General features: G+C 42.6%; 1 protein-coding gene and 1 long non-coding RNA gene across 7 annotated transcripts; one reads left to right on the top strand and one right to left on the bottom strand.

The window, feature by feature from the left end:
* Nucleotides 1-76042: 76042 nt before the first annotated feature.
* Nucleotides 76043-440334, top strand: FOXN3 (forkhead box N3). Of its 6 annotated transcripts, XM_081049384.1 has the most exons (10): nucleotides 76080-76214; nucleotides 88167-88291; nucleotides 89423-89481; nucleotides 171456-171571; nucleotides 226053-226609; nucleotides 273201-273337; nucleotides 326460-326524; nucleotides 412334-412399; nucleotides 421244-421349; nucleotides 438109-440334. In XM_081049384.1, exons 5-10 carry the CDS (start codon nucleotides 226067-226069, stop codon nucleotides 438647-438649), a joined length of 1458 nt encoding a protein of 485 aa, XP_080905510.1. In that variant the 5' UTR covers nucleotides 76080-76214; nucleotides 88167-88291; nucleotides 89423-89481; nucleotides 171456-171571; nucleotides 226053-226066; the 3' UTR covers nucleotides 438650-440334. The 6 variants fall into 6 exon arrangements, with proteins under 6 accessions (XP_080905509.1, XP_080905512.1, XP_080905510.1 ...); XM_081049383.1 differs by lacking the exons at nucleotides 88167-88291; nucleotides 89423-89481 and having other exon boundaries at nucleotides 76043-76214; XM_081049386.1 differs by lacking the exons at nucleotides 88167-88291; nucleotides 89423-89481; nucleotides 412334-412399 and having other exon boundaries at nucleotides 76058-76214; nucleotides 438109-439900.
* On the bottom strand, nucleotides 253433-273742 carry LOC308498079. The gene is made up of 3 exons (XR_013993412.1): nucleotides 273511-273742; nucleotides 254759-255769; nucleotides 253433-254507 (listed from the first exon to the last, which is right to left on the bottom strand). It is a non-coding gene; the product is annotated as an uncharacterized lncRNA (long non-coding RNA).
* Nucleotides 440335-559006: the final 118672 nt, after the last annotated feature.

The following is a 559006-nucleotide window of genomic DNA, read 5'->3' as shown; positions in this document are numbered from 1 at the left end:
TTAGTTTGAAAACTTGGTTATAGTTGAACAAGTAATCATGTAATTTATAATATAATAAATTATAAATAAAATTATATATGTATTTCTATTACTCCTACTTCATTTCCCCCCAGTATCTGAACCTTTAGTTTTCACACTGGAGAATAGAGGATAAATTCTAAAAGTTAAATTTAAAAATCTGAAAGTAATAGTTTCAAGTTTAGCACCATTGAAGAAAAAAGAACCTGTAAACTTATGTGTACCTAATAACTTTTTTTGTGCATAGGGCAAATCACTAAAATAATCTGCTTCTGATTTGGTAGTTTAAATGTTGCAATAGCAGACGCAATAACAACGTATTTTGTAATAAAATATTGTCATTTGCACACATTAATTTTTATTTGGTAATTTTCATAGTGTCTGATTATTCATTCATTATCCAAAGTTTTATTCATAGAAGTTATTCATCAGTATGAGCCCAGACCAACCTGACTGCAAGATATTGGTAAGGGTCCTTGTATGCCTGGCATGGCAAATAGAACAGGCTAGGTCAGCTATTTAACTGGTTGATTGTTCTCTGTAGATAGAGGTTTAGTTACACACATAAGTTAGCCCAACCTTCACTCTTTAGACTTCATTGACCTTTAGACTTCATTCACTCTTTAGACTTCATTGATTAATCAACACCAGAGGTGCTCATAGAATTTATTGCAGGCCCTACCGTGTTTCCCTGTAAATAAGACCTAGCCCGACCATCAGCTCTAATGTGTCTTTTGGAGCAAAAATTAATACAAGACCCAGTATTGTATTATGTTATACCCAGTATTATATTATATTATACTCTGTCTTATGTATAATATTATATAAGACCAGGTCTTATATTAAAATAAGACCAGGTCGTAAATTAATTTTTGCTCCAAAAGACGCATTAGAGCTGATATTCCGGCTAGGTCTTATTTTCAGGGAAACACGGTAGTTTATTAATGATGTTTGAATGTTGAGAAACTCACTAGATTTTCCCTGTAGTTTGATAATATGAGACTAATCACACAGCTGGTCCAGTTAGTTTCCAGTTTTGCAAGCTTTCTACCTTATCATTTATGGTTATTGTTTTCTCAGGAACTAATATTTATCATTCCCCAGATCCATTTTGCACGCTCACCTTTTCCTCTCTTCCAAATAATCAGTGACCATAAGCTTTGAGCATCTTATCGTATTACCGAATACCAGCCTCTTATCTAAACCTGCATTAAACTCGATTTACTGCTTTATCTATACTGCTTTAATCTTTTAGAGGCTTATCATAATATGGACTCTTTAATGAAATATTTTATCATAAGAACAAGCTAAGCTTTCTCCGTTTTTCCAGATTCTTCTAGTTTTGCTCATTTACCTCTATACCTTTATCTTTTTTTAAATATTCATGTTTCCCAGTTTCATTTCTTATGTAATGAAACAAACCAAAATGCTTATCTTGTTACTACAGAAGTGATTGTGTTACCACAAAATGTGGACTGTGCTTATTCAACTCTTAATGACTTGTATTTAGTTCTCCTGATCTTGGTAAAATGTAAATGCTTCTGTTGCTGGAAGAGGCCCCCATCCTGAAATCTTAAAAATCTTCCCATCAAGCTGTAAGGCCACGTAATATTCTTCAAATCCATTCCTTTGGATTTGAAGAGGCAACATACATAGTGTACCGTGTTCCCCCGAAAATAAGACCTAGCCAGACAATCAGCTCTTATTTTACTGTAAGACCGGGTCTTATATAATATAACATAATATAAGACTGGGTTGGCAACGGTGGCCCATTACCCTCCTAACCCCGGGTCTTATGTTAATTTTTGCTTCAAAAGACGCATTAGAGCTGATAGTCGGGCTAGGTCTTATTTTTGGGAAAAAACGATAGTAATTAGGAGACAAGACTGAACTCAGACCAGGATTCAGGTCCTCATTCTAACTTACTAGCTGTGTGACTTTAATAAAGTTTTTTTAAAACTCTCTAGGCCTCAGGTTCCACATCTGTAAAATGGAGATAATAATAATACGTAGTTCATTAGGTTTGGGGATTTTTAAGGATTAAATGACATAATTCTTGTAAAATTCTTGGCATGCAGTCAACACTCAATAAATGTCAGCTGTGGCTATCATCATCATTATTATCAACATTAAAACATTGCTTTCACTGTCATCAATTAACTTACCTTGAATTGGTTTATTAGATGAGACTCTCCACAGATAGACAGGACATAAAACAGGCATTTTGATTCAGGAGGGTAGGGGGACCTGGAGAAGGGAAGAGCCTGGAGGGGAATCCACAGAGACATCCTGGAAAGCTGAAGCACAGCATGGGGACACCAGGCACCTACGATGAGAAAGGGGAGTAAAAAGCAGAGCCCACATTAGAATGATGTTCATAAAACTAGTCATGACATAGTCAGACAAAGCCATAACAGGTGTGATTTTTAAATATATGTAAGATTGTGAGACCTACCACATGGGAAAAATATGAAAAAATGAAGGATTCTGATACATGTTAAAGAAGGATTCTGATACATGTTAAAGACTTAAGACCTAGATGGGAAGAGTTTTGTTTGTTTGTTTTTTGTGTTTAAACCAGTCAGAGTTCCCTGGAAGAGATCAGAATCCACTTTAGGGAGTGTAAGCAGAAAGAAATTGATTACAGAGTGACAAACGACTGCCAGACTTGTATTTAGGATTGAGGGAACATTCCAGGTTGAGTTTTAGGACCAAATCTTCAAACTCCTACATAGAACCGGGCCATGGTAGGAACGGCTGCCTTTTGTGCAATAGGAAACTGCCTGCCAAGCTGTGAAACTGCCCCTCTAGCAGCTGCCTTGGCAACCTCTCTGCCACGGCCATGATCAGGAGTCTGCCACCATCAGGAAACCCCCACCATCAGGAAGTCTCCACTATTGCTGCCAGCTCCAGAGCCGTGGAATCTGCACCAGCAAAACAGATGCCCTCCTTTGACACGTACAGGCTAGAGTGACCACACGCTGGCCCCTGTGTGAACCCTGTCCAAGGAGCACTCAGTGGCTCCTTGACCATGCTCACCGGTAGAAGCAGCAGAAGCCCAGAAGTGCACCTGGAATCGTGCATGGTGAGAACATAAAGCACATCCAGAACTTGGCTACAAGGAAGTCTGAAACGTGACTTTGGGTGTTCCCACCTCTGCAGTAGAGGAAGGCACCTGGAAGGAGGCTGGAATGGCTATGAACACTAATCCTTGTCTACTGCCGGACAACCCTTTGGTGGTTAAATGTCCCTGTATTCCCTTCTTCCCAAATGGAAGCTTCTGAATGGTGGCAATAACAACAGGTCCTCCGTAACACACATACAAACTCACTTGCCCTCTCCCCAAAGGAAGGCCAACACTTCTCTGTATTGCTCTGTGTGTAATGTTCATTTTTCCCTTTAGCCAAGTCAAAACCCTCGTCTTGATGTCCCCCAACCTATGAACTGAATTGTAAAGTTTCTGCCCTAAAAAACCCTTTATAAAACATTAGGGCCAAAAAGGAGGGACTAGAAAGGGATGTGGTTAATATTTGAGGTGTGACAATTAAATTCGCAATTTCATCCTAAGAAAAGTGCTACATACCTCATTGCTGAATAGCAATCACTATGGTCACCTTTGAAGCACTCCCCTTGGGAAGCTATGCACCGAGGCCAGTGCCTAGTCCACCCTTCAAAGCAATTTTGGAACTCTTTTTCTGCAATGGCCATCAGAGCTGTCATCGTATTACCCTTGATGTCCTGAATGTCATCAAAATGTCTTCCTTTCAATATTTCCTTTATCTTCAGGTAAAGAAAGAAGTCATTGGGGCCAGATCAGGTGAGTCGGGAGGGTGTTCCAATATAGTTATTTGTTTACTGGCTCAAAATTCCCTCACAGACAGTGCCGTGTGAGCTGGTGCATTGTCGTGATGCAAGAGCCATGAATTGGTGAAAAGTTCAAGTTGTCTAATTTTTTCATGCAGCCTTTTCAGCACTTCCAAATAATAAAGTTATTTAACTGTTTGTCCAGTTGGTACAAATTCATAATGAATAATCCCTCTGACACCAAAAAAGTTTAGCAACATCGTTGCAACAAATTCAGGAACTTAATTGTCAGGCCTCATATGTAAGTGATACATAAAGAGAACAAGAAAAAAGCATGAGTAGTTACTACAATCCTTGTTTTTGCTATGGTCACAAGTCTATAGTTGGGATTTATAACTTCCTTCCTCTGCTACCCATTCCACATAGCCTTTGCTCCCCGTGGGCTGCTCAGTGGGCCAGACTTCTCTGCCTGGTGGCATGTCCTAAACTTTCTTTCCCAAGCAGTCTGAGTTTCACGGTTGTTGGAGTGTTCTCTAACTTTTGCCTGTGGATGTGGCCATACTAGGAAGTACTCCAGAGAAACCACTGCAAAATAGCCATCTTCATTTTCCCTGACAGCCCTGGACCCAGTGACCATGAGGAACCCAATGACCAGGTGGAAGTCTCACCTTCGAGTCCAGTGGAACCGTGTATTCCCTGATGGAAGATTTCATAAACCTCTAAATCAATAAAAACTCAAAGTCACAGAGACACAAATTAAAATTTTTTATGGTATCAGGCTTCATAATGAGAGGTGCCTTTCCCATGTCTACTCCTTGGTTTCCAAATCTGTGAGACCTGGACTCCCAGCCTCCAGAACTCTGAGACAATTAATCTTTGTTGTTTCAGTCACCAGTTTGTGGCACTTTGTTACAGCAGCACTAGCAAACTAATACAGACAACATGACCACCCCTACCTGTAATTTATGGTGTCTTTCTCCTGGCTTATAAATGGGGCTCATAGAGGGTGAGGGTGGGGGGTAAAAAAGACAAAACAACAATCAATAAATCAATAAATAAAAATAAATGGGGCTCAGTGTGTCCAATCAGAGTTTCCAAAATAAGTTAAGTAATTGTCTCCACTATTACTGATAATTGTGTAGTATCCACCACTGAGAAGTGAACTCCCAAAACTATTTAGGATGATATAATTGTTTCTTTAATGAAGTAGCAGTATTTTAACTCTGAGATGATTTAGAATTAAGCATAAAAACATTTAAGAGGATCCAATCTATAATATTTATGTTTTATGTCAAGAAGAATTTGTTCATATTTCTTAATATTTGTTTAAGAGAATTTAGCCTCTTTGTAAAACAGGTCAGTCTTATTATTCTAAATAAAAATTATAATTGATTTAGGCTTGTGATCTCTAAATTGAAATCTTTCCACATTTATGCAAAGTATTAGAACATTTAAGAGAATTTCAGACTCTTATTTTAGTTATAAGACTCCTATTAGTTGTAAGATTACAGTAATAATTATAAGATATAATTAACTTATAATCCACATAGAAATATATATGCATTATAATTATATAATATATCATATACCTATAAATGAATGTATAAATGAATGTTATTTATAAATATATACAAATTTATAAGATACAACATGGCTTATTAGATATATAAGAATAGTACAACTACTTGGGAATTTTTTTTGTTAGTTAAGATAGATACCTAAGTTACATTACAAGTAAATCTAATACATCAAGTATATATAAATGTAGTTAAAAATGTTTCAGGGAGTTTTAACTGAATTAAACAAAAGCCTCCTTAAAAATGGTTGTCAAGATTTGCCAACTTTATGTACAGAATAATAAGATCTGTATGTAAATCCAAGACAGGTTGGCAAACTTTTTCTCTAAAGGGCCAGATTGTAAGTATCTTTGGCGTTTGGGGCCCGATGGTCTCTGCTGCAGCTACTCAACTCTGCCACGGCAGCACATAGACAAACTCTTAATAAGTAGGTATGGCTGTGTTCCAATAAGACTTTATTTTCAAAGACAAGCACCGAGCTAGATTTGGCTCATAAGCTGTGGTTTGCCAACCTCTTATCTAAAAGATTTAGATTTTCAAATACAAGTTTTAAATTTATAAGTTCAAAAAGGCAAATGTTAAATGTAAAAATAAACATAACCACTGGATAACCTTTCCTGTGCACAAAAGCCACCTTGAAAGTCCTCTAAAAACTCAAATTGGAATGAGCTACAATGCATTGGGAAACAATGCGATGTAGTAGAAAGAGGATACATTTTGGAGTTTGAGATCTGGTTTCCAGTTGTAGCTCTGCTACTCAAGTAACTACGCTATTTGGAGAAAATCATTCAGCATCTGATCTTTGTAAAGAGAAGACTGTAAACTCCATTGAACCTACACTCACAGATTTGTTGTGGTATTCAAGTAAGACCTTACACTGAGATGAAAAAACATCTTTCAAAAATAGGGTATTATTATCGCAATCAAAATATAAATACATTTGCACAAAATTTTGGCCCACAAAATGTAACAGGAATTTTGAACAGTTTCTTATCATATTTATCACATGAAAATTTTTCATCCTAGTCATAATTAATCTATGGTGTTCTGCTAATCAGATTTTGAATTAATTTAATACTCAAGAATTTGTCTCTTTAACATCAAACATATTAAACATAGAAACTCTATAATTTCAACAGATTCAACATGGATTTTTTTCTAAGACCAGCTTCTTTTCCAGAAAAAGCCCAATTTTAGTTTAATTCCTGTTTGTGTTCCATAGTTTGCTATTTAATTTTACAGCTAGAAATAATCTTAGAAATCATTCCATTCGCTTCTACAGCTGTTTACAGATTAAGATACTCATGATTTGATGGGCTAAGTGACCTGCTCAAGAGCACATTGGTGGGAGCACATTTGTAACTCAACAATGATGTGAATTAAAGCACAAAACCGATAATGATGGACCTTTGTATTTGTATGACCTGCTTATTATGTATGACCTGAACCTTACACAAATAATGTGCGACTAGAAAGAGTAGATAATGATTTACGGCTAAGCATGCATACTACAGTCCTTGCAGTCTGTGAAAGTGAACTATTTGCCATCATATGTGTAGGAAAAAAGGATCACTCATTCTTTTGGGTTCTTTATTTTTCTCATTTATATTATAATTCCTCAGTAGGTTTCCTGGGACATATTGATAAAGGAAAATAGTACACAAATCAACTCCCACATTCTTTTTCAGTATTTGTCCACAGAAGGTTTGCCTATTTAGTTTACTACTTTATTTTATTTAGTCTAATCAGGTCCCTGAAAGAAATACCACTGAGGAAGATTTCTAAGGTATATGTTTTCATGCTGGCATTGAAAAGCATTAATAGAAGTTAAATGCGGAAATCCCAGCATGCTGAGATAACTTTACAACTGTAAAATATAATTTCCTTCCAAGTCTTTTCAAGTCTGGAACGTTGAGAATGGCTCGTTAAACTAAAATTTTTATGTACTTTTGGTAGTATCAGAGAAAATAACTTGTTTTCATTCTTTCTTTTATCTTAGTCTTGTTATAGAGTTTACAATGCAATCTACTCAACTGGGTTTTCCTCAGTTCAGGGGACAGAGGTCTCACACAGACACACACTTGTATGACTAGCATGGATTTAGGTTGAGAATACAGATATGTGTATGTGGTTTGGTATAACGTTGGCATTACACTTTTATATTGTTGAGTAACCTGCTTTTGTCACTTAAAATGGATGTTTTCTCTGATGATTAAGTGTTCTTTTGCATCATGGTATGTAACGGCCACGTGATACTCCATCAACCAGATGAACCGTCATTAATTTACCCACTCTATTGTTGGACATTTGTGTTTCCAATTTTTCAATATCGTAAACAATGTTGTGATGAATATCCATGTACATAAGTCTTTGTGCCCAGTGCTGATCATTTTTGTAAGATGAATTCCAAGACATAAAATTGCTGATCCAAGGAATACGAATATTTGTAAAACTCTCTATCTAATGATCACGATAATACCATTTTTTGGACTTTCTATATGCTAGGCACTATACTATAAGCATAATCTAATTTAATCCTCATGATAAATTTGTGATATAAGTACTATTAATATCCACACTTTTTTCAGAAGAAACTGAGCCTCGTGCGCAGAAAATGGTTAATACGTGACAGTGGTTGGCAGCCACAGCATTTGAGCACGAGACTGATACTCTTCATTGCTACAACACTGCCACTTCCATATTGATGAAATATCTTCCAAAAGATTTTTACAATTTTGATTTCTACCAGCAAAGCATGAGTGAGCCTGTTTCCCTGTCCTGTTGAGGATACTTTGATTGTGAGTGAAACTGAACAATTTTTTTCATATGTGTTGGCTGTTTTCTAATGTCATTCCTTTGCCTAGAGTACAGGTCTGAAATCTTTTCTTTTGAGATCGAGAGTCAGATGATCTGAATTCTAATCACAGCTCTATCCCTAATTAGCTAGCTATTCGATGTCAGGAAAAACACTGCAGAATTCTGAGTCTCCATTTCCTCTCGTGGAAAATTAAATGGTTAAATTAAATAATCTTGTTCATATCTAAAATTTTGTGATTCCATCCATCAGTCCACGCACCATTAGTCCTTGTGACTGGGTAATGTGAGAGGAAGTAGGAGGTCACGTGCATGGTATATTTTAATTTACATATTTAAGGAAGCGCCTCTCATCCAAAATATCTCTCCCAGCCCCTGGGATTCTCTGCCTGAATCCCACCCTTCACTCCCTGGGACTTTCGTTTATCATTCTGCTGAGTCTCTCCTTTCTGCTTGAAGGTTTCTTGTTCTTTGGTTTCCCTTTTTTATGGTTTGCTCCTGCTCAGATTCCTTCTCAGGTTTCTTCCCAGAATATTGGGATTTCTCAGGTTTGCCCTTGGCTCACTGCTCTTTTAATTAGATCACCCTCAGCCATATGCATCCAATGGGGTTCGTTGAACACGCGTGAGTCTCTTGCCTCTGAACCCTTGAACATGTTCCCTCTGTCTGTAGGCTCTTTCTCTCTTTCTTTACTAAACTTGAGTCTGACTGTGTCTTCTGGAAAGCACCTTGGCTGAAACTTGATACATGGGTTTGGAGTCAGTCAGGTCCAGTGTCATGCAGGGCGGCCTGCAGGGTCTCTGGTCCCGCTCCCCACATAAGAACGCAGGACACGGTGAGGCCAAAAAGGAACACCCACGGAGTTATAGATAGGGGAGTTATACCACTATATTATCCCTGGCAGCAGGATTGGAGACACAGGAAGCAGGAGCCACACAATCCGCAACCCGCCGTCCATTTGTCTCTGCCAACCAACCTCACTTGCTAGCTCCAATCCGCCATGCTAACCGCAGTCCGCACTTGCTAGCTCAGCCACCATCTTCTTGCTAGCCCCCATCTGCTGCTATTGTAGCCACAGCAGTTATATTAGTGGCCAATGGCTCACTGGTTACAGCTGACGGCCAACTAGCCACAGCAGATGGCCAGCCAATCACAGTTGATGGCCATTTACTACCTGAGGCAGCACCTTTTCACGTGAGGCCGAGAGCCTAGAAACTGCACTCCTGGCTCTGTCCCCACATCCAGGTTCTAAATCTACCATGTACTAACTGTGTGACCTTGGGTAAATTATGTATCCTTCCTAATCTCTATTTCTTCTTCTGTACAATGGAATAATGATAGCATCTACTTCTTAAGATTGTTGTGCGGACATGAGATAATGTATGCAAAGCGTGGCCCATGATGCGGGATATTTTTTAGCTTTCACAGCACCTCTGATGTCCATCTATCAAAGCATTTCATATACTGCATTCTAATAGTCATCGTTTCATCTCCATTCATTCATTAGCACTGTGTCTGGCACACCGTAGGTACTTGGCATCTGTTTGTTGAATCACACTGAAAATACCTTTCGGAGACTTTTGTGTGCTGGTTGTTTTGTTTCTTATTGTTACTCTGGTTTGTTTATTTGTCTGTCTTACTAACACCCTATCAGGAATTGCTTTCCAACCTGACATATAAGGAAACAGAATTAATTCCCTGTAATGGTTAGATGGTTGGGGACCAAGGATGCCCAACCTAGAGAGGCAGAATGGTAACCGGATAAAGAGGAGAGAGTGCATTGAAGACAAACTTTACCTCTCTGTGTTTTCACTATGAATACTCTTCAGATGCCCTCATTCCCCTGCTTTTCTCCCTAATTCTAGCAGAACCTTTGTCCATGTTAGCTCATCATCATGGTCTGGTTCAACTCTATCTGTACTCAGAGATACCTGACGTTACCTGTTTTATCCCTCAACGCAAGGTCATAGAGCAATGAGCGATAAAATATCTCAAACCAGATACCGTCACTAAAAAAAAAAGGCATACATATTTGGAAAATGCACTTCCTGGGAAGGTGGCCAGAGGTTAGAGATAGCAGAGAAAGCAAGGATAAGTGCATATGGGAAGAGGGAGGTCTAGAGGTTTATTGAAAACTGAGATGTCTTTGGGGGAAGTAAAATCAATATGCGCTATGAATTTTTTAGTATAGACTGATAGTGAAAAGCATCACAATCTTTTTTTTTAAAGAATTTAAAAATAATTATCCATGCATATTAACTGGTGTTTCTCTAACGACAAAAGACCCTCACAAGTATTGTATTTCAAAAAGATTTTAAAATAGCAAAATTACCTCCCAGGGGTAAATTGCTGTCTGGCCTGTCCCTCAGGTGCTCCACAGGTGTCTCATCAGCTCTGAGAGCCTCTGACATGGCGTTCTCATTAAGATGGCTTCTGGCACTCGCTAACAGTAAATCCCCAGTCAGTTTTACAGAAACATCATCTACCTTCCCTTTACCTCCCTCCCCATTTCCCCCAACCCAAGCTCTCTTCCTAATGCCTTTAGAGAATTGAATGTATTTTGTTGACTTTTACCCTAGAAACGTAATGCCCTTTACTTATCTCTTGCCTTCCCATCTCTTGTGGTTTTCATTAGGTCTTCACGGTCAACAACCCTTCAAGATTGTGAATCATCAATATCCTGAATGGTAATTCAAGGCGTTCACACGAGATGAAGAACAAAGAGAGTGCGGTGTACAGGTAGGTAATCCACTCAGCACAAATACTAACTTTCTGGCTTAAGAAATTCAAACTTATGGCAAGCCCAGGAATCACGCATGATATGGAAAGATACAGTCTAGCCTTCGACCTATTTGTGTTCTTCATGAAAGCACATAGTTACATATTCTTTTGACATGTGATAAAAAAGCATTTTCAAAACTTTTTCTACTAGGATTTCTACTTTTTTCTCCTCCATCTTTTCCCAATTTAGATGATTAATTTTAAAAAAATAAGGAGGCTTGGTGTGGGGTTAGGAGTTTGAAAGGGACAGGAGGAAATGAACCTCTTTGCCTCTGTCTAGAATTCCCTCTTCCTATTTATTTATTCATTTATTTTTATTAAAGTACTGTTGACATACAATATTATATTAGTTTCAGGTGTACAACATAGGGATTTGATATGTATATACCTTACGATGTGACCACCACGATAAGTCTAGTGACCATCTGTCACTGAACATACTTATTATCATATTATTAAATATATTCTCTATGCTGTAGATTACATTTCTGTGATTTATTTATTTTATAACTGGGAGTTTGTATCTCTTCACCTTTTTCACCCATCTGCCACGCCCTCTTCTGTGGCAACCATCACTTTGTTCTCTATGAGTCTGTTTTGTTTGTTCATTTGTTTTGTTTCATTTTAGGTTCCACATAAAAGTGAAATCATTTGTCTTACTCTGTCTGACTTCTTCCACTTAGCCTAATGCCCTCTAGGTCCATCCATGTTGTTGCAAATAACAAGATTTTTTTTTTTTTATGGTCAAGTCATATTCCATTGTATGTATGTAGCACCTCTTCTTGATGGACACCTAGGTTGCTTCCCATATCTTGGCTATTGTAAATAATGCTGCAATGACTACAGGGGTGCATATATCTTGTTTTCATTTTGTTTGGATAAATACCCAAAGTGGAATTGCTGGCTTGCATGGCAGTTTGATTTTTTGAGGAACCTCCATACTCTTCATGTTTCTAGCATCTACTCATCTTGAAGACCCAGATGAAGTGTCAGTTCCTCTTAGGATTGCTCCTCAACTCAGCAATCTCTGTTAGACACAGCTCCTCTGAGGTCCTGGAACTCCATCACATAGTCTCCCCCAGGAGACCATCCAGTTCTGAATGGCAAGTACTGGATTTTTCCTATCTCTATCATCAGTGCAGTACCTTTGACATACGAGCCCTCCACCAGTATTTGTTAGATGAACAATGGAATGAATGAATGAATGAATATTCAAAGGAGGAAAAGAGAAAAGGTGGCAGGTGGTAAGCAGTCTTCGGAAAGGAAGAAATAAGCCAACACTCATTCAGACAATTTAAACATGGAGAAGTCCTGGGGTGAAATCTGTTTTTCAGCCTCCATTGAGATCGGTTAGACACATTCTGCCCAAAGTATTTGTCAGTCCTGAGTAAAGCCCTGTCCCTGTCAGCGCTGTGAAATGAGGAAGAGCTGAGGCCCTCATTCACGCATGCAGTTACAGCAGCTTGATTTAATACAGTAAAAGCTGTGTTTTCCAGAAATGTAGCCCAGGAAACAAGTTCTAGGAGATACCTATTTCTGTTATTTTTAACCACAAATATTCAAATGGGTGCATTAACCCACACTGAAGCAGATCCATCTGAGGGATGTGTAGGGGTGGAAAAACTGAGATGGACAGAGCAAAGGCTGACTTGCTGAGTGGTAGTTTTAGCACCAAATGTTTTCTCTCCCAAAATGTTTCTTTTACTTTTTCAACCTCTCCTAGAACTTGAAATACACTTCATAAGAAAGCCAGGGTGTTTTTTTGTTTGTTTGTTTCTGTTTTTGTTTTTTGACGGTTGTCATTACATTTCTAGGGACGATTCAATTCAACTGAAGTTCAATTAAATTAACTTTTATTAGCTCCTAGGAATAAGGCACAAAGATACCCATTATAATACATATCACCCTCATACTGATTAAAGGGGAACAGATAAGTTTTGATAAAATAAGGTGCATGAGAGGCCCAATGTACCCTTTCACATTGCTATTGGAAATTTCCTCCTAGAATGGAGCTGATTATATCATACGCACCCCTGCCCCCTCCAACTGCAAGCTTTTGATGACTCTATCTCCAATAGAATAAATATCAGATTCCCTAATGAAAAGCCTGTTCATCTGGCATATCCAAACCAGAATGCCCCCCGGCCTACCACAACTCTCCCCAATCCCTCCACTTACGAAACAAATATTCTCAAAACATTTTTTCCAGGACAAAAGTGTAGAGACCATACTGGTTGATTAAATATCCCTTCTTTAAAAATCTGAAAGAGTTCATAAAATCACAGCAACAGACAAAAGGAACTATGGCAAAATTCCTAAAGAAAAACTATGGCTGATCTCACTGCATAATTACTGAACAGCATGTTAACACGCTTCCATTGAAACAAAGCCTGTTACTGACACGATCTGCTGTGTTCTAGAGTGCATTGTGGCGTCAATCACCCGCCTCTCTTCAGCCAGCGTCCTCTATTTACAAGGTCATTGTTCTTTGCTCTCATCATTGTCTGCAGTTCACTTCTGGAAACCTACGTGTGTCCACATGAGACTTGTCACCCCCTTTGGTATTGGAGCTGAAATGCACCAGTTCGTTGAGAGTGTTCAAACCATCTGGTCTGCACTTTCTCAGACCTCCATCTTTAAAATTCAGTCTTTGCCTCAAGTGCGGAGGGTTCATTAATATAGTTCTATAATCCACTCCTAGTTTTTATTGTTTTTGATTCTGGACAAATCCTATGAGGCACTGAAAGAGTGGGTTCTGCCTTACAGGGTCCTGGGACAACAGATTTGGTTCAGTCTGATGTTTAACTGTTTCACGCCCACTGCATGCGTGAGACATTAGTCAATACTGGACTCTTCCTGCTGTTCTATACATCTTCCATTACCTCCCTTTTCATCCAACTGCCCTTGGGTACATCAGTGTGATCATTTTTGTTGTTCCACAGTTATATCTAGAATGACAGCCACTTAGTGACAGCTTTTTATGTGCCATGTGCTTTCAGGAAGGCCACATGGGGTAGATTTAGACTGAAGTTTAAATTGGGGCTCTATTACCTAATATCATGGTGACCTTGGGCAAGTCTTTCAGAGCTTTCAGTTTTACTTTTCAGAGCTTCCGTTTTCTTATCTGAAAAATGGAAATAAAAACTACCTTATGGTTTTGGAATATATATGCATGTATGTGTATGTTATATATAAAATTGTTCATCTCATTCCTTTATATTTAGTGTCTTTGTTTTTATTGTTTCTTCCTCCGTCTGGAATGTTGTTTGTTTCTCTCCTCTACCTGTCATAACCCTACTCATATTTCAAAGCCCAGTGAAAATGCCACCTTTTCTAAGAAGCCTTCCCAGATCTTACAATTCGATCGCCCATGGTTCCCACAGCTCCCATATTAGATATTTTGTAACCTAGGTTTTCCAGGGCAGGTAAACTTGGTATAATAACAGAGCCACAAGAATCACAACCAGTTTTTCTCCAGTCCGGTCCTTACGTGCAATTGTAGGAACTTCTCCACCCAACTACCTTTGCCCATTGCTTCTTACCTCAGGGAAGCATTTTATAACCTATCAGATGACCTTGATCCTAACTTCTTTATACTTTGCCCGTTCTGTACTTTTCCTTCATAGAGCTTACTCAATGAAATGATAATTTATGCAAGAACGAGTTTATATGCCTGATCGTGTCAAGCAGACCATAAGCCATCTGGGGCCAGGGCCAGTGACTAACCGGTTGGTTGCTGTATCCCCAGGGTCTAGTCCAGTGCCCCGCACACAGGGATGCCCAGGAAACGGTTGGGTTGTAAACGAATGCAGGCTCCATGGGTGCCTCAGGCTGTTCCTCTGCAGTTAGCCCTGCCCTCCAGGGTCTCTCATTCCCCCACCCTCTCACCCTCGGTATGCTACCTGTGATGCTGCCTGCTGCCGGAGAAGCCTTTCCAAGGGACTTTTATCTTCTGAAACCATCAGGGTGCCGTTGCCAATCACAGTGGGAGATGCACATTGGCCTTCCGTACATCTTCTTTGGTCCAACTGTGGCTGGTCTGCCCAGCTGCTTAAAACGGTGGGTAGGTGCCCTGTCCATATGGGCTCCAACAATAACCCCAGTAGGAGAGGAAAGTATTCCCCACCAAGGAATCCGTGTGACCGTGGGCACTGGATGCTCCTCCGATATGCTATTGATGGAAAGATTTTGCCCACGCGGGGCCTCAGCCCTTAAGACTCAGGCAGATGGCTGAAGGCCATATTATACTCAACCTGGCACGTTATCCTGACATGGAAGTGTTGAACTTACAGCCATCTTATGCATCTGTGCTCTATCCCCTTGTGAGTACTTCTTCCCAAAAGGCCTCTTGATTCATTGGGCATACTGACTTCTACAGGTGTGCCCCATGGGACTTCCAGGCACTCTGAGAACAACCCTCACCTAGGGCGTTTTCTGGTTTCCTGCCACACAATCACAGTACTCGTTACTCTTGATATTTTATCATAACCTTCATATTTATATCCCCTAGATTTTAAATTCCTTTAAGAAAGTTATTGTATCGTATTTGTCTTTTCATATCTCTCTCTTTCACTCCCCACAGTCTCCTCCCCCCATACATAGTCCAGGCTTTGCTCATATTAGTTGCTTAATAAATATTTATTGCAAGGATCAGTGAATCAATGGATGAGTAGTTATCAAGGGGGAATGGGTTTCACGGAGATCCTTGGAGTCCACATGAAACCTTGGGGGTGGGGGACACACAGGAGAAAAGGGGGGCAGAGAGCAAAGGAGCAGCCAGAGCAGATGCCTCTTCTACCTGACAGTTGTGTCTGTGTCAGAGCGTTTTCCGTAATCCTCTTGTTCCCCACAATGAAAAGGAAGGAAGGAAGCTGTAGATCTCTGCCTCGCAGGGCTTCTGCAAAAATCAATACTTTCTGTTTACAAATTATTTTCTTTCCATTTATGTATAGATCTTGCAAAGAGAAAAGGAAGTAGAGACAAATAACCTGAGACTTATGGCTAGAGAGAGGTCAAAATGAATTAACCAGATTTGTTGGCCAGATTTTTGGACTAGCGAATGTCCCTCCATTTCCCCAGGATCAGGTAACATGGCTTTTGCTGTACTAAGGTACCCATACATTTTCTTTAGGTCAAATATTTTTTTAAAAAAGTACATTTGTCTAGAATGGTAGCTACTTTTTTGTTTGTTTTACATTTGCATGCACATTCATTCTGTTCTAGTAGGCACAGTTTACCTCCATTATGCAATAAGTCTTTCACTTCTTTAGAAACACACAGTCTATTTTTACAGTTCCCATTCTCTGTGGTGGATGTGAGTCTCCCACGGAGCATCCGGATTTATGTGCCAGCCACGCTCCTGCTCAGGGATTCATGGGGCACTGCTGTCTTCATGGTTTGGCAGGTCACGTGGATGTGGGGAACTTATTTAACTTTATACTTGATCTAAGTTTCCTAATTAGAACAGAATCTTTGTCTTATTAAAGTGGGCATTCTTTAGAGCTGAAGGCTTGGATTTCTACACAATAGAAAAAATAAATTTCTTCTCCCCACCATTCCTTTTCTTTTAAATGTTGAAATTAAACTCCCCTTTTCCACTGACTGCAGCATTTTCCCTTGGTGAAATGCTTGTGATAACAGATTCAGAAGCCAAGCCTACTTATGAAAAACATGGACGAAAAATATGTCTTTGACATCAAGTGTATTTGAATTACTGTGTTGTGTTTCTTAAACCTTCTTGAGAAATGGAAGACCTGAAATTAAAATAATGAAATCTGAGTCCTGTATCTTCTCAGCCATCCTTCTGATTTACTGTGCTTGCTTACACCTTAGTCTATGCCTTATGGTCCCTCATCTGAAAGAGAGGTGCTGGATTTCAAGGTAGGTAATGGCCTGACATAAATTCTCAAGAACAGTAATGTTCTTTCTCTTGGTGGGTTAGAAATAGGACATATATATTGGAAACAGGACTGAAATTTTGACCCTAATTTTTCACAGAATTCCGTAGTATCTTCTCAGTGTCACGAGCATATCCACCAAAGGAAGAAGGTTTGAGAAAAATACAGATTATCCTTGAGATTCAGATTTACTGCTCATTGTTTCAAATATTTTGGTGTGTCGCCCTCTCCACCTCTGCAACACTCTGGCAATTTGTTATGCATTTTCCTGACATTCTAACACTCAGTCTTCTGAGATATGCAGAATTGAGCTCCGTTTGTACTTGCCCCCCCCCTTTTGATTCTCTATCCTCTTCTACTTTCTCCAGCACCTGATTCAGAACTTCATGGTGTAGCTCTGTGATGTCCAAGAAAAATAAAGTGTATTAAACAAAAACCTTCAAGGTCAAAAGTTTTTCAGAAAGAAAGGGTTTATTGAGCCATATGCTAGCCACAAAAAAAGACCACGTCCTGCAGTCTTCTCCACGTCGGCAGCAGGCCGAGATGGAGAAGACAAACACGTCCGCTGTCCTGGGGCCCAGGGAGCTCTTTTATACAATGAGTTTGGAGAAGAAAGATGTAAGTTATGGAAGAATTTACATTGGCTATAGATAAAGCGGGTGGGAGAAGGGGAAGGGGGAAGAGCTCTGGGATAGGCGCATAGTCCATAAGGAAGAAGTGCTTACTGCTTTTGGATTGGTTGTGGACAACAATCTGGAAAGTTCGTGGGTAAGCAAGATGCGGTGGCTATCTTCTCTAGATAAGAGCTGAAATAGCCACTTGAATGTTGATTCAACATTTCAACAAACATTCAGGAATGTGAGCCGTCTTGTTGATTTTGGCCCTGGGCTCTGTCAACTGATTCCCTCTCTTATCTCTCTCCCTCATTCTCTGGCCCCCTGTAACTTATGATATCTCAAAATTTTTCTCTTGTCAATGTGTGCCACATATGTGATTTAAATTTTCTAGTGGCCGTGTTAAAAACCGTAAAAAGAAACAGGTGAAATTAATTGCAATCGTATATCCCAAAGATTATCATTTCAGTGTGTAATCAATATCAACACGTGAATGTATTTATATTCTTTTTTTTACACTAAGTCTTAGACGTCCACTGTGTACTTGGTTCTTGTACCACATCTCAGTTCAGCCGCATTTCAAGTGTGGAATAGCTGTACGTGGCTAGTGGTTACCTTAACTTTATTGGACCATATAGATACAGAGCGTTTCCATCACTGTGGAAAGTTCTGTTGGATAGGGCATGTCGAGCCCATACATGAGGATTTTTATCTAGAAATTTGTCTTTCTGAAGGAGGCATCACCTGTTATCTGCACTTCCTAAAGAGCTCAGGCAGTGTCTTACTAGTCAGTAGAATAACGAGAAAGCCCATTTCTGGCTATTTGGACGTGTTTTTCATCAGGGCTAAAAGTACTCTGGATAGTCCCCTGAAAGCAATGAAAACACAGCCAGATGCTTTCCACCTGCCTTGGCTTATCTGCTCCCAAGAGGCAGCACCAGCCTCTCTGTTGTTCCCTCATGAAAATTCTCACTGGTGTAAAAGTTAATTTACACATCATTCCTTCAAGTTCCCAGGACTCATTTTAAAAGGGCCTGTCTTCCACCCACCTTCAAAACTGCTCAAAGAAGCAGCGTGCTTGGAAATGCTTAACAATTGACCCTGTCTAGGAAGAAACCCTGATTTGCAGCCTTTGCCAACTTCTGTGGTATAAAGACTCCCACTGTGGTCAGTGATTTCAGGCTGCCATGTGACATCTCTGAACATGGAGATGGGCAGACATGCTCATAGTCTGGTAGGAGATGGTGCCAACACATCATGAGCATAGCAAAGAATAGGGGCCCCCCCACCCCCGTTTTCAGGAATCTATGGAATACGTATCATAGAATATCCTTTACCTACCAAGCAAAAATGTCCAAAGGCCTCAGCGTATTGGGTAAAAGTGAGATTTTAAGCATAGTTGAATTTAGTAAGATGGTTCACAAGTTAGCATAACCAAATATATAGGACATTATATATTTTTCATTCTTATTTCCCACATCCATACTCATAATTAACAATACAGATCAAATCAATATTACTCTGTTTAAATGTAGCTGTAAGGGATAAGCAAGATAAGTCAGACAAAGACAAGTACTGTATGATATCATTTACATGTGAAACCTGTAAAAAAACAGAATAAAATGATGGTTACTAGCAGATTGGGGGATGGGAGGGAAAAGGAAGGGAAAAGAGTGATAGTGTTTAAGGGTACAAACTTGTAACAAGTAGTAAATAAGCCATAGACGTCTAATGCACAGTATAATGAGTATAGACAATAATATTGTAGTATAATTATGTAATATGATAAATGTTGCAATGTTAGCAATCATATTACAATATATAAATGTATCAAAGTAACATACTGTATACCTTAAACTTACACAATGTTACATGTCAAATTTGTTCAACTGAAAAAAAAATGTAGCTGAAAGTGAGATCAGCTTTCATTAGCACCTTTTTATTCTTCTGGTCAGATGACAACCCACTGCCCATTGTTCCATAAAAGGAAACAACATCAAATACATAAATAGCTTGAAAATTAATTTGAATTTCTCACTGACCCATTCTTCCAGAAAAAAAAAAAATTGTGTGTGTTGTGAGGCTGAAATAAATGATGTAAAGACAAGATAGTCACTCTTTTTTTTAATAACAACAGCTGACATTTATTGAGCACTTCGTATCTAATAAGCATTTTTAAGTGTTTTCCCTGTTGTATATTACTCATCCTCACAATACCTCTCTAAAGTAGATAGTTTTATTATCCCATTTTTACAGATAAGAAAACTGAGGCCAAGAAGTCTATACCATAAGTCCATGGAATAGAAAAATCTCTACATAATGTGAAGTTCACAGGTAGATAGTCAAGAGTTGATTAATTTAGTAATTAAATGATTTCAAGGCTGTTAATCAGCTTCTCTGCAATTGTCTTTTATTTTACACCATAGTTATTCAACATTTATGTACCTAAAGACGTGATCACCATAATAAGTCCAGCAACCATCTGACACCATAACACGCTATCACAATATTATTGACTAGATTCCCTGTGCTGTACATTATATCACTATGACTTATTTTATACCTGGAAATTTGGACCTCTTATTCCTCTGTACTCCCCCACCTTTAAAATTTTTTAAGTGCAGTTGACATTCAATATTACTTTATATTAATTTCAGGTGTAGAGCATAGTGGTTAGACATTTATATAATTTAAGAAGTAATCCCCCTAATTAGTCTAGTACCCACCTGGCACAATACATAGTTATTACCATATTATTGACTAGATTCCCTATGCTTTAGTTTACATCCCCATGACTATTTTGTAACTACCAATGTGTACATCTTAATCCCTTCACCTTTTTCACCCTGCACCCAAACCCCCCCGCCCATCTATCACCCTGATAAGTCTAGTACCCCTCTGACACCATGCACAGTTATTACAATATTATTGACTATATTCCTTATGCTATACCCTACATCCCCATGACTACTTTGTAAAAACCAATTTGTACTTCTTAATCCCTTCCCCTTTTTTAACCTTAACCCTCAATGCCCCTCCCATCTAGCAACCATGAAAGTTCTCTGTATCTATGAGTTTGTTTCTGTTTTGTTTGTTTATTTTGTTCTTTAGATTCAACATATCAGAGAAATCACATTGCACCTGTCTTTGTCTGACATATTCCACTGAGGTCCATCCATGCCACCACAGATGGCAAGAACTTATTCCCTTTCCTGACTGAGCAATCTTCCATTGCATATATGTACCACCTCCTTTTCATCCATTCATCCATTGATGGACACCCAGGCTGCCTCCACAGCTTGGCCATTGTAAACAATGCTGCAGTAAACATGGATACACACATCCCTCGAAGTAGCATTTTGGGTTTCTTCAGATAAACAGTGTGAAGTAGGATTACTGGGCCCTTCTTTGTCTCTTGCTATAGCCTTTGTTTTAAAGTCTATTTTGTCTAGTATAAGTATTGCTACCCTAGCTTTGTTTGTTTCCATTTTCATGAAACATCTTTTTTCATCCCTCTACTTTCAGCCTTTGTGTGTCTTTCAATTTGAAGTGAATCTCTTGTATGCAGCATATGAAGGGTTTTATTTGTTTACCCATTCAGCCACACTATGTCTTTTGAATGCAGCATTTAATCTATTTACATTAAAAATAATTTTTGAGAGATATGTAGTTCTTGCCATTTTATTATTCATATTTTTGACACCCCCCACCCCTTTTTTTTGGTCTTAAAGGAGTCCCTCTAACATTCCTTGTAATACTGCTTTGGTGGTGATGAACTCCTTTAGCTTTTTCTTGTCTGGAAAGTTCTTTATCTGTCCTTCAATTCTAAATATTAGAATTGCTGGGTAGAACAATCTTGGTTGTAGGTCCTTACTTTTCATCACTTTGAATATTTATTTCCTGCCACTCCCTTCTTGCCTGCAAAGTTTCTGTTGAGAAATCAGCTGACAATCTTATAGGAGCTCCCTTGTAAATAATTAGTTGCCATTCTCTTGCTACTTTTAGGATTCCCTCCTTGCCTTTAACCTTTGCCATTCTAATTATAATGTGTCTTGGTGTGGGCCTGTTTGGGTTCATCTTGTTTGAGACTCTGCAGTTCCTGGACTTGTATGTCTGTCTATTTCCTACATCAGGTAAGGAAAGTTTTCAGTCATTATTTCTTCACATAGGTTTTCAATCCCCTGCTTTCCCTCTTCTCCTGCTGGCACTCCTGTGATGTGAATGTTGTTATGCTTGATGTTGTCCCAGAGGTCTCTTAAACAATCCTCATTTTTTAAATTCTTTTTTTCTTTTTGCTGTTCCAATTGGGTATTTCCTGCTACTTTGTCTTCCAAATTGCTGATTCAGTCCTCTGCTTCATCTGGTGATTCCCTCTAGTTCATGCTTTATTTCAGTTATTGTATTCTTCACTTCTGACTGGTTCTTTTTTATGGTTTCTATGTCCTTTTTTAATGCTTGCTCTTTCTTTTTTGACATTCTCAGTAAGTTTCTTGAGCATCCTTACAACCGTTGTTTTGAACTCTGTATCTGGTAGGTTGCTTGTCTCCATTTTGCTTAGTTCATTTTCTGGAGTTTTCTCCTGTTTTTTCATTTGGGATGTATTTTTTTATTTCCTCATTTTGGCTGCCTCTCTGTGTTTATTTCTATGTATTAGGTAGATCTGCTACATCTTCCAATCTTTGCCAGGTGGCTTTATGTAGTAGGGGTCCTGTGGGGCCCAGTGGCACAGTCTCCCTGGTCACGTGCTCCAGGTGCTCCACGAGTGTCCCATGTGGGTTGTGTGTGCCCTCCTATTGTAGTTGAGCCTTGATTGCTGTTGGCATGTCAGTGGGTGGGATTGAACCCTCATGCTGACTAGCTGTGGGGTTTAGCCAGATCCAGAGCTTATGGGCTGCTATGCGGGGAGCTTACACCACTGAAAGGGATTTTCCCCAGGGGGCTCTGGTGCCTGTTAAGACCACCCTTTGGGTGTGTCACTTGTGAATCTGTGGTGCTCTGCTATGGTCTGAAGCCAACCTTCAAGTATGTTGGTTCTGGGTCCTCTTGGGAGGGGCTCCAGTGTAGGCCCAAGTCATCCACTGCTTGTGACCAGCCAAGGACTACCTGGTAGTAGCTACAAAGTGTCCGTGGTCAGTCACTGCCTGTGCTTCAGTCATTGCCTGTACTAAACCAAGAGGCACATGAGAGAGGCCACACTGCAAACTGGGGCTGGCTGCCACCAGTACCAGGCCTGGGGTAGCTCTGAAAAAGCCACGACACCTGGAGGCCTTCTGCTACCTGCTGGCTCCCATAAAGTTTAGCTGCCAAGAGAGCATCGCGTGGTATGTGAGTTGGGTGAAGCACGATCTCAGGGAGTAAGCAGGGTGGGATGAGTTGTATTCACCAGGTTAATGTAGATTCTGGTTTGTTGCCAGGGCTGAGCCTGGCACTACTCAGCAGAAGCTTCAGAGTACATCGAGACCAGTTGCTGCCCAACTGGGATTTGTGGACCCCCCAGAGTTGTCAAAGAAAGTGTAATGTTGACGGGGGGCTGCTGCTTGCTGAGAAAGTGCCTCTGGCATTAGACAAGTTGGGAGGATGGGATTCCAGGGAGTCACCAGGATGGAGCAAGTGGAGCTCACCAGACAAATTCAGATTCAGATTTGGACAGGTGGGGGAGGGTTCAACACAGGAAAGATGGCGCCTGCCTGCTGGCTGCATTGAAGAAGGACCCCACACAGGAAAATGGCAACTGGCCCTCCAGTCCTCTCCCCAGAGCCACACAACTCAGTCTCTCCCATATGTCTTTGATGCCCCCCTACCAAGTCACTGTCCCTCCACCAGAGCCCAGGGTGAGCACCTGAGAGCAAGTGAATCTGTGTGCAGGCTCTTTCATAGGACGTCTGGGTTTCTCTCAGCCTTCTGTCCCACTGAGGTGGTCAGAATCCCCACTGTTTTTTACAGCCAGATGTTGTGAAGCTCCTCTTTGTGCTTTGGGCTAGGGAGCCCATTGTAGGGTTGGGGTCCTTGGCTCCTCTGGGGGAGAGGTGTGGAAATACCTCTATGGCCAAGATATCTCTTTCAATTCTCAACTGCCACACGCAGGTATGGGGCCAGCCTGTTTCTCATCTCTGCCTCTTCTACCAGTCTTGACGTAGGTTCTTCTTTATATCTTTAGTTACCAAACTTCTGTTCAGCTAGACTTTGGACGATTCTCCAGGTTGATTGTTCTGTAATTTAGTTGTAATTTTAATGTGTTCATGGGAGGGAGCAGGCACAGCATTTACCTACTTTGCCATCTTGGATCCTGGCTTGATTGCTCTCTGCCAAGATAATCAATCTTAAATATGGTTAAATGTGGGACTGAACTACAACTGAGAAGCCATAGGATCTTGGGTAAATATTTAAAACTACTCAGGGCCTCATTTTCCACAGCTGGGAAATTAAAGGTTGAGTAGGTCAGTGATTTCTAAATTTTAGTCATTCTTATGTATGACCATTACCATTTTTGTCATTTCCATATGGCTCCTGCACTATTCTTTTCTTAATATTTTTCTTTAATAAACTCATCTCTTTTTACTTAACTCCTGTGCCTCTTCTTAAGTAATAACTTCTATGAAATCATAGCTTCAATATGTTAGTTCTCTTTTTTCTAATACACATTGATATACAAACGTAACTGTAAATTTAACCAATATGTGTGTACTTCCATAAAATTACCTTGTATACCATACATGGCTATCATCCTATGAATGAGGTCACCTCTGTGGGCCCCAAAGCATTTTTAGTTTGAGAGCTGTCATAAGCTCAGCCACTTTAATGCTTACTGTGGAGATTTCAGGATTGATTCACATTGCAGTGACACTTGTCAGTCAAGAAGACGAGTGAAACTAATAGATCATCTAGCCATACTGTTGTCCAGGTCTCTCATTACAGATAAACATGGTTTGAGACTTCTATGCTGAAATGTATGTGCTCCTGTACCAATATAACTTTCTTGTTCCATCAAGCAGCAGAAAAATCTGATCAAAAATGTAAATGAACATATTTTGCATATAATATTTTGGCTCTTACTATTAAGTTCCTTAAATAGGTTGAAATCTGCATATAAATTATTTATATTTGCCTAGTTGTCTCTATGGGGGTTGCAGTGATAGTGCTTTAAATATCATGTGAAATTTTAAGTGATTGCTGGGTATGAGAGAGACTATGAAATTATTTTTATTTAAAAAATTAGGAATTAGAAAGCAGGACTTTCTTTAGAGTTGATGTGACTTAAATAATGTCAACAAAATGAACCATTGTCAATAATTTGCATTTAAAATATGATTAATTATGTTAGTCTGCCTGCTATTATACTAGGAAATTAAGACACCATACTTGTTTATAATAGGAAATTTCTCAATTGTCTTTTTAAATCCACTATGAAGCTGCACATTTATTTCCATAGAAGGAAAGAAAAATATATTATGCTGCTAAAGTAACACCAGTCTTTTCTAGGATTAAGAATCAGAGGATGGTTTGTGGGATTAGTGATTTCTATTCTCAAATGAATACCAGATGGGCCAAAATGACAACATAAAGAGTTAAGGGGAAAAAAAATTGGCAGGAAAAGTCACATTTGATAATTACATTTGTTTTTACACCTTCTCTTATTTAATGAGATGCTCAGAAAGTTGACTTATAAGAGAATATAACTCCTGAGTTCTGATTTAACCCAGTAAAAGTTCACACTCTATTTTGCTTGAGAATAATTAGGTAACAATATGATAATCAAGTAGTTCTTTTTATTAGAAATAGAAAATTTTGCCCACAAATTGTTACAGGAAATGTTCACCCTATTGTTCATTTAAACAGTTAATAATCAGTTTATGTATATGTTTATACTAAAAAATAAGGTAAACAAATTTAGTGTATGCCCTCTATTGTAAACATATTAGCAATACCTATGTAATTACTAACCATACATTTAAGTCATGTTCGATGTTTCAGCACAAATTCAAGGAACTAATTTACATATGCTTATGAACTAGAGAGTAGAAGCAGGTGTGTTAATCACTCTGTATTTCAGAGAACATGATACTGAAGAAATAACACATAGCTTGCTATTTAATCTGGGTAATTCATCTAGAGTCCCAGATTCACTGGCTCATACATTCATCTGCATTCCATGACACTTACCACGAGTTGGGTTCTATGCTCAGTTCCTTGCAAGCATTACCCCATTATTATCCCTATTTTTCAAAGGAGCCTGAGGCTGAGGGGCTAAAGTAACTTTGTAGGTTTGTCCAGCAGTCCCACGTGGCAGAGCTGGGTTTGAACCTAGACACCTCGCAGTGGGTGATGTTCTGAGTTCCTGCTGCATGCCAAACCCTGGGCTGAGTTCTGGGAGCAGTGAGGAGTAAGATGTGAATGAGGAGCTTAGGGAGATTATGCACCATTTCTCTTAGAACCTCAGAAATCTAGAGTTGGAAGATACCATGGAAATTGTCTGGCCAAACTCCGTTTTATCACAGATACGAAAACAGTGACCTGGAGAGAATAAGTGTCTTATTCTCAGTGTGTACTGCAGATAAGTGTACAGATAAAAATGTAAAGATAAAAATTATGAATTGATTATTTAAAATGCTGCTAATATCATTTACTAAATACTGTAGATCTTTGTGGCTTAAATATATGTAAAGTAGTACTTTAGCCGATTCTTTGCTCAGACATATGGCAAGAATATAGCTGTCAATGAGCATTGTAACTATAGCTAAAATAGAGATTCATAAAATGAAATAACATTCTGGTTTATTCAGATAAACAAATATAAATTGAGTGCTTATGTGCTGGGCTCAGTAGTACATACTGGTAAATAAAGATGAGCAAGATGTACAAGGCCCTTGCCCTTGTGGTTGTTACCATGCAGTAGGAGAGACAGATAATTAACATAAATACTGTTCAGTGCGATAAGGGGGGGGGGTCACAGTATTGTTGGCATAGCAGAGACACCTGGTCCAGTGCAGGGACATCACGGCCAGAGGGAGAGTTGAGGGAGAGGGCAGGTAAGAGAAAGGTGACCCAGATAGAAAAATGTTCATGTGTCAGGCCCCCTTGAGAGATAGCTAGACCTGTTAAAGGTACTTTTGCCAGATATCTTCCGTTTGCTCCTCAAGGTCTAATTTCCACCATTTGCCTCTGCTCCCTGATGGGAGATTGACTCGCAAGGGTTGCATTGGTGAGCACCAGTGTACCCTGTTGCTTCTAGTTGAGTTCAGCCATTGAGGAGCCCCAGGAGGAGATTTGGATGGAGAAAGGTGAGTCCAGGTCCTCATGGGATGGTTTCTGCTTGGCTAATGGTGTTTAGGATACCTCTCCACCCAACTCTTATCCAGAGTCCTGTAATTGCTTCTTCCTTCAGTTAATAACAGCCCTCAGTCACTAAAATATCCCTGTGGTTTTCCTACACACACACACACACACACACACACACACACACACACACACACACACACACACCCTTTCCGCTCCTTTTTACACTGTCCCATTAGCAAGCCTTCCTTGAATGATCCCAATTTCCTTTGCAGGGATTCCTGAAAGGGAAGATGCAGGAGAGGGGACGAGTGTCAAGGGGATTGGCAAGGTAGGCGGCGATAGATTCACCAGGAGCTTTATCATCTAGGTTAACAGAGTTTGGAATGTAGGCCAGGGCCAGGATCAAGGAGAACCTTGTAGGATCTTGGAGTTTGCTTTTGGTGGGCTGGAAGGGCTTTGAAGGATCTTCAGCAGGGGAGTCCCAACATCTGATTTATGTTTTCCAAAGATCTCTCTGGCTGCTGGCTGGAGAATAGATTCTCTGGGCTAAAGGTGGAGACCACCTGGGAGGTTTTGTCGTAGCCCCAATGAGAGACTGGGGGATAGCTGGCAAGGTCATCAGAGACAGTTAGATCATGGATCTGGTTTGAAGGTCTAGTTGACAGGGTATACTTTTAGATCAGATGTGGTAGTGGGTGCTGGGGATATGGAGAACTAAAATAGACATGATTGCTAGCCTTCTGGAGCTTTTATTGTAGCTTTTATTTAATCAAACAATCACTCACTTAAATGTAAAGTTCTAATTGGTTAAGTGCTCTGAAGAAAAACCCAGGACTGTTGTATAAGGAATCTGATGTAGCCAGGGGATGGGGTGTTATCAAGGAAAACATCTCCTTGGATCCAAAGGATTCATATACCCTGACAAGGTGGGTGTGGGTAGAGAGGAAACAGCATGTGCAAATGTCCTGGGTGTGGGGGAAAATGTTTTGGAGGATCCAATAGAAGGCCAGGGAAAGAAATTAGAGGAAACTTGAGGAATTGAACCTGTGAGAGAGCGGTTAAGCCTCTGAGTAATATGAATTGAGAAATGGAAGTCAAAATGGAGGTTGAGATGACATATCATGACTATTGAAATCATTTCATCATTAGCCTAACACAGGGATCAGAGTGGGAGATGGGGGCAGGGGAAGTGAGACCCCCGGTTTTTTACAATTGGTAAACCAGTGATACCATTGTTTCAACTCTGTATTGATGATGTTTCTTTCATTGTGCATACTTGTGTGAAAAAAAAACACTTAAAGAAAAAATGATATAAAATTGAAGACATTTAGAAAGGGTTTTTGGTTGCCTGTTACTTTTATAGTCATTCTAAGAAGATGCAGGCTGGAGCGTACATGGGATTAACTTAGAAACTCTTATTTCCTGACCTTGAGTTTGTGCTGTGGACTGACTTGACTTCTTGATCTGCTGCTGCCTCTGTCTTTGAGCTCTGTTTTCCTTTTTAAAAAATTGAGGTGAAATTCATATTACATAAAATTAACTAATGGTTTTTTAAAAAATTTTATTAAATGTATTGGGGGTGACATTAGATAGTAAAATTATATAGGCTTCAAGTGTACAATTCTATAATACACCATCTCTATATTGCATTGTGTGTTCACCACCCAAAGTCAATTCTGCTTCCATCACCATATATTTGATCCCCTTTACCCTTGTCTACAACCCCCACTCCCATCCCTCTTATCCTCTGGTAACCACTAAAGTGTTGTCAATGTCTATGAGTTTTTTGTTTGTTTGTCTTGTTCATTTGTTGCTTTCAATTTTATATCCACGTGAAATCATATGGTTCTCAACTCTTTCTGTCTTATTTTGCTAAGCATGATAATTTCAAGATCCATCTATGTTATCACAAAGAGCAGTATTTCATCTTTTCTTATGGCTGAGTAATATTCCATTATATATATGTACCACATCTTCTTTATCCAGTCTTCTATTGAAGGACACTTTGGTTGTTTCCATATCTTGGCCACTGTAAATAATGCTGCAATGAACATAGGGGTACATATATCTTTATGGATAAATGTTTTCAGATTTCTTGTGTAGATACCCAGAAGAGGGATTGCTGGGTCATATGGTAATTCTATTTTTAATTTTTTGAGAAACTCCATACTGTTTTCCATAGTGGCTGTAATAATTTACATTCCCACCAGCAGTGTGTGAGTGTTCCTGTTTTCTCCACAACCTCTCCAACACTTGTTACTACTTGTTTTGTTGATGATAGCCATTCTAACAGGTGTGAGGTGGTATATCATTGTGGTTTTGATTTGCATTTCCCTAATAAGTCAAGTTAAGCTTTTTTTTTTTCAGATGTCTGTTGGCCATTTTTATGTCTTCTTGGGAGAAGTGTCTATTCAGCTCCTCTGCCCATGTTTTAATTGGATTGTTTGAGTTCTGAGTTGTATGAGTTCTTTATATATTTTGGGTATTAGCTCCTTATCAGAGGTGTTGTTTGCAGATACCTTCTCCCATTTGAAAATTAACCATTTTAAACTGAACAATTTAGTGTCATTTAGTACATTCACCATGTTCTGCAACCATTCTATTTAGTTCCAAAACATTCCCATCACTCCAAAATAAAACCTCATACGCATTAAGCAATTACTTTCCATTTCCCCCTCCTCTCAGACCCTGGAAACCACTGATGTACTTTCTATTTCTATGGATTTACCTATTCTGGATCTTTCATGTAAATGGAATTTAGAATTTTGTGAAATGCTTTTGCCATATCAATTAAAACTATTCTGTGGCTTTAATCTTTTATTCTGTTAATATGGAAAATTACATTGACTTTCAAATGCTAAATTAATCTTGCATTTCTGAATAAACTCAACTTGCTTATTACATGTATCACGTTTTTATACATCACTGGAGTCAGTTTACTACTTTTTTGTTTAGTATTTTTGTATCCACACTTATGAGTAAGATTTTCGTCAAATTTTGTTTTCTTGTAATGTACTTTTCATGTTTTGGTATTAAGGTTATGTTGGATTTTTAAAGTATTGTTGGGAAAAATTTTTTTTTCTAGAAGCTATTGAGTAAGAATGGTGTTAGCACTTTCTGAAATATTTGGTAGACTTCCCCATGGAAACTACATCTGGAATTTTCTTTGCGGGAAATAAATTCAATTTCTATAACAAATATAGGACACTTCAGCTTTTCTATTTCTTCTTGTGTCAATTTTGGTAAATTTTGTTTTTTAACAAATTTATGTATTTTATTCAAAATGTTATAACCTATTGGCATAATATCCTCTTATTATCTTTTTATTGTTTATAAGGCCTGTAGAGATTTTACCTCTTCATAACTAATATTTGTCATATGTGCCTCTCTCTATTTTTTTCTTGTTCAGTATTGCCAGGAATTTATCTAAATTTTTGGACTTTTCAAAAACCAACTCTTGAAACTCTATTGATTCTATTATATGTTTATTTTCATCTTATTAATTTATGCTCTTATTTATGTTATTTACTTTCTCCTTGTTTTTTGGGGTTTATTGTGCTATTCTTCCCTTAACTCCTTGAGATGATTGCTTAGTGAGTTGATTTTTAGCCTTTTTATTTTTTCAAATCTGTGTATAAGGATACAATTTATATGCATATTCATATAGATAGATAGATAGATACATAGATATAGATAAAACTTCCTTCTAAACACTGCTTTAGCTGTATAGTACAAGTTTTGATATGTTGTGATTTTATTACTATTCACTTCAAGACATTTTCTTTTCTGCATTGTGCTTTCTTTTTAACCTGTGCTAAGTGGGAACTATGCTGTTTAATTTCCAAATATATTAGGGGGTTCTAATTACTATTATTGTTATTAACTTTGATTTAATTCAACAGCTATCTGAGAATGCTCTGTTTGATTTTAATTATTTTAAATTTGTGGCCTAACATCTGAACACTTTTGGAAAATTCTCCACATGTGTTTGATAAACATGTATATTCTACAGTTGTTGGGTAAAGTGTTCTACATATGTTCATTAAGTTTCTTAATTCATGCTCTTCAATTAATTTATAATCTTACTGAATTTTTGTCTGCTGCTCTATTAGTTACTGAGTAGAGAATTCAAAATTTTTCATTATGTTATGAATTTCACCTTTCAGTTATGTCAAATAGAGATATATAACTAAGTATCCTTCATTATCTCCAGTAATGCTTCTTGCTTTAAAATCTACTTTGATATTAGTATAGCTACATCACTTTTGTTTCATTGTGTTAGCCTGGTGTCTATTTTTCCATGTTTTTACTTTCAACTTTTCTGTGTCCTTATAGTTAAGATGTGACTAGTGTAAGCAGTGAGTTGTTGTTTTAATCTAGTCTGAAAATTTTTCTCTTAATTGGAAAATTTAGTCAATTTACATTTTATGTAATTACTGACCTTTGTTTTCTATTTATTCTACATGTTCTATGTTCCCTTTTCTCTTCTTGCTTGTCTTCTTTTTAATTAATTCCATGTTTATTACTACATTTTCCAGCTCTCTAAACTTATTATTTAACCATTTTAACTACTTTTAAGTAGGTGCCCAATAGATCACAACATGCATTTTTGACTTATTGAAAGAATGATATAAATTGTTACTTTTACTTCTTCTTTGATAGTTCTTGAAACTTAAAACACATTAACTCGATTTATCCTTCACATTTTGGGCTATTGTTCCCATGTATATTAAATATATATATTATATGCCAAGCCCCTCAAAACACCATTACTTATTTTATTCCTCAAAACACATACTTATTGTATTCCCTTCCTACAGTAAATATTCATTTAAATTTATGCATATATTTATCCTTTATTCTTTCTTGGAAATACCATCGAGGGTCATATTGCTTCTTCTTAAAAATCTTTCATATTTGTATTACAGCAAGTTTGGTGCTAAAAAAAATCTCAGTGTTTGTCTGAAATTTTTTCTATTTTGCTTTCATTTCTGAGGAATATTTTTGCTGGACATAGAATTTTAGGTTGGCAGCTATTTCCTTTCAGCACTTGGAAGATATAAGTCCACCATCTTAGGTATTATTCTTGTTGAGAAGTTAGATGTAAATCTTATAATATTATTTCTTTGAAGCTATTTTGCTTCTGGGTGCTTTAAACTTGCATTTTTGTCTCTAATTTTTAGCAGCTTTACTATTAAGCATATGTATACACACACACACGTACACACACACACACACACACAATGCTTGGTGTCCAAAGCACTTTTTAAATCTATGAGACCACTTACATCTCTGTTTGCTTGCCTCCCCATTCTCTCAGCCATATTCCACTTCAAATACCAAGCTTACCTCTCTTGGGTTTTCTTTAATTCATATCTTTTTTTTTCCCCATGTTCTTTTCTTTTCTTTTCTTTTCTTTTCTTTTCTTTTCTTTTCTTTTCTTTTCTTTTCTTTTCTTTTCTTTTCTTTTCTTTTCTTTTCTTTTCTTTTCTTTTCTTAAGATTTCATTGGGGAAGGGGAACAGGACTTTATTGGGGAACAGTGTGTACTTCCAGGACTTTTTTCCAAGTCAAGTTGTTGTCCTTTCAGTCTTAGTTGTGGAGGGCGCAGCTCAGCTCCAGGTCCAGGTCCGTTGCTAGTTGCAGGGGGCGCTGCCCACCATCCCTTGTGGGAGTCTAACTGGCAACCTTGTGGTTGAGAGGACGCGCTCCGACCAACTGAACCATCCAGGAGCCCAGCGGCAGTTCAGCTCAAGGTGCCCTGTTCAATTTTAGTTGCAGGGGGTGCTGCCCACCATCCCTTGCGGGACTCGAGGAATTGAACTGGCAACCTTGTGGTTGAGAGCCCACTGGCCCATGTGGGAATCGAACCGGCAGCCTTCAGAGTTAGGAGCATGGAGCCCTAACCGCCTGAGCCACCGGGCCAGCCCTCTTTAATTCATATCTTGATCATACAAATTATCTCTGCTTTTATATTTATATAGTATCTTTAGAGTTTTTGGCATGTGTGTTTTAATATTCACTCCAGTTTTTCTAATTTTTCTCAGAAGGAGAGGGAGACTGAGTTTTATTTGATAAATATAGAGATTGAAGAGGAATTATATTGATTATGTCATGAACTCCTTCTCTATTTATGAAGTGCCTCTACCATGCTCTCCTCTGTGCCAATAAATGACAGATGTGAGAAATGGTAAGACGCTATAATTGGATGGCATGAGGTTCACAGAGGAAGAGACGTTCACATGAAGGTAGAGAAGTGGTGACTTGACTGCCACAACGAGAAGCTTAGAGAATACAAAACCCTTCTTGCCCTCACCCAACCTCCCCTTCCCTGCCCTGTCACATGTCGATCTTGCGAAAACAAACAACTTCTACTTGAGAGTCTTTTAAAGAAGGTACATGTCCTCTAGAGAGAGCAGATTTCAGTTATAATTACGAAGCAGAGCGACTGTGGTGTGAAGTGATAGCCTATGTTAGGAAATGTGCTAAGCATTTAGCAGGGATTCCAGAGGATGAAATGGAGGGCTTGGGAGAGAGGCGAGTGTCCATAAAAACACACTCATGCCATTTGAAGGCTGTGATGATGAAGTTAGGGATGAGCTATTCTAGCAATCAATACTGAGGCCAGTGATGTTTCATGACAGTGGCAGAGTAAATTGAAAAATGGTTGCTGACAACACAGCATCCTTCAGATAACTTAGAGCCAAGGGTATCTACAGATGGCCCTAACCCAATTAGGAAATGAGTAACACAATAACACGCATAGATTTTGTAAATTATGTACATGGATAAGAATAACTTAGAATATAGTGATTTACTTATTTGACTTAAATTGCTCTAAGAATAACCCCTTAAAGAAAAAGATGTGCAATAGCATTTGGTGCACTACTCCCGTGTTATATGACATGAATATTGAAGGCAAGTAACGGACCAAGCTAAAACGAAGAGCAACAGTATTAAAATCATTCTGAATTCCATTGGACAAATAGAGGACATTTCCATCTCCAGAAAATAACAAGTAGGAAAAACAAGACATGAACAAGACAACAAAGAGACTATGATGACATCAAGAGAAGGAAAGTTTTCAAGAAACTATTGTTAAAAGCAAATATAACCTAGAGCAGGAAGCATGTTTGGAAAAAGTGATCACTCTTTAGGAAGTTGCTAGTGCCTGGGATCCGTATTCAAGTAGACATTCTCAGGCTTGAGAGCACCACTTTGTCTTTGAGATGCCAAGGGCTAACATCCCATTTCTAGAACAAATGTGGCTCATGAATGCAGAAAAATATAAAGTGCAAGTCATTGTTACATTCCACCCCCCCATCTTTGTATACCATCAAATCGGAAATTTTCACGGTAATCAGTTCATGGTGGAGAGTTGGAGAGTAGACACAAGCATGGCATATAAAGACTTTTGCAGTAACATTTTACAATCAACATAGTCTTTTATTTTTTCTTTTTCTTTTTTTTCTTTTTTAGACCAGGCTTTAACTTTTTTCCCTAGGAATTATTTTCCCTGTGTAAGTTATCTTTAAACAATAACATTCTTTTTTCTTACTAGTACACACTGCTTTGTAATGACTTCAATGAAACATTTAGGCCATTTGGAACACAGAACTGTTTTGTGATTCACATTATTACAAAATATGTCCCATTAAGATGATGCGTAAGCTGAACTGGAGTTAATGAACCTATATTCTTGCAGGATAATTCAAATTTTAAAGGTGATATCAACTTAAATAAAATAAGAAAGGGAAGGAAAATCAGGTTCATTGTACACCAGAGATCACGGTCTTTATCTTCTCGGTTCATAAAAGCATATCTATTGCTCAGTTACTCGCAGACCATTATTAGAGTGGTTGTGGGGCACATATATGTTTATAATTAAGGGCCCCTCTGTGGCCATAAAAGAACTGCATGTGTTTCCACAGGGAGTGCATGTGGAACTTGATTCATAAGCTTGTAAGAGAGAGTGGGTACCTTTAACCTTTATGAAATGCTGCATGGAAATGTGTGGTTTATCCCCGCTTACTATGCAAAGCAAAGGTAGGAACACTATAGCCCATGGCCAGATACAACCCACTGCTGGGTTTTGTAAATAAAGTTTTATTGGAACACAATCACACCTATTCATTTACATATTGTCCGTGGCTGCTTTCACCCTGTATTAGCAGAACTGAGTAGTTGCAGCAGATACCGTATGGCCCAGAAAACTTAAACTATTTACTATCTGGCTCTTTAAAGAAAAGGTTTCCTAACTCTCAACCTAAAGGAAAGCCTTCATTCTGTACCTGTGGACCATATACATAATTGCAAAATGAGTAAAACCTACATTAAATTAATCAACTATTATTTCAGAGCACATTATTTATATTTTATATAGTGCCAAGGTTCTAGGGTCCACTCGACCTCCTTAGGAATATGCCTTTTTAAAAAACCTGTAGTTGGTATTTTAAATTCTGCTGTTGTCAGAAAATGTAATTAATTAATTAATTAATTAAAACAATAACTTACTAGTAATTTTTTTAACCCTCCTGAAACACAGTGTCTCATGTTCTGCTCCTGGCTCTGTGCAGCTGTTAACTATCAAATACTATTTCTAGAACTATGCTGACATCAGTCGACGATCATACACAAAGCTGTTTGGCAGGACATACACTGTGCAAGTCGAGGCTGTTAAAATGAAACAGCTCTGTTAAAATTAACTCTCTTCACATCACAGGGAAAATATCTGTTTGCCAAATCAAATCCTTCCTCTCTCAGTGGGGAAGAACCATTTTCCAACCTCTAAAAAAGGTAATTCAGACTCAGGAGGGGGAAGAAAAAAAAACAACAACCCTCCAAAATTAAAATGATAAAACAAAAATTTGCTTGACAGCAAAAGTACTTCCAAATGTATGAAATTGAATCCAAAACTGAGCCTGCAACAAATTTAACTGACAAGAAAGTCTGCATAATGGACTTGGTTTTATTATTAATGCTAATATGGGTACATTTTTGTTCTATTGTGCTGATGGCAAGAAGATAAATGCCCACCGAAAGCACTGAAATATCTCCACTCCATTGAAACACTGATTGGAGTTAGAATGCAAACATTTATTCTTCACTTGTGAGAGAAGAAAGAAAAAAAGAAAAATTAAAGGAAGTGCTACTATTAGAGGCCATTTTAGAATCAGGTATAGTTTTGAAATACAATTTCTTAGAATAAGTAAATGCAATATTTAAAAAGCTGTGTCTTTGTGAAATTTTAAATTATGTAGATATAATTTTATCAAAATGATGGATCTATTCCTTACATGATTTTTAATTAGAATTTCTTTAAAATGAAGAATTAGCCTCACATAGTCCTTATAATCAGTGGTTGAAGTTTACATTCAGGGCAACGAACTCAAGTAGCATATGTGCTTTTCTCTGCCAGCTCATCTCTCCCTGAAAAAAATCAATGTTTAAAGTCCTCTCCTCTCCTGAACCCAAGTCACACTGGTGGCCGAGCAGCAGCCAGACAGGAATGGTGAGAGGTAGGGTCTGTGCCGGAGAATATCTGTCCGTTCTCAGGTTCGTGAGCCAAGGACTAAGGATCCACAGTTGTTTGCAGTTGGGTAAGCCATGGGTCTGGAAGCCAGGGAGTTCAAGCCAAAGCCAGAGTGTGTTGAGCCAGGAAATCAGTTAATCTGAGAAGGAACAATTGGGGTTTGGAGATCAGGATTAGCAGAAGGTCAGAAACTGTGGCAGGTTAGCAACAGCAAGGAAATAGAAAATAGGAATGTCGGCCCTTAAAGTAATGTCTATTTGTGTTTGCTTTCAGGGGCTTGTTTATACTCCTCCACTGTTGCATGCAGATAAGTGGGCACAGCTACTTGGAGAGTGAAACTATTGCAGATAAACCTTGATCCTGGCTGCAATCAGCCTTTAATTACAAGGAGGTTGTTATAGACCTCAGTGCTGTAGAGATTATTTAAATAGCAATGACACCTGTGCTCTAAGCCTGTGCTAATCATCCCAAATGCTCCCACCATTGGCCTTCTCTATTAATTTATTTAGCCCTTTTCTACTTCCTAGATCAGTCTCATCTGTGGTAGACAGAATTTTAAGATGGCCCCCCCAGATTCTAGCCCCCGGTGTACACGGCCTGTATAATCCCCTCCCTTTGAGTGTGGGTGGACCAGTGAGTATAATGCAATATTACTCCTTTGATTAGGTTACTCATCAGTTGACTGAGTTAGTCAAAAGGGAAATGATCCTGGGTGGGCCTGACCTAATCAGGCAATCCTTTAAAAGAATGTGAAGAACCAGAGAAGTAGTATCCTGCTGGCTCAGGGGAAAAAACTAATCAACTGCCATGTTGTGAAAGGAGGGGAACACATGGTAAGGATCTCAAGGTGACCTCTGGGAGCTACAAGCACTCCCTTGGCCGTACCAATGCAATGAAATGAATTCTGCCAACAACAAAGGAGCTTGAACAAAGCCACAAAGGAGACCCCAGCCCATACCTTGATAGCCCGGTGAGACCCTGAGCAGAGGACCCAGCTAAGTGTACATAGATTCCTGATCTATGGAAAATATGAAATAATATTTGTCTTGTTTTAAGCCATTAAGTTTGTGGTAATTTGTTATACTTGGACAGTAATAAGAAACTGAAACATTGTCCAATAGAACTTTCCATCACAGTAGAAATGTTGTATACCTGCGCTGCTAATCTGGTAGCCATGAGCCACATGGGGCTATTGAGTATTTGAAATGAGGTTAGTGCAACTGAGGAATGGAATTTTTTATTTTATTTAATGTTAATTAATTTAAACTTGAGTAGCCATAGGTAGCTAGTGGCTATCCCACTGGACAGCACATTCCTAGATTAATAGTAATGAAGACAACAATTCTTTGATTTTCGTGTTCTTGATTGCAAATAGCTATCCTCAGAGTTCATTTTTCATTTTTTTTTCCTCTGGGAAGACCATAAGAGAAGCCATGCATGATCTCATGCCTGCTCTCTGTCTTCAACTCGTTCCCTCCTCCAAATCACAAGGCTTCTTGTATCATCTGAAGTCTGCCTCTGAAGTCTGCCCTCCATCAGGACACTCTTCCCTTCATTCTTCATCTGTCTAATGCTGACTTATTATTTAGGCCTTGGTACAAATATTGCTTTCTTGGAGAAGAATTCCCTAAGGCCATGCATCAGTCAGCTATTGCTGTATAACAAACAATGCCAAAAATTCAGTGGCTCAAAAACTCATTTTTTTATTGTAGTTCATGCACTTGTGGGTCAGCTGAGTTGTCTGATATAAGCAGGGCTCACACATGTGCCTGTGGGATGCCTGGAGGCTTTGCTTTAAACTGGGTTTGACTGGAGCACATTTGTGAGATCAGGTCACTCTGGGTGTTTCTCTTCCTCCAGGGCCAGCAGGCTAGCCTGGGCACGTTCTTTCCATGGCAACGGCAGAAGTGCTGTAGACAAGCATAAAGACACAAGGACTCTTTTTTTTTTTTCAGTTTTTTCCCCCATTAGTTTCAGGTGTACAAGGCAACATAATAGTTAGACATTGAAACCCCTCATAAAGTGATAACTCACCCCCCAAGCTACTACCCCTCTGACAACTTATATAGATGTTACAATACCATCACTATCTTCCTTATGTTGTACTCCACATCCTGTGACTATATATACCTATATATTTAGTTATAGTTGACATTCAATATTATTCTACTACAGCTCTTCAGGAGTCCAGTGACCATCTGGCACCTTACATCATCTTTACAACATTGTGGATTACATTCCCCATACTGTATTAACTGTCAATTTGTATTTCTTAATGCCTTCACTTTTTTCACCCTGCCCTCAACCCCTTTCCCATCTATCACCCTGACAGATCTAGTACCTATCTGGCACCATACCTAGTTATTACAATATTATTGAGTATATTCCTTATGCTATATCCTACATCCCCATGACTACTGTATAACAATCAATTTGTCCTTCTTAATCCCTTCCCCATTCACCCATCCCTTCACCCACCTCCTCCCATCTTCGAGAAGTTCCACTAAGAGTCCTTGTAATACTGGTTTGGTGGTGATGAACTTCAGCTTTCTCTTGTCTGGGAGGCTCCTTATCTGGCCTTCAATGCTAAATGACAGTCTTGCTGGGTAGAGCAATCTTGGTTGTATGTCATTGCTTTTCATCACTTGGACTATATCTTGCCATTCCCTTCTTGCCTGCAAAGTTTCTGTTGAGAAATCAGCTGACTGTCTTATGGGGACACCCTTGTAGGTAACTAACTGCTTTTTCTCTTGCTGTGTTTAAGGTACTCTTTGTATTTAACCTTTGGCATTTTAATTATGATGTGTCTTGGTGTTGCCCTCTTTGGGTTTATCTTATTTGGGACTCTCTGTGCTTCCTGGGCTTGTATGTTCATTTCCTTCACCAGGTTAGGGAAGTTCTCTGTCATTATTTCTTCAAATAGGTTGTCAATTCCTTGCTCTCTCTCTTCTCCTTCTGGTACCCCTATAATGCGAAAGTTGGTATGATTGCTATTGTCTGGAGGCCCCTTAAACTTGCCTCAATTTTTTGGATTCTTTTTTCTTTTTGCTGTTCTAGTTGGGTGTTTTCTGCTACCTTATCTTCTACATCACTGATTGGATCCTCTGCTTTATCTAATCTACTGTTGTTTCCCTGTAATATATTCTTTGTTTCCATTATTGTATTCTTTATTTCTGACTGGTGTTTTTTTTATGGTTTTCATCTCCATTTTTGTGCTTCCTATCTCTTTGTTGAAGTTCTCCCTGAGATCATTGAGCACTCTTTTTTGTTTTTTAAAGATTTTATTGGGGAAGGGGAAAGGGAACAATGTGTATTTCCAAGACTTTATTGGGGAACAATGTGTTTTTCCCAGGACCCATCAGATCCAAGTCAAGTTGTTGTCCTTCAATCTTAGTTGTGGAGGGCGCAGCTCAGCTACAAGTCCAGTCTCCATTTTCAATGTAGTTGTGTGGGGGGGTGCAGCCCACCCTGCCATGTGGGAGTCAAACCAGCAACCTTGTTGTTAAGAGCATGCACTAATCAACTGAGGCCTCTGGCCACCCCTCAGCAGCTCAGCTCAAGTTGTTGTCTTCAATCTAGTTGCAGAGGGCACAACTCGCTGGCCCATGTGGGAATCAAATTGGCAGCCCTGTTGCTCAGAACTTGCGCTCTAACCAACTGAGTCATCCAGCCACCCCATTGAGCATTCTTATAACCAGTGTTTGGAACTCTGCATCTGATAGATTGCTTATCTCTGTTTCGCTTTGTTCTTTTTCTGGAGCTTTATTCTGTTCTTTTATTTGGGATATGTTTCTTTGTCTCCCCATTTTGGCTGCCTCCCTGTGTTTGTTTCTATGTATTAGGTAGAGCTGCTATGTCTTCCAGTCTTAGTAGAGTGGCCTTACGTGGTAGGTGTGCTGTGGGGCTCAGCGGTGCAGTCTTCCTTGTTACCTGAGCCATGCACTCCAGATGTGTCCCTTGTGTGGGTTGTGTGTGCCCTCCTCTTGTAGTTGAGCCCTGGTTGATAACTGCACATCAATGGGAGGGACTAACCCTTGGGCTCACTTTTTGTGAGGACTGGCCTTGACTACAGTGGAAGAATTGTTGTGCAGTGGATGACCTTATGGAGCAGGATCTACCTCAGCAGGGCTCTGGTGCCTGCCCAATCCACCCCTTGGGTGTGTCATACTTGGAGGTGGCTGGGTGATGCTCCAGCTCGTTTTGAAGCTGGCCACTGGGGGCACCAGCTCCAGGACCACCTTGGAGGGGATCTGCTGTAGGTCTATTTCAACCACAGCCTGTGCCCCACCTGGGGCCACACAGCGGAAGCCAGAAAGAAATCAGCAGATGTCTGCCGCCTATGCTGTGCTTGGAAGTGCCTTGAGAGTCCAAGCCACAAACCAAAGCCTGCTGCGGCTAGTGCTGCCTTAGAGCTGTTCAGGACAAGCTCAAGCCAGATGCTGCTTGTCTGGGTTCCACAAACCTCTGAGAGACCCTAGGAAGCTTGAGCCAAGGCAGGCGGTCTGCATGAAACAGCCACTGAAAGTGACCTGGATGTGCCCAAAAGTTGGGTGGGGTCTCAAATCACCAGGGTGGGATGAACGAACAGTGGAGACTCAGATATAGTGGCCACCTGTGTTCGCCGGGAAAGGGGAGGGCTTAACAAAGAAATAGTCACCTCTGCCAGTTCCCCTGTCCAGGAGAAAGCCAGGCAACTCAATTCCCCACCACTTGTCCCCACCTGCTGCCCCACTGCTGGAGCTCAGAGCAAGTGATTCTGTTGGTGAGTAAGTCCATGTGCAGACCCTTTAAGACAGGGGTGTCCAAACTTTTTTCAACGTTTTTCACCAAGGGCCATATGCAGTAAAATACACAAACAGCTGGGCCACTCAATCGAGGTGAAGTACGTATTGCCTCACCTGGTTTAAGTAAACTAAATATATTTTTGGAATTTGCTGCGGGCCAATAAAAAATGGATTGTGGGCCGCAGTTGGCCCGCGGGCCGCAGTTTGGACACCCCTGCTTTAAGAGGACTACACTCAGTCTCAGTCACAATCTCCGCTGGTTTTCACAGCTAGAAATTATGGGGACCTTCCTCCCCGGCACTGGAAACCTGTGGTGGGGCTGGGATCCCTTACTCCTTTAGGGGATTGGGGGCCCCCTGCAGCCGAAATAGCCCTTCCTATCTTTAATGGTCACACATAGGTGTGGGACCAATCTGGTCCGTGTCTCTGCCCTTCCTACCAGTCTGGAAGTGGCTTCTTCTGCAAGTCCTTAGCTGAAAGGCTTCAGTTCAGGTTATTTTTAGGCAATTCTCAATAATTGTTTTGTAGATTAGTTGTAATTTTGATGTGGTTGTGAGAGCAGGTAAGCCCAGCCTACTATGCAATCTTGGTTGTCCCACACTGGACTCTTGAGGCTTATGCTCAAGACTGGCACATCACTTTTCCCTCCTTCTGTTGGTCAAACCATCAAAAGGCCAAAGCCAGAGTTTTAAGGGTGGGAAGTGTACTCTGCCTGCTTTGTTGGAGGGCCTGCAACCTTCATGTGACAAAGGGCTCAGATATAGGGAACATGAAGAATTGGGGTCAGGACAGAATCTTTTGTATTTTCTTCATTTAAATTGGATCTCTCATCCTTAGTATCTCATAGGAAAGACTTTTCTTTTAAGGCACTTGTACTTGGTAATTGTGTATTTATTTATGAGGTTATTTGTTTACTGACAGTCTCCCCCACAATGCTGTGAGCTCAATGAGGTCAGAAATCACATTTATTTTATTCACTGCTGTGTCACCAGAACCTATGACACTCAATTATTTATTGAATAAATGAATAAACAAATGTCTGAAGAACATTTTAAAAGCTAAATATGTTCTGATAAGCAGGACTGAGGACAGATAGTTAAAGGTTGAGAAAAATTTGGTAGCTATTATCAGAGCACCAGGAGATATCATTTAACAAATTAATTTATGAAAGTCAAGAGAACTGAAAAATAGGAGAATGTGTCTGTATGTCTGTGTATATAAAATTTGTATGTGTATTTATGAATATATAAATGTAAGAGGGAAGGAAGGAAAATAGGAAGGAAGGAAAGAAAAGTGGGAGGTAGGGAAGAAGAAGGAATTTACAAGTTATAGAAATCATAGACCAGGTATATCTGTCCTGGGAGCTATAATGCAAAAATCCTTTAATAGTCAATGAGTAATCAACCAGAATATATGTCATGTAGGAGCCAATAATGAGAGACTCTGTGTATATCATATTGTTTACATTGGAAGATGCTGCTTTTCAGTTATGCAGGTGTCTCTCCAGAGGCAACTGTATGACAAATAGTCCTAAGACCCATAAAGTCCACTCTTTATTTGCAGCCATATCAGATGTTCTTATAGACTTTCTTTTTCTCTTCACCCCATGGGCTACGCAAAATCTCAAAAATGTTAAAAGTCCCTCCATTTCTTATTGACATATTCCAATTTATTTTGTTATTTGGGAATTCTCAGCAATGTTTCTTAGCAATGTTGAGAATTCTGTTTTGGCGGGGGGAATTCATAAAAGGCGCATGGAAAAGATCACTGAAACATAGTTGCCCTTGCTTAGATGCTGTGTACCTGGAATGAATATGGAACCATCTCCTATTTTCACAGCACCATACAGAATTTCCAGTACAACACAAGTTTTTAGTTTGATGTCAATGTACTTAGTCCTAGATTCCAGTAAATATTTCACGTTTCTCCATTTTACTTGCATGCACGATGTATATATGTATACATGTCCTTTTTCATCAGGATCACAAATAGTTGCAGGATGTTAATGACATATTACTTTCTTTGCTACAAGCAGCATTTTGAACTCTGAATCACTGCAAACAATCTAATCATAGTGTTGTGAGCCAGGAGGGTTTCTAATTGCCTTAATAAGAGTATCTTTTAAAAGTTGTGCATTTGCACATGGTGTAAGGAAGTGACCCAGTTTCATTCTTTTGCATGTATCTGTCCAGTTTTTCTAACACCATTTATTGAACAGACTGTCTTTACCCCATTGTATATTCTTGCCTCCTTCATCATAGATTAATTCACTATATAGGCATGGATTTATTTCTGGTCTCTATTTTGTTCCATTGATCTATGTGTCTGTTTTTATGCCAGTGCCATGCTTTTTTGATTATTATAGCCTTGTAGATAGTATCAGGTAGCGTGATACCTGCAGCTTTGTTCTTCTTTCTCAATATTGTTTTGGCTATTTGGGGTCATATGAACTTTAGGATTATTTGATCTAGTTCTATGGAAAATGCCATTGGTATTTTGACAGGGATTGCATTAAATCTGAAGATTGCTTTGGGTAGCGTGGACATTTTAACAATGTTAATTCTTCCTATCCATGAGCATGGTATATGCTTCCAGTTACTTGTATCTTCTTCAATTTCTTCAATGTCTCATAATTAACAGGTCTTTTAACTTCTTGGTTAAATTTATTCCTGGGTATTTTATTGTTTTTGATGCAATTGTAAATGAGACTGTTTTCTTAATTTCTTTTTGTGATAATTATTGGTGTATAAGATGCAACCAATTTCTGAATATTAATTTTGTATCCTGCTAGTTTGCTGAATTCATTTATTAGTTCTAATAGTTTTTTGGTGGAATCTTTAGGGTTCACTCTACATGTCATCTACAAATAATGAGTTTTACTTCTACAAATAATGAGTTTTACTTCTTCCTTTCTGATTTGGATTTGTTATTTACACTCATGTAAAAGCATGCAGAAATACTTATTGAGCACCTACTCTCTTCTGGTGCTGGAAACACTAAGATGGATGATCAGATATCCCATCTTCATGGGGCACATAATCTAGAGTGTAAGGCTCACATGTGTAAACAAGTGATTCCAAGGAAATGCGATGCATACTGTCAGAGAAAGATGTGTCCAAAGTCAGTGGACACTTGCAAGATGAATTGATTCATTTTGCCTGAAGGTCACTCTGAGAAGGTGGTGATGCATAAGCTTAGGATGAGTAGGAATTTAACAAGTGGGTGAAGGGCAAACCAGGCAGGAGAAGAAATTTGAGAGATGTCAGTGTCCAGACCATGAAGGACCTGCTTTGTTATACTAAGAAGTCTGAGTTTTACACACTAGGGCAGTGGTTCTCCAAGTGTGGTCCCTAAACCAGCACCATCACTCTCACCTGGAAACGTGTTAGAAATGCAAACCGTTCGTCTCCACCTCAGCCTTCCTGAGGCAGAAACTCTGGGAATGAATCCCCATAATCCATGTTTTAACAAGTCCTCCAAATGAGCCTGATGTGTGCTCAAGGGTGAGAACCACTGCTCTAGGTGGTGAGGAGCCATGAATATGTTTGAGGGGGAAGTAGCTGGATCAGATCTAGACTTTCGGGAGGTATCTGTGGCCATGATGTGGAGGGTAAATTAGAAATGGGAGAGGAAGTGCAGGTGAGTGGAGGCAGGGAGCCCAATTAGGAAGCTACTGAGAGCATCAGTGGGAGCTGTGATAAGTAACCACGGATCCAGAGAGACCATCTTGCATGTGCTCTGATTAAGATACAGAGGCCTTAAAGGCATATAGGCTTTCCAGAGACATCACACCCCATGAATGAAATCAGTGGTGGAAGAGCCCAGAGGCCATTGAAGACTTAGTACAAGGAGCTTATGAATCCATGTACACTCCTAGACTAAATCCATCATGAGCTCACACATATGTCTGCTGCTGTTCCCAGCACTACACAGATGTCTATGAGTAATAATATGCACATTCGTTTAAAATAATTTCCAAATTCTTAGTTTCAGTTTTTGTTCCTATCAGGTACTAAAATAAGACTACCATTTTATAGGGGGCATCAAGAATTTTGGAAATATCATAGGGAGTCCTCATACTTGTAAAATTTCCAACCCTGGATATACTGCCTTGAATGCCACTTTGTTATTATTAGGATGATGCAGGCCCAGTACAACATTTGAAATTCACACAGATATGGACATTGTAATGTTTTGGTTCTCCGATATTTCTTTGTCTTTGTGGGGTTGAGCTTGTAAGTTCGACACTCAAATAATTGTTTAGTTCCTCTTAGTACTTTGTATATGATTAGGGTACTGGCCGCCAAGTAAGTGACAATTCTCATGTTAGAGCTTTACCGTCTAAAACACCCAGATCTCCCAAAGGTATGGTTAGCTGAAAGTTTAATTTATTTTACAGTATAATTGTAATCTCTTTGTACAAAGAAGGGATCTCTTTATTAAAACAGATAACAAACATTAAAAAGCAAAGAAGATAGCCCCACAGAGCAAATTACTAAAATAAATATATACCAAAGTGCATTTTCTATATTTCTCACCCATCCTTGATTCTTATCAATCATTGTTAATCTTTGTTTTATTCTTAAAGCTTTTTAGTCATTGGAGTCTTTATACTTCCAATCAAAGCCTCTGGCTGCTCTGACTACACCATAGCTTTCCCCAAAGCTCCTGGCTCTCAGAGTCACCAGAATGGGATCTGCTTGTATGTCTGGAAGGCTTAATTTAAAAAGTGGATTTGCCAGTGCAGATCCAAAAATGGCTTCTCTGCTCTCACCTACTCATTGCAAGGTTGAGACCATCCGGTTCATCTCTCATTTTTTAAAAAATCTAAGACGCATCCTGAACTTCCTTCATTGGGGGCTGGGATGTCTCTTACTAGGAGAGCCTTACCTCTGACTGCTCACTGCTACATCCACTAAAGCTTTGCTTCTTCTCACGCTTTGAGTTGTACCATCTTTATCTCTGTGTCTCAACAACCTTTTTAAAAAAGCACTTATGGACATGTAGAATGTGTACATCAGCATAATATGATTTTATATGGTGTTTATATTAGTCAGGGTTCTCCAGAGAAGCAGAACCAATAGGATATAAATAAATATACGTGTATATGTATACATATATACACACATACACATACGTAATGCAGAAAGACTTAAAGAATTGACTCAGATTGTGGAGGCTGTGCAGGATAGGCCCACAGGCTAGAGACCTATGAAGAATTGATTTTGTAGCTTGAGTCCAAAAACGGTCTAGAGTCAGAATTCCCTCTTCCTTGGGGAACCTTACCATTTTTTGTAAATAAACTTTATTTTTAGAGCAGTTTAAAGTTTACAGCAAAATTGAGGGAAAGGTAGAGAAATTTCCCATATACCCCTGCCCTCACATAAGCTCAGCCTCCTCCATTGTCAACGTCTCACCAGAGTGGTGCATTTGTTACTATCGATAAACCTACCTTGATACATCAGTATCACCCAAAAGTCCATACTTGACATTAGGGTTTACTCTGGGTATCGGGCACTCTATAGGTTTGGACAAATGTATGATGACATGCGTCCATCATTAGGACATCATACAGAGTAGTCGCACTGCCCTAAACATCCTCTGTGCTCGACCTATTCATCCCTTCACTGACCCCCAACCTCTGGCAGCCACTGATCTTTTCACTGAGTTTTTCCTTTTCCACAATGCCATATAGTTGGAATCATACAGTATGTATGAGTTTCACACTGGCTTCTTTCGCTTAGTAATATGCACTGAACGTTCCTCCATGTCTTTTCATGGCTTGGCAGCGCATGGCTTAGTAGCACAGTTAGAGCTGAATAATATTCCATTGTCTGAATATACTAGGACCTCCGTCATTTTGAGGCATCCAACTAATTGAATGAGGCCCACTCACATCTGCTTTACTTAAAGTCTACTGATGTAAATATTAATCTCATCTAAAAAATATCTTCACAGCAGCATCTACACTGGTGTTTGATCAAATATCTGGGTACTGGGGCCTAGCCAAGTTGACATATAAAATTAGCCATCACAAGTCCACCCCCTGTCAATTTGGCACCCACACACATCTCCTAAACCATACTTAATTTCCAAGTAAATTTCCAAATAAAGACAATAACAAGGTCATATTTCCAGCTAATGTGATACAACTATCCTGCATACAACAAGAAATGTGCTAACCCTTCCCCACGAAGAGGATGCTAAGTCCTTGGGTGTTGTTTCCTCTTCTCCTTGATGGCCCATAACTTGAATACTATAATGTAAAGTTAACAACACTGAAAACTATGATATGAAGTCAATGCGTCTTATCCCCTACATGATAAGGGGATAAGAGAGGGAAGAAAATAAAGATATTTGATACCTATGCATATATATCTATATAACTGTTAATACATACACATACAAATATTCATAACAAAATAAGGAAGAATTACAACGTGATCACAAAATACGGTGAATATTTAAATAAAAAAATTTATTACAGTAAAAGATACATTGCCATTAATCCCCCTCAAAATACTCCCCCTCACTTCAAACACACTTATTCCATTGTTTTTGCCACTGTCTGAAGCAGTTCTGGAAGTCCTCTTTTGTGAGTGTCTGTAGTTGCCCTGTCATGGCTGCCTTGATGTCCTGAATCGATTCAAAACTTTTACCTTTTGTGGTCATTTTGACTTTGGGAAAGAGTCAGAAGTTGCATGGTGCCAGATCAGGTGAATAAGGTAGATGAGGACACACTATAATGTTTTTATTTGACAGAAATTGCCGTACCAGAAGTGATGTGTGACATGGAGCGTTTTCATGATGGAGGATGAAGTAAAGACACTCACGAAAGAGGACTTCCAGGACTGATTCAGAAAGGGGCAAGAACAATGGGGTAAGTGTGTTCAAAGTGAGGGGTAGTATTTTAAGGGGGATTAATGACAATGTGTCATTTACTGTAATAAATTTTTGTTTAAACATTCAACTTATTTTTCGATCACACCTTTGTATTTACTACAATTATAGCCCTTGTTTCTATAACTGGTCATGTAGTCATAGCTGGTATTTATAACTAGCCATTCCATATTCCCTTTGTCTTCAGCAAATACCTCAACCGGTTGTGGTTCTTTACCTGGTGGGGCGACCCAAACCTTCATTCCTGAAGGGTCTGGGCCATTAGTAGTCTTTGCCAGGGTTGGATTGTTACAGTTTCCCATTGATGTTAATCATACTGCATGGTGATACTAAGAGATGTTCTAAGTGATCTTTTGTATTTCCGACATACGCTTCCTAATATGCAATGTAGGGTAGCAGTCCAACGTCCCCATGGTAATCAGGATCAATCATTTCAATCAGCAGAGTTACACCCTTCTTTGCCCTTTGATTCAGAGGTATGAGGAGTCCAAATTGGCCAGCTGGTAGTCTTAACTTCCAGTTTAATGAAATTATTTTTGCATCTCTTGGTGGAAGCATTTCTCTCTTTGGAATTAAGACCTCTAGGCCAGCATAGGATCTTGGGTAAAGGAAACAAACACTTTGCTAATGGGTCACTAGGGGTAATAGTGAGTGGTGCCACTCCTGTTTCCACCCCCTTGTTTCCTGGAGCCACGAATCCAGGACATGGGAGAAATGGCACCATGTATTGGCCTCTGATTCAGAGCATATACAGCCTCCTGGAGAACCTTACCCAGCCCTCCAAGGTATTGCCATCTAATTGGTGCTGTAATCGAGTCTTCAAAAGGCTATCCCAGCCTCTACCAAGCCAGCTGGGTCAGGATGGTGGAGAATGTGATAAGACCAGTGAATTCCAGTGGGAATGAGATTGTTGGTGCACTTCATTTGCTGTGAAGGAAGTTCTGATCAGAAGCGATGCTGTGTGGAACACCGTGAAAGTAGAGGAGGCATTCTGTAAGTCTGCAGATTATAATTTTGGCAGAAGCAGTGCATATAGGAAAGGCAAATCTGTATCCGGAGTAAACGTCTATTCAAGTAGGAACAAAACATTGCCTCTTCCATGATGGAAGTGGACCAACGTAATCGATTGTAATCAACCTGTGACCAGGTAGCTGGCTGATCATCCCCTCTCAGGGACACAGTGTTGGTCTCTGCTGCTGGCAGATTGGACACTCCGCAGTGGTTGTTGCTGGGTTGACCTTGGTGAGTGGAAGTCCATGCTGCTGAACCCATGCATAACCGTCCTCCCAGTCACCATGACCACTTTGTTTATGAGTCCCCTGGGCAATGACAAGGCTGGTAGGGGAAAGAGGCTGACTGATAGCCACAGAGCAGGTCATTCTACCGATTTGGTTATTAAAATCTTCCTCTGCTGATGTCACCGTTTGGTGAGCATTCACATGGGACACAGATATCTTCATGATTTTGCCCATTCAGAGATGTCTGCCCACATACCTATTTACAGATTTCCTTGTCACCAATCACACACCTTCCAAGTCAAACCACAGACCCCACGTGGCCACAGCCCATGAACCAGTATATAATTGCACGTCTGGCCATTTCTTCTTCCAAGCAAAGAAACAATCAGGGCATTGCTCATAGTTCTTCCCTGGGAGGATTTCACTTCACCACTGTCCTTCAGGGATGGCCCAGAAGGGAGCTGATGTGCTGCAGCTGTCTCTTTTGAGTGGTGCCTACATGTCCTGCAGAACCATTGTAGACAAGGCCTAAGTTTTCTCTTCTTCCAAGTGATAATAGGGAACTCCCCAAGAGATCATGGTGCAGGCTGGGAAAGAGAAGGTAATATAATGGGAGTGAGAACCCAGGGAAGAGTTGATGCTGCAGTTTGACTCCAAAGGCAGTCTTCCGGCAGAATTCTCTTTTTCAATTAAGGCTTCACCTGGTTTGATGAGGCCCACCCACATTGTGGAGGGTAATCTGCTTTACTCAAAGTCTACTGATTTAAATGTTAACCTTGTCTAAAAAATATCTTCACAGAAATGTCTAGAATAATGTTTGACCAAATATCTGGGTACTGCAGCCTACCCAAGTTGATATTAACATAATATTAACCATCATGTTTTTTCCTAATAGGAAAAAAACCTCTCATCCCTTCCATACCCCTCCTCCTTCTTTCCTTCTTTTTTTATTTCTCTCCTTTTTCTTTCTACAAATATTTCCTGAGAGCCCACTAGATTCCGATCCTAGAAACCTACTGATGAAGTTGAACTGTCTCCTTGGTAACCATCTCTAACCCAGAATGGAATACAAAGTGCTCTCTGAAGCGGACTATCTTCTTTAAAGGGACCATATATCCCTTTCCAATTTTAAACCTAACTTACAAGAATACAATTTTACTATCTCTTTTGAACAAAAAAATAACAGTTTTACAAAGAGATTAATGACTGACACCACTGTTTATCTGATGGGTGCACTAATCGTAGATGCTTCTGATTTAAAATGTGTCATGATTTGATCAGAGATTGGCTCAGAGATTACTCTTGTATTATAGGGTTTGTCAAAGAAATGAATGGTTTAAAAATATTTCAGAGGAAAACATTAAACCCACTTTAGAAAATAAACTGTTTTCAAATCATTTTAGTGGTTGACTATATAATTAATGAAACATGTAAGTTACACTATACTTAAAAATAGATTTATTAAAGCTGATCCAAAGATGTCTTATTTGTCAAAACACACTGGAAAAAACTTTGTAAGTTTACTTTGAATTAGTATGTTTCTCATAAACTTCTTTATCACGGGGGTTGCTTTTCTAGAAATAGGACTGCTTCCCAAACCAGTCCTCATGGAGAATTCGGAAGCTCCGTCCCTATGGAATTGTGTGCCTAGCACTGCATGTTGACATGCGGCCAATTTCATGTCTGTTCTTTTCGGCTCCCCAGAAAAGGCACAAACCTCCCTCTATGGTTTCCTCACATTCCGAGATATAGTGATGTTCGTGGTTCCCTTCGCAGCATCAAAAGTTTCCCACCATTCAAATCACCTGCTGATCTTCACTTATTTCCTCAACTATTTTCACAAAGTTGCCTCAAGCTATTCTAAAACTGATGTTTAACCTCCCTCAAGATACTGTTCCCTTAAAGTCAAGTGCAGTCTTATCACACATACACTTTTGCCATTTATTAATGGGTCCAAACTATTAACCAAAACACAAAATAAGCGTGGGAAAGAGAGGCCATCACAAACTCATGCACACGTTACAACTCCCATTTAAGCAGAACAGCACACAGCCGATTGGTTGAGAGTACAGTGGACCCTTGAACAACATGGGGTTAGGGGCGCCAACTCCTAGGCCGTCAAAATCTGCACATAACTTTTGACTCCCCCTAAACTTAACTAATAGTCTACTGTTAACGGGAAGCCTTATCGATAACATAAACAGTTGATTAACACATATTTTGTATATGTATTATATACTGTATTCTTACAATGGAGTAAGCTAGAGAAAAGAAAATGTTATGTAGAAAATCGTAAGGAAGAGAAAATACATTTAAGTATTTATTGAAAAAATTGTCCTATAAGTGGACTGGCACACTTCAGATATGCTCTATATGAAGTATATACAGGGTCAAGTATATATGCTTTATAGTATAAGAATGCTTACTGCACACGAGCATACAGCACAGTCTGTAACGTCCTCTCTCATTGGCTGAGAGAGAGCACATGAGCTCCTCGGGGCATAAGAAAAACAGACATTGCAGTAGAATCTATTGGATTGTGTGTGAAGATACATATATTTTCTTTAAAATTATGAATATGAAATTATTTCAAGAAGCAGCTTTACAGCAAATTAATGCTGCATGGGGCAGTACTAAATGTATTGTGCCTGTACTTGAAAAATGTTTTATATTAAAATATACCATCTTTAATGCAGACTTTTCATAGTTTTAGACCTACTGTCTCCCATATGCCAAATTATTTTAAGAATTACAAAACAAGACAATGCCTATTTTTGAACTGGAACAAGTTGACCACTTGTGCCAAATTTTCTCATCTTATGGGGTGCTTTTGTCATGCCTGTTATTGTTTACTTAGAGATTCCTAGTGACCAAGGGCTAGCCACCTGCTTTTGTAAATAAAGTTTTATTGTAACACAGCACGTTCATTTTTTTAGGTCTTGGCTGTAGCTGCTTTTGCGGTATAAAAACAGAGTTGAACAGTTGTGACAGAGACTATTTAGCTCTCAAAACCTAAAATATATACTATCTGCACCTATAGAGAAAACGTTTGTGACCCCCTGCTGTAGATATTCATAACATTTTTGTCCCTTTAGACAGATAGAGGGGAGTTAGGGACTCAGAGGATGAATCAACACAGACTACTTACCTCAATTCTGTGAATCTTCAAAAATAAACTATACTACCATCCATCTTGACTATGTTAAGGAAAAAACTGCCGAAACAGTGCCAGCCTCGCCACTTAGGCAATTTTAAATTTTTTAGTAGCCACACTAAAAAGGTAAAAAGAAACAGGTGAAATTAATTTTAGCAATGACTTTTATTTAACCCATATATCCAAAAGACTGTCATTTTAACGTGTAATCACTAGACAACATTAGCAATGGCATATTTTACATTCTCTTTTTGTTCTAAGCCCTTATAATTCAGTGTATATTTTATACTCACAGCACACCTAGATCCAGGCTGGCCACATCACGAGTGCTCATGAGCCACACTGAGGTAGTGGCTACTCTACTGGATAGTGCAGGCCTGGTGTCAGGGGAAGCAGGTGGCCTTTACATTCTTCTCCTTTTCATTTGTTCATTCAACTTTCATTCAATTTTAGAAATTACTTAGGTCTTACAAAGGTAAAGACAGAGACCCTGTTCTGAAAGACTTTAATTCTTACTTGACTAAATTACTTATGTAGTCATTTTGCACTTTTCTGAGCATTGAAAGGTGCCATTGTAGTAGACATTAGGAAAAGCCTTCTAGGGCCGGCCCAGTGGCTCAGGCGTTTGAAGCTCTGCACTCCTAACTCCGAAGGCTGCCAGTTTGATTCCCACATGGGCCAGTGGGCTCTCAACCACAAGGTTGCTGGTTCAACTCCCACAAGGGATGGTGGGCAGCACCCCCTGCAACTAGCAATGGCAACGGGACCTGGAGCTGAGCTGCGCCCTCCACAACTAAGACTGAAAGGACAACAACTTGAAGCTGAATGGCACCCTCCACAACTAAGATTGAAAGGACAACAACTTGACTTGGAAAAAAGTCCTCACACTGTGCCAATAAATAAATAAAAATCCTGTTTTTTTAAAAAAAAAAAAAAAAAAAGCCTGCTAGATTTCTGGAGGGACTGTCATTACCAGAGAACAACATGATCTTGAACAGGACTACTAAAGAAGAGAAGAGGAGATTTCGATCTTAAAACACCTTGTAGATGCTTACTTTTTTCTTTTTAACCAGAAAAAGTCTGCAGCCACCAGCTGGTAGTTGGCCCAGGTATGCATATGCACTAATCTACACTAGTGTAAGCTCAGGAGCCCAGCATTCCTTGGCTGACTGAATATCTAAATATAGTCATGGGCTGCATAAGAACATTCCTGTCAAGGACAGGCTGTATATATGATGGTGGTATAGTCGTACCATAGAACCTAGGTGAGAAGTAGGCTATACCACCTTGGTTTGTGTAAGTGCACTCTAAGCTGTTCACACTCTAAGCTGTTCACACAACGACAACATCGCCTAATGATGCATTTCTCAGAACATAACCCTGTCGTTAATGACATAACATTTCTTCCTCCTTCTCTTTCTTTCCTCCTCTGATGTCTTCTAAAGAGCTGTTCCCCTTCCTGTTAGTTTCAGTCAAATGTACTTTCAAGTATATGGAATTGTATAGACAATTAGTTACTATGCCATGAATCATTATTTCCTGTTGATCAATTTTGTCAGCCTTTCACCTTTTTTTAATCTGGTTGAAAACTTGCTCTTTTTAGTTTAATTTTTTTTTTTAAGTATTCAGAAAAGAGAGATTCTGAATATATTGGGAACTAGGTTAAGAAACAGAGAAAGCTTTCACTGCAACATAGATTTTGGTGTGTGTGTATGTTATTAAAAGTATATTTGTGTTAAGTACTCTTAAGTCATCTTAAGTTATTTCCTTATTTTATATAAGGCAACCACTAAGTGGCCAAGAAACACTTCATCCTCTTCAAATACAGAAACAAAATATTTGCATATTCCACAGGCAGGTATTGGATAGAGGTGGCTGACCTTTCTGACAAACAGAAAGCCCAGTGCCCAAGAGAGAAGTTTAGCATGAACCAGGCCTCTCGTGGTTTACTGTAGGCAGCATGTAGGAGTGAGATGGTGATTTTTTGGCATGCGTATTTCCATCACCTCTGTTTTGCCCACGGCAGATATCATTAATCAACCAAAAACTAGGTAACCAGTTTTATTAGGATTGTGTCTAAAATGCGAAAAAAACAGTTGCTGAATGACAGAGTAAGATGGAAATAAAATGCATGAGCTTTTCCTCTGGAAATGGAATGACAGAGTAAGAAGATGGAAATAAAATGCATGCGCCAGTGGGCTTTCAACCACAAGGTTGCCGGTTCGATTCCTCGAGTCCCACAAGGAACGGTGGACAGCAAACAAATGTGACCTCTGAAATTTTGTAAGTTGCACTCTAGGAAGGCACCATTGAATGATAGGAGTTGGCATTCAAGATAAGACCCATTTGACATCTCTGGTATACAAAGTAGGTTTAGCATCCAAGACAGTGGTTAAAAGATAAGGAACTGCTTATATTCTACAATAAAAATATCTCTTATGGCCACCTGAAGATAGTCTTAAGAAGTTCTGAAGGGCCGGGGTAAAGGAGATGTATTTGTCATAAGGCAGTTGAAGAATGGGCAGCATTAAAACGAGATAAGGGCCATTAAATATTTTTTTAATATTCTATTCATTAAATATTTATTGAACAATTACCAAGAGTATAAACATGTGAGCTTTTAAGAGTTTTCTCTTTATTTTTATGTTCTAAATATTTTACCAGAAGTTTCCATTTTCCAATTCCTTACTATACTTTAGACCACAGAATTTTAAAACAATGGAACCTATTCTGAATAAAGTCACCTATTCCTCATCCTTTCCATCCAGGAGCTATTGATGTCTTATGAACCAGTTTCACAAATCTATTTATACACCAGTTTGTTCCCTACATATGTAACTCTTGTAGGCATTGTGCATGTTGCTATTGCTTTGTTTTGGTTGGGTCTTGTTTTTTAATTACAAAGGATATCTAAATAATATTAGCCCCGCTACTCTGTAGTTTATTTGCTGCTTATTGACTTTTCAATGTTATGAACAAAAACATTTATTTTCCTATCAACTTAGCTATTCATATAATGTGACTCACTTTAGGTCGTCTTTCCTAGAGTATATTGCTCTACCTTTTTTTTTATTATTGTTGGGTGTTTTGTTTACTTATTTTTAAACAAAGAACGATTCTACAAAGAAGACAGAATACAGTATTAACTGCCATTCTTATTTATTTTAAAGGAAACAGTGCCTTTATGCCACAATAACTCACCTTCCCAGAGGTCATTTTTCCAATAATGTCAGTCATAGAGAACACACCTCAAAGAAAAAGGCCTATGGGAAGTTAAAATAAATGCCATAGATCTCATTCACTAACCTCATGCATTTTATTTCCATCTTCTTACTCTGTCGTTCAGCAACTGTTTTTTCGCATTTTAGACACAATCCTAATAAAACTGGTTACCTAGTTTCTTAGCCCATAGAAGATTAGAAACAACTAATTCAAAGGAGATCAAGAGACACCTAGAAATCAACATGATGGCTGGTAACAAAGGAGAAGATAGAAAAAGAACCAGACTCAAGGACTCAAAAATTATAGCAATTATGTGCCGTTTTATGTTTCGTCAAATAGTCCTACATACTGTAGTAATCTCCATTACCCTGGAAATCATATTTCTAACTGTATGTCACTGAGTCATCAAGTTTATTTTATGATTAATACTTTCCATTTAAGAAGAGGCAGGTATATCATTTACTTTAGGCTTCTCCTGGATAATGAGGTAATGTGGTGAAAAGGGAAGAGGATAGGTTCGAGAGCACAACAGATATTTTGGCTTCCTATTCTCTTCTACTTCCTGTGGAACCCGACATGTCTTAGTCTCCTTTTTTTTTAATCTGTAAAATAGAGAAAATAATCAATGAGTTAATATTCATAAAGTACCTGCTCAAAAAAGGTGGGTGTTAGAATCTCCCAAACAGTCTCAAGTTTAAAGGTATTAATAGAGAGAAAACACAATCAAATGTGAAGAGTGTGACAGGGGAAAGGTAAGATCAAGTGGTAGGTTGGAGGCGGGCAACCTATGAGAGGATTTTTAAAGGCCACAGTACAAGGAGAAGGAAGAGGGACTCCCCAAATCTACCTATGGATGGGGAGGGAACTACTAAGCTACACTAGCCAATCTGTGAAACTGTTTTTTAACAATAGTTTAATTGAGGTCTATACTTGATGTGGGGAAACTGGGTTCCTGCATTGGGCTCCGTGTTTACATTGAGAAAAGGGAGCACAGGAAGTATTTAACCTCATTCCTCTTTTCTGAATATTATTATTAATATTATTATTTTATTTTTTTAATTTTCAAGTAGACTGTTTTGGAGACCAGTTTTAGGTTCACAGCAAAATTGAAAGGAAGGTACAGAGAATTCCCATATCCTCCTGCCCCCACACATGCACAGCTTCCCCCATTATCAACATACCCTCCCCCAGAGTGGCGCATTTATTGCAATCAATGAACCCACATTGACACGTCTTCATCCCCCAAAGTCCATACTTTACATTAGGGCTCACTTTGGTGTTGTACATTCTGTGGGTTTGGACAAATGTATCCATCATGTGTCCATCATTAGGACATCATACAGAGTAGTACCACTGCCCTAAACATCTTCTGTGCTCGACCCATTTATCCCTCTCTCCCCATCCTCTGGCAACCACTGATTTTTTACTGTCTCCGTAGTTTTTGGTTTTCCAGAATGATATAATTGGAATCCCGTAGTATGTCACCTTTTCAGATTGGCTTCTTCCACTTAGTAATATGCATTTAAAGTTCCTCCATGTCTTTTCATGGCTTAATAACTTATTTCCTTTTAGCACTGAATATGATCCTTTGTCTGAGTGTACCATAGTTTATTTCTCCATTTACCTACTGAAGGATATCTTAGTTACTTCCAATTTGGGGCAATTATGAGTAAAGCTGCTGTAAACATCCATGTACAGTTTTTTTGCGTAGACATAAGTTTTTAATTCCATTGGGTAAATACCAAGGAGCGCAATTGCTGGATCGAGTGGTAAGAGTGCATTTAGTTTTATAAAAAACCGCCACACAGTCTTCCAAAGTGGTTCTACCTGTACCATTTTGCATTCCCATCAACAGTGAATGAGAGTTCTTGTTGCTTGGCATCCTCACCAGCATATGGTGTTGTCAGTGTTCTAGATTTTGGCCATTCTAATAGGTGTGTATCTCATTGTTTTAATTTATTTGCATTTCCCTGAGCCAAATTTTTAAGTGAAATGCCGTCTTTCTTTCTACCCTCAAGTCACAAAAAGTTCTATAAGGATGTCTTTTCATTCATTCATTCACTCAGCTTTTAACAAATCTGATGTGTCTACCACATATCAGGTGCTGTGCTAGTTGTTTGGTGCACAATAGTAAAGTAACTGTGATTGTTAAGAAGGAGAAGAGGAAGGAGAAGAAGAAGAATGATGATGATAACAAGAATGATAATAATATCACGAGTGTTTCCTGTTCTACCACTACCAAAATCCTGAAAAATATGGAAGTTTTCCACTATAACACTTGTGTCAAATTTGAGTTGACATTAAAATTTGGGTCAACAATCAGTGGTGACAGAGAAAATCAGAGTTGATGTTGAGTTGAATGTTTTCCCAAATACAGTGGTACCTCTGTTTTCAAACATCTCCATTGACGAACATTTCTGTTCATGAATGCCGTAAACCCGGAAGTAAATGCTTTGTTTATCGTACACGACTCAGAAGTTGAACATGTCACACGGCTTCCGCTGAGTGCAAGATCCTGAGGCCTAGCTGTGGGCTGTTTTTGAATGTTTCAGAGCTCGTGGATTACGTTCGAAAACCGAGGTAGCTCTGTATAGAGAAGTAGATGAACTAAAGAAGACGTGGAAAGAGAGGAGTTGGTTTTGAATGGGCAATCAGCAAGCACTCATCTACTGTTGGCAACTGGTGCTGCATCAGCGCCTGCAAACACCGACAGGACAGAAAGTCGTCTTTGCTGAAAGGGTACAACCCCTGGTTTTGACAAGTGGTCTCTTGTCTACGCACCTAACATGACAGCAAGTCTTCACATTAAGGCGAGACTGCTACCATATCTTAATCTCAATAATGAAAAAAAATCCATCATTTATATTTGCATCAAAGTGTTCACAGGAGATCATGTTTGAAAGATGGACTTACATGTTGTAGTTACCAGACAAGATGACTTTATTTCCATATGGTGCTTACTACTTAAAAAACTCAATAAAATACCAAAGAAAAGGTACTTTAATTGGGGGCATAAAGAAAGGGAGGATCAAAAGTCGTATGGTTTTTCAAGTGGCCGGTCATAGCTCTATCCAAGCATAGAAAAAAAAAAAAAGTTAGTCTTACATTATCTTAGAATTTATTTTCTTCTTTTCATTGATTTTGCCTTGGCAATTCTTGGGATTGTGATTTCAAAGACCCTGGGGATTCTTAAGTGATCAAGAACTGAAGCTCAAAGAGGTGAAATGATGCTGACAGCTGTCTTCTGTACTGGGGGCAGAGAGTTTCCCGGACACAGGCTCAGGGGACAGGCACAGCTGTTGCTTTTTTCTCAGAAAAGACTCTCTGGCAGAACAACATCTGGAACACAATATTTGGGATATCTTATAGAGCTGTCGAGAGTTGCATAAACATGACAGAGGTACTTTCATAAAAGAAATTATCGATCAGTTGTTGCCACCTCGTTTTATCTGCAGTATCTAGATTAGCTCTTTTGCTGCTAAATTTGATAGCACTTTACATCAGTTTCAACCTTTGCCTCTCTCGCTGTAGTGAAGTGTGCCACCATGAAATGGACAGGTTGTTCCCCCGGTTCTCACAGCTCCCTTCTGTACCACTTTACTTTAGCAGCAGGACATGCAGTTGCTGTTTACCTAATAAAATTGCAAGCGTGCGTGTGCTTACGTGTGTGTGTGTGTGTGTGTGTGTGTGTGTGTGTGTGTGTGTGGTCTAAGGAATTTTATGGCCCAGTTTAACAACTCAGTAAATGGGATTTTACATTACTAGTTTTTTTTTTTCCTCTGTATGATGAAGAAACAATTGGTCTTTTAATTTACAGCCTTCTCTTAAAAAGAAGGTTGCATCAGCTACAATAAATTCTGGATAAAAATGTTTCTGCTAATTCATTTTTCACTGAGCCAACCGGTCTGCCAACAAGCTGCTTCTTTATTTGAATTCAAATTGACAGTGAAATATTTTAAAGCAATATATTTGTGGTTTCTTTTCTTTTTTTAACTTTTTTTGATCATTTAAAATCCAACAGTGCACAGAATGTAATTATCTCTTTCAATAAATATTTGCCCTGACTTTGGAGTTGTACTATTTTTGAAGCAGAAGGTAAACAAAAATGTCTGAACCAGGTAAGGAAATCCAAGATTTTGATGGGCTCTATGACTATAAAGAAAGCACCTCACCTCATCAGGCCTAATTTTCTCTGTTTATAGAACAATAAGATTGGACTACAGGATCTTCAATGTCTCTTCCAGTTCAAGATGTCATATTTGTACATACTTGGCCAAGAAATATAGGAATCTTATTTAGTCCCAAGGCTTCAAATGGCATATACATGTAAATGATTTTCAAATCATTATCTGTAGCCTCTGGAACACTAGATGCATGCACCAAAGTATTTATTTGCTATCTCCATTTAGATGGTGAATAAGCATCTCTAATTTAACATGGCCAAGTAGAATTCCCAATCCACCCCTCTGACGTCTAAAGTAGCTTTGCTTTAGTTTTCCCAAATCAATTGGATGGCTTTACTGTCCACCTAGTCTAAGCCAGAAATCTAGGAGTTATCCTCAATTTCTCGCTTTTCTTCCCCAGTGACATCCAGGTATTGGCAAGTCCTAATCATAATACTTCAAAAGGTATCCTGAGTCTTTCCACTTTCATTACCCTTCTCCAAGCCCTCACCATCCCTCTCCTGGATCACTACAATTACAGCCCAACTTGTTTCTTGGCTTCCAATCTTCCCTCTCTGCAAACTGCTTTCCACACAGAAACTCAAGTGAGCTTTTAAAAATATGAATCAGACCCTGTTTTTCTCCTGCTTAAAACTCTTCAGTGGTGTTTCATCACACTTAGGATAAATCTGAACTTCTCACTCTGATTTACAAAGCTCTAAATAATCTGGTTCCTGTCTGTCCGTTGCCTCATTTCTTTCACTTTCAACTTCCCTCATTCATTCCAGTAACTCTGACCTTCTTTTCTTTCCTTTCACACGCCTGTATTAGTATGGGGTCTCTAGAAAGAGAGCCAAGAGTATATTTACATTTATATACATAAAGAGATTTATTATAAGGAATTGGCTGATGTGAGTATGGGGACCGAAAAGTCCCACAATCTGCCATCTGTAAGTTGGAGACCCAGGAGAGTTGATGGTGGATTGTCGTCTGAATGTGAAGGCCTGAGGACCAGGAGGGCTGATGTGAGTTCTAGTCCAAGTCTGAAAGCCTAAGAACCAGGAATGCTGATGGTGTAAATCCCAGTTCCTGGGCAAGAGAAGAGCAATAGCCTAGTCTAAGTAGTCAAGGAGAGAGAGTGAATTCTCCCTTCCTCCACCTTTTTCTTTTCAGGCCCTCAATGAATTGGGTGATGCCCACCCACATTGGGGAGAGCGATCTTTTTAACTCCGTCTACTGATTCAAATGCTAACTGCATCTGGAAATGCCCTCATAGACACACCCAGAAATAATGTTTAGCCAAATATCTGGGCAACCAAATATACTATGACCCGGTCAAGTTGACACAGAAATTTAACCGTCACGCATGCCAACCTCGTTCCTCATTTAGGGTCCTTGTGCTAGTTCTCCTTTCTACTTCAAATGCTTTTCCCATCATTGCACAGCTGGGAGCTCCTTGTCACTCAATGATCTCCTTGAGGTCCACCTTCCCCAGAAGAATCCTTCCCTAACCATTCAATGTAAAGTAGTCCCCTAAATTTCATCCTTTTATTCTAACTTCTGGATTAAGATTGAAACAGAAGGAGGATCTTTTAACCTGAGGGCTATGGACTCCACAGTTCCTCTGAAAGAGTTGTTATATTTTATGTCTTTGTATGTGTATGTGGTTGCCTCAAATTCTCAAAGGAGTGTGAGATCCACAAACAGTTAAGAAACATTCGAAGCAGGTCTGGTGGCCACTCATTAATGCTCCATCTCTCTTGGCTTCCCATCTTCCTTTTTATCTAGAAAATTAGAATTTATGTTTTAGAAGGCATCATAGGTCATTTCCCTTTGGATACCCCTTCTTTCGTCCTGGCGGAGAAAAAGTGCCCATTTTCACTTTGGAACAACAACAAAGTTTAATCCTAATCATTGCAAGGCAATTATGAGAAGTAAGACATGCACCACTACATTTCTGACAGTCTTTTATACTCCAGTTTTATTACTCAGCTTTTACTAAAATGCTAATCCCCTGAAAGGGGGGAAAGAAGTCTCTGTATGAGTTTTTTAGCACAAACAAACATCTTCAAGGAAATGTGAATTAAAAACCACATTGACATAATTTCAAAGCTACAGTAGGAGAAGGAATGACCAGGAACCCCCCCACTGCCACTGAGAAGGGGAAGGGTTCAAGTAAGTAGCTTATATAAAGTAGGGTGAACTGAATTGGAAGTGGGAAGGTAGGGAGGCACAGCTTCCTAAATCCATGAGCTGTGTGACAATACAGTAAGCCACCAAGGAGAGTGGAGACTGGGATTTTCTGGCGGCATACATCCTAGTGTGATGGCCCGGCAATAACTTTTAGAGCAATGTTAGAGTATATCCACCCAAGTAAGTTAATGTTCTATCTCGACATTAACAAAAGCAAATCCCACCACATGATCTAGTCTATATGGTGTCCTGTCAATAAAAAATAAAAACATGTCATGGGGTGTCACACTCGTAACTACCGGAAGGAAGGGACTTTTCCTTTTTTAATTTTACTTGGCAACACCAGTAGACTTGCCTTTGGAATCCTGTCCTAGAAATTAAAATAATAGACCGTCCAGAGCCCTAACTTATATTAGTGGGATGGACTAAATTGGTGCTTCTAAAGGTTCTCACTTCTACCAAATTCCTACGAAAAGGAAACATTGCCCAAGAGAATGAATTTGGGGCTCTTATTGTATTACTAACTTTGTTTTTAATCTCTTTTCCCTATTTTTCTTAGCATATATTCTGAAGAGGTACCCATAGTGATCAATTCCAATTTTCAGATAGCTAGAACCAGAGCATGCAAGGATAAGGAAGGATGCCATTTTTATAGTAGAGAAATGTTACATGTTTAAGGCTGTGGTTGGACTTTGGATCCAAGAGAGCGTGGACTCCCAACATTCCACTTCAGCCCTGTGATGGGCACTGTTCACCCCTCTGAATCCTATAATGAGAATCATAGACAAGGCTGATTTATTTTCTCTCTCTCTCTCTGTCTCTTTCTCTGTCTCTCTGTCTCTCTGTCTCTCTCTCTCTGTCTCTCTGTCTCTCTCTGTCTCTCTCTCTCTGAATTATCCAGGGCACCAGAGCACTCAGCATGTTCCTCAGAGGAGACCAGAGAGAGTCCCCTCGTCCCCTCCCTCCATCCCCAGCTTCTTCAGGCCTTTTCTGTGGCTCACCCAAGCAATAGCAACCCAGCAACATGGTCAAACAGAATGAAGATACTGCATTGGTGGATAAAGGCTCCCTAGACTCTGGGCTAAGTTTGAGGACCTGTTCCCGAAAGGATGCTCCCAGGACATCATTTGGCAGCACCACTGCAGAATGGGTTACACTGTAATGTAACTTCCTTTTCCTTCTCCACCATCTTTCCCAGTGGATTAGGAGCTCCTCAAAGAGAGAGATTTGTCGTCTTCGCTGGAGTTGAGTTGGCCCATAGTTGGTTCTCAATGTTGCTTCAACAAATGAATAATCACGTGTGATCTAAACAAGCAGGTTTGAGGAATTATAGGACAGGGTTCTTGGAGGAGAAAAGGCATAGGCGAAATTTTAGCAATTGGAAAATCAAGGTCAATGGTTAAGTATGTCAGAGGAAAAAGATTAATTTAGGCGAGTGAGAGGAGATACACTGGAGAGCAGAGCCATGAGAGATTATGGGGCTCCTGGGGTGTAAATTGTATGCTATGTACTCTGTGGATGATTGGGAGTCACCAAAGACTGGGGGCCAGAAAGTGATGGAACCAAAGTCGTATTTTAGGACATCTAAGTATATGGCCACAGGCAGCTTCTCTGGGAGTGGGAAGCAAACCTAGCTAGGCCATTGTGTACAAACCCTGGGAGTAGCAGGGATCAGCTTGGTCACTAGAAGAGGAGGACTTGTTGAGATCGCATAACTGTGTCTTCCATTTAAACATCAGACTTGTCCAGGGTCCTGACCCCCTGATAAATCTTTGTTCTTTTTCTAGCTCCCATCTGCTTGGACAACCAGGTGTGGTGGGTTTTCTCCCTTGGCTACACAAGCAGCACAGTCATCTGGTGTGAGAATATCTGGGAAGCAGTATGGGATACATTGGGGCAGTAACAGTGGTCAAGAGATGAAGGGGGCTACGTGAGGCAGAGGCTAGGGGAAAGCAGAGGGGTCAGCTCTTAGAACAATTTCTGAGGCAGAATGGATAGAATTTGGTGAATGAATGTGGAGCATGTTAAGAATAATTTTGAGGGTTTTGGATGCTGAATATAGAAATAGAAAGAGGAAATTTAGACCAAGAGGATAAATGAATCCGTTTGGGACATATTACACATGAATTTGAGGTGACAGCAAAGTTTCCATGGAGGGGTCTGGGAGCTTATTGGAGACAGAGATCTGAAATCCAGGAGGGAGGTGGGTGCTGGTTATTGGTTATCGGCGATCATTCGAAGGCATGGAGATGGATGTGATCACCCAGAGAGAGAATGTGGAAAGAAAAAGAGAAAATGATAGAATGTCAGTGTTAGAAGGTGGGCAGAGGAGGAGTCAGAGGGAGCAACTGGTAAGGACTAGCCAGCAAGGTAGAAGAAAGCAGAGCTCAAGGAAGGGAAGAGTTTTCAGAAAATGAAAGTAGGCACCATTACACAACACAGAGAGGTAGAGTAAGCCGTAGGGGATTCATGAGAGCTTAAGTGAGAACGATTTCCTGGCAGCCATGTTGAGGACGGCGCGGGAGGAAAGGAGGTGGAAACGAAGGTCCTCACATTCCTCACTCAAGTGACAGTCTCTGGACAACTGAACGCAAAAGAATTCAACATGAAAGGCAGAGTTCGTTGAGACCCCCAACCCCATTCTCTTCCATCTACCCTGCTATCATATAAAACCCTCGAGCATTTATGTCTGGGCTCATTTGTGGCTGCTAACAATAGCATAAGTGAAAGGCATAATGATATCGTTGCCTTCTTGTTTTGTAAGAAGTTGTTCAACTTCCACTTTTAACATGCTGGGAGAATAATATGAAAAACTTGCCTTTCTAATTTTTATCAATGGAAGTTCACATTTTCTCAATCTTTTAAGAAATCAGTTCTTGGCTCTTTGAGCCAAAATGATCCATCTCACATTGAAAATTTCTTATTGTCAAGTTCAATCTCATTAAGAAGAGTCAATGGGTAAATTATAAGCATTCAACATAATCTGATTTCTGTAAGACAAAGAGAAGAGGCTGAATAAAGAAGAAGTGAATATTGAAACTGTTTTTTCTCTAGTTAAAAAAAACACAGCACAATTTATGTTTTCTCTGTCACTATGGAGGTTTGTTTTGTTTTACTTTCTGTTTTTGGTCAAAACTCTAGTGTATTACATTCTTTAGTGTCATAAAAAAGACTCTTCCCTGCCTGTGGTATCAGAAACATGTACAGTAGTCCCCCTTATCTGTGAGGGATACATTCCAAGACCCTCAGTTGATACCTGAAACGGCGATGCTACTGAAAACCCTATATATACTGACATACATACCTTTTCACTTAATGGAAGCACCACAGCTTCTCTTTGGCATATCCGAATTGCCAGCATCACTACTCTTGTACTTTGGGGTCATTATTAACTAACATAAGGGTTGCTTGAACACAAGCACTGTGATACCGTGACAGTCGGTCCGATAACTGCGATGGCTTCTAAATGACTAATGGGAGTCTACAGTCTGGAGACTCTGGACAAGGGGTGATTCATGTCCTGGGAGGGACAGAGGGAGCAGGACAGTGGGAGATTTCATCACGCTACTCGGAACGACAAACAATATAAAACTTATGAATTGTTCGTTTCTGGAATTCTTCATTTAATATTTTCAGACTGTTGTTGACAGCGGGTAACTAAAACCGTGGAAAGCAAAACCACAGATAAGAGGGGACTACTGTATACAACATGTTCCCCATTTTATCCATGCAGAAAGGTATCTGAGATGAAATTTGCTTACATTTCTGATTGATTCCCTTAGCACCAGCAGCCAAGGGTAACTAGTTAAATCCTCCATGAGAGCAACTAGCTTATTCTGTGACCGCAGAGAGACCATTGCTAAGTGTGTGTTGTGAATTTGGTGAGAGAATTGCGGGATCAGTGCAAACTCAATGCTACTGCTTATAAAACAGCGCTGGATAGTTCACCTGGTATCCAAGAGGGAGACTGTGGGATGAGGCCCTCATGTCAGTCAAGAGAAGCTGACTGTAGCTGATCTAAGTAGAAAGGGCATTTATGTACAACATGGTGGGTGGCCCACAATCTTCGTGGGGGCTGGAAGACCAGCAAGGAGGTGATGCCGCCTGGATGAAGGCCCAAAGCCATGCTGCGGACGGCTCTGGTGATGACCCTGCAGTGAACCCCAACAATGCTGCACATGGCCCTAGAAGCTGATGCCATCCCATGGCTGCTGAGTTTGGCACCGTCCCACTCCTTCCTATCACCAGCTACAGGGGAGCCTGCCTTATGCCCCTCCCCCCCAACTACAAGAAGGCTGGGAAGATGTTTTCTGGCACTTCCACTCTTTAATGGGGAAGTGGCATTGCCTCCTGAGGTTGGGGATTCCCCAGGCGCAGGAAGGAGGTCACATCCTGGACAACTTAAAGGAGTGACAAATATCACTCTTGCACTTGAGAACTGGGACTATAACTTTACCTTCTTTATAGGCCCAGACTCAGCACAATGCCCTGCACACAGTAGGTGCCAACAAGACTTGCCATTCTGAATGCTCTGCAACAGACATTCAGGGGTGAGTTACGCCGCACAGGTTACTCATTGCCCACACAGCTGAGCAGCTCGATGACACACACAGCCTTTGCTTTTTAAAACTGCGGCTCTTTTGCCGATCCGGTGGTAATGTGGCTATATTATATTCACCTTGGTTGGTGGAGCTATGTCCAAGCCATTCACAAAATTCAGCATTCACTCAGTGAGAATCGCCTTCTGACCCCTGTGTGAGTACACTGCAATTCGCATGACATAAGAAATAAGGAAATAAAAGTATTTAAATCCTCTGGACTCTATTACATTAGAGAGAGAAAAAGGCTATCCTCAGCATTATAAGATGAACTTCTCAGAAACGACTCAGGGCGGCAAGTGGTGTGATCTGAGGTGTCATTTGACCAGATGATTCTTCCTAGTCACTGTCCACCGAAAGGAAAAGTGTGGAGCTGACTGACTGGCAAGCCATCCATTTCCTGTGAAATAAGGGAAGCACTGGGGGCTTAAATGGCAACGTTATCAAACCTCTACATCCAAACAGCTACCTTAAAATGACTTTCACACAGGCAACGTTTTTCTCCTGACAGTAATGTTTGCTATTTTAACGTACAATATGGTGCCTCGCAGACACTGGAAACTCAGTGACTTTTTCTTGGTGGTGATAAGAGCTAAAGATAACATAAATTGCCTCTCATTTTGGTAACAAAAACCTTGGCACATTTTTGGACCCTGAGGTGGCATTTTAATATAGTATACTAAAAGTATAGGTGAAGTATTAGACCTACTGTGTAGGCATTACTGATTTTGGTGCATTTTAATAAAATTGTTGCTGCTGTGAGATAAGCATTTATTGTAAAGATAGAACAGAAGAATTCCTGCATACCAGCCACCCAACTTTCTACAGAAAGTTGTTAATATGATAAATAACCATGATACATTTATGAAAACTAAGAAATTGACATTGATACTAGCTGTTAACTAAACTACAGATATCATTTGGATTTCTCCCCCACTTCTTGTCAATTTTTTTCAGTACTAATTTCAGCTAGAGGATCTAGCATACTATACTACTGTGTTTCCCCGAAAGTAAGACCTAGCCGGTCCATCAGCTCTAATGCATCGTTTGGAGCAAAAATTAACATAAGACCTGATATTATATTATATTATATTACATTATATTATATTATATTATACTATACTATATTATTATTATCATTAATATTATATTATATTATACCTGGTCTTATATTATAGTAAAATAAGACCGGGTCTTATATTACTTTTTGCTCCAAAAGATGCATTAGAGCTGATGGTCCGACTAGGTCTTACTTTTGGGGAAACACAGTAGAACTACATTATTTCAGAAGAACTGGGAGTAGATATAAAGATGGCTCGGAAAGACTATAAAATCTACCATTTTATGTGCCAAACATAAATATATCTTAAATTTTGGCCCCAAATATTTTGCTTGCATGATCTGATTTCATCCTCTTCAGAAACCAAGGTGAGGCTGGGAATGGAAGGCGGTGTAAATACTGTTATATCCAACTTTACAGCTAAGACAGATGGACCTAAGGATTCCAAGCAATGTTTGCAAGACAGATCAGCCGGGAAGTGGCAGAGCCGGGATGTGGACTACAGCATCTCTGATTCCAAAGCCCATGAGCATGACCCTCAACCCTGCAGTACACACTGAAGGGCATTATGGCAGGTGTCATGAAGACACCGACTCTCAAGCAGCAGTCTTGCCCAGGACCCACCTTCCAAAGGTCGTCTGGATCAACTGTGGCAGGTGACCCCGGTGTGGAAGATAGTACTGTAATGATGACATATGACTCTAAGTGAAACGTGTGGTGTGTGGAATCATTTCCAACCCTCCATATCCCCCTTGTATGCACGAACAAGAAGTTCTCACTGGCTCTTTCCTGCGTGGGTGAGTGTGGGGCTGCCCACTGTCTCTCCTGCCAGAGCTGCTGAGAGGAACAGGGCGCGAACATCCCCACGTGCCTTTTGCTTTTCTTTCCTGAGTGTTTCAAGGCTTAATTAACGTGTGTAAAGTGATCTGAAATGCAGGGATAAAAAGAGCTGGGGAACTGCAGAGTGTCATGATTACCTAAGGCGACACAGCTGAAAAAAGGGGGCCCAGGGAGACAAAGCGGGTCTGGGAGACACAAGAGGCCTTCAGCTCAGCAGCCAGCTGGTTGGCCCAGAGCCAGGGGGGACTGTTTCTGGCAGCTTATGCCCTAAGCTTTCCTCTCAAGGCCTACATGGCAGCTCTGCTCAGGAGTCAGACCCCATGATAAATAATCCCTAAAGGGGTGAGCCAGAACTGAAGAAAATGGGTTTCAGGACACAAATCTCAGCCAACGCTGTAACTAGCCCTATAGAGAAGGGGACAAATGCCACCTGTCTTCCAGTATTGCCAACATAGGACCATCCCCAAATTACTGGATTTGGTCAATGAAGGAGCAAATATGATAAATATCAAAGATAGGAATGAAGCAAAGTGAGCTTTGTTCCATTCCTTTTGACAAGCACGGATTCATAGTGGTGATTTAGTACTGTCACCTGTGGGAGGCAATAAATCCCGTAGAAAGTGGTGGGTAAAAATAATGAAGTCTGAATCATGGGCTGTTTCACCATCTCCTGAGTGTGTGTTCCTAAAAGGGCAAGGCTATTGGTTTCATGGAGAATGTTAAAGCTTGTGAATTCATAGGGTGAAGGCGGGCGGCATTTTATTGCAATTTAAAGCATAAAAAGAAGCAAGTGGAAAAATCTTTCTTTCAGTGTAAGCCAATACCACCTGTATCTAGAAAGCTAACGTTACGGGGTTTTCTCCAATAGAGTGAGGATTTCTGTGTGTCTGTATATAAACGGTGGCTATATATACAGACTACTCTAAACTGTTTACAATGATGGAGGGGAAAAGGTTTATTTGGGTAATCCAGAGTTTACATTAGGCTTTCATCATGTTTTTATGTCCTACTTGGGCTAATAGTTGGGTTGGTACCCATCTCCTGAGCCCACAAACTGAAGATGTGGCTGCTGGCAGCACCCTACAGCTTGGCAACCAGAGGGGAAGGAGGCCCATTCCCCTTGGCTTTAGTTAGAGAATTCCAGAGGACCCAATCAGTGTGGCAAGCAGTCAAGGGCCCACTCTGGGGCCAATCCTATGCCCAGTGAGGGAGGGTCACACTATAAGAGGCCTGCTCCCATCAAGACCATGTGAAATGGAAATTCCCCAGGAGAGCCAGGTGACCTGGCTCTTATATCTACTCCAACTGAACAGTTAGAGAGGCTAGAAGACACTGTTGTCCCCTAGCCTCTCTAAGGGGGGGACATCTTGACTTCCAGGGCCCACCATAGTCATTCACTCTGACTAATCCCTCCTGGAGTTATGTCTGTAGGATACCTTTGGTGTATGTATGTGTAGAGTGCCCCTGGAAGCTGTTAGAATGAGTTTTGTGTGAGCAAGAGTGACTCCATATTGAATGAGCAAGAGTGACTCCATTTTGGACATCCGCAGAGAACTTGGCAGACAACACCCAGGGAGCTGCCTGGTTGTTCTGGTAATTGGGTATAACCAGCTACACTCCAAAGATCTGCTACTGAAGATATGAGGACAGTCAGGGTCACCGGCTGGCTGCCCCGATAAGGTGACGTCAGGAAGGCAATCAGAACTGCGTAAGAACTGAGGACTTTGGCAGCTCAGAGAGCCGGTCTCGACTGAGAGGTGACCACGCTGCCACTCTGCTCCGAGAACCCTCCACTCTGCTGTGTTCCACTCTTGGACAGAACCTCTGCCAGACCGACCTCCCAGGCCAGACACCCTTCCTCACTCCGCCAGGACTCTGATTGGCTTTGGGACTGGTTCCTTACTCTATTTTACCCAGTTATTGTATTACTCTGTGTGCTTCACTGGTGTGTTGATGGCTGATGTTTGAGTAAAAAGCAAATTGAAAGGCACTTAAGGTCTTGCGTGCTCTGTGCTTCACTCGTGCCATAGCTACCGCGGAGGCCTCAGTCAGTGCCAGGTAGATCCTGGGGGTCTGAGAGTCTCTCGGGGCTTAGTCCCCCTGACATGCAGGAAGACACTGCAGCATGGATTGTGAGCCTAGCAGTCGCTCGTGACAATGTAACATCACATGTTGTTCACAGGTCACTGAAGGGCCATCTGAAGCCACCAATCATGGCTTCCTACAGGTCTGCATTGATTGTTGCTGGAACTAGTATAACAATAACCTCCTGATAAGTGTCCCGTGTCTGTCTTTTTCCCTTCTAAATCGCCATCCATACAGGTCCTAGAAGGAACCTTGTAAAACATGGAGTCCCTTTCAGTACTGTGATGGTGAATTTTTTGTGTCAACTTGACTGGGCCAATGGGTGCCCAGGTATTCGGTCAAACGTTATTCTGTGTGTGTCTGATGAGATTAACACTTAAAGCAGAAGGCCTTCTCTCATTAGATGGGCATTATCCAATCAGTTGAAGGCCTGAATAGGACAAAAACGCCGAGAAACAGGGAACTCCTTTTGGGTTGTCTTGAGCTGGGACATTAGTGTTTTTCCTGCCTTTGGTCTCAGACTGAAACATCGGTTCTTCCTGGGTCGTGAGCCTGCCAGCATTTGGACTGAAATCACAGCATCAGCTCTCCTGGGTCTTCAGCTTGCCGACTGCAAATGTTGGAACTTGTCAGATTTCATCATTGTGTGAGCCAGTTCCTTATAATAAATCTCTTTCTATTTAGATTTAGACCCTATTGGTTCTGTTTCTCTGGAGAACCCTGATTGATACAAATACCTTTCCTATTGCTAACTTGATTGATTCATTCATTCATTAAAAAAATTTAGTGAGAATCTATTAGGGGCCAGAAACTCTTTTATGTTCTTGGAAATGATCACTGAACAAAAGAAAGATTCCTGGTCTTGTGGAACTATTATTTATGTGAGGGGTGGTGGTAAAGGGAGGAAGACAATGGATAATGAGTAAATTAGTGATGTGTCAGAAGGTGGTAAGTACAAGGAAAAAGGGAAATAGTAGAGCAGGATTGGGAGGAATAAGAGACATTGAGAAGAGAACATTTGAACAAGGCTTAAGGGAGATAAAGGGGTTTGCCATGTGGAAATCAAGGTAAAATTCAAATCTGACGAACATTGGCCCCTACCTACATCTCCAGTGAGATCTACAGGCCTTTCCTCATAACAGACTTGGTTTTGAGCCGTAATTCTGCCCTTAAATATCTATGCAACTTTGGGCAAGTTTGTTCATCTGTAAAATGGGCATAAAAATAGTACCCTGCTTATAAGGGACTAGAAATGAGAAACACAGGTAAAATGACTTAGTGACTCTTAGCTGCTATTATGATTGTTCTTATTCCTCCCCTCCTCCATGCCTCACCCCTCTTCCCCTCTTCCTCTTCTCTCTGTGCTCCCAGAGAGCCCAGGGCCTCTGGCCCCACCCCGGAGTCATTCTGACTCGAGGGTGAAAGCAAGCTCTAGTCTCTCTTCTCAGCCTTCACCCTGGACCCTGGCTTCACGTGGGCAGGGGGGGGTGGGGGTGGGGGTGGGGGGGTAGGGGGGGTCAGGCCGCTGTCTTGGTTTCCTCACTTGTAGCCCTTACCCTCTTTGTCTCATCCTCCTTCCCTCAGACCGCATTGTGGCTTCAGATTCAGGATTTTGCCTGGCTTCCCAAAGCCGCTGGTTCCCTCGCTGGGATGTTTCTTGATGTCCTGACTGTTAAACTCCCTGCTTAGCTCTCTGTAAGAAAGCCCCTGCTTTGGAAGGGAGACTACAGGAAACAAAACAACTTCAAATGTTTACCATCGAAAAAATTTGAAAAAATAGCCTTTTATATATATATATATATATATATATATATATATATATATATATATATATATATATATATATATATATATATATATAACAGTTTTAAATTTACCAAAAAAATAGAGAAGACAGTACGAGAGTTCCCACGTACCTCACACCCAGTTTGCCCGGTCACTAATATCTTACCTGTTAATGTGCGATATATTTGTTACAATCAGTAAACCATTATTGATACACTATTTATTACTAGCTGAAGTCCATACTTTATTCAGATTTCCTTAGCTTTTAACCTGATGTCTTTTTTCTGTCCCAGGATCCCATCCAGCTCCTGACAATATACGTATTCAATCGTCATGTCTCCTTAAAGCGCCTCGTGGCTGTGACAGTTTCTCAGACTTTCCTAGTTTTTGATGACCTTGACAGTTTTGAGGGGTCCTGCTTAGGTATATTCTAAGCTGATCCTCCACTGGCCTTGGCTGACGGGCACAGGAGGAATCTAACGCAGGGGATTGCTCAGACAGCAAAGTGATGGAGAATCTGAGATGCAAACAGAGGAAGGTGAAGTCACCCAAAGACTCATTTCAGCAGAAAATCTTTCACATCCCTAAGCCGGAGGGTTAACAGGAAATGGCAGCGTTATCTAAACCAGGGGCTGGGTCACCTGGGGTCACTTGGCAGAAACCTCAGCAAGATGCAACCACTGCTGCGGACACCCTCAGAGGCCAGAGGGGAAGAATCGGTCTGGCTTTTCCTCTCCTCCCAGCTCCAGTCCCTCCAGTGCCTCTCATTGACCATACCCATACCCATCAATTGACCATACCCAACTGATCCAGGAGCCTGTGAAACTCAGCTTGCAAGAGGCTGCTCCTAGCAATGCAGAGCATGAAAATGGCTCTAAAGACAAACTGGCCCAGGACTGGGTCAGCTGGCACGTGAACACACAACACCCTGGCAGACAGAAAACTTAAAACCCTAGGGCTGAGTGATGCTCCTGTCACCTATGCCCCTTTTTACTCCTTATCAGAGATTATGAATTGACTCCACCTTATACATGGTGAGTGAGATTTTCTCAAGTGGTTTTCTATGTGCCCTCCCAGCACTGAAAGTCCTCAAAACCCCTGGAACCTCTGTGACATGGTTTTACTGCAGCACTACGGTTGTTTGTCTGTCCTGGGCTCTGTATGATGACGAGTGCTTTGAAGGAAGTATTTATTTTTTATACCCAGAGCCCTAGAATAGTACTTTGCTTATACTAGGTTTCCAATGTTTGAAATATACACAATTGAATGAATGAATGAATGAATGAATGATGGTTTCTTTCGACCAGCACCTCTTCTGGTGTGCTCAAGCTTTGAGGAATTGCTCCCCACCCCCAGCATTTCTTTTCAGCCTCTCATCACCTCCTATTGGTGCTAAGATTACTTTGAGCCTAGCATTTGCAACATTGGAAGGCCACATGGATGGTGTGACTATAAAGCAATTAGACCAGTTTTCAACAAAGGAATCAAGTTGTGCGTTCATCCTTCTAAGCGGTTCCGAAGAAGGTCATCCAAGATGCTGCCATGCCTGGCTTCTTCCTTAGGAGCTGCACACAAAAAATGTTTAGCATTTTTAAGAATAAAATGTTTCTGTCTTTTCAGCTAAATGTCACCCAGCCGTCACCTGGCTGGTATTTAGGTGGTTTGGGACACAACATCAGATAAGTTACCTTTCCTTTAGGGTGGAGGGGAGGAGGAAGTGGATTGCCACAAACAGAACTGACTGGTGACTTTCTCATGGGTGCGCGAGGGCTGAGAAGTAATGCCTGGGTTGTCACCAGGTCTGAGCAGTGACATCCCCGTCTCACTTACAGGCCACCCCCTATCTGAAACACCTGAGGTTCCAGGGTTTTTGAGGACTTTCAGTACTGGGCGGGCACATAGAAAACCTCACTCCTCTGTAGTCAGGTGGAGTCAATTCTTAGTCTCTGATAAAGAACAAAACGGTGCGTGGGTGACAAGAGCATTGCTCAGCTCTAGAGTTTTAAGTTTTCTGTCTGCCGGGATGCCCTCAGGACAGAAATCTGACCAGTCTGGGTCTCACTAGCCACCTTATTTAGCCAGAGACTAAAATGTTTTCAAGTAGTCTCTTCTTTCCATTCTGGTAAATTGCTATTCTAATACAGGTGAAAACTGACGACTGCAGAAACCGCCCTTCATTTTTGTGCTGGATACCTCATTTTCCACAGTAGTTATAGGGAAATAGTTGGGAAGCCAGGTGGTGCACTTGCAAAAGCAGAGGTCTGTTGGAAATGTGATTTTGGACACATCACTTTACCCTGTGATACCTCCGCTTTCTCATTTGGAAGTTGGGAAGTATAATGTCTGCTTTATCACAGAGGTATGATAAAGATCACATGAGATGTGTGAGTACTTTGAAGATTGACAAGTGTAACATATTACAACTAGTTCTTCGCGTCGACATAAGGCAGCAGACAAGGTGCTTTTGATGTTTAATTAATACCAAAAAATCTTCCATTACATTGATTTAGCCATAATTGGGAAGGAGGAGGGCAAGAGTAATTTTCAAAGGGACTTGTTCTGCTCCAAAAATAGAACTCAGAAAACACATATTTGATTTTCCTTTTGGTGTCAAACCACACTGCCATTGTTATTAGCAGTTTTACAGAATTGTGACCTTCAAACTTGGTGATATCAACGACTGAAAGAAAGCTCCCAGGTTTGAAGACTTTCAAAGAGGCTTTTCAAACTAAAACACTTATTTTGAATTAAGGGCTAATAGAATTGTGCTCTTAAATAAGCACTTGCAAGTTTAACAGTTGCCTTCCAGGTGGCTGCAGTGAATCAGTGTGCTGAGAGGTCGCTGAAAGCCCTTAGGGGGACAATGAGGGCAATCTGTTAGAGGGGTCCGTGTAACACCCTTTCCAGAGTTAAAAGGGAAATTTAGAACTTACATTTTTCTGAATTGTACATAAGCTGATTTGTGTACACATCTAGGATCATAACTTACTTTCAGTTTACTGAATTTGTGAATTTTCACATTTGTTTTAAATTGTAATTAAGTTTTCTCTACGAGGCACACCATATGCCACCATTAATTCTTTCTCGTTGATTTCTTAGGAGATACATGAGTGCATATTTTGATGCAATTTTGAGGTCTTTTGAAAATCAAATGACTACATGTTTAGCCATATGGGCCTTTGTTATTTAAAATAGCATATGATAAATAAGAGAAAGCAAATGCAAAAGGACTTGTTAGGAAAAAAATAATTGGAAAAACTGTTTGAAACATTGTTTTAAACACAGAATTTCCAGCCCCCCCCCCCTTTTTTTCCCCTGCGTTATGTTTTTAAAACCTGTCTTTATTGATCCTGTGCTGTCTCTTACCTCCTGTGAATATGCGCTGTCACACGTGCACCGGGCAAACCTATTAAACCAGTTACTGCCCTATGCCGGGCACCGGGGCCGCAGACACCAACAGCCGCCTTCCACGAGTCCAGCTGTAGCCAACGTTTTCCTGTGAACATCGCACGCCAGGATTTGACAGTCAGCTCCCGTTCATCCGCACACACGGTGTCCGGTTTGGAAAGCGGCTGACGGGTGTTTGGGTTTTCGCGGGGACGCACGGGGCGCCCCAGCCGCCGGCCGTACGTGCGGGCGCAGACCCGGCCCCCGGCGGCGCGCGGCGCGCACTAGGACCCAGCGGGGCTCCGGGCCCGGGTGGGAGCCGCGCCGCCGACCCCGGGCGGGCGCCGGGGCTGGAGCCGGGGTTCCGGCCGCGATCCGCTGCGGCTCCGCGGGGACACGGCGCGACCCGGCGGCTGGGCCACCCGCGAGTCCGGTGCCGCCGCCGCCCCCCCATGCAGCCGCGGGAAGCAGCGCGGGGGGCAGGCGATCGAAGGTAACGAAAATGGGGTCCATTTCCTGCCTCCGAGCCTTCTGCTCCGGTTCGGCATTGTCACGAGGAGCCCGCACTGTTCGGGAGGCTGCATTGGGGGCACCCTCTGATTTTTTTTAAGGTGTCTGCCCGCATATTTCCACCTGGTTTGATTGATTTATAGCATGCAGCCCGTAGGGGAGAGATCCAGGGATGGCACGTTGCATATTTTCATTAGTTTTGTCTCAAAAGTAAGTTCATTTAAAAAAAAAAAAAAAGTTTCTCAGGAATCTGTGGCTAGTCGTTTAAAAAAAAAATTTTTTTTTTTTTAAATAGCAAACACATGGATCGTTTTTTAAATTATCCAATAATTGATGAAATTGTTAATTACTCCCCGGGGCTTTACTTTTGTGGGCTCCCCAGGCGTTCCTTTTATTTTCAAGGAACTAACGTGTTAAACGTGGAGTTTGGCTCAGGCAGAGTTTTCAGCACTGCTGTCGCAACTGCTTTGCTATCAATTATAAACAGTGTCAAATCTGTGGGCAGTTTGAACCTCTTTTCAAATACTGTAACTGGTTATCCTGATATGACATCTACAGATGAGACTCTCCTTAGAGGCAGTCAGAATATTTCTCATTTTGGAGAAACATTGTTTTGAGGAGAAAACCATGATTCCTGGCTGGGGAGGCTGAAGAGACTATTTTTCATGCTTTGTTTATACTCCGGGGATGACATATGGGGAAGGGAAACATATTCTCTCTCTACAGCTTTAATTGTGGGATTATTAATTTCTTTAATTTATTAGTTTCAATTGGTTGGGCTCAGGGAGCCCTCTGTCACAGGATGTGCTTAAGGTGACACATTTGCTAGCAGTTGGGACACATGATTGCAAATGTAAAATGTGCCTCGTCTGAAAGGACTGGTCTGCTGGGAGCTCCCCTGTGGAGCTGTCTTAGGCAGGGTGCGACTGGCTCATTGAGGAAAAAGGGAATCATTTTCCTTAGCTAAGGAAGACATCCTGTGATATTCCTTTTGTTCCCTGTTTTTCATTGATCGCCAGCTCTGCCTTAGAGAGGGGAGAGCAGCTCAGAGAGTGCAGAGCTCGGAAGACTGCACAAACGACTACAGCCCACTTTAACTCTCACGCTGATTGGTCAGTTAGACTGAGACTTATGAAAACAGTCACCCAAAACCTTCCTTTGCAATCGCGCCGTAATTTCAGATTAGCCTTCTCGTGCACAGACGTCTACAAGATTGCTTTTTAATTTGGGTGCAGTTTGCTTGAGGTACCTTTATGTTTAATTTTTTGTTGTTGTTTCTATCCAGATTAAAGTAGGCCATTTTGGGGACAAATTTCTTTGCAGATGTCAGCTACTAGCTTACATTCAGAGACGGATCACTTTACAATCCATTCTCGATTTCTCCTCAGGAGTTGTAGAATGCAAAGTTGTTCAACTTAGAATAATTTTTCCTGCCGTTTTTTGATCTGAATACTTAAGTAGCACCATCCGCAGATGGATGCTTCACTGTATCTTTACTTTGATAATGGAAGTGTCTTGTGCATCAGCATGTGTCGCGTGTGAGATTTAAGTCTGTGCAACAGTGAAAGAAAAAGGCAAGAGCAGTCAAAATTGGCTTGCGCACTGTTATAAGAAATTCTGGCATCTGGTTTGAGGAGAATGCATTTTACATCCAAGAAAAAGGGCATTCTTCACCTTATAAGAATATGAATTAGTAAATTATGTAAAAGGTTATAAAAAAATAAAAGCCTGGTGGATATCGCCATTTGAGCCTCAAAACACCTCGATTAAAGAAGCACTATCCCAGAAGTTGTTAAATGTATAAACACTTTCCCAATTGGCTTAAAAATTTAGACACAGGACATGGATGGAATCTAATAAACGGTGAGTGGAGACATGGTTGTCATGGAAACCAAGAAGAGTAACCCCCGCCACCCCCCCCCAACACTACCATAACCACCACCTAAAAAAAAAAAAAAAAAAACTGCATGTCATCACAGATGCCTGGAGAACATGCTGGCTTCTGTAAGCTTTCCCACAGCATCTGTTGAAACCTAAGATTGTGCCTGTCAAATCAAGGTCATTTTACAACAACAACCAAAAATGCAGTCTCCTAGGTTTCATAACTGTATTTTTATTGAAACTATGTGAGGAAAAAGCTTTAAAGGAAGGATGAGCACACATGCTTATTTGGCATTTTGCTGCCTCTGAGTTCTGCAAGGAAAGCCTAAGAAGAAGGTTTTGAGCCTCTTAAATTGTAATTGTGGTATTAAATTGATTTGTATGTCTACTGTTATAATGAAACTCTTTTTAGAGCTGTGAAGACTAGAACGTTATCTGTGGATGATGAAGAGTCATTTGGGGGAAGGTATAATGAAGACTTTCTCTTTGCAATAGGGTTCAAAGTTGAACTCTCACACCTGAATTCCAAGAACTGCGGCATTTTGGATCCCCGCTCTAAGACTATGTGTGGGATGATAAATGAAGACCCTGTCTGGTGTTTTGGGAAGTATAAGGGAGGGTGTTCTCAGTAGCTGAGCATGGAGGAGAGGAAAACTAAACTGAAAGAATGGTTTCAAAACAGCAACTATCATTATTTGGTTAACTTAGAAAAGTTTCCTCTTCTTTTGTGAATAGAGAAGAGTGCTTTAGTTTTTAGGATAATTGAGAGGTTCCCAAAATCAAGGTTGTGAATATTTTCAGTGTCTTAGTAGTGGTCTCAGTGAGGGGAGTAAAGAAAGGAGAAAAGTTTGGAGACAGCCCTCCCCCCATTCACTTTGTTAAGTGAAAAATAACCAAGGAGGCCCTCTCCTAAATTTTGACTTTAGGGATCAGCACTGAACCTTCCAAATATAAAAACAATGCATTTCTTATATTTCTCTATTTTGCCACTGATAGTCTTTACATTTTAAGTTCTTGATATTCATTTAGATATATCTTCCTACCAATCATGATGATTTAGAGTATTGTATTGCTATCTTAATTGAAAATAGCCAGTTTTAAATCTCATTGAATTAACACTTTGATCTTTTTACAAAGCAGCAAATTTCCCTTGTTTTCATCAACTAATTGCATGGGGGGGAGAGAGGAGGTGGAAAGAATCCTAACTGTATTTCAATGTTTACTTAATATCCTACGTCTATGTCATAGGAAATACTGTAGACTTTAGAAGTGACATAGCATCGTTGGGGTGATTTAGCATACATTTCATGATCCCATGTTGTCAGATATTTAATGGATTGGGATTTGGTGAAAAAGGTTAAGTTTAATGGCACAACTGTTCTCTTTTAGTAAAGGATTTCCTGCAGGGAGCTTTCTTATCTGGAGCTATGTTCATTGGCAGGAAACATGTCAGTTGCTTGTTTTTACAAACTGAAGGAAATGAATGGGATTTGTTGGTTTCTAGAATCTGCCTTCATTCTCCATTGTCTGTCAAATAGTTTGCTCAGAACACTTCATTTCTAAAGGGACTTTTGAGGAGCACAGTTAAGGTACCCCACAGCTTTGGCATTTCTGTTTATTTATTTTTTACTTTGGGATTAGAAAAATTGATCATTATATTACCACTAGGTACAATTTACCAATACAAATTAACAAGATATTCAATAAAGTTCCAATTCATTTTCAGTTGTCAGATACACACATACTCACTGTAACAGGCATTTTTTCGATAGATATGCCAAATTTCTAATAATTAGTCTAGAATACCAACTAACTGCCAATCTCAATTTTGGGTTAGCCTGGAGAGGTAAAGGCAGAGAGGCAGCTTCGTTCTTCTCTTTGCATATAAGGAAAAAAGTCGGTAATACTACATGTCAGGTATAAGCCTACTTTGCTGATGGCAAACATTTGATGTAGGGGGAGACTTGGAAATTGGGAGTGGGGGTTTGCTAAAAGCAGTTTAGAGTCTCTGTATGAGACAACAAATCTTAACCTTGAAAACAACTATTGTGCAAAACTCTGGATTATTTTTTGGATATTGTAAATAAATACAGTTGTTTCAATTCGTGCATGTTTCAAATTCTGGACGAGGAAACAAGGGCTAGGTTCTTTAAAGGAAAATGTGTACAAACTCCATTGGAAGGAACAGACTGGGGAGGGGATTAAGAGTGTCTGAGGGAGAAAGAACCATTTGTTGTGATGGTTTTCACACCTTTTTGAAGACATCATTTTTGTTTTATATTCAGCACCAAATGAAATCTTATGCAAGACCCTAATATATGAGTGGAATGAAAACAGAGCCGCTTTAGGGGAACGATGAGCCAGGAGCCCAGAGCCTGCTTTCTTCCCCTGGTCTGTGCCCGGGACACACCCTAGAACCCTAGCACTGCTCTGAACACAGTTTGAAAACCACAGCTTTTAAAGCGCCCAAAATATTCTCTAAAGATGGCCCAAGGGAATGACTTCCAGAGTCCTGGAATGGATTAGCTGAAGAGAGAACTTTTGTCTTGACAATTTAAAAGGGTGCTTGTGCTCAGAGCAAGTAGGAAAAAGATATGTAATACAATGTACGCTAATAAGCCAACATGTAGCTAGCCCAAGATGGAACCTGCCATAAGTATGAAAAAGCCCGGGTCCTGTCTATGAGGAGGGAAGGGGAAAGGATATTTCTAAGGGTCACTTACAAACAAATCAGGGCCCCCTTTCCTTATAAGGTACAGGAACATCGCATGGAGGTGTTTGAGATCAGTGGGCTATGACTGTACTCGAATGCGTGGATTTATTCTATTCCCACCTCAGGAGCTGTTATATCACTGTTATTCTATCCGTCAGTGAAAATTATTTCATATTAAGTGTCATTCATGAAATGAAAAGTTTGCCGAGCCCTATCTGCTTGGCAGACTCACTGGTGTTTTGAGTGTTGAGTAAAATGATAACATACAGATGATATTTGAATACATCATCATATATTCACATTATCTCTTCTGTTATGGGATTGACTGAAATGGCAGCATTGGGATTGGGCTCCGTTCTCCTCCTTTACATCACAAAAGCTACAGGGATTAAGATTTCTATGGGTGACAGACAGGAATCCCCTTCAGTTCCTTTCTTGATTTTCACAACCCCTTGCTTCACATAGCACAGCTCCGTAGGTGAGGAGAAATCTGCAGAGCTGGCAGGTGCACTATAGTAGCCTTGTACTTCTCATGGCCATGACCACTCTCCCACCTTGTTTCTTGGAGGTTGCACAGTTGGGGAGTTTGTAGGAGGAGAAAGGACAGACCCCTCTCTGCGTTCTCCCATTCCACCGTGCTTGACATGCTTCTGTTACCTGCATGGGGTTAGAGATGGCAGTTAAAATAATCAGTGTTCCAGGAAGCCACAGGTCTTCCAACAGTTTGTGCTGGAACTTTGTCACTTTTTGAGAAAATATTTCCTCTGCAAGCATGAAACTAGTAGAAACACAAAATAGCTGTCTGTGAGAGTGGGTGAAAATGATTGTGGTTAACTTTTAGCTGTTGAACTGTGCTGAATAAAGCTTTTCATGTTTAGGCTGGTAAATGCTATCTTACTCTTCCTACCGTGTTTCCCCGAAAATAAGACCTAGCTGGAAAATCAGTTCTAATCCATGTTTTGGAGCAAAAATTAATAGGAGACCCGGTATTATATTACATTATATTATATTTATTATATTAATAAAGACCTGGTCTTATAGTAAAATAAGACCAGGTCTTACATTAATTTTTGCTCGAAAAGATACATTAGAGCTGATTGACCGGCTAGGTTTTATTTTCAGGGAAACGGGGTCACAGCTGCATTTCAAAGAAGATTGAGTATGTACAGCCGTAGAAAACCAACGGGACTATCCCAAGCTGTATTCATGATAACAGATCAGTGGTTCCTCGTGAGTGAGCATTGAAACTCTGCCGTTCTTGGGGATTTTGTTTTGGAACTCAAGGGTATGTTCCAGTTACCTGGACGTTGCTGAAGCGGCTGATACAGGACTTCAAATGTTATATGGGATGTGTACCCGGTACTTTTGCAGATGTCACTTTCTTAAGATGCAGATAGTCAAAAGTCTTACTTGAAGAGGGGATTTTAGTGTATTATACAAGGTTAAATTTTAAATAACCTCAGATAGCTCTTCACATTCTGAAATTTTCTGATTTGGCAAACTTAACATTTTTGCAGCCTTTAAAATGAAAACAATTACCATTTAATGACTAGTTAATACATGTCTCTAAATTAAGAGAGTCATATTGTTTCATGGGACTAAATTTAGAATTTAGAGTGGTCTCGACAAAGAAATAAGTTGCTCTGAGTGAGTTTGGCAATATTAGGTAAACAGAAAAATTAGATCGTACTGGTAAGGGGCTTTCATATATCAGGTGCTGCCCCTACATTCTTTTAATTGGTTCTTATAACCTCGTATTAATACACGACTACTACTAATTATAATAGTATACATTAACATCCCATTTTACAGGTGAAAAAACTGAGGCAATATGTTCTCAGAGCCACACTCTTTTGTAGCCAAGTAATTCTCACCCTCAGGGCCCCCTGACTCCAAATTCTAAGCATTTTCTATCCCACTAGCTACCTCACGACTGTTCCTCTGTTTCTATTCCAGCATCAATAACTTCCCTCTCCATATTAAAAGTGGAGTCTCCTCCTGGGAAAAATTGCAGGAATGGGTAGGGAATATTTGTTGTTACTTTGGCAAGAAATAGCATTATGCTTCTCAGCATTCTGTGTTCCCTAGGTCTGACCATTAATGATGGGAGGGACTTTTTAGTTCTCTTGTTAGTGATTATCTTCTGTAAATCATCTTCATCTTTTGAATTATGCTTCACCTACCCCTGAGCACATTCACCAGTTTGGTAAATGAAAGACCCTTGCCACAGGGATGACTTTCCTGAATTACCCAAGTATTATGCTTAGTCCTTCTGTTGGTGGCAGCCACAGAAACAGACTTCCTAGACATCATTCACTTTCATAATTCGTATGAACTTCCCCCACAAACTCAGGGTTGCAAATACATGGACATCTCTTTTATTTCTTTCTGAATAAAGAAACAATGGGCTTAAGTTGTCAAATTGGCAGGATGTCCAGGGTCTCCTTCTTGGGGCTCTCCTACCCCTAAGTCATACAAACCCCATATGGAGAGACCAAGTGGAGAAGGGTCAGTTTGATTCCCACATGGAAGTAGGGAGCTCTGCCCTTGTACTAGTATAGGGGAAAATTGCAAGTTAAATCTCTAGCTGGGAACCCACTATGCCTAGTATACATGTGACCAGTTGGAACTAGCCATGGAACCAGTGTACTTGTAGCCATTTTCAGTGAAGTAGGTGTTGGCATTTTCTAATTCTCCTTAAGTCTTCAGGTGAATGATCAGAACTCGATGGGACAAATCCATATTTCACATGTACATATGCTTTCATAGATTTCACATGTATGAAATCATTTTAAAGGATTGATCTAGGGAAGTACTAAAGATAGATATGCACAAATGTGAGGACGCAAATCACCCATTCAATGAACAGTTATCGAGCACCTACGGCCTACCAGGTACTACTATGCGTTGTAGGAAGGTAAGGGTGAAAAATCATTCTGGGGCAGCAGCCTACCATCTGTTCTGTAACTCTGATTGGCTTCTTAAACTGTAAATATCCCCAAATGGAGCTCTTTTGAAGTTCATATTGCAAGCTGATACAGACGAACGGAAGTGATGCCCTCCCTGAGCTCCGTCCTTGAGGTAGGTATTATGCGTTTTGTTTTAGTTTGGAAGCTGACTTTGCAAGGAAGATTCCATGGTAGGTAGTTTACTTGGGAGACAATTCCAGGAAGACACCAGTAGGGGGCGCAAGTGGGAGACGGGGAAATGAGGGCAGCCAATGGCGTGACATGTCCCACCAATTACCGCTGTGCAGGGGAGCTCATAAAGAGCGTGTGTCCAACTTGCGACATGCCTCTTTCAGTCACTAGTTAGTGACTGCTCTTATGGGGCATTGAGTCCCAGCACTTGAGGGTGGCATGCGAGCTGGGAGAGCAGGCTTCGACCTGCGCAGATTCTTAGGGACTTGGTGAGGCTTTGGTAGCAGTTAAAGGTTGGGCTGGCGTGCACTAAGATAGAGGCCTGGAGGGACGTGGCCAGGGCTTCAGCCGCTTCTCGGACAGCTCTCTTCCAGTCTTGGAACTATAGACGCTTTAGAAGAAGAATCATTTTTAATGGTCCTCCGCACTTCAAAATGAATGAAGATCTCGGGAGAGTGGCTTTTCAGTCTGAAAAATGGAACAAGAGAAGTGGTCTAAGATCAGAGTTCAGTCATTCAGGCGGAAATTTTCAATAAGGGCATTCATTTTGTTCTGGTTTTTGTTGTTGTTCCAACCATTATCCTTGTTTCCCAGGTTGGAAAACTTGGACACCCACTTGTCTCACATTCCACGTTAACCTAAGACTCGGTAATGTGGAAATCCTGACGGGATTATTGTGAGGGCTAATCATAGAGTCCCTGAAAGGCCCTTGGCACAGAGCCTGGCACGTAGTTACAACTTAAATTATTGTAGCTATTTTTATGTTGTTATTTTTGTCCTTATGTCTCTCATCTGCTAGGAACATGTGGTGGCCCCCTGTGGCTCACCTTACCAAGGCTGTCCTCCTCTGCCTGGCTTTCAAGACCTCCTGTAATCTGGATCTACCCATTAGAGCTCAGGGAATGTGCTCAGGGTTTATTCATCCCAGAACTTGCCTTGTTCCTTCCAGCTCCACTGCCTTTGTTCATCTTGTCTCCTGACCACAATCTTCTTCTTCCTCCCTTCCCATATTGTAGAGTCACCAGTTTCACCCATTCTGCAACTCCAGTGTGTGGAGAAAATGCAGGTTGTTCATTTTGTCTACAGCACACCTTCCTCCCCAGCAAAATACCCATTGGTTATCAGGGGAAAAAATAATGTTTGATCCCATCCGTTTAAAAACTTAGTTTGATTTGATAGTCCAGATGGTCCCTTAAGATAATTCTCACTCTTCCTAGGCAAACAGTGCCCATTCCCTCATGTTGTCCCCTTCTTTGCCTGTGATAGTGTACGTGGGAAGGGGTGTCGAGTGCACTCCTCCCTTTTGTTGCTTGTGGAGGACAAGCAAACAGTCTCTTTAGTGGGGTGGCTGCTGCTGTCAGGGGCTAGGTCTCTTGCCCACTGGTGCTGCTCGTTCTGTGCAGCAGGTCCTCAAATAACGTCGTTTTGTTCAACATCGTTGCATTAGAACATTGGTGAGATGCCATAGGAACTTACTGTATTTTGTTGTGTATAATGTGCACCCATGTTTTTGGCCCAAACTTGCAGGGGGGGAAAATCTTTCGTTCTAATTTTTTAATTCAAATTTTTATTTGTGTACAGTTAGGTACGTGTTTTTTGTACTATAAAGGAATTTTAGCATTTATTTTTTAACGTATTATGACACAAGAAATTTTATGTAACAGATAATTACAAAACACAAGACCTGATACAAGGTACAAGAAAATTTATGTACTACTAACAAATTTACGATATCTACGCATCATAGGCCAAGAACTCTTCGTCATTGCAAGTTGGTTATAAGTTCAACAAAACCGATTATTGTATTGCAGGGTGTTATTTTGCATACAGATATTGTTATTGATTTCTAGAGTTACACTTTCAACTCATAAATTTAATTCATAAATAAAAGAATTAGGGGCTGGCCCGGTGGCTCAGGTGGCTAGAGCTCCATGCTCCTAACTCCGAAGGCTGTTGATTCGATTCCCACATGGGCCAGTGGGCTCTCAACCACAAGGTTGCTGGTTCAACTCCTCGAGTTTCACAAGGGATGGTGGGCAGCGCCCCTTGCAACTAAGATTGAACACGGCACCTTGAGCTGAGCTGCCTCCCGGATGGCTCAGTTGGTTGGAGTGCATCCTCTCAACCAGAAGGTTGCTGGTTCGACTCCCTTAAGGAATGGTGGGCTGCACCCCCTTCAACTAGAAATGGCAACTGGACATGGAGCTGAGCTGTGCCCTCCACAACTAAGATTGAAAGGACAACAACTTGACTTGGAAAAAAGGCCTGGAAGTACACACTGTTTCCCAATAAAGTCCTGTTCACCTTCCCCAATAAAATCTTAAAAAAAAAAAAAAGAATTAAAAACATTTATGTAGATACGGAAATAGTAGTACTACCCATGTATAATTCACATCCTTATTTTTCCCCTCACAAATCTGAGCAAAAACGTGCCCATTATACATGGCAAAATATGGTAACTCTTGTTTATATCAGTTAGCCTATGGTAAAATTGGTTTTGTTATGTGTTGTTTCGTTTAAAGTCACAGAACCTATTGATGACATTGAATATCTATCGTACGAGGTGTGATCAAACAATATGGTGAATGTTTAAATAAAAAAGAATTATAGTAAAAGACCTATTGCCATTAATCCTCCTCAAAATACTCCCCCCTTGCTTCAAACACACTTATCCCATTGTTCTTGCCACTTTCTGAAGCAGTTCTGAAAGTCCTCTTTTGTGTCTTTAGTTGCGCTGTTGTGGCTGCCTCGATGTCCTGAATGGATTCAAAATGATTACCTTTCATGGTCATTTTGACTTTGGGGAAGAGCCAGAGTTGCTTGGTGCCAGATCCAGTGAATAAGGTGAATGAAGACACACTGTAGTGTTTTTATTTGGCAGAAATTGCCATACCAGAAGAGATGTGTGACACAGGGCATTGTCATGATGGAGAATGATTTACAGCACACTTTAAAACACACCTTCTCTCAACCGTAGCTCACATCTTACTGTACTGAACAAATTGAAACTTGTCACACACCGTTACTAAGGTTTGACATGCCACTTCCCGTGTTGAAGATCCCTGGCTTTCTGTTGGATGGCACTCGGCAGCAGCCTTCACTGTATTTTGTGATCACAACAGAAAGGCTCTGTGTCACAGATAGCTTCTGGTGTGGCAATTTCTGTCAAATAAAAGCAGTATGGTGTGTCCCCATCCACCTTATTCACTAGATCTGGCACCGTGCAACTTCTGACTCTTCTCCAAAGTCAAGGTAAACATTTTGAATCGATTCAGGACATCAAGGCAGCCATGGCAGGGCAACTGAAGACACTCACAAAAGAGGACTTCCAGAACTGCTTCAGAAAGCGGCAAGAACAATGGGATAAGTGAGTCTGAAGCGAGGGGGAGTATTTGGAGGGGATTAATGGCAATATATCTTTTACTGTAATACATTTTTTAACTTAAACATTCACCGGATGTTTTTATCACACCCGTAGTAGCAGTTGAAGTCAGCTCCTATAACACAGTCTGGTCCAGTGATTTTCAAAGACCCACATTGCGCGATACTGATGCATCGTCATGAGATTCTAGAAGGCACGTAGGACAGATGTGTGCATGTACAGGTGATGCCTTTTCTACTAAATAACATGGATAGCTAAAACATAACTTTCACAAGATATTATTTTTGTTGCACTGGATGCATTCTGATCTCTTCCATTCTATTTTGTTTAATGAAAAAAAAAACCATGGGTTTGGACCCAGTAAGTGACCCCCATTTGCAAAAAATGTTGATCTTTTTAGCCTCTTGGCTTTATCACAGCCTTGTGTGGCACCCCCTCCTGGCTCCATTCCACTTTGGCTCTCACTGACAGCAAACTCTCAGGGTTAGCCATAACCTCCAGCAAGCCTCCTGGCCTGGTGGTCTTTGTAAGGGGTCCCCTCCTTTGCCACAGGTCACCTGAGGCACCCCACCTCACAGCTCCCTCTACTTGCTCACACTTCAGCACTAGACTGATGAAGCAGTGTCCCAGGCTGGTGCAGACTGTCTCCTCCCTGGGCTCCAAATGACGCATGGAGGTGGACACAAGAATATCCTCCCATACTTGGTGTTACCTTCTCCATTCAGAAGGCAGAATCACCCCCGGGTGAGTCAAGACAAGCAGCCAACCACTCCACTGTCTTCTTTTCTTACCTCCTTTTTTTTCTCCTTAATTAACTAGACTCCAAGAAGGACAGGCTCTTCTTTTCTTCCCTTCCACCATCTCATCCTTCTATCATCGAGACAGAAAGATCAGGGACTTCACTATCCTTAATGCGTGAAAGCAACATCTTCTACTGCCTTCAGGTGAATTCTTTGAGTTGAGTCCTCCCAACTCCTGGTCGAAAATCCTGTCCCAGGATACAACCTGACTTTCAAGGCTGTGGAATTTTCTGTCTGTGGCAGAGTCTTCTAGTTTTCCACCTATGTCCCTTCTCTGCACACTTTAGTTGGGATCAGCTAACAACTGCATTTCTAAGTTTCCCTTGCAGATAAGAATGGCAAAATTCTACCACTGGGATTTTAGTAGATGTGAAGTGTGTGGTTTCTGCTTTGTGTCCTTGTTTTTCTTTATAATTGTACCACATATGTGGTGTGTTTTTTTTAATCATGAAACTACATATAGTTTAGTTTTCTTTAGCTTTCCTATAAATGGAAACATTATATATATATTTCTGCAATTTCCTTTTTATGTTTTGGTTTTTGTACAACATTATGTTCCTGAGTGTAATGTAATTCATTTATTTCTTTATTGGTGTACACTATTTCATGGTGTGGATATACTAAATTTATTTATTCTATCATGCATGGATATTTATTTGGGTTGTGTTGTTACTACATTATTTCTATGAAAAGTCTTAGTAAAGTCTCCCAAACAATGCAAAGACCTTAACTCCAATCACACCACCCACCTTGCAACTTAGGTCCCACAGGTTAGACATTCTCATTTTAAAATAGAAATGTTTGTTCAGATTTATCCACTATTTTCTTTGTTTATAATTCCTTCACCCACCCTCACCTCCCAAGATCACTTCTCTTCTTAGATTTCAACTGTGAAGATCAATTGAGGGAAAACTATTTCAGTTATTGTTGGAAATTTTATTTTTCCTGTTTTCTTAAAATATAGTTTTGCTAGGTATAAAATACATTTTTGCTAGGTATAAAATTCTAGTTATTTTTCTCTCAACACATTAAGGATGTTCATTGTTTCCTGGCTTTTACTGCTGAGAAATCAATGCTAAATCTAACTGCCACTTGTCACTGGAGGTGTTCTTTTCTCGAGAGTACTCTGTAGCTGCTTTTAAGATATTCTTTTTGTTTTTGGCATTCTGCAGTTTTATTAAGTGTCTAGATATGAATTTCCTTTTTATGTAACTATTTTGCTTGGGATGTTTTTGTTGTTGTTCTGAGAATTTGTGGATTGATTTTTCTCATCAGTTCTAGAAGATTCTCAGAATATTGTCCCTGCTCTGTACTCTTCTACTTCTGGATTTCAGGTTAGGTATATGTTAGACTTTTGTTCTCTGTCTTCTCTATGTTGTAACCCTGTTCTCATATTTTCTGTCTCTTTATATAATATTTTTATGTGCTACAGTCTAGATAATTTTTTCCATCTTCAATTTCCTGGATCTAATCTGTTTAATTTTGTCACAGCTTTTATGCTTGTTGTCTTTTCTTATTTATTTCAACATTTGTTTATATTCTGTGTCTGATCATTTTAAATTTTGAAATCTTTGCAGGTTCAGTTCTATCTATTATTTCTGCTAGTTGTTCATGATGCTTTGTTTTTTTATGCATGTGTGTCTTTGTTTTGCTTTGTTTTATTTTACTGTGACCTTATTTTTATTTTATTTTATTTTATTTTATTTTTTTGAGACTTCATCAGTGGAAATTCTTTAGGGTTTGAATTCAAGGTGAGTGTCTCTAGATTTTGCATTTGTTTCTGCCTGAAATCACCAACCTGCAAAGCAAGAACTTAAAATTCTCAGCTTGAGATTTTGGGAACCAATTCTATAATCAATTCATATTCAAAATCCACGTAAGGGCTGTCTTGTAGTTACAAATTTTCAATAAAGATTTTCTTCCCTCTACTCAGCACTGACTTTTGAGACAGGCAATTCTTGAAACTGCCTTTTGGTAGATGTTTGGAGTCCTATCTTTAGCAGGGCACCTCTTATTATACTTTGTACTGTGATGGTTCCTGGCTTTGTCAGTGCCATCAAGTATGTCTGCTGTCCCCTGTTCCCTGCTAAGTTGTAATAAGAGAAGCTCAAGCACTCTCAGTTAGTTAAATGTCTGCAAGATGAAAGCTGATACATGTGTTACTCTCTGAGTGTTCCTCATTTTCTTGTGAGCTCATAAATACATTTCAGACTGTTGTAAGAAATATTTTCTCCAACATTTTAAATTGTTTTTAGAGGATTGGACAGCTATTTTTTTCAGTCATACTGCCCAAAATATGAACTTCCATCCTCTTTCTCTTTAAATTCCTTTTTCAGTAATCCTAATATTCCCTGAAACATGCCTCAGGGTAACTAGGGTGAAGATCATATGTGCAGAAATCAATAGAGAAAAAGCACAATCATTATTTTAAAAATATTATCTCCTTCCACACATGTTCAAGGGTATTTTAAGCCCTAACTTGTGTTATTTGAGGTAATACTAGCTGCCTCAATAAACCCAACATAGTGCAATGAATCAAGATAATGGAAGTTTATGCCTTACATATCCCAAATGGATGTCCTGATTAGGTGATGGCTTCCATTCAGATGGTAATTCAGGGAACCAGGCACTTTCAGTTCAATGGCTCTGCTATTCTCAACCTGTAGCTCCCAAGGTCATTGGGCTTATTTGGATCACACTGGCAAAAAATAAGGAAAGAACGTGGAGACTCTTAAGTGACAGGTTTTTACCAGCCAGTCCTAGATGTGGAACATTCTACTTCCTTTCCCATTCAGTTAGCTATAATAATACTTGGTAAGATTGCCACATCTGACTACAGGGAGGCATTGCTGGAAAGGTAGTCTGGATGTGAGCCTAGGACAAAGAAGAAACAGGTTTAATAAACAGCCAGTCTGTCTCTGCCACATACTTGCCCTCTAAAACCAGCTCATCCTGGTTTCTCAGTTCTCTGAGCTCCTATTTCACTTATAATCAGTGCCACCAAGTTTAGGATCTAATTATCCTGAATTACTTTATGTTTGTACAGTTTAAATCCCCAACTATATAATAACTACCTTGAAGGTGTGAATTTTTTGCCAAAATTTTGAAAATGATCCCTACCATTTAGTTTTGAACATATAATATGCTCTAAAAAAATTAAAACTCTGAACAAGAGGAGAATGTTCTTGTTCTAAGGGGATACCTGCTAAGGGGATGCATGTTGTGGTCTGCAATTTATTGATTATGTTATTCCTTCAGCATTTCTTCTTAGATTTGAAGTTTGTCAAAATAAAAATTTGGAGGGAAAAAACGAAACCCCTGAAGTTTGAAGTGGGCTTTACAAACAACAGTGGCCTTTTCATAGGGGATCGCCTTAGCCCTTTCAGCTCCCTCTGAGTTGTTGTGCAAATTTATTCAGTCATTCTGGAAATATTTGTTGATGTCTACAGAGTGCTAGATACTAGTGAGTGGCTCGGCGTAGGGAGATGATCAATACAAATAAGATCCTGCCATAGATGGGGTTAGATGAGTGGGTATAGACACACTGCTTTGAATGGAGAACGACCTTTACAGTTGAATTTGTCATTGATATAGTGGTAATGAGGTTTTAGGTTATTTGTATAATGTGAAAGAAAAAGGCTTGGTGCTATCTCAAGTCATTCAGTAGAGACCTTGCACTCCTTTTTCCTTTGGTTTTAGGCCTTGTTTAAAAGGCCAGCCTTTCTTCAGGCCAGTATTTAGCAAATGAACATGCAGAGATGCTTAGCTCATTCCCTAGGGCCACAGATACTCTTAGCTGAACTGGACTTTGGGTTATTGGCCTCCAAATTACCCTCTACTTGAGTTTAACTCATTACTTGTTGCTAGGCTCAGTGTTTTCAATGCTTCATTTTTATTTTTTTTGTTGCTATTGGTCTTAGTAAATGAGAATGACATGTGGACCTGAGTTAAATTGTTTGAATCATAATTTGTTTTCTTTGAATGTTTTTTTCCCCTCTACTGCACTGTATTGTGGATGGGAAAATGCACTAACTTCTTAGTAACTCTAATCTATTATCCAACTGCTCAGAGGCAAACACAATGCATGTGGCAAATTACTTTATATGCTGATAAAGCCTGTGTTTTGGAAAAATGTTGGGATGTGTATACACAAGACATTGTTTTGAATCAAGCCATCTAAAATATGCAAATGAAGAACAGGGAGTTGTATCCTGAAGAGGATCATCAAAATTCCAGGAAGGGTCCGGCTGCAAAGTATAAGGCATGGGGAGTCTAAATTAGGTATTGGCCATGTTTATTTGATTGTACTTAGCTCTGGCAGTGGTCAGAGAACAGCTCTCCAGTCCAGAGGCGTTCACTCTAGAAGATGACTCAGGTGGCAAATCTAACTCCCTCAAGAGCCAAGACAAGAATTTCTGACAGATGAGAGCAGAGTACTTATTTCTTTATTTTTCTATTTATTTATTTCTAATAAAATAGATGAAGTTAAGGAAGGGAGATACACAGTGCTCTTCTTGGAAATTATATTCACTTCTCTTTTTAGAAAAATTTCTCTCATTTGGAAGTTTCCAAAACTATACTTTTGGAGGTACCAAGTCTCAGCCAAGGACATTAATGAGATATGGAGCCCAGGAACTAGCAGGCTGGGTGGAATATTTAACTCATTCTGTTGATGCAATGAGCTACTGAGTGGTCTTTTCCTACAGTGAGCAAGGGCTTATTTCTATCCTTAATACCAAATATTCACTCCTTACAAAGGAAAGAGACAAGACTTCTATATTCTTGATGTGGCCAATGTGATTTTGAAATATATAAATTAATTTATATATAATTAATTTATATATATATAAATGTATGCACATTATAAGAAAGGAAAACTATTAAAATTGTAATACTCAATATATTCCAATAACAAAAGATGAATACAAGTCACGCTTGACTTCTGCAATTATGACTTCTGCTCAAAGTGGTTCCCATCAGCATCCAGACACTTCTGATTACAGCAAACTGCTGCTTGAGCAACGTTCACCAAAGTGTCCACTTGTATACATTTTTTGGCTCCCCCCAGTGTGTGTGTGTGTGTGTGTGTGTGTGTATACGTGTGTGTGTATAAAATATACTTTTATTTACTTTGTTCTGTCAGAGGGTTGTAAAAAAGTTATTGCTAAAGTAGGTATCAGGCAAACAGAAAGGTGCTTTGGAAATCCAGTTACCTTGGAGTTTATTTAAACTAAGAGAAAAGGGTCATAATGTTTTCAAGCAATACATACTTGGTTCTTTAAATTATTTTATATTTTTAAGCAAAGTACTTCATGCATTATTACTGAGAAGACCATATAACCTGATTCGTTTGTGGCGGTTTTGGTTTGCACCTGCTGCTCCAATGTAGTCGCTAATGGTGCCTCCTTTCATTTTCAAAAGTGTCCTGGTTTGTACGATAAATTATGATCACCTCACTTACAATGGTAGTCAATGTGTCTAGCAATAGTAGATCAGCTTTGTTCAGACCAACTGTTTTGCTGAGAAAAGCTGCTTAAAATTACAAAGGAAAAAAAAAGTCAGTTTCGAAGCTTTGGAGAGCCATCAAAGCAATGAGGAATTGCAAAGCCAAGATTTGGGAGGAACGGAGCCCTGAGAGGTGAGCATAGCTTTTGGATCTTCTTCCTGAGATAGTTGTCAATTCCAAAAGTAGTGGCTAAGAGGCTAAGAAATTTAGCAGAACTTTCAACAAACCCATGGGGTCAGAGGCATGCTAATTACATTCAGGTCCTGCCAAAAAGCAGAAGCCCTAGTAAATAATTGAGGCTTCTCCTTGGAACCCTAAGTCAAGATGAACCAGAAATAGAAAAACTCTCACAGAGACTGAAGCCAAAAATCAAATATTTTCAGATTAGTGTCCCCAGCTTAAGTGCCTGCCAGCGGCAAAAGTAAAAATCCTCTTGGGAGGAAGATACATATTTCAGAGCCTCATGTTATCACGAGAGTTTTTCATGTACTATATCTGTCACCCAATGAAAATAACTAGAAATATGAGAAAAAGAAACATATAATCAAAAACAAAGAAAAAAATGGACAAATAAGATATACCTATAAGGATCCAGATAGTGGATTAATCAGATCTGGTCTCTAAAGTAACCATGATAAGAAATCGACTAAGAATGAAAAGATAAGGTTTAAAAATTTGTCAGAGAACTGAAAATTATAAACAAGAAGCTAAATGTGAAAAATACAGTTACTGAAGTTTAAACCTAAATAGATGAAATTGTGAGGGTGATGGAAATCCTCTATGACTGGATTATAGTAATGGTGATGGTTGCACAACTGAATTAATATACTGAAACCATAGAATGTACATTTATAGTAAGTGAATTTTATGGTATGCGAGTTATACTTTAATAAAGCTATGGGTTCAATGGAATAGATGCAGTTGAAAGAGAGTTAATGGACTAGAACATAGGGCAGACACCCCAAATGCCCAAAATAAAGCATGGAATGGCCAAATGATGGAAAATAAATACAGGATTTTGAAAAACATGTAAAATATTGTAGAAAGCCCTCATATAAATGCAATTGGAGTTTGAGTAGGAGAAGAGAGAGAAAAATGGAACAGAAGAAAACATTGGGAAAAAATGGCAGAGAATTTTCCAAAACTAATAAATGACACAAGGTCACAGAATTAAGAAGCCTCAAGACACCAAGGGGAGTCACTACAAAGAAACTTTACCTCAGAACAACAATAAAATTTCTGAAAATAAAAATGGAGAAAAGCTGAAAAGCAGTCAAAGATGGAAGAGTGGGTACCTCTTGCCTTCAAAGGAGCATAATAAGGCTGAAAATGAATCTTCTACTCAAACAATAGATGTCAGAAAGAAATGGAATATCTTCAAATAGCTGAACGAAAACAAGTGTTAAGCATAAATTATATAACAAAGATTCCTCAAAACTGAAGGAAAACTAATTTTTTTAAAAATTGTCATGAGCAGCATCATTTGGACAGAAGGAATATTATTCCAGATCAAAGCTCAGAGGTTTAGAAAGGAATGAAGTTCAATAGAAATAATAGTTAGACAGTTAAATATAAATAAATATTGACTGTATAAAAATAATAATGTCCTGAGGAGTTTTAAATATATAAGGAATAAAATATATGATCAAAATGGAACTTAAGTCTGGAGAAATTAATGAAGTTAAATTGTTCTAAGGTCCTTATAATGTATAGGAAGTAATAAAAACTAATTTGTTTCAGCCATTAATAAGTTAAGGATGCATGTTTTAAACTCTGGATAATCTTTAAAAAGAATGATAAAGGGATATATAAATAATAAGCTAAGAGAAGGGAGGAATGGAATAATAAAAATGTACAGATAATTCAAAAGAAAGTGGAAAATGGGAGAAAAAGGATCCTAGTATAGGCAAGACAAATAAATAATAGTTTAAGCTGAACTACATTAGCAATTATACTTTTTAAAGTAGAGTAAGTACTCTAATTAAAAGTCAAAGATTATCAGATTTGATTTTTTTAAAAAACCTATATACTGCTTTAAAGAGACATACCTTACTTAAAAAGATACAGAAGGGCCAAACATAAAAAGATATATAAAGATATACACTGCAAACACTAACCAAAAGAAAGAATGTATAGCTATGTTAATATCAGATAAAGTAGACCATTTAACAGATAAGAAGTACTATTAGAGATGAAGAGAGATATTTCATAATAAAAAAGTTTCAATTCACCAGGAAAACAATAGTTTTAAATTTGTATGCAATTATTAAATACACAATTGTAAGACCTACAAGGAGAAATAGAGATATCAATATATTAGAAATTTTAATTTATCTCTCCTAGTAATTGATACAATCAGCAGACAATAAAAACCAATTAGGATATAGACAGTTTGAACAAAGTTAATTAACAAACCCCATCGAATTATGAAACAGTGCACTCAACAAATATAGAATACACATTTTTTTCAAGAGCACGTAGAATATTTGATATTGCCCATATTCTCTGTGTCATTAAGCAACTCAGCAAATTTCAAAGGATTGAAATCATACAGAGTATATTTTCATATCACAGTGACATTAAACTAGAATTCACTAACAAACAAGATAACTGAAAAATCCCCATATGTTTAGAAATTAGCAACCATGGGGCAAAGAAGAAGTGGCAATGAACATTAGATAATATTTAGAAATTAATGACAATAAAAATATGACATATCAAAAGTTGAATGCAGCCAAAGCCATACTTACAGGGACATATATAGCTTCAAATGTATACATTAGAAAAAAAGGAGAGGCCTAAAAATATATGACCTAAGCATTAATTTTAAGAAGTTAAAAAAGAACAATTAAATTTAAAAACAGGAGGAAGGAAATAATAAAAATAAGAGAAGAGGGGCAGGTCCGGTGGCTCAGGTGGTTAGAGCTCCGTGCTCCTAACTCCAAAGGCTGCCGGTTTGATTCCGACATGGGCCAGTGGGCTCTCAACCACAAGGTTGCCAGTTCAACTCCTCCAGTCCCGAGTCCCGCAAGAGATGGTGGGTTCCACCCCCTGCAACTAAGATTGAACATGGCACCTTGAGCTGAGCTGCCTCCCGGATGGCTCAGTTGGTTGGAGCACTGGTTCTCATCCACAAGGTTGCCAGTTCAATTCCTCAACTCCCACAAGGGATGGTGGGCAGCGCCCCCTGCAACTAAAATTGAACACGGCACCTTGAACTGAGCTGCTGCTGAGCTCCTGCATGGTTCAGTTGGTTGGAGTGCGTGCTCTCAACCACAAGGTTACCGGTTCGACTCCCGCAAGGGATGGTGGGCTGTGCCCCCTGCAACTAGCAACGGCAACTGGACCTGGAGCTGAGCTGCGCGCCCTCCACAACAAAGACTGAAAGGACAACTTGAATCTGAACGGCACCCTCCACAACTAAGATTGAAAGGACAACAACCTGACTTGGAAAAAGTCCTGGAAGTACACACTGTTACCCAATAAAAGTCCTTTTCCGCTTCCCCAATAAAATCTTAAAATAAAAATAAGAGAAGAAACTAATGAAATAGAAAGCACACATCTTATAGCAAGAGAATCCATCGAGGCAAAGGACTAATAAAATTGATAAATCCTTGTAAAACTAATAAAAAAATGCAAATAATGAACTAATGTCAGGAATGAAACAAGGGACATCACTATATTTAAAAGATAATAAAGGAAGGAATATGATGAATAACCCCGTGGCAATATTGTAACATGAAATTTTAGAAGAAATGGAACGATTTTCTAAAAATGCCACATAGCAAAACTCTCCCAAGAAAAATCACAGTCTGAGTAGCCCTATATCTATCTACTCATATGAATATGTAATTAAAAACCTTACCACAAGGGCAACTTCAGACCCAGATGGCTTTTCTATTGAATTCATTAAATATTTAAAGGAGAAATAATTTTCTACAAACTGTTTCAAATAATAGAAAAAGAAGAAACACTCCCAACTTGTTTTAAGAGGTCAACAGAATGTTAATACATGTATGTATTAAATATGTGTTAATACATGAATGTATGTGTTAATACATGAATATAATAAACCCTGATACTATAACAAAGGAAAATTAACACCAAATGCTATGGCCTTGGGAGCCACACCATGGACTCCTATGGCTCCAGTTGGTTTGGAGGGAAAAGAGCAGATGTTGGGGGAAAAGAGCAGATATGGGGAAAAGAAAAGGTAGCTCTGGGAACTGAAGACCACAGAGTTTTCTAGTATTCTCAGGACACATATAATGCACAAAGATGTTCCTCTAACCCTAGGAAAGGGGAAAAGCCCCTTAAAACACAATTGAAATTTAGTTTTCATCAAGTGAGGCCTTGAGATCCAGATTTAATTAGGAGAAATAAAGTAATGTCATGTCCCTTGCACTCAACTTGCACAAATTGTGGAGCAAGTAATACGCCCATTACAAATAAAAGCAGGTCAGGATCCTCAGGGAACACATATTTGGGCGAGAGCAGTCTCACCTCTGGAGGGTAGGTTTGACAATCAAGTGTTAGTACAAAGAATCATACAGATGGGGACAGGGAAGGGGTGAGGGACCCTCTAGAATTCACCTATTCCTTTCCATTGCCCCAAATCTTCCAGTAGGATGAGATTACATCCCTTTTAAAGAGTTTTGGGAAAGTGGAGTCTGCCTTTGGCAGTATTATGTGGTCCACAACTCTTGCCTGTTTTTGTATGATTATTCAGGTTGACTGTGAACCCCACGTAGTGGTATTTGTGCACAGAACAAATTTTAGTTAAAAATACTCTACAGGGTAGTCCTGAAAAACAATCGTCTGAGAGTTTATATATCAAACTCTTTATAATCTGGAAGGACATTACTTCTTCTAATACCTCCATGAGAAACTCATTGTGTTCACCCATTTTATAGATGATGAAGTTGTAATAGAGGAAGAAATTCTGAGCCTAAGGCAAGTTCCCAGGCAATTTGTTTCTAAAAATCTTAGGAGCAGAATTCCTATTTTTGATTGATTTTTCTAGACTCTGCTAGAAATACTGATCTTGTATCTGAAAAGGTGAGCATTTGAGTCAAAGAGATTCAGGTTCAAATTCTGGCTTTGCCTCCCGTTACCTGGATAACCTTGGACATACTGCTGGAAAACTCAATTTTCTCTTTAAAATAGGAATAATCTATCTCCTGAAGTTAGAAAAAAAATATAGGGAAATATATTTGTTCATTTATGTAGTTATTGAGAAATATTATTGGGTATCTACTCAATAATAAATGAGAAAATTGGTCAGTGTTCCTGCTACCATGGAGCCGACATTTGAAGGGACAGGGAAACAATAAGTAGCTAAACAAATATACATGATGCTATTGGGTAAATAACCATCAAGGGTAAAAGATGATAAAATAATAAAATGATTAATAAATAAAATAATCATATAAGGTAAAGAATGACAGTAAGACCGCTTTGATAAGGGTGACAGAGGAGAGTTCTCTAGTTATAAAGAGCAGCCAAAGAGCACAGTACATTCAAAGGCCCTGAGATAGGAACCAGCTTCCATGTTTGAGGAATGGGAAGAAGGACCATTGTGGCTGGAGGTTGGTGAGTTGTGGAGTGACTAGAAGATGAAATGGTAGGGCCCCATTACTTTGGGTCTTAAAGGCAAACGAAGTATGGATTTTATGGTAGGTGTACTAGGTATAATGGGCAACCACTGAAGAATTTTAAACAAAAGAGTCACTTAGTCTGGTTTATTGATTTACTTAATTTATTTAAAATTTATTTTTAATTATAGTTTATACACAATATTATATTAGTGTCGGGTGTACAACATAGTGACTCAACATTTACATACCTTATGAAGTGATTGCCACAATAAGTGTAGTAACCATCAGTCACCATACATAGTTATTATATTATTGACTACATTCCCTATGCTGTACATTACATCCCCATATTTATTTTAGAACTGGAAGTTTGTACTTCTTAATCCCCTTCCCCTTTTCTGCCTATTCCCCCTCCCGCTTCCACTCTGGCAACCATCAGTTTTTTCTCCATATGTATGAGCTTACTTCTGTTTTATTTTGTTTGTTCATGATTTATTTTTTAAAAAGCACCTTCTGGCTACTACTATGTGGAGGATGGAAGCAGAGAGACCATTGAAGAGGTGTGACAGTGTGTGGGAGAGAAAGGGCTTCCACTAGAGTGGTAAAGTGGAATGATGAGAATAGAAAGATTCAGGATATATTTTGGAAGTAGAGCTGATGGATTGGAAGTGGAGGGTGAGGGAAAACGGAGCAGCAGAGGATTATTTTAAGATTTCGGAAGGTAGTGTCATTTCTGAGAGTGGAAAGACTTCGGGTGGGGATGTGATGATCAGGAGTTCTGTTTTGGACAGCCACGGTTTGAGATGCCTTTTGGGGGTGTCAGTAAGGCAGCTGGGTTAGTTATATCTAGAGCTGGGGGTGGGGTTAGGGGAGAGTCACTGGCACAGCTGTAGGATTGGGTGCGATCACCCAGAGAGAGGGGGTAGAGAAAAGGGCCCAAGACAGAGCCCCGAGCACTAAAATGTAGAGATTGAACCAATTAAAGATGAGCTAGTGAAAAATCAATGAGAAGGATCTTTTATTGAGGTTAAAGGAGAATTGGGCGTATGGTGTCTCAGCAGCCAAAAGAAGAATCACAGGGGCCAACCAGTGCTGGACACACAATAGGCAGACACTCAAGGAGAGTTAGTTTCCCTTTAATGTAAATGGTACCATTCATTTATTTTAGGTCTTTCAGGGGATATAATATTACCTTTCATGCCAGCATAAATTCAATTTGCAATGGCATTTTTTACCTCTTTCATATGTCTTTCAAGGTTAAAATATAGAGCCCTGAAGAGTCGTGGGATGGTCACCTCTCTTGGAAAGCACACATTTACCAGCCTGCAAATCCCCCAAGTGGAGATTTCTCTTTTTCCTCCTTAAGTTCACACGATTTAATTTGCCTGAGTAACCTGCTGTCATAGGTTTTCTTAGAGCCCTGACATCTAACAGAGTAATTAATGCTTTAGGCTTTTAGGAACTGTTTCAGGTTTTTATTAATCACCGTTGTGATTGCACATATGAATTATGAAGGAGTTATTTTGGTAGTTGGATTTCCCCCTCAGAAAAATTTCCATATTTGTTCATTATGAACTGATAGCCTGGAGAAGAAGAATAAAAATGGAGAATGTTCCCTGGGTCCTATGCAGACATTTCAAAATATCCAGAGTGACGATTACTTCATAATAAACAGGAGGGTGAGTTGTTCGAAGTTGATAGTTAAATGTTTGCTCTTTCCCTCACTGTAAATTAACTAGAAATTCTCTGTGATTGCCCCGAACATGGGGATTCTGTGACCTGTTTAAAGATGCGTGAACATCGGAAGGAATTTGTGGGTTTGATTTGTCTGATTCCCATCATTGAAGGAATCACTCCTAGGACCTTCATGTGTGCTTTTCTTTTGGGGGGCTTTCCAGGACATGGAGGTAGCCAAGTAACTGGAAAGAAATAGAAACCCATCCTTCTAATTCTATTTAGGGAAAACATCATGAATTTTCAAAATTATGTGATTGTATTTGAGATCGGTGTATGAAGAAAGAATGTGATGGGGGGTGTCTAGCACTTAGGATTCAATCTGAAGTGTAACAACCAAAACACAGTAACTGTTTTCTTTGGAACTTCTGCCCCTAAGGCATCTGCTCACCCCAGACAGGTACAGGTTCTCGGCCTAAAGGCTAGTATGCCTGCAGGTGGGGCCTGCTTACCATTTGCCTCGGTGTGGAGGTAAATGTAGGCTTTCCCCTGTGTTTACTGGAGATTTTACTCCGTGCCTTTTACTTTGACAAGAGAAGATTTGCTGCTTTACTGGGAACAGGGATCTTTGCAATGATTAGAGTGATTTTCTGTGATTCTCCCATACTTGGGGAAGATTTTTGAGACTACAAATAAAAGACAAAGTGGTTATATCAGTGTACGAATGGAGGCAGCCACTCTGCTCGTATGCAATGCCTTGACTATTGAGTGAAAATACCTGTTATTGCTCTAACTGCCATTTTCACTCTCCCTAAGTGGCCAGTTAGGATGAGGGGTAGGGGAAAGAGCTGGATTGGGCAGGAGGAAGTCCATTTGCAAAGTCAATAGAGGAAGTGTTCAGGCTGAGCAGCAGACATCTGATCTGAATTCTATGTAGATAAGGGAAGGACTTGATACCCAGCAGATGGGCCACCCTGCTAATTCCACAGTAGCTTGCTGTGACAGACTATGCACTTCTAATCTGATGGTATTTTCATCTTAATTTACTTGCAACCTGCTTTTTTCTTTTCTTTTTTTCTTTTTTGTAGGTAACAGCATTTCTGACAAAGGTGATAAATTTGCTAAAGCTTAACATTCAAATTCTTTCCTCATATGAGTGTTACATAATTATATATACATTTGGGCTCAAAGGTCCCAGTCTAACAAATTCCCTTCACTGGAGTACCATTTGAGAGCCCATTCTCTCATTAATTTTATTTGACATTTATGTCAACATTACATTCCTAGCCTAAAAGGAGAAATCACATGCGTACGCAGGGGTGTATTTTAAAGTGGAATATTTAGTTTGGCAGTGAAGAGCAGCCAGCTAAGTCTGCTAAAGCAAAATTTTCTAAATTAGTTAATATGAAGTGGTCTAAATGCACGAAATTTAAATTGTTCTACAAAGTGCTAAATGCTGGCACACATGGCCATTTTGGTATTTGTTGCATTTTTCCTCCAGGGCTCCCAGAGTTGACTAAGATGGTGTCTGGAAGATTAACTTGGGGGGGTCATCAGAGGCGAAAGAAATGGACCGTAAATAAGTTACTTCGGTATCAGGAGTGGAAGTTGCTAACATGAGTCCTGGTGAAAAAAATCAGCCCCGATTCTTCTACTACTTACACGAACTTCAGAGTGAGGACTTTATCAGTTAAACACGCAGCATCCAGGCCCCAGCTCTGCTGAGTGAAGAGTTTCACAAACACGACGGTTGAGGTGGGAGGGCCGTTGGGAGCCCCATCAAGCATCATGAGCTCCATTATTTCTCTGACCAGTTGAACACATGGCACGGCATTGCTTAGTGCTTCCCAAAGTAGACCAACCGATGATCTAGGGTTATTAGCCCTAAGTAAGAACAACTGCTAGTAGGTACCGTTGAGATCCTCTGACTCAGGGGTCTAGGTTGAATTGCAAATCAGTGGATGACACCAGAGATGGAAGGAGCTATCCCTAAGCAGCATCCAAGAGCCCGAATGTGGCAGTTCCTTTGGTTCCAAAATGCTGACGTTCACATACTTTGTCATTGGTGTGTTCTCGAGCTATGCTTTGTGCTTGACTGTGACAATGAATTACAGGCTGGCCTTTTGTTTTGCAGAGAACTCACCCATAGTGGAGAGGTGGAGTAGACCGTCCTTGGCATAAGTTAGGGAGTGAGCTGTTTGTCAGGCTCCCCTCACTCTTCATTCCAGTGTTCTTCCCTACCCACCACAGCTTCCCAGCCCTGCAGGATTTACTGACCCAAAACAAACATTCTGGTCCCTTCCATGCTGTTGAAATCTAAATTGTTCTACAAAGTGGCTCACATGGCCGTTTTGATATTTGTAACATTTTGATGTATGTATTAATAACCTCATGACTCTGAACGGTCAGGTGAATGGTGACCAGCAGACCTGTGAGCCTGTCCAGATGGCAAGGTCCCTCAAGGTCATAACTAGAGTGATTTTAACCATGACTTTCTGGAGTCAATATCTCCTAGGAGTCCCTTGGTGGGCTGGCCACTTAGTAATGTCTCTGAAAGGTAGGAATTTTATCAGGGAAGGTGAGGAGGAGGAGAGCTACAGTTTATGAAGGAAAACTTGGAGTCCAGTTGGCCTCGTCATTGTCAGCTTAGTAGCTTTGTTCTCAGCACCTCACTTTGGCTTTGACGACTTTCTGATGTTCTTACCTAATCTCATCTGCCTAGGCTTCCAGCTGGCCTTGTTGGGTGTGTTTGTGTACAGGTGGGTGGGATGCTTTGTTTTAGAGTTCTGGTGTATCCTTCCAACCCCCTCAAAGGTACTACATGCAGAACTAAGAAATTCATAGTTTTCTGGCAGTCAAGGCAATTCTGCATTTCACAGGGAAGAGATTTTGAGAGCTGGAAGCGCCCCAGAGATCTGGGCCACTTTTGCAAAAATCGGCAAGCCCAGAGAGGTTAAGAGCCAGTCTTCTTTTCTCCTTATGGCTACCGCCTATGGAAAGATCAGAGCAGCTCCACATTGCAACGCTGGTGTAGTGGGAGGGAACGTGGTAAAGCTTCCTTTGCTAAGAGCTGATAACCGTTACGTTCCAGCACCCTAGAGTGGAAGGGCTTTTTGAGATGATGGAGTCAAACCCTGAGACCATAGGCTCAGGATGGTAGACCTGGGACTGGCAGCTAGCTCCCTCGACCCCTTAGTTTAGTTATCCCCTCAATGTTTTGGGTGGAAAATGATTAGAGGCACGCATTGGGTCTCTCTCTCTCTCTCTCTCTCTCTCTCTCTCTCTCTCTCTCTCTCTCTCTCTTTCTCTCTCTCTCCTCCCTGCCAGCCACCAAACATATCCATTCCAGGCCTTTATCAACCCTAAAGAACACCTAAAACCTTATTAGGGAAGTGTTTACTGTGAAACCGATCTGTCCTTGTTGAGACCAAGCCCCCATTTTTGACTCAGTTCAATAAGCTACCATTCCCGTAGACAGCATCCGTTTCTCTGGAACTCTTGCTGCTATTGCCACCTGCCCATGGGGGTCTTAGTCTGTTCAGGCTGCTATAACAAAACAGCTCAGACTGGGTGGCTTATAAACAAGACAGATTTACTTCTCATGGTCTGGGGGTGGAAGTCTGAGATCCAGGTGCCAGCATGGGTGGGTGAGGACCCTTTTCCAGGTCAGAAACTGCTCATTGAATCCTCACATGGTAGAAGGGGCGAGGCAGCTCTCTGGGGTCTCCTTTATAAGACACTAATCCCATGGATGAGGTTCTGCCCTCATATCCTAATCACCTCTCAAAGGTCCCGCCTCCGAACACCCTCAGATTGGGGATTAGGATTCCAACATGTGAATTTTTTTTTTTTTTTTTGGCAGGGGAGGTAATACAAGCATGCAAATTATGGCAAGAAATCACCCTTTTCACCAGGAAGTGATGAGGGTCTGCTCTGGGGGAGACTGAGTGATTGGGTGGGGGCTGCATGGAGAGTGGCTCAGAACAACAATAATTACAAGCAGTGACCATGGAGATAATTTTCTCGGCCTCTGATCACCTTAAAAGTGACTCTTCTTTGCTGCTAAAGACCTTGCTTTATATAGATGGCCCCTTCTCCTTTAGCCTTCAGGACGGACATGGAGAGCTGTGTCTAACAGGGCCCCTCATTCTTGTCCCCCAGCCCTTGTACACATAACATCCAGCTTGTTGCTTGGCTCAGGAATGGAAACGCAGGTCATGTCCGTCCTGTGTGAAGGGAAGCTCACATGCAAGCCTTCTCCTCCAGCGCAATTTAGAAATTGCCAGTAAGCTAGCTCTGTTGCCAGAGGGCCCAGTCCCTTCTTTAGTGAAATATTTGGAAAGCCACAAGTGTAGCTGGTTTTCCCTAAGTGCAGCTTTATTGGCATCTGACTTGTAGTATATTTTTTAATATACTATGTATGCTGTATCTGAGTAAATCAGGTATGTTTTGAAATTAAATATTTGCTAAGGGCTAGGTCCTTCTGGTGTTCAATTATTGATAACAAATTTCTCAGACACTGTATGAGACTTGATGATATAAGATTTTCAAGTGACCTGCCATTTATTAGACTTTATCTGCCCATGAAATCCATTTCCAATTCAGACCATATCTACTTCAGGGATTGCTTGCCAGAAATCTATTCCCAGGTTTCTCCTTATTTCACTGAAATATCTCTGTCTCAGCACTTTTCCCAAGGTGGCTGATCTAATCGGGGCCCAATCACTTATCACTTCTCATTTCCTTTGACAGGTCTGTCAAACTGGGAAGTGCACACTGAGAAGCAGTAGGGACCCACCACCCCCTTTGCCCTTCTCCTGTACAATGGGAGGTTGGAAGAGATGAACTCCACGAACCAGAGCCCTGCTCTAGGGTCTATACACACATACTGGACCACCTTTGTGGTCAGGAAAACAGAAGTGGTCTTCCTGCCTTGCCCTGTGTCAGCCACCTCTCCCAGATGAACAACTCAGAGACCCCGAGCAACTAGAACTCATTTGCATGGGACGGAAGGCCCCTAGGCCCTTCAGCCTTTGTCAGCTCCCCCTTCCTCTCTGACTTCTCCATAGACAGGTGCATATTTCTGGCTGCAGCAAGGCCCAGCTGGCAAGATGACTCTGACTTGTCGTCACAGAAATAAAATTTGTCACCTCTGTATTCTCAACCTCTGTTCTTTCATGTTTAACCAGTACTCTGAATCTTTATAAACATGTCAGGGTTTCTATTTTTATTTTCCAATTAATTCAGAAAAGGAGCAGACGACATTGCTAATGATAGAAAAGAGAAAGGGACAGGTAGGGCTGCAGGTGGCTTTTGTTTTTCACTTAGATAAGGTAATTGAATAAATATGGGTGCCCAGCAATTTGAGAAATTACTTGGGGCCTGCCAATACCTTGGTAATTCTTGGGCTGTTTTGGAACGGGTCAGAATTTATGATTTTGTCTAAACTGAGTAAATATGAAGGCAAGCTTTTCTTCTTACACTAATGGACAGGGATCCTCATTTTTCCACGCACAAGGGACAAGAATTTCCACATATATTAATTTTTTAATTACTCGAAATGTATTCCTTTTAGCACTACTTCTGAAATTATATTCTCTGAGTACATTAAACCTAATTTAACCTTTGTCTTGAGGATTCAAAATCATCTTTATAAATATCTGGAGCTGTGTACTTTAATGATTCCAGAATCTTAATAATCTCAAGGGTGTAGTGTTTTAATTAAATGAGCATTTCCTCCATCCCATTGTTACTGAAAAAGCTAAAATAATAGCCATGAAATAATGGAAAGAATTCTAAACTTAGAGTCAAAACTCTGGTTCTAATTTCAGTTTAATCATTAATTAGCTGTTTGACCTTTTACAAGTCTCTTAACCTCTCTGAGAATTTATTTCTTCATCTATAAAAATGGGGAATTGGACCATAATGTTCCCAAGGTTATTTAGATTGCTAAAATTTTATAATTTTACAGTGAAGAACCATGGTATTCTATAATGCCAGTTGTCCCGAGAGCTTTTGAGGTTAAGATTGTTTGTTTCTTTATGATATGGCCCCAGATTGCTAAGATTTTCTAGATAACTGTGTTGGCTTTGAAGCATTTCTGTATTCCATGGGTTGCAAACTATATAGCCTCTGGGCCAAATTCAACCTACCACCTGTTTTAGTAAGTAAAATCTTCTTGGAACAGAGCCAAATACATTCGTTTACATATTGCCTATGGCTTCTTTTGAGGGACAGTGGTAGAGTGGAATAGTCACATACGAGAAGGTATGATCGTCCATCCTTAAAATATTTACTGTCTGATCTTTATCTTTACAGGAAAAGTTTGCCAACTGCTGAGCTCTTTTTATTTATTTATTTTTAACTCTCAGTCTATCACTTTTCCAGGAATCCATTGTAATTCACCACACCTACCTGCCTAGAGGCTAAGAAACCAGACCACACAACTAATTAGAATGAAGTTCAAAAGGAGGGTCAGTAGGTTCTGAACAAAAGTTCAAGGGGACAGTCTTTGAGTACAATGCTGTAAGTGCATGGGCTCTTGACATAGTTCCAGGTCCTTCTTTCTCATTTAAATTTCTGGGTAATTTTTGGACTGTTATTCTATGTCGTTGAAGTCTTAGCACAATTTGAAATTTCTAGAAACGGTTGCTTTCATTTTGCTGGCAAAATAAAGTCTACTTCCTAAATATACACGCCACTTCATACATGTGCCATTACTATTATGGTTACACTCCATGTAAAAGTAGTGAACTGAATTTGGGATAAAAAAAACCCTAGGTTTAGTTTCTCCTCAAGCTGTTCCATGGCTATATGATCTTAGACAATCTCTTTACTTTTCCAAGCCTGTTTCTTCGTCTGTAAAATGGGAAAGATATTAAATTCATTGTAGGGTGTGCTGCCAGGGATAGCTCCACCCTTCAACTGCCCTTATCATCACTTGGGTGGAGGAGTTGTGAGACTGATATGCAAAATTATAGAAAATAAAATGGGCCGCAAACAATGGTGGGCAAGATCATGGTGCCTTGAAATTTACCAGGTGACTCCATGTGTTTTCTGTTCTCTGTTTGCCCAGGTGAATAAGCCTTCCGAGCTCATGATAAAGTCAATCTTGGGTTCTCATTAGGCCCTTGTTCCTGTGTATAGCTCGCTGGGTGAGTCATGGATCGCTAGCTGTAAGATTAGGTTGGTGCAAAAGTAATTGCAGTTTAAAAGGTTGAAAACAAATGTAAAAACCGCAATTACTTTTGCACCAACCTAATAGCATCGACCCCAGTTCCTATCAGATACTGATGGTCATGCCATTTCATGGGCATAGAGCTGAGACCAGGTGTGTATAGATGCTGCATAGGTGATTGGCTCCCTCTCTGGTCTGTAAGTGTCTTAAAGACAGGAACTAGTTTTCATTTTAGCTCCAATTCTCCATTGACTAGAACAATGCCTGGCTTCAACAAATAGATGTTGAATTGATTTGTCATGTCCAAGGTTTTTTGGTGGCATCAAGGTTTCTTGGAGATTTCTGTGTTAACTGTGTGTCTTGGTAGACCTCTGTAGTAACCATCTATTTTAAATTGGGTCATTGGGCAGTGCTCAGTGTACAAATACAGCCACCTCATGGAGGAAGTAGCCCTTCCTTTAGGGGATAGAAATAGAAAGCAGGCAACAGCTGCAGCTACAGCAGAGCTGGGCTGAAATCTTAGTGGGAAGTCTTGTCTTAGCCTGCTGCTCATCCAATAGTACCGTGGCTTTCCACCACCTCCATCTTTTCCGTGACTCTGAGGCTGGCACCCACTTCTCATCCATTCCTTTTGCCTCCCTGCTGTCAGTGGGTAATCCAGGTCAGATGGTGGGAACCGACATAAAGACTAATAAGCAACTCAACTGAAGGTTATCTAAGAAAGGGCCAACGGTACAGCATGGTGACTATAGTTAATAATAGTGAATTGCCTGTTTGAAAGTTGCTAAGAGATTAGATCTTAAAAGTGCTAATCACAAGAAAAAATATTTTTAACTATGTAGGTTGACATGTTAACTAAACTTATTGTGGTTATCATTTTGCTGTCTATACAAGTAGCAAATCATTATGTTGTAAACCTGAAACTAATATAATGTTATATGTCAATTGTACCTCAATTGAAAAAAAAAAAGGAAGGGCTAAATCACTCGTGATCCAAACCATGTATAAATACATATAGGAGCTTTCACCTACATGTATTACATATGCTTTCTTAGGAAATAAATAACAAGCTATTCATTCATTTAATAAAATACTGACTCTCTGACTTGTGTCAGGCATGTGTTAGTTGTTGGGGTTATAACAGTCAAAAGGACAGAGGAGGCCCTGGCCAGCAAGGAATTTCTATCTAATTAACAAGTAAACAAACAAGTGAAACAATTGTAAATTGTGATAAGAAACAAGGAAGGACACAAATGTCAGGGGCCAGCCCTGAGGAGGTGACGTATACAAAGAGTTTTAAAAATCCAGAGGAAGCACGTTGTGCAGATGGTGGAAAGAAGAGCTTCCAAGCTGTGCATAGCAGGTGCAAAGACCCTGAGACTGATGGAGGGAGCCTGGCTTGTTTGTGGGATTAGGACAGTGTGGGCTGAATGGAGGCCCAGGAGGTGGTAAGGGGCAGGCTGCTCTCGGAGGAGGCTGGGTTTATTCCAGTTGCCGTGGGAAGACATTGGCCTGTTTCAGCATGGGAACGGCATGGTTAGGTTTCTAGTTAGAGCACCACTCTGCTGTTGTGTGTAGCATTGTTCTGGGGTGAGCAGGGGCGTAATCAAGGAGACCAGGAGAACGATGTCTTGGACTTGACAGACTAAGGGGAAGTACTTAGATTGTGAAGATGAACAGAACTCTTTGGTTTATTGGAATGGAAACGAGGAGGTGCAGGGCGGTCTTGGGATGCTGACATCTAAGAGGTGGCATTTATTAAGATGGGAGAAATTTGGGGGGGTGCTGGTGGGAGGATAGAGTTTGGGGGGAAAGTTTGAAGTTCTGCTTTGACATAAAGTGTATTGGTGGCACAAGGCACCCTTTGGGGTTGGTAAGTGCGAATCAGTGTCACTGTTCTTATCCTTGTCACTCATGAGCCATACCACGCTGTGATAAACAGCAAGCTCTATTCCTGCCTGTCAATCTTCCCAAGGTACCACTTTGTTACCTAGGTTTATACATATGGCACTCATGGTAGTTAACATAATCGCGGACGTGCAGTAGGTGCTCAGTAAATAACTGTTGATATCTTGCTTGCACCAAGCATTGCGAGCTTCTTCAAAGAGCTCAACTGTAAAGCAGAGAAAGGAACTGTCATGGAAGGGAAAGAGGGGCAAATAAAGAGGGTTTATTTTGTGTGTGCGGTGTTGATGAAATGGCTTTTTCTGTTCGGTTGGTGCAAATTAATTGCGTTTTAAAAGGTAAAAATAATCGCAAAAACCGCAATTGCTTTTGCACCAACCTAATAAAAAAAGACTTTAGATGAATGATGAGGAAGAAATGAAAGAGAAACTAGTCTTAGGGAACACGCCTAGACGTCTGGCCCTTGGGACACCCTTCTTGACCTCTGTACCTGTGACCGCGGGTTGGCTGTTGGTTGGGGGTGGGGGGTCAGAGTCTCACCTACACGCCTGTCTTCTCTTTCCCTTTCCATTTATCCTCCTTTTCTCTTATTCCCACCTTAGAGGGGGTAAAAGGTGAGGCGATGGGCAGGAGGAGGAGGAGAAGGAGACCAAAGCCATGGGCTTCATTCAGGTGTCAGAAGGGCAGGGGACATTATTTGGAATATGTAGTTATCTGCTGTCACACAAACATGAATGAGTCATGAATAATTTCACCTAAAAACCAACACAATGAGCATAATTTTTACTTCGTGGTGTCAGTGTGCTGGAGGACTGAAGTAGTGCTCATGGTACCACTTATTAACTCAGAAGTGCATTTTGCTGATATGTCCCGTATCCTGAATGAGTAATTTTTGACAAAGCAAACTAATGAGGGCTGTGTCTTGCGATTTTAAAAGCTAAGCATTTGTTGCATTAAAAAAAAAATTTTTTTTAAAGTTATTTCTTCCCTGTAGGAAAGTAAAGAAATCCATGATAAAATAATAATTAAATGCTGACAGTGCTAAATTTCTACCCAGCATGAGCTGGCAGCAGTTTCATACCAAAACATTAGGTCATTTAAAGGAAAAAATCTGATTAAATACCTCTGTAGGCTTTTCTGATTAGCCGTTCTTAACAGAGTCGGTGACAGTAATGAAAGGGTGTAATTTGACAGCCACAATTTACTCTTGAATAAAAGGTAACATAGAATAATAGACTGTATGTGTGAGGTTTTTACAGGAATTTCTTGTTGGTCTTTACTAGTGGGGTTTGTTTTACTAATCATTAGTTTCTAGTCGTTCCGAAGAGCCCAACAGCCAGGAATTATGTGAGATGAAAAGTACGTGGCATTACTGGGGAGAGGATTTGGGGACAATTTCAATGTTAGCCTTTCTTTTCTTTTTTTCCGTTCTCCATGCAGTAGGTTTCGTGTTTCTGGGGTTAAATGACCTTGACATGAGCAGGTTTGGGAAATGAAGTGTAGGTTGCTGAGATCCTCCCTGTATCCTATGTATTAATTTTCTGTGTCTGGCAGCTCCTGGCGTCTCATTGTATTAACGCGCTATGGCAGGAGGGCTGCAGGCCAGATTTGACGTGAAGATGGAATGATTATGTGGCATATGGTAAATGCAACAACCACCACTATTTACTCTTTCTTTTCACTTTCTCCTTGACTTCTACTGGTGTTTGAAGGTTTCTTGAATTTGAAAGTGTTTTCCTATTTTCAGCCCCAGTATACGCTTACCTTCAGTAGATAGGAGAGCATATGACTTTCTTGGCTGTAATGTGACAGAATCATAGAGTTTCAAACTTAAGAGAGGACTTAGGGCTCAACCAACCCAAGACTTCATTTCAAAGACAAGATCACTGGGTCCAAAGTGGTTAACCTGGGAGGATTTGCAGGATAGAACCTAGATCTCTAGACATGCTTGTGGCTTTTCTTTTCTGTCCTACCTCCCCAAAGCTGAAATGAAGCTAGTGTATTTGTGTCCTAGGCCTGCTGTAAGAAAATACTACAAACTGGGTGGCTTTCAAGCAACAGAAATGTATTCTCTGATGTGTTCTGGAGATTAGAAATCCCAAATCCAGGTGTGGGCAGGGCCATGTAGACTGAAGTCCCCAGGGGAGAATCTGTTCTGTGCCTTTCTCCTAGCTTTCTGTGTTGCTGGCGATCCTGGGCTGTGGTAAGACAACCCCAGTCTCTGGCTCCCTCTCTACACTGTGTTCTTTCTGTCCGTTTCTACCGGTTTCTCTTCTTTTCTTAGGAGGACACCTGTCAGATTGGAGTGGGGGCCCACCTTACTCCAACATGACCTCATCTTAACTAATTACATCTCCAAGACTCCATTTCCAAAAAAGGTCACATTCTGGGGTTCCAGGAGTCAGGACTGCCACATATCTTTTGAGAGGACACAATTCAATGTGTAACAGGTAAGGCCAGCTAAGGTTTTTCCTGGAGGGTTTTGGAGACGTTTAACTGCAATGAATCATTGTCACCTTCAACTGTACTTTCAGAGCTTGTTCTGTCTCTGTGCTTTTCCTGTCAAGGGCAGGAACCTGAGTCCTTTCCATTTATTATTAACGATGATGATGTGTAGCTTTCACTCTTTAACAGGGATTGAGAGCATGTGAGGCAACCCGAGGATTAGCCATTCAAAAAAGGATAAAGTTAGAAAGAATTCAGAGACAATAGTTGAATCGTAGACATTTTTCGTAAAGATTCTCTGGGTTCTTCTTCAGTCTGCATTCATTCAAGCCCTTCACTTTGGAGAGTTGGTTCGACTTATTTTTATACTTGTGGTATATTTCTTTATAATTTAGAATATAAAATAATTTATTCCATAGTATTCATTCTATAATTTATTCAGCAATCACTATTGTCCTACTTTTCTCCTTAACTGTTATTGTTTCACCATCCCTCATTTTAAATTCACCTTCTGGAAATCTTGACCATTTTAATTTCTTTGATCAGGTCATGCTCTGCCCGTAATCCGTACTGGCTCCCCAGTTCCTGCCATAGTTAAATCCTTGCAGGGCATGATGGCACCTCCCTCAAAGCCAACTGATTTACTTCCTGATCTCCAAATGTACCTGGCACCTGTCCACCCCCATACTTTGTGCTGGCTCCTCTTGCCATCTGAAATGGTGTCCCCATTACCTTTCTGCCTCTCTGAATACAACCTACCCTCAAGGGCTTGTATCCATCACCCCTTTTTCATGGATGCTGCCCAAACAGGAAGTGATCCTCTCCTGAGTGAATTCCAGTAGAATTTCTTGCCGGTACCTCATTTGGATCTCACGGGACTACCTTTTAATGTTGTCTCTTTATAGAAGTAGTGGATTAGCACCCACAAGTCCTGTCTTGTACTTGCGCTCCTGCCATTACCACTGTGTGGCTGTGGACACTTCCGATACTGCCTCTCTCCTTTTTGTTCTACGAGAATCAAATGAGATAGAATCTTAAAATTATTTGAAATTCATCTATGATAAGTACTATTCAAATATTTCCAGCTTAATGGGTCTCAATTCACTCAGCTGTAAAATAGACCTGTTGATAATGTTACCCAGTGAGGATTAATTTAGTAAAACAGAGGACGGTACCTGGCTTACAGTCAGTCATTTCAAGAGTAGTTAGCTGTCATCATCATTATCATCATCCTCATCGTATTTATGCAGATAGGGTCGGATGCCCCTTTAGGACAGACATGTTCTGGGATCTCCTCCATGTGTAGGATGGAGTCTTCTACTGGATGCTTGGTAAACACTTGCCGGCTAAACTGAGAGTTCCATTCTTGTTGCTGTGTGCAGTAGTGACATTCTCTTCCCCCCCAACCACCTTCTTCCTAAGCCATTAAAATTCCCACTGATCACTCTTTAGCCTGGAAGTTTTTAAATGAATAAAAATCAACTCTCTGACAGCAGTATTGGTTCTGGTTCTAAACCTAAATTAGTTTGAAAGGCGAATTGCTGTGGTCGTGCAGATATCATCATTCAAAAGTGGTCCCAATTCATTTTCTTCTGATTCCTCCTCATCAGGATGTAACATGGGCATGTTTGGAAATAGAACATCCTCTATTAGTTTTATTGAGCATCGTTTTGACAGCATCAAGATTTGTGCAGTTGTCCTCATAGTAACCCTTTGGAGGTATGTGTGAGGGCAGAATTGTTCAACAACGTGGTGGGACAGAAAATTTCCGGTACCGCTTTCTGGTCCACATCTTATGAAGGGTAGCTGCTTAAGTGATAGTGGGTAAATGGGAAAACCTTGCAGATGACTACTTTGAAATAAAATGTTAATATGCTATCTGAAAATACACGGCACAATCTGCTCACACACATACAAAAATATGCAAATTATGTGTTTTTTGATATTGGTACAATTTTTAAATTTTTTGACATTCCCCCCCCCCCCCCCCCGGTTTGGGTGAATCTTATCGATACACTTTCTTCACCAAGTCCAAGTCCACCATCCCTGTATTTCACATGGTTATGAAGATAGAAATCCCTTAGGGAGCCAATGCAAGTGGATTCTTTCTTTCCATACACCACTATGATGCCCTGGGTGGCACTGATGCTCAAAATTTGTTGACAACTGACTTTCTAGGACATATGATTTGGGTAATTTTCCCAAGAATTGATGGCGTGGCAGCAAAATTAGTGATACTTATTTAGAGGTAGTTTTCCTACAAGGAAAACTTACAGAGGTTGAATGGGAAAATGGTTAATCTCACTTCATAGGTAACAGGTCAAGGATGGGATGTAGATGCTGCTACAGAGAGGGCCCCAGGAAGAGACAAAAGAGCGAAAGAGGGTCTTGTCATTTTGGTGTGCTGGTGAATGAATATGACAACCACACCAGACCCCCTTTCCCTACACACACGTTAATCCCTTCCAGGCCTTGTAATAATAGATCACAGCAACCCGACCAGAACAGTAGTAACAAGACAGCTGTTCTCACTAATGCCACTGTTCACAATTGCACAGATAACTCTGCTTTGGGTATTTTGGGGAGACCCCTCTCCACCCCCCGCCACCATGTTTCCCTGATGCCTATGAAAGTAGGCATTGCCTCTGAAGGTGCCTCAAAGTCATCAAAGTTACTCAACGGCGCTGTGAAATCTCACACCCTCTCTGTGGAAGCCACCTCTTGGTGATGCCCATCAACCGTGACATCTTCCCTCCCTTCCTCTCCAGAGCCTGCATGGACCCCACCTTCTCCTCAAGCCCAGGTGGCCATTCTGCATCCCTGCTCAGCTCACTTGAGCTGTACCTTCTGTACTCCTGAGGTTACATGCTGGGCTGATTTCAGCCGGCAGGCACCTGGAATCCCTTACCTGTCACTTACTGCCAGCATCCTTTCCAGTTGGTCTAGGCAGAGGCATGGCAGTTGTTACATCTTAAATAATCTAGAGCATCTTTGTTAGAAATTTCTGAACTGAGGCTATCTCGGGAGGCCACAGAGCAGAGTTAAGAGGGGGAGACCTGGATTCCAGTGTCAGCTTTTCTACTGATTGGCTGTGTGATCTTAAGAAAGTTGATTATGTCCTCGGAGAGCCAAATGGGTATCTGTCAAGCCCTTACCCCACTAACTGGCATGCAGCACACCTTCAATGAGTGGTACAGCTGGTTTTATTTTTCTTTTGAATATCCTCAGAGATAGCAAAAAGTAAACCCCTTGAAAGCAGGTAATACTTGCTGGGTAATGTAATTTTGGGTCCGTAACGATAGGTCATTATAAAGTAATGAGACTCAGACTTGTAAACTGGCTCTGGAGTCACTTCTAAAATCAGTGACAAGATATACTACTGCTCATCAAGCCAGTGTATTCCAGGGCCAGACTTCTGCCGGCCAAGCTTCTGTACCAGGAATGAGTTATACAGGTAACTTGGGGACAGGATATGGTTCCGTCTCCTTGCCGCCAATCAGAACATGCTGTGTGACGGGGTCATCCCCGTTTTCTCTTCCCATTCTGTCACCAGCGATCGAGGAGCTACACGGGGCCACAACCTGGCCAGCCTCTGGCCTATGCTCATTACAGTTTGTGCAGGAAAGACTAGCCTGGCAGATCCTCACTATGGTTGGAAGACTCCCCTTGTTGCCCAAAGTATGTATTTGAGCTGGCCCAGCTGCGTCCCTCACCTCAGCTGTTACTGCTGAGTCCCAGAGCTAACGAGAATAATTTTACCCTCCAGACACGCTCCCTTCACTGTTAACAGGAGCTTTCTTCCACATGCTATTTGTACACAGATGTTTTGATACATGGTGCTTTACAAAAAGGAAAAAATTAATCCTATGACTTTGTAATCCCACTTTCCTTATTACTTTCGGTAGCACTGTGACTTCCAGAGAAGGTGAGCAAGAATCTTCAGTGATAGGTAGGAAGAAGTTTCACGTTAAGAGAGGCCTAATCCTGCTCGAATATAAATAGGTTGCAGAATATCCATTGAGCATCTTAGCTAGGTAACAAAAATCAGGCTGCAACCCGCCTTTTCCAGTTACTGACCCTACTTTCCAGCTGGCTCTCCTGGGCCTGCTGTAGCCATGTGATGGTGCCATCTGCCTGCTTCCTCTCTCGCCCCTGCCTTGACTGGGCCTGCCAGACCCTGGGCTCCATACGTAGGCATCTCTCCACTGCACAGCTGAGGCTACTCAGCCTTTCTGAGGGCTGGGGCTTGACCAAGACCCAGGATGAAGCTTGACCTGAGGCAGTGTTTAGGGAACTTCATCCCAGAATCCCTGTTGCCTAGTCTAATCCCAACCTTAAATTTTAGTTCTTTTTATTGATTCCCCAAAGTGGTCCCCAGGTCCCTACCCAAACCTCCTGTCTTGTTTCCTGGCTGAGAACCCAGGAATGAGGGGCCTGTGCTCAGCCCTTCCCTGTCCACGTTCCCAATACCAGCCCAACAGATGCTTGCCCCAACAGACTCTCTCTCTGTCTGCTCTGAGTTTTACACTGCTGCTTTCCTGGTCCACTCTCATGTCAGGACATTCTGTTTTCTGACTTCATATAACCTTTTTCCTGCACTACCACTTGTTTATTTACTGCCCTGCCCTTTGTATTCAGTGGAGATACTTCGTGCAGGTTTTAACCATGTGCTCCAAGCAAAGACAGCTAGCTGGCTAACTAGCTAGCTAGCTAGATGATAGACAGATAGATAAATAGATGATCGATACATAGATAGATAGATGATAGATCGATCGATCGATAGATGATCGATACATAGATAGATGGACAGATATTGACAGATAGATATTGTTTGGAGAAGTAGAAGCAAGTATTCAGTATGCACAATACACAGTGTGGATTTTTACATCTATAAGGTTACTCCATTTTAAAGCAGTTTTTAGTTTTAAAGTAATTTTGTCCACACTTGTTGTTTGCCTTATGTTCTGGCTTTGGTTCCTAACTCCTCCACAGCATGTCACCACGTTCTGTGTGGTGTCAGAGACCTCCAGCGCTTGTGGTGCAAGCTTTGCCTTCAGCACCTGCCCCATGCCAGTGAGCAGATCTGCTGCTGAAGCCCTGCGAGGAGGCCCTGCCTCCTGCTCCCCAGGCAAAGTCAGGCTGCAGTGTGGGCTCTGGGCCAGCTCTCAGGGCTGGCTGAGTGAAGGCAGTAGTGGTGCCACTAAGAGCTGGTCAGATTCCCTTGGAATGGTCCACCTTTTGGGCGTTTTGCTGCCTTGCATGTCTCGCCCACCCTATGAATGGGACGGGAGCTCCATCCAACTCTAATGGAATTTCTAGACAATTCTAACATGCTCACTGTCCCAGGATTCTTCAACTCAGTGAATAGTAACCCTTCAGTAAGAGTGGGAAATGGGAGGAGAATTTTTTCTATATTTCTAAGGAAAGAATGACTCTTGAAGAAAATGAACAGATTGACGTAGTAAATTGAAGGATAAAATTGGTGCCTTTCATTAAAGGTGTAAGCTCAGATTTATGAAATATTGCTCATCGTATGATCTGGCCACAACTGGCCTTGAAGACAGTCAAGAGTTTGGGTGACCATCACAGGCTTTTGGATGTAAGTCACACCCAGTACAATTTAGTACCAGCGTGCTGAACCACAGCTTAGCTGACTCAACTACTGCTGTGCTCACCGAGCCCTTTCCTGACTGTAGGTTCTGGTGGCTGCATGCCAGGCCTCAGAAGCAGTTCTGATTGGGTTTGCCTCTTTCTGTTTTTGCTCCATGGCTCACAGCTCTGGCTGCCCTGCCCAATTGCCCTCCAGTGTGGGCAGCATATAATTCTGGCTTTTTAAGATCCTTCCTGTGCCTTTCTCCAAATCATTTGGAAGCTTTTGATACCCAACCCCTTTCTTATAAACTAGAGACCAGATCCCCAGGAACAGGCCAGGGAATAACTTGGGAATCAATATCCTAGTTGGAACCCAGAAGCATTCCTTGTCAATTGCCAAAAAATGACAGACCCTTATGGCTTGTGACAGCCTTTTCCTGTGCCTCTGTGGGGCTCCTCCTTCTGCCCCCTCATAAGAGTTCATACATTCATTCTCTCCCCAACATTATTCAATATGGGAAGGCCTGTCCAGGGATCTCAGACTTCCTGGGGAGGGGGCGTTGTGTTAGTCCTCCTCTAACTGCCCCCGGCCCAACACTCTGCCCACCCAGGTGGATAATAACAGGTTGATGTACTGATGATGTACATAGAGAGTCAATTCTTGTCTAGGCTTTGGCTGAACGACAGAACGAGAGCAAATAAAGTTTTAGTATTTCTTTTTTCCAATTGTTTTAATTGGAGAATATTGGGGAACAGTGTGTTTCTCTGGGGCCCATCAACTCCAAGTCGTTGTCCCTCAGTCTAGTTGTGGAGGGCGCAGCTCTGCTCCAAGTCCAGTGGCCGTTTTCAATCTTTAGTTTCAGGAGGTGCAGCCCACCATCCCATGTGGGAACGAATCGAACTGGCAACCTTGTTGTTCAGAGCTCGCGCTTTAATCAACTGAGTATCCGGCCATCCCAAGTTTTAGTATTTCTTATTTGCTGTTATACACTGAAAATTAGCCAGGTAAATAGAAAGTGCAAATTTATCTTCAGAGTAAAGGAGAAGATGTCTTTTCTATTCTTTTCTACAAACTAAGATACATTTTGATGTAATAAACACACACATACGCGCGCGCGCGCGCGCGCACACACACACACACACACACACACACACACACCCCGTTTGATCAGAAGGTAAACCATATGAATTCTAGCCCTGGATACAAACTTTCCGTGAGCTCTTTGGTCAAATCTGCTAACCATCTAAACCTTGGCTTCCTGGGCTATAAAATGGGAATAATATTTTTATGCCTCCTTACTCTCTTATTGCTATTATTAAATTAAATCATATATAAATGGGCTTAAAGAACTAGAAAGCACTGTACAAAAGACCACTTTGGATATTATTTGCTAGAAAGATTGCTTTTAATAAAGGAAAGGAATTGGGAGAAAGTTACCTAGGATATGAAGTTGCAGCTAACAGAAGGAGAAATATGTGGCTCAAGTTCAACATAGTTGATAATCCTCTGTGTTAGCCAAGGTGAGGACAGGCAGAGACTCACTACTGATGGGAATATGAATTAATACAGCCTCTAGGAAAAGCACATTGGTAATAGTAGTTGAAGTAGAAAATGCTAATATCTTTGGGCAAGCAATTCCACGTCTTAAAATTTATCCTACAGATGTGCTTGCACTTGTACAAAATAAGGCAGCTCTATCTGTACTGATATAGAATGATCTGAAAGATACGTTAAGTGAAAAATGAAAAGTATAGAACAATTTGTGAAAACCGTTGTTTTATTTTTTCCACAGAGGAAAAAAATGCTAGTATTTGCATAGATTGTATCTGAAAGGATACACCAGATTTAGATAATTGTTTTAGATGTTTTTCTTTCTTTTGTGTGTTTTGTGTTTTTTCCTTTTGGTAGTTGTATTTGCTGTTTTTTCTGTTTTGTTTTATTTTCCCCTGTTGAAGAGTGGAGTTGGGTGGCTGATGACGGGTGATAAGATTCCTTACTTTTCACTGCATATCCTTTTGAACCTTTTGTATTTTCTACCATGCAGATATTATCAATTTTAAAAATTGAAACAAAAGTAAACAAAAAATCAAAGTGAACAACAAAAAATTATGGACAAAGCCCCAAATCTCCTACTTTCCTCTTGCTAAAATAAAATGAAAGAAAGTCACTTAACAGAACGATTTTTTTTTCTTTCTTCCTTTTATCATGCTTGATTTCACGTGCCTTTTTCTTTGTTAAAGTTAGAGTATTTTCCTTTTACTATTTGGAATACTAACTTGAGTTGACTGCAAAAGATGATTTTATTTTCACCATTCTAATGAGCCAAACGGCATGTCTGTGCTTTTCCCTTGATCTGCCAATCTTTATTTCTGAGTAACATTTGGAAGGTTGTGAGCATCAAACCTAACCTAGCTGTTCATCTTCTCTGACTTCCCAACGAGCGATGGAGCTGGCTGGAGAGGATCCTTGGGGTTTGCCGCTCAGGGAATTAATCTCCGGAGTGATTAGATAGCTGTTCAGGGGCTGTGAGTCCCTAAATGGGTATTGAACATTTTGTTAAGTGACTCAAGTTCTGCCTTCCTGCTTTATTAGAAATTACAAGTTGTGAATTTGGCGATTGTACCTTCTGAGTACTACTTTCCTTAGTTTACTCTTTTTAAACATTCTTAGTGTTTAAGCAGGGGGCTCCTTTAATCTGGGTTGTCTTTTTAACTCGATTAACTCACAAGCATTACTTTATAGTTCTTCCTTACCCAGTCGTCCTCTTTGTGTCATTATGGGGGACTCTGTAGCCTCTTTGCTGTGAGCCTGCCCCCACCTCGCATCCCCAATCAAGCGGGGTCTCTTGAAGATTTTCAAATGAAAAGCCCCTCCGTGAACAAGTGCCACAAAGCCCCTTCATGTTGACTTACCATCACCTTCAATTAGGAGAATTCACAGCCCACGTGGAGACACCCTCCAGGCCCCACTAGAGGTTTTATTGTGTATACAGACAATTTGGAGTTAAAGGCTAACTTCATCTAAGGGTCATGTTTACTTTTCTATTGTAAACTGAAGTCACTTGTTTGTTTGAATGGGGTTCAGCTTGTTTATACATTATTCATATCTGTAAGTCAGAGATAATATGTGATTATGACACCTCTGTGAACTGCATGCTTATATTTGCTGGTAAGGACTTGAGTGTAGGTAATATTTTCAGAGAACTTTTCTAGCAGTCCTTACAGTGTCACTTAGGCAGACAAATTGTTATAGCCTTCACAAAACAACTGAGCACACAATTCTGAGTGATTTTTCAGATGCTCTTTACAATGATTGGCCCAAGGCCTATCCTAACATCGTGTACTATAGAAGCAGCTCTAAGTTCTTTGAAGAAGAAAGCTAAATCTGAAGGCAACAGATTTCCTTCTGTTTTCCTTCAAGTGGTTGGCTCCAATTCAGTAATTAGTTTTACGGAGATTATCAAATCATGAAAATGATGGTATATTATATTACCTTTACGGAGGCGACTTTTCCTCAGTTCCCAGAATCTCTGGGTTCCCAGCTTTTCCGGGTCTTACTTAAGAACTTTTGTCATGGTATGAGATGAAAACAAAAACAAACTAAACTGCTCTGGTAAGAGAGGGTTCTGATGTCCAAGACTGAATCATGGGTGAGGCCCTACCAATAGTGTACCCCAAGACAAGTAGATATCGGGCATAAGAGAAACCAGGCCCTTGTTACTCCATATTACTCAACACTGTACTGGCTGGGTACACGGGGAGGGGGGTGGGGGGAGAATGGAGTGGTTGACTAGCTAGACAGGACCCACCAGAAAGAATAAATACCCTAGAGAACTGTGCAGAGGCACTAATGGGGCACAATGCCCCCCTTCGACCCCCTGTGGAAGACGATATCAGCACCTTGGACTGCCACTTGAGAAGCAACACTGGAGGGAGCTGGGGATGCCCTTTTTTGAGGGGGGTGAGATGGGTTACAGAGATGTAATGGTGGTGGTGGGACCAGGGAAAGTGGAAGCATCAGAACCTACTTCTGCTTTATGACTTTGACAGGAGTCCTGCATAACCGATCTGTTTAGTGAAGAAGACTAAATAAAGGAGACAAGTCCCAGAAAGTTAAACTGGCAGCCCTTGATCCCCTTAGCGTGGTGGAGTGCCCACGTAATGGATGTTTTCCCCTATCTCACCCTCCTATCATTTGCTGTGTTTTTAAAAAAATGGGCTCTTTTGCCTTGTGCTGCAGTGAAAATATTTCCACAATTCTTGGTAAGTAAATGGAGTCTTAAAGCTTAAACCTCTGCCCCAGGCAAGGAACCAAAGGATGTCATTGTGCATAACTTCAAAGGCTGATAAGATGTTTAAGGTCGCTGCTCTCTGAAAGAGTTTCTTTCTTTTAAGGCCAGCCAGAAACATCCATGTGCATGCCTGTACCCCACAGAATATGTTCTCTCTCTGTCTGCCCTACAATGATTGCATTGTGCCTTGGATGATGGATGTCCCATAAGCATGGTATTCAAAGCAGTACCTTTGCCATCTGGAGGAGTCAGAGAAACAGCAGTCTTCATTGCACCATTTCCATGTTTGCGTGAAGCAGTCGTCCAAGGACTTGAGTGTTCTTGTTTTTGTTTTTGTTTTATTATGACTCGGGTGGTTTTATTATGACAAGCTGGTGAAAAATAAGCAAGCTGCTTTCTCACCATTTCTGATCATTCCCCATTTAAAGGCGCTCGGTGACAGGCCACACAGGTTTAGTTCAGAGTCTACTATTTGTCAAGGACACTTCTCTCACTCTCTCTTTTTTCAACTTTATCCCTGGGTAATGCAGAATATATCGGTTTCTCTGTCACCAGCAGACAGTTTGGTGCAGCAGATGCCCTCAGCCCCTACAAAAGAAGGGGTGGAAGATTTTCAGTAAATTGACCAGGAAATAGGGAAATACTGGTTGTGCTGCTGGTATTGTTTACTGTTGATAGCACACAGAATATCTTCTTTCACACAGAATATCTTCCAGCTATCACAAGGTTTTAATACAGTTTGATTTTGAAAATGAAGGTCTGCGCTGCTAAGTCTAGGAGGAGAAGGCCTCAGAATAGAAGGAATGGAGTCCTTGAAATGATTCATTACCCCAGAGGAGACCTGTGGAACATGGCTGCTTTGATGGCCAAAGATGGTAGAGCCTCCTTTGCGACTTTAGAGCATAGTGAGCACAGTGCTTAGAGCTCCTAGGTGCTGGGTGAATGCCTGTGGGCTGCTTAATGAAAGTATAACGTAGGGTTTTGGTGCAAGCTTGTAGTGCCCTTGTCCTTCACCTGAATTCCTGGCTCTGAGGGTAGACCCAAAACTCCCTAGTCCTGCCTTAGGACGCCATTGTGACTTCCTGCACTGCGCAAGCATTATATTGCCGCCTTAGCACGCCATTGTGACTTCCTGCACTGCGCAAGCATTATATTGCTGCCTTCCATAGAAGGAACCTTAGCCAGCCTGCTGGGGAAAAAAAAAAAAGTGACATAAATGAGGACTTGGGAACCTCGCAGGCTGAAGCTCCCATTTTTGCATTCCAGACTGATGCCCTCAGGCAGACTGGAGATAGCTTAATACAAGCCTATTTGTAACACTCCAGTGCCACCAGATCAAAGGGCAGAGAGCCTGTCTCGGTTGTAGCCTCCAAGATGAAAACTGGACCCTGGAAGTGAGTCTGTGTGACTTGACCATGCCTTGAATCCAAGAAATACCAATTCTGTTATGGATGTTTGAGTCATCAAAATGTAGACTTTGAAGTCTCTTTGCGTGTAATAAATTGGATTCAATACCTCCCTCACCGCCCACCCCCACCTTGGATTAGTTTAAGATTGGGGGTTTCTTCTAAAGTGGTGCTTCTTTTTGGGGCTGTTGGGAAAAATGGGGTGAACCCGTACATGTCTAATAGGTGCTGGAGTGCCGGGGGCCAGGGCGGGCTGGGCTCTGAGGCCAGTCTTTCAGATGTTCCAGAAGTTACTGTGATTGGGGTGACTAGAGGAACTAAAGTTAAAGGTAAAGGGGAACCTTACTTTCTTTTCTCAAAAAGACTATGAAAATGTTAGTGTTTTTGTTGTCTGGATCAGCTTTTTGTAGACTTTTAGATTCCATGGATTAGTAAAATTTCAAAAGAAAATTTTCTTTGTTTTTTTTGCAACTAAGGGCTTTAAAAATTACCATTTGTTCTCACGGTTATTTCATAGAATAACAGGCCTCAAACAAATCAAAAAAGTCAGTAAGTATTTAATTTTAGAACAAAATAGTCTTTTTAATATAATACATTTAGCATTATAAAATAATTAACAAATTATAATGATTTTTCTCATTTTGCCTCTAGCCATTGAAAGCATTGTCACTGACCATACTGGTCTGTGAACAGGTATTTATTTGAAAACTATTGTATTAGGCTATATACATTATGTGCTGTGTAGACATGCATACATACACATAAACTGAAAAGAAAAACCCTAATTATTATGGTAATAACTTACATTTACTTTAGGCTTTTAATTACAGAGTACTTTTATATATATTATCCCATATGAATAGTTACTGTATACCTTTGAAACAAAAATTAGTCTTAATAGCTTAAACTAAATAGAATTAAGAATAGAAGGGAAGTCTAGTGTTAAAACTGTTAGTGTCCTAGAGTCAAATATGAATAATTTTAAAAATTATCTACTGCTTTGATTTTTTTTTCCATGTCTGTTACCTGTTCCACTAGCAAGCGTGAGCAAATGTAATACTGTGGTGATGTGTACATGTCTTTATAACCATATGTTATAGCTTGCTCACTCACATGCATATTTTTATGATGTTCTTTTTCTAGATAAAAAAATGAAAACATATATTCTGACAAACATGAATATACATGTGGGGAATAATAAAATTATCTGAAAAGCAGTAGGAGGAAATCTGAGGAATATGTGGGGCAGGAAGTAAGGTAGAGAGAGTGAAAAAGGAGAGAAGAGGGGAGAGGTGGGGGGAGAGTGGAGAGGGAGAGAGGAAGAGAAAGGAGGAGGAAGACGGGGCTGGTTTAAGTGAAACAGCGAATTTTTACTCAAAGTGAATAGGGGTGTTTCTATCGTGTTTCCCCCGAAAATAAGACCTAGCTAGACCATCAGCTCTAATACGTCTTTTGGAGCAAAAAATTATGTATGACCGGTCTTATATAAGACCAGGTCTTATATTAAAATAAGACCCAGTATTTATTATATTATATTATATTATTATAGTATATTCCTGGTCTTATATTAATTTTTGCTCCAAAAGATGCAAAAGAACTGATGGTCCGGCCAGGTCTTATTTTCAGGGAAACACAGTAGTCCCAAACTTATATTTAAAAACAAATAAACAGAGGGTGCCAAAAAAAAGTACACACATTTTAAGAAAGGAAAAAACTATTAAAATTGTAATACTCTATATATACCAATAACAAAAGACGAATACAAGTCACGTTGACTTCTGCAATTACAAGAGGTGCTCAACATGGTTACCATCAGCGTCCAGACACCTCTGATTATGGCGAACTAGTGCTTAAGCAACGTTGACCAAAGTGTCCATTTGTGTACATTTTTTTGACACCACCAGTATATTTTGACTTCAACTCAAGTGTCTCTTGAGAACATCTGAATGTAAGGTCTGACAATTAAGTTCGGGAACTTTTTGTACCGCTGTTGCTAACCTTTTTTAACATCAGAGGGATTATTCATTATGAATTTGTACCAACTGGACAAACAGTTAACCAAGTTTACTATTTGGAAGTGCTGAAAAGGCTACATGAAAAAATTAGACAACATGAACTTTTCACCAACAATTCATGGCTCTTGCATCACGACAATGCACCAGCTCACATGGCACTGTCTGTGAGGGAGTTTTTAGCCAGTAAACAAATAACTGTATTGGAACACTCGCCCTACTCACCTGAGCTGGCCCCCAATGACTTCTTTTTTTACCTGAAGATAAAGGAAATATTGAAAGGAAGACATTTTGTTGACATTCAGGACATCAAGGGTTATATGATAACAGCTCTGATGGCCATTCCAGAAAGAGAATTCCAAAATTGCTTTGAAGGGTGGACTAGGCGCTGGTGTCAGTGCATAGCTTCCCAAGGGGAGTACTTCAAAGGTGACCATAGTGATATTCAGCATTGACATATGTAGCACTTTTTCTAGGATGAGTTCGCGAACTTAATTGTCTGACATCGTATAGGTTTGTCTGATTTGAATGTCCTCTTTGAACAAGATCATAAAGTATTTTCCTATTGCCAGCTTCTCCTTGTAGCTCCTGCTTGTTCTCCTTGGAGTCCAGGCTCCCTAAAGCTCCCTGAAGGAGGGTGTGAGTTCCAGTATTCTGGTTTGCAAGAGTTTCTTTGAAGCAAAATCTGTTGCAAGGCCAGCAGCCTACTTGCTAAATCAGCAGTCATATTTTGAAAACCCTCAACCAAGCTAGACCTTCAATTAGGCATTGGTTCATCAGTCGATTAATTAATTCAGGCTTTGATCATTCAACACATATTTACTTGGTGTCTCCTCTAGTCGGGTTTGGTGCTGGGCAGTGGGAGTACTACTCATAGAGATCAGGATAAAATAGTTTCTAACCTTGAAGAGCTCACAGTCCATTGTGGAGAGAGACAAACTAGGAAACAAAAGATAATTAATTACAAATAGTGATGAGTTCTGTGTAGGGAGCAAATGGGGTGCTATTATCAATAAACTTGAAAGAAAAAAATCTTGCAAACTCATCGGTAAAGAGAAAATTCATATATATATATATATATGAATTCATATATATATATATATATATATATATATATATATATATATAGAGAGAGAGAGAGAGAGAGAGAGAGAGAGAGAGAGAGTGCCAAAAAATGTATATACATTTTAAGAAAGGAAAAAAAATCTATATTAAAATTATGCTGATGGTAACCACTTTGAGCACCTCTTGTAATGGCAGAAGTGAAATGTGACTTATATTTATATTTTGTTATCAGTATGTACTGAGTATTACAATTTTAATACAGTTGTTTCCTTTCTTAAAATGTGTATACATTTTTTAAGACACCCTCTGTATATATGAAAAAACAAGGTTATATAATATGTTTGTATTGCTTTTATAACATCAACAATTCTTTTAAGAAAGAAAACTATTAGGAAAACAATCATTAACTCCTAGTTTTCCATGGCCTCTACTTACTAAATGATTGCTCTGCAAAGGTCACTTACAGGGAGGAGAGTGTACTCCAGTAGGAAAAGTAGAGCCAGTGGCTGACAAAAATCACACCGCTCACTTTCCTTTCCTTGACACAACACTGATGGTTTGACGAGACAGCCTACATAATCCATAAACTAGAAAATTACTAATTTTTAGAGGTTATATTTAAATGCCATTTTGTTCTCTTCCAATAAGAAACAAAATTATATGGGGCGACCCGATAGCTCAGTTGGTTAGAGTGCAGTGCTCTGAACAACAAGGTTGCCGGTTCTATCCCCACATGAGCCACTGTGAGCTGAACCCTCCACAACTAGATTGAAAAAATTACTTGACTTGGAGTTGATGGGTCCAGGAAAAACACACTTAAATAAATAAAAGTTAAAAAAAAAAAAGAAACAAAATTATCTCACATGAACTGAACATCTACTCTGAATAAGGCCCTGAGCTTGCAGTTGGGGGGAATATACAACCTGGTAGGAGAGAGGAGAGTTATATGCAAAGGATGAATGTAACGTAGAAGAGGTTCGGGGCAGGGGCAAAGCTACAGTAACAGAGAGAGAGGGGGGACTTAGCTGAGGATTTCTGGGGTGGCATTTGGACGAGACCTTAAAGGGTGGGCAAGCGAAAGACTTGTGGAGAGTGGCAATGCCATGCACCTGCTCAGCCACTTCTCCAAGCCCATGGGAATACCCATTAAACCTCTTTTTTCATATTAAAACTAACAACTCTTTGTTTCCTGAGGGCATATGTCTTGTTAGGGAGCAATAATAATATATCAATTTCCATCAAGTTGCATTTTATCATCATAATGGTTATAGAGGAGGCTGCTTTTAGCTCCTGCAGTGCATTTTAATGTGTTGCAAGAAACATGGAAACTGACTAAAGGCATAATGGATCCATAATGGACGAGGAGCTGACGAGGCCACAAATGGGACATGCCATGGCTGGAGCACGAAAGTGCTTTTGCTCGCAGTCATATGTGTTCTCCACATGAGAAGGAGCTGATGGGCACAATTTGATTCCCCCCGACACTCCTTGGAGATGTGTGGGCAAAACGGCTGGTCTGCTTGTCCTGGGAGCCCTCAGTGTCTCCTATGGCAGCCCTGTGCCCCCCAATGATCACAGGTTCAGGATTGCATGAGAAGACGGAGCACTCTGTCAATGAAAGTGTGTGCAGTTTTCTGAAGAGGCTATTACCTGAGGAGCTGCCGGCACATTAGGACTGCTGTGGAGGATGTTTTTCTAAAAGAAAGAAAAGTTCGAGATCAAGTGTGAGTGCATTTTATGGCGTCCAGAGCCCTGGTGGGTTGGCCTGCTCCACACCAGAACCCTGGGAACGGACAGAAATGGCCACTGAGCCATGAGCCCCGATGATTTGGGGAGTCTCGTCAGCTCGGTCAGTACATTTTGGAGGTGGTTTCATAAACGAACACAATAAGTGCCAAACTAACCTTTTGCTGAAGAATTTAGTTGGTGAGAAGAAACCTGGTTTTCTGAAGAGGCTTATGCCCCAATAGTAAACGTATTCTAAATAAAGCCTGGTCCTAAGGCTTTTTCTATCACTTCTACAGCCCAGGGATGGGACCTTGGAGCCCTTAGTGAGCCCTTGCTGATTACTGACTAAAGTGCCCTGATGTTTGCAAGAGAAGGTGCAAACATCTTCACCTAACACCAGACACAAACATGGTTTTGAATCCAGGACGCCTCATAAAAAATCAAGATCATCACTCATTAACTCCACCTTTAAAGTCTCCACCTTTGTAACACTAGCATTTTCCCCAAACATCCATGGATGCTATTTTTTCCCATTGCTGTTGGACATTCTTGTTAAAACACAATCACACGGATACTAGTAGGCGCAAGAGATTAATCACACAGTAGAATGAACTTAAGCAAATTCTGCTTTTCCTGAGAAGTTAGTCTTTAATTGGGTGTTGGGATATTTTCTGTCTCCCCCGATTCCTGAATTTGGAAGCGAGTGAGTTACAGTACGTTTTGATTCGGGTTTAATCCATCAAAATCAAGTTAGTTATAAGTGATGGAAGAGCTTACTTTGTGTAGTCCGGGCTGCCTGGAGACGTCAGCCACATGCCAAAAGCTTGCTTGTTGCCCGGCAACCTTGCTGGAGGAATAGATTTTCTGCCACCGGCTCCCTTTTTAGTCGAGGTGGAATCTATTACCACTACCATTCTAGCCCAGACAGCCGGAGCCGGAGTTTAGCTGAAAAGAATAGTCGGAGTTTTTTGTGTCGTTTTTGTTTTTAATAACCCAGGACCATGTTTCTGGCTTCTAAACGCTACTGCAAATGTCGTTGACTTCTAAGAAAAGACGTAGGGCTTATTAATGTTACTTAACATTGCTGAAGCTAGAGAGGTCAGTCTTTTGCCTACTTGGCTCCTAAGGAAGCTCATTGTTTTATTTCTGTAGAAACGACCATGCCGGGAGTAGGTGGGGACCCTAAGCATCCAGGTTGAACTGGAGCAGATAAGAATGACTTCATTTACCCTCAAACTTTTCTAAGTCCTCACAGGGTGTGCTTGTCGGCTCTGGTGTTTTCTGGAGGCAAATTTATCATGTGGCTGTCGAAGCTATTTCTTCAAGTATATGCGATCTTGCTCTGATTGAAAAATGCCTGTGTATTCCTTCCTCTTATCCTTCAATCAAAGAATGTCTTTTGTCTTTTTGTAGCTAAATACTTCACCAGCAGGATTGATGGTTTCCATCTACCAGGGGAGTTTGCTTTACTGTCAGCTTGATTGTTTTGCTTATGCTCTTAATGTAATAGCTTCGGGTTGTAGCAAGGGAAGATGATGGGTAAGCATAGGTCAGGTGGCTGGAGTTATTTGCCTTTGCTGAAATGCAATTTTAATAATGGACTGTATCAGCTCAATGTGTTTTTTTGCCCCTTTGTAAAACAAAGGAAAATCTCAATGCATTTAACCCATTGGTGGCAGGAAAAATCAAAATTGCCAACAACCACTTAATTAAATGACACTTGCATCTCATCTTATAATAGAAATCTTGCAAATAGGCTGCAGGAATTCTCTGGACAGGAGAAGAGGGGGAGGATGGCTCCTTTTTTCGTGAGTGGACATTAGCCACCTTATCAATCTCACTCTTTTTAAGGGCCAAATGCAGAAAAGTACAGTTTGTGATTTGGCAGAGGAATGAGCTAACTTGAAAAAACCATGACTAACTCGATAAAACAATCTCGGGATGCATTTATTTGTTCCGATCTTTCTAACCTTTATTAATTATGATAACTTGGGTATTTGGGTTTATATTTTCCTGAGTAATCTTAGAATATTACTGATGCAAGGGACCTTGGAGAGCATAGTTCAAGTGCCCAGTTTTACAAAGAAGGAAACCAGACAGGTGTAAAAGTTGGCTCAGGGATGTACAGCCAGGTTGAGAGTGGCAGAGCAGAGACCAAAATCCTGGCTAGTTGGCTCTTAATGACAGTGCCACCCAAATAATGTGTTTGAAATGAAATGAGGAAGGAAAAGCTCCTACTTTCACAGCTCTGATTCCAACTATATAACATTAAACAAGTGTTTCATTTCAAGGTGGGAGAACCCCACAGTCAAAAATGAAACATTATAAGCAGTTGTAAGAAAATTACAGGTGGTGATAAGTACTTAGCTAACATATAAGGCGAACATAAGAATGTTGGTGACAATTAGATAACAAAGTATCATCTGCTAAAGTACTTAACTCTTTGGGAACACCTGCATTCTTACCACTAACAGAAAATACACTGGATAAATTGAAAGCTCCGGAAGCGATTTGTTATCACACATTATGTTGTATCACAATGGAGACATCTGTCTGCTGAGGTAGTGAGCTTCCCATGACACGGTGTACAAACCACAATCCAAGTTGCTAAGTACCTTAGAATTCTTCCAGCTCATGGATACTGTGACTCAATAGACTTCCTTCATTCATTTGTTCACTAAGTCATTCAATTCCTTCACACTGTAAATATTTAGGAGACATTTCCTAATTACTTTTGAAAATCTCTGCACAACAAAAATATTTCCAGGACACAATTTGACACACTTCGATCGAGGAATAGTCTATGCAAACTTCTGTTAGTAGCAGTCTTTGGACATTTTATCAGAATGAAATTTGATTTTTGAAGTCACATACTTCCTTTCTTCCTAACTGCTTTAATGCCCTGGACCTTTTTACATGCAAGATGTTTTTTTTTTCTTTTAATGTGTACTAGTGTGAGGATTTTCTTTAGTTTTAGGTCTGTATAAAGCAGGTCTTTTAGAGGGCAGTGGTAACAACTAATTGACTTGGCCAAGTGAAGTCTCTGTTTTCAAAGCCTTGATCTTATCATGTACCGAATGATTGCTTGTTGCTGGTGTTGTCTCTATCTGTATATTTTTCCTCAGAAATATGCTGGATCCTGGAATCTGTACATGTTCCATGGGTGGGTATGGTATTTCCTTCCATCACCATGCTGCAAACGCCGAATTGAAGGAATGGAGTCAGGAAACAACTAAAAGTATTCTGTTTTTTGCATTTTCTTTGTTTCCCTGGATACGTTGTAATATCTGGACATCAGATTTCACAGAAAAATAGAAATAGCCGAGGATATTATTGTTTTTATAATTTCATATCAAACTCATTTCCATGAAAATGTGGCTTGAGAGGAGTTTTCTTCTGACTTTTCTTCCATTTTTGGCATGTTTCTTTTTCTTTTCCCCTGTGGCCTGTCAAGTCTTGTAATCACGTTGAATGGATTTTTGTTTTAGCATAAGAAGACACAGCCGTGGTGGACTAACTACCGTCCCCCTCTCTCTGGGGCCTCTCTCTGTCACCCCTTGAGTATCTCACGTGATGGTTTCTGACCACTGAAGGTTTGCTCTGTGCTAAGGCAAGCTGGATGATTTGGCTTAAGCATTCCCACTGACGTTTAGGGGCAGGTAATGTCATTATTCCCATTTGACTGATGTGGAAACTGCGGCTAAGAAAGCTTAGGCAATTTTTAAGCCAAAGTCACACAGTATAAGTGGTGAGCAGGACCCAAAGTTGTATTTATATATGTTTAAAGTTCCTCTACTGCTATGGCCAATAGCTATAACGCCCCTTTATTTCTCCATGATAGGTACCCTCTTTTTTCTTTTAAACTGTGATAATGCTCTTATAATAAGAAGGAGAGGTGATTTATATATCGTTTCCACCAGTATTTTCTATGTGTGTTTTCCACAATACTGGACAGCAAGTTGCTTCTAAAAGCCAAACAAAAAGGAGTCTTGAATTAATTTGGTCAAAACTGCATATTATATCCTCTTCTAGGAGATTCTGAGTTCACTTTTGCATATTAAAAGGTTTGAGGAGTCCTTCAGCAAAAATGTATTTTTTTTTTTTAAAGATTTTATTGGGGAAAGGGAACAGGACTTTATTGGGGAACAGTGTGTACTTCCAGGACTATTTTTATTTTTCAAAGTCAAGTTGTTGTCCTTTCAATCTTAGTTGTGGATGGTGCCATTCAGCTTCAAGTTGTTGTTCTCAGTCTTAGTTGTGGAGGGCGCAGCTCAGCTCCAGGTCCAGTTGCCATTGCTTGTTGCAGGGGGCACAGCCCACCATTGCGGGAATCGAACTGGCAACCTTGTGGTTGAGAGCCCACTGGCCCATGTGGGAATCGAACCGGCAACCTTCGGAGTTAGGAGCATGGAGCTCTAACCGCCTGAGCCACCAGGCCGGCCCCCCCAAAAATGTATTTTTATTTTAAAATGAAAAATATTTATTTTTATTGTATTAAATTTTCCCATCTTTCCATTTGACCTTAGAACGTCTCCCCACCTCCCAATACCTTTAAAAGTACAGTTTGGAAAAGTCTTCAATTTAAAGATAAGTGAAGAGCTTGGTGCATTCCACTATACACTTGAATTTAAGGAAAAATAAAATAAAATAGAGTGTTCTCAGGCCCCCTAAAGATTGCAGCCTCTGCTTCTCCCTTTTCCACTTTAAAATTCTGCTTTTACTTTTCCCCCAGATTCCTCCAAGACAAGAAATGTGAGTCCCCTGCTGTTTATCTCCTGCCTTCAGACTTTATTTTTTTTGCCTGAGTCATGACTAGGTTTCTCTGCATCTGTGCACTTCTTCCACCCACCAGTGTACATTAAGCTCCTTGAGGGGAGGAACTGGGCTGTGACATCTCTGTGGTCGTATAGTGGCTCAGTCACCACTTAGAAAATACACAGATGAACTGCATTTCACATAAAAGAACAAATGCAGATATGGATCTGTTTTCCTGAGTTGACTCTAGCCAAGTGAATGACCCTCTCTTTGGGTGACAGTGAGAAATTTGAGAAGCTACAGTAACTCATTTATATCACTAGGGTTCCATTTGGAAAATGATGCCTCCTGTTGTCTAATTTAATTAGTAATTGTGTTTTCAGTTCCAATTGAAAGCCTCCAAAGAAAGGTTTGCAATAAACTGTGGTATTTGGTATTATTATTGTTACCTAATTATATTTACTGTTGTGACAGTTTTACATTAAGGCACTTTTCAAGAAGGAACTTGTCAATGTTATCTAATTGGTTTTTCTCTGTTCCTCCCCACCTCCCATGTATTCGAAAGTCCAGTATTAAGTATGAGCCCTCTTTTACAGATATGTAAATTGATGCACACAGTTTTGTTGTGAGGGTCTTCTTTTTGTTGTTTACTTGTTTTAACATGTGGCCTAAAGTTATATGGCAAGTCCATTCTCGATACAGAGATTGAGCCACTAATCTTTTCTGAGATGTCACCCACACATTGGTAAAGGCAGTGTGGTCCCAGCGAAAGATGACCCAACCAGAAGTTAGAAGATGTGGGGTCTGCTTTGGCTCTGCCACTGACTTATTAGATGGCTTTGGGCAGTTCGTTCATTCATTCATTCATCAAGCATTTTCTGGAATTGCTACCAGGTGCCCGGTACTAGGCTAGATGCTAGGATTACAAAGATGCCTAGGACATTGTCCTTGTTCTTAAGGAACTTTCTGTTTAGAGTGTGGATTCAGACACATAAACCAGTGTGCTCAGAAAAATCCGTAGGTGCTTTGTTAGAAGTGTGTCCAGGTAGAGTGGGAGCCCAGAGGAGGGAGGGGCAACACTGGCGCTGCAGAAAGTCTTTGTGGCAGAAATGATTTGGGGTTGAGTTTTTTGGGGGTGCAGGGGAAGGAATATATATATAAAATCTCATTGAGGGACTATGCCATGATAAGGACTTTGGACTTTATGCCTGTTTGTAATTTCCTGATGATGGGACCCACTGAAGAGCTATAAACAGAGACTGGCACAGTTATTTTTGCGTTTTAGAAAGGTGGGTGTGGAAGATGAATTTACGTAATCTCTATGAGTCTTACTTTTCTCCAAGTTCTCTGTAAGATGGACACAAATAATACCTACTCCTTTTGCCTCATGGGTTTGTGTGGGTTGCATTTCTGTCTTTAAAATGCAGTAAGAATGGCTGACATGCACTCACCACTTTCTAAGCACTTTAATCCTCACAACAGCCCTATAAGGTCATCATCGCTATTACTTGCATTTTAGACATGGGGATGGTTACAGAGGCTGAACGTCTGACGCAGGGACACACTGCTAGCACTAGTGGTACAGCCAGGATTTGAACCCGGGCCTGCCAGAGTCTGGAGCCCCGTGCCCTTTGTCACCATGCAGTGCCGTTAAGGTGCTGGCAAGTTTTTCATCTGACTCTTATTTCCCACCTGAGACATGTTGGCTGGTGGCTGTATTTTGCCTCCAGTGACCTTAGCAAAGGGTATCGATGCATTGGAAAGACCCAAGATCAGCACCAAACTATTATTTGCAGCCCCTTAATCTCTGTCTTTAATAATGTGGTCTTTTATTATTAAATGGAACCAAATTTATGGAGTAGAATATGTGTCTTGTGTTCTTTTGTGCTAAGTGGGCATTACAACCAACGTATGCTTCTACGGGTATATACATAAATCTTCCTTCCAATGTTAACAGAAAATCCATCATGACTCTGATTCCATCCTTTTGGGGCGTTCCTTTGAATATCCATATTATGAACAGGTAAAAGCAACATTGAAGTGGATGTAATGAGATGGGTTAGAGCAAGGAAAAGGCCTTGAATAGCATAGGCCTTTCAAGAAGGGTTGCCAAAGAATAGAACAGACAAACGTAAGGAAATGGGTTTAGCAAACTCAGCAAGTTCTGCTTGTCGAAAAAGACGTTCTGGAGAATATTCTAGAAGTTCACACACAGGCAGTTGCAGTGCCAGGAGAAGTCCCAGCACATCTTTGGTTAAAAAGTTTATTCAGTATATTTTCTCGGTATTATGTCACTGCAGCGTGAAAAAAAGCTGCATTATCTGCTACCCACGAATGAGTGTCTTTAAGTATTGCTGCTTGAAGATTCAGGAGGTTCAAGAAGAAGAATTACAATAAAATGTTGTTCCATGTCTTGACCTGTGCTCAATACACCCAAAAATAGTCCTGAAAAATGCCAGCGTTATACATTTTGTGGCTTGGGAGGAACATTTTGATCAGCCTTCAGCTGCTCATAAAAAATAAATACTGCTGTGTTCTTATATGGACTGTTTCTTGAAGATCTTTTATAGAGTTCATTTCCAGCTGAAATTTCACCTCAACTGGAAAAAAAAGAAAAAAGCTGTGCCTTACTTTTTATATTAGGCATGTCATGCCAGAGTAAAATAATGGAATCATAAAGAGAAATGCTCTATTGAGGTAAAACAGCTGTCCTTCATACTCACTGATGAAGTATAGTTCATCTGCTGTGTGTAGGTTATGCTTTAATGGGAAAGAATATTAAGGGAATGAGAAAGAATTTCCTTTATTAAGTGGAAGAGCATTGCAAAAAATATATATAACCCTCCCCCCAATTGAAGCAGCTGTTTTAGCAGAGCAGGTTCGGGAATGTGGGTGAAAGTATATCCCCCAAGACGCCAAGACTCTGCTGCCTGGCTTGTAGGAAGAATGGAGTAAACATAGAATGCATGGCCATGGATAAAACTGACCTCATGGCCTCAGTGTGAGGTAGTGGGTGTCACTGCCTAGCTCATTGGTTCTCAGACTTGGATGTCTATTGGAATCACCTAGAGAGTTTGAAATGATATGATGCCTGGTTCCACGCCCAGAGGTTCTGACTTATTTGGTCTGGGGTATGGCATGGGCATGGGGCTTTTTAAAAGCTCCCAGAAAATTCTGATGCATACCAAACTTTGAGAACCACTGGTCTAGAAGATGACTCATTTCTTTCTCTTCCTGTGTTCCTCGCAACTAGAGCAGTTTGTTGTAGGGACTTAATTTGGAAGTCTCTGCCCTAATTCGGGAGCAGAAGTGTTCAAAGCCAGACTCAGAAAGCACTGGATTAAGTCTCCAGTTTGATAGGTTCCTCTCTTTAAGGGCTAAAAAGGTAAAATTCTAGCGTTCCTTTGAAAATGAGTCCTGAGGTTTTTTTTCCATCACAGAGGAAGCATAAGTGTATTCTCTGTGAATTTCATAATAGGAAAAAAGGAAAAAGAAAACATCCAGATGCAGGCAAAATTCCAAATAATAGAAAGTGAAGTAGGAGATACTGATCCAGATGTCTTGGAAAATTGAGACTTGACCCTAATTTGCTGCTGTTAAAAAGAAATAGAGCTACATTCTTGGTTATGGATCAGATGGTCAGAACCTCCTATCCCAACTTAAGTGGGAGCTTTTCTCTTTGCTTTTTGGGGATTTCCAGGGAATGCTGGACAGTATGATTGTCATGCAGGGTGGCAGGCGAGGTCTCAGCTCCCGCTCCCCACATAAGAACGCAGGATATGGCTAGACCAAAAAGGAACACCCACGGAGCCATAGGTAGGGGAGTCATACCACTATAGTCTCGCTGGCGGCTGGGTTGGAGACACAGGAAGCAGGAGCCACACGATCCGCAACCCGCTGTCCATTTGTCTCTGCCAACCCACCTCACTTGCTAGCTGCAATCCGCCGTGCTAACTGCAATCTGCCATTGCTAGCTCAGCCACCATCTTCTTGCTAGCCTCCACTTGCTGCTAGCGTAGCCACAGCAGTTATATTAGTGGCCAATGGCTCACTGGTTACAGCTGATGGCCAACTAGCCACAGCTGATGGCCATCCAGTCCACGTGAGGCCGAGAGCCTGGAAACTGCACTCCTGGCTCTGTCCCTACAATGATGTTCCATAAATACAAAGAAACATGGCTTTTCGTTAGTGCTTTCCTAATGATAAGATTTGACCTACAATAATTCACTTAACTTTGATAAGACTGCTTTTTCTCAGTCTGTAAAACAGGAGTAATATCATCCCTTTGATCTTCTATTCCAAAATTAGACCGTTTGATGAAGGACATTTAATTCCTGACAAGGAACACCCTCCCAAGCTAATAGGTTAGCTTGAGGGTGATAGCGAACGGGTGGGTTCACCTCAACACCAGCCAGAAATAGGAAGTCACAGGGGGTATCCAAGTGGATCCAAGAGCCTGAAAGAAGGCTCGAGCCGTGCCTCTGAAACAGAATGTACCCACAAATCTCCTAGAGATGTTAAAATCCAGATTCTGATTCCACTGGCCCAAGTAGGGCCCAAGAAAGTCTGCATCTCACACAAACAGTATTTCCAGGTGATGCTGATGACACTGATCTCTCAGTCACGTGTTGAGAGGTGTGGTACGGATGCTTTTCTTACAGCAGCTGGAAGAGAATAAGACAAGGACTATCGTGTGTATAGCTGCCCTCCACACATGAGATGAAGGAAGCACAAGCAGCATAATAATTTTTTTGGCTTTGAATTCTGTGGCCCCAAGCTACTTGGTGTGATCTTTGCCTATTTATGTTCTCCACTGCCCTTTTTATAGATACTAATTTTTATATACTTTCCATTCTCTACATGACCTTCAGGGGAGCCTGAGTATAAAAATTTTCCTCCATTAATATTTTTCCATTTTTATTGAATTCTGGAATGTCAGCCTCCTACCTTTCTCTGTTTGTGATTCAATCTAATATCTCTCTTGAGACTATGTTACTTACATGCATAGCTAGCTCTCTTTTGTCTGGTCCCTACAATAGTCATTTTTTAAAAAATCGCTAGGTAAGTGGCAAAATTATTCAAAATAATCATCTGGTTGACCTCATCCTCATTGGGTTATCAGTGGAACTACTAGGGTAAAATCAATCTGCCAACATCATCATAAATAAGATCTATTAATTGTATTATTTGCCCAACTGACAGATTTTTATTTTGCCAATATAAGTCAGTAGCTGTGTTGTGTTTTCCTGATCGTTTGTAGTGTTCTCACATATTATTTAAGGTTTGTAAAGTTTAAGAATAAATGTAGCTTTATGTGTTGTAATTTAAACAGAGTTTGGAAAGGGAAGAGGGTTTTAAAAAATATGGTTATGACATGTTTATTATAAACATGTGAAAATGGGTCCCATGATTATGCTGGTGGAATATATATTGTACCTTGTCAACAAGAAAGCTTTTATGTTTGTGTATTTAACATGGTATTTTCTTCTTTGGGGAAAAAAAAAAGAGAACTGATGATGTCTCTTGGAAGACTTAAACATATTCTGGTTTAAAATAGTCCTTTATAACTAGACTTCTTCTTGAAGTTTCCATGGCTTTCTCTTAGAACTGCAGACCTTTTGAAACTGAGCTGTTTTTCACTAGCTGCAGGCAGTTATTCCTCATTCTCTAAGCCAGTGGTTCTCAAATATCAGCATGCATCAGAATCATCTGGAAGACTTATTCATGCACAGACTTCTGGGCTCCACCCTCAGAGTTTCTGAGTTAGGCGGTCTGGGCGGGGCCTGAGGACTTGCATTTCCCCCATTTCCCAGGTGACGCTGCTGCTGCTGGTCCCTGTACCACATGTTCAGAACCAGGGCAGTGTAAGCCCTCGCTAAGTGTTGTTCAGAGCCAGCAGCATATACATATATTGTACCTTGCTGATGCACCTGACCTGGGAACTTGTCAGCAATGCGGAATCTTAGGCTCTACTCCAGACCTGTGGAATATGAGTCTGCGTTATCACAAGATCCCAGGTGATATGTGTGCACATTAAAGTTTGAGAAGCCCTGCTTTAAGCTATTTGCAACAGCATAAATGCTCTGATGATGGCACTGGGATTTCATAAGCACTGAGGCAAGGGGAAAGAGAAAGTCCTAAAGAAATTAGAACTGGTAGGTACTTACTTACTCTTTATGACATCATCATCATCTCTGGCAAGCTGAGGTCACCCCGGCCATAGTTGCTTAGAGTAGATGAGTTTAATTCCGTACCATACTAAAAAATAGTTTTAAATTATTTAGTTAATGCTAGAGAAAATGACATATGCATTTATTTAAAACTACTTACATAAAAAGCATCATAAATTTACAAGTTGTTTATCACTGCAAAGCAAGGTCAAATTGTCAAGATTCATTCACTGCATGTTCTGCCCACAGTTTGTAACTACTCAGGGGACAGTGGCAGGCAGATGGATCTGCAGACCTGGGAGGTTTGTTCAGAGGCCACGCCACTACAGATTCTTCTCCGCCTCTCTCGATAGCCACAGGATGACATAATGAAATCTGAAGTTCATCGTTATAATCCTGAGGCATTGTCTAATCCAGTGGAAAGTCAACAACAACAACAAAAGATTTTCTGGACTATCTAGAATATACACTTAATCAGAACTTCAAGTGCCCCCTGCCTGAATAAGTGAAGAGCCTAATGTAGTTTTTTTTCTTTCAAATAGATTCAATGACAAGCATTTGGAATGTATACGTGTTACTTCCTTAAAAGAGGATAGGAATGTCTAACATTGGCAAGTATATTTTCTGCCCCAGTTTCCCAAAAATTACAAGTACAAAAAAAGATGAATTGGGGGAGAAAGAAACACAACAGAAGGACAGTAAAAGCATCTAGACTCTGCAGTTGTGCTGCTAAAAGTTTTTTATATTCCTCTTAGTTGTGCCCGGGTTCGCAATGCCACAGAGAAAGCAGGGTCCCCTTCTTGTGGTATCTATTGAACCTGAAGATTTGTGGGGGAAATGTTATACAATCTAACTGGAAATGCATATTGCGTAAATTATGAACTGGTAAAACATACTGTGTATATTAAAACAAACACAGATTGTTTATGGACTAGCAAGTAACGTGTATGAAATTTTAAGATAAAGCATGAGCCTTAGATTTGGTTCTGGAGGCTGGCTCCAGATCCCTGGGTTTGATTGCTTTTATTCTATAGGGATGCATTGGTGGAAAACCTTAAGAAGCATGTATGAGATATCAGGTAATTAAAACATATACCTATATTGAGGTTAATTGATATATAATACACTGCACATTTTCTACGTGTGCAGTAGTCTTGACATATGTATACACCTGTAAATCCATCCTAACAATTCAGATAATGAAGAGATCCATCACCTACAAAAGCGTCTTCATTTTCCTTTGTAATCTGTGCTTTTATCCCTCCTCACCCCCACAAGCAACTGCGCATCTGCCTTTTGTCACGATAGATTACTTTGCATTATCCAGTGTTTTACATACATGTAATTATATAGTATGACTTTTAGAGGGGGTGTATCTAGCTTCTGACATTCAACATAATTATTTTAAGATTCATCCATGTGTAAGATTCATACATACATAGAGTATGCATTAACCCTTCAATCTTCTTTATTGCTGAGTGGTATTCCATTGTACGGATATACATCACGATTTGTTTTTGCGTCCACCTTTTGATGGACATTTGAGTTGTTTCTAGTGTGTGGCTATCAGAAATAGAGCTGCTGGGAACATTTGTGTACAAAGCAATGTATGATCATGTGCTTTCATTTCTCTTGGGTAAATGCCTGAGCTTGGAATGGCTGGATCACATGGTAGGTGTGTTCAATCTTAAAGAAACTGCCAAGATGTTTCCCACATTATTTGTACCATGTTACAGTACCACCATCAGTGTATGAGAGTTGCTGCACATCCTTGCCAAAAGTTGGTATGATCTCTTAAAAATTCTAGCCATAAAAAACCCACAATTTAGCCATGTTAATAGATATGTGGTTGTTGTATCTCATTATAGATTTAATTTGCATTTCCCTGCCTACTAATGATGTTGAGCATCTTTTCATGTTCTTATTTGCCATTAATGTATCTTCTTTCATGAAGTCTCGGTTACTGTCTTTTGCCCATTATGTTGTTGGTTTGGTTATTTACTCATTATTGAATTTTGAGAGTTTTTAAGATATATATTCTTGTTATAAGTTCGTTGTCAAATATGTGATATGCAAATATTTTATCACAGTCTGTGATCTGTATTTTTATTCTTAATTTTGTCTTTCAAAGAGCACACATTCTGAATTTCGAAATCCAATTTATCAAATTTTTCTTTTATGGATTGCACTTTGGGTCGTATCGAAGAGGTATTTGCCTAACATGAGGCCACAAAGATTTTCTCTCATTTTTTTCTCTGCAAGTTTTATAGCTTTACATTTAGATCTGTGGTCCATTTTGAATTAATTTGTGTATATGGTGTAAGGCATGTATTGAAGTTCATTTTTGAATTTATGGAGATCAAATTGTTCCAGAACCATTTGTTGAAAAAACTTCCTTTCTCACTGAATTACTTTTGTGCCTTTGTTTAAAATTAATTGACCAAATATGTCTGAGTCTATTTCTGGACTCTTTAGTTTGTTCCATTGATCTATTTTTTTGTCTCGATGCCAATACCACAGTTTCTTGATTATTGTAGCTTTATAATAAGTCTTAGGATCATGTAGAACAGTTCCGCCAAATATGTTCTTTTTTGAAAGTTGTTTGGCTATTTTGAGCCCTTTGTACTAATGTATAAATTATTACTCATCTTGGCAACTGCTACAAAAAAACCTGATAGGATTTTGATTGGGAATATATTGAATTTCAGATCTATTTGAAGAGCATTAACATCTTAATGGTGTTGAGCCTTTTAATCCATGAACATGGTATATGTGTCCATTTATTTAGTTCTTTAATTTCTCTCAGTAATGTTTTATAATTCTTAGCATATAGGTCTTGCTCATCTTTTGTCAGATTTATCCCTCAGTATTTCAATGTTTTCACGTTACTATTAAATGTATTTTTTTATTTCAATTTCTGTTTGTTTGCCAAAATACAGAAATACAACTGCTTTTTGTATATTGGTGTTGTATCCTGCAACATTGCTTAAGTCACTAATTCTAGTATATTTTTTGTAGATTTTCTTATTCTTGCATGATAGTTCTGGCTAGAACCTCCAATATAATGTTAAATAGAAGTGGTGAGAACGGAAAATCTTGCCTGGCTCCTGCTCTTAGGAGAAAATCATTCAGTCTTTCACTTTTAAGTATAATAGTGGCTATAGTTTGTTTTTTAAAAATAGATGTGCTTTATCAAGTTGAAATCGTTCCTTTTTATTCCTCGTTTGCTAATAGGTTGTACCCAGAATAAATGCTGGATTTTGTCAAATGCTTTTTCTGTCTTCTGAGACAATCACGTGACTTTTCTCTTTTAGTTGTTACTATGGGGAATTTTATTGATTGATTTTTCTAATGTCAACCCTGTATTCCTGGAAAAAACCCTACTTTGTCATGTGTTATTTTTTACATTTATTAGTGGATTTGATATGTTAAACTTTTCCAAAGAATTTTTGCATTTATGTTTCTGAAGGATATTGGTCTTTGTAGTTTTCCTTGTATAGTAAGTCCTCACTTGTTATCACTACATTCTTGGAAACTGCAACGTGAAGCGAAATAACGTGTAATGAATCCAATTTTATACCAGGCTAATTGATACAAACAAGAGTTAAGTTCCTATGGCATATTTCTGGTCACGCAAACATCACCAAACTTCTAAATAAAGACCCCAAATACTACTATTGAACATGGACATAAATGTGAGCTATACAGACGTTTTAGAACAATTAATAAAAGCAAGTGACATTATTATTTTCCAACTGGCTTATTCTAGTTCAGTGTCGTGGGTGGCTGGAGCCTATCCCAGCAGTACAGGGTGCAAGGCAGGACCTCACCCTGGATAGGATACCCTTCCATTGCAGGGCCACTCACACCCACACCCACACTCACTCAGACTGGAGCAATTCACCTCATGTGCACGTCTCTGGGATGCGGGAGGAAACCCGAGTACCTGGAGGACTCATGTAGTCATGGGGAGAAATGGCAAACTCCACACAGACCATGGCCCCAGCCTCAATTGATTTTTTTTTTCATCAATGTTATAACAAAATGACATTGAACTAAATGATATATTATTATTCGAGGATCTGCTGTACATCTTTGTCTGGTATTGGAGTGATCTTGGTTTCACAATACAAAGGGTAAAGCCTTCTCTCTTCAATTTCCCTGACATATTTGTGTAGAATTAGTAGTTTTTTTTCTTAGATGTTTGGTAGAATCCACCACAAAAACTTGGGGCTTCGAGTCTTCGTTGTGGGAAGATTTTTACCGACAAATTCAATTTCTCTAACAGATGTAGGCTAATTCAGATTATCGGTTTCTTTTTTATTGATCTTTGTTAATTTGTATTTTTCAGAGAATTTGTCAACTTAATTTAAATTACTGAATTTATTGGTATAAAGTTGTTTATAATGTCCACTTGTTATTCTTTTTAATATAGACTGTAGTGACATTCACCTTTCTCGTTCCTGATATTGGTAATTTATGGGTTTTTTCCCTCCTTTTTTCCTGATAATACTGATTAGAGATTTATCAGTCTTATTGACTGTTTTATTGACTGAAAAAGCCAGCTTTCGGTTTCATGATTTTTTTTCCTATTTTTTGTTTTCTAATTTAATTGATTTTAGAATTTATTTTTTTAATCTATTTCCTTTTTTCTGCTTGCTTTGGGTTTCATTTGCTTTTCTTTTTATACTTTTTTAAGGTGGAAGACACTGAAGTTATTGATTTGAGACCTTTCTTCTTTTTTTAATATGGGCATTTAGTGTTTTGAATTTTCCTCTAAATCTGCTTTAGCATTGCCCCCCCCCCCCAATTTTTAGTATGTTGTGTTTTCATTTTCATTTAGTTGAAAATACTTTCTAATTTTACTTTAGATTGTTTTCTGACTCTTGGATTATTTAGAGATGTGTTATTTTTCAATTATTTGGGAGTTTTCCAAATATCATTGTTATTGATTTCTAATTTAATTTTATTATGGTCAGGGAACATATTTGTATAACTTGAATCCTTTTACATGTATCAATATGTTTTATGGCTGAGAATGTGCTCTATCTTGGTAAACGTTCCATGTGCATTTGAATGTGAAATATTCTGTTGTTGCGTGCAGCATTTTTGATATTACACCAGTTTTATCGTAGTGTTGTCCAAGTCTCCTATCCTTACTGATTTTCTGTTTACTTGTTCTGTCAGTTATTGAGGGAAGGTACCTGAGATCTTAGGTGATATTTGTGGGTTTGCCTGTTTTTCCTTGCAGTTCTATCACTTTTCTTCATGTATTTAGAAATTCTGTTATTAGGTGTCTAAAAATTTAGGGTTGTTATGTTCTCTTGATTAATTGGCCCCTCCATCAGCATGAAATTACTCCCTTTACTGTGGTAATATTCTTTGATTTGAAATCAACTTTGTCTGATATTAATAGAGCCATTCCAGCTTTCTTAGATTAATGTTAGTGTGGTATATCTTCTTCCATCCTTTTACTTTGTAAGTTTATATTTAAAGTGGGTTTCTTGTAAGCAGCATGTGATTTGGTCTTGCTTTTTATCATCTGACAATCTCTATATTTAATTGGGATGTTTAGATTATTTACATATAACGTGATTATTGACTTGGTTGGGTTTAAACTAACCACTTTGTTATTTGTTGTTTTGTATGTCCAATCTATTCTTTAGTACCCTTTTCTTCTTTTCTGCATTCTTTTGGATTGGATTCTTTTTTGATTCTTTTTTATTTCCTTTGTTTACTTAATAAACTATACCTCTTTATTATTTTAGTCATTGCTTTAGCATTTGGTCTACCTTCAAGGTACATACTAATTAATATGTAATATAAGAATCTTAAGAGTATACACTGCTATTTCTTTCCTCCTGACCTCTATGCTATTGTTGTTAAATGTTTGACTTCTATGTTTGTTATAAACCCTCCCATTCATTAGGTTGATGGAAAAGTAATTGCAGTTTAAAAGTTAAAAAAAAAAAGTGCAAGAAACGCAATTACTTTTGCACCAACCTAATACTATTTTTGCTTTAAATAGTCAATTTTTAAAAAGAGATTTAAATAAGAAAAAATGTAGTTTATATTAATCTACATAGTTATTATTTATGGTGCTTTTCAGTCTTTTGTGTATATCAAGATTTCCATCACTTTCCCTCTACCTGCATAAATTCCTTTAACATTTCTTATAGTGCAGGTCTGCTTGTGATTCTTTTAGCTTTTGTATGTCTGAAAAAGTATTTAACTTTTTTCAAAAGTTATTTTCACAAGGTATAAAATTCTATTTTGACAGTATTTTTTCTTTCAGCATTTTAAAGATGAGGCTCCACTGGTCTTCTGACTTGCATTGTTTTTTATGACAAATCTGCTGCCATATTTATCTTTGGTTTTCTGTACCTAATGTGTTTCTCACCCTTTCTGGTGCATTCACCATGTTTTCTGATTTTTTTAAATCTTCTTTTTCCCCAAAAGGTTGACTATAATGTACTCAGACATGGTTTTCTTTATATATATCTTGCTTGGTGTTGACTGATCTTCTTGAATATGAAAAGTTATGTCTTAAACCAAATTTGGGAAATTTGGGGCATTATATCTTCAAATAATTTTTGTGCCTCATTCTTTCTCTCCTGTCCTCCTCTCCTCTCCTTCTCATACTTTAATTGATATAGATAGATAGATAGATAGATAGATAGATAGATAGATAGATAGATAAATAGATAGACAGATAGACAGACTCATAGGTACCAAGGTTCTAATTTTTTTCAGTCTTTATTTCTCTCTGTTGTATAGACTGTATGAGTGTAAGTCTGTTTTGTCTTCTAGTTCATAAACTCTCTTCTTTCCATTCGACCCTTAAGCCCATTCAGGAGATTTTTAAAGTTCAGATTTTAATTTTTCATTTGGATCCATTTGTTTCTTGTTCATTATGAGCATGTTTTATTTATGTCATGCATATTTTTTGTAGTAAAATATCATGTGCATAGTTGTTATGTGCTTTTAAAATTCTTGTCTGTTAATCCCAACATCTGGATCATCTTGGGTTCTGTCTGGCTTTTGACCTTTCTCTTGAAACAGGTTATATTTTTTTGTTTCTTGACACGTCTAGACATTTTGGATTGTAACCTAGATATTGTGAATGATGCATTGTAGAGGCTCTGGATTCTGTTATTCTTGAAAAATGTTGATTTGTTTTATTTTGTTTCATAGGGCAGTTATCTTGAGTTCTCTGTAATTTCAACCCCTACCTTTCTTGTGGTCGGCAGCAGCTAAATTTCTTTTCATTTCATTTAGCTGTAGCTTTTCTGCTTATAATTCTCCACACACATGGGTAACCACAGATTTGAGCAGAGTTGTTATGCAAAACTTATGTCTTCTCTCTCAGACTCTCTCCTTGTGGGGTTTTACTCCTCACTTTAGAGCTGCTATGGTTACCCTAGACTCTGTCTTCTGATTCTTCAGTTCAGTGACACCTTGGAACTTACCCAACTTACCCAAGTTGTAAGTGCCCCATATGACACTGACTGATAAAAAGTCCTAGAAAACTGAAAGTCCCCCCATTGCCTTTCCTTTCTTTCAAGTGTAGACTCCCCTATAGTTTTTGCTACTTTTGTGATCTTCCCTGCCTTTGGGTGGTATTTTTGTTGGTTTGTTTGCTCATTTGTTTGTTTTTTACATCTAAGTTTGGTAGTTGTTATCTGTGAGAGGATTGGTGTGTTAGAAACTACCCTGCTATTACCACAAGCAAAACCCCTTCTATTCCAAACTTTTAAAGTTTTATCCTGAGCTCTAGGTTCTCAAGTCTCCCTTGGCTTCACCCCAAAAGTGAAGACATTACTGCCCCCTTCCTACCTTAGCCCCAGTCTTGACTCCTGCTTTTCCTGGAGGGACTGTGTTTTCTAGTCTCTCCATTCCCATTGGTCTCGTCTTCTCAGTCCAGGCTTTGTCTCTTCACACTTGACCTTCTGGCTTAGAATTTCCTCCTCCAAACTGTTTTCAACCTCTTTGCCCAGAGCTTCCTAAAGTACCACAGTCATAGTTTCTGCCTTGCTCAGATTGCTTCAGCAGGTCTCCATCGCCTGTGATGGCAGGCTCCTCACTCATAGATGGTGATATATCAGTAGTTCTGTCCTTGCATTCCTTTTCACAACCCTTTTTCCATAGTTTTCTAGCTTCCCTGTAGGTAAGGGAGGCAGAATGAATGGAAGATTGTTACCTCAGCTCCGCTCTTACGATTTTACTCTCAGTATGTAGCAGAAACATCTCAGAACTTCAGGGAAATGAAAAAACATGGTTTTCTTTCAGATACATTGGCCTCCGCTGGCTTGCAGCCTGAGTATCCACAGGTAGCCACAGCTGAACAGTTGGGCTCAGTATACGTCTGATCTTAGTCACCACCCTCCCTTCCAGCTTCACCATGTCCTCTGTCTTGGCCCACCTTCCCTTTGAGCAGGCATACCACACTCATTCCACGTGTCTGGATGAGTGCTTGGGAAGAACTCATTCTTTAAGGCCTAATTCCAGTTCCTATGTCTTTTCTTACATGAAGTCCTTCCCGAGTGGCTGAAAGTCATCTCTGCCTTTCTATTTATGTTTTTGAATTATTTAACATGGCTTCATTACAAGTAACAGAGGCTCCTTCAGACAAGCTTAGTTTTTCTAGGAGTGGAGAAGAATATATTATAAGGATATTTGGGTATCTAATTTACTGTTTCCAATTCTCTAAATCCTGATCCTCTATTCCTAAGAAAGATAATCTGATTGGCCTGGTTGGGTCAGGTATGTACCCTTCAATCAGTCTAGACCAGGAGAGCAAGGTCACATGACTATAGGTCACATGATTATAAACATGGCAGCTTGATGTTGTGATTTTGAGTTGATCAAGGGAAAAATGTGACCACAAGGTGGCAGGAGCATACACAGGCTTTATTGGGCAATACTTCAGCAGGTTTTGGGAGAAGCCCCTCAGGGCAGGAGTCCGTCCAGAGACTACAGTGAAAGAGTTGAGAGTAGGTACTAAGGAAGGGAGGAGGCTAACTCCAAGGGAGAGGGATGGAGAGGGGCCTTATACATGTCTAGGTGATGCCATTCGGCAGCATGTCGGGGAGTCTCTAGATCAGCGAGCTCCTAGGGTGGCTGAGGGTCTTCTAACCACAAGGCTCTATCTTATCAATGGCTGGCAGATGCTGGGTGTAGTTTTGTGGGGTATGTAAAGCAGGCAAGCTCTAAATGGCCAAAAATCTGCTTGTTTGGGCTATTTTAAAAATAATTGGATGTGTAAAAATTTGAGTTTGGCACCAGCAGGCTTTTGTGCTAACAGTTCTCAGATTGCAGTGAAGAAATAAACAACCTAGGGGCCAGTATACATGGCCATTTTTGGCTAATTTATATAACACTCAGACTTATCTCTGTTGATTTTGGTAACAGGGAGGGTAGTTGAAAGGAGAAGGAGACGGTTTCTTAAGAAGGTACGGGCCTCTGCAATTGCTCTTCTGGCCCTCGTCACAATTGTCTAAGCATTATAGATGTTGGTGTGCATACCATCTCTTGTAAGCTCTGTATTAGCTAAAGTACCTTTACCTTATTATACAGGGTAAATGTGAAATCATGTTTGTTGAATGAATGAATGAATGAATCAATCAATCAATCAATGGATCAATAAATGAATGAATGCTTTTCTCCTCTCTGAAATGCCTGGCATCTGTCTAAAATCTACTCATGCAAAGTCATCTCCCTTCTGGTGCTTTTCTGGACTGATCTTTGTAAGTTTTCTCTTTTAGGGTCCTCTGTAACATTCCTTTCACACATGTCATCTTATGTGGTTATGTTTATATTCCTCCCGAGACTATAAATTTCTGGAAGGCTTGGGATACAGCATCTATTTCTTTAATCTTTCATGTTGTTAGAGTCATGCCCTGCCTAGGGAGTGGGAAACACTAACCCATTTGGTTGGGGTGCATGCCACATGGAGGACCTGGTCCTCAGGTGAGCAGGAAGAGCAGAGTCTGAAACTGCAGTCATGTTTCAGGAAAGCCTTGGTAATGGTGGCCAAGAAGGCGACCAAATGTGACCGATCCTAGAGAAGCGGCACAAACAGGAGGTCGAGGGATAAAGTCAGTGGCAAGGAGAGTGAGGAGGAGGGCAGGCAAAGCTCTGTGGACAGGTTAAGGGGAGCAGTTCAGAGCCTAGATGAAGACCGGCGGCGTCTTTTCTCAAGAGTGTCGGCTTTACAAAGCTGCCGGGAGCTGGATGCGTGGTGCCTAACACAGAGCTTCACATGCACTAGGAGCCCACTAAGTATCGTGACAGTATTTTCCTAAGTCCCAGAAGTCAGAACTTACGTCGCAGCAGAAGGACAAGGCATTGCGTGTAGAGTGCTAAGCGTGTGCTCGTCTTTGAAATTTCATTTGCTTACTTATTTCTACGCCGTAGAAGAACTTCCCTTTCCTGTGTAAGGACATAAAAGATGCGAGCACCAGAGAGTGCAGAGAGGTGAGAAACTTTAACCAGATCCCATTTGTCTGCATCCCCGAAGCCTCGTCTGTACAGAGCCATCTCTGTACGTAAAATAAAGCGTCTGCTGTGTGTAGGTGCTGTGTACCCTTGGTGCTGTGTACCATTGTTCTCCAAGGTGCACAGCTTCTGGATGAAATAAACTACTGTTCTGTAACAACTTGGATGCTTAATTTGGACAGCTTGGATGCTGGGGTTTTCGTTCACACCCAGTGGCATTTTGAAAACCCTGAAGCCATTGAAAGGGGTCAGGCTGTTGACTGAGGGTCCAGTAGAGATGAGGGGCTCACCTCCTCCAGGGTCCCAGAGACAGCCACACTGTCACAATCATGGCCGCTTCCCCGTCCCTTGGGTACCCAGGGCTGCAGGAATGGTGCCTGCTGCAGGTTGGGGCCCCGACCTTTGTGATTGAAAAGTCTGAATACCGAGCTTTTCATTTCATTACATGTGTCATTTTAACAGTTTTGCCCATCACTGCTCAGTTTCTTCCCAAATTGTCTTCCCTGTATTGGAAGCACTTCTGAAAAGTAAAACCTAATACCTTTCTAAATGACAGTGTGTGCCATAAGTTCATAGTGGCAGCCGTATTCTTAGTGGCTGTAAATCTCGGAAGAAATGTTTTTCTGCCCTTGCCCAAAGTGGCTCGTGGGTCTAGCACTGGCCCTTTGGAGGAACGTGGAATGCACTCAGCGTGGATGTTTTGCTGTTGAATGTCTCTGTGCTGTTGAAACGATGATCCGTTTAAGCTCTTGGACCGCTCTTCTTTTAAGGAGAGTGCCCCTGATAGATCCATGGGAAGTACTGAATAACGTGAAGCCAGTAGAATGGCAAAATGCACAGATGGAGTGGGGAGTATAAAATTCCTCGAAAGCGCAAGCTGAATGTGTGATGAACTAAAATTAAATGTAGTTGTGCTAAGCAGTGTGAGTGCTGGAAGGAGGGCTGTCCTGACAGTCAGTGTAAGCTCTGCTCCTTACTCACGTGACCTTGACCAACCTCGTTGGGCCTTAGTTTCTATGTGAATAAAGTCTGGTAACCGTAGATGATGTCCATTTCTAAGGTGTAAGACTCTGGCTCAAAGATTGTGTAATAAGGAACATTCATTGGCATTTTAATTGCACGTAATGGAGGCAGCATGGCTGTTGTCCTGGCACGTGATTTACACAGAGATTGGCCCCAGGGTCAGGAGGTGAGGACAGCCACGAGCTTATCATCGCAGACTCTAAGGCCACGAGTCTGATGGATGGTGAGACCAAGAGCAATTCCACTTACAATGACTGGCCCATTGAGACCTGCAACAGCAAAACTTGAGGTGGAGCAGAATGTTCTCCATTATTCTAGCCAGCTCTGGCCCTGGGTGATGGGACGGGAGTGTTTGGTTACCTGCTGGTTAGGACCACTCCCCATTCTCCACCCTCGTCTTCCCTCACTCATCACTTTCCTCTTTTTCTAATCTCCTCGGCTCTGGCTTGTCTCATTATTATCTTGTTTTCCGTTACCAGCATCATTCCCTGCTTCTCCAATGGCCCTTCCACCTCAGCTGCTCGCATCCCTGAAGAAACAAAGATAGAACAATGTCTCCTCTCTTCTAGTTCATCTGGAGATGCTACCAACTTTTCCCTAAGTGCAGAAGAGGGTGTGTTTTTTTTGTTTTTTTGTTTTTTTTGTGTGTGTGTGTGTGTGTGTGTGTGTAAGAGAAAGAGAAAGTTACATTTGGTGTAATGGTGGAGAGTGTATTGTCTTTTAAAAAAACAAAACAAACTGAAAAATAGTAGTACTGGAAACAGTATTGCACACCGTGGAAGCTATATTTGGGAAGTAGCTTTTGGGGATGTTGTGGGTGCCTAGTTTCATTCTTACGTGTCACTCTTGTCACTTCACGTGTGAAAGTCTGCCTCCATGCCTCCCATCAGCCCTTGCTTCAAATCCTAGAGGGGATCAGAACAAACCATCGCAATGTATGCTACCACTTTGGCACATTGATTATTTCAAGCTGAAAGCGCTTGAGAAGCAGCAGATTCAGGAAGGGCTCTCTGCCCTCTCCTCTCTACCTAAAAATGGGGCATAACTTGCTGTGAGATAGGTACTCTCCCTGTACAAGATGAGGACATTCTTATCACTGGAATGGGGAGTTGAAGCTGAGAAGAGTCTGTAAAAGGACATTTTATTAGAATAATCCTTATCTTCCATGAGTTTCCCCCATATATTTCTTAGTCACTTTGCCACAAACCCCCTTTTCTTTTGTCTTGTCACATCTCACAATTTATTACTCTTTGTAAAAATGGTCTAACCACTTCTTTCTCTGAAGCCCCCTGTGCCATATAAAAATATGAATATGTAATAAAATTTATATGTTTTTTTTCCTGTTAAACAGTCTTTTCTCAGTTTGATTCACAGGCCCCAGGTACAGAACCTAAGAGGGTGGAAGAAAAATCTTTCTTCCCCTAAAGTTCCCAAGCAGCTGGTCAGGCTGCCACCCCGACCCCCCACCTTACCCTACCCCTCCCAACTCCCCAACCCCATTATGGCTTCCTGCTCTGCTCTGGTAGATTGCAAATGTAATTGTTTGTTCTAAGTTGTAGGAGAATGGGTGTGCCATCCCAAGAAAGCAGCATACCGTCCTTTTTGCCTCTTGGGAGTCTTCACTGTTCATGTCAGAACTGCAAAACCTCATTTGAGTCTGGGTCAGTTTAGGTCCATTGCATTTCGGGGGTGACCTCTAAGCTCAGGGCAAACTAGATTCTGAGTGAATGTGAGTTATAATGTGAAATAGGTATAGACCAAGCAGGTCTTCTGAAAACCCTGCCCCTAGGATGATTTGAATGTGAGTTGAGGAACTCTCTGAACACTAATGATTGGAATGGAATGGGAGCAGAAGCAGCCTTTGGGAAAAGGCAGATGAGGAACTGGTCACACATTTCAATTTGTGACTTCAAAGTTGCAATCGCCAAACTCCCGTCATATCTTGTCATTCTGAAAGAGAGGATGACCATGGTCATGGATTTTCTGGGAATTGAGGTGAAGCTACCCACACCCCACTGGTCTCCTGCATGATTGGCCATGTGCATTGGTGAGATGCATGGAAAGGTCAGAGGGCAGTGTGGGTCCTAGATGTACACTGGACACATGGTGTCGTCTCTGCTTAGCTGTAGCTGTCTTCAGTGCATACGTGGGATGGACTCTCAGGAAGATTTGATTTTCTCTGGCTCCATGGATGTCATGAGACTTATTCGGGATCTCTGTCCTGGGTCTTGGAGCTGAAACCATTCTCAAACTACACCCCAGATTCTGTTTATAAAGAGAAGCAGAGGGGCAGCCGGTTAGTTGGTTAGAGCACAGTGCTCTTAACAACAAGGTTGCTGGTTTGATCCCCACATGGGCCGCTGTGAGCTGCGCCCTCCACAACTAGATTGAAACAACTACTTGACTTGGAGCTGATGGATCCTGGAAAAACACACTTAAATAAATAAAAGTTAGGGGGGGGGAAAGAGAGAGAGAGAAGCAGAGTACAAAGAGTTTTGGGAGTTAGGAGGCATGGGTTCAAGTCCCAGCTCTACCACCCACAGGGAGTGAGACCCTGCTCTAGTCATTTAACTTCTCTGAGCCTCAGGGTTTTCACGTGCAAAATGAGGACTTCTCCACCCTGTCACCCAGCTTTCCTCAAATCATCCCCATTGCGTGCAGGGGACGGTCTGCCTGCTAGTTTTGATTCGCTTCTTGTCTGTGTGAGTCCTGTGACGGGAGGAATCCAGGCTGAGTGATGAATGAGAGCTGGAAGGCATGGGGAAAGCCTTTCCCCATGAAGCCCATACTTGCAGGACAAGTTAAAAATAGCTCCTACAATCTATAGCAACCAGTCAACTTGAAATTTCGAAGTGGTTTTTTCAGATTGAAAAAACACCATTTGCATTAGATGTAAGCAAATGATCACTGAAGTCCTTGAGCATGATTGTTGGTACTTTAAAAATTTCATTAGAAATTAAATTCTTTCTTAATTCTGCAAATATTTAAGGGCCTATTATATGCCACACACTGGAATAGATACTGGCACTGAGCAAAACAGACGAAAACCTTGATCTCCTGGGACGGATATACCAGTGGGGAGATGAACAAAATAAATAATACGTACAATTTGCACATAACAATATATGCTGTGGGGAAAGATGAGGTAGGGAGGGCCTATCAGAGGTGCGGGGTGGGGGCTGTAACTACAAACCAGGTGGCCGGTAGCTTTTCCTCACTGAAGGATAATGGTAGGTGGGTACCTAGAGGAAGAATTCTGCAGGTAGAGGGCACAGCAAGTGTGGGGTCCGGAAGGGGGTCTGCTCTGTCCCAGGAATAGCAAGGACACCAGGGTGGGTGGAACAGAGTGGGGGGGGGAAGATGAGAAGGAGATGAGCTCAGAGTCGTACAGTGGGTGATGGTGGTGAAAGTGGTCGTCGGATGATGTGAAAGCTGGTGAGACGGTTTCGAGGGACCTGATATGACATCTACAGTTGACCCTTGAACAATGCGGTTGTTAGGGGCGCTAGCCCCCCTCACAGTCAAAAATCTAAATACAGCTTTTTGATTCCCCCCAAACTAGTAGCGGGCTGTTGACCAGCAGCCTTACTGATAACATAAACAGTCCAATAACACATACTTTTTATGCTATGTGTATTATTTACTCTGTTTTTACAGTAAAGTAAGCTAGAGAAAAGAAAATGCTATTATGAAAACCACAAGGAAGAGAAAGTACATTTACTGCATTTATTGAAAAACAAAATCCTCATGTAAGTGGACCCACGCAATTCAAACTCGTGTTGTTCAAGGGTCAACTGTACTTTAAAAGGACAGATTGATAGCGATTATTTTATTTTTTTCCATGTGTCTGCCCAACCTGGGAGTCTGCTCAAAGCATGCCCACTAGAATGTCTCTTCCATGTGCTCAGATAGGTTCTTTCCTCTTAGCAGAATGTTACAAAGGTACAAGGTCTATACTGTGATGGGAACAGCAGGGAGTATGCTTTGAGCAGAGCCGCAGGCGTGGTGCCTAATCTATAGACCGAGTTTCTATTGTCTTTTGCCAGGTCCCTTATGGGCCCAGTGGTTCCAGATGGAGGAAGGCTGGTTGCCTTTGAGGGTACGTGGGAATGTGGCTTTTCAGGATGAGTATCAGCATTGCATTGTACGGACTGGTCCATGCTAGCGTTGGGCGTCCTATAACGGTCCTACCCTCTGGAGACAAAGCACACAGCTTTGTGCTCTGGGATGGAGCCGGGAATCTTGGTGATCTAATTTTGGCTTGACTATTATTAACTTCTGAGGAACTTTGGACAAATCACTTCACATGCCTGGCTATCAGGCTGCTCACTGATAAAATGTGGTTATAATCATTTCCACTTCACAGGCAGGTTATTGATGCTTCATCATATAAATGCTTTTGAGGGCTGTTCTTAAATGTGTGATTTCCAGGCTTTAGTCATTACATACTAGCATACCTTTTTCTTTTCTTTTTTTTTTGAAATGCGTGTGAAATTCTCTCCCTACCTCTGTTCATTTTAATGACCGCAGAATTGACAGTAGATAGTGGCAAATGCCTATTAATGTTACTCACAGATTATTGTGGGTTAAGAAACAAACTAGGCACTGACCTTTCTTGGCTCTTTCTGAATTAGTCACACGTCCCATTATTTGTGTATGTCAGCAGAATGACCTAAATAAAGTTAGGGTTGATCTCTTTCAGAATACGTTTCGGATTTCTCCTTACAATAAAGTTAAGGCAAGCTGATGTATGGCTTGCAAGTAGAACGACCTTTTTAGCAAAGCATTTGCTCAACGAGGGAGTTTTTATTGAACGTTGATTTCTGGATGTGGTCAAACTCTCAAATTTCTCAAGTGTTTCCTGGCCTGCCCTGTAGTAGAAAGCAGTCTTCATTTGTCACTTTTTCCATTGGTGGGGCAACTCGATAGGGGTGAGTGCATCTTACCTGCATCTTACCTTACCACCTTGGAATCCCAGATCAGCCTCACACTAGCTGGGGTTGGGTATTTTCGATCTCTACCACCGTCCTGTTAGATGGCCTTCTGGGCTCACCTCACCAACTACTTAATCAGCTGCTGTTTTGCTGTGTAAGGCAGGTGGGTTCAGGGACAGTGTTTCACTAGCCCTGTAATTTTAGGCAACCTACTGATTAAGGCAAACCAGCAAACAAGACAACATTAGCAAGCACCACCACAATACCCATGATCACAGCTGTGTCTCCGATCAAGTTTAGGCTGCAGAGATAAGATTCGACCATTGCCACTTAGCTAGGCAGACACCACACAGGGGGCTAAGTCAGGGATCACACATCTTTTCCAGCCCTTTGCTGTTCCTTCTGATATTCTGTTTCCCTGCCAGGATGAAGGTCGTCCTAGACCTCCAGGATGCAGAAGGCCTGTCGAGGAAGAAAGTGCTTCATAACCAGTTCCTATCTGGTTCAGAAGCTCCTGGCATGCGTGGGGACTGGATCCAAGAGTGTTGGGTGCCAGGTCTCTAGAGGAGTTAACTGGGAGTGGTGAAGTTGTAACAACTCATCCTGTGGGCCATGGTTGCTGCTGGCGAGAATTTGGTCTAGTAACGTTGTAATGTATCATGTTACAGAAAGTCTATACCCAGGAGAGGTCTCTCCCAAGCAATGTAAAGCCACTCTTCAGAGATTTCCCCCAGACCTGGGGGAAATCAAGATCCCCCAGATCTTGATTAGGGTGAAGTTTTTGGGGTGGTAGGGGAGTGGGGTAGAGACATGGGCGGCGGGACCAGGTTATCGCAGACGCTCCGAAACTTGCATCACACAGAGCTGTGGCTCTGTACCCTGCTTTGGCTTTCTGGTGCTCCAGTCTTCAAAAACTGGGGCTGATTGAAGGATCAGTTCATTGTGAATTATCACCAGGACAGATCCAGAAGAAATGCTATCATTTTGTTCTCCCACAGTATTAATAAGTTGGTAAAAGATTGCTCACTTCTGTCACAGCCTTGCCAACCACTTCCCATTTCCAAATGCATAGGAATCAAAACGTTCATTGTTTGGGCCTCCTCATAGCCTTGTACCCATTCTGCAAACACACAGGCTGCATTCTTGAAAACGTGGTTTGGGAAGAGAGCGAGCATAATGCCGCAGATTTCAGTCTTGTGCGGGTTGATGTCCCCTGAGTGCACATGAGTGGATTAGCAATGCACATGACCGCTTGGCTTGTACATTTCCTGACTGAGTGACCCAGTTAGAGGCCTGGCCCAGGGACAGGATGAACAGTGCTAGCTGGGCACTGTCAGTGAACCCTCCCAGCTGGGGTAGGGGGGCTCCTGCCATCCTAGCCAGGGGAGCAGACAAGTGTGAGAGCCAAGGGGAGAGTCCCTGCTGTTGGTTTGGCCCTATCTCATTTCCTTTCTGGCTATGGAGATAAATAGAAGTAAGGAGAAAATCTGATGGGCTTGATATTAGAGCTTATTTCATGGTGTCGCATATGTCTTTTGCAAGCAGCCATTGTGAGTGGTCTTCTGGTTTTTCATCCCATTGTTAACCAAACTGGAAAAATTTAGAAACTCTTATGTGTCAATATGCCCGGTGAGACAAAAATCATTACTGCGCCCTCCTCAGTGACGAAGGAGAGCTTCAGAATGGTCGTGACCTAGTGAAAATCACATACTTGTAAGTAGTCAGGCTGTGACAGAACCTCAGCCCCTGACTCCGCCTGTCCCACTGTTGTCTCTTAGGTGGTGAAGTGGCTCCGTCTATAAAACGTGTGGTTGCTATGAATTATGTTGTTGGTAAGGAGAGTTGGAAACATTTTCATTTCTAGATTACCTTTCAAATATTCAAATTCATGCACCAGTAGCATATGGCTGGAACTTTTATTTTTTCACTCAGATGTCTTCCAATGTGCTTCATTGAATTCCAGATCCACATCAGGTTTGAATTTTGAAAATGCCAACTGTATACTAACTAAATGTGAGAAATGAAGAAAACTTTCATGAATTTTTTTTTTTTTTTAAATAATGGGTGATTTATTTTTCTGCATTTGTATAAACCAGGTGTATGGATTCCCCCCCCCCCCACTTTTTGGTTCATTTGCATCTTGATAATATTGAGGGGAAAAACAGTGTTGCCAGTATATTCTCGGTGAATTTTCTATAAGATAGTTCCACAATCACACATATCGGACATCAAAAGAAAATGGATGGTGGTGGTCTCATCTGTCACCTCTGCTAGCCAGGACCATGGCTCGACTTTGGGTGGATGGAGCAGCCTTTGTTGTCACCTGATGCCTGTGTCTGCTGTGTCCTCTCAGCCTGCCCAAAATTTGGTCTGCTCGTTATCTGACTATTTTCTTCCCATTTGGGTTGAGTTTAGTTTGTAAGTGCCATTTATGCTTTCGTCGCCTACTAGGTGAGAGTTTTTAAGGTCTTTAGAACTAAATAAAGGAAGGCTTTTATCTGCTAGATTTTCCTCAGTAGCGGAGAAAATTAGTCCCAATGTGTGTTTTTTGCATGACCTCAGTCAGAGGCTCTATCAGTGAAAATAACGTTGTTCTAGAAGTCAGAAGCCCCCCCCCCCCCAACAGGGGGAGCTCAGCTACGGGGCTCTAAGAGCTTCATAAGCTTTGTGGGGCCACTTGTGGAGACCTCTTCCCCCTACTCTCAAACGTACTAAAATGCACCACGGTCCATGTGAAATATAGTTTATACATTGCACATCTTCAAAGCTAATTGTAAAATATAGTATTATTTTATGTACCGCCAGGAAAAAAGGCTGCCTAGTATTCTAATTAGATCCACTCATTTCAGAGAGTTCAAATGAAGAAAAATGCACATTTTAGAATTCGTGAGATATAGTTTAATTATGAGGTGAGCTGCGTTTGAGTCAATGAGATAATGCTAAATTTTGTAGATTTTATAATGATTTATTTCTAAAATAAAAAATGCTAAAACACTCATGTACCCATTACCCAACTCTGGCAGATCTCAACATTTTGCCATATTTGCTCCAAATATTTTTTAAAAATAAATCATTGAAGACACAGTTGCTAGCCCCTGTGTATTCCTTCCCCAGACCCAAGACTCATCTCTCCCTGTGCCCCCATGTAGGCATCTTGAATTTGGTATTTATCATTCCTATGCATGTGTGTAAACTTCTAACATATATCTCACCCATAAATATATGTAGTGTTTTTAAAACACTGCTAGTTGTCCACCAGAATCTATTCCCTGCTTTTTTTCAATAGTAGGACCCTGCAGCTATAGCTGGATACCGTCTGTCCCATTTACTAAGTGACTAAATTCTGGCTGAAGGATGAATGTGGAAGGCATGGGAACAATGGGTGGATTTTACCTTCAAAATGAAGGAGCAAGCCTTCATGTTCTCTTTCCTCCTTAGTTCTGATTGGGACAGGGGCAGGTGGTAGAAAGGTACTGAAAACCATACAAATGTGGGGAACACACCAGGAGACAGCAACAGAACACAAGAGAAGAATCCTGGGTCCCTGTCTTTGGGGTACCAGCTGCCTAATCACATCCCACTCACTGCCCCACCAGACTGCCTACTATCGTGGGCTGTTTTGTGAGAAGTAAACAACCAACCATATTTTTATTTAAGTTAGTGTTATTTGATCTCTTTTAAAACAGACCCCAAAATGTTCCGATGGAAGTGGTTTATTCTGATTATGTACATTACTAGGGACTAACTGTATTAAAAACTTCCATTTTATTAAGCAGGGGGGATTAGGGTAAAACACATGAATGCAATTCACCATGTCTTCAGATTAAAAAGTAAAACAAAAATTTTTTTGCAGCTTCCCCGGTGGCAAGGTATGAGAGTCCAGTCCTGGAGTGGACATGTCCCCTTTGAGGGCACATGAATTGAGTCCATTGATTATCTTCCATATAGAGATAGAGGAAGTTCATACACACTGAGGACAGCCAGCTGCTCTGTCCCCAACTGGAGACATTTAAAGCAGTCCTCACAATATAATTTCAGAATGAAAAGCTTCTATTCCCAGGAGAACTTTTTCCCCAAACCCTGACTGAGCCTCCATATGTGTGTCCTAAGAGTGAGGCCTTCCTGGTTCATTTCTCTTCTCCAGCAGCTGGCTCCAAAATTCCCCACACCTGCATGACAAGCAGCAGAATGGCTGCTCCAGGAAAAAGATGACCCTCGCTAGCTGGCCAGCATCTTGCAGCTCCATGCCAGGCTAACATGCTGATTGGGCTGCTTGCTTTCTGCAAGTGGTTAAGTGGCTCAGGGGCTCTGCCCAGAGGGGCCATGCCTGTGTCAGAGCCTGAGGCCGATAATTGTGGAGGGAGGGGGTGTGCAGGGTCCATCTCCAATTCTGTCCTGTCCTACTTTGCAGCCCTGCTGCTGCCTGCTGCCGTGTTTCCCCGAAAATAAGAACTAGCCAGACAATCAGCTCTAATGTGTCTTTTGGAGCAAAAATTAACATAAGACCTGGTCTTATTTTACTATAATATAAGACTGGGTCTATAATATAATATAATATCACATCACAACACAACACAACACAACACAACACAACATGACATAATATCAGACTGGGTCTTATATTAATTTTTGCTCCAAAAGATGCATTAGAGCTGATTGTCTGGCTAGGTCTTATTTTTGGGGAAACAGGGTAGGAGCATACCCACTAGCTTGTCTCTAATCTCACAGGTCAATTTAGCTTCTGGCTTTAACTTCAGGTCTGGTCTTCGCTTTCCCTCTCAAAAGGCACTTGGAATAGTGCTGCAAGGCACCTGGCCTATCTTTTTGAATGAAGCTCGGTCAGTTCTAATCACGCTGGATATGCCTTAACCTTGGGCCTTTTCCGCCTTGCAGTAAGACTTGGCTTGTCAGGTGAGTAATTCTCGGACTTCTGCAGTCTATGCATTGCTTTGACACAAAAGATCATAGGTACCTCTTATGCCTTCTGTGCCAACATATAACATACAAGCATTCCAAACTTCCAACAGAGGCTCCTGGAATGAATGGGAAGGTGAGCACTGCTTTGAGTGAGACTCAGCAAGCTGAACTTTGATCAGTAGTGCCCGTAAATTAAATTTACGCTGGAGAAAACACAAAGCCAGGCCACACAAAATTCCTTCCCTTCAGTGGAGGCTGGAAACTCCCCTGCGTGAGTCCTGTGCAATAAGGAAAAGAGGTCTAGGTAGCGTACGAAAGTCAGTCTGTGCATCCTAGTCTGATTCATCTTCAGATTTCCTTGGACAGTTTTTGCATCCTCAAAGATTAAAATTAGAAGTAAACATTTCCTTAAAACCAGGGCTCATATTGACTTGCCTAATAACCAGTTCACCAGAAATTCAATTCCATTTTGAGTGTTTTTGCATTATAGCTTGTACCTCAAAAAATTAATTGAATTTGAAAATTAAAAAACATAAACTTAATTTAAAAACAAGCTGGGTGTGCCCTTGGAAGGCTTGATTTATAAAGTTCATAATGCCAAAGAGATGGCAAAGAAAAGCAAAGGACATTCCCATGTAAAAACAGTCAAAAAGGTTTTAAATTTACAGGCAAATTGCTCATTAGGTGACTGGCTTTAGGCTAATTGACCTAAGGTCAATAGCATCCAAAAGTTGACACTTTTGTGCTCAGGGACACTTTCTCAAGTCTGTATTCATCTTATTTCAGACAAAATTTTAATCAACTCTCTTATTTGGTTTCACAGCCCCTGGCATATTAGATGTGAATCAAAATAGTGAGGGAACATAGAGGGCCAGGCCACTTTAGTGGTGGGGAGGCCAGCTGATACCTGGACTGGCAGGGGCACTCAGAGGCTAGAGAAAATTAAAATGTAAATACAAAGCTTAGAAAAGCACCGTAATGTGGGGTCTGTCCCTGTGCCCATGCTTCTGTAGCTTCTGAGAGTACCTCGGTATCGTGTGCACAAATGTCCTCCAAGTCATGAAAAGTATAACAGGCTAAATCATGTAGTTTGTAGTTTGCCCAATTCGTGTTTTTGTTTTGTGTGTGTGTGTGTGTGTGTGTGTGTGTGTGTTTGTGTTTTAAATGCAGTCCATTTTAGAAAGTGTTTTCTCAAAAGGAACTAAATCATGGACTCCTGAGTTGGAGCATTTGTTTGAAGGCCCCCAGTTTCCCCCTGCCCCTATGGGAAGTCTCCCCAGGACATTGCCCCTTAGGCTTTCTGCTGCTTCTGGAATACCACCAGGCCAACCAGGAATAAATGCAGGAGTCTGGAAACATTTGCTGCTAGCAAGTCCTCTTTCACCAAAATGTAGCATGACCAAATCCAGTTAATTCTTGATATCGAGGGTACTGTGTGGAGAAAGTTGTGAATAACCCAAATCACGGTGAATTCCACTTTTGATCATCTACAAGTCCAGAATGGTTTAATTCCTTAGGGAAGTGTATTAATCAGCTTTTCAGAGAAACATTACCAATAGGATTCACATTCATACATATATACATACATACAAAACAGGATATACATACATGCGCACATATATACATGCATACCAATAGGATATACATACATACATACTACATAATACATACCAATAGGCTATACATACATACACACATACATACATACACATCACACACATGCACGCATACACACACACACACACACACACACACACACACCCATCACAGGAGCCTAACTACTTTATTGCTGTTCTTTGCTGCTCCCAATCCCCTTTACACCTCTGAAGCCCAAGGTGCTTCCCACCATCCTTCCCCTGCAAGGCCCTCTCTGAGCAGTAGCACCAGGATTTAGGGCTGGGGCACCTGGAAACGAAGGGCGCTCAGGGCTCTGTGAGCAGGCTGAGATGATCTGCTTTGCTGAACTCATCCTAAAGGCTGGGTCTTCTCCTCCCACCCTTAGGAGAAAGAAGAGGGTAGGTAGGTGAGGGCAGAGAGGAGCTTTAGCTTAACCACAGCCATAGTTAATATCCACAGCAGTTAATCTGATACTCTGTATCTGTCCTTTTATACATATTGTTACTACAAGTCCTTTTTAGTCCTTTACAACCAGCTGCATTTGTGAGCCACCCAGAGGCAAGCACCATGGTGCATGGAAAGAGCATTAGATCAGGTAGCAGAGATAGTGTTCTGCCACTTGCTGTGTGACCTTGGGCCAGTCACTGATTTTTGGAACCTCAGTGCTCTCTACTTCAAGATGACATTGTTGATACTTGCCAAACTAATTCATAGTACAATCTTGTGATAGTCAAATGGGACAAGCTGTGTGAAAATGCCTGGGAATATTTGACAAATGTAGATCTGGAAATGTAAGGACTGACTGACTCTTTTTATTGCTGTGGTTCTGCTCGTTACATTTGTAGGTACTGGTCACCGTTAAAAGGTCATCTCCACCTGCCCTCCTAATACTCGCAGACTAGGCTTTATACTAGACCCTAACATCATGAGATTGCTTTTAAAGCATGATTTATCTCTTTCACCAGTAAAGTTTGTATATCTCTGTCCTGTTATGCTTTCTCTTAGGGATGAGTTGATTATTATTATCTTAGGATATAGCCAAGAATGATTCAATTTAGAAAATAATAGGAAATTTTTGCTTGACTTGGGTAGGGTAATTTTGCCATAATTCCTGCAAATAAAGAAGCGGTTACTTTAAAACATTCCATTTCAGAGTCACAGATCGGCACTTTTAAAGACTACAATTGATTGTTTAGTGCGAAAATTTTATTCAAGTGAAGCACATCAGCATGCAAATCTAAAGTGTGGCTATTTTAATCTAGATTGAATATTATTAACTAGCCCAAGGGATAGGGTGTAATTAAGATTTGAACAGCTTACTTTTGTCTGCTGTGTTGAGTAACCCCATTATTTAAAGTAGTGTACCAATTTGAATAATAGGAATATGGCCGATGCATCAATATTTACACATTTTGGTTTTTTCAATGTATTGAAAGAATTTGACTTTTCTCCACCAGTTGGTCCAAACATTTGATAAGGACAGAGATTTAAACTTATAGCAAATCAGAGAATGTTCAGATTCCAGGAAAATCACATTTCTTTCTGAATGATTGCAGATTTCCATCTTGTTACTCATTCATTCTAATATCTTCTTCCATGGGTTTGGGACAGATGAAGCCCTTTTTGAAGGTTTATGCTTTTGTCTAATTAAAACTATTGGATTTACAGCTGGCTAATGCAGCTCTAGCTGGAAGGGAAAACAACTCTTAGCTTGGATCCACTTCAGAAAGTTTGCAAGACCTCCCTCTGCCTTTCATAGAACTGATAAGGCACAATGCTGATAGCATCTTTATTCTGGTGCAATTCCTCGATAGCTGTTCTTCTTCTGTGAGACAAGATGCTCACCTTTTTGTCCTACCCACACCGTTTTAAAAGAAAGAGCCAAAGTTCTCCATTTCTCCCAGGAGAAGTTAGTGAAAGGATCTATTGCATAGTTGCACCACCTTAAGCGGATACCCAGCAGGCTAGGTTGGCATACAGCTTATTTCGGCCATCCGTATTTCCAGGTGTAGCACATGTATTTAATACATCATTTGATAATGCTAAAAAAAATATTAAAGCAGTGTGAGACTAAAGGAGAAAGAAGATGAATGTTAGCATTCCCCTGGGGTTCATGGGTGAAGGAATTAACACAGCGTGGCACTCTACCCTAGCTGTGTTTGTTTCCATGGCAACAGCTACGTACATGTTTCAGACTATCTACAGTGACACAGTTGCAGAAATAGTAGCTTGCAGGTTTCTGATATCGCATCAGTGGACAGGCAGCACGCACTATATTAAGTAAGTGTAAAAGAATTTAAAATATAGCTCTGATTCAGCTGAGCGATGAATCGGGGGGTTTGGCATTCCCCTGCCTCACGACAGCAAAATCTGGGCAAAGTTGAAAGTTGCAAGATTCCAGTCAAACAATTGTCCTTGCTTGGGTAAGTATCATCAAATGAAACAAATGTGAGGGAGTTACGAAGGGAAGAAAATGGCCTTGGCAGATGACATATTTAAGAAAGATATTGTCAGTGAAGCTAATTTTTTTTTTTTTGGAGGGGGGCAGTGATGGGTAAGGAATGAAAGCTTTGGTTGAAAATAGCTGAGTCTTAAAGCAAATCTAATGTGCAACAGAATCTTTAACTGCGGCTGAGTTTATGGCAACTAAGGTGTTTGAATGTATCTTTGTGGAAATTGCTTTTATATAAAAATGATCAGGCAAGGAGCAGAGAGGTTGATTGTGCAGTTAAAAGGAAATTGGGGCTCCATTGTCTTTTCTGAATGCTTATGTAAATATCTCTCTCCCCGTGGTGACCCTGGTTTGTCTTTGACATTTGCTGCTACTTTTTGGTACCATTTGCTGGTCTCTGTGTTTATATTATGCTGCCACATTGTAGCCTGATCAGACTTGAATGTTGGTTAGAGAGCAACCAAATAAATATGATAGACTATGTCAGTGTGTGACTTTACAATCAAATTGTACAGTAATTTAAGAGGAGAAGTGCTCAAATTGGTATTTATTTACATGCTAGACCTCTGCTTTTGAATAGCAGCCTAGGTATTAGGTTAATGGATTTCAATGTGCACGTTACGATTGCGGGAGCTTTCAAGTATGTTGTAGTTCAATTTATACTGAGTTTTTTAATGTCAAAATATTTTTATGTATGCCCATTATTCAGTTTCAGCCTGCATTTACCTTGTAGTTTTATTATGCGTGTGTCAGTGAAGAGAATGTAAAATGGCATGGTAATTTAAGTCAATCTGTTCATTTGAGGAGGATTCATTTGCTGACCATAGGTGGACTTTTACAGAAAGTGACACATGAGACATGCAACTCTTTTGTAGTGTCTGAGACTATTTTTCATGTGTGCAGGGACTACCTTGCTCCTAGTGTATGTTGTTTTTCACAGCAGTTATTTGATTAGATGTTAAAAGAACACCTATGGGTGGGGGTGTGTCTGGAGCTTCCGGAACACCTGGGGAGATGGAGGGCTGGGACAGTTTTTGCATTATAAGTCAGGGACTTGAACCCTAGAATGGCCGACAGCCCATTGGGTAGACACAATTGGCGTTTCTAAATAAGGCAATCCAAAATGAAACTAATGTTGAAGCTTCCCATTTATGCCTATTTGCAGTCTGAACCACCCAGAGATGGGCAGTTAAGTGTGTGTCTTCAATTCAGAATTTCTTTTTATGGCGGGTCAGATCAAAGGGCTGCTCCTTTCTCAGAGGAGGCTCCCCACCTACACCCACGCGCATCCCTGTGGAGTTGGGAGATACAGCCCATCTTTGGGGCCCAGGAGAGGGCAGGCTTGCAGACCCCTCCCCCGTGCCCGGGCTTGTCTGGTGGGGCCTCTGTATCATGGTGGGCAGCTTCTCTCTGTGACAGCTGCAGGAAGCCACCTGTGCTTGGCCTCCCAAGGCAGAGGAACCAAATACCATTGGCATGAGGGTTTACATCACGTTCTGCTATTATTACATTTGGAGGGGCCCTGGAAACCTTGGGCTCATTAACCTTGGGCTCTGAAACCGGAAGTCAGAAAAGTTTCAATGAACTGCGTTGGATGAGTAGTTCACCATTTGTCTGTTTGGGAGTGGATAGAGCAGGCCCTTCCAACAGTTGGGACATTTGTATATTTTTTCCATCCCCTAGGAATATTTTCCAGTTTAAAAGAAAGAGAAGGAAAAGAAAACCACCAGTCTCTGCCATGTTATTTTAACTCTTTCATAAGAATAGAAAAACACATACACCTAAATACCAAGCCTTAGGCCAAACCAGTCGTTCGAATTTAAATCCTGGCAGTGCTGGTAGGAAATTCAATTGCTTCCATTTGAAGGGCCAGGAAATTGATTTGGAAAAGAAAAAATAAGTTTGAGGGATTCCCAAATAGCGGCAGTATGGAATGAGTAAGAGAAAAATGAAGGTACAGACTGATCTTATTACCAGTCTTAAATGGTAATAGAATTGCCAGAATCAACTTCCTGAGGCGGAGCTCATTTGGAGTCTCTGCCCAGTGACTGCGGAAGGTGCTCGGTGGTCACAGGGTGAAAGGCAGTCTGCAGGCCCGCGTCCAGGGCTTTCCACCGCTGGCCCCTTCCCAGCCTGCCCTCTCACGAGGTCCTCTTTGCCCTGTACGTCCTGTGCCTGCCCCAGGGCACAAAATCATGTGTCCTGGCCTCTGCTTTTGGTGCTGCCCTCTGCCCAGGTGCTTTTACTCTCATCTTCGATTTGTAAGGCCCAGCTTCAATTCTACTTTCTCCATAAAACCTCACAGATCTCCCCCCTCCCCTTTGGGAGGATTTCTCCATCTTCCATGTTCCCGTAACAGTTTCTTTGTCTTCAGTGAGAGCACTTGTTTTCACTATATTAAGATGAGTTGTGTCTCTTCTTCACTGAGATGTAAGCGTGTTAAAGACAAAGGACCATGACCTATGTAGCCTTATAGCTTTTGCCCCACCGAGGACAGTACTTCAAACTGTGGTATTTCATCGAATTCTTAAACCCTTGTGAAGATTCACATCATCGCACGATCTTCAAATGGACACATTCTCTGCTTAAAGAGTCTGTTGAATATGAAGATTCCAAAGATGCTGTCTATCATAGCACCAAAGCATCTGGACGAGTCCAGCCATTTTCAGAGACTCCAGACTTCGGGTTGTTTGGCAGCATCTAAACAGAGACCAAGGGAGTGGCTGATTTTTTTTTTTCGTATTCATAGTATAAAAGGAACCTTGTAGAACTAAACTCGTATTACAGAGGAGAGAACTGTGAACCTGAGTTAAGTGACTTCTCCAAAGCCATGTGATTGTTCAGTGGCCCAGGTGTGGGGATACAGACATTACTATCTGTACGTGGACCTCACTACTGAGCCTCCTGACCCAGGCCTTGGGTTTCATAGACGACATTACCAATCAGCTTGTGCTTTCTGCCCTGTGTTGGGATTGGCTGGGTGTCTCTATGTAAACACTGTCATCTGACAACAATCTTGTTGACACTCTTTGCTAAAAGCTGGTGTCATTGGGGTAGAATTAAAAACAAAAGTGGACTGAGAGTTGAACTCGGGGGAACCGGGAGCAATGCTAACAATTCATTAGCCATTGCCTCACTGAGGATATGGCAGCTGCTGAATTCAGTCAAGTTCAGACCCTTAAAAAGAGTGGAAAAAAGAAAGCACATACTTTCCAGGGCCTGGGCACTGCACAGCTGGGCCAGCTGGGTGCAGCACCATGGCAAAAAGATCTCTTCAGTTTCAGAAATATGAGACCCGAGCTTGCACACAAGGAGTTGAGAATGTGGCTGCAACTGGACCTGATTTGGCGTTCCGTTTCTGAGCTTACGTGTGCCTGCAGTTATATGAGACTCAACTCCTATGGGAAGGCCAAGGGTATCTAAAGAAAGAACCAGACCTCCACGTTGACAGAAACAAGCCCTGCATGGACGTGCATGCGTGTGTGCGTGTGTACGTGTACGTATGTGTTTAAAGGCCTGTGCCTGAGGTCAACAGGCTTTTTTAAGAGGAATTCTTGGTTTTCTCTATAAACGTTTACTTCCTCTTGTCCAGAGTTAGCCTGTTAAGGAAATAAAGCACAATTCAGGTTTCCAAGTTGGAAGCCTGATTAATCTCTCTGCCAGTTACATATGGAAATAAATTAGTAAATGGTCCATCTGGGACGAAACTGCTGCAGAGATGATCAATTATCGCCATCGTATATGTCTGTGTTGCTGAAGATTGAGTTGTGCTTGCCAGGCACTGCTGAAAGATAACTGGATGCTCTATCGTGGTCAGACGAATAAAATTTAAAAAAAGAAAATCACAAGTGAAAAATTTACCGTGAAATGTTTCATGGGAGAGTGGTTTGGTTGATGCCAAGATTGTTCCTTAGAACTGCTGTATCTGCAAATATTTAAAAGGAGCCTCAAGGGCATAAGAAACATTTTAATTTTATATTTTCAAAGGCCAGTACAGTAACAAGTATTAATTAGTACCCAAACGTCTGAATGATGTGGATACTTCTATACCTCTGTGCAGTGTTGCCCTTTATAATTTTCATAGCAACTTCACGTCTGTTTTCTTATTTACATTTCAAAGGAGGGGAAAGTCAGTGCCTCAGTTTCTTGACTGATAAAAACCTGAGGTTTAGGGTGTTGAGTGTCCTGCCCAAAATGACTCGGATGATTAAATGGCATGTCCGGGATGAGCGACCAGATATCACCAATACTGAATCCAGCTGTGTGTCCATCAGAGCCTGTGTGACATCAAAGATGTTTCCAGTATCCCATCATTCTATCATCTAGCATCAGGAAATGAAGTGTTCTACTTATGTCAGTTTTCTAGAAGCAAAAACCACCATACCTTCTTGATTATGAAAAGTATTTTTTCTCGACTTGGAGATGTTGAGTATCGGTTTAACTTTTTTTTTAATGTGTTTTAAGTTTTTCTACTTGAGGTATAATTGACACATAACATTAGTTTCGGGTGTGCAACATAATGATTTGATATTTGTGTATATTGTGATCACCACAATAAGTCTCGTTAACATTAGTCACAAAAAAATTTTGCTTTTCTTGTGATGAGAACGTTCGCGATCTCTCTGTGACTTTTAGATATGCAAATGCAGTATCGTTAACTAGAGTCACCAAGGTGTACATGACAACCCCGTGACTGACTTATTTTATAACTGGAACTCTGTACCTTCTGACTCCCTTCACCCATTCTCCCTCTCCCCCTTTCACTTTTTCCTGTGAGGAAGGTACACCACTCTCCACCTGAGTTATTTTATAAAGCTAAAACCATAGATGTCCTCAGGGGCTTTTTAGGTGTGGTAAGATTTTGCCCCTTTGCAGAATGGCCCGAGGCTACTGTGACATCCAGATTCATGCCTTTTTAAAAATGTTCTTTTGTGTCTTCCTCCTGGGCAAACCTTCAGCAGTTAATCCTTGAAGCTGCCTGAGGTGCTCCCCTCTAGAAAATGCAGCACGAAAAGTACAGAAAAACAAACTGGGTTTAGAAATCTTTAAGTCACCCTACTTTATCAGATGTCAATTTCTAACATAAGTAATAGATGCTGCCGGATGGTCTTCACACAAGAAAGAGAAGACACAGTCCCCTAAGAATTTACCTGTTTGTACTTGGAAGTGACCTTGTCTCACCCGGATCACCTTTAAGTTTCTCTGGCATCAGCCAGACCTGGCTACTCCATGGCCTTGAATAACCTTCGTGTTTTCTCACCGCTGGGCCTTTGCTTCAGCTGTTGCCTATTCCCACCAGTCAAAATCCTGTCCAGTTCTCAAGGCCCATTAGTATTGTTATTATCTTGAAGCTTTCCCTGTCCTGTCCTGCCCCCCACCCCCACCAGAAATAAACCTCTCCTCTGAAACCCTTTGTTGAAGGAAATGACACAGTCTGTCTGTATTTGAGTTGCCTATATACACGTCTTATTTCCCATAGTGAACAATCCATTTCTCACAGGTGGCAATGTCATCATCTTCTCTCTCTGACCCTTCCTTGTTCCCTCCAATCCCCAGCTCAATACTTTGCCCTTAATTGAAGTTTAATATGCAGTAGAGTAGGGTAATTTTGTTTTACAACAACAGATTAAGTGTCTTTGGATGGGTGGATAAAGATCTAAACAGTGTATCAGAACCATTTGAAAGGCTTGTTAAAACAGATTGCTGGACCCCACCTCTAAATATTTAGATTCTGTAGGTCTTGGGTGGGGGCCAAGGATTTGCATTTCCAACAAACTCTCAGGAATATTATTGCTTTTCCAGGGACCACTGTCTGAGAACCACTGATTTAATGAATTTTTTTCGCTAACATTCTAGCACTAAAGTTCATAGGATAATACAGTTCTTTTCATCAGAAAGTCTACTGATGTGTCTTCCTTGAGACGGAGGCCAAAAACGTATCTTCCATCAAATTATTATGCAATCTGTCTCATGTACCAACCTTCCTATTTTGCAAGATTGTTGGTTAATTGTGGCTGAAAAACGTGCAGCGCATTTAGTGAGATTCAGCTTGATGGCATCTTTTTTTCCCCAAGGAGTAGAGTCAGAGTAATTTTATTTTACCACAGAATAGGGAATCATTGACTTTGCAGTCTGTGTACCTGGTGTGTGAGGTGGGACACTGGCCTTGAATGCTTGTGGGTGCTCTGATGTTTTTCCTTTAGATAGACAAGTGTTTCAGTGGCAGCTATAGTAAAAGAAAATGAGCTCACCAATGTCTTAATAGCAGCTGTAGTAAAATGAGATAATCTCACAATGTTTATGGCGTGTGTTGTCAAATTTCTGGGTCCTTGTATGCCCCAGGAGGCAGTTTCAAGAACACTCCATTGTGAAAGACCCAGTGCTTCAGTAACTTTCCAAGAAATAAAGAGGTACTGTTGCAATTGACTTTCACTGAAGTGGATCATCTTTTAGAGTCAGGCCAGAGATGACATCCATTGGGGTTGAGAGGGTCCTCTCTTCTCCTCTGCTCTAATCCCGTCTTCCTTCTGCTCCTCTCCACCAGCCACTAGAAGCACCCTCTCCTCGAAGACCAGTGTTCTTGTGGTAATGGAGGCTTCTTTGTCATTTCCGTGACTGGAGCAATGCTGACCTTGGTTTCCTGGACCCATTCCGACTCAGGTAACCATGCTCTGCCTTCCCCAACTCACTTATACCTCACAGAGATTGCACTGAATAAATGAAATACCAAAGTTATGTTTAAATGCAAATGCCAAATTGATTGTTTCTCCATCAATTGGTATCCTCCTCCTCTCTCTTCAATCTTCTTAATGATCAATTTATGCAGCTGATCAGACTGACGATGGGGTCAATCCAATTTAGGCATTAAAATAATGAAAACATTAAATCACATCTTTATTTAAAGTTTTGGTGTGTGTCATCGACACAGAAATCAGCAGGAACATCGCTGGGAAATTTTTGCATAGAAGCCGGCTTCTACCATGTTTCCCCAAAAATAAGACCTAGCGAGAAAATCAGCTCTAATGCGTCTTTTGGAGTAAAAATTAATATAATAATGTAATATAACTATAATATAATTATAATATAATATAAGGTCTTATATTACTTTTTGCTCCAAAAGACGCATCAGAGCTGATTGTCCGGCGAGGTCTTATTTTTGGGGAAACACGGTACCGTCGTCCCTCTAAATCATTTTCTTTCTCGTAATACCACATTTTACTTGAATTATATTAATCTTTCTAATGTTGTGCCTTTTAATTGATGTCAGTGAGTATTACTGAGTAGGGGTTATTCGTTCTCAGGACATGAAGGCTAAGGTAATCTGAGACATGGAGCTCCTCTTGGAGCTCACAGCTCAGCAGAATATCCAGGACTCACTTGTGATAGAACGCCAGGCGGTGGTGCGGTGTGGGGCTGAGGCTGGCGCTAATGGTACTTCTCTGGTCCAGGGAATAGAAAGACTTCCAGGACTGAGGTTGAAATAATTAGGGAAGAATTTATGGAAGGGGGGGACCTCAGACAGGCTTTGTGGACCATTAGGCCAGGAGGAGGGAGCAAGAGCAGCATGGGGAGGTGGGAATAAGCCTGCTGTGAGCCTGGGCATGAGGGCCCTGGCTGCCTGGACCAGAAAGGGTGCAGGGGACCCTGACCCTCTGTCACCGCCAGAGCCAGATGCCCCCTCAGAGCCAGGGTCCCTTAAGGTTTTCCTGGGGAAACCGCAACTGCTTTGTTACAGAGGGGCCTTGGCTGACAGCTTCCTTCAGGGACAGTGGGCAACGTGGCCCTGACCCTGGCTGGGCTGCCACCTTGCTGGCCTCTTCTGCTTCTTTGGGCCTGTCCATGTCCATCCTCTGCCTGTCTACTCGAGTACTTACTCTTCTCTTACATACCTGCCCTTATCCCCACCAAACAGCCTGGCAGGAGTGGCTTGACAAGGCCCTGGGATGAACCAGGGACTGTGTCATGTCTGTACCTGGTGATTCACAAGGTGCTGTTCTGCGCTGAGAAGTAGAATTGATAGGTAAGAAGCATGAACACGAGTTTATAAGTTGATGCCGAGAGCATATCTAGAGAATTCTGAAAGGCGGAAGTCAGGGAGAGTCTGAAGGCTGAAGCTGGGGCCACACTCAGGGACGGGGAGCCAAATGCCCTTGCTAATTCTGAGATGAGTACATCCTGCCCACACTCAGCTCTTTTCCAGTGTGGCTTTTGGAGAAAGCAGTGGCGGCTTTCGCTGCCCTGGGTCTTGAAGGTGCTAGTGAGAGTTGCCTGCTGCGGCTCTCCCTCTCCCTGTGAGGCCTGCTCCACCTGCTTTAGGATGCTCCCTCGCTCCTGCACCTGAGGGGCCCGCTCACCCAGGAGCTCGGGCCTTCCTGGAATCAGAGACATGGATCACTAGCCACCTTGTCATTTCTCACTTACCCAAAGTTGGATGGCAGCAGTGTGGCTGTCCTCTATCCAGTGGTTTGAGCTTCCAACCCTCCTCCATCTTGTGACACCTACATTTCGAAATGTGGTTTCCTGGTTGCTGCAACATGTGGGGAAAAGAAAAAAGAGTTGAGAACGCACACTCATTCTTAAGTGTCTTAGATTAGAAAGGATTCAAAACAACTCCACATCCACAGTCCATTGGCCAGAATTAGTCACATGACCCTGTCTCCCTGCCAGGAGCCTGGGAAGTAGGGAGAAGCCCGGAATGCTTGAGATCCCCACTGCCCTGGCGATACTGTGTCACTGTGGGGACGCTCATCCTTTTTCTGTGCTTTTATTTTCTCATTATTAAAGGGTAATTAACCCAGCCCAACATTTTTCGTATAGTTTGTGAAAGGTGAAAATAAGATGTATGAAAGAGCTTTAAAAGTATAATGAGTTGTAAGATATGTAAGATATGTAAGATATACCGTGTTTCCCCGAAAATAAGACCTAACCGGAAAATAAACCCTGGCATGATTTTTCAGGATGACATCCCCTGAATATAAGCCCTAATGTGTCTTTTGGGGCAAAAACTAATGGAAGACCTAGTCTTATTTTCAGGGAAACACTTAGTAGTTGTGACTTAGTTTCTTTCTCAGATCTTGAATGGTGATGGGCTGGAGTCAGAGTAGTCACACACGCCCCAACGTTGCCTGGGACTGTCCTGGCAGCTGACCCAATGTAATTAAGTCTCCCCTTTCACACCCAAAGTATCCGGGTGTAGACCGTACATTATATGGTCACCCCAAGCTTGACCCCACTGGTCATCCTTTGAGATTATTGTTGCCTACTGTTTACGGAGCTTTTCTGAGTGTCCGACACGATTCTAAGCTTTTGCCTGCATTACTTCATTTAATCCCCAAAACAAACTTGTGAGGTAGGTACAAGGAACTCACTTACAGCTGAGGTAACAGATGAAGAGAGGGTTGAATCATTCATGATCACACAGCGATCAAGTCGCAGCACTTCGCTTTGAGCCTTGGTCTGTCTGACGCTGTGTAGTTAGGTGCCTTGCGGGGCTGCCTCGCTCATCTTTCATGAGGATTGAGCCCTTGACCACGTGGGGCACCCCCTTCCCTGACACTAGCTTGGGAATCTATCCCCAGACCCCAGGCTGGTAGAAAGTTACAGCCCTGAGCGGTGAGTCCCGCCTTTAGTGACCCCAGCCAGAAGCCAAGCCATGGGATTGCGGGGTGAATCTCAAGAAGCAGCACGTAGCAGGACCAGAGCTGACCAGCGTGTCTGCTGACTTCCCGTCAGTCCCCTTCCCGTCTCACTGCTCTGACATCAACATGTGCAACTCGTTTTAAAACAGGGCACTGCGTTGTCCATAAGGAGAAAATACTTTATTTTGAAATCTAGGGTGGAGTAGAACCAGCCCGTGAAGACTGGCCACGTGCTGTGCAGTCCATCCAAACAGGCGCCTTTCCCAACATAAACAGCTAGGAGAGATTGAGCTCTGTTTTCAGGAAGTTTATTTACAAGTTTGTTTACGTAGAAAAAAAATGAAATAAAAAAGCCGGACCACAACCAAAGACTAGCTTGCCTACAGTCATATCAAACAAAAATCCATCTAGCACAAGATGGTATTAATTTTCCTGGTTTCTGGCCTTCCTAATCAGTGTTCAAAACCAAACCCATGGAATCAAAGGGAACAGTCTCTGCAAAATGAACGAAATATAGCAGTCATCTATTGCATTGCTTGCTTCAAGAAACCCCCCAGAAAATTATATATGTGGTTTCTAAATGTACAAAGAAAACTGAAGGAATTCCATTATGAGAGAAAAATTAGCTGGAAATTTCTAATCCTGTCTCATAAACAATATAGGAATAACTTTAAAATATTCTGCTTTAAGCATGCATTTAATTTGTGCTCTGGGAACCAAATAATGTTGCTAAGATAAAACATTCTAATAATGATTTATGTAAATTTATTTGTACAAAGTAATGGTGTAGTTGCCTATAGCAAATTGCTTGGAATATGAAATGACATTTATGAGATCTTTTTTTTCCTCTGAATGAATACAATGGAGAAAATGAGTGACTCCAGAAAGAAAAGAAAAGAAAAAAAAAAAATCCACGTTCAGAGGTAGAGACAGCTGGACAGGTTAGAGGGTGTGTAAATAGTCAACACACTCAAGGCAATATGTTTTCCTGTGATATTCTCATTATTTAAGCCATTTAAAAAGCCACACAAAGTGTGTGTGTGCTAGATTCTTCAAAGCCTGGAACCCGTTATCTTCATTATCATCAACTGCTCAGATACCAAAGCTCTTTCAAAATAGCCAATGACAGATCACCTGTTCTCACAATGCCTTGATTGATGGGATACTTACAACATGGGGTACAAGGAAGCCAACTGTAATTAAAAATTGGGTAATTAATCTCAGTTCCCCGTTACTTTAATACCAAGGAACTTATGCTTGTGTCATCAGTGGGGCCCAAATGTTAATAAACAAAACAAAAACTCTCCCAAAGACTGATTCATAGACCTGCAGGAGTTTTCCTATTGGCTGCCCAGTTAGAACCTTTGATAATGGCACTAAGTGTTTCCGGGAAACTTTTTACTTAAATAGAAATCCCCATATATGTAACAAAGAGAGTTCCTGGATCTTTGCTTTGGCTTTGTAAATGCCCAGTATGTGTCATAACTTGTATTCGTTGGAAAGGTATGATATTAACACCTTAGTTTCAGAAGGCATTAATTTTTTTTTTTAAGTATTTTTATTGTCTCACGTGGTCATTGTAATCATTTTTGTGAGGTAGATTGAGAGTTTGTATTCTGTATATAGGGAAACTGAGAGCCACGGAAGTCACAAAGCAAGACATTGGCAGAGTAGGGGGACAGCTGCCATGCTAATGTTTATCGCATTGTCATTACAAACTAAAACGGCTGAAAGAAATTTGTGAATCCAGGAGAGCTTGTTTTACTTAAAACAAGTTTAGGGTTTTGATCCATCATAAGCCATTTTGGAATGGCATCAACAATCCTGAGAGAAATGGGTTTGTCTAATTGGATAGAGTGACTTTGCAATCTGGTTGTTAGCTGTAGTGGGGCCAAAGCCTGAGGGCTGCAGTTAGAGCTCCGGAGAGAGAGGGCATAAAGCCTGCACAGGACTGTAAAACAGAATGAAAAGAACACTGGCTTCGAGGAAAGAGGGGATGGCCTGGGTTTCCAGCAAAACCATTTAAAGTGCACTCATCACAGAAGCCTGTGGCAGGACTGGTTTTAGTGAAATGGCCCAAGATTCCCCAGGATGACGCAGTGGATGTTAGGATGAGAGTATCAGCCATACTTACAGATTCCAGTTCTTCTTCTTCCTAGATGAATGACTTTGGGTGTGATTTCTGAGCTGCGGATTCCTAGATAATAATGTAAGGCCCCATTTTAATAATGAGGCCTTAATAATGTAAGGCCTCATTTCCCCACCTGTAAAATGGGGATGATGATATTTAACTTATAGATATGGTGTGAAAATGAAATTAAGTAATTCTTATAAAATACTTGGCACAGTGCTTGGCAGATAGTAAACACTCATTTTATGATAGTTCTTAAAATGATTATCATTGTTATTACTTAAGAGTGTATGGTCCTGACTGATAATGGGAAGTGAAATTGAACCACATTTTTTATTTAATTGAGAATTAATCTAAAAGATTTCTAAATCAGTTGTTTCTCTGTACCGAAAAGATAACAAGGTAACTATGTGAATTCATGCATTTGTCCATTTAACAAACAGCTCTTGATGTCAAAGGCCCTTTGCAAGCTGTTTGCAAAGGATGGAGAGGCTGGGTCCTGCGTTCTGGTCTCAAAGGATAAGGGAGACTTTTACACATGGCACATAGGCACTGCATGGGCCACTTTAATATACATGGTCTTTGTCTTCCAGGAACTCAGAAATTAAGCTAGTCTAAATCCTTACTTGTCACTGAAAATTCTAGTTCTGGTCCAGATTCTGCAAATTGGTTTCCTTCAAAAGCAGTCATCTTGGCTGGCTATGGAGTAGGTTTATGGTCAGGATGAATGGATGGAAAAATCTTTGGTCCTTTGCTGCTTCTGCCTGCAAAATGTGTTCTTGCCCCTTGTAGCTCAGGCCCCTAGGCCAAAAGTGTGGATACACCCTTTTATTAGAATGCATTTCCGTGAGAAGCATATGTACTCCTTTCTTATCGAGGGATGAAATGAATCTGGTGTAAAAATGCATTGTTTTGTTTTTTGTTTTTTTGAGATGTCTGTGTAGTTATGTCACCTTAGAGAAGGTGTTTCACAAAAATTCTCTACGGGAAGATAAGGAAATGTGAAAAATTTTCAAGTGAAGTGAGAAAATAAATCGTAATTCTCAGATTCTGGATCCAGTCTGGTGTATTTCAAGGGGCCTCCTGTGTGAAAGGCAGAGGGAGTTCTGTGGTGCCCTGCTTGAGTTTACAATCTAATGCAGGTTGGGGGAGGGTGGGGATAGACAAACAGGCACAAATAAGTGTTCAAACATGACCTTTCCCCCAGTCCGAGGCAAAGAGAAAAATGAGCACAAGCTAGTGAGTTCAGTATACTTGGCAAAACAAAAAGTTGGCAACCTACGCTTGTCTTCGGAACTATTCTTGAAATTTTATTGCAGTGAGTGCAAAATCACGATCTGGGAACTTGGTTGAGAGGGTTCTCTTGCCCCTTCTTCTTGGTGTTGTCTCACCTCCCTCTCTGTCTTCCTCACTACCTGCTACTACTGTTTGCTGGAGTTCTGCAGCCTGTGGCTTACCCTCCTTATTAAAAAGGAGATTAGTAAGCGTTAGAGACTTACCAGCAATTAAGACTTTCTTCCTGATTTAAAGAGGAGGAAAAGCAGCATTTGGAAAGATGAGTAGGCATCTGTCCTTAGCACTCTGGGTTAAGAATACACAGTCACACATTTATCTCCCGGCAGAAATCTGGCAGACCCAACCCCTGCCAAGGCAGAAGGGGAGCTGTTACTCTTATTCCCCCACAGAAAATGCTGTAATGTGCCAACTGTTTCCCAATAGTGGATAGATTTATGTGTCCACATTTATTTCACTCTCACTCTGCTGTGTGCATATGAACTCTTAAATGGTTTTTTTGGCATTAACCAGAGATTGAGTGTTTTGGGCCCCAACTTACAACTGTGCTCAAAGCTCAGCTCTCCATCAGTGGTGGCAGCAACCTAGCCCAGGTGAGAGCTTTCTGGTTTAATAGGATAGAAGTAGACACAAAGGAAGATTTGGCACTCAGAGCAGGGGCTTCTCCCAGGGAGTCTGAAGAGGAAGAGCTGTTTTGAAATGGATACCTCTTGAAAGAGAATGGCATCCAGATTGGTTGCGTTAATATGACAACTTGTGATGAAGGCGGGGAAGACGCTTGTGTAAAGGGCGTAATATCACCCTAAGCCCAGTCAAATGGCCTCTGAACAGGTCGACTTTTAAGTGACACTGAGACCCTCATAGAAGTTGTGTTTGTTTGTGAGGAGAACACATCTGACAGCAAGTAGGTTAAGCCCCGGTCTTTGGTGTTACTTATTTTTCCTGGAAGTTGAAGAGACTGCACTGCCTTAGACTTTTTCTTCCTTGAATTCCAGACAATATCATTACCTCACACATGATACATATTTCTCCAGGTGAACAAAAAGAGGCAGGAAATTGGTAGTAGTAGCTATTGGAAAGTCCACATTACTCACCCAGTGGAGTGTCACAGACTTTCTCTGTGATTAATTTGATCTGGTGAAGGGACACCTTCTCTCCTGAATCAATCTTGGGTGAACTGGTAGAGAGTCGGGCAGTGCTAAGTTCTGCTTGAGGACTGTATGATTTCTAGAGTGTTCCATCAGGGTTCCTCCGAGGTAAACAAGGAAACGGTCTGCTCTTTTACAGAGTAGTGTGTGACAGGTAGTTAGGTGCTGGGTAACTGATTCTAAATAGTGACGGCCTATTATTATGGCATTTAACTTTATCCCTCACATGAATGTAAATGAAACATTGTACTTCGTTATAAGAATCTACTGTTTTTATATGTATATGTATATGTATACGTGTATATATGTATTCATATAATAAGTATATGTAAATATATGTGTCTATATGTATATGCATGTGTGTAGAGATAAGTAAATTATGTCATTGATTCTGGGACAGTTTGTAGGAGTCATTTTTTTCTTAAGATGTGGAAATATGAGAATGACCACCATTGTAACTAGTTCCACTTCTATGTCATTTAGCCTCCATTTCTTTATTTAGCTCTTCCACCCAGGACACTTCAGTAGCCTCTGCATGTATGTGTGCTTAACTGAACAAAAGTGTCAACAAGCTGATAATTTTATTAAACAGCTTAGACAGAGATGTTTGGTCTGATTGCTGGAAATTGTTAGCTTATCATTGAACTGTCCTGATCATTCTTATTTTTCAAGTTGCATTGCTTATGCTAATAATTATTACTATATGAAAGAGCATGCTGCTTCTTTATTTTATTTTATTGGGTAATATTGGGGGACAGTGTGTTTCTCTAGGGCCCATTAGCTCCAAGTTGTTGTCCTTCAATCTAGTTTTGGAGGGCGCAGCTCAGCAACAAGTCCAGTCACGGTTTTCAATCTTTAGTTGCAGGGGGCGCAGCCCACCATCCCATGCGGGAATTAAACCAGCAACCCTGTTGTTCAGAGCTCGTGCTCTAACCAACTGAGCCATCCAGCTGCCCCATGCTGCTTTTATTTTTATAGTTCTTTCATTAATAATTTGATTGACTATTATATCCATGTGGTTGTGTGACACACATCAGAGTAATGAGAATTGGCCCTGGGCACCTTGGGAAGCCAGAATTTAGGTATAAATTGTATGGCGTGGGGCGGGCGTATGGGTGGCAAGGCAGGCAGACCTTGACATCCAATTGGGTGGCTGTATATTTCCCCTCATATTTATTTCCAAGTATTTTATTGATTCACCAGTAGCGAGTCTGATCTGGTCATTTTAACAACCTAAGAAATTCGATCATGGTGTCGTTAATGTGGTCACTAAAATGACTAGATCGGTACTGATATGTAAGTTCAAAAAGTAATGATTGCCAAAACAATAAATCTGACCCAAAATAATTGCATCAGTGTCTTCATGTAAATGGAATCTGTATCTGTGGGGCCTGTTCTTTAGAAATAGGATGATTTTATCTCTGACATTCCTAGACGGCATTGCAACTGTGTAAGACATACATTTTGGTACCTCTTGCTACAGAAAAACTTAGTTTGTGAATTTTTATAGTGTAGGAGAATACTACAAATTTTGTCCTAATTCATGTTTTATATATTAATAAAATGATGAATTGAAATATGCCTCTAGAGGCATGAGAAATGGGGTTGAAACTGACTCTGGTGGGTGTCAACCCATAGTGATGTTCAAGGAACTGCATTTTAAAACTCTGGATTCAACAGGGAAAATAAAACCAACAAAGGAATTCCCATTTGGCAGGCCAGCCTGATATCTGGGAGGCTGAGCGTGTGTTAATGAGGAGTCTGTGCAGGAAATCCTCCACATCAGAAACTAGTTTATTAAAATGATGACCTTCTCCTCTACTGTTGGAAGATGCATTTTGAGTAGGTGTGAATGTTGGGCCCTTGCACCTGGGAGCCTGTTCACTGGGGCTCAGGAAAGGGATTGGGGGATATGGGGGTGCTTGAAAGCTTAGCTTTAAATTTTACCTTTTGGAAAGGAGTGTGGTTTCTCATAATTGAAAATTGTGTCTATATCTGTAATAAACAATGGAATTCCTAGGACTGCAAACTCCATGGGTGCACAATCTGTTTTAATACAAACACTTGACAATCAGTTACCAGTTTAGCAGAAGAAGGTCGCGTTCCGGTGGCTAAATGGTGTATATTGTCACTCAGGGTAGACTAGGTTAGGGGTAAGAGAACAGCCCCCAAAACTCAAGGGCATAAAACAATGAAGGTTTATTTCCTGCTCACTCTACCTCTCTACTGAGGCTGGCTGGGGACTGTGCTCCATGTCATTCTTGTTCTCGTTCCCAGACGGAGGCTCAGTCCCTGTCACCGTGGCTGAGGGAAAGGAGAAAATGGCGAATCATGTGCTTGCTCAGAAAGCTTTTCAGTCATGACACGTCACTTTCACTCACATTTTATTGGCCAAGGCTAGTCATATAGCCACACCTTTTCCAGGAGGTGGGAAAATGTAATACAACTGTGTACTTGAAGGAGAGAGCTGAATTATTTATAAATAGTTCCATATGTCCACAGTACACACCTTCGATATTAGAGCGAGAATTCTACAAACCTCGCTCAACTGAAGCAAGAAAGTTGAATTTATGAGAGAGTTCTTTATATCCTTCAGAAAAATGGACCAGTCACCTGAAGTGGGGTTGTCTTATCTCTTCAGTGCTGTCTCCTTTTGGGGGGGAGGGGCTTTACCCCATCTCCCTATACTCTCCATCTTACACATAATTATAGGCCACTCAGACAAATAGTCAGTGTGCTTCTTATGCAGGTGCAACGTCACGTGGGGTCTCCCTTCCTGGCCAACCCAGTGCCACCTCTAAGTTCCTCCTACACAGACGTTCTGAATGGCCACAGCTCCTTGGTTTCCCCTTCTTGGGTGTTCCGTGTGGACTGTTCCAGTGTTTGACGTCATCCTTTAGATTTCATTTTCTTAAGTGGGCATCTGAAGATCTCCTCCTACAAAGACAAAACCCAGTTGCTTGAGGCAGCGGTGTGTGTGTAACGCTGAGAAGGGAAGTTGTTCGTCACTCACCTGGCTCAGGGATGCTCTTGTTGTCCTCACCTCCATCCTCTCTGCATCTTCTGTTAGTCTCTACCAGGCTGCTCTGCGTGCCTGCTGAACAGAATCCTTGGGTCTGGGCTTGGGTTGTGGGGGTAACAAGTTCCACTAAGCCTTAATTATGTTCTTCGAGGCTCCCAGAGGAATTAACATGCACACAAGAGAGCCTCACTTAGTCTGCAAATTCAGCTATCTGGAATATAGCCAAGAGTTAGGAAGAAACAGAACTTATCTCAGAGGACAAAATAGCTTTCTCCAAATCCATGCACTAAACTTTAAGAAGATCCTTGTTGGGGTTGTGTTCTTCATGTAGTCATACTCCCGATCGACTTGGTTTTTTTCTTTTCTTTTCTTTTATAGATGAGAACATTGAGGCACAGAGGTTAAATGGTTTGCCTAAAGTCTCAAAGCTGTGGGTGATAGAACAGGTTCTTATGATTCCAGGCTTAGTCAGACAACAGTGTTTATCATGGTGGCAGTGCGATAAGGAGAAAGGTTGAACTGTAGTTAACTTTTTTTTTTTTAAGAAAGTAGTAGAAGAATATGTAATGACAGTAGGATGATTCGCTTCAAAATGACCACTTTATTTTTTTAATTCTAATGTATGATGAGTATCAGTTGACTGAGGAAATCTAGTAAAATGGAACTGTGCTCCCTGATTCTGCCAAACAAATGTGAACTTACTAGAGTTCTCTTTGCTGAACTTCTAGTTTAGCTGGTGTATAAATAGATGCTTATGAAATATTTTTTTTTGCACAATCAAGATGGAAGCGTGACACAGCCTATGTAATGACGATAAGCCTGGTTCTGGTGTGCTTGGGTGGGATGTAGATGGCTTCAAGAATACCTTGGCGCATGGGAAGTCCCCACCCGTGCTTCATAAAGGAATGTTCCCACACGGAAGCCAGTGGCAAATGGCTCATGGACATTCACCAAGGTCCTCGATTTGTGTGGAGCTTTGCAGTTTTTAAAGCACTGTCGTGCAAACAATCTACTCTGCTCACAACAATCCTGTGTATTAAGCAAAGCAGGCATCAGTGTCACTTTCATCATTCAAGTGAGGACAGCAAGGCTTAGAGGAAGGTACCCAAGGCCACAGCACCAGCGAGAAGCAGGATCAGGGCCCTCCCTAGGGCAGGTGCTCACAGCGCTACGTTGTTCCAGGGACACCTACTCTGTTCACGCCTGTGGGGGTACCCCCTGAGTGTAGTTGAAAGAGGTCCTTTCCCTACTCCAAGCAGCTTTCTTTCCTGGTTAAAAAAAGTCCTGTTCCACAGAGAAGGAGAAAGAGGAATGTGAAGGTCCAGTCCCAACATGAACTACTTTGCTCTCAGGCAGAAAAAACATTTGAGATGATGTGAACAGCAATAAGAAACACCTTGGAACCTCAGGCAGTTTGGAGGCCAAGGACGAGGCTGAGCCTTCCCAAGCCTGGCAGGGGAAACATAGGACTCACAATTGCTGGTTCTGAAGGGGGCACTCACCCCTACCCAGGCGGTGGAGAGCCCCAACTGCCTACCTGGCCCGGATGTGCCCTGAACAGAGAAGAGGAAGAAGACTGGCTGCTGGTTATCAGACTCCCCTCTTGGTGGTGGGGAGTGATGGCTCCCTCGCGGTGGTCTCAGACCCGAGATCTGGTCCTGGCGCCTCTCTATAACCAGGTCAGGGTTAGACTGTCAGCCAGTTAGGAGACCTCTGGGTCTCTATTTTTCTCATCTGTAAATTAAGTAGTTCTCAGCCTCACTCATCGTTTAAAGAGGCTCAAATCAAAACAAGAAGATACGACTTTCACTTGTCTGACTGGGAAATATTTTTAAAAATTTGAGGCTATCCCGTTCTGGAGAGGGGTTGGGAACTAAGACACCCTCTCTCAGTTTTCATGGCAGGGTAGATTGGCAGAAGGTCTTGGGAGGGCATTTGGCCATATCTATCAGAAGTTATATGCACTGACTCAGCAAGTTTACCCTTGGGAATATATCCTATGGACCTACTCATCAAAGTATCAGAAACTGGTGAATGAGGGTATCTTGATATTGTTTATAAATAGCAGTATCAAAAAACTGGATACAACCTCAATACCCATCACCAGCAGATTAGGTAAATGTGTACCCTTGGCATACAAGTGTATGTCCGTGGCACACTGGGCAATAGTTAAAGAGGATGACGTGGAAAGGGTACAAAAATATAATGGTAACAAGTAATCATAATATATATATATTTTTTGAGTACCATACACATTCTAAGAAGCTTACATGTATTAATTCACCTAGTCCCATTTTACAGATGTAAAAGCTAAGGCACAGTGAGATTAAGTAACCTGCTCAAGATCATAATATAATTAGAAAGTATCATGGCAGTGGGAGTACAAAGCAAGTGTTCTGTTTTCAGAATTTTGCTCATTGCCTTCTGACTTAGTCTGTCTGGGCAGGTATAGAAAAATACCATAGACTGGGTGGCTTATAAACAAAATGTATTGCTCACAGTTCTGGAGGCTGGAAGTTCAAGATCAAGGTTCCAGTGTGGTCCAGTGAGGACCCTCTTCTAGGTCACAGACTTCTTGTATCCTTGAGTGGTGGAAGGGGCTAGGGAGTTCTCTGGGGTCTCTTTCATAAGGGCACTAATCCCATTGATGAGGGCTCCACCCTCATGACCTAATCACCTCCCAAAGGCTCCTCCTCCTAACATCATGACATTGGGGGTTAGGATTTTCATATATGAATTTTGGGAAAACACAAACATGCAGACCATACACCAAAAAGCAAGTTGCAGGAAACAAAAAGCAAGTTGCGGGAAAGCGGCGTCCTATTTATGTAAAAAAAAAAAAAATTAAGTCATATATACATATATATGCATATGCATATATGTGCTCGTATTTTCATAATTATTTTTGGCAAGATACACAAGAAAAAAGTAGGGAGGGGCTGGCCCAGTGGCTCAGGCGGTGGGAGCTCCGTGCTCCTAACCCCAAAGGCTGCCAGTTCGATTCCCACATGGGACGGTGGGCTCTCAACCACAAGGTTGCCGGTTGGATTCCTTGACTTCCGCAAGGGATGGTAGGCAGCGCCCCCTGCAACTGAAAATTGAACACAACACCTTGAGCTGAGCTGCCGCTGATCTCCCAGATGGCTCTGTTGGTTGGAATGCGTCCTCTCAACCACAAGGTTGCCGGTTCGACTCCCACAAGGGATGGTGGGCTGCGCCCCCTGCAACTAACAATGGCAACCGGACCTGGAGCTGAGCTGCGCCCTCCACAACTAAGACTGAAAGGACAACAACTTAAAGCTGAACCCTCCACAGCTGGGATTGAAAGGACAACGACTTGACTTGGAAAGGGCCCCTGGAGGTGCACACTGTTCCCCAATAAAGTCCTGTTCCCCTTCCCCAATAAAATCTTTAAAAAAAAAGTAGGGAGGACTGAAGGTTCAAGGCAGGAGGAACTTTTTACACACATTCCTATGCTGTTTTGTCTTTTTACAAAATACAACGGGTTCATCTATTAGTTTTGTTTTATTTTTTAATGTTTATATGGGGCTACTTTGTTTAGGTGGTGGGACTAGGGGCGATTTACATTTTATAAAAATTTTTTCTGTATTTAAAAATTATTCAGTAAATAATTATAGTTTTAAATGAAAACGTTGGACATAACTCTCTTGGAGAGTCCCTTCCAGGTTAGAAATGTCCTGATTGTATTTGTTCAGCATGTGGCCAGCCCTGTTTCTTTTGAAACATGTAATGAAACCGTGGTCTCTGCCCACAAGGCACTCAGAGTTGGAGCAGGTGTTGGTGGATGGCGATAAACATACCTGGAACAGGTAAAGCTCCAGAGTGTGTCAGAGTCTGGGATGGTGAGAGCCATTGAGAGGAGAGGCCGTGTCACGTAGCTGTCAGGACCACGGAGCCCCGGGAGGCTCCAGCCTGCGCTGGGTCCTTCCGAGTTCCTGATTATTACCACCCAGCAGCGGTGTACCAACAAAATGCATTTTATGCCAAGTGCTGTGACAATCTACGTACAAGCATTGTAGTTACTCTTTTTCTCCCCACTCTGTTGATGACGATTCAGATGTGCCCCTTTCTGGCATACAGCATGGTGGGGGTGGGAGGACACTGAAAGACTTCTGCCTTAGTTTTTCAATGTCCTCCCACCCCCACCATGCGCTATGTCTCCGGGGATCAGTGTGGTCGCTCGAACAACAGTTGATCAGAGAAAACTCCCAAGAAAAAGGAAAAACTCAGAGGGGTCAAGTTTTTTGGTCAGCTGCCCCAACCCCCCTGGAATTTTCGAGCTTATGTTGAAGGGTTTGCTTTAATTCGGGAGGCCGTGCAGACCTTCACGATGGTCTGTTCATACCTGCATTGCAGCACTTACCACACTGTATCGTAACTGCTATTACAGGCTGTGTCCTTCACTAGGCTGTGGGGTCCCGGTGGGCAGGGTCTTGATTCGTCTTGCTGACCCACGTGCCTAGAACTGGCCCTTAAGTAGGACTCCAAGAATGTTTCCAACACGGGTAGGGATACTGCTTGTGGGCAAACCAGTTGTCTGAACAGTCACAGGCACTAGAAAGCAGGTGGCGCAAAAACAACCGTTCCCTTAAGCTTGCTGTCAATTGGAAGAGAGAGAAATATGAGGAGAAATAAGTGGAGGGTTTTTTTGTTTTGTTTTGTTTTTCAGTTTGGCAGAGTCGTATTTGGTAGCAAAATGGCTGCCCCAGGGGTGGGGGTACTGAACGTCTTGCTTACTCTCAGTTTGCTGTAAGCGGAGTAACCTGTATGCCTCAGTGAGCTGAGCTGTGATTTAGGAGGGTGCAGATATGGAAGGAAAAGACATGAAAAGGAGGAGAAATAGTGGAAGTGATGGGCCAGGACACCGGGAAGCCGCTGGAGGCTGGAGCACCCGGAGGCTCCTGGAGAGGCAGGCCCTGCGTTTGCTGGCTGACTGCTTCCTGCCCACTTGCTCAGTGGTGTTCACACTGTGACTCATTTGGGGGCAGCTGATAGAAACTCTTTTTGTGCATTGGTGTGTGCATTATTTGTAAAAATGAATAAAACCAATGAGAAGGGGACTACCCCAATATTCTACCTGAATAATCAACCTGTGAAAGAATACTGTTCATGAAAACCTACACATGGAATAAGCATTTCAAATTAATTTACGATATAATCCAGAACGAAGCCCTAAGCTTAACTGCATCCAGACAGCTCCAGGGTTGAGATTTAAATGGAAAATTGCAAAAGTGTATTTCACCTTAGTCAAGGGCACCAATCAGTCTTCATCTACTGGAAAGAATGGAAGTGACCTCTCAGTATCCAAAACGATAAACAGCTCCAGTTGGAAGTGTTAGATCGTGCTTCACAGTCTTTGCAACACTTAAATCTGTGAGTTCCAGGGAGCCCATTTTGCGTGTGGTCAGCGATGTAAAACACTTTGTGTGGGGCCATCTCGAAAACGTCCTGCCAGATATTCCTGAAGAATCAAGCAAGAGGGTAGAGCCCGCTTCATAAACTGTTCAGGAAGCTTTCTGAGCAAAGGTTTCTGGGAAGAGAGAATCACTTGTAAGTTTCCTAGGTGTTGCTGGAAAGGTAGCTGGACACTATAGTCGCGTGTATATGATACCAGGATTGCTTTTTAGTGAGCTGGGAGGATGTAACCTCTTGGCCGTGATTCTGAGGAAGGCTGTGTGCAAGAAGAATAGACACCCGAGCTGCCTCTAAACTCCAAATTAGCGTAGGGACCCCCAGGTCTGGCAAATGGGATAGGCTGGGAAACAGTAAGAAGAGAGAGGCGTCTCAGCCCCACGCGTACCTGGCACTTCTTTATTCTTTGGTGCCTTCATGTCCACTCCGCTGATAGAATCTGGAGAACCCTCGGGTTTCTTTCATCTGCACTACAGGACGGTGGGCTGGGAGCCTCCACCCCTGCATTGGTCCACAGCCACACCAGCAGGGAAGCCCCACTTCTTATGGCCCTGGAGCAGTGGTGCCTCGTGAGATAGCTTTTGATAGCAATTAGCCAGGTCCCTTAGCATCCCAGTCTAATGCACTTGACCTTGGAGGATTTTTCCAGTGTCAGGGATTCCTTTGAGGAAGAAGAGGAGGGACTTGACTTGTGTTTGCATGATTGGGAAAGCTCACCAAAGTGGCCCTCCCCACAGTGGAGGGCTTTGCCCCAGAGGGGCAAGGACTCCTGCTTCCCCCTTGATCAATTTTAAATAGTCTTCTGGCTTTCCTTCCAGCCAGCAAGATCTCAGAAGTATCAAGGCAAAGTCTCTAAACTCCCTGCTGTATAATCAGGAAATATTCATTAATGAAAAAGTCCATGCTTACAAATCTTGTTTTATTAGAAAGCTGTTTATCTAGAGCGGAAGCTCACGTGGGCAGGGCCTGTCACTCTCCTTCACTACAGTAACTCAGCACAGCTCATGACAGGTCACCGACTTCCTAAGGGGACAGATGTGGGCCTGGATGCCTTTCAGGTTTTCTTTCATGCTAGTTCCCAAGTTCTGAAACACCCTTTTCCCCTTTTCCCTACTTTGACCTCTCTTTACATCTGATCCATCTTTCCATGTCTGTCCAGACGCCGTTCCTGATTATACCAGCTTCAGTGACATCTGCTTCCTTCTGGCACCTACTTCAGACATCACGTTGATGTTTCAACTAATTTCCTATGAATCAGAGTTATATTTTATAAAGGACTTGGTTTTTCTTCTTATTATTTTAATTAGAAAAGCTTTAAGACTAAGAACATCTCTCTCAGCATGGGTTTCTGATACACTTTCTTCATTAATTCACTAACACATTCATTGTTCATTCAAAAAAGATTCCTTAAGTTTCATGGGCCAGAGTATTCCCTGATACTGGGGAAACAGTGGTACACTCAGCAGAGGTCCCTGTTCTTGTGACACCTGCGTCCTGGTGGGAGAAGGCAACAAATAGACAAGAGATTCCCGAGTAGGATCTGTGCACTGAGGGAAATAAATAAGCTGTGTGAGAAAATGCCTGTGGTTCTTTTGGTCTAGGAAGATGTCTCCGAGGGGAGGACGTTTCTGCTGACCCCTGCGGAAGAGAAGGGAGCACGAAGGGAAGGGTGGGCATCACCCGTTACCTGGGAGTGTGGCAGGTGTGTCAAATGGTGGGGTCCAGCAGTGATGAGGCTGATACCCCTCGCCTCAGCTGCTCATTTGGTCCCTGGAATATTTTCCCTTTATTGTTTGGTATATTGTTTGCAACTTTTTATTTTAAAATAATCATAGACTCAGAAGTTGCAAAAAATAAATAAAAAAGAATAGAGAGGACCCCATTCATCCTTCCACTAGCTTTCCCCATGAAAACATCTTATATAACTGTAGTGCCTGGTTAAAACCAGGAAATCGACATGGTACAATCGTGTTAACCAGATGACAGACCTCATTTAGAAGACTTCACCAGTTTTTATATGTAGTCATTGCATATAAGGACTTGCGTGTGTGTGTTTGTGTGTGTGTGTGTTTGTACACATTAAAAATGTACATATTCTTTAACATATTAGCTCGATGTTTCAGGAATGTTTTATTTATTCAACAAATGTGCATTGAGTGCCTACTACGCATCAGTTTGTGTTGGGCACTGGAGACACCAGGCTGAGGGTACTGAGGGGACTCAGTGATTGGTCAGGGAAAGCTGTCCAGACAAGCAGAGGGAGTCAGCTTGTTGAGAAGGTCTGAACGTGAGAAAGGCTGGCCCATCCTGGAAATGCCAGGGGAGAGAAGGGGATGAAGTCGGCCAGGGTAGGTTAGCAGGTTTATCATATGAGGGGCCTGGTGAGCCAGGCTCAGGGTTTGGGACTCGATGTCTCCTTGTGGGTTCCTTAATGCCTACCTGTGGGAGGAACTCAGAGAATGATTGTGATCGACTGGTAACTCTACTTTAATCTCTCTCTGATCCATCCTTTTGACCTATAAAGGCAATGTCTACTATGTGCAGATCTGACCTGGGAGAGAGTCCTGGGTGCAGCCTCACAAGACCCCTCCTCCCGGGCAGAGCTCAGAGCAACTAGGAGCCCATTCACCATCCACTCTGACAAACCCGTGTTTCCTGGCCAAGTGCCTGTGTTTGCATATCATTGACATTTGTTGTACACGAAGAAGCTCGGTGTTGGATGTTATTTAGATGTTTCCTTCAAGTTTTCCGAAGATGGAGAGAGATGCCCGTTGACTACTGGATCCACACAGATTAAAAAGCGCCCATCCACCAAAAAAGGAATGTTTGCATGAATCGAAGCACTTAGTATTTGTCTCTGACCTTTTGAGCGTGTCATTTAGGGCAGCAGCCGGTTAGACACAGCCTGCCGGGCTCTACTGGCACACTCAGGGAAAAGGTGTAACTAGGATGTCCCTTGTCGTTTAGAACAAAATGCAAGAAAAAGAAGCCTCCTTCCTTGCGCCATCACCCCATCACCCCATCGAGAATGGATTTGAGGGAAAGGAAAGAAGGAAAAGTGAATAGAGGATCCCAGCTAAGTGGGCTGCAGGCTTCCCAGGGAATGCCAGCAGGGATTGGGCTGCCCAGGGTCATCCCAGAGTTCTTTAGCAGCTGCCCGGCGGAGTTTACAGTGTCTTCTCCTGCTGCCGTCGGGCTGACGGTGCTGAACTGGACGTCATTGTGTGCAGGTGTGCACCTTACTCACTCATCACATAGTCTCTTTGGAGCTGTTTGTCTGGCTTTGGTCACAGGTTGTGGAACGCAGCCCCGAGTGGGAACTCTGACATTACAAGGCAATGACCTTCCTCGTAGAGCATTCTGGGTTTCATGATGTATGTGATGGGCCCACCTTCTAAATCCAGTTGGCACTCACACGGCCAGGACCGGCAGCGAAAGCTGTGGTGACGTGAGTGAGAAAGCGCGTGCTTCTGCAGCCCTCTTGTCCAGCGCCTTCTACTCTACCCTGCGGCGGTGCCTGGGCGAGAAGGGACTCCATTAGCAGAAGCACGCACTCTCCACGGCTGCCTGCGCAGGGCTGTGTGGCATGCAGAGTGGGTGTGGCAGGTGCCAGACGCGTCAGGACGAGCTGGACTGGGTGACTGCTGTTGGGCCTGCGTGTTCTAGGTCAAGCCATGCAACTCCACTGGACCTCATTTTCCCCATCGGTAAAGTAATGGTTATGGACCAGACAATCCTAAGGTTCCTCCAAAACAAATATGGAGTCATTGTCTGGGTGCAGGTTTGTCAAGGAATAGTGCAACCTTTTAGAAGTTCCTTTTCTAAGGTTTCCCAAGCCTTTACTCATCCAAAGTACAACAGTGTCTTTGTCACTTTAAGTCACCAGAAGGCCTTTTAAAATGTCCGAATTGCTTTTTAAGGGACACACCCTGCACAACTCTTTGCTGATCCCCCTATTCAGAGAGCCCACTGTAGTTTGTGATTCCGAGATTGAAATGTTCAGATTCTCTCCGAGTCAGGACATACTGGCTTAGCCTTCTTACTAGAGGACAGACGGGTGAGTGATAGAGAATTACTTTTTCTGGCCTGTTTCAAGAGCTTGCAAATGAAATTTGTTTCCTTTTGTCCTTTTCTACTCGGCAAATATCGACTTTGACTCTTGGCTCTGAGTGGACTGGAACAAGAGTGGCTAATCTCTATTTAAAGGCTTTATCTTCTCCAGGGTCAGATCAGCCAAAACTCTTTACTGTACTTGGTGACTGGGACCTAGAGGGGGGCTTGGTAGCTCTGTTCGCTGAGGCCCGCATGGAGCCAGCCGAGAGGGCTCCACACTCAAGACAAAGTAGCTGGCAGGGTGGGGGGAGGGGGTGGGCAGCTGGATAACTCTTTGGTAATTATTTGTTTTCAAGCGTGCCAAGACTGCTCTTGAAACTCACATTACGCACAAGCATAATAGCCAAGCTCTCAGTTCCGTCGTGTCTCCCTGCTGTGTACAGAAGGAATAGGGTAATTTTCTGAGCAGTGCATGGGAAAACACTTGGTAAAAGGGCATCAGGGAGGCAGTGGTGTGCCTGGTTGACCCACCCGCTGAGTTTTGGGGGAGAACAATGCACTCCTCCCAGGAGGAAAGGAAGTCCCTCAATAGAGAGCCCAAGTGGCTGTCTCCAAAAATGTACCTTGTGTGTTTCCAATATAGAGCCAGCCTAGGTCAAAGCAAAGGGAAGAGCTGCACATGGCAAGACACATAGAAAATGATGGCTATTGGCTATTTCTTAAAGGGGAAAAGCCTTGGAGAGTCTGGGTTTCCAGAAGCAGTAGGGCCATAGTCTGTTCTGATATTTCACCATGCCACCTGCCCTGCCTCCAAATCGCCTAGTTACTGTGACATCAGAGTGACGCTCATGCATACAAGACAGATGTCCCGATTGACCTTCAGATCCTCCCCCCATGAACTCACCAGCATCCACTTATTTCTCCCAAATCCTCCTTGCCCAGGGTTCTCTGTATTTGCTCTCTCCCACCTCTCCTAAAACCTGTTTGGAGAAGTAGTGAAGCCCACTGAATGGGGCTTCAGAGAATTTCAGTCCAGGTCTAGACTCTGCCACAACTGTGTTCTCCTTCTGATTATTCCCTTTTGTCTTCATTCGTTTGTTTATGCAATCTTTTATTCAACATACATTTATTGAGCACTTCCTATATGCTGGTCACTGTAGGTCCCTGAAGACCTGGCAGGGAACTTGACAAATGAGGGCTGGTCCTCTTAGAGCACAAGTGGACTTGTTCATTTTTATGGCACGTATTCTTATACCTAAGAGATATCACTATATGTTTGCTAACTGGATAAATGGTTCATACCTTCTCTGGTGTACTGATCCATAGTTAAATCCCCAGACTCTTCAGTTGTGAAGTATCCCAACTGAAAAAAAACCCACAAAAACAAAGTGGTAGCCAGAACAGAGATTTCTATTAATATAGATTCCAGGCCTCAATTTCAAAAATGTTCACATTTTCACTCACCTTAGTTTGTGCTTATATTTGGGGGTCACATGGGTGTGATGGACGGTCAGAGTCTTTCAACTGATGAATCACTCTGTCAGTTATTCAACAAATACTTATTGAAAACCTACTATGTGTCAAGCACCCTTATGTCCCGGTAGAAGCATCCATTGCATGACCAGCAAATTCTTTCCTCCACATCTCAGAGATGATTCAAGATGACTGTAGACTTAATAAAAATGGGAAAGGTGATCTCCATTGAAAGGATTTCTTCTGGGAGACTTTCTGCAAATGGGCTGATGGATTTCCACGATCTTCCACAAAGCCAAGAGAAATACAGTCTTCTGATTTCTTCCCTTGCTTTCCCCCTATTGTAAGTCCTATTGTTGTTCCCCATTTTCCAGATGAGAACACTGAGGTTTCAAGTGGTTAAGTAAATCGCCCAAGGTTATTGTTAAAACTGGTGGAGCCAGGATTTGAACCTAGGCATCTGGCGCCAGATTCCACAACTGCCGAGTTGGACTCAAGTATCCAGAGGCCAAATCAGAATCAAACCTCAACAGTTTGGGCCTGCACGGAACCAGAATTGCCCACAGACCTGCTGGTTCTTCTTGACTGGTCTGCGTATCCTTCTTTTGCACACACCTTTTTAGGAGCTCTGTAAAGCTCTCTGGAAACAATGGACCACCTGATAATGTTCTGAGCAAAGCTGCTTTGAAGGAGACAGGAGAAACATTGTGTTTAAAGAAGAGGCTATTGCCATGTTGGTTATTAACCAATAGCTCCCAAAGGGCAAGTGGAACAGAATTGTGTAACTTTTATTGCCATGCAGCTTCTCAGATTATGCCCTTTCTATTATGTCATTCATAAAAATACTGACACCTACTATGTGCCAGGCATTGTTCTCGGTGCTGAGGATACCGTCCATAGGGAATATAGTAGACAGGTCTCTGTTTTCTGGAGTTTACGTCAGACAATCGTGGCCTGCCAGGGCCTAGGACCCCCACTCAAACTAGGCAAGTAGGAGAACAGAGTCCTGGACGTAATAGGAAGGCCTTGAGTCTACAGGGTCCACAGCCTCTTTTGTGGTTAGGATTAAATCAGCCATGTACCTTAAGAGATGTGGGTCCTTTGAGAAGGTTTAATTATTTATCAGTGTTTGTTAAAGGGAAAGTATGATTATCGTGGAAGATTCAGAATGGGCATTCTGGGGGTTAGGCAGTTTTAAGACGGGCTGATTTGGGAGCAGGCTGCAGAGGGTGGGCTGTCAGGCTGACATCCCAGCGGTCTTGCCTCCTTGCTTTCCTTCAATCACCCACCCACCCAGCACCCAGCACCCAGCCCCGCCTGGTCTTTTGTCAGGTAAGGAAGTTGATGGCTGCTGGTCTCACCAGCACCACTTAGAGTTACTCCGTGGGCTGTGTGGATGGGACCCATTCCTTGGGAGAAGTTCAGCATCTCTGCCCCCACTCATCAAATGCTGGAAGCATCTGCCTTCTTTGTCCCTGTCATTGTGCCAATTTACACCATCTCTATATATTTCCAAACATTCAGTTTTCCCGTTGAGAACCTTAGAATTGTGTCTGTTTTTTCTCTGCATCAAAACCCTTTTGCTCTCTTTCCACTGCTGACTCTACACCAATTGCGGATGACGTAGTGAGACTTTTCTCAATTGTTCCTTGTCCCACCATTTGCTGATTTCATGCCCTGTCTCTGTCCTTCAGTATTTCAACAAATGCCAACCGAGTACCCCTTCCAGGGAGGGTCTGCTCAGGGAGGGGTCCAGGTCTTCAAATGAGGGAACATCAGAGATGATTCCTTACAGCCCTTCATCTTACTGTTGAGGAAACTGGACCACTGGAAGGAAACTTGTCCAAGCTGACACTCCCGGAGTCATAGCCCTGTGTTCTGTTCATCACATCCGCCACTTCTCAAATACAAAAGATCTTTCGTGTGAAGTTATTTGAAGAGCTGGACTATTGAGCCATTGATCAAATGAAGTTGCTGGGATTAAACACATAGCCCAGACACACTATTCTTTAGAACCAGCACAGTTCTCACTCCCCCTCCAGGATACGATAAGGGGCAAAAATGAGGTTGTAGATAATTAAACAATGTGAAACTGAAGGAATTCATTTCCACCCCCACTTCTGATTCCAAGTTTTTTAATGTTAAAACATAAAAATGTTTAAATCCTAACCAATGTAGAAGTGCTTCTCATGGGCTCTTTCAAGTCCCTAATGATCCACCCATCAAAGCTTTTCTGTACTTCTATTAACATATCTAATACTATTTTGCAAAAAAACCCACAGACCTGATATGTAGTTCTACAACATGCTTTTCTCTCTGAGAATCTTTTTCCTCCAGCACCTCAGTATACCTTTTTCTTTTAAAAGCTGCCAATTTCCATGATATGAACAAACCAGGATTTAGCTAGCTGATCCCTTTTTGATGGACATGACATTCTTTCCACTTTTCCACTATTATAAATGATGCTAAAATGATTCTTATGCATACATACGAGTATTTTGCACAACTGTGTATTTCTGGACGATGAATGCCTACAAGGAGAATTGCTAGGTCAAAGCCAATGTGTGTTTTAAATTTAATAGAAAATGCTAACTATCCATCTAAAATTAATAGGACTCATTAACAGTCTCATCAACTTGGAGAGTGCCTATTTCTTTATATCTTCACCCACATTGAGTTTTTACTGATCTTTTAAATCTTGGAGCTCAGTATTTTTAAAGAGACAATATAATCATTTGGTACAATTTAAGTTCATTTTTAAATGTTAATCTCTTCCATAAAGGTATAAGAAGTTGAAAGGTATGGTGGTTACATTTTAAGTAGGCATTTCTTAAAAGGTTTTTATTTCAGATTTTTGGAAACCTGAAACTAAAGTCTAGTCCCTTTTCAACATTTTTTCCAGTGTTGCCTGTTGGAGCTGACTTATTTACTGGACCCTGGCCCACAGGCTGTTGAATGTGGACACATCGGGCTTTTCAGTGCTCCATAAAGGGAAATAGCTAGTTTCCAAGCCCCCGCATTTTAATGAGGGCCAGGGCTGAGGAAACTTTTTGAAGCTGGCTGATTTTTAAGCTAAACTCCCCATCAAAACGGCTTTCCCCAGCAGGCTTTAGAGCACACATTTCCTAACCCAGATGGCCTTGCCAGCCTGGACACCTGGCTGGGACAATGAGCTGGCACCTCCTGTGTCCGCATTAATGCTGCTCCCGTGATGGTGCTGACGGCCTCAGCTGTGCTCCTTGCTGCCCTCCCCCAGGAACGCTGGGGGGATAGAGATGGGCTTGGCCGGGGAGCCTTCCCACAGCTCCGCTCAGGCACCAGTTAAGCCAAGCAAGGATGGATAAATGATCCTTCCTTGGAAGGTTATTATTATGGGATGCTCCTCTTTTAAAAACCAAACTAGCAAAAGGTAAAATCATCTCCTCGGGAAAATAGCGCAATACCCCCTTTGTCCTGGGTACCACCGCCTATTCTTTCTGCCTTTCTCCCTCCCTGCCTCTTAGGACACACCTTGACAACACACCTTTATACCTCTTAGGGGCACATGGCTCCCTGCTTTCTTTCCATCTTATTTTAGGGAGTGACCCTGGTGTCAGTCATTATACACTAGTATGATTGTGAGGTATGGACTTTAGACACTGGGCAATAGGGGGTGGGGAATGAGCTTCCTAGAGAGGCTTTGAATGCGTGGCTCTTACTTTCTGTAGTCACTCCAGTGAAACGATCCTCTGCTGAGTACGAAGTGGATTCAGCAAGCTGAGATGTTTAGACAAGGCGGGAGGCAGAGTAATAATGTCCTCCTCTGGAATCCTAATAATTCTGGAAACTCCACGGTCCCCAACCACCCATGCTTGAGTGATGACTTCCAAAAATAGACTTTGTGTCTTTTAAAAGCTCTTTTAATTTAAACTGTGTAATACACACACACAGAAGCCTTCAAAATTTTTGAAATGGCTAGTGAGTGAATATACTCAAAGATAAAAAATTGAATCTGAAGTGTGAAGACAGGCAGGCAGGGGTGACGAAGATTTAACTTGTGGGACTGTCACCCTCAAGCTACAGTCGTTCTCCAGAATGAACACAGAGATGTGGCAGCATCCCGTACGTCTTGGCCTGTTCTCAGGCTGACATCTGCATGGTGACACGTTACTGACAGGTAACACGAAGAACTGAAAACATGTCAATCCAAGGGCCAGTCAAGGAAAGCCTTGTTAAATTATAACATGGTCCGGAAGCTCTATTTCCAGATTGGTGGCCAAGGGGCACTAGTATGCGGGTGGCCAGCAGTCATTTTTAGAGCTCGGGCTCTGGTTTGAGGAATTAGATTTCCTGACAACCAAGCAGGATGTTCAGAGAATCATATTACCAGGTGATCTTCACTTGACCCGATCATAACCGATCGCCATCAATGCTCCCCAGGGCTGCGTTGAAGGTAGAGAGAGAGCTGGCTGACTCATCCTATATTCTAAGGACAACATCCTGGCATCAGCAGCAAAATGGGAGGCATCTAATATTTGTGTCTGATTTAGGGTCTTTAGTTAACACTGGCTTTGCTCTCTTCCTGTCCTTGAAGAATCCTGGGCTTTTCACTCTGAAAGAGACCTTAGGATTCATCTGGTCAGCCCCACCATCTGCAAATGGGAAAAGTGAAATATCACTGTTTAAACCAGTGGTGGGAGGATGTTGCCTCCAGGCCATGCAATGTCCCATAGATACCAGGGGAGGAACGGCTTGCCCTTGGGGGACTTTCCTGGCATGCTTCATGTTCCAGATTCATTTAACAGGCGGGCCTGGAAAGCTATTTCTGTCAAAGGCACAGGGAGCAAAGTTTTATGAAAACAAAATAGAGAAAATTCATTTTCTCAGGCGGAAGAAACTTTACAAAAGAGATGTTCCTGCCCCTCCTTATCAGAAGAAGACATTGATGTCCAGAGTGGTCCCAGGGCTCATCCAAGGGAATTGAGCTCTAAGGCCGACTTATGGGTCAGTCTCCAGGGAATTGCTGACGTTTCAGCAAAGCGTGCTAACTGAGACCTGGAAGAAAGAGGAGGAGAGAAGGGAATCCTTTTCAAAGGGGGCCGTGGGCTCTGAAGCATGTGGGAGAAAGTGTAAATGGCAGTGGTGGGCCATGGGAGACATTTGCAGATCTGCACCTCAGTGGGCAGGTACTGAAGGGATAATTACTTACAGTGCTCTCGGCCTTGCCTGCCCCTCCATGAAGCAGGGATATTAGGGGTTCAGTAAAGTAATGCATCCTTTAGAACATATTTCATTAAGTCCTGGTCTCGAAACATTTCTGTGGAGGTTGGGAGAATGAAGACACCATGAAATGGGCTGGAGCTGGGTCTGTCAGGGAGCTCCCATAGGTGGGAACGGTCGTAGGCAGCTCTTTTGTCACAGTGGGCCCTTTCCTGCCACCCGTTGGCTCAGTAATGCAAGAGTGGGGAGTGTCAAGAGTTGCTGAATATCTGGTTATCTCCTCTGCCCAGCCTGAGCCCAGAGCAGTGCCCCACCAGGGTAGAAAGTGGAGTGAACAGGGACCATTGGCTCTGTCCACGCATCAAGGTAGCATGTCAGCAGCTTAGAAACAAGGGGACCTGGTCAGCATGCCTCTAGTGACAGGAGTGCCCTCATGCTGGTCTTCGGCTGTGTCCTCTTGGTGGACCACCCACTTTCATGCCTGAAACCCATGGTCTGTTCCCCTTAACTCAAGAAATCTTACTTTTTGGCCGAGTGGGTTTTTTTAGAGGCCAGCTTTCTGGGTCTCCTCAGGAGCCCACCTCCCCCAAGAGGCTGCCTGATGGCAGATTCCCTTTTAGTTGCTGGAGGAGGCAGAAGTCCATGGGCAGGGCTGTCAGAACCCTATGGTGAGTTGGCTGAATTGTATGCCTGTGAGGTTGCAGGTCTGGCAACACCACTGCTCCAAAAGAGAATGCAGAAGGTCCTATACGTTGGCCTCCTGCCCCCACCAATGTGGTAATTCCAAATGTCACCTTGACATTTTCTTCTCAAATAAATTCGGTCTTGTTCATATCACAAGAAAACTGGAAACATGGACTTCAGGACTTGTGTTTATTTCTCAGTCCTCTGATTGACTTGCTGTGTGACATGTTGAACTATTAAATTTCTTTTGTGGATAAATGTGAACATGAGCAGTGAGATTTTTATCTCTGGAGTCTTGTGGTTTATTTTGAGTCAAAGAAAAAAATTTGGACTTCCATATTGTAGGGGTGTGTGTGTGTGTGTGTGTGTAGGAAAAGCATATATGTTGAAAAATTAATTATGAAAAGGCATATGGATTTTTTAAATCTCACAGATGCTTCTAAAAGTAAGGAGGTATACTGATAACACTGCCATCAGAAAGTGAGATATGGGGACGATTTAGGTAGGAGAACAGTATTTGATAAGTCCAGAAAGTAGAAGTTAGAACAAAGGAATACATTGAATTTAGAGAGATGCTTTGCCTATTAGAACACGTGAAAGATTTTTATGCTGTAGTTCTTTGTAAAGTTCTTGTAAAACATGCAAGAGAGATGCAGAAATCACCTAATTTTGAAGGTAGAGAAATGAAGACACAGAAGGGAATGTTGACATAATAATTCTGAGACAGAGCTAGATTTGAATCCAGGGTTTCTTATGTAGAAAATGTAAATAATTTTTCATCTTTTGCTCTCTCTCAAAAGGCTTTGGAGAGAGGCTAGTGATGTCCCTGAGCAGTTACCTCAGAACTATGGGAAGAGAGATGGGAGAAGGGCTGGGACGAGAGAGGGGTCCTGAGAACCACACTCATATCGTATCCTGTTTTTCTTGAGACACAGCATAGTGGGGTGCAAGAGAGAGAGCACAGGTAGATGTTGGAGCCTCTTCCTTGCTGAAATGCTTCTGCTTGCTTCCGAATGACCTCTGGCCATGGAGAGTGTGGCCTTGGGGCTTTCTGGATCAGGACCTACACAGCTCCATTTTTGTTTTTGTTTTTGTTTTTTTTAAAAACTGGGGAGTGAGATACTTTGGAAAATCAGGGATTTTATTTTATTTTTTAAAGATTTTTGTTTTTAATTGGGGAAGGGGAATAGGACTTTGGGGGAACAGTGTGTATTTCCAGGACCCATCCCTTACGGGAGTCAAACCAGCAACCTGTGGTTGAGAGCACGTGATCCAACCAACTGAGCCATCTGGTCACCCAGGAGCTCAGCGGCAGCTCATTGTCTTCATTCTAGTTGAGGAGGGCACAGCTCACTGGCCCATGTGGGAATCAAACCGGCAGCACTGTTGCCCAGAGCTCGCACTCTAACCAACTGAGTCCTCTGTCTGCTCCTACACAACTCCATTTTTGTTTTCACAGATGACCTCCTTGACCTACAAGGGGGAAATCAATTAAAACACTGATAGATACATTCATCTGGAATTTATTTTGTTGATTTTGTAGTAGGAAGAACAGTACTTTTTCTAAAAAACAAATATTAAAAGTGTGTTTTTGAGGTTCACAGTATGCAGAGTGTCTTGCACACATGCATGTATTCAAAAAGACATTTAGAAACCACTGTGGACATTTACTTTGAATTGCAGATATTTATAGACAAGTTTAGGCAAAACAGACTTGGTGCCAGAGATGCAGATTTGTTGTGGGTCACTGTTTATATGGAAAGATTGGCTTTTTTTTGCTGCGTCCTAGGAAACCTCCCAGGCTCCAGTGGGCGTGGGTATCTTTCCTCATATAGCACACATTTATTTGGATAGTAATAGTGATAATTCTCCTTGTAGCAATCTGAGGTACCACATGGTAATTTTCAATAGAGAGGATGTCGGATGGAGGCTGGTGAAAATTCAGAGAGCCACTCTGTGCTGTGTGGGGTTGCTAGGTACCAAATGCACTCCAAGGCCAACCCTCAGTTCCTCCTGACTCCCCCTACTGAGGGATTCAACAATTTTCCCTTAACTCACATACTCACTCTATGGGGAAAGCTCTGTGCTTTCACTCTCCTGTGTCACTGGTAGAGGATATAAATTAGGATTACCTTTCTGGAGAGCAGTTTGGCAGCAGGAATCCAAGGCCGTACAGTGTGAGTACTCTGACCTAGTGATTACGCTCTTAGGAAATCATTATAAGGACATGGAGCAGTGTTCAAGATGTATGAATAAGGCTTTCTCCGACAGTGTTCGTATTATCAGAACACTGAAAACAACCTAAATACCCACTAGAATGAGAGTGGCTAACTCACGGGTTATATCACATAATGCCATACAGGCATTCACTCACTGCACAACCACTTATTGAGTGCCCACTATGTGTGAGGCACACAGTAGGTGTGATATCAAGGCTAACATGGTCTCAGCCTGCCCCCTCCCGCCCCCACTCCTCCCCAAGCTCAAAATTTGTTGTGGAAACAGATTTCATACATTGCGAAGTAGGAAAAAGTGGGGTACAATGTGTATTTACAGTGTGATCTCATTTTCATTATAGGAGTAGAAAAACCCCGGAAGACAAGCTGAATTGTTAACAGAGGGGTAGCAGCTTTGGGCAATGGGGATATATACATACTTTTCCCCCATTTCGCTTTCCAGGTCTTCCTCAGTGACCACTATGATTTTTATTATTTTTTTTTAATGTGACGTTGTGAAAAAGAAGTGAACAGACTTGGATTCTAGACCCAACTCTTCCTTAAACTGGTGGTGAGCTCTTGAGTGAGTCACAGAACTATCCTGAATCTCTGTGGAACAGCAGGGGGGAGGCCTCTGAGGCCTCCAGCTGAGGGGGGTTGTGGGGGTGGTGTTGAGATCTCCAGCTCTTGTCTCCTCTGGGGACACTGAGGATTTTGCTGCAGGGCTGGCAGGCCCCAAGCTGCTTCCAGAGACAGGACAGCAGCGAGGCTGTTGAAGCCCCAGTTCCTGGGCACTTTTGATCTCCAGGGCTCTGTTCCTCTAGGAACCTATCTGGTGATGAATTCAAACGAGGAAAGGAATTTCTGTGTTAGGCATATGATAATTAATTTAAGGCAGTGCCTCTCACCTAGCCAAAAAAAAAAAAGGGGCTAACTCAGCATAATGTCACTGCACCCAAGAAAACAAATGACAGCTTCATCCATTAAGCCTTACCCAGGTGCCAGGCACAGTGTAACGTGCATTTTGTGGACATTTTCCTTGTTCAGGCTCATGACACCCCCTGTAGTAGTTCTGCTAATATGAACAATGTCAGGTAAATCATCAACCCAATTTTACAGGTGGGAACCTTGAGCTCAGAAGGCAGGTAACCTGAGCAGATCACCCTGGCAGAGGAGGCTGGGATTCAAACCCCCATCCATCTGCTTTGAAGCAACATTTTTAACCTCTGCTTTGTACTGCCTCCCACTCCAAGAGGCAAGCTCTAGTGTAACTGTAAAAACAGATGTCTAAAGCCAGGGGGACGTGTAAGGGGTGAGTAATCCATCAAGTGGTACATCATTGGGAACCTAAGGAATGCGAGGGCTTAGGATGGGCAGAAGCTTGTTTCTTATGAGACTAAAGCAGAGAAAGCTACTCTTAGCTATGTTTTCTGGAAGGTTATAAATGATGGAGTTAGGAGGTGGCGGGGAACACAACCACCCTCATGCTCCCTGGAATAACTTTTTGTCCTGTTGTGATTTCAAATCAAAGGCCACCATTGCCCTTCATGTACCTAAACTTCCCCAAAGAGCGGTAACTTACGCCAAGACTCGACCTTTTGTCTTGAAATATTTCCTTGCTTGTTTCCTTCCAGCTTTGCTTACTTAGAAAGTATTATAAAATTATGAGATCTATAGGAGATAACCAGGGACACACAGATAGGAAAATTGAAGTTAAAATTAAGATAGGAATTGTTTCTTTTACCTATCAAAAGACTGTTCCAATATGATAGATAGTGTTTCTTGTGTTTCAATTTCAGTTCCTCTATAGTTCAGTTTCTTCTGATTCATCTTCTGCACCACGACCAGGTTAACCTTTCTAAAACGCCACTTCCATGATGTCATGTCCTAAATTCCCTAGAACCTCCAGTGGCTCCCCATTGTCTAAGATAAAAATCTAAACTTATGGGTTTGGGATTCAGATCCCTTCTTAATCTGGCTCCAACTTGACCTTTCCAGCCATCATTTCTATTATTCCCCTGAGTGACCCTTTTATTCAGATGAGCCAGTCTATTCCAGGGTTCACTGAATATCTCCTTGATCTTTCTCCCTCTGGGCATTTGTTTTACTGCTCCCTGCAGTCAAGAACAAAGTGGAATGTTCTCCCTTCCCTTTACCTTTTTTCTGACATCCTCCCCATTCTTTCAGGCACTCTTCCGTAAATTTCCTTTAAAAAAACAACAACATTTTTTTGAATATCCTCGCCTGGGGTGACCTGAGTTTCTCTTATCTTCTATCTTCAGTTGGAGTCCCTTGTCTTGTGGGGCTGTGACTAGCTTAATGCATTGCATATCACAGGGGCTTGATGAAAACAATTTGTACTGTACAGCCAGCTGAAAAAGGAGTGCTTCCTGTCCCAGCCTTTCTATACCAAAGACGGGTCCTCTTACCCTTCAGAAAACAAATAGTCAATCCTTCCTGTCTTGTGTTCAAAATGCGTATGTTGGGGTAGTAGCTACTTATTTGTCATGCATTTGCCACTCATGACTAATCCTATTTTATGAATGGAATGGAAGCAGAGAGGTGAAAATGCTGGCATGACCTCACAGAGCTGAGCCATTGGTAGCAACAGCACTTGAACCCAAGTTTCCTTCTGCTGACTTATTAGGTGACTATTCTTTTAAATCCATGAGTCATAGGCCATCAGGAACTTCTGCAAATATTCCAGTGGCTTTTGTCATTCTGTCTCTTTACTCTGAAGGGTCAGATAATAAATATTTTAGGCTTTGCTGGCTATGATGGTCTCTTTGCCACTGCTCACTTCTTTCTCTATAGCCTATAGCCAGAAAGTAGTGATAGGCAGCCCATAAACTAATGGGTGTGGCCGTATAACAATAAAATTTTATTGACAAAAGCAGGCTGAGGGCTGGATTTGGCTTGCAGGCTGTAGTTTGCTGACCCCCTTCTATAGACAGTTTTCTTCTCTCTGTTTCTGATATTGAGTTGGAAAGTCAAGTTAGCCATAACAATTTTTCAGTTTGAATACTGAGCAGGCCCTGCAGTTGGGTATAGGCTAATGTGTAAATGATGTCCATGGCTGGGAAGACTGGCTGGTGGGATAACATTGGGAAGTTGTAGATGTTCGAGCAGCAGACAGTGTACCTAACCCGTAGTATTAGGTTGGTGCAAAGGTAATTGTGGTTTTGCAATTATTTTTAACCTTGTAAACCGCAATTACTTTTGCACCAACCTAATAGATAGCAGTCATCCATGAATGTGAGTGTTACTCTCAAGGGAGACCGTGGAGCTTTCAGGAACTAACCAGCCTGGGGTGTTCTCCACTGTCGAAGGGCAGAGTTGCACTGTCACCTCCCACCTCCACAACGTTCCATCATGGCCAAAGTCTACCGGCAACAATCCTCAGGCTGCTGTCCCATTTCTCACTTCTGAGCGTGGACCCCGAGAAAAGTCAGAGTTATGACAAATGTGTTAGCACGAGCTCCCTGGTCGTGTCCTCTTCCACAGCACTGAGCAGTTTCCCTTGGTGGCAGAGGGCTGGGAGTGTTGTGATGCCTCTGCGTAGATAGAGATTGCATCTGTGCATTGTAGGGAAAGGTTACAGGCGATGGCGACACCTGTCCCCTTGGAGGAACAGGTAGGTTTGAAAAGAAAACATCATAAAAACTGTTTATGAGCTGACCCCTTCCCACTCCCCCAGGAACTTGGACAGTTTTCAGTGGCAGTTTCCTACAAATCGGGCTGGAATTTGAAGGTCTTGTCATGAAGGTCAGGCAAGTTTATTCTAATAAACTGTCCTGAGAGCAAGTCCTGTTTGCTCTTTCAACAGAGATAGCAGGAGATCTGGGACCAAGAACAGAGACATTTTCCAGAGGCCTTCAAGGAGTTGTGGAAAATATCAGGAAATCCTCATTAATTCCAGGAAAGAATTTCAGTGGTTTCTTGATAGTTTAAACTACTGTGTAAAAAAAGAAAAGAAGGAAAGCTTTCATCGTTCTGCTTAGGAGAAAACAGACCGGTTTTAGGCATTACTGTGAATAATGAGTAAAGAGTTCTTTAAGTTGGCTCTTAACTCCTGTTCTATTGTAAATCCTTTATATTGTATTTAATAATAGTAAACACCTATATAGCATTTGTCCTGTGCCATGAATCCTTTTAAGTGCTTTACATATCTCAATGTGTTTATTTGTCCTAGGAGCCCTTGATTCGGGCTGCATTATATCCCCATTTTACAGACCCTCGCAGCTTGACCAGAATGGAACACAGGCTGTGGTGTTAATCGTTCTGCCCTCTAGCCTCTCATCCTTTAAATAGATGTCATGGCAGTGAAAAGGATGAGCGTATTCTTGCTCATGGATCCATTGCTTCCCAGAGCAGACCAATCAGTCCCTCAATCCATCCCTTACTCGGCAAAGACTTCCAACCCTCACCATCTGCTGGGCAGGACTCTGCTGTTTAGCTTGCTCAGAAGACAGGAGTGTCCCAGTGGGTCTTATGGCCAACAGCAGGATTAGGTGAGGTGAGGAACTCTGTGTGATGTCATATCCATGGACTGATTTCAACCCAGAAGAGCAGACCCATTTCTCAAGGGTGCACCTGTGAACTAATCTCATGGGACGGATGTAACAAATCAAAAAGGCTGTGTATTAATTTACAGCGAGAAACAGTACTGCCTGGAAGTGGTTTGGTAACATTGGGAATAAGGAAGGGAAGGTTGGACGATTTGAATGTTGACTGCCATTGGAAAAGCCAATTGGTCACAGCCCTCTGTGTAAGTATATATTAGGTGGGTGCAAAACGAATTGCAGTTTTGGCAATTATTTTTAACCTTTTAAACTGCAATTCCTTTTGCACCAACCTAATACTATTGTTGCTGAGACCTTCCCTCCTCCCCCCAACCTCAAGGCCAAGGTTAATGCTGCCAGTGCACTGGCTGGGCGGGCCTTGGAAGAGGTTTCATCTTTGTGGAATTTGTAGGAGCCTCCAGTTCTCTGAGCCCCCGCCCCCCCCACCCCGACACACACTTACAAACACACCCAACCCTCTTCCCCCAGCCCACTTCTGGAGGACGCTTTAGTCCTTTAGATATGTTAACACAATCCACCCTTTGGGTGGGAACTGGGTGTCTCTATAGAACTTTGCATATCTATACTCCAATCTTGCTATGGGGGAGGGGGGCCCTTTCTGTTCTAGTTGGTGGGATGTGTAGGGCAGAGCTGAGGGTGTGCTGGTGAGTCAGAGCAGTGATTTTTCCCAGTGACACTGTGTCCTGGTGAAGTCGAAGGCCTTGAGTTCCACTGGTTCCCTGAGTTCCTCTTGGCTCAGCTGCTCTCTGATTCAAGAAGGTAAGTCACATACCGCCTCGCAGTTTTATCATTTTTATAATCACATAAAACGAGTGGGACCAAAAAATAGCAGGTGCAATCCTGTGAGCAGGGAGGACAGTTCCCGGAAGGGTTCGGTAGTTGGGGAGGAGGGCATCAGATGAGGGACCCGGTTCATCAGACACAGAATTGAGCCAGCGAGGAGTTAATCAGACACAAGCATGATGCCATTGTTTGGACAACACAGTTGTTCTGAATTCAGAGGGGAGTCCTGGCCCTTGGCTGGGGTGAGACCCTGGGGAGGGACTCAGTTGGGGAGGAAGGGGAGCTGGCACTTTACCTGTACTCTCACCCTGGATCCAGGGCTTCCTTTGCTGAAGTCAGACCGGTGTCTGGTCCCCTGTGTGTTCCTCACTGAAGCCATCAGCACCCACTGAGGGTTGGACATGTGGACCCACTGTCACCATGATATCTGTCATGTGGCAGCCTAATCAAGGTCACCTGAACCACAAGTAACATCAAAGGAAACGGCTGGTCACTGACAGAAGTTGTGGCTGGAAAGGTGACCCACTGCAGAGTCTCACTGTTGTCCATTGACAAGGGTTGAACCCTCATCTCTGCATCAAATGAAATAAGTCTCTCTCTGCTCCCTGGGTCTGAGACGCCCCTTCTCCCCAAACTACCCGGAAGCTACTACAGCAGCTAGAGACCAGGAAGGCACATGTAGATCTGAGAAGAGGTGGGCCTTCCTTTTCTTGTCTTGTGGGATGGGTAGGCCAAGAAGCAGAACTGGTAAAGCAGGATGGTACCCTGGCTAGGAGCCCTTTGGATCAGTCTGCTGGGTTTAATTAGTTCTAGCTCTGGCCACTTCTTAGCTGGGTAACCTGTGGCAGGCTGTTTTAGTTAAGATTCCTCATCTGTATAATGGGGATGGGTGAACTGCCTCAAATTGCTGTCGGCAGACTGAGAGAAGATGGTCCATGAAAAGCTAGGCACACATGGGGTGGATGCAGGCTTCGTATGGCCTGAAGCCTGTTCAGTTTTTTGGGGGGAAGTCTTTAAGGAAAGGATGTGAAATTGTAAATAGAAAATCAGGTGTAAACGTAAGCATTTATTTCAAATGAAAGCAAACATAGAAAGTATATGATTAAAAAGCTGACATCCCGAACATTACAAAATCAAAAAAATAAAAATAAAAATAACCTAATATTGTTAATCAGATGTTCATGTGTATCTGTGTTACATTTTTCCCTACATGTTAGGGGCCGTGTACTCTGATCATTTTTTTCATGTGATAGTGATTTTGGAATGCCATTTTCTCTCGAGAGAATAGCAAGATAATCCACTCATTCTTCTAGCATGTTTGATTGAAATTTATTTTTTATTATTGATGGTTTAGAAAAAAAAGTTTTTTAGCTTCCCAACTGATTATTGATAATGTCATGTAAGTTTTTAGGATTATTGTCAAATTTGGGTAACTTCTCTCAAGTTTTTTTCATATATGAGCTCTAAAACATTTCAGGGCATTTTAAGGTTTTCTGTGCAGTGACTAATCTTAAAATACTAACGATGCTCATTCAATACATTTCTGGGGTCCTTCCCACGGCTGTGGAAGGGGCCTGTGTGAGTGAGGGGTGCTAAGGTTTAAACTTCAATATTTCATGGTAAATTCTCCCATGAGTAGTCAATAAATGTTAACTAGATCATATTTTATTATACTTATTGACACTTATCTTTTTAATTTTAGACTTTTAGAATTACTAAGGAATATATTCTCACCGACACTAAATACAATCTTAAATTAGTCAAATTTGTGCAACAGTCATTCATTCAGTAGCATTTGTTAACTCTATTTTGATCAGTCTACCTCACATTGATCATTGGGAGCATTTGGTGACAACAAACATAAAATACAGCTCAATTTCTTCATATAGTAACAGCTACTGTTAAAGAACAAAATTCCACTGAAAACATTTGAAAATCTAGTTGGCTTTATTAAACAATTCTTGAATCGGGCAGCACCCCATCTAGCGAATAGAAGGGAGCTTCCAGAAGTTGTACAAAATGAAAGGTTTTTATAGGCAGACACTGGGTGGGATAAGAAAAGTTACTCGCAAAGGAAAAGGTTGGTCAGGCACCCTTGGGAGAAGGCAGGGGTCTTACCAGGCAGATGACCTTGATGATCAAGAAAATCCAGATTGGTTTGTCACATTCCTGGGAGGGGCTGAAACTTCAAATAAGTCTTGGTTTACTGTCCTGGGGGCAAGTGACTCCACCTTGGGCCTGCGTCTTTCTTTATTTTTTTTTTTTATCACTACAGTGTACTCTGTAAATTTAGCCAGTATGACTGTCATCACCTATCCATCAGCACCCCATCTGGGGCTAGGCACTTGGGGATGTAAAACTGAGACATCGTCCCTCCAGGAAGTTGGAATGGGCCCAGCTGCTGTTCAAACTTGGAGACCTAAGTGGGAGTCATGATTTGTCTCAAGTGCGAAATAGACCTGTCCTCCCGCATTAGCCATGAGTTCTCTACAGTTAATCTCCATTCATGAATTCTCCATTCATCAATAATATTCTATTAATAGGGCCACAGTTACACATTAAGTCATACTTTTAAAGTGCTTAGTGATAATATTTAATTTCACATTTTTCTCCCAAATCTTTTTATGCTTAACAAGTCCAGCCACTAAATTTGTCAAAATACGGTTTTTCTCTTGTTTTGTAATGTTCGAGACTACTTTGGCAAAAATTTCTTTGGACAGGCAGTCATGAAGTTGGATCTGCCAGTAACTCTGCGGGGCTATCTGTTGGGATGCTTTGGGTTGCAAATGACAGAAAAGCCAGCTCAGTTTCTAAACAATAGAGGAAGTGTGTCGGCTGCTGCACTGAGTCCTGGCTGGACCTGCGTGTTCTTCAGCCAAGTGCTTCTGGAGCTGATGATGGGGTCGGTCCCACCCCAACCACAAGGCTGAGAAATCTGGGGCGCTGTTGGCAAGGGAGAGGAGAAGAGTGGACACTAGGGGGGAAACTACCAATGTGCAGTCTGACATATGGCCATGTCCTTTCACTTCTCTGGGCCTCAGTTGCCTCATTAAATTAGGGGCTTGTCCGACACCATTCGTGAGGGCCTTCCTAAGCGTAACCTCGAAGATTTTATTTTCTTTTCATGTCAGGTTTTTGTAATGAAGAAACAAACATTTATTGGCCAGGGCCGTCAAGCTAAGAATGTAGTTAGTAAACAGATAGCTCTGTTTAGATTGAATTATAAGTCAGGGCAGTCAGCCTCAGTACCTTTCTCCCTACCCATGAGTTACAGATTTTGATCTAGAAAAATGAGCAGTGGAGGCTGTGAGGGAGGAGCCATAGAAAAGACATGTAAAACCTGCTCTGACTTGGTAAGCGCGTTGTCTGCGCCGCCCATGTAACTTGGTTCATTCGCAGGAGACCCAGAAGGTCTGGGCAGGGTTTGTTTTTCTTACCATAACCCTCAGAGGCTCTGTTATGATGCTAGTGTCACAAAGAAGCCAAGAGGTTTGATTTGGTTTCAGAGGGAGCGGGTATTGGCAAAGGCCAGAGAGAGCCTCTAAACGGCGGTGGAATCAGATCCCTTTGGATAGCTGGGCGTTTCTGGAGAATGAAACCATAGACCTCAGACTTCTCCTTCCTCCACTTTTTACGGAGCCCTTGGCTAGTCTTGAGATGAATTTCCAGTAGTGGCACCAGGAAAGCTTTCAAGGAAGCACCTGGGGGTGGTTTGTGAGGAACAAACTCTTTGGCCTTAGTATCAAAATCTGTTGGGGAGTGCCATGGACGTGAGGGTGAGCTGGCGGCTAGAGATGGCGGTGAGCTATGGGAACATGTCATCTCTTCATGTCCAGTGTACAGGGCTGTGTGAAGGCTCCGGAGGGCCTGTGGGGCACGGGGCTGCCGTACTAGGGGCGTTTTACCCTCACATATGGGGGGGAAAGTTAATTGGATTAGTAGTACAGTCAGTATATTTTCATTGTGGCTGGCTAATTTTTGAACGTATTTATAGAGTTGGCCAAGGCTGATCTGTACCTTGAGCTAATTCTCTGTAGTAATAACACTTTTGGAAAATACAGTTCGAGTGTGGTGGTCAGTGGTATTTCTAGACTTGGGAGACAATAGCCACTTAACTTTGTAAAGTGCAAGAGAAACAGTTGGAAAGTGGTTGCTAGTCCAATAGTTGCGCTTTGGAATCATTAGCTTGAAGTAAAACTATCAGATCTTTGTCCCTGTGGCTGTAGGATATTGAAAAAGGGTTCATTTGTTGGATTGGGGGAGAGTGGGGGTAAGGATTGGAGAAAGCGTAGATTGTTCTGCGGGCCCTTTCATAGCTGCGTGTTCCTTCTGAGGGTCTATCCAGATGGGAGATAGGGACAGATTTGGAGTCTCAGGTCTGGCCCCTGGAGTTGTCCACTGTCGTGAGGTTCCCCCTGTCATCTTTACTATGTGTTTTATTATTCAGATAGGAGCAGAGTGCTGGTGGGTGACCATTGCCCTGGGTATTTTGGTATTTTGTAAATATGTCCATTCAGTGAATGGCATCCTTTTCTATGTAAGCATAGGGAGCTAAGCCTGTGAGAATAAAAATGGTCTATGGTTCGTGGCCCGTTTGAAAAGTGCTATGCAAAAACCAAATCAAACAGACCCCCAAAATTGTGACAGAGAAGCCCAAGAGGTAGATCACAAGTGGCAAGTTATGCTCTGTGATCTCGGAAATTATATCTTGGATAGTATAAATAGGAGAGTGTAGTGGGTGAGAGGGTGGGCTCTGCAGGCCACAGAGACATGGGGTCTTAACTTTCCATTTCACCTTTATGAGCCACCAGTTGTTGACTACTGGCAAATGACTCAATTTCTCCAAGCCTTAGTGTCCTCATCTGTAAAAGGATGGCAGCACCTGTGTCGTGGAAGGTGAAAATAAATAACAGGTAAAACTCTTGGCAAGTGCCCAGCATGTAAGAAGCATTGGAGGGCTTTTGTTGTAATGTATGTTTTGTAATTCTACGGAGTGAAGTAATTGGCTACTCGGTGTTCACTGTTTGGTCTGAAGCTCCTCAGACCAAATGGGCATTACCTTTCCTGCTCCTCAGGAAGACGAGAAGTAGGGTGGTGTTAGGACCCTTTCTGGACAAGCCAGGTTTCCCACCACCGAAAGGAGCGGCGAACTCTGCCAGACGTGTTACCAGGGAAGGACCCACGTGTCGTGTCGCTGAGTTTCAAAGCAGTATTGTATCCACACCCTTCCACAGACAGGTGACAGGAACCCTGCTAGGGGAGAGATGCAGAGCAGCTGATACTTCAACGGGGTGCTGACTTTTCCATGTCTTTGGCTAGAACTGGGTTTTTACATGTCATTTGGGATAAACCACAACACAACGGCAAGAACTCTTGCACCGAGGACTGAAAGAAAGAATGGCTTCTTACTAGATACAGGAGCATGGATACAAAAACATGCTAAGCAGGCGAAGCCCAGCCAGATTGCTGTCGGTAGGTGGCAAAGTACTTTGCTATAAATATTGCAGGACTCCTCTTTCTCGACTTACAAGAAAAATTGCTTTGCATTTCAGACAACAGCAGTGGCTGGACAAGCCTTTAGTTCATGGGCAAGAAACTGAAAACAACGTGGAAGATTTTCCTTAAATGGAGTCAGAGCTTGGCCCAGGCTTACTTTGAAGTTAAAGCCCTGGTCTAATTTGCCTTCCATGCATTATTTCTCATATATTATGCAAGATTTCTGGGCCCAAGACCATTCATTCCGCCCCCCACCCCCACCCCCCAATCTCGAGGTGTGTGCAGGGTACAACTTAGCTTCAGACCGTTCTGCTTTCACTTTTGGTTAGTCAGAACCTCCATCTGGCCGTATTTAAATATGAGTGTTTTCTGTGGCTTTTCTGTGGCTCCTTTTCAAAGTATTCATAGCAGTTTAAAAATACATAATGTTCAGCGATCTGACCAAGAACTAATGTAAGTACTTATTTGGAGACTATTTTTAAGGGGGGAAAAATTGATTAGATTTGAAATTCTTAACTCTTTCTATGTCTTGAAAATAGATTAAAAAAAAAATAAAGGTTTGAAAAACATGGGACTACTTCTCCAGTCACAATGCTTTTAACAGTGGTAGTACTAGCAGGCAGCACAGTTGATGAAAACAGAAGAGCTAAAATTCTTTATTTAATATTAAACAAGAAAGTGAAAGTTGTCTGCAGTAAATGTGGTGGGTTTTTCACAAACCTGCTGCTGGCTTTATCTGAAAAGCCTAAATGAGACATTCCTCCTTTTTTTTTTTTTCTGTTCGGATTGTGAGTTTTCATGAAAATCTTAACCAAAACATGACCATGGGAAGCAGGTTCCGTATTATAAGGTTTTGAAGCAACATGTTTCCACTAGAACCAAAGAAAATTTGGAAGCAAATTGAAAACCCCTCCAAGAGTGGAAAATGCTTTGCACTTTTGTTTCGCCATTGTGCAGGGCCGTCTGTCACTCATCCAACATGTGCATATGAATATTCTTTCTGAAGACCTGGGCTTCATTTTAAGGTCAGCCTTCAATTTCTAGAGAATATAATTTGCTGCTATTTTTAGGGCATCATGATTGCTCGTAATAACTAATGGAAAAAAAAAAACTCAAGAGAGAAATAAATGTGGAACAGCTGTGTCTGCTTAAATTTGATTAAAGGCAGTAAAAAGAAAGTAAACAGAAGAATGAATGTGACAATAGATGAGGGAGAGACAAGTATCCTCTTCATTGTGCAAAGTTTTACAGACATAACTTGTTCCACTTCGGAGGCTGGTGTTGTCTGTGTTTAAAGTTTACTTTACTGTTTGTCTTGAGTGGGATCAGTGTTGTAGTGAATAATTTATAGCCAGCATGAATGAGCTCATTAGTCACCTTTTCAGACTTTAAATGAGTTTTGTGGTTGTCATTACTCGAGCCTTCTGTTCAGCCGCCGACTAAAATGACAGTTTGGCAGTTTGCTGCCTTGTCGTGGGACAGACTGCTCCCCTTAGGTCTGCGCTGCTTTTGTATTTCATTGAAACCTTCCCTTTCGACCCCTGTCCTGGTCCTGGGACTCCCACATTGCAGATGCCTTTTGCACCCCAAGTTTAAGTGGGAAGTTTTGTGGGGATTTAAAAAAATATATGTCTTTTAGTTGCGTGTGCCAGAGAGAAAGAAGTAGATGGAGTGAGCTTTTTCCAGCAACTGCTGTGTATTATTCCCTTTGTGCTTGGTTTGATATTCAAGTTATTGAAAAGCAGCGAGCTGGGGACTCTGTGTTGAGTGGCTGAGCCAAACTCTCACAGGGGGGCACGCATTGCGAGCAAGGGGATGTCACTGCACTTTGGAGGGAGAAGGATGTTTCAGAGTGAGTTTGCCCTGTTATACTCCTGAATATCAATATGACGTGAGTGTGTGTGGATGAAGACACTTACTCTAGCAGTTCGACCCCATCAGATTTCCAGGCCCAAGAAAACCAAATTTGTCCTACCAAAGGTGTTGACAAAATGACCTTTCAGGATCCCAGCTGACTCGGGGGTCCAGGTCCTTGGGAGTGGCCATTACTTCTTCCCTATCTCCACGTCTTCCCATGAAGAGATAGCAAACTGTGGCAGCTGCCTGCTCACCATGCTCTTGGAGACTTAACTGGGAGGCTGGTAGGTGGGGAAGACGAGCCTGGACATGCCACTAGCAGGTGGGATTTCTTTGGAACGGATGTCCTGAGGTTCATCCCTCCCTTTGAACCTGGCCTGGGTAGCCTCCGGAAAGCTCTTAACATCCACTCTCTGGAACTAGACTCCATCTGGACGTCCAGGACACTGGTGTGCCTACCTTGGCCCTCGGGTAGCTTGTGCTGGCACTCCTGGTACATGGACGCTTGCCCGGGGTGTCTCAGCCAACTGCCTGGACCCGTCCTGAAGGCTCTTTGACGTTTGCTATGAGCAACAGGCACTAAAGGCTGCCGTCATCAACGTGGGCAGTACCTCCTTCCGGGATCCATATTGTTTGACAGCTGGCCGAGCACTGGGTGAGGCGTGTAGAAAAGATGCTCAGTATTCCTCTGTGGAAGAAATGCCAACTTAAAAAGGATGCCTGGTTGTTTGGGGGCCAAATCTTTGAAGCCAATCAGAGCACAGAGAATTGAGGTGCTGTTAATTTCACCCACAGCAATCCCTTTGGCTACTTCCTTTCCAGCCAAGCTTGAGGTCTCCCGTGCACTAATGCCTGCACCTGAATCACAACATTAAAGGCACAAGAGATGCTATTATATTTTTGGAAGGAGTGAGATTTCAAGACAGGACGTATTGGTGAAATTCACTATCCAAGAGAGGAGAAAAGACATCAGGTTTGGCTGTCATAAGAAGTTGAATAAGTTGCTAATCCCCCCAAAAGAACTTTGTACAGAAGGGAAATATGTTGGTAATATTTTAAACTCTCTACTGTTTCCCAGAGAGTTCATCAAATTTGGAATTTTTACTTTGTTTTAAAAAGACCATCTTTAAAGAGAAGAATTGTTTTCTTTCACATCCCTCTGAAAAAGAAAGATGAGAGAAGTTATTTCTTGGCATGGTTACAACTTTGGCAGACCTGGCCACTGAAACCCATGAGACTGTGGTACTTGGTGTACTCACTCGCTGAAGAGAAGAAAACAATAAGAGCTCTTAAAAGAGGTTGATTCTACTTTTCTTCGACTAATCTGTATAGTTATTAGATACCAGCTTGAGAGAAGGATAAAAAGGAGCATCCCCCCCCCCCAAATAATCCATAGTTTTGATTACCACTGTGCCACATGCTGTGAGCAGGAAAAAAAAAGCATCAGGTAGTGTCTTTCCCCTTCAAGGCACTTAGAATCTGTTTGACACTCAGTATCTACTTGATTTCTTTTTTATTAGAAAGTTACATTATACCACATTGATTATGACAGAGAAGCTGAACTTTGGTTTTTTTTGCAAGTAGTGCCTTTTCATTCAGTTTTAAAGTCCCCTTTTCCCTCCTCCTCCTTTAATTTCTGGTCACAGTTTTTCCTTCCTGGAACCCCAGTGATCCTGGCCTTCATGTCTTTGAGCCCCACGAGGTTCTAGAAGTCAAATGCTCCGGACTGGTCTGAAGCTTCCCTTGACTGCTACCTGGAACACAGCTCCAAACTCCAGAGCCACACTGAGTGGATTCAAATCCCAGCCTCATCACTTACCAGCTCTGTGACCTTGGGCAGGTGGCTACACCTCTCTGTGCCTTAGGTTCCTCATTTGTAAAATTGGTGTAATAATCATATCTGCCTCACATGGTTAACATGAGGCTGAAACAACGGAATATTTTCAGAGCTTTAGGACACGGTCTGGTACTGAATCAGTGCTGTTTAAGTGTTTGTTAAATACACTTGATCTTCGTTAGTCACAGATTCCATATTTGCAACTTTGTGTACTTGCTAATATTTATTTTAACCCCCAAATCAATGCTTGTGGGGCTGTCACGGTCATGTGGACATATGTAGAGTGACAAAAATTTGAGTTGCCTGATACACACGTTCCCAGCTGAGCTTGAGGAAAGCAATGATCTGCCCACTTGTTTCAGCTCTCATTCTCTCAGTGTCCTTTCCGTGGTCTACTTAGTGGCATGGTGTTCTGTGTTTTCTGTTAGTGATTTTGCTGTGTAAAATGGCACCTGATTTTAGTGCTCAAGTGGTGTTTAGTGTTCTAAGCTCACGAAGGCTGATTGCCTTGTGGAGAAAAATATATGTGTTAGATAAGCTTTGATCAGACATGAGTTATAGTACTTACTATTGGCCGTGACTTCAATGTTAGTAAATCAACACTAGATGTTAAATACGGTGTCTTTAAATGGAAACACAGAGAAAATCAGGTTATGTTTTGATCAGTTAATGAAAATGTTATGACCAGCAGCTCTAGGAACCTCATCGTATGTTTCCTCTAGGAGCAACGGTTCAGCATTTGCTCATTCATTGTTTATGGAGACTTGATAGAACACAGTTAGCTACCTTGAATAATGAGTCTTGACTGTAGATGAATGAAATCCAAGAGCTCAGAGTGGCAGCCTCTTCTATGGCAAGCTCCCGACTGCAGGGGCTATCTCTGGAAAGGCAGAAGCAGCAGAAATAGTTCGGGCCATGTGGAGTGCCTCAGCTGGGCATATTTTCTATCAGATTTGCAAAAAAGATAACATGTAACCACATTTGCTTCTCTTATAAGCATAAATTGTTATAGAAGAGCCATCTGGAAATAGAGGGTAAATGTTCCCCCTCCCCCACAAATTCCTAATTTAAGAGTATTTCCCTTCATCTTTGAACCTACATAAGGGTTTGTAGAGAAAGTTTGTACTCAAAACCTGTAAATTGAAAGCTTTCATACAACCAGACAATAGACCTCATAGTGTAGGGTGTAATGTTGGTTATACTTAGCAATTCTCCTGTTTGCTGGGAGCCCCTGTCTTTTCAGAAGGGGGATCATTTTGTCCCTTCTGATTGAAAAGATCACAAAATGCTTCAATTTGGTGAAAAGCTTTGACAACATATTTATTTTCCCCCAAACTCTTACTTTATGAAATGTTTGCAAATTGTTTCACACATACAGCATATGAGAATGTGAAAGTGATTCAGAAAAGGGAGCGCTTTACTTAAAAGGACTGGAAAACGTAAGTGGAAGGGAACAAAGGGAACCTGGGGCACTGTGCCCCACTTAACACAATAATATGCCTCTAGCCTCTGATTTCCACAATTTCCATGTTTTCACGATCTTAAACAATGTCTCAGCAAACACTCTCCTCTGTACATTGTTGCATATTTCAGCGCATCATGAGTGTCTTCTGTGTGTATCAGGCACTGGAGCAAGTCCTAGTGTACACTGCTGAATAAAACAGGCGTGAGTCCTGCTTTCGGGGAGCTTATTGCCTCACGGAGATAGGCGGTCTGCTGGAGAGTTAACTAGGATAAATTCCTAGAAGTTGGAAATTTAGGGTCAATGGCTATGCTCTTTTAAGTGTTAATTCCTTTTGTCAAACGACACTCTGGACTAGCTGTGCTGAGTCCCACTGGTCCCGACACCCATACCAACATCAGTATGGTTATTCTTTTTAAGTCTGTGCCAATCTGATAGACGAAATGAGATCTCACACTTGCAATCTGCATCACTTTGTTTTCACTGGGCATCTTTCCATGGGTATATTACCATTTTTGTCTCTCCTTTGTGAATTTGCCCTTTTATAATTAGGGTGATATACATGTTTTTTCTCATTGAGTTGGAAGTGTTCTAAATTTAAAACATTAATCCTTTTTCATATATATGGCAACTATTTCCTCATTTTTGGTTAACTTGATTTATGACCTCTGGTACTATACACAAATTTTATATTGTTATTGCAGTCAAATATGTCAATAATTTTCTCTTTGATTTATTTATTTAACAAAAACAGTGCTAAGTGCCAGGGCGGTATTATGTTTTTCACAAATATTATTTCATTTAATCTTCAGTACAACGCTATGAAGTACATATTGCTATTCTCCCTCCCCACCACCCTAAACACCTTTTTTTTTAAGATGAGGCAACTAGGTAGAGAGAAAGAAGTTAAGTATTTTGACTAAGGTTACCTAGCTAGTAAGTGGTGGACAATACGAGCCTAGTCGAAGAGTCTGCTGCTAACTGTTGTGCTATACCACCTCTGGCCATGGTATAGGCTGTGTGTGTTTATTTGTTGTTGCTTCATAAATGCTCACTGAGTCTCCCCAATCCTGGAGGGCAAGTGCCACGTCTTTTGTTTCTCCTGGTTCCTTCCCAGACCCCTCCGCACAATAACTGGGCATAGAGTGGCTAGATGCTTGTTGACTGAATGAATTGACTAAATCTGGATTCTGGATCATCAGCTCACACTTGTGTGTGTGCTCAAAGAGGAGTTGACAGGTTCTATATTTCCATTTTGCCTTCACCAGGCGAGTTGATAAGCTCAGGTTTGGTTGGCTAGGTCACCTGAGCTAATGTAATTACTTCACCCCACTGGTTCAGCTGTAATTTCCCTCCCCACACACTGTTCCTTCCCTCTTCAAGTAAACTTCCTGGCTGTATTCCCTGCTGCAGAAATTCTAATAAGCCTTTTCCCAGGCCACCCCTTCAGAACCTGTCATGTAAACACCAAGAATGCACCAGAGGAAAACCCCAAGAGAGGACGATGCTTGGCCAAGTCTTGAAACTCACCAAGAGGTGGAGGGTTTTCCAGCTGTGGTGCTGGGTCTCTCTTCCCTCTGCATCGAAGGGAAGGAAGTGAGGAGCTTTTTTAATCATTACAGAGAGCATTCTCATGTTATCTCAAAGAGACTCTTAGTCAACCCATGATTAAGGAGTTATCTTTGACCTAATCTCTCCCTTTCTTCTCATATTCAATCATTGGACAGATCCTCTTGGTTGTTCCTTTGAAGGCTCTTGTGCATTCAGTTTTTCCAGTCTCAGTCACTTTTCTGTAATTCAGTGGGTCTCAAAGTGTGGTCCCTGGGCCAACAGAGGCAGCCATCATCTGGGAGCTTCTTGTTAGAGATGTGAATTCTCAGGCCCCATCCCAGACCTACTGAATCAGAACCTCTGGGGTGGGGTCCAGCAAGCTGTGCTTTAATAAGCGCTCCAGGTAATTTTGATGCACACTCAAGTTTGAGAACCACTGCTCTAATGGAAACCGCTCCCCCCTTTATTATTAGAATATTATAAATGTAATAGATGCTCATTGTAGAAAATTTGGAAAAGATAGACAAGTATGAAAGAAGCAGGCAAAAAATTATCCCATGACTCTACCACTCAGAGGGAACTACCATTTTAATATTTTAGCATTTTTTTCTAACTTTAAAAAAGTTAGAAAAAAATCTTTGTTCCCCTTTGTATGGATTACTACTTCAATGCTTTGAGTGGTTCTGCCTGCTTTTGGTCTTCCATTTTCTCCTTTCCCCTCCCCAAATTCATCCTAGATTCATGTTCTCCTCCTCGCCTCCTCTGAGACATACTTAACATACAACACTGTATAAGTTTAAGGAGTACAGTGTATTGATTTGATACATTTATATTGCAATATGATTGCCATTGCAGCCTCAGCTAACACCTTCATCTCGTCACATAATGACCATTTTTCTATTTTGGGAAGAATTAAGATCTAGCCACTTAGCAAGTTTAATGTTTATAATACAGTTTTGGTGTATACAATAACTATACTCTGCCTTAGGTCTCCAGGACCCACACTGACTGGGGACTGACTGGGCTGGAAGCTGGGTTCCCCTGCTCCCATATACTTATGTGCACCCCGTCCCATGGCCAGACGAGGCTGCAGAATGGTCCGTCCATTCAAGTCCCCACTCAGGAAATAAGTGCTGCTCACAGTGAGTTCTAGGGAATACGTAAGATTCTGCTGTCAGATGTGTTTTTAAACACTTCCGCTTGTTTCTTTGAGACTTCTTAGGGTCTAAGGCACAAGGCTACTTTTTGAAAAGTTCGAGAGGGGAACTGAGAAAGAGGTTGTTCCTAAATGAATTTGGCCCCTGCACCTTTTTGTCAGGGAGCATGCCCCAGAGCTGGGGTTCTATAGAATTGTAAGGTGAAAAAGCCACACTAAGCCTTCCTTTGGCTTTTAGGAGAGGTCTGGATTCCCCATTTCAGACAGACAGACAGGCAGACATGTGTATTCTGCTCTCCACATCAGACAGGGCTGGTCCACCACTTCAGGCTGTACCTTTGTAATGGGAGAGAGAAATTAACAAGTATGCTTGAGAATGAAATAAATAAAAAAACACAGAGGAAAAAGAGGTGAGCTAATAAAAGCAGCTTACCTCACCATACTCCACCCTCTGCTTAGGGCTTCTCGTGGCCCAAGAGTTGCTTGCTCATCTTTAAGTTTTTGTTCACCTAAGATGGCTGGTTCAGTCACTGGAGGCTAACAGCCTGCCCGGAGAGTTTTAAGAATGACTTATTCCATGTCACATCCTCTCATCTTGCACTCTTGAGTAAGAAAGAAAGTGCTGGGGTAAAAATAACATGCCACCTCTACTTAATGTAAAGAGATTTCTAGCCTTGGTGTGAATGTGGTTGGGGAAGGGGAGGGCTGGTAACTGATGATGGAAGGGGACTATTCCTCACCCAGCCAGTAAGGTGCTAGGACAAAGGTCTCTCACCTTGGTTCCTTTGATGGGACATTGAGCACCCTCAACTGATATGCTGATGAGGGGTGTGGCCTGCACTAGACTGAGCTCCTGTCCTGGTTTTGTTACCAGTTCTGACTTCAGAGATGATCTAGTTTGTTGCTCTTACCTCACACTTTTTGCTTGGTGGCTTAGGGTAGGTCACATCAAGTGCTCAGTAATTAATGGGGTGGGACTGGATGACCTCAAGCTGCCCTTGGGCCTCCACTTCTGAGTCATCTTCTGGTTGGGATTTGCCATCATACTGGTAAGTAAAGATGCCTATGGTGAATATCCTTGCTGAAGATTTGTCACCCACCATCTTGAAGCTTTGTTAAGGAGAATGACTTTCAGATTGATTAGGGTTTCCTTATTTTTTGAAATTAAAAAATATTCAGACACCTGTGGGCCTTTTCTCCCCCTTTGGCTAGGTTATAGTGTACTGCAAGCTAGAGGGTTTCTGAGGGAGATCACTTCCCACCTTCTTATTGTTTTTTTCTGCAGTTTTCAGATAGCTCAAAAGGGCCTGTCCATTGGCTCAGATGAGTTCAGGTAGGGTGGCAGGAGTGACCTGGACTTCTCTTCTGTGGAGGAACCTACTGATTTGGCTACCTGGGAGTGTTGTGCAATCATATTTTTATTTATGTCACCACCAGGGTGTCCTGTTGGACTCTCCTTTCATCCTCTCTAAAGGCAGCTGCTTGGTGTGGCTTTAGCAGTGGGTGGCTGTTCTTTGGAGGAGCTTAATGACTTGGAGTGGTGGCTGCGCCGTTTGCTGGGTGGCCCTGCAAATTGTCGGGTTCTTGAGAGCTCAAAATGTGAAGGAGATGAAGCTTGTTTTCGCTAGAGGTTTTAGAAGTAGGTCGGGCCTTGAGCATAACAAGCTGGAGAGGCCCCACCGGCGTGGCCTTTAGGCCTCTGGCTCTGTAATCGGTAATGGCCACCCTCCCTCCCCGCCGGCAAACGACTGAAGGAGCGGCCACCTGGGTCGGAGGCTGCAGTGCCTTTGTGCCCCCCCCCCCCCCGCACGAGGGGCACGCGGTGGGCTCTGGAGGAGGGCCGGGGACAGCCCTGGGAGTCCCGCCAGGACGCCTTAGTTGGGGAGAAGTGGAATCTCTTCTCCCCCTCGCAAGCCTCGCCCGCATCGTAATTCTTTTTATTTTTACTTTCGAGCCATGTAAGGCATGCGGATGGGGTAGGAGCGTGCCGGCGACACGTTGCCAGCGGCCCAGCGCCGGCTCGCCCGCGTGGCCGGAGCCCGGGGAAGAGACAGGCCACGCGCCGCCAGCACCACCAGCCCCGCCGCCCACGCTCGCGGGCGCTCCCGGTCGCGGGGCCCGGAGCCAGCCACGCCGGCCCCGCGGGGCCGCAGGAGGCGAGTTCGCCCGGCCCGGCCCGGCCCGGCCCGGCTGCGCTTCGGCAGCTCCCGGGTGAGGGACCGACCGCGGCGCGAGGGCGCAGCAGGGGCCACCCCCGCGAGTCCGCGCCGCCGCCCCAGGCCGCGGGCGGCCCGGCCCACGTTTTCCCTCTCTCCGGCTCCCTCCGCCCCCTGCGCTCGGTCCCTCCCCGCCTCCCCCCGCCCCGCTCCCTCCCCGCGCTTCCCCTCCTCCTGCCTGGTCATGTGTCGCCTTTTTTTGTTTGCAGTGGAAACAATTTCTCGCCGCTCGGCGCGCCCCGGCCCGACGCGCCGCGGCGGAGGCGAGCGGGAGGCGGGACGGGGCGGGGAGAGCGGCGGGGCCGGCGGGAGGACGCGCCGCGCGCCGGGCCGACGCCGCAGGTCCCATGCCGCGCCGCGACCCCCGCGCCCCTGCCGCCCGCGCCTGCGGCCGCCCCCCGCCGCCCGCCGCCCCGGGCTCGCCGCCCCGCGCCCGCGCGTCCTTAGCCGGGCCACCAAGCGATGCCCGCTGGGCGCCCGCGAAAGTTTGTCGGCTCCCGCTGAAGGACAGCGGCGCCCCCGCATCCCGGCGCCCGGCTCCGGCCAGGTGAGTTTCCTCCGCGCTCCCGCCGGCGCCGGGGCGGGATTGGCAGACCGGGGCGGGGGCACTGGTCCGCGGCGGTCCTGGGGGCGCCCTCGCCGCTCTCGACGGTCGAGGGACTCCGCAGTTCCTGGAGGAGGGCGCGGGGCGGGGGCCTGGCCGGGCGGGGACACCGGAGCCCCCGAGCGGGGAAGTTGCCGGGTCCGAAGAGTTTCCTCCCCGACGTGCAGGCTCTTTCCCGGTGCCTTGATTTCCAAAAAGACGCCCGAAAGGAACAGTTGTATTATCCACGGAGGACGGGATCCCCGCCGTTCCAGCCCGGGGGAGGGGGTGCTGATCAAGGGGAGTCCCCAAGATGAGAAACAGGCGCCTAACAAAGATACCCTCCCCCCACAAACTGCAGGCTTGGCACCCGCAGTCAGCGTCTCCCAAGACCCCCGAGGCCCGACCCCTCTTCACCCCGGCCCTCTTTGAAACCCTCCTTGAGCCCTGGAGAAGTTGGGGGACGGCGGGCTTTTATTGATGTGTTTTTAAGGCTTGCCGCGGTGCGGCCAATAAAAGGTTTATGACATCTGACCGGCAGTGAAGGTATGCGAGCTCCCAATTACCCTGTATACGAAGAGAAGAGCAGTTTTCCCGTTGCCTGGCAACGCCGCTGATTGACGCTGGACGCAACCAATCGCCGCTGCCGCAGGTCCCCTTGAAATGTTTTTGACAAGTACTGTACCGGGGAGTGGAGCGCGTGCGTGCGCGCGCGCGCGTAGAAGGGGGGGCGGGTTACCCGGCCCCCCCAAACTTGCGGCTGCCCTGCTTCGCTTCGGGAGGATTTCTCAACTTTTTAAAGTTCACATCAAACATCTGTTCAGAGCTGGGCCAGTAATGTCTTTGTCAGTTATTTGGAGACATTCTGATAGCCGGCAAGAAACTAGCTTTATTGCTGCGTTTAGTCCGTTAAAAAGCAAAAAAGATAACAAAACACAGCAAGTCGTAAAAAAACAAAGAGGGTGTGTATGGGGGGCGGGGACATAACCAATAGCAAACCGAAAAGTTGTAAGGAGGTCACTAGTGAATAACTATTTACGTGTCTGGTGGAGCAACCTTTTTGGCAGCAGATTAAAAATGTTTGCTTAACTGCAGACTCACATGATCTGAATTCTTTTTTTTCCCCCTCTGAAATAGGAGGAAAAAAAAGATTTGACGAATTATGTAGTTTGAGTATAATAATGGAAAACTCCTCAGCTGTGGTTTCTGGGAACTGTTTTTTAAAATGGAACTGTGGTGATCAGCAGCTCTTGATACTGTTGCTATAAAATGTGGATTTATAGGGATGCAGTTAACAGTTGGAGGGCATGGGTGGGGGACAGAGACACAAAGCAGGCAAATGACCCAAAGGGACTGAACCCCGTAACCCTGTTCTCGACAGTGCCATTTTTCTAGTAAAACCATATTGCTGGCAATGTTTGTTTAAAACAAAAGAAAACATGGAGAATAGTGTGTTAGTTCCTTTGGGAAGCTGCTGACAAATAAGCAAATTAAAAAGAAAGAGAGCAGCATGTTGTCATAGCAACAGTGCAATTAAATTACTTTACTGTCAGCCATGATATAATTTTCCTGTTTGGAAGCTCAGGAGACATAAAACTTTCGTTTGGAGCTAAAGTTGACTTTAGTGCCTGGATGTTGTATTCTACTATGTGGATATTCCTGGTTATCGGTAAATTTGGTTTTTCATTGGGATCTGAGGAAACTTTGAAAGAGACAGACCTTGCTTTGATTTGTTCATAAAGAAGGCTGGTCTCTGTCAAAACCCAAGCCTAAAGATACTAGCTTATCCTGTAAAATATGTCATGCACTACCTAGGTTAGTACGTGACAGAAAGAAATATTCTCTGTGGATGAACTTAAGGTGTCCAAACTGCCCTGCTCGGGGACTTAGATGTCCATCGCAGTTTCTTTTCCTTGGGCATCACACAGCTGATCCAGAGAGCTGTCAGGCCTTCTGTTTGTCCATCTTTTAGAGGAGGGATAGTGCTACAGTTCTGGGGTGCCATTGGTTTGCTGTGTAGTGCCCCACATTATGCTTTCTAGAATTCCATTCTAGAGCTTCCCCAGCTGAAGTGGCAGTTATTTTAGGCATAAGTGGACATTTCAAGTCTTTGCTTTGGTGTGTTCATTCCTTTTCTAGATAGATTGCTTGATCTTCTTACTTGCAGGGGGAAAAATATGAAAGACACGCTTCTTAAACCATGTGCATTGTTTGAGTGCTACAAACGGAGAGTGGGAGACCTCTCTCATTATCTGCACTGTTCTTTCTGTCTTACATTGAATACCGGGAGTTGAACAGCTTTGTATCTGCCTGGGTCATTCTCGCCACATCCTCATTTTCTTTCCTTATCAGATGTTTTACTCCCTGTTATAAGTCATTGATGCAAATGGGGATGGAGGGGGAGCAGAAGAGAATTCTGTAGTAATTTTTGTGAATTTGCCTTCCTGTCTTGAAGCTGCCCCTTGCTCTCCTGATACTTTCAGCAATTCTAATTTCAACTAATGGCTTGTCTTTCATATTCCCATTTTTAATTGTGTCGTGCCTGAAGTTACTTTTCTTTTTCAGAGTGTAGTGTCCCAATCAAATTAAATGTATTTCTTCCTCCAATCCAAATTCAGAGAATTCAAATGTAGTTAAAGTTGCAGAGTTTTTGGTCATGACTTATTGAGGGAAAGAAAAATCAAAACACTACCAAATTTGTGCTCACTGTGGCCACAGTTTTTATTCTGAGGCAGTTGTGATGGTCTTTGTGTGGAAAGAGCTGAACTTAATTTGAAACAACTGGGCTTAAACTTAGAGGTGTTTTTTTTTTTTTTTTTTGAGAACGATAAACAATGAGACTTGTTACCCCAAGTGATAGGAGTTATGCATTGAGCTTATTATGTAGTGTTTATTACAAGGCTCGAAATATTTTCACCTTTGTACATTATCCATGTATTATAGATAAACTGAGGCAGCAAGAAATAACTGATTTTCCCAGGGTCACAGGGAGAGGAGAGTCTTCGTAGGTCCAGGAAGAAGGCATTGTGAAATTTCCCGTTCTTTTTATTTGCATTTGTGCATTAAAGGTGCTCTAAATATTTCCAGTCTTACTGTATTGAGGGGGGGGTGACAGGGCACTGTGCTGTATGCGTGGTGGACCGATTTTACTTACTATGCCTCTCTGTGGTGGGATTGTGGGTTTGTGTTACTCTGTGGAAGCCATGAGGTGGTGTTCTTATGTGGTAGGGGGTCTATCGGGGTGGGCAAAAGAATTAAGAGGGCACACAGCTGCCTTTCCAGTGTGGGTTTCACTAACTCATCTTTTCTCTATAATGTCTTTACCAGGAGCCTTCACGTAAATGGGTCCAGTCATGCCTCCCAGTAAGAAGCCAGAAAGCTCAGGAATTAGTGTCTCCAGTGGGCTGAGTCAGTGTTACCGGGGCAGTGGTTTCTCCAAGGCCCTTCAGGAAGACGATGACCTCGACTTTCCTCTGCCTGACATCAGATTAGAAGAGGGGGCCATGGAAGATGAAGAGCTGACCAACCTGAACTGGCTGCACGAGAGCAAGAACTTGCTGAAGAGCTTTGGGGAGTCGGTCCTCAGGAGCGTCAGCCCGGTCCAGGACCTGGACGATGACACGCCCCCATCCCCCGCCCACTCTGACATGCCCTACGATGCCAGGCAGAACCCTAACTGCAAACCCCCCTACTCGTTTAGCTGCCTCATATTTATGGCCATCGAGGACTCTCCAACCAAGCGCCTGCCAGTAAAGGATATCTACAACTGGATCTTGGAACATTTTCCGTATTTTGCAAATGCACCTACTGGGTGGAAAAACTCAGTGAGACATAATTTGTCATTGAATAAGTGTTTTAAGAAAGTGGACAAGGAGAGGAGTCAGGTAAGCCTCTGTGTCTGGAACTCCAGTTTTTCTTTTCTAAATGAAAAATAATTTCTCCATTCAAAAATTGTTAAGGAATGTAAACTCACCACATTGAAACAGCAGTGATAAATGGATAATTTGGTTCTATTTTATTTATTTAGATAGTTGTAAAGAACTTCCTGTTCCTTAAGCATATTAATTAATTAAATGTGCTTTTTGGTATTTGTGCTGGATTGAAGGTTTCCTACTGTGATATCTAAACATAATCACAAAACAGTTTTTGTACCCTTGGTTGGTTCTTCCCTCAGTGTGGTAGAGTCAGTTTGGGTTTAGAGTACAAGGGGCAGCCCTTCACCATGGGGTTGTGTGTGTGTGTGTGTGTGTGTGTGTGTGTGTGTGTGTTTGAGAAAACTTGCCACGAAGGACTAGAGGAAAATGGCATTTATTTTTGAAAGGTAACTTGGGGAAAGGCAACATCTCTGTGATTCTGGAATAAATGGACAGTAGTGGATATTGGAAGGCAACATGAGCATACTTATATACTCCAAGACTAAACAGAGACAGACATGAATTGCCCAGGTGACTCAGAATCAGGTGTCTACCTACGTGTTTGGCAACTTTGGAACTCCCTGACTTTGAAAAATTGGCTCGCCGTAAAGTTCTCACCAGAGACTGACATAAGAAACATTGAAGTTTGATTTTAAAGCCTTAGCTCAGACTTCATGGTCCACTAAAAGGAGATGGTTTTAATAACATGCCTTACCTTTCTTGTAAGGAATATAATAGGTACAATAGAAATCGGGTCGACCATTAGAGCTGGAAAACAAAATTCTGATCTGACTTGGAGTTCTGAAAGGTAATGTAGCCACAGTTAAAATAAATTGCCAGAAAACGTTTTCTCCACAAAGTTTTCGTGTGGCGGTTTTCCAGCTTGATTTTCCGCGGTAATCATGGTGCAGTGTGCAGCTGATGGTCTCCTTTCACCCTTTTTGAAGTTCAGATTTGGGCTCCGGATCACAGTTGTGTAGGGTCAGCAGCCATGCAGGGTTGGGGCCTTTAATTTCTTTCTCTCCAGAAACAGGTTTCTGTTCCCAGTAGAATCTTGAGCCTGAGAAAATTCTGCTTGTCTGGTATGGAAGAATATGAATAAGAAAGTGGCAAAGTCGTATTTCTCCTTCCTGCAACAGGGCATGCTTGTCTGCAAATACTGTTTACCCAGAGTTCGTGTTCAAGATAGGGAGTGGGCATCATGCAGGGTTTGAGGAGGGGCGTTGCCTGGGAGAGGACAGATGTGGACACTAAGGACCTTTGCCTTTGATCGCTGGTACAGGTGATGGCTGATCCAGTGTGCATGTGTGAATATTCCCGTGTCCTGGGCCCTCCTTCGCCAGATCCTATGTTTATATAACTGGAACAATTATAAGGCGCTGCTGCTGTCCCCGGGTATCCATTTCTCTTCCTCCTTCCCTCTACATCTCAGAATGGACAAATGGACTTGGCTCTGTTGAGTATTTTAAGATCATTCTTTGAAGTCAGAGAAAAATTGGCTTCTCTCCTGTAAAGAGCCAAGTCTGTGGTATTAAAAGCTCCTGTAGAGGTGGGCCCTTGTGGCAAGGAAGGGAAAGTCTTAGGGAGCAGTTCCAGGGTTAGAATGTGGAGAAGAAAGTGCTGTTCCGGTCCCCCGAAGCTGCAGGTCACTGATAAAAGCCAGGAGCAGAGGTCTCAGTTTGGTGAGAAACGACGGTGCAAGTCGCCGCCTGCCCGCATGCCCGTGTGCGCCGTCCTGCCAGTGCACACATCAAAGTCGTTGAGCAAACGCACGCTCTGAAAGGTCAGATGAGCAACTCCAGAACGTGCACAGCGACTGGGAGGGTTGCTCACCAGCCCTGGGAGTGGCAAGCGGGTGTGGGATGGTGTGTCAGGGGCAGCCATCTCTTTCCTGTGCACCCCCTGTTCCCCCAGTCATATTTTCCAGGGATGACAGTTGTCATTCTGAATAAACGCAGATATGCCAGTTGAAAGGGAATGGTTTGAAGGATTTAAGATTGTGACTCTCATGAAATGTTGAGTTCTGGCTTCTTAGCCATGCTTACCTGTGTTGACATGTTTCTGATGAAATACCAGTCAGTTTTGTGGTGGAGAGTTTGTTCCCAGGGTTTGTGATGCTGTGAGAACAAAACAAGGACTGTGAGTCCCCCCCCCCCCCTTCTCCTCTTCTCTTGGGCTGCCCAGGGGCCAGCAGGTGGCCATTCTGAGAGGCGTAGACTCCCAGGGACTCCCAGGGACTTCCAGGGACTTCCAGGGCACTGGCCCATTCACTTGGGGTTTTCTACAAGGGCTGAGTAAATGGGAAGGCATTCCCCCTGACACTTTGCCCAGTGAAACCTTCTTCGGCTCTACAGGTGACCTTGTTTTTCCCCAGGGGATTGTGCTTGGCGGTAGCTCCCACACTGGGGTTTTGCTGCAACACAGTGACTAAGTAAGTGCACCCGAATGTTGCTGAGAAATATGTTAATGAAGGGGAGAATGGAACCTTGCAAGTTGTATTCACAGATTTAGCCATTCCACGTTTTTTTTTTTTCTTTTAAAAGTGTAGAACACAGTTTTAAACTTGACATAACCGTGAGAACACAGAATTCCATGATTCTTGCCCCTGAGGGGTTGGGACACATCCCTGCTGGACAACTGTTTGGCTGGGATGTTGGCTCAGGAACCTACTAGATTGCATCAGAATCACCTGTGGCACTTAAAAACAATGACCGGTTCTGGGCCCCTCCCAGGAGATTCTGATTCAGTCAGTTTGAGGTGGGTTGGGGAAATTCGTTGTCCTGATAAGCTTCATAGGTCTGTCCTCCTCCCTGCAGCCAGATTTGAGAATCCCCGAACTTAGATGCTTTTGGGTTCTTTCCAGTGCTTAAGATTTCATCAAGTATATGTTCTTATGAATGAGTAAATTAGGAGACGATAGATAGTTTTGCTTCCATCCATTCTCTCTCTCTCTCATCTCTTAGAGGAATTTAAAAGATAGAGTTTTGTTTTTATTTTTTAATCGTGGAAAATTTCAAGCATACACACTAGAGAGAATAATATGATGAATCTACAGACCCATCCGCACCTCCATATTCTGCAGTGAACAAGGCTTCACTCCCTTACTTCATTCTTTTTTGTTTTACTGTTGCTTACGTATTTTGAAGCAAATCCTAGACCTCATGTCATTTTATCCCAACGTATTTTGGTGTGTGTTAGAATAATTGACATTTTCTTACCTAATCACAATACCAGTGTCACCCCCTAACAAAATTCCCAGTTCTTTGGTGTTACCTAATAAGAGGTCTATATTCAGATCTCCCCGACGGTTTACAAACTATTTGTTTGAATTAGGATCCGAACACTATTTACATGTTGCATTTGACTATTAATGTTTCTTTCGTCTGTTTTCATCCATAGCAATCCTACTCCTCCCCCTTTCTCATGCCCTTCCTTGTTAAGGAGACCCATCCTTTGGTCTATAGAATGCCCCACAGCCTGTCTGCATTATTGGGGTTTCATTTAGCTTGTTCCTCTGTCCCCTTTTATTTTCTGTGAAAGGCAAGTAAGTGCTACAGGCTAGATCACATTCTGTCTGTTTTATCCCCAGGAATATAGAGAAGTCTTGTGTGTTCTCACATCAGGAAACCTGGGTGACCCTCTCCTGGGGATTCTGAGCTTGAGCTGTGGGTTTACCTGGGGTCGGCTGCTCCGTCCTCGCAGAGTTCCCCATCAGCCTTTCATCTCATGGTTTCATCTAGTGAGGACCTTTGCCGCAATCAATCAAGATAGAGTTTCAAAGTCAGGGATTAAGTTTCATACCTCTTAAATACAGACCTTAGTTAGGACTGTAAAATTAGCAAGTACTAACCGCTCTGAGTACTTGCAAATGGGAAATAAAGTGCAGGTTTTTGTTTTAATTGACTGCATAATAATGGTTCAGATGTGTTTTTATTTCTGTGCTTTTTTTCAACCTCCCCTCTTGCCCCTTTAACAAAAAAAAAATTGTTGTCACAAGAGGGTGTATAAAGGAAACACTGTACAAAAGTGTTTTTATTATATCCAGAACTGAGTGCTTTAAATACTGTTTTAGATTACAAATATAGGCAACTTGTCTTGGTTGAAAGTGGACTGTGTTAGAAGCCAGGATACCTTGTTCTGGTTTTGATGCTGGTGGCAGGTGGCTGTCTTGGACTTCAGTTTTCTCATATATAGAAACAGGAGTTTGTAGTTGCTTGGGGCTTCTTAACTTGGGCTTTTGGGTGTCAGAGGCCCTGCAGACAGCCTGAAATTATTGACTACATGTCATGTGACTATGCATATTTCATTTTCCTAGAGGATTCCAGGATTTTGTTTGTTTAGTATTTAGGTTCTTCATGGAACCTCTGACCCCCTGAAAGGTGAGGAACCACCAGTATTTCATAATATCAATACTGGACTTAATATGGAACACCCTCTTCGTGCTTTCTGTATGCAGTATCCCACTTCTTCCTCGCTACCTTCCTCGTCCCATAAGGTAGCTACTGTTTTCCTTCTTAAAGTAGATGATGAGTTAAGCTCAGACTGGTTGTCACTTGCTGGAGGTCACACAGCTAATAAATAGCAGAACAGGAATTCACGCTAATTTCCCCCAATTCTGAAGGGCTTGTGCTTAAATTAACCTTGGTGCTTGATTACACTTTTTCAGTAGAGAGGCTTTTGTAGATGGTTTCTATGTGCTTCCTCAAAATATTCTATGAGTGTGAGTTATAGGAGACTAAAATATCTAAACCCAGAATTCACTCTGGGGGTGCAGGATAGAGAAAGGTAAATGCAGAGAATGTTTTTATGCTCTTGCGATCGGGCCAAATCCTGTCTTTGTCAGCAGATGGAAAGGTGTCATATTTGCACGAAGCATATCACTGCCCTCTTCTGCTTCCTGTTTCCAGGCTCCATCCCAAGCCCCCTGCCTTCCAGGCCCCCTCCACTGCGATCTGGCCCAAGTTCAGAGCCCGTTCTCCCTGCATAGACACTGTTTATACAAGTTCTCCCTCCAATTCTGAGCCCCGTTGGTGTTCACTTTTCTGTCCTGGTGGTTGAGATTCTTTTTCAAAGGCAGTTTGGAAAATGAGGTAACACCTCTTTAAATGGCAGAACCCCCATATGTATGGTTGCTCTGATTTCCTCCCGTTGGTGGTGTAATCGCAGATATCAAGAGCCTTTCCCTTTCCCCTGACGCTAGTCAACATATCCGTTTAATTGATAGTCATGTTCGTAAGAAAATAAGACTTATTTAGTTGTTTGGGTAAATAATGCTCTTTGGTCTGGTCCTGATGGATAAATTCCTAAAAATCAGGGTAATGTTGGGTGATGGGACATGCAAAAATGGGATGACGTGTATAAATCTTCTGTGGTCTCTGGGGCACGAGACGATTCTGTTCCTCCCTGAGCTGGGGCTGCTCCCCACCATAGTGGCAACATGACCTCTTCCTCACAGCGCCCACTGCCTAACTTTCTATTGTCTGTGCTATAGATTGGGTCACCTCAGAAGGTTGAGACTTTACCAGGGCCTCTGAGGGGCCAGAAATAAACAAACCCCATGTCACAGGCCCTAGAGTAGGAAGCACTTCATACTCTGTCATCCTAAGGGTCCTGTGAACCTCCATTGGCCATGCTCCCTTACTGATCCATTTGCCCCTTCCAGACATTACTCCTTCCTGATTCTTCCAGGCATTAGAAACCTTGGCTACAGGGACATTTTTGTTGTCTTGGTCTTGCCAACTGTTCATTGTTTGTCTGCTCAATCATTCAACAAGCTTTTTAAAGTACCTGCTATGGTCAGTACCTACAGTGTTTCCCTGAAAATAAGACCTAGCCGGACAGTCAGCTCTAATGCGTCTTTTGGAGCAAAAATTAATGTAAGATACAGTCTTGTTTTACTATAATATAAGACCAGGTCTTATATTAATTTTTGCTCCAAAAGGCGTATTAGAGCTGATTGTCCAGCTAGGTCTTATTTTCGGGGAAACATGTTACTCTAAACTTTATACCATGTGGAAAAGGATACAAAATTGAATCATTGACCACAGCCTAGAAAGTGTGTGAGGTCCAGTGAGTCCTACTCACAGTTTCTCTCTAGCTAGTGGAGCTTAACCAGCAGAAGCTCTTCTTTCAGCGCTCTCTCTCCACTTTCATTTATCTGTTTCCTGTTCTTCCCATCATTGCTTCTCTGGCCCTTCCATTTCAAGAACATGCTGCTTTCCAGTCCCCACAGTGACTCTCCTGCTATTGACCTTGATGAAAATCTATACAGGTCTTCTGGAAAGCTTGGTTCTTCTGGACCTGAGGGCTGGGCCCCATTGGTGAATCTATCCAGTATCTCTCCACATTAACTGTTACGAAAATGTTGCCTTCGCTTTGGTAGAGCTTTGTGGTACCTCAGTGGGTCTCTGAGCTCCTGCTTCATTGATGTACTGACGGGTTATCCAACCAGCAAGAAATTGTTCTCAGAACCTCTCTCCTGTTGAGCTGAAGAGGCTTTGGGATTTTTCTTTGAAATCACTTTAGCTGCAGGATAGTTCTCTGCAGTAAATATAGGAAGTTGGCACACTGACCTTCTATTTGAAAGTCATGGTTTTTGCTTCTTTTACAAATAGTGATGGGTTATTTGGATTATTACATACTCTCACGGAGTCCTTGGCCACAAGAAATGCTCTTAAGCTTTGGCAAGATGATGGCAGGTTTTAGATTTTGAATATTCCTTATGGGGGAGCACTTGAATAAATTGTTAGCAAAGCATTCTTCTGCTGTGGGAATGAGCTTGAGAACACCAAGAATGGACTAGTTAGGATGAGAATTGACTGTTTATTGTAGAAAATCCAAGTCACAGTGCATTAAACATAGAAGTGTGTTGCTCTGTCACATAATTTAAGTCTTGAGGAATGGATGGAGACCTACTACGTTTCATCTTGTCTTTCTGCTCAACTGTTCGTAGTACATTGCTGGTTTCTATTCTCAAAGTCTTCTCATGGTCCAAGATGGATGGCATCAGTTAACTTGTACTCATTTTAGGAAGCAGGAAGGGGTATGCAGTGAAAGACAAAAGGGGTTTCCATTGAGTTAGCAATTTTAAGGAGCTTTTCCAGAACCCCACACTCTGCTTTCATCTCATTGGTTAGAGCTTGCTCACATGATACCGCTTAGCTGCAAGGAAGTCTGGGAAATGTAGTCTTTTAACTGGTCCCCTTGCAATCCCACATAAAACCTTGGTTCTGTCACTAAGCAAGCATAGGATTTTCTGCCACAGAGGTCTAGATGCTTAGGTGATGAATGTTGCTGGACCCAAGGGATGTGTTGGAACGGTATCAGGAAAAGGAAGGAGAGAGATGGGTGGTGGGGGAAATTATGTAAATAAGCATGAGGAGTTGGTAGAGGAGTTAAGATGCTAAGGGGAAGACTTTAAATCGCCTTAGTAACTTAACTAAAGCAGAGATGCCGATCCAATTTTTTTTTAAGCATTCCAGTTAACCAAAGTTTTGCTTCAATATATTCTGATTACATTGCATTTAATATCTTCAAAATCAATCGCTTGATAGACGTGATGATGTAGTGTGCACCATGTATGATAAGAAAAAAAGCAAGGAAATACGTAGTTGAAGATCGTAGTGTAAAGCTGTTCTTTTAATAATAACTTGGTGGTGGATTGCTAGCTGAGGTTACGCAGTTCCAAGACCAGAATGAAGTCTTTGGCGGGGAGGGGTGTATGCATGTGTGCACGCATGCACATGCTTGTTTGAGTACCTTTGCTTGTGAACTCGGCAGGAGAGCAGTAAATTCAGGCAGTGACTGTGCTGCTTCTCACGGGGCGAGGCTCTCCAATTACCCTTCCATCTCTTCCTTTCTTCTCACAGTGTGTGGGGTTTCCCTCTGGGCCCGGTGGGTCACATTCAGTGTTGCCTTCCATTTATTGGAGCTCTGTGACTGTCCTCCTCTTGGGACAGGACCAATGAGGGATTTAATGTCATTAGACAGAAAGCACTCAGCTCGCAGAGCGTTTGTACATACTTTGTTTTTTAAAAGGATAGGCCAGGTCATGTGAGTGCTGACTTCAATCATGGCTCTAGTGGAGGGAAGAAAACTCCAGAGTCTCCTGGAATCAGAGTACAGGCAGTGTGGCACAGAGCCGGAGTGCAGTCACACTAAGTACTCCCAGAATACTTATGGAATGCCAAGTTCCTTCCAGCATCTTCCATAGAGGCAGTCATGTCAAGTGAGACTCTGCAGAAACCTCAGTTTGCAAAGTAAAAATCAGACACTGCGCTTAAACAAAAAGGAGTAGCTCAGTCATTTAGAAGAATTTTCAGCAGCGGTTCATTTGTGACACATGTATTTGTGGACTGCCAGGCACTGTTCTGGGTGCTGGGGATACATTGGTGACTTGTGACAGTTCCTTGGCTGTTCTCCTAAGCTATCCATGGAGCAGGGAGTAGGTGAGGGGAAGACACATGTAGAACAGCAAGTGCAAAAGACCTGAGGTGGCAAAAGCTTGAAATATCCAAGGACCAGAAAAGAGGCCTGGAGGAAGTAAGTGTATTAAAGAGAGGAGAATGAGACATTTAAAGGGACATCAGGGGGAAACATCTATTTGGGGCTTGTTCCAGTGGTGCCGGTTAGAGATAATGGAAATGACACTGGTTTAGACCAGGACTAGGGTTTACAAATGAAGGTGTGTGGGCAGATGTGGGTTGGGAAGTGGGATGGAGGTTAGAGCAAAACTTCTGTTGTGACCATGTTAAATTTGAGATAGCTTTTGAACATCTAACTGGAGCTGTGAAGTTCGAAGTTTGATATGTGAGTTTCAAGCCCAATAGAGAATCAGAGTAGAGGTATGAATCTGGGATGCATTAGTGTTTAGTTGGTGGACACTAAAGAGGATTTCTGCATTACGTCTCCATCAGAAAGGAGGTGAAATCAAACCTCTATTTCAGTTCTTATAGGAAATTATATTTCCATTAGTGTTTGACTAGAGAATTCATTTTGGGGTGTGTTCAGTGTGGCAAATAAACAACAAAAGAGGAAGAAATTCAGAATTATTTCAAAAATAACTTACCTGTTGTTATTGTAGTTACTGTCTGTAAGTTTGCAGGCAGAAGAGAACAAACCTTTGCTTTTTGTAATGAGGGTGTAACTTCTAAATGTGCTCAGGGCCAGCAGCGTCTCCGATATGATGAGAGAAATGCTCTCTAGTAAACATCTCATTTAGCAAAGCCTCCTAACCCATGACTTCTGCGAGTTCCTTGCCATCTGGTCCCTGGCTGGAGAGAGGAATTTTTCTTGTATATTCGTCTCCATAGCAACGAGTTTGCAGTTGATATGGAAAGTAAGCAGTTGCCCTAGCAACAGAGTTGCTGAGGTGGTGGCTCCCCTGCTTTCAGGGAAATGGATAAGCTGACCAAACTAGTTTAGATGCGTCCTGTAGGGCCCTGTAATATAGGGCTGCACACGCTGGCCCTGACAGTGTAAAATCAGTCCTGCTTTAGAAGAGATCGCAGCCCCTCCCTTTTCCAGAAGGAAGGGCTTGCAGAGATAATAAATCCCACAAAAGTAGCTGCTGTCAGTTGAAATAGATTAGAAGAGGGATCGCCTGGTGGAATTTATTTAGTTTTCGTTTAAAGGAGAGTGTCATAGTCAGGACATATTTGGTTGCAAGGAAAAGAAAGCCACCCAAGTGGCCTTAAGTAAAAGACGGCTTGTCCCAAGGACATAATAGCGAGCCCGACGGACCAGTGGCAAGGAGCAACGAAGCACATCTCAGGTCCACGGTGATTGGACGGACCAGTGGCAAGGAGCAACGAAGCACATCTCAGGTCCACGGTGATTGGAGCTGCCCCCTCTGTCTCTCTGCGGCCACATGGATGCTCATCCCAGACTTTTTCGGGGGGAATCTGTTCTAGCCTGCTTTTTGCAGCCTGGTTTCCTCTGTGTGGGTCTTGATTTCTGCTTCTTCACACCCTTGGCTTGCTGTGGTTGAATGTTGGTGCCAACCCTTGGCGATGTGAGGGCCCCAGTGCCAGTGAAATCGATCTCATCATTGGTCGCAGTTCCAGACACATGGACTTGTTCTTCCTGGGTTAGATGTCCATCACTGGTCAAAAGAGGGGACAGGGTCCCCGGGATCAAGATACCTGCTGGGACTGTCCCTTCATCTGGGATGGGCTTGGGCGTGGCTTTGAACAGTTTGAACACACCTACAACAGAATGTTTTCTGGAAAGCCTTTGGTCTTTGGAAAACCTTTTCACAATAGAAATAAAAATAATAAGAAGCTTTTGAGTATTTTGTACTTTCTGCTTTCCTTTGTGTTGCTTCAGGACACCTCTCAAGGTGACAGAGATGAGCGCAGCAGAGAACTCTGGGACTGCTCCGAGCCCCCTCCTGCTTATTTATCATTTCTGTGATGACTTCATCTTTCTTTCATTTAGTTTCCATAGATTTGGGGCCAGTGGCTCACAAACTAGCAAAGTTTTTCTTTAGTGGCTACTTCTTCCTGCCAGCTGCCCTCAAATTGCCTGTAATCACAGGGTTGAGTGATTACCCAAAATTGTGAACTCTAGCCCCCTGTTCTAGACAGGAATAAATGTCAGCTATCCAACAAAAACTGTCCTGGTTTTCAAGATCAAGAGATTGGGTAATGGTTCTTGTTAACTAACCACTGTGTACCAGCCCAAGTCATTGCATTGAGATTTTCAACATGAGGAAAACTGTAATTACTCTCTGCCGGGAACTGGAGATACAAAGAGATTATAAAACTCTGGTGGAATAGTTTGGGCAAAGATAAAAGAGACCAGGAAGGTTAAAAGTGGCATTTACCAATTGTCGAGGGATTGGCCCATGGCCAGAATTACATGGCTTGGGACTCCAAAGGAGAAAATGACCCCTGAAGGTTAGGAACCCTGGAGATGGGGGGGGGGGGGAGACAGAATTTCACTAGCTGGATCCTTCACGATGGGGGCTGGTGATAGTAGAGAAGAGGTCACCTGATTCATTAGGGTTAGCTTGGACATGGGGCGGGGATGTATATGGGGGAAGACTGAGTGTGAAAATGGGAACTGACAAATTCACACAGGGCTTATTGCGGGCTGTTTGGAGTTGTAGGAGGCATTTGTATCCCTGATCTTACAGCTTTCCAACAATTGTAAAGTAGATTTTATGTTCTTACAGGTGAGGAAACTGAGGCTCAGAAATTCAATGGCTTGCTAAGGTGACACAGCCAATGGCTTGCTAAGGTGACACAGCCAGATGTTGAATCAAGATCTGAGGCTTCTTTGTTTTTCCTTTAGCCCAGGTGGCTATGGCCAGAGGGTTCCTGTGGGCTAGAGAAGAAAATAGATTTAGGAAGGTAGTTATTTTTATTTGATGGATCCTGTTTTTATTGACCATTGCTTTTATTTGTTGGTATCACCCCTTAGTGCTGGTGTGGTGACCATTCTGGAATTCATAGGAAAGAAAGGAGTGACCCACCCCCTCAGCATTGTCCTTGGATTTTGGGCGTTGGGATGGATTTTTCACTCTTTTTTGTTTCAGGTGGTGACATCTTTTCCCCTGTGGCATTGAAAGTAAACACAGTGATATTAACCCTTTAGTTTTGTAGAAAACAGGGTCAAGTATGTGATTTCATTCATTCCTTGTTCATTCAACCACATTGAGTGCTTGGAATGTGGAGGTTGTTGGACTAGGTGCTGTGGGGGCACAAAGAAGTGTAGGACTGGGTCCCTGGGGGACACTGGGGGGTCATCCCTGATCCTTTTCTTCAACACTGTACCCGGTCAGTTGCAAAGGTCCCTTCATTCTGCCTCCTACATGTCTCGTCTGTCCCTTCCTCTCTAACCCCGCTGCTGCTGGTCTTAGTTCTTTGCTGGGTGGCACAGGAGCTTCCTAACCCCTTTCCTTCACCCTCTGCCCTCAAGTCCACCCAACACAGTGCTGGCTGAGGTCTCCGTTAACACACAGACCTGCTTTGTCACAGCCCGTCAGTGGTTCCTGTGACCTGGAGTGGTTTGTCTTCAAGTGTGGCGCTGACCACTAGCTTTAGAGTGAGCTAGTGTTTATTAGAAATGCAGATCAGGCCTCAGCGCAGAGGTACTGACTGGGAGCTTCTGGTGGTGCCGCCTGGGAATCTGCATTTAAGCGACTTCCCAAATGATGATTCTTTATACTAAAATTTGGGAAGCAAGGCTTAGAGGGATTAAGCGTGCAGCTGGGTTGCCATTCTGACACTTTTTATTGTGGAAGATTTCAAAACCGTGGCATAAGGGACTAGGATGTAGTGTAACCATCGTGGGTGTCCACACATCATGTGTCATCAGCATGTGGCCCATCTTGTCATCCGCTGCCCCTTCTCACCTCCCTTGCTGGGTTATTTTAAAGCAAATCCCAGGCAGTGTATCATTGTATCTACAAATATTTTTAGAATGTATCTCTAATAAAATAAGAACACACACAACCATAAAACCATTATGCCTAAAAACAAATTAACCATGATTTTTTAGTATCATCCCAAACCTAGTCTATTTTAGAATGTGTATGATTGCTAAAAAGACATCTAGCGGTGGTTTGTTCAAATTAGAAACCAAAGAAGGTCTGCGTACGACATTTGATTGATGTGTCTCTTAAATCTCCTTTTGATCTATGCTTCTTCCTGTCCCCTCCCACCATTTAAAAGAAGCTGTCTTCCCTTTTCATCGTCTCCTGTCGTTATTCTGGTGTTTGGTATGTTGGGACTCCCTGTTTCTGCAGAAGGCCATATGCTCTAAATGCTGGCTTTCACTTGTATATGCTGTTCCCTCTGTCGAGAATGCTTTTCCTCCTCTTTTTGCCTTGGGTTGCTGCCTTTTCAACATGGAAGACTCAGCTGACCTGCACCTCTGCAAAACCTTCCTGAAAACATCCTTTGCCATTTTAGTTTTTGTTCCCCAAACCCTTTGTTCTTTTATAACACTTATTTTGTCGCATAATTATCTCCTTAGTGCTTCTCCCTGCCATTGCCTTCCTTTTACTTCTCTTCCCCACCCTGAGATGGAGGGCAGGAAGCCCTTCTTTTCCATTTTTGCATCTAGCGTGTTACCCAGCATGCATTAGATACTCTCGAAATATCTTCTGAGACAGGGGACATACCGTAAGCCACTAATTCAAGTATTTTATAATAAACTCAGGGTCAGGTTTGGGGGAACACTTGAGTATTTGCTGTTAATAAGGTTTGTGTACCCTGGATGAGTAGCTTTCTCTAATTAGGATGAACACTGCTCCCTCATTTTTTTTTTTAGCCCATTGTAATGCTGTGGGTTTGTTCAGATACCTGCCTCTATCTACCTTCAGTGGCCAACAGCTGCCTATCTGCCTTCCTGTTGTTACCTTCACTGCACCCTCTTGTCAAGAATTAAAAGGAAGAGAGGAAACCCAAGTCTTAGTACTGAATGTGCTGACCAAAGAATGTTTACAGTTACTGGAGAAAGAGGGGCTTCAGGCAATCCCGGAGAGTTGGTCCCTGCCCCGGTCACTTTGCTAAAGTGAACTTGGACACAACAGATGTTTATTCTTTGCTGAGGGTGTTCCCTGTGGTTCTTTGATAGAGGTCTCTTTACTGGGATTCTAGAAGATGATGTGGGTTTATAGATGAAGAATCTGAGGTCCAAACAGTGCAAGCGACTTGCTGAAAACCCGTATATCTCGGCAAAGAGCCCCGCACTGCAGCCTCTTGGTCTGGAGCTCTTTTTCTCCTTGCTTCACTTACCCCCTCAGGACTCTGATTAACTGGACACAGAGGTGAACTTGTACCACTTACGTAGGGTTTATTTTCCTTCGTGTGTCTTATTTTGAGTCACTGAAGTACTAGATTCTTTATAAGCGAATTACCATTTCTAATTTTTGACCTTTGAAAAATATGCTCAAACCCATCAAATTTTCGTTTCCTTAATTACTCAGAATGTTCTTGGGTTTTAGTCTTTGAATGAGTCTGTGGACAGTATTTTGAGTTACCTGCTAATTAGTATTCTAACCATTGATGAAATCTACACAGCTCTTTCCTGGTGAGCAAAGGACCTGATTCTGTTTGTTGATACAGATATTATGTGTAGGGAATGCAGGTTGCTTGGAAGTGGTGACAAGTGTAATCGGAGGACCGTTGTAAGATGTTTTACTTAAGTATCTGTCTTTAAGTGTACATTCATTATCTCTGGTTCTTTGACATATTTTAAAGGTTTTTCTCCCCATCCTTAGAGATCAGTGTGTATTAAGGGGGGTTGTTCCTCTGAAATAATATTACTAAATAATGTAATGATACCTCCTCCTGTGTGGTGCCTGAAACATTCTCATAACTCATTCATTCATCCAGCGGATGTTGATTTCATGCCTATAAACAGGCTTTGTGCTGGGCATCAGCAAAACAAGGATGATTCCAGTCGAGTGGGAGAGAGATGCTTATAAAGAAACACATGCTCGTATACAGCATGGCATATGAGTCATATAAGGTGCTGGGGGAGGGGGAGGGGAGGTGGGGGAGGGGCGATTGCCTCTTGGTCTTTGTAGGAGTTGATGAACACGGTATCTGTTGCACAGAGAGAAAGCTTGGGTTGTGCACAGAGCACTGACGTTGCTACTATTTAGGGGATCTGGTTTTAGAGCTAACCAGCTCTGTGAGCCTGGGCAAGTCCCTGCATCATTCTCAACCTGAGATCTCATCATTCAATAAACCTTCTCTGGTGGGTCCACTGTGTTTATCCACAGTGTTCCTTCAGCAGTTGATCTGTAAGCTGAGGTAGCTTAGATCCACGGTCCCCAAACTCCTGGCCATGGAGGACTCATTACCTTACCCACTCCATGCTTTTGTCAGACACGTAGGTTCCGGTCTGCATCCAATAACCAGTGTCAACACAGTGTGCTGAGGACATTTCTGCCCCAAGCACGGGCGCTGGACGTGGCGGCTTACACAGCAATGTTGTGCATAAATGTGTGATTTCCGAAAGGCTTTGGGGAAGTGTGGGAATGGACTCCTACCCTCACGGTGCTAATGCTGCAGAAGGCCCTTTCCACTTGGGAACCACACAACGGCGCTGTGTGTGATCTGTAAGCCCTTTCCTGTGCCATGCTTAAAACTCGATGAAGTTGCATAGACAGGGCCTCACCAGCAGTGACTAAGTTGGATCTTGTGTCTCCCTGGGGCCCACTGGGTCTCTTGTTCTCGCCTGGGTCTTAAAGTCAGCAGTGGGGACCCAGCTCTTCTGAACACTCCCTCAGTGCTCACGGGACCCCAGGATTAGAGAACCACACCTCCGAGTATCCTGTTCCTGCGGAAATGGGATTCTAGGTTTATGCGTGGCCGTGCAGGCAACCTCGGTATACACCTGTACCTGACCATATCTCGTAGGCCAGGCATGTCCAATCTGGGCTGTGGGTTTCTCTCTCTCTCTGTCATTTCTCTCGATGATGTTGTCCCTTTATCAAAAAGCATTTAATAAATTCCCAACGAAGTCAGAGGCGGTGAAGGGCATTTGTGATCTTCCTCATCTGTCCTCCCCGAGTTCCTGCTCTAGACAAGTCACACCTCTGGGCTCTTTTCTTCACTTTTGTCCCTCTGTCACCGTCACTCCAGACAGGCCTGCCATCTGTGCAGGTGTGATTATTGCCAGATGGTTATTTTCTTAGCAGTGGTTGAATTTTATGAAATGTAATCCCAGTTGGTCTTTTTTTTTCCTGTGTAAAATATTTGGTTTACACACTTTGCACCATTTGTTTACCCTGGTGTGGGGGTATACAGGTTTGGTGGGGTGTTCGTGGCTGTCACCTGGCTGTGACGAGGGAGGTATCGCTTACTTGCAGCAATTCAGAGACAGCCATGAAGGTTTTCAGATAATCTATTCAGAAATGGCAATTTATTCACACAGTGTCATTGCTGGATTTCTCATGGTGCCCTGTGTTTGCCTGTCTAAGCAATCCTGTGGTTTGAATTGTGTCCCTCAAAAAGATATGTAGAGGTCCCAACTCGCAGTACGTGTGACTGTGACCTTATTTGGAAAGAGGGTCTTTGCAGATATAATCAGGTTAAGAGGAAGGTTTGTTGGATCCGGGTGAGCTTTAATCCAGTATAATTGGTGTCCTTACAAGAGGAGGAGAAGAGACACAAACACACATACACGTACAGGGAAGAGGCAGAGGTTGGAGAGATACGTCTGCAAATCAGGAAGCTCAACAATGGCTGGCAGCGACCAGAAGCTGCGAGAGGAATGGAACACATTCTCTTTGAGAACTTCCAGAACAAACCAACTCTGCTGACATCTGGATTTTGGACTTTCAGCCAGAACTGTGAGAGAATACATTTCTGTTGTTTTTAAGCCACCTAGTTTGTGGCACTTCTTTAAAGCAGCCCTGGGACACTAATGCAGCGACAAAATGAAGTAGCAATGACTTTTCTGCCTACACTAAAGACTTTAGAATAAAATGTAGCCAAAAGCACTTAGGAATTGTGCGGTGGGCCTGTGTCTTTTTCTACACAGGAGGGAACTGGGGCCTAGAAAAGTGCTGTGGCCGGGCAGTGGGGGCTGGTGATGGACTTGGGTCGAGAACCCACGTCTCCTGAGGTTAGAACTTCCCACTCCTAACTCTGCCTGTTCCAGTCCATTGGAAACCTGACCTTGTTCACATTAAAGAAAAGGAAGCCAAGTGAGGGAGCGAATGGCTTGTTTTCCTCTTCAGTTTTGATCGTGGATGAGACCATGGATCTTGACAATAAAGTGGAGAGAATTAGGGTTCTGGTACTTGCTCCTCAGACTGCAAGCAGAGAGTACAGGGGTGGTAGAAACCAACGGGGGCCATTATCTTGGACCGTAGCTAATTTGTCATGTACTTGAACTTTCTTTATCGGAAATGATGTGTAATAAGTCCCCCTGTGTCCTTTTTCTTTCTCGAACCTCCCTTCTTTTCTCTTTTTTTTTTTTTTTTGTTGAGAGCCCACTGGCCCATGTGGGAATCGAACCGGCAGCCTTCGGAGTTAGGAGTATGGAGTTCTAACCATCTGCGCCACCCGGCCGGCCCATAAAAAGCATTTAAAAAAAGGCTCTGGTTGTTTCTCTTAGGTGAAGGTGCTGTGGGTGATGGAGCAGGAGTAAGACTTAGTCTTTTAGATTTATTTCAAAATCCTAAAAGGTGTCATCCTATTTTAAACTCCTGACACTCATCTTACCTTCTCAAAACCGGACTTATTCTTCAGAAGACCCCCTTGCTTCTAGCATTGGCTTTCCTGGCTCACCCCTCCCTACTTAGAATTGAGGTGTTTACAGGGCTGGCTCAGTCTTCCATCAGCCGTCACTGAGCCCGCTGTCCTGGTCTGTGTCCTGCACTGGGGCACCTGGCTCAGGGGCCCACTCGCTTGCCATTCATGCCCATAGCAGGGTCTGGATGCATTGAACTTGTAGGAAGTTTGAATGGGTACAAAAAGGTGCCATACCTGCCCAACATTTCTTACCCAGAGCCTATCTAAACCTCGAACTCTTGTTTGGAGTAAACATGTTCTTAAGCAGAAAACCCTTTTGAAGGAACCATGACCTCAGGAGGCTCAGTTTGTACAACTGCAAATGCTCACGTCAGATGAGTTCTTGGGATAGAAGTGGAGGGGCTGACCGGGTCCCTTTAGAATTGTTACTGTATTGGCTCTTTTGTTCCCGATGACTCAGTGTTTGCAGGACCTCAGGTTTAGTAAGCATCTGAAGGCGCTTCTGTCGAGTGTCTTCAATTTGCCCAGTGTAACAGCGTTTTATTTCTGAGCAGCAGTTGTGCCCTTGCACCGGCTGCTTCTCGAGGAGGAGGACTTGCTGGCCGCCCTTGAAAGCGGAGGTTAGTCTGGGCTGGTGATGGGCGGTCAGGCTGCTCCCTGGGTTCAAGGTGATTCTCTCCCTCAAAGTTGTCACCCTCCTTAATTGGCCCCAGGAGACCAAATAGTTCTGTACACCAGTCCTCTTCCCCTCTGGATTGTGGTTGGCTGAATCCCCTGTTAAGCTTAGCAGCTGGAAAGAGAACATTCTGGAGAGACTGCCTACCGACTCTGTCTTCAGCTCATTCTGAAGCTTTGAGCTTCTGTTCTTTTGTCAGTGACCTTTCCTAAGTGATAAGGGCAGGGACTCTTAAGAAGACGTGGACTAAATGTAAGTCTGGACTCGCCTTCGAGAGGGTTTCCCCTCCCATCTGCGAGGACGTTGGTGATGGTGCCTCTCACAGAGTCGAGGGGGGTGGGGGCGAATGGCACGGAGTTCCGAACCGTTTCTGGAGATTTGGGTCATACGGGTAGATTCAATTACTTTGGAGCTTCCTGGCGCCATTTTCATTTTCTTTAATACCATGTATATTATTTTGCTAGGCTTTCCCCCTCTAAAATAAAGGCGCATTGAATAATAAGAATTCTTTAGTATCCAATACAAAATGATGCTGCTTGTCAGTTTGAAGAAAAAGCAAATTGTCTGCTCTGTGGATTGGGATTTCCTCTTTAAAAAAAAAAAAGCAGCTTAGAGAAAATCCCCGAACATAGTCTCCTGATTGAAAAATATATTAGTGGATTTCACGACTTTATCATTTTCTTAAAGTAACAGTTTTCTTATTTTTAAAACACATTTTATATGTATGCATTAAGATAAATATATGTCTATACATATATATGTCTATTGAAACATATGACTGAAAACATTCCTCGTGCAGACAGTCTATGGTTTACAAAACTGAAAAAAAGTCTTTATTTCATAAAAGTGTGTAGTTGGAAAGAACATTATTTCTTAAGTCCAACCCTCTGCCATAGGCCAAGGCCAGGAGGTCCCATGTGGCCGTGACCAGCCTGGGTCATTTCTGTGAGACCTCCATGGTGGCCTTGTTAGTATCACACGCCAACACCTGCACACCACCCTTTGAATGCTCATTTTGGTTTTGTACACACCATCAAGTGAACGCTTCTAGCCATCCTTCCTGGCTTGCCAGCCAACACATCAGTTTTAATAGCTTTTCATCTTTGTCCTTATAGCACATTTTTTTGTGTGTGTGTGTGGAATCATTTGGGTCGTTTGTATGCATTGCCCTTGTTTTGTAAAATTCTAAATTAAAAATTAAAAAGGTTAATAATAAGAATTATGAAGAGCATAATTCTCCTAAGCACATCCATTGAGAAAGAGATAGAAATAGATTGGCGTGACTCTTGGGTCTTGATTGGGTAACTGTGAGAGCCCTCGGTTGTGAAGGGAAAGAAGAAAATTAAAGGGCATATGTGAAATGCTGCGAAAGAATTATGGATGCTTGAATCTGAAAGGTTAGGTATAGCTAAGGATTTCATAATCCTTCTTGTTTTTTTTGTTTGTTTGTTTTAAGTACTCTGAGAAGGAACACTCCTTTATGCTCGGGAGGCGGACATTGTAACAGACACGTTTTTGACTTCTGTGCATTTTATTTGCAAACCTGTTTTCAGGAAGGCATCACAGATGAGAAAAAAGGATTGCTATAAGAGCTAAAACAGATTTGTAAGTACCCCATCGGGCTGCAGCTCTGTCCACTGGTGCTTTCCCGGATAAATACTTCCTTTTCATAAGATGTGTTTGAGTCAGTCCCGAGTCACCCTAATTCCTCTCCCCAGTGCCTCAGAGGTCCAGTTTCCCAGGATTTTCTCTTCCTGGATCACCTGACTTTGGACTCTCCCATTTTCCCTTTTTACTTTGTGGATGTCAGCTGGCATCACAGTGCTCTGCGGCCAGCATGCTGTCCACCCCGGTGAGCCGCCCTTAGAGCCCTGCTCACCGATGCCCGGAATCCATCCAGGCTCGTCACATCTTCCTCTGCAGAGGCTTTGTCATTGGTCTCTGAGGCATTTTGCTTTGGTTTTCCTGCTGCTCACCCAACCTGGCACCTTCTTGTGTATCAGCTTCCAGCTTTAATGACACTTTTTCTGAGAGGTCTTCCTTAAGCCCTCCTGTTGGGCTTCATCAGGACTCTTCCTCCACAGTCACTTAGCCCCAGGTGTATTTATACATTTTTTTGTTACTTGTGTACCATCTGTCTTCTGCAAATGGAGGACAGCGCTTTGTATGGGAAGCTCCCGAAGTTCTGCTGAATGAATCAGTGCCACCCCCATTCTCCTGGTCCCCTCGATGCTGAACCTTGATGGTGGTTGTCTGATTCCTCCTCTCCTTGGTCATCAGTCTACTGAGAACTCAGGAAGAGCAGAGCCCAGCACCTGGCCCTCTGGACCTCGCCCAGCAGGTCTCACAACCTTCCATCCCTGAATTCTAGGTGCAGCTTTTCCAGTCTCCAGGCTCTGTCCCCTGTAGCCCAGGTACTGTCACCACTGTGCTCAAGTGTCCTCCCTCGTTGGTTGCTGCCACCCACGGAAGTGAGTTCCCATCTCTTCCCTGACTGTCTTCACCCATTTAACTGTCTTTGTTTCATGTTGCTTCTCCACACATGCCCACTGCCTGCTCTGCAGAACCCTCCAGGCTTGATTGTCTGCTTGTGCTGTCGTCACCTGGACCCAGACTCCTGTTCCTTCTCCCTTCTGTCTACCCCAGCCCAGCTGTTTCCCAAGGGCTCAGTGTAAAGCCCATCTCCTTAATGGAATCTACTCCTGATCTTCTTACCCTCTCTCTGGCCCTCGACGTGTAGTCTGTCTGTGGAGTTTATAATGAACTTGATAACAAAGTCTGCCATCTCATGACATAAGGAGCAGAGCAGGCGATTTTTCTTTTTTAGGAGTGTGGAGGTGGAATCAGAGACCTAGGTATGAATCTTTGTTTCACCATTTGCTAGCTTGAGTCCTTCAGCAAATTAATTACTGAGTTTCGTGTCCTCATCTATAATGTGAGAATAATTATGCCTTTCTCACATGGTTGTTTAAAGACGAAATGATACTGATGGTACAACTTCTGGAATATAGTAGACACTCAGTGAATATTATGCTGATGGTCATTTTCCCTGTGTTGGTGCAGTGGTCTGATTGGTGCCCCCCTAAAATTTGTATGTTGAAATTCCAAGTACGTATTTGGAGATAGAGCTTTTAGCAGGTAATTATGGTTACATGCGGTCATAAGGGTATGGCTCTAATCCAGTAGGATTGGTGGCTCTGTAAGAAGAGGAAGAGAGAGATCTCGCATAGCAAGGAAAGGCCACATGAGGACACAGTGAGAAGGTGGTCATCTACAAGCCAGGAAGAGAGATCTTATAGGAACCAAATCAGGCAGCATTTTGATCTTGAACTTGTAGCCAGTATAACTGTGAGAAATACATTTCTGTTGTTCAAGCCACCTAGTCTGTGGTATTTTGTGATAGCACCCCGAGCTGACTCATACAGTTGGCTTTCACTCTAATGAGATAATGATTTGTTGAGCTGATGTTAATTGAGCACTTATTATGTCAGGCACTTTCTCGTTTAACCTTAACATTTCTGATCTCTCAATTCTGATAGCCGCCTTCGGTTAAATAGCTCCCTGAGGTTTTGGTAGCCCAGCAGTGCCAGGGTTAGAACTGCAACCGCACGTTGTCGCTTTTGTGAGATGGCGCCTCCTGGAGTTGTGCAGTGTGTGGCTCTGTGAGCCTTTGTGACGATTCCGGTGGGGGGCCATGTCTATGACTCTAGATGAGCTCCTTGGTGTCAGCGGAGTTGCCTTATATTTTTTCTCCAATGACACGTGCTCTGTGCACCGGAAGCAATTAAAAAACAGTTTTTGGTTCATCTTTCTCCAACAGTCAGATCTCCTTGCTTCTGGTCGAAGAGGGAAATTTTCGGCCCAGCCCAGTTCCCCAGTGTGTGTCCCCTGAGCAGTTTGCTGGCAGTGAGGGCATCTGAGTGCTGAGGTGGAGAGCCTACCCATGAACTTGGCGGAGCTGAGGAAAGGACGGAAGGATCAAGTCTTCAAAGTGGTTGAATATTGAACCTTTATAAGTCTGCACCTTTTTTCTCAGGGAGTAAAACTGAGTCTTTGTGAAAATGGCTCTTATGGATGCATCTTTATGTAGCGATTACCTAAGAAGTCCTTGTCTTGTTTTCTTTCTCCTTTGCTTGCTTCATCCTCTATTGTATAAGCTAAATTTAAGAGACCAGAGAGAACATTAACCATTAACTCTGTTTTTCCCCCCTCAGTCTTTGTTATTCAGAGAGAAATTTGCTTCACTCCTCAGGACACAGATGGCTTGACTAGTAATTATTTAACCCCTTTCCTTTCAGAAGCTGGTGGATTTGGGGTCCTGAAAAGAATTAGCCATGTGAAGTCTAACTTATGTTCAGGGTGTTGGGCTTATAGTTTTTAGACTTCCAGTACCGTATGCATAGCCATTGCATAGATCCCTTATCAGCATGTTTCCAATTTATATCCCACTTCCTTTTAATAAGGATTACCCTAAGACATATGACATGTTAAAGTAAAAATCAAAAGACAAACTCTGTAAAGAGAGGGGGGAAACCAAATATTCCAAATTCTTAAGCTGATATATTTGCTGTGATTAAGTGCCCTGACGGCCAAGGCAAAAGTGCAAAGCACAATTCTGCTTGTCTGGTAAAATGCCAATTCAGGAGAGAGTCATAATGCTCAGGTGCCAGATTCTAAACAGAAAACATTGTGGGACTCTTTGTCCAAGGGATAGAAAACCACATAGTTTATAACATGTACAGCAAGCAACCTTGTGATCAAGGCTTTTGCTCACGCTGTTAGTTATGGCCTTTTCTTTCTTTGCCCCTGGATAGCTCTTGTTTATCCTTTAGACTTTGGCAGGGGTCACCTCCTCCAAGAAGTCTTCCATGATGCCCTCTGTGCAGGCCAGGCTGAGCCCCTCTCCTCAGTGGAACCATAATCCTGTGGACATATCTTTTTCTCTCCGCCTCCATACTGCTTTATGTTGTCTCTTGCAACCTGATTACATGTTCCTAGGACTCGTTCCTGGTATTGTGGTAGATGTGTGGCTATTGTTTGTTGAAAGAAGGAAGTTTATCGATCTAGGTTAGAAAAAGCGTTTCCAAGGGGATGAAACCAATTTCTGCCAATGCAACTCATCAGCTGATTTTTAGTGTCGGCCCCTCGTGAGTAGCTTATCTGTGACACAGAAAGTTGTACACGTCAGTGTAGCTGTTGGGAGTGCGGTTGTCAGGTGTGGACTCAGGAGACCTGGAGTCTTGTCCTTACTCTTCCACCAAGAGGTGTGACTCGAACGTTTCATGGGCTGAGTTTCCACATCAGCAAAGTGAGCATGTTGAGTCAGGTTAGAGAGTGCAGAGATGTGGAAATCATCGCTAGTCCCACATTCCATGCCCAGGGTGGGCAGCCCTCCCCTGCAGCTCTTACCCGTGAGCAGGGTCAGGCTCCTTCTCTGAGTGTCGCTCTCAGAGCCACTGTAAAACCATTGGTGTTGGTATCAGAGAAGAAGCCTCTTTAACTTCTGTAGTTATCATTGAAGTTCTTTTTTAGCTCTCATGATTCTAGAAAATTCCCTGATTTTCCTGTGTCATCACTGTAAGGGGCTGGATGGAGAGTGTCCCCCCAAATTCATCTCCACCTGGAACCTCAGAATGTGACTTCATTTGGAAAAACGTTTCTTTGCAGATATAAGTAGTTAAGGTGAAGTCATATTGGGTTAGGGTGGGCCCCAACTCCAATGACTCGTGTCCCCCTAAGAAGAGAGGACATAGACACACTAGGCAGAGTGCTTCGTGACTGTGGAAGCAGAGATCGGAGTGGTGCAGCTATGAGCCAAGCAGCCACCAGACTAAGCCTTCAGAGAGTGTGGCCCTGTCAGCTCCTTGATTTCAGACTTCTGGCCTGTGAGAGAATCTTTTGTTTTAATCCACCAAGTTTGTGGTTGTTTGTTACAGCAGCTCTAAGAAACTAATACTCTCACCTTATTTTTATGTGAAAACCATCCATTCTGTTTACTGTTTGTAATGCTAGTGTGTCCCTCCTCACCTCTATCTAGAGAATGCTGATATGTTGGAAGATATCTTTTTGCCATGCTGTGTGTGGTGGAAAGAACCAGACATTTCTCTGACTGTTCATAAAAATTTAGACCTTGATTAAAAAGCCCCCCTTCCCAATTAATAGATGAAAGCATATGAATTACTTTATATTTTTGTGGGACATATGTTTAGTTCAGACTCCCTGAGGTCTTATTCAAATTACCGAAAACCTGGCCTCTGCAGTGTAATTCACAGATGGTACTGGCTCTAGCCAAAAAAGAAAAAGATGGGGTGGGAGGGATGGGGAGGGGGCCAAACCCTCATGTTCAAAACACAAAACTATTCGAGTGCGCTGAGTAATAGGGTATTCAGGGAATGGTGTAGGACTGGGGCTGCCCCCTACGTCTCCCATGCTGGACCCAGCAGAACACCCTCCCTCTAGGCCAGGGAGATTTTCCGTTGTCGTTCAATGTGATCTGTAAGCTTTTGTCTGTGTTTGCCTTGTCTAAGTTACTACCCTTTCTTTATCCAATGTTTCCCTCTTATTTAATGATCTCAGCACTCTACAAAGTGCATGATTACTGTCCCATTTTATAGACCAGGAAACTGAGTCTCCGAGAGACAATTAGGTGACCTTTCACAGGTCACACAGCTCGTCAGCAGCGGAGCAGAATCTGAACTGAGATCCATCCGACTCTGAAGTCCATGTCCTCCTACCCACTTCAGGGCATCTGTGGGAGGGGCAGGAACAGTGGCTTGAACAAACTGGGATGGACACTGACGAGTCTGGAGAGGAAGCTGGTGGAAGAGGAGAACGTGAGGGAACTGGGAAGGCAGGGATGATGGCACGGAGTGAGCTCAGAAAGCTAAGGAAGGTGCCATGCTGAGAAGGGCTTGACTCTCATGCCTGGAAGGTAGGATGTTTTCTCTCTACACTGGGGAGCTGTCGGAGGCTTGGAGCATGGAGAGGAGTGGAATGTGACAGGAGTGGCGCTTGGGGTAGTTACACCTGGCAGCAGGAAGCAGAGTGGTGGATTAGAGTCGAGAAGGGGGTGGGGGTTTGACAGGGCAGGGTAACGAGGGGCTGAGCTAGGCTGGAAGCTGTAGGAAAGGCCTTGGTGATACCAGACCTGCTCTCTGAGTTAGAATCCACAGGCTGTGATGACAACTGAGGGCCATGGGTAGGCAGACAAGGAAGGAGACTATGAGTGAAGGTTTAAAAGAATGGGGACATCATGCACCGTGTCAAGCAACAGGAGGAAAGGGTGGGCTTGGGGGTCGATGGGAGAAGATGCTGGATCTGGTCTGGCCTTGGTGGACTCCAGGCACTGAAAGGTCATCTAGAGATCACCAGTAGACAGCCCCAGACGTGAGGGCTGTGTATGGACCAGGTGAGGCTTTGGAGGTAGTTGAGAGGATCAAGCAAAGGGCCTGGGGCCCGCTTTACCTTTTTTTATGCAAACGTCGCACTGGGATGGCCAGACTTGGCAGCCCTCTCTGCAGGGCTGTATGTCGGGGGGTGCAGTTAGTTGGGGAGGGCTGTTATGATCATGCCACCAGATGTTGCGGGGAGACTTTTTAGAAAATTAAGAACGAACCTATAATCCGTGTGGTTTTGTAGGCGGAGGCCTTGGTCTGAGGCATAATCCTTCTGTGAGTTGCTTCAGGAATCCTGGGAGTCAGTGGTCTACAGGAGAGTTATCATTCCTGTTTATCACTAATATTTGCAGGTGACAGTTCTGTTACCTTGTGGTGTCTTTGTGATGATTCTCCCAGAAGGTAGCTTTTCTGCTGTGGTTGCTGAGCTTGATTTCAGAGTTACCTGCAGAGCCTTAGGCATCTCTGGGCTGGTGTTTTTTCATTCCACACGGTGACCATCTTCACAAGCAATTCTGAGGGTGATTCCCCGGCCTGCTTGTGGTGCACGGGGCCAGTGACACACCTCGTGTGTGGCCTCAGCGCTCAGCGAGAAGCAGGTGATCGCCCTGCTTGTGGGCAGGGCTTTTAAGGGATGTGGTTCAAGGGGTCACACCTGGAAGGACAGGTGCGTGGGGGGAGGGGGGGCGGCGCTGTAATGCTAAGCTCTTTCTGAGACCTCTTCTCAAGAAGACTGACTGCATTTTCACATTAACATAGGAGAGGAGGTGAGGCTTGACTGAAGTCCTTCAGTGTCCCTGGAAAATGGGACCTCACAGGATGCAGAAGAGATGGCCTCGGCTGTCTGTGGGGGGTCAAGTCAGTGATGGGGGATAAGGTGCTATTCTGCTTTCGAATTGAACTCGCGTTTGGGGGTTCCTCTTTCCTCTTTTTGGGGATTCATGATAAAGTTAGTAGTTTATTGTGCTTTGGAGTAGTGGTTCTTAGTTAGAGGAGATTGGTCCCCATAGGGGACACTTGGCCGTGTCTGGAGACTTGGTTTTCACAACTTGGGGGAAGGGTCCTGCTGGCATCTAGTGGGTAGAGACCAGGGACTCTGCTAAACTTCCTGTGACACACAGGACAGCCCCACAACAAATTACTCCACCCCAAATGCCAGTAGGGCAGATGTTGAGAATCTGTGGACTAGGGTTCCAGCAAAATCTTTGCATCCTTATCTGCTGGGGAGGCCTCCGGCTACGGCCGGGGCAGGTCCCTGGGTGAAGAGCAGGGCAGAGAGAGGCCTGTGTGGAGACCGGGGCGAGGCCACCAGCCCTGTGCTCTCGACAAGCTCTGCCCATCTGAGGTTAGGTCTCGTAAATGTCAAGTAAGGAGAGCTGCCCAGGAGATTTCCTAAGACCCTTTCCAGCTCTCACTTCCTGAGATTCTAGAGCTGACCCTCTGTCCACATAGCCTGGGCATGATTCACGCACTGTAGGAAAAGAGATGCGATGAGACATCATTTCCTCTGCTTATTAGTTTTTATTTGCATTTCTTGGTTTCCGAAAAGGTAGAAATTGAACACTATTAGTTTTAAAATGTCCCTGTATTTTAATAAGTAAGAACCACGACAAACATGAGGATATTCCTTTTATTTCAAGGAGAAATGGCTTTAATGTATTTGACACGTTTCTGCTCAGTGATGAAAATTCGATGTCTGATCACTTACCGCAGACAGCGTGTGCGTCTTAAGTGTCTCTCCCAGGATACACCCAAGCTGCAGGGATCTCCCCCTACATCTCTGGCTCTGAGAGAAGGCGTCTTGGGAGTGTGCAAGAACCTGTGATTCCAGGATGTCTGGGTATTCCCCAGCTGATGCAGCAGACGTGAAGTCATCCTGAATAGCTATCTCAGCTCCCATCACTCTCCCCACACACACACACGTACTCACACGCATGCACGCACACGCAGTATCCTGGGAGCACTTGATTTTCTATATCAGTGAATGGATAATGTGCACAAGGTAGCAAAAGCTGTTTCTCCATTTGGATTAGAGGTACAGTCTTCTCCTTCTCCTGGACATCTCCCCTGGTCTTTGCTTAGGGCTGCCATAATAAGTATCACAGACTGGGGGCCTTAAACAACAGAAATTCATTTCCTCACAGTCCTGGAGGCCGGAAGTCTGGGATCAAGGTGTTGGCACGTTGGTTTCTCTGCGGCCTCTCTCCTTGGCTTGTAGATAGTTGACTTCTCCCTGTATCTTCACATTATCTTCCCTCTGTGTGTCTGTGTCCAAATTTCCTCTTCTCACGACACCAGTCATGTATTGGATTAGGGCCCAGCCCAATGAGGACCTCATTTGAGGTTAATTACCTCTGTAAACACCCTATCTCCAAATACAGTCACATTCTGGGGTCCTGGGGGTTAGGACATCAGTAATGCGAATTTATGGGGATGGACACAGTTCAGCTCAGTGAGTACTTCTAAGGAGATATGTGGAGTGCTGGTTCTCTCTTGGATAGGACTTCACAGATTGGAATAATGTCACCTCTGCGTTCTTTCTCCCGCTTTTCATATTTCCATCATGAAGAAATTCAAACCTACAGAAAAGTTGCAAGAATAGTACAGTGATCGCCTTATATACCCTTCTACCTAGAATGAATAATTGTTAACATGTTATATTCCCTTCATCTTTATGTATAAATTATATGAACCAATTAAAAGAAAGTTGTAGGCATCATGATGCTTTACCCTTTAAAATGTCAGCATGAATCTCTTAGGAGTAAAGACTTTCTCCTGTATAAAACATAACACTATTATCTCACCAAGAAAATGTGAAATAATTCCTTACAGCATCAAATATGTAGTGTGTATTCAGATTTCTCCAGTTGCCTCCCAAGGTCTTTCACAACTTTTTTTTTTTTTAACCAGGAGCTAGTGAAGGTACAGGCATCGCAACTGGATTTTTATATCTCTTTACTCTCTTCAGTCTGGAATGAACCGACCATCCCACCACCTATTTTTTGAGAAGATCAAGGCCAGTTGTTTTAGGGAATGCGTCACATCCTGAATTTGACGTGTTTTTTCCTAGTGATGGTGTTCAACTTGTCTGTGTGTCTCCTGGAAGTCAGATCCAAATGCTTGATGAGAGTCAAGCTTGTTGAAACAGTTGCCAGGTAATGCTGGGTGCTTCCTAAACCATCAGATCCCACCAGGTTGTCCCACTGTCAGCGATGCTAAGTTTGAACGCTGGCCTGAGTGGGTGATGCCAGAGCACTCTGCTGGATGAGATGTTGCTGCCTTTGCAATTAGCCCATGATCTATGGAGAGACCATTTGGCACTGTGTGGGTATCCATTGGTGATTCTTTCCTGAATTGTTTCACTGGGGCGGGGGTTGCAAAATGGTGGTTTTTCTAATTCTGTTCTTAGTTGGCGTTACTGTCCCAAGTGTAATGACTGAATTGTAGATAAAAGGATTCGTGTCATAATCACCTCTAATGGTGGCAAGTAAATCTCTGTGAATATCATTATGGACTCATAGGTTTTTATTTAGTCAGTGTTTTACAATCAATTGTAGTAATTGTTTTTATGTTCAAATTACCCCAAATTTGGCCAGTGACGCCCTTTTTAAGCTGCCTTTTATGTCCTTAGAACATGCCCATTTTAGTCTTTGGGTACTTCCTTGCTTTCTTGCACAGAAATAGGCTCATCGTAGACTTTCCATTTCCAGACGGGTCATCCATTTCTCCAAAAAGCTCGGATTCCTTTCCGTGGAGAATGGTGTGTAGAAACTGAATCTGGACACGACGCGGGTTCATTGTGGCTGGGATGGTACCATTTTAGGGCTTTCTGTGGACAGAACTAAGGAAAAGTAGAATCATGAGTTTATTAATATTTCCAAATCACCTTTAACATCACTTTCTGCTTTATTCTACAAGATACACAAAAGTTTCAAAATTCTGTTGTCTGTCACTATTAATAGTGTCATTCTGATTGAAACATAGTAGTACTTTTCCTTTTGTTGTTCACTTTGTCCTTAGTACGTACATTCCACTTGAACTTACAGTCAGCATTGAGTTCACAAGCCATGAGAAAGAATTCTTTGCCTGTGAGGTTATGTCGCCAACTTGATCCTCTAGTTAGGTTATTTTGTTTGCTTTAAAATTTTTATTTTATTTTACAGTTATGGCTTGCTCTTAAAAAAAAAAGACAACAACTTTATTGAGGCATAATTTAATACACTTATAGTAAATGTACCCATTGAAAGTGTTTTGATTAGTATGTACATACCCGAGTAACCAGCCGCCACAGTGGAGATCAGAACATTTTCGCCACCATAAAAAGTTCCCTTTGCCCCTTTGAATCAGTCTCCTCTCCCTCCACCCAAACCCTCAGGCAACTCCTGGTGTATTTTCTGTCTCAGTAGATTAATTTTACCTTCTTTTAGAATTTCATGTTACTGAAATCATAGAACAGTATTCTGGCTTCTTTTACTCAGCATAATGTTTGTGAAAATCACACATACTGTATCAATAATTCATTCCCTTTTATTACTGAGTAGTATTCCATTTTATGGAGATATCATAATTTGTTTATCCGGTCACCAGCTGATGGATTTTGGATTGTTTGCAGTTTTTAGGTATTACGAATAAAGCTGCTCTGAATATCCTTGTAAAAGTCTTCGTGTATGTAGATGAATTCATTTCTCTCAGGTCAATAGTTAAGAGGAGGATTGCTGGGACTCAAGATAAGTGTATGTTTCACTTTTTATCAGAAAATGCCAAACCGTGTTTAGAAGTGGTCGTGCTAATTTACATTCCGCCCAGCAATTCGAGCATTCCAGTGGCTTCACATCCTGACTTTCACTTAGTACTGTCAGAGTTTGTCCCTTTAGCCATTCCAACGGGCATGTTGTCACATCTCGTTTTAATGGGTTTTGTTCTTTTCTTGATTGAATTTTTATTTTGAAGAACAAAATATTCCTTAGTTCCGAAGTCAAAATTCTGTGAAAAGGGTTATTTAGTGAGGTCTCCAACTTATTTTTCTCAGTAATCCTGCTATCGAAGGTATGGTTTAAATGATTGAAGAATCTACTGAGCACCTGGGTCTGTGTCCGACTGGGTCATGAACAACCTGGAAGTAGTCCTGACCTTCATAGAGCCCATATATTAGCAAAGGGACACAGGCATGAGTCAACCTCACAAATAAATGTGAAATCATAACTGTGTAGGAAAGATAGGAGAGGGCTAAGGCTGTTGTATCTGGATTTCATCGTGGTTTCCCAAGAAAAAGAAATTGTGTTCCCTCCCTTAATACTTGTTGCAAAGTTTGTAAAATGCTGGTACTATGGGACCTGTAGTAACAGGTTCAACCCTGGGAAAGTAACCAACACCCTACTGTAGGAGCCGGTCTGTGGAAAAGCTGCGAATAAGTCTTCACATGATCTTTTGGCTTTAGACAATGTCGCATAGGCTTGTTCCCCACACACTTGGTTGACACACACTTGGCATCTTTAAAAAGTATTTTGGCAACACATGGTTTACAGTTAATTTGTTAAACGCTCTTTTTTTCACTTTTTAACATTGTAGACACTGACGTTGGATTTGAACCATTCCTCTTTGATTAAGAACGTCAGTGCATGTTGTCAGTGTTTTGGTTTTTTAAAATCACATCTTGTAGATTTGTTGGAGATTTCCCACCTCCCTCCACCTGTGAGACAGCTCATAGATTTTAGATTTGAAACGTTGGTTTACGTTTTAATTTCCTGAAGGTCAACCTGACTCAGTACAAAATACCAACCCGTGGTCTTCAGGATGAAGTTAACTGTTTAAGTCTTAAATTCTTAGAAATTTTGATGCAATGTTGTTATTGTTACAGTAATTGAATTCATACCATGTTGTTATTACCCACTCTATAAAGTGTTTAAGATAAGAAACATTTTCAATCAGCTGTTGCAAAACTGGAAATTTCACTGACATTGTTGTCCCATTTGCAATTTTTTATGCCCGGTTAATATAACTCTGAAACATAATAGTAATCGTTGATAATGCACTTACAAAGTGCATTATACATAGAATATTTTTAGTAACAACATGCTTTTCTAATGCTGTAATCAAGTATTCATGTTTGAAATGAATAAAATGTTTCCACTTCCTTCACTTTTGAAGAACACAAATTCTGCTCTTTCAAAGTATGCAATATAGTAAATCATTTTGGAAGTATTGGTGGTATTTTTTTTTCTCCCCTGCCTGAGCCGCTGTCCTCTGTGACTTGGAGAAATTGCAAGGGAATTATTATGCACATATGTGGCATGTAGATTCCAAGAGTGAAATTCTAGGGTGATCAATTTGGTTTTTATTTTGCCAGTCACTGCCCTGGCAGGAGACAGATGGCACACTCAAACTGAAGTAACTGAAGAGCATTTAATAAAGGGCTGGTTCCCAGCAAGTGGGCAGGGATGCGAGGATGGTGCAGCACCCCTGGGAGACAGGGACGGAATGGGCGGCTTGTTAACTACACCAAGGAACTTTCCTCACCTCTAGATCTGAAGGGACAAAGAAAAGGAGTAAGTACTGGCACGTGAAGGAGAAAGTAGCTGAAAGCAATAGAGGCATGGCCTTTGGTAGAGAATGCAGCTAATTCCCTGGAGGGAGCCAGAGCAATAAATACCCATCTCTCACTCTCTTCCCAACCTCCCTTCCCTCACTGGTGCCTCCCTTTGGTGAAACTAGACCAGAAGTCCGTGGCCAAGGGTGCCTCTTGGAGCATCTGCAAGTGTTAGTCTCCTAGGGCTGGGAGCAGAGCGGAGGAGGGTAGAAGGCCCCTGCAGGGCACGTGGCATATGTGCAGAGCTCTTAGATAATACAGAATGGGGTGGACCAGCAACCACTGCAGTGGTTCCCCTGTGCCCTGACTATCTAGTGCATGTATATGCTTAGCCCTGGGGCTCCTGGCGATCAGGTGGATCACTACGGGAGGATTTTTTAAATATCGAAGGATCTTTAAAATACCTAAACAGAGCCCCCAACTTTTTTCAGCTTAGGTTCTGAGTCTTCATTTTCAAGCATTTGATAATTACATTCCCATCACTGGGAGATGGTACAAAATCATGGGAGAGCTCTCCCGGGGAGAGCCTTCCTTTCTCACAGGGCCACTTTTGGGAATGCGGAAGGCAGAGCTGGCTTTTCTGAGCTGTATGCAGCTCCACAGGTCGTCCTGCATGTATGAGGAGTCTGTCCCACCGAACTGGGTGACTCCTGGGGGGCTCCCACGTGGATTCACCATGGCTTAAGTGGTCAGAGGGAGCTTACCGTCCATCAGTGCCCTGCAGACTGTCAGTTGTTCTCAGGACTGCCACGCGGGGGAAGAAAGTGCTACTGAAATAGGTGCACTGTTTTGTTGTTCTTTTGAGGAACAGCTTCACAGTTGAAACACCCCAAGTACAACATGTCTTTCTGTTATCTCAAAAGTTGGATAACAATGTCTTATGTACGCACTTATGAGTACTTGTTATATGCTTAGGTAAAAACATTTCCAGTTGGCTGGGCTTTCTCACAGAAGCCACGTGGTTTGGTGGAAAGATGGAGGCAGCTGACCTTGGAGGTTCGAATCCTGGCTCTGCTTCTTGCTAATTACCATCTAGGGGCAAGCCCCGGTCCTTTCAGAGCATGTTTTCTTGGCTGTAAATAGACTTAATCTTCTCAGATGCCTTCATCAAGTTTAGGGCCACAAGACGTATTTGATTGCGCTTTGAAATTTGCTCTACAAACAGAAAGGTGATGTTTTGTGTGCAAATGGTTGTGTGCCAGCAACACAAATATAAAGTCATAATATAATAGTAATAGTAACTTTTTACTTTTCATTGACATGAATGATTAGTGTGTGTGTGTGTGTGTGTGTGTGTGTGTGTGAGAAAGCATTTGTATGCAGGCTTCCATGAAAGGAGGTACATTACTTACTATAGTGAATGATCCCCAAAACATTCGTGTTTTAACTTGGAAATTTGTGATGGTTTTACTGCAGCTGGGTCCCTACCTAATGGTGTTTGTCACAGACTCGCATTTTGGTGGTGAGGTTTATAGATTCCTGAGTCAAACAGCATTTGACCTTAGGCAAGTTAGTTAGCCTGTCTGAACCTGAATGTTAACATCCTTATCTCTGGGGTCAGAATACTGCCCACCTTCTGGGTCTGTTGGGAGAATAAATGAAAAAATGCAGGTAAAATGCCTCGGATAGTGCTTGGTATGTGGTCAGTTCCCAGTTAGTGCTAATGGTTACTACTGCTGTTACCACTGCTGCCATCACTCCTAACTATCTGGTTATACCCTGAGTTCCAAGTTGAACTGACATTTAGGCCAGGTGACTCAGCAATACGGTATCCTGAGTTACAATTTCTTGTGTGTAAGATTTCCATGGATAATGAAGGGCTGACTGTGTTTGGGAGCCTGAATTAATCTTGGTGGCATAGTCTGAGAGTGTGGTTGGTAAGCATCGAGGACCCGCCCAGCTTTTCTGTCCCCGCCCTCCTGTCTGTGGGGAGATCCGATGGAACAGGGACGGAACACCGGCTGCAGGAGTGCTTACTGAGATCCCGTTCGGGGCTAATGCAATGGTCACAGAGTACTTCTACACTGAGCGTGAGACGCTCACAGTGCGTGAGACAAATGCACTGTGTAAATATTCGTTAAGCTGGAGATTCTCCCCCCTCCCACCTCATAATCAGGTAACTCATAACCTTTGGCAGACTTCCTCTCTGGCAGACCTCTTGTTTGCTATCCTGTCGCCTTGAGTCATTCTCAGCTATTAATCAACTGGATGAGCTGGTTGAATCCCTGGAGGCCTGTTCGTTGTGTTCTGTGCCTCAGGTTGTAGTGAGTTCTCAGGTGAGCTGAGAAGTGTCCTGAAACAGACGTGTTGCTCCAGGTGCCCCTACGACCTTGGAACAGTCCTTTGGGTCACTGTGCTTGTGGCCCAGGGGAATCCCCATAGTGACCAGAACTCAGTGGTGACACTGGCCTTTCCAGGTGACACACCTCACTTTATCACCAAAACTCTGCAATCTGCGGGATAGGTATGCAAATACTGAGATTACTGTCAACTCCCACCTTTTGCAGGACCTCACAGGAACACAATTTGTGAGGAAAGCTGTGGTGATGAGATTTAGGCCCAATGTAATTTGCCTTTTCAGTACTCTGACATGGGCCTCAGGGAAACTAAGTGCGAGGCTCAGAAGGGAGGGCTTAGATGCTGTGGTGCCCTGGCTCTAGATAGCTGCTGAGTCGGTCGCTCTGGTCTCGCTGAGGCCTTCCTGTGGTTCCAAGGGTTCACATCAGCTGGTCTTTCTGGTAGCCTCTGCCCTCTTAAATTTTTCCTTAGTCCTGTTAGCATTCATCACGGGTTCGTTCATTCTCTGACTCCATCTCCCTTTCCCTCTGCCCTCCTCCCCTCTCTTTGTTTGCCTGGAGCTTGATAAGGTCTGTGGTGAGTTCTGGACTAGCCACCTCTTGTTACAGTTTTCCTGACACACTGCCGCCCTCCGCCAGCACATTCTGCGCGCCCTCTGCTCCCGTGGGCTCTGCCCTTGTCTTGGCTAGCATCTACCAGAATTTAAAAAGAATCCCTAACACAATGTCATGTGCTCATTGTCACTTCTCCCACTCCACTCGGGTCAGGGATGGTTTCGGATTTATCTTTGCAGCAGATACCCCAACATCAGGGGTCCAGGCTGTGGTCAGACACCGTCTGTTGAAAGGGTCTCTTTCGCTGGTGGGATACCTGTGCTAGAATGGAGAGGCACTGTAAAGGCGATTTCGCCTTCACAGGAGGCCCAGTTGGTTCTAGCAAGAGGCTGTGGCAAAAAGCTGGATTGCCAAACCAGGACCGCCCAGCAAAGGCCCCTTCTGGGTGAGTGGGTGACTGGTTAGTCCTTTGGCCAGTGGCCACTCCTTACAAAACAAAAAGCCAACAACCCCGTGTGCATGTTTTATTCAGAGAGGGTCTTTATGATTTTTTTTTTAAACATAAAAGGGCATAACTCCGGGCCAGTACACCCACACTCTGTAACTGTAACTTTTACCTGGCCAGGTACCTTCAACAACTTTTAGTTATGGAAATAAGGTGATCAAATTATATGTGCCAATTGATAAGATCATATTGGAACATTTAAAAATAGATGAGTAACTACTGACAACCAGAAGATAAAGTGGCACTAGGTTGGGCCAGTTGTAATCCAACCGAGGCTATCTCTGTTTGTCAGACCCACATGTGCCTTTATTACCCTCCATAAAAAAAACAAAAAAACAAAAAAACCTACACTATTGGCGTTAATTATCATTTGCAGCATTTGAATCACTTCAAAGAAAAGTAGAGGTGCTGGAGAGAGCGCAAGTTCAGTTGAGAGCCAGAGCTGGCTGTAATCTTGTCCCCGCCACTTCATACAGTATGTTTATAAAAATCCTCTATTGGGTCTTGAATTTTAAAAGTAACTGAGTTTTTATTTCTGACAACATAATGAATGGTGAATTTTACCTCCTCTCATAGCTACGAGCTTTAAGTCAGTTTGCCTTTTGAACTGAAAAAAGTATGTAAAAGGCAGTTTATTATATGTCTTTGATTTTGCCGTGTTTCCTCTTTATAATTTGCTTATGCACTAATTTTAACTTGAAGACTGTAGATGGTATAATCTGTAGGTGATATAAACAACTGTTACTAAAACACTTTTTAAAAGGATTACATTCACATTTCGGACACCTTTATTCCATCATTGTACATTCCTTTTTGATATCAGGTGACAAATAAGATCTTTTAGATTTGCATGTCTTTGTTTCTGTGATAAACTTATTAGCAGTTAAAAATGGTCATGAAGAATTTATCCATAGGTGTGTGCATGCGTGTCTGCAGGCGTGCGTGTGTGTGTGTGTGTGTGTGTGTGTGTGTGTGTGTGGTTTGATACTGGGCATATCTTGAATTGATTTGAGCAGTAGGTCAACTCTTTGAAGTGGTGGAGCATGACTGGTATTAGAAGGATATAAAGTTTTTAAATACTTCCTGTGTGCTTCCCCAGTGCTTAAAATTTTTTAACTGTCTCTGTCTCTACTCTTTCTCAGCCTGCATAGGTAATACTGTGAGGTTTCAGATAGGGGAGAATAGTTAACTCTTACTTGCTAAAGGCCCCCAACGGACAGATTGGTGAAACTAATTTGGGAGAATCCCAAGATTTAGTTGGGTAAGAGCGGTGATTTTATAGATGCCAATTCTTTGACCTTCTGACTTGGAATATGAGGGTACTGTGTGTGTGTGTGTGTGTGTGTGTGTCCTCCTTTTTTTTCTATTAGAATTTAGAACTTACCAGTGTAGAGCTTGACAGTGTAAGTAAATATATTTCGGATGTTTTGGCGATCATTTTATTATCGATTGTTCTTAGTGCACTAGCTATTGACTGACTGCCTTTGGCAGTTCAGACACAATAGAGTACAAAAAATAATTCATTTCAACCCAAACACTTAACTAGCTTTGCCAGCCTTCGGGAGTTGATGTGCTTCAGATTTGTGTGCCCAGCCCCCAATGGAAATCACATCCATGGGTGACGGAGGGCCTGTGGCAGAAACAGGGCTGCACCATGTAGTGAGTGACAGGAGAGATTCCTGCAAAGCAAAAGCACTGGTAACTGATAAACTGGTCTCCTTTCACATTTCCACCCCTCCCCAACTTCACCATGCTAGAGGTCAGTTTGGTTTTAGGCAAATCTTGGGGCTGTTTTGGTTTTGTTTAGGTGTTAATACAAGGAAATTATGGATTCTTCCGTTGATTAAGCCATGTGCGCATACACGCATGCACACAATCTGTCCAGCCACCACATGCCTGAAACAGTTCCTTCCCCACCTGTGCCACCTGTGTTCCTTTGCCCCATGTCCATGGTTACTCAGTGAAGGAGGCGGGGAGCAGTGTTCAGAGACAGCCGAGATGTGCTTCTGAAAGAGCTAGGACGCTGTAAAGTCCTCATCAAGCTCATGTGTGTGAATATTGTACAAGTGACACGTTAGTCATGATTTCCATCTGTATAGCTTTTAGAGCACATCTGTAAAATAATCGCGAGGCGACTGCAGGCGGGGAGGCGATTTCCGTATCTGATATTCCGAGGGACCCGCTGTTAGTGAGTTTGAAATCTTCATTGGCCATGATTATAACAACCTGGGGTCCTGCCTCCCTGCCTGCAGGACCACTCCCCAGAACTGGTGTTAGACTGAGCCACACTGGGCCAGGGTCTTGGAAGGAAATTCCTGTCTGGACCTGGTGTGTCATTTCTCTTTTCCATCACTCCTACTTTTGGTAAAAAACCCAAACCCTAAAAACTGTAAGAGAGCAAAGTGGGACATTTCAAACACTGCAAACAGTTGTTAGGGAGATCCAAGTGTCTGACATGACTTCTTTTTAAATCTTTGTTTTGGAGCAATTGTCTATTTTGTTATGGGAAATGAACATTGATGTATCTAGAAAAACATTCTTTGTAATCAGTTTTGTTTGTTTTCTCCCTCTGCTTTTTTTCATGTACTTGGTTAGTTCCGCAGGTCATTTTTTTTTAATTTGAAAATTTCCCCTGATGTCGTAAGACTATAAATTACAGAAATTTAGGACCAAAGGGGCCTTTAAGGAATCATTCACCCACTTAGTACTTCGTTCTGGTGTGATGTCACGGTCATTCATCAGAATAACTTTTTATTGTCCTATTTGTTTTTTCCCCCAGTACCATCCAGCTTCTCTTATGACTTCCTTTGACAGAGAGGAAAATTAAATTGATTACCTGCCTTTTGGGTGCATTCTATGCATTACCACATTCAAATGTAAAAGGATGTGGAGACGATAGTATTATTATTATATATAGGCGAAGAAACTGCCAGTCCGAGGGGATGTGTGGTGTCTTCCTGGTACCACAGCAGGGTAGCAGTATAGACAAGAACCATGTGGGTCAATCTTTGTTGCTGGGGAGCATCTGTGAGATGTGCCCTGGAAGCCCCCTGCGAAGGCCCTGGTGTTGCTTTCGGCCCCTCTCTCACCCTCTTGAAAGGCGAGCGTGAACCTAACAGTGCGAGACTGTACAGCGGCTTAGTGGGAAGGTAAGAGGAAGGTAAGATTGAGCTGAGAACACGGTCTCTAGGAGACTGTGTATTCCCGTGGGATAGGCCCAGGTGGGAGCTGGAGGGTGCCCAGAGCAGGGGGTGTGGGCACTGAGTGGGCCCGCAGGACGAGCCAGGCTAAATGTGTGTATGTGCACGTGTGCATGTGTGTGTGCTTACACACGCATGTGCAATTTTAATAACCTTCCTCCCCGCAGCACTCATCCTTTTCCCCTCCTCTGTTGTTCTATAGCCTTTGGCCTGCTTATGTAGTCACTTAGAGTTGTTTATTGTTTGTCTTCCTCTGGAGGTTCTGCACCCTAAAAAATGGACCCATCCTTTGTATCCTGGTGATCTGCCTAGCACCTCATACTCTGTTGGCTCTCTACAAGTGTTGTTCAATGACTTGCTTCCAAATGAAGCCCAAGAGGCCTTTCATTAGGCCATGGAAGTTTCAGTGGGTTTTTGACCCATTCTAGTCTGGATTCTGGCCTTGTCTGGGGGCTGGCAGTGAGTTTTGTGGGAATGGGAGAAACTCTGAGAGTATTAGCCCTGGGCTGCCCCGCCCCCCGTCCCCCTCCCCCAGCTTGCTTTCTCTTTCTCCTTTATGCCAGCTTGGTCCAGAGGCCTGAGCAGGAGCCAGTGCGCAGTAGAGGAGGAGCCAGCAAGGGGAGTGGGGGCACTCTTGTGGAGGGAGCAGAAACAAGGCAGGACCAGCACGTGGGGGCTACAGCAGGGTGCCCCCAGGGCACTAGCTAAGTAGCCATAGAGAAGCAAACTTGGGCTGTTTCTAGGAGACTTGAAGCATGCCTTCCAGATCCTGGATAAACCTTCTGTATGTTGGCTAGAAAGGCAACTTGAAAATTGGCAACTCTGGGACCACCTGTCCAAAAAGCTACCCATGTCTTTTGGTCCCGAATGAGTGGACCATATCAGTTCCAGTTTCCAGGGTGAGCCCGCGATCCCCAACAGAACAGTACAGTATCTTCAGAGGCTTAGCCCTCCCTGCTGGGGGACCCTTTTTTCTCCAAGGCCAGCTCCTCCTGCCCATCCCAAATTGCCCATCCCAACTTGCCCGTCCCAGCTTTTTTCTCTAAGTTAACTCTTCACCCCGCCCTGCCTCGGCAGTGTGGAGGCCAAGGGCCTCTCCTTTCAAGGAAGGCAGTGGCAGGTTTTAACCTCTTAAGGTCAGAGACCACAAGGTCCTGGGAATCTAGAGGCCTTGATGCCAAAAGTGACTCCAAGCAAGTGTTTCCTTTCTCAAAAGTCTCTTCTCCCTTCTGGCATCACTCAAGTGACCAGGTCTTGCTTTGTTCTAGTTTTATCCTTCCATTTCCACCTCCATCTTAGTGCAGCTGATACAGAATGCTTCCTTAGGATCAAGGAAAGTATCATAGTACAGTGGGAAACAAATAGCCATGTGTGGTTCATTTTTTTAGGTGAAATCTGCATCATTTCACAATTTTCCATCAGAGCAGGGCCTGTATGTTTTGGAGCTTGGTGTCAAGGAAGGCTGTCTATTTAACATTTTTATCATCATAATAAAGAGATCAATATTTGTTGAGCTTTTATCATGTGCCAAGCATAGCATTATTTCATTTAACCTTTGCAACAATCCTGTGAAGCAGGCATTATTATAACCCTCCCATGTTTATAGATGAGGAAACTAGAGCTCAGAGCAGTTAAGTAACTTGTCCAAGTTCACACAGCTGGGAAATTGAAACAAAGCATGGTCCCAGGTCTCCCTGAGTCTAATGTCCATGCCAGCCAAGTTAAGGGCTACTTTTTGAAAGCTCAATAATGTTCTTCTCACTGACTTTACCATGCGTTGGTACTGGCCAAGAACAGAAAAATGGCAGTGTTGGCAGCTACAGGAGATGGAGAAATGCAGGGCCAGGTATGCTAATTTATCTATGGTAACATCTTCTCAAAGCATAGAGTTATGAGCCTATGGGGGGTGATTTCATCTGACCACCTAATGTACTGATGAGGAGACAGACCCAGAGAAGGAAGCGTGAGCTGCACATACACAGTGATTTCAGAACGCGGCGATGTTAGGTGCAGCTAAACAAACACTGTATTCTTGTTGCTGATGGGTTTACTTATTCCAGTCTGTGTCTGTACCTCCTCCCTCCCCAGGAGTCCCCCTTTCCTGCCTCGGAGCACTTGGCATAGGTCATCGTCAGTACTCCCTTCCTAATCCCACAGGATCCCATCCCGTTTTCCTAGCCCCTGAAAACCCCTTACCTGGTTTTAGGTTCCCAGAACTACAGGAGCTCTGAGTCTGAACCTTGGGTTCAAGTGTAGGAGCTGTAGGTCAGGGGCAGTGAACGATGGAATACCTTTTTGTAACTAAAGTATTACGGAAACACAGCCACGTTTACTCATTTACGTCTCTGGTTGCTTTTGTGCTACAACAGCAGAGCTTAGTAGTTGGAAGAGAGACCATATGGTCCACAGTCTAAAATATTTACTCTGACCTTTTAAGGAAGAGCTTACTAGCCCCTTCTGTGGAACAACCAGTTGATACTGAACCTGTAAAGCCAGACCACCTCAGGTCTATTCTTTGTACACTCATGAGCTTTTGCTGTGAAGGTTAGGGTCACTGAGAGAAGAGAGGTGGCATATGTCCAGCAAGTTCTTTCAAGTTCCTTAGTCGATAGTTCTTGATACATGAACATCTCAAATATATGTTCCAATGAGCACTGGATTTGCCCCTTATCACAATCTCTGACCTAGTTCATTGCTCAAACCAAACCATGACCTTTTTCTTGTTTTTTACCTGCCGCTTCTAATCTATCGCCACGTCCAACTGGTTCTCCAGAATACATTCCGAAGCTGTCTTTTTTCCATCTTCACTGCTGCCACCTGGTCACTTTGGGTCTGCACTACAGTATCAGCTCATAACAGATCTTTGTAGGTGCTCATGCCGCTTCCAGCCCATTTTTCTTCACACAGTGGCAAGTTCCTGTCTACTAACTTACTGCACTCTTTATTTTCTTTGTAGAAGGCATTGCAGTCTGTCATGAGCTTGCATATTTTTTCCTTATTTACTGCCTTCTTACCCCCTCTAGAATCCACGCTTCGAGAGAGCAGTTCCCTTTTGTATTGTTTTGTATTCACTAATGTATCCTCCACAGTGCCAGGCATGCCGTGGGTACCATAGGGATGAGGGGATGGTCCAGGGTGGCCAGCTCCCTGCTCCATTTCGATACGGGTCCTGCCTCCTTGGGTCCTTGCCCCGCATTGGGTGTCCTCCATTACTGCTGGAAGTGGGCCTTATCCCTCGGAAGTGATGAGAGGGGAAAAACAAAACAAAAAACCATTGTCCTAGACCAGTGTTTACCACACTGTTTGGACTCAGATTACTAGTAAGACATATATGTGACCTTGTGGTCCAGTATGCACCTATATACGACATCTGACAATTAAGTCCGCGAACTCATCCTAAAACTGCTAGTACATACCTCATTGCTGAATATCACTATGGTCACATTTGAAGTTCTCCCCTTGGGAAGCTATGCACTGATGCCAGCGCCTAGTCCACCCTTCAAAGCAGTTTTGGAACTCTTTTTCTGGAATAGCCATCAGTGCTGTTGTTGTATTACCCTTGATGTCCTGAATGTCATCAAAATGTCTTCCTTTCAATATTTCCTTTATTTTGGGGTAAAGAAAGAAGTCATTGGGGGCCAGGTCAGATGAGTAGGGAGGGTGTTCAATACAGTTATTTGTTTACTGGCTCAAAACTCCCTCACAGACAGTGCTGTGTGAGCTGGTGCATTGTCGTGATGCAAGAGCCATGAATTGTTGGCGAAAAGTTCAGGTCGTCTAACTTTTTCACGCAACCTTTTCAACACTTGCAAATAGTAAACTTGGTTAGCTGTTTGTCTAGTTGGTACAAATTCATGATGAATAATCCCTTTGATATCAAAAAAGTTAGCACCATCATTGCAACAAGTTCACGAACTTAATTGTCAGACCTTTTTCATACATGTATACACACATACACATTTCACAGAATATCACTTGTTACAGGTATTTTCTAGCCTATTCTATTTGGTTCTGTTTGGTTTCTTTAAAACAATGCTGCTTGTGACCCATTACATTGATTTCATGACTCATTCATGTATCATAGCCCGGTTTGTAAACAATGTTTAAAATACGGTACTCACCCACAGGAACTCACAACCTGGCAAAGAGACCCAAAACAAAGATGATGTCAGAGCAACTGACAGGTGCTGCTGTGTGGGTCCAAAGAGCCATGGAAGCGTGGGAGAGATTCGGGAGCTGCCAGAGGCGGCCCCTGGCTCTAGACCTCTCACGAGAAAAAAGTGTTATTTTTAGCAGTTAGATTTTAAGATTTAATTTAGTTGTATTCTTATCTCCCTCTCTTTTATTAAACCTTTCTCACTAATCAGTTCTTTCTACAATATAGGCTCTCCTTGTCTTTTTTTGCCCCCTCTTATGTACTGATTATTTTATTTTTTTTTTATTGCTAACAGGGAGTTTGACCTACCCCGTATCTTTTTGGTCATCCCCCCCCCCCCCCACTTTTTTCACATTAGTTTTCTCTGTGTGTGTGTGTGTGTGTGTTTGTGTGTGTGTGTGTGTGTGTGAAGGATCTTCACTCATCAGAACTTTTTCAATCTTAAAACTACATATTTTTGGGTGGCTGGTTAGCTCAGTTGTTTAGAGCGTGGCGCTAATAATGTCAAGTTACCGTTTCAATCCCCACATGTGCCACTGTGAGCTGTGCCCTCCTTAAAAAAACAAAAACACCCATATTTTTAAGATGAAAAGTATTTTGAACATGAAATGTATCTGTGAATGAAGATCTTTCCTTTTTATTTTGAATTCCTTAATATTCAACGGTACATGGCCCTCACAGTTATTATGGTAAAAAATGGTATTTTTTAGATAAGATGCAGATATTTCTAAGAGCTCTGATTCTGAAACAAATTACCCAACTATAATTAAATTACACCCTTCTCTCCCCTGTTATGGGCATTAAATGTAATTTTTCCTGGCCTAAGAAACTTATTAAGCATTCTCTCTTCTGTATATTTCCATTTAAAAAGTTTTCAAGTCAGCCTATTTTGAATTGTTACTTGAAACCAAGGAGAATGCTTGCAAATAAGACACATTGGCAGCCTCTTTCATGCTGCCTCCAGGCTCTCTACTGTCAGATCATTAGAGGGATTAAAGAGATTGACAGTGACATGGGTGTGTCTCGATGATGCTTTTTTGGTTAATTGTTGCTCTTTGGAAATTTTAAGTATGAGATATTGAAGTTAGTGTCTGGTCTGTAAAAACCTACCAGCAGTTTCAGACCCCTCTCACTGTAAAATGCAGGACTCAGCAAGGTAGGAACCATTATGATCCAAAGCCCGGGCAATTGTCTGCAGAGAATGAATATTGTGAATCTGTGCTGACCCAGTTTGCAGTTAAACCTCATCGAGATGATGATGTGCAAAGACCCGGGCAGAAGAAAACTTGTAGCAGCTAGCTTGTTGTGACTCAGAATTGGCTTTCTGAGCAAGGGAGAAGTTACAGTAGAGAGGACAGGGAGTGAGGGGTGCATGGAAGGCAGATGGGGGATGGTGGTAGAAATAAAGATGGGATCTGAGAACACAGAAGAGCTCCTGATAGTGAATTTGCAAAGCCGGGACCAACAGCGCACAAGTAGACTATTACTTTACTCCTGGCTTGCCACATCAGCTTGCTGGAGGCCCCTCTCAGTGGCACTGTTGGAATTTGGTGCTTATTTATGATGGATGGCTTTGAGAAAATCAGATTTGATTTAATGAAAGGCATTTTATACCCAGCTTTGCTCCCTTTCTTCTGTCAGAAAGGCAATGTTCATGATACCGCATGCCATTTATTATCTATAAGTGCTGCCACATCATGCCATCGTGGGGCCTGGCACCAATGTCTAAGGGGGTCTTTATTTTGCCAATGAGCAAGCTGAGATTTTCTGTGGGACCATGATTTGCCCAGGGCTACACAGGAAATGAGGAAATGTCTGGCTCCAGAACTGTAGTTCTTACTGTAACTCTGCCTGCCTCTCTTACCTAGATCAGTTACCTTGTGAAATGCCGCACCCTCCCACCCCCCAAGCCTGTGGGTTTTTCCATTTAGTTTGTAAATAGTATTGTAATATAATAAACAAGCTGCTTAGGTCAGGGTTAGGAGAAACCACAGTCTTGGTCTATTGTTATTTCCCTGAGAGGGTCAATTGTCCGTTTTTTTGTCATATTTTTATTCCCTGTAAGATTAACCTGCCCTACCTCTGAACACCACCTTGATGAAAACAAAAGCCGTTAGGTTCCCAGGACTGAGATAATCTCTTTGCAGAAATGTTTGGGTTGCCTGTGGGCCATGGCCTTGCAGGTAGTGGGTTTGGGGCCTTGTGTTCAAGTCACTGGACTCCACAGCGAGCTTTGATTCAGTCTGGCCACGACCCCCTATTGCTGAGGAGTTACCTACTGGCTTCTGTGGGCGTTCGTGCGTTGTTTCCCATCATCCAAATTTGGTAGTTGTGGTCTACCCCATCCTCCCTCATCCTTCTCCATCCCTTAGCTTTTGGCTTTCTTCTGAAAAACGTGCTGAGTGGTTCTGAGAGTCCATGGTGGGTCATTTGGTGGCTTGCCTGCTTTACTCTGAATGTCTCATCAGTTCCCCCCCTAAGCTAATGTGGGCTTAAAAATGAACACATGAAAGGAAAGGCCATATATGGACGTTGAATTTTCCAAAGTTGAAATCTTTCATATTTTTAAACAGCGGGATGATTAAACTGGGAACTTTGATGTTTAGCTAAGGCAGGTCAGCCTGAATGGGACCTGTGTTTGGGGTCAGGTCTGCACCTCGGACTGGGTGACCGGTGTGATGGGAGCTCCAGCCCCCTGACCTTGGCTTTGAGCAATTCCCTTTCTCAGTGCACCAGAAAGAGTTAATTCCAGTTACACTGCTTGCTGATGTTGTTGACAGTAAAGGATTTTAAAGCGTTCAGTGAATAAGTTTGTCACTAAATGATTTGGTGAACAGATGACCAAAATACGCATTTTTAAAATCTTTAAAGATTTTCGGAATCAGTTATTTTTAGTTCTCCTTCTAAGAGATTTTCTTGGACATTCACCCCTGTAATAGTTAAGCAATTTTCTCGTTTGCTTTCTAAATCTTCCTATAGTACAATAGTTCTGAAAATAAGAGTCTGTTGGCTGGAAGCATGGGTTGGGCATGGATTTATGTAATTTGACTTCTTTTCTCTCCAAATCAGTAAATATTTACAAAGGACCTTATCAAACAGCTTGAGTACATTCGGGTCGCTTGAAAGCATTCAGAGCAGTGACTGCCCAACGGCCTGCTGCCAGTTCTAGTGGGTCTCACAGGAAGGACTTAATTTTTTTTTTTTTTAATAAAATACCGTCCACAGACCAAAAGCTTCCAACTGAAAGTGGGCCTCAGCAAGTCTTCCTTTTTCCTTGGAACCAGTTTTATAAAATTTGCATTTTAAAGTTTGACTTCTCAAGAGTCAACTCATTTAGCCCTGGAGCAGAGTACTCTGAACTCTGGAATCCAAAAGTAAATACTGGATTCTCACTTAGGTTTACCACTGCTGCCTGGGTTCTTTTGTTTCTTGGGGAAGGCAATTTCAGAATTCTACTTGAAGCTTAAATGTCGCACTTTGGTGAGTTAAGTAGGAAAAAAGAAAAGGATTACTTTTTGTTTTTGTAAAGTAGTACCAATGTAATATGGTTTAAAAACAGAACTTTTGGGTTTTTAAAGCAGAGATGGAGTTTGGAGGGTATCTCAGGCTGCATTTTCTTTCAGTGTTTAAAATCTGACAAATTTAAACGAATTTTTAGAAGAAAATACATGTTTTTCAAAGTTGACACTGAAAAATAATAAAGGAAGCTAAGTTTTTCGGTCATTAGGATGTGAAAATCACAGTATTATTGTATTAACCTCACTTGTTAATATTATGTCCATTTTGTCTGTCAAACTTAAGATGGGTAAGACTCTATTGGCAGAGTACAACATCACAATGTTGAAGGCTGGCAGTTAACAAATATGTGAGAGGCTTTTAAAAATAAGTAACTATGACAGCAACTATATATCAACTTAATGCAAAATAGTTAATGATTCTGTATTAATCACTTGTATTTTAATTTTCTTTGCAGAGTATTGGGAAAGGGTCATTGTGGTGCATAGACCCAGAGTACAGACAAAATCTAATTCAGGCTTTGAAAAAGACACCTTATCACCCGTACCCACACGTGTTCAATACACCTCCCGCCTCTCCTCAGGCATATCAAAGGTAAGACTTACTTATTTATTTATTGTCTACTAAATTTGCCTTATTTTGACAGAGACGAGCCCTGAAACTCATTTAATAGGCTGTATGATTTTTAAAAATAACTGTAGATAAATGAGAAAGAAATGAAGTATTATGGGAGGTATAGCCATTGTTGTATTCCTTGCAAACCTTACCGCTTTTGCTGCTTCGGAGGAATGTGTTTCCAGAAGCCTTCATGGCGGGTGAAATATTGTCTTCTTGGGATAGAAACATTTACAAAGAAAAGTTGACAGCTTTAACCTCTCAGTGTGTCACAGCTTGTTGGAATAGAAGTACAGGTATGAGTCCAGTAAGCGATTCCATCTTCTTGTCGTCTGACCAAGAACGTCTCCAGGTGTTCACTGAAGGACTCACCCAGTTGTTGTCATTCTGGTCTCCAGGTAGCCTGTGCTCCTGAGTAATCATTTTGTTGTGGTTACTTGGTGTTTGGCTCTTCTAAGAGAACAGAGAACAATGGAGACATTTATTCCCTTTCACATACCCATTTGTTTTGAGGCAGGGAGGTCACAGCTGCCATTTTTACAAAGATATAATTGGAGGGGAGGATATGTAGCTTGTCACTTGAAAAAAAGCATTGTTAATGTTAGAATCTAAAATGACAAAAAAATAGCCACATAGCACGGAACCAAATTTTAAAATTGATTTTATCTTAAATCGTGCTTGGTTTTGACATATATCCTTCAATTCTACAAAAAAATATATATGTTTTTAATGTATAGAAATGTTTCTGTTGTAACCACCCAGTTAAGAGAAATTATCCTTGGACAACAAGTTTATGTCAGTGAGGAATGGCGTGAATTCATAGACTTCAGCAGTTGTATAGTCCTCTGCTTTGCAGACTCTTCCTCTAGTCTTATGTTCTGCAGAAAGGAGCACAGAGTGATCCTCTGAAATGGCATTAGTGAAGTTCTTGTGCATTTCAGTTGAGAAGCATTCCATCACAGACCCTAGACAATCAGTCTTCAGCAAGAGACGGGGAGGAACAGCTGGGCTCTCTGAGAAGATTGCTGTATGTCTGCCTTTGCTAGGCGATTAGCGTGATGGTAGCCATAGCAACTGGAGCGTCTCCATAGTAACGCGTAGGGAGACAGGTGCAGTTGCATCACAAGGCTGTTTGTTGCCTGGCAAAAGGACAGGCCATTAGTACTTAGATGTACGCTGTTGCCTTAGAAACAAATAACCCTACATAGCAACTACAGTTGGTTTGAAAGATTTGGAAGGGGGAAAACGGTTGTAGCAGTTTTTGTCTATGTTCATAACAATCAGTGGAAGCATACTTTATTGGAAATGACAACTTGAGGTCATATAGCAGTAGGAGATAAAATGGGATTTTCCAAAGCAGCCTAGCCAACATTGTAGAAATGTCCAGAAGGACAGAGCCGTATGCTTGGTTTTCTTCTTGTGGCTGTAGCCACTCTTGAAATGGAAAGGAACTAGGGCTGGAGTGGAGAATTGCTGATACTCAAGGTTAGTGGGGGAGGAGATGACACTAGTTATTGGAACATTTTCCAGATTCTCTTGTTCCTTTGTCATTCTACTCCCCCTGCCCTCCATATCCCACAGAAAATCCTTTATTTTCCTCCCCAGCTTGTACCTTGGAAGTACTTCATATCCTTTTGCTTCTAAGAAGTCAAGAACTTAAGTGTTATTCGCTGGGTCCTATCAGTGGTTCATTTAGACCAGTATTTTGTTGCCAAGTGTGACCCCAAGGGAAACGCAGTAATTATTTAATAATTTGAAGGATTATAGCGGAGCTCTGGGGGTTGCAGGAAGAATGCATACTCCGGCGAGAGGCTTTCTGAGCTGGCCTAAGCTTAATGACTTCATTTGATTTTTTAATATAGGCATAGAAATAAAGATGAACCAGAGCTTTTCTAATGAAAATAATTTCCAAATGAATACCTCCCTGCTCCTGTATTGTCACCTCTTGTTCCTTTTCTCCCATGTGACTGAGGGGAAAAAGTTTCTGTGTTTACTGACGCGGGTTGCTTGGATTCCACCTCCAGAAAGATCACTGGATGTGGAGTGAGATGACATATCAGATTCTAACCTACCTCTTCCTGTGTCTTAATTCTGTGAGAACAAGTCACTTTGTCTTTTCTAGGGACTGTAATTCTTTCATCTGAACTCTGAAAATACTAAATACTGGATGATTGTACCATATTTGCACGGTTTATAATGATGTGATATTCCGCTCCCATGCTGAGCTATCAAACCACTTGTTGACTTGACTTAGGGAAGGTGCAAGTGGGACAAAGCAAGTCATTAAACAGGGACTGAAAAGGCTGACTTGATGTTATCTGGCTGGGTCCCCTGTGATGAATGCAGGACCTCACCTGTCAGCTCCTTGCAGGATTGCTGTGCGGGGCACCTGGGAAGTGCATGGCTCTCATGGAGCTGGTACTTAGCATATTGAAGACGGTGATTATGCTGGATGGGTGGTTATTGCTAGTACTTGCAGGTGTGCTTGGCAAGGAGCGCTCCTAACTGTGCTGCAGGTGGCTGAAAACTCTGCAGGGGAAATGAAGCATCTGAAAATGCTGCCCCACACTTTGTTCCCGTCCAAATAAAATGCTCTGTATTGTGGCATGTAGACTCGTGCCTCTGGTGTCTGGTATGCTCTTTTGGGTGTTTGTTAAAATGTTCCCTTGAACCTGCTTCTTTCGATACCGTATTTGTGAACTGTTTTTAATCGAAATGCAGAGCTCAGTGACACTAGCCCTTTATTAGTTTGCTAAAGCTGACGTAGCAAAGTATTTGCTGAGTGACTTAAAACAACAGAAATTCATTTTCTCCCAGGAGGGGAGAAGTCTAGTCTCCCTGGAGTCGAGAAGTCCAAGATGAAGGCGTCAGCAGGGTTGGTTCCTTCTGAGGGCTCTCACGTAGCTTCTGGTGATTTGCCGGCATTTTTTTGGGCATTACTTGGCTTGTAGAAGCATCACTCTGATCTTCACATGGTGTTTTCCTGGTGTGCTGTCTGTGTCCAAATTTACCCTTTTCATAAGGACAGAGTCGTTATTGGGCCAGGGCCCCACCCCACTCAGGTATGACCTCATTTTAGCTAATTACATCTCCAATGACTCTATTACAAATACAGTCACATTCTCAGGTACTAGTGGCCAGGATAATCACATGAATTTGTCAGGGGGACGCTGTTTTTTCTGTAACAGCTCTTTTCTCAGTAAGGCATTTTTGCTGATAAATATGAATAAAGGAAGTGTTCAAAAAACAAAATGATGGGCCATGTCAAAGGGACATGAGAACCAACCCGAAATTGCTCCCAGTGGCCAAAGCTGGGCCAGTCTGAGCAACCAAATAAATAACATCGTATTGGGTTATAACCCAAAATATAAAAAAAAATCTGTGAGCTCACACTGATATAAATAAACGGTTGAATAAGTGGGTGTAGAGACAAATTTCCCCTACAGAAGAATTTCGGGTGATGTATATAGACAATCCTCCACTCCAGCAGTTGGCGCTTAACTCCCCACTCCCTGAATGGCTGCACTCAGTGACTTACTTCCAAAGAAAGAGTATGGAAAAGAAAATGTATAGTGGAAAAACTTGGCAAATACTACCCTGGCCAGGTGATCAAAGCTAAATAACATCATCCACAATGTGAAGTTGACAGCAGGTACGTTTGATATGACATCATGAAATTGACACTTCACCTCTGTTATCTTCCTCCCCCAAATCCATAACTCGTCTACACGTGGGTAAAACATCCGACAATAATTGTTGTCCTCAAGGAGGGGCATTCTACGGAATACCTGGCCAGCACTCCTCAAAGCTGTCAAGGTCATCAGAATCAAGGAACATCTGAGAAACTTCCACATCAGAGGAGACTAGGGAGACATGATGCACTGAGTGGATAATATGAGACCCTGGATGGGTTCCTGGAGCAGAAGAAGGACATTAGGGAAAAAACAAGTGAAATATGGGAACGGTGCAGTTTAGTTAATAGTAATGTACCAATGTTGGTTCCTTAGTTGTGACAAATGCACTCTATGGTAATGGGAGATGTTAACATTGGGGACACTGGGCGAAGGATGTATGGGAATGCTTGGTGCCCTCTTTGTAACTTTTCTGTTACAGAAACAGTCCCTAACACAGAGACTAGTTGAGTTTATCGATTTTTATCAATTTTAAATATCCAAGTCATTTTTGGTGTAATGAAAAGTAAAACCACTGAATCATTAAGCCAGTTGTCTGATGTCCTTTAGCGTCTGTCTCTGTCACCGTTACAGTACATTTGAAGAGCTGATTATAAGGACCTCTTGCTTTTACCTACTTCTCTGTAGTATCTGCTGAGCTGCTGGAGGGGCATCACTATTTGGATATCACAGTTCTTGGAACTTTTTGTTTTGTTTTTGGGAAATGGCATTCAATTGTGCTTTGTCGTTTCCCCATGGCCAAGCTCTGGGAACTTGGGCTGGCCATGCCGAGTCAGCTTCCTACAGGACTCTAAACCTTTGCCAGTATAGCCTTCAGACTCTGGAATGAGGAGACAGGATGGTATGTTTAGGTCTCTTGCTCATACCCCTTTAGAAAAGTCCTATTACCTGTTTTAATGGTTATCTTACATATGCCCCTCTTTCCTAGATGTGGAAGTTTTCTTTAAAGAATATGCATATTTTAATGTTTTTGGCAGAGATATTGCCAAATTGCCTCCTGAGTTTACACTCTGTTCCATCTATACTCCCACCAACATTTTAGGAAACTCCTGTTTTCTAATCTTTCTCCATGTCTGATGATTAAATAAATAATTCCCCAGTGGGCCACCTTGAATTTTGTGATTTTGATAATTTGTAATGGGGGCTTTTAAGCTTTACAGTATGAGATTAATGTCCTGTAAATAGCAGATAACCCATAACAATGTTTATGACATCAGATTGTTTCAGAAGTTATGGATGTGAATCTTAAGTAATAACTTCTCTGGGATAGGCACCACCAATCCAAAATCAGTTTACAGAAGACGACATTCTAATTATCTCTCACCGTAGGTGGGAACAGGTTTTACGATGAATCAAGCGGTATGGTTTATAGTTTTCTGGATGATCAGTTTTCAAAAAAGGGAAATTTAATACAATATTCCTAATTTGGAAGCCAGAGCAATTCTGTGCTTCTTTGGTAAATCCAAAGAAATGTCAGCGTCTTATATAAGCCTCTGGTCTGTATGATTGATGGGTCGTCCCGGTTGGGCTTAGAGGTACATAAACCATTTGAGGGGACATCTGTTTCCCAGTGTACCTTTCATTTGTTGTTTCCATATCTTTACCCTAAAAAAAAAATGCATATTTTATATTTTGTGTAAAGTATTGTAGCCTTACCTGTACAAAGTTAGAAAAATCCACAAGACTGTTATTTGCTGATCTAGGTCTAAAGATTTATTTCTTGAATGACTTCAAAGTTTGCAGAGTCAAAACATTTCAAGAAAGTTTCTGTTGCTCTCCCTTTTTTTTAATAAAGAAAATACTGGACACTTAAACTTATCATTTAGCTTTTTATGTTGCATTTTGCTTCTTTGGAGCAGTTTAATAGGCCACAAAAATATACGGCCTCTCCAAAGATTTGGCCTTTCAGATATTGGGAGTCTTAACGAAAATGGCTGATTTTTAGTGCTTATTCAGCAAAAGGTTTTATTTTATCCTGCCTGCTGCCCTGTTCATATGCTTTGGGCTTATTCTTTATAATTTTTTTTAAATGCCTGTGTAGCAGAGTAATATTGTTAAGGATATAGAAATTACACAGAGTGGTCAGTATATATATTAGAATTAATGAAATCATCAGTGATTTCTCACAGGGTAAGCAGGCTGTGGCTGAAGGAGTGAACTGGTAATGGCCGATGGAGGATTACATGGCGAGGAGGTAGGGAAGGTGAGGTGTTTGGGGAGCTCATTCTTTTAGACAATTAGAAGATTAGAAAATCCTCAGAATGTTAAGCTTGTTAATTCCCCCACTAAAATGCTGAATTTGCACACAGCAAGAAATTCAATTGCTTGGATGGTATCCAATACTTTTTTAACTTATAAGACATCTTTCATTCCAGTTACTCAAAGTGGTGTGTATTTAATAATAGTTTTCAGAGTAACTGGAAACCCATAGTAAAATCAGTTTTAACTTGCATTGAAGGACTTTAATTGTGAGATTGTTGTGTCACTGCAAGTTTTCATTCAGTCAAGCGTAAAGAAAGAATGACTTAGAGAACTTGTATTATTATTACTCTCTTTATGTTCAGCTGTAAGCAACATATTTGATGGAAACCATAAATCGTTTTTTAAATGCTCCTCCTGTTCGATACACTTACTTGTGTAAGTTAAATTTAAAAAGGTGAAGTGTTAGGTATTTTGAAAGAGTATGCTTAAATGGCAACATTTTGCTTCGAGTAATTTTTTTAAAGAATGTTAACTTTAAAAAATCAATGTGAAGCTACATTGTGCTAAATAAGTAGAAAAAGATATGCTAAATTAATGTGGTAAAATGTATATGGATTGGATGACAAGATTTTCTAATAATAGTATTTGCAAATGTAAACATAATTTTGTTAAAACATTGGAGGAGACAGATAATAGAAAAGGCTTAGAATTGTAGTGGGGGGGGGTCACTGATATATAAAAAAACAGTTCTCATTTACAGGGTGCACTTTAAAAATCCATTAGTTGGGAAAAAAGAATACATTTTAAGAGAAACAATAAAAATCCATTAGTTGACTATAATTTTATTTTCTTATCAGATCATATTATCTATTGACTTTTGCTGTATATTCTGAATTGGTCTCACAGTACTTTTGATCTCAGCATTTTGCCTTCCGTATGCTGTCCATTGTACATTTCATTCTCATTTAATCCCACATTATGTAAACAGAAAAGAGCCCCTGTTGTCTTAGAGCACTTACAGTAGGCACATCGCAGGAATCTTGGGCCCAGTCATCCAGTTCCGTTCTGTTTTCACACTCACTTTGAAAGTTGAATGTTTAAGCAGCTTGGGCTGATTATATCTATTTTACTCAGGTGCTGAGTAAAACTCAGGGTTGAGGGAGCCCCTCTGAACTCTTGGGGTGCCCTCCGTCCCTAGTTTGTATTCTAACAGCAGAAGTGTTAGGATCATTTCAAATCTACTACTGGTGAATTTCTGTTGCTCTGACTCCTGAGATGATGGATGACAAAGAGCTTCTTGTGTCCCTCACTCCTGCTTAGAAAGTTGATGTGTTGATGGACTCAGTAGGAGTTTGGTCTTTGCAGATTTGCTTCCTGTTATTTGCTTTTCCACATCGCCAGTGGAGGACCTGGCAGACGCCTGATCAGAGCGTCTTAGATGTTGTTAGTGATGGGGAAATGTCTGCAAGGTGGGGCTAACCTGCATTCTGCATCAAACTCCTCACCTTCCCAAAGGGGCAGAAATTGATCTTCCTGTTAGAAATATGAAAGAATTGTCAAAATGCATGAAATCAACAGTGTACAATGTGAACACAACAGGCAGAAAGTGTTTTGTTTTGCATCAGTATAAAATTGGCAAATTTTTCATCATGGCAGAAAATAAAAGCCTTTTACAGCTTCTCCAACTTCTGGTTACACGAAATGCTTCTGGATTTTATAGATTAAAGGGGATGGGGCGTTAAGAAGTAGAGGTGTGATACAATTAGATTGGACAGCGGATCCCATCATTCATAAAAGATTAGAGGCAGATAGAATGGGGAAGGATTAGTTTACTGTATGTTAGCAGTGAATTAGATTAGTCAAAAGGTAGTTTTAGGTAGTAAATAGTAATAGTAATAAAAGATACATATTCGGACAAGTGACATGGTTGCCATAATTCCCACTTTCAGTGTAGATCAGACCTCACCAGGAAGTTTCTGTCCAGATGCAAGGGGCACTTTGAGATAATGAGGAAAGCGATCTGGCTGGCGAGGGCATCTGTGGAGGAGCTGGCAATGTGTGACTTGGACGAGAACACCATCAGAAGGTCAGCATGCCAGCCATCAGCCAGGAGAGATTTGGCTCGACTGGGTGGAAGTTATAGAAAGAAAGATTTAAGCTTAATTAAAGAAAGGTCTAAGAGAATAGCATCAAATACCATGCCAGACACTTAACAGGAGCTGGGTAAATGTTTGAGTTTGTGGGTGAGCGGGCTATCCCTGGGGATGCCTGTCAGAGCTAGACAATCAGCTGCCAAGATCCTCTGAAGAATTTCATTTTTGCAGGGAGAATGGCAAGGTCAGCCTTTCTAACTCTTGAGATGTTCTGTTTCTAAGTCTATTGAGTTGTAACGAAATAGGAATATCACTCTGTAAGTGGTGTTTGTTGTTCTCCAAGCTCACAGGATAGGTTGGAAACAAAATGTGAGGGAAAATACGCATGGCTTTGTTGCTCTGAAAGGGCAGGTCAGATTCTTTTCTTGCAATTGGTTAAGTCCAGATTTCAAGATCGTGATAAGACTATAATAATTTAGTTACTCTTCATTCTGTGTCGTCCAGCTTTTTGAATCTTGCCCTGTAATTACCGCCCTTATTTTAGTGACACATCTTTGCGTTTTCCTTCCATGTGAATAAAACGATCTCTGCAGTGTTTTGCCAAGCAGATCATTTCTAAAAGCTATCCATCAAATCATCCAGACCTTCCCCCTATTGTTTATCCATTGAATTAATGGAGAGCAACACCCACCCTTTGTATCTGTCTCCACGGGAGAGCCAGACTGCTGTCCTTGTTCTGTGGAATCGCATGTTTTTGGCCAGAGTCTCTGATTACATTCTTAACCTTTTGTTTTTCTTATGTGAGGCTCATGTCACATTATTTGTCAAACCATCATGGAGACTGACATATATGTGAAACTTGTGGAAAGAGTGTGAGAAATCCTCAGACATTCCACATTATTTGCTAACTTCTGATTGTTAAATCATCTGGAGAAAACATCCATAAGCCATTTACACATTTTTTTTTAAATCCTTATCTTTTTAGTTTGAGTTGCTTAATCACAATAGTCCAAGTTGAGACATGTTCACTGTGTGTTTACCTACTTGTAAATGGAAAGTTTTGGTCGAAGTCTGTTTACCAGCTTGCTTATTCCACCTATGTCTCTCTGACAAACTTAGCAGCCCTCACACCCCCTCAGTATACCCCCCCCCCCAATCTAGTTTGGCAAGAATAAAAGTGAATGGGGAAAAACACATTCAAAGGAAAAACAAGTAAAGAATTTTAGCAGCTTTCTCTACCTCCTTTCTCTCCCTCCTCCTCCTCTTCTCTCCCTCTCCCCTCTGTAACTGGGGCTTCTGAGTGAAAAAAAAATTTTTTTTGACTATAAGGAGAGTAGAGTTTCTTATCTTAGGATTTTTCTGAGTTAGACATTGACACACACCCCCTTTTCTGCTTATAAAGAAACTGAGGCACATGGAGAGGAGGCCCCCCCCCCAAACTTTGCAGCAGAGTCACCCACTGGAGTAGTGCTCTGGCTGGCTTTGGGGCGTTCCTTGGGCCCCCAGGCCCCTGCCCAGCCTTAGGTCTGCCCGCACGTGCTGTGGAGTGGACCCCAGCTGGGCCTGCAGGTGGATGGATACAACAGCTGTGAAGTCCTCAGGAGGAAGAGGCAAGTCTGGGGAAATCAGCAAGGAAGCAGGAAAATGGGTAAAGATCTCAAACTCTCAGAGTGTGGCCCTGGCTTCCCCACTTCTCCCTTACTCTCTGTATGTCAGAATCCTGCTCAGACAAGAAGTCTGACAGAAGTCAGACAAGGCATCCATCCTGCCCTGCCCTGTCTCTGAGGAACTTTGGTGCCCTTGGGCAGGTCCTTATGCCTCCCTGACCCTTGGCTCCTGTGTAAGAGCGTATATGATGGAGTGAGACCTGAGAACCCCACATGTGCTGACACAGACTGAGACTGAAGGGCGCCCAGGCTCCATCCTAACTCCTGCAGGCCAACCACCATCAAATCAGGCCCAGAGCAACACCCAGTGTCTTAGAAAGACACACAGGTTACAACCTCACCTGGGCTGCTCACTAGCTGTGTGACCTTGGACAAGTTCCCTGACCTCTCTGAGCCTCCGTTTTGTCATTCGTATTGTGGCATAAGAATACCTATCTCAAAGGAGTGCTACAGGTATTAAATTAAGCAAAAGGATGTATCAAATGCTTAGCACTTCTGCCTGGCCCACAGGTAATCAGTGTGTGTTAATTTCTCCTTCCTCACCATCGCCAGACTTTCTTTTGATAAATGTGTAGTTTTGTTTTTTGCACACACTAATTTGGCCCTTGTATATATGGGTTTGCATTGTAAGGTATCTTTTTATACTTGATATTCTGTAATTTCCACTAGATTTAAGATTAGAGAAAACCCGGATTCTGAGTTTCACTCCCTGTGCTTTAAACAGAAGCTGCATACAGGTGTTATTCGAAAGATACTTATCAATGATTCCTCTTACGAAGATAGTGAAGGTTATGAGAATAGTGCAAAACGTTGTCTGCTAGTTGCTCAGGGATGCCAGAATAATTGGCTGCCCTCTTCCCCTTTACTGTCACAAGGACAGTGGAGGAGGAGGGAGAAGCTCTGCTCTGTGTCCCTTCCCTCTAAAGATATTTTAGCAATTTTGCAGCGTTGGCTCTTCTGGCCTTCCTTATAGTTCCCCATCTGTCTGCCAAGGCCCCGCTGTACCTCTGGGTATCACAAATTTGGACCGGGTCATTCCTGAAGCCTAAGAGACCCATCAGGCTACTTGGGGATGGAAAGGTTATAAATTTCAGGCTGTTGACTGCAAGGCACCAAATATTGTCAGAGGACCATACATTTTGCAGCTGCCATAGAAAATGCAAATGTGCTTAAGGTGGTGCTGGCCAGGAATTCTCCCGCTTTGTCTCATTCATTATTCCTTTGAAAAGAAGCCTCCCTCTGCTCCCTCTGTACACTCACTGCAGAACAGAGCACTTGAAAGGTAAGGCACTCCGACTCACTCTGCCCTAATCACAATGGGAAAAGTTTTCACCACAGGCTGGCCAAAACAGTCAATTGTGTTCATTCTCTACCAGATTCATAATCCGTGTTTAAATCTCTTGGCAGTAACTCATTAGTCCCCCCTACCCCCCCACATTCTTCTTTGATGGGAACAAAGCCCATCTCCTCCCTGCTCCACATCTTGCTTCTCTCTCCCAGGAAATCTTAGTGTTTTCACTTTCATCCCCGTAGAAGAAAGTCACCCCAATGTGATCCTTCCCCACCTGCTAAAAGATGTAGGTCTTGATTCTTTGTGCTTTAAAAGTCTGTGTTCAGAGCTCACATATAGGTGGTGCCCCAGGCCATGGGTTCTGTGGAAGATATTCTGGAGATAACACCAAGGCCCCACTAGCCACTAGCCAGGACCCCTCATTCCAGCAGCTCCTCCTCCCAATTCTTTAAGAGACTAATCTTGAGAAAGGAAGGATTGGACATATGGTAATGCCAATGGAATTTTTTTCTCATTAAAGCCCTTTGAAGTTCTCTCTTTCTAACACCACCCCTTTCTACCCCCACCTCTTAGATGTGGCATATTCTGTCATCAGGATTGTTGAAGTCAAAGTTATAGGAAAACCAACCTGAACTTCTGGGAAACGACTCTTTGATGCAATTAAACAAAAATCTATTTCCACCCAATATTCAGACTTCTAAGACATAAACTATGAATGTAAACTCTTTAGCACTACAAGATTAGAAAGAATTTTAAATATAGTGAGTCCCCCTGCTTTGGACCCTAAATCACTCTGGATTTTGGGTGGGAGGCAGAAGACCTCATTTATTGAACACGTACTCTGTGCCAGGCTTGGTATAAAAGAGACCATACATGCGATGCCTTAATTCTTACAAGAATCCAATGAGATTGATTTTATCACTGTTTCACATTTGAGAGAATTGAGGCTAAGAGCGATCTTCCCATGCCTGCAAATGGCAGGTCACACAACCCGCAAGTGGCTGAGCTGGGATCTGAGCCAGCCTGGTCTCACTATTCTGACTCCAGAGATTGAGCTCTTTCCACCGTAATTTGGGACCTGTGGTCACTGTCTTCTGTGGAAATGTTCTTCAGTATCTACTAGTTGAAGAGTTGAGCCTGGAAAAGGAAGGATGGCATATCACTTTTTAAAAGGCAGGTTTTGTAGCATAATGAGGGCAGGACCAATGGAGGGACGAGTTAGGAGGATGCTATATACAGATGATCAAGCCCGTGGAGATGAAGGTCTGAGAGGAGGGAACAAAGAAAACGGGAGGGAAATCCCTGGAACTTGGAGTGGGGAGGGGGTGGAGAGGAAGCTGAGTGGGTCCTCATGGGGATGGAGGAAGGCGCTGAGAGGGAAATGAGAAGGGACTGACTAAGGGAGGGGACAGAGAGAGAGAGAGAGAGAGAGAGAGAGAGAGAGAGAGAGAGAGAGGTGAACAAAAAGGTCACCTCTGTTTTAGACAAAATAGAAAGGTAAATGTAGAGTGGGGAGAATCATATTTTCTCAAACTTGTGATTTGAGCTTTATGATTTCAGACGTTATTACTGACTGTTTAATAAGAAAAAGAAATTAATTCAAAGTTCACAATATTAAAGAGCTTGCCTTGTCTATGAAGTCTACTCTTAGAATTAATTGGGGTTTTGTTTTGTTTTGTTTTTTCTCTAGGCTTGCTTAAAGATTCTGTCATCCTTGGGAATAAATGGCCGTACTTCAGTCATCTTTCTAATCATTTCTGTGTGTAATTTTTATTATTATTTTTTAAAATATGTCTGTAGGGAGAGCTGAGAAGGGCTTAACCAACCTTTGAGTTTGAATATGTTGTTTGGTCATTGTTAAAGCAACATATCTGTTAATTCTTTTAAAAAACTCTCTAACTATTGGCGTGAACCTCCAGTATGTGCACACTCAGTAAATATTTGTGACGTGAAAATGAATAAATGTAATTACCGTCCTTTATTTGACACTGAAGTCATAAAATGGGTTAAAGACACAAAACTTTGTTAAGGAATAAGCAGTGAAGATTCATCAGAATATACCTAATTCAGGTTGACCCAAGTGTATAAAAAATGAAGCTCTAAATAACTATCAAAACGGTGCAGTGCAATTGTATAGTCACATGTGTTATGGCAAGAGTTAGATTGTTGAAAAGGGTGAGCACTGCTGGCCATTGGTTTGTCCATGCTAAGTGGAATGGACTACTTGGGTGGAAACATGCAACGTGTGAGGATGTTTTCAATATTCTGAAAAGGGGTAGGAATGATACTAAATTTGAGAAAAATCAGCTGACGTCAGTGTGCTAGACTATTGAGCTATTTTTCAATTAATCTTGAAAATTTTGGTTTTAACAACTGCGTTAAGGGGGCAAAGAGTGGGGTATTAGAATCACTAGAAGGGCTTTTAATAAAATTATGCAGGATATCAGTGGTGGAGGCTGTGTATGCTAGGGAGACTCTTCATTCAGTTTGCTGTGAATCTAAAACTTCATTACAAATACAGTCTCTTTTCTTTTAAATCTGTACTTACATTAATTTTACATTTATGCATATATAGTCATATATATGTATTTGTTATACATGTAGTCAGATACGATATTTAAAATTACTGCCTTCGTTGGACCATGGCTATTGTGGTGGTGGGGGGGGGCGGTATTTGCCCCTCTCCGTCGTGTGCAACAGGAAAATCATTTTGAGAATTACTGTTCTGTAGCATTGAATATTGGATCAGAAAAGAACCTAAAATCACCCAGTTTAGTGTTCCCCAAATGAGTACTACAGTGAACAGTTTCCAGATATGTTAGGACTTTGCTTTTGAGTATGCGTGTAGTTTTCCAAGGTCAGTACGTTTGGGAAACAGAGCCCATTAACTTGTTTGTAGTGAGCTAATTCAGATGTTTTCCCACACTTTATTAAAGACACTTTTTTTTGGGGGGGGGCACACTTAACATATCCAAAGGAAGACCAATTGGGGAAAAGGTAATCTAAAATAAGGGCATTTCAAAGCATGGGCTGCCACTCATTAAATGGATTGTGAAATCAATTTAGGGGTTGCAAGCATCCTTCTTTTTTTTTAAATGAAAAACGATGGAATAGAAAGTACCGGAATGCATTGCACATAGGAGGGTAAATGTTATTTTGTGCAACGTTTACTTCAGTTGTGTGTGTGGGCTTGTATGAACTTAGTCATAATGAAAAATCTATTTTTTACTATAGGTGATGGCCCCTCAAAATTTGGAGAACACTGTTCTAATTCACTTCCTCAATTTTGTAAGTGAAAATACTGAAAAGCGTCTCAAGATCACGTGGGGAGTTAGTGACAGACTCTGAGTCTATCCTTCATTCTCTTCCATCTATACAATTGCTCCACCAAATTCATACATCCTCTTAATATTTAAAAAGCAGCACTGGTGGAAACAACCCAAATGTCCATCAAAAGATGAATGGATAAACAAAATCTGGCTCCTATGTGCAGTGGAATATTATTCAGCCCTAAGAAGGAATGAAATTCTGACACATGATGCAATATGGATGAGCCTTGAAGACGTGCTAAGTGACCTAAGCCAGATACTGAAGGGACAGGTATTGTCTGATTCCGCGTGTGGTTCCTTAAACAGGCAAACTCATAATGACAAAAAGTAGATTAAAGGTTACTCCCAGGGCTGAGGAGAGAGGAGAAAGGGGAGTTAGTGTTTAATGGGTACACAGTTTCTGTTTGGAATGATGAAAATGTTGTGGAAATAAATGGTGGGTGGTGATGGTTGCACAACAGTATGAATGTGCTTACTCAGTGCCACTGAACTGTGTACACTTACAAAATGGCTAAAATGGCAACTTTTAGGTTAACGTGTATTTTATTCCATAATTAAAAAACATAATCCAGCCACCGAAGAACAATACTAGTTAATAATAAAAGCAATACAGTATTTCTTTAAGCAGACCTTGTTTTACATTCTAACATCCACTCATTCTTTCGGACCTTCTCCTGCGTGGGCCGGGCCAGGCACTGAGGATTCTGAGGCTAACAAGACAGGCTCCTGGTCTTACAGGAGTCCCTGGAACAGAGTATGGCCATGTGTGGCCTTGATTCCAGAATCCCTGGCAGGTGATGACTGCTGGCATTTCCACAGGGGATGCATTTTACAGCAGCAAGTCACTTAGCATATGACCTTTCCTGTGTTAATAGTTCTGATTTTCCAATGGCAACATTTGGATAAACCAACAACTTGCTTTTGAAAGGCCAAGCAGAGACATATTTCATGGTTTTTCTCTTGGTTTCACCTCTTTCATCGGTTGGTCTTTAGCCCTGACCCATAGACAAATAGCCTTTTCTTGCTTTGCTCATCCCTCTTTCTTCACAAGACCGCCAGGCTCATTGTAAACAGCAATTTAAGTGAAATGCTCCCTCCCACAAGGTGGTTATCGTGGTTCCCTCTGTCTCCGTTCTCTGTCTTTGCTTCACATATGTGGGTATGAGAATCAGAAGAATCTGGTGAAGCAGAAATGAGGACAGAGGCGGCTCGATGGCGGAAGTGGATGTGTGTTTCTTCCTTGGAGCCGACTGAAGTTTCTGAAACTAACGATGCCAAGGCAATTTCTGCCCATAAGAGTTGTAGCAGGTGGGAGTCGCCCATTGGCTCTGTTTGCGGACTTTGGAGGTTTCTTCCTGGCAGGTGGGCACCCTTTTGCTTCCCGTCCCTCCACAGGTATCGACAAACAGCAGGTCTGTGCTTGCAGCCACCCTATTGGCATCTCTGCGGGCCTCAAGTTGGCATCTACAAGAAAGGAAGCTGGGAGAAAATGCCTCTAACTCAACCAGTGATGATGTTTAACTCAGTTTACTGGTAGCTAAGGAAGTGCCTCAGAAGTAGTTTATTTTTGTGTCACGCTGAAATTTGCCACAAATGAGGGGAAGGCAGGGTGGCTGGTAGAATCTTCCTGAATTGGGCAATGCATCATAATGTTGACCTTAAAGCTTTTAGCATGACCTTGCGAGTTTGAAATTTAACTTAGGGTTTCACCACTTTGGTAGTGTTGACATTTGGAGCCAGAAAATTCTTTGTTGTGGGGGGCTGGCCTGTGCATTGGATGTTTAGCAACATTCCTGGCCTCTACTCACCAGATCCAACCTGTGATTATCAGAAATGTCTCCAGACGTTGTCAGATGTGGGAGAGGGGGGCCACAAAATCACCATTGGCAAGAACCATTGGCAAGCTCCAAATACCTTCTTATGTGTTCTGAGTTTTAGGCATTGAGGACTTTGTCAGTTGTTATTCTAGAAATAATGGAGAAAGGCTTGGGCTTTTGTTTGGTTGGTTTGAGATGTGCTTTACTAGTACAAGATTCAAATCTTTTTTAAGTGTGTGCAAAGTGTCATCAACTAGGAGAAAGTAATACCTAGCCCTGGTGTCAGAGTGACTGTTACCCATGTGATAGGCTCGTTCTGTGATGGGTGTTGAGTCGTGATTTCAGGGATAGTGTGTCTCTTGGAGATTTGCGTTATGGGTAGGGTCTGGGGCCTGTGTCATTTCTTCTGCTTTGCTGCTTCTCCCAGATGTCATGTTGGGGTCATAACCTGAGTACCGAGTATACAGGAAACCAGCAAGCTAAACCTGATGAAGCCTGCGTCAGTAACACTTGAGTATACCTCTCCTCTTTACCTGACTACCAGCCACATGGCCGAAGGATGTGAGCAAGTTATTTAATTCCTCTCCTGTGTCTTTCTCTCCCACATCTACATGGAGGAAGATACCTGCTCTTCATCTTAAATGGCATGGTGTGGCCGCTTTATCTCTTGTCACCTCATGGAATGGGGTCAGTTGTTTAAGACCATGGAGCTCTTTGTGGTTTCATTATCTGTTCCAGAGCCCAGATGGATTCCCAAGTTCTATCTTCCACAAAGGAAAGCATCTCTTTTCTTCTACTAGGCTGGATTAGCAACGTAGAATGTTTCTTTATTCATTCGTCCAACATTGCTGGAGCTCCCGTGTGCCATGCTTTTTGTAACACACTTGGGATACTTAGATGACTGAGCCAGGTTTTTTGTCACACTGTTGTTAGAAAGATGAATTTATAAATGAATGTAGTAGGAGTGTTGTTTTCTATCACCTTTATAAATGCTATGGTTTAACCTTCTTGCCTATTTAGAAGCTCTTGCTAAGTGCTGAAGAACTGGAACATGGTGGTCACTAGTTTGGAAGATACTGTCCTGGAAGTCTGAAAGCCTGAGTTTTTGTGCTGAGACTGGCTCTGATTAGCTGTGTGCCCTTACCCAGGTCACTTCATGCTTCCGGATCTCACTTCTTAGGTTTGTACAATGATGTGTGTGGACTGTATCATCTCAGAGACCCCTTCTGACTCCTGCAGTCTATGCTTACTATAAAAATAGTTATATTGGAATTACTAACTACTATTATAATATGTTTAGAGCTAGAAAACTCATGATTAGCCAGTCTTTGTGTGGAAGATTTATTGTAAGTTTTTAAAATGGGTTCCCCGCTCACTTGTGGCTGGTGGGGAGACTTGGATAACTCTGGTAAGGTCCGAGGCCTTCATCACCCCGAGTCCCCATTTAAGGAGTAAACCAGTAGTCTGAAAGATTGAAACAGATGTCTTGCCCTGGAGTTCCATAAGAAAGATACTGCCTCTAAACAGAGCCATCAACTTCAGGGGGCTTCTTTCCACAGTGCTTTTTGGGGTTAGGGTGCCTTTTACCTGTATCTTTCCGTCCACTTCCAGAATAATATAAATAAACACCTTAGGTCAACATTGTCCATTTCTTCCACTTGAAGCTGTAGGTAAGTCTTCTGTCCAGTTTAACCCTTGTGACACCTGTCACTTCTGGTCCTGTACGCTCCATCCCCAGTGTCCTAGGGCAAGTAACCTCAAAGATGGCTGCAGCCACACTCATGATAAGAGATGCCCAGTCAGGGATAAGGTCTACAGTCATACGCGTGTCATATAACAGTGGGAAAGAAATATTTGGAGCATTCCTCTCTCTTCCTTCAAGACAACTTAGCGTATTTATTAACATTTCAGTTTACCTGTGGTCTTGCAGGTAAATCTCACCTTCTCCGAGAAACCATCATGTGATCTCTCACTGCACATTAGAATAAATTTCCTGAATCACCTGGATGAAACTTGGCAGCTCCTGCCTCATAGTGTGGTCCTGTGTGAACATGTGCTATTTCTCTTACAAGACTGTAATCATCTCCTAGAGCCGTGATTGTATTTAACCACCTGGAAAGACCCCACGGCCTGGGTCAGGCTGTGTGTGCTTGCATGTGTGTTATATAGCTGGTAAGTTCTGGTGGAATGAATGGATCGGGATCGCAGTGTCAGGCAGTGGGAAGCACTCACTAAATAGTTGTAGAATTGGGCTGAATTCTAAGTGCTTAAATATTTCACAGTTCTCTAGTCTTCCTACTTTATGCCATTTCCTATGGGGTAAAAAAATGAGATGAAGCTGTGAGTACACACTAAAGAGTGTAAGTGCTTGCTGGTTAGCTAAGAGCCATAGAGCTCTTAGCTGTTTTACAGCTCTGAGTCTTTTGTGTTTTTTTTAAAGCAGTGTTTACTATTTCTGGCCATTATGTACACTAATATAAAAATTTAATTAGGTCCTTTCTTTTCAATTAATTATTACAGTCCTGTTTGTTTGCTCTCTTGACAGAGTCTGCATTCTGGGAACAAGAGAGATCAATTTTCTATCACAAAATTTATTACTTTTGACGAAAGTCCAGTGTGCCTGTGAATGTATGCACCACTCTTGGCGACGTCTCAGGCAGTCAGGGGATTGTGTATTGGGCGAGTGTTCAGGTAGCCTAAAAGAAAGGATCCTTCCAATCCAAAAAGAGTTTGATTGTCCTTTTCAGAGCAGCACATGAAGCAAAGATAAAATTCTGTACAACTCCAGAGATTGAAAATCTACATGTGTCTTAATAATTCCTCATTGTTTAATATTTTTTCAGGTAGCTAGAGAGTTGAACTTAGGTACAGAATATGCCTAGGGTTCTGGCTAAGGAAAGGTTCTTCTTTGATAGAACCTATAAAAGAAGGTGCACATTCCAGGAGGGAAGGGACCTGTAGTGTTCTTTCGTTACCTCCAGCACCCACACAGTGCCTGGCACATAGTAGGTGTTCAGTAAGTATTTGTTGAGTGAGAATCCGTGAGTAAATAGCTTGTTTTGTTTTTTATCATTAAGGTGTTTTCTGGATTAAAGGCTCTGTGACCAGGTCTCTAAGTCCCCACAAATAATGTCTTGGATGGGGCTGCTTTTCAGGGTTAGAAGTTACTACCACACCTGTTTTCAAGAGCTACAATTACAATATCTAACTTAGCAGGGCAGGGGGCTGGGCCTATTCTCCAAGAGGCACAGGTAGTGCCCAGTGCTGTGCACACAGCCCCCAAGGACATTGATCTGCCAGCCCCCATGAGCTTGCGAGTCACACACACCTGGTGCAAAGCCACCTACCACCAGTTCTATGACATTGGGGCAAGTAGCATAACCTCTCCTGTTGTCTGTTCATGATCTGTAAAAACACCTGTTATCCAGAGTGGGTGGTGGTATTAAATGCGATAGCAGGTGATGTCCTGTTACACTGAGATATTCAGTCAATATATCCATGTACAGTTTCTTTACCTTCTAGTGGTGTGTCACTTCTATGAATATGGTGGTTGTCCACTCTGTACTGGGTGGCTTACTTCTTACTTTTGCATGAAATGGGGAAGATGGGAGAAAGGACTCTATAACCGCAATTCCTTGTTGCGTTAGGGAATCTGTGATGCAGTGCAGAGTTAGTAGCTAGAGCCTGAATGCAGTTAGGAGGAAGGACTTACCCTGTGTGGTGGTGGTGGTGGTGGTGGTGTGTGTTGGGATAAAAGAGGGAGCAAGAGTTCCGCGAGCCTGATTGAGGAGCTGAAGTTTTCATTTCATTTAATTTTAATTCCAAAGTGACGGGCCACATGTGGCAAGCAATTAATGCATCGGACAGTGTGGCTGTAGGGCTTGGCTTAAACTCCAGGGCTGTAGTGCTCTACATTTCCTGGGAGCTTGTGAGAAACACAGAATCTCGGAAATTACCCCAGACCTACTGGATCAGAATCTGCCTTTTAAACAAGAGCCCCAGGTGGTTTGTGTGCACATTGGAGTTTAAGAAGCAAGAGGGTGGCGTTGGAGTGGATCCGTTTCCTTCCGTGCTGTTGTGGTGCTTGTGCAGGACTGAACCTTGGAGCTGGAAGCTTATCTTCCTGTCGTCTCTGCCTGCTCAGCTATTCACAAACCCTGATGGTGTTTTCAGGAGACCCATACATGCAAGTCTCTCTGTATCCCTGTGGGTAAGACATCAGAGAAAAAACTTACGTAGCCTTTAACTCAGGATTAAATGCTATTTTGCTTATTCCTCCTCAGAAACTTTCTCAGTCTCTGTATTTCCATGTTTTCTTCCCAAAAGTTGCTCTCCTTTTATCTTCCCATTCTTTCCACTATACCTTTGTTTTTCTTTCCTACTACTTTGCTTTGAACTGGTAAAGATGTCACTGGGCACACACACACACACACACGCATGCACACACTTTTTAGAAGTTTCAAACCAAATCGCCACATTCAGGTTGTAGTTATCTTAATGCTTTCACTCTGGCTAGTGATAAATAAATAAATATTTTGAAAGGTGAAATAGCATTTTCTCTTTAAGTAAAATTAGAGAAATGTCTCCCACCTCTCTGAAAGTATTAATTTCTCTTCTGTAAGGGTGCTACTTTAACCAACTGAAACAACAGAAACCTTTGCCAATTTCTTTTACGTCCATCGGTCAGGTCACTTTGGCTAGTGTAGGAGATGCTTGGGGCTTGTCGGTGCTAGCCAAAGCTGGGAATTGGACTCTGCGTTTATTTTCATGTAGACTTTTCATATTGTCCCCTTTAAGTCTTGAATGACTCATAGATGTCAGGTGGCGATGACTCTGTACCAGAAGCTGTCTATATGAAGTCTATAACAGGTTGAAAACCTTATTAGGCTGCATCTGGGGAGCTGTCAAGGGCATCGTGAAGAAACTGAGGCAGCGTGCTAAAAGGGGCAGCACACCTGGGTCCCATGCTCCCATAATGCATCTTGAAAACAAACCCAAGTTCACAGTGCCAGTAAATGATGGAGCCAGAATGTGACCCCACATAGGTCAGTTCCTGAGGATGCATGATTCCCCACCGAAAGCCTGCCTTTGCTCTCTGCCAGGAAACAGCTCCCTCCAACATCCCTTCTGCTTGCTCCTTCCAGTTGTTGCTGCCATTGCTTTAGATCCTTTTCTCCTTCAGGCTTTTCTCAGGTGTCACTTTCTCAAAGGCGTCTTCCCTAGCTAGTAGCTTCATCAAGAATAGTGCACTCACGCACAACCCCACCATCATTCTCTGTTCCCAGTGGCCTTTATTTTTCTCCTTAGCTCTTTTTATCATCTGCGTCTTACACATTTATTTGTATGTATGTCCTTTGAGAACAGGGACTTTGTTTTGTTCACTGCTGTATCCTCTGGGTCTAGAACACTGCCCAGCCCATAAAAGCACTAGATAGGTATTTTTGAATGAAGCAGTGGATGCGTGAATGACTGAACCTGGATAGCTGCTGTCACCTCGCATTTGGTCTTTTTCTTGCCTCTTTGTTGGTGTGCTCCCCGCGGCCATCTGGGCGATCCCTCCGAAACTTCTGCCTGCCCCTGAATAGTTCTTTCCAGACGCTTCCTGTCTTTGTGGCTCCTTAGCCCCCTTTTCCTCAGCCTTACCGAATTTCCTTCATCTTTTGACGGTGCCACACCACACCTTTTCTCTGCCTTCCCTCCGTGGCCCCTGCAGACTCAATCACTGTGTCCTCATATGGCCTGAGCTTTGTCTTTCCGGCTTTCACACTTCAGAGCCCTCTCTTCCTCAGTTCCCTCTACATTTTGTGAGGGTAGGAACCATCTCTGTCTTGCTCTCTGACCTTCAGGCTTAGCGCCCGCCAGAGTAGGCACTTAGTAACAACTATGTATTGGAGGATGAATGAGGCCACTTCATTCTATGGGTTGATCCACAGAATTGGTAGGAAGCAAGTCTCACTTCTCTAGAATTAAGTGTTTCTCTGGCACTACGAGGTCTTACTGTTCAAGCTGTGAGATTTAAAGACAAAATGCTTCCTGTTAATTATTAACAGTTGCCCTGTAAGAACAGAGCTGTTACGGGGCCCTGACCCCTGGCGTGCTGCCCCCTTTCCAGCTGGGAACAATGCTGTGGAGTGAGGTAGGGGGTGGGCAAAAGCAGCTATGGCCCCCAGCACCCATCAGCCAGATTACCCAAAGAGGATTGCAGTTTGGGGGCCAGAGGAGTAGGGAGAGGGTAAAAAGGATTTGAAATGAGATTATCGGACCTAAAAGCTCCTTGCTTTTTGTTCAGGAAATAATGTGCCTGTGTTCTTCCAGGCAGCGGGACAATCCAGTTTAGGGCCTGGAGTGGTAGATCAATGTCCTGGGGCTCTTCAGATACTTAAAAATATTTTGATCTGTAGTTGTACTTATTAGGCTTCTTGTGACAAAAACAACAAAAGGAAGAAGAAAGACAGGAATGGAAAGAAACAAGAAGAGCTCATAAAAGTACTCTAAACACACAAAATTGAACACTTGATCTATTAAGAGCTACAAAGACAGCGTGTCTTTAAAGAACGTCTTATTTGGTCAGTGTGTCTTCAAGCCCAAGTCTGGAAAGTGAATGGGTCGTGCGATGAGAATGCAGTTCTTTATTTTGAACTCTGAGAAAAAGGGTCATTTTCGTCCTTGACTCCAGCTCCCTCCGTGTGAGATCATTCATAAAAACTCTGAAAGTTTGGTTGGGACCCAGTTAGAATCAGGCTGGTGTTCTCTCTACCATTTGTGGTAGGTTTTATAGCCGTCATAACAATTCTCTTAATGCTTTAAAGTCTTTTTCACTTCTCATGCTTCCTGGAGGTATATTTTGTTTGGCTCTTGGCCCAGGTGCCTCTTAATAACCCTAAATCTTAGTGTCCTCTTCCTTGCACTGTCTGCTTCCTTGCCTTATCTTAAGTTTTTACTGATACGAAGTGGCTTTCTGCCAGTAGGAGAGCAGGCCTTCGGACTCCTCCGAGTGTGATGAGGGAAACCTACAAGGGTTTTGTCTCGCAACTGATAGTACCTGGCTCCGCCCCTGTCGTGATGGTGGCGGATTATTAACTAACTCAGGGAAGTATGTGAAGGAGTTCCAGGTTGTCTGAAACTGAACTCAGAAGCTCTCGGGTTTATCCCCCCCTACACAGGAGGAGCAATTGGTGGGTGATGAATGAGGCCACTTAATTCTATGGGTAGATCCACACAGAATTTGTTGGAAGCAAGTCTCACTTCTCTAGAATTAAGTGGCACCATGAGGCCTTACTGTTCAAGACAAAATTTTTCCTAATTGAAGAAATGAAAGAAAACGTTTGAGAGATTCTTCCTTCTACGGAACCCTGAGTTAACATAAAGTTTGGGAAACATGGGTACATACCCTAGTTAAAAAACTGACAGCCAAACCTTGTGTTTGAACTCCCATTATTAAAAATTTATTCTGAAATCTGTGGGACTATTTTCAGCCATATTTCTGTTAGAATAGGCTGAATGAATACTTGGAGGACATTGTGTTTTGCCCTTCCGTGTTCAGTTTGTAATTATGTTGATGTAAAATAATGTGCCCACTCTAGAGAGGCCACAGGAAGTGACTGTTTTGAATAAATCCCCAATAGAAGCTTCTCACTAGCCCCTTTCTCTTAAAAGTGAAATAATCTTTATCCTTCCATTCCCCTGCTGCCTGCCAGTGTGTTTTTATTTGAAGATGGGGGCTAGTTGGGTTTCAGTTAATTAAAGTTTTAATTGTGTTTGATTCTACAGCAGACCTACTATTTATTTACCTTAATAATGAAATGCAGCGTCACCATCTTTGAGCTCACTGTCTTACTGGACAGCGCAGGGCGTAGAAGCAGCCTTGAAACCTGCTAGCCCTGCCTGGCAATTTGCATTTGTTGTTTGTTTTTGGCATTATATTCATATCTGAGCAAAGTGCTAATAACGTAGGTTTCATAATTTGAACATTATGAATTGCTCTACTGCCTAACAGAGCAGGCTGGAGACTGCTCTCCGTAGAAAGTTCTGGTTGTAAGGTTGGCCCTTAGTCACTAATATCTGGAGACCTGGATTTCGAGATGTTTCCCACCATTTTCAGAACTGATAATAAGGATGGTCCACTGCACGTAAACCATTTGTATAATAAACTGTGTGATCGATGGAAGAAATCTGGAATTTGGGAATGAGCTAGGCAGAGGGCGCCTACGTGAGCAGTCTCCAGTGACAATTTTGGGCACCGAATCTACAGAATCTCATTCACACATAATGTAATGTGATGACTCATTCTGGAGGAGTTGAGCATGTCCTGTGTGGCTCCACTGGGGCGGGGGGAAGGGGAGACTCTTGGAAGCTTGTGCTTGGTTTCCTCAGGACTCCCCCCCCCCCCCCCCCCCCGTGTCCCTCTGCTGAAATCAGTCACAGCCGTGAGTATATCTATGCTATGTGCCGAGTCCTGTGAGTTGTCCTAGTGAATCACCCCACCTGGGGCTGTCTTGGGGATCTTGGCACATCTTCTAAACCTGTTCTGCGTCTCCAAGTTTTCTATCTTGGCAGGTCTTTCCCTTCGATCCTGTATCCAGTCAGAAACCTTGGAGCCTCTCTGGTTCTTTCCTTGATTCTGACATCCTGTTGATTTTTACCTCCAAAGTGCCTTTAATAATCAATTGCTGAATGAATGAATGAATGAATGAATGAATGAATGAATGAGAGAAAGCGGAAGGGGAAGGAAGAATTGGTTAAGATACCGTTTGTACTCTCAAGAAGCTTATTAGTTAGTTGGGGGACATAAGATGCGCTCATAGATGAAACTAAGAGTATGAGAGGAACGTGGGTCAACTAGTGGCACGCTGTGTAAAGGATTCAGAGAAGGAAGGCAAACCACATTGTTTAAGCGATGTTACCAAACTCATGGTTCGCCACCATTTCAAATCCCACAGAGAGAAGCAGGATTTGGTGTGCTTTTAAGAAACAATCATAAAAGTGGAGTCTTCCTACGGGATCCTGAGACGTTACCCCTGCTGAAACTTGTCTTTCTCTGGGGTGACATTTTGAGCTACTTAATGGGGTGTGCGCACTTCCAAGAGTACAATCATTGTATAATGATTCCTGAATGGTTCTCTCCGGGGTGTCTAGATTTCCTCCCTGTTCTCTGAGGTAGAAGGGACTCTTGGGGAGAGGAAAATACATGTCAGTGCCAGTGCTGCCTCCCAGCACCCTTGCCCCCTCGATCGTGTCTGAGGAAGTGGGCTGGCTGTCACCAAGTCTTGTATCACTGAGTGGGTAGGATGGGTTGCTTGGTGGTGTGAGTCAGTTGCTGTTGATTGTTATGCAGCTATGCCTTGTGGAGACCATTTTATCCTATGAGCTTCCTCAGTAACTGCTAGAGGCCAGATTGCAGAAAGTGTTAATCAAGATTTCTGTTACTGCTTTACTTGTTGTGCTTTAGGCAGCCGCTAAAGTTACCATAGAAAGCTTACATCTAGAAGCTGCATCACAGTCTTGGAATCATGCTTTATTGTGCAGGTTCTGTTGTACAGAACTTTGTATCATTTAGCTTCTGCTGCATAACAAACACCCCAAGCTAAATGGCTTAACATGATCATGACTAAAAGAATGATCATTTCTTTGCTGCTCCTTCTTTGTGTTGGCAGTTTGGGTTGGGCTCAGTTTGGGTGGCTCATCTCTGTGTCTTGTGGTGTTGCCTGGGCTCGCTGGGACCTTAGCTGGGAGGGCTGGGGCAGCTCCGTCCATGGGGTCTCATATCCTTTAGTAAATTGTTCCAGGCGTTATTCCCACGGTGGCAGAAGGATTCCCAGCAACAAGAGAGAACAAGCCCCATTACGCAAGCACTTTTACAGTTTCTGCTTGTGTCATTTCCTAAGGTCCCATTGGCCACAGCAAGCTACGAGGCCAAATCAGAGTCATTGTTGGCAGGACCCAGCTGAGGGTGTAGGTACACGGAAGCATGATTGTTGTGGTCTGTTAGTGCAGTTGTTCACATGAAGGAGTTTATCTAGTCTGGCCAGAAATGAAAGCAGCAGCTGTTGTCAGCTCTCTGTGCCTTTCTCCTTCAGGCAGTCGCCTGGGATGGGTACAGTCAGTGGATTAGACACTCCGCTCACTGCTCCGCATGGGTCTCCTTAGCACTACTTCTCTCTGTGACCAGTGACTCTACAAAGGCTTAAGCCATCTGGCTCACAGATTGATGGGCACTCCTAGTCCCAGAGGACCCACCAGAAGAGTGTGGCTGGATCAGCACAAATCTGATGCTGATGCTAGAAAAGGAACTCCAAGCTGACATCAAATACAGCCCAAGTGGGAAGTTCTGACAAAATGGCATCTAAAATCCCCTGCAGTCTTGTGAGCCTGGGCTGCGTCCTTCTTCCGTCCTGAGCATCTCGGAGAAAATGCCAGCAGCTGGCCTGTGAGCACTCCGTAGTGCTGTGGACAGCATGGAGGACAGCAGAGGAATGGAGGGGAGTCTAGGGATGTGAGAAGGACAGACTTGCCTGGGACACGGGACACACGGATTGTTGAGCTAGGTTTGCTGCTAGGTGACTTGGATCTCTTGGGCGAGTGGTGCCGTGGGCTGAGGGACTAGATGACGTGTGCTTTCAGCCCAGTTCTAATCTGAGTTTAAAACATGTATCTTTTTAGGGTCATGCTGATGTTACAGGTTGCATTTAGCAAATATCATCAAAATAATTGCCTCGTGATGCACCAGGAAACAAGAATTGAGGGAATGATTTTGAAGTCAGATAGGTGTTTTCAGGTAGAGCTGGAATGAGGAAGGGGGAAGGGATAAGAAGAACGGATGGTCGTCAGGTCCTAGAATGAAGCTGGGCCTTGGGCGTCAGGGACAGGTTAATGACTCGTCTCCTAGTTGGACTGAGTCCGGTGAGAGGTGTGTAGGGCTGAGCGGGTATCGCAGAACTTTTACCAAGTGCATTTGGGGAAATAATTCAAGGAGATGGCTAGGCTTCTGAGGCATGCTTGTTAGGGAGATGACTTCTGCTGCAAACAGGGAAGCAGAATTAATTAGAGCAAGAAAAAATTTTCTGTTCTTTTAGTGTGAGATTAGGACAGCATCTCAGGCTAAGCAAATTCAGCTGTTACAGCCATTGGACGTCAAAAGCCCTCACTGGTGGGAACTGTGAAGGTTCTAGGTGGGCTGCTTCCAACATCATTGAGTGTGAAAGATGGCTTGAGTATTTGTGCATGTGTGCACGTGCGCGCATAGCCTAGTATGGAAACACAAGCGGAGCTCCATACCAACCCGTCCACCTCACGTCTGACTTGCCGGTTATGGTCTAAGCTCGGGAGCCAGGAACTGAGCTCATCCTGACCAACGTTCTGTTTCTAAGGCTTTGCGTGTTGCCAGGCACCTATTAAGCACTTAAGAAATATTTATTGAATAAACGAATCAAGAAAAGCTGGAAGGGGATTTTTTTTTTTTTAAAGCACCTTGATGTGGTAATTTTTACAGAATTAACCCTGGACATTTTAATCAGTTACAGAACAATAACTGTTGATGTCCTTTAAGCTGTTTTGGTGGCAGTGAGATAAGAAATGAAAGGAAGCTGACAAAACAAGTGACCAGAGTTAAATTTATGCACTATTAAAAACAATGCACACTAACTGCTAAAAACCCAAAAACCTGAGTTATTTAGATTACCAGCCTGGTGTAGTAGAAGTACACTATCTTTTTGTACTGTATTTCATTTTTGCAGAATTAAAATAGCTTTATTGTGTTTTCTGATTGGTAAGTAAATACATACTTAGATAGAATGGTCAAACAACAAACCAATATAAAGAGTTCCATAAAAATACCCTTATTTCCATGCTGTTAACATTTATGGAAAAATGTTTTAGTTGTGGTAAAATACACGTAAGATAAAATTTACTATCCTAACCATTTTTAGTGTAGAGGTCAGTGGCATTAAGTGCATTCACATTGTTGTGTAACCAATCCCCAGAACTTGTTCATCTTATAAAACTGACAGTTTACCCATTGAACACCTCGCTGTTTCACACTGCCCCCCCCCCCTTACCCTCACCACTCTACTTTCTGTTTGTATGAATTTGAATACTTTAGGTACCTCATGTAAGTAGAACCATATAGTATTTGGGGTGTGTGTGTGTGTGTGTGTGTGTGTGTGTGTGTTGGGTGTGTAAGTGTGTTTATCCATTCATCCCTCCATGAACCACCTGGGTTGCTTCTACCTCTAGGCTATCGTGAATAATGCTGCTGTGAACATGGGTCTTGAATCTATGTTAACATGTCTCTACCCACACAATCTTTATTTATAGATGGGATCATAGTGTATGTGCTGCTTTGTAATGTGCATTTTACTCAATACTCTGCCACGTGCATCTTGCCAATTAATATTGACATCAGTGCTCTTTTTTTATTATGTTCATAATGTGTGTGCCCTCGTATGGATTTATCTATTTGTGGTTGGACATTTACGTTGTGTTTCATTTCTTGTTATTGTAATTGTGCTTCAGCGGACATGCTGGGATTCATACCGTTGCCCCCTTGCCTAGTAATAAAAACCATAATAGTTGGGTCTTAGGCTGGATTCTGTGGAAGCTGAGCCTGAGACAGGGGCTGGGGTGTGAGTGGTTTACTAAGGGGGTCTTCTCAGGAGAAGAGGAGGGAGGGAGGCAGGATGATGAGGAAGGGGCCGAGCAAAGAAGTCCTGAAGTCTAGCCTTGGCCTTATTGGAGCAAATCACAGTGACAGGGTTGTCCCCTGTCAGCCACTTATGTTGTTGCTCTCATGCCGGGAGCTCAGTCAAGGGCATTTTTGGAGAAGGTGCTGGGTATGAGCTGTTGCTGGAGCCCTTACAGCAGCTGGGTGGTGGGGTGGCTGCAGCCCCTGGTACTGAGGCTGCAGGTGGAACGTCACCAATGGTAATAACATTTGTGTTAACTTTCTATATGCCTGCAACAAAGTTTAGTACATAAATGCATTTTTAACAACCCTGTGGTCTAGGTGTTCGTATATCTCTAGTTTATACATAAAGAACTGAAATTGATAAGTAGCTTTCCGAGTGTCCCACAGCTAGTAAGGGGCGGGTGAAACTGGAAGGCACGGTTACGTTGGTCCTGTACGAGAGCCCGGGCTGGGTTTAGAACCTAACGGTTAACTCCTAGAAGCAGAATTGCTAGGCTAAGGACATTTTAGAGATTACCTTTGTGTGTATCTGAGTTTCTCTTCCCACCCCCTCCCCAAGTTGTATTAATTTATATTCCTGCCAGTACTTTGACTGTTAATCCTGCTATCCCTGGTCTTGTCAATCATTTCAACATCTGCTAATCCAGTAGGCAGTTTTTGCCTTCATGTTCTTTTCTTTCATTATCACTGAGTTCAACACCCTTCTTCATGTTTATTGGCCAGCTGTATTTTTTTTCCTCGAGGCCCCGCTTGTGGTTAAGGGCTTTTTCTCTTTTTAATGGCCCTTTGCATTAGTGTTTGAATCTCCCCCCCACCCGCTGCCCCCACAGGGATTTGAAATGCTGCATTTATAGTTTACTTGTTTTGCACCAATGTTTCATCCTATTTCTGGACTTTCCCTGGATTCTCTGGCTAGTCTTATGCTAGGACTATAACTTTTTAATTACTGTGCAGCTTATTTTAAAAGATGTAACTTGTAGGATTTTTCTCGTCAGCTAGATGCTAACTAAAGGTTTGCCCAGTCTAGGACATGGATAGGCCATCCAACCCCAAATAAGAATAAGTGCAACTCTTTTATTAGCAGTTAATAATGGCACGCAAGTATCTTTCTTGCGTGAAGGCACCATTTCTCTTTTCAGCTCTGTCTGTGACACTTCCATTTGCATGGCAACCCCTTTCCCTGAAGGTCATGGGAGAGGTGACCTTCAGCTTAGTCTGCACTTGAGTTATCAGTCTCGAAGTTAGTACTAAATTTGCAATTGAGAGAAAATTTGACTTAGACTGACTTAGGTACCAAGGAAAATCTGTTTCACTTTATCTAATAGAAAGTCGAAGAGTAGGTCTAACTTCAGCCAGAACTTGTTCGATGGCTCAGAGTCATCAGTTTCTCTCTCTCCATCTATCGGCATTTCTTCTCTGTGTTGCCTCCTTTCTTAGGCAAGCTTTCACCTAGTGGAGGGAAAATGGCTGTCAATCAGCATGACTTCTTGAAGGTCAAGTCCCAGTGGTAAAAGAGAGGCTCTCCAACCCCCTAATTTGAACCTGACTGCCATTGGCCTAAAGACCAGTAACTGTAACAGAGGACGCTGTGTACTTTTTGACTTAATGCCCACCCTGCACTTGGGGAAGGCTGCACCCAAAGGAATTTGGGGAGCTGTTACTGAAAGAAGAGGGAATGGATGCTGGCTGGCCAGGAACACCAGCTAATGCTCACTACACCCACAGTGGTAGAATGGACCTTAATGATGATTTATTTTTCATGATGAGGAAAGCTCAGGATGTTAGGGTGAAAGCAATCTGTTTTTAGAGAATGCGGCTTTCCCTGGGTCTGGTGACTTGAGTACAAGGGAATCTCCCTTTCAAGTAATTGTGTGACTGTGGACTATCTGGAGACCCTCTGGACGTTGAGGCCATCAGTGACTCTTGGCAGAGCTTAGTGGGGTTCTTATCTTTTTAATGAGTGAGGCGAAGTGAAAGCCTGCCATTTCAGTAGTCAACCAAACGGTTCCTCAGCACTACTGCAGGACTCACTCTCCAGAGGTTGGGCATCAGCTGGCCATGAAAGGGATAAACTGCATCCCAGGAGGCAGAAAGCCAGATCACTCCCACCCCCCACATCTCTGTAAAGTGCATTTCCTCCCCAGTCTCTTGTTTGGGTTAAATGGTTAGCTATGCCCAGTTAATGAAGGTGTTATTTAAATTCCTTTTTCTTTGCTTAAAGCATAGACTCTTCTATGAAATCTTTCCCCCTTTTTAAAATACATTTTTAATTCTAATACCAGAGGCAACCTGTGTAATGGAAACAGCAATGACCTCATTTCCAGGTCTCCCTCTGCTCCTGACCAGTGTATGGCTGTGGGTGAGTCACCGAACCTCTCCTGGTCTCTGTTTTCCAGTTTGTAAAAAAAGTGGTCGTGCTTTACGCCCTCTGAAAACATAGAATAAGATCCCAGAATGTTAGTCGGACTTGGCTGTAGAGAATGCCAAGTCCAACTCTCATGGTTTCCAGAGGAGAAGGCACATTGAGGTTCAAGGACCTATGAGGGATGACATTGGAGGGAAAGCCTCAAACCTGGTGTTTTAGATTGGGCTATTGAATATAAAGAGAAAGAGCAACCATTTACAAAAGTGAAAAAAGAAGAGTAACTGATATGCTAAGAGAGGAGAGAAAAATGGAATCATACAAAACGCTCAATTAAAACCTCAACATGGAGAAAAAAGCATGGAAGAAAAAAATAGGAACAAAGAACAAGGGCAAAAAATAGAAAGCAATAAAAAAATGTAGATATTAATCCAACTATATCAGTAATCACTTTGAATGGCAATCATCTAAATGAACCAATTAAAAGATGGAGATTGTCAGAGTGCATCAAGAAACAAGATCTAACTATATGTTGTTTACAAGAAATCCACTTGAACTAAAAAGACCCATATAGATTCAAAGTGGATGGATATATATACCATGCTAACACTAACCCAAAGAAAGCAGAAATAACTATATTAATTTCAGACAGAGCAGATTTCAAAGCAAGAAAAATTGTCATGGATAAAGAGGGACATTATGTGATGATAAAGGGCTCAATTCTCTAAGCAGACCGTTTTTAACGTGTGTGTGTCTAACAACAGAGTATCAAACTATGTGAGGCAAAAACTGATCAAATTGCAAAGAGAAATAGATAAATTCACTATTATAGTTGGAGACTTCAACACTGCTCTCTCAGGAATGGATAGATTCAGGCAGAAAATCAGTAAGGGCATAGTTGAACTCAATACCACCATCAATCAACTGAATATATTAAACATCTATGGACTACTTCATCCAACAACAGTAGAATAGTGTACATATTCTTCCAAAGCTCATACGGAACATTCACCAAGATGGACCACATTCAGGGCCATAAAACACACCCTAAAAAATTTTCAAGAACAGAAACCATAAAATATCTGCTCCGAGACAACAGTGGAATTAAATAAATCAATCACAGAAAGATAATTGGAAAATGCCAAACTACTTGAAGATTAAATAGCATGCTTACAAATAACAGATGGATCAAGAAAAAATCTCTAGAGAAATTTAAAAATATTTTAAACTAAAGGAAAAATGAAAACAAACCTTATCAAAATTGTAGGATGCAGCAAAAGCAGTGCTTAGAGGGAAATTTATAGCATCAAATGTATGTTAGAAGAAAAGAAAGATCTAAATCTAAGTTTCCACCTTAAGAAACTAGACAAAGAAGAGCAAATTATAGTAAGCAGAAGAAAAGAAGAATTAGAGCAAAAATCGATGAAATTGAAAATAGGAAATTACTAGAGAAAAATCAATGAAACCAAAAGCTGGTTCTTTGAAAAGATAAATAAAAACAATAAGCCTCTAGCCAGGTTAACTAGGATAAAAGAAGAGAGGATAAAAATTACCAATATTGGAAATGAAAGAGAGGATATCACTACAGATCCCATGGACATTAAATGGATAATAAAGGAATATTATGAATAACTCGATGCCGACAAATTTGATAACCTAGATGAAATAGTCTAATTCCTCGAAAGTCACAATTTGCCAAAACTCACAGAAGAAACAGACTATCTAAATAGGCCTATGTTTAAAGAGATTGAGTCAATGAGTAAGTAGCCTTCCAAAACAGAAAGCACCGGGCCCCGATTGGCTCACTGGTGAATTCTTACCATACAATTAAAGAAGAAATTATATCAATTTTCTACAATCTCTTTCAGAGGATAGAAGCAGAGGGAATGCTCCCTAACTCATTCTGAGGCCAACATTACCCTAATACCAAAACCAGACACAGACATTATAAGAAAAGAACATGACAGACCAGGATCACTCATGAACATAGACACAAAACTATGCAACAAAAAATTAGCACTTCAAATCTAACCAATGTATAAAAACAGTAACAGTAATACATCATGATCAAGTGGGATTTATCCCAGGTATGTAAGGCTGGTTCAACATTTGAAAATCAATGTAATCCATCACATCAACAGGCTTGTGTGTCTGTGTGTGTGTGTGTTTGCGTGTGCGCGCGTGCGTGCGCACATATATGGTGCCCAAAAAATGTATACACATTTTAAGAAAGGAAAACTGTATTAAAATTGTAAGACTCAATATATATCGATAACAAAAGATGAATACAAGTCACATTTGACTTTTACAATTACAAGGGATGCTCAAAGTGGTTACCATCAGCGTCAAGACACTTCTGATTATGACAAACTGCTGTTTGAGCAACATCGACAAAAGTGTCCACTGGTATACATTTTTGTGACACTCCCAGTACATACTATATGTATGCGTGCATGTGTACACACACACACACAAACACACACGGCATTTAAACTAACACAAGGATGAAAGGGTTTTTGTAGCCATCCCATACACATGCATGGGACCAAAATGCAGGCAGGCCTTAAGGGAAAGTAGTGCCTGGAACAGGGAATACCCCAGGCTCCACTGAGCTCTCAGGGGTTTCAGGTACCTGCTCCTCAGTTCTCTTCTGCCTGTGGTTCCAAACACCTGCCCACAAGCCCGGTTCCTCTGCTCACAGCTTCAGCTAGCCCATGAAGTCTGCTCAGGCCTGAGCTATCTCCTGGCCTCCTGGCGGCTTCTGCTTCTATGATGCTTCCGCAGAGTTTATTCGTATAATTCCAGTCTTGAGGACTCTGAAATGACTCAGCTTCTCCTTTCGAGCTTGGCCAAGTAGGTTACAGGTCACTTGGAACTGTTGTCCCTTGTTCAAGGTTCTACTCAGGCCTCGTTCAAGATTCTGCTCTGGCCCAGTCATCTGTGGCCATTGAGGTGGGCTTGTGTGGCGTAAAGCGTGGCTGCTGGCCCTCAGTGAGCTGTAGAGTGGCATTTTCCAGAGGAGAGCGTGGACAAGCAGCACCAGAAGACCAGCGGTTCATCACACTCTGACTAGAGCTTTTCCCACTTCAGCGTGAAAATACTAGGATTATTTTTTTTAAAAGACTGTGGACCTCCGGTGGCCCTAGCAACTGTGTTCTCTGCAGAGAACAATGTAGGACATCCTGAGGTAATTCCAGAAGTTTCAGGGTCACTTTACAAGAGTTAATGCTAGCCAACAAGATCAGGGGGATAAATACTTTTTAAATTTTGATGTTAATTACTCTCATGCTCTTCTTCCAAAATTGCCACAGTCTTATATACTGACAACGCTTGAAGATCTTTTCTCTTTCTTATGTCAGGTGCAGAGTGTCCAAAAGTTACTTACATCTGGCACATACTTGGGTTTTGATTAATGGAGATTGCTTTAGGATTTATTGTAAGTGATCCTGGAAGGCTTGAAAAACGGCACTTGCCAGTGGAATTGGGAAAGGACAGTTAGATGGTGAGAAACATGGTTATGTAAAAACCATGGGCTGCAATATAATGCAAAACATGTGCTCTGTAGTATAAGCAGAAGTGCAGGCTGCCCGTGAGCTTCCAGGTAAATGGAGAACCCTAGGGGGAGAGGGTAGCAAAAGCAGAGACTTTGGGCTGTTTCAGACTTCTGCGAGAGCACGTCCAAATTTTAATATGGATCAGCATGTTCCTAGGAAAGTTCATGGGCATATATAGCATGGTAGGCAGGCTTATTTACACACAGAATATAATTGATTCCATATTCCTCTCAAACCTAAAAACAATACCCATGTTTGTTTTTAATAATGAAGTCACTTCCGTTTAGAAAACGGTGTAGATTTATATAGACTGTCTGATGAGTTTACTCAGATTGTTTTAGTAACAGGATAGAGGAGAAAAAACCTAAGACAGACATTTTCAGGAGAACGTGTGTGTATAGAGGGGGAGAAAGGATTGGTTAGCTGAAATCAGAAAGACTTCAAGTAATGATTATTAAATTTACACTAATTTAATTTAGTATTCCACTGGCACTGTTTTCTGGAAATTTCCGTACTTCTTTCACTAGGCAGCCCAGAGTCAAGGCCATTTGGTGGGAAATGGCTTCTTTGATTTTGTTTTTGGTCATGTTTAAAGTTAATCCTAAGTCACTTTCTTTTTCAAGAACGAAAACATCACTGGTCTTTATTTCAATTCAGAGGTCTGCAAACTTTTGTTGTTTAAGGCCAAATACTAAATATTTAGCAGGAATTAGATATATCTGTAAACCTAGGAGCATGTAGTATTCCAATAACATTTTATCTATGAACACTGGAATTGGATTTCATATGATTTTCACATGTCATGAAATATTATTCTTTTTTTTTATAACTTTCAAACACTTCAAAATATAAAAGCCATTCTATTTACTTACTTACTTTATTTATTTATTAGTTTCAGGTGCACAAGACAAAGTAATACTTAGACGTTTATCATTTATATCCCTCACACTGTGTGGACCCCCTCCCCCCATCCACTATCCCTCTGACATCGCACAGAGCCATTACATTTCCACTGTCTCTATTCCTAATGCTGTACTCCACTTCTTGTAAGTATATACAGACATATATATACATATATATATAAAATTATAGTTGGCATTCATTATTGTTCAGCTTCAGGTGTACAGTGCAGTGATCAGGCATGTACATCATCCCTGAGGTGGTCTCCCAAATGGGACACGCGTCCATCGGATATCCTACAAAATCTTTACAACATTATTGATTACGTTCCCCAAATTAATTTTCAAAACCGCGTGGCCATCTTGTGGTTACCGACTGTTTTCTAATCCCCTCACCTTCCCCCTTATCCCGACCCCCCCACCCATCTAGCAACCCTCAGTTTTTCCTCTTTGTCTCCAAAACTGTTTCTGATTAGTTCATTCACTTATTCTTTTCTTTAGATTCCACATATAAGTGAGATCATATGGTATTTGTCTTTCTCTGTCTGACTTGTTTCACTTAACACAATGTTCTCTAGGTCCATCCATGTTGTTGCAAATGGTAAGATTTCTTTCTTCTTTATGGCTGCGTAATACTCCATTGTATAAATGTACCACGGCTTCTTAATCCAGTCATCTACCGATGAGCATTTCGGTTGTTTCCATGTCTTGGCTATTATGTATACTGCTGCAATAAACATAGGAGTGCATACAGATTTTTGAATTAGAGTTTTGGATTTCTCCGGATAGATAACTAGGAGTGGAATTGCTGGATCATAAGGTAGTTCCATTTTCAGATTTTTGAGATACCTCCATTCTGTTTTCCATAGTGGCTGCACCAATCTGCAATCCCACCAACAGTGCACGAGAGTTCCCTAAAAGCCATTCTTAATTCTTAGCTCTGGAGCAGTATAGTTTGGCCAACCTCTCCCTAGTTCCTAGTCTACCTTTGTAGTTGGTGTCTTGTCTTTTGGGGAGAATATTCCTACACTTGCTTGTGAAAGGAGGCCAGATCAGTGTGTGAGTCTGTACCTCCCCTGCTCCTCCAGCCCTCCCACCTGGGATTGGAAGCAAGTTTTCGAACTTTGACGGTTCAGGACTTTGCCATCAGAACCATAGCCCTGGTGGCAGGGAGGCCAGCCTCATGGTCTCTGAAAAAACTCTGCACTCATTCTCCACCCAGGGAATTCTGAGTGACACTTGAAGTAGAACGGAGAATGCAGACAAAGGTAGAAACTTGAGAGTCAATCTGGAGAGCTTTTTGTCCAGATATCTCTGTCAGTGTTGTGAAAATGGTGGTGAAAGCCTCATCATTTTTTGTGTATTTTAAAAGGCTTAGGTGTCTCTGGTGCTTCTTTCCATCCTTATTCTTAGATAAGTAGGGAAAAGACATGCTTCTACAAAATGTGCGCACATGATTTTGCTTAGTACAATGTTTGGGGAAATTATAAAAGTTGCAAAAACGTAGTTTTCCTCAAATGATCTGCATAACTTGGGACAGTGAAATAAAGACAGATATGCACTATATGTAGTTAAATCAATTTAATAGGAATCATTCTTATTAGGATGCCCTCCCAAAATTCATAATAATAAATATAAAGCTTTAAATTTTTGTCCCATTTTGTAATTAGTCTACATTTAGCAGTGGTTCTTCCTGATTTGGGAGGAAGCATGCTTGACTGTTGCCAGGCAACAGCTAATCGGGTATTAGCTGCCAGCAAGCTGTTGGCAGTAACTATAAATTCTTTTGTCTTGTTAACAAAAAAATGAGTGTGAAAGATACCACAGTCTATAAAGTCTGTTCTGTTGTTCAAACATATATAACTTAGATGATAAATTCCTGTACTAATACGACCTCCATGTGCTGCTAAAATTTATAGTGGATTTAGAGAACCCTTTCATTCTTGCGCACGAGTTACCTGCAGTGTGCTCATGGCACCCACGGTCCTAGGATGGGACAGTGATGTAACAGGCGTTGCAAAAAAGGTCTGCAAAAAAGTGACGGAGGTTTCTGGTAAATTCTGGGTTGTGAAATGTATGCAAACTTTTAGCGTAAACGTCCCAAGTGAGGACTCTGGCTCGTGAGCTGGAGCCACCAGTTCACCCTTTATTTACCTCAGTGTCGGTCTCCTGGAGGCCACAGTGAGATCCCAGGGTATGTGACAAGTCCTGCTGCAGCCAAGGTCCTTGTCCCTGGCCACCTCCAGTTCAACCAAGCTCTGTGCAAGTTTTCTAGGACACATCTTCCTAAAGCTAATTCTCACCTCAGAAGCAACCCTGGTGTGAGTCATCCTTTGGACACATAAAATTAAGAGGGAAGAAAGCGCACTGTGTATTTGGTTGGTCCTTTTTTTTTCTTTTTTATTTTTTTTTTAATGAAACTACAGTTTCCCAGGCTTGACCCCAGACCATTGCCATTGTCAGCACTCTCCCTTCTGGTTACATGTTTATAAAGGACATTGTTGATTTCCTGTTAGAGGTCGCACAATCCATCAAGGGACTTTGGCATACATTTTCTCACTGAACGCCCATACTCTGCGCAAAAGATAGACAGGGTCCCATAGGTCCCTTTGGCCAGGAGTGGAGGAGCTGGAACGAAAGTCACGATTTCCTCTGTCTTCCAAGCCCATGCTCTGCTGTCCCCTCAGTCTGGGTCTGGTTTTCAGAAGGCATCCGGAGAGGTCCAGCTACCCCGTGAACCAGTATACCCAATATCAAGGGAATGGACAGGATGTTGAATATATTTCATTCTTCACTTCCTTGATTTCTAAAAACAGCTCTTAGATGTTTTTTAACAAGAGGAAAAAACAGTCCTCCACGTTTATAAATCCCTTTTTCTATACTACCATTTTCTTGGCTGCCTCCCCTCTCCTTGAGTCTCCCCTGCAGAGTCAGAAGTCTCACGCTGCAGGAAGCGTCTCTCTCCTGTCTTTCCACAGTTGTGCTGTCAGTTTCCCCTTAAAGCTGGACGTTTTGGATCTTCCCTGCCAACCTCCTGTTCTTCCTGGAGCTTCACTCAGCAGAAAGAAGTATTGTCTCCAGAGGCAGCAAGCCCATTTCTGTCCCTTTTCAGTTTTTTTTTTCTTTTTTTTTTTACTATGAGCCGAGCTCCTTTAGCATCATGTAAACATGCTGGAGTATGTTAACAGCTGCCTCTCTTTTAAAGTTGAACAGGCTCAGAACTCAAAGGGGAGCTGCTTTCAGGTTCTGCTCGTCTGGATGTGACAGCATCAAAGCTATTTTTAGTGGAGTGATCACCGGCAAGAAGCTGCAAACGGCTGCTTTCAACTATAAACAGTGGAAAGAAAGGATCATTTATGCACTGCTGCAGCTCTTGAGTCCATTTACGGGGGAGACAAAAGGGTGTGTAAATCTCCTCTTCAAAGTTATGCAGGCATCTCGTGCCGTTCTGAGCCCCATCACCTCTGCAGAGAAGAGTTATGTTAATTTAGCGCTTGGCTGCCTGGGCTCCGAGTTACACTAGATGCACTGATAATGGTGAATTATAGGACGGTCCTACTAGGTATTCCTTCTGAAAAGAAGGGAATGTATACATGCTCAGAAGCAAACAGTAAACTTTTATTTCCTGTGGATCACAGAGCTCCAGAGACAACAGGAAATGAGAGCTGGATTGTATAAACGTCGTGGTACAGTGGAGAGAGCATGAGTTGTTATGAGCTGCCAGAATCTCGTGATTTTACCTTTCACAATTGTGTCCTTAGCTGCGAAATGGAAATCATGATACCAGCTTTATCTACTTTACAAGGCTGTGTTTTCTCAGCAGACGTTTCTTGAACACCCACTCTGTGCCAGCTCCTGGGAACTTCAGCGTACTAGGTCAGCTGTAGTCCTCGAAGAGGTCGCAGGCTAGCCACATAAGCAAAGAGACTCCAGTACAGTGTGATACATATAAAGGCAACAGCATAGACGAGGCCGGATCTGCTCTGGGCATGGGAAGAAGGCAGGAAGAACAGAATTTTCAGAAATGCTTCAGAGTTTGCAAGGAAGACAATACAGGGAGGGATGGTTCAAACAGAGGCAGCTGAGTGAGGGAAGACAGAGGGAAGGGGCATTCTGCTGTGTCGGAGGCCTGTGAATAACTTAGGATTGCTACAGCCAAAAGTAAAAATACAAGACGGGGGATGGTAGGAGACGAAGCTGGAGCAGTGGAGCCATTGCTTAGAGCTAAGGAACTTGGACGTGGCACACACCACCGGGAACCAGGGAGTGGATTTGAACACACGATTGACTGCATTATGGAAACATTAAAGTGGAACCACTGCTCATGAAAGTCCATGAAATCTCCAGACACGAAGTGGTCGCAGTTTATTGCAAGCTTTCTAGGTCAGCCCTAAACATAAAGAATTTTCCTAGGAAAAGCTAGGGCTGGGATAGCAGTCCCGACACTGGATGGCATGCGACACTCCACTGGCATTGCTTTGACAAGGGGCTGGTGGAAGGAACAGAAGTAGTCTGCTGGGAAGCCCTTTCAAGCCCCATGTAGTGCTGAGCTCAGCCAGCGAGTGGGGGGATGACTTGGGTCCTTCAGGAACTCTCCGCCCACTGGCCCCAATGAGGAGGGCGTGAGCCCTGGACGGGAAGTGCGTGCTGTGTGTGGTCAGTGGACACATGAAGGTGAGCGGAATGACCAGGCACCAGGAAACACCCTCTGTACCTACGTGGGAGTTGATTTTCCCTCAAAACTTTCAGGAAGCTAAGGGTTTCCTGAATATGCTTAAAAGCTTCAATTATGTGGTGACTCTAATATGCCATAGAAATTCAAAGAACAGAGATATGGAGAACAAAGCAAAGCAGCACAACAACAACGTCAAACTTCACACACAGCTACGCTTACTGTTTGTGCCCAGGGGGAAATGTTCTGAAAAGTCACCATCTACTACCAAATTTTTGTTCACCCCATATCAATAACTGTGGTCAAAAAGTAACATTACTGTTTGAAACCATGTTCTCTTTGAATTTAATTCTGTCCAGGAAGTGTAGCAACATTTGTTGCTTCGTTTTCCTTTAAGGAGAAGAATAAATGTTTCTGTAAGCTTTCTAGAGGAATCAAAGGCGTGTTGGGTTTTAGGTGTTTCGGAGTCGGTGACACTGGCCATGGCCCATGTGATGTGCGAATAGGATCAGCACGCTTGGATTTCCTAACCATTTCTTTGCTTTTCTGGAGTAGGGCTTGAGGTACACATGGGGCCGTTTAAGAACAGGAGAAAGTCACAACTGAGCAGTGACTTGGTACAGGTGGCCGGGGAGGTGGCCAGGGATGGCGTGGAGAGGAGAGGTTGGAGGGAACATCACTGAGGAGGACCCTCTCTTTACATTCAGCCAGAAGTTTAGGTGCCCGTGCCAATCACAATATTTGTTGCCTTGGCAGACATAAGAGTTTACCTTTTGGAAACGGAAAATTGCTTTCTTTTGTCACTTCAAAGCCAACCCTACAAAGATCCAGTAAACCATCGGAAAAACATCCCATAAAAAATAAACTTCTGCACTGTTTCGTATAACCCCAGCCTTTATTTGAGCGCCTGGATCTGGTACCCTTGATACACTTAGATGTGTCCAGATCTATATTAGCTGCTTTCCAAAAGCAGCATTTATGAGTCTCCTCACATGGCATGGGACTGAGGACTCTCAAAGGGAGGAAATGAATGTGTATTCAAGGTAAATCACGGTTGTCCCACAAATGGGTCATTTTTGTATCTGTGACTGGTTTTCAGCTTACAGGAAGTACCAGGAATGAAACTTGTCAAAAACTTGGATTAAATGTTTCCGTCACTTCACTTCTGCCAGCCTGCAAGATAAATAGGCTGTCGTGACGTTTGTCTCTCCTAGGGAGTTGTTTTCTCTGAAAGTCCTATTATATATATTAGTTCAATGAAATAATGAGAGGTAGTGTTGTTTGCATTTCCTGCATCGAGTAGTGTTGGTTGGTTGTCACGGCCGCAAAATGATGTGTCGTCTTAGGACCAAAGGCTGGAGTGGAGCGGCCCTTCCTGCTTCTTGGTGATGGGAGATTGCCCAAGGATTCATGAAACTCGGCCATTGAGATCAAGGCAAAATATTTTTACTCAAGAGGAGTTTCCTCCTAAAGTTGTAGATTTTTAGAGAAACCTTTTCTACTGTCCCTTGTTTCCAACTATACTGACACTCTCTAAAGTCTCCAACTGACTCCACATGTTAAGCTAAAGCACCTTTGTACCATCCTTAAGATCTCCACAAAACTGCCACGGGGAGGCGAGAGAACAGCTGGGGTTCCTGAGTCTCCAGGCCCCTGCACCACAGCACAACCAGAGGGGCCGACCCAGGACTTACTCCTGTGCTGCCTTTGGCTACTCCATCTTGGACCCGCCATCGTCAGACACGCTTCTCCTTTAGGGGGCTCAGTGCCTGTATCTGAGGGGCAGTGATTCTGAGACAGAAATTCCATGGGAAAGCGTCCCGGTGTCAACTCCCCAGCAATGCACCTAAGAGTATATTGAGGGGCTGGCCTCTGGGCAGTGATGATGGCCCGCGTTTATTGAGTACTTACCGGGTCCCAGACCCTGGGCTGAGCACCCGACGAGGTGGCTGGCACCTTGGGAACATGGTAGTTTCCCTGGGAGGCAGCTGGAGAGTTGGCAGGACAGTTGGTACTGAGGTTCATGTGCCAGTGGCGGTACTAGTGGGCCGCCAAGAAGGGACAAATGAGGGTCAGATCAAGGTAGGCCTGATGGAAGAGAGACGATGGTTGTTGGTTTCTGTCCGACAAGAGGGTCGTTGTCCAAAAGGTGCCGGTGTCGTTTCACGCATGGCACAGTCACAGAGGGACCCGAGGGCACTGGTCATACAGCTGTGTTCAGAGCTGTGTGTCATTCTCTGTCCAATCCCTGAATCCTTTATTTTGTCTATTTCCCCATCCATGTCCCTGGCTCTTGGAGGACAGGATAATTTCTTCATTCCTGTGTCCCCATAGCAGGTGTAAAAAATGATTTATTTGATGAATGGATGAGCGAGAGAAAAGGTGGGCAAACCTCTTCCCTGTTTCCAGAGCCTTGGGACAGAGGCGCACGCAGGAGCACCGCCTGCCTTCAGTAGCACCTGGCCAGCCATTAGGGGACTGTCTGTTTATTTATTTACTTATCTGTCTATTCTTTATTGTAAATGTATAGGAAAATGCACATAACACATCTAGTACCTTAACCGTTTTTATGTGTACACCACCCACCTCCATAACTTTTTCATCTTGCAAAATTGGAACTCTGTGCCATTATCCAACTCCCCACTTTCCCCTCCCCCGTCCCCTGGCCACTAACACTCTCTCTTTGATGAAATCGGACTACTCTAGGTACCTCATCCAAGCGGACTCGTAATTTGTCTTTTTGTGGCTGGCTGATTTCACTGAGCATAATGTCCTAAAGGTTCAGCCATGTGGCAGCACGTGTCAGAATCGCCTTCGTCTAAGGCTGAATAATATTCCACTGTATGTACGTACCACGTACTCTTTGTCCATTCATCCATCAGGGGACACTTGGGTTGCTTCCACTTTTTGCCTCTTGTGAATAATGTTGCTGTGAACGTGGGTGTGTAACTATCTCTTGAGTTCTGGCTTTCAGTTCCTTTGGGTAAATGCCCAGAAGAGGAACTGCTGGATCGTATGGTAATTCTACATGTAATTTCTTGAGGAACTGCCATACTGTTTTCCATAGCTTTGGCACTGTTTTAAGGGGATGCTCAATTACCTAACTCTTCCTCTGTGTGTCTTGCCTTTCCTCTCCGAGTTTTACAAATGCAATCCCCCACCCTCTGTTCCACCTGTGTCCTTTGAACAGGTCTGGTTAAAATCTGGCACTATGGCCTTGGATAGGCTGTGTGGGCCACACTTGCACATTTTGGCCTAGATGCCAGAGCTTAGTACTGCTGTCTCCTAACCTTTGAAAAGGTTAACTTTATCCTATTGGCCCCTGGGCGAATGTGCTGTGGGAAGTCCCAAGCTGCTCCAGAGACTAAGCTAGAACCAAACTGTCCCTAGATGCGTAGCTCTTGGAACAGCTGTTCAGCTTCCCTCAATTCTACCATTTTAATTGTGATTAGTAGGTTCATTTGCATCTAAAAGGCGCAGTTTTCTTATCAGCACCATTGAGTTGGGGAACCAGTGTGCTCCATTTATATAGAGTGGCCCATTTTAATCGCGCCCATTAAGCAGTAAAAGTAAATGTGGGTGTTTTACAAATGCAAATATATCATGCAAATAATGTACTTTATGCTGAATGATGCCTGGGTTTTCATATGTAAAATTAGAAACTGTAGCACAAAGATAATGATAAACACCTTTGCAAGATGTATCATGAGCTGTATGCATCTAAAATTGTAGCAGAGGTTTCAAGCCGAGTTTCTTCAGTACACCCAAACACGCATTCCATATTATCAAAAATATACGTGTACTTATCTAGTTATTTATATATTCCTAAGTAATCAAGAAATCACAGAAAAGAGTATTCCAAATTACCTAACCTATTACTTACCATCAATGATGAGATTTATAATTTTGTTTCCATTTTAAAAGATTTTTCAGTTTTTATCTGAGATGATGACGGTAGAAGAAGAAATGTTACTGTACAGGCTAGTTCCATTCTAAGGGACTTAATTATGTCTGTAAGAGATTTTTTTTTAATCCTTAGTGTTTGAAATAATTCAGTTTTATGATACGCAGGTAGTATTACTGCTATTTTATAAAATCACTTAGTAGAATAATGCCAACCTTCTTTTATGTGCAGTGAACTCTGCCAAGTTCTAGGAGGGAGATCACCGTTAGTTTCTGCGCACTTGGGTTTCTGGTCTTTAGAAAGGTAGGACACACACCCCATGAAAGTGAATTAAAGGTATAAGAAGACACTAGGTCAGGAAATATCGCAGAGTATGATTAATTCCCAAAATGGCTGTATAGACAGGAATTACTAGATGAATTCAGAGTGGGGAGAGGTCCCAGGGTAGGAATGACCAGAGAAAGTGTCTCTGGGATCTGGTACTGGAGTACAAAGAAGGGATGGGACTTGAATAGGTGAAGGGAACAGGGCAGAAGGGCACTTCAGGAAGAGGGGAACAGAAATGGCTTGAATGGGGTGGTACATGTGTGTTCTGAAGACTTGGATCAGGCAGCATATTAGGGAGTAGCGGGCACACATTGGGAAAGAATATAAGGCTTCTGAGGGGCAAAGAACCAGTTGGACTTGACTCTGCTGTGTATAAGCTACTAGTTTTCACACACTTTCATAATCACCGAACTCTTCACATGAAAATTTATATGGAAACTCAGTACATAAGACACATGAAAAACGAAATTCTTTGTTGACATTGGGGCGTGACTCCAATCTAGACACTGTCCCTCACCCCCACCATTCGCAGCATTATGGGCTCTGCTGGGGGTTTCCTGGGAACAGTTTACAAAGCAAGGGGAGAGCACCCAAAGATGCTATTCTTTGAGAAGGCTGTAAGATGTGAGGCAGAGGGGCTGGCGTGGGGAGACCTGCTAGGATGCTAGAGGGAACATCTGCATATGAGTTGACCAGTAAAATAGAAACACAAAGGAAGGGAAAGTACCAGAGACCTGAGAATGAAAGAGTTGGCAGGAATGGGTGACAGCAGATGGGTGTGTGAGAAGAAGGTGTTAGAGACTCCAGAATTTTGAACTCAAGCATTTTCCAGGTGATCATGAAAGGTTGAGTCAGTGTTTTCTTCTTTGTTTTTATGAGGAATGCTGAGTTGAACTGCAAACTTTTAGTCCCTCAACAAACATCTGATAGGCTCCAGCCAAGTCCCAAGGACTGCTGTAGGGTGATAGGAATTTAGGGAAAAGAACGATACTGGTGTCTCGGTGTTACAGGGACTGAGCACACCCGAAAGGCAGGCAGCCATGGACACTGTTATGGGTTGAGTTGTGTACCCCAAATTTATATGTTGGTATTCTTGATGTCCTAATAATACCCAGTCCCTCAGAATATGACCTTATTTGGAACTAAGGTCATTGCAGATGTAGTTAATTGAGGTCGAGGTCATACTGCAGTAGGGTGGCCTCCTAAGTGGGTGGCCTCATACTGCAGTAAGGAGGCCTCAATATACAAAAGAGAAATTTGGACACAGATGAGTACACACAGGGAAAATACCATGTAAGCACGAAGGCAGAGATTGGGCTGATGCATATATAAGCCAAGGAATGCCAAAGATTGCCATCAACCATCAGGAACTAGGAGAGGGACAGGGGACATATCTTTGCTTACAGCCCTTAGAATGAACCCAACCTTGACCTTGGAACTGAGACAACTGGTTTCTCTTGTTTAAGCCACTCATCTGTGTTATGTGAGACGCTGAGAAATCCAAGGCAGGGTGGAAAGTGGCCCATGGGGATCAGCAGAGGACATAACAGTGAAAAGTGGGACCACTTGTGGGAGCAGAGGGTCAGCCGAGTGCTGTGTAAGGACGCATCCTTCCAGGGTCTGGAGACATGGTCCGCTGGAATCTCAGCATTGGAAAAGTGAGGTGTTTCATGAGTCCATGAACTCTCCTAGGAAAGGAATCTTGAGTATAAAAGAAGGGAGTGCTGAAACTCTAGGAATGACCCAATTTTTAGGGTCAAGGGTGGACAAAGAGCTAGCAGAATATTTAGAACGGAGAGTGGGAGGAGGAGAATCAGGCTAGAAGGACATTTTGAGGCTAAAATTGGAAAGGATTTTAAAGAGATAATGTCAAAAGTTATAGAGTTTGTCTAATCAGAAAATAAAAGTAAGCTTCTAGATTGAGAGCACCTGGGAGGACATGGGGGGTGGCAGAGGTGGTGGTGACATCAAGAGCTACTAAGCCCTGAACAGCTGGGTGACCCTGACATAGGAGGATTGCGGCCAGTCCAGGGAGATGGACGTGCAGGAGTACTGGTCGGGAACTTGGTGCCCAGCTGGTGGGCTTCGTCAGTGAGTGGCAGAGTTATGGGAGCTCAGATCGGGACACTAGTAGATGTTTCATGATGGGTGAGATAAGGCGCAATTAGTCCTTGGAAGGGAGAGGCGAGTGGAGACCAGAGGTAAGGGGAGGAGGAAAGGTTCCAGAGGAAAAGAAGGCAATTGGGGGGTTACTTTGGCAAAGAAACAGGTACAGATACAGGTGGAAATAATGGAGGGTGAATAGGCTTATGTGGAATGGCTTTGGTTTTAGAAGAGAGGAGGTGACATTGGCTGATGAGGTGTGGAGAGAGAAGTTCGGGACTTGGCGAGTAGGAGAAGATTGGGGCCAGCTTAGTTGGGTTGCTGACCACCAGGTCAGTGGTTCTCACTTGGGGGACATTTTATCTCCCAGGGGACATATGGCAATATCTCCCGACATGTTTAGGTGCCACACTGGGGGAGAGGTTGCTACTGGATTGTAGTGGGTGGAGGCCAGGGAGGCTGCTGAACACCCCACATTGCACAGGATGGCCCCTGTGACAAAGAATTACCCAGCCCCAATTAAGAAACCCTGTTGCCTTAGGTCAGTAGTTCTCAAATATGTCTGACGTGGAAGCCCTGACTTCATAGCGTGCTTTGTGGAGCATTATGAAGCACCGATACATTTAAATAACACAGGATTTACATCTATCCTGGTTACTCCAGAGCAGCTGCCTCTGTCAGCTTCTCGCAGCCATTTCAGCCCTCAGCACATTCTTGGCCCCGGAGGGCACATAAGAACTCTTTCAGGTTGATCCCGTTGGAGTCAGGACGAGTCTCTGGTTTTGACAGTTGGCTAAGGTAACAGAGCAGTTCCGGCCCTTACCTTGATCCATGTTTTGCTCTCAGCATCATCTTGCCACACTCTCAGGGGTCGTCCTTGTGGTCCTGTATGGTGGTTGTCTGATCACCTCAGTGATGCCTCCCCTACAGTGGTCAGCCTCTGAAAACTGGCCAGAAGCTACTACCTCTGATTGTACGACCCTGAAAGGTCACTATGGGCAGCGGTCTTGCCAGTTTGTGTCTACGCAGGATTCTCTGCGGAGTTAGCATTTTTTGGGTTGTTTTTTTTTTTTTTAAATCTATCTCTTGAGTAGGTAGCATCTGAGAAGTTGCTTCTTCCTGCCTATTGATCTTAGAAACTGCCCCTCAGTTTAGAAACCGAGGAATGTTTGTGATGAGAGGATCTCAAAGCATTCTTAGAAAAGAGGAAGATGGAGGTGTAGTTGCCTCATCTGACACAGGAATGAAGAAAAGAGCCAAACTGGGAAAGTCACAGGGTGTAGGAGGAAGTGCTGGCACCGGGCCTGCCGCTTAACAAGAAAACTGAACTGCACTTTTCTTGTAATCAAGACCACCACTGGGATCTCTGCAGTTCGCAGAGCACCCTTTTTTGCATCCACTTGTTTCATCCTCACACACGAGATGCTCTCACGGTCCCCAGTTTGCAGGCATAGAATTGAAACTTGGACATGTTAAAAGATTTTCAGCCTGTGTTTTGGGCAAATTCTCTGAATCTGAAAATTGTGTCGTTCCCACCACACCTTGGATGGGACAGGTGGCCACTGAATCCCTTCAAATGTCAACACACTCCAGTTTTATTATTAAGGTTTGTAAAAGTGTCACGAAGGTCCCCGAGAATTCTGAACTCTCAGCTATGCTCTTTAGTGATACGTACTTCTCAAATTGTGAACAATAGTTTGTGAAACCTGAGATCATCTCACACATATCTCTCTGTCATTCTGCTCTGATTCCCAGATTCCAAGCCTCAACGACTGGCCTTCTTCACCCAGGGGGTCTGGGTTACTGTGTGGTGTAGGTCATACTTGTTTTTCTGTTATTTCCTAATCATTAACCCCCGGTTAGATTTAAAACAATAGAATTCCAAGTATTTTTTTTTTTTTCAGGAATTCCCTCTTCATTACAACTGCTTTGACTGTTTTATGTCTAGGAAAACATAGTCGGGTGGTAGATGTCACGTATCCAAAGAGATTGTCTTCACACTCTGTTTCCAGTGTTAAGACTATGACAGGGGTCTGCTTAGTTGCCTGAAGCACAGGGGGCAAGCTCTGGCGTCTGGAAGTGTTACAGTGGATTGGGATGGGCTGGTCTCGCTCCATCCCTTTCCTTTACCCCAGTGCATTTGGGTTTCTTCTGTGTGTACTGTGGATCGTTTGGGCAGACGTGCTGACTGCAGGGGCCGTTCAGAAGCACAGCACGAAGGTTGGTCCTCCAGCCGCCCACTCTTTAGACTTTGATTCACTTCTTTCAGAGACTTTCCTATTTTAATTCTTTCTCTTGTTTTATATTTTAAAAAATGTTTAACTGTAGTGAAATACACATAACATAAAATATATCATTTTAACCATTTCACCGATAACCCTCTTAACTGCTGTATGGTTCAGCGGTGTTAAGAGCCTTCCCGTTGTTGCACAGCCAACCTCCAGGATGCTTTTTCTCTGGAGACTTGAAACCCTAAACCCATTAAGCACTCGCTCCCCACTCCCACTCCCTCCAAACCCTGGAAACCACCACTCTACTTTCTCTCTACAAACTGGACTCCTCCACGGGCATCGTATGTATGGAATCCTATAGTATTTGACCTTTGGTGCCTTAGCATAGTATCCTCGAGGTGCATCCATGTTGTATTAGGTTGGTGCAAAAGTAATTGCGGTTTAAAAGGTTAAAAGTAATTGCAAAAACCGCAATTACTTATCCACCAACCTAGTAATATCTTGTTCTCTCTTTCAGACATACCAGTTCTCATTTGGCAGCTGCATTGTTAGGGAAAAAGTACTTCTCTTAATTTGGTGTTCATTAGATTTACAGAAAGTCCAGGCCAGTGAGGACAGGTGTGGGTCTTGCTAGAACCTGCCAGGGTCTTGGTTACAACCTAGCCGGTTCTCAGAATGATGAAAGCTCACGAGTGTACAGAAAACACATGACAGAGAGCTCACATCACATTATGCCAAGAGCCACCTTCGGGCTCTACGACCTGTTGACTCACGGTGTCCCCTTGGGAGTTGGAAGTAATGCAGCTGAGAGCGAGAGGCCCTGGGAGTGACTGAGGGCCGTGAGTCTCCGGCAGACGCTGGGTATGCCGTTCAGGATGATATCGCTCATCTCTCGGGATTTGCTGGCTCAGCTCCGGTCTTAATGATCAGCTGGATCAATGTTCTCAAATGCCAGTTCACAGTCTGCCTTTCTGGCAGGCAAGGCCCTCTTAACCTGTTGGTTGGCTTTTTTTGTCACAAAGCAGGCTTGGCTTATAGTGTTGAAGGTCATGGAATTCTGTTAGAGCGTTATTGAAATGAGACATTTGTGGCGCCCGCGTTGTATTGTTTCTGCTAATAGGAGCCCACGTGTCTGTGTGTCACATATGGTTAGCCTGATAGCTTTTTCTAGCCTGGGATTTTGCCTTGGAGAGATTCTTAGTGAAATACCACCATCCACAGCATTCTTCCATGGAGAAGGATAGCTAGGAGTTTGGTGCTAGAGGACTTGAAGAGGAAAGCTGGAAGATGAGAAATGAAGTTGGGGCCATTGATGTGTGTGTTGGGACAGTGGGCTGGCTCTGGAAGTCCTGGTCTGGTCTCCAGCTGATCACTAACCAGCCATGTGATGATTTCACCTTTCAGGGCCCCCACCTCCTCCTCTATAGAATGAGGAGGGTGGGTCCTGCCCTGCCACCCACAGGGTTGGAGGGTCCCATGCTGTGCTCTGTAATGGTAATATGCTATCCCAGCTTCAAGCAATGTGAGCACCCCTATATGGTAATGAAAACCACTTGGGTTGGATTTGAGGGGGCCATAGGGGCCACCTCTCATGGCCATGACCATGTACAAGTGACCAACGACTGAGTCCCCTACCCTCCTCCGACACAAAGCACCTCCCACCCTCTCTTCTTTTGGTTTGCCTCTTGAATGGGTGCTTTCCGGGGTGGCCTCAGATTCTCCCACAAAGACCTGGACTACACACAGCTTTTCTGAATTACTGGGTTTGATAAGCGCTTTTGAGTAATTCACACAATGTTTTTAAGCCAACTTAAGAGCTTTAGAGGCCAGTGAGGCCAGGGACATCACAGTTTGGGGGAGGGGGGCTGGAATCAATTTGCAGCCTTCCCAAACTGCAGCCACTAGAGCCATAACCATTGACCTTTCTATAGACATTTCTTATCTCTTCAGATAGAATCGTAGGAGGTTGGAGCTAGGTAAGTATATCAATAAGTATATCCCTAGAAGCCATAAACCATGGCTTTTAATCCTCCCTACCCAATCCCCCCCACCGTGTCCTTTTCAACACCAAACACAATTCTCTCAATAAGCACTTAGCAAATTCTTGAATCTACTAATAGTTAGATGTCATTTTGAGGGACCATTCAAAAGAAGAGTGTAGAATATGGGGCCAATTAGCTCAAAAGCTTTGCAATTAGCATGACAGGAAATCAGCTTACCTCGAGGTAGAAAGAGACCACAGGCTAATTCATCAGTCACAACGGGAGGCCAGGTAAGAGCACAGGTGGGTGGCCAGTCCAAACCTTGCTCTGCTAGTGGTAGAGTATAGATTACACAGACAGCACAGCTGGGCGACTAGAATAGTGATCAGTGACTTAGGTGACTTAGGTTAAAAGGATGTTGTAGAAATCTTGAAGCAGACTTCTATCATACAGACAACTTTCCTTACCTAAACCACTGGATTTACCTGTCCTCAATTCCCCAACATTTACTCCATTCCTGGCATCTACTCAGTTTTCATCCAAATCAGGGTCTGGATAAAGAGGAGATTTGGATGGAAGTAAGCTGGATATTCAGGCTCCTGCAGTAATACTCAATTATTGAATTCTCTAGAAGCACCAACTGCTCCATAATGAAGTCCTCATTTTTAAATATCTTTAGAAATCAAGTGATTTGGTATTGGCAAAAGCCAGATTGCCGTTTCCTGCTTTCTTATAAAAATAAGATGGTAAAATCCCCAGGAGCTGGCTGGGATAGTTAAAAAATCATCTTAAGTATTTGAATGCATATTATGTTTCATGCAAATTTGAGCCTAAAAAGCCTCAAAACCGAATAGGATGGGAGTCAGGTGGAAGAGAAGTCTGCTGCCATCCTCCTCCAGCCCTGTAATTCCAGCCAGATCCGCTGTTGTCCTGGGCAACTCCTGGCTACTCAGAGGCCACAACTGCCAGGGCTGAGAATCAGGGCTGCAGGAAAAGCCTTAGCTGAGATGCATTGTTTTGTTTTCTCTTACTCTGAGTACGGTGGGTCCAAAACAAAATAAAACAAAAGGGTTCATTTACATCAATGTGTTTTCTAGCACATACAGCATTATTTTGATATTTAATAGTACTTTTCTGCTCTAGCCCTTTTCTTCCTCCCTCTCTATTTCTCCCCGGTCGTGTAACCTGTCCCATGCCCTGCTATGCCATTTGTACCTCTGGTTACCAGAGTTTTGGTCAGCAGAATGTATCACTGACATTTTTTTTGTTGTTAACGGTATTGCAGTACTGAGAGACCCTGGCTGACAGGTGAAGCATTTATTCTATAGACCTTCAGATTTCTTGGCGTGTGTGTGTCTCCATCAGCTGAATTTCTGAATGTGTTATTCAGACCAACTTTTTATTTTTTTAATGTTGAAGGTGATTGATAATGCATTAACCAATGTCATTAGCCATAGACTGTTTTGGCAAAAAGTAATTTATACTCTTTCTTACGCTGGATGTAGTAACATTTTTGACTAAGTGCTTTCTAACATTAATCTAAACCAACCCTTGGATTAGAATAACCGACTTTCCACTCTAAGGATGTTTTACTAAGACAGGCTTGGTTATGAGGTTATTCACTGGGTACCTTAAAAACAATGAAAATGCTTGTCTATAAATGTAGTAAAGTGTCTTTGTGATATATCGATCTTTTCTTGTTTTCTGCCTTTCTTGTTACCAGACTGTGGGTAGTGGTAAGATATCTTCAATGAAGGAATGAAGTGCAACATTTTAAACCAAGAAATTGAAAATAGGATAGGAACCAAGAGTCTAGGGGAAGGAGGGAGTCGATCAAAATCATATCTGTATACAAAGGATCTGGTGGTAGAAAAGCAAAGAAAGGCAAGTTTGCATTTATAATAGGCAGGTAGCACCAGAAAGTGTTGGGAAATCCACCTGGACTCAGACATGGACAGATGTTCTTTGCCACATAAAATCATACAGTTGTGAACAACTTTACAAAAGTTATCAGCAATGATATTGAACTGTGTGGATTTGCCATTTTGTTTACCTGCAAATGATTTCAATGCCCAGGAGGGAGCAGAGTCAAGACAGTAACCAGACAGGTTCTGTGAAATAGGAAGGGCCATTCATCATAAAACAAGACTAATCGTTTTTAAAGACGCATTTTGAGAGGGTGTAAATAATGCATAATTGGAAAAGTGTTGGAGGCCATTATGAGTGATGTGTCTGAGTGCAGGTGAGTGAGTGTAAATGAGCTGACCCTCATGCTGGTTTCTCTTTTATTTCAGCACATCAGGTCCACCCATCTGGCCAGGCAGTACCTTCTTCAAGAGAAATGGAGCCCTTCTACAAGGTAGGTCTCTAGAAGCACCTCTCCCCCCTCCCACCCATCTCAATATTCCTTTGTGCCTGATGTCAATCAGGAGAGTTCTGTCTTCTTGAGGAGTTGTCACTGGAGAGGTATGACTGTTGTGGGTTGAGTCTGCCCAGTTCTCTTTATTTATTCATATTCGTGTCTTCTGGTTGCAATGAATTGTTAGTCTGAAGCTGGAACTGCTTCTTTGGTCTGTCGTCACTGGTCATATTCTAGAAGTGTTTGGCTTGCTTTGGTGAAATTGGAATTACATTGAAGTTTGTCTGTGACAACAGCATAAACTGGGCTGATAAAAACAAACCCCATTACGTATTTTTAATGCTTGGGCTACCGTGTTTCCCCAAAAATAAGACCTAGCCAGACAATCAACTTGAATGTGTCTTTTGGAGCAAAATTTAATATAAGACACGGTCTTATTTTACTATCAGACTGGGTCTAGTATAATATAATATATTAATACAATAATATAATATAGTATGATATAATATATACTGGGTCTTATATTAATTTTTGCTCCAAAAGACGCATTGGAGCTGATTGTCCGGCTAGGTCTTATTTTCGGGGAAACGCAGTAACAAGGGATGTTTTGGGTGTTTTGGCACCTTGGTCATCATGGAGGTCCACTCATTCCTGACTGTCCTCTAATATCCATGTGTGCCTGGAAGGGTGACTGGTTTGTCCTGAGGCTCAGAGTTCAGACACCCCTCCCTTATCCCTACAAGCATCATTAGCAGGGATACACCCTTCCTGCTGTCCAGCCCATCGTCAGCTGCTTTGCACAAGCTTCTGCCCAGTGGGTTCAAGGAATTCAACCAGTATTTCATCTCTGTTTTTTCCATTAAGTTTGTCTTGAAATAGCCAAAGTTAAAGAGGAATAAATGGCTAAAAATGGCAATAAGATGCATTCTAAATACTTTCAGAAATTACTTTTAGGTTATCGCTGTTCTGGATATCTGCTCTGTAGATAAGCTGGCATTGGCTGGCTCCCAAGGGGCTTTCAGTTTCCTGTCTCATTAGCTTCTGGTGATGGGCTAGGTGTCAGAGTGGCACAGGTGGCCAAAGCAGGTGAATTTGGTTGTACCAAGCATTTTAGAACTATACTGGGCTTACGGTAAGGAGTTTCAGTGCATTTTCATTGGATTAGAGCTGTGTTTGGTTGGTTTATGCCTCTTTGCCTTAAAAGCACATGCTGAGGGCTGGCTCTGTGTGTGAAGGAGTAGAATGTTAAATGTGACAAAGAAGAGAGAGATTCATCCTCAGTTTCTGGAGTAGCTCTAACAATTTTGAGAGATAACACATTTTTGTTGTTTGATAGGTCCTGCAATTTTGTATTCTCTTTCTAACCATCTGTGAAATCAGGAACTTAAGAATTTCTTTGCATTTTTGCTTGGTACAGGTGAAATTTAGGCAGGCAAGTTTGATTAATCCTAATTTTAATGACCATCAGAGACATCTTAAATATTTAAGAACAAAGGGGAACTCCCTCCACTCTCAAAATTGAGTAGATAATTTAAAAAATTACCTATTCTGTTCTCCCTTAGATAGTATACGTGGAAACTGATTATGATGAACCTTTGGGTTTATTTCAAGTGAATGTCAAAGTTATATTCATCTTTATTTTTCCTCTAGATCTGTAGCAATGCTATGACTATCATTTTGTTTGGATTGCTTTCAGAAAAGGGATTTTATTTACCTGGAGCATTTCCTTACGGAATTTTTATTCATTAAGTTCCACATTAGGTAAGATTTGCTCTGTGCATATTAGTTTTGGGTTGTTTCAAGCAAAAGTAGGAGGAGAAACATCAGTAGACTTTCTGAAATTGAGTGATTTTTACTATGAGAGTCTCACAGATGGGAGAACTTTGTTTCTCTTCCTGATAGGGTTAAAAATTCTCCTATTTACTCTACGTATTGAGAATTAAATATTTACAGATTCCAGACACTCATCGAATTCACATCCAATTCAACACAGACCCCTAATTTTTTTTTTGTACACGTGAAAATCAGAAGGATCTTGGAGAGACTTTGGCAGTGTGGGCAGGGATTTCTTAGGGTTTTTTTTTTCTTTTTTTCCTGTGATGTTTCTTCATTTGCTGGGTCTGTATATAGAGTTCTCAAGACACTTTTATTGTGACACGATTTTTCGTGCGTGTTCTTCCTAATTAATATATTTGTGTTCTTTTGGTGGGTGGCATTGGCTCATCAAAAAGTTGCTCAAGCCCACAAGGAAGAGTTTTACAATACCCATGGGCATATTGAGAAGGGAATTGCCCGGTCATACCAGTGGAAGGTTTAGTTTAAACTCAACTAGAAGAAAATCAACCTGACTTAGGCTCATTTTTATACTTTACATTTTTTAAATATGTACACCTTCCTTCCTTTTCCCTGTGGCAAGCAGGAGGACAGTTTTCTAGAAATCAGACAATGGGAAAGAACTCTTTTACTAGGTTCCAGCCACAGGGGTTGGGATTGAAGGCGAGTAGGGTGCCCTAAAGAACTCAGTTTCCAGAAGTGGGATATCTAGGAGGTGAAGCTTGGTCAGGCAGAGTGAGTCGGGCTCCGGGACCAGCCAGCAGAAGCCTGTCCTGACTGTGGGCCCAGATCCTGAGCAGAACTGGCTGAACCAATGGCGCTGGGAAACCCTGCTGGGTAGAGTGTCCCTAGGGGTTGAAACTAAAAGAATGCAGGAGCAGCAAAATAAGCAGATGTGTCACACTGTTTAAAGGAGAAGGACTTATTTTTGTCGGAAGGGTGAGAGCATAGGGGCTGTCACTTCTTGGAAGAATTGACACTTGGCCAAGACCTTGAAAAATTGATAGATGTGGGCATGTGGAAACGGAAAAAAAGGGCATCCCAAGAAGGGAAGAAACACCAGGAGGACGTCTGCATGGAGAGGATCCCGAGAGCAGAGGGCTGGGGGACTACATGTGGCAGGGGCGGATGAGTGAGTTGTGGGCACTTTGGGATAATGCCATCATGTGCTTCAAGATACATTTAAAGAGAGGAATGTGATGTCCTAAGAGGAATAATGGAAGTTAAAACCTGAATGAGTGCAACAAAATAACATAACAGTTACAGTGTTGTCTGATAGGTGTTTTGGTTTATAAGCTATTGAGCAGAAACAGTACAGTTATTCCCTCCCTCTCCCCCCACCAGCAAAAATCCAATTGCAGGAATTAACTAGACGTACTTGAGGTCCAATCAAGTACGGCCTGTGTATATTTGGGTCCTTGCAGCGTCACTGGCTAGAGGGCCTGCTGAGTCACCTCTCAGTTTTGAGGCTAATGGGGTAAGATTTGGTTTGGATTACACCAGGCATGGGTACTTAACATAATTGGTCATTTCATCAATTCACAGTATTTATTTTAAATGCCATTTAGGCTGCTAGAGACAGTTTTAGTGTGTGAGCAGTTCTCGGGAACTAGAGAGCACTTCAGTTCTTGTACAATAGAGACCTAGCAGAGTGCCAGAAGGGGACAAACCCATTGTTTAAAGGGGACCCAGGATGGGGCCAAACAGTTGACTGTGGCTTATTCTGGACCCTGCTGGAGTGGCCAACTGACATGTGTCTCCAAATACTCCTCTGCATTTCTCTGTGAGTCTCTGTTATGGTCTCTAATGTGTTTGAAATACGTTTCTAATTTTGTTAGTTAATGTGTTTTATTTTCTTAACTAAAAGAGTAAAGTGTTGTATGTTTTTTCCCCTTTCCAAACTCCTTAACCCCCCCATACCCGTCCCCCAAACATTCCATTCACCCATCAAACTTAAAATTAGGTGACTTTATTTAAACATCTCCCTCATATGAATTACTTGAATGATCAGTGGTTCCCCATTAAAGACATTCCTCACCCCTGGCCTGACGCTTCTTCTGGTCCCTGGAGGTTTCATCCCAGCCCTACATTCGGCACTGCTGATACTGTGTGCTTCATGCCCTCCACAAAGGTGGCTGCAGGACACGGTCGGTCTGATCTTCCACTTCTGCGCTTTTGGCTTTCAAAGGCCCAGTAGGCCTTCGCGCTCCCCACGGAGTTTCGCTGTGAGGGAAGCCGCTGCCTTGACACCTCTGGGTCAGCTGACCACTCGGGCCCACCTGTGTTCATTTCCAGCTCTTCCAGTCCCCCACCTGCAAGCGTTTCGTTATTATCCATGTCTGTGTGTCAGGCACTGGATGAGGCTGGAGTTCCCAGGGAGGCCCAGGACTTGCCTCCCACCCCCAGCCACTCACAGCCCACTCTGGAGTCATACCACACGTCTCAGCCCTTTGACCCTTCACGCAGCCACTGCAGTTACTAACACTCCACCAGCCCTCCTGGCCTTCCCTCTTTCTTCCTTTTCTCTATCAGTCCAGTATTGGCCCACTTCATTATTGTTGTATCTGTTTCTGTAGAATGCAGTGGTGGAATTAAAATAAATTCCATAACACATATAACAAGTTTTTATTTCCATTCACTTCTGACAACCCACTGGATGAGCTAATGAAATGGAAGGAAGACCTTGAAGGCATTTTCAGTGCACAGAGCAGAATCGTGCTACTGCAGACACGAAAACAGGGAGAAAGAAAACCAGCCCTTTTGCGGCCAGATGCATGTTGTTCCTATGAGTGCACAGAGCGCTGGCCATTGGTAAGCGTGTGGGAGGTTGCTCGTGACCCTTAGACGACTTGCCAGGTTCCCAAGTTCTAGGTTAGCTTCATGTACTTACTTTCCTAGGAGGACTGTTGTGTGCCACCCACTCTGTACAACCCCTACCCTCTCCCATAGCTCTGCTAGGCATTTTTACTGCAAAAATATGTGGTACCCCACTTTGGTTGTATGCTATGAAAGTCTCAAGAGCTAGAACTTGGTACATCAGAAACAAAATAGAGTGTAAGAGGCAGAGGAGAGCTCTGGATTCTGGTCCCAATACGGCCAGTGGGTAAACTTCGTGACCTTGGGCAAGCCACATGGCACCCCAAGGCTTCCTTGTCTGACCCGTTTATTAAGGAGTGGACCTCAGGAATGGCAGAAGTTTCCTGTGAGGTACCAGCTCTGTTCTATTGTATCAACATCCCTAAAAGTAGGTCAGAATGGATTTTGAGGCATATTTCTAGGTGAGTGGAAAAAGAGGGTTGTATCTTCAAATGTGTCTAAGGAGAGGAAAGAGAGTGGTGGCAGGCCGGCCGAAGATCCTGCTCCTAGAACAGGATGACTCTCAAAGTTCTCATGGACCTGAGAGAGGCAATGGTATCAGTTTGGACAACTTGGAAACGAATTGTGTCTTCACTTCCTGGGCAACTGACTTAGCCTCTCTGTGTGGATGATAATAATAATAATAATGCTTGTCTGTCTCATGGGGTTTTTGCGAGAATTTGATATTCATATTAATAAAGCATTTAGAACACGCTAAATTCCCAGTCAGAGTCAGTTATTGTAATGTTTGACAAAACTGTGAATCTAGGAAAACAGGACTGAAATCCTCCAGGTGTGTTTTTCCTGTATCCCGCTAAAACGTCCCTTGTTCAGTTGCTGGGGCAGAAGACTGGGAATGCCCTGGATCCTCTTGGTTTATCCGTAGATCTGAAAGACAGTTTGTGCAACTCGTTATCTCAGATTCCTTATAAGTAAGGATGGCTTCCTGGAGAGGTCACCCCGCTCACAACACCAAGCTGTACCCCTTGCTCTAAAATTGACATGCATGGTAGGTGCCGAGAGAGCTGTGCAGGAGAGTGTGGATTTTTCATGCCAGGTCAACTCCCTCCCTCTCTGGGCACCAGCTTTGACCTGGGGCCTTAGTTTCAATTGTCTGTAAAATGGGGCTACTAGACGTCTCCCAAAATCGTTGTGGAGATTAAAGGAGAATGTGAATGTGAAAACGTCCATCTCATTCAGTGCCTGGCACCTCTCAAATGCTTGGTACAAGCAAAGGTTTTTAGCCTGTGACTTTGTGTCACGCCTAAGGTTTCTTCTGGTCATTAAAATCGTGGCTGGTATCATTCAAGGTGAAAGTTCCAAAATCGCTCAAAGGAGGTGGTCTCCCAAACTCTTCTTCTTTGCACAATTTCCATTATGCCAGCACCGCCAGTGTTTCCTTTCTGATTGAAACAGGATGGCGCTGCCCTACTCTGGGGTCTGCAGCTGCCTCCAACCTCCAGGCCCAGGCACTTCTCTCAGTAAGGGCCCATGGTCCCAGCTTTTGTTGGGTTTACCTCTACCCTCCCCCACTCATTTCTTTCACATTTGGTCACAGCCCCCGGGCCCTTTGGCTTCTTTCATCTAATCTGCTCCACAAGCTGACTCTTTTGTCCATTTTGCAAACGAGGGCATCTACTAATGCATAAATCTCCTGATTCTTGCCCTCAGGCACACCGGGTTCAAAAAGAAAGTCGTGATAATAGAAAGGAGGGAAAATCCTCTCTACATTTTCCCCCAGTCCTAATTGCCTTCTGTCCTCTTTGGCCTGCAGAAGCCCTTAGAATTTTAGGAGGGGCCCTTTTCTCTTGGAATCCTTTGTCTTTTTGTTCTGCCCTGAGTTATTTGTAAAGATATTTATGTAACTACAATAATAAAGTCAGCTGGCTGGTTTTGTTTACCATCAGGTGAATTTAAAGGGGTGCCGTTCTGCTCTTCTAATCACCCAACTTCTATGTGGCCTCGGATATGTTTTTAAGGTTGTTTAAAAAATTATAAGGACATGGGATTTTAAAAGAAGGCTTTCAGCAATTCTGACCTTCACTGTCTTCCTCGGTCTCTCCACCATTGTTTCACGAAAACCCAGTGCCTGAGGAAACGGCAGCTCTATGGGCGGGAATAGGTAGGTCAGAAGGAGTTGCCAGCTCGCCTGGGAACGTGGCGCTGAGCGCTTCCTTTTGGCCGACCCTGCTGTTTCAGGGTGACCTCCAGGAGGAGGTGGAAACTGAGGTTGGCGTTTTAGGAGAGGAAGGCATGTTGGAGAGGGAGCTTTCAAAGTTGTGAATTCGGAAATGACCATTGCAATAATGGGCATAGATGAGACTTCCAGGGGATCTAGAATGAAAAGAGGAAAAAGGTCCATATTCAAGACCCAGATTTATGGTAGAAGGAGGAGCCGTAGCTGACAAGAGCAATAATAATAGTGGAGACGCAGCACAGTCATAAAATGGAGAAAATCACTGAAGGGCAGAGAGTTCCAGAAGGAGGGAAGGGGGTCAGGAGCACCGCTATGCAGAAAAGCAGGAGGATGGGACTGAAGAAGAGCCACCAGTCAGCTCCAGTCGGCTCTGAGGTTAAAATGGCAGCAGGGCTTTCGGCGTGCAGCTACTAATCTGCGCTCTGTTTCCCTGGACCTGCCAGTTCTGGGCATGTCGTGAAAAAGGAACCATACAGTATGTGACCTGTTGTGTTGGGCTGTGTATATTCTTTATGTTCTTCTTCTATTAGCCTTATGCATTAGGTATTATTACCCCCATTTTGTAGATGGGAAAAAATAAGGCCAGAAGCAATTATCCAGCTCAAGTTCGCAGAGCTAGGATCAGAAACCGGGGCTCACACCTTTCTTTGGTTCAAAATGGCATAAATATTTCCAGTTTTCCAGTTCAGTTTTCCATGTTCAGTTATTCTGCAGTGTTTTTGCATACTTGTGGTTGAAAAGAATCCTGTTATACTGCTTAAAAGCAATTTATAATGACAAGACAAAAAGATGGAAATAAATACTTATGTTGTCTTCCTTTCATTCAAGTAATGAAGGTGCTTCATTTCTCTTTGTCTCCACACATGACTTTTGTAAGCAGCTAACGTTAAGATATTTCAAAGACCATGGATAGAGAAAAAGAAAAATCTTGAAATCAGTCATTCAAAGATTAATACCATGAGGAACCCACCCCTTAATAGAACGAATATTTATTTGAGTTTACATGAATTTTATACTAGTAGATAGATAGATATGGATGTTTTATACCAGTCAAAATTTATCAATAGAAATATGCCTTATAGTTTAATTTTTTGAACACTTAAAATATGTTTCTTATCTATTGTATCAGATGGTAAAATATAAAGGTTACACAGCCGTGGATCACATTGTACAGCACAGCCTGCTTTTATCAAAGTGCTCAATCTTAAAACACAATTGGAAAAGTCATTCCACTTGAAGTTCTGTTTAACCGTGCTTAGATAGAAGTCGAGACATATTTTCATACTTATTTCCAAGAGGCTGGCAATGAAGGAGAATTTAGAATACACTCTGAGCGAGCTGTTCACATTACAGTTTCAGAAGTGAACTTAAAAGAATCCACCTGTAAACTGCAAGAGGTCAAGTTTGTGTTCTTGTTTGGTTTCCTTGACGACTGAAAGGTGTGGCTGAGAACTCCTGGGTGTAGTGAGCACCACGGTGCATGCTATCAGGTAGGAGTGTACGCATACGTGTGTGAATGTGGCCCGTCTACTCAGGCTTCTAGTATTGCTCCTTGTGAGTCTGCAAGAATGACTCTGTCCTGCCTGCCCCCTGCCCCCCTCTCTCTGGTCTCCATGACCCTCAGCTCTCCTGTTGGCCCTTTGCAAATGATAGCATGAAGATAAACGACCTCAGTTTTCAAATCAGACATACCTGGATCCATTCCCTGCCTGGCTACCTAATTGCTGTCAACTTTGGAAAAGTTATGTAAAGTTCTTTGAGCCACTACAAAATAGAAAAAATACTAGTCTTGCAAGGTCAGTATAATTATTAGGATTAGATGATGACAGTCTAGGTAGAGTCCCCAGAATTAAGTCATTGCCCCAAGTACAGGTGCCATCGCCCTGCTTTCAAAACTCCAGGGGAAGCAGCGTGCCTGAAAGAAAAGAATATGGACTTGGAGCTGGCCCGTCTTGGCTACAAAGCCAACATCTACCATCCACCAGCCACGTGACCTCAAGCAACTTGTCTGATCAGTTTGAGGCTTTCCCTTCCAGCCAAACAGATATAACTTCATGGGATTTTGTGAGAATTGAAAGATAGTGTGTGTACAGGGGCTGGCACAGTGCCTGGTGATTACTGAGTGTTCAACAAATAGAATTCGTTATGTTTGCTCTTATGATGGCATGCCTGCACTTTCCTAATGTTTTCAGTACCTTCTACCACCCAAACAGCAATAACATAAAAAAATCCTTCCCCGTTTGAACTGAGGTCATACCTTCAGGAATGCTTAAGACTGTTTTCAGTGTCCCTGTAGCTCCTGCTCCATTAAGGCACATACCCACGAGATACCCACAGGAGGGGTAGAATTTGAGTCCTCATCAGCTGTTCTCCTGGCACTGCTGAGTGACAAAGATCTCCAGCATGGGTTGGAATGGCTTTTGATCTGTTTTCCTGTTTCTTCTTCCTCTTAGTATCTCTGAGCCAGAATACAAACTATGTGCAGAGATTCCTTGCAGAGATGGGATGGAGGCAGAGCGAAAGGGAGAGAAAGAAGGAGAGACATATTTGCAGTGGTAAAGAACTTGATAAAATCGTTTAAAGGACCATGCTGAACTTGTCTCCCACCTCATGGTCAGAATAGCCCCTCTTTGGGCTGTGATTTTTTTTTTTAAATGGGGCTTTTTCAGGATGTTCCCATTCTGCTTATTTGACACAAATTGCAGTGAGGCATTAGAACCACAGGTCTGGGCCTGATGACATCTGCCAGAGCTACTCTAACCTGGTGTCTTGGCTGTGGGTTTGTTTCCCACACGTTGAGCAAGACTGAGGACATGGTGACAAGAGACAAGAAGCCGGTGACGTGTAGAAAGGCCAGGTCTATGTTTACCATTTATGTGTGGTATTTCTCAGACTCTGAGAGACTTCATTCTTTAAGTTTTGTTATGGTTGGGAACTGAAACAAGAAATTTTTACTTTTAAACTTTTGCAGCTGCAGTGGGCTCAAATTGGGATGCTCACAAGAATGACACAATAGCCATATGAGGGCACCTAGGGCATCTTTCTTCTGTGGGAGCCACTGTCTGCCCACCCCTCACCGCCACCTTCCAACATATATTCCAAATGGGAGTTGCCAGCTTCTTCTAGGAGCTCCCTGGCCTCAGTGGTCATGGAAATTTGGGCACCTGACCCAGTCAGGCCAGAGTTTCACCCTGGTACTTTTCTTACCCTGGGTCTGGGAGCTCTAAAGGATGTGTTAGCATCACAAGGTCCCCCATGGAAAATGGAGTAGTGTACAAGGAATAGCACCAAGGCAAAGAAGCAGAGATGAGAGGCCGCTCTACCACTGCTTCCCATGGTTGGATTCGATGAGCACATGAATTCCTCTTTTTACTTAACTCAGATTGATTTGGGTTTGTTTGTTTGTTTTTTGGTGTGTGTGTGTGTACATCTAAGAGTCCTGACTAATAAAGAATCTCTAAATAAATAGCATCAATTAAATGTATATCACTATGATTTCCATGTGCCAGTGAAATTCCAACCTCCCTATTGTCCTAGGAGACCCACTTAGTACTTTGGCTGTCACTTGAAAGAATATAGGATGAGCTTGGAGAGCTTTTCAGAGATGGTGACTTGACTTAAGCAAACAAAGCAGGACCACGGTAATAATCATATTAGTTTTCTCTCTCCTCCAGCTCAGCTTTGTTTACCTCAGGTGGGAATAGGCTCAGAGAGACTCACCTTGAATTCACAGGGTGGCTGTCACCTCTTGTGCTAGAAACATCAACTTTGAATCTGGCATTTCCCCAGAATTCTAGGAAAAGTTCTGAGTAGCACTATAATTGAACCAGCCTGGGTCATGTGATCACTGTAGCCATCGCTGTAAGCAGGGGAATGGAAGGGTTGGATTGGTTTACCCTGGGGATGGAAACGTCACTTGAAAGCCCATGAATGGATTGAGGGATGCAGTATTCTCCAGGTGCAAGTTAGGGTCTGTTCCCAAACAAGGGAAAATGAAATGTCCATTCCAACAGCACCACCATTAAAAAAAAATAAAAAAGCAATGGGCACAAAACAATGTTAAGTTACATGTGCAAGTATATGTAGCTGGTAAGTGGAAGGTCTAAGGCCTGAATGCAGATCTTCCCATTTGAGACTCTTACAGCTTTCTTTTCATGATAATGGCCATCATCTTTCGGTGTACAGGACAGCCAAGATCTCAGGACGTAATGGTGGTGTCAGTCAACTTAAAATAATTTCCCGGAGGCCCAGAATCTGAATTAATGATGATGTTCACTTTGTCTGGCAGAGTGGGAATTGCTGAAACGGGTTGCCCTAACTAGACTTGCCTCATTGATGATAAACGAGGGAGGGGAGATGGGATGTACCGTCCTTTACTGAGGATTAGCCTTGAGCAGCCAACCTCAGGATTTTTGCAAGCTTTCTTTAGCAGCCAGAGTTGATCCCCAGAGTCCCAACCTTAGAATACAAGTTGCTTGGACAGTTGGTGAATGTATTATACTCAGTTGGGGCTGCCATAACAAAATACCACAGACTAAATGGCTTAAACAACAGACATTTATTTTCTCACAGTTCTGGAGGCTGGAAGTCCAAGTTCAAGGAGTTGGCAGGTTTGATTTCTCCTGGGCCTTTCTTCTTGGCTTGCAGATGGCCGCCTTCTCACGGTGTCCTCACATGGCCTTTGCTGTGTGGGTGTGCTTACCCTGGTCTCGTCCTCTTCTTATAGGACACTAGTTCTATTGGATTGGGACCCTATTAGGGGTCTGTTGCATTATAGCCCCACCCTTATGACCTCATTTAACCTTAATCACCTCTTTAAAGGCTCTATATCCAAATTCAGTCACATTGAGGTTTCAGAGTTCAGCAGATGAATTTTGGAAGGGACACAGTTCAGTCTATAACAGTGAATGACATACATACATTTACTAACATTCCTTGCTTTCTTCCAGTGTGTTAGGTACCCCTCGAAGTGCTAAGCATAGAGATGAAAAGAGCCCTGACCTTAAAGAGTCTGCAGTCCAGCTGGGAGAGACAATCGCTAAGACACCTTAGTGGTTCTTGCCATCACAGAAGGGCTTAGATTCTGGGGCGAGAAGGAAGTCAGGAATCAGGGAATTCTCTGAGGGATGTTGCTTATGCAGGGCGAGGCTACTGGTCCTGCATCTCCTAAATCTGCCCCCCTGAACTGCTCAGCACAGACAACGGTGCATTTCTCAATCAGTGTCGCTCCAGTCCCTAATACAAAAGTGGTGCCCTTATATTTGCAGCAATGGCGAAAACACGCATTGAGCCAAACCCCCTGAGCGAAAACCCATGAATGAATGCACCGATGGTACATCAGTATTTGACGTATGCATCTTCGAAAGCAAAGAAGAAATATGATGAGCAGGATGGAGATGAGAAAAGTCACCATGTCCCTTTTGGGGAGCTTACCGTATTCCTTCCAATTAAGAAGATGGGAAGATGAAAGAAAAGTGTCTGGGCAGAATTGTGGGGAGATTCTGGTAAAGCCAGTGGAGAGTGGGCTTTACTCTGAGGAGATGAAGATGGCTGCATAATGGGGACTTGGGGTAGGTGGTGCAATTGAAATCTAATATTGACATAGGCATGTAAGGAAGGGTAAAGAACTAGGAGCCGATAGTCGTAAACATGGGAAACTGCTGCAGGGTGATATACCTTGTGTCACGTAATCACAGTGGATGGTGTCAGAGTCACGTGAATTGTAGTGGCCGTAGCTGGGGCTGAAGCTAGAGAGAGGTGCGAGCAGATGTTCTGACTAGGAGAGAGCGGAATGGCAGGCCGAGGTGGGTGGAGGTGAGGGGCGGCGCGCCTGGGCAGATGGGAGCGGTATTAAAGCCTCAGATTCCATTAGTCTAGAAGGCCTTTGCATTTCTCTCATTACCCAGTTTACTTAGGAAAAATAATAGCGATCACATCTTAACTCAGTGTAATTTAAAGAGTAGTGAAAATCCAGTTCAGAACCAAGGTGCAGCTTGGCTCAATCTCAATCTCGCTAGTTCCCAATTTAATTTTTAAAATTAAGACACCTCTAACAAGACTCAAAATTGTTCACAATCCAAAATGTGGTGAGAGATAAGATGCTAAATAAGAAAATGGGTTCCATTTCTAAAACCATCATTGTGTGTGTGTGTGTGTGTGTGTGTGTGTGTGTGTGTGTGTTTGGGGTGCGGGTCGGGTGGGATAGTGGGATAGTTCTCTGTATAACACCATTTGACTATAAATGGCATTTGTTGGACCTGGGATGTGAGTCAATGAACTTGGAGGAAAATGGGGATGCCTAAAATAGCTTTTGTGCTGCAGAGCTGAGTTGGCATTAGAGGAACCTGGCTTTGAATCCTGACTCTGACCATCTCTCATAATATCTCTCCCTCCCTCCCTCCCTCCTTCCCTGCTTCTCCTCTTCTCCCTCTTCCTCTCCCTCCCCCCCATCCCCTTCTCTCTCATACACACAACCATACGCACCTACACATATACAGCTACACATTCGTTTACACACATACGTGTGCCTCTTGGCTTGGTCAAATACTCAGCTTTGAGCTTTTTTATATTTGTAAGATCAGGACACCACCTACCTCTCAAGAAGTAAACGAAACAATGTGCAAGTCAGCACTTTGTGGCTCTGATGGGGTTCGTGGGAATGTGTGGAAAGAAAAGTCAAGGTTGTAGTTATCCTTGGGTGTGTGGTGGTAACTGGAGGAGGTAGAAGGGGGCTCCGAGGTGCCAGTTTGTTCCTCTGGGTGCTGGTTACATGGCTAAATTGTTTGTGAAAGTTCATTGAGCTTCACAGATATGTGGGCTTTGCTGGGTTACTTCATATGTTCAGGCAAAAGTTTCAAAAATGATTAGGCAATGAAACTTTCATTACGCCTACTTGATTTCAGATTTTCATTATGCACGTGTAGTGAACCTCAGGATTCTTACATGATTAAAAAAGAGATTGTCATAGATTTTATTAAATCAATGCTGGGTGAAACACAAAATAACAAGAATTTCTTTCACAATTCAAGCGTGTTTTATTAAGGCCTGTGAACCTGCTTGTTATTGATATCGTTAATACAATATTTAGATGCCATTTTGAACATGCCAGCTGGCAAAGATTACTGATATGTCAGTCTCTCCCAAGAGTGGGTTGGGTTTTTTTTAAACATTCATAACCAGTGAGCTAGGTATACAAATACAGGTTAAGATGTACTTATGTGACTATAAGTAAAATTAGGAAAAAAATAAAAACTCTTTAACAAAAACTTTGAGAAAGTCTTTGGCAAAGCACATAGGAAACTTATACGAATTTTAAAATTTTACCGAAACAAAAGTGGTTTTTCATTCCATGGTATTTTGATGGATAAATACGTTGGTGAAGTAATAGATTTAGAAATCATTATTTAAACCTTTTAACTTCATAGTAAGTATTTTTGCTAGAGGAGAAAACATTGTGTTTGAAAACTTTTGAGATTTAAAAACAAGCAGGCCAGGGTGGGAAGTGGGTGAAGTCGGTAAAGGGGATCAGAAGGTACAAACTTCCAGTTATAAAATAAATAAATTCTGAAGATATAAGGTACAGCATGGTGACTATAGTTAACAGTACTGTATTGTATATTTGAAATTTGCTAAGCAAGTAGATAAATGTGCTCATTGTAAGGAAAAACATTTGTTACTATGTAAGGTGATGGATGTTAACTAGACGTACTGTGGTGACCATCTCGAAATATATACAAGTGTCAAATCATTATGTTGAACACCTGAAACTAAGATGATGGTTTGTCAGTTATCTCTCAATCAAAACAAATAAAAAATAAAATAAAAACAAACATTAGTTTCACTGAGATTTGTAATTTCCAGTGGAATATGGAATAACCAAGATCTTTTTTTAACTGCAAACACAAATAATTGTGGTTGTACCTTGAAGGTTTCCTTAGAAAAGAGTGCCCTTACTCTGTAGCATTTGTCAAAATGATTAAGGCGTTCAGGAAAGCCTGTCAGATCACTGAAGCCTTTGTTATATTCAATTAAACTGTAAGTCTCCATTTATCAGTCCTTTGTAAATACTAAGTGGCTAATGCTGCCTCTAACGTTTCCAAGTCTCTTAAAAATGTGTTATAATAAAAAGAACTTATCATTTTTATGTTAATACTCAGACATAGATTTTGTCTTGAGTATTCCGGAGCCAAAGGCTGTGATACTCCCCGTATTTCAAGGACAGAGGCAATCTCAGATGTGTCTCTATTTGTTTTCCCAAAGAGCTCAGACAGTGGTATACAGTACGTTTTTCTTTTTTTAGTTAAGGTTTGGTGCCCACATGTTCTGATTTTGACTAGTTTTAAGTGTTGAACACACAGAGTCTACACAACTTTCTGATGGACTTTCATCACTCCTGTAGTATTTATGTCAGGCTTTAGATATCAGGAGTGTGATCTGTGTTCGTGCTTTACATCCGGTGTTCAGTTTTGTTCATCTCAGTTGTAGTACAAGAAAGTACACACCCTTGGTTCAGGGCTTACATCGTGGTACAAAATTCAGTTGGGGGAGTTTTCCTGCTTCTGTCTCTTACATGTCTTAGTATATTTTCCCTCTTCTAATTTGTCCTCATCCCCTCATGTCTAATAAAATAAAGTACTTGCCTAATTAATGTTCTCCTTAGAACAGGGTTATTTAAATGGTATTTCCTGTGTATTCGGGATGGTTATTTTGGTGATGGCACCATAGTGTCACACAAATCACAGTGGCCTCACCGGACTTTAGTTGTATGTGGTGAGTACATGCAGGGACCAACTAGAGTGAGAATTTCAGAGCTGGGAGGTTTCTTAGACAGGAGCTGGCCACACCCTCAGGGAACAGACAAGTAAATGGCCCAGAGAGTCAGGGCTTGCTCTGGGGCACAGGACCAGCTGGTGGTAAAACCAGCACCTCCCTCAGCCCCGTCCAACTAGCCTTTCCTGCCATCCCTTCAAATTAGAGTAAACTCCCTTCTCTTCTCCGCATGCCCAGAGATAGGGAAAGGAAGAAAAGAAACCCCAAACTATCTATCGTCATCAAAAGCAGTAATGTAAAACTGATATTTCTTTCTATTCATACTGACACCAGTCGTGGCCTCAAATCCCAGCTTTTCTACTCATTAGCAGTATTGTGCCTTTTCGAGCCTCACTTTCTCCATCTGTGAAATGGGAAGTAAGACCCATGATGTTAGGTCTCAGGGAAGATTTGCATGGTATCACCTCAGTGCCTGGTTTACAGTAAGCACTCCATAATTAGAAACTATCACACAACCATTTGGTGGGTCCACCTACCTTCTTACATTCCTTCTGAGAAACTGAATGCCCCAGCTAGCCCTGGGTTTCCTCCTAGCACACTGCTTATACTAGTATATATGGTCCAGAGCCTGACTGAGGCTGACCCCAGCACACAGATGTAGCGAAAGGGTATATACATTGCAGTTCATTGTAGTTGCTTAGAGCCATGAAATTATGGGTAGCTGTTGATTCACTTTATACTGGCTGCCAATAAGGTGGTATTGGTTACACAACTAAAATATATAAAAGAATAAAATAAATTAAATTTTACAGCTGCTAGTGTGTGTTCACGAGATTATTGTTAATGGTTAGTGTAGATCTTCCAAGATTAAGCGATGTTTGCAAAAATGTAAAATGGCAGAGTGTTTAAGGCACTCGGCTACTGAAATATTAGAGAATAGGGACGCTTTAGATCTGGCCCCTCCTTGTGCCTAATATATGTGCCTGAGAGTCCTTCCCTTTTTAATAAATGTGATCCATATCTTGAAATTGTTATGTGAAAGAAGTAAAAGCAGTGACAAGAACAGGCAACCTTGAGGCCCTGTTGCCCCCCCACCAGGCCAGGGGCAAACCCAGATGCACCGAGGCCATGCCAACCAAGAGACTGCTGGTTGGTCTCCAGCCTCTTGAAACAGATGGGCTGAGTTAGGGCTAAGAAGGAGAGGGAGCCCCTCTGTATTTTAACAGTACATGGTGACCCCCACAAGCACAAGGGTCTTGGGGCCGGGCCACCCAGAGTTTCTGGCAGCACCAGGAATGGCTGGCTTTGTGGCTCAAAGAACAGGTCCTCTCACAGGTACAGGAAAGCCTTTCAATAGCAGATAACAATCTTTTTTTAATCACATTTGCTAACACAAAGTTTTGGGGTAGTTCAGTTAAAAGCATGGCGGTGGTTTAATTGGGGACGTAGTGTACGAGCTGTTTGGCGTACCCAGGACTTTAAAAAAATTAATGTTTCTAAAACAACTGGAATAATGTTCAGATATTCTATGTGATACATTCATATTGTATGATACACGAGGCCGCAGACTTTCAGTTTATACTATTCCTTGTATGTGGTTTCACACACCGAACTGATATGTTTCCGTAAGAACCAGAATTTTAGACGTTCCGTGTGTGGATCTGCTGGCTAGGGTTGAGAGATCGTAGATTCAGAACTAGTATCAGGATTCCAGGTTTTGAATGGGTATCGCCGTTTTTATTTTCCTTAAATATTTTAATGATCTTTAAACATGTTTAATATGCAGTTCAGTTATGCTTCCAGATGTTCTGTGACAACTGGAGCCGCTAGGAAGGTTTCTGTTCGGGTTGTTGACCCCGAAGACAAAAGTTTGCTCGGAGCCCTAGTTTCTGCTTTGGTGCTGGCCACCATCTGCTTTGGAGCTGCTGTGCTGCTAAGAGCTGCATGTCAATGACTATATTTAATTACTTCATCTAACATATCCCACCTTGTTCTAAAAAGGAATTTGCAATAGCTTTGCAGTATAACTAGAATTTTTTTTTTTAAAGGAAGTGCAGAAATCAAGACAAAGGGGAAATAAAGGTAGGAAACACAAGACAGAGATAGGAGATCGCATTAATATATAAAATTCATATTATAAGTCCTTTGTATTGGTTTAAAGGGTAGGGAGTCATGGCTGTGAGCTTCCTAGTAGCCAAGGCAAAGAGAAACATGATCACTTGTATGGTTTAAAGATTAAAACTGACCTATTACTGAAGAGAAGCATAGCGGTCCCTGGTACTAATTTGTCCTTTAGATCCAGAGAGTGAGGGAGTGAAATCCTTAGTTATACAGCAAGATGCATCCTTAAGATTAACGCTACTAGTTTCATAGATAGTTTCCTGTAACATCTCTTCAGGCAGGGCAATGGCAGCAAGACATTAGAAGCCAACTCTTCAGCGATAGCCCAGGGACGCTGCTTTCTTTAGTCTAATTGACTAGGTCTGAGGTAGGGCCAGGGAATCTGTAGTTTCAGAAGATCCCAGACAGATTTGATAACCTCTGTTTTAGGTGGTGAGAAATATGTAACTGAAATAGGCGAGTGGCCAGAGCTAGAAACACTGACATGGTGACTTCTTAGTCAACAGGGTATCTAGGCTTGTGACATGCAAAGCTCAACTGAAAAAGAGCTTAGAGAGAAACGAGGGTGGGCACAAGTGAGCCTGAAGAGACACCCAACTGGAACTGGATCCATTCCCATCGCAGAAGATACGCATTCATATCTTCTTAGCCCCTTTTTGAAGTATAGTTTAGAAAAAGAAGGGATACAGATTGGAAAGAAATACTGTAAAATGAATAGAGGCCTTTGAAGGTAGAGCACATTGAATATATCTTTAAATTGGATCCCTTTAACTCTTAGTTTCATGTTTATCATCATTGAATATAAATTCTTGAAGTTAAAAAAGTATAAGGTTTAGAAAATGTTTACCAATAAACAGGGCTCTAGTGATGCTGGCTGTATCTCAGGGGCTGCTATTTACTAAGCTTGCCTGTTGTGTGCCAGCCATTGAGCGTGGCACATACCTGCATGCCCTTACTAGAGCCTGAGCATGGCCCTGTGGGGTAAAGGTGTCGTTTCCCTGAAACCTTCCACGGAGCTGGAATAAGGTAGAACATGAAATCAGAGCTTTGCTGATTGAACTAAGAGGTGTGGGGGCCAAGAGTCCCCTAGCTCTGCCTCCCCCTCAACCCCAGTGTCACCAGCACAGAAGGGTCGTGAGAGCACCACTGCGGAGATCCTGCTGTCTCCCCAATGCTTTTGTAATGTGACTAAGCCCTGTTTGTCATAGCTCTAGTCAGCGTGTGTATGTGCGCATTCGTGTGCGTGTTGAAAGACGGTCCACTTTTCAATCAAGAGATAGATGGTTATTTCCTGTTTCATTCTCTATCTCGTACTTTTACAAACTGGAAAAAGAAATACAAAGTCTTCATTATGGCATTAGGATATGGTGCCCACGGTTTGGCAAAAATCCACGCGCTATTGTCTTTTTATCCATGTGTTTTGAAGAAATGTTACCCCTTAGACCAGGGGTGTTCAAACTTTTTTCAACGTTTTTCACCAAGGGCCATATGCGGTAAAATACACAAACAGCCCGGCCACTCACTTGAGGTGAAGTGTGTATTGCCTCACCTGGTTTATTTAAGTAAACTAAATATATGTTTGGAATTTGCTGTGGGCCAATTAACAATGGATTGCGGCTGCAGTTGGCCCGCGGCTGCAGTTTGGACACCCCTGCCTTAGAGAGAGCTCAGAAGCACCGTAACTAAACACTGTGCCTAATGCTGAGGTTGAAATCAGCTGAAGGTCGTGACCAGGAGGCATCTTGCACCAGGACCGCAGCCAGAAATCAGCCAAAGTATTTCAGTTGTTTTATGGTGAAAATTGAACCTGGTGGGGAAGCCAGAGGGGATTTTGAGAGATTTTCTCATCTCGCATCCTCCCCCAGGATTGGATCATAAAAATTGGTACTTACAGATGATAATTAGTTCTGTTCTTAAAAGATTTCTGTAGAGGATAATTTTGCTACTTTCTTCAATACTATGTTTCACCCTGGAAAGGACTTCTTCCCATTCTTTTATTTGAACCTCTCTTATGGTTTAAATATAATTTCCTTTACTTCTGTGCTGTGTGAAGAAGAAAACAAGCAACAAAACAACAAAAGGGGTTTGTCCCCTGCACCTTGAAAATGTCACGCTCACCATCAAACACCCATGGGCCGAGTGGATAGATGGTGGGTCTCAGCCTGTAGAAGTAGCATGGGTGTGTATTCTTGTGTCCATATGAGTCCCAGAGGAATTGATCGTGGTGACTAATGAGGGCCGCCCCTGCCTCTGCCTGCAGACCCCCACCACATACCTGCAGATGAATGTTTTAGTTTTCCAACTAAACAATGGAATTTCCCTCTGCTTGAAGGTAAATTGGTTTATACAGGGATCAAACCTTTGGCCTGAGTCATTAACTCCATGTTTTTTTTCCTAATGAGCTAACCTGCCACTAACACAGAAAATAATCTATTTTCCAAATAACCAGGTCTTAAATGAATAACTTGAGGAGTCTAAATGACACTGCTTTGTATAAGTTCTGATTCTTTGAAAAGAAGACTTGCAGAGGTCCCACCTGTTGGCCGGATATCAAACCGTGGTCTCGTCGCCAGGTTTCCCCTGAATAATGAATGAGCCAGTGTCGGGGAAGTCAGAAATAGAAATCAGTAAAGCTCAATTCCACCAAGAAAAGGCAGCCGTGCAGTAGAATGATTGAGAGCATTGAGGCCGGTGGGTACTAAGCACAATAATGCACATCCTTAAACTCTCACGTATTAGGGGGAGGGAGGGAGGAAGGGAGGAAAGGAGGGAAGAAGGGAGAAAGGAAGGAAGGAAGGAAAGAAGGAAGGAAGGAAGGCAAACTCACGTATTAGGGGGAGGGAGGGAGGGAGGGAGGGAGGGAGGGAGGAAGGAAGGAAGGAAGGAAGGAAGGAAGGAAGGAAGGAAAACCTGTAAATTGGGAAGAGTCATAGGGATCAGAACTTGTGGGTCTATCTCACTGAGTCAGAACGAACAGGGATGGACAGTCTGATGTTCAGCTTCTTCCAGGCTATAGCGCAACGGCCTGGTACACAAACCTCCGTTAGCCAAACAACAGACATCATAAATCCTGTGTGGACAAAACTAGATCCACACACAGCCTGTTTGTCCTGGCGTCCTGGGGCATGGCCAGACCATGAGATCCGAGAGGGCATCTGTGACCCCTGCCTCTGTGTCCCTTAACGCCGAGCGCCCATCAACCATCCGCTCAGATCTAACTCTCCTTCCCCCCTCCCAGGCTTTGATCACCAGAGACACAATATTACTGATTGATGGATTCTAGTTTGAGGGAGATTAAAGCGTGGAGAGCCTTTTTTTATGCCAGTTGTTTCTTGAAAGACTACTGGATCTCCCCTTTGGAAATGACAGCAGGCATCCTTAGGAGGGGGGGCAGTGTGGGGTTGGGTGACAGGATGAGCAGGCAACCAGAATTTGTCCTTTTATTAAGGGCACATCAGGCGTGCCCCTTGGTGTGTGTGTTCAGACCTACCTCCACCCTGCCGTCTAGACTTCTTATGAATCTCCGTCACCCCAGGTGCACCTTAGGTGCATTGGGATGTTGGGGGTAAGAAAAAGGCATGAGAACCACTTGAGAATGGTTCTAGAAGGGTGGTAGAGGGGTCTCTATGCAAAGTGCACTGATGGAATCTCACCAGGGTCATTTCCTGAAGACATTGATGAATGTCATTTTTCCTTGAAGGTCATAGTGTGCTGATGTCTGAGCCTGGATGCCGGGCCTCGTTAATTGTTTAAAATCCTGTTTAGACTGTTTTGCAGGGTACTTTGAAAAGAGCACTGGACCAGGAGCAAGGACTTCTGGGTGACCTTTGCCCTAATCCATCATAACCAAATGGGCATGTGCAGTTTGTGTTCAGCTGTCTGGACCTCAGGCCATCCGGATGGGTGTGTTGGGTGGGATCATTTCTTAAGGCTCTATCTAGCCTCTGACAGTCTGTGTTTGCTGGAATAGACTGTTACCATATTTTACTTAATTTTTGTTTCCATTCGCCAAGCCTAGAATTGTGTCTGACATGGAGTGAACCGATGCCGAGTGAGTGAGCAAGCGAGCGAGTGAATGAATACAGACCAACAATAACTCATCTTAGTAGGCAGCCTGTGCCTGATTTAATACAGAAAGTTTGGTTTCCCTGTGTTTGACTTGAGTCTCAGAGTTGGAGACTTGGGCAGCACTTGAAATTCTGCATTTGTAGAAATGAGACTGGAAAGTGGCAGCATGGCCAGTGGAGATACAAGTGTTGGCATGACTGTGAATTTCTCCAAAAAGACATTTAACAATGCACGGTGCCTTCGGTTCTCTGAGCCTTCATCAGAAAGATACACTGGTGCCCAGTTACACACTTCCTGTGTGCCAGGGAGAACTCGGAGCAGCCCCTGGCCTCTGGGAACTTAGCCTCTAAGACCCTTGCACTGCCACAGATGTGCCATGTTCGGGAAATCCAAGTGGAGGAATAAAAAGAAGCTCTAAATCGATACATGGGTGTCATTAAAGCACTTAGCTCTCCTACAGATTCTTGCTAAGTGCCTCTAATGCGTTGTTGCGGGGAGCCGATCAACAGAAAGGGGTGTGTGGTCAGAGCAGGCGGCCTTAAGGGCTGGGTCTGAGGAGGTGAGAAGGAGAAGCAGCTCTTCTGAGGCCACTGGGAAGGCCTCATGGCACAGAGGTGTGTTCAGAAACACAATTTGTAAGTGACCCCACCCCACTGAGCCAAGGGCCCAGACTGATGACCCCGGGGCAGAGCTGGAACAGTGGCACACAGATGGGTTTTATTTGTCAGAGCGATTTTGAAAATTTGAATTGATTGCCAATGCTTAAAAATCAGGAAATTTGACATAAATGTATAGATTTATGGCTTTGCATAAATATCTAGATTTCTGGCTTCTGTAGACAACTGGGAGATGTGGCAGCACTGGGCCTGCCTTGCCCCCAGGGGACAAAAGCTGGCTGGACTTGAGTGTCCCCAGTGCTGTGCAGGTACCCCCCGCCCCCTCCCTTTCACTCAGGCACATGACTTTGAGCCCCTGGTGAGAGAGCAAGCTTCCCGGTTCCATTGGGGAGGTATTCCAGGTTTGGGCATTTAAGGTGGCCCTGCAGAAGGTAGGACAGGGTGGTGGGAATGGTGACGGAGATGAGGCGGATGGCAGTTAAAACCTACAGAACTGCCCACTCTTACAGCCCCTGTCCTGAGTGCTCTGATTGCTCTGACTCGTTCAGCCCCATGAACGCCTAGGAAGGCAGGTGTTCTGTGACTTTTGTTTTACAGACAAGGAAACCAGATCCCAGGTTTTCTAATGGGAAGCATGCAGTCTGTAAGTGACGTAGCTGGATTTTCACCCAAGCAGGTTGGCTCCGAGGTCGGTGCCTTGGACCAAGGATGAAAAGGAGCCATCCTTGAGTACTGGTGTGGATGGACTAGTGCTGGGTCTTAGTGCTGTGTGGGTGCCGTTGCCATAGATTCGTACACAGCCATTGGAACCCATGCTCTATACAGGTGAGGAAATAGAGACTTGGAGAGGATAAGGGAACACACACAGCTGGAGTCCTGCGTGAGGGCGGCAGAATCAGGAAATACTGGGGGATTGCAAGAAGGAATTTGGAGTCTCAGTGATGGCAAGTGAGAGGGGTACAGAGAGACTGGAAAGAGGGAGAAGACAAAATATTTATCAAAAGGACAGAGGCAAAAGTGGCTGTACATTCCCTTATTTTGAAACAGCGTCGAATTGTGGTTCTCTTCTGTTAATTTGGTATGTTTCCTGGGGTTCCAGCCCAAAGGAATTCGCTCCCACTAACCAAACTTTTACCTTAAGAAATGGCTCTGGGATGAAATAAGATCTGGTATTTTCTGTGTTCTCCACTGAGGTTTCTGCAACCCAGTCTATTTCGTGGGAAAGCTGTTTGATCTTCCATGTGGGCAGCATTTCAGGGCAAACAACAGGGACCAAGCCTAATCGAGTGATGAAAACTTGAACGGAATCTCCACTTCAAAGCAGTGGGAAGATGTACCCGCCCTGAGCCGCTTTCCCTGGGGAGCTCCTGAACTCACGCTTCCAGAACCTTCTTGCCCCAGAGTGAATTCCAGGTTCTGGCCTGAGGCCCTTTTCCACAGTGCCCATGAATGAGGCTAGAGGACGCCTCCAAATATGCTCCCTCCCTTTGTGGCCCCCTCAGGCCCAGACCATCTCACATTGTACCTTGATGAGCAGGACTAACTGGGGGCTGCAGGCTGCGGGCCGGACGCAGTACAGCACGTTCTTCCTGGCACGGTCCACCAAAATCAGCCGGAGACGAGACAGCAGATACTCAGTGCCCTGGACCACCCCTTCTGAGCACTGTCTGCCCGGGTCGCCTGTCTCTATAAAGTGACTGTCTTCTCCAGATCACTGGGTGGGTTCCCACAGTCATAAGCTTTCCTGTACTGGGGCAGCACCTTCACTGCTGTGTTGTCCGTAACTTTAATGGAAAACCTCTGCAAGTTTTATACTCTATTTTATACTATATCTGTGTGTCTATTAATAGAACAATGGCTTTGGTTACTTTTAACTATTCCCAAATTTTTCTGTGAAATTGAGGCTCAGGTAAAACGTATCTTTTCTGTCTTTGCTTGTGGGATGTCTTCACACACCAGGGGGTCCCACAATGAGAAGCTCCTGCGATAAAAGCAATCCTTGGCTCTATATCTGCCTGGCTTTGGCTTGGAGTTCACAGAGTTCTTAGCTGGGTAACCTTTGTTAAGTCACTTAATGTCTGTTTCCTCATCTGTTCTTTGTTAGGTTTGTTACACGAATGAAAGAGCATCGTTTAAATGACTGAGCGTGTAAATGGCACCTAGTAGACAATAAATGGTTGTTATCCAAGAAGCAGTTCTTCAAAGAACTTTCCCATTTCAACCAAACCTTACTGTCTGAATTTTTAGCATCTATGGGGAAGCAACGTTATGCCTTTGAATTATTTCACTTTGGATTTGTTACATGACTTTTGTCCCATTGTTTGTAAATGCTTCAAAGGTAAGGACCACGTGAGAGGAGTAGTTTGCATGTCTCATAGCACGTCATTGGTATTCTGTAAGTATATTTTTTGTGTATAGAAATGATTGTACGGATCTAAAGCAGCATGTTCTATTAGAGTACGAGGAAAATAACTTAAAAATGAAGAAATATTTCATAAAGGATGTGGCAGTTGACTGGGACGTTTATATCGAATGTAAACAGGACACATTAAGTGCTGGCTAGTAGCTCTGAGCCCTCTCCATATTTGGAGGCCCCACCCTCTATCCAGTAAACTAACTGAAGTACACCCACCCCCACATTAAATATCATCGTATGTACACTATGTGAAAGTTGAGTTGCTCTCGACTAATGATTAACATAATGTTCTTTTTATGTACATTTACATGAGCGTTTATTTCAAATTTGCAAGATGCTTCTGGAGCAAGTTTCGTTTTTCAGGTCCCATGTTTTCATAGGCTTAGAAAGCTTAGAGACCCAAAAGCCGGCCGTTGAAGGGCCAGCCTAATGGATCACAGGCAGAGGAGGCAGCTTTGTGAATGATGTCAGGTAGCCTAGGACGCATTCCGGGTTGCATTCTGGGACCCGGCTTCACGGGGTGTGACAGAGCTGTAGGAGACATCTGGGCAGTGCGGGGTTTAGTGGGAAGAGGATCGAAGGCTCATAAGGAGGAAATGATGAGTTCTAAGGCACCAGTGGTTCACGAGTAGGGGTGTTTTGTTGGAAAAAACATAAATCTAGCACTTTCAGGTCGTTTTTTTTTTCTTTTCTTCAGATAGCTCTCAGTAAAGATCTTTTTTTTTTTTCAGTCAGCAATATGGAACATGAGTTTGGGGACAACAGATGGCATTTTCTTCGTGATCGTGCAGTTCCCCGTGGCCCTGAAAGAGTAACCTGATTTCTTGGGGTCCAGTGCCTCATCCCTAAAATGTGAGAATCAGTGTAGGAGACATCCAGAGTCTGCTTTCCATTAAAACTGACCGATGTGTTTTGTGGATTCTCTCAAAATTGTCCCATTGCTATCACCCGGTAAACTGGAGTTAGAGGTTTACTTATATATCTTACTTTTTAAAAATAAAACCCAAACCCTCAGTGCTGCTCATTGCATGAGTCCAGGGGTCACCCCCTTTTTCTGTAATGGGCAGATAGTAACTATTGCAGGCTTTGTAGGTCATACAGTTCAGCTACAACTTCTCAACACTGGTGCGCTGTGTACAATTTTCAGTGTTATGTATGGGTACTGAAATATGAATTTCACATAATATTCATGCATCACAAAAGGTTAATTTTTTCCCCCAATAGTTAGAAAATATACAAACCATCGCTGTCATCCATGCAGAAACAGGCAAGTTTGGCCCATGGGCCGTAGTATGTTGACTTCTGAATGAGTCTGTCCCGCCTCCCAGGCCGTAGGATTTTATCCAAGTTCCTGTGTGGTCCTCACCGCCATTGTGTCTTTTGTGACATTGTGCCATCATTGGATTGTGTCTGTTTCTCCTGAGCATCTTACGAGCAGGGACAGAGACCTTCCTCTACAGCCGCCGTCCCTGGCGTCTAGTAGGTGCTTGCTGAACGCTTTCCAAAGGAACGTGTGGTAATTATCGCACTTGCAGGACAACTGTGTCTACATGAAGCCCTGGGAAGTTACTGTTTCATTCCTAGAGTGGAACATCTGTTTAAATAGATCCATCCTGAAATATATTTAGTAGCATCTCAGTGTCTGTACTGTTGAGTTGCCCTCCCAGCATTTCAGAGGCTGCGATGCTTATAAATAACTTCTCCTTCCCTGACAACCACTGTTCTCAGAGTTACTCGACTGAGGAGCTCTGTACCTGTGAAGACACTGTCAGATGAAAGGGGAAAGGGCTCGGGGAAGGAGGATGGGGAACAGACAGGGTAGGCAGCAGCAGCGGCCTTGACTGCTACAGGTGTTCATAAACATGCCACGTAGGCCCACAGGAATTTCTAGATCCCTTCCTACTGTTGTCAATCTTGCAAGAGTACAGCCTATCTGCTGAGTCCAGACTCTCGAGAGGCTCATTTGAATGAACCCCTGAAATAATTATTTTATCCCTTGTTAGCAATTTTAAGGTTAAGCGCTTTATAATGTCAACTAAGGAATGATGGTTAGTCTTCAGGTGTGGTGGTGTTTGTACTGGTTTCCTCTTTTCCCGTGAGATGGGAGACACTCAGGGCAGATGACTGTACGCGGGTTGTGTATCTGGAGGATATAATGCCGGGGTGCACAAAGAAGAAATTACGGCCATTTACTTGTGTATTATTTTCTCAATTTGAAGCACTTGAATTCCAGAGCTTTTAAATCAAGAGGTTAAATTCCTGGCATTTTAAAGTAGACTACTTGAATAAGCGGTTTAAACCATTAGAATGGCTTTTTTTTTTTTCTAAATTCACACGTCTTGGATCATTTGCTCTTGAGATTTACTTAATTGAAGTTTTTGCCTTTTCATTTTGCTTCAAATCAAAATGATTTCTATAGTGAAGGAAGTTTTAATTTTATCCCTGTGGGTAGATTTCATCCTTCAATTTCTTCCCCATCAGGTGAAAACAGGCAGTTTCCCCCAAACCTGACGTAATGCACCATACATACACACGTACTTAGGATTTCAACTCAGACTCCCTACCCCTGGCATCATGTCTGAAAATACAACATTGCTACATTTTTAGGGTTTCTGGCCCATATCAGCCCAAAACTACCTTTAACTAATGCCAGCCATCAGGGAAGAGAGAAGATGGGAAAAGTATTAATAGGGAAGTGACGAAATTGTTCTGCTGGACACTTATAGATCATCTGTTTCTGTTGGTGGAAAGCAAAATAATACTAAAATGCAAAAGTATGGTGGGTGGAACTAAACCAAAATCATCTATTTGCATAAAATGTCTATTATATATCAGTTACTGTATTAGGTCCTGAGGAAACAGCAATGAATAAGTTATAAACAGCAATGCGTGAGTAATAAGATCTCTCCCCTTCTCTGCCCTGTGGCATTTATATCTTAGTGGGAAGATGGAAAGCAAACAAGTAGAAAAACAAATATATAATGTGATCTCAGGTGGGGATAACTTCCATAAAGAAGAATAAAACAAGGTGAGGGCAGAGTGGTAACATCTTACTTTAGGTGATGTGGCCAGAAGAGGCCTTTCTGAAGAATTGATACAGGGATCAAAATGATGGGAAGGTACCAATCATGTTACCATCTAGGGGAGGAGCTTTCTAGGCCGAGGGCAAGTGCGCAGGCCTTGAGGCAGGAACAAACATGGTTTGTTGAAAGAACAGCAAAATCAGTGTGGCTGGTAAGGAATGAGGAAGACCAAAAGTGAAAGAAAAGAAAAAAAAGAATTGGGAGTGGTAGGCAGAGACCAGGTCATTACACATCACAAAACAAAGATTGGGTTTTATTCTAATTGTGACAAGAAACTACTGGAAGGTTTTGAAGAGGGCCGAGATTTAAACAGTACACTTTTTATAAAGATTATCCTAGAGAGTGGAGAACAGAGTAGGTGGGCAGGCCTCAGGGGATGTAAGTAATACCCAGTTACTATTGTAATAATCTGGATGTCGATGGAGCCAGTTTGACCAGAGTGCTGGTGGTAGATGTGCTTAGATGTGGTTGTGTACTGTAAGCTCTTAAGAGAGTAGAGGCCTTGAATATACCTTTTCTCTCTCCTTAACATAAGTCAGGCCTGTAGTGTAAGTTTACTGAATTGTCTATTTAATTGAGCTTAGAAGTAAGATCTAATTTGATATATCTCTTAGTAATTCTTCCCTAGCTTTTCCTACCTCTCCTGGGTTCCAGAAAGCTCTGCTGCCGACCCAGTTTTTTCAGTTTTACTCACTGAAATTTTCTCAGTCCCCAGCTGTGGGTGTGTAAAAACCTTTGACTGGTGTTTGGGTAAGGATGGGTCAAAGAGGTAATAAAGGATGCCGTTTAGATATTATTACAGTAATCATAAGTTCAGTATAGCACTTTGCAATTTACAGAGATTATTTGTATCACTGTTTTTGCGCAAGCGATTAACTCTTAATAGAGGGTGGGTGGATGGATGGATGGATGGATGGATGGATGGATGGATGGATGGACGGACGGACGGGCAGACTGTTGAGTGGACGGATATTTGATAATTGGAAGGAAGGAAGGAAGGAAATAAATGAAATCTGTTTCCCTCGTCTACACCCTGATATCGAAGGGATGGATTGGGAGAGGAGTTATTACTCATTTGATTTGATTTTCTCAGTAATCCAGATTTGAGCTTCTCCAGCCGTGCCATGCCCTCTCTGTTGTTCAGTTCTATAACTCCGTTCCCCAAACAACAAGAGAAAGGGAATGCAGGACTAAGACAACCTTTTATGCCCACTCTCTGTAATTGTCCTTCATTGTGGCTCTCAGCACGCAGAGCATGGGAACATCTGAAACCCATCCTTTCCGGGTAAAGGACAACACCCCCCCCCCATTGTACTCCTCATGGGCCTCTTGACACCCAGGCCTGGAGAAAATCATGCCCTGAGAAAGTTTATCTTTTAACTTAAAGATGAAAACATTTAAAATGTAAACAGCAGTTTCCAGTATTAGCCCATTAATGTGAGGATGATGCAATGAGACAGACCGTTGACATTTGGGGGTTGATGATAACCGTGGCTTTTTTGGGGGGGTGGTAACAGTTTTATTGAGATATAATTAACACATGCTTTTAAGGTATACAATTCAGTGGTTTTTAGTATAGTCATGGAGTTGTGCAGCCATCACCACACTCAATTTTAGAATTTTCTCATCATCCCCGGGGGGGGGGGGCGGCCTTTAGCCAACACCCCACCCCCCACCCAAATGATGACTTAGTTAATCAAGTTTGCAGATCATGGACCTGCTAGAATTTTAGCTGTGATTCTGAACATTGGGAGAAAAAGTACCTTGTGAGCAAGTGGGGTGCGGGGTAGGAGAGGTGGGGTCCTGGTCCCCTTGTCGCTTGCAGTGTGTGTCCTGGGGTTGGCATCACTGTTGGTGTTTTCAGGAGTTTGTTCACTTGTTTGTCTGACCAGAGCACACACAAAATGCAGATATAGAAGCATTCTATTATCTCCCTTTTACCTGGAAATTTCTTCTTTCTCACTGACTCGCTTTTCTAAATGAGAGCCCTGGTGGATGAACCAGCCTTCTCCTTTATTCACAAGTGGTTTATAACCCTGAGGCTGAAGGGCTCCAAATGGGATGGGGGTGGGGGGGGGAAGTATGCAGTTAAAAGGAAAGAGAATGGAGAAACCACACTCCTGTTTCTGTCTTTATTTTGCTCCTTCCAACGTCTTTTTGAAGCACTTATAAGGCCAGGATAGTTTGAAATGAGAAACCTACTGTGAGTGTTGTTTCTCACTCTCAAACAAGGAAAACAATTTTTGCCCTGGGGTATTTTGTGCCCCGAAACACTTTTTTGTTATTTCAGATTTCATGGTGTGGATTGTTAACCCTTGGTCAGTGAATCCATGTCCAGCATCAGAAAGATGCAGAGAACACTAGTCGATACCCACCTGTGTGTATCTTCTGTATGTGCTTCCAAAAATGTGATATGTGTTTGTTGTACTCAATTTTTCCTTTGCCTTTATTAGTGTCTTAGTATCCCTTTGCTGCATAAAACCATAAAAAGCCCCAAACTTAGGTTATTCATTTCTGCTACTGCCTGCAAACGAGCTTTGCGACTTGAAGCTTCAGTTTGCTCTTCTGTAAAGATCATTTAGCAGCACCTACTGTGTGTTCCATAGCACTTCCATCCACCTGACAATATATGTCTCTTTTATTTTACATCTTCTCGACACTCCCCTACCAATATCAGCTCAAGGATATAGGGACTTTCTTTTTGTTCATCGCTGTATGCTAGGCACTTAGAACCGTGCTATGGAGTGTGATATGGGGCTTGATTAATATGAGCTGAAGGAAATGAACACACAAGGTACTAAGTGAGGGCAGGAGGTTGGACGTAGATGCTTCAGAAGGGCCCCTCTGGCTTTAACAGTTGAGCCTAAAGCTCTCACCAGAAACTGTACTGACACATTTTTGTATGTGGATGAAGCATAACTGGGTTTTCATGTGCCCCATTCTTACCTCTTGGTGTATTTCCCTTCTCTATAATCTTAAGAAGAAAATTAAGTCTGGGCACCTTCATTCTTGTAGCTATAAGAAGACAAGGTAAATGGTTTTTCTTTATAGTCTCCTTTGAAGTGAAATTCTTATACACGTCTGATCCTGAAGGGCAAATTTCTTTTTGTATATATATCTCAGCTTACATATTAGCACATGCCCAGAGCCTGTGGGAAATCAGACAACAGACCTAAAAGGAGTCTAATAGCTCTGCCTTTTCATACCCTTCACACTTTGTAAGGTTTTCATGACCGTTGGTAAGGCGGACTCTGAACATTTTAGCCATAGGCAGATTCCTGTGTCTCTTTGCTTACTGAAAAAGATACAGTAGGAGGTATGATATTTGTAGGTGTGGGTATTTGAAGGCTCCTGGATTATTTTGGGAACTTGCCTTGGGTTGCGTTTATAAGGTCAAATTTAAGGTCAGGAAACGCTATTAGGAATAGACTATGTCTAAGAAAATACTTTGTCTTTTGCAGAAACTTGATTTAATTTTGCTTGGTTTCTCAGGGTGATGATTTTGCCTCAATTCCATATAAAAAGGATTTCTAGATACCTAGTGTTAAGATTAACTGCATGTTTTTGCTGGTTGACTATGAGTTGGGTTTTGCAGGTTGGTTTGTGGTAACTTTTTCCTCCCGAGAATCCCTGTTAGCATCCATGCAGGGAGAATTTCTTGTGTAGGCAGGGCTGAATATAGCTTTTTATTGTTTTCATTCTCCTGCGAGATGGAGCTTAGGGGAGCCCTTATGTGAACTGATGCATTCCGGAGAGAGCGCTCACGTGGTTCCATTGGCAGATGCAATGCAGACTCTGCTATGTTTAGAGTCTTTCCTCAGAGTTGCCAGGTGCCCATTCGTGAAGCTCCCTCACCTCCATGGGTCATGGAAAATGGCAAAAATAGGTTGTTGAGGTAATTTTTTCAGTCACTATTATTGTGGTTGACATTGATCATTTGCTACTTCAATTGTATTCCATGATGTCAGATTTACTGTATTAACCTGCAGAAGGAAAATAAACCCTCTCAGAAAAGGGCAGCATTATTATGTGTTCATGAAGTCATAATATGGCTTCATTGTCTATCATTGCAGCCATCTAGGATGTATTCTCATGAAATAACACAGCAAGGCTGGTGCTTAGCGGTTATGAAAGAACGTACATGGGTTGTCAAAACTGTATCTAGGTTAAAACATGTTGTTATACTCCCAGCCCTCCTTAAAAGAGGCTATTTATGATACAGTGCGGGTATTTGTGCTGCATGCATTGTATGCTTCCTGAATGAAGAATCAGCTCCTTAAAAAGAACATTAGAAATAAAGCCCATGTTGTAGAAATCTGACTTAGGCAGCCAAAAGAGATTGCGGGTGTTGTAAATGGCTGCTCATTTCCTAAGATTGCTCAGATGCTTCCTCTTGGTCGTGAGATATTTTGACCTGGCATTCGGCTTTCTTTTTTTTAATGTTCTGGATATGAAGATGCATACATATTTTCTAACATTCACTTGGCAGGCTCTTAGGGGATGTGAACCCCCAACCTCCTAGGAGGGTAGGAAGAGGGAGGGTTTTTCCTCTCTCCTTTTTGAGTTGTCCTCACCCCAACCTTTGCCCCATCAGATTCTGGCTTCCAGTTTGCACCATTCCACTTTCCTCTCCCATCAGGGGGCAAGACTTGTAAAAAAAAAAACCTCTTATATAAAAAAAGTATAAATTATACCTCAATAAAGCTGTTAAAAAACAAAACAAAACAAAAAACTAAGCACCCTGATTAATGGACTGTGCCACCATTATGTGAATACTCTAAGTGGTTTTTAAAAATAGCTCTTTTGCTAGACTGTTTTGGTTCGGGGTGTGTATTCTTGGATTGTTTTCATAGTTTCATATGCATAGCATTGATAAGAAAACGTAGAACTCTTAAAAGAATCCATGAAGTATTTAGACTGGTTACATTACTTTTTCCCCTTGCCTCGATTCCCTGACTTTCTCCTTAGCTTTTCCCTGGTAGTTCAACATCAGGTCTCGGGCATTTTCCCAGTATAATTGTTGATTAAGTGTTGCATATCCCGTGATGATTATGAGAAGATTACTGTATTCAGCTTTTAATCTTGTGAATGTCAAATATTTTACTTTGACATGGTATCGTTATTATTATTATTATTCATAGCTCCTTCTGTTTGAGTAATGCAATCAGACAAAATAAAGGTAATGCCACAAATTCTGCATTTTACAGTAATTCTTTGTCTCAGAATGGAAAGTGCCACCTGCAGGCCATTCTCATATGCTGATTAAGATCTGTGAAGATGGGATTGGGAATATTTTAGGCTTCCTTTGGTTGCAAGTAGCGGAGAGCAACTAGCTTCAGAAGAAATAGTGATAGGGAGAGACCTATTAGTGGCAGAACTGAAGATTTCTCTGGACCCCAAGGCCAGGCATGTAGCTGCAAGTAATCAGGACTGGGAACCAGAGGCTGCCAAGCATGTGGGCAGCACTTGTGCCTTCTCTCGGCTTCTTTCTGTGTGTCCTCTGTTTTCTCAAACGTTGTGCGTGGTCAGTGGTCATACATACCTTCAAGCTAAATATCCTCTGTGGAAGAGTATCCCAGGTGGACTGACCATCTCTCAGTCTCAGTTCCCAATTGCCAGGAGCAGTGGGAATCCTGATTGCAGTAACTGCGTCATGTGACCACTCTGGTCTAATCAGCTTGTCCAGGAGAGCAGTGTTGTGAAGTGAAAACATGGTGACCAGGGGCTTTCCCTGCGAGGGAGGGAAGGGGCAGCTCCTAAAGAAAGAAGCTTATTGTGAATGGTCCAACACCTCCAACAGGTGTCTCTTTGTGTTTTCTTGTGAGAAAGGCAGCGTTTCCAACGCCTCATCCAGCCTTCAGTGACGACCCCGCTCTTCTCCAGGAGTCCGAACATCATATTTTAGAGTGTCTGCTCCAAGGACAAGGGCATGGGATTCTGGCGGGAATCTTCCAAAATGACTAATAGTCAACTGTTTATTGCTTAGCTGGATGAAAGGCATCAGTAGTGTGAATAATTCCAGTTACTGTGTCCACAGAACCAGCAGACTTTTTGGTTCTTTCCTTAGGTACTCATGTCTCCTCCACTTTATAGATGAGGTTGGAAGGTAAATGTATCACGTGGTGCCATACAGCCCGGAAGCTGAAAGCTAGCTCACACTTGTTCTGGCTGACTCCAAAATGCAGAATGCAGGTCTATCTCCCATCCACTGTGGAAGGTTTTTGTGTTTCCATGCGCCCACAGGGGCTACTTCAAGGTTGTGCATGGAGAACAGTAGGTAGTTAATGGGGAAGAGATGGGTAGGTGTCTGGCCTGAAGTAGAAAATTTCCTGGAAGCAGAGCACATACTGAGTAATATTTGAGCATAATGAGGACTGAACTCTGGCGTGAACTTTCTGTACAGAACCCGAAAACATCTTGGTCGGGCCTTGAGCCAGAAGGCATCAGGAGTAATGTGATTATTTCACTTCAGGTAGAGAGTGTCACAGGGATTGAGTTCAATCTGGCCCAGCCACTGTCCTCCCTTACTTGTCACTCAAAGGATACCAGTGTCAATGATATATGGGGGATGGCACAAATTGGGAAACTGAGGCTTATCAGAGTCAGTGCTAACTAACCAGATCACAGCTAAGGCGTTGCGTGCAATTTCTCCAAGAGTGATTGTGGGTGGCAAGTATTGAGTGGGGCCTAGAAAATCACACTTTTTATACACGTGCTGCTGCAGTGGGAAGAGCACGGGGCTGGGCATCGGGGTCCTGGGACCCAGGCCCAGCCCCACCACTTGGGGTCCCATCTAGGGGACCCCAAGCAAGTCACTATCACTGCACCATTCAGGTTCCTTTCTTCTTTACTTTTTATTATGTTGTGAAAAAACCCATAAAGTACATGCCATACATAATGAAAAGTAAGTCATCCTCCTATCAAAGAAATTCAGCTTCCTAGTCCCCTCCCCAGAAGTAACGCGCGTGACCAGTTTGTTATGTCATTTGATGTCCAATGCCTTCACATGAGTGTGTGTGTGTATTTACACCAACGGACACGTGCCGTGAATGTAACTGTGACCATGAAGGTTGTTCCGTGTGGAGGCACATAGAGCTGTCCTCCTTTCTGTGGGCTCCAGAGTATTTCACTGTACGATACACCACTGGATTGAAGCAGCCCCTGGTAGTAGACAGTTTATAGTGATGCAAAGTGACATTTTGTTATTATTCATTTCCTTAATTGAGTGAACTTGAAGGCCAATTTTATTTCTTTTTCTGTTATTTCCTGCCGATGCCCTCTGCTCATTTTTTTTCCTATTAAATTTTTCTTTTGCTTATTTCACCTCATTTTCCAAAGAGATAATGATCCAACTGCTGGTCAGTTCTGTGATTAGGAATATTTTAGTTTGGGGAGAGTCATCCAATGGACGTTTGCCATGAAGTCCTAGGGAAAGGCTCCATACCAGCGATCAAGAGGCCACCTTGGTTTACCTGGTCCCTCTTCTCCCCAGTGTTGCTGAAGAGGGGTCGTGCCAAGTTCCTCAGCAAGGATTAGACTTGGCCTTTAGATCCTTAGCAAAGGGGATTGTCTGCACTACACAGCGTATGGCTTGACCTGTTTTTGCTGGATGAACAAGAGAGCATAGCATTGTGGGACAAGATTGTCTTAAGGGTTGGGTCAACTAGTCCTCGAGACATGGAGCTGGCTTGAAATCCTCTTGGCTCCAGAAGTTGCTAGTCAAATGACCTTTTCTAGACCTTCGTTTTCTCATCTCTAAAATGGGAATAATAATAATACTGCAAAGTTGTGAGCAGTGGAAGGAACATATTAAAGTAAATGGCGCATGATAGGTTTTCCGTAATTGATAGCTCCTAGTATTAGTATCATTGTTCTAATCATCACTGTTCATGTCACCACCATAAACCAGATGAGTGACAGTCGGGCTGTGGCTAAGACTGAACAATTGCTTCATGGGGCAGCCACGTTATGTTGAACTTCGACTTCGTGAGCCTGTTCCAGACGATGCTGTTTGGTCTGCAGACTGTCTGCACCTTTTCAATAAAAGCTAATTTGCACCAATGTCGATTTCATTTGTCTTGTGACTCTATCACTTTCCTATAGGCCTTGTGCCTCTGTTCTCTGTTGCTGGATGTATAGTACGCACATAATGCCCATCCAGTTTTCTGGCCTTGAAAAGGGAGAGTGACTTTAATGTATTCTGCTTGAATTCTAAGTGAGAAAGATGTAAAAGCTCTCCTCCCCACCCCCAAGAAGTCTGAGAGACCAAAAAATAAATAAGTAAATAATAATAGATCTTTCTCTCGGCATCCCTTAAACCCAGTTTACGAAATTAACAAAGGAAGATGGATGGACTGAAATAAGACTCACAGAAAAGAGATGGGAGCCTCCTAATTGATTCCCACAAAGCTGCTGGTTATTTACAACAAGGAAAATTGCCTGCTTGGAGATACCACTTCAGTTCTCAGGTTCCACAGGCTTCACAGGAAATACTACTGACTGCGCCTGGCTGGAAACGCTCTTAGGGAGAAGGAAAGCAGAGTGAATTACATCTGACTGTTTAACACAATCTCTTTCCTAGATTCCTGCCTTTGCCTTCCGTTGATCATTCGCAGTCTCTTTCTTAGTATATAATTGTTCATTTTAAATTTCCATGTTTGCTCTGTAGCTGGGTGTGTGTTCATTACTGGCAGTCTGTAATTATGTGTCTCTCTGTCATTTCTGTGGCGGTAAGGGTAGTAAGCTAGAATTTTTCCAATAGTAAGAATTTTAACTTAAAATTCTCCCCCAAACCATTTAGAAATTGATACGTTTCATGCACACTCTTGATGTAGTTGAGTAAATACCATGTAATCGATATTCATTAATCACGTTTTAAGCTCAGAAATACCGCTGAACTCCAATTTAAAGATACCCAATATTTTGGTTTATTCATTCAACCTGCAATCAGTTACTGAGCATCCACTATGCACTAGGTGCTCAGGATAGACCTCTGAATAAAACAGACAAATAAGATATCCTGTGATTTCTCTGTGTAACTGAAGGAACTGCCCAGGTGACTCCTGAAGCCAACCGTCCGGCTGGTGACAATGAGTGTGTGTGTCCTCTCGGCGGCTGAACACTCGCCCATTCCCAGCACTGTAATAATGAGTTTGGTAAGAAATTAGAAGCCACTGACCTCATTTAAGTTATTATTTCACATTAAAGTCCCCCTATATGATATTGGCAGCTGAGACATACTTGGGAAACATAATAATTTAAAGATTATGAGATTAGTTCCAGGCATCCCCAGGATCTGTGTGCAAATTAAATTAGAGGTATATCAAATTGATCCAATGAAGACACAAGGCTGGAATTTAGGAGACGTTTTTACCACATGGACCAGGTAAACTGAAGGAGGTTGTTGCTGCCTGGAGCCACATTCCTCAAAGAGAGATTCCGGCACCGGCACCCTTGCTAGAGATTAACCCCAGGGAGTAATCCCCAGGGTTGAGCTGTTCTGGTACTAGGGGTGTAGAAGGATGGGGATTTGGGAGGGTCTCCAGGGGGCTGAAGACGAAAAGTTCAGCAAAGATGGAGTCAGAGAGGGTCTTGCTGGTGGATGCTGCTAAAGAGCAGCTCCCTAAAGGAGAAAGGATGTGGGGGAGTTGAAGCAGATGGAAATGCTCTATCTAAAAAGGCATATGATTAGCTATGGAAGGCAGTGTGGAGGTTCCTCAAAAAATTACAAGTAGAATTACCATAAGACCCCAGCAATCCCTCTCCTGGGTATCTACCCAAAGGATTTGAAATCATTTATACATAAAGACACGTGTGCTCCAATGTTCATTGCAGCTTTGTTTACGGTGGCCAAGACATGGAAACAACCAAAATGTCCTTCCATAGATGAATGGATAAAGAAGTTGTGGTACATATACACAATGGAATACTATTCGGTTGTAAGAAAAGATGATATAGGAACATTTGTGACAACATGGATGGATCTTGAGAGTATAATGCTAAGCGAAATAAGTCAGACAGAAAAAGCAGAGAACCCTATGATTTCACTGATGTGTGGTGTATAAACCAAAACAACAAAAGAACAAGATAAACAAATGAGAAACAAAAACTCATAGACACAGATAATAGTTTAGTAGTTACCAGAGGGTAAAGGGAGTGGGGGGAGGGAGATGAGGGTAAAGGGGGATCAAATATATGGTGATGGAAGGAGAACTGACTCTGGGTGGTGAACACACAATGGGATTTACAGATGATGCAATACAGAATTGTACACCTGAAATTATGTAATTTCATCAACAATTGTCACCCCAATAAATAAAAAATAAAATAAAATAAAAAAGTATATGATTGACTTCCCTGTATTCACTCAGCAACTTTTTTCAAGTACTTGTATAATAAGGAAGACGGACAGGACAGACTGATGGACAGGTAGCCAGATGTGAGGTAATATAATGTAATGTGCAGTTGTAAGTGCTACAAGGAATTATAAAGCAGGGGAAAGGAATAACGTGATCATGGTCCTACTCTGCGAATCCTTTCTGTGCTTTCCTAGTCTTCTCAATATGAGAAGGAAACATTGGCGGTAGGGGCAGTCAGTTTTTTTGGGGGGGAGGGTTGTTTGTTTGTTTTTCCCCAAGTCAACACAGGGCTTTTATTGAATCATTCAATTATCACAAATAGGTCTTGGGAATCATCTGGCATGTTATTGTTCCAGAACAGGACAACTTAGATCTCATTCATCCACCTGCTCAACTGTTCTTTTTTCAGAGACACTGAAACTGTCCAAAGAGTTTCTGCTATTCTTGTTTTTAACTGTTGTGGCTTGCTGAACCAAAGCAGCTGAATGTGATGCAAGTTCCAGAATTAATGTATCTTTCTGGACTTGAGATACTATGAACAGGCACCCCCTGGCTTCATTCGAATCCTGCAGATATTTTGCCCAAGAAATTTCGGATTTCAACTAGACACCTGTCCTCTTGAATAACGACATTGATGAGGAAGTGAGCATTCATGGACCTCGTCTTGTAACCGCAGCCTGGTGTGACACTCTTGATCGTGTTCTGTACCTGACGTGGATAGTGAGACCAGTAGCCAGTCCTTTCTATTTCTCCACTATTTGTCAGCTGTCTTCTTTTTATTTCCAAGGAGACTGAGTTCCACATTGATGAAATTGAAGTCCCTCTTCAATGTTCCTTCGGGGCTCTTCACAATAAATGTGTATCCCTTCAGAGTGATGTCGACATTTTCTGGAATGTCGACAGTCTAATTGCTGAGAATGACCTTCCTCCTTGCATTATGTAGAACAAAGAGCAGTTTTTGTTTTTTCATTAAACTTTTTGAAATGATTGCCGACTTATATGCAGCTATATAAAATAATACAGAGAGGTCTTGTACTCTTTACCCAGTTTCTCCCAATGGCAACATCTTGCAAAGCTATAGTGTGTGTGTGTGTGTGTGTGTGTGTGTGTGTGTGTGTGTGTGTAAAATCTTGTCTGTATCTAACAAAAAAAATCTTGCTGAATTTTGATAGGAATTGAATTGAACCTGTATATCAATTTGGGGATAGATGGCATCTTTACTATATTTAGTTTTCTGATCCATGAACATGGTATTCCTCTCCATTTATTTAGATATGCTTTGATTTCTTTCATTAGCATTTTATAGTTTTCAGGATACAAGTTCTGTCCATGTTTTGTTAGATTTATACCTAATTCACTTTTCTTAAACAATTGTAAATAGCATATATTTTTTTTAAGTTTTGGTGTCTACTATCTGTTCATTCATTGCTCGTATACAGGAATACAGTTAGTCGATTTTGTTTGTTTATCCTGAGACCTTGCTAAATGTACTTATTATTTTTGGAGGTTTTTTTGTAGCATGCTTGGGATTTTCTACGGAGACAGTTCTTATTTCTTCCCTTTTTGATCTGTATACGCTTTATTTTGTTTTCTTGCCCTATGACACTGGTTAGAACTTCCACCCCTCTCTTAAATAAGAGTGGTGAGAGCACACATCCTTGCCTTTTTCCCACTCATAGGGAGACAGTGTTCAGTCTTTCCCCATTAAGCATAATGTTAGCTGTAGGGTTTTTTGTAGATGCTCTTTGGCTAGTTGGGTAAGTCCCCTTCTATTCCTGATTTGCTGAGCATTTTTATCATGATTAGACTTGAATTTTTCCTATGCTTTTTCTACATCAATTGATATGATCAGATGATTTTTCTTCTGTAGCCTTTTAATATGGGGGGGGGGTTACATTAATTGATTTTTGAATATTGAAACAACCTTACATCCCTGGAATAAACACCACTTGGTCATGGTATATAATTCTATTTATATATTCTTAAATTATATTTGCTAAAATTTTGTCAAGGATTTCATGTCTATATTTATAAGGGATAATGATCTGTAGCTTGCCTTTTTTGTACTGCTCTTAGCTGATGTGCTTTCTTTTCTCTACCTTTCAAAATCTTCTGATGTTTGTCTTATATGTCAATGTCCAGCAATTTTAGTTGAGTTTAGTGGGAAGAACAGGGAAAAGTGTGTCTCTTTTATTTTGCTGGAAGCAGAAGTCCTTTTGGATGGTTAATGTTTAGGCATACTTTAAGCAACTGTAAAATTTGCTACCAGAAGAAAAAGAAATCCTGAATTCAGGTTTTAATAAATAAAAATTAGACCAGGTTACCATAATTTGACTTGCTTGATTCTAAAAGAAGCTAAACAGAGATTTAGACTGAGCAAAAAGGTGTGACCACATTAGCTCTCCATCATCACTTCCCGGACTTTCCAGCAGAAGAAACACACTGTTGGGATCACCAATGTGTCAGGGAGAGTAGACAGTCTTTTACCCGAGCAGATCAGCACACACTGATAGAGGCCTTTTGGTGAACTTCAATGTACTGCTGTGCCGACAGCATTCATTTAAATTGTGTTACCTGCAAGCTGTTGGTAATACCAGATGTTTACAAAAAGGTGCTGTAGCCACTGTTACATGCTCTCAGTTGCTTATCACAGTTATTTGCCAAATGGTTGTATTTCTGAAACTTAGGCCAAGGGGGAATTTGTCTTCTATTGTAGACAGCTGATGATGACTGATAGAAGAGGGAGGTTCTCAGAGTGTCAATGAGAATCTCTTTCTGCACTAAAAATCTGGCAAATGGTGGAGTATACACGGCTGCAATTGCCCTAGGTCGGCTCCAGAGTCAGGATGTAATACTTAGCATTCAAAAGATAGAATTTTTCAGAGAGTGGAACTTCTTAAAGGCTTGGAATCTAAGGCTTTTGCAAAGAGCCTGCCAGGGCAGAAAACCAGAGGTTGCAAGTGTCCCTAAGGCACTTCCAAGTAAGTCTTGGAAGGAAGGGGCATTAGCAACCCCATCGGGGTATCTAAAGGCTCAGCTTCTAATGAGCACATGCAAATTGGGAACAGATTATCAGGAACCCCCTTCTTCTAGTTTACCATTACCTCCCTGTGGCTACCTGGCGAGATGCTCTAAGGTGCCAGAACCCTCACTGGGAAAGGAGGCTCTCCTCTGCTCTCAAATGCTCCTTCTAGGTCCCTTGTCCAGTCACCGTGTAACTGTGACTAGACTTTCTGTGAGGACATCTTGCAGATGGGCTGCTAGGGATTTGTGCTCCTCCTCAGCTGAGAGCCAGGGGCCTATTGACTGTAGCCAAGAGGGAATCCATTGGAGAGCAAAACCTGCTCAACCTGGAGCCATGTACCCAGCCAGGAGACTGTTGCTCCTTCGCTGTATGTCCTCAGGCAAAAGACTTCTTAACCTGCCTGGGCTTCAGTTTCCCCACCTGAAGGAGTAGATGATCTCTGTATTATTTTCCCATTGCTGCTCTAACAAAGTACCACAAACTTAGTGGCTTCAAACCATACAAATTTATTGTCCCTACAGTTCTGAAGGTCAGAAGTCCAAAATGGGTCTTATTGGGGCTAAAACCAAGGGACTTTAGGGCTCGTTCCTTCTGGAAGCTCTGGGGAGAATCTGTTTTCTTACCTTTTCCAGCTTCAAGAGGTCACCCGTATGCTTTGGCTTGTAGCTCCTTCCTCCATCTTCCAAGCAACAGCAGATCAAGTTCTCACATTAAATCACTCTTGCCTCCATTTCACTTATAAGGACCATTCCATCCTTATATTCCATTCATTCCAGTTACATTCCCACATAGATAATACAGAAGACTCTCCCATCTCCAGGACCTTAATTTCATGTGCACCCTTAGTTCTCTCATGTGAAAGTACAACCTGACATATTCACAGGTGATGAGGATATGTTGCCTGTGTGTCCTCAGGCAAAAGACTTCTTAACCTGCCTGGGCTTTAGTTTCCCCATCTGAAGGAGTAGATGATCTCTGTATTAGTTTCCTATTGGAGATGAAACTAATGGAGATGAGGATGTGAACATCTTTGTGGTAGGCAGTATTCTGCTTACCGCAATCTCTAAGACCCCCTTCCTACTCAGTGTGCTGCAATTCCAAAAACTGGGAACTCAGGTGTTGGCCGCTGCTGGCAACCTCCAAGGTCATGGTGGCTAATGGAGCCCAAGAGCTGCTGTTGCCAGTGGTGTGGTCACAAGCCCCTTACATGAGCACACTCCCTCCCATTCTTTAGTTTAAATGGTTAGCTTATCTTTTGGGTTTTCTCATGATTTCCAAGAAATAAGTCATAGGAGTAAAGGTCACAGAGATTCAGTGAGGGAATCAATAAGCCACAGGGTTCTAACAGCTCCTGGTTTCAAAGGTCTCTCTCCATGGTGAAGTTTTCAAAACAACAGATATTTTGTTCCTCTTTTTTTCCTCCTCTTATCTTCCTGCTGGTTTACTTTAGCACCTAGTGTGGGTACAGTGATTGAGGATGAACTAACCCCTGCTCTGAAGAAGTGGTAGGCAGAGTGAGTAAAAATGACCATAGTTCAAGTGTTACCAAGGAGCAGACCAAATGCCATCAAAGGTCAAAGGCAGGTGACTTGGCTTCCTGCTCGTGACATTTGAGTTGGAGTTTCAAGAGTGAGTAGGATTTCAGCAGCTGAGGGGTAGCACTGCTGGCAATGGGGACTGGGTGGGTTAAGATGGGAAAGCATAGGCATGTACTAGGGGTAAAACTGCTTTGCTCACGAGCTGTCGCCTGCCCAGCCATTGAAAATAAATATCTTTTCCCCATGTGACCATTAGAACCGTAACACCTTGCCACGTAACATTTTCCCTTCCACTTTACCTAAAGTGGGCTTTGGCCATCCTCTCATGCATTTGGACACTTGAGTTTAGTCTTCAAAATGTGATTACCTAGTGGTGTGGGTTGAATGGGGTCCTCCCCCCCAAAAAAAAAACTATATGTTGAAGTCCACCCCCTTTTACCACTCCCAGTACCTTTGAATATCACCTTATTTGGAAATAGGGTCTTTGCAGATGGAATCAAGTTAAGATGAGGGCATTAGGGTGGGCCCTGATCTGGTGTGACTGGTGGTGTTATTAGAAGAGGGAAATTTGGACACAGACACACACACAGACACACACACACACACACACACACACACACACACACACACAGAAAGCCGCGAGATGACAGAGGCGGAGGTTGGAGTGATAATGGTGCAAGCCCAGGATTAACGACCACCACCAGGAGGGGCAAGGAAGGATTCTTTCCACAGGCTTCAGAGGGAGCATGGCCCTGCCAACACCTTGAATTTGGACCTCTGTCTTCCAGAAACACAAAGCAATAAATTTCTGTAGTTTTAAACCACCAAGTTTGTGGTTTTTTGTTATGGCAGCCTTAGGAGCTAATATGCTGTTTGTGCCTGGCCGGAATTCGACTTGAGTTCTGCCTCGGTGGCCTTCACCTTTTAGGGAAGTGCAGTCATATCTGTCAAAGACACGTCAGTGGCTAGGAAGTGGTCTTTGTGGGGAGGTCTGATCATCAGAGGGGCATCTCTGTTTGCTGGCCTACAGGCTGATGTCTCTGGCATCTTCGTGACGGACAGATCTGGTGAGAGAGGATGGAATGAGCAGGCACAGTCCCGGATTCCTCCACTGCCCTCTCAGTCACAGCCAGTTGTGACTTGGTTGCTAGTAAGACATTGGAGCTAGACTGGAATTGCAGGATTTTAGGGCAGTGGATGAACTTCGGGGTTTATTTATTCCAACTCTTGCTCTTGACAGATGATAAACTGCCTTGGCAAGCATCTGTGACTCCATTCTGCTAGTAGCCAAATCAGGACTTGAATTCAGATCTTAAATCTCACATCCAAGATTTCTCTATGATTTTCAGGGACTCTAAAGTCTGTGGTTCTAATTTCTGAATGTTTTCTTTGGGTCACAGAATTTTAACTTAATGCCTTTCAACTGCGCTGTATTTACCGATGTTGGGGTGGGGCAGAGGGATTTTTAAAAGAGTAAAGCAAAAAGGGAACATGTTGACCTTCAGGAAGGGGATTTGAAAGAATACATGTATGTGACTTAAAAGAAAGTCCCATGGACATTTAGTTTTGTGTCATTACAAACCACCAAAAAAAAAATCCACCCCTCCTCCCCCCAGCCTCAAGTGGATGGGAAGTTCCAGCTCACAGCTTCTTCATGCGTTGACCCATCCCACCCAGGTATAGCAGCATGTGGAATTTATAAAATTAGCAGCTCTTCTATGACCTCAGTCATCACCAAGTGGCACTTTTAGCCTTCTTCCGACTTTCCTGTCCTTCTGCAGGGTGAAGAAGTAGAGCCACTAATGTCGTCTGAATAGAGTTCAGCTTTCCAGACTTACTTTAAATCATGAGTGTGGAATGCCAGGTAGATTCATTATGGCAGCTGCAATGCACACATGGCATCGTGGTAGCTTTAAATCAGTTCTCTCCTTACACGTTCCGAGAAACATCACATACAAGGCACACTGCTTGCCGGAGTGTCCTTTGTGTTGGGTACCCTCGCATGAAATTTCTATCAGTAAGACATAAAAGAGACATGAACAGGGATCATTTTGCTGGCAGCACACAATGAAGGGGGGTGTGTATGTTAATTTTTGTGGTTCACTAGTATTGTTTCTTAGGTTCCTCCCACAAAGAAATGCTGTGTGGCTTTCAAAAGTCTCTCAGTGCAAATGCTTCCTGTCACAAGTGATCAGTGTCCTGCCATTTTGAAATGGCAGAAGTGGCTTTAGCAGCCCTTATGAAATTAGCTTCGCCGTGCCAGGCTAGAAACCAGTCTCTCAGAGAAATTGATGCCCTTGTTTTCTTTCCTCCTGTATGTCTTGTAATTACCGGTGCACTGTCACTTTAACAAACTATCACCCTGAAATGGGATTGCTTCATCCAGTGCTGTGGAAAAACAAGGGTAGGAGAGCAGAGACTTTTGTCGATGGTGAATAAGGGGGATTAGTTAAACCAATATTGAAAAATGGTTTGCACAACTCTGGGCGGCTTGTGTTACTTCTAAAAGGATGTGCTCTTTCAGCCCTCCATGGCACAGGTACAGTTAAAGTTTCATCAGGGACCTTTGTTATGTAATCTTTCCTGGTTATATAATTAAGAGTCCTGTTTTTTCTTGCCCTGGTTTACGTCAGTTAAAACAGGGATAGAAGATAGCAACAGTTCCTCGTCCCCTGTCGTCGCCGAGTCAGTCATTTTATTGATAAAGCACATGGGGTCTGTTGATTGTCAGTAATAATACATGCAGGGTGAACTATTAATGTGTATATGTGAACAGTTTGTGTTCAAAGAATATGAAATGCGTTTCAGACACATAATATCATCCTACAGATGAGCAGTTTGAAAGAACTGATTTGCAGATTCTTCTGGTGAGGACCCTTCCTTCTGGCATCTGCCCATGTCTTTAGCTCGTCAAGAACCTGAAGCAGGCCAAGATGTGGGAAAATGCAATGCAGTCGTGACTGTTATGGCTGCCATAAAATGGCTCCTATGCCTTTTTCCACACCTGGCCCAGATACAATTGGGAAACATGACAACCTATGGGGCAGGCAGGATTCTTGAGACTGAGGTCCACACTTTCCTGCATCACTGAGCTTACCTCCCTCTGAAGTGGCTGCTAGCCTTTGCTTCCTTCCTGGCCCCCTGCCAGCTCTTTCACAGGTAAACTCAGTAGCCATAACTTGCTGTTCCTCCAGCCATTCTAGTTGAGCGGACCTGGAAATCAATGCCCCCTCTGTCCCCCTATTCCCATCTACCTAGTCTTGGAAAGATTGCAGAATAGGCACATCTGCCCTCTGCCCTGGCTCAGATGCACTACGAGGTAGGCAAGAAGGGCCCAGAAAAGAGTAGGGCCAGCCATGGCCAGGTTATAGCATAGGGCAGCCATGCAGTATTACTTGACCGCCTATCTCCACATGCAGGGGTTCTTTGTCTGTCACTTCCAGTGCCCTGGCCCCCAACTGTGTGCTGGGACCTTCTGAATGCTTCTGGTCCTCAGAGAATACTACCCATGACCTATTCTGACAAAAGTCTAGTCAGCAGCATGGCAGAGGACAGATCACATCAGGTCCCCGCTTAGCTCCTTCCGGACCACTTGGACTGGACCAACTGCACTTTTCTTCTCCCCAGCCGCCCTCCCTCTCAGGCCCCGGGCTCCTTAGCTCCTATCAGCCTCCTCCTCCTGCCAGACCTGGACTCTTCTTGACTCCCAGAATTCCGTATGAAGCTAAGAAGTCACTCGAACTTCTTTTTCTGCAAAACAGTAGTATTTTGCTGTAAATGCTTCCTAAAAAGCAAAAAAAAAAAAGTACTAACACCAAATGGGGTTGTGGGTAATTTCAGTTTTCTTCTTTCTATTCTTGTATCATATTTTCTATACTAACCATGTACTAATTCTTAATTGGAAAGAAAATTTATTTTAAAAATACCAGTTTAGGAGAAAGAAACTATAAACAAGTCATTTTTTCTGTTCAGTAGAACAACAACAGGAACACAGTCACCCAAGGTCAATCAGTGCAAACACATCTGAGGCAGGCTCGCTCCTCCTCATCAAGTAATAAATGGCCTTTCACAGGTGGGATGGTGTGGGACATTATCATCATCATCAACCTCAAGTCCTGATATTTTTTGCAGAGCTGCCGGGTGTGTACTGCTTCAGGAGACACCGTGGGGATTTATGGCAGAGTTGTTGTGAGGCTCAACTGCGAAAATAAAGGTGGAAGTACTTTATAAATGGGAGCTATTCTTTTCAACCAAAAGTAGAGAATTTTCATCTACATTGGGAGACAAGACAGAACCTTATAAGGATGTTTATACAATTGAATGTAGAAAAAGACGTGGCCTCTGCGATCTGAGAACTTAAGTTCATCTGCTCATTTAATAAAGAGGTATTGGGGCTGACCAGGTACCTGGCACAGTTCTGGGTACTTGGGATCTATCAGTGAAGAAAACAGACATAAATCCTTGTCCTTGGGGAGCCTCATGAGGAAGACAGATGAGAAACAATATATCTGATAAAAAGAAAAAAGAACTAGTCGTGAAAATAGTAACAACAGTAGCTAACACTTAAATAGTGCTGACTTTGTGCCAGACATGATTCTGAAGCCCTTGACATATATTTAATCCCAAACACACCCTATAAAGGAGATACCAATGCTTCTCAACTTACCATGGGGTTACATCCCAATAACCCCACCGTAAGTTGAAAATATCGTTAAGTCAAAAATGCATGTAATACACCTAACCTACTGAACATCAAGAGCGGAGCCTCGCCTGCCTTGAACATGCTCTGCCCACTTACACCAGCCTACAGTTGGGCAAAATCATCTGGCTGCTGTTGCTGAGTGTCATAAGAGAGTATCGTACTGCCTACCACTAGCTTAGAAAAAGATCAGCATTCGAAGGACAGTTTCTACTAAATGCTTATGGAACACTTTTTCACCATCGTGAAGTCGAAAAATTGTAAGTCAGAGACCGTCTATATAATTATTAACCCCACTGGGGGAAAATGACCCACACAGAAGTGAGGTGATTTGCCCAAGGTCACAGAGCTAGTCATGCTGGAACTGGAATTTAATCTCAGACAGTCTGGCCTTCATCACAGAGGATGTTAGCAGGTGATGAGAAGGTGGAAAAAGCAACAGAGCAGGTAAGGGATCATCCATGCAGCAGATTTTCAGTGCTCTGTGCCTGGCCTAGTGTTGGGTGCCTAGATACAGAAATGCAAGGGGCAGTTGGAGAGGTTCATGGTCTTCTGGGGACGATAGGGGGGTACACAGACGTATCGGCAAATCACGTGATAACATGGTGGGCTATACCTTCCTTCCTCCTTGGTTTCCTAGGACAATAGACATACCATGTTGGAAAAGCATTGGTTTCCATGACACTTTTGTTAAGGACTATTGAATTGATGGTGTTGGCTGCCTCACCTTTTCCAAAGGCCATTGATGAGTGGTGGTGAATCCTCTCTCTCACTGCAGAGCTTCTCGGGACAAGAGGCCAGTCAAGTTAGTAGCTACTTTGACCAGATTCCAGGCCACAAAGCCAAGGGCCCTGGCCGTCCTGAGCTGAGCGTCTCCCGTCTGCATCTGTCGACCGGTTCAATTCCCCTTATCCTTCTGTTCAGCTGGTGCCTGTGCTGGTAGCTGTTCGCTTTTTTGATCTGCCTAACTCCTTTCATCTCTCATTGGCCTCAGTGAGTGTCACACAGAGGGACAACCTTTTGCACCCTCCTGCTTATACTATACCCAGCCCAGCACATGGTCCTCCATCCCAAGACTGGCAGATCAGCTAGGGAAGAGAGTGCCTACCTACTAAAGAAAAGCCCTCGGAAAGTTATTTCCTGCTACTGAGGGGTCAGTGGCATCTGGTTCCTACCCAAACAGCAACATATTTCCTCCTACAGCCCATCTTCCTTCTGCAACCAGGGTGTCATTATCGTGTGTGCCTGGGCAAGCATGGATCCCAAATGCCCTTTTTTCTCCCACTTTTGTGATCCCACAGCCACCAGGGTGGAAGGCTGTTCTGTCTGCTGAGCTACTGAAATCCCACGCTCAGAGCTGGGAGTCACAACGGTTTAATAAATACTCTTGTGCGGCAGGGTTCTTGGTTGTTTGTTTAGGGGTTGTTTCTCTACCCCTTTTATGCGTCAAAGTCTTTGACTAAGTCTGAATTGTCTTTGCTGTTGCTCAGGACTTGTGAGATTAGTAATTTTGGGGGAAGCTCCCCCCTTCTCTGTTGTCCCAGAGTGACCACTTTTACCTCTTTTCCCATAGACATCAGTACATCCCTAGTCATTATTACTAACACCCCTCAGAGGTCAGGACTCCCTTCCCCTCTTTGGGGTAGTTGAACAATTTCTCTTCATTAGGCCTGTGGCAGTGTTTTAATAGCTTATTAGAAGGCCTGGCACTGTGCAAAGCTCTTTCCTATTATTCAGACTATTGTTTCATCTTTTCAAAACAACCCATTTTACGGTTGAGAAAACCCAGGCTCAGAGAAATAAAGTAACTTCCTCCCAGGGACATAGCTAGCAAGTAGTAGAACAAGGGCTAACATCCAGATTTTTAAATTTCAGTTTGTTTTCTTTCCAATATTTCACCCCAGAGGATGTTTGGATTAGAAAGTAAGTTTCTTTCAGGTGTTGTTATATTAGTTCTGAACAAGTTCTCTTTTGTGGGGAAATGAACTGAGCCTGTCCTCCTAAATATGTCCTTTCTATAACACTTAAAACACTTCCAGTTTCCTACAAGCCATGCTTTTGGGGATTTTTTTGTTGTTTTGTTTGTTTGTTTGTTTTGGAGGGGCACTATAATTAAGCTAGAAAATGCAGGACTGAAGATTTTCTCCTAATAAAATAAGAAATTGCCTTCTCTTCAAATCTATGCTTTTCTCTCTCTCTAAGCAAGTTGAAGATGGTATATAATATTAAAATAATAGCTATCATACTGATGAAGAAGGAAGCAAATCATTTAAATTCACATTGCAAACTGTAGAAATGAGTTAGCAGGCAGTCATCATGTACTGTGGGCTTGTTAGTTTCCCAGACGTTACCACGCTTTGCAGTGGATTTTATTGACTAGACAGAAAGAAAGGTTCATAACCTGGTGTCCAGGCACATCTGGGAGGCTCATTGATGAGTTTTAGAGGACCTAGACAAATCCTGAAGATCATATTCAAAACGTGTGCCTTACTGAGCTTTTCTAATTAGAGATTCCTTCTTTTTCATCAGAACCTCAAAGGACATCATCATCACTATATCCGTTTTCTCCGTTGTGGAACAAATCACCACAAACAGTGGCTTAAAACAGCACATGTATATGATCTCACAGTTGCCCTGGGTCAGGCACTGCTTAGCTAGGTCCCCTGCCCGGGGTCTCGTCAGGCAGCAAACAAGTGCCGGTGGTTGCAATTTTTTGTGGAATTTGGGTCCTGTTTCAGGCTCATATGGTTTATTGCTGGAATTAAGATCTTTGTGGTTGAAGAATGGAGGTCCCTGTTTTCTTGCCAGCTGTCAGGTGGGGTCCACTCTCAGCTTTTAAAGACCCCCATCATCCCTGTTACATGGTCCCCTCACAGGCCCTCGCAATCATGGCAGGTGACTTCAGGGCTGCCAAGAGCACTTTTGTTCCAGTCTGTCATGACATAGTCTTATAGGATGTAACGTAACCCCAGGAATGACTACTCACTGCCTTTGCCATATTTCATTACTAGAAGCACGTAACAGATTTTGTCTGCACTCAGAGGAAGGGAGATTATACAAGGTCATGACCCATTGGGGTTCACCGTAGTGCTTGTCTGACACAGTCACCTCCTAAGAGCTCAGAAGAACCACTGCTCTGGAACTTTTGAAAAACTACATCATTGACGTCCTACAAACATTTCATTACTTCACTGACTAGTTTACATTACACCCGCAGGTAGAAGCCTCACGTGACTGAATGGGACAAATCATTCAGTCTTATTTTACCTCAGTGGAGTAGGCCATGAAGGCAGTCCAGTTGGTGAAGTAGTAAATGAGAGAAAAGAGCTTATTCTAGGTTGTGTGGAAGACGACCTAGCAAACGCCGAATTACAGGTTATGTCAATATTACGGCCACATTAGCTCTATTTTTTTGAGACAGAAAATCATAGTTTGGACAGATGGGAGGCAACCAGACCCCAAAACAGCTCAAACTCTTCATTCCTGGGTGCTGAGGGGTAAGCAGCATGTTGACTAAGATCATTCTTGTTTTATTTGTAGTCTAATTTGGGGTTAATAAAAACGTTTGAAATTGAATGTGAGTTGGTCTGTGGTAGAATTTAATGGGATATTTCCAAAGTTGCCTTTTTCTTATGGCTCTGTGCTTTGTATATTAGTTTTCTAGGGCTGTCTTAGCAAATTACCACAAACTAGCTGGCTTCAAAGGTAGGCATTTATTCTCTCACAGTTTTGGAGGCTGGAAGTTTGAGGTCAAGGTGTCAGCAGGTTCATGCTCCCTCTGAAGACTCTAGGGGAAGATGTGCTCCAGGCCTCTCCCAGCTTCCGATAGTTCCTTGGCTTGTGGCAGCACAACTCCCATCTTTATGTGGCATTTCCCCTGCATGTCTCTGTCTGTCCACATTTCACATTTTGGATTTGAGGCCCACCTTATTCTAGTATGATCTCATCTTTGCTAATTATATCTGCAGTGACACTATTTCCAAATAAGGTCATGTTCTGAAGTACTGGGTAGGACTTCAACATAAGAATTTGGGGGTGGGGAGAGTGGACACAATTCAACCCAATTAACTACTTAATGAAGAAGAATTTAAAATTTTCCTGGTAGTCATACTATTCTAGCAAGTAAATAAGTCTCCCTGGTAGATTGACAGTCAGGCACAACTAAGTTACCTCCCCCTCCCCATTTGGGAATTTACTATCTTCTCACTAGAATGGCATCCTTGCCTTGCGGACTAAGTTTGAGAAGTTAAGCTGCTGTCATTCTGCATCTAAAATTGGTTAGTCATAAACCTATTCCTGGTAGTAGGATGCTTGTCCAACAGTCAATTATCTGGCAACCTCACCTATAAGGTGGATGGGGAATGGGGAACCAAGTTCACAAAGAAAATGGAAAGAATGCTGAGCAAAGGTGTCACAACCTTCATAAAGTAGACCCTCTTAAAAGAGAGCTTCCCTATGGACTTTCGCTTACATCCTATTAACCTTTACACGTGATTCTAACAGACTTTCAAAATCTGAGTTTCCAGTTTACAGGATAGTAGAAGCATGAATATGTGCACAGGGCGAACTCAGGACAGCCGTGTGTGGAAGGAAATCTTAAAAAGCAAATTCCAAACTCAATCGAGTTCAAATAGTACTTCCGTTGTGATGTCTTCCTTGATACTCTGAATCCCAGTATCACTTTATACCTTGATGAGTCAGTTGTCGCCTATTTTCGAATACAACATTTATAAATGTGTTTTAATCGCCCCTATCAGATGATTGTAAGAGCCAAGACATAGCCAGTTGTGCCTAGGACAATGACTGACACAAAGTAGGTGCCTCGATAAATGCTCGTGGAAGACTGAGTAACTAAAACAGTTAATGTCGTATAGGCCGAGTGGAGTTTCAGAGCCTTTTGAGCAGAAAAGATTATCCTGATAGTTACTTTTTAAAATTAATTTTTACCAAAGTTACAAAATCTAAAACCTTCCATTTCCTTAGGCTTTTAAGAGCTGTTCAGAGAACTCATTATTTTATTTATAAGCCTAGCAATTTTTAACAATCACTTTTAAAGGGGGCCTTTTATTAATGTTTTTGCCAACTTAGTTAATTAAACTCCTTTAAACATTTTAGACTGCATTTGTAAAGGAAATCGAACATATTAAATTTATAAGTACTCAATTGCCTGACTCAACAAATAAGCTTCCACAGCACTTAAAGCAATTCTTATAAATCTAATTAAGTTCATAAGTATGTTATACACCTTTCGGTCTTTTAAGTTTTTTCTTATAACTGTCTGTGACTTTCGTGAGATTTTGACTTAAAATCAAAGTCTAAATTGGTTTTTTAGTTCTGCATTTTAAGTTGATGTTTCAAGGCTAGTTGTTATTCTTACAAGCCGTTTTTTTTAATTGTGATAAATATTTAAAATATTAGATCTGCATTGATTACTTACTTCAAAAATTAATTCTATAGTATACATCTGATTTTCTTCAACATTTCTGTGCTTTATTCTAAACCTTCTTTGGGTTAAAAGGTGCTCACTCAAATTGTCCTAGGAAGGAAAGAAGGACGCCCTTCCCGTCTGCCTTCCAGACCCTTCTGTACATCAGAGGTCTCGGAAAACTTCCATTCACCAGCAGTGCCCCCATCCCACCATGACTGTCCAGTGGGAGAATTGCCACAGATCTCCATCAGGAGCTCCTTGAAGGAACCTGGCAGGTGCTTCTGGCAGCTTTGAGAGACAAAGTCTGAACAACTTGAGGTTTCTGGAGGCTGCCTTGGCATAGCTCAATCCTCAGGCTTTCTAAATTTTCCTTATCCTAAAGAAGTTCACAATAGGCCCCACCCAAACTACTGGGGAGCCATCAGCTACCAGTGCCCAGATGTCTCCCAAGAGGTCCTACCGGTTGTCTTCAGGGCTGCCTTCGCAGTGGGCACGAGCAGACAGAAGGCAAGGGGTCTGGCCATGGCACCAAGATCCATGGTCTGTACCCTCCCTGGTCCAGAGCTCTTCCCATGGGAGGCTGGACTTCAGGACCACAGGCCACAGCCTCGCCAGGTTCCTTTCCATCCTCAATCTTGTATTCTCTCTCATGCAGAAATCTACTACTCAGTGGTCAACGTTGAATTCAAACTGTGGGCCTGGGTCGGAACTATTACGATCATTCAAATCACTAAAAGAATTAAGACCAAACCTGTCCCTCTGGTTCACAGTTTTAAAAATTTGAGCCCAAATAATTTCTTATTATGCACAAACACTAAGGGTGCATTCCATTGTTCAAATATTCTCAGTAGAGCTTTTGTCCACAAATAACAAGTATAAAAATAAGCAGTTGCCTGTGTTTTCTTCTTCTTCTTCTTCTTTTTTTTTTTTTTTTTGCATTTTCATTTTTTAAAAAAGGAAAAAGAGAGGATAATATTCTTACTTCACTAAAGAATGTTCTTTGAGGTCATCTCAAGTAGTTTTTTTTAATTTATTTTTTTATTTCATTTATTTATTTTTTAAAGATGAACCATGGAGGGAAGGGGAACAGGACTTTATTGGGGAACAGTGTGTACTTCAAGGACGTTTTTTTTTTCCCAAGTCAAGTTGTTGTCCTTTCAATCTTAGTTGTGGAGGGTGCATCTCAGCTCCAGGTCCAGTTGCCGTTTCTAGTTGTGGGGGGAATAGCCCACCATCCCTTGCGGGAGTCGAACCGGCAACCTTGTGGTTGAGAGGACGTGCTCCAACCAACTGGGCCACCCGGGAGCTCAGTGGCAGCTCAGCTCAAGGTGCCATGTTCAATCTAAGTTGCAGGGGGCGGAGCCCACCATCCCTTGTGGGACTCGAGAAGTTGAACTGGCACCCTTGTGGTTGAGAGCCCACTGGCCCATGTGGGGATCGAACCGGTAGCCTTCAGAGTTAGGAGCATGGAGCTCCAACCGCCTAAGCCACCGGACCAGCCCTCAAGTACTTTTGGGTATTGCCTTTCTAAGTGAATTTCTGAGGGTGGGGTTGGGGGAGGGGCTGCATTCTCAGCTTACTGGGATTTTTAATGACCAGTGGTATCAGCCTGCACTCAGTTGAATATCTGTGCCCCTCACTCTGGCTGAGCCCCTTTTTATAGTCACTTTATAAATGAGGCCACAATATAAAGAGGCTAGCTTCAGTTGGCCCATCACATCCCTTAGATTAAAGGCAAACATGCTTCTGTCTACTCATAGAGATCTGTACCCCTTACCCTCTGGCTGTCACTAGAATGGATTTGCATTTTCTAAATTTAATATATGTCTTTCCATGGAGTCCAAAGACCTTGAATCTCTATGCAATTATGCATGATCTTCATATACCGTGTTTCCCTGAAAATAAGACCTAGCCAGACAATCAGCTCTAATGCGTCTTTTGGAGCAAAAATTAATATAAGATCCGTTCTTATTTTATTATATATATAAGACTGGGTATAATATAACATAACTTAACAACATAACATAACACAACACAACACAGCATAACATAATGAAATACCAGGTCTTATATTAATTTTTGCTCCACAAGATGCATTAGAGCTGATTGTGCGGCTAGGTCTTTCTTTCACTGCTACATGCTGAAATGGACCTTTGGAGGCAGCCTCCCCTTTGACTGGCCAGAGCTCCCAACCCCCCAGTCAGCTACTCCACAAGTGACATCAGCTCTGGAGAGGAGAGCATCATGCATTACAGCAGTGCCCAGGGATGGGTTTCCATGGTGACAACTAAGTCTTCAAGGAAAGATTGTATAGACAGGGAAGAACACAATTCAATTTTTACATTTTGTTAAAATATTTAAAATGAAAAAAAAAAAAAAGATTTCAAAAGGCAATGAATGCTTCATGTATTGGAAAATTCTGTTATAGGGAATGCTTTATTTCCCAATAATGTGGCTAAGTGAGTTCTTGCTGTATGGCAAATATTTGTAAAAGTCTGACAAAGACTCTCGATCCAGTGAAGAAGTTGGTGAAAGCAAGTTGTTTTTTATAACTATGTTGAAGAACAAGCAGAATAATACAATTTGGTTATCATTTTTCCTTTGTTATAAAATATTAAGGGATTTGCTAGGCTTTCTGGCTTTTGCTACCTAAATCATGAATCTGACTGTAACCAAAGGTTACGTATAATACAGTGTGGTGAATAATGCATGCGGAGTGATAACAGACTTTAAAAGAGAGAAGAGAAGGTGGCTCTTAAGTACTGTATGGCATTTCCTCTTCTGCCATGGTGATACATGAGACAGTGCTCTGTGGTGTGCAGAATGTTACTGGTTGTCATAGCAATAGAACACCATCCCTGAGAAAGGAGGAAACGCTAGCCTAAGACGCTTCACTAGAGTAGAACTACAGTTCTAACAAACTCCTCATTGTCAGCACTGTCTTTATTGTCAAACACTAAATCCAAGCTACGTCTTTTCTCTTAGTGATAATTCTGAGTGGCCCTGATACCATCCTAGGACTTGTACTATACACACAGGCTTTTGCCTTCATTTGAGAGTTTTGTACCTATTGCTTCTTCTGCTCATTGGTGTAAAAATAGGTTAGATTTTTAATGCCTCCCTGAACTCGCTTTCAGCTACTGACCCAACTCCATAAGCTTTGAGAGTTTGCACACCTTCTCCATAATGCCCTCTAATTGATTTCCATGTGTTTCCTTGCTGTCAGGGTTGCCTCTGCCTAGTTGTTTTTCAGCCATTGTTGTATCAGGTGAGACCTTGAGGGAACAGCCCTTCTAGTGGAACCATCTAAACTGAAGCTCGTCCTCGTTTGCCGCTGTACTTGGGGTAGTCTTCTTCCCGTGGAGTCTCCAGTGTGTTGGTCCCATCTTTCAAAACCTGTGCTTGCATACAACTGATGGAAATTCCTCTGACACGACCACTGATGTCCAGTTACCTGGGTGGGTTAACTCCAGAGGGTTCCTAGGGGGCCGAGGTCCGGAGCAACCACTTGGGTCCAGATCAGTTGTCTTTGCCACATCACGACTGCATCCCTTCTCATCCACCAACCCATGAATACACATTCTGGACGCAACGTAGTGCTGGGTAGGTAGTGTGGAAGGGTCAGCCCGGAAGAGTCCATCACACCACCTGGAAATACAGCTCACATTGCAGGTCCTTAAGATGATGGTACTTTGGTTGCACCATTTTTGTCTGGTGATGGTGATATAGTACTTACCGAGTGTCAGGCACTCTTCCACGTGCTTGATACACACCCGGTCACGTAATCCTCCCCATAGCCATCTTACATATAAGCAAACTGACGCACAGAGAGGGTAAGTATCTTGACTATTGAGCTAATGGTAAGTGCTGGAGCTGGCTTCAGAGCCTGTGCTCCCAATTGCTCCGCCATTTCCTGTGATCTGAATCGGAACCGAGGTAGGCCCCAAATGCATCCAGAGAACTTGGCTCTTCCTGGGAGAACCACTCGGATCCCTGGTGCAAAAGGAAGAAGGAAAATGTGATAAGAAAGGGGGAGGAAGGGTCTTTGAAACTAAATGAGAGTTACTTGCAAAAAGCAAAATAAAACAGACCAAAAGAAAGAAAAAGTTCTACTCATACGTTATTATCAATATGGAATTATATATCATAATAAAAAGGATAGTAAACTGCAAGCAGATCATTAGTACTGTGAGTGGCAGGGACCCTGCCCTATTCTGTCTTACTGACGGCTTCTGGCATGCCTAGCTCCCCGTTACCTCAGCACTGTACCCCAGAGTCTCTGGTGCCCCTGAATACAACATCCCATTGATCAAATGGAATATCAGACTTACACAATTTATAATGATACCTGCAATAGCAGCTAATGTTAATTGACTGTTTCTATGTACCAGGCATTGTTCTAAGGGCTTTGCATGTACCAACTTGTTCGATCCGCATGGCAGCCCTGTAAGGGAAGGAAGTACTGTTTTCCAGTTGAGGTGTGTGGTGCTCTGCTCCTGGTCCCTGGGCTGTGGTGATGAACAAGCAGACAAGGCTTTTCCCCAGGGGAGTGGGAAACTAGCAAGAAGGTGCACACACACTAGTTATAAGTTCTGAGCATTTCTGATGATGCCTGTCAAGTATTAAAAGACGGGCAGGAATTTCTTAAGAAGGAAGCTTACAAAGACATGGGATCAAGAGCAACAATCTGTTAGATAAAAGCAGAAAATATGGATAAATGACCTCAGATTCTGGAAGACTTCAAGGAGTAAGGAGTCTCAGTTAGGGGCTGGATTGGGAACAGAGTTTGTGTGTAGGGACAAAGCCTTTTTACATGGCCCCGAATGACATGAAACTTAGACTAGAAGTATAGTCACAGTGGACTATTTGGTCCACCCCTTTTGTTTTACAGTCAAGGAAAACGAGGCCCAGAAAGTTTCTTTGAGTTGAATTTGCTGGAGGAGCAGCTTCACATGTACTTGCTGCAGCTTTCTTTATAAAAGCCAGAAATCGGAAACAACGTAAATAAATGTCCATGGCCAGGGAAGTGTTGAAATAGACCATGCAGCAATGAAAAGACGTGAGCTATGTCCCTCTGTACCCCAGATGGGATAGAGAAGCCAAGACTTACTGTTGAATGAAAAAACACAAGTTGCAAAGCAACGTTTAATTCTGTCTCCATTGATGTGGGACAGCAACACTATGTACTTTTGAAAGATACAGATTCTTGTCTGCTTGTCTGCAGAGAAAAATTCTGGACAGATGCACACCAAGCTTGTAGGGAAGGTTCCGTTCTGAGAAGCGGCAGGGCTTTGGGATTGTGTGACCTCTTTTTGTAATGGCCTTATTTTTATAATAATCCTTGTATTAGGCATATGACTTAAAAAATTAAGTTAAAGAGGAAAGATCCGTTGATTTGTCCAGTCACACTCAGTTGAGTTAGTTGAAACGGCAAATCTAGGACCACGCGAGTCACCTGGCTCCCTATCCCCACTCAGACAGACACCCAAATACTCAGGAATGGCGGGGTGGGGTAGAGGGAAATTGAGACCTTCATAACCAGCCGTGTATTTATTGCCAAGGAATCCCAGGAACCATAGAAATGTCAGTGAGTTAAATAGGGTTTTGCTAAATGAGTGTGCGTGTGTTTCAAAAAAGACTCCGGCTTCTAATGGCATTAGTATTCTAAGCAGCGGACTCCCAGGCTGGAGAAATGATGATTGCTCATTAGCAAACAGAATGCAGATGTTAGCTTCATTTTGCCTGACTGCATCAGGACCTTGGGGAGCCACTGGTGTAGTGAGCCAGGCCCAGCAGCAATAGGTGACTCCACACACGGGAGGGGACACAGGCCCCTTCAAAACTTACAGGCTAGACACTTTGTCCATGTCTTTGGTAGTTTTTTAGGACGCTGGTGGGAATGGGAAACTAGCATTTCTAAAACAACTAACCAAAAACAAATTTTTTTTAATATAGCTTTTATTTTATTGAATGCTAATTCAACATTCCTTGCCCTCAAGAAGCGTCTGGCCAAGTTGTAGGGTCACAAAGATTGGATATGGCCAGGGTCACCGTCAGCCATTCATCAGATACTTGATGAGGATGATCGTGAAAAGTTTTTATGACAATTCCATACAACAGGAAAAATTTTCAATTCTTAACCACCCTATGAACTAGGGTGCCTGGTCCCTTTTCAAAAGGAAACTGAGGCTCAGAGAGGTGAAGTGACTTGCCCAAAGTCACACAGCAACTGAATGGTGAATTTGAACCCAGAAGTGTGGCTCCAGAACTCAGATGTTTTGGTGCCCTTTTCACTAGGAATTGAGGATAAGGGAGGCAGACAACACATAAAAAAGCATTTTGAGATCTCCTTCTCTCGTCCTTTTCCTAAGACACCTGCTGCTTCTTTGAGCAAGTTTCGGAACTCATATATCCTACTTGCTCAGGAGCCTCGTGAAAGATAAATTACGGTGTTCTCATAAAATCATAGCATAGGTCCAGTTTGGGGAAGGGTAGATTATAAAATGCTAATTCAACATTTCTTGCCCTCAAGAAGCGTCTGGCCAAGTTGTAGTGGCACAAATATTGGATATGGCCAGGGTCACAGTCAGACATTCACCAGATACTTGAAGAGCATGATCGTGAAAAGTTTTGATGACAATTCCACACAACAGGAAACAATGTGTGGGACAGTGGCTTTTCATTAAGGAGTGGAGGAAAGGAGGGGGTACGATTCCATGTGGTGAGGAGATGAAGTAAAATGCCAATGAGGAGAGCCAGGGCTGGCCGAGGTACCTGAGAGGCTGGCTGCAGGGATAAGATTGCTCCTCCAGGGAGAGTGGAGCCATGGGGCTCTGAACGCCAGATGGGAAGGTTGGACCATGGCTTGTTGGGGAGAGGAGCTGGTGGCTTCGAGCGAAAGGGGTTCTTGAGAAGGTCCCATGTGGACAGCGGTTTAGCGGGGAGACCTGTTTGAAAGTACGGCGGGTCCTCCAATAATGTTTAGCTATATATAACGTCGTAGAAGTTAGCTCCTAGGTTAGAGTATGGTGGCCCGGACGCATTCTACATACATTTGTAGTATAATTGTATTAGAAACTCCTCATCTGCCAAGGCATTTTCCCCCTTGACCCATCCCTTGTAGGTTATTCTGCGTTCAGTAAAATTGGTGGTTTTAAAGACTTTGTTGTATGTTTTTTATCCAGCAGGTATGACAGAAAGTTTATAGGCATAATGCCTTTTATTGCTCAAGTGTTACTCCTTCCTACCTGCTGTCCACTGCTCCACCCCTACTTGTATGTCTGTCTATCATAAGTGCTGTAAATGCCCATTAACCAACTTTCCTTGCGACCGTTTGTCAGCCCAGGTGCTTGTGGGGATTTGAGGTAGACCTGCTGCCAGTTACCCGGCCCAGTCAGGCGTTTTCGCTGTTCGCCTAAACTGTTCGCTGGTCTGCAAAAATGTCCCACTTCTGAGTTTTGATCTGAATGGGGTAGGCATGCCTCTAGAGGGAGTCTATCAAGGGTGCTGAGGTTGCTTTAGTAGAAAGATCCTGGTCTACCTTCAAAATGAAATGACTTTTAGATACAGGAAGCTATTTTCTTATTCCATCAGCATCTGCCCAGCTGTTAAAATTTTAAGACAGCTAGTCATCAGATTTTTCAGCCGTCTCGCCACCACCACCAGACACATGTATCGAATGTCAGTATAAGTCTCTTGGTCCAGTCAACTGTCTTGCTGGCCACACAGCAGAAATTGCATAGAGAAGCCACGTCCCTTCTGCATTTGAGCTGGCAGGGATGAACAACTGGGGACATGCCCTGCCCCCGAGAAAACAAAACCAAGCTTCCAGAAACAACTATATGGGGGGCGGGGGGGTTTGCATAGTTTTTTATTTTTCAATTACTTCTGACATACAGTGTTATATTAGTTTCAGGTGTACAACACAGTGATTAGACATTTTTATAACTTATGAAGTGTTCACCCCTATAAGTACAGTGCCCATCTGATACCATACATAGTTATTGCAGTAATATTGACTTTATTCCCTATGCTTTACATCCCATGACTTTTTATAACTGGCAGTTTGCACATCTTAATACCTTTCCCCTATTCACCCATCCCCCGACTCCCCTCCCATCTGGCAACCATCAAAATGTTCTCTGTATTTATGAGTTTGTTTCTGTTTCAGAAACAGCTGACTGTAACTTCTTATTCTAGACTGAAAGTTTTTACTGTCGCTTTCACTAAGTTCTTGAGCAAAAGCTTTTCTCACCATATTAAATGGATAGAATTCAGTGTGGTCAGATGCATTCTGCATCACGGGTATAATATTAACTTAGAAACGGCATTTTAAATGGTGGAAACCTTTTATATAATGATGCGAAAATTGTTCTGCTTTTGAAAATCAAAATCAAACATGAAACAGTATGTGTCTCTATGAAGAAGTCAGATACCTTGCTGGGGTATTATTTTGGCTTTGTGCCCAAAAAAACCCGTCTCCATTTATCCTCCTAACTGAAGAAATGAAGCAAAAAGGTATTTGAGGAAGGAGGAGGGGGTTGTGATTGCTTTATCATCCAGACAAGAAACCAGATTTGCAAAACAGCATTTTTGTAAATTAAAGTGTATTGGGGTGACAATTGTTAGTAAAGTTACATAGATATCAGTTATACAGTTCTGTAATACATTGTCTATATATCATATTGTGTGGGTTTTTTTGTTTGCTTGTTTTGTTTTTTTAACTCTAACCCAGACAAGAAAAATTGGGCACCTTCCCCAAATAGAATCTCTAAACTGTACCCAATGAAAGCTTGAATAACTAGTTCAGATTTCGAAAGATAGAAGACCCTGCCCATTGCTGACTAGAGTTTAATTACATAATTAACCCACCAATCCTGTTTTTATCTGGTTTAGATGCCTTGCAAAATAATTTTCCATAGAATATACTGTCCATGCCTCATGTACTTTCTACCTGTTTTTTGTTAACCAAGATACATTCTTCTAATTCTCTTGCTTTTTTAAAGGGCCCAGCATGCCTCATCTTACCTGATACACAGTTTTACAGTCAGAGGCAGAGTCTGGCCGGCCCTCTGATAGGGATCAGAAAATGGAATTGTGTTACTACTCCCAAGGAGCGAGTTGCAGCCTGTGTTTTTTCTTTTAAAATACTCTGCTTAGAAGGTGTTCATATTACTTGGTCCCTACTGGACCGAGAGGGAAAAAAATCTGACAAAATGCAGAAAATAATGGTTAGCTCCCATCAAAGGTGAACCACCTCTGGGGGTAAATTCAATGAAAGGCACTGCGGGGAGGTGGGTCAGCAGGAAGTGCTAGCTCTGGAAAGGGTCCTTTGCATCTCTCCGTCTTTTCACAGGCATAATTGAGTGAAGACTATCACCAACTTGACTTACAAAATATGCTGTTTGCTCCCTCTTTGTGCCCCAAAGCAAACAAAATAGACAGGTTCCCAATTTGGAGCCCGAGGCATGAAGCCCAGGGCTTTGTTTGCTGTTGAGTTGTCGGGGAAGCAAAGCAAATAGATGTAAAAAGATTAACCAAACAAGAAGGCCCAGCATGGGCAGCCCTTTCTGTCCAGCCTGGAAAGTGCAGCCACTGGGACCAGGTGCAGAGTGGGGAAGGCGGGGCCCTGGACTCCAGTGGGGACTTCCTTTACAAACCTTGTCCTCTCTCAACAACAGATGGGATACCTGGGGTTGAGCTTGCTGCATAGGCGATAGGACTGATTTTAGCAATTTAGCCCAACCCCATTATTTTACAAGTAAGGAAATGCCTTCTTTTAATAGGTAAGGAGATAGAAGCCATTTGTGCTAAGTAATCTGCCTGTGACTAATAGTTAGTAGATAATAAAAAGATACATCATCAAAGTCGAGAGGGTACACTAATTTATTTGATAATCTCTGGGAATTTTCTAAATCTGTCACAAATGTTTTGCTACTTTTTTTTGCATATTGTCCCAAGAGACTTTGTATGTTCAATCTTTAAGAATCCACAAGAAAGCTTACAGAGTAAAGACTCATAAATCAACGAAGTGCAGTGAGAGTATCATCATCTTTGATACTGTCACAGTGAGTATAAAATTTAGAGGAAGCAATAGCCTAATAAATTATTAGGTATGCCCTTGAGCAACTGCACCACAATTTTGGTATTGCATGCTTTTTCCCTAAAAACGCAATTGTCAGATTTCCTCTGGGTGGCATTCTTCCCGTCTTCTCAAGAACAAAGGGAAGGAGGGCCTTACTCATTCCTTTTCAGTGTTCTTCACTTAGACTAGTGGCTTGCCCTAAGAAAATGTTACACACACACACACACACACACACACACACACACACACTCCAGGGATGCCAAAAAAAATGTATAAATTTTAAGAGATGTTATCTATGTATTACTTTCCGAAGTTGAATTACTGTAGCCATGTTTGTAGTATGACGTTTGCTCAAAACACAGCATTCATCAAATGAATGCTAGCATCATTCATTGTATTACAATTTTAATAGTTTTTCCTTTCTTAAAATGTGTATTTTAAGACATTTTTTGGCACCCTGTGTGTGTGTGTATACATACACAGACATACATATATACATACACCTCCCTATCTCCAAAAAAAGAAGGGAGGTGACTTATAATGATAAAAGCCCAAGAAACAACAGTATTCACAGTTCTTCATGGGATGTTGGGATGTAGGAATGTTTACAAGTAGCTATGTGAGAAGTAAAGGAAGAGAGGGGCACTCTGAAGGGCTGTTACTTCAAGAGCACAGGCTAAGAAAAAGACAGTGATTGGTTCAAAACCCAGCTCTGAGTTTCCTAGTAGCAAAGGGAAAGAGAAAAATGTGGTTCTCACAGCTCTCATTTCTAGTACAAGCACACATACCAGTGAAGTGCCTCACTCGGAGAACAAGGGTGATCTGTCAGTGCCTTACAGGCAAGGGGTAAGAAATAATGACTTTAACAGAATTCAATGACAGGCACAAAGGTTCCATGTAGACCCTTTTCTTACAAGGCCCTTGGTGAAAAGCAGGCATTTCAGTGTTGACTGAGGTTCTCTCAAGGCCGTGCTATATGAAAGGAGGGGAAGAGATGACATAACAGGTGTGTAATCACATTCCACTGATCCGGTCCTCTTCAGTGATGTCCTGGTTTTATGGTCTGGGATACAAAGCAGGGAATGGCAAGTGTTCTAAGTGGGTGAAGCAGAAAGGTAGGCCATCCAGAGAATTAAGTGCTTACAAAATTCTTGGAAGGGCCAAAGAAAAGGAATCCAGTTTAGACCTTTGGGAATGATGTCCAGAGTCCTATAGAATCAACCACCAACTGCCTCTCTGGTGGTTGATTCAATAGGAACTATAGAATCACTGGAATTATAAGGTTGAGAATACACTTCTTGTCTGTTACCCAGAGACTATTGCCACGGACACCCAGGGAGGATGCTAGAAAACGGACATAGGACTGCCATGGCAGGAAAACCCAGCATCGCTGAATCCCCATGGGTCCACTCAAACAGCCAAAGGGGGCCTTGCCTCACCAGCACCTTCAGTCAACCTGAAGCATCTTATTGGCAGAATGAATTCACACCGGAATCCTAGCTGCAAGAGAGTCTGGAAAAATGAAGTTTTTTTTTTTTTTTTTTTTTTTTTTTTTTTTTTTTTAGCTTCCAAGCCTCTTTAGCTAGAAGGCTAATAGAATAGGCTAGGCTGAGCAATCCATAGTGTTTGCCACACATAATCTTTGTGAATCATTGAATTCTGATAATACAGCATCCTCGAATGACTGTGTCTTATTCTACTCTGGTTGCCATAACAAAATAGTACAAACTACTAGGTGGCTTCAACAGAAATGTATTTTCTCAGTCTGGAGGCTGGAATCTCAGATAAGATCAAGGCCCAGTAGGGATTGGTTTCTAGTAAGAGCTTGCTTCCTGGATGGAGCCACCTTCTCCCTGTGTCCTCTCATGGCCTTTTCTCTATGCTCACACAGGGCACAGAGGGAGGATATTTCTCACTCTCTTCCTATTCGTATAAGTCTACTGATCCCATCATGAGCGTCCCACCCTCACTCCCTAATCTAACCCTAGTTTTCCCCCCAGAGGCCCTATCTCCAGATACCATCACACTGGGGGTTAGGGCTTAAACATATGAATCCTGGAGAAGGGGACACAAATGTTTAGTTCTTAACGGAATGCAGCTTTCTTAGCATTGCAAAGATTTCATGCTCATTCCAGACCAAGGAATCATGACACTTTTTTTCAGCAAGGGGAGGGCATTTCGCCCTCTTCTAATGATGCACTTCAGGTGAGACTCCATCTCTGACAAGTGAGTGTAACGCCAGTGATTCTCACCCTTTTCTGTACAACCTACCGTGGAGAGGGCTGGATCCCACTATCCAGAAATGTGCACAAAATCCAGTGTTTGCGGGCACTTTCACAAGCTCGATGTAAGTCACCCTGTGGACTGACCACAGCTCCCGCTCCTCCTTCTTAATGGCTTCCTGCTCTGTCCTCACTGTGAGCCATTCTTTCCTTCCATACAAACTGCTTTTGTTTGGGTGGTCACCAAGGAGCTCAGGTGCTGCTGACCAGGTCCCAGGGCACTAATGAGATTTAGTGGTGTCTGTCCACTTCCACACAGAGAGAATTGGTTTGTGCAGCGGCATACACTGAAGCTCTGATTAGGATCTTTCCTATTACCTTTAGTTAATAAACACGACCAAGATGACTTGGCCACTTTGGAACATGAAGGTTGTGATAAAAATGTATTTACTTGGGAAGCTTAATCTCCAAAATTGCTTCAAGTTCAGGCTCTCATCCTTCCGGCGCAGAAAACTGTAGAGAGACAAACATGTGGAGTGACATCAGCTGGCTTGGTGGGACATGGTGTATTCCAGATAAAAGGTAATGAAATAAAGAAAAGAATAGAATACATTAACATGTGAAATGGAATCAAAAAAATTAAGTCCACTTTGAATTCATTAGCTATCCTCTTTGGGTTTGGGTGTTTTCCTTCACCCCACCTCCCCCAATTTCTTAGATGGAGAAAATAGGCAGCTAGAGAATGCGAAAAAAGGTAACAATTAATTGTGTTCTGTGGTCCAAACTGTAGAGTTAAGAATAAAATGAAGGTAAAATGAAGTGAGCCAGATTTGCTACTTGGCAGATGCCGGGATTTTGTGATGTGGGAGCAATGTTTACCTTTTAAACTTGCTCAGTCTATAAACTGCTGCTTCAAGGGGCTGACCTAACAGTGCCACTCGCCTTCCCCCCACCCCCTCATTTTTAACCCTTTTGATGTAGGTGATGTTGGATCTGCCGGCAGTTTCTGGGTGTGGGCCGGGATCGTGTCTCGTGAAGCCGAAGAATGGAAACACGGACCAGGAGAGGCAAAAAGTTTTAAAAAGAGGATAGTTTGTTAGAGGCAGGAGAAGAGGTTGCAGCTCCCGAGCGGGAGGGGGTCCCGAATGGGGTTGCCCCATGACTGAGGCAAAAGCTCTTACTTTTATACCTTCCCTTTGTCTTCTTGGGGAAGGGGAACTGTTTGGAGAAGGGAACTGGTGCCTTCTAATGAAATTCGGCTACCAGGTTTGTTCTGCTTGCTCATCCTGGAGGAATTAGCAAAGTAACCCACTCTTGATCTATCATATCTGCTCCACGTGTCAGGCCAAAATGAATTTTATGATTAACCTCAAGGCCTTGTTACATTATGTCCTGAAGCAAAGGAGTAATTTCAAAACCTGAAGTTTTAGGGTATGGCTGTCTTTTGTTTATTCCACCAGGGACCTCCCTGTCTACCTAGGGACATGCTAACTCTCCTGTATTACTTTCAGTCACCAGATGCTGAGCTGCCCATCTGACATGACCGACAAGTAGTTAAATGAAGTGAGCAGTCCAGAACCAAAATTTAATTGAGATAGGAACTGATGATATTTAATTTATGGCTTGTTTGTGCAAATTAATGTAGCAAATGGCATTTCGGGATAAATATGGTGGACCCTGATATACTGAGCAGTAAAGGAAATCTCTTTTACTTTAATAGGATGTCTGAGTGATAACAATATGCTAGGTGCTGAGTCAAGCCACTGTCCTGGAACGGTGACATACAGGCACATTTTGCACAATCCTTGTGAAACAGGGAATTGGAGTTTCTGGGCCAAGTAACTACATGAAATGTTTCAATAAAGAATGTAAACTTGAAGAACTTACCACTGAAACATCCCTTCTGTTCATTACAGTGGGAGAATCAACTGTATCCGTTCATTTGTATTGGTATATCCTGCAGTGGCTTGACTTTGAGATGCAAATGAACTGGTCGATTAAATACCTTTGTTGTGATGTATTTAGACTTGTTCCTTTGACTTATTCTACTGAACCAAAAGGAAATAGCAGTAAAGTAGTATTCCTCAGCAGTGACATGCTTATAAAAGCACTAAGGCAATTATTCTTTTATTTAAACTCGTTTTGGACACCTCTAAATAGTAGAGTTTTTCTTATCTGAATAGAGGAGCTTTTTTACAAATATAAAGAACCATCGTTCACTCCCAGGCTTTTCTATTCAAGTATTCAAGCAAAGTATTGTGTTGGTTAAAAACTATATTTTTTTTCAGGGCCATTTTTTTCCGGAAGCTCATGCCTTCGGGCGGGAATCATCACTTTGCTGTGTAAATGTTGTGACTTGACATTGTCTTATCCGTTTGCAACTACTTGTATCAAACCTTGGAATTTTCAATCCCTTTTTTGTAGCTAGGAAGAGATTAGTTTGGGCAGCAGCATGTCTTTCCAATTTTTCAAGCGTTCGCTGAGATTTAAAATACTGTTGGAAAGAAGTTGGCTCTTTATCTGGGTTATTTAATGGCTCCTGGTGAAAGGTGAAGAAACAGATGCCCATAAGGAATATGAGAGACACAGATGAGCTTCTTAGGTTTTGTATGGGAAGCGGGAGCTGGAATTCAGATGGCCACCAAATAAGATACTAACCTCAAATTAGTCAGAAAACATTTCTGTGAGTTCCTCACACCATGCGTCTCTGCCATTGCATTTGCTTCCCCTCTAGCTGGACCGGCCTCAGGCATTTAATCTGTAAGATGATTTCAGAGGGTCTCTTTTAGGTCAAAGATTCTATTATTCTATACTTAAAACTGAAAGCAGTCTGGCTAGATGACAATCCAGGTAGGTTTTATTTCCCTGCAAAATTATTCGTTCCGTGTAATCCTAGAAATATTGCTAGGTGAGGCCAATTATGAGGTGTAATAAAAGAACAATAAATCAAAATTTTTAAAGTGGAGTCTCGGTAGCAACTCCAGAAAACACGACAGTGGCAAAATGATCAGGAATTGATCACTCCAACTTTGTTATTACAGATGATTGGACAGTAGATACCCGTAGCTACGGGCATATTCGTTTGAGGGGTTGCTTTGCCTTTCCACCATGGTCAAAAAGACGGTAAAGCTCTGGCTAGTCCGTGTCTATTTAAAGAAGTAAAATGTTTCTCAGGGAAAAATGATAATTAGTAAGCCCCAAACAGATCCCAGATCCTCAGGGAATAAGCATGGGCGCCTGACCTCAGAAACTGCGAGGGGACTGGTTGCCCATCACTGTGACACCGCCGGGTAGGGCCTGTGCCCGCCTTTTATGTATTTCCCAGCATGTAGGCAACACTGCCACAAGAGGTCAATTTCAATACTATGGTTACATTTTAAAAAGAGAACCGTAATTATGACCTCTAATTATGTACAGTTACGCCTGCTGAGTTAAAGATAACGGCACCTCCTGCTTGGAAGTGTAAGTTAATTGCCTACAGGGGTCAGTAGGGTGGTGACCCCTCTCCTCTCCCCGCACACACTCCCCCATCCGAAACCAGGCATGCACCATAAGACAAACTAAATTGGGCCTGCTGAGCTTTATCATGCTGTTCAAGTGTCGGATTTAACCACTGTTTAACACTTACTCCAGCGGAAAGTCAAATTTAACTCATGTTCAAAAGGAAAATAAAACTTCAGTGAGTCTAGATCTAATTTGTGTTCCCAGACAGCCTTCTCAGAACCCGTTATCACCTGGAGCTCTATGTCATGGGCCCTCTTTTTGTTGAAAAAGAGCATATTCTGCATTTGGTACAGTTCGTTTGGTATATTTTGCCACCATTTTTTCCTAACTATTAAAACTTTTTATTATAGAATATTTCAATGTACTGCAAAGTAAGGAATAATAAACCTCTATTACTTTCCATCCAGTGATTGTCATATCCTGGCCAGGTTTGTTTCGTCTGTATGTCTCTCACTTCCCACCACATTCCATCCGCAAATAATGAAGATTTTGGAGCAAACCCCCCAAATATCATATAATTTCTACTGTGTCTCAAAAATATTAGAAACTTTTTTCCAAAAAAAGCACAGCCACGATAGCAATAACACACCTTAACAATATAGTAATTCCTTAGTAATTCATCAGTGTTTACTTCTTGTCCCCAGATGCTCACTGTTTTGTTTGTTTGTTTGCTTAACCATTTGCTTTTCGAATCAGGAAACAAATAAGCTTCATACATTGCAGTCGATTGATATGTCCCTTCATCTATAGGTTCCCTTTCATAATTATCTATCCACTTCTATTTTTTCCCTTGCTGCTGCCGTTGCTGTTGAAGAGATGGGGTTGTTTGTTCTGTAGTTTCCCACAGTCTGAATTCTGATTCATCCTGTGTTGTCATTTAACATGTTGCTCTGTCCCCTGGATTTTCTATAAATTGTTAGTTAGACTACAGCAGGGTTTTTCAACCTCAGCAATTGATGTTTTGGGGCCAGGTAGTTCTTTGCTGTGGGGGCTGTCCTGTGCGTTGTGGGATGTTTAGCAGCATCCCTGGGCTCTGCACACTAAACCCCAGTAGTGTGTGTGTGCGCGCGTGCATACACACACACACACACACACACACACACACAGTCGTGACCATCAGAAATGTCTCCACACATTGCCAAGTGTTCGCAGGTGGCCACAGTTGCTTCCTGGTTGAGAATCACTGGTCTGGGGGCATGAAGAGATTCAGAGTGAATGAGCAGTGGTTTGGGGGCTAAGATTTCTACTAAGTGGAGTGTTGTACCACCTTTTTCTGATATTAGCAGCAATTGATGGTCACTGTTTAGGTTAATTCATTAGGGGCTGCAAAATGAGATATAATTTCACATATTGTCTTGAACAAAGAGAAACATCTCATCAGTCGCTTAGCTACTTCATAGATAAAATAGTTCAATTCATGTAGGAAAGGTGGAGCAATCACTTCTTTTTGGTCAATTTTCAAAGCGTTACCTTGCACTTTCCAAAGATGAGTTTCAATATTTCTTTTACCAATGAATTTTAATATTTCTTTAAAAAAAAAATCTCTCCAGAACTATTAGGTTTAAGCATGTTTGATGTGTTTCAATTTAATGCAGGTACAGGTGCTCAAAATGTCCCATCTCTGGCCAGTAGGAGGCCTGCAAGTTGGATCCTGAGTCCTTTTGACATGAAGCAGCAGACTTTAATGGAACCCTCGTTTTCTGTTGTGACAAAGTGTCCAATGAATTTTAATATTTCTTTAAAAAAAAAATCTCTCCAGAACTATTAGGTTTAAGCATGTTTGATGTGTTTCAATTTAATGCAGGTACAGGTGCTCAAAATGTCCCATCTCTGGCCAGTAGGAGGCCTGCAAGTTGGATCCTGAGTCCTTTTGACATGAAGCAGCAGACTTTAATGGAACCCTCGTTTTCTGTTGTGACAAAGTGTCCAGGGATCATTGTGTATATTTCCTGCACCAGACTGCGAGTCAGCCATGTCTCCAAGAAGGCCTGTTTTCTTTTTGTGGGAAACGGTGGACCCTAGAGTCTGTTGCCGCCAGTTAACCACATGGTTCTTCTATTTGTTATGGAGCTCAGAAGCTACCAAAATAATTTCTTGGCACCTGGATAATAACTATAGTTTCTTTAGATGAGTTGACAAAGTGCTCAGAAGCATGTCCTGTTTGTATATATCCCTGAGCCCCTCTGGAGACTGATAAGAACAATGGTACTTTTACCCTTGACCTAGTGTTACAGGCTAGACCACAGTACATGGAAATGTCAAAACTGAGCTAATCCCAAGGAAGCCTGTGCTGTTGAATCATGTTGTAGGTCCCAGAAGTCATAGAGTCTAGAAACTGCTCAGTTACCTAGGAATGAATGGAACATCCTTAAAAGCCCATTTCTGAGGTCTTCTGAGGACCAAAAGACCCTTGATTGAGTCTAGGTCTTGAACACATCTTGGCAACCAAGAAGGGTAATTTGCCAACCCTCTATGGCAGTTCGACCAGGAAGAGGAAGTTCTTGATTCTTCTTTATTCTACTCAGATACTTGAAGTTGTGGCTTTCTCTCTCAGAAGGTGTGGACACCTACGGCTCTTAGTGCTTCTACTTCTTCTGAGCATCCTTCCCAAACTAAGAATTCAATGGCAAAAGGACTTCTGTCTCCCAGAATGCAAATAAGGCATGCTTGTTACAAGTGAGATACTGTTCCAAAAGATGAATGCCCCCTGGTTTCCACCTGGGACTGAGGAGAGGTTTAAGAGAGAGCATCCCTGCCAACAAGGGATTGCACTCTTTGGGAGGACCCTATTGTATGCACAGGAAACAGGAGATAACCCGTGGCAGATTACAGGTGATGGTAGGAAGACCTCTAGGTACCTGAGCGGGGAGAGACCATCGTGGGTGGAGGTTCTCAGAGGAGGCTTTGCAGTGCAGTTGCATTTGGCAGCTCCGTGTACTTCTTGTCTCCGTGCACTCGGGTATGGCCAGCCAGCCATGTCTGCTGCTGGTGCCCCGGGAGCCCTCACCTGGTTATTGCAGCACCAGATGACAAATTCTAAACGTGATTTGGAGGCAACAGGTAGGTACACTCAGAGGACCATTGCTTAGAAGGGGGATCGGCCGGGGTCTGGGTTCATTCATTCATTCGCGCCGTCATTTCCATTGGTCTACATGCAGAGTACAGCAGACTACAGGAAAAGCAGCTTTCACGGAATACTGTGTTGACTGTGTGGGTTCAGTTTTAGGTGAGATCGACTCAGTGAAGAACATTTTTTTTTTTCAAAGTAACCTTTTTCTTACCTAGGAGAAACAGAGTGAGAAATACATATTGAGTTAGGGAAAGGGTATCAGAAGGAAGGAGGCGTTAGGCCTCTCAGCATATTCTCTCCATGGTAATTCAAGCCACAGTCCACATTTCTGAGTATTTGTTTTGTTCTTACCTCTCCTTTCTGCACCCTCCCCCCACCACCACACACACATACTCTGGAAACATAATCATTTTGGGGAGCAGCAAGCTGGTTGGCAGTAAGGTCAGCCTGTGCCTGCCTGGCCTGGCAGGATGGGCTGAGAGCCCATCACCAATCATCTCGGTGGTCAGAGCTTGTGGAAACAGGCCTTTTGAGGTTTCTTCCAAATAGGCACTGGGAAAGACTGGATATGCTTAGAAACAGATACTCATTTTGATTCCCCCCTCGCTCCCCTCCCTGTACCCTAAAAGTACAGTGGCTACACTGACCTCTGGCACAGCCCGGGTCTAAGGCCCCCAGGCAGGCCTCATGTTTAGTAAAAAATATGCTAAAATCCTTCTTAGAAGAATCTTGAAAGGGCGGAAGAAGACTACAGATGCCAGCATGGTGGCAGTTGCTGTGCTGGGTTTTTCCCTCTCAGTCTTCCAGTGTCCTTTGTTTGTTTTTGCTTGTATAATACATGCTATGGCGTTTTTTCTTATTGAAAGATTAAGTCTGCCTTTCATGGTCAGAGAACAAACCCAGGTGCTGTAGAGTAATCTGAGCCAGCCGCTTGCCGGGCTGGCCTGCAAAGCTGGCTCCAGAGGATTTTGTCCTTGCTGCAGCCCCAGCAGGAACACACCTTCCCCCTCAACACTGTCACCTCCTGCAAGTTTACCTTTAGAGTCAACTTGGGTCTGTTGATCATATTATCTGGTGATTGTCAACCTTCCTGGTTTTTCCAAAAACAAGTATGCCCCAACAAACTGAAAACCTTTATTTGGTCTAGCGTTTATAGTTCTCGAATGAATACATAGCATCTGCAAGAGGAAATCAGGCCTGGCCTGGACTCACCTTCTTTAAAAGCATGCTTCCCTGACCAAGCTGTTGCCCTCAGCACTCGGGCTCCTTTGCTCCACAGTACACTTTCGTAGTATTTTTGTGTGCTATGTGTTTTACCCAGTATGCCTTGCAGCTGGAAAGTACTTTTTTTTTTTTTAAATCAAATACATCTAGAAAAGAGGGAACCTTCAAAGTGGACTCCTTATAACCAAAATACTTGTTCTAGGGATGCAGCTATTCCCAAAAACTGTTCTAGAAGCTTTTGCAGAGATTGTCTTCAGAACCAGTTTCTCATTCACCCACCAAATCAGCTCATGGCAGTATGGTTAGTCTAAATATTAAAACCAACCTAATCACTCCCCACCTCCTTACCCACAGGCTCCTGGATTGCAGGTATCATCTACCCTTAGAGATGCTGCCTTCTTGGCCGGTATCTCCTTCAGGATTGAGGCCGGGTGGACACCGTCTCATTTCTCTCCCAGTAGTGCAATATTATGTTCAAATCCTGTTGGGTGAAAAACTTAATCCTTTTATTTCCGTGATACCTTTATTTGTAATCTGAATCTTGAATCTCTATTTTTATATATTTCCATGTTTAACTGTGTCTAAAATGAATTACTTATTAACAGTTTAACAATATTTTTTGTTCTCAACGAGGGATGGATAGTGCCAGTGTCTCTGCATGAACTTGAGTATGCAATAGTCAGCGAGAACAGAATTAATAACAGTTATATTAGTCTAGTCTCCTCATTGTATTCACCTGCTCTGCATCCCCAGAAACATACAGGATAGACATGAGGAGAGGTTCCCATGTGGAATAAAAGAAAACAAGAGCTTTTTGGTACATTGTTTATATTTTTCAATTGCTATATTTCATAGTGCAGGTTGTTTCTCAATGAACATGTTTCAGAGAATTGCACAAAGGTTAAAAAAAATACAAAGTGACAGATTTGCTCTTATCTTTTTTTCCCCCTCTAATGTATTTCTCTGGGGTAAGGATTAGACCAGAGAGCATAAAAGGCTAAGCATTAAAACAGGGGCCTAGACAGAGTTCAGTGACCATTAATCCTGTTGCAAGAATCAGCAGTCCCGATTCCCTATGAAGAATGCTCCCCAGTCGCCTAAGAGTAATGTGGGGTCTTCAGGGTGGTGTGCAGGGACTGAAGCAGGAATAGGATAGATCTCCAAGTCTCTGGGACATGTGCTTCCACATTGTGTTTCTGAAGCTCAGGTCTGGAAGGGAGAAAGAGATGGGCTTTCCGAGGACCCCCTCGTTTATCTGTGTTTCCTTCTGGCCCTTTGATAAGATGCCCCAAACAGGATTTAAGTAACCAAGTTTTAGTAGTAAACTCTTGCAACTTTTCGTCTGGGAGCAGGGTGGTGGAAGAGAGCCGATAGACGTTTGCTTTTTTGGAGCTAAGGCCACGCCGACGCCCCTGCGTCACTGGGGCACTCCTGGTCAGCTTCTCTGCTTTGGGGTGCTCTGGGTGGATGGGGACCTCCGGACTAGCGGGAGGAGACCATAGAAGATGGCTGGAGCATTCGGTGATTCTGCCCTGCCCCTCACCTGCCTGTCTGGACTCCCGCAGCCCCGCCCTCACCCCGTCAGCGTGTCTTCCTGCTCTGTGGTGTGATCTGAGTGTCTGCAACACACTCGTTAGCCCTTCCCCATCAACCTTGTTCTCAGAGCATGTCGCCTCGGCTTTCTCACACGCAGCTGTGGGCTGGGCGCTGGTTCTCCTGCCCACCATCCTCCCCCCAGGGCAGAGGCAGTGCCCGACACACCTGGGCCTGGAGGGCTGGCTGCCCTCAGTTGCAGACACAGGGCACCTTAGAAGGGAGAGCAGGTCTGAGCCTTGGTGCACAGACAGGCCTGTCTCAGAGAACATCGCAAGCTTTCAGTTAGAAGTCAGTTGTAGCAAAGTGAGGGAATTCTGTGACATGTACTTGAACCAAATCCCTGTGGTACAGGCACGAAGAGCCAAGGTCTCAGTCCTCTGACGTCCCTTCCCCTCCACACCTTGTCTAGTGATAAATCCTTACCTGCCGTGTTCTCTGGTGCCAGCCTCTTGGGGCACTTCTCTCTGGGGATGCTGTGCCTGATTACTTGATAGGCTGTAGACAGATGAATTATTTTATTTTTAATTTGTTCTCCTAACCCCCACCCACATCTTCTGACTGCACATGGGTTCTTAAAATACCCTCTGACTTGTCTTGAAGTAACAAAAGAGAAATGGTGGGCATTGCTCCCAAACGTAGAACATGCTGGGGGGGTTCACCTGCTGAGTTTGAAATTGGGGCCCCACAACTGCAATGGCCTCCTCTTCCAGATGTTTGAGGAGTAGCTCTCTAGTAAGGAAGTTGATTTCAGTGTAGGAAAAACCCTTTTCCATGGAAAGATCATCTCAGTCGTCATCTGTGCCATAAGAATGTATAAAGATGCTAGTTCACACGGGACGATGTGTGTGAGTCATTGTGGTAGATGCAGATAGCGCAGAGGAAGGTGTAGTTCTGACATGTCTGTCCGATGACTGTTGACCGTCGTATCTGGGAAAATGAGTGGTTCCATGGTCCCTTTTGAAATTCTTATGAGTCAGCGTACTGCATGCATTCCCACAGAGAGCTGTGTGTTCAGTCGCCCCTTCAGTCCTTCCCCACTTGAATACTAGAGAGGAAGAAGATTGAGAGCCAGAGAAGCAGTGGGTCTGTGCCTTGGTGTCAGCACTGGTGTCAGGGTTCTCAGCGACATTTACTCGCACTAACACACCTGCCAGTGTCACTCTGACTGGTAATCTCTGCTCCCTGAAAAGGAGGCTTTGCACATCTACCCACTGGAAGACAGAGCTAATTGAGGATGCTGAGCAAATGGAAATATTCAATTGTTAGCACCAACAAGGATTGGCGGTGCCTGGTGGGGGACAGGCCACCACGAGGACAGCTGGAACTGTGGGAGAGTTCATGCAGCGGTCCCCAGCTACCTTCTGCCCTTTACTGGAGGAGGAAGTAGCTTCCGGAGTGGGGATTGGGCAGGAGGTGACCTTCTGATAGGTGGGGAGAAGTGATAATTGGGGAAGACGAGCTAACAGCTTGGAAAGGGAAAATATGGACTAAAGATAGAGGTCCTGGTGGTCCCCCAACACTTCCTGCCAGTCAGTGTCCAGCTCTCTGGTGCTCTGTCCTCTGGCCATTAGCTCCTGTCTCAGGGATCTCCTGGCCTGGTTCTGTCTCTGACTTCTCGAGTTCGCACATCCTTCCTCTGAGATATTGGTGTGGCCAGGCCCTCTGGTTCTCGGGGATCTCGTCTACCTCCCCATTCCTGTTCCCACCCCATGAAAACCATCTCACACCAGGGCTAGGCTCCTGTTCCCAGCTGAGTGGTGGCCTTTGCCTCTATCACTGGTTGAAAAAGCCAGGAGCAAGCAGAGGAAGGTTTTCAAAGCAACGTTTATCAGTTAGAGCATCCTGGTGTGCCCCAGAGAGGCTAAAATCAGAGAATGCAGCAAGTGGAGATTTATAGCTGAATGAGGGGTAAAGGGGAAGGCATTTCCGAAGAATACACAGTTTCTCATTCACCTACAAGAAGTTCAACACATATGTTTTCTGAATTCCGCCACAGACAAGCAGCTGCAGCGCAGCTTAACAAGCCCAACAGAACCAAACCTGAAAGTCTTGCCTCCTAAGTAATGGTTACAACCCATGGCACAGAAGTCATAACCTATTCTGGGTCTCCTGTCACCTTTGCCCTGGTCGCCAAGTTCTAGAATTTTAGACTCTTTTGTACTGTCAGTCTCAGACCACACAGTCCTTTTCCATTTGCTCCCAGGCACTTCCTAGAAAGGTTGCCATCAATTGGTCACAGATACTAAAGAAGCAAACATTTGTCATTAGGAAAATTGAGAGAGCCAGATGGAAGAGGTGTGGAGCGACAGCATCTAGAGGAGAGGGGTGGACCCTGACATGGTCCAGGAAAGGGCTCGAGGCGTTACGTTCATTGGAAGCACAGACTTGGGAAAATGGGCAATGTAATGCAGGGCCCTCTGCAGAAGCAAAAGGGACATTAGAATTAGGGGACTCGGAACACGTCAGAGTTAAAGCACTTCTTGTTGCACAGAGAAGACAGAAGTGGGAAGCACCTACTGGGAGAGTATCGGTGAGCTTCCTTTTCTCAAGCCGGGCAGCAGTGATAATGATTGACTCATAGGGAATCAATCCCTGGGCAGCTGGGGAGCTTAGCCACCCTAACGCCACATTAGAGATGGGGCATCTGAGACCCAGGGAGACCTTGGGGGCACTTTGAGGTCTGCATTTATCGTCCAGAACCTGTTCCTCAAATCTTCTTCTGCATGACATGGAATTAGGGGTAATAAATGGACACTTTAGAGAATTAGAAAGCTGCCCCTGGTTGGGGAGCTAACTTGGACAAATGCATTCCTAATTAGCAGAGTCAGTTGTGACACTGCCCCTCACTTAGACTTCACCAGCCACTGTTTTTAAGCTGAGAGAGATTCCAAAGATGTATGAATGGGAGCCCAATAAGACCTAAAAGCATATATAAATCATTCCTCACCCCCACCCCCAGTTGATTTAAATTATCTTTTGTTGCAACAAACAACTGTTAGTTTCAACTTGCTTAATAGTTCGTTTTAACTCGCCTTACTTCTTCAGGGTAGCCAGAGTTCGGAGTTTTCTCCAACTCAGTTTTTGGAGGAGAGAAGAGCTGCTCTTGGTGTTCTCTAGCTCCAAGTCGCGTCACAAAAACCGTTTTAAAAATCACAACTTGGAGCCAATCTTTTCATGAGGCTTTGATTCCCTAAAATCCCATCAATCGTGAAGATTGTCCACTCAGCTCAGTGGTGTCACTCTGTCCCCTGCCTGGCTGTGAGAATGCCTCAGATGTTTGCAGTTCATAGCCATGGCGAATACCATCTTAACAACCTTCAGACAGAAGGGAAGTGAAAGGAAGACTCGAGGTGAGTGACTTCGGTTGATCTGACGGCGAGCGCTCCCCTGTTCTGCTGCCTTCCAGATCAAAGGCGGCTGTTTTATTAGCTACCTTGATTGATTGCAACAGCAGCCAAAGAGTACGACTCCTACTGCAGGGGTTTGTTTCAAAGCCGCAAACGTAGATATTCTCTCTCTCTTAACCTACGCCTAGGGATTCTGTAGAAAGGGGGTGGGGAAGACATCAACAACAAAGTGAATTTTATGACTATTTGTTTATGTTTCATGTATCCTTTTGGAGATCATTTGGTTCAAAAGACTGCTTTTCTTGACCATAGTGCATAGATGTATAAGTAAGCTTGTACAGGGTTTCTCAACCTCAGCACAGGTCTCATTTTGGATAATTCTTTATGGTTGTAGGGGGCTGGCCTGTACTGTCTAGAATGTGAAGCAGCACCCTGGGCTCTACCCACTAGATGCCAGTAGTACCCTCTCCCTCCCACCCAGTCATGACAGTCAAGACTATCTCCAGACGTTGCCGATTGCCCTTGGAGGGAAGGGGTACCAAAGAGGCACCAATTGAGAATCACTGACTTAGTATATGGAGTGTGCATAAATGAAACCGTGCACATCTACTCAGAATTCCCCAGGAAATGTACACCTTATTTGGGATTTTTATTTATTTGCTTGCTTATTTATTTGTTTTAATCTATTTCTTATCCCCTTGGCCCTAAAAGTTCTCCAAGTCATATTTTTATTTCTCCGTTTTTAGAGGTTAACCAGATACTTTCCAATGTGTCAGTCTCACCCAGTGGTACAAAAAGTAGGTAAATATACGTCAAAGCAGCGCGATCTAGTGAAGCCATAGATGATAAAGGATTTCTAAGGCGCACAGCTCATCCCGATGGGCTTCTTTGGACGGCAGTCACATACTCTTGGTGTACTCTCTAACGGTGCTTCTGCGCTCTTCCAACACATCAGAACCCCCTGATGAATTTTCACAAAACGAGGCGTTGCCTGACATTTGGTTTTCTGGAGTGTTCAGGGGATTCTGCTGCATGTCCAGAGGACTGTCATCCTTAGCCTCACACAGCTGGATTGGGTGAGCCATCCATTAGTTTGTTCAATAACTGTTTATCTAGCATCCCTATGTTGCAGGCAGTGTTCTAGGTGCTAGGGATACAGCAGAGGACAGGGAAGGTAAGGCGAGACCTTTGTAGTCGGGCTCACTTTCTAGCAGAGAATGTGAGAGGATGTGAGCATCTTGGCTGTGTGCGTCTGGTTGAGGATACATTGTGGTTTTTTAGCTGATCATTTCAGTCCAAGTGTGTATGTCACCCATTATTTGTGTTTGTGTGTGTGTGTGTGTGTGTGTGTGTGTGTGTGTTTTAATGCTTCTTGGATCTCTTTTATTCAGTTATATAAAGACCTTTCATCATTCTATACGACGTTTCAGGTATGAGGTGGAGCGGGGAGAAATAGAGAAGCACCTTAGCCCTTTGGAAAATTAAATGATTTCTAAGCAGGTAATGATTGTTGGTTGTAATTCTCAGGCTTTCCATATGGGAAATGTTTTGTTACCATTTCATAGGTCAGGCAGTGCAGAGATGGTGAGGATAGATAGGCTTCACATTTATGCGGCAGTTCTACAGCAAGGAGGATTGAATCCAGGGCTCTCAACCATCCTTCATATTCTGAGTTTGTGAAAATGGACAGTCTCAGCAGTCACTTCTCTCTGATGCCAGATCCTAGAGGAAGGGAAGTGAATGTAAACAGAAGCCATACCAGAAACCCACAAAATACCCATGCCAGGCTGGATTTGCTCTGATGTGGACCCAGCTGATGCCCAGAGGGACAGGCCATCGCCTTCCAGGGAATAAAAGGATATTCTTCCAGCCTGACTAAGAGTGTCAGCTGCCTCCAAAGGTGTTGGAGCAGATGCCCCATTTGGTAGGTACTCCTTGGAATCCATAGTTCTGGCAGCCTCAAGCCAGAAAGGGAAGAAAAAGTCAGGGGACTTCATAGGCAGAGCCAGGAACTGTGAGGAATGAGATGAAAAACCAGCCTGGCCCCTCCCAAATCTGCAGCCACCCACCACCATCTTAAAAGGAATGAACTCATACCCGAAGTCACATGTTACATAGTGGCAGATGTAGGATTTGAACCCAAGAATCCTCATGCCTTGCCTAGTGATTTTTCTATTATACTCACAAAGAAAAAGCCTCGTCCTGTGTTTAAACCATCTCCAATTTGGGGGAATGAAGAGCAATATTGTTTTAAATCCAAGAAGCTGAACCATTGGTTCTAGGAATGTTGTTGCCTGTTCCTCTCACTGTAGCATGGTATAATTGTATACATACCTTCAAGAGAAGAAGCTTTGAACAGCTTTGTAAGACATGTGACTATTTTTCAGTCTTATACTTCAGAGAAGAGGCAATGTGATAAGACAACTGCATTAAAAATGAAAATTGAAATGGTCGCTGGGAACCAACCCAGAGAAGAAGTAACATTTGTTGCTGAACACAAGAACGGAGGAATGTTTTTTATACGGGACTTAAGATTGGCTGCATTTTGAGGGTGGTCATAACTTTTTAAGCACGCATGACGTCAGGCTTGGTGGTGTCCCGAATCAACCAGTGGTAATGATTTGGGTTCCTGTATGAGGACGCCGAACATGAAGGATACTTCTGCTATGTGGATCTTCATTCCTAAAAAGAGTTCCTGGCCAAAATATCTTCCTCTTATGCTGATAAACTGGCTTGAACCGTCTTGAGGGGGAAACCTCTCTTTAAAGCCCAGGGAAAATCCTGTGCAGCCATCCACTGCTCCCCTTCCCCAGAACTAGTCCTGAACCTTTTATCCTTCGAAATCAACTCTGCCTCCAAAACAGAAGCATCCTTTCACCCCCAAACAGCGGCCTTGTCCCCTAAAACATCTCCAGGCAAAACCGCTCCAAAACAAGTGTCCTTGGTGAAAAGCATCCCCAAAATGCTTCCATCAGGCCATCTCTGCTCTCTAAAGGCTTAAGCACCACTAGTCTCTCCTGACCACAGAGAATTGAAAGGTTTTTAGGGAGACCCAGAGGGTACTCATGAAAAATAATTAACATTACCCAAGGCAGCCAGTGGGAATGACCCTCGAGAGAGAGGACCAGGACGGAAGAGCTGTGAGCAGACAGACAGGGAGAAAGTGGGGCCATGCTGGGTCCTCATGGGAAGTGGGGAAGGATGAGGGGACTGGAGGAGGAGGCAGGGATTGCTGTACTGAGGCGGTATCTTCAGGGGCTCAGGACCTGGGGGGTGGGGAGCAGTGTGCTGGGCATAGGGACAGGTTCCATATGCTTTTTCTGTCTTCCCATAGCCTGCGGTCTAAAGGAAAGAATGTCAGTACAAACAGTGTGGTGTGTTTTCATGCACAAGTCACCACAGAGAAACTTCAGACCATGTGTACTAACGTGAAAGGGTAGTAAGATATGTCAGTAAGTGACAAATAAGGGAAAAAGTTATTTCAGAAAAGTATTTTCCATATAAACCCATTTCAAGGAATAGGTAACATGTGCATGAGTGTAAATATATGTATGTTGGTGTTTCAATGACTATATATATGCCCGTATTTATATAGTTTCTGAACACATATAAAGAAAATGTGAATCTGAGAAGAGTGGGTCTGTGGGGCAGGCATTTGTTTCTCAAATTATTTCCACCTAGTGTATATGTCTTTACAGGGGAAAACATACTACTTTCATGATTTATTTTTTAAAAGGGAAAAACTTAGACATTTTAATAATAATAGGAAGAAGCATTGTAGCATCACTTTGGGGGAGAGATAGGAGGTTGTCGGCTCTGAAGGCTGAAGCACATACAGGCTATTCAGGGTATGGCAAGCATAAAGGCATGTCAGGTGTTCGGCAGAGGGTCCAAGAGACTTTTCTTCCATAGTAACGTGGCTAAGGCTTCTCTCAGGCTACCTGGTGTTCCCACAACACACCTGGAGCCAAAGAGGGTCCTTCTGGTGTTGCTCTGTACAATTCTAAAAGTTCTGTGCTTAGCCAGCTTACTGGATAAAGGGAGAAATCTGGTGGGTTTGTTTCATTTTCATTTACCTATAAATCTAGGTATTGAACACTGATAACATTATATTTAATGTACTAACAAATGAGAATTAAAAGGTATTCCTGAGGAAAAATATCTTTGCAGCTTTGGGGTAGGCAAAGATGACTTAATTGGGACACATTAAGAAAGCATTGAATTACAAAAGAAATCGATAAATAGGACTTCAAAAAATCTTAAACTTCTGCTTATTAAAAGACACTATTAAGAAACTGAATACACAAGCCATGGACTGAGAAAAACTATATCTCACAAAGTACTTCTCTCCGGAATGTTTAAAGAAACCTTACAACCCAATAATAAGAAATTGAACAACCCAATTAAAAAAAAAAGAAAAGAAAAAAAAACACACAAATTTGAACAATCTTTTCATGAAAGAAGATAAACAAATGGCTGTTAAGCACATGAAAAGGTACTCAACATCACTTGTCATTAGAGAAATGCAAACTAAAACTAAAGTGAAATGCCAGTACACATCTACTAGGATGGCTAAATTTTAAAAGATTGACAATTTCAAGTATTGGCAAAACTGTGGAGCAACAAACTCTCATACATGGTACAGCCTCTTAGGAAAAGAGTTTTTCCATCCCCTTTAAAGTAAAACTTACCAGCAATTACCCAAGGCAAGTGAAAACATATTCACCAATGACTGATACAGAAGTTCATAACAGCTTTTTTATAAAATACAAAGCCAGAAGCAATCCAAATGTCCATTTCCAGGTGGATAAATTGCAGTGTATCCATCCAATGAAATACCACCCAATAATAGCAGTCATAAGTAATATTGTTATGCATATTCCTTGTGTTGCAGTCAGTATATGGTACAACCATTGACACCACAGCATAAACGAGTAACAGCCAATCAGTAGTTGCCCAGGGCAAGGGTGGGAATGACTGCAAAGAGGCACAAGAAAACTTTGGGGTGATGGAAATCTGTATCTTGATTAAGGTGGTGCTATGCGTCAGAACTCACAAACTGTGCACCAGGGATGGCATTCATTGTATCCCCCTGTGGAAGGCCTGCCTTGGCTTTGGAGCCACTGTGCACACACTTGCATGAAGACATAATTATGTTTTTTCATACCGTTTGCATGCAGTTCTTATGTTTGTCCGTTCGCCTGCCGAGATGGCAAGAAGGGACATCCCATACCTTGCCCTCTGATCCATCCTACCCATAGGGTTTCGTATTCGGGCGTGTGCCACCCAGGAACTGACCTACTCAGATTGGAGAGTGGGCTGTAGGAACTGATTGTGAATGAAATGAGAAGGCTGGGTGTTGCGTCCCCCCTACACCCCGCCCCAGTTGCATGGAGGCCATCAGGAGTGCCAAGGCAGCATCAGAATTTTTATCTGTGGAGGCCAAAGGCGTGGCAAATCTGGATGGAAGGAAGGATTGGGGGACTTGTCCTAAAGCGACGTTTTTTTCTTAGCTTATGTGTTTATTTGGCTTGGCTGGTGTTGGGGTGGGGGTCATGGGTGGATGTTGTGTGGGTCTAAAGCATTCCTCAAGCTGCCCTTAGGTTCTGAGAAATTCATGTGTCTGTTAAATATACTATTTTTCTTTAAGGTCTCTTGCTCCCTTCCTCCTCATTTATTTTATTACATCTGTCTATTTGTGGCCCTGTATACCTTCCTCCTGAGGTCCAAAGTGTTTTTGAAGAATACGGAACAACTTTCTTTAATTTTCCAGCAAAATAAATAGGAAAAGACTCCTGACTTCTTACCTGCATTTCCTCTTGCTCTGCCCCCATTAAACCTCCTGGTGGTTCAGGAAAACTCCTGGTAAGAGTGCCGGGAGGCGGGGACCATCCAACCAGGCCCACCATTGTTTGCCTGCAGCACTTGGCATTCTCAAAGATGGCAAAGAACCTTTACTTGGTGAAAAGGAAAACTGGCGCGTTACCTCAGCTCCAAGACAGGAAAGGGCCCTTTCCAAAAAAAGGGAGGAGGAGGGGAAGGCCACCCCCTAGCACCTCCTAGGAGCGAGCTCCTTGCTTGTGGAGCTGCCAGAACCACCTTGAAACTGTTAATTCTGTGTATTGGCACCAGGCCGCGTGGGGAGACGAGAGGTCAGGGACAGCGGGAACCCAGGGAGCAGTGAATGGAATGTTCAGTTTTTCAGTTCATCCTTCAACTAGCATGTACATATATTTTAGTATCAGTGGGGAGCGATAACTGTTTAGGAATTGCACCCCAGGAATTGCCAAATAAGTTAATTTACCTGTTTCTTATACAGAGTACTTACTAAAATAAACTTCACTCCATTAGGGAGTGTAAATAACGGGCCTCCTGCAGGCAAAATAGAAAAGGGCTTGCAGAGTCAAGTTCCTTTACTTTTTTTTTTCTTTTGAGACATTGTCTTCTGGAACTGGCATCATCTATATTACTAATCGCTGGTGGGGCTTTCTGCTGCTTCACACTACTCCCTTGGAATTAAACTGCACGTATAAAGTATGAAAAATGTACTTTTTTAAACAGTAAAAAAGTCATTTTCTAGCATAATACCCAAAATAAAGTGCCATGGAGCCATTAGTAGTAAATTGAATTTTTTGGTGTGTAATTTGTACAAAACTGACAAGTGCGAGGTCCCCCCCTCCCCCCGTTCCCCCATCATCAGTCACTGGGTTTAGCGGACACAGACGTAGTAATCTGCAAGGACAGGCATTTTGATGTCGACTTCAATTGCACACTTCATTTATTTGGACAGGGCACAGGCGGCAGCTTCTGTCACACGGCATCACCACACTATTAGTGAGTTTCGCCCCAGGGCAGCTGGGCCGCTGGGTTGGGGCAGATGTTCTTTTCAGCCTATTCAGTGACCATTCTTGGGGGTTGTTTACTGTTGCCATGGTGACTTTCATTTCCATAGCAGCAGCGCTGCTATTTCTCAGAGGAAAATGAATTTAGTTATAAAAGGATAATATTTTTCTCTGTCTCTATATAACCTGCCATCTGTCAACCGGTGGATCAGTAAGGATTCAGAAACCTATTAAGAATTAAAGCAATGAAGTGATGAGTGGGGTTTTTTTTTGTACCATATTAAAAGCAATAATAGATATGGAAGCAAACATGCCCTCCACATTATAACTTCATTTTTAAAAATATATTTTAAGTGTGTGTCTGTGTGTGTGTTTAATGCCCTCACTGCTCCCACCACCACTGAGCGCGCACACAACCTCGTAAAATATAGTTTACATTCCGCTGACAAATGGAAATAACCACGTCTTGTTTGTAATCTCACTACATGCAGGTGTATTTAATGCTTTTTCTTGGTGCTGTGAGTTTCCCCAGTTCATTAAAGATTCCTGTGGCTGAATTTCCTATTGTCAGCCCACTCTCCTGTGCCTCCATCCCAAAGGAACAAGCTGTGGGGGTGGGTAGGTTAGCAAGTTATCAGGAACATACACTACAAATTCCATAATTAGCAAAATGAGAAGAGGCCATGCATTGTCAGATAAACTTACACATCTGCCCCTGAAATCTCATTCTAGAATACCTTTCTCCCTCTCAAATTCAAATGGGAAGACAATCACCTTTGGGATAACTCATCTGGTTTTTCAGATTTTTTTTTTCTCTGTTGCATTCATAAGCGGTAACGTGCAGGGGGAAAAACACATGCACACACACCGGCCCCGCTGTAAATAATGTTATTTATTGGTTGATTTTTCCAGATCCTGACATTGACGCTGCCAGTGCCATGATGCTTTTGAATACTCCCCCTGAGATACAAGCAGGTTGTGAGTAGATATTTCTATAGCCTTCAGCACCTTAGTTTGTGACCTTACCTCTCTCATTGATATACCAGGCCATAGGAAGAACTAATACTCAAGAAGAACGTCCCTTGCAATATCACATTCAAACTACCTAAGTGCATGATTACATGCATATGCATATAAATATGCAGCCATGCGTGTGTATGAATGAATGCTCAGGCGTGTTTCCAAGATGACAAAGTTCTAATAGAATTTCAGGGCATAAAACTTGGGGGAAGGGAGGCAGACCCTGTAACGAGTCCCGGAGGAGACACCTTTCTTGCTACTGCAGCCGTTGTCGCTGCGAGTTACATGGGGCCAGGTTAACAGTCGTGGAGCTGAGCAGTGCCCACTGTAAGAAATTTCTTTTCCTTCTGGGACCTCATTAATAGCAGACTATTGTATACATAAACAGGAGAGGAGTAAGGTGGGTGTTGTGCAGAAGCTTGAAATGGACCACCATGATGCCCGCTGTGTCACTGCCACCAGCCTTCCAGGCTGCCATAGAGAAAAGGACAGGGCTGTAATACAGCTAAGCAGAGCGCCTGTCTTTACCTTCTGTTGGCCGTTGAGCAGGATCAAGCTTGAGACAGCTCTTTTCCTTCTTTGAGCTTCTCTTCTGTCCACTGCCTGATGTTTTTTGGTCTGGAGGTAGACTACCATGGTTTCTAGAAAGGTCTTCTTAGCAAGTGATGGAAACTGACCTTACATGGAGATAATCTGTCCCCTCTTCCTCCTGACTTGAACCTCGTTCCTCTGCCCACATTCTACCCTCTGCCATAACCCTGTTGAGCAGACAGCCAGCTCCTCCACCAGGGTCTGCTCAGCTTATCCTCGAGACATTGTTGTATTGTAGCCTCCTACTGAGGAAACACATGGGTGTGGAGATGGCCACGTGAAGCGCTGACCCCGCCATGACACCATCCAGGGGCTGGTGCCCACCTGGCTCATTCTTGTGCGGGTCCTTCAGCTCACATGTGGCTCCGGCTCTCGGAGGGCCACATAGCTTCCCAAGCAAGGAGAACCCCCCACTTTTGAAGTCAGTAGTGCTTCCCACAGAAGAACTTCCAGCCTCAGACTCAGAACAGGTTGTCTTTTGTTAATAATAGACTGCTGTGGAGTTCCAGCCCGTTCTTCCTAGCCCTGCACTTGCCATACTCATAGCCTTCCAAAAGCTTTAGGAAATTTGACTCCATCCTTTCTTACTTGTTCCTTTTTTTAAAAAAAGACCCAAGAGATGCAGCTCAGCATTCTCAGGAGGGACTTGTCCTTCTGCCAGGGGTTGCCATAACCTACTCCTAAAGGTACGGAATTCTATATCTCTCTTTGCTAAACTCAGATTGCCAGCAATTAAAATTTCAGGCTACCCACACCTCCGAGAAACAAACACCACTGCTAAGCGGATGTGTAACTGGCACAGTCTTATAACTAGTAGCTAACCTATAGTGTAGTTTTTAGATCATGTTTGAAGTTATAGAGGAATATTAAAAAACATAAAAACTGTTCTCAGGTGATATTGCAAGAAGAGTACAGACAAGATTGTAATCAACTTATATGGTTTCTTAAAATCAAGTTGCATAACTCATCATGGGGAAAACATACTGATTTCATCAGAGCTGTATATGATTGAAGCACCTTCCTTAGCACCCAGCCACTGTACACAGTGATTGTTGGCTTAAAGAAATCTTCTGAGGAACTGGAATAATGGAGTTAAGAGAGTAAAAGCAAAGGGACTGGTTATTAACGGATCCTCAGCAGCTTCCATAAAAGTCCATTATCACTGGATTCTTGACCACAGGTAGAAAAGGTAAAGGGTTTTCCCAGTTAGTTGACATGTTATTGGATTTTTATGTTCTCTTGACTAAATCAACTTCTCCCTTCCCCCTCACGACAACACTCAAACTGTAAATAATTCTTTCTTCAGGGTATTCATAGTCTTATTTACATGGAAATGCTGGATTTGAATTTTCAAAGCTCATTGTTCATATGTTGAAACTGTAGGCTCATTTTGAGAAGGCTTTCCTCTCTTGCTCTTCACCACTGTGAGACACCCAGCACAGCCTTCATACATGCCTCACGCCAAGAGGGGCTTCCAGGGTGCTGGAAGAGTCAGGCTGCCCACAGAAGCCTTGGAAGGAGACAGACTTGGCAGGAGCAGCAGAGAAGTAAATGTAAAGACTGGGGAGCGAGTGGGGACACCACCTCTATATTCACTTTCCCTCTGGCCCCAAGCCCTAGAAAAGTCCTTCGCAGGTCAAGGTAGGGCAGTCGATAAGCCAGATGCAAAGCCCCCGAAGACTGGAGCAGAGCCCTAGGGAGGAAGTGAACGTGCACCAGCTGTTTGCCCCACGCACTGGGGAAGCCAGGAGGTGTGTGTCTCCAACACTGTGCTTTCAGCTAGCTCTTCTCTGCTTCACTCTTCCTTTCCCTCCCTTCATTTTCATTTTACATCGCATAATGTTTTTTAGCCTGGGATTCCATACAGAGCCTTGCCTTCTGAAGGGAGAAGCATTAGAGACATATAACGATGACGCCACCACCCCCTGCCCAGCCAGCCTTGCCCAAGGAAAAAGTGAGAGGAGGTCCCTGAGCATAATAAAGCTTCAGAGGTAGCAGACATCCATCCGTGGTGGGGTGTGAGCAGCCTGCCTAGTGGTGTTTGTGTCCCTGTGTGGGTGCTTCACTCAGGCTCGGGGCCTGCCACTGCCCACCCGTGGGGAGTGTGGGCACCTGTCTGCGGAGCCTGCCTGCATCTCCCCCCGCCCCCACCCCGCTGGTCTGGGCCCAGCTCTGTTTATAGAGCCCTCTCATGGGCTACTATTTATAGCCCCTTGTTTTCACCTCCTGGGCTGTGTGATGCTGTTTGAGCTGGGGCTACCAAGCTAGTCTGTCTGCTGCTGTCACTCCCAGCTGTAAGAGGCTGACCTGGATGGCTTGAAAGTCTTTTCCTTTGTCATTGCCCTTCGTAGCCACGTCAGGTCACCAGACAGCAGCCACTTAGATCTTCTCTCATCCTGCCCTTGCTTGGCATCTGCAAAGCTAGCTCTGGACTGGCAGACCAGCTACAGTCCAGGGTCTGAGCTGAGTAGTTCATGCAAAGGAAAAGACTCAAGAAGCTGGTGAGAAGCCTAGTCAGCCAAGCCCCTTGATCTTTGGGGAGTCCAACACTGCTCCAGTGCAGCTCAGTGCACCATGTATTGCTTAAGCTGGACTCCCTGGGGGGGTCCCCTCAGCCTCTCTTTGCAGCCTGATGCCTTACTTTCAATGAGACAGCAGTGTGCATCTAATAAAAACCTCAGGCTCCAACATTTTGTCATGGTTTCTGTGGCCCATCCCCACCCCCAGCAGCAGCACCAGTGGTGACATTATCTTTTTCAGACTTTGCCAGTTTTGCAGCATGTGGAACTTTCGGCAGGGAGAGCCATGCTATCTCCCGTGCTCATAGGACGCTCCTTCCAGAAAATTCAGCACAGGACATTGCAGCCTCATTATCTCTTCAATTTTGGATTCTGCTTCTAGTCAGATCCATCCACCTACCCTCCCACCGCCCATGGCTGTGTGGACTAATTCCAGCTTCTAGAGGCTACTTAAGTACCTGCTTTGCAGTCCCCTTTGACAAGCGCTGTGAGTCATCTTGAACCCCAGTGGAAGAATCTTGAAGCCAGGAGAAGTCAGATCACCATTACTCATCTTCAAAGGCTTATATAATCCCTGCTTGGAATGTTCCCAGAGAGGAACTCTAGATAACAAACAAAACAAAATGGGACAGGGCGAGGGAGGCAGTCGATGAGCACATTCCTCACCCTTCCTAAGACTAGGAACCGTATCAGACAGGAGTCCCCAGAGAAGAAAGGCAACCAGGAAGTGAGCTCCCCTCTTGCAGCCCCCTCCCCAGCCCCCTTCCAAGTAAGCAGGTGGAAAGACCCACTTTAGGAAAAGGGAGGATTATTGGATCACCTGCTGCTCAACTTATGTCCTCTGGTGGCCTGTGCCAGGGCTGCCCTCCAAAGGCAGCAGTAGGAGCTCAGAGGTTAATTTTAGAAGCTGTGAAAACTAAGGAAGCTTAAGCATCAGGAAGGAAGCAGGGATAAGGAAGTGCTGGGGGATGGCGGAACAAGGAGGAAAGTTTGTCTTGTGCGATAGACTTTTTTTTTTTAGGTTCTCAAGATGGTCACGTGTAGATACCACAGTGAGCGGTGCTGCTTGATTTGACTCTTTGTGTGTGTGTGTGTTGCTTTTTTGCTGGTTAAAAATAAGAACCCTATTAAAGTCACCCTTTTAACTTAAGAGAAAGTCAGTGATCAGCTCTGATGCTGATGTCCTTGATACCTCATCCGAAAAGCTGAGAGTCCAGATGTGTGTCTTCTTGCCTATAACAGCCAAATATTTAACTGACCTCGCAGAAAGGGATGGGATGATGCTGAAGGCCTGTGCCTTTTCCAGTGAGCAACCCAAATCCAAGTTAGAAGCCAATTTTAAAAGTCCAGTTTTTAAAAACCTCTTTTCTAGCTGGAGTGTAGGTATAATGTCTGTACCTTGGGTGGGGTGCTGATGCTGAAGGGTGTGGGTTTTAAGTGTTTGGATGCAGTTTGAGGGAACCACAGAAGAAATGGAAAGGAAGGAGTCCATGTGCTGATAGAAGGGCTGAGGAATGGACCCCAGAATCAAAAAAGTCGTGAAATATGGACCTCAGACATTTTAAAAAGGCGGTGATTCGTTTTTCAGAAGCCACATTCCTAACCCTTGGGAATGGAGTCAGAAAGGAGAAAAGATGAGGAAAGGAGAAAACAGTTTTAAGTGGCACAGCTGGTTTCTGGCAGCCAGTGAGCAAATAAGAACACGTCCGCCATCCCAACGTGAAAAGCACTGCCAGTGATAAGCACTGAGAAATTCCAGGATTGGCAGAGGCAGCGCTCAGTTGCAGCTCATTTGAGAACAAGCTCCAGGATTCAGAAGAAGAGCCTAGTTTACATGCCAAAAGTCTTGTGAGCTTCAGGAAATAGCTCAGGGAAAGCCTTTTAATGCTGCCGGATCGCTCTGTTCATGAAATTCTCTTTGAAGTGAATACAGTTCATTAAGCAGGAAGGTGATTTAATGGGTGAATACAGAGTTAGGGATAACTGCAGAAAGCCTAAGAGGCTGACAGACTTTCCCCAAGTCCTGACCCTTAGGCCCTGTGCCTTACAGATAATTAATAAGAGGACGCGAGAGAGATGATACAGGATGGTGGAAGGATAAACGTGATGATGACGATGAGCTTATCTAATGGGCCAGCCTCTGAGCTTAGTGATGTATGTGATTTGTCTTATTTGATCCTCAAGACAATCATGAGGCATGTTTATGAGTAGTTTACAGGTGAGAAAACTGAGGCACGAAAAGGTTAAGGCACTTGCCGAAAGCCACAGAACTGGATGGTGAGGCATGGCTTTGACAGAGGCCATGTTCCTCCCAGCGTCCTCTTAACCACTGCAGGATACTTCTTCCCTGTAGGCTGAAACGCAAGCAAGCGCTTCACAAGAACCTGGTCTCTAGGTGCTTAGGGAGCGCTGGCTTCCTTAATTTCCCTTCCTGTTGCATGTGCCCCTGGTGCTCAAAGGTTCTAGGCCCTTGGGCAGAGGACTCTGGATATGGGGCACGGTCCTTGGGATTGCTTTTCTCTTTTGATGGGCAGATGATTCAATAGCCGTGCCGGAGTCCTGGAGGACGTGTGCTCCATGACTCCCACCTGCTCTCTTTACCTTCCAGGGCTCCCTAATCCTTGTCCCAGGATGACTCTGACAGTATATGCACCAGGGGAACGAAAGTGCCAGAAGAGCAGACATTGCTCTTCCGGCAACTCTGTGACCAGGAAGATGGCCAGGTCCTTCCAATATGGTCTGGTTTGGGTCTTACTTCGTTCTTACGGGTTTTCAGCCCACCTGAAACGGAGAAAGCACAGCTGCCTCAAGACTGCCCTATGGATATTGACTGTTGATTGTTGCGATGGTAATGATGCTGATAACTAACATGTAATTTTCTAAATAATCGTGTCTTTATTTACTTACTTAGATCTTCAAATACTCTGTGAGATGAGTACCATTTTTGGTCCCATCTTATTTAAGTAGCTTGCTCAGGGAACACAGGCAGTAAATGACAGAGATGGGATGCGGACTCAAGTTGTCCAACACCAGAGTCTGGCTCTCAGCCACTATGCTTAAGACCACGTCCTTCCTCAGTGCTTTAATGGTTTTCCCAATATCTGTGGGATAAAGTAAATGCATCTCATTCCTGTTACGACTGTATGCTTTAGCAAAATTACTGTTTTGCTGTGCACATTGTGCTTTTTATCTCTTCTAAGCCTTGAATGTGTTGTTCCTCTGCCTACAAAAAGTCTTCCCAGATACTCCTTACTTTGGGCTAGGTGTCTCCATCTTTCATGCTTACAGGCTCCCTGCCCCAGCACTTACCTTAGTATATTTTCATTGCCTCTAATTCTCTGTCTGTCCCATTTAACTGTGGTGACCCTGTGTCCCCTTCACCTAATACATAGGCAGGTACTTGGCAAAAGACTTAATCCATTAATTGGTATGATCTGTATATGGGCCTGTAATAATTTTTACTGGCAAAAATTTCAGATGTGGTACAGATTTTAAATTCGTATGGTGTTGATCAGGGGGTCTGTTCTATTACATACGCTTACTGCTCTAGATGAGATCCCGAGTGATAAATCAGGTAGTATTATCAGAGTTAGACTGAATCTGTGGTTATTGGACCATTTTCAGGAGAGTACCACACAACAAAATAATTGAAAAACACTGTCCCACAATTCCCCAAACAGAAACAAAAAAACCTGTCTTTTCACGCAACATGCATATTGACTGAAGCCCCTGCTTATAAACATCAGAGTTCCACTGGTTTTTGCCAATGTATGTCTTTGGCAGTTATTGGTATTTTTCCACCTTTATTTTCTTCTAGAAGTTTTATAATTTTAGTTCTTACATTTAGGTCTCCGATCCATTTCTAATTAATTTGTGTATATGGTATGAGGTTAGGATCGAGGTTCTCTTTTTTTTTTTTGTCCCAGATGGACCTTCAGTTGTTTTAACCCTCCTGTCTCCCATGATGTTCTTGATGCTTTTGTCAAAAATCAATTGACCGCTTTAGATACCCTTCCTTTGGAGAACTTACCAACTAAGCAAAGCATGATAATTAGCTGCACTATCGCATTATAACAGGGTGAGTCTCCTGCTTCTGATGACCCATTACCTGAAATGAGTCTGTTGTAAGGAATGGATAGAAGCTCTTGAGCTAGTGAAGCCGACTCCCACAATTAAATATGGTAAGAGATTGGGGAGATTTTGGAACAGCAGACTGCACTAGTAGTACTGACTTCAGGCACTAGTTTCAATTTATCTCCCACCCCTTCGTTTGTAAAACCTAGTCATAAGAGCCTTACGCACACCTGGAAGAGTAATGGCAAAAATACTAGCAAGAACTCCAGAATGCCCAAGGAATCAGCCTATATACACTTATCCCCTTGTCAAGAGTGGACATTCATCCTACATGAAAGACCTTTGATTAAAGGTTTGGAATATTACACTCTTAGAAACCTAAAATTTACATGAGTAAAAAATAATGTATGTGTTTCACAGAAAGTATCTGTTCCACACAAATAACATCAGTTTTAAAACCTTAATATCCAGAGTGGTGTTTTTTTTGAGTGTATGATTTTCTAGATGTTTCTTTGGTGTGGTCTTTGTTTGAGGAAGCACATTTATTCACCTTGCCGCTGTATGAGACTGCCAGAGGCTACAGGAACATGGCCATAGCTCTGGGTACTCTTAGGATGCTGATGGTGGGAGGGGGTCTTAGTGAACACTGTTCAGAAAGGGCAAGAGAGACTGGAGGACTTGTACAGTCACACAAGAAGAACTCAGATTAAATCCCAAGTGACCAGCTCTCTGTCAGGGTCTCACTTCATGATACACTCCTGGCCCCATAGACACATGGGGGAGTATTGGTAGGTGACTAAGAATATTAGCTTGAACCAGATGAACGAAACCACTGTTGGGGCAGTCAGAAAAGATCAAATATCAGGGATTTCCTGTGATTGCTCTGTTTTGTAAATCCTCAGACAAAATCAGGTTGGTGTGAAGCCACTGTGGGTTTGTATGGAAAATGGACAGACTCTGATGGTCACTGGCAAAAGTTTGGCTTAAGGATGGTTAAGTTGGTTAAAGGAGGTGGAATGATGAGAGAACCTAGGAGATTTGCGTGAGGGAAGAAGCTTCAGGGAGAAGGAAGTCAGGTTCTCCAGAGAGGGCTCTGGGTGATATTTGAGGCAGAAGCCAAAGCCTCACCTGTCAACACTTCACTCCCAAAAACGCGGAGGAGGGGCCTTTCCTTGGGCAGCGGAAATCATTGTGAGAACGAACTGTAAGTGCTGAGGTGCCAAGTAGCTTATGAAATTGGCTTGGCTGTTGTATCTGGTTATCTTTTTCCCTTGTTGGATTAAGGACAAATAGAAAGATGTTCTCAGCTTCTGACCATGACTGGAGAAGCATGAGGAAATGATGCTTTTGTTTGGTCACTTGCTATTCAGTTGTGTCAGAGTTCTTGAGATCTTGTTAGGATGTGACTGGAGATAAAAGCTTATATTTAATAAATGCAAGAAAATAATGTTTGAAGCCCTCTTCTCTTCTCTTCTCTTCTCTTCTCTTCTCTTCTCTTCTCTTCTCTTCTCTTCTCTTCTCTTCTCTTCTCTTCTCTCCATCCAGAATTTCTAACTCAGAATGGAAATCTTCACAGATGAACTCATGCATGGTGTCTTTTTCCTTTTTGCTTTTCCAGTTCCTCCAGGAGTGATACAAAACGGAACGCGGGTTCTGAGTCGAGGGCTGTTTCCCGGAGTCAGGCCATTGCCAATCACTCCCATTGGAATGACGGCCACCGTGAGGTAAGCAGGCGCTCGCTGGGCAATGCCTGCCTGGGGACTGGGAAGGGTATAGTGTGTCTCACGGAGCCCTTGATGGGATGGAGAAGACCACCCTCTAAGTAGTGGAGACAAACTGGTTTGGTGTTTAAAAAAGTTCAAGTAACTTCAGGGACCCCAGGCCAAATGCCAGCTTCTCCTTCTCAGGCCATCAAATTATCCTGATCTCCAATCAAATTACGATTTTTTTTTATTATTATTCAGAAAAACAAAGTGAGGTAAGGTAGACAGAAGGAAATGGTGAGCAAGTTGTTCATTAGATTCTGGGCTAACGGACCTAGCTCTAGATTTAGCCCTGTCCGTTACCAGTCCTGTGACTTTGGGTGGATCTCTTACCTCTCTGGGCCTCAGTTCCCTCATTCATGAAATTCCTCTGCCTCCCAGAAGGGGTTGCAATGGAAATCAAATGTAAAATCATGGGTGAAAATTGTTTTGGTACATGATATAAAAATAACAGGTGCATCATTTCCCTGCTTCTGAGAATCAGGTCACTTGGCAAACCACGTGAACTCTTCCTCAGGAAAGGTCTTTCCTCCATCCTCAATTTCCACTGCCAGCCCTGGGTTAGGGTCCACCACTGGCTTAGAACCCTCCCAGGGGCCAGCGTGGATGCCTCCTCCTATTTGCCCTGCTGCTTCCCTGCCCACTCCCAGCCACCCACCAGCCACCACCAGACTGAGCACCTCAATGTGCCTCTGCAGCTGTCTGCAGGAGCACCTTCCACGACTCTCACCACATCTCCCCCCTGACATTCCCCCTCCATCCTCCCGTCTCTGGAGCCAAATTTGTTCCCCAAATAAGTCCAGTCAGTATTCGCCCCTCCTACACAGTTTTCTCCATCTGGATTTCCCTCAGCCACACACAAGGCAGTACTTCCTTCAAAGCCCATCACAAAAATGATTTCTTCACGAAGCTTTTCTGAACATGGCCTCTGAGCCAGGCATCAGATGAATTTCTCTTTTCTTTGACCCCTATGCTCTGGTTATGTCCCTTTGATGCGTGATCCTGTGTGGTAAAATTTCTCTGTGTGTCCCCCTCTGTCTTCAGTAGTTTGCTTGCTGAGGACGGGCTGGGTCGCAGCCATTTGGCTGATGCCTCATCACATTGCACAGTGCTGGGTCCAAGCTACTCAGCTCCTATGACACTGAGCTGCACCACCTCCTGGCTTTTTTTCCTTGCATTTAGGGATCACGTTCTTACCTGTAGGCCATTTTGCTTTCATAGTGTTTCATGTCCCAAAGGAAACCGACCCAGGGAGTCTGTTTAGGTGGGACCTGAGTGAGATGCAAAGTCCACTGGCTTGTGTCTTTTAACTCTTCCAGAAAAGCAAGCTACTTTTTCCAGAATGGAAGTTGCTTGATCTTCAGTGCAGACACTGGAGTCTGGAACCGGATAAGCAGGGAAGTTCGTAGGAATAACAGCATTAATAGAATTGTAAAACTATTTGTCACTTCTGGTAACCTGACTTGGTGATACTTTCCAAAAATATATGGAAAGAGTCTTTTTGTTGTACTTCTGTAGTACCTCTCCTTGTTGTCCTTAGGTCAGTAATTCTTGAGTTCTTAAACGGTAAGCCTCTTCATGAAGCCAAAATATTAAGACCTTTGCCTCACAGTATGAGAGATATGTGCTGGTTTCCGTTGTTTCTTAAAATCTTTTCTGCCTCACCTCTCAGTTTACCTTTTTGGTTGAGAAGACTCTGAGCCTGTAGTCTATTTTCACATGGAGCAACAGTATTTTCATTAGTGGATTATAAGTTTAGACTTCCAGTTTGTCCTCTTGAGCATTCTTTGGGTGCTCTCCAGCGTAGCTCCCTGGGTGCAGCCATTCCTCGTAGAAGGGCACAGAATGGGGTGTGGGGAGGGAATTCTGAGACTGGGCTGGCCTGCAGCAGAAGCAGCCTCCTCATTTTAATTATTATCCTCATGCCGTATATTCTCTCAAATTTTACTGATTAGAGTTCTCTAGGGGGCATTATTTAAAATGTTCTCTTTTTTTTCTGGTCATGTTTTGGTTAGAGGATAACAAAGCACTGCAACAAAACAATGAAGTCTTGTTACTGGCTAAAGAGTTGCCACTCATCCAGTCCAAAGAAGCACCTCACTTTGGCTCCTTCCACAGTAAAGACCACAAAGCAGGTTTCGGGTCTAGTCAGGAAACACAAAACACCATAGGTATTCGAACAGAGAGACTTTAATGTAAAGAATCATTAACCTGGTAGAAAGTGATTAACCAGGTAACTGGAAAGGGTATCGTGGAGGGAGCGATTGCAGGAAGGAGATATCTCCCCCGAGACTGAGGGAACAAAGGGAAGAAGTTGGAATGACTGCTTCTCTGAGCTGGAACTCCAACCGGCAGACCTCTGAGGAGGCCCCAGTTAGCTGGGTTGGAGTGTCTGAGCTCAGAGGAGGGACGTGTGCAGAACCAGAGGGAACTCTGAGAGAGGGCTCCTGCTGGTGCAAGTGTCCCTAAGGGAACATGAAGAAGTTGGTTCTCCAAGAGTTGGCAGAACTGCAAAGTGAATTCTGCAGCTACTATAGGAATGAACGTGAGGAGGCATTGCTGGGGTGATACAGGAACTGTAAACATAGGAAGGAACTTGTCCCATCTTCCTCCACCCCTTCCCGTCTCTATGGCACCCGCTGTTGTCCAAACCCAACATGGAGCCCGATGGTCCAGCAGAAATGGGACTTGCACAGCCCAGCACCAGCTGCAGTCCCATAATAGGAAACACCATGGAAGGCTGGGTTTGGGCTGAGTGACAGTAGCTTCTCAATGGCATAACTTGCTCAAAGTCTGCCCACTACCAAAGCATGTGTAGTCTAAGAAGAGTGACCTTCTTGAGCATCATAGGAGTTTTGAGCAGAATCATTTTGGTAAAATATATAACCACAGTTTGCAGAAACTAGACAAGTTACTATTGGCACAAACAGAGAAACCATTAAAGAAAACCCTCGTGTACTCCCAGTATACTATCCACATGCTGCACCTCCCACCTTAGTTTCCCCCCCCTCCTTCTTTCACCTTCCTTCCCACATCCCCACTCCACTCCGGTTCAATCCATTGTTTCTCAGTCTAGTTGTGTAGGACACAGCTCCCTGGCCCATGCTGACATTATGAACCTTGGGCTCCCTCAGCTGAGGCATTCCATCACAGGTCATCCAGTCGGCAGCTCACAGCAGCTCACGGCAACTGCCGGCCACTCGTGCTGGCTGCTGGCCACTCAGCGCTGGCCACCGGCTGCTCACAGTGGCACACAGTAGCTTACGGCAGCACACAGCAGCCTGCGGCAGCTCACGGCAGCCCCGGGGGCAGCTCATGCCAACCTCCGGCAGCTCACGGCAGCCCAGCTCCAGGGAGAGCTGTTGTTCACAATCTTAGCTGTAGAGGGCGCAGCTCACTGGCCCATGTGGGAATCGAACCGGCGACCTCATTAGAAGCACAGCACTCCACCCACCTGAGTCACCAGGCCAGCGACCTCCACCTCAGTTTTAAGAGAAATTAGGGAGAGATGTATTCAAGCTCTGTAAGGTCAAGGACCCTTGCTTTTAATACCTTTGCCCTCTTTATGTCCCAAATGCCTGGCAAGTAGTAGGCACTCAGATGGTTTTCCAAAGAATGCCCATAAACATAGTGACATGGGTATTTGCAGAATCAGTGTCTGTGTAAAACTCAGAACTGCTTGGTGGCGGGGGCAATCTTGTAATTTAATTTTTTTTTTTTTAATTTGGCCATATGTCAGTTGAACCAGATTCAGCTGAGGTTAAAAAGAAAACAGTCTCACAGAGAATGAAACAACAGTAGATGTCGTCTACCAGACCACGTGGCAGTGACCAAGGGTGCCTGGGAGTGTTCAAATGTTTATGTGGGTTGCTGCCCCTGTCAGTTCAGCTGGGGTGGAGGGGGGGGCCAGAGTCATTAGCACCCACTAAAGACCAATTTCCTAGTCTGCTTTGTGTGACAGGTTTTCTGTGTGAGTCTAAGCGACTTCTCCTTAAGTGAAAATATTTGTCTTTCAGGGTTTTTTTTTCCTCTCCACTGAGTGGCAAAGGCCATGTTTGTTTGTCTTAACTCTGAAACCGTTATTGACATAGATGAAGTGTTACTTTTATTAGCTGATCATTACACAGCTTGTATTTGCTGGGTTCCTTTGCATATAATTATGATGTGAAATCTCCTTGTAAGAGTATCTGTCAATAGTGTAATTGACTTTACAGTGTTGACTTTTTACTCAATAACCTCAGAGATTGGCCCATCCTTACATGTTGGAAACCTGCTTATTTTTAAATCTGCCTGGGCATAGAGTCCTCAAGACACATTACCTTAAAATAACTGCTCACATGTCTTCAAGTTTTATGCCTGTGTATTCTGGTGCCTTCCCACCGAAACTCCTGGCAGAGAATACGTTGAATGGAACAAACAGTTACAGCCCTAGAACTATTTCTGGCCATCTTGGGAAATGGGAGCCCCAGGTTTCTTACATGTATAGCATTATGGGCTGCCTCCCAGGTAGGGGCCATAGCAGTTCTCCTGGACCTGGGCCATCTTGCTTTCAACTCTAAGGGTTCTTTTTGACTCCAAGTGACCACTCAGGTGGTAGAGAAGAATTAATCCAGGGCTTTCCAGAGGATTAGGAGAGAGTTAGAGAGTGGGGTTCTTCAGATGACCACAGACCCTAGAAATTGCACATATGAACTGGGAACCAAGTTTCCAGGGTCCGTAGCCTATGGCTGTGTGACCTTGGGCAAGTGTATCTCGCTTCTCCTGAGAAAACCATCGTCTGTCTCATGGGTTATTAGGGATAACACAGTGATGTGCCTGGCATTATGCAGATAAATTTGATAAATACGTAATGTGGAAAAACAAACAACCTGATTCAGAAATGGGCAAAGAACTTAAATAGGCATTTCTCCAAAAAAAGATATACAAATGGCCAATAAGCATGTGAAAAGATGTTCAACATCACTAATTGTTAGGGAAATGCAAACCAAAAAGAACAAGTGTTGATGAGATGTGGAAAAATTGGAACCCTTGTACACTGTTGGTGGAACTGTAAAATGTTGTGACCGCTATGCAAAACTGTGTGGAAGTTCCTCAAAAAATGTAGAATTACCACCTGATCCAGCAATTCCATTCCTGGGTATGTATCCAAAAGAATTGAAAGCAGGTCTAAAAGAGATGTGTGTATACCCAGGGCCATAATAGCAGCATTGCTCACCACAGCTAAACTGTGTAAGTGACCCAACAGATGAACGCACAAGCAAAACGTGGTCTTTGTCCACGCAATGGAATATGAGTCAGCCTTCAAAAGGAAGAACATTCTGACATGTGCTACAGTCTAAATGAACCTGAAGGATGTTGCGTTGAGTGAAATAAGCCAGTCACAATAGGACAAATACTATATGATTCCATTTATATGAGGCACTTTAGTAGTCAAAATCATACAGACAGAAAATGGAATGGTGGTTGCCAGGGGCTGGGAGGAGAGGGAAATGGGGAGTTATTGTTTCAATGGGTATAGAGTTGCAGTTGTCCAAGATGAACAGTTCTGGAGATGGATGGTGGGGATGGTAGCATAATATTATGAAGATTGGGAAAAAAATAAAATTAATGTGGACAGCCTTGTGGATTCATCCAGCCTGCCCTCCATAGTCCTTCCCAGGTCCCCTTTCTGAGTGCCCCGAACCCCAAGAGAAGGCTTAGATTGAGCTTCTTCTTGTGCCACCTTCAGGACAGTGCACAGTTGTGGTAAAGCCACTGGTTTTGAGGGGTTACGGCAATAGAACTACCAGTCTAAACCACAGTATATTATAAAATTATAAGTTCCATGTAATCAGTATCTAAGGCTGCTTAATTTTATTTGGATCTCTTAGGACCTCAAGGGAAAACTTCAATTCCTAGGGTACATGAAGCAAGTCAGGAATGAATGGTCCTATTGTAATACAAAACTTAAGGTTCTGTCAAAACGGAGCTGTCAGGAAAACCCACCTATCAGCCTAAGGTCTGCTCCTGACCACAGTCTTTGTCTTTCCCCTTAAGATGTTTGTACCACAAATTTAGAAAGCTGGTGCAACCTTTGGTATTAAGATAGGATTTCGTCTGATTATACAGCTTGAGGGAAAATTTGCCACTGATCTTTTTTTGTGTGTGTTGTTTTTAAAGACCAAGCACCGTCAGCTTTTGTCTTCTGAAATCATGGTTTTTGAGGGCAACTTTGAAACTCAGTATTAGATTATGCTTGGTGATGGGAGAGAGAGGAGGAAACACTAAAGGATAGATTAAAGGAAACAGAAATAAAGAAGACCAGGAGGCCTCTGTGCGCTTGAGTTCCCACTGGGCCCCCTGTCTCGGCCTTTTGTCTGCTTTGGGCTCTTCTGGTCCAGAAATCTAAACAGTAACCACTGAACTTACTGTGTCAAATTTGATCAACATTCTAGAGTTGCTTCTCTTCTTTCAAATCAACGGCATTGGGTCATGTCTTTGAAAGTCGTGGTGGCTTTTCTTATTGTATCTGAAAATCCTCTGAACTCCTGATGCTTCTGGCCTGCGCCAAATGCAAAACAATTGATGGAGGAGAATTTTAGGATCATTCCTTTTTGGGTTCTGCGATCTGAATGCAGAGAGGGAGTCACATTTATCTCAGTGGTTTAAGGGAGTATGTAGCTCATGGAAGAAAATTGTACCCTATCCCCACCCTGGAGATGACCACCGAGGTGAGACTTCTCGGATTGTTGAATCCATATGCTTCTCAGGAAGGTCTCTCCAGCTAGAGCAGGTATCACAGGCCTCTGGACTTGCTGTAATTAAACTATGCATATAATCAATAGATCCTCATGAATCCACCACCCAAGTGAAAAATGAAAGCTTTACTGACACCTTTGTCTTCCCTGAAAGGTAACCTTAATCCCAAATTTTGTACATGCTGTTTCCATGCTTTTGAAAGTATTTTTGATATCCGTAAACAATACGCTGTTTAGTTTTGCTTGATCTTGAGTTTTATGTACCTGGAACGATATATGTCTTCTTTTCTAACCTGCTTTTTACTTATTAAGTTTATTTGTGTAATTCAATCATTTTTGCAGCATGAATATAATATTTCATTCTGAGGCTATACTACAATTTTTTTGAGAAGATAGTTGAATCATTTATAGTTCTTTGCTATTACAAATGGTGTTGCTATGGAAATTCTTGTGCATGTCTCCAGTTTCATTTAGGATGCATGTTCAGGTGTGGAATTGTTGCGTGGTAGTAGGGTATGTATAGGCTCAACTTTACAAGGTAACGCCAAATTGTTTTCTCAAGTGCTTGTATCCATTTTATACTCCTGCCGCACTGGCAGAGTGTGGCAGTTCCCATCCTCCACGTCTTCACAGACATTTGGAACTGTCGTGCTTTGTAATTTCAGCCAATCTAATGAATTGTCATGGTATTCCATTGCGTTTTCTTGTTTCTAAAGATGTTGCACAGTTTTTCACATATTCAATATTGGTTGTTGGAGTGTGCTCTTTGATGGGTTTGCCTGTTCAAAATTTTGCTCATTTTTCTATTGGGTTGTTTCTCTTTCTCTATCTTTGTAGAGAGTTCTTTATATGTTTTGAATATTAATCCTTTATTGATTATATGTGTTACAAATAACTTTTTTAAGTTTGTGTATGGTTGTTTTACTCTCCGAAATAGTGTCTTTTAAAGAGCAGAAGTTCTTGATTTTCATGCTTGTTAATCATTTTTTAATGAAATCTGGTGTCTTAAAAAAAAAATCCCTACTCCAAGATCATATAGTCTTGTGTAGTTTTTATCTAAAAAAAATTTTGGTTTTCCTTTCACATTTAAGTCTGTAATCCATCTGGAGTTAATTATTTGTATATTTATTTCTTCCAGCAACCTTGCTAAATAAACTGCCTAAGTAATTGTAATAAGTTATCTTCTGTAAATAATGGTGGGGTTTTTTCTTTCTAATTCTTATATCTTTTATTTTTATTGTCCTGTTGCACAGTTCAGGACCTCTGAGTAAAAGTAATGATTATAGACATTTTTATGTTTGTTATTTTAAAGGGAGCTATGTTATTGATTCACAATTGATAGAATGTTATAGGTATTTTAGGAAATATACTTTATGATAACAAAAAATTCATTCTGTTCCTAGTTTTGCTATATTTTATCATCAATAGTTGTTGAATTTCATTTAAAAATGTTTACGTCATTTAAATAATTATAATCTTTTCATTGTTTTACTGTGGTGAATAACAATAAATTTCCCAGTTTTAAATAAAACCAGCATTTCTGAGTATACTTGCTTGTGATACATTATATTTTGTATGTATTGCTAGGGTTGGTGAGCTAATATTTTATGCATGAATTTTACATTTTTGTTCATGCCCCATTTTTCATCTAGTTTTATTCTCATAAATTTAGTTAAGAAATGGTCACGCTTAGATTGTTTGGAAGAGATTATGTGAGACTGAAATTGCTATTGCTTAATGTTTGATGAAACTTGCTTTCAAAACAGTCTGGGGCTGATGTTTTGTTTGTTTGTTTGTTTTGTGGGATGATTTTTAACTGTTGATTTAATTTTTAAAATGATCGTAGTATGGCTTATTTTTTTTATTTCTTTTTGTATCCACTTTGGTAACTGGGAAGTTTTCCATTTCACCTGAGCTTTAAAATATATTTGCATAAAGTTATTCATAAAATTTGTTGTCATGTTTTTAAATGTCTTTTTAGTTATGTCCCTTTTTGATTCTTTATTTCATTGTCGCATCTCTCTCTTTGCTTAATCTTGCTATAGTTGTTTTTGCTGTTGTTTTTTAAAGAACCAACTTTTGGGTTTGGTTTTTCAAGTTTGTTTGTTTGTTTGTTTGTTTGTTTTTAAAGAGGGCACAGCTCAAAGTGGCCCATGCAAGGATCAAACCAGCAACGTTGGTCTTAGTAGCAACACACTCTAACCAACTGAGCTAACCGGCCGCCCTTGTTTTCTTTTTTAACCATCTCTATTTTGTGTCTGTTCTCTATTTCATTGATTTCTCCTATTTTCTTTATAATTTCCTTTCTTTGTCTGGATTGGATAATTTTATTTTAAACCTTTTTCTATAAAAGTTTGAGGTTATAATTTACTTCAAACTACTGCTTAGTTGGATCCCACAGGTTTGATACCTTTTATTTTCATTATTGTTAACAACTCAAAGTATTTTCTAATTTCCACTTTGATTTCTTTGACCCACAGGTATTTTTAGAAGTGCATTTTTAAATTTTCAAACCTGCATGGAGGTGGTTGTTTCTTATTTTTGCTTTTAGTTACCTCTTGAACATTGATTACTAACTATAATGCATTGTGGTACGAGAATTGATGTGTAAGATACTGCTTCTTTGAAATTTGTGGCAACTTGCTATATGTTCTAATGTATGTCAGTTTTTATAAATATTCTGTGTGCTTCAAAATAATATGCCTTCTCCATTATTAGCACATGTTCTATGTATGTCCATTAGAGCAAATCTTTTATATACTAATCGTGTGTGTGTGTGGAGGGGAGGAGACAGGGCTAATCAATTGAATACTGAGAATGATGTATTAAAATCTCCTGTTACCATGTGGATGTGACTGTTTCTCCTTGTAACTCGTTCAGTTTGGGATGTTTATATTTTGGAGCTTTTGAATATTTTTGAATCTTATCTTTTGAATCTTATCTTATTGGAGGTATTCATATTTAGAACTGCTTTTATCTTCCTGGTGAATCAAACCTTTATGAATATTTAATAACTGTAGTAATGATTTTTGCCTTAAAAACCTGTGTTATCTGGTCTTAATACAGCTGTACCAGCATGGCATGATACAATGTTTTCCATTCTTTTATTTTTATGTTTTAGGTTTGTCTCTTGTAAACAGCACATGGCTTTGTGCATGTGTGTTAATCATCTTTACCTTTCTAACAAAGATTTTTAGCCCATTTTTATTGAAATATTTGGATTTATTTCTATCATCTTAGTTTGCATTTCTGTTTGTCCCACTTTTTCCAGATTCTTTTTCCTTTCTAGCATTATTTGAAGTTGATCAAGATTCTCCCACTACTCGTTCCTTTTTTCTTCTTCTTTCTAATGGTTTGGAAGTTACACATTTTGTTTCTCTTCTTTTAGTGTTAATCCTGGAACTTTTAACATGAATATTTTAAAATGTTTAAAGTTAATCAATATCTTTAACCTCCTGATCAATAGAAGGCCCTTGAAATGCTTTAATACCTATTCTCTACCACCCAGATAATATATTACATTTGCCCACTACTTTGGTTCTATTTCAGTTTCTTTTCTTTTCTTTTTTTTAACTCAATCATTATTATGTTGTTCAGTCAATACTTGATGATATTTTCTTTGCTTATCATTTCTTCTTGTCTCTCAGATCTTCTTTTTTGGATCATTTTCCTTTTTCCTGAAATATAGTCCTAAGATGTCCTCTAGTGAATACCTGTTTTTAATTAAAACCCTGACTTTTTGTTTGAAAATATTTTTTCCCCCTCATTCTTGGAAGATAGTGTTACGGGATATGCATTCTAGGTTCACAGTTACTTTTTTATATCTCACTTTGAGAATATAGTTCTACTTTTATCTACTTCACTTGCTTTATCTTAATTGGTACTCCTCATTACGTGCGATGTTTTCCTTCTGTGACTTTCCAATCCTCTCTCTCTCTTTTTTTTTAATGCTCTACAGGTTGTCTCTGATGTGTCTAGACATGGATTTCTCTATTTATTCTCCATGGGATTTGTTGGCTCTCTGAGGCTGAAGATTTGTACCTTTCATCAAACCTAGAAAATTCTCAGACATTTTTCATTTGGGATTTGGATTTTCTTCATTTTTCCTTTTCACTCTGGAACTCCAATTAGATTTATATTTTCTTATTATATTCCATATTGCTGAATTTTTCTCCCATATTTTTCATCCCTTTGTCTCTCTCTGCTGCCTTTTATAAAATATCTTCAGATCCGTCTTCCAATTCACTAGTTTTTCTCACTATTTTTTTCCTTTTAATTCCATTGAGTTCTTTAATTTCAAGGAGTATATTTTTCACCTCTAAAAATTCTATTGAATGATTTCCAAAATCTGTCTTCTTTGTTTTAATAATCTGTTATTCTTTTCTAATATGTTTCAATACCATTTATTTCTTTACACATACTTTACATTCTGTATCTAGTTATTTCAGTATTCGCAGACTTTGCAGTTCAGGGTCTATAGTTTCTTTTTTCTGTTGTCCCTTTTTGATGGTGCTTTATTTCTTTTGTGTTTAATGCGTTTTTGATTACGAATCTGTGTTATCTGTGGGAATTCTTTGTGGCCTGGGTTTAAAGTTAGGTTCTTCCAAAAAGGGTTCGTCTTTTCTTCTAGTAGGCAACACTGGGTATTTCAAACTAAATTTAGTTTGTCGTCTTTGGTCCACACAGAATTCTGGCCCCATCCCCATAAGATTTCAGGCGTGTGGTTATCAATTCCCAGGGGAGGCTTTTCTGGTCTCCAGTTCCATCTGGAGCTGAGGTTAAAGCTGGCTTTATCCACATTGCCTGTGAAGGCAGTTAACTTTTCCGTAGGACACCCATTGAGGGTGTTGTCGTTCAAGTGTCCTAGCTTTTTACATGGTACTTTTACATTTATATATTCCTAGTGACCTGTTTGCTGGCATGTGTGGTGATTTTCAGTTATGTGCTTCTACTCGAATATTTGCTTGAACTTAATCTGTGGGGATCCTAATGACCTAAATTCAGGTGGCTTTCTTTAAGAGAGGATTTGCTTTTCAAACTTCTGCTGGGAGCCTGAGGACCACTTTAACCCCTTCGGAGGAGCTGCAGTAACCGTGGAGCTGCCAAAATCAATCTTGCTCTCGCTCCGTCCCCCTCACCATTGAAGTTTGGGCGCTTGTCCCAGTACTAGGGAAAGCATTTGTTCCAAGAAAACCCTGGTGTTCTTGGTTGTGTGCTGCTCCCGTTTCAGAGTATTTATTCTTTTTCATTTTTTTATTCTTTTGAATTTGTTGTGTGTGCGTGAAGTTCTTTTGGTACATGTGTGGGTCTCTAATATTCCCCTTATTCTAGTGAACCCAGCGATGACTTTGAAATATGTTGCTGTACTTTATTCGGGATCTTTTGTGTGATAGTTGGAAGAATGCTTTCCAAATGTCTTCTCTGCTACCTGGCTGAAAGTGGAAGCCTGTGGTCTTCTTTTCTCTTCCGGGTCTTCCTTCCTGTGGTTGGTCCTGGACAGAAGTGTTGTACTCGCTCCAGCTGTCAGACTGTATCTACAACCCCCCCCCCCCTCCATTAATTCCACCTGCTTCTTTGCAGGTGTGGCAAAAGATCAGCGTTGTCAAGGAAATCATAGGAAGGACAGCTTCCTCCTAAATGATAGCCTCTAGGTCTAAAGCCATTGGTTCCAGAGAGAACGTAAGTGCACAGGTGAAAGATGGAGGCGACCCATGCTGACTATACCATAAGGGAATAAATAAAGAATGGGGAGAGAAAACAGCAAATTGGCTGTGTCTGATCAGAAGCTATACCTTAGCTTGTGAGGGGCAAGCATTGTTCATTCTCAGGCTGCACTAATGTGATTTCTCACCTTTTATGTTCCCATCTATTTGACAAGAGAATGAATACCAGGTTTTCATTTGCAATGAATAAAATGGGGTTTTGTTGAGGCCTAGTAAAATCAGGTGGCTTTAATTTATGCTAACATGATGATTTTGAGTATTGTTACATACTATAATTCAGCTTAAACTGAAAACTTGCAAGCATTTCAAATGTATCGTGTGTTCATTTTAAGGGAAGATATGTGAGGCGGTGGTTAGAAATTTACCTTCCAATATGTTCAGGATGGCTGGTTTCTTCTTGAAGCATTTGGCGCCCTGTCATGACAACCCCTGTAGTGGGAGGGTTTTGACACCAAGGCGATGCCGCTGGCTTTCCACCAACATGAACAACATTGCATCGTTATTAATGATTGAAGGCACTTGTCACTTCCTGCTGAGTTTGTGTGTAATTTATAGATTATGAACCCATACTAAAATCTCAGGGAAAGTTCATTGTCATCAAGCAAGAAAGAGACACCTTTATATTTTAATTTGAACTCCCTGAAGTTACGTCTGTGTACCTGTTTTCATCCAGAAATATTGTCAGTGGATGTATTGGTTTTCTGTCTTCGTCACAGTAAACATCCTTCCCCGGGGAAGACATTTCAAATTCCTGCTTGAATGGTCTTTGAGAACTGGCTGGGCCAACTTGGACAAGTCACAGGGCTCCCTGAGTTTCTGTGTATCCATAACGTGGTTGAGCTGGGCCAGGGTTCCAAGGTATGGGTTATGGTATCACCATTGTCACGCAGTGTGAGTCTGGGCGATGTCAGACACCCTGCATTGCAGAGCACTGATTCATGAGCTATGGAAGTAGAATTTCCAGACAGGAATTCCCACTCATTCTCAGGAATTTTTTTCCACTTTCCTGTTCCCGAATCCCAAGATGTAAATTGTTATCTGTCCTCCACGATGAATCGTTTCCACAAAGTGACAGCCAGTACTACCAACCACCTGGGTTCAAGGAGCCGATTTTCCTGATTTCCTGAGAACGGGCAGGAATTCCCACCCGGAAACCCTATGTGGAAGTGATTTTCCTTTCTGTTCTCCTTGAATTCCTGTGAACTCTTTAAGAAGAATGTTTCAATTGGTTTTAGGGTGGGCATCTTCACCTCTCCGATGCTTGCTTATCTCCTTTAAGTAAGAGAAGTTCTCAGGCCCAAGACTTTTCCTCTTGTAATAGTGTGGAGCTAAAATGTTATATCATTGCTTTCATTCTTGTGTGTTTCTCCCACTCGGGACCTCAGACTTTTTATTTAAAAAATTTTAAACCTGTGGAAAGGAAAGAAAAGCATAGTGAGCACTCTATGCCTTTCACCTAGATTCACTAAGAATTAACTGCAGTGCTTGCCTTATGTCTTACTTTCTTGCTCTCATGGTTCTCTCCCTTGCCATATATGTCCAGAGAGGTACCATATTCTGCTTTAACTAGGGTACTAAAGTGAGTCGTAAGCCCCATGTTATTAAAAAGTAAGGATTCAGAACTGAATTGATTTTTCTGGAAACCTAAGACAGCCCAGTGTACTCATCCAAATGTAGTTGGGTTCACTCTGAAACTGTTTTATGCTAGTTCAGGAGACTCATTACTGAATTAATTTTTGGATTTTACCGTGGTTACCTGAAACAGCAAAGATCAAGAGAACCATTATACGAGACTTTCATTTTCATTTGCCTTAATGATTATTAATAGCTACCTGTACGATTAATTACATTAACCAAGTTTCATATTGGGTAACACCTTAAAGGAATCTTGTCCTAGCCACTTTTATGTACCTAAGCAGAGCCAAGAAACAGGAAGTCTGCAGAAAGTAGATATCACAGAAGCCATTCCCCAAAGCTCTGAGGCTGTCTCTACAGGCAAGCTCATGAAGAATTTCTTTCTTAGAACCTCTTTACTCTTACTTTATGCTGCATTCCCATGTATCCTGAGCCAGAATAGAAAGAAAACAAGACACTCAGGGTAAGCATGTCACAACAGTGAACAATCCGACAGCAAGAGAGACTAAGTCAGAATTCTCACGCACCACAAAGAACCATCCTCTCTGCTTGGGACTTTTCATTTTGCCACACTGCCCTGTGAGGTAGGGGGCGCCTGCTAAAGGACACTAAAAATAATGCTGGGATGTGAACAAAAGCCTGTCTTGCAAGCCAAGCTCTTTCTATAAGGACTGGGGGTTGGTGGCACAGATCTGGGATCACAGACTGTGGGACAGTCTGGGGCCCTTTGGAGCCTGCAAGGACTTCACTGTTTAAACGCACACATTGTAATTGTTGACGTTTATCAGGATGGTCTTGAGACCTCTAGCAAAGGTTGAGTTTTGATTCTGAACCTCATGTATCTTGCTGGTGCACGTCGCTGTGCTGGTAAATATCACCACCAGCTTAAGTTTAGCAGAGCACCCTAGTCCCTGGAACACGGGAAGGAGGAGACGCTTTGGCCTTGCTCCCTGCCACACTATTTACACCAGGGACTCTCCTGCCCCTTTGCTTGCTGTCTGGGCTGCTACCAGGGTCTCGCTGAGCCTCGAGGTTCCCAGGGTGGCAGGAGAGAAAGGGGAAGGGCTCACGACTTTCTGTCTCATTGGTGGCCCGACCCCATAGCCTTCCCACCAGTGCTGTATCCATCTTCCCAAACTTCCTGCTCTCGGCCTCACAATGCCATCAGCTCCTACACTTCAGTGTATCTATCATATGTCCACTCTGCCTGGCACAGCGCTAGTCATTGGGGACATATCAGTGCAATAGAACATCTCCTCTCTCTCCTGCCCCATACTTTCAACCCTCCCTTCAGAAGCCATGCCTTCCACAGACCTTTTTCTTGGACCCTCCCCTACCCCTCCAACTATAAGTAGCCCTTCCCTCCTGGGAATGTTCATCTCTCTGACCACAGCTCCTTCTGAACACCTGCTGTGTGCCAGGCACTATCAGAATTACAGCAGCCATCAGGACAGAATCAGTGCCCACCCCAAGGTGTGGCCTAACCAGGAATAAGCATCACAGTCCTCACTCTTATGCCAGGCCCTGGTCCAGACACCTGCAGGCATTGACTCACATCCTTGACCCCGTGAAGTGGGTGAAATTACTATTCCCACTTCACTGATAAGGAAGCACAAAGGAAGTCAGTTCACTGCTCAGATGTAAAGAGATGATAAAATAATCAGAGGTATCATGAATGCCTAATGAGAATGTATCACGGGACCCAGTTATAGGGAAATTGGAAAGGAGTGAGAGTTGGTCTGATGATGTAGCGAGGAGCTCAAGCTTGAGAGTCAGACTTCGGTTTCAGTCCCAGCCCTGCTACTTATTAGCTGTCTGTAAATCACAAAACTTTTCCAGCTCCTTCTTCTGGCATCTATGAAATAAGGATGCTAACATCCACTTTTTAGAGTTAAACGCAATCATCTCTGCAGACTCTGCGTGGCACCTGGCAGGTCGTGAGTTTAGTTGATGGTAGCTTACGGCTCCCTCGTCTGTGATCTCACTAGGACTTGCTTCTCTGATTGTAAAGCATCATCATGACAGTGTCTGTATGTGATTCCACCTCAGACGCCTCCCCCGGGACCCTCCCTAAGGCCCTGCATTTATATCAGGTGTTCAGTGAATATTTGTAGAATGAATGAATGCGGAAGGAAGTGCGTGAGTGAATAGCTGTCATCACATAGCAGGTATCTCTTTTGCTCAACACCAGATTCAGCCTTCTGACAAAAAGGCTCCTACATGGAGCAGCTTTATGAGGGAGTGGGCTTTTTTCTCTGAAGTACCCAGCCAGCGTCGCCTGGCGGTGTCTACTCCCCGGCGTTGGCGGGTATGCGAAACCCAGCTCAGCTTGATTTTCATGCTTTAACATAAGAGACTGCGTTTCCACCGCTGTCACTTCAGAAGAGTGTTGTTTTGACGTCTCCGCCGCCCAGACTGAGTGACAATTGCCGATGATGGGAAAGACGGGGGTGGCGGGGTTTAGGACCGAGTCTTCAAAGCAGCGCCACCTGCTGCCCCCTGGGTTGGCAGATGGCTGGGTTGCACCCGGGGTGGAGGGCTGTGCGCGCAGGGGGGCTGCCAGGCTCTCGTCCGAGGGCTCTAACCGTGTCCTCTCTGTCTCCCCCCCCCCCCCTCGCCCCGCAGGCACGGGCTCCCCGGCTGCCGGACGCGGGCTGAGAGCGAGCCGCCCTGCGGCGCCCCGGCGGTGAGCGCGGGCCCCAAAGAGGACCACACCTACAGCAGTGCCAAGGCCTCCAACGCGGGGAGCGCCTCGCCCGCCAGCGACTCGGTGTCCTCCTCGTCGGCCGACGACCACTACGACTTCGCCACCAAGGGGAGCCAGGAGGGCAGCGAGGGCAGCTTCCAGAGCCACGAGAGCCACAGCGAAACGGAGGAGGACGACAGGAAACGCAGCCCGAAGGAGGCCAAGGACACCCTGGGGGACAGCGGCTACGCGGCCCAGCACAAGAAGCGCCAGCACTTCGCCAAGGCAAGGAAGGTCCCCAGCGACACGCTGCCCCTCAAAAAGAGACGCACGGAAAAGCCCCCCGAGAGCGATGACGAGGAGATGAAAGAGGCGGCCGGGTCCCTCCTGCACTTGGCGGGGATTCGGTCCTGTTTGAATAACATCACCAATCGGACGGCAAAGGGGCAGAAAGAGCAAAAGGAAACCACAAAAAATTAAAAACAAGTCACTGATTTGTTTTGAACTTACGGCCATTTGGTTTCAGCATGTCAGGAGATTTCTAATGATTTGTGGCAATATCAGCAATTTATTATTTTTCTTTCTTTCTTTTTTGGTTTGGTTTTCTTTCCTTTCCTTTTCTTTTTTTTTTTTTTTTTTTTTTTTTAATTTGTCCTCTTTCTTTATTTTGGACCCTTAAGAATTTTATTTTTAAAGGAGATTGAAGCCATAGAACTCATATTGACACTCAGCTGTTTTACAAAAGCTTTTCATTATCTGAAGACAAAACCGAAAAAGCCAAAATGACCATTGCTTCCTCCAGCTTGTCAGAAACACGTGGCTGAATCCACAGGGATGTCAAGGATAACGCCACGGGAACACCCATATGCAGCACCTAGAAGGCATGTGTGCAAAGGAATCATCCATCAGGCCCAACCCTTAGGTTAAAAGGTCAGGATGTCCACCCAGTTGGGTTCACTGAGTGAAGATGCGTGATGCAATGGGGGGAAAGGAAGAGCCATCCATTCCCCTACAAGCAGTCCCAGGCTTATGGCACCAGGCAACAAATTGTGCCGGGAAAACCCTTGACGTTGCCACGCAGAGTGCAGGAGGGGGTCAGTCACCTCTGTGCTTCTTAATCGTGAAGCTACCTAACATCTTATGAGGTGGACATTAGACGTATATACACCAGGTGTCGAGAACTAATGAGAAGAAATGGGCTCAGTTTTTAGTAATATTCCTAATCATTGAATTCTGTTCTATATTAAATTAAGAGAATGCTTCACAAGCCATAAGCCTGTAGGTTGGCCCTGCACACACGAGAGAGAGAGAGAGAGAGAGAGGAGTAAACATGCAGAAAACAAGCTGTCTTCTTAACTGCCCAACTGAAAATCAAGTCCAAGAAATTACAGTAGCTGTTAAGGAAGGAAATAATGGCATATATCTTTTTCTGTCTGTCAAAACTATTTGATCTATATGAAAACAAACAAAAAGCTACAGAACCTGCCATTAGTATTATGGTGTATTTGAAAAAGATGAAAGGCACATTGATGGACAAAAAAAGGAAAAAAAACTCCCATACTGCCCTCAAAATGGGAGTTTGCAAGTAATGTCAGTCAGGATTCATCTTTGCAAAAATCAGTGATTTCCACATTCAGCCAGTGTAGCCAGCAGAAATTTCTGATCCACAATGCATGGATTCCTTCAAAAAAAGAAAAAAAAAATCACAAAAACACAAACTTTTTTTAATTCAAAAATAACAAAGTTCTTGTAAGGTAAATAATGTATTTAGCATGAAGCATGAATTATTTTCATATAAATATAGAAAATAGAGAAAAGGCTATGCCTCTAATTTTTAAGCCCTTAGGCTTAGAGGTTCTTTTGGTTTTCTTCTTTTTTCTTTTTTTTTTTCCTTTAATTTTTTGTTTGTTTTGTTTTTTTTCCCAATTATTTTGTTTTCGTTTTTTGAAGCAGGTGTTTAAGGTTTAACCTTCTTCAGGGACAAATTCTGACTGTTGGGGAACTTACTCTGCAATATAAAAATATTCATGTTCCGATAGGGCCTGGATGGTGGAGCTCCATACTGCCTTGTCTGCACTTCAGCCCCGACCCCCTCTGATTCTCTGTTGAAAAGTGTGTCCTTTCTCTGTCTGTACATGTTTATCATGACGCAATAATTGGAGGGCAAACTTAGTAGTGAGTGTGTATGATAGAATCAAGAGAATTTCGGGACGCGCTGACTTGAGAAAACCATGACTGAGATTTGGTTCTAGGAAAAAGGCAGTGAATAATTATGCAAATTCGCCAAGAGAAGGGGAAACACACTAATGGGCCTTATTGGACGAGGGTGTGAGTTAGGGTACATGTGAAGGAGGAAGTGACACAGGTCTTGGAAGGACCAGCCCCCACAGTTTTCCTGTGATGCCATCTCATGGTGGGAAGGAGGGGCCAGCCGTCTCTACCACCTCAGCACACGAACCAACCTGGAATTGAGCCCACCTTGATTGTGAGAGCTGAATTTAGACAACAGGACGATGTCATGCAGACCAGAAATTCCTGTTATCTTTGCCTAAAAGAAATTATTTGGGGAGATCAAAAGAGCAATCTTTAGAAGAATATGATCTTCCACCCAAATGGAGGGAAACTTAAACAAAAACACCCACTACCATGGCTCAGGATATGATGGTGAGGGAGAGGGAGGGAATTGGGGTGATCTCAATCTTTTAAAGGGGGTATGTGGGCCAATGTGGAGCCAGCCCATCTGCCAGCACCAGGCACTGTCAGAACCTCCACCACCCAGGACCGTGGAAATTAACTGGTGCGTGCCCCGTGCTTATCTTCCTCTGGGTTGCTGATGAGACACCCTGAAAAAAATTGACACCTATACAACAGGTCGCGTTTGTTAACCTGAACCTGAGCTCTTCCAGCATATTTGTTCGGGGTACAGATGGGAATAAGGATGTATTTTTGAAGTACTCTGTTCCCTGCATCTCACATCTGACACCGCAAAAGCCATCCACAGCTGTGGAACCTTAGCAACATTTTGTCCCCTGACCAAGCCCAGGAGACCCCCACCCCAAGATAAAATTCAGACTTCCCTCCTGAAAGGCAGAGTACACATTCAGGACTTTTTCTGGCAGGGGACTTCTTCCAGTTAAAACCCCCACAGTGGGCTGTCTCCCCTCATTTCATTTTTCTAAAGGAGCAAAGACCTCTTTTAGAAAATAATAAAATGCAATGTGTGTGATTTACTTTTCTGATCTCTTTGAGAAATAGATAACTATCTTATAAAAGTGTGTTCTTAACTTCGGAACCACTCTTTTTGCATAAATACCTCATCGGGCAGCTTTCTAAGTGTTATTTTCCCGAGTCTTCCCTCAGTCCCTTCATAGGAGCTGCTGGGAGATTTCTGGGGGAAACTTTAGTGAGGGTACTTTTTTCTATTTTTCTTCTGTTTTTGGAGGCATACACATTCTGCATAACCAAAACAATGGCTCAATTGTGTTTAACTTTGTATTTTGATTGTTGAGGGGGAAAAAAAAAAGTATCGACGTGTATGTGGCCGTTTGTAGTGAATTCATTGCAGAATGAGGTTGTCCGTCTCCTCACCAAGCCAAGGGGCAAGAGGCACCCTCTCTCACCCCCTCCTCCAAGAGCAGTAGAGAATTTAAGCACAAATCTATTTGTGAAAGAATATTTTGCTCCAGTGTAATTTCACTTTAGTCTTGGAATTCCTTCCCAAACGTCAGGTGTTCTTTTAGCTTCCAAACTAGCATATGTATTCATGAGTCTGACAGATCGCCTGAGTACCAGTCTAGGGGTGTGGTGGTTTTGCTTTCATTTGTCCTGCTGGGAGAAGTGGCGTTTCCTGTGTCATTCCAGTATCTCACATATTCACATGGGGCAGGGGGGAGGGGGAAACGGGAAACTATAGCAATATTTAAAGATGCTTTGGAAAACAGCCGTGAACACTTCAGCACCATGACATCACAGTTATTTGCTGTTGGCCCTTGGACACATTTAAGAGAAAGAGGCTGTGGCTCTTTTTTCTTAAATGATATACACAGACAGTTATTTTTATGCTACTACAGTTTGTCTTTTTATCTTCATCTAGTACTTCGTGGAAAGGGTTTGTTTGCATCATAGATTTTTTTCCCAGCCTTATAATAATAACCATAAGCTCCTACTTCACCCTCCTCCTCTCTAATCAGTATACTTTCAAGAGTTCTTTGGTAAAAGCTGTCTGAAACGAAAATGAACCCAACCTACATTCAGAGGGTGGTTGAAGACAACCGTGGCCAAGACAGCTGTGGCAAGTTTCAGTCTGTGGGACTGAGTTTTTAAGAAGGAATGTGTCGGAGGCCTTTTCCAAGAACTGATATATCTTGTAGAGGCATTCAGTTTGTCTGGCGCTTGCTGGGCATGGCGTTTATTACCATGGTGGGGGTGGGGGGCAGGTTCTGGAAGAGGCCATTGCGCTGAAGGGTGTTTCTGCCTGAGGATTACGTTCCGCCTGTGGGCTCTATAGAGTGAAAACCACCCGGATGGCTTTTGTGCCCAGCTCAGTCCTGGGACATAGCAGGACTGCTCAATGCCAAGTGCCGTATCCCACACACGAGTGTGGGCCCTTAGCCTCTCATTGAAGGGCTCTCGGAGAAGGAATCAGAACTACGTACAAGTGACCTACGTGGGAGGGTTTTCCATATGGGACTGGATTCAATTCAATGTGACTTCTCTTTCCCTTTAAACTTGATTCAGGTTGGGAGTCCTTTCTTTCCGGTGGATCACAGCTGCCCAGATGTTGCAATTTATTTTTATGTTTCTGTAGAGAAGTATTTTTCTTTCATCTTCAGGATTTTTGCCACCAAAAGAATACATTTGAACTCTGTGTTCCCTCCTAATTGTGACTTAACCAGTGTTGACAGTTAAATCCTTAGTGTCGTAGGTCCCGGCCCTCAATACTATATCAAACACTGTTATGCACATAATGCAGCACTGTGATCTAATTTAAATAATACTTTTTTATTATTTATACTACTATATATAATATACATCAACACTTTTGCTATATAACCTAAGTGGATAACCCTCTTTTAGTTACCTGCCAAACTGGGACTTTGGTTTCTATTGCAGTTAACACAGTTACAAAGTTGTAATGGTGTCTTTTTTTTTTTTTCCTTCCTCTTCTTTGTAACGGAATGTGTAAATCAAAGTATATACATTGTATGGTGTTCCTGTTTCTGGAGTTTCACAAGAATTTACACATGGCATTCAGTGTTCTGTATAGACCCGCCTACCTTTGTGAATTCATCTGTTCACCCCTCTTCCTTTGAGAGAGTACTTGCGATGGTGGTTAACTCCTTGTTTTCTCTCTCCTATTGGTCATTCTTGAATTAAGCACAGACTTGTCAGCTCGGTTGCTTTATCATGAATAATGCGTGTGACCTTGCCATTAGCTTCACTGACCAAAACCTAAGGAAGGAAACTACGATTTTTAAAACAATCCACCTTTTAATGGCTGAAACCGATGGGTCTATGGTGCTGTATTCTGCTGTCTGTCGTACTTTTGAAATGAGACCTAGGTGAAAGATCACTTCTGACTTACTGTGATATGCTCACAAGTACCCTTCCTTTTTTGTTTTGTTAGCGTTGAAATCAAGACTATTTATTTGGAGTATATACGACAGTGTTTTCCACTGTATTTTCATTTGCAAAAGTTGAGAACAGCCTTCCCTATCTTTTGCAAATAATTAATATTCCATATTGGATTCTCAAAGTCTTCGATATGGTGAACCTATCAAACCTAGAAATCGTATTTCATCCTTTCATTACTGTGGCCTGAGTTCCTCACCTTACCCCCCCCCCTTTTTTTTAGATGAAACGTAGCACAGTTTCAGTTATTTAAACATTAAGCTTTTCCTGAGTATGTATGTTGAGCCCATCGGAGCTCATAGCTGATTCAGTAACCAGTTTCATGCTGTGTCATTCACACTCACTACTTCTGCCATGGTGAAAATGTGGAGGAAAAAAAGTATCCGTGTGTGTCTGGGAAGCATTATACACTTGTACATTTTTTTATACTCTGATTCTGTAACATTTCTGAGTTTTGTTTTTGTTTTACAGAAAAAAAATCTATAACAGTGATAAAGCAATCAGAAGACCAAGAGGTTTACTGTCACTGCGTAGGGTCATATGACCTTTGCTGGCCAATAGACCTACATGGCCAAATTAATTTACTAAAGTAATAATTTTTCAAAAGCCAATTTTTTTCCTGTTTTTTTTTTTTTCTGTATGAAACTGCCAATATCATGAACAGAAAGGGAGAACCATAAAGGAGAAAGAAAGTTATGTTCAGTTGTGTTTGTGTTACCTGAGGGAGCCATGTGGAGGCGGGGGCAATCGGCCGAACTGTAGGGACCTGATAGTGTTGCTTTGGAGGTGTCCATACCTGCATTTCGCGTCCTTCGTATGTAATCATATTGCCAAAGACAAACTATTTCATCATTTATTGTAAATAACACTTTCCCCCAGACCTACCATAAAGTTTCTGTGATGTATTGTCTTCCAGTTGCAATAAAAATTACTGAGTTGCATCAATTGAAGAACAATGCCACGGAGTATTGTGTGCACTGCGTCGCCATGTGCAAATGCTGATCAGGAAAGTCGGTTCTGTTTCTTACCTGTACTAGGATGCGCGGGTTTGTCACAGTCCTGCTTTTAGGATCTCAGCTACACGTACTGTACCCATCCTCATGCACGCTTTCCTTTCCATGGGTAACCACACGCCTTTCTGCAAATACACAAGTGCACTGCCCAAGGTTGGGCTCCCCTGTGGATCGCGGGAATTCCAACTCTGGTCTAAAAAGTTATTGGACCCTTGTCACTGTCACCCAGTGGTCACTAAGAAAGAGTTGGTGCTAAATGAATGCTGCTTGTGTTAAAAAAGTGAACTGCCTCATGAAGGTAGCCTGTGGCTCATTAACAAAAATAACGTGCAATACTGAATATAACGACTCTGCCTTTGGTGGCAGTTTTTTCTCGTTATGCAGTGTTATTTCAATTCTATTTCACTTGTCTCCTTTCCCACTTAAACTATATTGTAGCCCAGAGGTGCTCCATTAGGGTCTTCACTGCACATAAGGAGCTACTACCAGATTTTTATTCCCTTCTGTGAGATAGTCAATGTCCCCTGGAGGTCAGATAAGAATTTTGGAGGTGTTATCATCTTCACAGAGTTCATTCAGATATTCTGATACTCTGTTGTTTCCTCTCTAGTCACCTTGAGAATTATTTACAGAAAATGTTGGATATGGGTTGTTTTTATGGCAGCCACACTACGTTTGGCCTTGAGTATTACCCAAATAATGGTCCTAGCAGTAGCATCTTGATTTGAAATCATTCCTGGGCGCTCATACAGTCGTACCCTAATGACTTGAGAACTGTTTTATGTTAATCTGTAACAATGTTAAGGAGCCTATAGCTAAATCTTCAAAACACAGCAATTTATTTGAGAGGGGTCAAGGAATTCTATTTTTTTTTTCATTTCAAAACTGATTTCTAAAAATATGTAATATGAAAGACATGCAGTATGATGAGGAAAGTCTAAAAACAAGACAGGCTGATTCCTTAATCCCTCTGGGATACAGTTTCTTCATTAAATGGGTCATTCTATTCATCACAAAACTGGAAGGGACGTTAGAGACCACTGAGTCCAAACACCCTATTTTACAGACAGAGCAACTGAGGCACAGAACGGATTTGCACAAGATGACACAGATAGCCAGTGGCAGAGCTAGACTTAAAAGGAAATTTTCCTTCTTTTGTCATATCCATTTGTGTGTAGTAATCATATCTGCAATTTTGTAGCTGGCAATCCCCCACACAAACACACTTAACGTTATGTCCTATGCGTTTTCTATGTAGCTGTAGTGAAAATGACTTTTTGAATAATACATAACATTCTATTGCGCGGATAGCCTGTCATCTTCCATTGTTACCTTACTCTCCATTGTTTGAATTGCTGCCAGTTTCTCTCCATGATAAGTAATACCACAATGAACATCTTCAGACATGTGACCATTTGCATATTTTCAACTTGTTGTTTGTTTCCCTAGCCTATTGGACTATGGAATAAAAGCATTGTCAATGTTAACAGTTCTTTTTAGTCAGGCTTTCCAAAAGGCATCGGTGCCAACAGCAATTCATGTAAACCTCAATGTCATTGCACCCTTAGCACTATTGGAATTTATTTTTCTCTTTAATTTTTGCTAGCAGACAAAAGTAGTACTTCATTGCTTTCTGAATTTTCATGTAGTTATTAGCAGAGTTATATTATTTCCCATATATTTACTGGCCATTTATTTTTTAATTTTTCTGAATCATCTGTAACTGACTTGCCAAAAGTTCAAAAGAGAAGGAATCAGATTTGTTGTCTCCTTTCTACAATGTTCCTAATGAGCCATTAAAGGCTGCCAAGATGACCAAACACATTACCTGACCTCAGGTGGTCCTTTCATCTTCAGATACTCTAATTGTCCTTACACATTCACACAAAATCCCAATTCCTAAAACTGTCACTTGAAAATTTTGGACTAGCCTGGAAAGACACAAAAATGAAATTTAAATCATTTTACACATGGCAACCATTTACATGTTTGGAAACAAGAATAATTTCCTCCCTAAGTCTTTTCTATAATACATAGTCCAAGTCGTGTCTATTCTTTCTCTCTTCTGGACATGTTCCAGTTGGTAATCAGGACTGAGAGCTGAAAACAGAACTCCAGAGAGAGCCTGATGATGAGAAACTATCACTTTCTCCGTTCTAGATCCTCTATTTCGATTAACGTATCAAAAACAAAATTCATTAACGTATCAAAAACGAAATTCATTTTTTAGATCCTCTATTTCGATTAACGTATCAAAAATGAAATTCATGACACCCCTGATTCACATTGGAATTACTATTAACTAAAACAACTAAGTCCCAGCTGTTTGTGTACTTCTCCAGTTATTTATTTTGGACCAAAGTATAGGACTTTATATTTATCGCTATTAAATGTCACCTCCTTAGATTTAGCCCATTGTTCAAGGCCAGTTGAGATTAGCTGTGGGGTAGGGGTGTGAGGGTCCTGATTTTATAATCCAAAACAGTTGCTTTCCCTCCAAGTATTTAGTCACAAATTTGAAAGTGTATTTTGTATATTGATTAGGACAAAGTTGGAGCCAGGCAGCATGGTTCTGGAGACCAGTCCCCTGGTAGGTGAACTTTCATTTCACTCAACACCCTTTAAGGGCAATCATTTAACAGGTACACATGCACCTGGCTTTATGAAGGTGTAGCTTACTATTCTCCATCCAATCAAAAGTTTGTCAAACACGTCTTTGATCTCCAGGTATAAATCCATAGTCGTCTTTTATTTAAAAAAAAAAAAAGAAAGAAAAAGAAAAGAAATAGTCATACTCTGCTAATATGAATTATGCAAATTTGAAATAAGGCAATGGAAAAGAAATTTCACTTAATGTGTAAAATTTAAAATAATGTAAATCCTGCTTTATTCCTATAGGGGAATTAGTCTTGATATATGCATGTACTAAATTATATGATGTCTTAAGAAACATATCGCTCATAAAAAAAGCAACCACAATTTGTTCACCTATTCCTTCCTTCATTCATTCACTTACTATATCTTAGGGAGCCCAAGCTGGCCCCCATGCCAGGAGCTTACAAATCATTCTTATTATAATCTATCCAAGAATTTTGCCCAAGGGCAGCATTGAGACCGAATCTACAGTTTGCAGACACTGTTTACAATCAGAAAGTTTCAGCATAGTGCTTAGTGGTATTTCTTCATTCTGAGTGCATGCCTATTTAGAAGACTGCCATATCTAGCATGTAATTAGCCTCTAAGTATAGTCAAATGCATTTAAAATAATGGGATTCTTTTATTCAAAAAAATTTTTTAAAATCTCAGAAGTTGAGTTTGGTTATCTGGCACCTGTTTATTTTTAAATGCTTGACACCTTACCCAGCATGGTGTATATATTAAGGATCCAGAACACCAATAGTCTGAAAGGCTATCCAAAACCATGAAAGCATAGAGAAGAAACGAAAGAAATAGACCAAGAAAGTTTTAAAAGACATTCTGTCCTTCATACTCATGGTCAACCCACACTTGTTTTTCAGCTACTGCTACGTACTAGTTCTGACAGACGCTGAGGGTGCATTTGAAAAATCCAGTTCCTACCTTCAGGTATGATCACCTTCAAAAATCCAGCTGTGGTGATTAATGGGTAATTAGTATAAATGGCAGCTGGTCTAGTGTTCCCCAAACTCCTCAGCAGTGGGTGGTCTTTTCTAGACATAAAAATACTGATTGTGAAGGTCAGTCTAGCCTTTGTCTCCTTTTCCCTCTCATTTCCTCTTCTCACCTCTGTCAGCTGGTGAGGGGTTAGATAAGAGCCTGTTTGCCATCTGCGGACATGGCCATCCCTTCCACGGGTGAACGAATTCCTACTGAATTCATCCTTATACTGATTACCAGCTCTGTGAGAAAATAATTGAGTGTTTCTTTCTCTTCTGCACAGTACTTGAAGTTCTCGACTTATAAACAAGCCTTCCTCCCCCTCCCTTACCCCCCTCCCTGCTTTTTCTCCCCACCACCTAGCCTAACCACCCAAATCACTTCTTCTTTCTGGATTCCCTATTTTGTTCACATCCCTACACACCTTTCTTCCACTCAGAGGTCAGCAGACTATGGCCCATGGGTCAATTCCAGCCTCCATCTGTTTTTGCAAATCATGTTTTGGGGACACAGCTATACTCATTCTTTTGTATATTGTCTAGGGATGCTTTTGTACAATAGCAGCAGAGTAATTGAGACAAGGTCTAAAATATTTACTACCTGGCCTTTCACAGAAAAAGTCACTGACCCCTGCATTACCCTAACGTCATGTTCCATTCCCACTACAGTAGTCACCTCTGTTCAAACCTTTCTTACGGCTCCTTCAGATTCTTGCTGTTAGACAACTGGTACAATTGCTTCCCCTTTCTCCACTTAGATCAGTCAGCCCAGCCAGGGAGTGAGACGCCTGAAGGGACTGGCTGCCCGGGTGTTGGAGGAGCCGAGAAGCCAAGCGCAGGGGACAGCGAGGCCACCCAGAGATGAGCAGGGGCAGAAAGCCATCGCCAGCTTTGAGACGAGAGGGGCTGAGGGTGGAATCAGCGTTACTAGAAAGTGCAGCCGCACAGGGCTGTCCAGGGGGAACTGGAGCCATGGAGATGTTGAAGCCATGAAGTCCCCCGACAGACACCACTGGGGCAGAGAAGGTTGGAGAGAAAAGCCCTTTCCTCCTCCTAAACTTCCAGTCACCCATCACTGCTTCCCACTGGACAAACCGAGAGAGAAGCCAGGTGACCTGAGAGCAGGAAACAAAGTCTCTGGGGTCAGCCCCACTGCAATGCCAAATAGCTGAGGAAGGTCAAAGGATGAAAGTGAAGGCAACAGGCCCTGGACCAGCACACGAGGCCTGCCCTTCTCTTATCTGTCCCCTCCACTACAGTCAGGGTGACCGTTTCAAACACCCATCCGACACTTCACCCTGCCTAAAATCCTCCTGTGCACCCCAGTTCCTTAGCTGACACATGAGCCCTTCACACCTGGCCCCTCCCACTCCCCAGCCTGGTCTCCCGCCCCCTCCCATGTCTACCCTGAGCTCCAGCTGCTTGGTGAGTTGCAATTTCTAGTATGTCCCTGTTGCCCCCTGTCCCTTGGCACAGACCATCCTTTCTACGTTTCTGGAATGTCCTCTCATCCCGCAAATCTCGGTCCCTCTGTGCTACCAAAGTAACTTGTAGTTAAGATTCCTATATTCTAACCCTTCCCATGTTCGCTTGTAGCTATTGATTTCCTAGCCTGTGTCCTGTTTGCCTAAAGAGCAGGCCTTCGTCTGTACATTTCTTCCTCCCCAGGGCCTGCCACAGCATCTGGCAAACAATTAGCATTTCTTGGATGGACGGATGGAGCAGCGTCCGTTGCTGCGCAGGTCCTAGCTCAGATGTTCTGCAGGAGAGCTGTGCACACTCTTGTCCAACCACAGCCAGAAGAGGATGAAAGGGGAGCTGGAAATGCATTCAGAAACACTTGAGAATACAATATCTCCTCCCACCTAGGAGAGCTCCTGGGGTGAGGCCTCACCCACCACCCTGCTTAGGGTTTCAGAGGTGAGTAGAGGATACTTTAGCTTGGCTTATCCACGCCACACTCATGGCCGTGTTTTCCATCTTTGGATGGTGCTACAACTGTGGCCAGCAGGGTAAAGGGACCACTCTCCTCCCATGGAGCTCCAAACCCAGCAATGTCATAGCTCAAAGGACTCCTAGAGCTTCTGGGCAAACAGGACTGTGGTGGGAGGACGGTGGGACAGCTCCTCCTCCAGGCCCCACAGGCTCTCCCACCTCCCAGGCCAGCCCATCCTCCTCGACAGCTGCTTGCTGGGGATGGGTACAGGGATGGGGAGATGTGAACCCAAGCTGAGCGGTCCCGCATTTTCACCAGGCCTTAGTTTCCTGCTTCTTTTACTCTGATTGGCCATGCTGGAGCCCATTTCCACGTGGGAAGTCACATCACAAATGTCTCTGCACAGACGTTCTTGGCATGGCTAAGTCAGAATCCTCAGATTATCATTGGGGGGACAATCGATGCTCTTGTTGCCTTTTAATGACAGTCAATTCTCTCTGGCTCTTTGCTAAGTAAGTGTCATTGACAACAATTGCATTTTGTGAACCTAGTCGCCAGTCTTGAGTTTGCGACTTCCTCCAGCTGATCAGTCTTATTACCGCTCTGTTCTCACTCAGTCGTGCAGTATGCTCAGCTGTACAATTAATGTTCTCTCCACTCTGTTTTTTCAGTGAACATGGCAGCTCCATTAATCAGAAAAGAAAATCCACTCGTGTGCCCAGGCTATAAGGGAGGGGCTGAGGACAGCCTGGGTGCTGGCTGGCCTCTTTGCAGACCCTGAGTAAATGATGCCAAGTGGCTAGTATCAGACAGACTAGGTTTCCAGACCCAATTTTGCTGTTTGCCAGCTGTGTGACCTCAGGAAAATCACCCACCCTCTCTGAGGCTCTGTTTCACCATCTGTAGAATGGGATAATAATAGTATCCACCCTAGAGGGTTGGTAAGAGGATTAAATGAGATGATGCATGAGAAAGGGGATTCCTATAACGTGTGTCACATCTAAGAAGCTCCATACATCATCATCATCATCATCATCATCATCATCATCATCATCATCGTTACTATCCTTAAGAATCCCAGAACTGCATAGTCCAGCCTCTGTCCATGCTGGTGCTGACCTACCCAGGAGCCACTAGCCATATGTGGCCACTATCCAGCAGCTGAAATGTAGAATCTAAATTGAGATGTGCTCCAAGTATACTGCATTTCAAAGACAATGTGAAAAAGAGAATGCAAAATATCTCAACACCTTTTTAAAAAAAAATACTTTTAAAATATTGATTACATATTGCAACGCTATTTGGATATATTGGGTTAAGCAAAATATATTATGAAACCCATTGTACCCGTTTCTTTTTACTTGTTTTACGTGGCTACCACTAGAACATTGTAAATTGCCTATGTGCCACTCTTAGGCAGCGCTGTTCTCTATGAGTCACTTTCATAGAAGTCCCACAAAGTAGACAAAGTCATCAACAGTGACAACAACAGAAAACAAGCAACCAACAAACCCCAGAAATTCCACTCTTTAATTTGTGTTTCTTCACAAAACAACAAACAAACAAAACACATGCATTAGGAATGCTTTTCACATTGCCTTTCCTCTCCTCCTAATTTTCTTGCAGCCAGTGCTGTTTTAAAGCCTTTGCTTTGCACTTACACACCACCACTGCCGAGTAGACGGATGATCTCTCCACTTCAGCCCACAGGACATTTCTGTCCACCTGTTCCATGCACTCCACTGCTATGTCCCCTCTGTACAGCCACTTAGTGACTGGGATACGTTCTGAGAAATGCCTCATTGGGTGATTTCTTTGCTGTGCAAACATCTCAGCATGCACTCATGCAAACCTGGATGGTACAGCCTATTACTGCAATTCTGTGTGCTGTAATTTTACACGACTGGCAGGGCAGTAGGTTTGTTTGCACCAGCATCACCACAAACACGTGAGTAATGCCTCTGCTAAGACGTTGGGATGACCACATCACTAGGCCATAGGAATTGTAGTCTCATCAGACCACCATTGTATATGTGGTCCGTCGTTAGCTGAAATGTCATTATGTGGCATATGACTGTATGTCCTTCCTCTCCTCCTCCCTCTGCCCAGGCTTTGAGTTTCCCATCTATTCTCTAAATTAGCATCTCTGAGGAACTGGTCTCTGGATTTGGCAGCTGCTCCCAAAGAGGTTTGGATGGGTGACCTTTTAGCCAAGGTCACAAAAGATTGATGGATAAGCCAGATTGTCAAGGGGTTAACTGACAACACAGAGAATTTTTTTCAGGGACTGTCTATTCCCCCTGCAGTCGAGGAACCCTGACCCTGGGTCCACATTGTAGGTTTGTGAGGGGAGAGCATTTCAAGAGAGTCCACCACAATATGAAATGTGCAATGTGGCGACAGAGTTAACGGAGTCCCCGAGCAGGTAAATTAGTCTGTTTGGTGAGCTCAGTATTAGAACCAAGAAAGTCTCCAGAGAGATTTCATCAAAGCCATGGAAAAGCCTGGTGAACACTCCCTGCCCGGCAGCGAGTGGAACTACAAGGAGGCCAGAGTGCCCGAGTCCCCAAGTTTGCTGACTCTAACTCTTGGCCAAGGCTGGATAAATACTGACAAATTCTTGTTCTTTGGCTTTCTCTTTTTCCAGGAGGAACCTTGCTGTTCTGATGATAAGGTTCCTCGCCAGCCTGAACATGAGACACTGGGTCGGGTTTCAACTCAGGGACATGTCAGTTTTTCCTCCTGAGACTTGACTGCAGGGTTCACCCATGTCCTGGCCACAGTTATGGGCTGAATTGTGTCCCCTCCCAAATTTATACATTGAAGTCCTAACACCTAGTAGTTCAGTATGTGACCTTATTTGGAAATAGGGTCATCGCAGATGTAATTAGTTAAGCTGAGGTCATACTGGAGTAGGGTGGACCCTGATCCAATATGACTGGTAGCTTTATAAAAAGGGGAATTTGAACACAGACAGAGAGGGAGCATACCACGTGAAGACTGGAGTTCTGCTCCCACAAGCCAGGGAAGTATCAGAAGCTGGGGGAGAGGCCTGGAACACACCCTTCCATAGAGCCTTCAGAGGGAGAATTGCCCTGCTGACACTTTGATCTTGAACTTGTAGCTTCCAGAACTGAGAGACACATTTCTGTTTCTTAAGCCACATAGTTTGTGGTGCTTTGTTACGACAGTCCTAGGAAACTAACTATCATTCACATTTAAATTCTTGGCTTTATTTATGATAAGGTAACCTCATAAATTCCTTTAAGAAAACTTGCTTTATTATGCACACAGCTTGTTTTGAGAAGTGATGTAAGAAACTGTCAATAAAAGGAACTCTTCTTTGTTTGGGGATAACATTTGTTCATTAAGTTACTCAAGGACCCTGAGCCAAAGCCCCTATGACCTATGACAGAATCGTCTCAAAGTTCAGAGGCAAGAATCAATTGGGGTTTTGTTTATTATTTTTTTTCCTCCTGAAACTTGTATACAATGAAGGTATACGTGATATATATGCTTCTTTTTTTTTTTAGACTGCAAGGAAGTTTGGGGTCTCATTACTATAACTTCCCTCAGCTGAGAATTCTTGTTTTGTTCTAAGTGTCTATGCTTTTTTTTTTCTTTCCCTCTTCTGCATTTCATTCTTTTCTTTTGCTTTAACTATTGTCGGTTTTATTGTTCCTTTAGTATGACGATGAGCTACCTCAAATTCCTTTTGGAAGCAAACAGATATGAATCAACAGATTGAAATTAAGGACCAGACCCAAAGCAATGATGAGTGGGGAGGAAGGGGTGATTTCACCAGAAGCCTAGTCATAAAAAAACAGAAACAATTCTCTGCCGCCCAACATGTGTTGCAGGCATGTGGCAGAGGATGGAGATGAATTAAAGCATGGTGGGAACGTCGTGCTCACCAAGGCGGAGCTGTGAGCTGACACGAGTGCCTTGCCTTGCATCTTCTCTAGAACTCTTTCATGTCTCTGCTTACCGTGGAACCAGGCAGCACTGTAGGGACCCATTTTCATCGTCTTCTACGCTCCTTCTGCATTTGGAGTAAACAGCAAGACTGCTCCTGGAGCTCTGCAAAGAACCGGGTTCCACTCCCAGGATCTTGGTGAACACCCTGTGCTGTTCTCGTCTGGGACACGTCATGAGTCCCTGCGTGGAGCGGGGTCACTGGTATGCTGGTGTCTCCTCCCATTTCTGTGGGATTCCACAGTGGGGGTGAAAAGGGGGGTCACTGGAAGACCCACCTTCATCTGCTGGACTCCCCTATCTCCCACCTTGTGTTTCTAACAACAAACGTGAGGCTGAGGGGCCACCCCAACCAGCAAATCACAGGTTCTGGGTGAAGGGTGCTAAGCAACAAGACATCTTTCGTGGACTCTCCCTCACCTGGGTAGGGGGTCCCTTTTGCCAGATAAAGGATTTGAGATACAAGAGGAACCAAGATAACCCAAGATATTGAAGGCTGGCCCGGCAGCCAGCAGCAGAGAGTCCATTTGTTGAGCACTGACTACGCCAGAGCCTGTGGCGAGTGCTTCATGTGTACCAACTTGCTCAATCTTACTTACAACTTTGTGACGGGGGTGCTAGTATCCCCATTTCCTAGGTGAAGAAGTTGAGACCTAGAAGGCTAAGTAACTTGCCCAAGGTCTCACAGCTACTAAGTGGCACAACTGAGGCTTGAACCCAGGTCTTTCTGGGATCATCTAAAGAAAAGCCACCAAGTCATCTTTTAAGAGCAAGGAGGCAATGAAGGAGGCTTCACCCCACCTGTCACCCCTGCCTCATCACCTGTCCCTTAAAAGCTCTTTATACAAGCCCCAGACTCTCTCTCACCTGCAGGCTCAGCCCTGCCCCATCCACTGCCCTGGGCTGAAGGAGGTGGCCAGTGTCCTGCTGTTTGAGGCGTGTCCCCTGGAAGACTTTGTGCACTCACCTTCCAGGTCTGGGACTGCTCGGTGACTGCCAAGATCTGTGGCTGTGCCATGACCCGTGGGCAGGTCTCGTGCAAGTAAGATATCCTGCTGACATCCTGAGGAGCCCCAGCTGTGTGGAGGGGCCACCACCCCCAGTCCTCAGGATCACACCAGGCCAGGCCAGGCTCCTGGTCATGTCCCCTCAACACCCCCAACTCATCAGTAAAAGATCTTTTAAAGCTTCCCCTCCATTTCAGAGTTCAGGAGTGGCTGAGGGAGTGGGGAGGAAGCCCTATTCAGGGGCCTGGGGGTCTGCACGGGATTTAGGGGCAGCCCAGTGGTTTCCTCTGGACACTGTCCAGGGCCTCTGCTGAGGAGCGGCTCTATCTGGCTCACTCAGCTGCTCTCAGCACCTACACACCAGCACACTGAGGCTTCCCTCCCGCAAATGGGGAGGACGGTGTGATCAGGACAACCCTACAGTGTAGCTAAGCTGTCACTGTCCCGCCCAGGCCCCCTTAGCACGCACTCTCCAGACCCTGCCTACGGCACTGCCAGCATTGCTACTCCTGAGGCTGCATGAGCAGCCCTCAGCCAATGACAGATGGAAGCTGGAGCTTTCTCACCCTTCTGCCAGGATTGTTCTAAGGTGTGTGCTACCCCCTGGCTACTCAGTGTGGTCTAAGGTCAGCAGCCTCACGTCACTGGCAGCTGGTTAGAAATGCAGCATCTACAACCAAATGTCCTTCGATAGATGAACGGATAAAGAAGTTGTGGTGCATATACACAATGGAATACTTTTCAGCGTTAAGGAAAGATGATATAGGAACATTTGTGACAACATGGATGGATCTTGAGAGGATAATGCTAAGTGAAATAAGTCAGACAGAAAAAGCAGAGAACCCTATGATTTCACTGATATGTGGTATATAAACCAAAAACAACAAAAGAACAAGACAAACAAATGAAAAACTCATAGACACAGACAATAATTTAGTGGTTACCAGAGGGTAAGGGGGGTGGGGGATGGGAGATGAGGGTAAGGGGGATCAAATATATGGTGATGGAAGGAGAACTGACTCTGGGTGGTGAACACACAATTGGATTTATAGATGATATAATACAGAATTGTACACCTGAAATCTATGTAATTTCACTAACAATTGTCACCCCAATAAATTTTAAAAAAAGAAAAGAAATGCAGCATCTTGGGCCCCACCCTGACCTTCTGGATAAGAGTCTGCATTTTAACAGGATCCCAGATTTGTGTGTTGTCAGGTGCTGGATACTTTCATATTCCTTTAAATATCCTTGAACTTTGTTCTGGAATGTAGTTAAATTACTTTAATGCTTTTGAGGCTTGCTTTTAAGCTTTGTTGGTTGGGACCAGAGCAGACTTGAGTTTAGGACTAATTTTTACCCACTACTGAAACAATACCCTTCTGAAGATCTATGCCCTGTGTGTTATGACATGTTTTTTCCATTCTGGCTGGTGGGAACATGAAGTGCTTGGAGCCCTGGGTGAGCCTCATGCCTTGGTCAGCTCATTCTTTTTGTTGATTCTTTTCCCGGGCTCAGGTAGTTTGCTCACATGCACGTGTTGCTCAATAGTCAAAGAGAAGCCCCCACATAGCTTCAGTGCTGTCTCTCGTTGTAACTTCTCCCCATGTAGGTCTCTTCCCTTGGGTATTCTGCATTGTGAATGCCTACTTCCATAGCCTTGAATTTCCACTTCTGTCTTCTCAACTCAGAAAAACCATCAGGCTCTGTTTGGGTTTCCCTCCCTGTATAGTGGCCTGGAAATTCTTTCCCCTTATTTATCTTTTCTCTTAAGGATCAGTTTCTGCATTGCCTGCTGTGTAGCATCTGAAAAGAGTTGTTTTATGTTTTACCCAGTTTTTTAGTTGTTTAAGGCAGGAGGCTAAATCCAATCCCTGTTACTTACTCTATTATAGCTGGAAGGATAAGTCCCCATAAGTTTTTTTTTCATTTAAAACAATGTTTTATTGTGGTAACATACACATAACATAAAATTTACCATGTTAGCCATGTTTTCAGTGTAAAGTTCAGTGGCATTAGGTCAATTACTTCTGCCTTAGTTTTAAGTGAGAAAAAAATGTTTTGTTCTTCTCATAATTATTAAACACTTATTAAGCACTAGGTGTTGAAGTAAATACTATGGTTATACCCACTATCAAGACAAGAGATGTGAAGTTTAGAATGTAACTTGCCCGAGGTATCAGGGTAATGGATGGCATGGTGAGTATTTAGTCCCACAGAGCCAGCCTGTAAGCTTCACTAAGAAAGGATCCTAAAATCACGCAGCCTTCGCCTGTCTATAAGGACTTCCACTGGAAGGCAATTTCTTGGCCTGGAGGAGACATTCTAGAAATGAGCCCCCAATTCCTGGCTGCAGGAACGTATTTGCCCATATACCAGAGGAACCCTGGGCTTGGGAGCAGATCAATGTTTGAGTGATAGAGCCTGTCGTCTATGAGCCAGGACAGACCCAGAGAAGGGCTCCATCCTTGAGGAGCTGTGCAGGGCAGGGGTGCGTGTGTGTGGTACTGGTGGGACCACAATACTCAGTCACCACAGGAGTTAAACGTCAGCTTCATCTCATCACTGGCTTATCTTAAATTACAATTACAAATCTTCTGAAATCCCTGTTTAACTTTTTACCAGCTCCAAATGGGCACGTTAGCAGCCATTGATCCAGCACATCAGGGATCCTTGCCTTCAAGGAGTCCATCGCTTTATGTACATGAATGAAAACAAGAGTATTTCTCATCTCAGAAATACTCTGGTGGCCTCTTTGCAAAGGCTGTGGGTCATTTACTCCCAGCCTTTCACAAGAAAACCCTAGAAGCACATTCCTTTGTATGGTTTTAGTTTGTGTCAAATGCACTTTAAAATCACAAGTGGGTTTTTATTAGTTACTTCTCACTGGCGACCTATGCAGCTTGGAGCATTTTATAGATGCTCCTTTTATAGATGGGAGTATCAAGGCTAAGGGACATTCACTCTCTCCCAGCCTTTCCCACCACAGTACTGAGGCCATGACCGTCCCGCCTGCAGCTTTCCCATGAGTCTCTGCTCTCTTCTGAGGCTGGCTGCGCCTCACACTGTGTAAGGAGCCCTCTCAGCGCTGGAGGCTGGACGGTACTTATTAATCTTTGTTTCCCTCCTATGTCTGCGACATGGAACCCAATATGCTCTTAAATAAAAATTCCCAGCCTTCATCACTGTCTCTTTATCTTCAGTGGCAGTTTTGTGGTATCCAAACCATTGTTGGTCCTTTTCTACAATGGTGTGCAGGGAAATAAGTGGGCCAAGTTTTGCTTCTTTCTACCCCCCACAGATTCGGCATAAAAATCAGCCCAAAGCGACCCCAGACAAGAAAACAACTAACCAGTTTTTCCAGAGATCCAATAGCGTAAGAACTATTCATTTGGTAAAATAATGATTTTTTTCCCCCCAGAAAGGTCTAAGAGTGGGCAGTTCTAGGAAATGAACTTTTCTGGAAAGCTGAGGTTCACAGCTGTCTCAGCACTGTGGTTGCAGTTGGGGGTGGCAGGAATGGAGCTGATGTTACCTGTGGGGGCGATGGAGAATCTGAGGGTATTGGAGTCTTTGTTCTGAGCAGCACCTCTTCTCTGATGATCCGGGTGGAGGGGCAGCAAACGTGGCAGCCTCACCTGCAGTCAAGGAAGGGAACCAACCTAGAGAAAATGGCATTCTCAGCATACTGGACACTCGGAACCAGGGCCAGATTCATGGTTATGTAACCTATGTAGTCACACACGGCCCCACGTTCAGAAGGGCTCCCACTAAGCTTGGTTTATTGCTCTACTGTCACCATCCTGAAATTTGTAATCATTTTTGGACAAGCAACCCTGCAGTAGGCCCTTGAAATTTATATAGGTAGGCCTGACTGGAGCAGATCATTGTATGATCCCTCCCTTCCTCTATAGGACAAAATTCTCTTCAGTAATAATCATGAAAGGAAAAGAATAGTAACAATGGCCAGAAGAGAAATGCAGACAATGAAAATTTTCTTTATTGAACTTTGTTTGTATGCTATATAAGGATTTTTTTAAAAAAGAGCAAAAACTAAGTATTACAGCACCAAAAAAGAAAAAAGCTCAACTATTTATTCAACAGTTTTTACATTTACCTAATAGTTCAAACTAGTAATATTTTAACAAAATAATTGTTCAATAGTTTCATTTTCTTGACTCATTCTTTAGTTTCAACAATTTAAAAAGACAATTTAAATTTAATCAACAATTTGAAAAGAAGAACAAATTTCAATTTTAAAGGAAGTGCTTAAATTCAGTGAAATAGTTCAGGCATGAACTAAAATTTGTACTTTAAAAGTAAAAATACTGCACCTCACAGTTTGTGCTTTGTTTCCTTTTAAATTTGGACACAAATAAAATTTCCAAATGGTCACATGGTATGAAGTCATTCAAGTTCTTTGCTATCATTATTTATTTCAAATTTCTGTTTGTACGTAACCCTCTGTGGGACCATGGTGGTTAGGGGCAAGAACTGCTCTCCAAATCGACTCGAAGGACTTCAAGCCATCATGAATTTAATTTTGGAAAGAATTTAAGAAGCGGTCCACGCCCCTACTGAGTCCCAAACTGGGAGCAACTGTATAACTGAGAGTTCTCCAAATTAACTCCCATGCAGAATACAAATTATAATAAAGGATAAGTTTAAAAATGCAGTAATTTTAAGGTTACATATATCTTCTTGAAACTCAACAATAACCACAGCAATTGTTTAGAAATTAGACCAAAAGAGATCGTCTTCCAGGAGCATTTATCACCAATAATATTAAATGTTGCTGACACATGGTGCTGACAAAAAGCAGACCAACTTTAGTACATTTTATTATTTTTAAATTCTCTATAACGATGTACCCCGATTGCCTGCATCTGGGCAGAGAGAGGCGCTTTTTATTTTGTCATCAAAAGTCACAGACTTTTTATTTTTAATTGTAATAATAGCCAGTGTTACTAACGGTTCAGGGCTGCTAGTGGAAATATAATTTGGGGGTACTACAACATGGCAAAATATTGAAAGTGCATATCTTTTGACCTAGAAATTTTGCTTCAGTGATTTTAATCTAAATAGATGGACATGGGTGTATTTAAAGATTTAGCAGTAAAAATATTTATCACAGTATTGCTTATAATAATGACACTGGAAATAAATTGGTTGAATAAATCACAGATATCCATGCATTTGAATACATGGCAACCATTTTTTAAATGATGCATAAAAATATTTAATGTTACAAGGAAATTTTTTCGTAGCATAATCTTACGTGAAACAATCAGGTTATAAAACACAATGTATTATATTTCCCTCTTTTTTATATAAAAATATGCATATTATTAGTATATGCCACCCACTTCCCAGCTGGAGCACAAAATAAGTTTATATTTTCTTTTATATCCAAATTATCTTGATTCCTGACTCCCCACCCTAAAGACCACAGGAAATTCATTCTTACAGTTCCTGTCCGAGGTAATTCTGGGAAGCGCTGGGGAATGCTTGGCAATTTCACAAATTCAACCTTCTTGCTCTTCCTCCAGCAGCTTGGCTGCAGTTTGACTCCAAAGCCCTGCAGGTCACCTCTGGCAGCTGTTTTGGGGAGTAGCTCTCTTTTCTAGGCCACTAGCTCCAAGCAGGGTCCCTTCCTTAGCTGCCCCAAATGCCTAAATCCAAGCTCAGGTTTTAGCAAATGTTTTCTGAGTGCTCGGGGCAATAACCCAGAGTCAAGGCAACAGAATGCCTTGGCAGCTTAATACTTCACATTCCTTTGCGACTCATAGACCAAAGCCACCCTCAGGGTCTGTGCTTAGAGCCTGGGAGGCACCCACAGGGCTGGGCTGGGCAGGCTCCAGCTTAGCCCTCTTCCAGCCTAAGGAGGTAAGGTGGCCCCTCCATGGCGTTAAGAGCTGGCCCTCGTGCCCACCACGGGTGAGTGAAAGAGAGAGGATCGCTTTCCTTCAGGGGAAGTATTCTGGCCACAGATACATACCCCTCCCCCACTCCTCCCGGCCCGCGTGCCCCTCCCCCCACCCCTCCCCACATACAAGCACCCAGGGTTTGATCTGACCTCTGCAATTTAGAAAAGCAGAAACAGCAGATGTCAGCACGATTCCCAAAGCAAGTTATATAACTGTAAAGAACACAAGGAACACCAACAGTCCAACACAAGTTTTCATTTAGATAAAAATCATTTCTCCAACTCATTAAGGGCACAGTCAGGCTAAAGAATTGTCCTGTTTCCATTAGTAACCATGTCACATTATACAGCTGTAGTCATATTGATGGCAACTTCTCCATTTGCATCATCCTAGGTAAGTCCTTTATGTTTGTGTAACTGTACGGCCCAGACAGGGACTTTTTCTGAAAACATTAGAAATCTGCTCCAAATGGGAAATGATGTCTCCACTGCCAGAAACTAAAAATTGTCAACAGACTTCAAATATTATTACTTCGGTTACAAATGTCTATGAGGAAGGGAGCCTCCCTAGCAGTCACCCTATGACCAGAGGTGTGTGTATGTGTGTGTGTACGTGTGTTTTATGTATCCATTAAAGACTGGTATCATGTATACACAATCACAAACGGTAGCTAAATCAAAGTAATGAGACAGAGGGCAATGCTAGTTTCCTTTCATTTGTTTCTTGGGTTTCTTTTTGTTTGAATTTTAAGATTAGGCCGAAAGTGGGGGAAGCACAAAGCACACAAGCAAAGCTGAGTTTTAGGTTTCTGTTGGATTTAAGCCCTTAATATTTTATTTTCTCTTCCCTTGATCTTTCTCCTAAAAAACAAAGCCTCACGTGTCTGATTAATTAACATTTTCAGTTAACCAGATTTTATTAAGTATTTTACAAGGTTTATAGACAATTGTCCATAAGTCACTCCATGAAAAGAGTGAATTGAAAAGCAAGGGTGTTCTTTTCAATCAATGTGATTTGGAATCGGAAGAGTTTGTTTAAAAAAAAAACAAACATTCATTTTTAGCAAACAGGATGTTGGAATTAGTGATATTTATTTAAAAACTACACCATGAGTTTTAAAACCACAGGACCACCTTGATTATCTCTTGTCTGTAGCTCACTTTTTGGACTCAACTCTGATTTTTAAAAAATATTAATTATAAAACTTTAAAGCAATTGTTATTATTCTGTGCTTGAGCAGTTTCCCATCTGTCAGGTGGCAAATAGGCCGGTGCTTTTTAAAACACTTTTTATTTCAAATTACCAAAGTAATACATATTCATTGATGAAAATATAATACATAGAGAAGAGCTCAAAGAAAAACAATCACCCATAATCTTGCTGTGCTGTTCATGAAAAAGCTGCTCTTTTGTGGCATTTACTTCCAGCCTAACACACACACACAAACACACATACACATACGCACATACAGATGTACTTACATTGTAACATATATGCAAGAACAGGATCCTCCTGGGCACACTACTTTGTAATCTGCTGCTTGTAATTTAGTAGTATGTTGTAAACATATCTTTAGATATTCTCAGTTCACATCTTTCTTTTTAAAGATTTTCATTAAAAATATAGCTAACATACAACATTATATCAGTTTCTGGTGTACACCATAGTCATTCAACATTTATATACCTTAAGAAGTGACCACCATGATAAGCTCAGCAACCATCTGACACTGTACCACGCTATCACAATATTATTGATTATATTCCCTGTGATGTGCATTATATCCCCATGACTTGTTTTATATTTGGAAATTTGGACCTCTTATTCCCCTTCACTCCCCCCCCTTTAAAATTTTTCAATTACAGTTGATATTCAGTATTACTTTATATTAATTTCAATTGTACAGCATAATGGTTAGACATTTATATGATTTAAGAAGTAATCCCTTGACTAATCTAGTACCCACCTGACAATATATACAATTATTGCCATGTCATTGACTATATTCCCTATGGTTTACATCCCTATGACTATTTTGTAACTACCAATTTGTACTTTTTAATCCTTCCACTTTTTCACCCTGCCCCCAAACCCTTCTGTCATCTATCACCCCAACAAATCTAGTACCCATCTGACACCATACATAGTTATTACTATATTATTGACTATATACCTTATGCTACACACTACAACCCCAAGACAACTTTGTAACAACTAATTTGTATTTCCTAATCCCTTCCCCTTTTTTCAGCTGACAATCTTATGGAAGCTCCCTTACAAGTTACTAGTTGCCTTTCTCTTGCTGCTTTTAGGATTCTCTCTTTGTCTTTAATCTTTGCCATTCTAATATGTGTCTTGGTGTGGGCCTATTTCGTTCATCTTATTTGGGGCTCTGCAGTTCCTGGACTGTATGTCTATTTCCTTCACCAGGTTAGGAAAGTTTTCAGTCATTATTTCTTCAAATGCATTCTCAATCTCTTGCTTTCTCTCTTCTCTTTCTGGTACTTTTATGATGCAAATGTTGTTATGCTTGATGTTGTCCCAGAGGTCTCTTAAACTATCCTCATTTTTTTTGGACTGTTTTCCTTTTTGCTATTCTGATTGGCTGTTTTCTGCTAGCTTGTCTTCCAAATTGCTGATTCGATCCTGTGCTTCATCTAGTCTGCTGCTAATTTCTTCTAGTGCACTGTTCATTTCAATTACTGTATTCTTCACTTGTGACTGCTTCTTTTGTTATGGTTTCTATGTCCTTTTTTCTGCTTGCTATCTCTCTGTTGAAGTTCTCACTAAGTTCCTTGAGTATCCTTATATCCATTGTTTTGAACTCTGTCTCTGTTAGGTCGCTTGCCTCCATTTCGTTTAGCTGTTTTTCTGGAGTTTTCTCCTGTTCTTTCATTTGGGATGTATTTCTTTGTTTCCTCATTTTGGCTGCCTCTCTGTGTTTGTTTCTATGTATTAAGTGGATCTGCTATGTCTCCCAATCTTGGCCGGGTGACCTTATATAGTAGGTGCCCTGTGGGGCCCTGGTACAATCTCCCTGGTCACCTGCTCTGGGTGCTCCAGGAGTGTCCCTTGTGTGGGTTGTGTGTGTCCTCCTGTTGAGTTGAACTTTGACTGCTATTGGCACATCAGTGGGTGGGATTGTCCCTTATGCTAATTGGCTGTGGGTTTGGCCACATTCACAGCTTATGAGCTGCTCTGTGGGGGGCTTATCCCACTGAGTGGGATTTGCCCCAGTGGACTCTGGTGTCTGTTGAGACCACTTTTTATGTGTGCTGCTTGTGGGGCTAATTGAGTGGTGCTCTGTTGTGGTCTGAAGCCAACCTCCAAGTAGGTTCATTTTGGGGCCCTTTGGGAGGGTCTCCAGTGCAAGCCCAGGTCACCCACTGCCTGTGACTGGCCAAGGACTAGCTGGTAGGAGTTACAAAGTGATCTCTGCTTATTGGACGCACGTGGGAGAGTCCACACTGTGAACCAAGGCCAGCTGCCCCCAGTACTGGGCCTGGGTAGCTTCACAAAAAGTCAGCTCACCCTGAGGCCTGCTGCCACCTGCTGGTTTCCTTAAGGTTCAGCCACTGGTAAAGCCTCGTGTGGTACACAAGTTGGGTGAGGCAGCCTGTCAGGGAGTCACTAAAGTGGGAAGAGGTGTGTTCCCAGGTTAACATAGATTCTGTTTTGGTGCCAGTGCTGAGCCTGGAGCTCTTCAGCAAAAATCTCAGAGCACACGGAGGCCAGTCACTGCCCACCTGAGGCCTCTGGACTTTGATAGTTTTCCAAGAAATAGTGCAATATGGATGGGTCTGGCTGCTTACCAAGAAAGTACCTACAGTGTTGGGGGAGTTGTGTAGGGCGGGGCCCAGTGAGTCAGCAGGGTGGAGCAGCAGAGCTCACCAGACCAATTCAATTCAGTTTTAGATTTTACCATGGGTGTGGGGAAGGGCTCAACACAGGAAAGATGGCGTCCACCTTCCGGCTTCACAGGAGCAAGACGGCACACAGGGAAAATGGAGACTGTCCTTCATCCCCGCCCCAAAGCCATATACCTCAGCCTGCAACTGCATGCCTCCAATGCCCCCCGAGTCATTATCCCTCCGCCAGAACCCAGGGTAAGTGCCTATGAGCAAGTAAAGGTGTGCATGGGCCCTTTAAGAGGATGACTGAGTTTCCCACAGCCTTCCATCCCACCCGGATGGTTGGAATTCCCACTATTTTTCACAGCTAGATGTTGTGGGGGCTTCTCTTCCCACCACTGATACTCGGGGCTGGGGGGCCTGGTGTCCCTCGTTACTCCAGGGGGAACCTCTGTGGCTGAGATATCCCCCCAATTCTCAACCTCCACACAGAGGTTTGGGGCCAGCCCATTCCATGTCTCTGCCCCTACTACGAGCCTCAGTGTTGCTCCTTCTTTATATCCTTAGTTATAAAACTTCTGTTCAGATAGACTTCAGATGGTTTTCCAGGTTGGTTGTTCTATAATTTAGTTGTAACTTTAATGTCTTAATGGAAGGTAGCAGGCACAGTGTTTATCTACTTTGCCATTTTGAGTTTCTCTTCAGTTAACATCTTTTTAATGACTGCAATGTGCTCTATCATATTGTTGTATATTTGAATTATTTCTAATTCTTTCTATCATGACTGCTTCAGTGCATGGTTTCATTTTATGTTCCTTGACTATTTCCTATAAATAATTTCCTTAAAGTAGACTTGTTAAGCAAAGGAAATGTGCATTTTTAAGGTTTTTGATTCATATTGACAAATATCCTTCTGGGCAAGTTCTAATGTACACTTCTTTGAGCCAAATGTGAGAGCCCTGGTTCCCCTCCAACACCCTAGAACCACCACCAATATTTGGCATGCATGTATCTTAAAATGTCTTTGGTTAAGGGGCTAAAACATCGATACATTAAGGTATGATTCTGATTCAATCGTCTGGAATGGAACATTAGAACACTATCAAAGTACAAGGCAGTAGCATACATATGTCTTGCTCCCTGATGCTTCAAGCTGGATACCCATCCTACATCTCACTGTACCACTGTATAAACAGCAGGAATATTGGGCAAACAGCAAAAATGGTTTCATAACAAAGATGTATACACACTCACACACATATACATATATATGTATAAATATATCCCAATTTTGATAAAATATGTGTATGTTTATATACATACACTCATACACACATGCCCCCCCAAATACATAAAAATTATAAACCAAAATGTTAACAGCAGTTCTCTTTGAGAGATGGATTACAAATGGTTTTCATTTTCTTCCTTTTACTTACCAATGTTTTCAGATGTTCTAAAATGACCATCCATTACTTTTGGAAACATATATACCCAAACAATAAATGCGATTTTTTTCTAAATAAAGTTCTTCCTGATGTTTTAGGCGACAGCCTAGCCCCTGCTATTCTCCCATTCCTCCAACCCCACATGACCCTCAGGTTTGGAAACCAGTGTGGGGAGTTGGGGGCTCAGTTATCAGAAAATCCAAGTGCTGGTACCAGCCTGCAACTAACCATCTGAAGCAAATTTCTGGGCCCCAGTTTCTTTATCTTTGGAATAAGAAATCAGGAATACTATTAGGTCAACTTGGGTGTCAGCTCTACTGGAGTGGGGCATTGTGTTGAGAAAATTTGGGGAGCTTAATCCAAAACTGAATGTGGAAAGTTGGAAAGACTTCTTTGACAGATTAGTGGTGTCTACCATGGGAAGAAATGCAGCAATTGACTACAGGTGTCTGTCATGGGAATAAGAGCAGAAATCCTTCTATCTCGGGCAACCTAGTTGCCGTGCCTGGGCCAGGCACCTCCAATATTCCTTCTCGGTCTTAAATTCTACTTTCTTATGCTTCCTCATTCATCTCATCTTTCCATATTACCTCTGTGCTTCCTAAATGCCTCACTTTTTAAAGAAAATCCAAAATTTAATTTGGTTCAATAAATATTTGCTTTAAGAAATGTAACAGTAAGTAGGGTTTGGTCCTTGCTCTAGGGGAACCCCCAGTCTTGGGTATGTGGTAGAAGGGAGTGCAGGACTACATTTCACCTAAGTTTCCCTTGGATTGTAAAGGAGGCTCAGTTTAGTGATGACTAAGGAATTTGCCCAAAGGAAAGGGCTAGGGATGTGGGGACCCGGGTGCTTGGAAAGAAAGGTCACCATGCAAAGGAGGGAGGTACACCAGTTCATACTCTGACTGGCTCCTTGCCCATCCTCATGTGGCCCAGCTTTACCTCACCTGTCCCCACATGCCTGCCTCTGACCCCTTAGGGCTGATGGGGGAGAGCTCGTAGTGCATCGGGATGAGCACTGGCTAACTTGCAGACAGGTCTAGAGGGCAGAGGGTTAGGGATGGGACACCAGATGAGTGTTGGTGGTAGCAGGATCCTCTGAGTGTACAGAAACTGGTGTTGGATTAGATTCCTCCATCCTGGGGAATATGGGGCCTTAACTCAAGGACACCTGCCCTCTCAGCAGGGCTAAGAAAAGAGGAATAGCAAATGCAGAGCTTTCATTGGGAAGTTGGCCGTGTGCCTGCAACCTGGGCACTTTCCTGCTTTGGGAGAGTTTTGGTCCCAAATATATATTCCTCTCTGGGAGATGCATTTGCCATTCAATAGAAAGTAGCACCTCTTGACTGGTAAAGGCATCTGAATGAGAAATTGGTCCAGATCTTCTCAAAGACCCCTTCCACCCTGAGACTCTGTGTTCCCATTCTGTCAAAATGCCACCTTGGAAGCCATTGTATCACTCACCTTATTAGATAAAAAACTCTCTGTTTATGTGAGGTGTCACAAAATGCCTGGCCTCCAATTCCAGCTTCTCTACTTACTGTCTATGTGATCTTGGGCAAAATAATAAATCTCTCTGCCTCAGTTTTCTCATCTATTAAATGGGGATACTACTACTTTTCACCTAGCGCTGTTGTGAGGATAAAATGAGCTAATAAGTGCTCAGTAATTATGTGTTGAATGTTGAATGAATGTGTCTATTTTTCCCTCTAGACTGAGTATACAGACCATGATTCATCTTTGCGTCTTTAGCTGCCAAACATAGATTGCACCAGAATTTTGAGCTACAAACATTTCTCTCAGTCCTCTTTTAAGAGAGAGACTTAAGTGATAAAATATGCAGATGTGTGGGATGTGGAAATAATAGGAAACTTCCAGTGGAATACCAAAGTCAGTAGAAGTTCAGTTAATATCCTATATCTTCTCAGGCAGCAGTTCTGTACAAATTATCATGATTTGTAGGATGTGCAGGAGCCTCATCCAGCAACACAAACTTCAGGACAAACCTTGTGCCAACATTTTAAATAGCTGGGCTTGTAGGGAGACAGTTTATAAATTTGAATTTATTTATAAGAGTGTGTGTGTGTGTGTGTGTGTGTGTGTCTGAGTGTGTGTGTGATAAAGAAGATAAAAAAACAAACATACGATTTCAAAATATAATAAATGTATTTTTATAATGTATTACACTCTATACAATATAAATGTATTGTATCTATAAAAATAGAATGTAATAGAAAACAAATACAAATACCTGCCACATTATAATCTTCCCACATAACAATTCATGCATAGACATCAATCTTACTGTAGGAGGAGTTTTGGTAAGTATTGTGGGTAGTAAAAGGGCATTGATGCATGAGGATTGGCCTCCAAACCCCTGCCGGTCACCTGCGAATCAGGAATAGGTGGAACCAATTGGTGGAACATGGGATCACGCGGAGAGTTTTCAAAAATACTACTGTCCAGGTGATTAGAAGGTGCTACCAATGTTGAGAATCATTGGCTCTGGGCACTCTCAGCCTCAGGCTCGGCAGGTGTTTGTCATCACTGATGGTAAGTGAGGGAGGGCTCTTTCCTGAGAACGGGCTTTGGAGGCCCATCTCTCTGTGTTGGATGGATTCTCAGAGTCCTTCAGCAGAGAGATCTGTTAGGCACGTGGTTACCACATCACCTGCTTACAGAGCCTTCTGTGGCTAATGCAAAAGGGAGGGAAGAAATGGAAATAGTTGTTTTGTTAAACAGCTTTGTTAAATAGGCAGAGTTTAAAATGTTGAAATGCTTGCAAGCTCATGCTACTGAATCAATATTTTAAAAATCCACTGTTGCCCTTTTTTTTGGAGAGGTCTTTTAGAGATTTGAAAAATGTGATGGGGTGTTATTGTCCAGCTCACTTTCCACAGGAGCCTTCTTTTTTAAAATCACTGCCATGGAGAAGCCTGGGAAGGAAGAGAAGTCAAGTCTCAGGAAGCCGGTGCAGGCCACAGGAAACACGTGTGGGAGGCAGAGTACCTGGACAACGGCTTCTCGGCTTTGGTCATTAAGGAGACCTGATGGGGGACAAGGAAGGATAGATAAACTGCAGACAGGAATTTCTTGGGGGTACGTAAAGTGGGAGGCGTGTAGGTTACAGGTCCTGATCACAGCATGCAGAGGTCAGGAGTGTATTCTGGTTCCACTCTCCAGGGACAAGGCATAGCAGAACCTTGGGGTATCAGGTGACATGCCTCCCTTTCACGTCCTCCTCGGAAAAATGGGGAAGGTGTCTGAAATAGAAGCTCCTTCCAGTTCAGATATTCTGGGAGATGATAAGTTTGAACATCAGGTTGCTGACTGGCTGCTGGGAAGGAGGAGAAAGAAGACCTCTATTGAGGCAATAATGTCTGAGAGGGTTGAAGAAGGAGCAGCGGAGGTTGGGTGACACTTAAGGAAACAAGAGGATCTCAGGACAGAAGTGAGCCTGGATACTTGGGCAGTTCTGTCACCAGTTTTCTCTATGATCTACAGGCTGCCACTTAGATTGTGAGGCAGAAAATGGCGGTGGTACCAGCTTCCCCTTTGCAGCTTCACGGGGACTTGCTGTTACCATGGCAATGGCTAGCTGGTGTGATGTGTGGCTTTGTGCTGTGACTATCTCCTTTTTTATTCTCAAACCAGCTATAGGTACTACCTCGGGGGCTATAAGAAAGGGCCCAAGTAGGGAATTTCTGTGCTTGTTTGACTCACCTCAGGAGCAAATCTCTCTCTCCTGCCATGGCTTTTATCCTCTAAGGAATTCAGTTTCCTTAGAAGTTCTGAGGCACTTAGGTCCTAGTCCTTGAGGGAGGCAGGAATAACAAAATCTGGAATAGAAACCCCTAAATGAGAACACAATAAAGTTTGTGCTGTCCCTTTGTTCTGTCTCTGACAGTACTAGCAAGAGATGGTTTATGGGAGAGACACAGTGGTTGCCTTCGGTGAAGTCAATTTCTAAAGGTTAGGGAAGTGAGCCTCTTTGACTCGCCCCTTAATAACTCATTCTGGCTCTATTATTCATGTGAGCTCCTCTAAGCCCTTCTGGAACTTATTTATTCTTTCAGCTTTTATTGGATTCCAAATGATGGAGGCAACCCCTGAGACTAGTGGTTGAGTCGTGGCCTCATCCATCAGCTGTGGACTGCATTTGTGAAGTAATGTTCTCTGTAGAAAATTCTGTGCTAGGGTGCTTTCCTTGGCCCAGCCGCTAAAAAGCTGTGACCCTGAGCAAAGGCCTTCAATCTCTCTGAGTGTAGGTTTCCCGTTCTAGAAAACAAAAGCAAGAGCATCTGACACCCCGTAGCTCATGGGGTGGTTGTATTTTGAGGGTGGCAACTGTACCCTGTTCATTGTCGCATTCCCAGAGCCCAATATGGTCCCTAGCACGTCACCAAAATTTAGCAAATGGCTGTCAAATGGAATAGATAAAAGGAAAAATAAAAAAACATTGGTGGTGATACTTCTGCTAGTGGAGAATTCTTGGTGACAAATGACAGAAACCATCTCAAAGTAGCTTAAGCAAACACAGGGAGTTTCCATCTCACACAAATGGGAAGTCCAGTGGCAGAGTTGGTTTCAGCCATGACTAGATTCTAAGGGCTCTAGGAAGCTATGAGAGCATAGGCCATCGGAGCAAAAAACAATTTTTCTTGTTTGGGGTCCACACCTCTGCAGGGGTAGAAAAAAGCTAAGTTTCAGTATCAAAAAGATAAATAAATAAAAATAAATAAATATAAAACCTGGATTTCTCATCCTGTTCTGCCCTTCCAAGGTAATTGACCTTGGATGAGTCACCTTTTTCTAAGTCCTGGCTTTCAACTATCTAAGATGGGGATAAGAATATTTGCTTTGTCCAGGGTGATTGAAAACTCAAAAGATGTAAGAATGTGAAAAGTTTCTACTAGCCTTAACATGTAATTTAAATGCAAGATGGGTGGCTTGTGTATTATTGGTTTAAGTAAGCATGAAAGCCTAATTTACTTTGCAGGAATTCATTTTGGGAAATGTGTTCAGGGCACGTTTTTATGTAAGTCGATTTCTGTGCTGTCTTAGACCTTGTATTTATTGAGTGCTTTGAGTGGATTATCTCATTTAATCCTTACCTAACTGTGTGGTAGGCACTGCTATTAGTTCTATTTGAAAGATGAGGAAACTGAGGCTTTACACATGCAAGTAAGTCTGTCAAGGAGCACAGTTGTGGAGGCAGGAGGCTTATACACAGGTCTGACTGAGGATCCTGCATGTGTCACACTTGGGGCTGTTACCTCTGTTCTTAAGGTTCTCCTTGCCCTACATGGTAAGTTACTGCTGGATGGGCCTTAGAGAGTGGAGGGTCCCACTACCGCATCTTGAGGCCCAGCAGAGCCAGGACTTAGCTCCTCTTTCTGACTTCTGTATCTGCCAGAGCTTCTGCCAGAAGAAGCCACAGAAATGCAAAGCAAGAGAGTGCATTAAAGGAGAGGTTATCAAATTGCTGGAGAAGATGGAGAGCCAGGCTGGGGTCGCACATACAGGAGCAGTGCACAATCCGGCTGCAGAGCCCGCCTGCAGGACACCCTCTCCACCACTGCCTAGCCCCAGACACAACAGGTGGCAGCGCTGGATGCCACCATAGCCCCTGGCTGATGTCACACCCACCCCACCTTCACCCTCGCCCCCCAACTCCATCTTTCTGCCCATTCTGCTATTCTTGCCTCCTTATCTCGTTAACCCTGGATTCAAAGTCTGGTTGGGTACATGAGATGGGTGGAGCCTGTCATGTGCCCATGTCTTAGCTGCAAGGGGGGAGGGCTGAAAAGCAAGTGTCTGGCAATTTTAGCCTTTAGAGTGAAAAGCATCAGTACCACCCACTAATACTCGAAAAGTTGGTCAGTTTCCCAGGCCTCGAAAGGGGATTTGGATATTTGATGACCAACACTAGTCTTCTTGAAACTCTGAATGGGATTAAATGGGATGGGGTCTCAGGAAATGTTTGTTTGCTCCCCAACCCCCACCCTAGGAGTGGACAAACAAATGCCATAAGTGTCTTTCCGGCTTCCCAGGAGTTGGGATGTGTGGCCTCCACTGAGTTTTCTGAAGCCTGTGTTTCTCAGCAAACCGCTCCTCTGCAAAGTGAATCTGCAGCCTCTATACTGGGTCTGATCCATGGACATATGGCGCTGTGTCATATTGTTGTAACATAAATAAAAATATTTTACGTGGAAGCTTAAGGGATGGAGGCTTCTGGAGCCCCCACACTCTATCAGTAGCTTCAAGCTGTGAAGGGAAGAATGTGTTTGGTGTCCAGACTGCCTCCGTGGGAAGCTGGCTGAGGGAGGGCTGTCTCCCGCCTGTTGCCTGTTTGGCTGTTTGTCCTCATGCCCTCCTGCTCTCCCAGCCCAGACCCCCAAGACAAGTGGGCATTGCTTAAAAAAGAAAAGGCCAGAGGCTTCCCAGGTTTCAGGTGTGAATTTTCTAGGAATCTGAAAGGAGAAAGAACACCTGGGGTGGAGACAATGACACCGTTGGTTGGTGAGAGCTCTTCTAGCCCCAGCAGCCAGTCTTTTCACTCGGCCATGGCCCATGACCTGGGTTGACAAACTGTGACATCTTTGAGCGACTACTGCTCCTTTGAAGGACATGAGCTTTTGACCTGATTTAATATTTTAAATAGATTCATTGGTGTGGTATTTATGATATGTCAGGGGCCTCCCTCGCGTGACACCTCATTTGCTGCTATCACAAAGTTATGACCTTTTTCTGTAAATGGGTAAACTGACAGCGGGAAAATGATGACTCCTGTCATGTGTCTGGTTCTTGATGGTGCAAAGATGGGAACCCAGGTTGTGTGACTCCCAGGCCAGAGTTATTCTAGATCAAAGATTGTGAGTCAGAAACAACTCATTTTATAATTGAGAAAACTATGGCCCAGGTTGGTTAAATGACTGCAAACAGTCGCACAGGCCGAATGGAGACCAGAACTGGCATGGAGTATGGCTTGGACAATCAAACAAACCTGGGTTCAGATTCTACCTTTGCCTCCTTTCCAACCAGCGTACCCCTGTAAAATGGGCAGTCATATCCATTTCCTAGCATTGCTTTAACAGTTAAGTGAAATAAAAACGGTAAAGTCCCAGAGCAGTAGCTAGCACACAGTAGGCATGTAATACATACTACTTCCTCTCTTCTCATCGCATCTGGACGCCTAGTCCGGTGCTCCTGCTGTTGATTCAGCATGATGTCCCTGATATTAGAGACACTGCTGGTCGCCTGCCTTTTGGGGGCCGGGCTGGCCAACCTCCTCATTAACCACAATGACTTTGATTAAGTGCCAGCCTGTCATCCTAAGACCATCCCATTCTTGGGACCTAATAGAATCCCCAGTAGCAATCTAGGAAACTATCCTCAGAACATCCAGATAGCTGAGATTTCCCTCTCCTGTCTTCTTCACCAAGATTTTATAAGCAGTGATTCTCATCTTTCTTTTTTCTAACTTCTCATTTTCAGGGATTATTTATGCACACATCCTGCAAATATGTGTCCCCTGTATTCCCTGGGTGGTGATTTGAATAACTGTCCTTCCCCCTTCCCTCCCATCCCTGATTTTTGGCTCTGTGATATCTCATTATATTCTAAAGAGCTATCCACGAGGCAGGGCACCACGGATGCAATTAAATCTGCTTCTGTAGCAACACTGCTCTTAAGCAAAATATATTGATCGCTGAAGCTTTGGACCCACTTTAATCAAGTAATCTAAACAGGGCTTAAGCTTCAAAAGCCGAGCGATGTGTCCGGCTTCAAAGCGCTTACTTATACTGAATTAATTTATCTGGAATGTACTAATGCTCCCCGCAACCCTGTAGATTATAATGTTAGAGGTTGCAATCAGGGCTCTGATAATATCCCCAAAGCCCGGTCTCTATTGATTGTCATGTAAAAAGACACGAAGGGGAGTAGGGTGCCAGGGAGGAGGGAAAAAAGGGATTGGGTTTGAGTAAGACTGAAACATCCTGGTCTATTGCTACCCCAGGGCCCTGCTGGTTCTGACCCTGGCCCCCAGGGCTAGTTTTGGGGATGGGTTTGGGAGGAGGCAGGGCCTGCTGGCAGAGGTGCTATACATCAACAGGGGGAACTGTGCAGGGTGCTCCAGCTGTGACTCTAAGTGGAAGCCAGAGGGGGGTGTGTGTGTGTGTGTGTGTGTGTGTGTGTGTGTATGTGTGAGAAAGGGAGGGAAACTGGACATCTGCTGTTCTGAAAGCCAAGCAGCCAGTCACCTTCCAGCTGGTCGTTACATGGCTGGGATGTAACTCCCTGACAGTTTCGTCAGGCAACTACTTCTCCTTGACCTCAATCTTGGCCTTTGAATGGGGGCCCCCACCACATCCCAGATTTGGTGCCTTCTTATTTATTCATTTATTGAGAACTTGCTATGTTCCTGACATTATTCTAGGTCCTGAGGATACAGCAGTGAACAGGATAGACAAAAATCATTGGTTTCATGAAATTTACTTTCCACTGAGGTGGGTAGGGGAGAGACTAACACACTGTCTTTTTAACTTATTTATTTGATGATATCTTGATGGTGAAATGTACTCTAGGGATAGGAGCCAGGGATAGGGAATGTGTGGGTAGGTGTAGGCGGTGGTATCAGTGTGAGTTCAACTTTAAAACCAGTGGTCCTCATTAGGAAGGTGACATGTGAGCAGGGACCTGAAGGAGCTATGGGAGGGAGACACCATAGGCTTCTGGGGAAAGGGAAGAGCACGTACAAAGGCCTGAGCTGGAGCATGTCGAAAGTGTTTGAGGGACAAGAAGAAGGCCAGTGTGGCTGGGGCAGGGTAGGCAAGAGGAAGAGTAGGATGACATGAAGTCAGAGCCGAGGCAGGGCCAGGTGGAGGCCAAACTCAACCAGTGTATCTAGTTCCCTTGGTCACAGTGATTGTTTCAGGGATGGACCAGTGACATGAACCAGCGACATGAAGAATATGGGCTGAGTGGTCAGCAGCTGTCTTGTCACCACAAGGAACCTGAGGATAAAGCCAAAATGGAGGATAGTGGAGCCCAGAGATGTGTGACATTGTTTGAGTCTCTTAATCCTAATGAGCCTGAAAACTCCATAACACTTGGGTTTTTTTCAATTTATAGGAATAAATAAATCTTCCTTTTTGCCTAAACCATTCATTCATTCATTCATTCATTCATTCATTCATGCCTTTAAGATTTTTATTAAAAATATAGCTAACAAACAACATTATATTAGTTTCAGGGGTACACCATAGTTATTCACCATTTATATACCTAAGGAAGTGATCACCATGAGAGTCCAGCAACCATCTGACACCATACTCTGCTATCACGATATAAATGACTATATTCCCTACACTGCATATTACATTGCCATGACTTATTTGTTTTATACCTGGAAATTGGGACCTCTTATTCCCCTTCACCTTTTCCCCTCCTTTAAAAAAGTTTTTAATTATAGATGACATTCAATATTATTTTATGTTAATTTTAGGTGTACAGCATAGTAGTTAGACATTTATATATTTTAAGAAGTGACCCCCCTGACTAGTCTAGTACCTGCCTGGCACTATACATAGTTATTACAATAACATTGACTGTATTCCCTACACTTTACTCTACAACCCCATGACTATTTTATAGCTACCAATTTATACTTCTCAATCCCTTCACCTTTTTTAACCTGCCCCTAACCCCCTCTCATCTATCCATTACCCCAATAAATCTAGTACCCATCTGACACTATACATAGTTATTACAATATTATTGACAATATTCCTTATGCTATACCATACATCTCCACAACTACTTGGTAACAGCCAATTTGTACTTCTTAATCCCTTTTCTTTCTTTCACCCACATCCCCCAATCCCCTTCCCATCCGGCAACCATCAAAATGTTCTCTGTATCTATGAGTTTGTTTCTGTTTTGTTTGTCAATTTTGTTCTTAGATTCCACATATAAGCAAAATCACCTTGCATCTGTCTTTCTCCATCTAACATTCCACTCAGCACAATGCCTTCCAGGTCCGTTCATGCCACTGCAGACAGCAAGAACCCATTCCCTTTCACGGCCAAGCAATATTCCATTGTATATATGTACCACTTCTTTATCCATTCATCCATTGATGGACACTCGGGCTGCCTCCACAGCTTTGCCATAGTAAACAATACTGCACGGGACGTATGGATGCACACGTCCCCTTAAATACTGTTCTGGGTTTCTTCTGATAAATACACTGAAGTGGGATTACTGGCTCCTTCATTTTCTGTCCTTATAGCCTTTGTTTTAAAGTCTATTTTGTCTGGTATAAGTATTGCTACTCCAGATTTGTTTTTGTTTCTATTTTCATAAAATATCTTTTTCCATCCCTTTACTTTCTGTGTGTGTGTGTCTTTCAATCTGAAGTGAGTCCCTTGTAGGCAGCATATGTCAGGGTTTTGTTTTCTTATCCAGTCAGCCCTCCTATGTCTTTTGATTGGAGCACTTAATCCATTTACAATGAAAGTAATTATTGACAGATAAGTAGCTATTGCCATTTTATTATTCGAAACTGGTTTTTTTGTTTTGTTTTGCTTTTCCATTTTGAAGAAGTCCGTCTAACATTCCTTGTAATACTGGTTTGGTGGTGATAAACTCAGTTAGCCTTTTCTTGTTTGGGAAGTTCTTTATTTGTTCTTTGATTTTAAATTATAGCCTTGCTGGGAAGAGTACCCTTGGTTGTAGCTGCTTACTTTTCATCACATCGAGTATTTCATGCCAATCCCTTTTGGCCTGCAAAGTTTCTGTTGAGAAATCAGCTGACAGTCTTATGAGAGCTTTCTTATAAGTTACTAGTTGCCTTTCTCTTGCTGCTTTTAGGATTCTCTCTTTGTCTTTTACTTTTGCCATTCTAATTATAGTGTGTCTAAGTATGGGCCTATTTGGGTTCATCCTGTTTGGGACTCTCTGCACTTCCTAGACTTGTATGTCTATTTCCTTCACCAGGTTAGGAAAGTTTTCAGTCATTATTTCTTCAAATAGATTGTCAATCTCTTGCTTTTTCTCTTCTCCTTCTGGTATCCTTATGATGTGAATGTTGTTAAATTTGATGTTGTCTCAGAGGTCTCAAATTCTCTCTCTCTTTTTTTTTTTTTGATTATGTTTTCCTTTTGCTGTTCTGATTGAGTGTTTTCTGCTACCTTGTCTTCCAAATCACTTATTTGATCCTCTGCTTCATCTAGACTGCTGGTGATTTCCTTCTAGTGTAGTCTTCATTTCAGTTACTGTATTCTTCACTTCTGACTGGTTCTTTTTTACAGTTTCCATATCTTTTTAAATGCTGGCTATCTCTTTTTTAAAGTTCTCACTAAGTTCCTTGAGCATCCTTATAACCAGTGTTTTGAGCGCTGTCTCTGGTAGGTTGCTTAACTTCATTTCATTTAGTTCTTTTTCTGGAATTTTCTCCTGTTCTTTCACTTGGGATGTATTCCTTTGTTTTCTCATTTTGGCTGCCTCTCTGTGTTTGCTCCTATATATTAGGTGAATCTGCTGTCTTCCAGTTTTGACCAGGTGGCCTTATATAGGGCCCCTGTGGGGCCCTGGTACAATCTCCCTGGCTACATGCTCTAGGTGCTCCAGGAGTGTTCCTTATGTGGACTGTATTTTGTAGTTGTAAAATGAAGATAGTAATAGTACCTCTCTTACAGGCTTAGTGAAAGTTAAGTGAATTAATCCATGTAACACACTTAGAACAGTGCCTTAGAACAGATAGCAAACACTCAATAAGTGTTAGCTATTGTTATTAAATAATGTATAATGTGCTTGACCAACAATTATTTTACTTGATAAATACTGCTATCCCTTGTTGATGGGGGAGGAAATTGAAGCACAGAGCAACCTCCTCCACATCACAGAACCATTTTGGCAGAGGCAGGAATAGAATGCAGGTCTTTGGATGCTGATCTGTTATTGTTCCCAGTGTGTTCCAACTGAGAGTTGAGAGTGCTGGAAAGAATGATAGGCAAGCTTATAGAAAAGGTGGCTCTGATTTGGAATGGAGTAGATTGTATTTAGGAATGGATAAGGAAGGATGATATAATAAAAATAATTAGTCGTCCACCAAAATCCATTCTCCTCACCTTCCATGGTAATAGTGTTGTAGTTGGACATGTACTGCCCTGTTAGGGACTACATTTCCCATCTTGCTTTGTGGTCAGGGTGATGGCCATGTTGAAACATTCTCACCAATAGAACATGACTAGTAGAAAGTGATCCCCTTCCAGGCTGGCACCTTAAGCCTCAATGATGTACTTTTCCTCTTTCTTTGCTGGCTACAGAGCTGACTAGACAGAGTAGCAGTCCCTAAGGCTGTGCTTCTCAAACTACCTGTATTGAAGAACTAGATTTCTACCCCACCATACCTCCAGTCCATCACCGACTAAACTTTTGTCCTACAATCTGATCAATGAGACGAGTCCATTGGTCATACACTCAGATGTCATGGAAATGTCAAATTGCTGTAAACGTTACTGAAAGTTTGCTTTCAATGTCATGACTCAATTCGTGGTATTGTTACCAAGCAGATTGTGGACTGAACTTGTCTGCGATCCACACTTTAAGTAGCATAGCCCCAGGGGATGCAGGAACAAGCTGGAAGGTTACTGGGGCTCCTGATGGCTGCATGGAATGGAGAGGCAAAAATAAAATTCATATTCTTCAGCCATTATGTTTTAGGATTGCTTTCTTAGGGAAGAGTACTTACCCTAAAACAGATGGGTCATGTCATGTATTAGAAGGAAGAGTGGACTTTCAAACCAGACAAATGGGTCCCTGTGATAGCCCATGCTGTTGATGCATTGGCTATACTTGCTGGGACAGTGCTCCACTTCCACATGACACTCCTGAGCAGCCACCGTGTCCAGATCCTGAGGGATGATACAAGGGTCACCAGTTTCCTGCCAACAGTCCCTTTGCTGGATACCTTATCATCTGTTCGTTTTTGGTATACCTTGGGATGATTTGCATCCAAGTAAATCCATGTTCTGAGGCTCAAATGAAGCCATAAGTGTTGAAGTGGTTTGAAAAAAGGATGGTAAGCATATTTTAGTTCTTAAAGAGGCTGAAGATGAGAGAAGATTGAGGTAAAGATTTAGGGAGCCACAGACAGATCCCCATCAGGTCTGAGAGACCCTATGGGCAGTGAGCAGTGTCTAAACTGGGAGGTGAGACCAAAATGCTTTTGATTCTGAGAGACAAATTCCAGCTGAGTGACCTCGGATGAGTCATATAGCATCTTCTCTATGAAGGAGGATTGCTATGATGACATTGTAGCATTGGTGTGAAGTTCTGTGGGAAAGTATATAAAGATCTGAGTGTACCTGCATGCTGGCCAGGGCCTGGCAAGAAACAGATGGCACATTCAAACTGGGAAATTTGAGAGAGGGTAATAAAGAGGCAATTTACAAAGTTGTGGCAGGGATGGGGAGACTAACAAGGGACAGTGAGAGTACCTGGCTAGCAATGATGTGTACAGGGTGGGGGAGAAGCAGTTACCAGAATCCAGAAGCCATGATACATCCAGGTGGCATGATGGAGAGTGCCATCCAACAGAAATAGCAGCTGGATCTAAGATTAATGCCACCAACCTGGTGGAGTCTCTGTGGCAAGTGAGCTGGGGAATAAACATCCTGATCTTACTCTCTTCCCATCCTCCCAACTCCTGCTGCTGCCTCCCACTGGCCAGACTCTCGTGGAAAGAGGGGAAAAGGGGGCCCCTAGATGCATGTCGGCTTCCTGGGCCCAGAGGAGGATGGAGAAGCAGGAGAGAGCACCCAGTGGGTGTCCCCCCCAACCCTGCAAAGAGAAGCTGCCCAACAAAGAGGGACACTTTAAAACAATGAAAAGAATTTATACTCTCCAGATGTAACTGCAAATGAGAAGGCCACATACTTCTTCCAAGGTGCCACTTAACTGAAAATTGGACCTCCCAGACGCCAGGCGTGCAGGTCTGTTCTCACCTCGAGCAGAGAAGATGAGCAAATGGTTCTTTCTGTGCTGGCCTCTTGCCAGATCCTCTTCCACCTCTTTATTCCTCGTTCTCTGTTGTCCTTGCCTAAGAAACCACCATCTGCCTGCAACCCGCCTAAGGAAGGGATTGGTGAGTTGAGGACATGGGGTACGTCTCCCGCTGCCTTAAAAGATGATTAGTGTCTGCTTGTCGGCAGATGTAGCTCAGTGGCATTTTAATATCCAAATGTCCCCCCCACCCTCATGAGGGAGGCTGTGGACAATTGAAGACATTTCACACAGAGAGCGGTGATTGCCGCAGCAATCATTTCCTTCAACAGCCATTAAAACACTTCTGAATGTGTTTTTAAAAAGAAGAAGAGGAAAGGGGCAGGGGAGAGACAGGAGTCTTTCCTATTTCCTGGCCAATATTAATTTTCACAGAGTGAACTTTAATTGGACGGGATTTTCATATTAGCATGTTTGCGGTTATTAGAGCATGGTCAGTGCCGACTTTTCATCCTCGGCTCATCCTAGAGATGTGGGAGGGGGCAACTTGGAGATGCATGAGGGCTGCCCCTGAGACCCCAAGGTTAATGCAGGCAGATCTTCACTCTCTTTGGGATGGAACATGCCTGAGCTTCCCATTGGAAATCTCTGGTCCAGAGAGATGTTGTCTCAAGTCTTCATACATAAATGAAGCTTCTCAGTTCAGCAACTTCGTTCTGCAGAACAGCCAGTTCTTCGGCCAGGGCCTGTGCTCTGACTTGGAGTCCATTTACCAGAAGGGCGGTAGAATGCAATTGTGCTCTCATTCATTCACTCAGCAAATACCTGGAAGGTCTCCCAGGTACCAGGTGCAGCTCCAGATGTGGGTGGTAGCAGGAAAGGTCTGCAGATCATTAATAGCTATCAAAACCCAGGTGATGGCCAATCAGCACAGGTATGGGTCAAGGGATTGAAGCAGGGCCCTGGAGGCCCGCTGGACCAGGCGCTGACCTTTGAGGTGCTGGATCGAAGGGAGGCCAGCAGAAGCCTGGGAGGGTGTGGTGCAGTGAGGACAGCAGTGGGTACTCGGCGCCTCAGGACAGTGACTGTAAATGGGTCTGGAAGTATTTCAATATCTTGCCAGTTGTCATAGTCCTACCGTATGTGCCCGCTGATAAAACACAAACATCTCTCCCATGTGGAGTTCACCTTGCAGTCAGTTTGTCTTTTCCGTGTTTATTGTAGGGATGTTGTTGTTTTTTTTTTTTTGTCTTTAATTTGTATTTTCTTTAATTTTTATTATTTTATGTACATATATGAACCATAAGTATCAGGAATGTATTTTTATACATAAGCTAAGAATTTATAAAAGTAGGGATGTTGTTTTTAAATCTTGCCCCAATTTAAGGGCAGCTCCATTTTTTGTGCTAGGTCTATGCAGACTCTAAAAAATGATGAGACAGAAGTTCAAGGCCACCAACGCACCGGGGTTGTTCAGCAGAACCCTTTGGTCTTTGTTTAAGGCAAGACTGAATGACATTGGAGCTCAGTCTCTCTGTTTCTGTTGCTCACTGTTTCTGTTTGAGGTGCATCTCGATAGCTGTCACCAGCACCCTGCCCCCCATCCCCAAATTGGTACGTGAAGAAAAGTTTGCCCACATATCTAGATACCACTGGGCAACTGCTTCACAAGAAAGACCTGTTCGGTCCCCTCTTGTTTCTTTTACAGCCAAAATGATGGGCAATGGTGACATCCAATTGCAATTTCTAACATCCTTTGCCACACTGAGGGGCTGGCTTTCTCTACTGGATCACTTTCTGGACAGAAAGCTCTTATCTATGGAGAGGATACCCATTCTCACAGCTCCATACCAAGTCACATGGTTTCTCACTTTGGAATAATGGTCATAGATTACAAGTCCAGTTTTGTGCCTGGAAAGTAAGAACTGTAATATGGTTACTAAATTGACATCCCGTGTTCATAAAAGGGGTTTGGCAAGCACTCTGTAGAGTCATCATCCATTAACCCAGCCTGGATTTCTGGGTACCCTCTGTTCTAAGGATTGCTAATGCTACCAGGAAGGCGGAAATGCCAAGAAAAGACAGGAGGGAGCGGAAAATGCAGTTTACTGTCTACAAAGCTAGAAGCAGCAGCATTATTTTTCTGGAAAATTACTAAATGGGAGAATAAATGTCATCTATGCTCCTTTGGGTAACTCTGCGATCAAGTCTGCTGAAAGTTTCCTTAAAATCTGTATTTGCTGACATGTTAGAACAAAGCAAGTTGCAAAAAAAAACACAAGTTGCCGAACAGCCGAACAGCAAATATAGTTTTCCATTTGCATAAAAGGAAGGTGTATACAAATAAGGAACATATGCACACACACAACTGTACAGAAAATGTTGGAAGAATATACATTTTAACAATTTCCCTCAGAGTTCAGAGGCAGAAAAACCTCTCTTATCTTTGAGACAACATGTATTATAAGACACATTAGATTTCCCTTTTTGCCTTAGCTGCTGGGAAGCTCAGATTTAAATTTGTATTCTCATTTTAATAATTGTAGCCTCCACTTGAGAACACTGGTTCTCAAGCTCAGCTGTAGGTTAAGATCACTTGGGAGGCTTTAATAAATCCTGATGCCCAGGCCCTACCCAAGACCAATCAAGTCAGAATCTCTGGGGCTTGTGACCCGGACACCTTATTTTTAAAGATCCCTGAGCGACTGCGTTGTGCAGCTGCCTGTATGTCTGAATTCTGACTTTCCCTTGTAAAATAATACAAAAAAATTGCTTACCTTTATTTACATGTCCCTTGGATCTGATTTTTGTTTATGTGTAATTTTTTCAATTTTTATTTATGTGTAAATTGCCTCAAGTCTTTTCTGGAACAAGATAAAATATAGACGAAAATGATTAACTTGTGTTCAAGCTATTTGACAAGCTGTCCAGAGCTGTGTGGTTTCAGGGGGGAGAATAACCACTGTATGAGGGTACCCCCCAGAGGGGATGAAGGGGCCCTGAAATCCCACCATGATCCTGAGTATGGGCTGATTCTGCCCTAAGGAAAGTCCTCATCTCTAAGTTGAAGAAAGACGTGCTTTGGACTAAGTGGCTGCCCCCAGTAGACACCCTATTTGTCAGTGGGAGCAAGGGGCTGTGGAGAACTCAAGTTCTGTAAGAAATAAATTCCAGAATATGTCAATATATTTTCTTTCTGGTTATCTGAGGAAAACTGGACCTGCTAAATCAAGATTGTGTGTAGGTCCAGGGGACCAAGAAAAAACAGATCCAACACCCTCCCGAGGGGAATTTCCCATCACAATTTGCTAAAATGGAGCTGATTGGAGTTGTTCCTTCCCCTTGGGATTATGGTTATTGTTTCTGGGGTGGACTCCAGTTGTATCGAGTCCTGGGCTAGGGAAGGAGGGTAGACATTCTCTCCTCCCACCCAGATTACCCCCTTTTGAATTTCCATTCTAGGATTCTGCCCCTGATAGCCTTTAACCAACCAATTGACTGTGTATAAGTAGGATTGAAGGGGAGTGGCAGGAAGCCTGGCTATTGCAAATTCAAGTACCCACTGCAGGGGGCAGGGGTGGGTGGGCAGAGAAGCAGAGATCCATGAGCTGAGTCTTAGGGTACAAGAAGAACAGGGAGTGGTGGGAACTATGATGAAATGGACCAGACGGCATTTGAGGGACATGCAACCTCATACAAAAATTGTGGGTGGATGAGAGGGGGCAGTTTGTGGGCAACAAGTAGGGTACTCACACTGGTGAGACTAGACGCTTCCGGAATCTCTGGGCCTGATGTGAGCCAGCTTATTTCCCAGGAGACTATACAAGAGAACTTAAAAATAGCATCTCCTATAATTGCTTGAGTCTCTGGGTGTTTTGTAACCATATCTGGCAGTCTATACCCAAGACAGGCTGGCTGTGGGGAAAGTCATTGTTAAAATAAAATCATTAACTTAATAGGCTTGATGAAAAGGGTGGCAAGATGGGAATTTCCTCTTGCAATATGTTCTCCACTCAAAACAGTCCCTGAAACTAGTAGGCCATGTTAATTATTGACTAAATTGCCCCAATATCTCTCAAGCTGGTTTTTGTTTTTTCTTATGAACCTAACAAACATTACCTCTGAAAATAGCCCGAAGTCCCAGAATTGCAGTGTCCAATAGGGCTGCATGTCACCTAACTCCTTTCCTTTCCTGATTTGTTTATCACTTGGTGTGTCCCCTAGTGACTATGCGTGCGCACGCGTGCATACACACACACACACACACACACACACAACACACTCACACTCTCACACGTGCACATGTTTTGCCGTTTTCCAAGGAAAACAAATGTCTGCTAATGAACTTGAAACATGGAGTCATGAAGATGTTAGCAAGGCCAGTGCTCAGTGATGTCAGCATGCCAAAGAATGCCAAGCCAAGAGTAAGAATGCAATCCAAGAGAACTGTGCCCAAGCCGAAAGGACTAGGACTAGGTGAAACTGTGGTAGATGTGGATTGAAAACCACATCCGTTCAAATCCTACTTATGGTGGATGAAAGATGGCCACAAATTCTGTGTCAGCCTCCCTCCCCACACCTCTCTATAAAGAGGTGAAGTGTGTTTTCCCTCTGCTGACTGGCCTTGGGGCTGCTTTTGCCAAGTCAAATCACTGTGCCAGTTCCATGCCTGAGTTTTCAGTTGGTCCAGCAGCTTCCCCTTGTGCTTTTTGGAAACCCTGAACTGCCAGGTAAGACGTCAGACTACCTTGCTGGAGAGGCCTGCTGAGAAGGAGAAGCCCTGAGATTCCATGGAGTGGGAAAGAGGCCCAGTGTTCCAGTGCTGAGCATCCAGATGACTCTAGACCCAGCTGCCATATGGCTGCAAACACCTGAGAAAACACATGCACAACAACTGGCAGAAGGGCCACCTGGTCAACCCACAGAACTGAAACAAAAATTATTGTTTTAAGCTGTTCATTTTGGGGGGAGTGGTTCATTATTCAGAAAGAGATCATCAAAATACTGCTCAAGCAGAAACAAGAGGACACACTTACTCGAGATGGTTTCTAGCCTCTGTGCAACCCCACTGCTGCTCTGATATTGACTGAACCCTTTCTCAGGCTTCTGGGTGTTGCCTTTACTCAGTTAATGCAATTAGCAGCAGTGAGACAGGAGTCAAGGCCCGGTGGGGAGGGGGGGGGGCAGGAGAGGCCTCTTCCAAAATTGCTGTCTTTCGGATTAACTGGGTGGCACACCTCAGGAAAAACCGCAGCCTAGGAGAAACTCGTGTCCAAGTAAAGAAGATGAGAGGTGGGTCTTTGTCAAGCAGGAGAAACGCAGGGAACAGATTCTAGACAAACAGGCCCAGAGTGTCAGGAAGACAGGTGACTGTTTTACTGTCTTTATAATATCATTTTTTTGGCCAATGTCTCAAAACAGAATTATGTGACCCTAATCCCAGTTCCTCCTTGGAGGCAAATGGACTACTGTGTTGACCTAGCCGGACAATCAGCTCTAATGCGTCTTTTGGAACAACAATGAATATAAGACCCGGTAATTTATATTATATTATATTATATTATATTATATTATATTATATTATATTTACATTACATTGTATTATAAGACCAGGTCTTATATTAAAATAAGACCGGATCTCATTTTAATTTTTGCTCCAAAAGACGCATTAGAACTGATTTTCCAGCTAGGTCTTATTTTCGGGGAAACACAGTAACATTTATGGAATGGGATTTATATGCCAAGCGTTGGGCCAGGTGCTTGGCCTCATGTTATCTCCTATACTTTTACAGAGACTGGGTTACCCAGGCTGGCTTTAGGTGCTTCAAATCCATAATTCCTATTGATAGTTATCAATTTGAGTCTTGAGTCTTGCCATATTTATTTGAATTTAGCCCCTTTTAAATTCAAGATAGAAAGAATATGGCAAAAATAATACAAGGAGAAACAGCGTAGAAAAATTCACTTGTAGTATTTGTTACCTTTGATAGAAGTGGAAATGTAGAAACATAAATGTTTGAACAAGTACGTTTTCCCTCTTCAAATATGAATGCAGCATGAGACGTTAAAAATGTCCTTTCTCCTTGATTTTCTGATTCACATTTCACCCTGACATCTGAGCAGTTTCAACATAAGATCACAGGAAACCATTTCCTTCTTATTTAATAAGTCAGAATTTAAGGCATCGATTATATTTGAATACACCAAAAGCTTGCAGAGAAAGAGAGTGACTTTTAAGTTCTTTGGTTGTCGTTGACCTATAGAAGAAATCAGCCCCTGTCACTCATGAAATACATAAAGGTGACTCAAAGGAAGAGTTCATGTAGGAATGACCTGTTGTTTTCTGTGTCTACTGAGAAAGGCTTAAACTACTGAGAGATGAAAGGACTTCTCATCACTGAGAATTGTTAAGCATCAGAACCAGCTTGAGTGGTGATGAAATGTTTTTGCGTGTGTGTGTGTGTGTGTGTGTGTGTTTTCTAGAATGGTTTGGGAATAGCAATGTTTGAAGGCAGGAAGTCAGTCCCAGCTGTGTTATTTCTGCTATACTAATTAATGTGTCACAATTCATTCATTTTTAAAAGAAGTTATCAATAAAGCCAGGGCATGGTTCCAGCACTGTTTAGATTGAAAGATTCTTTTGCAATTTGTTTTGAAAATTACTAGAGCAATTAATGAAAGATTTTATACCCATTGGAGTCCATATATTGGAATGCCCCTCCCCTTGGGGTCCCTCTAACTTTAAATATTCATTTTAGAAGTAAATATGTTTGGTCTGAAATACACACACACACACACACACACACACACACACATATAATATTTAAGCATATGTGGGGAAAATGTCAAGGTGCGTATGTAGTAGATTACCCTATTTTTTCATAATTCTTCAATCTCTCCCCATTTTTGCCAAAGTTCCTTGTCTCACGTGGCTATATTGCTTTGGTCAATAGAATGTGAAAGTCACAAGACACAGCACACCTGATTAGAAGTTTTCAATGAGCATATATGGATTGGCTGGATAACTTGTACTCTCATCTGGCCCCATGAGAAGAACCCACCTGAGGTAATGGCCAATCTTTTAGCCTAGGTCCTGGCAAAATATATACGAGGGTTCGACTTGGATTTGACCTGAAGCCTGAAACTAAACCATGACAGCCAATTCACAAATTTTTAAGTGAGCAATGAACATTTGTTATTGCAAGTCACTGAGATTTTTGGAGATGTTTGTTACACAGCATTAACTCAGCAATGTTGACTAATATAGGAGATTTCATATGATTTTTAAAATTTATTTTCCTTTTATATATCTGTATTTCCAATTTTTTCTACAATGAACAAATGTTATTTAATTTATCTCGTCAATACTCATATACTGAGCACCTACTGTATGCCTGTCCCTCTGCTAAATACTAGGAATAAGGTGGTGAAAAAACAGTCAATATTCTTGCCCTCATGGAACTTAGAGCCTAATGGGGAGATAGGCACTCAATCTCATTACCACACACATAAATGTAAAATTGCAACTGTGGTAAGTGATACAAATGGGAAGTGTGTGGGGTTAGAAACATATAGAGAACAGAAATGTGACTTAGGCAGAAATACCAGGAAAGGCTTCACTGAGGATGTGACAGCTGAGCTGAAATCTGGAAAATAACTAGGAGTTAACCTGATGAAATGGTGTGATTAAAAAAAAAAAAGCTCTTAGGAAAAATAACTTTGTTTTTAGTTTTCAGGTTCTGCCTGACTGCCATATTAACAGGTAATAGTTAGTCTGAGGACCCAATTACCATTGATCTTGAATAACAGTCTCTATATATAGGAGAGGCACCCAGCTGTCCATCAAAACCCATGATGTTCCTCCCATAGTATAGGGCTATTATTGAGAAGTGACTGCCTAACCAGGGACTCATTTCCCAGATCCCCTTGTGTTCAGGGGCCATTATTCTTGCCAATGGAATTGAGCCCCAATGATGGGCATCATTTCTGGGCCAGGACTATTAAGAAGCAGGTGTTCCTTCTCCACATTTGGGCTTTCCCCTTCCCCCAGCAGATGAAGCTTACAACAATGGGACCCTCAATGACCACTAAGAAGAAAGCTGTCTACCAACCAGAAATACCTGCTTTGGAACACCCACTCACTGTTATGTGAGCAAAAAATAAACCATTATGTCAAGTTGCTGAAATCTGGGGGCCTATTTGTTATAGCAACTGTGTTACACTGATTAATAGAACGTGTATTTTTTAAATGAATTCAGTGTTTTCCTGATTCTTACATGCACACAGCCAACCTTTTTAACAGGGTGGAATACACACTTTGAGAGAAATGAACTTTAGGCTCAATTTTCTTTTTCCCCCACCTGATAGGACCTTTGTTATGCGTGTCACAACTGATTGGTGAGCTTGGTGGAACTGCAGCTTTTATATACTATTAATTTTATTTGCTTCTCCACTTTCATGAATTCTTATGGTGATACTGACATTTTCAGCATAAAGAATGTTTTACACAAATCAAGGGTGCTCTGCTGGAACCTGAAGCACATTGCCTTGAAAGAAATACCATATTTACTCACATAAATCTAAAAGGCCACATTTTCAAGGGTGGATGCCAGACCAAGCAGCCTGATTTGGGAGGCAATGGGGAGCAATTGGAAGTTCTCCAGTAGAGGAATGATATGACTGAAGAGGTGTTTTGGGAAGATGAATCGGAGAGTAGCACACAGAAGAAATGAGAAGAAAGAAAAATAGCTCAGAGGCATAGGGATCCATTGTTGCAACAATCCAGTTGTGAAATAAAGAGGCCTGGGCTGGGATGATACCTGTAGGGATGGAGAGAAACAGGTGACTAGGTGAGGCTGCAGAAATGAAAGAGCAACCCTTGACCACTGTTCCTGGCTCATCAGCTGCTCTTACCAAACCCCAGAGGTTCCAGATACCAGTTTATTCATATGGTTCCACCAGCACCATCTTTCCTGCCAAAATAACAATGCAAACAGGATTATTAAAGTGATGGTATTATTTTTAAAAGAATGTTTATAAGATAAAAGAGTAACTGCTCCACTAATTAGAAATGAGACAAATGAAGTATTTCCCAAAATTGTTTCTGCTAGCTGACTACTCTCTAGAGAAGAAAAGAGTGCACTTCTTAGTTGGAGGGGCAAATTGCTTAAACATATTTTTATTCTGGAAAAATAAAACAAGCCAAAGCCTAGGAGACTAACATGAGGGGAAAGAGAATGCCTGAAAATGTTTTTTGGAAGCGTTGCAAAGTTGCTTCTATGTGTGCTTTGCTGGAGCAAAAGTCAGACTCCAAGGTTGAGTACTGACTCTGCCTTCCTCCCTGACCTCAGCTCCCACCACTCTCCCCTGCCCTCTGGGCTGCAGAAACAGGTGTGCTTTCTGTTCCCCTAACCACACACTCATCCGTACCTTGCGGCCCCTACTCAGCTCTATGCTAAGTCTTAAATACTCTTCCCACTGGCTTCTTCTCATCATTTACACTTTACCTTAAATAGACCCTTGGACAGTCTTTCCAACTACTCAATCTAATGCAGCCACCTCCCCCTGTCATTCTCCCCCATCATGCCTCCTTATTTTAATTCTCTCAGAACATTTATTTCTTTTTGATATTCTCTCATTCATCTACTTGTTTGTCTGTTGACAGTCTCTTCTGCTGGAATCTAAGCCCCCTGAGAGAATACCTAGCCAGTCTATTTCCACAGAGCATCTGCAGCACCTAGAACAGTCCACACATTTAGTAGGCACTCAATAAATACTTGTACTTCATTGAATGACCAAGTGAGGGACCAATGATGAAAGCACCTAATGAATTACCCCCCAAAATAAACTCTTTCTTCAGAGGAGCTTATTCAATGAAAGGGTTTTCTCTCCCCTGTGGTTATATTTGATTAAGAAATATATTTTCACAATTATGACTAAAATTTTCCAATCTGTATTTCACATCAGACAACTAGACTCTAGGAAAATGTAAGGTTTCTAATCAAGGGGAAAAAAACCAAACATGTTTAAAATCATCTCTGGGGAAAGTATAACTCTAAATGCAAGTCATAAATTTTATGCATGGTCTTCTCTGCTACTAATTAGCCTCTTCCCTCTTCTTAAAGTTATAGCATCTTCTTGGTTGTGTTTATCACAGGGTTATGCACACATTCAAAATTCAGAAAATATTGAGTCAAGGATGAGAAGACGATGTTTGCAATCTATGGGTGTGGGTTCTCACCTCTGGGAAGCATTTTCTGATTCTCCCAGGTGGAATTGAACTTTTGCTGCTCTCATAGCACTATTCATTTGGCTCTGTAATCACCCTAGTGTACAACACCAATGAGACACTTAATAGGCACTCACTGAAATGCATGTATAAATGAATAAAATTAAAATTATGTAAGAAAAAAACTGTAAGAATTGGGATAAGCTTTAGAAATCAAGTAGGCAATGTTTCCCAAAATTCAGTCATTTGCATCTCCTATCACAATTTTTGGCATACTATTAGTTCTTCCTATATTTCTGTAAATCAACATTTCTACTACTTAAATACATTCATATTCTAAGAAAAATTTGTATCATAATCATAAATGGAAAACTGGCGTAACTTTCCATAAGTAGAAAGCAATCCTCACCCCTCCAAAAACCAGTGAAACCTAAATGTCCTTAAAATTTAGCTTGGGGTTTTGGGCTGAATTGTGTTCTCCTCAAATTTCTATGTTAAAGTCTTAACCCCCAGTACCTCAGTATGTGACTGTATTTTGAAATAGGATCTTCGTGGTAATTAAGTTACATTCAGATTGTTAGGTAGGCCCTAATCCAATATGACTGGTGTCTTTATCAGAAGAGGATATTAGGACAGAGAGAGAAAGAGAAAGAGAGAGAGAGAGAGAGAGAGAGAGAGAGAGAGAGAGAGAGAGAGAGAGAGAGAGGAGAGAGAGAGAGAGAGAGAAGACATGGGCAGGTATAGAGAGATGACCAAGTGAACACACAGCAAGACAAGCCATGGAGAGAAGGCTCAGAAGAAAGAAAGCCTACTGCCACCTTGATCTTGGACTTCTGGACTTCAAAACTGTGAGAAGATAAACTGCTGTCGTTTAAGCCACCCAGTCTGTGGTATTTTGTTATGGCAGCCTTAGCAGACTAATGCACTGGGTATTATTGCCTGCTAAAAGTACTGAGCCCAAAGTCTGCTCTTGTTTAGTTGAAAAACAAGATTATAAGAGTAAGAGAAATGTTAAAGACCTACTATCACCAACAGCAACTTTCTTGTTGTCAAAATCAGAAGAATTAAGTAGAATTTGAAAGGAAATGATTTTTTTTTACTATAAGATTTATATCAGTCAGGAGGAATATGCGATATTAAAAATGACAGTGTTTTTAACACATTAAAGGTGTATTTCTCACTCGTGCTATATGTTCCACACAGGTTGACGAGGGTTCTCCTCCACCCAGTCACTCAGGGCTCTAGGTTGATGAAGTCCCCACCATCTTGGAGCTGCATCATCTGGAATACATAACACCCTCTATCGCCATGTGTGGGGAAGTGAGTTTGGAGAATTGTGCATGGGCTTCCCACCATATCAGACTGGAAGTGACACTCATCATTTCTGCTCATATTTTCCTGCCCAGGACTAGTTACATGGCCCCACCTAATAGCAAGAGGACCTGGAAATATAAGGAAATAAGTAGATTCTTAAAGGTGTGTTTCTTTCTCTTCTATAAGATCTGATGCTATTTAACGTCACATTCCTGTCCTTAAAAAATCATCTCAAGTATGTCTCAAGGATGCATTCCATGGTGTGGGTGCAGAGGGGGAAGATCTGGGCCAATCTCTTAATTGCATAACTGAAGTCCACAATGTAAGCATTTATTTTCTATGACATACCTTCTTTGTGGTAGATTTGCAGCCACATCTCTGGTCTCTTGAGACCTATACTGAAGCTCTTTCCACTCAACCTTGTGAGCACAAAATGGTAATAACTAGAACAATTTGGATGTCTATTTTTGGTGGAGGAAACTTTCATTGTTCAAGTAAGATCATAAGGGGAAATATTCTAAAGGCCGATACTGATATGAAGAACATGAGGGCAACTTGTCCCAGTTAGCATTTCATCTGGAACATGCAGAGACCTTTCCCCACTCATGTTTGAGCTGAATGCATCTGTGGAATCAATGAAAACATAGGATTGCTCAGTGTTGTCTGGTTAGCATCCAATTATGTACAGTGTATTTATTTTAAATTTAGAAGATGCACACAAGAGATTTCCAGGAACAAAATGAGAAGAAATTGGCAGTGCACTGAATGGAAAAAATTAATGACTTGAATTATACAGCCTATGACTCGAAGCTGACAAGAGGGAGAACGAGGGGGGGAAAATGAGGGTGCAGTTATTCACACTGTCCTCTGCCCACAGTCCTGAGTGGTGTTTGAAAAGTGGTCACCTTCCATGCAGCTGTCACATGCTTTATCTTCATGGCAGGGCTGGGTTTTGTGGGTCATAAATGTGTCACAGTTTCAGGAGAACAAAAGCAATGCCCCCAAACAGACTTCAACAGCAAACTTCCTTTTGGAGAATAGGTTCAACTCTCAAGTTGAAGCGTAATCATTTTGTCTGCTGGGCAAGAGGGAGGTGGGAAGTGACGAAAGCCAGAGGAAAGGAGCGAGGACTGGGGCTTTGGGCCTCTGTGCTGATAAAAGGAATCAATATTAGTTGAGCTCCTACTCTGTGCAGCCCTTGTTATGAGTTAGGGACCTTCACACACATTGACCCATTTATCCCTCAGGATTACCACTAATTTTATAGGCAAAGAAACTGAGGTCAGAGAGGTTGATTACCTTCTTCAGGTTGAATTGTATGCCCTCAAAATTCACATGTTGTAATCCTGGCCCCCAGGATCACACAATGCGACCTTACTTGGGAATGAGGTCGTTGCAGATATAATTAGTTAAGATGAGATCATACTAGATTAGAATGGGCCCCAAATCCAATATGACTGAATGGGCCCCAAATCCAATATGTCCTGATTAAACGGGGAAATTTGGAGACAGACACACAGACAGGGAAGATACCTCATGAACATCAAAGCAGGGGTTGGAGTGATGTTTCTACAAGCCAGGGAATGCCAAAGATTGCCAGTAACCACCGCCCACCCCCAAGAAAAGCTAGGAGAGAGGCATGGAACAGATTCTCCCTCACAGCCCCAGAGGGAACCAACCCCGCAACAGCTTGGTCTCAGACTTCTGTTCACCGTGAGACAATAGATGCGGTCGTCTAAGCCCCTGCGTCTGTGGTATCTTGCTCTGGCTGCTCTAGCAAGTTAATACAACACAGTTACGAAGCAGAGGGCCAATCTAAATCTCTGTGCAGGAAGGGTGAGTACTTGCCTTGGCACCTGCTGTGTCCGTAGACTGTGATCTTCCTGACATTCAAACATTTCTCTTCATTTTATAGAAGGAAGACACTGAGGCCCAAAGGTTAGACTATCCTTTCCATGGCTGCATGGCCAGGTAGTTTGGGGCAGAGGCAGGTTCTCCTGCTCTTTTTCCCCTGCTCTAGCATGATTCTTTTCTTCATTGCTCACATTACAGAGTGCTCTGAGCCAGCCTCTCCGATTCCTAGTAATTAGGAGCAGAAAATATAAGAAGAATGTTCCTGTCCCAAGCGCGGGAAAACTTTCGTGGGAGTGAGACTTCGGTTCCTGGCTGGGCTGTCGTCTCAGCCCAGCCAGGCTGAGCCTCCGTATGCCGTACCAGGGGAGACTGCAGGCCTGCGGCCTACACCACACTCCCCGGGAGCTGCAGCTGGCACAGAGCCGGCTGCTAATTTTGCAGCATGTTATCTTTATGAGGGGTTTAATATTTCTAATTTTCAGTCAAACCTGGAAATGCCAAACTCAGAAGGGAGGCTAAAGAAAATTAGTTTGCAAAAGTGGAGGATTGCTCCCTCCCTGGACGCATACAGTGGGAACTAACATTGGGAGTATCTACTGTGTGCCAGACACTGCACAAAGGTCTTTTGTCATTTTTCCTGCCCACAGCCCTTGGGTACACTCACCTGCTGGCCTCCCCTCTCTGAGGCTCATTCCTTGGCCTCCTGGCCCTGTCAGCTCTTATCCATCCTTTCTGTCATTCTCTCTGGACTTCAGCAAGTGACAGTCTCACATCTATGTCATACCACAGACAATAGATCCTGTGTTCCAAGGTCACCATGGAGGACTTATAAAAGGCTAACGGAAAACCAGGTTTGTGACCCTTTGATGACCATCACTTCCAAAAGAGGGGATGGGTTTGAGGAAAGGATTTCTTTGGAGAGCACTGTCTTCATGGAGGTGATGGGGAGGGCATTTCTACCTGGAGGGTTTGTGTTGTGGCTCTGGTGGACTGGTATATGACTCACATGTAAGAGAGTTGAGGGTAAGAGTGCCGTGCTCTGGGAAGTAACTGTGTCCTCACCGTACTACAGGTAGGCCAGGTAAGAGACAGGCCTTATGAGACACAGGCCATGCTCTCCACCCTCACATTTCCCCATTCTGAGCTTGGTCAAATTGAACTTGTAGTTCACTGTGCGTGTTGGGCTCTCTGACCCCATGTGCTACATGCCTCTCCTTGAATACCCTACCTCACCTTTTGTCTGGCCACCTTGAAGCAGTCCTCCATCTGGGTTGAGATGGCACTTTCCCTGGGACCCCAAAGCTGGGCCAGTGTTCCCTCCTGGGCTCACTGAGATTCAAGCCTTCCCGCTTCAGACAGTTCCCACACCGACTGAGAACTCCTTAGGTGAGGACAGAGCCTACTTCATGTCTTGCCCACAGAGCGCACTACAGGCTCTCTCTCATTCTACAGTGTCTACTCAATGAAGGAATGAATGGGAGCCCCAGGACGCTCACCGACGGAGTCATTTTTGGCAGTCACGTCCTAAGGGGACTGTGCGCTGGTCATCTCTTCTCAGCCCCGCTGACCCCCAGCCAGGTAATGGGTGTGTGACTCCAAACAGCAGGGGGTGGAGGAGGAGAACAGAGGGATGTCTCCCCCTGTTGGTGCCCCGGTCATTGAGTTAAGCCTTGTCATAGAGGGGGCAGTTGTTCCATGGGGTTTTCCGTGACTGGGAAATAATTCAGAAATGTGGTGTTACCAATAGAAAGAATGACTCCTGGGAGAAGGCACCCATCTATATTCTGAGTGGCATGTAAAGGACAGCCAGTTGGCCTCAGATGGTCTGAATTCAAGTCCCATTTGCCCCCATTTACTAACCGGTTGCTTGGATGACGTTCTGTTCTTTGCCCAAATTCCAATTCTTCGTTGGTAAATAGGGCATCACCATATACCCTCTTCCCTGGCTTGTGAAAACGGGGTGCAATTACATGCATGACAATATGGTGAGGCTGGTTCGTTCTTGCTGGGCTCACGCTGTGACAAGGCAGAACTGGCTTGTTGGCATGTTCTAGAGATGCAATGTACAAAGTATGGTGTGTCGTCCACTCGTCCCTCTCATAGACCTCAAGAGACGTATCCATTCCAGACCAGGCTCCCGGGTTCTTGGGAGTCACCAACATGAATATGTTGTTTCTGCCTTTCAGGGACTTATAGTTAAGTAGAGGAGTTAAGCCCTTTAATACCTACTGAAATGTACTAACATATGACTCGATGTCAGCCATGATCTCTGAGCCCTGTAAGATCCAAATAAGATTTGCTTAAAGCTCTAAGGCAGTATTCCATGCAAGTCCAAAACCATCCCCAAGATTTGTGAGAAGTCCCAGAAGGACCACGTCTCTTTGGTCACCCAACTGGCTGTGTGTCCCTGCTGCTTCTGATTGTAAATCACTGTAAGGACTGGCTTTCTATCACTATTCATTGCCTCAGTGAACCAGACATGGAACTCAGCCTCTTACTGGATTTCCCTCAAAACCCGACTCAGACAAGGCTCGTGTGTGTGTGTGTGTGTGTGTGTGTGTGTGTGTGTGTGTGTGTGTGTGGCTTTATTGGAGGTTTGGAGGAAGGGGACATGGAAGAGTGTCCATTGCAAAACCACAACAATTTAAAGTTGAATGGTGCCATCAAAAAGTCTCCTGACCACCCTGACACTGGGGATGTCACCTCACGGTGCCCTGGCCACATCCCTTCTTGCTCAGTTTTGATTCCTTTTCTGCTTCTCACCACCCTTCCTCACCCCCTTTCCCCAGATTACCTCATGGGATCCAACTTCTTTGCCCTCCTCTCTGCAGAGCAATTCCTTTCTCCCACATCTCTCCCTATGCTCACCTCCAGAGTCCTCTATGCAGCTCCAAACTCCTCAGGGGGAAGGTGGGACCAAAGGGCCTTTAGGAAGCCAGCTGTTTGCAGCACGTGTCTCCATTGCTCGGGGTTGGGACCTTCAGAGGTAGAACAGAAGAAGATTCCAGTAGGAGGGATCCTGGGAAGAGCGATATGAGTCTGGGGCCAAGAGAGCAGGGACCATACCCTCTGGCCACCAAAGACGTAGCCTATTGAGAGAAGGGACAGACCAAAGGCGGCCCCACAGGAGGGACAGAGGGAAGCGGAACCCAGCTCTGCCCCAGCACTCCACATTTCCTTAGGGAATCCCACATTTATACTTTCACCACTCTCCTGTGTTGTTTGTTTACTTTTTATTCAAGTATTACATATATGTATATAATACTTACCTATATATAAGTATTACATATATAATACGTATTCATTGAGCTGTATGTATGTGTATGTACATGAGAGAGAGAAAGGCACCTGTTGTAAGTGTACAGCTCAGGGAATTCTCACAGCTGAATGTGCCTGTGTACCCAGCACCCAGGCCTGGAAGCAGAGCATGGCAGCACCCCAGAAGCCCAGGCTACCAGTCCCTCCCCTGCCACCAGGTGAAGCACTCTCCTGGCTGCTAATTGCACAGATTTGTTTTACCCGTTTTTGTACTTTATATAAATGGAATCTGTGACAGGCATCCACTTCTGTGGGTGCAGTCAGACATAGTACATTCTCTTCATAGTACTTAATGTGTGACTATGCCACAATTTATGTATCTATTCTGTTGTTGATGGACACTTGGGTTGTTTCCGATTTGGAAAGACAACGTGGCTTTGGCGTTTGAATCTTTGCAAGAGGCCAGTGACCTTGAAGGAGGTGCTAGACACAAAAGAACATCATTCATTCATTCATTCATTCATTCATTCATTCATTCATTCATTCATTCATGGAACATGTGTGGAGTATGTCCATGTGCCAGGCATGTGGACAAGCTCTGGGACCCAACAGAGAGCAAGTTCATTGTGACCCAGCCCCTGTAGAGCTGACCATCTGTAAGGGAGATGGGTGTTTGACATTAGAACATGAGAGATCAGAGCTCAGTCAAGGGTGAAGAGGAACCCAGCAAAGTGAGAGCTTGAAGGAAATCAAGCGAAGGGGGTTGGAGAGAGTGTGTTGAAGGTAGCGGGAACAGCTGGTGCAAATGGCACAGTTGCAAAAGCTGACGGTTCCTATTACTGGGGAACACAGGGTGAGGTGGGGACTGGGGTGAGATCAACATGCAGAAGGAGCAGGGGCTGGATCTTGAAGGGCCGAGGGAGCCATTTTAAGGAGTTGGGATTTTTTTTGAGGATAAAGAGGCTCCATCTAAATAGACCAGCGGCATTAACTGCTTTGCCTTTTAGAAGCCCCTCCTGACTGCCATGAGGGGTGGATGGAGGGAGGCAGATGGACAGGTAGGACATCTGGGGAAGAGGTGGTGGAACTGAGCCCCTACCTTCCATCCTGCCCGCTGACATGGACCTCACAACACAGCCTACAAGGCAATTAATTTGCCAGAAACCAAGACCAAAGGGTCCTTCCTCAGACACAGTTGCTTAGGGAATCCCACATTTATACTTTCACTACTCTCTTATGCTGTTTAGTCTGGACCCCTGCAAAATAAACTCCCATCTGACCTTTCCGTGTTTCTGGAGTCCTCTCTTCCCATTGGGAAATCTGATCCTCAGTGGCTGCTTGCTTTCCAGTCGCCCTACTTGGCTCCTCTGAGGCAGGGAGTCTGGGAAAAGGAAGGCTGTGTCCTGCTTCCAGGGGAAAAGGCAGCTGCTGGGCCACATTTCCTCCGCCTTGCTTATACTGCAATTTTGGGTGAGCTGTTTTTGTTTAATGTAAGCAGAGTAAATCCATCCACAGCAAAATCAGAGAAAATAACTTGTTGATGTGTAAAGCAGGATGTCACAAATAACCCTGTTTGTTTAATTATAGCAGGCTGAGTGCTGTGAGCCGGGAAGGGGGTGGTGATGGTGGTGGTACTGAGGGGGAATTCAGGATGCCACTGCCTCATCCCAGAGGCTGCGGGTGAGACCTTGATGGAAATGTGAGTGCCTGAAGCCTCGTGGATAAACTGGGGCACGTATGGTGCATGAGTCAAGCTCAACTGAGTGGGTAGACGGCGTTCGGTGCTAATGGGAGCTTGCTGTAGAGTTGCTAGACAGAAAAATAAAACTATAGGTGAAAAGATAAAAAAAAGGTTAGGTGGAAATAATAAGGCTGCGAAGGTAGGAAATTTCAACTTTATGAGTAATGTTTTTATGGAGAAGTTTGTTCTTCCCCACAAAAGGCACCCATCTGGTCTAAGGCAGAGGATGGAAACAGGGGTCTCCCCACGCCACTAACCATTGCCTCCTCTTCCATTTCAGGAAGAACTTGGAAACCAGGACTTAAGGAAAAGCTAGAAGCAATGTAGTACAGCATTTAAGATCATGGCTTTGGATTTAGATAGGTCTGGGTTCCAGTTTGGGTTCAAGCCTTCTCTCCTTTGTGACCGTGAGAATTTGCTCAGCTCTCGGTGCCTCAGCTGGTGGTTGGGTGTTGGGGTGCTCCAATTCAAGAGGCATAGTCAGGCTCTCAGCACTGTCCCTGGCACAGAGGTAACTATCAGTGAATGAGACATAGGTATTAACGTGAGAAATGAACGCAAGGAACAAAGTTGTGGGTCTGGGGGAGGTAATTCCCGCCAGCATTCACCAAGCATCTCTGTACCTGCATCACCTCCAATGCCCTGCACTAAGGAAGCAATTATTCTAACTGGCTTAAGACTCTCTCAAACACATTGGTTAGCTAATGCAGGCGCAGAGCTGGCTTTTTCTGGAGATGAGAACATGACACTTACCTTCAGAAATTTAAGGGAGGGCTTTGAGGGAGAAAGGGGGGTAGGACCACATTATAACTTTCTTGGGCTCATGGTACATTTGCCTTCATGGGCCTTTTTTTTTCCATTAAAAAATTATATTGTATGACTGAATATGATATGATATAACATGATATGATATATAGTTTGGATTCATTATTATATATTCATAATAATCATTATTTTTATTCTGATTTTTAAAAGAAATCAAAACATTTTTGTGGCCTCTAGGCACAGTGCCTGTTACTAAGTGGAAGTTAGGAGCATGGAAAGTAAATGCATTTTCTTACCTAAGTGAAGTTTTTATAGAAACAGGAAAATGTGTCGAGTTTTTCATAGAGCTACCTTTATTTCAATAAAAGAGAGCTCTTTATTTGCATACTTTCTTTTTTGTTTTTGTTTCTTTTCATGGTTAAAATGGGCTTTCCTTTAGGAAATGATCATGAAATTACTAGTTATTTTATTTTATGTGTTGTTAATCTGACAAGGTAAAAACAACTCTGGGTTCACATATTGCTTTTGCTTGCTCTGGTTCCGCACTAGCTTCTTTGTGTAACAAATTTCCTTTGTTGAGCCATTCCTCCCCCACTCTCAATAATTCTGATTGGGGTGAGGTTGGCCACACCCCCCTTGAGTTGGTGTGGCCAATCAGAGCAGTACTTCTTCTGGGCACTGATTGGTTCAGATGAAAAGCACCAGATTCCAGCTATGCCAGTGGAAGCCAAACCTGGGATTTTTGTGGTGATGTAAGCAACAGGAGTTCTCTTCCTACTAGGATTCCTGGTTATAAAGACAATTATAAGTTTCCAACTCCCGGGGCTATTGAATGGTAAATACCCATCAAGAGTGAAGCCAGCATAGAGGAAAGTGGCAAACAGTGAGAGAGAGAGAGAGAGAGAGCGAGAGCGAGAAAGCTCTGATAGTATCATTTGGGCACTTGGATCCAGTTATTCCTGAAGCTTGTTATCCTTGGGATTTAAGTTACAGGTACCAATAACTTTCCTTCCTTCCTTTTTCTTAAGTTTGTTTAAATTGAGAATTTTAAAAAATTGAAACAAAGAATTCTGTCTAATACACTTGGCAACCCCAGACATTTTTAAATGTTTTGTGAAATATGCCTATGAATGTCAGAGAATGTTTGTTTTATGCCAAAGTGGAGTGGCGAAGGCTATTTCCAAGTGTGTTCAACCAGTCCTTGCACTAGAATGACTGCCTCTGCAACTTCCCTCCTCTTCTTTTTCTTTAATTTTTAAAAATTACTTTAGAGGTTCCTTCATCAGCAACAGGCTTCCTTGAAAGATATCCTTCTGAATGACCTCCTCTTTGTAATCAGGAACAGGTGGAAGGGGTCCCAGAGCTGTGCTGTTTGATAACTTCCTCCAAGGAGGAAAATCAGCAAACCCTGACAATCAATGTGTGTGAGGGGGGCAGGTTCATTCGCAATGGGCCCTGGTTCTCAAAGTGTGATCCCCGGAGCACAGCACCCGCGTCACCAGGAACTTGAGGCCCCACCTGACATGCACTGAATCAGAAACTCTGAGGGTGGGACCCAGAAATCTCTCTTTTCACAAACCCTGAGAACCACTGACTTAAAGAAGTTTCCTCTTTCATGATTACCACAGCACAGCTGCTGGGTGGTTAAAAGCAAACGCAAGTTACCTTTGCAGAATCACTCTGGATTCGAGCATTTGCTTCTTTACTTTGCAGATAGAAGGTAGAAGGGGTTAAACTATAATAGATGGAGTATTTTCTTTTTTTCCTTTTTATCCATTTAATAGTTTGCTAAATATACATTCTATTTTTATTCTTTCTTCAGATAGTTATTTTTTACACTTTACTCGGCATACTCATATGTATATATTTCCATCAGTGTTGAAAATTAATCAGTATCTATTACATATTCCCATTAAGAAGGTTAAACCTCCACACTTGATCATATCTTTCTTCCCTATCTATGCATTCCCTTTCCACCCATTCCCAAATTTTGTTGAAATCTTTTGGAATTGACAGATGGAATTCTTTCTTAACAAGTCATTAAGCTTCATAGCCATATTTCTGTGGTCATTTGGGCTTTACAAGTTTCTTTGCACATAATTTTTTTGTATCCTATCTTCCTCTTTCTTGGATTCATTTTTCCTATTATTGGAGTATATCCTCTAGAGAATCTTTCAGAAAGGGTTCATACAGAGAAACTTTCTGAGTCCTTGTCCATCTAAAAATAGTTTCTATTTTGCATTTAAATAATTTTTTTGCCTGGGTATAGAACTCTAGATTCAACCTCATATTTTTCTGCAGAACTTTATGATATGTATACTTACTGTACTTGAGAAGTCTGATATCCATTTTTTTCTTCTTCCTTTAAGGTCAAACCACTGGGATTTTTTTTTTTTTCCCTCTCTGAATTTTTTTTTCTTTATTCCTGGAAATTTTACCAATATGTCTAATGCCAAATCCTCCACACCCCCTCCATGTTTCTTTTCAATACTCTGTGGGCCCTTTCATATGAAGATTTGAGACTTTTTTTAGCTTTGAAAATTTTTAAATATAATTTATTTGATTATTTTCTCTATTCTCCTTCTGGATATTTTTTGAGACAGAGGCTGAAACTCCTGGTTCTATTCTTTGCATTCACCTTTTAATGCTTGGAACTTTGCACTATGTTCTGTGTTGATTGCTTGCCTCAGTAGTCCAGTTTGTTATAATATGCTCTTCAGTAGTATGCATTTAATTTATCAATTGATCTATTTTTTATTTGAAAAAGTAATAAACCATAGAAAATTACAGAAGATAATGTGCCAACACTCATGTACCCATCACTCAGAAATAACAAACTTTAAAATGTTGTTATATTGCTCTGGTTTCTTTTTAATACAATAAATAAAATATTTCTGATAAAATTGAAGTTTATTCCTCTCCCTAATACATTTATTCCTTTCTCTACTCCTTTTCTCCATTACATAAATGTTATGTAATTATGTATATATTTCACCCTCTCTCAGTCTTTCCTAGTTTTTTTTGTGTTTTTTCCCCCCAGCAGTTTATGATAAATAGTATCATATTAGATTTACCTTTCTGTAGCTAGTTGTTTTCTTTTCACTCAACAGTACTTTTGGAAAATTTGTATAGGTTGTAGCATATTAGTTCATTCATTTTAACAACTGTATAATAGACTGGTGTAAGAATACATGCAAAGCGTTTATTCATTCCACTAATGATGGATATCTAAGTTGTTTCTAAGACTTTTGCGTGAGAAACAGCACTGCAGAGAACACAACATGCTTGTCTGCTGTGCATGGGTGGCAATTTCTCTAAGGTTTATGTGTGGAGAAGGAACTGCTGAGTCAAGTGATACGCACATTTTCAATTTATTAGAAAAACTGTTAAGTTGCTTTCCAAAGACGGTTGCAATATTTTCTACCAACAGCATTTGAGAATGTGTGGCATGCCACATCTTCACCAACCCTAGATATTGTCAAACTTTTTCACTTAGGAAAGCTGATGGGTGGAAATTTTATGTTCTATTGGGTTTTAATTTTTGTTAATCACAATGTCAGTTTTTAAGAACTCTTTTAGTTTCCAAGAACTACTTTTCAGAGAAGTTTTGTCTCTCTCTCTCTCTCTCTCTCTCTCTCTCTCTCTCTCTCTCTCTCTCTATATATATATATATATATATATATATATATATATATATATATATATATATATATACATATATCATCTGTCTATCTATCTATCTGAATATGCAGTTATCTCAAACCTCTCTAAGGATACTAATTACATTTATTGTAAAGGGTTTCTTTTTATACCTTGCTTCCCCATTTTGTAAATTCTGTTTCTTCTGATGTAAATTTTTCTGGAGGTGAGTTAGTGCTCCTTTCAATCTTTTAGTTGTTATAGAAGTTTTGCGATTCTTGGCCGTTGGCTCCTCCATATTGCTCTGGCTGCAATGGATCCCTCAGCTCATGTGAGAATCCCTGTCCATCTGGCCATACATGCAGGTGCTGTGTAGAGAAACCTGGCTCTTCCTTGTGTGGGGCAAGGGACAGGCCTATGCAAGGCATTTGTGTTGTGAGCATGAGGTCTCCTGTCCACGGAGGTGGCCATGGATGGCTGGGTCACCGCTCGGCTATTCTGCCCGCAGGTTTCCCCCTTCCCACTTGATCTTCTCTTCTTATGAGGACACCAGTCATATTGGATTAGGGCTCACCCCAACAGCCTTATTTTAACTTTTTCACCTCTTTAAAGGCCCTATCCGCAAATATGTCACATTCTGAGGTACTGGTGGTTAGGACTTCTTATGAATTTTGAGGGCGACACAATTCAGCCCATAACACTGCTAGAAGAAACAATCTCTTTCTTGCAGAAAGCCTCTCTTTATTTTATCCTGTCTATGCCATAGCATACAAACTAGACAGTCTCATATGGATGCTAGCTAATTTGTTTAATTGAATCCTATGATGAGATATTTAGTTGCACTTTCCCCCCAATCTTTTCTGTTATAAACAGTCTAAGCAATAAATTTCTTGTGTCTAAATACATGTTCATAATTATTTCCTCCGATATAAGTTTTCATAATTCAAATTAGATAGAATGTGGTAGATGAATTAAGGAAAATCATTTGCATTATAGAGATCTGTATTGATTCAAATGCCTAGTGAAAGGTAGCACCAAACATGTAAGGGAAAAAACCTATGGAATAATCTGGAATGAACAAGGGAGCTTCTGGAGCACTGATAATGTGCTTTTTCTTGATTTTGGTGGCAGTGACATGGCTATGTCCAGTTGGTGAAAAAGCATTGAGCTCTACACTTAGATACATGCATATTTCTGCATGGATAGTATATTTCAATAAAAATTAAGAGAGAACCTGATGAGCTGGTAGCAGAGAAACATAGTAACTCTGAGTACTGGTTGCTCAGTTGACATTGCATTTTCTAAAGACAGTTATGAATTATGTGCTGTGTGGCAATTTATTTCAATGGTCTGGTGGTTCTCAGCTCTGGCTGCACATTAGAATCATCTGGGGATATGTTTTAAAAATACTGCTGTCCGGCCCCGCTCCAGATCAGCTAAATCAGAACCTCTAGGGGTGGGGGTGAGGAGGGTTCAAGCTCCAGTATTTTTACAAAGCTCCCAGTGATTCTAGTGTGCAGCCAGGTTTGAGCAAAAGTGGTCTTGAAAGGGAATTCTCTTGATCTCCTGTCTGTCGTTCAGATTTGCTCAGTGATTTTAGATTTTTTTCATCAGTTCAGATCAACTGCTTCATTTTGCAATAATAAAAATGCACATACTGTAGAGTGAAAGTATACTTCATTACCAAAATTCCTGCAGGGAAAAAAAATAACTTTTTTACTGTGAATGTGAATTTAGTACCTATCCCCCTCCTTTTTATTTTAAATCTTTGAAACATCTTCTTTAATAAAACAATTTTTGTAAAATCAGGAATGTAATTATTATGCTGTAGTGGGATGGAAAATATTTCTTTAGGATGCATTCTTGGAAGTAAAATTGTTAGTTCAAGTGGATGTCTTATCTTACAGTTTGGTATTGCTAAATTGCCAGAAAGGATTCCCACTGAAAGAAGCCTGGGCCTGCCACTCCTTAGTCTTGCTACTTTATCTCTCCTTTCCCACACGAAGAAAAATGTGTTCATTAGAAATATCCTAATTGTATATAAAATATTTAGGGTAGAGTTAAAACCACCTGAAGTTCTAAGACCTACTTAACCATCCCTAACATGTTACTGTCCCACTATCTCAGGTTATACACAGATTTATAGAATATGCACGTAGTAAAATGGACTGCAGAATCTCTATCTTCCTGCCCAACACCTCCTCCTGACCCACTGTGGTCAGGAGAGGTGGCTTGAGCCTGGTTCCAAACTTATTATTATTATTTTTAAAGAACTAAGAATATAATCATTTCAGGAGACATATATACACACATGTATATATACAGTAAATATGCACACACATTTTTCCTTTTTTTGAGATATAATTGAAATATAACATTAATTTAGTTTTAGGTGTAGAATATAATGATTTGATATTTGTGTATATTGCCAAATAATCACCACAATAAGTTTAGTCAACATCCGTCACCTCACATAGTTACAACTTTTTTCTGTAATTAGAATTTTTAAGATTTACTCTCATAGCAACTTCCAAGTGATATAGTTTTTTTAAAATTATTTTAATTTATTAGTTTCAGGTGTACAAGACAAGGTAATACTTAGACGTTCATCATTTATATCCCTCACACTGTGAAACCCCTGCCCCCATCCACTATCCCTCCGACCTCGCACCGAGCCATCACATTATATATATAAAATTATAGTTGGCATTCATTAATGTTTAGCTTCTGGTGTACAGTGCCATGATCAAGCATCCACAGTATATGATATAGTTTTGATATAGTCACCATGCTGTACATTATATACCCAGAAAAAAATTTTTCTTATAGATTCAACTGAATGTTCTTTGAAAAAAACGTTTGTTTTATTCTCGATGCTTTAGGACAAAAGCAGCCCCAGCCTGTTTCTCTTTCCTGCCTCCTCACCATCTGCAATCCACGCTGACCCCTCCCCAGAACTCAGTGGAGAAGAAAAGGATTGACTGTCCATGAGCTCCCGAGGCTGTGGAATTTCAATACACAAGAAGAGACAAGAGCACTGGGGACCTCCTTGGTGGACGTCCTCTGCAGGTAACACACACTGAATGTAAACATCTTAAACATCTACAGTCAAATTCATTATCTACTCCATATTGATTCTTAGTCCAGATTTGCTCAGTAATGTGTCTCAGGCTCCTACATGGAAGCTTGTGGTCACACTTGACACTTTGTCCCTACGCAGATTCTGGTCCATCGTGCCCTGACTGATTCCACCTCAGAAATCTCTTTCTTATCTGGCTGCTCCTCTCCAGGCCACCAACATTCTGTGCAACTAGGCCTCACCTCTCCTCCATCATCCTCCAACAACCCTCTAAGAGTTACTTTCTAAAAGGGATCTGGTCCTTCTCCTCCCCTGCTTTCCAGCCTCCCTTGGCTTCCTGTGGTCCCTAGGACCAAGTTCAAGCCCCTAGTTTTATGGTCAAGGCCCTTTATAGTCATTTATTTCTTCATCACTTCATTCTCACCTTCTACTGCTCTCCACACAGGCCAACTTCTCTTCAAACATGCCAGGCTCTTCCATGTCTTTGCAAGGCTGATCCTTTGTCTCAGAATGCCCTTCCTCACCTGGAGAAGTCATTCTGATCTCTCGAGACCTAGTCGAGATGTCACCATTTGGGGACATTTGCCTTAACTCCCCTATCCCTCCTACGGCCAGTCATGGAGGGATGAGGATGGGGGCAGGAGGGTCATTTGACTTGGGCCACACATTTAGCAATGGTCTCACTCTGGGACTTTTGATGAATGTGTACACACACAGGATAATACACCGACTACACTGAAAAGCACGAAAATTCATCATTTGCCTTTAAACACATCTCATTACTCAACCACACTGGGCATTGTGCGCTGTAAATTCATGGTTATTTTAAAAGAACAAACTGTGGTTATGTAATGACTGACATAATCGTATTGCATCGTATTTTTTGTTAAAACCGTTACTTTGTTAAATGCAAATATTTGAAACATGTCACAAATTTTATGACTCTTTTTTGGCATTTTACATCCCCCCTCCCCCCCCCCTTCTTCCGCCTCCCCCCCACTCCGATTCATGCCGTTGTTTTTCAGTCTAGTTGTGTAGGACACAGCTCCCTGGCCCATGCCGGTATTCTGAGCCTTGCGCTCCCCCTGGCTAATGGTCATTGGTTGGCGGCTCCACAGCGGTCCACGGCTGCTCACGCCAACCTCCGGCTGCTCTGGCAGCCCAGCTCCAGGGAGAGCTGTTGTTCAGAATCTTAGCTGTAGAGGGCGCAGCTCACTGGCCCATGTGGGAATCAAACTGGTTCAGCACAGCGCTCCAGCCACCTCAGCCAACCCGCCTGCCCCCTCCTTTGTTTTTTAATTTATTGTTTTATTTTATTTTTTTAATATACCAAGAGCAGAGAAGTCTATATAAGTTCTCCGACAGAAGTCAAGATATACCCATTATGATGCTTACTGTGTTAGATTGCAGCAAAACCAGGTTATCTAACAGGCTGAGCTCAATGGGGCACAAGAGGAAACAGCTTTACTTTCTCCCCTCACTGCCTTCTGACGTGCTCTGTGGTTTCTCCCTTCCCTGCCCCTTAATTACATTTCATGCAGATCCATAGCTTTTCTGTCACTTGCAACTATGAGAACAGTTTTATTTGGGGGGTTAGTGAAAAGGCCAGTCCAGTATAAATGAAAACTTCAATCTCATGTCCAGTTCCACAAGCCCTCTCCCAGCTCAGACCAGCAGTTGCAGGATACGATGGGGACAGGCCACGAGCAGGCTCACTCTTCCTCCAGGTTGCTCTTCTACTTCTCTCCCTCCTGCTGGTTCCTCAGTAGGGAAGGGGAGAGGGAACTCAAGGGTCAGAGTTAGTGCTCTTGGGCTCTGCAGGCCAGGCCCTCCCTCAAAGCGCTCATTTGTGAATGTCTTAGGGACTTCCAAAATGATGTGGTTGATACACCTTCTCTCCAATCTTCAGCAGCCACCTGCAGTTCTTATGCTCGCCTCCCCTGCTGCACCCACAGGATATTTAGGGTGAGGGCCCTTGACTTGGTGGCAGCCCTTGGGAAGGTCCGTCCGTGGGCTCCTCTGGGCCCTGTTTCCACGGTTGCCTTCGTTCTTTGTCCCTGCGGGCAGCTCCCGCCAACCTCCTGCCTTCCTGTTCTGTAGCCAGTAGCAAGGCACCCGATTGCATGTTTATGTCTGCTAGACCCCTGGGGACACATCACGTTCTTTGAAGAACAGTCTTCCTATGCTTGGGGTCAGTGACCTTTCTGAGATGGGCCTTCCAGTCTCTGCAGCTCGGCAAGCCACCTCCGGCCTCTGAGTGAGCGCTTGGCTCTCTTCTGGAAGCTCCTCCTTATCTGCAGGAGTGGTTCTCTTGGTGCCACCACTTGGCTGGTGATGGAGGTTCCCAGAAATCCAAACTGCTCTTTTATCTTTCAAATCCTGTGAGTTAGTTTTTCTATGGCTGCTATAAGAAGTTTCAAAAGCCTAGTAGTTTAGAACAACACACTTATTTTCTTACAGTTCTAAAGGGTGGAGTCTGAGATGGGTCTCACTGGGCTAAAATCAAGATGTCAGCAGGGCTGCTTTCCTTTCTGTAGGCTTGAGGAGTGGAGGATTCTTTTCTTTGCTTTTTTCAGCTTCTACAGGCTACCCCCATTCCTTGACTATGGACACAACCCCTTTAGTTCTATCTTGGAGGCCAGCAAGTTTGCGTCTCTCTGACCATTCTTTAGTAGTGATATCTTCTTCTCTGACAAAGCCAGGCAAGGGTCTCTGATTTTAAGGACTCATGTGATTAGATTGGGCCCTGCTGAATGCTCCAGGGTAATCTCCTCGTGTCCAGGTCTTTCACCTTAGTCACATCTGCCACATGCTTTTTGTCATGTAAGGTCACAAATGCACAGGTTCTGGGGATTAGGACATGGACATCTTTAGGGGAGTGTTATTATTCTACCACGTCCGGTTGCTTTCATGACCTGCCCCTTCAGATTTCCGGGCTAGTCTTGTCTAAGCTGAAGGAGGGTGATGGGGTTTGAGGGTTATAGGTTGGGCTCTGCCACAGTTCTGTCACTTCTATAGGGGCCGCTCTCTGGGGGATATGGGATACTTATTGCCTGTGGGCTTCAGCTTTAAGGCTGTAACAGGAAATTTCAAGCATTAAGAACAGTCAGATCCCACACAGCAGCAGTGTGCATAGCCCCTCCTCCTCCAGGCTGTGAGATCCTTGAGGGCAGGGTCTGTTTCTCATTTGTGGCATCTTGGTGCCAGGCATAGTACCTAGGGCCAGACAGCCTTCTGGAGATTGTTGTTGTGTGTATGCCAGAAGAGAAAAAAAATGTTACCTGCCTTATTGCTTAGAGGAATTAAGGATGTATGACAGTTGTCAAACCTTGCTGGAGAAAATGGTGCAATACCTTTATTTAAAAGAGTAGAGAGACCTTATTCAAATATTAGGCCTCATTCACTTGCCAAGAAGGGAAAAGGACTGTGGCGCTCCGGGTGGATGATGCTCTCTTGGTTGTTTTCGTTAACATATGGGTGTGGGAGAGCGCCTGATGGACTTCCAGCCGCTCTCTGCAGAAAAGGTTTGCAACAAGGTCCGAATCAGTCTGCTGGGCTCCTGGTACTGCCTCAGAGCTATGGTTTTAAATTCTATTTTTTCTCTTAAATATCTGCAATGTTTACGGCAGATGGATTATTTTCAGTGCTGCCTTCAGGGCACTGGGAAGGTGGGGACACTCTACATACTGTTAACTTGCAATGGAATTGGGCACCGGTGCATTAAGACCAACTGGCTCTCACCCTCCTGTCGACAGTGGTGGACACACTCGGTTACAGAGCCATTTAAACGACTCTGACTGCTCCCTCTTATTTATGTTGGGTCCCCAGGCAACCTGAAATTCCTCCTGTGACTTTTAAACAAAGCCTGGTGGGGTGGGTGGAGGAGGAAGCCTGGGCTAGGTGGGTGGGGGTAGAGTCAGCCTTTCACTCTCTGGCTTTCTTATTTTAAATATTGTGAATACTGGAAGTTTAGTCACACCCAGATTCAGAACACAGGGAAATCCCCAAATAACGTGTGTGTGTGTGATCCCTTATGCCATTATTCTTCTCTATTTGGTGGTGTAGGCTAGCTAATGGTCCCCAATGAGTATAATAATGTCTATCAGTAACAATCCCTGGAACCTGGACATGTTACCTTATGTGGTTAAAAAAAAAGGACTTTGTAGAAGTGATTAAGTTAAGGATCTTGAGATGGGGAGATTAATCGCCACACTTTTAAGGTGAACCCTAAATGCAGTAACATGCATTCTTACAAGAAGGAGGCAGAGGGAGATTTGACTACCATAAAAGAGACGGACTTGTTAGCACAATGGCAGAGCTTTGGGCAATGTGGCCACAAGCCAAGGAATATTGGGAGCCCCCCAAAGCTAGAAGAGGCAAGAAGTGGATTCTCCCCTGGGAGCTCCAAAGGAACACATCCGGCCAACACCTTGATTTCAGCCCAGTGGTACTAATCTCGAACTTCCACCATGCAGAACTGTAAGAGAATAAATTTCTGTGTTTTAAGCCACCAAATCTGAGGTAATTTGTTGCGGCCTTAGGAAACGAATGCATTATATATCTGAGAACTGATAGTATACATTATTCACGCGTTTGACAAATATTTGCTATGGTGCAGCTCATTGGAGCCAGGGAGGCAGGAAGGAGAGGGCTGGGGGATGCCTGTGACCCCATCCCACCTGCCTCAATCATATGCAAAATACTCCAAGCCTGTGCTTTTTAAAGAGAGCTCTGAAAGGAGTTCATCCTCCCCCAGAGTTAAGAACTTTTTATGTAAATGTGGATGGCCAAAGTTTCTTCCTTCGCAGAGTGATTCCCCAGGCACCCCAACCTTGAGGACAAAAACAAACAAAAAAACCAAAGGTGCATTCTTTGCCTCCCTTGGAAGAATAGAGAAAAAGATAGAAATTTAAATGTTGACTCATATTGTTTTTGTTACAATTTAGAGACCATTTCTTTGTGCAAATATTGACTAAGCACTTGCCCTGTGACAGCTGCCACTCCAAGTCACTGGGGGTACTGTAGGGAAGAAATAGACCAAAACAGTCCTGCTCTCATGAAGCTGCCATTCTGGTTGAGAGAAGCAGACAAAAACCAACACAACATACAGTGACTCAGGTGACATTAAGGGGGAGGGGGAGGGGATAGAGGCTGGCGGTAGGCGTTGGGCCATCCTTCATTTAGAGATAGTCAAGGGAGGTGCCTGCTAAGGTGACATACGACCTGGGCAGAGACCTGAAGGAGGTGAGGGAATGAGCCATGTCCACAGGGAAGGGAGTTCTGGGTAGAGGGAAAAGCTAGTGCCAAGGCCTGGAGTGACATGAGCATGGCTTGCTTGGCGAACAGCCAGTAAGGCAAACCAACTAAAACTACCCTGTTTCCCCCAAAATAAGACCTAGCCGGACAATCAGCTCTAATGTGTCTTTTGGAGCAAAAATTAATATAAGACCTGGTCTTGTATTATATTACATTATATAAAACCTAGTCTTATATGATAGTAAAATAAGACCGGGTCTTATATTAATTTTTGCTCCAAAAGACGCATTAGAACTGATTGTCTGGCTAGGTCTTATTTTGGGGGAAACAGGGTAGTTGCTCGTTTAGTTTAGCTGATGAACAGGCTAGCAATGAGCAGAGGGAGACAGTTCAAATAAAACAAAATTTTTTTCTTAGTGGTATTAGACCTCAGTGATACTCATTAGATGGCGAACTGTCACCCAAAGGAAGAGAGGGGAGCTCGGTTGTGTTGTTCAGGATTCTTCTCTGGGAAGGAAGAAATACACACACTTTGATAGGCAAAGCTGACAAAAACAGTCAGGAAGACAAAATGGAGCTTGGGTTTTTAGGCAAATGTGAAAGAATAATGAATTGGCCCAATAAAAGAAGTGAGATGGGGTTGGTTGGAATTTTTGTTGGATTTGTGTGTGTGTGTGTTTTCAGTATTTTGTAACTGAGCCTCCCAACTTCCCTATTAAACACTGATGATTTGTAATGATTCATATTAGAGGGTTTAAGATAGACACAGGGCCCAGGAAGGTGAGCTCGGGAAAGTGCCTGCAGAGTATGAGCTGGAAAGGCTTCCATCCGAACCCATGAGTCGGCTTTTGGAAGACCAGTCCCTACGACCTGGAGGAGAGTGTGTGAAACATCACTCCCTGGAGGGCCTGGACCCGCAGAAATGAGATTTTCAGGGCCCTGGTCTCTGAAATGTTGTTAGGATGCTTGTGCTCAGCAATTTGAAGGTAATAAGACTCTGATTCAATTCCACAAATGGAGACAACTGAGAGGCAGTGAGCGTGGTAATAGAGAGCTTGCCTCAGAGCAAAGAAGAGCTGAGCTTGAATCCCAGGCCCTCTGCTCACTCCGTGACCTTAGGACACTTATTCTTCCCACGTTGGTATCTGTAGTGAGGTGAATAGTGTCGGCCCCAAATTCATGTTCCCTTAAACCTCAGAATGTGCTGGCTGAGTGTGAGTGGGCTGGAGGCCCCCATAGGGCAGGCGGGACAATTTGTCACTACGGGCTTGCTGGGTCCACCCATCTGTCAACCACGTCAGGTTGATGAGGTTCATACATGTTATGGATGCGGCTGCAGTTCCTTCATTCTCACAGCACCATAGTATCACACTGTGACAACACCACACTTCATGCAGCCATTCTCCCATTCTCTGACCTCAGGTCACCAGACGCTGCTGCAGAGCTCAGAGGGGACTCCTACTTTGTTTTGGAAGCTCCTGGAAATTGCCTCTCAGAAGGAATCTGGAGATGGAAAACCACTGCTGCTAGTACCCTTTGGCACCCCTTTTCTGCTTAGCAATATCCCCATCATCCCTGGAAAGGATCACTAGCCTCTGATCCTGGGAAAGTTACCAAACTTCCCTGGAACCCAGGTTATTCATCTGCAAACAGAAATAATAAAGCCCACTTCTTTCAGATTTGCAAGGGGATTGGATAAAATAAATCATTTACTTAACAAATATTTATTTAACAGTCATAATTTGTTATTAATTATACCAGCTGGATATACAGGTTGAACAAAATATACATAGTTCCTGCACTCTAGTATGAAACAGTCTAGTGGGGAGAGGAGATTTAAACAAGTAAATTACAACCCAGGGCAAATGCAGAGAAGGAAACGATGGAGAGAAGAGCAGTGAAGACCTTCTTTGCATTGAGTGCAGGAAAAAGCCTCTGGGAACCGAAAGGAGAGTAGGAGACAGCTTTTGATTATTTGTAATGGGGATCCGTTAAATATGTAAATTAATGAAGGGACAATTGACATCTTTATAATTTTGGCTTTTCCCACCCAAAAATAGGACAAGCATTTCCAAACTTCTTTTATGCTAAGGGGAAGTTCTGTTTTCTGAGTTTATTGTGGTTTAATTTTTCTTTTCAGTAATGGACTAGTTCATAGAAAACAAGATAAATAATCATGTATCCCACCACGCATGGACACCCCTCTTACATATCAAAGACCCTGCCTTCTGCCTCTACTAGGGAGGGAGGACACTCCCCGAGGGCTGTGTTCATGATTCTAATGTCTTCACTTATAATTTTACACATTTCTGTGTATACCTGAATAATACAGTGCCTATTTTTGCTTATTTTTTGAATTTCATAGGAATGGAATCACATCATATGCTTTCTTTTAAATTTGCTTTCTTCCCTCAACATCAGGTTGATGAGGTTCATACATGTTATGGAGGCGGCTGCAGTTCCTTCATTCTCACAGCACCATAGTATCACACTGTGACAATACCACACTTCATGTAGCCATTCTCCCATTGGTGGCAGTTTGGGTGGAATGGGACTCCTGGTGCACAAGTGGAAGTTTTTCCAGGGCATTCATCCAGGAGTAGAATTACTAGGTCACAGGGTATGTACCATCTTCTACTTTTAAGGTAATGCCGAATTGTTTCCCCAAAGTCACTGAACCAATGTATATTCCCACTAGCGGCACGTAAAAGGACCCTTGGCTCCACATCTTGGCCAACACCTGGTATTGCCAGCTAGTTTCCATATTCACTTGGGCCGATGTACGGGCTAAATGGTAGCTCCTTGTTTTAAATTAGCATTTCCTTGTTTACTGAGGTTGACCCTGTTGTCACATGTGCATTGGTCATTGTGTTCTCTTCTGTGAAATGGCTTTTATTTTATTGTTCATTAAAAAATTGAATTGTTGGTTTTTTACATATTGATTTGTAGGAGATTTTAGGTATTCTGGATGCAAATCCTTTGTTAAATAGAGAAGGCAGATATTTTCTCCCAGTTTATGGAATGTCATTTATTTTCTTTATAATATTTTCAATGGAAAAAGTTTATAATTCTAGTCTAGTCAAATTTATCATTCTTTTCCTTTATGGTTTGTGCTTTTGTCTTATTTAAAAAATCCTTCTCTACACTGAGTTCATGTAGATAAGTATGTATCTGTATGTATGTGGATTTTAAATATACAGTGGGTGCCAAAAAATGTATGTGTGTATATATATATGTATATATATATACATATATATATATACAGAGAGAGAGAGAGAGACAGAGAGACAGAGAGAGAGAGAGACAGAGAGAGAGAGAGACAGAGAGAGAAAGGGAGTTAATCAATCCTTAACACGTTTTAAGGAAGGAAAACTATTAAAATTGTAATAATCAATATATACCGGTAACAAAAGATGAATAAAGTCACATTTGACTTCTGCAATTACAAGAGGTGATCAAAGTGGTTACCATCAGCATCCAGGCACTTCTAATTACGGCAAACTACTGCTTGAGCAACATTGACCAAAGTGTCCACTTGTATACATTGTTTTGGCACCCCGATATATCTATATCTATATCTATCTATATATATCTTTTAAATAACTGGTCCATCTGTTTCTAGGCTCATTATTCTATTCTACTGATCTAGTTATATCTATCTATCTATATCTATCTATCTATCTATCTATCTATCTATCTCTCTCTCTCTCTCTATATATATATATATATACATACATTTATATATATATACATACATATATATATATATATACATACATATATATATATATATATAGAGAGAGAGAGAGACAGAGAGAGACAGAGAGACAGAGAGACAGAGAGAGAGAGGGAGAACATGAATTTTTAACCGTTTTTATGCCATAGACCCTTTGGCATATTTTTAAATGTAAAAAATAAAATAAAACGTGTAGAATATATCAAAATACTTAATATTATACTATATAATGTGCTTATTTTTAATGCATTAAATAACAAGATTTAGCATAAAATCTAATAGCTGTTGTAAATTTCCAAGTACTGCGCATATTTTGACATACCTGCATCAATTGTAATATGATATTAAAATACTTGTATTCTTATTAGTGACAAAGTAGCAAGTATTGCAAGACTATTGTGTTCTGTTGCCTATGTTCATAATTGAATCTCTAAATTTTATTTAGAGATTAATGAAAATAAATATCATGTTTTTCCCATCCATGTTCATGAACCTACTGGGTTCTATCACCGACCCATTGGATGTCTGTGGAACCTAGGATAGAGCTCCTGTATAGTACTTTATAAAGATTTTAAAGTTTTATCTTTCGTGTTTTTGTCTTCTATCAATCAGAATTTGTTTTTACATGGTATTTAATGTTTCCTTTTTAAATTAATTAACCTATTAGTTTATTGATTGTATAATTAATTTATTGATTAATCTTCCCTTTGATCTTCAATGTCAGTGCTGGCTAAATCATGCTTTTTAAATAACTGGTCCATCTGTTTCTAGGCTCATTATTCTATTCTACTGATCTAGTTATTGATTTATGTAAACACTGCATTGTCATAATTACTATAACTTTGAATTAAGTCTGACATCCAGTAAGGCAAATCTCACTACTTGTGTGTTGGCTTAGCTTCGTCCTTCACTTTTCTAAGTAAATTTTAGAAACAGCTTGACAAATTCCATGAAAAAGCCTATTGGAATGTTGATTTGAACTGTATTGAGTCTATAAACCATTTATTTATACCTGTTAATGAAATTTTATATTTTATTCCAAGAAAGACTTGTACATCTTTTGTTAAATCTACTGCTAGGTTTCTCTCTCTTTCTGTCTGTCTCCCCCTACCTACCTATTTACTGGTGTTACAATTGAAAATTTTGTTTTTTAATTATATTTTCTAATTCTTTGTTGCTGATATATAGAAATCAATTCTCTTGAATGTTGCTCTTTTATCCCTCAACCTTATTAAACCCTCTCATTAAATCTAATCATTTATAGAATTTTGAGGAGTTTTCTATGAAAGTAATCGTACTATCTTCAATTAATGTCTGTTTTGTTTTTTTATTTCAAATCTCATACCTTTTATTTCATTTTCTTGTTTTATTGCTCTTGTTAGTACCTTCAGCACAGTATTGAATAAAAGCAGTTATTTAAAAAAAACCCTTTAAGTGTGATGTTTATTATGGGCTTTTGGTAGATGTTCTGCATTAAGTTAGAGAAATTTATTTTTATTTATAGTTCATCAATTTTTTTTTTAATCATAAGTAGATGTTGTTGGGTTTTTGTTGTATTTTATCTTTTTAAGGTGACAGATTCTAGAATGTGTGTGTATGTCAATGGAAAATGCCCATTAAGGATAAAGAAATTGAGGATACAAAAGAGAAAGGAGATAACCTAAACACTCCAGTCTTTGAGAAGGCCGAGGGTGGATTTTTACATATTTCTTTATGGACATAAAGTGCTTAACATAATGCCTGGTCTATTAGCTTCCTATTGCTCCTGTAACAAATTATCACAAACTTGGTGGCATAAAACAACACAAATTTATTCTCCTGTAGCTCTGGAGCTCAAAAATCTGAAATCGCTTTCACTTGGCTGAAGTCAAGGTGACAACAGGGGTGCATTCCTTCTGGAAGCTCCATGGAGAAACTCCATGGAGAATCTGTTTCTTATCTCTCCCAGGTGTTAGGGGCTACCAACAATCTTTGGCGTATGGCCCCTTCCTCCATCTTCAAAGCCGGTAGCATAGCATCTTCAAATCTCTCTCTGCTTTCATTGTAACCTTGTTGTCCTTTGATGTAAGGATCCTTGTCAATGATTGGGCCCTCCCTGATGATCCAGGATAATCTCCCTATCTCAAAATCCTTAACTTAATGACATCTGCAAAGACCCTTTTGCCATAGAAGGTGACACTCACAGGTTCCAGGGATTAGAATGGAGTATCTTTGTGGTCCATTATTCAGTTTACCAGTTTTGGCATGTATTCAATCATTGCCAATATGTATTCAATCATATTCGCAATACCACATGATTCAACCTAAAAGTTCTCAATATATAATTACTATTAATACTAAACACAAAAGGAGAGAAGATTTTACCATCAACTGCCAGCTCCAGGCCTATCCCTGTTATTTTATGAATACTTGGGTGACTTGCAGCAGAACCCTGGATCTTTAGTATTTCTTGAGTTCCTGTCCCAGAAACACAGGTAGGTCCCCTTGCCCAAGGCCACTCGCCTCCCCACGGTCTTGGAAGGGGCCTGCTAAAGGACTACAAGAAGGTCCTCTTCCCACAGGGTAAGGGAATCCCTTTGACCAGCTGCAAGATCCCCTACCCCGGAGCATAAACATTCTTTTGAGGACAAATCAGCTCTGAATGTCTTCCATGTTGTAAATGTGTGTGAGGCAGGAACAAAGTCGGTGGCAGTGCCAAGCCATGCCACATTAGAACCTGAGGCCAAAGGAAAACAGTAAGAGACACTGATCCTGTCTTTAATTTTTTAATATTTTATTCACTGTGGATCTTTTTGCATTAATTTAGATTTTTTTCAAAAATTGCATGAAAGTCTTATTTACCTTGGTACCTGATTTTTTTGGCACCCCCTTCAATTTTGCACCGTAGACTTCACTCTCCTTACCTTAATTCCCACTCTGGTCTGTGGGTCTATATTTGTAGCTATTTTCTCTGATGGTAGTTTTAGATGGACAATCCCAGCAAAAGTCCAAACTTTATCTGTAGAGAAAACCTCACGATGGTTAGGATTTACTGAGATAACAGGAAAGGAAGGCCACCTCTGAACCTCCAAACCACCCATCATCCAAGTGACTCTCTTTGCTGCCAATTGCCTTCTCCAAGTGAGAAAGAATAAACTAATTTCATACCTATTCAGTCCAATAAAGCTCATTGTGCCACCTCTACCTCCAGCGATAAGAGGCAGAAACAGTTCATTTTCCATTGCTAAGCAACGGCAAAAACAGCTTGCTGCATCTGTGCCCAGCCTCATGGGCTGATAGGGATCAGTGTCTAAAGTTCTTGTTTGCATTTTGAAGTCAACAGTAATTGCAGCTCTCTATTAGTGTTCATTAAGTTGGTTTATGGCTGGACCAACTCCAATCTCCACTGGGCGGTTTCAGTGCGTTGTCCTCCTACGGAAAGAAATATTTGGCAATAAAAACCCTGTGCTGATTTCCTCAACTCATTTCCCCTCGATAGGTTGGGAAACTATGGTCAACATCCACAGGTCTCTAGCCCCAGAGAACAAGGCCTCTGTTGAAGGTTCTGGAAGAGTGGGGTGGGCAGCAGGGTAGAGAGGAAGGCGCTCTGTTCTCCTGGAGCTGGCTTCCTTCCATTCTACACTAAAAGTAGGCCAGTGGAGCAGAAGGCTATTATGTGGACTGAGCCGGGGAGGAGAGTCCTATCCTATGTTCCCAACGCCAGCTTTAAAGTTTGGAGAGAGACTTCTGAGCCTCTTTCAGTAGACTAAGGCCCAAAAGAGGCACTCCCCAGGGATGTGATTAGCTCCTGCCCCCCTGGCCTGGGAATGGGTCAAACAGTGGCCTCACTGTAATGGTAGAAAGTTCCAGCCAGCTTGAAAGAGCCGCCCTTGGATGCCATTTCCCAGGTGTTGACTCACCCCGGCGGCTGAAAGGCTGCCAGCCCCAGCTGAGGAGCAGGTCCCCTGCCTTTCGTAACCTTCCCTTCATCCTCAGTTTTCAGGAGCAAGGTCTGCTCTGAAAATAAAACCAGAAAACATCTTAAAGCAATTAATGAGGATGTTGTTCTCCTTTCTAGAGCCCCTTCCATAGCCTCCTTCCACTCTCAGCACTTTCCAGAGCGAGTCATCATCTTTTCCCTCCTTCGCTGGTGATAATGTTTTTAGGGCCGAGCTGCATAATAAGCCTGCTTGCACCCCCTAGCGTACACAGGAGCCCAACACCATTCACAGCTGTGTCTGGGTGAGGCCAGGTCAGACAAGTGGAATTCTAGACATTTCTCTGAGTGATTGAGGCAGGAAGGTATAATTCCATAGGTCAGTAAGAGGAAACCATGTTTACACTCCTGGTTCAGTTCATGGCCTAGGAACTTGTTCTTCTTGACGTTTTTTTCTTCCATCCTTTCTTCTGATTCTAATCTCTCCTCTGTTTGGTATGAAGCAAGAGGCTCTTTGTGTCTCCATCACTGAGGGGAAGTGAGGACCGAGTGCTCAAAATACTTTAATCTCATAGAGAAGCTATAGAATAACCCTGTCTTGTGGTTGATAGGTGCAAAAGCCTAATTGTTGTAAATTGAGACCATCTGAAACTCCAAGGTCATTTTTCTTGATACTGTTGTTAAAATGTGTACTTACTTCTGATGGGTACAGAGACCCACTAGGGCAATGACCCCCAAACAACAGACAAGCTGTGGAAGGTTGAGAAGACCTGAACAGCAAGTTCCTTCTATCCTTGTAATTCAGTAGATCTTTCTCTGCAAAGCATGCAGGAGAGGATTTAGGTAAATATGAAAAAGAATCTGTTTTCAGAAGAAACCAAGGCAGGATGAGCACTGGAGTATGATGTGGGCATCAAAAACCATGGGAATCTTTAAAAGAAGAACTGACAATCACCTGCTAGGATAACTAGGAGGCCTACCTACTTAGATGCTTGGGATCTCCACCAAATGGTCATTTACAGAATCTTTCCAGATTGACCAATTTGATTACAAAGTCAAGAACAGAGATGGCAAATAGGTTTGATATTATGTACCAACTTTACTCAACTGAAGAGTTTGAAGCACTATATGAAGAGTGCTCCTGAAGGTTCAGTGTGAAGAAATGTATCATGATTGATTAGTGATGTCTGCCAGGAGCACAGGACAGAGGAGTGGTGGTACACATGCCAACTAGACAGGAAGATAAGAAAGTGTATTATAAGAATTAGGATTATATTAATTATAATCATATGATATTAAGAAAGCTAAACCATCTTACCTTTTGATGCCGTTTTTGGTCTTTCTTGTATTCAGGAATTGTAATGATGCCGTGGTTTTTCCAATGTCCTAACTAGGGTGCAGAGAACTTACTGCTTCCGTCTTCTCTTTCTTTGGTTTGTATAGCTTCTGAGTTGACTTGAAGGCTGATGTGAAATAAAACAGGATGGAGGTAAGAATACATCTGATCCTCACCTTTCCTGAGATTAGAGAGTGATGGCTCAATTCCTAAGTACTAATTGAATGTTGGCCAAATACCCAGTAGGCTATAAGTGCCATGGTGTGCAGAGAAAGGTCACAGAAACAATCCTAAGTTTACACTCTACTGAGTGCAAATACACTTGATCCACAAGAGGCAATTAGAACACAGCGTCCTTGCCTGCACACCACAATCTCAGAAGAAACAGAAGAGGAAGCAGTGTACAGAAGGTAAACCAGCCAATTATCTCTGTAGACCCTCCTGCAGTCATGGATTGGAAGGAGGAGAGCTGCTGAGAGTCTGGCTCAGTTCTGAAGCTGTACACCAGGTCCAAAGGGCCCACACAGTCTGCCTGCCACAGAGCACCAAGGAGTCCTGGTGTACTCCTTCCAAAATGTACCTTGAGTTTTCTTCCCACTTCTCTTCATCACCACTGCTCCCATTCTAATACTAGCCAACTCTCCCTGGACAATGCACTGGCTCTCCTTGCAACAGTCTCCCCACCCCTCGGTGCCCCTTCTCCTCTAGAGTCCACTTTTCAAACAACAGTTAGTGGTATGATCTTTTTGAACATAAATCCAACTCCATCATCATATGTTTAACTGTCCCTTGGGGCTTCCCATTTTTGTCCTAAATCCTGTACCAGGGATCTACAATCTTCCTCTCCAACCCCTATTCCTCCCATCCCTCTCTCCTTTACTCTTACCCTTTATGTGGCCACTTGAACTAATTCCTCTGCCCTTATGCAGACGCTCCTCACCTAAATTGCTTGCCTTCTTTCTCCTTTCCTTCTTTACTTTGCTGTCACTCACTTCCTACTCCTCTGTCTCTCAGCTTGAATGTCACTTCCTGAAGGAACCCAGGGTAGGTTAGGTTCTTGTTGTTATAGGCTCACATAGCACCTTATATTCTCCTTGGGGACATCAATCTCAATTGTAACTAAAAAGAATTTGCATAATGTCTATTCCTGGCTAGACTGTAAGCCCCGCAAGAAGAGATCTGATTATTATTTGCTGCCATGTCTCAAGTACTTACACAGCTCCTAACACAGTTCCTGGCATAAAGTAAGTGCTTGATATTTTTTGAATAAATTAATAAACGGAAGGAGAGATGGATGGATGGATGGATGGATGGATGGATGGATGGGACTTCTGAGATTCAAGTTGATTTCTTCCCCTGGGCAGTCATAATGGAGGAGATAAAGCCTGTGTATTTGGTATCATCAGGAAAGACAGTGAGTGGGGAAGGAGGATGGAGTGTACAGATGAGTGGTTCTAGATTTTAGCTTCATTTCCCAGAAATCTGAGCCTTGCCTTTCAAAGATTTCCGGAGATGAATGTCTAGAATTCTAGTCCTCAAAATGTTATTTAAAACAGGAAAAATCCAAGTGAGAACTTGATGGATCGAAGGGAAGGAAATCAAACTTTGAACATTCATTCATGCTGCAGGTGAAGCCATTTGAAAGCCAGGCACTTCTGTGATTACTCTTGAGGCAACCAAGCCTACTGCAGCAACCTAACTGCCAAACAGTATGTTACTTTGCCCTGGGACCTTCTGAAATCTAAGAAAGCAAACCGGTCTAGCAGTATCACAACTTTTTTCTTTTTTTGTAAGGAGACTTCTACCCACAAATTGGCCATGTAAATTACTGCCTCATGTATCCATTGAAACACAACGGAAAACGGAGTATAACGCTATTTCTGGCTCTCTAGGATCTAATCAGGTATCTTAGGCCTGTGCAGCCAACTTTTTTGGTGGAAGGAGAGTTAGGGAGTGGGGTTTGAATGACTCAGCATTAGGAAAAGCCCAAAGGGGTCTGCCAAAGACTAAACTTGGAGACAAGTTCAAGGATTCAGCCATGGTTTCCACACTCCCTCCCCAAGGCTGGGTCTCTTCTCCCATTATGGGAGTGCACATTGCATTGGTGTTCTGTGGACTGTATCAAGGTGTGGGCTCCATTGTGCTGTCAAGGCCCATCCAAATGTGGGCTGATGGGTGTGAACAGCAAGTCTCAGGGGATATGATATTTGAAGCCACTCCCCACAGACTGTTGTGTGGACAAGGGAGCATTCTTTTCTAGAATGCTGCAGAGGGCAGCTTGGTTGAGTAAGGTGCTCACTCCATGCTACCCAGGACCCTGCAAGTAACTCCCCCTGCTCAGTGATTCTCAGTCATAGGCAGGAAGCTCTGTGAGCAAAAGGACCAAGAATAGTGCCCAGTGCTAAGCCTCTAGACACTGATGAGTCTATGTTTACTGATGAGGAATAAATACATGAATGAAGCTTCCGGGATGTAGATAATGGGCTGAATATGAATCAGAATTCCTGATCATTAGACCTGCTCAGTGATGAAATAGCCTGCCGTAAAAAGGAAAGTCAGGGCCGGCATTTTATCAGTATAAATTAGTTAGGTTGGGGTGACACTGCAGCAGTTGGTGGTGGAAGACAGTGACACACAGATGTTGAGTCCATGGGTTCTGGGGTCACACAAACCTGGCATGAGTCCTGGATCTGCTACTTTATAGCTATGAGACTTTAAGGCTATTTGCCTCAATGTCTGCATCTGTAAAATGGGGGTAACAATCCAGTTTGGGTTTCCTTAAAGAAGAGCCTGAGATAAGGATATGAGAGCAGATGGTTAATTTGGGAGGTGGTCCAGGAAGCAGGAAGGAAGCAGCAGTGAGAGGGGACAGAGAAGGAGGAAATGCCCATCACAGTGGCCTTATTCAGGCAAATGGTGCTCACTCCTATTGGCGAGTCTTGGAGGAAATCATGTAGAAAGTGTTTCTCTGAAGGATGGAAGGCCTAACAACTCTCCACCACCTCTCATCCCCATCCTGCTCTTCCAGGCTGCACCTACTCATGGAATGAGGCCTCTCTCTCCTTCTTACACCACGTCAGAGGCCACTGGGGGTGGGAAGCTTCCACAGCTGCAGTCAGGTGGGTAGAGAGGATCTGGCACAGGGCATTGTCCTGTGTCCACCTCAAAGTTTCCCATGGTTATAGAATGGAATGGGAGCTGCATGAGGGAAGGACTTGTAAGACCATAGTCATGCAATACATGTATTTTGAATGAACATATATTAACAATTAAATAAAATAAGATTCTAAAATGTTTAACAGTACCTGAAATAAAGTGCTGCAGGTTGCTGCTATTATTGTCATTAAATTCCTGTTTTTAATAGACAATGATACTTTTCAAGAGGAACAGGAATCATTTGAGGTAACAATATAACTTTTGGGCTTGTATATTTGCTGGAAGGACTCCTGGTTTTGGAGAAGATCGAAATCGTTCTGGCCTTGATCTACAGAATGGAAACTGCATGACTAAAGCCAGCCTCACAGACATCTGTGCACACTGGAGTCTCTCGTCTGATTTTTAGTGGAGAACTGCCTCTGATACTCCCTGAAGTGTGGCTTAATAGTTTTCTGAGTTAAACGGACAGTTTTAAGGCAGGAACAATGGGATTATGTCAGGGAGAATTACCTGGTGACCCCAGATGTCCTAAAATGGTGGTTTCACTGAATGACTTATGGGGGCAAACAGTGCAAAAAAGTTGTGCAGACATTTCTGTGCCATGGAGATTAAACCCTACCCCAAGGTGCAAAAAGAGCAAGTGGCTAAAATGTTTTTCATGATATAAATCCATGTTTTGAACATTATCTGGATGGGCTTCAGCTATGTCAACCATCACACGCCTCCTTTATGAAGGCAGAGCCCCATAGCAGAGAAATGGAGGGACAAGTGACAAGTGATAAGCAGGTGAGACCTCTTATTTTCTGTTAGAGAAGGCTCATCCTGTACAGCTGCTTTTTAAAATCTTTGGTCTTGACCTGGATATGTTCACTAAAGAAAACCTCTTCTAACCCTGGATAGACTTGGCTTCAGAAAAGAAAGGAGGTGATGCCACCTGGATGGCCCATGTGCCAAGGATACAATGGAGAGAGAAAACAAAAACGATGGTTTAGAAGGAATTCAATGGGACCACCCGCAGGCACTTTGGCATAGCTTCCTGCAGCTTAGAATTGCCAGGTGACAGATCCCTTCTTTTGGGGATGGTGGGTTGGGTATGAGCCCATCACAGCAGCTACCCAGTGGTGTCTACCATTGCCTAACTATTGTTTTCACGTTGCACGTGCCCACACCCTACTGAATGGCCACCCTGAAGACTAAAGATTCTCATTTTCAGGCGTTTGATATTCCCTTGGCCTGGAGAGATGGGTTCCAGAAGGCAGCTGTCTTTTCTTCTGTGGCATAAGTTGTACAGCCCCCTATCGCCCGAAGCAAACACACCTGGCTCACCCCGGGAAAGTGAAGCAGAAGAAAGAGTTTTAAAAATACATCAGCTTGAGCTGCCCTGTCGATACTAATGCATTCAGGAAGCAGAAGGTGGTTCCCAGGACGGCAATGTCAGGTCTGGCATTCAAATATTTAGTGGCCGAGTAATTACTGTAATAATTAATTTCCGTTGCTTAATCCAGCAATCAGGCATGTCGCTTTACATATGGGAAAATGTTGGTCCCTGTAGGGGTGTGTGTGTGTGTGTGTGTGTGTGTGTGTGTGTGTGTGTGTGTGTAAAATACAAAGCAGCAATTGCTATGTAGTCAGGATTTGGACATCAGTTTGTGGAATAAATAAGATGCTTTCAGTTTGGCTTGTAGTCATAGGTTTGGAAGAAAAGCAGACAGATGAACAAAGACAAACAAAAATGAAATGCCCTAAACTTCAAATGCCATCCTTGTGAGAACTTCCCCAAAGTAGGGTTTGATCAAATGTTACGATTTCCAGCTTTGGAAATGGCAACTTGAAAGTGGGTAATTGTACCCAGATCCTACCCTGGGCTTTCCAGAGCGTAGCTACTCAGTAGAAATATACTGCAAACCATATATGTAATCTTAAATTTTCTAGTAGCCATATTTTCAAAAAGTAAAAAGAGACAGTAAAATTATTTTTAATAACACGTTTCACCTAATGCACTAGATATGAAATACTATCATTTCAAAATATAATCAATAGAAAAAAATAATAATGGGATATTGTACTTTTTTTTCCCTTCATATGAAGTCTTTGGAATCTGATGTCTTTTTTTATACTTATGGCATCTCCATTCAGTGTCTCCGTCTCACTAGCCACAATTCAAATCGTGACTAGAGGTCTCTATAGTGACCATCACAGAAATACAGGATGCTGGATAGACTCACCTCTATGAAGCCATCACTTATACAGAAAGGATAACATTGTCATTTAAAAAATAGATAATGTCATTTTGTGTGTCGAAGGATGATCTGATTCAATGTAAGCAGTTTTGGGCACCTTGATAGGCTGAGGTAGGGACCATATCTTTCTTCTCCTTAACATCCCCTTCACATTAATTTTTGTGTCCATTTTCATCTTTGCAGGGCAGAGTACATTGTGAAAACCCAGTAAATGTTGAGTGGATGCCTAATCCTGTGTGATGGTAGGGGAAGGAAGGGTGTGTACCAAAAATGAATTGAGATTGACTCTGAACTCAAGGAATTTGCCATCAGGAAAGAGAGGCCATGTCAAAAGAAAATGATGAAGAGAATACCACCAAACAGAGTAGAGTTTAATGTCAGGTTAAATATGATTAAATACCAAAGTAGAATGTGGATGGGTGTAGAGAGGTCAAGGCTGGCTGTATGTTCCCAGGATAATTTTTAAGGAATGGCAGTGTCTGCTAAAGTTGGCTTGGATTCCAGAAGGCCCGGAGGAAGGCATTTGGGGAAGGGAAAATGTGCTGTGAAGGCCCAGTTAGCATCCTCTCTCTTCCATGTTCATTAAATCTGGGTTCATGCCTGCAGTTGCCTTTCAGCCAAAAAATCCGAGCTGTTGTACTTCAGGGGCAATCAGATTTGCCTAGTTCTCTGAAAGCCACCATTTTTCCGTTTTGCCTCATAGTTGGCTTTCCTTTCCTCATCCTTTATATAGCTGTGTACTAAGGATTTCTAGTTCCCCATCTTCCCGTGGGATTGTACTTCCTTGCCCCCGTGTGGTTGGGTGGGGCCGTGGGAGTAGTTCTGGTCATTGTGCTGTGAGTAGAAGTGAAGTGAGTCACTCCCAGGCCACCCTCCAGGGCTCTTTGAAGAACTGGTGTGAGATGGTGGCTGCTCCATCGGCCCCTACAATAACTGGAGCCTTTCTGCTGACTCATAATGCACATGTCACGGGAGACAGAGGTACATCATTGTGGTCTGAAATCCCATTCCATAGATGTTGTTACCCTGATGTGACCTAGCCTATTCTGAGTGATACAGCCCATCTATTGAGAGAGGATACAATCTTCTTGGGGTGGGTAGGTTTGAAAGAGGAGCCAGGAGAGTAACGTTCCTAAATAGACATTCAGAAACCCTGGAATGCTTAGCCCCCTCTGCTCAGGGGAGCGCCCTCCATAGTCACCTAAGATGTAAGGGCCTCCTTCCAGGAAACTGATGCTCAGGGTCAGGACAAACCCATACCCCTGTCCAGACCATTTCATGGAATACAGGCGTAGGCAGCACTCCATGACGGCATTGGAAGTGGTTTGGGGGGACACCTAGATCTGTCCCAGAGAAGGAGAAAGCAGAAGAAGATGGGGATCTGGCCCACCAGTGTTGAAGAAAACTACGCGCTTAGAGCCAATGAATGTTTGGATTGACCCTGCCCTGCTGCCCAGAATATCCCTCTTCTTCCTCAGCTCTGCAGCTGTACACTGTTTCCCAAGCCCCTCTTCCCTTCTTCACCCCTTCCAGACTGTCCTTTAGTCAGATTTTACCTCCCTGGGTGAGCAGTGGGTCTCACACATTCAGTCAGTATTTAACAAACATATCGAAAGCCTCTTACGTACTCGGCTTTAGGATACAAAACTGCTGGATGTACTCCTGCCCTTGAGGAGTTCCATCCACGGGGGGAGAGAGACAATAAGGCTAAAATGTGTGAGGTGAGTTCTAAGTGCTAGGATAGACAGTCCAGAGGGGGTTACCACAAAGGAGGAGCCCCAGCCCCAGTTGGAGAAGTCAGGGAGGGCTTCCCAGGGGAGGTGAGGCAGAAGCCACTGGGCAGAGTTAAGGGAGAGGCAGTCAGGCATAGGCAGTGAGGAGCACAAGAGAACAAAGGAGCAAAGACTAGAGAGCTGAGCTGGGCCCATTCAGAGAATGCTAAGTGGCTGGGCAGGAGTGGCCCAGGAGGTGATGTGGGCCAGCAGTAAAATATTAGGCTGAAATGGAAGGGGCAGGACCCAGTCACCAATGGCCCGGTAACCATGGCAATGGAGATGAGCTAGTGAAGAGCTACTGCAGAGATTTAAGTAAAGGAAGACCTTGATCAGATTTGTGTGTAGTTAGGAAGACAAAGAAGTTATTTTGTGAGCTGGCCAGACAGGAAGAGGCCTTTTTTGTGTGTTTATTTGTGTGTTGGTGTATTTATTTGTGTTAAGCAAAACTCCCCCAACACAGGTGATATAAAAAGATAGGCCCTGTGGAAGCATACAGAACGAGGGAGTAGGACAGTGGGATGGTAGAATTTTTTTAACAAATCAGCGTCACTTGGTTTTTCATTATTTTGCTTTTTCTGGATAAGGGGCCAGGGAGTAGTGGCTTCTCATAAGATATGAGAAGCCTGAGGCAAAGAGATGGCAGCTAGGAAGTGAGAAGGCAGCTAGGAGGCAGCTAGGAGGAGAGAGAAGGGAGCTAGGAGGAGAGAGAAGGGAGCTAGGAGGGAGAAGGGAGCTACCAGGAGAGAGAAAGCAGCTAGTTGGAGAGAGAAAGAAGCTAGGAGGAGAGAGAAGGGAGCTAGGAGGTGAGGGAAAGCAGCTAGGAGGAGGCACAGAAACGAGCAATATCCTTAAGTGGGAATTGATGAAGGACTTGTGCAAACAGGGATGTTCAATATTACATTTTAAATAATAAGCAGCACCACACTTCAAGGTAACCCCTTCCAACCTCATCACTTGCCATTCCTTACCGAGAGTGATTTCTGTGTTGATGTGGGTCAGAGAGAGAGGGGACAACCACAGAGCATGAGATCTAAAGAGCATCCAGAGAGGTCAGGAGAAGGAAGATATGGGGGTATGAGTTTTAATGATACAGGCAGGTCCCCCACATAGAATTATTGGAGATATTGGGCAGGGGGAGGTGGATTTCCATCGTACATGAAATGAGGCTTGAGTCAAATTTCTTTAATGTAATAGAGGAAATAATGACAGGGAAGGTGACTAGCCACTTAGGTTATAACAGTACTGTGAGTGAGAGTATACAAGGTAAGACATTGTCTGTATTTACTTTAAAATACCTCATTAGAGCTATAGGAGGTGTATGTGTTTGTAAGTTAACTTTAAGTAATGACTGAGGTGGATGGGGTTAATTACAAATATGTGAAGGACCCCAAATTTCAAATTTTGCTTTCTAAATCTTCCCCCAGAGAGTTTAATTAAGAACAATTAAACATGTTTTGTTGGCTAAATAAACAGTGTTAATGGTACATAGATGCATAAAAAAATATCTATCAAGGTATATCTCTATGTTTGCAAGAATGTAACATTAGAACCTAATGCTTTAGGTCTAGAACTTTGGTCTTTTCCTCTTTCCTCTTCCTTGTCCCTCCAATCCCCCCCCCACACATACACACAATTAGAGGATTTTTGTTACCTAATCGGATGAAAAAGTTAGTTGGTTCTGCCATAAGAATATCTTTGTATTTGCCTCAAATGAACCTAAGTTAATTAGGGTATGCTATTGTAACAAAGAGCTCCCCTCCCCCCCAAATTACAGTGGTTTGAAGACATTGATTACTCTTTCAAACAGCCATCTCTAGGTGAAAGATCTGGGTTGATGGGCAGGCCTGCTCCATGCAACGATTCAGGGATTCAGGTTCCTTCTATTTTGGCGTTCTGTCATCCACTAGGGCATTCCCTTGCAGGACCTGAGCTGAAGTTATGGGATTTCCATTTTCCTACTTGTGGGAAGGGAAAAGAAGGAAACTCAGGTGCATACATTGACTCTTAAGTTGGAGTATGAGTTTTAAGTTGTCTTGTAAGTTGGATAAATTGGGCTGTCCTTCAGGAGATAGACTAGGAGTTGCACATATCCCTTCTGCTCATATCCCATTGGCTTAGATTTCATCACAGATGTACCCTCGGTGGGAGACTAGGAATGTGGGGACAAAGCCCCGGAGAGCAGTTTCCAGGCTCTTGGCCTCACATGGAGGGGTGCTGGCTCAGGTAGTAGATGGCCGTCAGCTGTGGCTAGTTGGCCATCAGCTGTAGCCGGTTAGCCAATTGGCCACTGATATAACTGCCGCAGCTACGCTGGGGAGGGGAGTCGGTCGGTTGGCAGGCAGAAAAGCGGACAGTAGGTCGCACGTTGTGTGAATCCAGCCTCCAGTGAGATTATAGTGGTATGACTCCCCTACTTATAGCTCCGTGGGTGTTCCTTTTTGGCCTAGCCACATCCTGCGTTCTTATGTGGAGAGCGGGAGCTGAGACCCCACAGGCCGCCCCACCCGACAAGGAAGAAGTGAGGTCTCTAGCTCAACAGCACCACCAACCTATTACCATGAAAGAAAGGGAGGGTGGGTTTTGGCCACTCTGCCACAGAACCCTTCTTCAAGATTTTTGTTGAAAGGCTTAAAAGGACAGAGAGTTGGGACCTCACAAGAACAGGCTGCATCTAGGTTTTGTGTCCAGTTATTAATAATAAATGTTTGTATGTACGGTAGAAGTTGGTCTCAGGCTTGCTTTCGTTGTAACATCCTTGATGGGGAGGTGTGGAGGAGACCTGGCTACCGCAAGTGTAGGTGCTCAGCATCACCTGGGAGTTTGTTAGAAACGCAGGACTCAGGTCCTATCCCAGAACTACTGAGTCCGAATCTGCCCTTTAACAACATCTCCAAGTGATTCATGGAGAAACAGTCTTCCTTCACCTTTACTTGGCCTTGACTTTGGTCTCTTACGTAGACAGCTTTCCACTGATTTTTACAGCTGGAAGAGCCCAGCCAGCACCTATGACAGTGTTTTTCAAACTGTGACTATGGATCCACTAATGAATAGTGATATCATTTTAGCAGATCATACTCAGCATTGAAAGAAAGAAAGGCACAGTATAGAATAAAAAAGAATATAGAGTGTGTCACATTAAGGATAAGTGCTGTTTTCAGTTATAGATATGTGTGTGGGTTAGGCCACTGTCAAAAACAAAAAGGTGTTTGAAAGCCACAGATGTAGGAGGCAGGGGTCTGTGGCAGGAAGTTCACAGACTTAGCCGCGAGCCATCCTGGGGTTGAATACTATCTCTGAGCATTGTGGCTTTGGCCAATATTGAGCCTCATTTTCTCACATGTATAACGGGTTAACTTCAACCTCCTGGGTTGTTGCAACTGCTACCAGAACAGGGGCCTGGAAGAAATTCCTGTGAGCTTTCTTTCCCCTTAATTGTACCCCCTCCCTTTCTTTTTAAGAAGAGAGAATGGTTTGGTTTGCCTGGAGCTTCACAGCTGAGACTAAAGCCAGGATTCCTAATTCTTTGGGCCTCAGTTTCCCTGTTGTAAAGGAAGGCACTTTGCCTAGAAGACCTCCAAAGTGCTCAATCAGCGTTGGGGTCCGTGTCCAGAAGGCACGTGCATGGGGTGGGGTCAGGGGGGTGCGGTGGCAAGAAAGATGGTGAAATGACCCTCACCTTGTCTCCGGACCCTGCAGACTCTGCTTCCGGACTAGCCCCCATAGAAGGTCAGGGGAGCGCTCCAGTCGCTGGGACAGGCTCCCCCGCCAACAGCCCCCCAGGCCTGGGCCACCGCCAGCGGGCGGTGCGGCAGCGCCACCGTGTGGCGCCGAGACATCAAAGCGCCGCCGCTCTGCTGACTCCAGGGTCCTGCGCCGCTGAGAGCTGTCTGAGATTTGCTGGGAGAGAGGGTGGCGGCGTGGGGCTGGGGGTAGGACATCTCGGCCTAGTCCTCCGCCGCCCCTAGTTTTCTTGCACATTCCCCCTCGCGGAGCTATTTGCACCACCAGGTGCAGAGTGCGTGGAGCAGGGGCAGTGCCCCCTCCCTGCGCTGGTGCGGAGGGCAGGCGCAGGTGTAGAGGGCACCACGGGCAGGCAAGGTCCCCTCCCTCCCACCCCGACGAAGGACGTCTGGAAGACAACAGAGTTTCTAGCGTCATCCCAGCATCTAGCTGCCAGCTCCTTATGTCATGGTTAGAGCGCACTGTTCTTGCAAAGTGGGGTCACGGGTTCGTGTCTGGCTTGGCCCCACCGCGTTTGTCTTTCTCCTTCCCTGGCCAGCATATTGCCCCATCCCCGGGCCCAGGTTCTACGTTTACTCTTGGAGCCCTCAGGGGAAAGAGGAATAACGGGCAGCTTCCGAGGAGCGTGTCCCATGGACATGGTTAGAGGTGAAGGGCAGCCAGCTGTTGGAACTCGGGTCTAGCCCGGGGCAACAGTGGCCATCCAGGTCCCAGAGTGCCACCATATTCCAGGGTCTGCGATTCCAGGAATCACTCCACAGGACTCCGCCCCAGAGCTAACACTCTCCAGACCAGGGCGTTTTCACGCGCTTTGCCTGTGAGCTCAGAAATGATGCAAGAGGAAGATAATTCAACATTTCAAGCATCCCTGATTAAGGAACACTCCCTCTCCCCAACCCCCACTTTAAGGTCTTATTTATTGAGGCTCACCCTGGGTCAGCCATTGTGCTAAATTCCCCCAGAAAAAGAACGTTATGGGCCTTCGACAATATATAGCTAAGGAAATTGAGGCCAAAAGAGACTAAGTAATTTGCCCAAGTTCACTCTGTTAATAAGTAACAGTCAGGAAGACCCAGGTCCGCCTGTCAGTCTCCCAAGCCCACCACCATTAGGAGACAACTTTGCTTTTCTACCATCAGCCTGGGGTGGGGTGGCAGTGTGGAGAAGGCCAGGAGCATTTTATTGAGCCAGTTCAGGGGAAACCTGGGGATTTGGGAAGAGAACTCACATCCTTTAGAAGGATGGGTCTTTCCACACCTCCGGTAGCCCCCATGCCCCTGGAGGAGCTCCCTGGCAGCTCCCTGTCTGTAAAATGGGAATGCAGGAGGGTTCCTACCACCTGTTTTGTAACACAGCCTTCCCTCCTACAGCTTTCCACCTTGACTGTTTCAACCCTCACAGGTGAAGGAAAAGAGACAGAGAAGAAGTTTCCATTGAGAGCCTGAGGTTAATTATCTGGCCCACTGGGAGGATTCTGGAAGTTCCTGTTGAGGGTAGCCATCATGATTGAATCTGGATTTGGTGCAGGTTATTTCCAAACTCCTGAATCTGTTCTCCCTGGTGAGAGTTGTGACTGGTCATCGCAGCTAATGGTCTGGAAGCGCCCATCAAACCTAAGTAGAATCTTTGAGTGAACACAGTAGTGTTTGCAAAAGCATAAGTGGTCTCATTAGCCTCATTTGTCCATACAAGGAAATTGAGGCGCAGTGAAGTTAAATATTTTGCCTCGAGACACAAAGAGAGCAAATAGCAGAGTCAGGATCCAAACCCAATCTTCCTGGCTCCTTGTGCCCCTTCAACCACTGTGCTGCTGAGGGAGACGCCAGAGTCGCTCTTAGGGGTTTTCTGGAGCCAGAGGACAAAGATGTGCCTTCAAGGAAACACCGTGTGTGCAACTGTTCTGTCCCAGTTCTCCGTTTGTAGAACCAGGAGATTTTGTTCACACCATTCAAGAGAGAGAAACAAAAACATTTTACAAACCAATTTTTCTTTGTGCCTTTTCCTGAGAGTTCTCTGTGGAAGGCAAATCTTCTCTATGCCTGGAAGTAAAATCTTTTCATCTTACACACCGACCGAAGCAAAGTCCCTATGACACCTTCCCAAAGACTTTATTCTTTTTATTTTGCATGGAGTTATGTGGTTGTCTTGAGAAAAGATACGCGTACTTTACAGCTTTTAAAACAACAGTACCACCACCAACACCAACAACAATTTTTTGCTGTATTTATGTGTACCCTACATACCGTGGACACTTAGTTGGGGGACAGATTGTATTTTCCAAAAGTAGCCACCCCAATACATTCCATCCCACATGCTCTTAAAATACATATGTGAGACTCCTCTTGAATCTGGGCTGACTTCTCTTTGTTCCCTCCCCTTGAGCCTGGGTGCACGTTTGTGACTGCCTCCACAATTAATTGTGGCGGAAGTGATGGTGTACATCTCCTGAGGCTGGATCATAAAAATGCCACGCGTGTCCACCTTGCTCCTTGGGACACGTGCTCCTGGAAGTCGGCCACCATGCCGGGGGAAGACAATCTGCCCTTGGAGAGGCCCTGTGTAGGTACTCTGGCCGACAGCCCCTGGGGACGCCCCCAGATGTGCGAGCGCTTGGGTGAGTCTTCAGAAGATTCTAGCCCCCAGCTTTCCAGCTACCCCAGCCAATACCTCATGAAGCGAAAATGAGCTGACCCTGCCAAGCTCTGCCCAAATGAACAGAATAAGATCATTGTTATTTTAAGCCACTAAGTTTGGGAGGTTCGTTACACAGCAATGGATGACGGGAACAGGTTCTCCACATTTTCCCCACTATTATGAACTGTTCTGCAGTGAATTTCTTTGGGTCTATCATCTTACACATATACCTGAAAGTCTCCCTAGGAAGACAGCTAGAAGCAGCATGGCTGGGCCAAAGTATAAACCTCAAAGGAAATACTATACAGCAGTTAAATAAATCAACTATATCTACATTTAACAACATGGGGCTATCTTGAAAACAATGTCAAGTGAAACATGGAAGGAGTAAAATGATACAGTATGGGATGATTTATGGAAAAGTCTAAGGACACTCAGAACAGTGCTATATTTTGTTCATGGAACTAAATATAATAATATGTAACAATAATGTGAAAACATACAGGAGAGTGATATACATAAATTAGCTTCAGTAGACTGTAATATTTTATTGCTTAAAAAATCAACTGAAGGTCTAAAGCAAATACTACAATGCAGGTATCTGTTAAATCTGGATGTGAGGATATATGGGTATTGTTATTGTAAATTTTTCTTTATATCTCTTACGTATGTTATGTATTACTATTATGTTATTTGTAATTATGTCAATGTCTCATCATTTAAAAGTGTAAAAAAAATCTCAACTTGAACAAAATTATGGCCACAGTAATTTTGTGCCTTGTGATTTTCTGTGTCATATGTTTGATCACATAGCTGATTAGATAAAGCAAGACCTTTGACCTTTGGCTGATCATTTAATTCAAATACCACCACCTTCCTACCATGTACCCTTCATCCCAACCACACTCAAGGACTCTCCCTTTAAGAAACAGTCAGTGCCCCTTTAGTTTCCCTGCCTTTACATGAGATAGTCCCTCTGCCTGGAATAATAATCCCAGAGATTTAGTTTCATAAATCATTCTCACACCTCATGTCTCCTTTGATCTTCACCAGCTCCCTATGACAGTAATAACAGTCTGCTATTTACTGGGTACATTATCTGTGCTAAGCATGTATGTGTCAAAAGCTTGACATGTGTCTTTTTTTGAGTAGGTTCTGTTATTATCCTTTTTTTGCAGAAAAAAAAAAACAAACTTTGCTTAAACATTAGTTGCTATCATTGTTGTTATTTTCCCAACATCTTGGTGACAGAACAAGAATCAACGTCAGGCCTGTTCAGAATACACACCCATGACCATTACGGTATGTTCAGAGTATACACCCTCTTGTGAGAAAGCTGTTCTTTTTAGTTTCACATTGAAAAGAAACAGATTCTGAGAGTGTTTCTCTCCTTGCCTGCCCGATGACCTTCTGGATACACTGGAATATCATCCCATTTGGGAAGTCCTCCTTCATCAGCGCAATCCATACCACTCAACCATGAAAGGGTGTTTATATGCAGCCTTCTCCTCCACGGCCAGTCAGTGAGATTCTTCAAGACAGAGGCTGGCCTCTGCACGTTTGTATCCCAGCACCTCCTAGAACAGCACCTGATGCTCTGTGGGCACCTCATCTTTCCAGAAGTAGATACTGATTAGCACCTGCCTTGCTCATGCCCATTAACCTGGTGAGCAACTCATCTCATCTGTGTGCACAGGGCACAGTTTGTGCAAATGAATAGCTCACAGCCATCCTGGTTATTTCTCTAAAACAAACAAAAAGAAATCCCTGCTCATCTTTACTGAAGAAACCCAGCCCAAAGGACTGCCCAACTTGAGAACTTAGGTTCATAGAGAGATGCCCCAAAGCTCCATAAGAATAATAATACAGGAACAAAAGTGAATGTGTATTGGACATTTAGCATGGACCTGGGACTGTGCTAAGTGATAGACATGGATTTAACTTTTGGAAATAAAATGAATTATTGCTTTTCTTTGTTCAGTGAGCAGTGTTTTCTGGTATCTGTGTTAGTGAAGGCCCAAATCAGAATTTGAGGGAAGAATTTTGAAGGAGATAGAATGTTTTAACTCATACCTTGTCATGTTATCTTCACTGGTGAGAAGACTCCCAGCAGTGCAGCTTCTCTGAGCCGAGGGTGGCAATTGCCATATCCTAGGGGTATGTGTGGCAGTGCCATTTAATGATGTCAACATGCCATGCTTGTCAATATCTCTTTTCAAATTGCATCAGGGAGTGACAGGCAATACTGTGTGGAATGATCTGCTTTGTGACATTAGATACTGACAAAGTCTCTTTTATCAGCCTTGCTTTCCTCATGCAGTTTTGAAAGAACGTTGGCGTGGCACTGTTTCTTCTCTTTCGACACCACATTCAAATTCACTCGTTTAAATCCTCCTGCGATGTTGTGCATAGGAAGCTGTAAAGTCACACAAGGACAGCTGAAACCAGTGACTCAGGTGAGCCCAGGGCTCTGTGTCTCCATTCCTTGTCTGATCTAAGTGTCAGGTTCATCCTCTCATCTGCTGTCCAGCATCCCCCATACACCACGGATTGTGGTGGGAGACAGGTTAACTTTCACATGTGATAGTTTTGCTAAAAGGCAAAGATTAACTAGTAAATTGTGTTTATCAAGTCTGTGCTATGTGACAAACATTTTACCTGGTTCTGGAAAAGGTTCAAGGCAAATTCAAGGATTGGTCTCTGCCCTCAAAGAGAGTACTGCCTGACTGCATGAGCAAAATAAAAACCTATGAAAAGCTTACAAAGCGGTTGAGTTCAGAGTATGTCTGATACCCAGGTTCAAATTCCCATGAGTAGAAATTAGGACTTGGTCAAGATTAAAAAGATTTTTTTTCCCATTTTAACTCCATCTCCCCTCTTATAGGACAAAGAAAGGATCTGATCTGATCATCAAGAAACTCAGCCTTTGATTTTCCAGGCCCTGATCATCCAAAGAAGCAGAAATCAGCCCTTGAATCTCATTTAAGCCACTAGAGGACAGTTCAAATAGGATCCAAGTGGAAGACCAGCTGGAGTTAAAAGTAACGAGAAACGGTTTCTCATCTCCTCTCAGATGTTTCAAAGTCAGCAACTAGGCAGAACTTTGGTGTTCCTTGCTTGGACATGTTGCTAAAAGTGAAGTGGTTCAAAGACCTTTCACCCAAGCAAAATATTGGAGAGACCTTTAGGAAACTATGTTAGAATGTCTGCTGGAAAAGCATTTGATAAAACTCCATGCCCTCTTATGACAAAAATGCTAACCAACAAAAACAACAAAACTAGTAATAGAAGAGAACTTCCTCAACCTGATAAAGGACATCTATAAAAAAACCCACAGCTAACATTATACAAAGCTGTGAAAGACTGATTGTTTTCCCCGTAAGATCAGGAATAAGAGAAGAATGTCCACTCTCACCACTTCTACTCAACATTGCTGGAGTGCTGAAGGGTTTAGTGTGGGAAATTAGGTAAGAAAAAGAAATAAAAGGCATCCAGTTTGGAAAAGAAGAAGATGCATATGACATGCTCTTATATATAGACAATCATAAGGAATCCACTAAAAAACTATTAGAACTAATAAGTTCAGCAAAGTACAAGATTGACACATAAAAATCAATTGTATTTCTATATACTAGCAATGAACAATCTGAAAATAAAATTGAGAAAACAATCCCATTTTAATACCATCAAACAGAATAAAATATTTAAGAATAAATTTAACAAAAGAAGGACAAAATTTATACTCTTAAAACAAACAAACAAAAGAACTGTTGAAAGAAATTAAAGAAGCCCTAAGTAAATGGGAAGACATCCCAGATTCATGGATGGGAAGACTTAATATTGTTAAGATGGCAACAGTACCTAAATTGATCTACAGATTTAACACAATCACCATCACAATCCCAGCTGTGTGTTTTGCAAATTTTGACAAGCTGATCCTAAAATTCATATGGAAAGGCAAGGAACCTAGAATAGCCAAAACAAGTTTGAAAAAAATAAAAACAGAAAACAAACCTGGAAGATTCATATTTCCTGATTTCAAAGCTTACTACAAAGCTACAGTAATCAAGACAGTGTGGTACTGGCATGAGGACAGATATATAGATCAATGGAATAGAACTGAGGGTCTAAAAATAAACCCTCACATGTATGGTCAGTTGATTTTCAAGAAGAGCACCAAGACAATTCAATCGGAAAAGAACAGTCTTCTCAGCAAATGGTGTTGGGACAACTGAATAGCTATAAGCAAGAGAACGGATCTGAAGCTATACCTCACACCATATACAAAAAAATTAACCCCAAATGGATTATAGACCTAAATATAAGCAGTAAAACTATAAACTGTTAGAAAAACAAACAAACAAACAAACAAAACATAGGAGTAAATCACTGTGACCTTGGATTATGGAATGGTTTCTTAGGTATGATACCAAAAGCATAAATAACAAACAAAAAAAGACAAATTGGACTTCACTAAAATTGAAAACTTCTTTTCACATCAAGAAAGTGAAAAAATAGTCCACAAAATGGGAGAAAAATTTTGCAATCATGTATCTGCTAAGGGACTTGTATCTTGAATATATAAAGAACTCCTACAGCTCAATAAGACATATAACCCAATTTAAAAATGGTCAAAGGACCTGAATAAACTTTTCTCCCAGGAAGTGGCCAAAAAGCAAAGATGCTTACCATCATTAGCCATCAGGGAAATGAAAATCAAAATCACAATGAGATACCACTTCATAGCCACTGGGCTGGCTATAAAAGACAAGACACAGAATGACAAGTGTTGGCAAAAGGTGGAGAAATTGGAACCCTGATACACAGAACTGTAAAATGGCACAGCCCCTTTGGAAAACAGGCTGGCAGTTCCTCGAAAAGCTAAACGTAGAGTTACCATATGACCAAATAATACCATTGCCACTTATATACCCAAGATAAATGAAAACATGTGTCTACACAAAAAGTTATACATGAATGTTCACAGCAGTATTATTCACATAAAAGCCCAAAAGTAGAAATAACTATCAACTGATGAATAGATATATAAAATGTGGTATATTCATACAATGTGAAATATTATTGGGCAATAAAAAGGAATGAAGTACTGATACATGCTACAATATGGATGAACCTTGAAAACATCATGCTAAGTGAAAGGAGCCAGCTATAAAAGACCAATTACATGACTCCATCTACATGAAATGTTTAGAATAGGCAAATATATAGCCACAGAAAGTCCGACGGATGACAGCTAGAGTACAGGCGCTCTTTTTGGGGTGATAAAATTGATTATGGTGATGGTTGCCTAACTCTATGAATATGCTAAAAACCATTGAACTGTTCTATTTAAATTGGTGACTTATACGGTATGCTAATTAAGCTGCTGGTGTTAATAAATCTGTTAAATGAAATATCTGTGATGTTACAAGGGTCTTAGGAATAAAAAAAGCAATAGCGAGTGAAGTATACCATTTAATCAGAAGATGCAGCATGATTTCAGAATTTTTTCAAAGGGCTGTCTTGGAACGGAGGAAAGTCGGTATTGTTACCCATTTTGTAGAAGCAAAAATTAAGTCTTAGAGAGTTTATTGACTTGCTCAAGCTTATCTAGTTAGTCAAATGTCAAAGCCCGGGCTCACATGCAAGACAACCACTGTAATGTCGACTCCAGGGCAGGGAATTTTTCACCTTAAATGTAGGCTGAGGAAACTAAACAGTGTTATCGTTTTAAAAGCTTTGGTGGATTGTCGATTGGAGTATGAGTGATGGGTGCAGGGAGTTTCTAAAGATGCTATGCTCCTTTGGAACCTGGGCAGATATCTCTGCCTGCTCTGGCATTGGTCCAGGGTGGGTGTAGTATATTGTGGTGAGGGGTCGCCTCTCCCAGGCCTACACTTGGAGGACCCAAGCCCAGCCATCATGGACGTGGGAAACTCTGAGCCGTCTATAAGACTTAGGAAGAGCTTGTTTGCTCATGTGCCTATGGCTTTATCTGCGTTTCACTTACCTAGTGTCTTGGCCCAAAGGCCAGGCAGGTTTAGTCACATCACGATTGTCTTTTGCATTTATTTCCCCTGACTCTGGGCATGCCATTTTGCACTAGCGTTTCAGTATGTGAGCTGAGAAGACATGGTTTTGTTTGAGTTGGAGCAGGGCTGTTTGTTCAATATCAGTAGTCAAGAGGATGTGGATTTCTAATAGACATTTTTTTTTAATTTAAATAGGTTCTTGATGAACCACAAGGTTAATTAAACCCTGTACCGCCTTGTCTATTAACTTTATGTTTTATGAATTCTTTGTTTTATGGACTACAAACCTAGGCACACAGGCCATGTGTCTTATTCTGGGTAACACAGCAACCACAAGTAGTCAGGATCCTGTACCACGAATCCTGTTGGGCTGCACTCCTCAGACCTATGTCCCCTACCTACCACGGAGTCTTTGTGTGAGGCCAGGGCTATCCCCAAGAAGGGTGACGACCTAGGGAGCGCTGTAGAGTTTCCATCCCCTATAGTCTCATTTCTTATTTTGATAGAATATAAATGTACCATCCCGAGTTTATAGCATTATTCTTATTTTGCAGATGAGGAACCTGAGGTTGAGAGTGGTTCAGTGACTCCTTCAAGATCATATAACCAGGATTTGAACCCAGGAGTTCAAACATTAGACTCCAGGCTGAGAATCTTTTCCTGGCCCCACCCCCAGCCTTGGTTTGTGGCCAGAGAAAATTACTGATGTTTCTCCTCCCCTGTCCTCAACTGCTCCTCCCAATTTGTAACCTGATGAAATTGATTTGGCTTCAAAGGACACCCATGGGTCCCTGGAAAGAGAAAGGAGACATGAATGGGCAGTGTGAGCCCATGGGGTGTGTAAGGAAGAGCGAGGCAATCCCTTTGCCTTGTTGATGGGGGTGGGATAGTTGTTGTGACAAGACCAAAAAGTGCAGGTGCCTTGCACAGGTTAATACCATGTTTCCCTGAAAATAAGACCTAGCCGGACAATCAGCTTTCAGGTGTCTTTTGGAGTAAAAATTCATATAAGACTGGGTATAACATAACATAACATAACATAACATAACATAACATAACATAACATAACATAACGACATAACATAACATAATACTGGGTCTTATATTAATTTTTGCTCCAAAAGATGCATTAAAGCTGATTGTCTGTCTAGGTCTTATTTTTGGGGAAACACGGTAATTTGTCAACTCTTTCAAACCAATGTTCTTGCTCTCTTTTCAGCAACTGTTTTTTTTTTTTAAACTAAAATGTAATAAATGTCCATAGTAAAAAACTTAGAACTCCTTTTACTCCATACTTCCAACCTCCCAGTCACCCTCCAAAGAAGGGACAACACATCTGCTTTCCCCTTCAGGAATATTCTGGATACATACAAATACACATACACACACACTTTTCCCCTTTTATTTTCACAAATGGGAACGTACTCTGTACACTGTACAGTGTCATATTCTTTATTTTATCTTGAAGACCCTTCCACACTCACTCACATACATTATTTCACTCTTTTCATTCTCTTTTACAATTGCACAGCATTTCACCCTGTGGATGTTCTTAAATTTATCCAACCAGCCCCTATTGCTGGGGTCATTCAGATTGTTTACAAATTTAGAATGTTATAAACAATGCTGGGAAAAATATCCTTAAACATTCATTTTCAGTATATCTAGCTCAATGAATTCCAAGAAGCTGAACTAATGAAGAAACTGCTGAATCTAAAGAGAAAGTATGTTTTCCTCTTGATAGAGATTGCCGCATTGTCCTGCATCAATCTGACCCCTACCACCAAGATTTGAGAGTGCCCACTTCCCCTAAACGTGACATAATTTTTCAATCTGTATTAGAAAGTGCCATGGACTGAATAATGACCCCCAAAGATAGTAAATCTAATCCCTGGAACCTGGAAATGTTATAGAATATGGAATAAGAGTCTTTGTAATGTGATTAAATGAGAAATTTTGAGATGGGGAGATTATCCTGGAAATTATCCAGGTGGGCCCAATGTAATCACCAGGGTTCTTACAAGAGGGAGAGAGAGATTTGACTACAGACAAAAGAGAAGAAGGCCAAGTGATGGGAGAGGAAGCAATGAGAGAGAGAAGGTGCTGCACTGCTAGCTTTGAAGATGGAGGAAGGGGCCATGAGCCAAGGAATGCAGCTGGAGAAGCTGGACAAGATATATCGTCTCTCCTAGAACCTACAGAGGGAGCACAGCTCTGCCAACACCTTGATTCTAACCCAGTAAAACCGTTTTGGATTTCCGGCCTCCAGAACTGTAAGGAAATAAATTTCTGTTATCTTAAGCCACTAAATTTGGGGTTATTTGTTAAGGGAGGGAAGCAATAGGTAACTAATACAGGAGGGAAGACTTAGAGCTAGTGTGGGACAGAAGGGCTGTTGTCCACTCCCCCTCTGCTCCCCAACCTCCTCAATGGGTCAAGGCAACTCCCCTCTGGCCCAAGACCTGTACCCCCTCACCCAGCAGAACAAAAGCCTTGCAGCTTATTGGCCCCACTGTTGGGAAGGTGGCTTAAGCTAGCACCTTTTGCAAATACCATATTAAAATATTTCCTCCAACCACCCACAGATCTGACTGAGAAGACACAGACAAATAACACTTTCTTCATCTCCCTGCATTTCCACCTGTGTTTAGTACCCCCTATAGAGTGCCCTTGCAGACTGCATGTGTAAGTACATGAACATGGGATTTTTGCAGCACTAGCTTTGCAACACCCTGCTGCAAAGCAGTAAGGAGAGTGGGAGGAGTCTAATTTGATATAAATTCAGAACAGCGTGGCTATTCAGTCTCTGGAAGCTGTGGGGACTCTTAGCTGGGGCTCTCTTGGATTCTGGGGTGAGGAAAACAATCAGTGTTCTTGAGGATTTCTGTGAGCTGGCTGAGAAGAGGAGTGGGAGGATTCAGATCTGAAATTGATACATGCATTCAGAGGTTCTCATCTGGCTGCCGGGCCTGCGGGAGAAAAGGGAGTGTGGGGACAGAGTCCCAGAGAGCAGTTTCCAAGGCTCTCGGCCTCATGTGGAAAGGTGCTGGCCCGGTTATTAGATGGCCATCAGCTGTAACCAGATGGTCATCCACTGTGGCTGGGTAGCCATCAGCTGTTACCAGTTAGCCATTAGCTACTAATATATCTGCCGCGGCTATGCTAGGGGGTTGTTTGTTGGCAGAGAAGCGCGGATTACAGTTAACAAGTGGGGTTGGTTGGGTGGCAGAGAAGTGGACTGCGAATTGCGCATCGTGTGGCTCCTGCCTCCTGTGTCTCCAACCCAGCCGCCAGAGAGACTATAGTGGTATGAACCCCCTATCCATGGCTCTGTTGGTGTTCCTTTTTGGCCTCACCGTATCCTGCGTTCTTTTGCAGGGAGCAGGACCAGAGACCTGGCATGACAGGGAGGGAAGTAAACTGCTGAGCAAATCAGTTCATCTCAGACAAAGCTCTTTGGGGCAGATGAGTTATGGAAGGTGCCTATGGTTTTCCAATGGATGGGGCTGCTTGATTAAAACCCACCTTGGCCATTTTCAGATGTCAGGAATATCCCTCCGCCTTCTCCCTCCCCCTAACCAGTTTCCTGGTTCTGGCATACCAATTCTTGCTCTGGGCCTTGCAGGTGGGAGTTATAGGGGTGTTTGCTCCCTGAGCCACCTGTTAGAATAATCCTGGGCGCTGCCATATCCCCTTCCCAGGCAGGTGGATCAGGCCATGCAGTCGAATGACGGCCTAATTATCGCAACCATCAGAAACTTCTCCTGTGTCTTTAATCTACCTTGACAATCTGGTGGTTTGTCACTCTGAGGCCTCTTAATTGGCTGCATGATTGACACAAGTGTGGGGATTTTATTTTAGGAATTGAGGAGAGCCCATGCCTTCAAAATTAGCTCAGTTATATGATGACAGAAACCTTGTTTGCACCTAATATGGGCTAGAATCTGATATTTGCAGATTGCATTCTGATCCCAGGTAACTAGTAAGAATGACAGAGAGAGAAAAATCAAGCAACTTCTTGTGTTTATTATTTACCTTTCACCAAAGGTTTCCTCAGTCCTTTGTCTGGGGTGTGGGGTAACCCGACATTCTCTTTTAATAGTGTTATGGAAAAGACTGCTGGGGTCTGAATATTTGTGTCCCCTCAAAATTCATGTTTTGGTTGCAAGTGACAGAAATCTAATTGTTATTTTGTTGTTGTTCACATAATTCATAAGTTCAAGAGTTGAGCTTCTTCGTGTCATAGCTAGATTTGAGTGCTTAAGCAGTTGGATAGGGTTCTGTCATTCTCTTCAACTTTCAGTCCTCATTTCCGTCTGGGAGGTTCTTCTCCTCGGGGGCTGGGTAAGGTGGGCCCTGGTAGTGCCAGCCTTACCTGACCCTAATGATCCACTCTCCCATAGAAGAGCATACCTCTCTCTCAGGGATCATATTATCATAGCATTGATGCAAGGCTCGGATTGGTCCTTCCTGGGTCATCTTTCCTCCTCTTGGATCAATCACTGGGTGCAGGAGAATGGAGCTCTATGATTGGCCAGGAAGTGGGAGGAGGGCACTGTGATTGGAAGTCCCATCATAACCTCCTGAAACAGGGAAGCTCCTTTCCCAATGACAGAGGGGGCCAGCCAGAGCAAGAAAACAAAAATCCTCCACAGATAAATTGCAATTGAAACCATTTCAGATCGAGTCACCCTGATAGGTCCGGTGTCTCCACTTTTACCTCTGAATGTAGCCTCTTTGACACCCTAGCCTGTTACCACAACCAGTGTGGAAAGCTGGTTCAGCGTCAGCATTTTCAGGGTTTGGCGCTGGCAAAAGGAAATAGATTGCTCTGCGTCAGTCACAGAGACCTCACTGATCAGAAGCGAATCTTGCTTCCACTGGAGGATGGTAATGGCTGGTGGGGATCCTTGGACAGGAGTTGACAAACACAAGGAGGAGATAGCAGCCCCACTGGCTAGACCCTCATGGACCTGCAACCCCTGCCAGGCCTGCTTTCCCCATGTTTGTCTTGGCAGTCTGGCTGGCACTGGCCCACCGTCAGCTAGAATGTCTAATCTAAGGCTGTGATAGCTTGGCTGTTTTCTCTTTTCTGGCTATTTGTAAGCTCCAAAGAGAACCTTTCCTCATTTAGGATTTCTCTCCTATCCTTACCTGGGTATTTAATGGACTTTCTAAACTGGAGAAGGGAAGAAAAACATTTGGAAGCTTCTTTGCAAGAGAATTTGGCCCTTATTTGATCATTGCCTGCTGCAGTTACAAAAAGTTTTAAGAACATTTGGTTCTTGGTTATTGAAGGATTCTTATATGTGTTTTACAGTTTCTGGTAGAAAGACCCTTGGAAGTTACCTGGTCCATTTCCCCACTTCAGACTGAAGCCCCTGCCATAGCATAGCTCATTGAGATCTCAGCTTAAATCCCTCATGGGATGGGAGCTCATTTTATAGTTTGCTGATTCTGTTGCTAAACATCTCCAGTAGTTACAAAATTCTCCTTTATTTGGAGGATACATCTGCTCGTTTTGCCATAGCTTGGCACTCATATTGGTCTCACCTTCTTCTGTAGCCATATAAATGTTGGAAGACTGCTTTTATGTTCCCTTTCCTTTCCTTTAGCTAATATTTATTGAACACTTACTTTGTCTAGTGCTGGGCTAACTGCTTGATCTGTATGTGCATATGCTCACTATCCTTGAAGCAACCTATGACAGAGGCAGCATTATGGTACGCATTTTGTAAGTGAGTACACTGAGGCACAGGGAGTCACCAGGCTGATTGATCTGATACCAGAGTTCACACTTAGAACCCCAGGTGCGTCCCAACATTTATAAAACCAAATGAACCATGGAAATTCAATCTACTATGTAATCTATTACCATTCACAATGGCCTTTTGAATCTCCAGAAGGGCTTGAGGAAGAGGACAGGCTGTATTTACAATCAGTGGAGAGTAGGTGTGGAGACCCCACCCAATGGGGGTAGATAAGGAGGCAAAAGCCCAGCTGGAGAGCCCCTGGAATCTGAGTATCCACCCCTTGGAGTGAAACTGAATTGTTATGGTCTAGGAAAAAGGCATCATGCAATGATGATAGTCAGAGAGGCTCAGGAGACCTGGATTTTATTCTCTGCCACGCCAAAGAATCACATTAAGTACCATACGTAGGTTTCACCATCTGAGACATAGGGATACCCTTTAGCTCCATTCACTTTCCAGAAAAGTTATGAGAACCTGATCAGGTAATAAAAGATGGGTTTTGAAGCCCTTGAAAAGCAAGTGGTAATAGGAAAATCCAGCTTTACTTTTACATAACCAGTCCACATGGGCCAGTTTCTGATGGCAACAATTTCTTCTAAGACATGAAAAGAGCAAACCAGAAACCTGTGGTATGATGGGTATGTTTTAATGTTTTAGAAGGCCGACTGGAAGCTGTTCATCTCCCATGAGGCAGTGATGGTAATGGGCTGAAAGGAAGAATCATTTTGTCTAATGCAAACACTCCCTTCATTCCACATTTGTGTAAATAAATGTGTCTTGCTCTTAATGGCTTCTTTGAGGATTCTCTGAGAGTCAATTTGAGGACAGTTTGTTTGTGACTTAATCTATGTGGCTGGAACAGTTAATGTCTAGGCTCATTACTCTATCTGTTCTTTCTCCTCCCACTGGGCAAATTTAACTTGCCTTAACCTAACCACTCAGCATGGTGTGTGCACAGACTACTCTTTCCCAAGCATGTCTTTCATCCTGGTATTCCAATGGCTTTCTATCTGCAGAATTAAGTATAACCTCAACTGTTCAACCTTTATAATCTGTTTCTGTACTGCCCCTCCCATATCATCTCTCACTTCGTTCCCATAGGAGTTTTTTACTTCAGGCAATCTTATCTTCTGAACTATCACATAGTTGTGCATTTCCCCCACCATTTTAGAACATTTTGTTACCCTCCAAAAAACCCCACAGGCTCCTTATCCGTACCCCCAACCAATCCCTCCATGCCCTCCAATCCTAGGCGACCCCTGATCTGTTTTCTGTCTCTATAGATTTGCCTATTCTGGACATTTCGTGTAAATGGAATCAGACAATATGAGGTGCTTTGTGACTGGCTTCCTCCACTTAGCATGATCTTTTCAAAGTTCATCATGTTGTAGCCTGTATCAGTACTTCATTTCTTTCCGTTGTACAATAGTACTCCATTACATGGATATGCCACAGTTGTTTATTAATGTATCAGTTGGTGGACATTTGGGCTGTTTCCACTCAGGGGGTAGTATGAATAATTCTGTTACGCACATTTATGCATAAGTTTGTGTGCACATATGTTTGTTTTCCTGTCTTTTGGGTATATACTTATGAGTGGATCTCCTAGGTCATATAGTAACTCTATGCTTAACTTTTTGAGGAATTGTCAGATTGTTTTCTAAAGGAGCTGCACCATTTTGCATTCTCACCAGCAGTGTAGGAAGGTTCTAATTTCTCTGCATTTGCCAACATTTGTTATTATCTGTCCTTTTTATTATAGCCATACTAGTGGAAGTAAAGTAGTGTCTCATTGTGGTTTTCACTTGCATTTCACTGATGACTAATGATGTTGAACATCTTAGCTTACTGGTTATTTGTAATTCTTCTTTAGAGAAATGTCTGTTCAGATCCTTGACCATTTTTAAATTGAGTTATTTGTCTTTTTAATGTTGAGCTGCAATTGTTCTTTATATATTCTAGATACGAGTCTCATCAGACATATGATTTACAAATATTTTGTCCCATTTTGCGCGTTTTCACTTTCTTGATATTTGTAGTCCAACTGATCTATTTTTCTGTGTGTGTGTGTGTGTGTGTGTGTGTGTGTGTGTGTACTTTTGATGTCATAGCTAAGAAACCATTGTCTAATCCAAGGGCACAAATATGTTTTCATTTAAGAATTGTTTAGGTTTAGCTCTTACATGTAGGTCTGTTATTCATTTGAGTTCCTTTCTGTATAAGGTATAAGATATGGAATTAACTTCACTCTTTTTGCATGTGGATACAGTTGTTCCAGCACTACTTTTTGAAAAGATATTTCTTTACCCAATGAATTATCTTTTCTTTTTTAGAGTGATTTTTATGGGTGATCTTTTCCTCTTTTATTTATTTATTTATTTATTTATTTATTTATTTATTTATTTATTTATTTATATTGGGGAAGGGGAACAGGACTTTATTGGGGAAAAAATAAAATGTGTACTTCCAGGCCTTTTTTCCAAGTCAAGTTTTTGTCCTTTCAGTCTTAGTTGTGGAGGGCACAGCTCAGCTCCAGGTTCAGTTGCTGTTTTCTAGTTGCAGGGGGCACAACCCACCATCCCTTGCGGGAGTTGAACTGGCAACCGTGTGGTTGAGAGCCCATGCTCCAACCAACTGAGCCATCCGGGTCGCAGCTCACCTCAAGGTGCTGTGTTCAATCTTAGTTGCAGGGGGCGGAGCCCACCATGCCTTGCGGGATTCGAGGAGTTGAACCGGCAACCTTGTGGTTGAGAGCCCACTGGCCCATGTGGGAATCAAACCGGCAGCCTTCGGAGTTAGGAGCATGGAGCTCCAACCACCTGAGCCACCGGGCCGGCCCCCAATGAATTATCTTGACATGCTTGTCAAGCAACTAGTCATTTCTGCCGTAGTACGTCTCTTAGCTAATCTCCCTACTATAACCACTCTGGAGTGGGCTGATTGGATCATGAAAGAGTGCTGATTCATGTACTTAGTGGATATTTGCATATCTTCTTTGGAAAAGCATCTATTCAATTCCTTTGCCCATTTTTTAAATTGGGTTGTTTGTTTTTGCTGTTGCTGAGTTGTAGCAGTTCTTTATATATTCTAGGTATTATTCCCTTACCAGATATATAACTTGCAAATATTTCTTCCCATTCCATGGGTTGCCTTTTTATTTCTTTTGATGCCTAGAAGTTTCAAATTTTGATGTAGTCCAGTTTATGTGGTTTTTCTTTTGTTGCCTCTCTTTTTGGTGTTTTATCCAAGAAATTATTGCCTGAGTGCTGTATTGTCTTTTGAATGACCTTCCAGTTCCCAAATTTTTTTCCAGTCTCTATGGGGTCTGATCCTTGGCTTGAGGTTTTCGGCTTCCTTATGTCCATGTTTTTTCTGTTAATAAATTATCAATTTCTAAGGTGACTTGAATATATGTCTCTACTCTTTTAGAATAAAAGATGCAACCAAAACACCTTTTATCTACCAAATAGAGATGCTATTTTGTGTTATGAGGCAGCACTTTCCAATCCCTTAATTGAAGCATCTAAATGTACACTGGCAGAACATATATGATCAAATGAGCACAGGAAGTGCTGAGTCTACCTCTTGTAGGTCCAAAATGCATTAGCATATTAAACGTTCTGAGATGTCCTGTGATAAAGAAGCCAGTTCAATTTTGTTTAAATGAACAGCTCACTTACTCAGGAGAAGACCTTTCTTCCTCAGAACACCATTAACATGTGCAGGAAGTTTTTTCCTAAACACCCCTGGGAAGATCAGTCTTAAAAAAAGTGAGGATTGAATGAGCTAATGCATAGGCAACTGGAATGTTGAATAGGCATTACTCCTAGTCTAACAAAGCACACCTTTATGTTTTGTCTCCCACATCCCTTATGCTTTATTTGGTGGAGGTAACTTCTACCTACTCAAGCAGGTCACTTGACTTTTCTGCTCACTTGTGAATAATAAAGTACTAAAATGATGTTAAGTCTCAAACAGTGTCCAAGTTCAGCAATCAGAATGCTCTAAGCAATTGAACTCAGTTCAATATTGACTTAGCTCAGACCTGCTTCAGACTGTCGCCTACAGTGAGAAAGGGGGGCAATTCTGATTTGTCCTCCCCATGGCTCCCCACTCACTTCTTCATCCACTCTTTACTGGAGTTTGGTCTTTTCCTTGGGGGAGGGAGGAAAGATATGGGAGATGACAGTCGCTCTCTTCTGGGAGTGGGATTCTGATGACGTGGCAAGGAGGGTCCCTTACCCAAGCTGAGTAAAGTCATTGAGATCATCACATGGCTACCTTCTCATCATGCAGGTCTCAACTTGGATATGACCTACTTAGAGAGGTTACTGTAATCACTCTATTTCACTCCAAAGTAGCCACCGCTTCCCATGATTCACTCACCAGCATATCATCCCGGTTTATCTTCATAGCACTTACCACCATCTGGCATATTGTATGTTTATTTAGTTGTTTGTTTGTAGTCTTTCTTCTCCCACTAAAATATAAGCTCCACAAGAAAGGGATATTATCTGTCTTATTCACTATGGTATCCCCAACTCCTAAAACAGTGCCTAGTACATTGGAGGCACTCAGTAATTATTCTTTTAATAAATAAGCAAGGTGCTTAGAATGAGGCGAGGAGGAAGGGATGAAGGGAAAGAAAAGGTATGTATCCGGGACCAAAATTATGGTGATAAAGGTGTGCAATGTCATCTACTGGAAAGATTGCAGGTTCTAGACTCATACTTACTTAACTACCCTATAACCTTGGGCAAGTTATTTGTATTAGCTAACAGTTTAGCTGCTGTTAAAAGGGCCACAATAGTAACAGCTTAAACAATAAAGTCATTTATTTTTTTCACTTAAACATCCAGGGAGGTAGCCTGGGGCTGGTGTGCTGTCTCTACAATCATCAGGGACCCAGGCTCCTTTTCTCTTGTTGCTCTGCCACCCATCAATGGAGCTTCCCATTTGTGGCCCTAGACAAGTACTCTGGCTTCTCTTATGTCTCCATTCCAGCCAGCGAGGAGGAGGAATAAGAGAAGAGGAGGGCCAGCCCCTCCCTTCAAGGGCTAGACTTAGAAGATACACTTGTCACTCAACTCACATGGGTTGAACTGAGTCATATGGACACATTTGACTGCAAAGGAATCTGAGAAATTAGTTTTTACCTGAGGATCATGTTTCCACCTAAGGCATTCTATTATTATAGAAGGGTAAAATGCATAAGTATGGCAATCTCTGCCATATTCTTTACTACTACCCCACTCCCAGCCCTCTGCCCTATCCAGTTTCCTCATTTGTAAAACACATGCTTCACTGCGTTACAATCAAATGAGTTATTTGGAAGTATCTTGTAAGCGCCAAAGTTCTATCCATACATAAGTTGCTAATTGTAAATCAGTAAAGAATACCAACAAAGGGCTTTTGGAATTATAGAACAAGGGGAGATTCATTCTAGCTGAAATGATAGAGGAGTTCACACAGAGTAGGTGGTTTTTAAGCTGGGCACTGAAATATTGATTGGCATTTGTTTAGAAGGGAAATAAAGCCAGGGAACATGGAAAGCAACTGAGGTGAAGAGGGAAGTAAGATCAAAGGTAATAAGGTGGGAATTTACATGCTTGTTTGAGACATTGTGTGGGGTATGGTTAAAGTGAGTACAGGGTCAAGAAAATGAGGCTGGACCAGAGCAGGCAGAACTGTGATGACATGAACCGGGGTAGCAAGGGCTTTAGATGGGAAGTGGGAAGCCAGAACTAGCCTCTGAATAGGAGTAGGGCACAAGAGTTGCTTGTTGTCTGAAGGAAGATGGCGTTGGAGATTGGGACGCCATTTAGGAGGCTCTTATGAGAGTCCCAATAAGATGGGCAAAGGCCTGAACTCGAACTGTAAGAGTGGAAAGATAGGGATGGATTTGGGAACTACTTCATAGGTAGAATCACTAGACTAGACTCAGCAGCAGATCAAATGGAGGGAAGGGTAGGTACTGACTGGAGGTTTTACCAGGTAACATTGACCAGGAGGGAGATTCAGGAAGGAAGGGCAAATTCAGAAGGAAGGATGTAAAATTCGAATGTCTAATGTTAGTCTGAGTAACTTCCAGCTATGGGAAATTTGAAGCCTGCTTATAAAATTGATGGCAAAGAACTGAATAATTTACCAAAATGAGAAAGATGCTTCAACAGCAGAGTTGCTTCTTAGAGTATGATCTAATGTCTGACCACTCCGTCTTGGGGAATAACTTCTTTCCCTGTCTGGAGCCCAAGCTTTTGTCATTCACTATGCCAAGGCAAGGCAGAGCTGTGTTCTTACTTGTTCAGGGAGGACAGTGGCAAACCATACAGGGTCAGGAGTGCATCTCACCAGAGGCTAGGCAAACATTTGGCCATTTCTTTTCCTCCCAAACATTCTCCTTTGATCTGAAGACATTCAGACATTGATCCTTCGTCCAGCTGTGAGAAAACATTTCCATTTTTTGTTCCTAGTGGCAGGTTAAAAATATCATCTTGAGCTGAATTGTAGATAAAAAATGTAAACAGGACAGGAGGATTGTGATTTTCCTTTTCAAAATTTTCCACGTTGCCATAAAATTGATTATGCAAAAAGTGCCATAAAATTGATTATGCAAAAAGTGCATTGATTATGCAAAAACTGTTTTCATTTAAACATCACCTTGAGAGTTCTCTTGTACATTGCAAGTTCCCAGATGGATGTGGAGTCTGGAGATACCTTCTCAGCCGTGCATGGCCATTGGCTCCATCACTTCACCCTGCAAAACTCACAGTTACTGTCACTTGGTTCTGGGTAATTCATCTCGTCTTGTTGTAGATTTGACCTTGAACATCCTGAGTTGAGAGTCAGAATGTACCAACAACTCTTGCTATTATGATGATGATTTTCCCTATATGTTTGGAGACCTATATGGACCAGGTTAAGAATGGTGTTACATTTATTGCTCAACAAACAAAAATAATTAAAATGTAATTAAACCCCTCTATTTGCATCTCTTAGAGAACATCAAAGATTGAGCTCAATCGTGATCTATCACAATACTTTGTAAACACTCTCCCTACCTCTAATGTGGTTTTGTTTTTGTTTTTTTCTCTTTCTCCCCAGCATCTCTTTCCATTTCTTAATTATGGAATTAGTATGATCTCTCTCTTAACAGGAAAAGAGTGTCCTTTTTTAGGAAGGCAGTGAGCAAGTCGAGGGGTAAATAGGTCAGTAGAGGAGACGAAACCTGCGAAGAATCACATTTTAATAAGTTTTCTAGCACTTAATTATACAGTGCAATTCATTATTTATATTAAGTTAAAATTAATAATAATAGCCAACATTTATGTAGTGCTCTGCCTTTTCCAAAGTGCTTCTATATCCATAACTCCTTTTATGCTCACAACAAGAAAAGCATTATAATTATCACCCCTGTTTTACAAATGGAGAAACTGGGCCCAGGAGAAGTTGAATGAATTTCCCCAAGTCACTCAGCTGGCAAACACCCTGGATTTCAGTCCAGGTTCTACGGCTCAAGGGTATCTATGACACAGCCAAGGGTTCTCATTGTCCCCCCACTCGACCTGGCTTCAGAAGCTCTGTTTCTTAGAGGACCTGGGAGTTCTGTTCATCTTCTGGCTGAGCTGCAGCGCTGGGACTAGGGTGAGGCAGGTGAGGTGCCTACCACATGTAGTTTAGAAGGTGCTTGATGCCTCTCAGAATAGTGTGAGTTCAGGGTCTTTACCTTTTGCACTCTGGGCCTCTCACTGGCCTCACCGTAGTGCCACTTTTGCTGGGCTCATCCAGGAGGAAGGAACATAAACCCAGCCCCTCCACCCTCCTTTCCATAACGAGCACAACCTGCCTTTTAAAACAGAGAGGGGAGAGCAATGCCTCATCAACCTCCAAAATCAGACAGGAGGCTTCGGTTGGCCATCAGGAGCTTTCAGCAGCTGCAGGAAGCAGAGGAAGGGAAGCAGATATGGCTGACTAAATTGAACGTATAATAGATGTTTGATGTTTCAAAAAATGTACCATGGTGTGGGAGCTCATTGGTGGCTGTGATTTTTTTTTTTTTAATCTCTGTACTTTGCAAAGGTAAATGATTCATGTTCCTAATCTCCCTGAAGCAGGAGACAGATTTCAAGCTCAGTGTTCAGAAACTGAGACAGACTGTGTCTACTGCTAATATTTTAAAAAGAAAATAACAGTCCTCCTATTTTGTTTCCTTTCTCTTTTTTGGCATGTGAGTGAAAGGTGACAATACGACCTGGCCATCATGGCCTCAACCAGTGTTCCTATCCTTCTCTGATGGTGGAGAGGGTGGAGAAACACGCCATAGACAAGAGCAAGATTCCCAGGGTGGGAATGTCTCAGAGTTGGGGTGACAGATGACTTTCAAGCTCTTAATCCCTATGGGTGAGGACTGTGCCCTAGGCCAGGTGCCAGACCTATTATCTACAAAAATACTTTGTCTGGTGGAGTGGAAAAAGTCAGGGTTCCAGGCTGATTCTGCTACTATTGGGTAATCTGAAGCAAGTCTCTGGGCCTCCACTTCTCCAGTTGTGAAAAACGAGAGCCTTCATTTGGAGTAGAGATGGCCAGAAGACCTTGTGAATAGTCTTGGAATTCTTCCCAATGCACTGTTTCAGGTAACCATTTTTTAAATTAAATTTTTTTGGGTGACATTGGTTAGTAAAATATTAGGGGCCAATATACAAAATATATAAAGAACTCATACAACTCAACCACAAAAAAAACAATCAAATTTAAAAACGGGCAGAGGACCTGAACAGACACTTCTCCCAAGAAGAAACAAATGGCCAACAGATATATGAAAAAATGCTCAACTTCACTAGCTATTAGGGAAATGCCATCAAAACCACAATGAGAGATCACCTCACACCAGATAACCGTTATTAATCAATTAGAGCTGCATGTGAATTGACAGTATGGTAAATGTGTAACAACCACATCTCTGTGGAAAAAAGCCCTGGTTTGTTGTGTTTGCCCATTTCTATGGTGTAAATACTCCCACTGTGGCTAATTTCAATCCTTCAAGGTGAAGTCACAGAACATACTCTTGGGAACAGATGTGCTTTATCGGCTCTGACTTGCTTCAGCCCACCATTGCTCGATGACCCTTTCCGTCCCTGGTTTTGATGATCTCTAAAGTGATGTTCATTTCCAGTCGTCTGTAATTCTGAATCACACTCTGGTCTGTAACACTTCTTAGAAATTTGCATTCCCTAAAGTCATCGCTTTTTGAGTTCCCCAATAAAGCAGATTTGTATGAGGATTTTGTTGAGGAACCCAGAGTAAGGGAGCAGAAGTAAAGAATGGGAGACTGAGAAGCAGGGAGAAGAGGGAAAGTAAGGATGCATTAAAGGTGACTGGCTGCTCCATCCCATTGGACTGCCTGAGAAGTCACATAAAATGCATCTATGGGACTAGCTAGAGGGAGAAAAAAGGATGCCTCTATCTATCCTCCCTCCCTGTGGGTCAGAGGTTGAGCCATGGATCTTAATTCCCCTATGCTTCCAGGCTATGCTTGCAAGGGCCCAAGCACCAACAGGATAGCCATCGGGCAGGAAGTGGGAGACACAGGCTTGAGTGACATGTTGTGAGGTGGCCTGTGTGTGAAGCTGGCTGGAGTCTGTGAAGAGCTAGTCATTCCAGTGGTGGTTGGAATGAGACCAGTGAGCAAGAGGGATCTGAGTTAAAGTACCTATTTAAAAGTGCCTATTTTTAAAAAGTGCCTATTAAAGTACCTATTAAAAGGTATTTGAAACCCCTATGATTAGATATTCAGTGGCTCCTTAGCTATTTCAATTAGTCCTTGGTACTCCGACCTTTATAATGGCGCTTCCTCTTTATAGCCTGGATTCAAATGCCGGCTTTGCTACTAACCAGTTTTGTGACCTTGGGCAAATCACTTAATCTCTCTGTGCTTCCATTTTCTTATCTGTAAATTTGACATAAAAATTGCACCTAACCTAATGGATTGTTGGGAGAATTAAAGGAGTTACTACCAGTAAAATGCTTAACATAGTTCTTGACACATAGTAAGTGCTCAATTAAAGTTGTTTTTTGTTAGTGTTTCATAGTTTTGAGAAAATTTGTGCAATTTATATTCATACTTGTGGCAGATTGTATTTTCCAAAATGGTCACAGCTGTATTTCTGGAACCCCCATGCTTTTCAGACCACACCACTCTACCCAGTGAGAGGTAGAGTGTGTGTCCCTTCCCCTGAATCAGGGGTGTGGACCAGATTCAATGGAGTATGACAGAAATAATGCTGTATGACTTCTAGGCTAGTTCATAAAAAGGATACAACTTATGCCTTCTCTCTCTCTCTCTCTCTCTCTCTCTCTCTCTCTCTCTCTCTCTGTTTCTGTCTCTCTCTCTCAACCCAGCCACTACTGACAACCCAGCCATTACGTTGTGAGGAAGCCCAGGCCACTTGAAGAAGCCATATGTAGGTGTTCCAGCCAATTGCCCCAGCTAAGGTCACCACCAACAGCCAGCATCAGCTTCTATTCATGTGAGTAGACAATAGACAAGCCTTTAGATGACTCCAGCCACCATCTTTGGAGTTTTCCAGTTAAGGCACCAGGCATCATGGGTAGGGACAAAATGTTCCATCGTGCTCTGTCCAAATTCCCAACCTCTGCCCCCACTCCTAAATGAGAGGTAATAAATATTGTTGTTTTGAACTATTATTTTTTGGAGTAATTAGTTTCAGAGCCATGCATAACTGCTAAACCATCACATTTTCATTCCAGTCTCTTTTTAGCCTTTGTTTTCCACTTGTGAACTCTGTCTTCATATAGGTTAGGACCCCCTTGGAATTCTGGTGTCATATGTCTTGACTTGTGGAGAAAGACTAGTTCTGTAAGGGCCCTGAACCACTATAGGGTACACAAGGCCTGTGGGAGCACCCCACATTTGTGGCAGAAGCGTGGAACAGGGTGACCTTGGAAAGGAGAAAGAGAAGAAACGAAAGAGGGGGAGGAGAAAGGAGAAAGAGAAAAAGAGGGAGCAGGTAATGGAAGACAGGGGCATGTGGCTGAGAAGGCTGGGTCCATACCAGCTGGCCTTGGATTGCCCAATCATCTTACTGAGTCACCTCAGAAAGGCCCTGAGTGACCCTCTTTCTGCAGGAAGCTGATGAGTCATACAAACAGCGAGACAGGGCATGGGAGGGTGTCTGCCTTTCTCCCTCATTGCTGAGGATGCCAGCTGGACATTTTTAGGTCTAACTGTTTGAACCACCACTTCCTGTCAGGCTCTGTGCTAGGCTCTGAGAATATGAGCTACTCCATGTCCCTGCCCTCAAGGAGTCAGAGTCCATCTGGGAAACAGAGTTTAAACAGTTCAGTCACTCAGTGTTTTTCCTCAAGGGAGACCTCAGCTAAAATGTAGGTGGAAGTTCTGACATACTGAGAGTTGGGGGTGTAGGAAGAAGGAATCTGACTGCATACATTTAATTAAAACTAAAATTCTGCTTTTTTGTTTTGAAAACACTTGGCTGATGTTCGTTAACCATCTGGGACTGATTGGAGGGTTGACTCTGGGGACTTTGGTAAATAAAATGAAAACAAATACATCCAAATTGAGTGTCTTTTAAGTCTGATGGTTGAACGTCACTTAGAAAATGTTTGAAGGGACTGAGAGCAACTCAAACTTGAATAAAAAGGGAATTTATTGGCAAATGTAACTGAGGAGTCTAGGTCAGGGTTCAGTCACAGATAGATTCCAGATTCAGACACGTTCATTGAGACTCAGTTTTCCTCCATCTCCAGACACTGCTTTCCGCCACACTGGCTTTACTCTTATGCTTCCCAGGATGGGAACTTCTCGAAGCTCTTCCTTCATTGTGGCAAGAAAGCTGCACAGCTCCAGCCCCTGATTCTCCGAGAGTCACCTTCCTCTAACCCAGCATGCCTAGCAGAAATCTCTGGTTGGGTCATGTCATGTGCCCAACTCTGAAACCTTCACTCTGGCTGGAGTAGGACTGATTGGCTGGCTGAAGCCTGCCTCATGTGTTTAACCATGGAGCTGGGGCGGTGGAGACGGGGAGACCCAACCAACCCATGTGGACCTAGACTTGGGGAGGTTTGGACCTCCACACAAGAATCGAGGACTTTACTCAGAAAGAAGGGAGTGAGTGCTAGGGAATAAAGTTAAGTGGCCCCATAGTGGCCCAGAGACAATGAGGCAATGGGACATCTCGGGATGGAAGGCAGTCAGCACATGAAGGGAGTCATGACGACATGGTTTTGAAGTCAAATTGAATTGGCCTCCACTACTGTGCAGAGAGGCTTACAAATACATACATATATACGAGGGTGTGTATATAATTTCCAATGCAGAGTGTTTGTGATGGTCATAGAGGTATATTACTCATCTTTTTTTTATTAAAAAAAAATATAATAACCCTGCCAGTTAGCTGCCAGGAGTGTAATTACTTTGGATCTAAAGCCATGTTCTCCCAAGGCATCCCCCAGCCAATGAGCATGGTGGGGAGTGGCACTAGAGCTGGCCATTTCTGCCCAGTACAGGACACCTCTAATGGGCATTCTTTGTTCTGGATCTCCCTGTCCAGGTGGCTGAGACTTTGTCAGATCTGCTTTGCAGTGTAAGACTTGATCCCTGAATCACTGTGTGGCGGGCTCCCTCTAAGCAGGAACACCTACACTAGACTGTTAGGTAAGCAAAAAAGTATCTGTGGGGGTATCTTTTGGCACTGCAGGCGTATTCCTTATAATTCCTACTCTAGTAAATACAGATTTAAAAAATGTTAAAAGTGGTTTAAAGAGAGAGCTTGGCTGTTGTCTTACTTTGGGCTGCTATAACACTACTGGAGACTGGGCATCTGTATAAACAACAGAAATGTGTTTCTCACAGTTCTGGAGGCTGGGAGTCCAAGATCAAGGTGCCGACGGATTTGTTGTCTGGTGAGGGTCCAC

Source organism: Rhinolophus hipposideros (assembly GCF_964194185.1).
Source record: "Rhinolophus hipposideros genome assembly, chromosome: 5".
Taxonomy (NCBI): domain Eukaryota; kingdom Metazoa; phylum Chordata; class Mammalia; order Chiroptera; family Rhinolophidae; genus Rhinolophus; species Rhinolophus hipposideros.
The sequence above is the reverse complement of the archived record's forward strand: the minus strand, read 5'-3'. Positions and strand labels throughout refer to the sequence as shown.

Excerpts from the sequence above, each read along its gene's own strand:
- FOXN3 (XM_081049383.1), top strand. The coding sequence starts at position 226,067 with ATGGGTCCAGTCATGCCTCCCAGTAAGAAGCCAGAAAGCTCAGGAATT. Across the intron at positions 273,338-326,459 it reads TCTCCTCAGGCATATCAAAG|CACATCAGGTCCACCCATCT; the intron begins GTAAGACTTACT and ends CTTTTATTTCAG. Across the intron at positions 412,400-421,243 it reads CCCTGAGATACAAGCAGGTT|TTCCTCCAGGAGTGATACAA; the intron begins GTGAGTAGATAT and ends TTGCTTTTCCAG.